Consider the following 554,013-nt stretch of genomic DNA (forward strand, 5'->3'; position numbering starts at 1 on the left):
GGATGGTTGCACACAATGAATGCATCTTTCTCAAAGAGAACTGCTTTTCCGCGAAAAGTCCTTGCTGTGGGTCCTGGTGTTCGGGTGGCTGCATCTTGGCAGTGAGCACTTGTCTGCATGGTACTTTTACAGACATCACCTTGCTACTTGTAAGTTAAAAAAAATCTTGAAGACACTGGAAAGTTTTTCCTTAACAAGATACCCCAGTAAACAAAGGACAAAATTGATGAAAACACAGCCGCCAAGTGGGAGAGCCAAGTCGCTCTTCCCTAGATGCCCTTTGTTTGGGAGTTTGCAATTTCAGCGATGCAGTAACAAGAACACTATAATTATGGGGCACTGTAGTTTTCAAAATACTGTGAGAAACATGGTTTCATTTGAACGCCAAGCCCACTCTTTGTGGTAGTCAGGATAGGTGTTTTTATCGCTGTTTTACAGCCAAGGAGACAGGTTCAGAAATACAAGTAGACAAGCCAAGATCAGAACCCAGGCATTCTGAATCCGGTGACCAGGCACCCTTACATCTCCTTGTCCTCAGACCTTAGCAACTCTGGAATTTATTTGACAGCATTATATTCGCAGCTAGGCGAGGTGGTTCACGCCTGTAATCCCAGCACTCTGGGAGGCTGAGGGGCACGATTACCTAGGTCTTTATCAAACACTCGGTATTGTCTCCCTCCCAACCTGCCAAAGGAGTTCAAGACCAGCTTGGCCAACACCATGAAACCTCGTCTCTACTAAAAATACAAAAATTTGCCAGGCATGGTGGCACGCGGGAGGCGGAGGAAGGAGGATCTCTTGAACCTGTGAGGTAGAGGCTGCAGTAAGCTGAGATCATGCCGCTGCACTCTAGTCTGGGCAAGAAGAACCCATCACACACACACACACACAAAGGAAAGTATTGTATTTGCATTTTCAATCTCTACTGGTTGTTTGAGAAACAAGTTTTGTTTAACACAGTTTTTTTGTTTTGAAACCACCTCTAAGCTTCAAAGGATAAGAGGAATTTGGAATTTTGTGATGTGTTTTTAACCACTCTTGATTCTTCATTATGTTATGCCTTTCATATTCAGTTGGAGACTGAATATCATTGTTTTTCCTCTGGGCTTTCTTCAGATTTATATTTTTCTCACTCTCATTCCTCATCACCTTACTTCCTTGAAAAGGATAGCTCTTTCCAATTTGTGTTCATTTTGTTTCCCCATCTCACCCCTTTCACCTTCTTACCCAATCCTTGAAGGTTTGGAGATTGTAGAAGAGGATGTGGAAGTCCCTTGCCTGAAATTTCCCGGCTAGATGGTGAGGGTCACTTCAGTTGAACACACAGCCTCATGGCAAGAGACAAGAATTGCATGGAAAAGTGAGAAAATATAAGGAAATAGGTCCATCTTACTGGAGTCAATGATTAGCTCTGAGAGCCCACCTCTTGTTTCACATGTTTATACTTCCCTAAAGGGGTAAGTGACCCTTACCTAAATTCAAGTCACTTACCATTATTTTCCATCATTTTACCATTGTCTTCATTTGCTAAATACAGCTGACACTTGAACAACATGGGTTTGAACTGTGCAGGTCAACCAATGTAACGTGGTACATGGGATTCTAAACACCCTATTGAGAGGGCCAACTTTTCTTATACTCAGTTTCCATGGGGTGGACAGGGGGACTCGAGTATGCTTGGATTAGGGTATATGTGTTAGGTCCTGGAACCAATCCCATGTGTATAGTATATGGAGAATGACTGTATTGCATTAACTGAAAGAGCTATGATTAGCAAACTGAAAAGTAGTGAGTAAACACTGCTGCTTGAAAATTTATGAAAATGTTAAATAAGATCAGTCCCCACTATTTACATGTATTATTAACCTTTAGTACTTGACTTTGATTTTATTTTCCAGACACAGTTTAAAAAACAACATTAAAATGATATCCACAACAATAGAATTCTAAGTAATTTGAGGATAATACTTTCTACGAGCCTTTGATGTGGAAGTCTAAAGCTTTTTGAAAAGCCAAGTCAGGTGTGCTGGTTGCACCTTGTTCTTTTGTCCATCTGCACAGCTGGAGACTTCTAGTAGACTGTTTGGATCTAGAAAGCATATACAAGTGATTCATGATTTTTTTCTACCCTTTAATTCATTCACTGTGTTTTCTTATTACACCATTTAGCTGCACTTTTGAGATCCTGAACTCAGTTTACACACTCAGAATTTAGATGTTTATTTCAGTTCAGTCCAACACACATTTAAAGTATCCAGTACCATGTGCCAAGCACAGTACTACATGCTAGGGGTAAAAAAATAAGTGGATCTTTGTACTTGAGGAGCTCAGAATCTAAACAGAAAGACAGAGTGAAAAACATTTTTTTAAAAGGCTAGTGTTAAGATGGTACTAAGTAGTGGTCAACAGCATGGGTTCTAGAATCAGATAGATCTGGATGGCCATATGACACAAAGGTCAATCAGAACCTTTTCTGGAAATTTTTGCCACATTCTTAGAGGAGCTGTTTCTTCTTACTCTATTTCTCTGGGATTATGACTTGAAAGGACATGTAAATTGGCTTAATTTGCCAATGAGGAGAAAGCCATGTGCAGTAGGAAAGAAGGAAGATCATAAACAGAGAAACAGAAAGTGAGAGAAAGGGAAGCCAGGACATCATTTGAATACCTGGGCCAACCTGGGCCTGAAACAAACACTTCTCTGGTCTTTTCACTTTTAGAAGCCATTAAATTGCCCTAACACCTCTTTTTATCTTAAGCTAGTTGGAAATGGGTAAAAACAGTGAATTTCTTTGGTTTGCAACCAAGGGTCCTGAATTTATGTTCTGTTCCTTTCTCTACTCCCTCCATTAGTAAATGGCATCCCATCCACCCAATCATCTCTGCTGAAAATCTGAATAATCTCATGGTATAGTCCACGTTCCATCACTCTACCCTTTTCCTTCCTTTGTACCACCTTTTCTATCATACATACCCATCCACTAAAGCCCATTCCCAGACTCATCGTTCTGGGAAAATACAGGATGGAAGCTGGGTTTTTGAAATCAAGGAGAAAAGACAAAGTTATCTCCCCCTATTTCTCTGCATGTAACATTCCCGTTTTCATGCATTTTTTGGAATTTCCTGAGGTATAAAAGATGAAGAGTATTGAAAACCCCAGAACAGTGATAAGTACCTTGTAGGTGCTTAATTAAATAAGAAGTGCTTGGCCGGGCATGGTGGCTTGCACCTGTAATCCCAACACTTTGGGAGGTCAAGGTGGGTGAATCACAAGGTCAGGAAATTGAGACCATCCTGGCCAAAATGGTGAAACCCCATCTCTACTAAAATACAAAAAAACTAGCTGGGCATGGTGATGCACGCCTGTAGTCCCAGCTAGTTGGGAGGCTGAGGCAAGGGAATCACTTGAACCTGGGAGGCAGCTGTTGCAGTGAGCTGAGATCACGCCACTACACTCCAGCCTGGCGACAGAATGAGATTCCGTCTCAAAAAATTAAAAAAAAAAGAAGTGCTTAATAATGATTAAATTAACAAATAATCAAATTAATAAAGCTTTTAGAAAATAATATTGGAAAACATTCATTGTCTTGGGGAAGAAAAGACAAGTCACAGAAAACATTAATCATGAAGCTATGTAGTTAGTAAGTAATAGTGCTGGGATTTGACTTTTGATCTTTTGGACCTCAAATGTCAATCTCTTCATATCAGTATAACAGAGATCCATTGAAGAATATCTGGATGTAATTCAGGAAAAGAAGAGGAATGTGAAATTTAAAAATGAAAAGGTGCCAGGTGTGGTAGCTTATGCCTGCAATCCCAGCATTTTGGGAGGCTGAGGCAAGAGGATTGCTTGAGCTCAGAAGTTTGAGACCACCAGTCTGGGCAAAATTGTGAGATCCTGTCTCTATTAAAAAAAAAAAATTAGCTGGGCATAGTGGTACATGACTGTGGTCCCACCTACTTGGGAGGCTGAGGTGGGAGGATTGCTTGGATCCAGTAGTTCAAGGCTGCAGTGAATGTAAATGAAAAATAAGAGTCTAAGGCCTTCCCCACCATCTAAATAAACCCCTCCTCTCTGCCAAGGACATTCCACAGTTAACCCAACAGTGCAGTCATTAAATCTTAAAGCTCCAAAATAATCTCCTTAGACTCTATGTCTCACACCCAGCACATGCTGATGCAAGAGGTGGGCTCCCAAGGCCTTGGGCAGTTCTGTCCCTGTGACTCTGCAGGGTACAGGCCCCGTGACTGCTTTCACAGGCTAGCATTGAGTTCCTGTGGCTTTTCCAAGTGCACGTTGCAAACTGATGGTGGAGCAATCATTCTGGGTGCCGAAGGCAGGTGGCTCTCTTCTCACAGCTCCACTAGGCAATGCCCCAGTAGAGACTCTGTGTAGGGGCTCCAACCCTGTATCTCCCCCTCTGCATTGCCATAATAGAGATTCTCCATGAGGGCTCTGTCCCTGCAGCAAACTTCTGCCAAGACATCCAGGAGTTTTCATACATCCTCTAAAATCTAGGCAGAGACTCCCAAAGCTTAACTCTTGTCTTCTGTGCATCCACAGGACCAACACCACATGGAAGCTTCCAAGTCTTGGGGCTTGTGCTCTCTGAAGCAATGACCCAAGCTGTGCCTTGATCCCTTTTAGCCATGGCTGGAGCTGGACTGGCTGGGACACAGGGCACCGTGGAAGGCTGCACAGAGAAACAAGGCCCTGGGCCCAGCCCATGAAACTATTTTTCCCTCCTAGGCCTCTAGGCCTGTGATAGGAGGGGATGCTGTGAAGCTCTCTCAAATGCCCTTGGAGACATTTTCTCCATTGTCTTGGCAATTAACATTTGGCTTCTCTTTATGCAAATTTTTGTAGCTAGTGGCTTGAATTTCTTCCCACAAAATGGGTTTTTCTTTTCTACCACATGGTCAGGCTGCAAATTTTCCAAACGTTTATACTCTGCTTCTATTTTAAGCCTAAGTTCCAATTTCAGGCCATCTATTTGTGAATGCATATAACTGTATGCTTTCAGAAAAAGCCAGGTCACATCTTAAATGCTTTGCTGCTTGGAAATTTCTTCTGCCAGATACCCTAAATCATCTCTTTCAAGTTCAAATTTCCACTTATCTCTAGGGTGGGGCAAAATGCAGTCAGTCTCTTTGCTAAGGCATAGCAAGAGTGTTCTAGTTCTCAATAAGTTCCTCATCTCCATCTAAGACTACCTCAGCCTGGACTTCGTTGTCTATATTACTGTCAGCATTTTGGTCAAAACCATTCAACAAGTCTCTAGGAAGTTCCAAACTTTCCCACATCTTCCTGCTTCTTCTGAGCCTCCAAACTGTTACAACTTCTGCTTATTACCGAGTTCCAGGGTGACTTCCATATTTTTAGGTATCCGTATAGCAGTACCCCACTCCTGTTACCAACTTTCTGTATTAGTCTGTTTTTACACTGCTATAAAGAACTACCTGAGACTGGACAATTTATAAGGAAAAGAGCTTTAATTGATTCATAGTTCTGCATGGCTGGGGAGGCCTCTGCAAACTTACAGTCATGGTGGAAGACAAAGGAGAAGCAAGGGACATGTCTTCTTTTTTTCTTTTTTGAGATGGAATTTTGGTCTTGTTACCCAGGCTGGGATGCAATGGTGCGATCTCAGCTCACTGCAACCTCTGCCTCCTGGGTTCAAGTGATTCTCCTGCCTTAGCCTCCTGAGTAGCTGGGATTACAGGTATATGCCCAGCTAGTTTGGTATTTTTATTAGAGATGGGGTTTCTCCATGTTCATCAGGCTGCTCTTGAACTCACAACCTCATAGGCCCACCTCAGCCTCCCAAAGTGCTGGGATTACAGGCATGAGCCACTATATTGTATCATGTTCTATTACTGTTGTGCTTGCAATTTAAGTATGTTACTGATGTTGCCAGTTGCAGAACTTGAATGTGTTTCCCACCTTTGCAACTCTTCTGCTTTTGTTGCTTACTTATCTGAGTATCTCTATCAATGAGGTGGTGCAATTGTTAAGACAGACACAAATACAAAGAGAGGCACTTCGTTTCTCAAAGGCCTTTGGCTCTTTTTTTTTTTCTCCTCTATTTTTCAGAGATGTTTGTTCTGAAGCCTTTGGTTCTTGAATAAAAATTAAATATGTTTCTCTAGAGAGGAGTGAATTCAAAATATTTGGGGCTGAGGCAGTGCAACCTTAATTCATTATATAATTTTCTAGAACCTTAACACCAGTTTATTTAGAGCATGAACATTTATAAAAATCACATTAAAAAAAGGTAAGTGGGCAAGGGTGTCTTTCTCATTCATTGTGTACATACAGCTCAGAAAACCTGATCTCTAGGCTATAGCTCTAATTAAGTCCTTTTATAATTGCAGAAGGAAGTTCTTGCATTGTGGGTCACTGAGAATACATTGAATCCCGGCCCACTAAACCCTTTATTGAATATTGTGGAGGTTTGAGATAACAGTGCTAGTCTTTTGTGACTTGCAGAAATTAAACTGAGGAATGTTGTTTGTATTGGTAACTTGAGCAGCTAAAAAAGCTATCTCCTGGGGTAGGGGTGGGCGACAGGGAGCTTAATTGTGTAGTGGCTGAATTTGGAGTCACCACTGTCAAAAGTGTTTTCAGGCTTTTGTCACAGAGAAAGACCTAAAATGCTTAAATCTTACTTGAACTGCTCTCTGTTCTAAACGTCTTAATATTAGGATTAAACAGCCAAGCTTGTCTATTATTGAGCTCTTTCTCAGTTTACTTCAGAATTTTGTTGCTTTTTAAACGTTAAAATTGAGATATTACCCAAAGAAAAAAGGCTTGACCGATATCATGTTTGTCAAGCCTCTTCTGTTAGCAACAGAAATCTAGCACCACCTAGTTTAAGCCCAAAGCAGGATTTATCATAAAGTATGTAAAGAGAGGGCCAGAACACTAGGAGAGGAAAGTGCCACACTTCAGAATAGGGAGAACCAGGGCTTTGAACACAGGCAGGATCTTGCCTCTGGCTCTTACCTCTGGTTCTGTGAGCAGGTTGGCTACACTATTAACTCACTGGGGATGGGCTTTCTTCCTAGGCAGGAAAAAAACATGGCTCCCAAGTTACAACATTCATCCCAACCAACAGACTGGGTCCTAGCCCTCTCTTTGGTCCAATACTTGAGTCAAGTGGTGTAACAACTGTGGTCAGGAAGCAGAGCAATGCTGCACTAAATCAATTCATTTTTTTTTGAGACAGAGTCTTGCTCTGTCGCCACGCTGGAGTACAGTGGTGTAATCTCGGCTCACTGCAACCTCCGCCTCCTGGGTTCAAACGATTCTACCTCAGCCTCCCAAGTAGCTGAGACCACAGGTGCGTGCCACCACGCCTAGCTAATTTTTGTATTTTTAGTAGATATGTGGTTTCACCACGTTGGCCAGGATGGTCTCGATCTCTTGACCTCATGATCTACCTGCCTCAGGCTCCCAAAGTGCTGGGATTACAGGCGTGAGCCACCATGCCCGGCCGCACTAAATCAATTCTTACAGGACTCAAGTAACCCAGTGGTGCTCAAATTATTATCTGGGGATGCCTAAGGCAAAATTAGAGTTTACCTGGTGTGACTGGGCAGGATGAGCCAAGGGAAGACTGAAAACAGAAGATGAGGTTAGGGAGGTGGCCAGTCACAGTTCATGCAGCTCCTTCATTGGTTAGGGTAAGAGTCCAGAGCAGAACTGCCCAGTGGAAATATAACATGGGCTGGGCATGGTAATTCACTGCTGTAGTCCTAATGTTTTGGGAGGCCGAGGCAGGTGGTTTGCTTGAGGCCAGGAGTTCAAGACCAGCCTGGGCAACATGGTGAGACATGCCCCAGAGTTAGGAGGTAGGGCCTTTGGGAAGTAATTAGATCATAACACAACCCTCATGAACAGGACTAGTATAATTATAAGAGAGGCCCCAGAGAAACATCTTGTCCTTTCCATCGTGTAAGAACACAACCAGAACAAGGAAGTGGGCCCTCACTGGACATCAAATCTACCAGCACCTTGACTTTGAATTTCAAGCATTCAGAACTGTAAGAAATACATTTCTGTCATTTATAAGCTACCCAGTCTATTGTATTCTAACAGCCTGAACAGATTGAGACAGTACCAGAAAAGAACAAAGTAACTGACGTGCTTCTTCATATTCATAAGCATGAAAGGACAACCAAGGATCATAAGATAATTGAATAAAACTAGCAGGTTCAAAATAAATAAATACAACATACCCTAGAAGAAACACAGTTCATGGAATAGAGGTAACTTTTTAAAAGTTCAGATTAATATTCTGAGAGAAATCTGAAGTGATAGCATCTATAAAATACTAGCAGGTGACTATAAAAGCAAAAGATAGTATATTTTAAAACTATAATTCTAAAATAAAAAAATCAAGGGCTAGAAGAAAGTCAAGGAGATCTTGCAAAATATAGAGCAAGGGACAAAAAGTTGATGAGAAAAGGTTGAAAGAGCCACTAAAGGTTGTAGACCCACTAAAAAGGTTCAACATCCATCAACAAGAATTGTATGTTGAGAACAAAGAAAACAGAGAGAAGCAAATAAATAGGAATAGTGCTCCCACAGCTAAAGAACCATGACTTCAGACAGAAAGTCTTACCCACTGCTTATCCATATGAATGGAAAAATACCCATATCTAACAGTATCCTGGAGGAACTTCACAGTTCCAAAGACAAAAAGTTTTAAAATATACTATCTTTTGCTTTTATAGTCACCTGCCTAAAAAATTCCCAAAAGGAATAAGAGGGTACTCAAAGGAATGACAACTATATTGGCATTATATTTTTTATCAGTTCACTAGATGCTGGAAAAGAAAAGAACAATGCCTACAGAAAACCTCTGAATGACAATGATTTTGAGCCTAGAATTCTATAACCATTCAAATTAGCATTTAAATGGAGAGCAAACAATTCATATATTTATTTCTAAGGGCTGAGGAAATGTATCACTCACAAACTCTTTCTGAATGAACTGCTTAAGGATGTACTACAGCAAAATGAAAATAAATCTAAGAAAGAGGAAGATACCAGGCTGCAGAAACAGAGCAATCCAGAGAAATCCTAGAGTGTTACTTGTACAATAGGCCCCTGAAAGAAACAATGTGAAGACACGGGATCATTGTAGTGGATAAAGGTTTACTACAGTACTAAATTTAAAAATCATAATATATTTACTTTTCCCTCAAGAGAGGCTGGCACAATGCCTCATGCCTGTAATCCCATGCCTGTAATGTTGATGCCAGGAGTTCAAGACCAGCATGGGCAACATGGTGAGATATGCCCCAGAGTTAAGAGGAAGAGCCTTTGGGAAGTAATTAGATAATAACAGAGCCCTCATTCTTAGATCCCTTTTCATTTTGTTGTAGTACATCCTTAAGCAGTTCTTTCAGGAAGGGTTTGTGGGTGATAAATTTCCTTAGTCTTTGGAAATCAATATATATATATTTTGCTCTCTGTTTAAATGCTGATTTGAATGGTTATAGAACTCTAGGCTCAAAGTCACTGTCCTTCAGAGATTTTTGAAAGGCATCTTTTGGGAGGCTGAGGCAAGAGGATGGCTTGAGCCCAGGAGTTTGAGATCAGCCTGGGTGACATAGTGAGACCCATCTCTACAAAAAAATAAGAATTTAGTGTCTGTGACAGATAATTACATCACCTTCTCTACTGGATCCAAACACTCTATTTGACCCTGCCATGAATATTTTTTACATCATCAGCAGACTACAAAAACTTGTTCTTGGTTTTCATTGTTAAGAATTAACCTATAGAAATTTTATTAAGATTTAATTTTCATTAGACAACAGTGTGCTATAAGCTCTGCCAATGCCAGGACATGTTAAGAGGTATATAGAGTATAGGTAGAGAGTAAGACAAATGGAAGTAGGGGTGCCAAGTCCCTCACCTTACACACAGAAAAGAGATATTTAGTGTGGGGTGAGGTTGGGGCCTAGGGAGGGTGGCAGAAGAGTTTGGGAGTGGGTAAGACACGTGGATGGAAAGAGAGGTGAATGAGGGCTGGGAAGTTGCAGGGGATGCTGAGTGAAAAAGGCAAGGCAGAGCAGGGGTGCTGAATGGAGAGAGTGAAGCAGAGCAGGGGGTGCTGAATGGAAGGGGTGGGGCAGAGCAGGGGGTGCTGGGCAGAAAGGGTGGGACAGAGCAGGGGGTGCTGGGCAGAAGGGGTGGGGCAGAACAGGGGGTGCTGGGTGGTAAGGGTGGGGCAGAACAGGGAGTGCTGGCAGAAGGGGTGGGGCAGAGCAGGGGTGCTAAGCGGAAAGAGCAGTGCAGAGCAAGGGGTGCTGAGCAGAAGGGGCGTGGCAGGGGCGCGGGCAGAGCGCCTCCTTGTGGCTGGGGCGCCTGCGCAAACCAGCTGCCTCACCAGACCGGGAGCTTGTACCACTTGGCTTCACCTCAACTGTGCTGACCCGCTGGTCACGCCAGGCTTTATCTCATCTGACGCGCTATGCCTCTCCTGCCCAGGCTCTGTCCTGTCTGCCGCCACTACCGCCGCGTGGCCCTGCTTGCCCTGCAGCCTGCTCTCCGCTTTGCCCACTCGGAGCCCCCGCGCCAACGGCCAGTGTCTGCCGTGGTGAGTTGAGGCCCACCCATCATGGCGGCGCGGCCGGGGCGGGCGGGAAGGGCGTGGCCCAGGCGGACCGCCCCGACTGGTGGGGAAAGGAGGGACACGGTGTGCGGGGCTCGCGTGGGAGGCGCCTGTGGCTTGGCAGCCGTCGGAGGAAGTTCCTGGGGAAGGGTCGCGTTGAGGACGCCGTCGTTGGGCGCAGGGTTGGAAGGCCCTGGACCCTGGGGAGCGCGCGGGGGTTGGGTCTCCTACGTTGTTATCATATCCTGGCACATGGCTAGGGGGAGAGGAGCTGTGGTTTCTAAGAGGAATGGTTTACCATCCTCGGACATCCTCAGCACTGCCAAGACCTAGCATTTTCGATAAAATGGTGGAAATCCTGGGCCGAATCGAAGTTCCAGAGTGTGAAGATCGGAACTGGAGAACCGTTAGAAAAATGATTAAAAAAAAACAAAACAGGTGATCCATGAATTGAATATCTGCATTTTAGATTTAACCAGGCCCCTGTTTCTAGGACAATGGTCTAGATGCTCAAAATGTTTTTTAAGCAGTTTTTATTAGGCAGCAACTCACTGATTCAGGAAGCCATTCTCAACAGCACATGTCATCTTCTCTTCCAGGAAATGGCTGTTGGACTTGTGTTGCTTTTTACGACCTTCTTAACACCAGCTCTGTACGTGCTAGGCAATATCAAGAATTTCAGAAAGCAGTAGATGGAAGAAGACGTTGAGCAGCTGTTAACGTCCAAAAAACTTTCAGAAAAAGCTGTGTCTTTAACCGAGCAAAATTACCTAGTTGGGTTGATGCAACCATTGTAGTATTCACTTTCCTTATGTTTATGTTGAATATTTTGCACTTTTTTAGTAGTGTGCATTACATAGATGTATAGTCAAAAATGTTCTGCTTAAACGTTAAATAAAACGAAACACTCGTTCTTGGTAATATGTGTGCAAATTATTTTCCAAACATCGTGGAAGCTGATGAAAATTTACCAAGAACCACTGGGCACGGTGGCTCACACCTGTAATCCCCGTACTTTGGGAGGCTGAGCTGGCGGATCACCTGAGGACGGGAGTTCAAGACCAGCCTGACCAACATGGAGAAATCCTGTCTCTACTAAAAATACAAAATAAGCCACGCCTGTGATCCCAGCTACTCGGGAGTTTGAGGCAGGAGAATCACTTGAACCCGGTAAGTGGAAGTTGTGGTGAGCCAAAATCATATTGCACTCCAGCCTGGGCAACAAGAGCGAAACTCCATCTCAAAAAAAGAAAAGAAAATTTACTGAGAACTGCTGTGAAAGGTCAGACCTAGTGACTCAGGGAGTGACGTTTAAGTATTACTGTAAGGGAGTGAATGTATCTGGTGACATCACCCTTAAAAGGTTAGGTGTGCAGCTGTGAGGTAATATGAGTTTAGCTAAATGGTTTTTATGTTCTGTTAGTACTGCTATGCCACACTTCACCATTTGCTGTGAGGAGTACAATCTTTTCTTATTTTATCGCTGCCTCTTTAAATGACTACACTTCACAATTTGAAGATTGAGTACATCTCCTATTTTAATGATTTTATTATCTTAGTCGTCTGTGAGGTTGGAAGACATACACATTTTTGAACTTTCTGTCTTAGCTGTCGTTTATTCTGTTATCATGGACAGCATAGTTCCACTCTGAGCCTTGATTTCCTTGTCTTTGTAGTGGAGACTGAAAATTGCTGTCTTGAAGGGATGTGATGGAAATAAAACATCGAACAAAGAAAGATAAAGCACCTCCCAACATAGTACCTGAAACAGAGTAGTCAATAAATAGAAGTTATTGTTCGAGGACTTACAAGTTTGCTAGTATTCATTCGTTCAACAAATACTGCATTCCTGTGATGTGCCAGATATCTTGTGAGGTCAGTATACCCAAAATAGACTCCTCCCTTGTTTGGCTCATAGGTCTTAGAGGACTTATGTTTTCTTTAGTAATTTTATATTTCTATCTCAAAATTTATATTGATGTTCATTCTCCATAGAAACAGAAAAAATAGAATGTGTATATATACACATTTATATATATATAGAGAGAGAGATTGGTTTATTTTAAGGAATTAGCTCGGGGTTGTGGAAGCTGGCAGGTCAAAAATCTGCAGGATAGCCTGGCAGGAGGGAGACACAGGGAGGAGTTGGAGTTCCAGTCTGAGGACAGTGTTCTGTCAAAATTCCCTTTTTGGTAAGGCCAGTCTTTAAAGCCTCCAACTGATTTGATGAGGTCCACCTACACTTTGGAGGGCTATCTTCTTTACTCAAGGTCTACCTTTTTAAATGTTGATCTCTTAAAATCTTCACAGAAACACCTAAAATAGTATTTGACCGAATACCTGGGAACTGTAGCCTAGCCAAGTTGACACAAAATTAACCATCACAATTGGATAAAATAATTTTTCAGAGTGAGAAAGCATGAAAAAGGTTGATGCTACCCCTGAAATTTAAATGTGTGAGCACAGTGGCTAATTAAAGTTTTAGCAATTTCTTAAGATCTGCCTTCCCTGTTCACTGGTTGTAAACCTGTTCCTAGACCCTTTATGTGAACTCCCAATGGGACACAGGCTCAATCTTCTGATTTCTTGCATTCAGTGAAACCTTGCCTTTGCTGCCAATTTTGAACTCACATTTTCCTTCTCTAACTCTCGAACCTTTGTATTTCGGCTTCTGATGCCTGCCTTCATGTGCTCCAAATTATGGCAAAAGACAGGTTTATCCTCCTGGCTGGGGAAGAATATGGAACTACAGGACTCTTTTCCATGGAACTTTAACACTTAGTATTCTGAACTGTTTGACGCTTATTTATTGAGTACTCTCATGCAATAATACTGCATGTTGGGAAGTGGTAACTTATTCTGATGAATGAACTCTATTGCCCTGTTGTGTTAATTTTACACGTATAAAGGGTACAGTTTATTCTAGTTTGGGGTAGTTGTCTAAAGGCACTGTGAACACCAAATTAGTGAATACTGAACTTCTAGGGAAATTCAGGGTTAAGTTCCTGTGAGCCTCCCGTTATAACATTTTTGTCAGCCTCTTAGTATATAACTTGTTTTATGTATATTTCTTTTTAAAAACATCTTATTCAATATATAGACGCTCTTGGACTTAACATTGGGGTTACCTCCTGGTAAAGCCATTGTAAGTTGAAAGTACTGTAAGCTGAAAATACATTTAATCCACCTAACCTGAATATCATAGCTTAGCCTAGCCTACCTTAAACGTGCTCAGAACACTTATAAATCAAGTGCTGTTTTAAATGGAACTTGTCTATATAGTTCATGCACATATGCACAAACATAGACATACAATATGATACTTAGATAGGTTCAATGGTTGGGAGAATTAGTCATATGTGATGTCAGCCTTCAATCAGATGAGCTTCCTTCCTTATTGCACTGTTCCCACCACACCTTGACTGGACAGATTCTACTTCTTTCTTTTCCATAGGACCCTGCTATTTTTCCTTTTACTTATTGAGCCTTATCTTTTTGTAGCATGTGGAACTTTTTTTTTTTTAAGACAGTGTCTCACTTTGTTGCCCAGGCTGGAGTGCAGTGGCGCATTCATAGCTCACTGCAGCTTCAAACTCCGGGGCCCAAGTGACTCCCACCTTGGCCGCCCAAAGCTTTGGCTTTCAGGCATGAGCACCGTGCCCAGTATATTCAGCACTTTGTAACTGTTTGAAATCACCTTTGCCGTAGTATCGTACACTGTGGTTTGACTGCTTCTTATTTTCCTGCTATGAATTCGATTGTTCTTTTTTAATCTTGGCTTTTCTTTTTTTCTGTTGTAAAATTTATTCTTTCTTTATATTCTCATTCCTGTGAATAACTTCAGTTACCGTATACTTGTTTACTCCCATATCAATCCCCCTGTCCCATGTCTTTCTCCTGAAATCCAGATAATTATGTATATCTGCTTAACATTTCCTCTTGGATATTGTATAGACACTTTGGATTTAAAGATCCAAACCTGAAACCTTTCTCTCCTCAAACCTACTCTTCTTCCTTTTCATTGATTGATTTATTCAGTATTTGCTCACATTTGGGTACTTACTGTACACCACTGTTCGCTGTGCTAGGTGCTGGATGTATACTGAGGAAACAAAAAGACAAATTCAGTGCCCTGACTTGCTCTAGAGAAGGAGATAGACAAACATGTAACCTTAAATACATAAGGTGTGGAAAATTGCCGTGGGACCTAACTTAAATTGGGGGAGGAGAGGCTCATGGAAGTTATGTTTGCTAACATGATACTTAAGTTGACCTGAAAGACAAATAGATGAAGAGTAGGGGAAAGAAAACGAAAATTTTAGGAAGAAAGAACATCATATATGATACCCTGAGGGGGCCAATATCTTTAACATTTTGTAGACTTGAAGAAAGCTATGTTAATTTTAAGGGTTCTGAGTGAGAAGGAAAATGATGTGAGAAGATGATGATGGTCAGGTGAGAGCCAAATCCTTAGAGACTGTTTTATGGACATTTAAAATACTATTGTATATGCAGTATTTATTTTCTGTTCTTGTGTCAGTTTGCTGAGAATGATGTTCTCCAGATTCATCCATGTCCCTACAAAGGACACGAACTCATCATTTTTGATTACCGCATATTCTCACTCATAGGCGGGTGATGAAAAATGAGAACACATGGACACAGGGAAGGGAGTACTACACACTGGGGTCTATTGGGAATAGGGGAGGGACAGCGGAAGCGGGGAGCTGGGGAGGGATAGCCTGGGGAGAAATGCCAAATGTGGGTGAAGGGGAGGAAGGTAGCAAAACATACTGCCATGTGTGTACCTATGCAGCTATCTTGCATGTTCTGCACATGTACCCCAAAACTTAAAATTCAATAAAAAATAAAAAAATAAAGTTCTACTGTAAGTACAAGTTGAGTACCTCTAATTCGAAAATCTGAAATCCAAAATCTGAGACTTTGAGTGCTGACATGATTACAGTGGCTCATGCCAGTAATCCCAGTACTTTAGGAGGCCAAGGCAGGCAGATCACTTGAGGTCAGGAGTTCTAGACCACCCTGGCCAACATGGTGGCCATTTTGTAAAAATACAAAAAGCCAACTGTGGTGGCAGACACCTGTAATCCCAGCTACTAGGGAGGCTGAGGCAAGAGAATTGCTTGAACCCAGGAGGAAGAGGTTGCAGTGAGCCAAGGTCTCATCACTGCACTCCAGCCTGGGAGACACTCCATTTCAAAAAAAAAAAAAAGACTGTGAAATTAGAGCTATGGTAAAGACAAAGATGGCATCCATGTCTATCTCTAGTGCCTGAAATTACCATACTAGCTTACTTTTGATATTCAAAGCAAACATAACATTGGGGCATTTCAGATTTTGGATTTTTAACTTCAGAATGCTCAAGTGATAAGTATAATATCAATATTTCAAAATCCAACAAAATTCAAACTGAAACACTTCTGGTCCCAAGCTCTTTTCTTTTTTTTTGAGACAGGGTCTTATTCTGTCACCCAGGCTGAAATGTAGTAGTGTCATCATGGCTTACTGAAGCCTTGGCTGGGCTTGAGTGATCCTCCCATCTCAGTCCCTTGAGAAGCTGGGACCATAGGCATGCGCCACCATGCCTGAGAAATTTAAAAAAAAAAAAAATGTGTTTTTAGAGACAGAGTCTTGCTATGTTGCCCAGATTGGTCTTAATCTTCTGGGCTCAATTAATCCTCCTGCCCTGATCTCCCAAAGTGCTGGGATTCCAGGCGTGAGCTACTGCATCCAGCCCTAAGCATTTTGAATAAGAGATAGTCAATCTATACAGGAAAAGGGTTTTGAACAGGAAAGGGTTAGAATCTGGTTTTGGTAAGGTAACCAAAGTACTTTATGCTTATGAAAGTAAATATAATGAGAAGTAGATCATGTTTGCTTTGAATCTCAAAAGTAAGCTAGTATGGTAATTTCAACCACTAGAGATAGACATGGATGCCATCTTTGTCTTTACCATAGCTCTAATTTTGCAGTCTTTTTTTTTTTTTTGAAATGGAGTGTCTCCCAGGCTGGAGTGCAGTGATGAGACCTTGGCTCACTGCAACCTCTTCCTCCTGGGTTCAAGCAATTCTCTTGCCTCAGCCTCCCTAGTAGCTGGGATTACAGGTGTCTGCCACCACAGTTGGCTTTTTGTATTTTTACAAAATGGCCACCATGTTGGCCAGGGTGGTCTAGAACTCCTGACCTCAAGTGATCCGCCTGCCTTGGCCTCCTAAAGTACTGGGATTACAGGCATGAGCCACTGTACCCTACCTAATTTTACAGTCTTAATCATTTTACATTTTTAACTTCTGTTACATTAACCACCTCTTTCCATCCAGATTCAGCTTCATCTCTTAACAACTCTTAACTGTCCGCCTAACTAGGCTCTTGTTACAGCCAACTACTCATATTTTCATGCCACTATCCTATCAATGCACAAGCTTTTCAGATCGTTTCCAGCCTTTACATAGATAGCTACTGTCTCTAGAATGCTTATCTCCTTCTTTACCTCTCCAATTTCTACTTTGGCTTAGATAATTTTTACTCCTGTTGCTCTCTCAAGCCTCAGATTAAATGTGTCCTTTGGATAACCTGCCCATCTCCTATTTTCCCAAGACATCCTCAGCTTACTCTTAAAATAAATGTGGTCTCCTCAAGAATCTGTCTACACTCTTTTTTTTTTTTCTTCTTTTTTTGGCAGAGTCTCGTTCTGTTGCCCAGGCTGGAATGCAATGGTGCAATCTAGGCTCACTGCAATCCTCATCTTCTGGGTTCAGGCAGTTCTTCTGCCTCAGCCTCCCAAGTAGCTGGGATTACAGGTACCTGCCACCACGCCTGGCTAATTTTTGTATTTTTAGTAGAGACAGTGTTTTGTTGACCAGGCTGGTCTTTGAACTCCTGACCTCAGATGATCTGCTTGCCTTGGCCTCCCAAAGTACAGGCACAAGCCACTGTGCCCAGCCACTTCTAGTTCACTCTTAGAGGTTGCAGCCCTTTGAGGTCTCAACCCAAACCAAAGTGGGTTCACCCATTCACCTGGTTCCTCTCTCAACACAGATCTCTTTGGACTCTGGACTGCAATTTGTTTCCTTACCCACAAGAGACTGTCAAAAGCACTTCTCAGTCACTTCTTCCAGAATTGCCGAACGCAGGGCTTACCTTTTTGATCTCTGTATTTCACCAGCTTCTGGCCTGGTAAGTCTTCAGTGTTTTGCAGTTCTTCAGTACCTTCAAGGAGATGTTTGCGTATTTTTTTCTACTTGTCTAGTTGATCAGCAGAAACACTGGCTTTACTGACCCGTTGTGCCATTACCAGAAGTGCAAACCTGCTATATGATCTGATTTTTCATATTTTGAAATATTTAGTAATTTTTTGTTTTTTTTTTTTTTGCCACACCTGGCCTCATAATCTGCTTTTAAAGCTATGGTTAAAGCAAATGGATAGCTCTCTTTATATAAAGATGAATGGAGAATTTGAAATAATCTAAATTCAGGTTAAACATTTTTTTCCTAACTTTTATTTTAGGTTTGGGAGTACATATACAGATTTGTTAACATGGATAAAATTGCATGTCATGAGGTTTTGGTGTACAGATTATTTTGTCCCCCAGGTAATAAGCGTAGTACTCAATAGGAAGTTCTTTGATTCTCGCCCTCCTCCCACCCTTCACACTAAAGTAGGCCCCAGTGTCTCTTGTTCCTTTCTTTGTTTCCAGGTGTACCCAATGTTTCACTCCCCCTTATAAAAGGGAACATGTGGTATTTAGTTTTCTGCTCCTGCATTAATTCGCTTAGGACCCTTATTAATTCACATAGGACAATGGCCTCCAGCTCCATCTATGTTGCTGGAAAGGACATGATCTCCTTCATTTTCATGGCTGCATAGCATTCCATGGTGTATATGTACCACATTTTCTTTATCCAGTCCACCATTGATGGGCATTGTGATGGTTACTGAGTGTCAACTTTATTGGATTGAAGGATGCAAGGTATTAATCCTGGGTGTGTCTGTGAGGGTGTCACCAAAGGATATTAACATTTGAGTCAGTGGGCTGGGAAAGGCAGACCCACCCTTAATCTTTGGGTGGACACCACCTAATCAGCTGCCAGCGTGGCTAGAATGTAAAGCAGGCTGCAAAACCTAAAAAGACTAGGTTGGCTTAGCCTCCCAGCCTACATCTTTTTTCTGTGCTGGATGCTTCCTGCCCTCTAACATTGGACTCCAAGTTCTTTAGTTTTGGGACTTGGACTGACTTCCTTGCTCCTCAGCTTGCAGATGGCCTATTGTGGAACATTGTGAATGTATGAGTTAGTGCTGCTTAATAAAATCCTATCTATCTATCTGTCTATCTATCTATCTATCTATCTATCTATCTATCTATCTATCTTATCTATCTATCTATCTATCTTATCTATCTATCTGTCTATCTAGTTAGTTCTGTCCCTCTAGAAAACCCTCACAAATACAGATTTTTGTAGCAGGAGTGGTTCTAGAGGAACAGAATATTAAGGATAGAGTTCTTTCATTGGTTTTAGGATTTCTGGAGTTGGTTTCTTAATATGATTAGACCCAAAAATGCTAAGGACACTACTTCTAATAGTATAGATAATGCTGATAGTCCTTGGCATGAACTGTTTAGAGAGTTACGCAAGATAAATGCATTCGACACTCCTGATTCACCACTCATGAGAGGCAAGGAGTTTAGTGACTCTATACATAATACCTTTGCCTATATGTGGAACCAAGGAACATAATGAAGTTGGTTGGTTGTTCCTAAGTTCACTGGACAAAGTGATGAAAGAAAATGATGAACTCAGGGTTTCTAACTGCCAGCTTCAGAAGCAGATCCTGAGCCTCAAATGTGCTTAGATTGCCCTGAATGAGAGTCTTATCTCCTATAGAGAAAGAGCTGAAAATGTGGAAAAACGGACACAAACTCTTATCATGTGAGTGGCTGACCTGCAACGAAAGGTGCATACACAGCCTCAGCCAGTGTCTGCTATTAAAGTGAGGTCATTGATTGGAAAGGAATGGGACTTTGCAACTTGTAATGGGGACATGTGGGAGGACCTTGATGAAACTGGGGACACTGAGTTTGTAAACTCTGATGAAACTTTTTTTCCCCCAAAAGAAACAGCTTCCCCATCCCCAGTAGAGGCAACATCCTCTCCCTGACCCATCAGCCTTTCCACCTTAGTCTGAGGTACCATCAGCCTTTCCACCTTAGTCTGAGGAGCTAAACCTTGTGCTGCCTGAGGCAAGAGTGATGGCCTTCCTGAGACAGTTGCCAGGGAAGATAATGTTGATTCTCCTTAGAAGCCATCCCCCAACACCCCTGTTTGCTTCTAGAACTATAACTAGACTAAAGTCCTGGTGGGGCCCTAGAAGTGAGGTTCAGAGTGTGACCCATGAAGAAGTCCACTATACTCAAAAAGAACTGCTTAAGTTTTCTAATTTATATAAGCAGAAATCTGGAGAACAGGCATGGGAATGGATATTAAGGATGTGAGATAATGGTGGAAGGAACATAGAATTGGATCAGACTGAATTTATTGATTTGGGCCCGCTAAGTAGGGATTCTACATTTAATGTTGCAACTCAGGGAGTTAAAAAAAAGGTTCTAATAGTTTATTTGCTTGGTTAGCTGAAATATGGATTAAAAGATGGCTCACTGCAAGTGAGCTGGAAATGCCTGATCTCCCTTGGTCTGATGTAGAGGAAGGGATCCAAAGGCTTAGGGAGATTGGGATGGTGGAGTAGATTAGTCACTTTAGACCTACTCATCCCAGCTAGGATGTTCCAGAAGGTATACCCTTAATCAATGCTTTGCAAAATAGATTTCTGAGGGCAGCACCTGAATCTTTGAAAAGCCCTGTAATTGCTCTTCTCTGTATGTCAGATCTAACAGTGGGAACTACAGTCACTCAACTACAGAACTTAAATAAAAATGGAATAATTGTATCCCAAGGTGGGAGGAGCCAAGTAGGAGCACTCAATCATCAAAGGCAAGGTCAGTGTAGCTACTGTAATGGACAGCAGAAGCAAAGTAGCAATTAGAATAGTCTGACTTGTGTGGAGCTCTGTCATTGGCTAATTAATCATGGCATTTCTAGAAGTAAAATTAATAGGAAAACTACTGTATTCCTACTTAATTTATATAAGCAGAAAACTTCCAGGTTGAATGGACAAAATACTAATTTGAATTATAAAAAGAGAATCATGGCCCTTCAGTTAATTTCCAGACTTGAGCCAGTTTACAGACCCCTTGAATGAAGGGGTAACCGCGTCCCCTTGAGGAAGGACCCCACTACACTACCGACAATTTCTACTGTTAATCTTTCTCCCATCCTTCCCCACAGAGACCTCTGGCCTTTCATCAGGGAAACTGTGCTTTGGGGAAAGGGAAATGATCAGACATTTTGGGGACTACTGGACACTGGCTCTGAGCTGACGTTGATTCCAGGGGACCCAAAATGTCACTGTGGTCCTCCAGTTAAAGTAGGGGCTTATGGAAATCAGGTAATTAATGGAGTTTTAGCTCGGGTCTGACTTACGGTGGGTCCAGTGGGTCTGTGGTCTCATCCTGTGGTCATTTCCCCGGTGCCAGAATGCATAATTGGCATTGACATACTTAGCAGCTGGCAGAACCTCACACTGGCTCCCTGACTAGTTGGATGAGGGCCGTTACGGTGGGAAAAGTCAACTAGAAGCCATTAAAGCTGCCTCTAGCTAGGAAAATAGTAAATAAAACACAACATCACATCCCTGGAGGGATTGCTGAGATTAGAGCCACTATCAAAGATTTTTTTTTTTTTTTTGAGACGGAGTTTCGCTCTTGTTACCCAGGCTGGAGTGCAATGGTGCGATCTCAGCTCACCACAACCTCCGCCTCCTGGGTTCAAGCAATTCTCCTGCCTCAGCCTCCGGAGGAGCTGGGATTACAGGCACATGCCACCATGCCCAGCTAATTTTTTGTATTTTTAGTAGAGACGGGGTTTCACCATCTTGACCAGGATGATCTCGATCTATTGACCTCGTGATCCACCCGCCTCAGCCTCCCAAAGTGCTGGGATTACAGGCGTGAGCCACCGCGCCCAGCCCTGACCATCAAAGATTTGAAAGACACAGAGGTGGTGATTCCCTCCACATCCCCTTTCAACTCTTCCATTTAACCTGTGTTGAAGACAGATGGATCTTGGAGAATGACAGTGGATTATTGAAAACTTCACCAAGTGGTTACTCCAATTGCAGCTGCTGTACCAGATGTGGTTTCGTTTTTTGAACAAATTAACACATCTTCTGGTATCTGGTACGCAGCCATTGACTTGACAAATGCCTATTTCTCCATTCCTGTTATAAGGCCCACCAGAAGCAATTTGCCTTCAGCTAGCAATATACCTTTACAGTCCTACCTTAGGGGTACATCAACTCTCTGACTTTTTGTCATAATCTTATTCAGAGAGATCTTGATTGCTTTTTGCTTCTACAAGATATCACACGGGTCCATTATGTTGATGACATTATGCTGATTGTGTCCAGCGAGCAAGAAGTAGCAAACACACTGGACTTATTGGTGAAAGATGTTTGCATGCCAGAGAATAAATTTGACTAAAATTAAAGGAACTTCTACCTCAGTAAAATTTCTAGGGGTCCAGTGGTGTGGGGCCTGTCGAGATATTCCTTCTAAGGTGAAGGGTAAGTTGCTATATTTGCCCTCTTCTACAACCAAGAAAGAGGCACAGGCTGTGCATGGTGGCACACGCCTGTAATCCCAGCACTTTGGGAGGCCAAGGTGGGTGGATCACTTGAGGTCAGGAGTTCAAGACCAGCCTGGCCAACATGGTGACACTTCATCTCTACTAAAAATGTAAAAATTAGCCAGGCATGATGGCATATGCCTGTAATCCCAGCTACTGGGGAGGCTGAGGCAGGAGAATCACTTAAACCTAAGAGGTGGAGGTTGCAGTGAGCTGAAATCGTGCCACTGCACTCCAGCCTGGGTGACAGAGTGAGAATCTGTCTCAGAAAAAAGAAAAGGAAAGAAAAGAGAAAAGGAAGGAAGGAGGGAAGGAAGGAGCATAACACCTAGTGGGAAGGAAGGAGCATAACACCTAGTGGGAAGGAAGGAGCACAATGCCTAGGAGAGTCACTTGAACCCGAAAAGTGGAGGTTGCATTGAGCTGAAATCATGCCACTGCACTCCAGCCTGGGTGACAGAGCAAGACTCTGTCTCAAAAAAGAAAGAGGGGGGAGGGGAGAGAAGGAAGGGAAATGCCTAGTGGGAAGGATAGAGCACAATGCCTAGTGGGAAGGGAGGAGAACAATCCCTAGTGGGCCTATTTGGATTTTGGAGGCAACACATTCCTCATTTGGGTGTGTTACTTTGGCCTATTTTTTGAGGCCCTATCTCTATTTAAAAAATATTAGCTGGACATGGTGGCATATGACTGTGGTCTCAGTTACTTGTGAGGCTGAGGTGGGAGGATTGCTTGAGCCCAGGAGGTTGAAGCTGCATTGATCCATGTTCAGACTACAGCACTACAGCCTGGGCAACACAGTGAGACCCTATCTCAAAAGAAAAAGAAAAGAAAAGAAATGCTACGGATTTTTGTAACCTAAAACTTTGTTGAAGTTGTTTCTCAAATCTAGGAGCCTTTGGGCAGAGACTGTGAGGTTTTCTATATATAGAATCATATCTATAAAGAAAGATAGTTTACTTTCTCTCTTCCTTTTTGGATGCCTTTTCTTTCTTTCTCTTGCCTGATTGCTCTGGCTAGGACTACCAGAAATGTGTTAAATAGGAGTGGTAGGAGTGAGCATCCTTGACTTATTCTAGTTCGTGAGGGGAATGCTTCAAGCTTTTACACGTTCAGTATGATGTTGGCTGTAGGTTAGTCATAATTGACTATAATTATTTTGAGGTATGTTCTTTCAATGCCTAGTTTGTTGAGGATTTTTTAACATGAAGGGATGTTGAATTTTATCAAAAGCCTTTTTTGAGTATATTGAGATGATCTTGTGATTTTTTTTAGTTGTGTTCATGTGATGAAAACATTTATTGACTTGTTATGTTGAACCAACCTTGCATCTCAGGAATAAAACCTGCATAATCATGGTGGATTAGCTTTTCTGATGTGCTGCTAGATTTGATTAGGTAGTATTTGGTTGAGGATTTTTGCATCTGTGTTCATTAGGCATATTGGCCTGGAATTGTCTTTTTTCATCACGTCTTGCCAAGTTTTGGTATCAGAATGATACCGGCCTCAGAATGAGTTACAGAGGTGTCCTTTCTTGTCATTTTTTAAAAAATAGTTTTTGTAGGATTCGTACCAGTTCTCCTTAATATGTCTGGTAGAATGCAGCTGTGAATCCATCTGGTTCAGGGATTCTTATGATTGTTGGTAGGTTTTTTATTACTGATTCAGTTTTTTTTTTTTTTTCTGGAGGGATTGTACAGAGCCTTATTCTGTCACCCAGGCTGGAGTGCAATGGTGCAATCTCAGTTCACTGCAACCTCCACCTCCCGGGTTCCAGCGATTTTCCTGCCTCAGCTTCCCTAGTAGCTAGGATTACAGGTGTGTGCCACCACACTTGGCTAATTTTTGTATTTTTAGTAAAGATGAGGTTTTGCCATGTTTGCCAGGCTAGTCTCAAACCCCTGACTTCAGATGATCTACTCACCTTGGCCTCCCAAAGTGCTGGGATTACTGGTGTGAGCCACTGGGCCTGTCCCTGATTCAGTTTTGAAACCTGTTTTTGGTTTGTTCAGGGTTTCAATTTATTCCTGGCTTGATGTTGGGAGGTTGTGTTTCCAGGAATTTATCAACTTTTTTTTAATAGGTTTTCTAGTTTGTGTTCATAGAGGTGTTTGCAATAGTTTTGAAGGGATTTTGTTTTTCTTTGTGGTTTGTGGTAGTGTCCCCTTTGTTGTTTCTGCTTGTGTTTATTTAGGTCTTCTGCTTTTTTCTAGTTAGTGGTCTATCAATCATATTCTTTCAAAGAACAAACTTTTGGTTTGTATGGCTTTTTGTGTGTCAGTTTTGTTAAGCTTAGCTTTGATTTGGTTATTTTCTTTTGCTAGCTTTGGGGTTGGTTTGCTTCTGTTTTCCTAGTTCCTCTTAAGTATGATGTGGGGTTGTTAATATGAGCTCTAACTTTCTGATGTGGGTGTTTAGTGTTATAAACTTTCTTCTTAACACTGCTTTAGCTATATCCCAAATATTATGGTACACTGTATCTTTGTTTTTATCAGTTTCAAGGAATTTCTTGATTTCTGCCTTAATTTCATTGTTTACCAAAAAGATTGTTTAATTTTCATGTAATGATATGATTTCTGAGAGCTCTTGGTATTGATTTCTTTTTTAGTGCTGTGGCCTGAGAATGTGGTTGAGATTTTGGTTTTAAAAAATGTGTTGACAATTGCTTTATGTCTGATTGTGTGGTTGCGTTTAGAGTATGTGCCATCTTCCTCTGGGAAGAATGCATATCCTGTTGTTGCTGTTGGGTAGAGTGTTCTGGGGATTTCTGTCAGGTTCATTTGGTCAAGTGTCGAGTTTAGGTCCCAAACATCTTTGTTAGTTTTCTGCCTCGAAGGTTTGTTTAATTCTGTCAGTGAAGTATTGAAGTCTCCCACTGTTATTGTGTGGTTATTTAAGACTCTTTCTTAGGTCTCTAAGAACTTGTTTTATGAATCTGAACTTGTTTTATATGCTCCAGTGTTGGGTACATATGTATTTAGGATAGTTATGTCTTCTTGTTGAATTGAACGCTTTATATCACTGTGTAATGCGTTTCTTTGTAATTTTTGATCATGCTCTTTTAAATTATTTTGTCTGAAATAAGAGACCCTTGCACACAACAAAAACCTTTTTAGTTGAAGTATAACACAGGTACACAAATTGTAAGTGTGTGGCTGAATGAATTTCACAGTTAGTATACCCATGTAACCAGCTCCCAGTGCAAGAAACAGAACACTACCAAGATTCAAAAAGACCTTCTTGTGCCCTCTTCTATTTATCTATTAAAGATAATCTTTATTTATCTATTAAGGATTTTATTTATCTGCTAAAGATAATCCCAATCATGACTTCTAACAGCATAGATTAGTTTTGTCTGTTTGAACTTTAATACTAAGGTAGTAATACAGAATGTACTATTACCTCTGACTTCCTTTGGTCAATGTTATATATGTGAGATTTATCCATATTGCAGTTTAGGTGTCAACTTAATTTATTGTAGGTGGGGAGATTAGATCAAGAAGGTGGCACATATGTTCCACCTCCAAACAAAATCAGGAGAAAAATATAGCTCAGTAGTCACAGTACACGGGTGTTTTAGATATGGGGAATTCTAGGCTCAGTTTCAACATATACAAGGAAAGAAAAAGGGGCCTGGGATAATCTTCAGAGGGATTGTGAAGGGAAGTATACGTAGCTGTTTAGCATGTCAAACCCTCCCCCCATCTCAGTTTGTGGCATTGGCTTTAAAAATAACTTTATTGAGATATAATTCACATATCATTGAATTCACTGGCATTGGCTTATTGACTAAAGTTGTAAATGTGGATATTGGGGGCTAAAGGGCCTGGGATGTTTTTCCAGGTAGTTGCTACTGTCCTCTAGAAAAAAAATGGGAAGCTTTTACAACTACCAATAGGTGCCACATGTCCTGCTCCTCCTCCTATATTTACCAGAATCAGGTCACAGTAAAAATACACAGTATAGAAATTCTCAAGTACAGAAGTGATCAGGGCCTGGGTGCAGTGGCTTATGACTGTAATCCCAGCACTTTGGGAGGCTGAGGAGGGAAGATTGCTTGAGCCCAGGAGTTTGAGACCAGTCTGGGCAACACAGGGAGACTCCATCTCTACAGAAAAAAATTTAATTAAAAAAAGTGATCAGGCCGGGTGTGGTGGCTCACACCTGTAATCCCAGCACTTTGGGAGGCTGAGGTGGGCAGATCACGTGAAGCCAGGAGTATGAGACCAGCCTGGCCAACATTGTGAAGCTCCATCTCTACTAAAAATACCAACATTAACGGGATATGGTAGCAGGCGCCTGTAAGCCCAACTACTTGGCAGGCTGAGGCAGAAGAATTGCTAGAGCCTGGAAGGTGGTGGTTGCAGTGAGCCAAGATCATGCCACTGCATTCCAGCCTGGGCAACAGAGCGAGATTCCATCTCAAAAAAGGAAAAGTGATCGGATTATCAAGTTTCACCAAATACTTAAGGAAAATCAATATCATGAAAAAAGAAGTACCAAACTCAAGTAATAGTAGTACTAATACTGAGAAATCAGAGTTAATATAGCAAACAGAGAAAGATTTTAAAGCAAACATATTCTCATAGACTTGACAGTGTAACATCCCTGACTATGAAGCAGAGATCCTGAAAATTTAAAATGTAATTTTTTTTTTTTTTTTTTGAGACAGAGTTTCGCTCTTACCCAGGCTGGAGTGCAATGGCGCAATCTCGGCTCACTGCAACCTACGCCTCCTGGGTTCAGGCAATTCTCCTGCCTCAGCCTCCTGAGTAGCTGGGATTACAGGCACGCGCCACCATGCCCAGCTAATTTTTTGTATTTTTAGTAGAGACTGGGTTTCACCATGTTGACCGGGATGGTCTCGATCTCTTGACCTCGTGATCCACCTGCCTCAGCCTCCCAAAGTGCTGGGATTACAGGCTTGAGCCACCACGCCTGGCCCTAAAAATGTAATTATTAAGATGATGAACTCAATATCTGAGCTAAATATCAGAATGATACAGCCAAAGATCAGATTAACTACCAGAGAAAGCTGTGAAAGCGTTTAAGAACATAGGGAAAAGACCAAGGAATTAGAAATGGTGAGAAAAAAGGACACATGGAATATAGACTCAGGGATTTAGTACTTGTATAATAGGAATTTCAGATAGAGAATATAGAAGGGAGGAAATAAAGGAGTCAAATAAAAGTTTCCTAGAGCTAGAAATGACAAAAGGCTTTAGATTAACCTAATTCATCAACTGGAAGTAGAATAAATTATAAAAGGCCTACACCTAAATACATTATGGTGAAATTTGAGAAAATTCCAAAAGCTTTCAGACAGAAAAAAAAGAGGTTGTCTACAAAGCAATAATCACATCTTTTATTGTAACACAATCTTTGCAGGCAATGAAACAACACTTTCGAAGACAGAAAAGAAAATGATTTTTTAACCAATTAGTATACCCAAAGTAACATTTAGGTGGGAGGGCAAAATAAAGATGTGAAAGGCCTTAAGGTTTACCACATGAGGTATTTCGGGTGAACTGTGGGTTGTAGAAAATGTTCCTTCCCTTCCTTGTCTAAGCAAAGATTTTTTAAATTTATGATTTAACTAACTAAAGATATAAATGTTACCACAAATAAGTTGACTATACAGAGTAGATCTGAAACAGCATCTGTTTAGTGCATCTTTCCATGGCTTTCAGGGTTTTGTTTTTTTTTTTTTTTTGAGACAGAGTTTCACTTTGTCACCAGGCTGGAGTGAGTGGTATGATCTTGGCTCACTGCAATCTTTGCTTCCCTGGCTCAAGTGATTCTCCTGCCTCAGCCTCCCAAGTAGCTGGGATTACAGGCACACTCCATCACGCCCAGCTAAGTTTTATATTTTTAGTAGAGACAAGGTTTCATCATGTTGGCTGGGATGGTCTCAATTTCTTGACCTTGTGATGCACCTGCCTTAGCCTTAGTTCTTAATGATGTATAACTGCTGGAGATGCTGCCCAGCCAGAGCAAGATCCTGTGAATGTGGGAAAACTCAAGTCTTGCCAAGCTTTTGCCCTTTTATATATTTCGGGCTGCGGTGACCATTCAGAAATAACTGAATCCATGTGTTTCCATTAGTGTGAGCAAATACTAAGTTATCTTGATTCCTCTTTTTGTTTTGTTTCTTTGAGACAGGGTCTCACCCTGTCACCCAGGCTGGAGTGCAGTGGTGCGATCTCTGCTCACTGCAACTTTTGCCTCTCGGGTTCAAGCAATTCTTGTGCCTCAGCCTCCCGAGTAGCTGGGATTATAGGCGTGCACCACCACAACCAGCAAATTTTTGTATTTTTAGTAGAGTCAGGGTTTCACCATTTTGGCCAGGCTGGTCTCGAACTCCTGACCTTAGGTGATCTGCCTGCCTCGACCTCTCAAAGTGCTGGGATTACAGGAGTGAGCCACTGTGCCCAGCCTTGATTCTTTTTATTTTCCCAAATAAATATAGGTGCTAGGACTCTTGATTCTTAACCAAAAGATGTTATTACCAAGGACACATCCTCTGGGAAGAAAAAGCAGTTGATTCTCAGTGTTCCTGAGCCTCTTGTTTCACAGACATCTATTTGTTTCCCCCACGGCCCTCATCTCCTAGCTCTCATCTGTGGGGCTTTCATACTGACTTGGATTTGAAGACATCCTAAATCCAGTTCTCCATTTTTTCTCCTATTAAATAATGATTAGAGACTTGGTTCCTGCAAAACAAATATATCAGCACATAGGAGGCAAAAATAAAAATGATAACATAGTGAAAAAAGAAGTCTAAGGACAAGGAAGAGATGGGCACAGGAAATAGTGTTGAAGAATGCCAGTCAAACAAAATACTTAAGTCTAAGTAATAGTTGATTAGTTAAGGCAAATGATTTAACAATCTAGAACTGAACCCTCAGATAGTAGAACATGTGTTGGGGTAAAATGGATGGTAGCCAGCAGGGAAGGCTATAAATACCGATACTGCTGGAGATACTTTCGGCCAATAAAATTGTATTCCTTTATTGATGCTGTGGAAGAAAAGGGGAAAAAAAGGCATTTTTTCAAAATTTAAGGTTAACTTTAAGAAGTATGGAAATAGGTTGTGTATTTTCCAAACTATTAGAGTAAAAACATGGAAAAGAAAATGAATCCAAAATAAAAAGGCAGGAAAGTTAGAGCAGTAACAATAGGTATGGTAAATTGAAAAAATAGGAAAAATAACATAAGAGTGCAGGAATAAATTTTAAACTGTTAGTAATCACAACACATGGGTTGACTCCCTGTGTTAGTCCTTTGTCTTAGTAAACCCATCTATCTTGAGCAGTGTTAAGGGCAGGTAAACCAATGTAGGCAACAGGTTGCCTAATTTACCCTGGTCAGCTCTGACTTAAGAAACAGTGACCATTTGCCTTCCCATAGTCCATGATTTCTTCTATGGATGGAAATAGTTAGAATAGGGAAGTCAGTCTGGACAAATAGCAGCATGATTGATTGCAATAACCTGATCAGAGTCAGTGTGAGAGGCAACAGGAACACAGCGTCCTAGTGACACAGGATTGAATTTATACATTTATGTAAAATCCAAAACTCCCTCCTTAATCTTTGTTCCTGTTTGACCCTTTCTCAAAGTGATTCTGCTATACAACTCATCCCGCGATCACTTTAGTTAGGCCGTTCTTCCAGTTTTGTCCATTTTGCAGTCATTGAATGAATTAGATAATGCCTTTTCATTGTATCTGCATTTTTCTTTGATTATTTTGATTAGTTTCATTTATATCTGGATTCTACTGAAGGATAAGTGTTTCTGAAACACTGAGACTTATTTTACTTGTCATCAAAATTTTAACAAATTAGTTTATCTATTAGAATGTTCAGATTTTTTAAAATCTAAAGATGATGTTAACTAGAGGTATCACTCCTCTAAAAAAGTTAAAAATAAAGGGGTGGGTCTTCTGCAAAAGATGAAGGGGAGTGGAGAGATGACATTTTTACTCTCCTCTTCTTTGGCAATCAAATGACAAAAATGAAAATGTAGAGAAAAAAATGCCATTTTCTTTTTATTTTCCTTCCTTCCTTCCTTCTTTTCTTTCTTTCTTTCTTTCTTTCTTTCTTTCTTTCTTTCTTTCTTTCTTTTTCTTTCTTTCTTTCCTTCTTCCTTTTTTCTTTCAGACAGAGTCTTGCTCTGTCATCCAGCTGGAGTGCAATGGTATGATCTCAACTCATTGTAACCTCTGCCTCCTGGGTTCAAGCAATTCTCATGCCTCAGCCTCCTGAGTAGCTGGGATTACAAGTGTGTGCTACCCTGCCCAGCTAATTTTCTGTATTTTTAGTAGAGATAGGGTCTTGCTATGTTGTTCACGCTGGTCTGAAACTCCTGGACTCAAGTGATCCACCTGCCTCGGCCTCCCAAAGTGCTGGGATTACTGGCCTGGCCCCAAAATGCCATTTTCAAAGAATTAGAAAAGCTATTAAGACACAAACTACAAAATAGTATACCTTACCCAATATTGTAAACAAGTGAACCTGAAACCAAGATTGAAAGCTGACTGTCTCCTTATTCCTTGAGGAGAATCCAGATTTCACCAAAAGTTCTTAAAGGCATTAAATGTTTGTTTATGGGTGCTTGGATGAGGTCACTGGAGAATACAAATGCCCTTTAGAAAACTTTATTGCAGGGGTTTGAGCTTACTTATCATTTCTATTATATAGTCTCCTAGTCAACAAGAGACTGCAAAAGGTGAAGTAGGGTGGAGGAAGAAGAGACAGCCATGCTAAATCACAACCCTCATACCCCAACCCAAAGGGTGCTGTTGTGAGCCTTGGTGCGAAAAAATGGGTATCAGTAAAGGAAATACATTAGGTAGGAATGTGTTCCAGACAGTAAACTTGTGGGAAATTCTCCAACTTGATTCCCCTTACTTCTACTTCTACTGTTCTTCAACATGTTCCTGGCCCAATTCAAAGACTAGACTGTGCCTAAAAACGTTTTTACAGATTGTAATATAGGGACTTGCAGTTTCCAGTTCTGCGTGTGAGGAACTTGAAAGTTGCCACTCCATTTTAACAACAAGTAAAAAGCTGAAAAGACTGAAAAATCAATGAGGAAGCAGGGCACACTGCTGCTCCCAGGATTAGAGTGCCATGCTTACCAGAGCAGAAAAGTCATGAACAGACACTGCAGTGGGAACAAAGGCCCGGGCAGGAAAACCTGAACTGTAATTGGCATATTAGGAGAGGCTCAGTCTGAATGAGTCTGAGGGTTAAATATTCCAGGGGACCTAGTCATGGGAACTCCTCCTTCCTTTTGTGAGTTTTACCTCTAGGAAGGTGGGCCACAGTGAATATCAGAAAAATCCCTTGTGTGTTTTTGGCAGGCAGTGGGAAAAAGGAACCATTTTGAAATATGCCAGATTAATCAGTTATTAACGAGGCCTGTCTTTAGGGGAACTAGTTAACCACAGCCTGACCTATTAGCATTTTATCACTGCCTAACTTACTTGAAGGAAAAGAAGTAACCAACTCCAGTTAGCCTTACATGTGGGAGAAAGGGAACACCCAATTCTAGCCCATGTAGCCACCCTGTCCCACATAAGAGCGGGGAGGAAAAAATGATAAACACTTGTGGAGTTTGCAGTCCAGAAGCCTAGGCTCACTACAAGACAGACCTGACCACAGGACTGTAAAATGCTTCCCTTCCCCTCACACCTAATCACTACATTACTGAAGGCCCTATTTGCAACACTTCCTTTAACCTGGCACATGATGTCCAGCTATCAAGAAAAACATTACAGGACATTCTAAAAGACATAAAGAATAATTAGAAGAAATAGAGCAAGCATCAGAAGCAGACATGGAAGGGATGTTGCAATGATCAGACCAGGAATTTAAAATGACTATGATTAATAGTAAAGGACTCAGATAAACTAGATCATGTTGAAGAACAGAGGGACGATGTGAGCAGAGAGGTGGAAATCTTAAGAAAGAGCCAAAATAAGTGATAAGAATTAAAAACACTATAACAGAAATTAAGAATGCCTTTAATGGGCTTGTTTGGTAGACTGGACATGGCTGAAGAAAGATCTGAGGTTAAAGATAAATTAATAGAGGCTAGGCGCAGTGGCTCACACCTGTAATCCCAGCACTTTGGGAGGCTGAAGTGGGGGGATCAAAAGGTCAGGAGATGGAGACCATCTTGGCTAACATGGCGAAACCCTGTCTCTACCAAAGATACAAAAAATTAACTGGGTGTCATGGCACGTGCCTGTAGTCCCAGCTACTCAGGAGGCTGAGGCAGGAGAATCTCTTGAACCTGGAAGGTGGAGGTTGCAGTGAGCCGAGATTGCACCACTGCACTCCAGCCTCAGTGACAGAGGGAGACTTTATCTCTCTCTCTCTCTCTCTCCTCTGTCTCTCTCTCTGTGTGTGTGTGTGTATACATATATATAAACTGTAAAACTGAAAAGCAGGGGATAAAGATTGAAAAAACAACAATGACAACAAAGAATATCCAAGGACTGTGGAACAACTACAAAAATATAGTGAGGATACCAGAGGGCAAGCAAGAGAGAAAAAAAAATAGAAGAATTATTTGAAACGATAGTAATTAAGACTTTCCCTAAATTAATGTCAAACACGAAACCCCAGATCCAGGAAGCTCAGAGACACAAAACAAGATACGCTCCTCCTCCCACCAAAAAAACCCCACAAAAATAAAAAATCCACAAAACTAAACTAAAAAAACGAAATGCAGAACACAACACCTAGGCACATTGTTTTTAATACAGAAAATCAAAGATAAAGAAAAAATTCCTGAAAGAATTCAGTGAGGAAAAATACTTCTTACTTATAGGTGAACAAAGATAAGAATTACAACTGACTTCTCAGAAACCATGCAAACAAGAAGAGAGTGGAATGAAATACTTAAAGTTTTGAGAGAAAAAACCCCAATAACCTAGAATCCCATAACCTGCAAAATTATCCTTCAAAGGCTAAGGAGAAACAAAGGCATTCTCACACAAAAATGAGGAACTTCATTGCCAGTAGCCCTGCCTTGCAAGAGAAGTTAAAAGAAGTTCTTCAGAGAGAAGAAAAATAATATAGGTCAGAAACTTGGATCAACATAAAGAAAAAAAGAACACTAAGGAAGGAATAAGTGAAGATAAACTATAATTTTTCTTCTTAATTGATCTATAAATAATTTGCTTAAAATAGCAACATTGTATTCGATTATATATGCTTATGTTCATATGTATATATGTATATACATGGTAACAAATCTGTATCTATCTTATATGATTATATTCCCTATAGTAACAAACACTAAACCAACTCTATCAATAATAATTTTGAATGCAAATGATATAATACACCAGTTAAAAGACAGAGATTGTCAGAGTGGATCAGAAAACGTGACCCAACTGTATATTGTCTGCAAGAAACCTACTTCAGATGTAAAGACACATATAGTTTAAAAGTAAATGGAGGAAGACATATCATGCTAACCTTAACAAAAAGAAATCAGGAGTAGCTATGTTAATTTCAAACAGAGAAGACTTCAGACCAAGGAATATTACTCAGGATAAATTTGTGTATTACATAATGATAAAGGAGTTCGTTCTTCAAGAACACATACAATCCTTAATGTCGTTAAGCACCTAACAACAAAGAATCAAAATATGAGACAAAAACCAACAGAATTTCAAGGTGAAATAGAAAAATCAGTTATTATGTTTGGAGATGTCAATACTCTTTAAAATGGACAGATCTAGCACGTAAAAAATCAATAAGGACATAGTTGAACTTAACAACACCGTCAATCAACTGGATATAATGAAGCAGAGTACATGTTCTTCTCAGGGTCACAAGGGACATTAATTAAGATAAAGCACATTCAAAGCCATAAAACACACATTAACAAGTTCAATAGAATAGAAATCATACAATATTTGCTCTCAGACCACAATTACTAGTTTAATATAAACTAGTAATCAATAACTGAAAGATAGCTGGAATATTTCAAAATACTTGGAGATGAAACAACACACTTCTAAATAACACATGAGTGAAAGAAGACATCTCAAGAAAAATTAAAGAATATTTGGAACTAATGAAAATGAGAACTTATCAAAATATGTGGAATGCACGGAAGTAGAGCATAGACCATTGAAAGTAATGGCAAAAACCGCATTTACTCTTGCACCAACTTAATATTCCCACAAATTTGATAACCTGCATGAGATGAGCCAATTCCTTGCAACACAGTCTGCCAAGACTCAAAGAAAAAGAAGTGTATAATCTGAATAGCTGATATCTATTAAAGAAGTTGAATCAATAATTAACCTGCAAAATAGAAAGCACCAAGCCCAGATGGCTTCACAGGTGAATTCTACCAGACATTTTAGGAAGAAATAATAGCAATGCTTGATAATGTTTTCCGGAACATAGAAGAAGGATAAATACTTTCTAGCACATTCTGCAAGGCCAGCATTATCTAATAAAGCTAGACAAAAACATTGTAAGAAAAGAAAAAAACTACAACTCAGTAACTTTCCTCAACATAGATGCAAAAAACTGCAATACAATATTAGCAAATCAAACCCAATGATGTGTATTTAAAAAAAATCATACACTACAACTAAGTGGGATTTATTCCAGGTATGCCATAGTGGCGTCCACATGATGCTAATTCTGTAGGCTGGAAAAAATCAAAAGCTTATGGAGGCTTGGCAACCTCCACCCAGTTCTCCAAAGATGTCACTGAAAACCTGGGGCCCCAAACATAGACTTGTCACAGGTGTGGTGCTACCACAAAGAGCCCCACTAGAGCAATGCTGAGCAGAAACGTGGGGCTGGGACTACCGCAGAAAGTTCCCAGCAGGGTAATGCCTAAGTGGAACTGTGGAAGCAGGACCGCTTTTAGGATCCTGGAACTCTGGAGTCACTGGCAACAGGCAACATCCACCTGGGAAAGTTTCAGGCACTGGACTTCAACCCACACAAGCAGCTGTGTGGGTTGCACCCAGCAAAGCCATAGGGATAGGGATACCTGAGGAATTGGGGGCTCAGCCTGGCCCTATTACGTTCAGGAGGTAGAACATGGAGTCAAAAGCAGTTATTCTCCAGCTTTAAGGTTTAGTGTTTACCCTGCTGGTTTTCAGACTTGCTTTGGGCCTGTTATCTTTTCTTTGCCTACTTTTCTCTTTTGGAATGCAAATGTCTATCTTATTCCTGTACCACCATTGTAGCGTTCTTTCTTTCTTTTTTTAAGTTACTTTAAAAAAACATATATATTTTATTGCATTTTAGGTTTTGGGGTACATGTGAAGAACATGCAAGATTGTTGCATAAGTACATGCGTGGCAATGTGGTTTGCTGCCTTCCTCCCCATCACCTATATCTGACATTTTTCCCTATGTTATCCCTTCCCAACTCCCCACCCCACGCTGTCCCTCCCCTAGTTCCCCCCTAACAGTCACTTTCTTTTTTTGAAACAGGGCCTTACTTTGTCACTTACGAAGGTGTACAGTGGCATGATCATGGCGCACTGCAGCCTTGAGCTCCTGGGCTCAAGCATCCTGTTGCCTCAGCCTCCTGAGTAGCTGGGATTACCGGTGAGTACCACCACAGCTGGCTATTTTTTTAAATGTATTTTTTATAGAGACAGGGTCTAACTATGTTACACAGGCTGGTCTCAAATTCCTGGGTTCAAGCGATCCTTTTGCTTTGGCCTTCCAAAGTGCTGGCATTACAGGCATGAGCCACCATACTCAGCCTCCATTGTATCTTGAACGTAAAAGAGTTGCTTTAATTTCACAGGCTCACAGATGAGACTTTGGACTTTGGAGTTTTGATGTTGGAGTTAAAACTTTGGGGCTATGGAGAAGAAATTAGTGTATTTGTATGTGAGAAGGACATGAGTTTTGGGGTGCTGGGGTGGAATGCCATGACTTAAATATTTGTTCCCTCCAAAACTCATGTGCAATTTAATCCCCATTGTGGGAGTATTAAGAAGTGAGTCCTTTAAAAGGTGGTTGAAGCTGGGAGCAGTGGCTCACACTTTCGGATGCTAAGGCAGGAGGATCAGTTGAGCCCAGGAGTTAAATACCAGCCTGGGCAACATTGCAAAACCCTGTCTCTACAAAGAATACAAAAGTTAGCTGGGCATGGTGGTATGTGCGCCTGTAGTTCCAGCTACTCAGGAGGCTGAGGTAGGAGGACCACCTGAGCCCAAGAGGTCAAGGCTACAGTGAGCTGTGATTGCACCACTGCACTCCAGCCTGGGTGACAGAGTGAGACCCTGTCTCAAAAACAAATAAAAAGGGTGATTGAGTCATTAGGCTTCTGCCCTCATGTATGGATTAATCCACCCATGTATTAGTGGATTAATGGGTTAATGGATTAATAGGTGTATTAGTTTGTTCTCATGTTGCTGTAAAGAAATACCTGAGACTGGGTAATTTATAAAGAAAATAGGTTTAATTGACTCACAGTTCTGTAGGCTGTACAGGAAGCATAGTGGCTTCTGCTTCTGGGGAGGTCTCAGGAAACTTCCAGTCATGGTGGAAGGCAAAGAGGAGGAAGACATCTCATATGGTGGGAGCAGGAGCAAGAGAGAGTGGGGAGGTGCTGCATACTTTTAAAGGATCAGATCTCATGAGAGCTCTATTACAGGAACAGCACCAAGGGGATGAGACTAAGCCGTTCATGAAGGATTACCCCCGTGATCCAATCACCTTCCCCTAGGCCCCACCTTCAACGCTGGGGATTATAATTTGACATGAGAGTTGGCTGGGGATACAGGTCAAACCATACCAATGAGTCATCATGGGAGTGGGACTGGTTGCCTTATAAGAAGAGGAAGAGAGACCATCCTGGTCAACATGGTGAAACCCCGTCTCTACTAAAAATTACAAAAAATTAGCTGGGCACGGTGGTGCGTGCCTGTAATCCCAGCTACTCAGGAGGCTGAGGCAGGAGAATTGCCTGAACCCAGCGGGCGGAGGTTGCGGTGAGCCGAGATCGTGCCATTGCACTCCAGCCTGAGTAACAAGAGCGAAACTCCGTCTCAAAAAAAAAAAAAAAAAAAAAAAAAAACCAAGAGGAAGAGAGACCTGACCTAGCATGCTCAGGCCCCTCACCACATGATTCCCTGTGCCAATTTGGGACTCCGCAGAATCAGCAAGCAGGCTCGAACCAGATGTGACCTTTTGACCTGGGACTTCTCAGCTTCCATAAGTGTAAGAAATAAATTTCTTTTCTTATAAATTAGCCAGTTTGAAGTATTCTGTTAATAAGCAACAGGAAATGATTAAGACATGAATTATAATGGTATTTAAGTCTCTGAGTTTTAGGCTAGTTTGCTATGCAACAATAGATAACCAGAGGCACTTAATGGGTATTAATAGAAGAGAGTGTTGAGGGAACTAGAGAGATTTTGATGAAAAAGAAAACTGTCTTATAGAGATTTAAATTTTTTCAAGTGCTATGTGGTGATGTAAAATCTTTCTCTAATCTTTCCTTACAGTCTTCACAAAAGGAGCATTATTTACTAATGCATTCTGGGGTAGAATAGAACTGGTGGTCTTCTGAAGAAGAAAAAATTATCACAATGGCAAACTATATATGTATATCTATCTTAGACACATATAGCTCTGTGTGTGTGTGTGTGTGTGTGTGTGTGTTATATTCCTAAAACTTTAGATAATTTGAATTTAACAGGTTTATTTGAGCGAAGAACAATTCATGAATTGTGCAGTGCTCAGAGCCAGAAAAGTTGAGAGTGCTTCAAGCAGCATGAGGAGTTAGCTATTACAGAAAGCAGAGAAATTATCTGATTGGCTACAGCTAGGTGTTTGCCTTGTTTTGGTATGGTATGGTCAGTTGGATTTTTGTGATTGGCTGAATCCCAGGTATTTGTTACAAAAACTATGCCCCGAAGTTGGGATTCAGTTTGTCTGTATACTAAGCTAGGTTGCAGTTTGTTGTGGAGACAGCCTCAGGTCAATCAAAGGCTTTTTGCTTATTTAATTTGAATATATATAGTAGATGGTCTTGCTCTGTTGCCCAGGCTGGAGTGCTGTGGTACGGTCATAACTCACTGGAACCTGGAACTTCTGGGTTCAATTGGTCATCCTGTCCCAGCCTCCAGAGCAGCTAGGGTTACAGGTATGCACTACCATACCTGGGCATTTCTTTTGGTAGATACAGTCTAACTGTGTTACCCAGTATGCTCTTGAACTCCCAGCATCAGGTGATCCTCCTGCCTTGGCCTCTCAAAGTGCTGGGGTTAAAGATGCCAGTCACCCTGCCTAGCCCATGTTTATTTTTAAGTAAACTTTTTAGATGGGAATATTTAAGATTTATAGAAAAATTGCAGAGATAAAGCAGAGAGTTTCTGTGTACACTTACCCAGTATTTTCTAATGTTAACACCTTACATAACCACTGGACATTCATCAAAACTAAGAAATGAAAATTACTACATTACTATTGGCTAAATTCCAGACTATGTTTGGATTTTATAAGTTTTTTGTACTAATGTTCTTTTTTTCATTCTCGGATCCAAACAAGGGTACCACATTACATTTAAGTATACAGTCATGTGTTGCTTAATGATGGGAATACATTCTGAGAAATGTTTTGTGAGGTAATTTTGTCACTATGCAAGCATCGTAGAAAGTACTTACACATACCTAGACGGTATAGCCTACTACATATCCAGGCTATATGGTATAGTCTGTTGCTCCTAGGCTACATACATGTACAGCCTGTGACTGTTCTGAATATTATATGCATTTGTAACACAATGGCAAGTACTTGTTTATCTGAACATAGAGAATGTACAGTAAAAATAGGATATTATAATCTCAGGGGATCACCATCGTACATGCAGTTCATCATTGAGTGAAATGTTGTTACGCAGTGCATGACTATATTTGTGTTTGATTCTTTTTTTTTTTTTTACAGTCCAGATGTCTTTTATTTATTTTTTTTTAACACCTATTATGCCATGAATTCATAGGGAATAGGTTCCAGCAGACCTATTCTCCTATTCTGTCAAATGGCTCCTTCCCATTGGTTCTCACAAAGTGTGCTTCTCTGGGTGGAGCAGGCTGTCGCTTCAGTTGGACCCAGGTACCTTTCTCTTTGGCTTCCTTCTTTTTCTGATCATTTTCCTTCACACGTTTTAGGAAGCTATCTCGGCTCTTAGAGTGCTTGATGTGCTCAATACGCACATTAATTCTCTTGGCAAGAACCTTGCCCTTAACTTGTTTGTTTACAACAATGCCAACAGCATGCTGGGTAACATTGTAGACTCTTCCAGTTTTGCCATGATAACGTTTGTGGGGCATTCCTTTTTGAACAGTACCCATTCCCTTGATGTCTACAATATCACCTTTCTTATAGATTCGCATATGTGTGGCCAAAGGAACAACTCCATGTTTTCTAAAAGGCCTAGAGAACACGTATCGAGTGCCTCTCCTCTTTCCCTTTGTGTTCGTCATTTTGGCGAATTACTGGAAGATGGCGGTTCCAGCCAAAAAGAAGATGTGTTTGATTCTTTAGGATGAACTTCAGGTGCAGTAGCCTTGATAATGGAGACAGTCTGAACTCAAAGTCTGTCTCTCTTTCTCTTATTTTCACTCCCTCTCCTTTTCTCTGGCTTTCTCTCATGTACGCACCTATGTACATATGCAAGTATGCAAATGCCAAGAGTTCTCCTTTTCCCTTTGTGAGATGAGTAAAGGAGTGGACAAAGACTTCACTGACTCCATTCAGCTGCACCCAAGGGCAGTGCAGTTTGCAAGATTCAAGAAAGAAGTGCAATGAGAATAGTTGTTTCTTGAAGAAAATCGTGGTGTACTGAGGGGTGAAGGCTTGAAAAGAACTAAGAACTACTATAAGGGGAAGAGGAAAAGTAAAGGAGAGAGGGCAAGAGTTGGAAAATAAAATAGTGATTATCTGGAGACAGTCTGAATGCTCAACCAATGAGGTCTTGCGACTGTGAGGTGATGTAAAGGGGAGAATGAACTATAAAGGAGCACAACTCTAAATCTCTCAAACTCTACATTTAGGACACATGTTGAAATCCTATAACAAAGAACTGCCTAAATAAATAAAAGAAAATACAACAAACAAACAAACAAAGAACTGCCTAAAGCTGTAGTGGAATCCAATGTATATTGGGTGGGATGACAGCCAATGTGGTTTTGGAAAGGGATAACCTACTCACAATCCTACCATTCATCTTGTCTCAATAAAACATTGCATGGAGATGTGTATTGACCATCAGAATGCTCCCCAGTATGAAAGACCACCAGAACAACTCCCCTAATTCTTACCCACTACCAGCAGAGAGTTACATACAACTTTCATAGGAGGAGGATCCCTGCCACATGGTCTGTTTTTACTGGTAGACAAAATACATTTCAGTTTTTAAACAGTTTAAGAAGTTGGAAAATATTTGCTGTAATAATGAGGTATCCTGACTTAACACTTGTTCATTCATTAGAAATCACCAAAAATTAGCCTATTGGTAAATGAGTTAGGGATAGACAATAAGCCACAGGATTAGGACTGTCCACCAGTTTTGATTCTTTAATGACTGTTTACTGTCATGCTTAAGCCCTGGAGATATAAAGGAGTATTTCCCGCATGCTTTTGTCTTCCTTACCACAGCTTCCCTTCAGGGACAAGATAATACTTCTCATCCTCAGCTGATACGGAAAGGTGGGAACACACTTGCCCAGAGACTACCTGTATTGACTTTTTAGGATTGGCATTCTCACTGTATCTTTAGGTGATTATAAGAATTTTAAGTTCAAGAAGACAAAAATTATAAATTTTAACCTTTGGGTACTTCCTCCTTGAGATCAGAGACTATAAAGTGAACATATAGCTTTGTTGGTGGTACCCTTATCTGAAATGCTTGGGACCAGAAGTGTTTCAGATTTTGATTTTTTTTCAGATTTTGGAATATCTCCAGATACATAATGAGATATCTTGGAGATAGGATCTAAGTCTAAACACAAAATTCATTTATGTTTCACATCAACCATATTCAGATAGCCCGAAGGTAATTTTATACAATATTTTAAATAAGTCTATGCATGAAACAAAATTTTAACTCTGTTTCAATCGCAACCCATCACATGAGGTCAGATGTGGAACTTTCCACTTAGGGCATCATGTTGGTACTCAGACAATTTTGAATTTTGGATCCTGTTGGATTTCAGATTTTCAGATTACAGAAGTTCAACATGTAGTAGCATGTGCTACTTATGAAATCAATGTGGTTGCCAGAATTATGTCTCTTCTTTCAGTGTGATGTATTTGAGAAAAGGAGAAAACTTAGATACATGGACAGCAGTATGTAACAAACAATAGGAGATGAGACTCAAAAGGCCAGAATGTGGAGTAGCTGGAAAGGCTACAAGAGGCCTCATGGAAGCCAACTTTCGACAGAGCTGACACTATGAGAAGGTGATGAAGTCTGGATCAGGAGGAGCAAAGGAGTATAAGGGAGTCATATTAGCGGCTGAGTGAAAGTGAGGATTCATGAATTTCCACTGCCGTGATTGATCTCTTCTTTAAATCTACAACAACTTCCAGCTCACACCTGTACTTGGGCTTCTGTTTGTGAATATCTATATTTCTCTTATTACTCCAGGTATAGTCTTTATCAACATCTTTTACTTGAACTACAGAGAATATGTCTTTGTTGGTTTCCCAAAGAGCCAAACAAATACAGGTAGACTTATAAACCAGTAAAGGTTGAGAGACAGTTTGCACAGGCTATAGATAACCAAAAAAGTCATCATCTATAATTAAGCAGGATATGTTAAATATGAACAGGCTAGTGAAAATTTCTGAGGTTGGCAAATTAGGAAGATTTCTGTAATTGGTCGTAAATATTAAATGTTTAATGACTTTAAGCCTAAGAATCACCTTATATCCTGTAGACATTTATAATTTACCTCATTTGGTACATTTCAGATTTTAATAAACTACAAGATTTCTTCATTACCATTCCTACCTACGTTAATATACAACTTGTATTTAAAATCACCCATTAAACCAATTGTTGTGGCTGCTTGGGATTCTAATTTGCAGAAGCACATTTTATAAATATGAATGCAATAAGAATGATATAATGGACTTTGGGGACCCTAGGGGGAGAGCAAGGGGGGGATGAGGGATAAAAGAGTACACTTTGGGTGCAGTGTTCACTGCTTGGGTGACGGATGCACCAAAAACTCAGAGATCACTACTAAAGAATTTATCTGAGGCAGCAATTAATAGCCTACCAACCAATAAAAATCCAAGACCAGATGGGTTCACAGCCGAATTCTACCAGAAGTACAAAGAGGAGCTGGTACCATTCCTTCTGAAACTACTCCAAACAATACAAAAAGAGGGAATCCTCCCTAATTCATTTTATGAGACCAACATTATCTTGATACCAAAACCTGGCAGAGATACAATTAAAAAAGAAAGTTTCAAGCCAACATTCATGATGAACATTGATACAAATATCCTCAGTAAAATACTGGCAAACCAAATCCAACAGCACATCAAAAAGCTTAATCCATCATGATCAAGTTGGCTTCATCCCTGGGATGCAAGGCTGGTTCAACACATGCAAATCTATAAATGTAATCCATCACATAAACAGAACCAAAGACAAAAACCACATAATTATCTCAACAGATGCAGAGAAGAAGGCCTTTGAGAAAATTCAGCAGCCTTTTATGCTAAAAATTCTCAATAAACTAGGTATCAGTGGAATGTATCTCAAAATATAAGAGCTATTTATGACAAACCCACAGCCAATATCATACTGAATGGGCAAAAACTGGAAGAATTTTCTTTGAAAACTGGCACAAGACAAGGATGCCCTCTCTCACCACTCCTATTCAACATAGTATTGAAAGTTCTGGCCATGGCAATCAGGAAAGAAAAAGAAATAAAGCGTATTCAATTGGGAAAAGAAGAAGTCAAATTGTCTCTATTTGCAGATGACATGATTGTATATTTAGAAGACCCCATTGTCTCAGCCCAAAATCTCTTGAAACTGATAAGCAACTTCAGCAAAGTCTAAGGGTACAAAATCAATGTGCAAAAATCACAAGCATTCCTATACACCAATAATAGACTCAAAGAGAGCCAAATCAAAAACGAACTGCCATTCACAATTGCTACAAGAGAATAAAATACCTATTAATACCACTAACAAAGGATGTAAAGGACCTCTTCAAGGAGAAATACAAACCACTGCTCAAGGAAATAAGAGAGGACACAAACAGATGGAAAAACATTCCATGCTCATGGTTAGGAAGAATCAATATCGTGAAAATGGCCATACTGCCCAAAGTAATTTATAGATTCAGTGTTATCCCCATCAAGCTACCATTGACTGTCTTCACAGAATTGGAAAAAATCACCTTAATCTTCATATGGAACCAAAAAAGAGCCCGCATAGCCAAGACAATCCTAAGGAAAAAAAAAATGCAGAAGGCATCATGCTACCCGACTTTAAACTACAAGGCTACAGGTAATCAAAACAGGATGGTACTGTTACCAAAACAGAGATGTAGACCAATGGAACAGAACAGAGGCCTCAGAAGTAACACTACACATCTACAATCATCTGATCTTTGACAAACCTGACAAAAACAAGCAATGGGGAAAAGATTCCCTATTTAATAAATGTGTTGGGAAAACTGGCTAGCCATATGCAGAAAGCTGAAACTGGACCCCTTCCTTACACCTTATACAAAAATTAACTCCAGATGGATTAAAGATTTAAACATAAGACCTAACACCAGAAAAACCCTAGAAGAAAACCTAGGCAGAACCATTCAGGACATAGGCATGGCAAGGACTTCATGACTAAAACACCAAAAGTAATGGCACCAAAAGCCAAAATAGACAAATGGGATCTAATTAAACTTAAGAGCTTCTGTACAGGAAAAGAAGCTCTCATTAGAGTGAACTGGCAACCAACAGAATGGGGAAAAAAATTTGCAATCTACCCATCAGACAAAGGGCCAATATCCAGAATCTACAAAGGACTTAAACAAATTTACAAGGAAAAGCAACCCCATCAAAAAGTGGGTGAAGGATATGAACAGACACTTCTCAAAAGAAGACATTTATGCAGCCAACAAACATATGAAAAAAAGCTCATCATCACTGGTCATTAGAGAAATGCAAATCAAAACCACATTGAGATACCATCTCACGCCAGTTAGAATGGCGATCATTAAAAAATCAGGAGACAACAGATGCTGGAGAGGATGTGGAGAATTAGGAACGCTTTTACTCTGTTGGTGGGAGTGTAAATTAGTTCAGCCATTGTGGAAGACAGTGTGGTGATTCCTCAAGGATCTAGAAATAGAAATACCATTTGACCCAGCAATCCCATTACTGGGTATATACCCAAAGGATTATAAATCATTCTATTATAAAGACACATGCACATGTATGTTTATTGAGGCACTGTTCACAATAGCAAAGACTTGGAGCCAACCCAAATGCCCATAGTGATAGACTGGATAAAGAAAATGTGGCATATATACACCATGAAATACTATGCCGCCATAAAAAGGGTGAGTTCATGTCCTTTTCAGGGCCATAGATGAAGCTGGAAACCATAATTCTCAGCAAACTGACACAAGAACAGAAAACCAAACACCGCATGTTCTCACTCACAAGTGGGTGTTGAGCAATGAGAACACATGGACACAAGGAGGGGAACATCTCACACACCGGGGTCTGTTGAGGGGTGTGGGCTAGGGAAAGAATGGAAGCGGGTGGGGGGATTGGGGAGGGATAGCATTAGGAGAAATACCTAATGTAGATGACGGGGGGATGGTTGCAGCAAACCACCATGGCATGTGTATAACTATGTAACAAACCTGCACATGCTGCACACATACCCCACAACTTACAGTATAATAAAAATTAAAATAAAAGAAGTAGAAGAAAAAAAAGAATGTATCCATGTAACCAAACCCACCTGTTTCCCAAAAGCTATTGGAATATAATAAAATAAAATTAATTTAAAAAGAAATCTGAATGCAAGATATTAGACTTCCCATTGGATTCAGGGTTTCTCAAATATTAATATCATTTTGCATTTTAAATTTCATGATGCAAGAGTTTGTACAGACCAGAATTTCAGTCCCCCACCTCTTAGTATTGTGAGTCTGGGCAAATTACTTCACTTTTGCTTCCTCAATTTAACTTCACAGAGTTGACCTGAGGATTAAAGACACAACGTAAGTAAGGAAGCTGGCACATAGTAGATGCATGTGTTAGATTTATTCTCCTTATTGGTGGGATGGGTAGAGTAGGAGGGTGGGGATGACATTTTTCTATCTCCAGGTTCAGGAAAAATTAGAACCAAGATACAATATCCAATTCCAAAGTCAGAGTAAACTTTTTTTCATCATAAAATGACACATGAATATATTTTTGTTATAAAAAAATGAAGATCATATATTGCTGGGTCTGTCCCACAGACCTGGCCAACGAATGAAATAAGTACTCAGACACAGGTATGCAGTGTAAGAGCAGCTAGGTGACTGCCTGGCTGTAGTGGCCAGCGTGCAGCCCTGAGAAGCTGGAGCTGCTTGCTTTTATTCAGTGCAGGCAAAATGCTGAAAACCTGGAGCCCACACAACCTGTAGGTAATTAACATTGCTCTCCTTTCAGGGAACGTCTGGTGTGGATGATCAAAGATCAGTTCCTGGTCGACATAAGTAAACAAGCCTGTTTAAGATAAATTCTCCCACACTCCCTCGGACCTACTCCTTGCCCTCTGTCTCGGGGTTTTAGAACAGCTCCCTTCCACTTTTCTCCCCCAGGGCTCTGCAGGGCCTTCCGACTTTCAGAAGGTTTATGTCCTTTCCCTATAGTTTTCCCCACCACTCTGACAGAGCTCCCACAATATATGTAGTAAAAAGTATGAAGATTACCTTCCCCCATTTCTCATTCTACTTCCCTCCCCAGATTAAGGGTCATCTCAGAACCTTTGCTTGGGGAGACTTCTCCACTCCCCTCCCACATCCTACGGGGTCTACTGCTTATCTTCAGGTCTCAGCTTAAAAGCCATTTGCTGGAGAAGCTCCCTTTGACCACTCTAAGGTGGCCTTCCTGCTTCCTTCTTTTATTTTCTGTGAGTACACCCTACGCATTTTCTTCACCATATTTATGTGAAATTGAAATTTTGCAGTAAGAGTTTTGTGCATCCCCTGTCAGACTATAAGCTCCATGAAGGCCAGATGTTGGCTATTTAATTCATCACTGTACACTAGTACCTGGCATGGTGCTTGGCATATAGAAGGTACTCAATCAGTATTTGTTGGATTGAATGAAAGATGCTTGTTTAATGTTTTGCTTTAGATTACATTCAGTGTATAGATTTTTCTGGTGACTCTTATACTCATGTTTTTGCCAAAGTTGTAATACAGCCACACTGCAGAGATATTCTGGAGGAATCTGAAAATAGCATACGAATGTATGAAGTTAATATAGTTTCTGAGTGTTTGAGAGCCAGGGAGTTTTGCTGATTTGTTAGTATTTGTCAGTCATTTAGTAAGTATTTACTGAGTGCCTTAGATAGTCAGTGATAAACAAAACAGATGTGGTTCCTGCCCTTATGGAATTTTATTCTTAGTAGAGGAAATACATTAATTTTGTAGAAACAAATACATGGAGTGGAATGTTAAGATTTGATTATTTTGCCTCAGTTTTGGCCCAGACCCCAAGATAAAGGTGCTAACTAGTTCCAGTTCTGAAGTGAGATGGAAGATCATGAAGCAGATTTGAAATTGAAGTTGGTTTTGTAATTAGCTGACAAACTACCTCTAGCCTATAAAAGAAACTGGAGAAGCCCAGAGGTATTGTTAGAAATGTCAAGGGAGTATTTGCAGACATATGTTGGGATTGTGACTCCCCCCAGAAGAGGTGTGAGTGCTTTTCCCTCACTTAAAGGCTAGTGAGAGGACCTTTAATGGAATCACTCAGGGAGCTTCATGTATGTGTTCTAGGGTTTGGGGTTCATGTAGCTAAATCATCCAGAGGATGACAGACTGTGTCTGGAGCTGCCTGCCAGGGCTTTCTATGAAGAGCAAGCTGGGTTTGGAAAATAGCAGCACTCCCAAGAACAGTGCTCAAGAAGCGTGCTACTGGTAGGTCAGATGAGGGCTTCTGAAGTGAGAGGCAGAGACAAATGGGATTGTCTTGAGTCTGCCTAAAAACATCATCTAGAGAGTTGAGAAGACTTCAGTGGGAAGAACAGGAGGTATACTCTCAGATTCCTGAGTAGAATGCTAGGAGAACATTCCAGAAGAGATAAATTTGCATGTCTCAAGGGAACTGCTGGTGTGTGAACTTCAAAGAAAGACAAAAGTGTCCTCTAGAGAAAGTGTCAGCTTTAAACACTTGCCATGCTCAGAGAGCTTTAGGGGTACATTTCCAAGAGTATGAGTCAAATAAGACCTTTCTTTCACCTTACATCTTATCAGGCTGGCCCTCCTTCCTGCTTTCAGTCTTAGGAGAGTCAAGTGTGAACTAGTAATTAAGGGAGGAGGAATAGACGAGCTAGGCTGGGAAGTAAAAAGACCAACCATGCTGCCTTTCTAGAGGAAGGGAAGAACTTTAACTTTAAATGAAGCTAACATGTTTTACAAATTCCCTGAACTGGACATATTAATATTGATTTCTGAGTTCACAATTCAGTGACTGTATCTGTATCTATTTATCTTCTGGCTCCTAATAATATAAGATATATAATAGATGTGCCTCTGTTGCGGAGATTTATTATTGGCCAAATGTAACCCACACATCCCAGGAGGTTGCAAATTGCCTGAGATATTTCCACCCACCTTGTTCCATGCCTTGGTTTTAAAAATGAACTTCAGAGGAGCTTTGAGAAGAAAATAACACTATTTTCTGATTTTGAATGTGTAAGAGTATGTGGTAGACAAAAATTATGCTTGCCCTCCCACTCCTCAAAGATGTCCAGGTCCTAATCTCCAGGACCTGTCAAATGTCAGGATGTTACCTTACATGGCAAAAGGGACTGTGTATATATTCCTGAGGAAGATTATTATTATATTCCTTCTCTTCCTCGGGAATATAGGTACAGTTCCTACATAATAGAGTTTAGTAAATTACATGCCAACCATTAATAGTTTGCATACCATTTTTGCATACATTTTAAAATTTATTCATTTACTCAGTATTTAATGAGTACCTTCTGGGTGTCCAACCCCTGAAGATATAGAAATGAGAAAGACTGATACAGATGCAGATGAAGAAACTGAGGCTTTGAGAGGTTAAGTGACTTGCCCAAGGTTCCTATTTAGTGAGGGGTAGAGTCACTTCTGGAATCCATGTCTTCTGATTCCAAATTCCATCCATTTTATCTTCCTCCTCATCAGTTAAAAAGAAGTGTTACCACTGCTACATCAATATTAAATATTGATTGATCTAATGCATATACTACAATGCACTATACTCCATAAGAATACAAAAAGTCTGTCACTAATCTAAAATAAAATAGAATAGACAAGGTAGAATGTCTAATCTCCCAGTTTTATTTTAGAATAAGAGGTAAAATATATAAATAAATAATTTCAGACTGAATATGATAAATATTATAAGGGAAAGGGCTTATTATCTGAAAGACTGAAGAAAGAATAGTTAGCTGAGGTAGAAAATTGGCTGGGTGTGGTGTCTCACTCCTGTAATCCCAGCACTTTGGGAGGCCGAGGCGGGTAGATCACTTGAGGTCGGGAGTTTGAAACCAGCCTGACCAACATGGAGAAACCCCTGTCTCTACTAAAGATACAAAATTAGCTGGGTGTGGTGGCACATGCCTATAATCCCAGCTAATCTTGATGTAATAACATCAGAATAAATGGGAACAATTATTTTGGGAGGCTTACGCAGGAGAATTGCTTGAAACCAGGAGGTGGAAGTTATGGTGAGACAAGATTGTGCAATTGCACTCTAGCCTGGGCAACAAGAAAGAAAGAAAAAGAAAGAAAGAAAGAAAGAAAGAAAGAAAGAAAGAAAGAAAGAAAGAAAGAAAGAAAGAAAGAAAGAAAGAAAGAGAAAGAAGGAAAGAAAGAAAAAATCAAGTAGAACCTCTTCCTTTATGGAGGGTGTGTCATTTGAACTGGTCTTGAAAGAGGTCTTAGAGGAACTTTTATATACTGGGATTTTCTCATGGCCATATAACTTTGTGAGAGAGATTGCGGGTTCACTCTTGGATTAGCATTCACCATGGCCTACTTCGCACCTAAAATGTAGTTTTCATTTTCTTTCTCTAGGAGAAGATGGGGAGAAGTGGGAGCTGGGGTTGTGGAAGGAAATGGATATGGGTGAGTAGGGAAGAAGAGTAGAAAAATGTTGTCTAATAATCTACAGACATACTCTCAAAGTATTCCATTCCACATCATTGCAATAAAGCAAATATAGCAATAAAATGAGTTGCATAAATTTTTAGGCTTTCCAGTACACATAAACGGTAGGTTTACATTATACCATAGCCTGTTAACTGTGTGTGCAATAACATTATGTCTAAAAAACAATATGTGTATCTTAATTTAAACATACTTTATGGCTAATGATTTGAATGAGCATATGAACCTTCAGCAAAATACTCTCTGTTGATGTTGCCTTGATGTTGATGGCTGCTGACTGATGAGGGTGGTGGTTGCTGAAGGCTGGGTTGGCTGTGGCAATTATTTAAAGACAAAAAACTTAGGCTAGACATGGTGGCTCACACCTGTAATCCCATCACTTTGGGAGGCCAAAGTGGGTAGGTCACCTGAAGTCAGGAGTTTGAGACCAGCCTGGCCAGTGTGGTGAAACCCTGTCTGTACTAAAAATACAAAATTTTGCTTGGTGTAGTGGCACATGCCTGTAGTCTCAGCTACTTGGGAAGCTGAGGCAAGAGAATTGCTTGAATCTGGGAGGCACTGGTTGTAATGAACTGAGATCATGCCACTGCACTCCAGCCTGGGCAATACAGCCAGACTCCCTCTCTCAAAACAAACCAGCAAACAAACAAATAAAACTTAATTTTGATTTTTGGGTATACATTTGTGGTTTACATGAGATATTTTGATATGGGCATGCAATGTGTAGTAACATCAGGATAAATGGGATATCCATCACCTCAAGCATTTATCCTTTGTGTTTCAAACAATGCAATTGTACTCTTTTAGTTATTTTATTTTATTTGAGATAAGGTTTTGATCTGTTGCCTAAGCTGGAGTGCAGTGGCACAGTCTTGGCTCACGGCAGCCTCTGCCTCCCCAGCTCAAGCAATCCTCTTACCTCAGCACCCTGAGTAGTCAGGACTCAGGCAGGTACCACCACGCCTGGCTAACTTTTTTGTATTTTGTAAAGATGGGGTTTTGCCATGACAGCCAGGCTGGTATTGAACTCCTGGGCTCAAGCAATCTGCCCAACTCGGCCTCCCAAAGTTCTGGGATTACAATTGTGAGCCACTGCACCAGGCCTCTTTCAGTTGTTTTAAAATGAACAATTAAATTATTTTGTTGGACTGTAGTCACCCTGTTGTGCTAGAAAATACTAGCTCTTATTTGTCCTGTCTATATTTTGTACCCATTAACCATCCACTCCCCCTACACTATCCTTCCCAACCTCTGATAATCATCCTTCTACTCTCTATCTCCACAAGTTCAGTTTTACTTTTTAGCTCCAACAGATAAGTGAAAACATGCAATATTGGTTTTTCTGTGCTTGGCTTATTTTACTTAACATGATGACCTCCAGTTCCATCCATATTGTTGCAACTGACAGGATATCATTATTTTTTATGGCTGAATAGTACTCCCTGTGTATATGTACCATATTTTCTTTTTTTTTTTTTTTTTTTGAGATGGAGTTTCGCTCTTGTTACCCAGGCTGGAGTGCAATGGCGCGATCTTGGCTCACCGCAACCTCCGCCTCCTGGGTTCAGGCAATTCACCTGTCTCAGCCTCCTGAGTAGCTGGGATTACAGGCACGCGCCACCATGCCCAGCTAATTTTTTGTATTTTTAGTAGAGACGGGGTTTCACCATGTTGACCAGGTTGGTCTCGATCTCTTGACCTCGTGATCCACCCGCCTCGGCCTCCCAAAGTGCTGGGATTACAGGCTTGAGCCACCACGCCCGGCCATGTACCATATTTTCTTTATCTGTCTTATGGTTTGACTGTGTCCCCACCCAAATCTCATCTTGAATTGTAATGCCCACAATTTCCATGTGTCATGGGAGGAATCCAGTGGGATGTGATTGAATTGTGGGGATTGGGTCTTTTCTGTGCTGTTCTCATGATAGTGAATGAGTCTCACAAAATCTGATGGTTTCGAAAAATGGGAGTTTCTCTGTACAAACTCTCTCTTTGCCTGCCACCATCCATGTAACATGTTACTTGCTCCTCCTTGCCTTTCACCTTCCACCATGATTGTGAGGCTTCCCCAGCTACATGGAACTGTAAATCCAATAAACCTCTTTCTTTCGTAAATTGCCCAGTCTTGAGTATATCTATATCAGCAGCATGAAAATGGACTAATACGATCTCTCGATCTCTTGACCTCGTGATCCACCCGCCTCGGCCTCCCAAAGTGCTAGGATTACAGGCGTGAGCCACTGTGCCAGACCAGAACTAATACGATCTCTCTCATCTGTTGATGTGCCCTTCTGTTGATGGACCTTAGGTTGCTTCCAAACCTTGGCTCTTATGAATAGTGCTGCAATAACATGGGAGTGCAGGTATCTCTTAGATATTCTCATTTCCCTTCTTTTGGGTATATACCTAAGGAGTGGGATTGCTGGATCATATGGTCTCTCATTTTTCAGTTTTTTGAGGAACCTCCAAACGGTTCTCCATAGTGGTTGTACTAACTTACATCCCCACCAACAACGCACAGGGGTTCTCTTTTCTCTACATCCTCTCCAGCATTCGTTACTGTTTAACTTTTGGGTTGAAGCCATTTTAACTGGGGTGAGATAATAGCTCATTGTAATTTTGATTTGGATTTCTCTGATGATCAGTGACTTTGAGCACCTTTTCATATGCCTGTTTGCCATTTGCATGTTTTCTTTGGAGAAATGTCCATTCAGATCTTTTGCCCATTTTAATTGGATGATTAGGTTTTTTCCTATAGAGTTGTTTGAACTCATTATATATTCTGGCTAAGAATGCTTTGTCAAGTGCTTAGTTTGAAAATTTTTTCTCCCATTCTGTGAGTTAACTCTTTACTTTGATTGTGTCCTTTGCTGTGCAGAAGCTTTTTAACTTGATGTGATCCCATTTGTCCATTTTTGCCTTGGTTGCTTGTGCCTGTGGGACATCCCTCAAGAAATCTTTCCCCAGTCCAATGTCCTAGAGAGTTTAGCAGAGATGGGATTTCACCATATTAGTCAGGTTGGTTGCGAACACCTGACCTCAGGTGATCCGCCTGCCTCGGCCTCTCAAAGTGCTGGGATTACAGGTGTAGGCCTCCACGCTTGGCCTCTTCTCTGATCTTTATTGTTTTTTATTCCTATTAATTTTTGGTTTGGTTTGTTGTTGCCTTTCTGGTTAAGATGTATCATTAGGTCATTTATTTGATTTTTTTTTCTTTTTTGATGTAAGCCTATATAGTTGTAAACTTCCCTCTTAGCTCTGCTTTTGCTGTATTTCTTAGGTTTTTATATCTTATATTGCCATTTTCATTTGTTTCAAGAAATATTTAAATTTCTTTCTTACTTTCTTCATTGATCCACTGGTCATTTAGAAGCATGTTGTTTAATTTCGTGTGTTTGAACTGTGTCCAAAGTTCCTCTTGTTATTCATTTGTAGTTTTACTGCATTGTGTTCAGAGAAGATGCTTGATATTATTTCAGGTTTGTTTTTTATTTTTTAAGACTTATTTTGTGAACTAACACATGGTCCTTCCTTGAGAATAATCTATGTACTAAGAAAAAGAATGTCTATTCTGCAGTCATGGCATGAAATGTTCTATAAATCTCTATTAGCTCCATTTTCTATAGCGCAGATTAAGTTCAATGTTTCTTTGTTGACTTTTGTCTGGAAGATCTGTCCAATGCGAAAAATGGAATGTTGAAGTCTCCAGCTGTTTGTTGGGGGTCTAACTCTCTTTAGCTCTGATACATGCTTTCTATATCTGGGTGCTCCAGTATTGGGAACATATATATTTACTTGCTGAATTGTCCTCTTGCTGAATTGACCCCTTTATCATTACATAGTGACATTCTTTGTCTCTTCTGATAGTTTTTGTCTTGACATCTATTTTGTTTGTGGTAAGTATAGCTACCTCTCAGTCTAGGATCACAGGCATGAGCCACTCACTGTGCATGGCCAGCTCATTATTTCCAAAAGTTAATATTCTTTTTTTTTTTGAGTCAGAGTCTTGCCCTGTCACTCAGGCCAGAGTGCAATGATGTAATCTTGGCTCGTACAGCCTGGAACTCCTGGCTCAAGCGATCCTTCTGGCTAAGCCTCCCTGGCAGGTGGGACAAGAGGCACATACCACCATACCTGGCTATAAAACCTAATATTCTATAGCATGAATATACTAAGATACATTCATTCTTTTGATGGACATGCACACCTTTACTTCCTTCTTTCCTTCCTTCCTCTTTCAGACAAAGTTGAAAGAAACAGCTGCATATACGTGTTTTTGGTACTGGTGCTTTTATTTGTAAAGAATACATTTCTCCAAAATGTATCTTGTATCCAAGATTTCTGCTAAACTGTATATGTATTTTTAATATTAATAGATATTGCTGATTAGTTTCCAGAAGAGGTTGTAGCAGTTCATATTCCAATCAGTGATGCATGAGGGTGTCCATTACTCTGCATCTTCATCAATAATGAATAAAATTGCTTAAATTTTTTTTTGTCAGTTTTATGAGTGAACACTTTCAGATCAAGACCACTTTCCTGGAGGAAGCAGTTCTTTCCTTTTCTAGTTGTTTCAGGTGTGGATGGGGGCACCTCTTTTGTAGGATATTGAAGGAATATTAAATTTCTTTCTTAGGAGGAACCTTGATCTTCTTTTTCCTTTGTAGTGGAACAGTTGGAAGTAATATATATTTATATCTTAGGTTCAGAGAAGAATTGATCAATTCTTCCAATGTGTTCAGGTTGGCTTCTTCCAGAAAGATTCACCAGTTAATAGCCATGCTGTGTAAGGATCAATGGCTTATCTCTTTAGGAATTGACTGGAATGGACCAGTTTAAATTTTAATCCTTGTTACATGAGTTTGGCTTCAGATTCTCAGGAGAGAGAGTCTGGAGAATGTTTTGAGTTGTGAGATTATTTCCTGGTCATGGAGGATGGGTACGCTGATTAACAGTGACATTTAGACAACATAAAACGGGAGTTAGGATGGCTCCTCAAGGTAATATCAGAGTGTGGCAACCAACAAGATAGGGAAATGATATTGGGGAGGCCAAAGCAGTTATTCAAACCTAAGATGACAGAATTAAAATTAAAAGTAAACTTCTGCCTCTGACCATGACAGAGTGACAGGGTTAGGGTTTTTCATCTCATGATAAAAAAACTAGAAATCTGGAAACAATAAACAAAAATCCTGTTTTGAGACATTGTTCAACAAGCAGTCACAAACTTCAATTTCTGTGAGAAGGAAAAAAAACTAGGTGAATCCCACAGTTGCCCCGTTTCATTTTCCTGGAGGCAATTTTCACATAACATTGTAGGACAAGGAATCCCAAGCAGAGCCTGGTGGTTTTGCTGAATTAGGAGACAGAGGTTGGAGTTCATGGAGGTGGAAAGAGTTAGAACTTGTGGAGAAGATTATAAAAAATGGGAGGGCCTTACACAGAAGCACCAACTTAATACAAATTCTTCCAGCAAACAGGAAAAGAGGGAGCACTTTTTTTTTTTTTTTGAGGTGGAGTCTCACTCTGTCTCCCAAGCTGGAGAGCAGTGGCACAATCTTGGCTCACTGCAATCTCCACCTCCTGGGTTCAAATTATTCTCCTGCCTCAGCCTCCTAAGTAGCTGGGATTATAGGCATGTGCCACCACGCCTGACTCATTCTTTGTATTTTTAGTAGAAATGGGGTTTCACCATGTTGGTCAGGCTGGTCTTGAACTCCTTACCTCAAGCGATCCGCCCATCTTGGCCTCCCAAAGTGCTGGGATTACAGGCATGAGCCACTGTGCCCAGTGTGTACTTGTTTCAGGCTAGAATTAGAATTCCCTGGAAACTGAAACTAATCATAGATATTATGAGAAAAGGAAACTGTAAGTTAATCTCACTCATGAACAAAGATGAAAAAATTCTAAACAAAATACTAGCCGGGCGCGGTGGCTCAAGCCTGTAATCCCAGCACTTTGGGAGGCTGAGGCGGGTGGATCACGAGGTCAAGATATCGAGACCCTCCTGGTCAACATGGTGAAACCCCGTCTCTACTAAAAATACAAAAAATTAGCTGGGCATGGTAGCATGTGCCTGTAATCCCAGCTACTCAGGAGGCTGAGGCAGGAGAATTGCCTGAACCCAGGAGGCAGAGGTTGCAGTGAGCCGAGATCGCGCCATTGCACTCCAGCCTGGGTAACAAGAGCGAAACTCCATCTCAAAAAAAAAAAAAAAAAAAAAATACTAGCAAACTTCATCCAGCAATCTATAAGAAGATAATGTGTGAAAATTAAGTTGAATTTATTCCTGAAATGAAATATTGTTTGACATTGAAAATAATCAATGTAATATACTACATTGAAAGATTAAAGCAGAAAAATATAATATGATCATTTCAATAGATGTGGCAAACCATCTGATAAAAGGCAACCTCAATTCATGATAAAAACACTCAACAAATTAATAAGAGAATATCCTCAACCTGATACAAGGTTTCTACAGAAAAGCAATAGGAAAATCATACTGAATTGGTGTCATTTTGAAAGCTTTCTCTTTGGAATTGGAAAAAGGACAAGGATGCCTACTCTAGTTGTCTTAAATGTTGTCCTGGAAGTCCTAGTCAGTGCAAGAAGGTAAGAAAAGAAATAAGATAAATACAAATTGGGAATGAACAAATAAACTATCAGTATTTGCTGGTAACTTGATTGTGTATATATAGAAAAATTTAAAAGAAGGTATAGATATATTATTAGCATTAACAAATAAATTAGCAACTTTGCAGGATACAAGGTCATTAAAAAACAGATGTAGTTCTGAGTATCAGCCACATACAATTATAAAATGAAAATAAAAAGCAACCATTTACAGTGGCATCAAAATTTTTGAATATTCTGAGAATAAGTCTATGAAAAGATGTACTATACTTCTTTTTTTTTGGGAGGAAGGGAGGGAGGCTGGAAGGGAGGAAAGGAGGAAGGGAGGGAGGGAAGAAGGAAGGGAGGGAGGGAGGGAGGGAGGGAGGGAGAGAGGGAGGGAGGGAGGGAGGGAGGGAGAGAAGGGAAGGAAGGAAATCAGGCAATGAGAGAGACATTGCCGACCTGAATCTAGAGGGCTACAAGTTGATTTCTTTTTTTCTTTTTTTGAGAGCAGGAAAGAAAAAAAAGGAGTGAAGGAGAGGAAGAAAGAGGAAGAAAAAGAGGGAGAGAGAACAGAAATGTTGCTTTATTCTAAAAAAAATGGGTATTAATAATGGCCGATCAATATTTCATTTAAACCTATGAGTAGGTGTGATGTGGTATTGACAAGAATGTATATTTTGTGTATTTAAAGTGGAGAGTTCTATAAATATTTATTAAGTTTACTTGTTCCGGATTTGAGTTCGAGTCCTGGATATCCTTATTAATTTTCTGTCTCATTGAGTCTAAGTCTCTATGTATCTGGGTGTTAGGATCGTTAGCTCTTGTTGTTGCATTGATCCTTTTACCACTATATCTTTGTTGCTTTAAAATCTATTTTATCAGATACAAGAATTGCAACTCCTGCTTTTTATTTATTTATTTATTTTTGCTCTCCATTTGGTTGGTAAATCTTTCTCCATTCCTTTGTTTTGAGTCTTTGTGTATCCCTGCATGTGAAATGGGTCTGGATGTAGCATACTGTTGGGTTTTGGCTGTTATCTTTTGATTGGGGGATTTAGTTGATTTAAATTTAGGATTACTGCCATTTGATGTTAACTGGCTGTTTTATCCATTCGTTGATGTAAATTCTTCTTTATGTGGATGTTCTTTACTTTTTGGTATATTTTTAGAAAGGCTAATACTGGTTGTTTCTTTCTATGTGTAATGCTTCTTTCAGAAGCTCTTGTAAAGCAGGCCTGGTGGTAGTAAAATCTCTGAGTACTTGCTTATTCATAAAAGATTTTATTTTTCCTTCAGTTGTGAAGCTTAGTTTGGCTGGATATGAAATTCTGGGCTGAAAGTTCTGTTCTTTAAGGATGTCGAATATTGGCCCCCACTCTCTTCTGGCTTGTAGAGTTTCTGCTGAGAGATCTGCTGTAAGTCTGATGGGTTTCCCTTTGTGAGCAACCTGACCTTTCTCTCTGGCTGCCCTTAGTATTTTCTCCTTCATTTCAACCCTGGTGAATCTAACGATTATGTGCCTTGGGGTTGCTCTTCTTGAGGAATATCTTTGTGGTGGTCTCTGTATTACCTGGGGTTGAATATTGGCCTGCATTTCTAGTTTAGGAAAATTTTCCTGAATAATATCCTGAAGAATATTTTCCAACTTGGATTCATTCTCTCCATCGCATTCAGGTACACCTATCAAACATAAATTTGGTATTTTCACATAGTCCCACATTTCTTGGAGGCTTTGCTCATTCCTGTTTATCCTTTTTTCTCTAATCTTATCTTCCCGTTTTGTTTCATTAAGTTGGACTTTGACCTCTGATATCCTTTCTTCTGCTTGAACAATTCGAGTGTTTAAACCTGTGCATGCTTCTCAGAGTTCCTGTATTGTATTCTTCAGTTCCATTAATTCACTTATATTCCTCTCTAAGTTGTCTATTCTCATTAGGATTTCATCAAACGTTTTTTCAAAGTTCTTAGTTTCTTTACATTGGGCTACAACATGTTCTTTTAACTCACAGAAGTTTCTTATTATCCATCTTCTGAAGCCTGATTCTGTTATTGGGATGTGCTCATTCTCCATCAAGCCTTGTTCCCTTGTTAATGAGGAACTGTGATCCTCTTTAGAGGGAGAGGCATTCTGATTTTAAGTATTCTCAGCCTTTTTATGCTGGTTTCTTCCCATCATTGTAAATTTATCCACCTATCATCTTTGTAATTACCAACTTTCAAATTAGGTCTCTGAGTGGACGTCCAAGTTGTTAATTCCCAGGGCCGAAATATGAGCAACCCACTGCACCGGCCAAAACAGCAGCGTTAAGACTGATGGTGCTTTTCTGCCCGGGAATCTCCAGTCTGGCTTCCTTCTTGAGTCCGTAATAGGCGACTCTGCCTTCCCTGAGCTCCAAACGTCGGTCAGAAGGGGAACCAGTCCCGTTTACTCTGCACCAAGAGCTGCCGCACTGGCCACAAGAGTCGCGCTGTGCAGTTCCTCCACTAGTAATCTTCTGCTCCGTGAGCGACCAAAATTTGTCTGAAAGTGTGGCGTCCTCTCGTTCTCTGCGCTTTCACTGGGAGCTGCGATCCTGAGCTGTTAGTGATCAGCCATCTTGGATCGTTCTCAAGATGTACTATACTTCTATGCAGGACATTCTTAAAGGAAATTAAAGAAGCCCTAAATAAAGGGAGAAATTAGATTCATAGACTGTAAAACTTAATGTTATAAAGATAACAGATTCTTTTCAAACATCTCCTCGATTTAATCTGTAGATTTAAACAATCCCAAACAAAATTCTATTTTTGTGTGTGTGTGTTTTCTGTGTGTTTAGAATTTCAAGCTGATTCTAAACTGTATATGAGAATTCAAAGATCAAGAATAGCTAAACCCTCCTAACGAAAGCCCTCAATATGGGAGGATTCCATACATCAAGACGTTTTTCCTAAAGCTGCAGTAATTACAACTGTTGTATCAGCACAAAAATATACAATTGATTGATACAACCAAATAGAGTCTGGAAATAGAGCCAAGCTATAAACACTTGATTAGACAAAAGTGCCCTTATACAGTAGTGGATTAAGGATAGTCTTTTCAATAAAATGTACGGGACAAATGGATATAAATATGAGAAAAAGAAACAGAAAAGGAAAGAAAAAGGAAAAGAAACTTGAATTTTATCTCATATCACAACCAGAAATCAATTCCATGTGGGCTGTAGGCATGAAGGTTCATGGCAAATAGTAAAGCTTTATTAGATAAAATAGAAGGATATTATCATGACTTTGTGGTAGGGAAAGATTTTTTTAAAACAGAAGTAAAAAGCACTAACTGTATAGAAAAAGGTTGACAAATTGGACAATAAAATTAAGATCTTCTCTTCATCAAAAGACAAACTTAAGAGAGTGCAAAGGTAGGCTACAGAGTGGTAGAAAGTATTTGTAACATATATAACTGACAAAAGGCTTGTATCTATAATTTTGTTTTGAGACAGAGTTTTGCTGTGTTGCCCAGGCTGGTCTTGAACTTTTGGCCTCAAATGATCCTCCCACTTCAGCTTCCCTAATTGCTGAGAAAACAGAGATGAGTTACAATGCCATGCCAAGGCTTCTATCTAGATGACATAAAGTATTCCTTCATAATATTTTTTTTTATTTTGAGACAGAGTTTCGCTCTTGTTACCCAGGCTGGAGTGCAATAGTGCAATCTTGGCTCACCGCAACCTCTGCCTCCTGGGTTCAGGCAATTCTCCTGCCTCAGTCTCCTGAGTAGCTGGGATTATAGGCACGCGCCACCACGCCCAGCTAATTATTTTGTATTTTTAGTAGAGACAGGGTTTCACCATGTTGACCAGGAGGGTCTCGATCTCTTGACCTCGTGATCCACCCACCTCGGCCTCCCAAAGTGCTGGGATTACAGGCGTGAGCCACCACGCCTGGCCCATAATATTTTTAAAAAGACAATTTATATAAAATGATTGAAAACTTAAATGGGAACTTCACAAAGAAGATATCCAAATGTGCAATAAATGCATGAGAAATGCTCAACTCAGTAATCAGTGAATTGCAAACTAAAAGAAACTTCTACACAATTAACTGTATAACTTAAATTAAAAAAAGATGGCCCTATCACATATGAACAAAGATAAAGAACAACTGGCAGAAGTGTAAATTGGCACACCAGTTTGGAAAACAGTTTAGTATGATGCAGTTTAAGATGAGGCAGTCCTGTTACCGTCAGTTTCATATTTAGGTGTGTACTCAACTGAAATATATCCACATATGCGCTGGGAGATGTGAATCTTAATGTATATAGTAGCATTACATTTCGTACAGTAATGAAACTTAACAAATGACAGCTTCATGTAACAACATGATGAATTTCAGAAACAATGTTGAAGGATAGAAGCAAGACCAAAAAAACATGTACTGTGTGCTTTTATTTATTTAATACTAAAAAATAAGGAAGACTAAAGTGTGGTATTTAGGGATACATGCTTAACGGGAAGGGTACAGGTGATTAAAAAAAGAGGTGAACACTTCAAAATTGATTGCACATTAATTATGTTATATATGGACATGTAGTATGTATCAAATTACAGATTTCCTCTCATATTTCTCAATATCTACACACACTGAATCTTCAGCCCATCACTTTTTTTAGAAAGGGTCTCTCTCTGTCACCCAGGTTGGAATGCAGTGGTGCGTCTCAGCTCACTGCAACTTCCGCCTCCTGGGTTTAAGTGATTCTTCTGCCTCAGCCTCCTGAGTAGCTAAGACTACAGGTGCCCACCACCATGCCTGGCTAATTTTTTTGTATTTTTAGTAGAGATGGGGTTTCACTATGTTTGCTAGGATGGTCTCAATCTCCTGACCTCATGATCTGCCTGCCTTGGCCTCCCGAAGTGCTGGGATTACAGGTATGAGTCACCATATCTGGCCAGCCCATTCTTTTTTATGAGGATCATAGTGACAGGGGTCACATATACAAACAACCCAAAGAAGTGAGTTTTTCTGGCCATAGTCAACAGGAGTTCTCAGATACATTTTTTACTTCATTTTCATGACATGTTCCATCAGTTCCTTAATAAGTGTCTTCTCTGGAACAGGACTGGGTATTCAGTTTGAAATATTGACTGTGGATGAGTGATTACCCAAGTCTCTTAGGATACCTTGATAACTCTGTGTTTATAACACCTAATATGTTCATGAAGAAATGAAGGACTGCATCTGGCCACTGTCATTGGTATTAGGCTACAAAGCATTTGGGCTAAAGTAGACCTCAGGATTGTTATAGGCCTTGGGGATAGTATGGAACATCAGTAAAATTACAAAAATAATTGTGACAATTTCTTTAAAAATTGTTTTTGACTGTATGTTTAGATATTGTCTAGTGACTAATAGATCTTCAATAGTTTTCTGTTCTTTTAAAATCACTCTTGTGTAAAGATATTATGAAAGCAGTTACCACCAAGGTCAGGTAATTATTACCTTTGTGGGTGAGGGTGAGAGTTTTAGTTAAAAGTAGCAAATTGAAAGTTTTTTTTAGTGTTGGCAATGCCATGTTTCTTGTCCTGGGTGGTGGTAACATGAGTGTCTGCTTAAATAATAATTCCTTAAGCTTCACATTTATGTATTATATACTTTTCCTGTGTATGCTATATTTCACAATATGAATGGCTTTCAATATCCTGGGGGAAAATAACTATAATTTATGTGTTTATAAGTATTTTTTAAAAGATGAAAAAATGTTGGAGTGTTCCTCTAGGCTTTTGGTCAATTTGATTTGTTAAAATCAGTTTCATTGAGAATTAGGAGGTAGAATGTTGGTTTTCTTAAAATATGAACACTTTTTGAAGAAAAGTAATGACATGGCTTGGCTGTGTCCCCACCCAAATCTCATCTTGAATTCCCGTGTGTCATGGGAAGGGACCCAGTGGGAGATGACTGAATTACAGGGGCAGGTCTTTCCTGCACTATTCTCATGATAAGGAATAATTCTCATGAGATATGATGACTTTATAAGGTAGAGTTTCCCTGCACAAGCTCTCTCTTTGCCTGCTATCATCCATGTATGACATGACTTGCTTCTCCTTGCCTTCCACCATGATTGTGAGGCTTCCCCAGCCACGTGGAACTCTAAGTCCAATTAAACCTCTTTCCTTTGTAAATTGCCCAGTCTAGAGTATGTCTTTGTCAGCACTGTGAAAACTAATACAGTAAATTGGTACCAGGAGTTGGGTGTTGATGAAAAGACACTCAAAAATGTAGAAGCAACTTTGGAACTGGGTAACAGTCAGAGGTTGGAACAGTTTGGAGGGCTCAAAAGATGAGAGGAAAATGTGGGAAAGTTTGGAACTTCCTAGAGACTCACTGAATGGCTTTGACCAAAAGCCTGAGAATGATATGGACAATAAAGTCCAGGCTGAGGTGGTCTCAGATGGAGATGAGAAATTTGTTGGGAACTGGAGCAAAGGTGATTCTTGGTAGGTTTTAGCATAGAGACTGGCGGCATTTTGCCTCTACCTTACAGATTTGTGGAACTTTGAACTTAAAAGAGATGATTTAGGGCATCTGGTGGAAGAAATTTCCAAGCAGCAAAGCATTCAAGAAGTTACTTGGGTGCTGTTAATTTTTAAGTTTTGTAAGGGGAGTTTCAGTTTTATAAGGGAAGCAGAGCATAAAAGTTCAAAACATTTGCAGCCTGACAATGTGATAGAAAAGAAAAACCTATTTTCTGAGGAGAAATTCAAGCTGGCTACAGAAATTTTTATAAGTAATAAGGATCCAAATGTTAATCCCCAAGACAATAGGGAAAATGTCTCCAGGGCATGTCAGAGGCCTTCACAGCAACCCTTTTCATCACAGGCCTGAAGGCCTAGGAGAAAATGGTTCAGCCTAAGGACTTGGTGTCCTGTGTCCCAGGTGCCCCAGCCATAGCTGAAAGGGGCCAACATAGAGCTTAGGTTGTGGTTTCAGAGGGTGCAAGCCCCAAACCTTGGCAGCTTCCACATGGTGTTGAGCCTGAGAGTGCACAGAAGTGAAGAATTGGGGTTTGGCAACCTCTGCCTAGATTTCAGAAGATGTATGGAAATGCCTGGATGCCCAGGCAGAAGTTTGCTGCAGGGATGGGCCTCTCATGGGGAACCTCTGCTAGGGCAGTGCAGAAGGGTAATGTGGGGTTGGAGCCCTAACTAGAGTCCCTATGGGGGGACCACCTAGTGCAGCTGTGAGAAGAGGGCCACCATCCTCCAGACCCCAGAATGGTAGATCCACTGACAGCTTGCACTTTGCACCTGGAAAAGACGCCGACACTCAGTGCCAGCCCATGAAAACAGCCAGGAAGGTGGCTGTACCCTGCAAAGCCACAGGGGCAGAGCTGCCCAAGTCCCTGGGAACACACCTCTTACATCAGCATTATGCGGATGCAAAATATGGAGTCAAAGGAGATACTTTTGGAGCTTTAAAGTTTGACTGCCCTGCTGGATTTTGGACTTGTGTAGGGCCTATACTCCCTTTGTTTTGGCCAATTTCTTTCATTTGTAATGGCTGCATTTATTCAATTCCTGTACCCCCATTGTATCTAGGCAGTAACTACTTGCTATTGATTTTACAGGCTCATAGGCAGAAGGGACTTGCCTTGTCTCAGACGAGACTTTGAACTGTGGACTTTTGAGTTAATGCTTAGATGAGTTAAGACTTTGGGGAATTGTTGGGAAGGCATGACTGGTTTTGAAATGTGAGGACATGAGATTTGGGAGGGGTCAGGTGCAGAGTGATATGGCTTGGCTGTGTCCCCACCCAAATCTCATTTTGAATTAATGTCATGAGAGGGACCCAGTAGGAGGTGATTGAATTATGGGGCAGGTCTTTCCTGCACTGTTCACATGATAATGAATAATTCTCTTGAGATCTGATGACTTTATAAGGCAGAGTTTCCCTGTACAAGGTCTCTCTTTGCCTTCTGCCATCCATGTAAAACGTGACTTTCTCCTCCTTGCCTTCGGCCATGATTGTGAGACTTTCCTAGCCACATGGAACTGTAAGTCCAATTAAACCTTTTTGCTTTGTAAATTGTCCAGTTTCAGGTATGTATTTATCAGCAGCATGAAAATGGACTAATACAGGTAGTAAGTAGCATGCCAGTGTGTGGTTAGATACATATAGGACAACAGAGAGAAACTATCATGTTCCAGAGACTGAGGAGTAGAATCTATTGCAGATAATAGGTGTCTTAGTCTGTTTTTGGCTGCTATAACAGAATAACACAGACTGGGTAATTTATAAACAATAGAAGTTTATTTGGGTCACCAGTCCGAAGGCTGGTAATTCCAAGATTAAGGGCACATCTGGTGAGGGCTTCTTGCTGCATCATAGCATGGTAGAGGCATCTTGGGGTGAGATAGTTGGTATGAGGGAGGGCAAGAGCCAGTGAGATGGAGAGGAAAATGGGGGATGAATAATTTATCTTTTTAGCAGGATCCCACCCATGTGATAAACTAACCCACTTCCACAATAACACAAATAATCCATTCCCTAATTACTGCTCAAAGGTCCTGTATGTCAACACTGTTTCATTGGCAATTAAATTCCAACATAAGTTAGGTGGGGACATTCAAATCATAGCAGTAGGATTCAGTAAATGTTTCTTGAATTAATCTAAGACTTAGTCATTAAATAAGGCTCATTTCAGAAGCTGGTCCTATATTTGATGACTTCTATTAATATTTTATTGAGACTAAGGGTTATAGTTTTCCATAATTAATATAGGAAATAGGATTCCCTTCTTTATGAAATTGAGCCAAATGACATAGGCTTATTTCCAAAATTTTTAGCTGTCAAGAGAAATTTAGAAATAAAGACATTGAAGTATTACATAAGTATTCTTGCCATTTTTCTAGGTGAAATTACAGCTCAGGAACACAGTCAAGTGAACAACGTATCTGCAAACTTTTCTAGGTAGACTAGATAGAATCTTTTATTTTAGCATTTTCCTTAAAATATTCTTTTTATAGGAACAATAAAATCAAAACAATTTTTAAAAAGCCATGCCATTATTAGGAGTTCACGTATTATTTTCCTTCTGGCTGTGTGATTTCCTACCCACCCCCAGAAAATATTTGCTAACTGGCTTTCTCCAATTCTTGATTTCTTTTAAATCTCTATCTTTGCTACTTTGCTATTCTGTATGAATGCTGTTTTATTTGGGGAGTTACTGTTGTCCCTTTACCTCAAATATTATTCTTATGATTATAATTTCCAGGTTCTACCTCCCATTCAATCTCCATTCCAATTTTGTCAGGTTGTTTTTTTTTTTTTGGACATCTGTATCTTCCACCATACATTCAAGCTCAGTGTCTTCTACACAGAATTCCAAGTATCTATCACTAACTACTTTCCAACTCCCAGTTTCTGCTAATAGTGTTGCCATGTTCTGGGGTGGAAATAAAAGCTATTTGGCTGTGAAAGCTATTATCCCATTGATCATAGGGTTTCATTTGCCTTACTTAGCTAAGCATTTTTGCCCACTGATGTTTCACACACATGGTAGTAAAAAATGATGATACTTAACATTGTTACATTTTTCTTTTCTTTTTCTTTCTTTTTTTTTTTTTTGAGACAGAGTCTTGCTTTGTTGCCAGGCGCCAGGCTGGAGTGCAGTGTTGTGATCTTGGCTCACTGCAACCTCCGCCTCCTGGCCTCAAGCGATCCTTCTGTCTTGGCCTCCCAAAACATTGAGCTTACAGACATGAGCCACTGCACCTGGCTTGTCTTTTAACTTATATAGGAAAAAAAGGGATACAAACAAAAACCACATTTTTATCGTCTTGCTGGGTTTGTTCTGCAGACCCTGGCTGACCAACAGATTAAAGGAGTATTCAGACACAGGTATGCAGTGTAAGGGCAGCTAGGGGACTGTCTGGCTCTAGTGGACAAAGTGCAGCAGCCTCAAGAAGCTGGAGCTGCTTGCTTTATTGAGTGCAGGCACAATGCTCAAATAAAAACCTGGAGCAAATGCAACCCATAGGTGATTAACATTTATTGTTCCGGGGAACGATAGCTTTTATTTCCACCTCAGAACATGGCAACACTATTGGCAGAAACTGGGAGTTTGAAAGTAGTCATGGATACTAGAAATTCTGTGTTGAAGACTATGAGCTTGAATGTGTGGTGGAAGATACAGATATCCTGCATGTGGATTATCAAAGGTCCTGATCAACGTAAGTAAACAAGCCTGTTTAAGATATATTGCCCTACACTGCTTTGTACCTACATCTTGCCCTCTGCCTCAGGGTTATAAAACAGCTGGCTTCAGCTCTTCTCCCCCTAAGCCATGCAAAGCCTTCCAACCTTTCAGAAGGCCTGCTCCTTTCCCTATAGTTTCTCCCACAACTATACTGATCTTCTACATTCTTTTCTATTTTCTATGTAATTACCTTTTCTGTGCTTTTTATTTCTTCTTGTAGATTTGGGTTACCCTCCAGGGTTCTTTTATTTAATTCTGAAGGATTCTCTTTAATATTTATTTTAGTATGGTCACTAGCGAGGAATTTTTTAGTTTTTTGCTTATCTGGAAATGTTTTAAATTTGCCTTCATTTTTAAAGATAGTTGTATTAGTTCATTCTCACACTACTATAAAAAACTAATGGAGACTAGGTAATTTATGAAGAAGAGAAATTTAATTGACTCACAGTACCATAAGCTGTACAGGAAGCGTGGCTAGGAGGCCTTAGGAAACTTACAATCATGGTAAAAGGCAAAAGGGAAACAAGCATGTCTTACCATGGTGAAGCAGGAGAGAGTTAAGGGGGAAATGCTACATGCCAGATATCATGAGAACTCACTATTATGAGAAGAGCAAGGGAGAAATCTGTCTCTATGATCACATCACCTTCCACCAGGTCCCTCAATCAATATTAAGGATTATAATTCAACATGAGATTTGGGTGGGGACATGGAGCCAAATCATATCAATAGTTTTGCTGGCTAGAGAATTCATTCGTTTTTTGTTTTTGTTTTTCCTGTTAGTACTTTGAATATGTCATTCTACCATTGCTTAGAAATGTCTCCACAATTTCAAATGAGAAATCAGCTGTTGATCTTATTGAGTATCATATATACATGGTGGTTTGCTTCTTTCCTTTGAGCTTTCAACATTTTTTTCTTTGTCTTTTGACAGTCTGATTATAGTGTGTCTAGCCATGGATCTCTTTGAATTTATTCTACTTGGAGTTTGCAGATGTGAAGATTAGTGTTTTGCTTCTATTTGGGGAAATTATTGGCAAATATTTCTTCAAATATTCTTTCTGTATCTTTCACTAACTCCTCTCCTTCTGAGATTCTTATTTTGCATGTTTACATGCTTGATGGTGTCTTACATGTCTGAGGCTCTGTTCATTTTTCTTCATTCTTTTTTTCTGTTCCTCAGACACTCTTGATTGACCTGTTTTCAAGTTCACTGATTTTTTTTTTTCTGTCTGCTGAAATCTTCTGTTGAAATCGTCTTGTGGACTTTTCAGTTTTTGTTATGTTCAATTCCAAATTTTTCTCTTTGGTTTTGTAAAAAAAAAAAAAAGTCTATCTCTTAAAAATGTCTATTTCTAGAACCAATAAATTAATATTTTCTATTTAGTGAGTCATGATTCTCATACTTTCCTTTAGTCCTTTAAATGTAATTTAGTTCTTTGAACATATTTAAAATAGATGATTGAAGTTTTTGTCTAGTGAGTCCAATATCTGGGATTTCTTAGAGTCAGTTTCTATTGATTGCTTTTTTCCTTATGTATGACCCATACTTTCTTTGCTGTTCTTATAGTCCTTTTATTGTTCTTGCTGAAAACTAGACATTTTAAATAGTATAATATAGTAGCTGTGGAAGCAGATTTTCTTCCTTCTCCTCAGGATTTCTTGTTGCTATTGTTTGTTTTAGTGTATTTGTTTAGTGATTTTTCTCAATTATTGCTGTAACGTCTATATTCTATGTTGTATGTGGCCATTGAAGTCTCTGCTTGGTTAGCTTAGCGGTTAGCTAATTATTAGATGAAGACTTTCTTAATTGCCTAGAACCAATAAATCTCCCAATCTTTGCCAAGGATGTGTGTGTGTGTGTGCGCGCGCGCGTGTGCGCACACGCACGCATCCGTGTGTGTGTGTGTATGTATGTGTGTGTGTGGGTTGGGGCATGCTTTCAATTCTCAGCTAAGCAATTGACAGCTCTGTCTTAGCTCTCATTTTCTGCTTATGCAATTCCTCAAGGTCAGCCAGATGTGAGAACTTAGGGCCCTCTCAGATTTTCTTAGCATATTGTCAGTCACCCCTGAGTATGGGCACAGGCTTCTTATATATATGTGTGTGGTCATCTAGGTTCCTGGGAATATTTCAAAAAATATTTCAAAAAACTTCAAAAACCCTAGAGCATCTCATTTTCTATTGTTTTCTCTAAGTTTTTTCCTTAGTCCATTGTTTGTCCTGTTTTCCACCTCATCAGGCAGTTATGAATTTATTTGTTTATTTTTACTTAAAACAATTTTTTTAAAGCCAGTCAAATTTAGCAACAGGGGATTATATGCCAACTTTAGTGACATGAATATAAGTTCTGATAACCCACTACCATCTGACAAGCCAGGTATGAACTTAAACAGTTGCCTTATTTGCTTTTTACAAATACCCTTGGTAAAAACCCTTTTGAATTTTCACTTGGGCAAACTCCAAGTCAGGTAAAATTCAGACAACTTATAAGTGGGATCTTCCAGGGAACCACCAGACAGATTGAATAATGGCAGTTCTTTGGAAATAGGGCTTTAAAGAAATCTCAGCTTGGTCCTGTCCTCTCCAGTGGCTTCCACTTCTAATTTTCACTGCAGTCTGTTGTTAGTTTCCAAGGATGTAGTATATGTGGAGAGTGGATGATGGGACTAGGGAAAATTAAAATGCTACAGACTGGGCGGTATGACTCCTGCCTGTAATTGTAGCTACTTGGGAGGCTGAGGCAAGAGGATTGCTTGAACCCAGGAGTTTGAGATGAGCCTGGGCAACATAGTGAGATTCTGTTTCAAAAAGGAAAAACAGATCCTTGATAGTAGCTAAGAGTGTCTCCTAATTCCATTCTCAGCCTTAGAGCAATGGTTGGAGTCTTTTTTTTTTTTTTTTTGGCCAGGTGTGGCGGTGTGCACCTGTAATTCGATCTACTTGGGCTATTGAGGCAGAAGGATCACTTGAGACCAAGAGTTTGAGACCAGACTGGACAACATAGTGAGATTTCTGTCTCAAATTTAAAAAAACGTCCACAAAGCTCTGTACTTAACAAGATTCAGCCGTTTTTGTTGAGTGAACAAATGGTGTCTGAATTGCTGCAAGACCTTAGTTTCAAGTTCTGACATTTTGATTTTGACAACTTTTGCCAATTTTCTCTTTCCTTGTATGGAGAATTTCAGAGGTCCTTACTCCAACATTTTCTATGATGTCTTCTCAGTAATTATTAAGAGCTTGGTTGTGTAGTAGTATTTCACTGGGAAAAAGTGGCTGCTCTGTTTTACAAGATATTGGTATATTGAAACATAAGAGTTGATGTGTGTGTGCCAGAAGAGTCTTGTGATTTGGTTCTACTCACAGGATAGGGATAAACCAGCCAGGTGGAATGTTGCCCTGGGCACAAAACTGAGTGGGACTAGGAGGATAATAAGCAAGGAAAGTAGAAGTAAGGCATTCCGCATAGAGAAGAGGCAACATTATAGAGAAGAAAGAAGTTTGGAGCTTTGATTACAATACTGTGCTAAATTTGGAAGGGCACAATGTAGGCAGAAACAGGAGGAATTGGGCGAGCACAATCACATTAACAGGTCCAGACAATTGGTTCAGGACAGACTATGAGGAGCACACTGGTCGAGAGCTTTATTTATCTGGTGTCCATTGAACGTTCCTGGAGCAGTGTGGGGCAGGTATTGCAGCTTATCAGAGTTGCTTCAGGCTAACCATTTGTATTTTGATTGTCAAGGCAAACCCCATGATGAAGTTTTAAATGATGCCAAGACAGTTTAGGATTTTCCTGAATGTTGTAATCTACAAACACAGAAGGGTTTTAGAGGAGAAGAAAATCTGTAATAACTGCACTATCCAGGAAGGTCCTTATGTAGGAGGAAAAACTGCTCTTTGAATAATATATAGGGTTTAGCTAGGCAAGAGGTTAAAGGATTGCAGCATAAACCCACAAACTGGAAAGAACAAATGAATATGAAATGGAATGGGATGTGTTGGGGTAAACATGGTGTATTAGTCCATTCTCATACTATTATAAAGATACTACCTGAGACTGTGTAATTTATAAGCAAAGGAGGTTTAATTGACTCACAGTTTTGCATGGCTGGAGAGGCCTCAGGAAACTTATAATCATAGTGGAAGGGGAAGCAGGCACCTTCTTCACTAGGTGGCAGGAGAGTGTGAGTGTGTGAGGGAGGAACTGTCAAACACTTATAAAATCATCAGATCTTGTGAGAACTCACTCACCATTATGAGTACAGCATGGAGAAAACTGCCCCCATGATCCAATCAACTCCTTCCCTCTACATGTGGGGATTACAGGCCCCTCCCTCAACCCATGGGTATTACAGTTGGAGATGAGATTTGGGTGGGACCCAGAACTAAACCATATCACATGGGAACCCATTTTGGTCACATCAGATTTCTTGTTGAAATAGAAGTTGGGAATAAGAAAATTTTAAAATAGGAAATTCCCCAGAACACAATTATGTAAGACCACTAGGGAACCAAAAGGAAATAAGTGAAATGATTGCTGGGCACTATTCAAGATACAGAGCATTAATTAATGATATGTTGGTTCTCACAGTCATTCTTTTTTTTCCCACCCATTTTTCTTCTATTCTTCCCTTACCATTTTTAAGGAGAAAAGAGGCTTAATTTTATTAGATCCTTAATATGTGCCAGGCACTGTGCCAAGTTATGTGGATTTCATTTAATCCTCATGTCTGACCTTTGGAGGTTGCCATCATTAATCCAATTTGATAGATACAGAGATTTGGCGTTTCATTAATAGCTGGTCCCTTTTGTTGTCATGGAACCAGAATTCATCACAAGTAGTAGAGGGTTTATTGTGAGGGAAATCTCCTATGTGTAGATTTCCTGCATATGTACGTGTGTGTGTATAGCAAACAGGATACTGATTAAGCAGCTATCCTTAATGGTTATCTGGGAAAAACTTAATTACTAGGCCACGGGAAGAATGGGACCCATGACAGCCTGAGATAGAGCCTGGAGCAGAAAGGTTATTCATAGTCCTGGGAGGTTTAGGGACCTTAGAAGCAGAGTCAATGGATCTTCATGTGGTGATCCATCATTGACCCAACTCAGGTGTCCCTATTTGCCATATATCTGTGTTCTGGCCAGGCGCAGTGGCTCATGCCTGTAATCCCAGCAGCACTTTGGCAGGCTGAGGCAGACAGATCATGTGGTCAGGAGATCGAGACCATCCCGGCTAACATGGTGACATCCCGTCTCTACTAAAATACAAAAAATTAGCTGGGTGTGGTGGCACATGCCTGTAGTCACAGCTACTCAAGAAGCTGAGAGAGGTTGAGGCAGGGGAATCACTTGAACCCGGGAGTAGAGGTTGCAGTGAGCTGAGATCATGCCACTGCACTCCAGCCTGGTGATTGAGGAAGACTTCGTCTCAAAAAAAAAAAAAAAAAAAAAAAAACCACGTTCTCTTCCTGTGACCAGTTGGCTGATTCTTCTACTTTTTTTGTGTATATTTGTGAGAGTGAAGGTTTTTGGGATAAATATTTTATGCTTCTTTAGTGAAAGCTGTTTGGGGACTGTTTACCTGAGGAGAAACTGAGGGAGTATCAGGCATAGTATTTAACAGGTTGAATACTTAGAAAAATTTAACACGTTTCAGGTCAATCAATGGCAGAGTCAGGAATTAAATAACAGCTTATCTCAAAGGTTCTATTATTTTTACTCTTCTTGTGGGCATGACTTTGTTTTAAGGTTGATATGGGTTATGTACTTGATCCCCATCCCCAAGGAACTGACAGTAGTGGTTAAATATGATGTAAGTTAGCAGACATGTGCCACATGAATGGTTCAGGCAAAGCATTCTGGGAGTTCAGATGGAAGGGAAACTTCCCCTAAGTGAACTAATTAGAGAAGAATTCATGGATAAAGTAGTAATTGAGCAGAATAAAGGTAGGCCTTTGAGGTAGAAATGTAGGGAAGGGTTGACATGAATAAAGGCTTACTGATGAGGAAGGCACAGGATAAATCTGACTACAGCACAAGGCACTGGGATCTATGGTGCATATTGCTTTGGGTGCTTACTCTAAATCATGCTGGGAGCAGAATGAAGAAAAACTGAGAGTGGAGTGAGAGCAGCATCCAGGAAACCACCACAGAAGGTATTTCAATGATTTGTATGTGAGATCAAGAAGAAATGAATTAGTGTTACAGCAAAATATGGAAAGAAAGAAATGAATTCAGGGATGATTCTGAAAGAGACAAGACAGAACTTGAAGCCTGATTAGATGATATGGATGAGGCTGAGGGGAGAATAAGACAACATTGGGATTTCAAGTCTGGATAACAGGGACAGTGAGAATGACACCTTCATCATGAGAAATAAAATCGGGAAGAGATGTAGGTGGGAATAGGAAAATAATGCTTGGCTTATGTATGCTGAGTGTAAGGTATTAATGGGGCATCCAGATAGAGACATCTATTAAACAGTCAAAAATGTGAGCTTGAATCTTGGCAGAGTGGTTGGGACAAAGATTTTTTTTTAAGATTTGATAATCTTCAACGTGTAAATTGTTGTTGAAGTGTAGGAGTAGATAAGATATCCAAAGAGAGACAGATCTTAGAAAAAAGATGAGAATTCTAAGGGCAAAGCTTTGATAAACAACTCACATTTTTTGAGGGGTAGGAGGCAAAAGATGAAGAAATAGGCAGGTACTACTTGTCCAAAGTGGCAGCATTTTCATGTGTTGGGCCGCAAACACACAGTAATGATGGATAAATCATCACTGAGCTCAAAACAAGGCAAATATCAATTTGTACAAGAAATTGAACAGAAATGCAAATTTATGAGTGGGCTTGATGCCACAAGCTTTCTGGACTCCAGGCTGAAAACAGACAATGCATTTTAGGTTTGATTCCTGCAGGGTAGTGGGGATCAAAGTGCTCCATGTAAGACAGGAACTAGAGCCACACTTACTGTTTGAAGTCTCCTGCTAGCCCTGGCCCGACTCCACCTCAAGAAAAGAGTCTGAAAAAAATTGTTGTTGGCTCCTTCGTGGGATACCTACAATTTAGAATGCACTGTAAGCCTAGAGATTCAGACACCTACAGATGCAGCCTTGAGACTTAGACTGAATCAAATTGCCTAAGGTCTTGTGACTGGATTAGTGATATCTCTATCTGACATTTTTATCTGCTAGTATATAAAATCTGGTTCTGGACTGGTTGTCCAGAGAGCTGGGTAGAAATAAACAAACAGACAACTCACAAACTGTTAGAAAGGAAAGAGTTAGCATAAAGGAATAGAAGAGAGAAAATCAAATCAGAACAAAAGCCTCTCACAAAGGATATATCCAATCCAAGATTCCACAATGTACTGGAATGGTAAGAAATACAGCATAGTCTGGGTGTGGTGGCTCATGCCTGTAATCCCAGCACTTTGGTAGGCCAAGGTGGTCAGGAGTTCGAGACCAGCCTGGCCAATATGGTGAAACCCTGTCTCTACTAAAAATACAAAAATTAGCTGGGTGTGGTGGTGGATGCCTGTATTCCAACTACTTGGGAGGCTGAGACAGGAGAATTGCTTGAACCCAGAAGGCAGAGATTGCACTGAACTGAGATTGCACCACTGCACCCCAGTCTGGGCGACAGAGTGAGACTTTGTCTCAAAAAAAAAGGACAAGAAAAAAAATACAGCATAAAATATTATGAGAATGTAAATGCACCATAAGTAAAATTATTTTTATGAAACAAACTCTCAGAAACCCTAAAACAAGTATATTTGGTATTGAATGAAGGAATAAAATGCCTAAGAACAAATATTATAAAGAAAAATGAAGCAGATATGAACTAAGAAGAGGTAGATATGAAAAAATACAATCAACTATGTGAAAATGAAATATATACACAATTGAAATGAAACATTAATTAGGATAAGCACTGGATTGGACACAAAGAGAATCAGTGAATTGAGAGCTAGTTCTGAGGAATTCACTCAGAATATGTCATGAGAGGTGAGAAGATAAGAAATATGAACAAGCAAGTTAGAGATACAGATGGAATTAGAGTTTCTGAAATATTAATATCAACTAGAAGTTCCAGAAGAAAAGGGAGGAGACAGTAGAGAAGAAATATATGAGAGTGTGAACCAAATGTAGACTCAGATCCTTTTGGTTCACACTCTCATATATTTCTTCTCTATTGTCTCAGCTGAGCAATTTACAAAGTTTGTTTTGCCAAGGTTAAGGACATATCTGTGACACAGCCTCAGGAAGTCCTAATAATGTGTCCCCAAGGTGGTTGAGGCACAACTTGGTTTTATACATTTTAGGGATACTGCTTTTATTCAGCATTGTTCTGGAGATCTTATCCAATGTAATAAGATTGAATAATAAGTATAATAATTGTAAGTGCAAATCAAAACTCTCATTATTTGTAGATGCTAAGTTTGTTTATATAGAACATTTTGGAGAATCTACAAAGTATTAGAACTGATAAGAGAGATTAACAAGGTTGTTAGATATAAAATCAACCTAAAATCAATATTTTTAGTATACCCCAATGATAATTATTTAGAAATATAGTATGAAACAATATTCCATTCAAAATAGCAATAAAATTATAAGGTACTTAGAAATAAATTTAACAAAAGATGTTCCGTACTCTTATGAAGAAAACTACAGCATATTATTGAAAAGCTAGGTACAGCCAGGTGCAGTGGTTCATACCTATAATCCCAGGGCTCTGAGGGGCCAAGGCAAGAGAATCACTTGAGGCCAGGAATTTGAGACCAGCCTGGACAACACAGTGAGACCCCCATCTCTACAAAAAACAAAAATAAAGTAGCCAGGTTTGGTGGCATGCTCTTGTAGTCCCAGCTACTTGAGAGGCTGGGGGAGAAGGATTGCACGAGGCCAGGAGATAAAGGAGGCAGTGAGGTGTGATAGTCCCACTGCACTACAGCCTGGATGACAGAGCAAGACCCTGTCTGTCAAATAAATAAAAAGGAAATGTAAATAAAAAATAAAATATCTAGATACATGGAAAGAGGCATCATTCCCATGAATGAAAACACTGAACATTTAAATTATCTCTAACATCCAATGCAATTCCAGTCAAAATTTCAAGAGGTTTTAAAATGTAATTTGCTAAGATGACTGAATAGAGACTTCATCAATCATTCCCCTGATAAAGACACCAACGTAACAACTATTTATACACAGAAAGCACCTGCATAAGAACCAAAAATTAGGTGATCTGCATAAGAACCAAAAATTCCAAATCTGGTTGAAACTTCATATCACTGAAAGGGGTATTGAAGAAGGTAAAAAAGAGTTTTGAATCAACTGACACCAACCTTCCTCCCTTACCTGGCAGTGGCTATGTGGCAGAGAGAGAATCTGGACACTTGGGAGTAGGTGAATGCAGCAATTATGAAACATTACATTAAACTTAATTCTGCCCTCTCATAGCAGAAGGCAAAACCAGGCTGACATCAGCTGATATCTGCCCACAGAGGGAATATATAAACCAGCCCTAGCAAGAGGGAAATTGCCCATCCAGCAGTCTGAACTTTAGTTCTGGCAAGCCTTGCCACCTAGGGATGGAGTGTTCTGGGACCCTAAACTTGAAAGGCATCCTAGGCCACAAGGAACTCCTGGGTGAGGCCTAATGATGATGTGGGTTCAGAGCCAGTGGACTTGGGGGGCATGCCACTTACTGAAACACCAGCTGGGGTGGCTAGGAGAGTGCTTATGCCACCCCTCCCACACTCCCAGGCTGCACAGCTCATGGCTTCAAAAGCAGCCCCTTCCTTCCACATGAGGAGAGGAGAGGGAAGAGTAAAGAGGGCTTTGTCTTGCATCTTGGATACCAGTTCAGCCACAGTAGAATAGGGCAATGTGGTCAAAGCAATGAGGCCCCCTTTCCAGGCTCCTGGATTACATTTCTAGACACACCCTGGGCCAGAAGGGAGCCTGCTGCCTTGAAAGGAAAGACCCAGTCCTGGCAGTATCCATTTTCTGCTAACTAAAGAGCCTTTGATCTCTGAATAACTGACAATGCTACTAGGAAGTACACTTTGGGCCGTGGGTGAAATTCAGACAATCTGGCTTCAGGTGAGACTCAGCACATTCTCAGCTGTGGTGGCTATGGGGAGAGATTCCTTCTGCTTGAGGAAAGTGGAGGAAAAAGGAGAGCAGACTTTGTCTTGCTCCATATGTACCAGCTTAGCCACAGGAGAGTAGAGCACCAAGCAGGCTCTTGGGGTCCCCAGTTCAAGGTCTTGGCTCCTGGATGGCATTTCTAGGCCTACCCTGAGTCAGGGGGGAGTGTATTGCCCTGAAGGGTGAGTCCCAGGCTAGGCAGCATTCACTACAAGCTGACTGAAGAACTCTTGGGCCTTAAGGCAGGAGAATCGCTTGAACCCAGGAGGCAGAGATTGGGGTGAGCCAAGATCATGCCATGCAAAACTCCATCTCAAAAAAAAAAAAAAAAAAAGAAAGTTTATTCGAAGGGATAATGACAGGGAACTTCCCAAACTAAGAGAAAGATATCAATATCCAAGTTCAAGAAGGCTACAGAACACCAAGCAGATTTAACCCGAAGAAGACTACCTCAAGGCATTGAATAAACTGCCAAAGGTCCAGGATAAAGAAAAGACCCTAAAAGCAGCAAGAGAAAATTAAGAAATAACATAGAATTGAGAGCTCCAATATTGACTGTTGGGAGTTGGATTATAAAATGCCTCAAGGAAGTCTTTTTTGGGTTAAATCTTGTTGGTGTTTTATAACCTTCTTGTACTTAAATGTTGATATCTTTCTCTGTATTTATAAAGTTCAGTATTACAGGCCAGGAGAGAGTGGCATGACATATTTGAAGAGCTGAAGGAAAAATACTTTTACCATAGAATAGTATATCCAGTGAAAATATCCTTCAAACATGAGGGAGAAATGCCTTCCCAGACGAACAAAAGCTGAGGGATTTCATCAACACCAGATCTGTCCTACACAAAATGTTAAAGGGAGTACTTCGATCTGAAAAGAAAAAGATGTTAATGAGCAATAAGAAATCATCTGAGGGTATAAAACTCACTGCCAATAGTAGGTACACAGAAAAACAGAGTATTACAACACTGTAACTGTGGTATATAAACCGTTCTTATCTTAATTAGAAAGACTGAATGATGAACTCATCCAAAATAATAACTACGACTTTTCAAGACACAGAGAGTACAATTAGATAGAAACAACAAAAAGTTAAAAAGCAGGGGGATGAAGTTAAGGTGTAGAGTTTTATTAGTTTTCTTTTAGTTTGGTTGTTTGCTTATGCAAACAGTGTTGTTATCAGCTTAAAATAATGGGTTATAAGATAATATTTGTAAGCCTCATGGTAACCTTAAATAAAAATATACAAAGGATACGCAAAACATAAAAAGCAATAAATTAAATCACACTATCAGGATCAGGTATGGTGGCTCATCCCTGTAATACTAGTACTTTAGGAGGCCAGGGTAAGAAGATTGCTTGAAGCCAGGAGTTCCAGACCAGCTTGGGCAACAAAGTAAGACCCTGTCTTAATACAAGACTAAAAAATAATTAAAAATGACGAACTAAATAAAATAAAATAACCTCATCACTATTATTCATCCCTTAAAAACTAAAATAAGTAAATTGTACCACCAGAGAAAATTATCTTCTCTAAAAGGAAGACAGGAATAAAGAAAAGAAGGAAGAGAAGACCACAAAACAACCAGAAAGCAAATAACAAAATGGTAGGAGTAAGTCCTTACTTATCAATAATAATATTCAATGTAAATTAGACTCTCCAATCAAAAGACATGGAATGGCTGAAGAGATAAAAAAAGAAGACCCAATGATCTGTTGCCAACAAGAAACACACTTTACCTATAAAGACACACATAGACTGAAAACACAGGGATAGAAAAGATATTCCATGCCAATGGAAACCAAATAAAGCAGGAGTAGCTCTATTTATATCAGAGAAAATAGATTTCAAAACAAAAACTGTAAGAGACAAAGGCCACTATGCAATGATAAAGGGGTTAATTCAGCAAGAGGATATAGTAAATATATATGCACCCAATAGTGGAGTACCCAAATATATGAACTATACAAGCTATACAACCATGTGGAGATTAAGCGATATACTTCTGAATGACCCGTGGGTCAATAAAGATATTAAGAAGGAAATTGAAAATTTTCTTGAGCCAAATGATAATGGCAATACAACATGTAAAAACCTGTGGGATACAGCAAAAGCAGTATGAAGACAGAAGTTCCCAGCTGTAAGTGCCTACATTATAGAAGAAGAAAATTTCAAATAAACAACTTAATAATACATCCCAAAGAACTAGAAAATCAAGAGCAAACGAAACTCAAAATTAGTAGAAGAAAGAAATAATAAAGATAAAAGCAAAAATAAATGAACTTAAAATGAAAAGAAAATACAAAAATTAATGAAACAAAAATTTGCCTTTTTGAAAATATAAACAAAATGTCAAATCTGTAGCCAGACTAAGAAAAAAAGAGAGAAGACTCCAATAAATAAAATAGGAGATGAAAATGGAGATGTTACAACTTATACCACAGAAATTCAAAAGCTTATTTAGTGGCTACTATGAGGAATGATCAATATATGCCAATAAATTGGAAACTTTAGAAGAAATGAATAAATTCCTAGACACATACAAGCTGCCAAAATTGAACCATCAAGAAATCCAAAACCTGAACAGACCAATGTCTCCAGGCAAAGAGAAACCTGGGACCTGATGGCTTCACTGCTGAATTTCGCCAGACATTTACAAAGGAACTAATACCAATCCTCCTCAACGTTTTGGAAAAGTGGAGGAGGAGAGAATATTTTTAAGTTCATCCTGTGAGGCCAATATTACCCTGATACCAAACCAGGCAAAGAAACATCAAAAAAGGGGGGGAAACACTATAGGCCAATATCACTGAGGAATATTAATGCAAAAATTCTGTACAAAATACTAGCAAACCAAATTCAACAACACATCTTACAAAAAGATATCCTTCATGTAGGAGATAGCTAAAAACAACAACAACAACAACCAAGAACATTTATCATGGCCAAATGGGATTTATCCCAGGAATGCAATGATAGGACAACATATACAAATCCATCAATGTGACACATCATATCAACAGAATAAAGAATAAAAACCATATGATCATTTCAATTGATGCTGAAAAAGCATTTGAGAAAATGCAACATTTCTTCATGATAAAAATTCTCATAAAACTAGGTGAAGAAATGTGAACCCAAAAGTATCTGAGACCAGTCTCAATCAATTTAGGAAGTTTACTTTGCCAAGGTTAAGAGTGCACCCATCACACAGCCTCAGGAGGTGCTGATGATATGGGCCCAAGGTAGTTGTGGCACAGTCTGCTTTTATCTCTTTTAGGGAGATATAATATATCAATAAATGTCTGTAAGGCATACATTGGTTTGGTCTGGAAATGTGGGACAGCTTGAAGCACAGGCTACCAGGTTATAGGAATATTAAACAATTTTCTGACTGGCAATTGGTTGAAAGAGTTGTTATTATCTAAAGACCTGGAATCAATAGAAAGGAATATCTGCATTACAATGATAAGGGGTTGTGGAGACCAAAGGTTTATCATGCAGTTGAAGCCTCCAGGTAGCTGGCTTCAGAGATAATAGATTAAGTCTTTCTTATCAGACTTCAGGTCTGTGTTGATGTTAATGCTGTTTGGCCTTTCCTGAATTCCAAAAGGGAGGAGGATATAATGAGGCATGTCTGACCCTTCCCTTCCCATCATGTTCTGAACCAGTTTTTCTGGTTAACTTTGGAATGCCCTTGGCCAAAATGGGGGGTTCATTCAGGTGGTTGGTGCGGGGGGTGCTTAGAATTTTATTTTTAGTTTACAGAAGAAACATACCTTGATATAATAAAAACACAGTTATTTATATTTTTAAAAATGAATGGATAAGCAGTTCAGTAAAGTTGCAAGATACAAAATCAACATACCAAAATCAGTAGTGTTTCTATAGGCCAAAAGCAAACAATCTTAAAAAGAAATCAAGAAAATAATTCCATTTACAATAGTTACAAGTAAGATAAAATACCTAGAAATTAACTTAACCAAAGAAGTGAAAGATCTCCACAATAAAAGTATAAAACATTGATGTAAGAAATTGAAGATATAATAAAAGGAAAGATATTCCATGTTCATGAACTAGAAGAATTAATATTGTTAAAATGCCCATACCACCTAAAGCAATCTATAGATTCAATTCAAGCCCTATCAAAATACTGATGACATTCTTCACAAAAATATAAAAAAATTCTAAAATTTATATGGAACCACAAAAGGCCCAGAATAACCAAAGCTATCTTAAGCAAAAGGAACAAAACTGGAAAAATCACATTACCTGACTTCAACTTACACTATAGAGCTATAGTAACCAAAATGGCATGGTACTGGCATAAATGCAGACACATAGACCAATGGAACAGAACAGAGAACCTAGAGATAAATCTATACATCTACAGTGAATTCATTTTTTACAAAACTGCCAAGAACATATATTGGGGAAAAACAATCTCTTCAATAAATGGTGCTGGAAACTGGATATTCAAATGTGAAAGAATGAAACTAGACTCCTCTATTTCTCACCATACACAAAAATCAAATTGAGATGGATTAAATACTTAAATTTAAGACCTCAAACATGAAACTGCTAAAAGAAAACATTGGGGAGACTTTCTAGGACACTGAAATGGGCAAAGATTTCTTGAATAATACCCTATAGGCACAGGCAACTGAAGCAAAAATGGAAAAATGGGATCACATCAAGTTAAAAGGTTTCTTTCTGCACAGCAAAGGAAACAATCAACATAGTGAAGAGACGACCTACAGAATGGGAGACAATATTAAAACTACCCATTTGCCAAGGGCTTAATAACCAGAATACATAAGGAGTTCAAACAACTCTATAGGAAAAATCTAATAATCCAATTCAAAAGTGGCAAAAGATTTGAAAGACATTTCTCAAAAAATGACATACAAATGGCAAACGGGCATATGTGTTCTACATCACTGATCATCAGAGAAATGCAAATCAAAACTACAATGAGATATATCTCACTCCAGTTAAAATGACTTTTATCCAAAAGTCAGACAAAAAAAAATGCTGGAGAGGATGTGGAGAAAAGGGAACCCTCATACACTCTTGGTGGAAATGTAAATTAGTACAACCACTATGGAGGAGAGTTAGGAGGTTCCTCAAAAACCTAAACATACAGCTACCTTAAGTATGGAAATTATTATATGGAAGAGATATCTGCACTCCCATGTTTACTGCAGCACTATTCACAATAGCCAGACTTGAAAGCAACCTAAGTGTCTATAAACAGGTAAACAGATAAAGAAAATGTGGTACATATACACAAGGGGGTACTATTCAGCCATAAAAAAGAATAAGATCCTACCATTTGCAGCAACATGGATGGAACTAGAAGTCATTATGCTAAGTGAAATAAGCCAGGCACAGAAAGACAGACTTCACATGTTCTCATTTATTTGTGGCAGCTAAAAATTAAAACGATTGAACTTAGAGAGATAGAGAGTAGAAGGATGGTTAACAGAGGCAGGGAAGGATAGTGGGGGTGGAGGGGCAATAAGGGAGGGTTAATGGGTACAAAAATAGTTAGAAATAATGAATAAGATCTAGTATTTACTAGCTCAACAGAGTGAACATAGTCAAAAATAATTTAATTAGACATTTTAAAATAACAAAGAATATAACTGGATAGCTTATAACACAAAGGATAAATGCTTGAGGTGATGAATACACCATTTAGCCTGATGTGCTTTTTCCACATTGCATGCCTATATCAAAACATGTCATGTAATCCATAAATATATACACCTACTACATACCTTCCAAAATTAAAAATTAAACTAAAAAAATTCACATAGTAGGTATATTAGTCCTTTCTCATGCTGCTATAAAGGACTGCCTGAGACTGGGTAATTTATAAAGGAAAGAGGTTTAATCAACTCACAGCTCTGTATGGCTGAGGAGGCCTCAGGAAACTTACAATCATGGTGGAAGGGGAAGCAAACATGTCCTTCATAACATGACAGCAGGAAGGAGAAGTGCTCAGCAAAAGGGGGAAACGCCACTTATAAAACCATCAGATCTTGTGAGAACTCATGACTGAATTACCTCCCACTGGGTCTTTCCCCTGACACGTGGGGATTTGGGGAATTACAATTCAAGATGAAATTTGGGGCCGGGTGCGGTGGCTCAAGCCTATAATCCCAGCACTTTGGGAGGCCGAGGCAGGTGTAACACAAGGTCAAGAGATCGAGACCATCCTGGTCAACATGGTGAAACCCCGTCTCTACTAAAAATACAAAAAATTAGCTGGGCATGGTGGCACGTGCCTGTAATCCCAGCTACTCAGGAGGCTGAGGCAGGAGAATTGCCTGAGCCCAGGAGGCGGAGGTTGCAATGAGCCAAGATCGCGCCATTGCCCTCCAGCCTGGGTAACAAGCGGAACTCTGTCTCAAAAAAAAAAAAAAAAAAAATTTGGGTGGGGATGCAGTAGGCAAAATGGTCAAATATAGCCAAGATAAATTTGAAGAATAAGCACGGGGGGAGGACTTGCCTTATAAAGACTTATTGTAAAGCTATCTTTATTAAGAGAGTATGGTTAAACAGGAAGGGACAAACATACCTGTGGTCCAGAATACAAAGTTGACAAATAGCCTCATATATACATAACATGTTGGCATGGAATTAAAAACTTTCGGGGAAGAATTTAATAAATGGGTAAGATGCTACTTATTCATAGAGAAAAAAGCAGACCCCACTTCACACCATACACAAACAGAAATTTAAGTTGAAATAAACACTTAAATGTGAAAAGTAAAACTTTAAAAGTTTTTAAATGACATATAAGAATCTGTTTACAACCTTGGGCATAGGAAAGCACAAACTATAAAGAAAAAGATTGGTAGGCTGGGCACAGAGGCTCACATTTGAGCACAGGAGTTTGAGACCAGCCTGAGCAATGTGGTGAAACCCTGTTTCTACAAAAAATGCACCAAAAATCTGTCAGGCATGGTGGCATGTGCCTGTAGTCCCAGCTACTTGGGAGGTTAAGGCGGGAGGATTACCTGAGCCTGGAAAGGTTGTAGCCGCAGTGAACCTAGATCACACCACTGCACTCTAGTCTGAGCGATAGAGTGAGACTCTGTCTCAGAAGAAAGAAAAACATGGTTAAACTTGGCTACACTTACATCTTAAAATTTCTATTCAGTAAAAGATTCCATAAATGAAGTGAAAACAAACCATAGACTGGGAGAAAATCTGCATTTTTGTCTGGTATCATTTTCCTTCAGCCTGAAGAACTTTTATTACTATTTCATATAGTGCAAGTCTGCTGGTGGCAAATTCTCTTAATTTTCTTCCGTCTGAAAATAGTTTTATTTTGTTTTCATTATGAAAGCCTTTGTGTGTGCCACATATTGACCACTGCATTAACAGTTTTCTTTTTCTTTTTAATATGGTAAAGTTGTTGGTTTATTATCTTCTGATATCCATTATCACTGATTAGAAGTCAGTGTTAATTTGCATTGATGTTCCCTCTATGTAATTTGTGTCATTGTATATCATTCTTCTCTGGTCGGTTCCAAGATTTTCCCTTGTCTTTGTATTTCAGTGTTTTGGATCAGATGTGCTTAAGACTTGACTTTCATTATGTTTTTCCTGCTTAGGGATTTGTACTTCTTTTTATATCTGTAAATTTTTTGTCAACAAATTTTGGAAAATTTTCAGCCATTATTTCCTTAAATATTTTAAAATAATATATTAATACAATATTAGTATTTTTATCCCCTCCTTCTATTAGTATAATTATATATTATACCTTTTGTTGTTATTTCACAGTTCCCAGGCTCTATTCATTTTCTTCTAATAATTTTTTTTCTATCTATTTTTCAGATGGGATAATTTTCAGTGATTTATCTTCAAGTTTACTTGGTATTTTATCTATTTTCTGCACCCTGCCATTAATATCGTCTAGTGAATTTTTTATTTCACATATTGTACTTTTCAGTTCTAAAGTTTCCAATTGGCGTTTTTTAATATAGTCTCAGTTTCTCTACTGACATTCTTATCTTTCCAATCATTATAAGCATTGTTTTCACTTCACTGAGCAGAATTACATGATTTAAAATCCTTGTCAATGATAACATCTGGATCATCTTGGGTTCATTTTCTATTAACTTTTTCCTTCGCACTGGGTCAAGTGGGTCACATTTCTTTGTTTTTTTGTGTGTGTGGTGTAAATTTGGATTATATCCTGGACATTATCATTTTAGTGCTATGGAGACTCTGTATTCTGTTATTTGCCTCCGAAGAGTGTTGACTTTTTTAGCAGGTAACTAATTTAATGGGATATAAACTGTCGGTTTATCAAATACCAGTTTAGTTCTTGTATCCCTAGTTGGGCTTTTGTTGTTTGCATGCAGCCTTACATATGTGGTTCGGAGATCAGCTAGATATTTGGGCAGAGGTAAATAGGTGATCTCTCCTTTACTCTGGCTCTCTCCTTCTCATAGTTCTGCCTTCACTTTCTAGCAGCTGTAATTGCTTTTAACTATGTACTTCAGCATTTTGGGTGAATAAAGCTGTGAGTATGCTATTGGAGTCTTTAGTCGCTAAGTATGTGGGGCATCCCTCACGCATAGTGTTTAATAAACATAATTAGGCCAAAATGCAATGTTGAGCACAGAGTGTAAGTTTTTAAAAGATATGTATAGTGTGGTATTATAGAAAAATAAAAAAATGTAAAAAATATATGTTCCTCATGGAAATAGACATATATGATATGTATATAATTACCCTGTTTAAAATTTTATCTCATTCAGAATTTCAACACCTTCAGTACAAACTATTTCCTCCCCTTTGTTTAATATTTTTCTTTTTAGTATTTGTCAGCACTTAATATACTATATATTTTACTTACTTATTTTTTGTCTTTCCCACTAGAATATTTTCACCAAGCAGAGATTTTTTTTTGTCTTCTCTGTTTGCTGTGTTATAACAAGTTCTAGAACGGTGTTTGACATATAATAGGCACTCAATAAGTTGCTGACCAAAGAAATAAGTAATATAAAATATAAGGACATAACCACAAATTTAGAATAATTTTTGTGAGGGTTTCTAATGTCTCTAAAATGTTTTATTTTTGAAAAGTAAAATAATGCAATGTGATAAAATATTGAGATTTGATGAAACTGGGTAGTGGTAACATCAGCGTTCATGATTTTTAAAACATTTCTATGTTTGAAGTACTTCATTAAACAATAGAATGGGAAAAAATTTGGAGAAGATTTTGAAGAGCAATGTGTTATAGAGGTTAAGGGAAGAGGAAACTTCAAAAATAAATAGGGAGAGATTTCAAAAGCTGGCAATAGTCATCAAGAGATAAAGCAATTGTAATTTACTATTAGGATATTATTACTGACTATTGAAGGAACTTGTTTCAGCCACAATTTGATAGCAAGGTAGGGTAGTAAGGAAACGGAGGCCACTTATTCATAAGATAGACACAGCTTTTTGAGGATGAAAAATTTATGCATGTTTGCAAGCAGGATGGGAAAATCCATCGAAAAGATGAGACTTAAAATGCTGGGAAAAAAGAAGATAATTAAAATAGCAAATTCGAGAATAAATAGGAATGTGTATAATTAGAGGCATAGGTTTAGAAAAAGAGGCATTGCATCTGGGAATGAGAAGAGGCACTACTTCTGCAATAGAAGAAAGCAATAAAAGCAATAGAAGCAGGAAGGGTTGAGATAGCTGGAGATAGAAGGAAAAGTGAGGGAGTTCATTGAAATAGTAAGGCCATATGTTGGAATGGAGAGTCTGAGTAATGGATATGGTCCAGGTTCTTGAGTTAATGGGCATGTCAGAAGGCTGAAGCTGTGAGTGCCTACGTTGATGATTTAGAGTCTCAGTTATATGGATGCTGTCAGGCTTCAGAGAGTCCGAAGCATCAGAACTAACCTGAATGGATTGGGTGGCATTTGAGGAGTTTGAGTCGTAATGCTAACAGTAGCCATCACTCATATGTGTCATTGTTCTAGATTCTCATATATATACTTATTTATTCCTGACTACCTTTAATGTGACTATGATATGGCCATTTTTCAGGTGAGGAAATCAAGGCATGGAGAAGTTAAGTAACTTGCACAAGGTTATGCAGATCATGAGAGGCAAAGTTGGAATTCAAACCCAGGCTGTCTAACTTCTGAGTCCATGACCTTAACACCATCAGATTCTCTCTTAACTGAGTAATGGGATGGTTAATGGATGAAAAACAGAAAGACTGTTAAGTAGATGAAGGGAGAATAGTTTTCCAACACATACTTTGTCCTTTGTTTCATATTATCGAAGACACCTTTGTGTGTGTGTGTGTGTGTGTGTGTGTGTGTTAATTTCCAATTACTGTTTTCTTTCTTAAAGCCTCAGGCTTCTAAGAAATTTCTGAATAACCCATTGAGCTTTCTTTTAGTCATACAAAGTATTTATTATCTTCTCAGAAACGATCATTATATTCATATTTTCTTCAGAATGATTCCAATTTGTTTTTACTCAAAACGAACTCTTTGGCATCATGCTTCACATAATCATTTATCTTTTACTAATAAGTAGAACTTCTCTTTGGGATGTAGTTTTGGGAATGAACAATGAAATGAAATGATAGCTGATTAGCCAAACCAACCTGCCAACTGGGAAGATGACAAGTCCAATCACATAGGCAACCCAAAGAACCAATTCACTAACTTTATGAACATTTTTGCAAATACTGTGAAATTTGAGTGCTGTGTGTGCATCATTATCGACTGTTACCCTGTTATTTGCAGACTTTTTTTTTGTTATTCAGAAGCATCTTCTTGATGTTTGTTCATAATATTTTTCTTAATTGTCCAAGATTTCTCCTAAGTTTTTATATATTACACATAATATAAAATTCTTTCCCCAAATAAGGATCTTTTATTTTCTGAGGTGGAAAAACATTTATTTATCAGCATTAACAGTCATTGTCAACACTGACAGTTCTGTTCCTGTAACTTTTACTAACCTGCTGTGACCATTGCCCCTCAGCTTTAACAAATTAAACTATTTGAATGAAGAATGGACATAATGGTTGGCGATTGTGTCATACTTTTAGTTTACAAGGATTTGCTCATCCATTTGATCTGTCTAGTGTAACTCTTCAGGTGACAGGGCAGGGTTTTAATGTTCTCATTTTACAGATTAAAGAACTGGAGGTGGAGGGAGGTTAGAAGATGGTCCTTGAGTAAATGGTAAAAGTGGGTCTTGAATCTGGTTCTTCCCGATTCCAAGTGTCTCTCCACTCTGTAGTGGATTCTCTGGGAATCTTCCTAATAATATGCACGAAGCCCTCGTCTATTGCCTTCCTTTCCCGCTGGCTTCCGTCTTCCAGTCGAGGGGCTTTCTAATATGCCCCTGTCCAGCCGGGATGGCTGCAAGGGAGCACACCCGGGGTCTTCTTGTCTCCAGTCTTTCATCTTCCTTTTCTGTGGCCCTTCCAGCTTCACCATCCGTGGAAATCTCCTCCTTCCTCCAGCCCCAACTTCTAAAGTCTTGTCACAGCCCCCTGGCAGTCGGACCTCCCATCCCTAATCATCAGCAGGCCAGCCCATCGCAGAGGGGAGGCGAGGGCAGGGACCGCGGCGCGCCGGGAAGCCATGCTGAGGGTTCCTCCTGCATTTCCTTCCTCGCGGTCCTCAGGAGCATCCTCGCGCCCTCCGGCCCCGGCGCTCCAGCCCGCCCCGGATCCGCCTCCCTCTCCTTCCTCCCCGAGGTTGAGACGAAGCGTGGGACGCACCTGGGTCCCTCTCCGGTCACCCCGCTGAGGCTCCGGGGGCTGCACCGGGAGCAGGATTTACAGGGCCGGAGAACGCCAATGGGAGATCCAAATGGTCGGGGACTCCGGCGCTTTAAGAGGCTTTTCTCTGGGAAACACCCGTCCCCTCCGTGCGCCTTATGAATGGAAATACTCCTCCCCCGGTCGAGCCCATTTTCCCATTTCACCAGGAGCCGCAGCCTGCTCTCTCCTTTCGGTCTCCCCGCCCACATCAACGCGGGCAGCTCCAGGAGGGGACGGACAGGAAGCCTTTGGCCGCCTATTAAATCCCACCCATTTCTCCGGGGGCGATTTCCTAACCTTCCGGGACCGAATTCTGCAATTTGATGTGCGTTTTGTCCGAATGGTAGCGACACGGGCCTAAGGGAGGGGGAAAGCGAGGGGGTGGGGGGTGGGGGGTATGCACTCTTTTCCTCGCAACATCGCTGGCGGAGCGAGGGAGCTCACACGACACAGATTTTGGGGCAAAGCCTTTCCATCTGGACAGCACCATGTCCACCAAAGCGGAGCAGTGTAAGTAGCAGCCGGCCCGGCATTCCGGCCCGGCCTCGGCTGGGAGCTATTGCAGCTGCGGCGTTTGCGGCTGCTGGGAGACCTTGGCATTGTGCTGGTGCGGGGGTGGGGGCTGAGGTTGGGGCGGGTGGGGGGTGGGGGGGGGAAGAGAAGGTGGGGGAGGGTGGACGTTAATGGCAGCGCGGCGCTGTCCCCGGTGCTGAAAAACAATGCGGTCTTCCTCGGGCTCGAGCTGGGGTTTCGCAAGACTCAGAGACCCTGCAAAATGAAATTAAAATGGGGTCATTCTCGGGAAAAAGAGGCCTCGTATCTTTCAGATAAACATTTCAGTGTCTCTTGTTGGAGTGGGGGAAGGGGGGCAGCGGCAAATCAGGGGCGGGGAACTGTCAGTGGCAACCAAAGCCTGCCTGGCCTTCTGAGCATGCCCAGTTCTTGGTGCTGGGGCCATAGGGGAGTTTGAGTCTGCAGTTTCCACTTCGGGTGGAAGAGGCAAGAAGGGAGAGAAGCGGGAGGGAGCAGGGAGCCAGGCAGAATTCTGGATTCAGGAAGAGAAAAATTAACTCACTAATGCCAATACCAATGCCAAAACCAACCACAACCATGCGGTGCTTACAAGAAAGTGAAAGGGGCTCTGGGAAAATGACCTAATTGATGTAATTATCGTTCCAAAGAGCAGGCTTCCTTTGTAGGGCAGCACACGTAAACTGTAGCAAATAGCACCGGAGGATTTTGGTTGTCCCAGTAATGACTGACTGTGCGTGGTTGGAAGCAACCAGCTAACTCCTTATGGATGGAGTAAGTTTCTAACATGATCCCCATAGTCTGTCTTATTGCAGTGCGCACTCGTAGGCCTTCGGTATGTGCTTGGTAGGTTGATCAGTGTGAAGGCTTTTTCAGAGTGCACTTGAGGGCTTGAGGGATTCAGGAGCTTAAGCTTCTGATTGTAAATAAAAGATGTCTTTATGAAGCAATGAGTTTGAATTTTTAACAATATACCAGAACTTATTCACCTAGATGACTCCTTTCTTCCAAAGCAGTACACATTATATGGATAATGCTGTCACTACTTAAAAGTCTTCGTAATTTTTCTTAGGAATGGCTATTAAAGCCATTTTTTTTGAGACACACAAAACAGTAGTCTCATTATTTGAGGGTAATATCTTGTGTATGATAAAATGCAGTATGTCGTTTATTCACCAGGTGAATTGAATAAACTGAAGGCTCATAGAACTCTCAGATTGATGGTTCATTAGAAATTGTGCATGCCCACCTACCACACAGTGCTTGTGCTTCTTTACGTTTTTTGGAATCTGGAAGATCTGAGTTTGACTCTTAGTTTTGCTACTGTTTGACCTTGGGCAAGATAATTGACCTCTCAGAACTTTATTTCCTCATCTGTAAACCTGAGCTAATCATGTTGATGGACTTGTTGTGATTATAAGTGAGAGAATACATATAAAAGGTTCAGTAGTGAGCCTAGCACACAGAATGTACTCAATAAATGATGGCTATGATAATGACAAGCATTGCCCACTTTTAAGTAGTCCATCTCCTCTAAATATAGGAAGGTTTCTCTTGTGATTTTTTTTGCATGTTTCCAAAAGTGAAATCTACACTCAAAATTAAGTTTTGCTTTTACAGAGGTTTTTGAAAAAAATTGGGTGCATTCTGTTTTGAGAAATGGTAACACAGTTTGAATCCATGCAGAACTTCCCACTTGAGGATATCACATCCATATATTATAATAAAGCCAAGTGGTTTTATTATATATGGTTTTTAAAGGAAAAAACACCACCTGTCATTTGATTGTATAGTTACATATTACGTAAGTAATTTCAGGTTAAAGCCAGTGAGTATTACTGTCCTTTTCCTGTGTTTTCTCTTCCTTGTTATATTTTGAAATGCACTGGATGCTTTTTCTTGTCTCTTTCCTCGGCAGTGAATAAAATCTAGCTGTGTACTTGATTTTGTAGTGCTATTAGTGGACTTAAGTAGCTATTTTAGACATGTTTGTGAAGCAGATTTTTTTTATCTGTAGAGGATGGAAAGGACACCATATTTGGAGCTAGACATGTGGACTTAAGCTTTGTAGGTCCTTCGATTAATTGTGAGACACTGGCCAATTAACTTAATAGTTTTGTGCCTCACCGTTTCCATCTTTTAAGTAAGGAATTGTAGTAGGAGCTGTCTTTGCTTTAGTCTTAGGGGTTTTGTAGGGCAAAGGAGGTAAATGGGAGTATGCTGTGGAAAGGATAAGGATGCTTTGGGTGTTGTTAGGTATTCTTATTTAGAGTGAAGGTAATTTAGGAATCTCTTCTTTTTCTCTTAATATACACTAACATGAGTGGATTGACATTTTAGTGCACATTATGTACCTGAAAGTAAAGCAAAAGACAATAGGCTGCATAGTTGACGTTCATGAAGGACAAATACTTTTTATAAAAAGAAAACAGACTGGCAGCATTTTATCCTTGTTCTTGGTAGAAGTTTGGCTAGGGTGAAGGAGCAATAGAAGGAAAGGTCAGGGAATTTTTTTTTCTTCTACTGGGTGTGAAGACTACCAGATAAGGAGAGAATGGGAGAGCTCGTTCCTCCTCTGCATTCAGCAATGTGCACAGTACCACTTTCCTAAGGACTGAGGAGAGAGAATTAGGCTTAATATAATGTCAAAATATTATTTGTATTACTCTTCTTCTTGGAGCTTCTTGATGTAGATAAAAATTTCACTGGTTTGACAAGCAGACATAGTTTGGTTGGACCAGCAAAAGAAAATACTTGCATTTCAATCCAAACCAGATTACTTGATTTACCTTGGAAATGTAATGTATCACAGAGATATGAAAAATGATTTCTGTTTTATGTAGTGGCATTTTCTTTTATGCGATAAGTAATAGTGATGAAAGAGAAGCTAGTGGCTGGGCATGGTGGCACACGCCTATAATCTCAGCACTTGAGGAGGCCAAGGTGGGTGGATCACCTGAGGTCGGGAGTTTGAGACCAGCCTAACCAACATGGAGAAACCCTGTCTCTGCTAAAATTACAAAATTAGCCAGGCGTGGTGGTGCATGCCTGTATTCCCAGCTACTTGGAAGGCTGAGGCAGGAGAATCACTTGAACCCAGTGGCGGAGGATGCGCTGAGCTGAGATTGCACCATTGCACTCTAGCCTGAGCAATAAGAGCAAAACTCCATCAGAGAGAGGGAGAGAGAGAGAGAGAGAGAGAGAGAGAGAGAGAGAGAGAGAGAGAGAGAGAGAGAGGCAGCTAGTTTTAGCAAAGATACAGTTTGGAGCCTTTTAAAAAAATATTCAATCTGTTTCCTGTGCTATCTGCTGAGCCTCAAAACTGGAGGTGAAAGCTTCCCAGCATTTTTTCAAGTGATTGCAGAAGAGTTAATTTTTTTTCTCCAAATCCTTTTTTTCCTTATAAAGTTCACTGTAGTGAAATGTTTGCATAACTGATATAGAATTTGGAATGATAAAAATGAAATTTATTTGGAATTCTAAAGAGGAGTCCAGCTCCCTCCACCCTAAACTTTCTCTGTCTTCTAAGAATTCAAATTGACCAATTGGAAGTACCTTGGGTATGCTCTTTCAAAAGAAGCTCTGCTTTTCATAACAGCAAACATTCAGAGTTGGGTTCTAGAGTCAGACTGCTGGCTGGGTTTGAATCCTGGCTCTGCTCCCTCTAAGCTCTGTGACCTTGGACAAGTTAACATCTCTAAGCCCTGACCGTGTCCTCTGTAAAACAGGGATAGTAATAGTTGTTGTGAAGATTAAATGAGCTGATTCATGAACAGTGCTTAGCACAGGATCCTGGCACATAATGAGGAGTTAATAAATGTTAGCAATTATTATTATAATCATCATCAAATGTAAAACCTTGTGCTTGCTGCCAAAATGGGGATAATTATGAAGTTTGGATCTAGCCTCCCAGTAACCAAATATATTTTGATTATATCAGAGACAAACACTTTTAAGAGTATAGCTGATTAGGAATATGCCTTGAAGTTGAATATGCCTCTCCCATTTTCATGTAAGGACCATGCTTGGAGAAATCAATAGATAGTTTTCTTTGTTTTTTTTGCACATTATATAGTAACTTCACTAAAATAGAAAAGTACTTCTTTTGATAGCATTGCGATCTGTAGTCATTTAGAAATCTTCGCACAAGAATGTTGCAAACTTCTTATAGAGAAAACTCGATTAGTGTTTTATTAATATATGCAAAAATTAGATTGTGCCTACTATAACCATTTCTGTGGCTGCAAAAAGAACAACAGCTTTTAGCCCTGTCTTAGATGACTTCTCTGCATCATTTGACACTTGTTGCTGCATTCCTAATTTAAACTCTCCTTTTCTTCTTTCTTTTCTGGCTCTTCCCACTCAAGAGTTTTTCTTTTCTTTTCTTTCTTTCTTTTTTTTTTTGAGACAGAGTCTCACTGTGTCACCAGGTGCCAGGCTGGAGTGCAGTGGCGGGATCTCACTACAACCTCCGCCTCCCAGGTTCAAGCAATTCTCCTGCCTCCGCCTCTCTAGTAGCTGGGATTACAGGTGCACGCCACCATGCCCAGCTAATTTTTGTATTTTTTAGTAGAGACGAGGGTTTCACCATGTTGGCCAGGATGGTCTTGATCTCTTGACCTTGTGATCCGCCTGACTCGGCCTCCCAAAGTGCTGGGATTACAGGCATGAGCCACACGCCCGGCCTCGACTCAAGAGTTTTCCTTAGGGCTGTCTTCTTCCTGCCTTTAAAAAATCAGGTTCACTCAGAATTCTATCATTAGTTCTCTCTCTTTTTTAAAATCGCACAGATTCTTCACCACATTCCACTGGCATGATATCATCTATGAGATGCCTCCCACATACAATCTTCTAGTCCAAACATGTTTCTGGAATTACGGGCCTCCATCTCTACCCAAGCATCTTGTACATACCCCAAACCCAAACTCATTGTGTTTTGTTCCAAACTTGTACTTCTTTTTAGATCAGTTGTTTCAGTAAATGGCACCACCTTGCTCATTTATCCAAGTCAAAAAATCATAGTCTTCCTCAACATTTTACTCTCTGCCATAACTATTCAACACATTCTCAAGCCTCGTTGATTCTAGATCATTAACAATCTCTGTTCTACCTCTTTGATCCAGTAACAATGAACTATTTTTTTTAGTTCCTCCAATATATCATGCTCTTTTTGCCTGAAATGCCTTCTTCCCTGCTTCTTGGCCTGTCTAACGCCTACGTATTGCTCAATACTTAGCTTTGAAATCCTGCCTGATTGCTGCTTTCCCCCTCCCCTGTATGCCCTGTTTGTGTGCTAACACTACATTTCAATGAGTCTTCTTGTTGGTTGCTTTAATTTACTTTGTGTGCAGATTGTATTATGTTCCTCGCGGCATCTCCAGTGTGCAATCCCTTGTCCAGTGCATAATAGTGTTTGCACAAAAATAGTTTCTTGAATATTTAAAAATGACTGAAGGTGAATGAAATGCCTTTTATAAGGAAGGATTACATAACCAAGTTTTGAGATATCATTAATTTGGAGATTTTACATTTTTGTTAATGTGAAGTTCTGCATTCTTTGCAGTGTGAACATTGCACAAAATGCATGCTCCTCAAATGGACTTACAGGAAAATAAAACTACAGTTGTCAAAAGTACTTACAATTATATAACACGTTACATTTTTCTTGAACATTCATCTTGGTTTTGGTTCTGTCCGATTAGCTAAATTTTCCTCTTACTGTATTCACAATAATAATGATGATTCCTAAAGTGGTAGGCAATTTCAGCACACAGCCAGCTGTTTTTCTTAAGATAAAGTGGCAATATATCTAAAGTCAGGGACTCTTCGGACTGTAGTTTTACCTGGATCCTGTTCAAGTTTTAGGTACTCAACCGATAAATAAGCTTTAAGTTGGGATTCTTATTTTGCAGTATTATTCTGTTGGAAATTCACATGCACTTATTTCTTACATTTTGAAAAGAGATGGATAGTTCTGCATAAAGAAACATATCTATTGGCTTAGAAATGAAATATTTCCGGCATCAAAAAGTATATTAAGCAAAAATGTATTCTTATCAATATGCTAGCTTTCTGTAGCATGAAAAACTCAACAATTTCATTTAGAACTTTTAGCTTCTTTCAGTCCATTTATTCTAGGTGTCTTGTTTTTTTCTCCTTCTGGACTTTTCAAGACTACTGTTACTGACAGCATACTGTTTATCATGTGAGTCTCATTTGATATTTGATGTGGGATTAAAACTGGAGTGGTGTTCAGCTTTTCAGGGATCTTTCGTTTTTATTGGTTTCAGGGACTTGGTCTTCAATAGAATAAACTTAAAAGGATATGATTGTGTGTGTGTATGTATATATATGCACAAATGCGTGTGTGTATGTATATATACATGCACAAATGCATGCGTGTATACATATACTTTTTTTTTTTTTTTAAAACAGAGTCTTGTTCGGTCACCCAGGCTGGAGTGCAATGGTGCAATCTCGGCTCACTGCAACCTCCACCTCCCAGGTTCAAGTGATTCTCCTGCCTAAGCCTCTGGAGTAGCTGGGATTACAGGTGCCCGCCACCATGCCTGGCTAATTTTTGTATTGTTAGTAGAGACGGAGTTTCATCATGTTGTCCATACTGGCCTCGAACTCCTGACCTCAGGTGATCCACCTGCCTCTGCCTTCCAAAGTGCTGGGATTACAGGCTTGAGCCACCGTGCCGGCCAGATTTTTAAAATTGATAACAACTTTCTGAGGTTTTCTCATCTGTAAAAAAATAAGAGCAGGGAAATAAAATAGCACTTACCTCATAGACTTGTTGTGAGGCTTAGAGAGTTAAAAGGATAAAGTGCTTAGAACAGTGCCTGGCACATGGGGAACACTATAAAAACGCTGTCATAGTTATAGTTTTAAGAGTCTTAAAAAACAGTCTTCAGAGAGTTATAAGTTTATATTTAATTGTTGTTCAATTTTTTTCAAGTTAAAGAAAAGTTTGCTGTGTGATGGACTGAATTATTCTTCTGAATTGTGTAGTATGTTCTGAATCCAAGTATTTCTGAATTTTGACTACTGGTTGATTATGGGAAGCCGAGGGGGCAGATCACTTAAGCCCAGGAGTTAGAGACCAACCTGGGTAACATCACAAAACCCCTGTCTCTACAAAAAAAATTAAAAAAATAGCCAGGTGTGGTGGCATGTGCCTGTGGTCTTGGCTACACAGGAGGCTTAGGTGGCAGAATCACTTGAGCCCAGTAAGTTGAGGCTGCGGTGAGCTGTGATTGCACCACTGCACCCTAGCCTGGACAACAGAATAAACCCTGTCTCAAAAAAAAAAAAAAGGTTGGCACTTGTAAAAGGACTCAATACCTCATACGTTCATATGACCCTCACTAGTGCAGAGTATGGAATCTATATTTCAACCTAGAAATATTCCCTTAGCTCTTTGTGTAGCAATATGAAGCTGCTGGCCTGCTAAAACTGCCAGATCTTTTCCATAGGAATAACTGCTAAGCCTGTTTTACTCCATTCTCTATTTGTGCAGCTGAAAGATGTAGGACTTTGTTTAACCCTGTATTAGTTTCCTAGAGCTGCTGTAATGAATTAGCAGACTGGGTGGTGCAAAACAACAGATTATTCTCTTACAGTTCTGGAAGCCAGAAGTCTGAAATCAAGGTGTTGGCAGGGCTGTGCTCTCTCTGTAGGTTCTAGGGAAAAATCTCCCTTCCTTGTCTCCTAGCTTCTGGGGGTTCTTGGCAATCTTTGGCATTCCTTGGTTATAGCAGCATCAAGCCAATCTCCACCTCCATCTTTACACAGCCTGTGTCTCTGTATTCAAACCTCTCTCTCCTTCCTCTTATAAACACACATCATTTGATTTGAAGCCCAGCTTAATCCAGTATGACCTTATCTTAACTTGATTATATCTGCAAAGACCCTCTTCCAAACGAGGTCACATTCACAGTACCAGGATTAAGACTTGAACATACCTTTTGGGGGATGCAGTTCAATCCACTACAAACCTTATTACAATTTGTCTTATTAATGTTATTTCATTGTTATGTCTGATTCTATAATCTGACATATTAGCCATTCTTCCACTGGTTTTGTATCAACTACCAAAACCATATGCATTCCTATATGAAGTATCCAAAATAACAATGTTGGCTGGGCACAGTGGCTCACGCCTGTAATCCCAGCATGCTACTTTGGGAGGCCAAGGCAGGTGGATCATGAGGTCAGTAGTTCAAGACCAGCCTGGCCAAGATGGTGAAACCCCGTCTCTACTGAAAATACAAAAATTAGCCCAGCGTGGTGGCGGGTGCCTGTAATCCCAGCTACTGAGAGGCTGAGGCAGGAGAATTGCTTGATCTGGGAGCTTGTAGTGAGCCAAGATCATGCCACTGCACTCCAACTTGTGAGACAGAGCAAGACTCCATCTCAAAAAAAAAAAAAGTGTTGACAGGAAGAAAGAAGCACAAAAGCCCTGTGTCATGCCATTAAATAACTTTATTCAAGTTAGCTTTGAGTCATTAATCGATGTATTTTAAATATGAGTTTCACTAGGTACAAATCTATCCCATCATGGTACCACTCAATCTATGTATTTCATGAACTTGTCTATTCTCTTATTCAGCAAATATTTATTGGGTGTCTATAATGTGTCGGGCACGGTCCTAGGCTCTAGAGGAGCTTACAGATGATTTTCCGAGTGCATCCTATTTTCCTGAGATGTGTATATACTCTCTAAAACTTTTCTGTGATGCCCTGTCTAGATCCCTTAAAAAGTAGGAAGTTGAAATGAACTTGGCATGACTTATTCATAGAAAGCCAACAGTTGCTCCTGTGATCATTATTACTCTTTATTTTAACTGGAGGCTAAGTTTTTGTGGAGAATTTTTAAAGAATCTCCACTCTCCCATTCAACCTTGTTCTTAAAAATAACGTGTTAAGCAAGTTTCACCGGCTTTCTTTTTCATTTTTCTTTTTTTGCATAACCTTCATTATATTAGATCTTTTTCATTCTTCCAGAATTATTTTATAAGCAAGTCGAATAACTCCAGGGAAAAGTCTGATAGTATTTTTGCGAGTATCACATTGCATTTATAGAACAACTTACTTTAGGGAGAAGTGACATCTTTCTGATACTAAATCTTACTCTTTCTAAAAACATGGCGTGTCTTTCCATTTAGTGAAGTCCATGCCTTCGTAGGGGTGCTTTTTTCTCATAGAAATTTTGGAATTTCTTAGTGAGCTCTTACTTAGTATTTTCTTTCATCCTTTTTTTGCCATCATAATTGAGATGTATCATTTCTTCTATTTAAAAATTTTGAATACATGAAGGCTATTGATTTTTTGTATGCTGATTTTATAACTATTTTATGAAATTATTTTTTGTAGCCATTTTTTCATCTATTCTTTTGGATTTTCAAGATATGCAATTATATGCTCTGCAAATAGAAAATAGTTTTATCCTTTCTTTTCTACTAAATTTTTATGCCTCTAATTGCTTTCTTTTTTCTAATTGCATTGGTAAATATCTCCAATACAATGTAAAATATAGCAGAGAGAGTGGGTGTTCTTGGCTTGTGTTTTAGTTTAGTAGGAAAGCCTCTAGTATTTCTCTTTTAAGTAAGATATTCTTTTGGACTGAGATAATATACTAAGGCAGTATCTATCAATTTTTATTTTGTTAAGTTTTTTTTTTTTAACCTAAATAGGTGTTGAGTCAAATCCATTTTCTGCATCTATGGAGAGACCATATTGCTTCCTCTTTTAACTTTATTAATATGCTGGGTTGAATTTTGTCATATTTTAAGAATTTTTGCATTGATATTAGTAGGTTAGATTGGTTCATAGGTGTTTTTCTTGGGGGGTAGGGTGGGAAGTAATTTTAGTCAGGAACTGGGAACAGTGATACTCACTACATAAAGTGAGCCTGGACATTTTGCTTCCCTTTCTATACTCTGGAATAATTAAATAGCGTTGGTGTTATCTGATCTTTAAATGATTTTTGTAGTTCCCCAGTAAAACCATCTAGCCTGGTGCTTTTTTGTAGTGGAACTCTTTAGCTTCCTTCTCTATTTGTTGTATGACACTGTTCTATTTAGACTTTCTGTTTCTACTGGGGTCAATTTTGGTAAGTTTTATTTCTCTAAAAAATTATGCATTTCATCTAAGTTTCAAATTTGCTTGCACAAAATTATGCAAATGAGTCTCTTAGAAATTTTAAAAATTCCTCTGTTTTGATGTTTAATTTTTACTTGTTATTTCTAATGTATACAGTCAGACCTCTGTATCTGGGGGTTTTTGTATCCATGGATTCAACCAACAATAGATAAAAAATATTTGGGAAAAAAAACAATAAAAAATAATAGTAAAATAAAAAAATGGAGTATGACAACTATTCCTACAGCATTACATTGTATTGGTATTATAAACTAGAGATGATTTAAAGTATGCAGGAGGATGTGCATATAGGTTATATGCAAATACTATATCTTTTGTTTTTTTTGAGACAGCCTGGTAACACCCAGGCTGGAATGCAATGGCACAGTCTCAGCTTACTGCAGTCTCTGCCTTCCAGGGTCAAGCAATTCTCCTGCTTCAGCCTCCTGAGTAGCTGGGATTACAGGCATGCACCACCAGGCCCAGCTAGTTATTTTTGTATTTTTAGTAGAGAGGGGGTTTTACCATATTGGCCAGGCTGGTCTCGAACTCCTAACCTTGTGATCCACCTGCCTTGGCCTCCCAGAGTGCTGGGATTACAGGCATGAGCAACCACGCCCAGCCATGATATCATTTTATATAAAGGACTTGAACATCCAAGGATTTTGGTACCTGCAGGAGGTTGGGGGGTGGGGGTGGATCTAGGAACTAACCCCTGGTGGATACTGAGGGAAGACTGTATTTAGTGTTGTATATTCAGGGGTGATAGTTTGTTTTATGTGAAATTTTTACTTACCACACCAGACACAAGAGAAAACGCATTAAAGTGAAAGTACTTATGGTTATTATGTACCCCGGATGAACTCATTCTCTTTAACAAATCATCAACATCTTGCTTCTGAAAAAAAAAATGTTGTGTATTTGTGCTTTCTCCCCTGCCCACTTTAAAAATTGGGTTAGTTAGTGGTTTATCTATTTTTCTGATTTCTTTTTCAAAAACCCAGTTATTTTGATGTATTTATTACTTCCAGTTTTTGGCATTTCTAAATTAATTTCAGTTTTTATTATTAATTTTTTATTACTTTTTCCTTGATTTCTTTGTTTTATTTTGGTATTCTAGCTTTTTGAGTTGGTTGTTAATTTATTTTCTTAAAAAACTGTTATTGATATAGGCATTTTGTACAATATATTTTTCTTTGGACATTTCCTTTAGTTGTAGCCTACAAATTCTGATACTGTCAGGCTTTATTATAACTATTTTCAAGAAATTCTGCAATTGAATTTTGTATATTTGCCTTTAAGAGTGGTTTAAAAGTGTATAAATTTCCATGTGGAAGAGTATTTTTGTTTGTCTGTTTTGTCGTTGATTTCTAATTTTATTGTTTTATGGTCTGAGGATGCTAGTTACATTATTTCTATTTTTTAGCACTTGAGGTTTTTGCTGTATCAAAGATTTAGTCAATTTTTCTGAATACCACATCTGTACTTGAAGTTGTAATCTCTATTATTATTGATACAATAATATGAGTTTGATGTTTATGTATACGATCTACCTTGTCAGTGTTGTTTAGGTCTTCTATACCTTTTTAAAAATTTTAATCCACTTGATCTTGGATTGTGACAGGTATGTTAGTTTCCTTTTGTTAGTGTGTTTCTGTCTATTTCTCCTTGTATCTTCTATAGGTTGCTGCTTAATCAAAGTTATTACTGTGTTACTGGGTGCATTAATACTAATAACTAATATCTTTATTGTGAATTGTAGCCTTAAACACTATAAAGTACACTTCTTTATCTATTTTAATGCTTTTTGGTCTGAATTCCACCTTGTCAGGTATTATGATTATGACCCCGTTTTCTTTTTCTTTTTTCTTTTTTTTGAGATGGAGTTTGGCTGTTGTTACCCAGACTGGAGTGCAATGGAACGATCTCGGCTCACCGCAGCCTCCGCCTTCTGGGTTCAAGCAATTCTCCTGCGTCAGCCTCCTGAGTAGCTGGGACTACAGGCGTGCGCCACTGTGCCCAGCTAATTTTTGTATTTTTATTAGAGACGGGATTTCGCCTTGTTGACCGGGATGGTCTCGATCTCTTTACCACGTGATCCACCCACCTCGGCCTCCCAAAGTGCTGGGATTATAGGCATGAGCCACCGCGCCCGGCCAGACCCTGTTTTCTTTTCATTTGTGTTTACCTGATATATCTTTAGCCATCCTTTTATTTTTAACTCTTTCGAATCTCTTTGTTTTAGGTGTGTCTCTTGTATTCTGTATAGTGTTGGATTTTGCTTTATTAGCCAATCTGAAAATCCTTTTCTTTTAATAGATGAGTTAAGCCCATTTACATCTACTGATATAATTAATATGTTTGGCCTCAGTTCTATCATCTTGTTTTATTTTTATGCCTTTTATATCTAAACTCTTTCATTATGCAATGGGTTTTATTTGCTCATTTTTTCTATTGGTTAACTTTATACTAATACTTCTATATAATACTGCTAGTCCGCTTGTTTTTGTTAGTTCCCTATATTGAATAATATTGCAATTAGCTTGTAACCTCCCCTCCTTCTAACCCAGTATCTGATATAACATAGTGTCATTTTGTTTGCAATTAATACCTACTAGGCAATCCTATCCATATGCCCTCCATGCCCCCTGATTTTTGATAATTGTATTATATCTACTACAGTTTCTTTCTTATAATCATGGTTTAGTTTTGTGTTACAGGTAATTTATATTTAATACTCATCACTCATTCTTTTTTTTTTTTTGGAAGGGAGGGATGAAGGAAGGAAGGAAGAGGGGAGGGAGGGAGGGAGGGAGGGAGGTAAGGGAAGGAAGGAATTCAAGCAATGAGAGAGACATTGCCGACCGGGATCTAGAGGTTTACAAGTTGATTTCTTTTTTTTTTTTTTGAGTGAAGGAAAGAAGAAAAAAATGAGTAAAGGAGAGGAAGAAAGAGGAAGAGAAAGAGGGAGAGTGAGTGGAAATATTGCTTTATTCTTAAAAAAAAATGGGTATTAATAATGGCCAATCAATGTTTCATTTAAACCTATGAGTACGTGTGATGTGGTATTGACTAGAATGTTTATTTTGTGTATTTGAAGTGGAGAGCTCTATAAATATTTATTAAGTTTACTTGTTCTGGATCTGAGTTCGAGTCCTTGATATCCTTATTAATTTTCTGTCACATTGTGTCTAAGTCTCTATGTATCTGGGTGTTAGGATCATTAGCTCTTGTTGTTGCATTGATCCTTTTACCACTATATCTTTGTTGCTTCAAAATCTATTTTATCCGATATGAGAATTGCAACTCCTGCTTTTTATTTATTTATTATTTATTTTTGCTCTCCATTTGGTTGGTAAATCTTTCTCCATCCCTTTGTTTTTAGTCTTTGTGTATCCTTGCCTGTGAAACAGGTCTGGATGTAACATGCCGTTGGGTTTTGGCTGTGTCTTTTGATTGAGGGATTTAGTCGATTTAAATTTAGGGTTACTGCCCTTTGATGTTAACTGGCTGTTTTATCCATTCGTTGGTGTAAATTCTTCTTTATGTTGGTGCTCTTTACTTTTTGGTATATTTTTAGAAGAACTGATACTGGTTGTTTCTTTCTGTGTGTAATGCTTCTTTCAGAAGCTCTTGTAAAGCAGGCCTGGTGGTAATAAAATCTCTGAGTTCTTGCTTGTTCATAAAAGATTTTCATCACTCATTCTTATACTGCTGTCTTTCAGTCTTTTTGGTTGTCCAAATCTCCATTTCTAATAGATTCTTTAGGAAGGGCTTACAGAATCGATTAGTGCCTGAGTTTTGGCAAGTTTATAATAGTTTGCAACTTTGTACTAGGAAGTCAGCTTGAGTGGACATAAAATCTTTGACTTATATTTCACCTACTTATTTTAAATTTGTCACATCATTTTTTTTTTGGCATTAAGGATTGGTGAAAACTCCAATGACAATCTTGTTTTCTCGGTGGCTTAGTCTTTTTAAAAATCTTTTAAGTAGCCTTAACTATAATGTGATTCATTGTTGGTCATGCTGAAATGATTGCAGTATGTCCTTTCAATAATTTCAAGATTTTTTTTTAATTTTAGGAAATACAGTTTCTGGAGATACAGTTTTAATACTTGTTTTGTTCCATTGTTTGGCATTTTCTCTTGCAATCCCTATCATACATATGTTGGGTATTTTTTGCTTTTCTTCTGCATGGATCATTTTCTATTGTATGTTTTAAAACTCTGTTTCTTCATTTCGTTTAGATTTTTTTTAGAATTCTCTATACAATATACCTTTATTAGTCTACATGTGAACTAGCCTATTCATGGTGATTCTGCATGTATATAGAAATATATATTTATTTAGCCCTCAATTTGAAATGTTAGATATAAATAAAAAAGTCGACAACATTCAGTTGAATATTATCTTCCTTTGCATAAATTCAACTTATTCATTATAAATAAGTACAAGATTTGACTATTATCACCATGTCTTCTAATTTAGACATACCCAAATACATATGTATTAGGATACGTGTCATTTTGTCCTCTTTTGGTTTAGGTGGAAATAGTGATAAATAATAAAATTCACCAATTTGCAAAGTGCAGATTGATGAATTTTGCTAAGTATATACAGTCATGTAACCACTACAAAGATAAAGACCCATATCCTGGCCGGACGTGGTGGCTTATACCTGTAATCACAGCACTTTGGGAGGCCAAGGTGGGCGGGTCAGTTTAGGTCAGGAGTTTGAGACCAATTTGGCCAACATGGCAAAACCTTGTCTCTACTAAAAATTCAAAAATTAGCCAGGCATGTTGGCACATGCCTGTAACCCAAGCTACTCGAGAGGCTGCGGCAGGATAATTGCTTGAGCCCCGGAGACTGAGGTTAAAAGAAGCTGAGGTCTTGCCACTGCACTCCAGCCTGGGCAACAGAGGGAGACTCAGGCTCAAAAAAAAAAAGACCCTTAAGACCCTTATCCTTACCTTAAAAAGATTCCTTGTATCCTTTGCTCTTGATCCCTTCCTTCAACTCCCGGTTTCAGGAAGACATTCCTTTTCTTTTTCAGTTTTGCCTTTTATAGAATTTCATGTAAATGGAATCATTCAGTGCACAGTATTTTCTGTCTGACTTCTTTTATTTAGCATAATGTTTTGGAGAGTCACTCATGTTGTTGGGTTAATGGATATTTTGTTTGTTTTTATTGCTCTATATAGTCCATGGCTTATGTATATTACAGTTTGTTTATTCATTTACTCATTGTTAGAAATTTGGATTGTTTCCAGTTTGGGGCCCTTATGAATAATGCTGCTATGAATATTTGCATAGCTGGTTCCATGTGAACATATGTTTTTATTGCTCTAGGTTGAATACTTAGGAGTGGAATTGCTTGATAGTATGGTAAATAAATGTTTACCATTATAAGGTAATGCTATACTATTTTGCAAAGTGGCTGTAACGTTTTCTGTTCCCACCGGCAATGTAGGAGTTTTAGTTGATCTGCATCTTCACCAACACTTGGTATTCACAGTCTATTTAACTTCAGTCATTCTAGTTGGTATGCAGTGGTATCTTGGGGTTTTAATTAGCATTTCTCTGAGGATTAGTGATGTTGAAAATCTTTTTATGTGCTTATTCACTATTTGTCTATCTTCTTTTAGGAAATGTCTGTCCCAATCTTTGGTGTATTTTTATTTTTATTTTGTCTTTTTATTGAGTTGTAGGAATTCTGTATATATTCTGAATACAAGTTTGTTGTTTTGAAACATTTTGCTTCCAATCTGTGGCTTACCTTTGTGTTTTCTTTTTTTTTTGAGACGGAGTTTCGCTCTTGTTACCCAGGCTGGAGTGCAATGGCGCAATCTCTGCTCACCGCAATCTCCGCCTCCTGGGTTCAGGCAATTCTCCTGCCTCAGCCTCCCGAGCAACTGGGATTACAGGCACGCGCCACCATGCCCAGCTAATTTTTTGTAATTTTTAGTAGAGACGGGGTTTCACCATGTTGACTAAGATGGTCTCGATCTGTTGACCTCGTGATCCACCCGCCTCGGCCTCCCAAAGTGCTGGGATTACAGGCTTGAGCCACCGCGCCCGGCCACCTTTGTGTTTTCTTAGCAATGACTTTTGAGAAGCAAGACTTTTAAATTATAAAGCCAATTTTCAATTATTTTCTTTTATCCTTTGCACTTTTGGTATCTCGTTTAAGGAATCTTTGCCTAAAGCCATGTCATGAAGATATTCTTCAGTATTTTTTTCTAGAAGTTTAATGGTTTTATCTCTAACAATTAGGTTTGTAAACATTTTTGTGTTAATTTTTATGTATAATGGGAGGTAAAGTTTGAAGTTCATTATTTCCGTGTACCATATCCAGTTGTATCTTATCTCTGTTAGGTTATCTCTGTGCCTTTGTTAACAGTCAGTCACCCATACATGTGGCGGGTCTGTTTCTGGCCTCCATTTTGTTTATTCATCTATCCTTATGTCGACGGCATATGATCTTTCATACAATCAGTCTTCCAACTTTTTTCTTATTTTTCAAAATTGTTTCAGCTATTTTAAGTTCTTTGCTTTCCATGTAAATTTTAAAATCAACTTGTAATTTGCTTCAGAGGAAGCTTATTTGGATTTTGGTCTATAGATCCACGTGGAGAGGTTTACTCTCTTAATGACACTGAGTCTTCCAATCCTTGGGATGACATATATCTACACGTATTTGTGTCTTGTTTAATTCTCTTTTGCAATAATTGGGAGTTGTCACATCTTTCGTTAAATTTATTTCTAAGTATTTTTGTGCATGGATTTTTTTTTCAAGTTTTATTTTATAATTATTTGTTGTTAGTATTGATAAATACAATAGCTTTTTCATGTTGGTCTTACATCCTGTACCCCTGCCACACTCACATATTTGATGAGTAGTTTTAAAAAATAAATTATATATATATATATAATTTAAGGTTTTCAACATGCATCGTCAGGCCATTTGTGAATAAAGATAGTTTTACATTTACCTTTCCAATCTGTATGCCTTTTAGTTCTTTTTATTGCCTATTGCACTGGCTAGGACCTTCAGAACTATGCTAAATAAAAGTGATGTGGGTGACTGTTCTTGTCTTGTTCTTGACCTTAGATAGAAAGCTTTGAGCCTTTTGGAACATTAGACCAACCTTGCATTCCTTTATTCCTGAATTAAATCCTATTTGGTCATAATGTATATCTTTTAAAAATATTATTGGATTCAGTTTTCTAATATTTTGTTAGGGAGTTTTGTATCTGTGTTTTCTTGAGATATCTTGGTCTGTAGTTTTCTTGTGATATCTTTGTCTGGTTTTGAAATCAAGATAAAATTGGCTTCATAAAATGAGTCGGGAAGTGTTTGCTTTTCTATATTTTCTGAAAGGATTTGTGTAAAATTGATAATGATTCCTTGATTTTTTAAAATAAATTCACCATCAAAGCTATCAGAGCCTGGAGGTTCTTTTTTTGTGGGAAGGTTTCAAATTTTAAATTCAGTTTCTTCAACTGATAAAGAGCTGTGCACCATTTTTGTTTGCTTTAAATTCTTCTTAGGTCAGTTATGGCTGTTTGTGTCTTTTAAGGAATTTGTCCATGTTGTCCATTGGACAAATTTGTCTAGTTGCCATTTATTGGTATAAAGTTATTTGTAATAATTGCTTATAATTTTTTTTGTATCTATGGAATTTGTTGCTATGTTCCTTTTTTATTTCCGTTATTGGCAATTTATGTCTCTTTTTTTCTTCACCTGTCTGGTTAGAGGTTTATAAATTTTATTAATCAACCAACTTTTGGTTTCAATGATTTTCTCTGTTTCCTATTTTATTAATCTTTGTACTTATTTATACCATTTCCTTCCTTTGGTTTGTTTTGGTTTTAATTAGGTCTTCTTTTTCTAGTTTCTGAAAGTGAAAACTATATTATTAATTTGAAATCTTTTTTTCTCAGATAGGCACTTGAAAGCCATGCATTTATTTGTAAGCCCTGCTTTAAGTGCATTCTACAAGTGTTGTATTTTCATTATTCAGTTCAAAATATTCTCTGATTTATCTTGCAATACTTTTCTTTGACCCAAAGTTTCTTTAGAAGTAGGGGGAGGATCCAAGATGGCTGAATAAGAACACTTCTGGAGTGCAGTTCCCAGCAAGAACAATGCAGAGGGTGAGTTATCACTGCATTTCCAAATGAGTTTTCGCTGCCCACAGACCAAGAAATTCCAAGCGCCACGAGTTTCCAGCATGGCTGCTTCAGCTGGTGCCACGGGTTGGCGCACAGAAACTCACACAAATCTGGGCGGCTGTTTCAACTAGCACCTGGAATGCCTGAGAAACAGAGCCACTCATGCAACTGAAAGGGAGGGGGCTGAGACAGGGAGCCAGGTGATCTGGCTCAGTGGATACCACTCCCACAAAATAAGCAATCTGAAATGCTCTAGATTGAGAGTTTTGCAGCAAGCGCAGCTGGACCCAGGACAGTCCAGCTTGGTGGGGGGAAGGGCGTCCACCACTACCAAGGCAGTCCACTAATACCAAGGCAGTCTGCCATTCCTAACTGTCTCAAGGAAGTTCACACAGCAGTTGGGCAGAACCCGCCACAGCTGAGCAACACCTCTGCTGGCAGACTGTGACTAGACTATCTCCATGCGGGGCACAGCATCTATGAAAAAAGGCAGCAGCACATCAGGAGCTTATAAATAAAGCCCAACCTTCCTAGGACAGAGCACCTGAGAAAAGAGGCAGTTGTGAGTTCCGCTGCAGCAGACTTAAACAGACCTGCCCAGCAGCTCTCCACAGAATAATGGAGCTCCCAGAGCAGCACTTGAGCTCCTATAAGGGACAGAGTATTTCCTCAAGCAGCTCCCTGACCCCCATACACCCAAAGAGACACCTCATAAAGGAGAGCTCAGGCTGACATTTGGCAGGTACCCTTCTGGGACGAAGATAACAGAAGAAACCGGCAGCAACCCTCATTGTTCTGCAGCCCCCATGGGTGATCCCCAGGCACGCAGGGTCTGGAGTGGACCTCCAGCAGTCCTGCAGCAGAGGGGCCTCACTGTTAGAAGGAAAACTAAGAAACAGAAAGAAATAGCTTCAACATCAACAAAAAGGACATCCACTCAGAGACCCCATCTGAAAGTCACCAACTACAAAGACCACAGGTAGACAAAGCCAAGAAGATGGGAAGAAACCAGTGGAAAAAGGATGAAAATACCAAAAGCCAGAATGCCTCTCCTATTCCAAGGGATCACAACTCCTCACCAACTAGGGAACAAAGCTGGATGAAGAATGAATCTGATGAACTAACAGAAACAGGCATCAGAAGGTGGGTAATAACAAACTTCTCAGAGCTAAAAGGACAAGTGCTAACCCAATGCAAAGAAACTAAGAACCTTGAAAAAAGGTTAGATGAAATGGTTACTGAATAAACAGCTTAGAGAAGAATATAAATGACTTGATGGAGCTGAAAAACACAGCATGAGAACTTCCAAGCATACACAAGTTTCAATAGCTGAATTGACCAAGCAGAATAAAGAATATCAGAGACTGAAGATCAACTCAGTGAAATAAAACAAGAAGGCAAGATTAGAGAAAAAAAGTGAAAAGAAATGAATGAAGCCTCCAAGAAATATGGAATTATGTGAAAAGACCTAATTTGCATTTGATAGGTGTACCTGAATGTGACGAAGAGAATGAATCCAAGTTGGAAAACACTCTTCAGGATATTATCCAGGAGAACTTCCCCAACCTAGCAAGGCAGGCCACCATTCAAGTACAGAAAACACCAAAAGATATTCCTCAAGAAGAGCAACCCCAAAGCACATAATCGTCAGATTGACCAGGGTTAAAATGAAGGAAAAAATGCCAAGGGCAGCCAGAGAGAAAGGTCGGGTTACCCACAAAGGGAAGCCCATCAGACTCACAGCTGATCTCTCGGCAGAAACCCTACAAGCCAGAAGAGTGGGGGCCAATATTCAACATCCTTAAAGAAAAGAACTTTCAGCCTAGAATTTCATATCCAGCCAAACTAAGCTTCATAAATGAAGGAGAAATAAAATCCTTTATGGACAAGCAATTGCTGAGAGATTTCATCACCACCAGGCCTGTGTTACAAGAGCTCCTGAAAGAAGCACTAAGAAGGAAAGGAACATCCAGTACCAGCCACTCCAAAAATGTACCAAATGGTAAACACCATCAACACAATGAAGAAAATGCGTCAACTAATGGGCAAAACATCCAGCTAGCATAAAAATGGCAGGATCGAATTCACACATAACAATATTAACCCTAAATGTAAATGGGCTAAATGCCTCAATCAAAAGTCACCAACTGGCAAATTGGATAAAAAGTCAAGACCCATCAGTGTGCTGTATTCAGGAAACCCATCTTATGTGCAAGGACACACATAGGCTCAAAATAAAGGGATGGAGGAAGATTTATCAAGCAAATGGAGAGCAGAAAAAAGCAGGAGTTGCAATCCTAATCTCTGATAAAATAGACTTTAAACCAACAAAGATCAAAAGAGACAAAGAAGGGCATTACATAATGGTAAAAGGATCAGTGCAACAAGAAGAGCTAACGATCCTAAATATATATACATCTGTTAGACACAGATCAATGAGACAGAAAATTAACAAGGATATTCAGGACTTGAATGCAGATCTGGACCAAGCGGACCTAATAGACATCTACAGAACTCTCCACCCCAAATCCACAGAGTATACATTCTTCTCAGGACCACATTGCACCTTCTCCAAAAATGACCACATAATTGAAAGTAAATCACTCCTCAGCAAATGCAAAAGAATGGAAATCATAACAGTCTCTCAGACCATAGGGCAAAAAAATCTGGAGACAACAGATGCTGGAGAGGACATGGAGAAATAGGAACACTTTTACACTGTTGGGAGTGTGAATTAGTTCAACTATTGTGGAATACAGTGTGGCAATTTCTCATGGACCTAGAAATAGAACTTCTGTTTGACCTAGTAATATATCCAATATATATTTGGATGTATTACTGGCTATGTATCCAAAGGATTCTAAATCATTCTGTTATAAAGACACATGCACACGTATGTTCATTGTGGCATTGTTTACAATAGCAGAGACCTGGAACCAACCCAAATGCCCATTGATGATAGGCTGGACAAGGAAAATGTGGCACATAAACACCATGGGATACTATGCAGCCATAAAATGTGATGACTTTTGTCCTTTGTAGGGACATGGATAAATCTGGAGACCATCATTCTCAGCAAACTGACACAAGAACAGAAAATCAAACACCGTGTGTTCTCACTCATAGGCAGGTGTTGAACAATGAGAACACATGGTCACAGAGAGGGGAACATCAAACACTGGGGTCTGTTGGGGGGTCCAGGGGAGGCACAGCGGGGGTATGGGGAGGTTGGGGAGGGATAACATGGGGAGAAATGCCAGATATAGGTGATGGGGGGATGGAGGCAACAAACCACATTTCCATGTATGTACCTAGGCAACAATCCTGCATGATCTGCACACATACCCCAGAACCTAAAGTACAATAAAAAAAAAAGAAGTGTATGTGTGTGTGTGTTTGTTTTGGATGGAGTTTTGCTCTATTGCCCAGGCTGGAGTGCAGTGGCCTGATCTCAGCTTACTGTAGCCTTTAACTCCCAGGTTCAAGTGATTCTCCTGCCTCAGCCTCCCGAGTAGCTGGGATTACAGGCATGTGCCACCATTCCTGGCTAATTTTCATTTTTAGTAGAGACGGGGTTTCACCACATTGGTCAGTTTGTCTCAAACTCCTGACCTCAAGTGATCTACCTGCCTTGACCTCCCAAAGTGCTGGGATTACAGGTGTCAGCCACCACACCCATCCTAGAAATGTGTTGTTTTATTTTCAAATATTTGGGATTTTCCTGGTTACCTTATTTTTGATTTCTAACTTAATTCTATTTTTGTTAGAGAATATGTTCTATATGCTTTCAATCTTTTGACATTTATTAAGACTTGTTTTATGGCCTCAAAAATAGTCTATATTGGTAAACATTCGATGTGCCAATTGTAAAGAAATGTATTCTGCAATTGTTGGGTGATGTGTTGAAGTCTTCTATGCATTTGCTGATTTTTGTCTAGTTTTTCTAATAGTTGCCAATAAAAGCATATTGCAGTCTTTAGATTGAGGAATTCCTTTTTCCCTTTAAATCTGTCATTTTTGCTTCATGTGTTTAGAAGCTCTGTGATTGGATTCATGTACATTTATGACATGTTTTCCTGTTGAGTATCCCTTTTATTTTTATGAAATGTCTTTTTTATCCTCATTAATGTATTTTTCTTTGAAATCTATTTTTATCTGATATTCATATTGCTACTCCAGACTACTTTCATAGACTGTTTATCTGGCTTATGTTTCCCATCCATTTCCTTTCACCTTTTAAAGGTTTCCTACTGTCTTTTTAAGTATTTTAAGTATTCTCTTTTGCATTTTTAAACTAATGGTTGACTGAGCAATTATTATGTATGCCCTTAATCTTTCACAGTTAATAATGTACTACTTTATTTAAAATATAGAAATCTTGCAACTTTATAGGCTCATATCCTGCTTTAGTTTATACATCTACATATGCTATAACTTTAATTTTAAAGTTACATGGTTAATAAAGAAATTAACAACAACAAAAAGTGTAGTCTTTTACATTTTCCAAGATATTTACCATTTCTGGTACTCTGGTTTTTTTTGCTGTTGTTGCTGCTGTTTGTTTTTTTTGAGGACTCAAGTTTCTGTCTGAAATTTATTCCTCTTCAGCCTGAAAAACCTTCCTTAGCATAAAATTTTTACTGTAGCTCTACTTGTGACCAAATGTTTTAGATTTCTTTTGTCTGAAAAAGTCTTTATTTCGCTTTTATTCTTGAATAAGATTTTTGCTACATATAGGATTTTGCTTTGGCAGTTTTTTTCCTGTGAGTACTTTAAATATGTTATTCCCTCTGACCTTCTTGGTTTCAGAGGTGAATTCAGCCATTAATTGTCCTATTTTCATAAAATGTATGTAAATTGTTGTTTTTTCTCTTGCTGGTTTTAAGAAATGGTCTTTATCTTTGGCTTTTAACAGTCTGAGTGTCTGGCATGGGCTTCTGGGTGTTCATTCTGTTTGGTGTTTGTCATTTCGTGTCGGAAAACTTAAATCTGAGGAATCTTTGGCCATTATTTCTCAAATATTTTCTCTGCCCCAGTCTTTTTTGTCCTCTCCTTTTGGTAATCCCATCACACATATGTACTTCTTACTGTTTGATACTACCTAACCGATCTCTGGGGCTCGGTTCATTTTTTTTTTTCAATCTTTTCTCTCCTCTCCTCTGTTCTTCACCTTGGATACTTTGTGTTGGTCTATTTTCAAGTTCACATATTCTTTCCTCTGTCATGTCCATGTCCAATGGCTGTAAGCTCATTCAGTTAATTTTTTTTATTTCTGATATTATGTTTTTCAGTTCTAGAACTTCCATCTTGCTCTTCTTTTATGATTTTCCTGTTTCTGCTGAGACTTCCCCTTTCTCTGACGACAGCTTCCTACATTGAAAACATGTTTTGTTTTACGTAATTGAGAATAGTTTTAGCAGTTTATTAACATCCTTGTCTGTTAATTCTAGCATCTTTTTCCTTTCAGGATTAGAGTATATGATCTTTTCTTGTGGGAATGTGTTTATTTTTCTTGGTTCTTCTTATGCTGGGTAATTTTGAGTTGCATCCTGGATATAATGAATGTCAAATTTTGGAGACTTTGGGATCTATGATTTCCCACTGCTGAGTGTTGTTTCCTTTGTTTTATGGGTCATTTCCTGGCTGGGATTGAAATCCAAACTCTGTTCCCATGCAATAGTTCCTTACTTTGCTCAGATCTTTTATCTTTAGCTGGGCTGATTTGAGTCTATTTTGCACTTGTGTGATTCAGGGGTCAGTTAGAGATGTGGATATTCAGAGTTTGGGGATTCAGAGGTTAGGGTTTTTTCCCTTGTTGGATTCCCTCACTTGCTTCAGAAAAGTAGTTTTTGGTTTGTTCGTTTTTAGATTCTGCTCCATCACGTTCAGACTGTATCGCCTGAAGAACTCCCTCCTGGCTTTGACTCCTGTTTTCAGACTGGGCCCCACAGTTTCCAGTGACTACCTGTTGATGACTTGAGAGTTCTGTTCTGAAGACTCAAAACCATGCCTCTGTCCTCTTTCCAGAATCCTCCTCTTTTAGAATATTTAAGCTGATTATTTTTGGGTGCTTAAACTCTAGCCTCTGGTTTTTAGATCCATTTCTTAAATAAATGGCTGCTGCCTTTAGAACTAGACTTGTGGCTATTCATCTACTCTCTGTTTCTGGGTCAAAATGAAGTCACAGCAGCTTCTTTATTCTTTGATGATAAAGAAATGATTATCAAAACTCATAAATATAGGGCACAGGTATGGTGGTGCAATTTGCCTTTAAGCTTGGGAAGATGAAGTCAGAGGATCGCTTGAGGCCAGGAGTTTGAGTCTGCAGTGAGCGGTGATTGCATCACTGCACTCCAGCCTGGGTAACAGAGCAAGACCCTGACTCTAAAAAGAAAAAAAACAACTTGTAAATATGGGAGCCTTCTCAACAATGACAATATGCGTATTGTGTTTGTTTTTTTTTTTATGCCACTGGGTTCATGCTTGCTTTTCAGTTGTTTGAATTAAATAATTTAATGTTTGGGTAATACATAATCGGGATGAAACTGAAAAGCAAGGGAATGATAAATGAAAATGTTAGAGAGGGACTTATATCTCTGGCAAATGACAGGGATGTAATCACAGGTAAGTACAGATAAGATACAGGAAATGTTCTATCTTTTTACCTGGGTGGTGGATAAATGGGTGTACATTATTATTACTTTTGAAAGTGTATACATAATTGTATGCCCTCTTTCATATCATGAGGATGTCCTAAACAGTCTCTGGGACACAATCTAAATTCAACGTCCTTGAGAGCTCCTTCTTGGGAGGTGACTGAGCAAGGTCAGAAGTGAGGCCTAGGAAGGAAAGGTTCACCCCAGTTGGGGCTTTGGCAGTGCTGTCGTGTAAGCCAAGGGACCTCTGACCAAAAATGTGGTCAGGGAGTGGGTTGCTCTATGTTTTCTGCTTAAGTTCAACATGACCTGCCTCTAGCTGTTAGAAGTAGGTCAAAGCAGAAACTTTCTGTGGGAGTAAAATGAGTGTCCTTGGCTGTGTGAGGACACTGTGGAGGAGAGAAGGGACTTTATTGGCTCAAGAACAAACTCGCCGAGGCATTTTGCCTTGGGTTAAAAGCACGGTCTGGGGTTCCTGGTGATGGCAACTTTCAGCAATTTGTCTCTTGAACCACATTGCTCTGACCTTGACTGATTGCCCTCCTTGCCTGACACACAACTGGGTGTTCCTTCGCCTAGGAGAAAGGATACATCGATGAGTGTTTATGCCTTCATTTTTGATTTGTAGTTTGCCTGAATGTACCATTCTACTTTGGGAACATTGTTTTTCAGAGTTTTGAAGGCACTGCTTCATTGTTATCTTGTTTCCAGTGTTGCTTTGGAGAAGTTCAAAGCCATTTTGATTCTTGATCTTTCCTAAGTAACACAAAAAATTTAAAAATCTCTAGTAGTGTGTAGAGTCTTTTCTTTGTCCCAAGATTCTGACGTTTCGTGACAATGTGCATTGCTGTGTGTCTATTTTTACTCATTGTGGTGGGCTCTTTTAATCTGCCATTATCTAAAACGTTCTTAACTAATTTTGTTAATAGTTTTAACTCTTTTGGTTTTGCTATTGCCTTTTTCTGAAACTCCCTATATTCTGATATTGGATATCCTGGATTTGTCATTTCTCTTTTATTTTGTCTTTGTCTTTTGCTGTACTTCAGGGAAATTTTTTCAATTGTATTTTCTAAACCTTCTATTGATTATTCCTGGGATTATGTTTTTAATCTACAATCACTTTTTCTTCTCTGTATGTTGTTTTTCTAACAGCACAACACTATTCATTCATAGGTAGAATATCTTATCTTTCTGATATTAATAACAGGGTTGTTTTTTTTTTGAGACGGAGTTTTGCTCTTGTTATCCAGGCTGGAGTGCAATGGCACAATCTTGGCTCACCACAACCTCCGCGTTCTGGGTTCAGGCAATTTTCCTGCCTCAGACTCCCGAGTAGCTGGGATTACAGGCACGTGCCACCATGCCCAGCTAATTTTTTGTATTTTTAGTAGAGACGGGGTTTCACCATGTTGACCAGGACAGTCTCAATCTCTTGACCTCGTGATCCACCCACCTCGGCCTCCCAAAGTGCTGGGATTACCTAATAACAGGTTTTTTTTTGTTTGAAGACAAGTCTTTCTTCTTCCCTACAGGCTCTTTCTCTCCAAGTTGATTTTCTGCTCCTTCTGGTCTTTCTTACAGTTAGAGGCTTTCTTTGGATGGTTGGCCATCCTTCCCAGCCTACTCATGATTAAGAGTTGGAACTAAGTAGCTGACCTGAGCAGTTAGAGGGCCATTTACTGGGGACACTCCTGGTGTCACTGTCTTCAGACCTTTCCTCTTTGACTAGTCAGATTCACAGAAGGAAAGAGAAAAAAAGAGGCTTCCGGTCTCCAGTCTGAAGGGTAAGGATCTAGCTGCCAGGAGTTGGAGGGCAGGGGTTGGTCAGCGCTGCACTTAGAATTTACAAGTCATATAGTCAGCAAATCTCCTCGGTTAGGTAGATTATCCCGGCTTTCCATTTTGTTTGGTCTCTGCCATTCTGGACACCCTCTGATGTTTTTCTCTCTCAGCAATAAACTTCAGATATGCTGAGTTGAGGAGAGGTGCTCTCTCAGGCATATGGAGCAGGGGAGAAAATTTAGGGTTCTAATTGCTCTTAAACAATTTTCAGCCAGTCTCCCCCTTTTTAGCTCCCCCTTCTGCTCCTCACCTCTCGTTCTAAAGCTGTCTGTTACTGCCATTTCTGTGCCTTTTGAGAAGCCTGAGATGCACATTAGTTGGTTCATGGCTTTAGAATCAGTTGGTTCTTAGCACTGCTGCTGGCCTGGGATTTGACTTGCTCTGGTCTGCCAAGTCAGTGGCCACTTGTCTATTGGCTTTCAAGCTTCCAAAAATTATGTTGCTTTGTGTTTGTCTCCTTTTCTTCTTGTCTTTGAAAGACTCTTTTACTGTAGTTTGGTGACATTTTAGGTGTGCATGATTTAGATGATTGTCTTCACTTTGCAGTACTGACCCAGAACCTTTCTCTTACTTTTCCATGCCCAGCATCTTCTCAACCTTCACACCTTACTTCATTATATCTCTTCTGAAAGGCCTTCCCGGCCCATCCTATGTCAAGAAGGCATTCCCCAACCACTTCTTTAGTCTGTATTTTAGCCTCTTGTAATCTCTTTAAAAAATATTTACTGTGTTTTTGTTCATTTTTTACCCTTTCTCATATGCTGCATGACACCAAGGACTGTGGCTTTCTTGTGCACTGTTACATCCCCAGCAACTGGCACATAGTTAACTACAATGAACATGTGCTGAATGTATGAAAGAACAGATTATACATGGACGGTATAAATGTTTTTGGTTTTTTTTTTTGAGACATAGTTTTGCTCTTTTTGCCCAGGCTGAAGTGCAGTGGTGTGATATCAGCTCACTGCAACCTCTGCCTCCCAGGTTCAAGCGATTCTCCTTCCTCAGCCTCTAGAGTAACTGGGATTACAGGTGCTCACCACCATGCACAACTATTATTATTATTATTATTATTGAGATGGAGGCTTGCTCTATTGCCAGGCTGAAGTGCAGTGGTGTGATCCCAGCTCACTGCAACCTCTGCCTCCAGGTTCAAGTGATTCTCCTGCCTCAGCCTCCCAAGTAGCTGGGATTACAGGTGCCCACCACCATGCCTAGCTTACTTTTGTATTTTTAATACAGACGGGATTTCACCATGTTGGCCAGGATGGTCTCAATCTCTTTACCTCGTGATCTGCCCACCTTGGCCTCCCAAAGTGCTGGGATTACAGCTGTGAGCCACCATGCCTAGCTTATTTTTGTATTTTTAATACAGACGGGATTTCACCGTGTTGGCCAGGATGGTCTCAATCTCTTTACCTCGTGATCTGCCCACCTTGGCCTCCCAAAGTGCTGGGATTACAGCTGCGAGCCACCATGCCTAGCTTATTTTTGTATTTTTAATACAGACGGGATTTCACCGTGTTGGCCAGGATGGTCTCAATCTCTTTACCTCGTGATCTGCCCACCTTGGCCTCCCAAAGTGCTGGGATTACAGCTGCGAGCCACCGTGCCTAGCTTATTCTTGTATTTTTAATACAGACGGGATTTCACCGTGTTGGCCAGGATGGTCTCAATCTCTTTACCTCGTGATCTGCCCACCTTGGCCTCCCAAAGTGCTGGGATTACAGCTGCGAGCCACCGTGCCTAGCTTATTTTTGTATTTTTAATACAGACGGGATTTCACCATGTTGGCCAGGATGGTCTCAATCTCTTTACCTCGTGATCTGCCCACCTTGGCCTCCCAAAGTGCTGGGATTACAGGTGCGAGCCACCGTGCCTGGCCGGATTTTTAAAATTGATAACATCTTTCTCAGTTTTTCTCATCTGTAAAAAAATAAGAGCAGGGAAATAAAATAGCACTTACCTCATAGACTTGTTGTGAGGCTTAGAGAGTTAAAAGGATAAAGTGCTTAGAACAGTGCCTGGCACATGGGGAACACTATAAAAATGCTGTCATAGTTAGAGTTTTAAGAGTCTTAAAAACAGTCTTCAGAGAGTTATAATTTTATATTTAATTGTTCAATTTTTTTCAAGTTAAAGAAAAGTTTGCTGTGTGATGAGCTGGATTATTCTTCTGAATTGTGTAGTATGTTCTGAATCAAAGTACATCTGAATTTTGAGTACAGGTTGATCATGAATGGCAACTTGAATTTTAGCACTGTCATGGAAGAGAATTGTGCTTCCACATTGAAGTAGGATCCCAAATATTTCCCTGAGGCTTTCTGCTTAGCCAGACATTTAAGGACAGTGCTGGCTACGATGCATCTTCTTGTTTAGGCAATTCTGGGTTATCTGTGTCTTCTTAGGGAGTAGAATTTATTTTCAGTGCAATCATTTTGTTTTGAAGTTGAACCACATTGATTGGATAGATGGTTGATAATTAGAGATATGTCTTGAGAATTGCATTTAGTGGTAGAAACTTAAAGAATGATTCATACTCATCAGCCTTTGTATATCCCTGAAATTATTTAATTTTCACCAAATAATTCCTTAGTTATTCAAAAGTCTATGATTTTTTAAATAGAGAGCTCAGTGAAGTTCAGTAATGAGAGATTAAATAGTTTTCTAGCTTTCATTTGCTGAATCCACATGTCTAAATTTGTGCTTTCTTGAAAAGATAGTAATGCTCTTGTTTCTCTCCTCTCCTTGCAGTTTTGAGTACAATAAGCACAATATTCAGATTTCTTATCTCGTCATTTAGAAAGACCAAGCTCGTCAGTCACTCTTTCAATGGGGTAGGAAGTACTTAAACTTTGGACTCAGAGTCTCTAATTTCAAAATCTTGATCTGAGGAAGCTGCTCAGTAAACTTTGAAAAGTAAGTTTTTATAACCCAACCCAGTTGCGTCAAAATAGAATAGATTTCCGCATTCTATTTCAAATTATTACGTATCCAACATTCAACTTGAAGATAATTGACTACCTGTATCAATTGCTTCATCACACTGTGAAATGAATCTGACTTTCAAAGTTTCTAGTACAAGCTGTCTTGACCAATGGTGCAATAGAAACTGGAAAAGAAACCTCCTTTTTTGAAGAGAAATAGATGATTTGAGGGGAATAAATTGTTGTTTTCCTTTTATTTATTGCAGATGTCCCATCTCTGGAACACTTGAAGCATTTCCATGTTTAGACTTTTAAAATCTTTTTTTTTTTGAGTCACAGTCTCACTTTGTCACCCAAGCTGGGGTGCAGTGGTGCCATCATGGCTCACAACCTCGATCTGCTGGGCTCAAGCCACCCTCCCACCTCAATCTCCCAAGTAGCTGGGACTACAGGTATCATCACCACACTTGGCTATTAAAAGCATTTTCTTTGTTGAAATGGGGTCTCACTATGTTGCCGAGGCTGGTCTTGAACTCCTGAGCTCAAGCAATCCTCCTACTTCAGCCTCCCAAAGTGCTGGGATTACAGGCATGCACCATCATATCTGGCCTACACTTTTTTCAATTGACAGGTGTTAGGTCTTACTAATTCATATATGAAAGCTAACTAGATGAGTTTATGTATGTGTGTATAGAGGGGTGTGTGTGTGTGTGTGTGTGTGTGTATTCATAATTAGTGTGCTAAAATGTGTAGTGGGGGTCACAGCTGGTTCAAGTGTTTCTCTTTATAGGTGACTTATCAGAAAATGGCTCTATCATTTACCCCTGTGTGATCTTGGGCAGGTTACTTGACCTCTCTCAGCCTCAGTTTCTTCGTTGGTGATGTGGGAATAATAGCAATACAACTATTATTTTTATGTTTACTGGCATATAGTAAACACTCAGAATTTAGAATCATTATTGTGATTACTGTGACCTTCTAGAGGTGAGGAATTTGTCTTATTTATGTTAATATACCAAAGTGACTCATTAATCAATATCTGATGAATGAATAAGATCACTGATATCTTTACTTTCAATTTGCTGCTTAACTTGTTGCTAATGTCTAAAATTCCCTAGACTGGACACTTTGCTTTTCACATGTTAAATGCTAAAAAAAATACTGTATGTGAAGTACTTTGAAGATGTAAACGGCTGTACAAATGTAATAGATGATGGTGATGATGTTGACGATAATGAGGATGATAGTGTTGGAGTCACTTACCAAAGAACAGGAATGCTCTTTGCTGACTTCCCCTGTCTGCTGAAAGTGCCAGGTAACATATGCTACCTGGAACCAAAACTGGCTGAAGACTATGTATGTAAGTATGCAAATATTTGGAAGAGCTTAACAATGCCATTTGTGACATCTGACATCCTTTAAACTGTTCAGCCTCTCTACCTGTGTATCCTCTTCCACAACCCTTGGTTTGTGTCTTTTATGAGGTTTTGCTTTCCGTTAAAGAAGATGACTTCCTCAAAGGAGGGGATCGTTCTTTGATCAAGGATTTACAAAGAACTCTGCTTTCCGCTACAACTGCCCAACAGTGCATTGCTGCTTTGTTCTCCCCACATCTCCATTTCTGAATATACCTTTTTTATTAGCTGCATTTGTCTTTTATTCTTTACAAGATGAGTCTCTGAAGATAGAACTACATTTCAGTACTGCATGCAGGAGTAGAGTGTGTGTGTGCTCTTGTGCACATGCATACATGTGTCTCTGTGTGTGTAGGGGGGCTAGGCTTGATTTTATTGATGACACAAGATCACTGGTATGTCTTACATCTTTACTCCACAGGTTACACTATGTTAAAGGAGAGAGCTTTGGACTGGGAAAGGGGAAGAAGAGATACTCACCTGTGATGGCTAATTATAGTAGTAATTTATTATCTACTAGGTGCTAGTCATTGTGCTAGGTAGTTTATATATGCAATATTTTAAAGTTCTTATGGCAACTCTGTGAGATAGATAGGATTTTATAGATTAGGAAATTGAGACTCAGAAGTGCCTGACTTTATCCATGTTCTCATGGTAAATAGAAGAGCTAGAATTTAAATAACCCCTGGATTTGGATTCTTGGTGCCTCTATTTTATTTGTTTTTCCTATCAGTAAAATGGATTGCTTGTGTGTGTGTGTGTGTGTGTGTGTGTGTGTAAAGCTCTAATTGTTGAGATGAGGCAAGGAAGAGGGTTGAGGTGACTCTTGTAGGAGCTGCAGAAAATTACAGATGTGTGATGAAGTGAATGATGAAAGGCTTGGAAAAGCTGGACTATGTGGCTAGAAGTGGAAACTAAGAAACCCCAAGGCCCTTATTCTCAGTGTTTGTGTGGTTTTCCTAAGGAGCCTGGTGAGTGCAGGTGATAGTTGCTAATCCGGGAATGAGGGAGGGGAGCTTATGGAATTTGGAAAATACCCCTCAAATCTTGTTTGGCTCCTGATAGTAAAGGATTTATTTATTAATGTTATTGAGTATGATAACAGTATGTGATTAGGTTGTTAGTGTTTTTATTAGTGAGAGATTATATGAAAATATTGATAAGTTAAATAATGTGATGAATAGGATATACTTTATTTTTTTTTTGAGACGGAGTTTCGCTCTTGTTGCCCAGGCTGGAGTGCAATGGCGCGATCTCGGCTCACTGCAACCTCCGCCTCCTGGGTTCAGGCAATTCTCCAGCCTCAGCCTCCCGAGTAGCTGGGATTACAGGCACTCACCACCATGCCCAGCTAATTTTTTGTATTTTTAGTAGAGACGGGGTTTCACCATGTTGACCAGGATAGTCTCGATCTCTTGACCTCGTGATCCACCCGACTCGGCCTCCCAAAGTGCTGGGATTACAGGCGTGAGCCACTGCGCCCAGCTAGGATATACTTTAAATACTCAAGAATAAAAAGAAAGAGTGGAAGGGGACAGATGGTGACTATTGAAGGTAGATGATGAGTGTCTGCCAATCGGTAGCCTGGACACCTTCTACCCTCAGGGCCTCTTCTCTGTAAGGGAATCTAACTCATTCTGAATAGAATAGGGCCAATGTTAGCTGTGCTAAGCCCTGTATTTTTTCTACTACTCTTCCTAAGATTATTTTTCCCAAAAGGTCCTTGGGTATGTGCCTCTATGAAGGGTGTTTCACTTTCCTGCACCTAGAGGTACATAGCTCTAATCTTAGTCAAGACTGACTCAGAGAATGAAAAATGTTTATATGCCTCGGCTCCGAGTGTTCTCTGAGATGGTCAGGGTGAGAGTGGGCACATATCATCCTATAACCATAAGGCCGTGCATGGTTTCTCACAGTTAGTTCCTTAGAGTGGGGCTGTCTGTCTGCTCTTCTGACTCTTGGAATGGGTATTCTTTGATCTCACTCCATCATTGAAGATATAATCCCATCCTTATTCCACTCTCAAGCTTTCAGCCAGACCAGCTCTGTACCCCAAAATGGATGGTGGTGGAATTGGGGGATTCTGGAGGAAAGTGATACAAGTAGTTCTTGTGGTGCAAATTGTTCTTCCTGTGAGTAGTAGGAAGAGGAGGTAGTGGAAACTTTTGTGTTATATCCAAGAATCAAAACTAGCCCATGAAAGGAAAACAAACTCTAAACTGCTCCATTGTACCGAGAGTCATGTGGCAATTCATTCATTCTTTCATTCACTTATTTGTTCATTTGTTCATTCAGTCATTCAACATACATTTAGGACCAGTCACTTATTAAATGCTGGGTATACTAAAATTAGAGAGACCATTTCTGATCTCAACGTTCTGATAGCCTAGTGGAGGAGACAACCATTGAGTTAATAATTGTAGCCTGTGTTGATAAATGCCATCCATGATAGAGGGAAGTCTTGTGTACTGTGAATGTACTGAGGAGATGCATATAATGCAGTTTGTAGGGAAGGTTCGTTATCTACAGGGGAAATAGGTATAGCTGAGCTTTAAAGAATTCTTAGGAGTTAGCCAGTCAAAGAAGTGTGGATTGCATTCCTGTAGTAGAGAATGTGTCTAGAACCGTGGAAGAATAGCAGCGTCATGAGTTAGAGTTTTGCAAGTGAGTATGACTGAAGTGTGTGACACAAGGAAGAGGGGCAGAAGGTGAAACCCGACAAGTGAGCAGGGAGCTCTTCATGCAGGGCTCGATATGCTAAGTTAATTGTTTGGATTTCAACCAGCAGAAAATGAGGAAGATTTGAGTTTGAGAAAGATCATACTGGGTGTCATGTGCAAAAAGGATCAAACGGGAATCAATCTGGACATCACAGCAATTAATCTAGGAAAAAGATTATACAAGCTTGAATTAAGGCTATGCCAATGTGGATGGAGAAGAGAGTAGACCCTTGAGCTGATTTCTAGATAAAACCAATAGTGCCAATAAGTAGAATCTAGTCGACATGAAAGACACAAAAATAGTGAGTAAAGACGGATTTGCAGCGGCAGGTAATTGGGGAAGGTATGTGTTTCCTTATTGATCCACTAATCAAGAGAAAAAATTAAAAAGGTATCAGGCATAATTTTCACTTAAATCATTGTGGTGAATAGTTATAGCAATGCACATTTCTGAGATATGTCCAAATCCTCTTTATTTATGTCTATCATTTCTTAATCACAGTTTAGAATGAAAAGAAAATGAATGGCTTAAAAGGGAGCAATGACAGAAAATCATCTGTAAAGTCTTAAGCTTTATGTTATGCAAGAAGAAACCAATAAAAAATTAAGATGGAATATACTATCAAATCTACAATTTTAATAACTAGCACTGCCAAAGAATGTGGGGAAAATGTTACTTTAATTTCTCATTTAGCAAAAACAGAACAGAACAAACAAATAAGAACTCCTGAGGCTCATAAATATTAAATGATTTGCTTGAAGTCACACATAGCTGTAGGTGGGAACTCACATTCCCTCCCAGGGATCTCTGCGGGGCATTGTGATAACACCATGACTCAACATGTTTGGGGTCCAAGTAATTAAAAATAAAGTTGGAGTAGCCAATTTGCAGGAAAAAAAAATGAGTACTGCAAATGATAATGAAGAACCTATAAAATGTTGGGGGGTTCCATTGGAGTGAGAGGTGGAAGGAAATAAATCATGAAAAAGAGTACTGCATTATTTGTATGTTATACAAGCAGATTTCATCATGAAATTACTTATTTGTGTAAATGGTGTTAGAATTTTAAACAAGTTATTTAGGGAATATCAATTGGACTACAGATAATTGACATTTAAACTTTCAATTCATGTCAATCACTGTGCTACTGTTGACCATCTGCTATGTACCTAACACTGTGACAAGTCCCAACAGTGTACAAACGAAATATAAGATGATTTTGTTTCCAAGGATCTTAAAGTGTTGTTAGGGAAACTAGATTTGCAAACATGAAACTAATTTAGAACTATCTAGAATAGTTTATTATCAGTGAAATATTTATATAATGAAATGCAAGAATTTTGGAAGCAGATAACCATGCTCTGGGTAGTCAGAAAAGGGAGGTATTGATAATGTTTAGAGTCAATTAGAAGGCGTCATTCAAGGCAATTATCCTCGGTTCAAGCAATTATCCTGCTTCAGCCTCCCGAGTAGCTGGGATTACGTGTGTGCCACCACGACTGGCTAACTCATATTTTTAGTAGAGACAGGGTTTCATCATGTCCAGGCTAGTCTCAAACTCCTGACCTCGGCCTCCGAAAGTGCTGGGATTACAGGCATGAGCCATTGCACCTGGCCGATGTAACTTTTAAGATGGGCCTTGAAGAGTGAAAGGGATCTGATTTTTCAAGAAGTAAAGAGCAGGACTAGTGAAATAAACATGTTTTGTTTTGTGTTTTCTAAGAAATAAATAACTAGTCTAATATTCTAAATAGTCTAATACTTTGTCTGCTCACTGCAGTATTACTTAATGAAATATTGAAAATAACCTAAATGCCGAACAACAGAATAGGGGAAGTGTCCATCTTTCATGCTAAATCTGTATCATTGAATATTATCAAACCAGTAAAAGTAATTAAAGAACAATGTGGTCTGGTGGAAAAGGATGGCTTACAGCCTGTTAGACTATCAGTTCTATATTTATTAGCTTTGTGCCTTTGGAAAAGTCACTTAGAGTTTTTGAGCTTTGGCTTATTCAATTTTTAATGGTAACAATAGTGGCCACCTTGCAAAGTTATTGCCAGGATTAAAAATAAGTATATAGAGCAATTGGTACATGATGCATACTCAAGAGATGTTATTCACACTTAGTAATATATACACTCTGCTGGTATGTAAACAGGTACCGTCTTTCTGAAGGACGATTTCTTAATTCTCACCAAGCTTTAAAAGGAGTGTTTTCTGTATGACTCAGCAATTCCATAACTAAAATTTATTCTAAGGAAATAATTAAAGATGTGTGCACATAGAATATTTAAAAGGATATTCTGGTCACACGCAGCAGCTCACTCCTGGAATCCTAGCACTTGGGAGGCCGAGGTGGGAAGATCCCTTCAGCCCAGGTGTTTGAGACCAGCCTGAGTAGTACAGTGAGCAAAGTTTGAGACTTTGTCTCTATAAAAATAATAAAAGAAGGCCGGGTGCGGTGGCTCAAGCCTGTAATCCCAGCACTTTGGGAGGCTGAGGCGGGTGGATCACGAGGTCAAGAGATCGAGACCATCCTGGTCAGCATGGTGAAACCCCGTCTCTACTAAAAATACAAAAAGTTAGCTGGGCATGGTGGCGTGTGCCTGTAATCCCAGCTACTCAGGAGGCTGAGGAAGGAGAATTGCCTGAACCCAGTAGGCGGAGGTTGCGGTGAGCCGAGATCGCGCCATTGCACTCCAGCCTGGGTAACAAGAGCGAAACTCTGTCTCAAATAAATAAATAAATAGATAATAAAAGAAAAGAGTGTTCTTTGCAGCATTGAATAGGATAGTGAAAAACACCCCAAAATCTCAGAAATAGATTATTAGTAAATTATGATTCTCTTACAGAAAGGAAATTATAAAACCGTTAAAATGATGATATAGAAGTGCATAGAAAGTGAGGAAAACAGATGCTAAAACTATACAGTTTAATCCCATTTTTGTAAATGTATATTTATGCGGAGAGAATTTTCTAGAAGGATAACATGCCAAAATCTTAATTACAGTTGTTTTGACATAGTGGGCCCTTTAGGTGATTTTTATCTTCTTCATGTTGCTTACCTGAATTTTTTGCTTTTATGATAATGAGCCCAGCTAAATAAATTTTTCAGAAATAGGGATGGATCTCTATTAAAAATATTTAGTGGCAAAGGAAAATGCTTAAGACTTAAAGAAGAAAGATTTCAAACTTATGTTTTGTAGCCCCAATTTTGTTAAAGTACTTTTTAGTCTATGACTGATTTTTGCTTTTGTGGCTTTTTCTCTCAAAAAGTAGCAAAGCTTCTAAGAGATGGTGGGGATAGAATGGGCAATAAAATATCAAACAGAGGTTAGATTTGTGTATGCACTGACCCCTTTTGTTTTTTTCTTCGTTTTCATCACAGTTTTAACAGTTGACTTTCTTAGCTATTTTTATGAAGAGACAAAGTTGAACAGCTGTAAAAGGCCATTCTTTCCCTCCCTGTCTCGTCTCCTTTCATTCTGACTAGAAACTCATCAAATTCTGTACTTAGTAGGCACGGAGGGTAAACAATGGTGAACAACAAACTCACTGTCCACTTAGAAAAGACAGTCAACAGTCACCCAAATAAACACATCATTGCTAACTACTACGAAAAAACTCCAGAGTGTTACAGAGAAGGAAATGAGGGTGAGGATTAGGGAACCACTTCAGACAGGGAAGTTTGCAAAGACCTCCATGACGAGGAAGGGACGCTTAAAGTGAGTTTTAAAGTATGAATAGGAGTTAGTCCCACTCTATGAAAAGAAACAAGGACATATAAAGGTTTTCAAGCCAAAAAAAAAAAAAATGTGTTGGCCCTGTGTGGTGGCTCATACCTGTAATCCCAGCATTTTGGGAGCTCAAGGAGTTCAAGACCAGCCTGACTAACATGGTGAAACCCCATCAATGCTAAAAATACAAAAATTAGCTGGGCATAGTGGTAGACACCTGTAATCCCAGCTACTTGGGACACTGAGGCAGGAGAATTGCTTGAACCCAGGAGAACGAGGTTGCAGTTAGGCCGAGGTTGCAGTGAGCTGAGATTGCACCACTGCACTCCAGCCTGGGTGACAGAATGAGACTCCGTTTCAAAAAAAAAAACCACCAAGAAAAAACTGTCTTAAATAAAAAACGAGCCAGGTGTAGTGTCTCATGCCTGTATTCCCAGCACTTTGGGAGGCTGGGACGTGCGGATCACTTGAGGCCAGGAGTTCGAGACCAGCCTGGCTAACATGGTGAAACCCTGGCTCTACTAAAAATGCAAACTTAGCCAGGCATGGTGGCCAGTGCCTGTAATCCCAGCTACTGGGGGACTGAGGCAGAAGAATCACATGAACCTGGGAGGTGGAAGTTGCAGTGAGTGGAGATCAGGCACCCCAGCCAGGGAGACAAAGCAAGACTCCCTCTCAATAAATAAATAAATAAATAAATAAATAAATAAATAAATAAATAAACCACAACAGTGCTGGCTCTTGTGTCATGACATTAGGTTGGAAGATAGGCAGGGACTTTGACCACACTAAGGAGGATTTGGGATTTTGTCCTGAAGACTGGGCAGCCCCTGAAGGACTCTGAGCAGGGGTTACTGTTTATGACAGTATGAAGCAATTTATGATTTAAAAAGATCTCTTTGGCTGCTCTGAGGAGAAGGAAGTGGAAAGAGGCAAGAAGAAATCTGGGAACTGGGCTAGGAGGCAATTAGACTTAATCAGGAGATGCTGCTACTGAGTAATGACAGTGAGGATAAAGAACAGAAGCAGCTGGGAGATGTATTTGATAGGATTTACTGATAGGACTTAGTGATTAGAAGGACTTAGCGATGGACTGGATTAAAGGAGTGAGGTACGGGGGAATAGGGGCTGTCAAGGATGAGTTTTAGAATGCTTTGCTTGAGTGACTTGGTGGATTACACAGATGGTGGAGTAGGTTTCTTTCCTGGGGGAAGGGAGATCTAAGAGTCAGTGTTGGACATGTTTTCTTTGAGGTATTTACAAGATTATCAAGTAGAGAAATTGAGTTGATGAGGCCTGTTACTCACAAGAGCCACCCGTCTGGGATGGAGAGAGACCTTTCAGAGCAGTTGGCCCCTAGACGGTCCTGACAGCCCTGTGGGTGGATGGGATTGCCTCTGGGGAGAATATCAAGAGAAAGGAACAGAGAGTCTAGGACTGAGCTCTGATGAATTCCAGCATTTAGACATCATGCAATAGGGGGAAGTGGCAAAGCACTTGAAGAAGGCTACATTCTAGGGAGGAAGACCAGGGGAATGTGGGGTCTGGGACGCCAAGGGGAGAGAGTCTCAAGAAGGAGGGAGGGAGGGAAGGATTGACTGTACGGAATGCCCTGAAAGGCCTAGGAAAACTATAATCAGAAAGTACCCAATGGCTTGGCAATCTGAAGGCTCTAGATGAGTGTGGGAAATGGACTCAGTGCAGTGGTGGATGTGGGAGCCAAACTGGAGTGAGTGGAAGGAGGAATAGGAAGTGACAGAGAGAGAAGAATGTGTGCATAACTCTTTTTTTCCTCTGCCTTTCTTTTTTTTTGTTATTATACTTTAAATTCTGGGGTACATGTGCAGAACATGCAAGTTTGTTACATAGGTATACACGTGTCATCGCTGGAGGGGAATGGAAAAGCAGGAGAGAGGTTTTTTGTTTTCTGTCGACAAGGGAGCTTCTATAATTAGTTTGACTCCTGGTAGGAATGATTTAGCAAAGAGGGAGAGATTAATTACATAGGAGACACACTGATGGATGGAGAGCCCTAGCAAGTGGTAGGATTGGTGTGGACTGGTGTTTGACAGGACAAGGAGATGCTAGTAGGTTTTTGATTTTTACTATTTAGTATATGTGGAGTGTATACCAGGCACTGTGCAAAGTATCCACTCACACATTAATCACAATAGCACAATAATCACAGTAGCCCTATGAAGTTGATATAATTATCTCCATTTTACAGATGAGGAAACTGAGCTTAAGTGGAGATAGATCCAAGGTCTTAAGTCAGAACTGTTTGATTTCAAAGTTTATGCTCTTAACTCTTACTAAAAAGATTTCCTCTATGCTGGTGTATTAGTTTGCTCCAGGTGCCATAAAAGTACCACCGACTGGGTGGCTAAAACAACAGAAATTTATTTTCTCACAGTTCTGGAGGCTGAAGTCTGAGATCGAGGTGTTGGCAGGTTTGTTTTCTCCTGAGGCCTCTCTCCTTGGCTTGCAGATGGTCGCCTTCTCTCTCTGTCCTCATGTGGCCTTTTCTCTGTGTTCCCACATTTCTGGTATCTCTTATATGTCCTAATCTTCTCTTAAAAGGACAGCAGTCAGATTGGATTAGGGTCCACCACTGAAACGGCCTCATTTTAACTTAATCACCCTTTTAAAGGCCTTATCTCCAGGTACAGTCACATTTTGAGGTTAGGGTTTCAACATATGAATTCTAAGGGGCACAAAATTCAGTCCATAACGGATGGCTTTTTAAGGTATAAGGAAAGGGTGTCCCTGGGGAGAGTTTTGAAGACAGTATGACTATAATTGGAGAGTGGAGAAGAAGGAGCTTACTAGAGAAAGGTAGCCTTAGGGTCAGTTGAGGTCGAAGATCATTCATGTATATCTATCAGGCCCAATTATTGGCGTCTCTGCAGCAGCAATCAGGTATATGTGTGAAGTAAAGAGGAACTCTTTGCTTTGGCGAGGCAGCTAGATGCTCACATGAACTTATTAACCAGCCAAATGACCACCTCTCGTGCACAAAATTGAACTGTAAATGAGTTTTGCTCACATCCTTGGCACAATTACAAATTACTTTTGTCAGGGACCTGTTTGGCTGCTCTGAAATCATTGAAAATGTGGAAGTTAAATCTATGACTGCTAAGGTTTTGTTGCATTCACCAATGCACAAATTGGCTTGAACATTTTTTTCAATCTGTTCTGTAAATGGTCTTTCATAATTACTTACCATTCTCTTCCTCTTTCTCTATCCTACTTTCTTTCTTCCTTTTTTTTTCCATCTTCACTTATCAATAATTTATTGAGTACCTACTAGGTGTCTGGCACTAAGGACGAAGAGTCCACATCTATTGTATGTCTATATGCAGATATATATGTGTATTGTGTACATATATATACAGATATGTATAGCTCTCTATACATCCAAAAGACCTGAGCGATAAATGCTGTTTCTAAAGTATTAATTCATGTGCTCATTTAATCCTATGAATATGTTGAGTCATTCAATCCTATGAATATGTTGAGGATATGTTAATCCTATGAATATGTTAAGTGCCAGACAGTGTGTTATGATTGGGATAGAGCCATGAGTGATGTACAGTTTCTGCCCTTATGATTTTTACAAACTGGTATAGAAAAATAAACAGGTAAGTGCACAGAGATTATGCAATGTGACTTTTGTAAAATGTTAAAAGGTCTCAAAGAAAAAAGTGACTCTCGTCTCTGCTTTGCTGTGCATATTTGGATACCTGTGGAAAAGAGCTTTTGCTGCATTTTAATGAAACTATAAAAAGAACAGTCATTCATTTGACAAACATTTTGCTTGTAATTGTTGTGTAGTGATGGTTTTATAGCTCTTGAATTATGAGCAAGCCATTGAGTTGGGGGATTTATGACATTTTTCCTCATTTGAACTTACTGTCCACACCCTGTACTGTCATCGACTCCTTTTCTTAGGTGTTGGAATGATTAATGGTTTTCCTGAAATACTCCACAGAAACCTGCTGAATATTAAAACTTGAGAAAAGTCACAGTAATGAAGCATTACTGTGACAGTGGGTGAGCAAACAGCTTGTGCTGGCCTAGCATATATGTCAGATATTTGGAACTTGGAACTATGCATTGATGTAGGGATTTTCTTGTAATATGATTTTTAAAAGTATAATGAATAGCAGATCAAAAAACACTGAGAAAGAAATGGATTTTTGTAGATTATGCAATTGAAGCATTTTCAAGCATCACCTATTTATACTTTATCTCAGGAAAAAAAGTTATTTGCAACCGAATACTTATGGAGTTAATTGAGATAAAGTTTGTAAACTCGTTGCTTTCTTTGGAGCTCATGTGTTACACAAACTCAAGGTATTATTAATCTGCAATCTAGACTTATTTCTTTGGGAAAATGCTAACTGTATCATGGAAATAGTTCAGGTAGTGGATGAGAGAAAGGCAAATCTGATAAATGGTCTATGTAGAAGTTAGAATCAGTGATTAACCTGATAACTGCTGGAAATTGCTTTGATGTCAAGCAATGGACGTTCACATTCATGTCGATGTCTCATTCATGTGAACATCATTTCAGAATCATATTCTAGAGTATGTCATAGTGGAAAGATGACTGGATTGGGATCAGGAACTCTAAGCACTACTCTGGCTCTGCCATTGACCGCCTATGTGCCTCATTTTCCCCTTCTTTAAAAGGAAGTGGTTATGGGAAGAGCTCTCTAAGGTCCTTCCATTTCTGATATTTTATTGTTCTGTGCTTCTGCGTCCCACACCTATCAAAAGTATTTTGACTTTAAGTTGCTTAAGCCAGCATTTCAGTTAGAATGCATCCAGGAGCTTATTTCCGTGGGATATTGGGAACAGCAAGGCCTTGCTTCTCCAGGACTTGATATGTCTTCTGTTAACTGCTGACAGTGAGCCATACCACCTAAAAGGCTCCCTTGGTAGCCTTAAAGATTGAAAGGACAAATGGACAGTGTTGAGCACTCTGTGGAAGAGGAGACCAGAGAGACGCTGATCATCATGGCTCCTTGGGATTTGCAAAGAGGAATGACTAGATCGGGGCCCTTCACTACAGCCAGGTCAAAGGTCAGGTCAGGAATGTGGACAATCTGGTGACTCCAGGTAGGTCTAGGAGGGTAAATAAATCTGTTTAGTCCCTCCTGAATCTTGAGAAGATCTGGGCAGCCAAGCTCAGAAAACTATTAGGAAGTCTCCTAATTTATGAAATTCTTTGGAAGAAAAATGTGACACTTATTTTGTACATTTTTATTAGTGCAGAATCGTTGTATTCTTACTTAACATTCGTCATGTTAATCTACTCTCACATACTCTCACAATTAAAGCATTTACTAAACACGCTTTTCATGATCACACGTTGAGTTAAAAACCTGACTCCAATTAATACCATTGTGCAATGGACTCCCTATATTTTAGGATTTTTTTGAGTGTTGTTGAAAGACCTTTCAGTTTCCTGCATTAGCTTTAGTTAAGCAATATTAAATATAATTCTCTGGTGGCAGAGATTATATCTATTATTATTTTGTTAATAACAAGCCAACTTGGGGTGATTAGAAAATGATTTGGAGTACTGCTTTTCTTAGCGATAAAAGCAAGCAATAGATAATTTGTGAATAGGATATTAGGCCAGAAAACGAAGAATAATTTTATGTGCTGAATACAATTAGAGGAAATTAAAAGTTTTTTGTAATTGTTTCTATCATGGAATTCTATTAAAAATTTACATGTTCCTTAAAATACTGATTAAATTCCTGTATGTAATCAGTTTTAAAAAATGACTGTATGCCTAATACATATTACAAGATGATTTTTCTTTTTCTTCTTTTTTTTTTTTTTTTTTTTTTTTTTTTTGCTTTTATCTAGTTGCTTCCAAGATCCGGTACTTGCAAGAATATCATAACCGGGTTCTCCACAACATTTATCCTGTACCATCAGGAACAGATATTGCAAACACATTGAAATACTTTTCTCAGACCTTGTTAAGGTAAGCTTTAAAATATCCTCTACTTTGAGAGAATTATTAGATAGTACTGCTGAATTTATTGGGATCTAAATTTTTATTGAATTGCAAGTTTTAAAGGGCCTGTGTTTTCTAGTGCTCTGCCAGAAGAGTCTGGACTGGGTGTATATAGCAAATGAGATCCCAGGCCCAGCTGAAAAGATTGATTGCCGGGCCACTGCCCGCTTTCCTGCATTGAACATCTTTTCAGAGAACTGTATCAAAATGATACAGTTCTATAGTTGGCACTAAAGAGAGTAGGATTTTAAAAAGCGCCTACATTGCTTAAAATTAAGAATTGAAAATATTTTTGGTCTAAAAGAGAATCAGAATTATGCGGCATTTTAGATTCATCATTAGTATTTGCTATTTCCCTAAGTGTAATATACAGTGATCATAGTTATTTTTAATCCATGTAACACTTCAAGTGTTCAACATGCTTTGCCTTGATATGAAATTCTGTGAAGGACAAGGAAAAAAAGATAGGACTCTTTTTCTCCTGTTTACTTTTACTGTGAGGTAGAGAAGGAGGGCCCTATTGCTCCACATATCTTGATTAAGAAAACAGAGCAAACAAAGATGAACTGTTCAAGTAAAGGCTCAGTTGTTTTGGGAAATAACACTGAAGAAGTCAGAACACCTTGCGTTCCATTAAATTCCAAGATGTGATTTCTTCCATTACCACAATCTTCTCACTTCACATCTGATTTTGGCAACACATAAATTGGCTTGGTACTGTTTCTTTTAGCTGTACAGCAGCAAAAATTTTGCTAGACAGGTATTAGGAGAACACGAAGTTGGAAAGACTAGTGGCACTGGAGTTTCTAGCAGTTGAAGGCTTTGCCGTGGGCATACTGAATGCTTTGTGGATGGAAGCTTCATGTGATCAAATCAGCTATGAATCTTCTGCAGTCCTCCTCTCTCTGTGTTCTTATTTTTTGAAATATCTTTCCTTCTTTAGAGTTCTTAGTGATCCTGTTCTATATTGAAGGGATTCTGCTTGTCAGATTTGTACATTTCATACTTGCATGGTAAGGTTAGGACCTCTTATAGGATATTTTCCTTCTTCTCAAATTGTAGTAGAATAATTAGCCCAATTTTCATAGTGATCATCAGGTAAAGTTATGAATCAAGGCATCCAATTCTATTTTCTTAAATTCTCCTTTTGTCTTTGAGGTCCAAGTTCTTAATGGGAAACAGTTTCCATTATGACAAATTCTGCAAGTTTTCAGAGTAGAAGACACTTTTCAGTAGGAAGCATGTGGAATTCCATGTGCCAGGAAGCTGTAACATCCTAGTTGGCACTTCACAGCTTGCTGCTTGGGTCTTAGTAATTGTGCCCAAAAATTAAGGAATTTAAAATATTGAAAAGTTATGTTTGCAAGACATGAGAATTCCATTTTCTTGAGCAGTGGACCATTAGAATATGATCATAGGTAATAGCATTTTAGTGGTGAAACTGGTTTTACGGTAGTTTGTTCAAGTGGCTTGTTGGAGAAGATTCTATGCATCTGAGCTGAGTTCATTTTCAAAGGGAGGCAACATCGCTATCTACTGCTAATGGTAATAGTAACAATTACAATCATTATTACTATCTTATAAAATTAGTCATTATACATGCCAAACACTGTTCTAAAAACTTTAAATGTGTTACCTCATTTAATCCCTTCTTATAAGTCTATGAGATGAGGGTTCCATTATACTCATTTTACAAATAATAAAACTAAAGCAGAATGGTTAAATATGTTGCTTAAGGTTACTTATCTAATAAGTGTTCAGGATTTGACCCTAATTGACATCACATGCTCTCAACAATTATGCTATACTGCTTCTTCTTAGGACTATTATTTATCATATTAAGGGGACACTTCTTTACGTTAAAACTTGGCTTGGCCTTTGGGAAGGCCAGCATTCATTATGAGTCCAGGGACTAGTGTTGGCTCACTTGGAGATTAAAGGAAGTGCTTAGCACAAAGATTTGTCATCTTTTCAGAAGTTAAATAGAGCTGAACTGAGATAATGTGGACAGCATTTCAATTCTCAGATGTTTCAGTTCTATTTTGCACTCGGTGATTAGTTGTGGCTAGCAGGTCAGAGCAGAACTGATAGGCCGTAGTGAACAGGACATACGCACGGAGTGGGAGTAAGAAAGCAAACACTGGGAAGGCAACATGTCATGGGTTGGTCCAGGTTCAACTGCTGGGCTGAACCCAGATCGTTTTCTTTTGCCTACCCCAGCTTTTTTTTTTTTTTAAAACTAGAAATACAGAACCATTGATACATACATCCATAAGAACCGTATTTGTACTTCTTCATTTTACTTATGCTTTTAGACAGCTGGGCATGGTGGCTGGCATCTAATAATCCCAGCTACTTGGGAGGCTGAGTTGGCAGATTAAAAGAAGTGCTTAGCACCAAGATTTGTCATCTTTTCAGAATTTAAGTGGAGCTGTACTGAGATAATGTTAGAAAACAGAAGTATCAAACTTGAAGTTTGAGACCAGACGGAAGGTTGAGATCAGCCTGGACACAAGTAAGACCCCATCTCTAAAAAAAAATTCTTTTAAAAATTAGCCAGATGTGACGGCATGCACCTTTAGTCCAAGCTCCTTGGAGGCTGAGGCAGGAGGATTGCTTGAGCCTTGGAGTTTGAAGTTGCAGTGAGCCTTGATTACACCACTGTACTCCAGCCTGGGTGACAGAGCGGGATCCTGTCTCTTAAATAAATAAATAAATTCCAAGACACATAAGATGGTCTAAGTATTTGGTGTCCAAGATTATTGGCAGTAAGATTTTCTACTGCAAAATTATTATATATTATTTAATATCATTAAAGCATCTAATATGATCGTTATATTCAGAAGCACTTCTTGCTCTCAGAACTCAGGTTCTTGGGGAAAAAAACAAGAAGAAAGAATTAGAGATGAATTCTCACAAAGTAACTCTTTGTCTTTCTATTTGGATGTTCTCAATGAAGTTAAAATGATTATTTTTTGGTTAAATTATGCAACTTCAAATTTCAGCAGCTTCGTCTGAGTCAGGGTTGTATTTTTGGAGCAATAGCTCGCTGGTATTTGTGCATGCATATAACTCACCGATTTCAGTAGAGCTTTGTATGTATTTCGAAAGGCAGAAGTTAGACATTTAACTTTAATTAATTTCATCTGTAGGAGGAGAGAGATTATATGTTACCTTAGTTGACTATAAAATCAATTGAAGAGTCCACATATGTCCACTTAGCTCATAATTAGACTCAAATTAGTGTTCATGGACGTTCCTTAAACTCTAGTAGTAGAAGGTGAGCCCTGTGTGTTACTCAGCTTGCTAGCCCTGGTGCCGGGAGTGATGTTTGACCTAGAGAAGGGGATCAGTAAGTGTTCGTTGAATTGAATTGACTTTAGTTCAAATCTCATCCAGCGTTGGAATCCTTCTAGAGCATTTACTTAATCTAGTAGTGACCTGGGGTCTTACTAAACTCACATCTGAGTGCCGAGTTGTACTCATTTTAATTTAGCAGATACCTAAGTTCGGTAGTAAGCACACATTTTACATACAACTTCATAGTTTCGTTTTCTGTTTGCTTTTAGCATTAGAAGCAACTACCAGAATCATCTAGTTTAATCCCCACTCACTGCTACATGAGAGGAAGTCTGTTCTTTTTATATGGGAAGCATTCTGTGGCCATATTTTCAACAGTGAAGGTCTTTAAGAATCTTGCCTTTTATCTGGCAGGACACTTAAAGTAAAGGATCCTAGTCCTCTTCCTATGTCAAACATTCTTTTGGAATTTCTTACCCCAGATCTCTCTTCTGGTGCTGTTCAGGCTCCTAGCATGTAAAATCTTTTAACAAAATCATTACATTTGGGGAAAGCTGCTTGCTGCTATTTAAAAAATGTCTAATAGGTTTTAAAAATGGATTCTAGGCCGGGCGCGGTGGCTCAAGCCTGTAATCCCAGCACTTTGGGAGGCCGAGGTGGGTGGATCACGAGGTCAAGAGATCGAGACCATCCTGGTCAACATGGTGAAACCCCGTCTCTACTAAAAATACAAAAAATGAGCTGGGCATGGTGGTGCGTGCCTGTAATCCCAACCACTCAGGAGGCTGAGGCAGGAGAATTAATTGTCTGAACCCAGGAGGCGGAGGTTGCGGTGAGCCGAGATCGCGCCATTGCACTCCAGCCTGGGTAACAAGAGCGAAACTCGGTCTCAAAAAAAAAAAAATGGATTCTAGACTCAGCATAATAATCTTAATTAAATTGTAATTTCCAATTGCTTAGGAAGAATATATGTATATATAGATATATCCATCAAATTATTGGGTAAGTACATGGAGTAGCTTTAGAACATAGCATAATGAAGTAAATTTTATTTAGTACGTAGATTCAATGTAAATGTCAACATTCCTAATCTTATAGGAAGTTGATTTGACATGCTAATTTTCTGTGCTATACATACCTCAGGGCAACTTCTCATCTTTCCTCACACTAACAGAGGTCTTCCTCTCCTGATTTTGAAAGTCAGTGTTTGATAAAGAGAATCTCGAGGAAAAAGGAAAGGTGAAAAGCTGGCCGCTGGGTCAAACTCTTCTGAGCAGGGCATTCTTAATATTCATTTTGGTTGGGTCTGCAGAACTCTGGGAAATAATTTCAGGTGGGGAAAATGGTTTTATCAACTCCCAAGTTAGGCAGTTTGGTTGGGGAAATACTTTTTTTTTTTTTTTTTCTAAATAAACCTCACAAAACATCATAAAATCACAATGCATTGTACATTTATTCATGAGCCCTTCTTAAGTTTTTCCACAAATGAAAACATTTCCTTACATTGAGACATGAATGGTAATATAAAACTGGTTTCATGGATGACTCATTTTCAGCCATTTTTTTTCTCGACCTCACCGAATTCTCAAATCTAACTAAAGGCAGTGAGAGAGAAGTTTTACTGTTTTCATGCTGACATTCTTCCCTCCCTGCATGTATGAAGCTGTTGTTGCTATCATTTGGGAACTCCACGTATTCAGGAAGGGAAAAATATCAAAGAAGAGTCTCCAAAGTATTTGTTAGCTTACATTACACTTTGGAAAAATGCTAAGGTATATTTGAAAAAATAACGTGTTTATTTTCCCCACCAAGACGTTTGATCAGAGCATTGCTCTTAATTTAAAGGACAGCATTAATTTATGCTATTCGGCTATATTTATTTTCTAAGGCAAAATGTTGTTCTCCTTATATCACTTCTGTAAGATCGACATTTTGTAATTTTGAAACGATGCCGACACTTGGCTAATTTAGGGCTGAAGTTTGGGAAATAATATATCTGACTTAAAGCCATTGTGATTCTAGAGGAATTTTCAGTGGGATTGGACTCCTACAGGATTAAAACAGACTTTTGGTGACTGGGTTTATCAAGAATATAACATTAATAAAGGTGGTATTCTTAGGAGTAATTGAGTAATGTGGGATAAGAATGAAGTCTGATGAACAATCTGATGGCATTTATAATAGATACAGTCAAGTGGTAACTGAAATGTTGATATTATCCCATTGTGAAGTATAAGCTTACAAAGTCAAATACATCACACACAAAAAAGGTAAATTAAATCCCTTTAAAGTACAAAAAATACACCAAATCTTAAGTTATTTATTGATAAGAAGTATTACATAAGTATTCTGAAATTATTTTTATTATTATCAATTGTTTTCCCCTGGACATTGGTTAACAGAAGACAAAGGAAATCGAGGTAAATTAGGCACATGGAAAATACAAAGCATGTAGTCATTTTTCTTACATTGTAACATATTTTGCACTAAGAGTAAACAAAAATAAATGCAAACTTGATATAGCAAGCATGCTTGACACTAACCAATTCTTCACATCACTGTAAAACTGTAAATGTAGTAGCATTAACTAAGAGCTTAGTAATCTTTGATCACACAGAGCAACTGTAAAACCAGGTTATTTTTATATAATGAAACATTTATAAACTGTTATCTACTTGGACTAACATATAAGTGTACTATATAAAAGCACTTTGCAAGTGCGCAGATATTATCATTCTAATGTATAGCTATTGTCTTTAATGCTAAATAGTATAAACTAATTTTACAAAATCTAAACAGTTGGTTAAGCAGTAATTTCTTTTATTTTTAAATTAACAACTTTTCTGCTTTATCGCTTTTACCAAAAGGTTTTTTTCTTTTAAAATTAAGGCTAAAAGAAAACCAATTTATTTTTAGAATTTATTTTTATTCCCATTAATTTTTTTAACTTTCTAAATTATCTTTCCTTTAGTTTTTAGTGAGTTTTGTTGAATAATAATGTAAGTAGCAGCAGTAATACATGAAATCTTACTGTATGACGTGCAGCTATATGACAGATACTGCTTGCTTAGTCGTTAGAATTTTGAAGGTAACTATTTAATAAAATGTTTCCTCCCCAACATGCAAAATTTAAAAAACACACATAAATAACCATTATCATTAGCTCACAAACATATGCTACGGACCATCAACTATATATTATTTTATAGCTTTTCCAATGTAGTTTAGCTAACATTTTAGAAATATGTATTATTTCTAAATTCATATGCCTGTTTAAACTTCATTATCTCAAATGATACTGACAGAATGTCATGAAACAGTATCATAATATACATATAGACATTATTTTGATGCAATAAACATGTGATTTTTAAGACTTTCTTAATAAACACACATGTTTATTCTTTGCTGAAACATGTTTCTGCAAGTGCCATACCTATATTTTGCAAGTTCCTATTTACCTGATGAAGACAGTCTTGCTGAAAACGTCTTTTCCTTTGAAAGCTCCTTGTAATTAGGAGTAAGAGCCCTTACTCATTAGACAAAGCCATTGTTTTCTCTTCCAGGAAACCTCTCCTTCACCAAATTGCTAAACTGTAAAACATGGGTTTGGCACTGAAACATGCATTTTTATATTTTTGCTCCTTACTAACCAGATAACACATGAGATGCAATGAAACCTCCACAAAGTAAACCTTGTATTATTGGTACCTCTGAGCACGAAGCTATGTGACCAGTACTAGATTGGTAGACCCTGCTGGCGTGGCAATTGCATCTTATGTGGAATGTATCTGGTGTTTTATTATTTGTTTTAGAGTGTCATTTCAATGTAATGTGCTGTTCTTTGTGTCTTTGTTGTCTCTTTTTTTTCTTTGTCCCCCCAACAGCATTTTGTCCCGCACAGGGAAGAAGGAAAACCAAGATGCCTCCAATTTGACAGTGCCCATGACCATGTGTCTTTTTCCTGTGCCATTCCCACTCACCCCATCTCTAAGACCGCAGGTCAGTTCCATCAACCCTACTGTTACTCGCTCCCTCCTTTACAGCGTCCTGCGAGATGCTCCCTCAGAACGCGGCCCGCAAAGTCGTGATGCTCAGTTGTCAGACTACCCTTCTTTGGACTACCAAGGCCTCTACGTGACTTTGGTGACTCTCCTGGATCTAGTTCCTTTACTACAGCACGGCCAACACGGTGAGCACTTAGCTGAAACCTTTGGAAATGTACATGGATACTTACGAATGTATATGATGCTGAGCAAGGGGCTTGGAGATGGTCGCTGTTGTAATCAGTCACCTGAAAGGGCTTTGTGTGGCTAGAAACACTACACTGAAACTTCATTATGGTGCTTCCCATACTATCATTTTATACTGTTTTATTGCCAGAAGGATGTTATCCAAGTGAGGTATTCGGGGAGAATGGGCTGGAGAAAGGAGGAAGACATATCACAAGAAATTTTCTCTTCTTTCTTGATCAGTTATCATGGGGACTCTTGTTGAAATTATGAGAAGGGAGATGAGATTTGAAAACTCATGCCCAGATAATTAAGAAGTGGAACCTGAAGAGCAGGCTGTAATCCACTGACTAATTCTGTGATTTTTGAGGGAGCAAATCACAGAAATTCTCTAGGACCCATTTTTTCCTGTCTTTAAAGTAAGGAGGTTGGATGAGAAGCAGTCTCTAAGAACTCTTCCAAATGTAAATAACAATCAATAGTTATTACAAAATCTTGTACCAAAATGTAGATATAGTATATAGTGGCACCGTATGCTGTATTCAGCATATGGTATTAATGGTGCTATGTGCTGTTTGCAGTATGTGTGCAATATATGATATTAGTGGCACTTAGAATATAAGTTTAAGAGCCTGCTTATTTGCTTAACTCTTCCCCCTTTCTACTCAGTGTCCTCATTCAGTTTATCTTGCTTGCTTACCAGCTTCTCCTAATCCATAAAAATGAGAGAATCAAATAAAAAACAATGCAATAAGAAAAGAGATTTTTGCAGATAATGCACTTTAAAACAGTAGTTGTCTTAATTTCAAAGCTCTGCTCATTTGGTCCCTGGAAGTATGATAACCAAAGTTTCACTGTACAGAAAAATTGGAATTTTGGAAAATGAATGGGCAGTGGGGGTGACTGTCTTTTAGTTATGGCTAACTCCCCTAAGAGAATTCTCGATGCTTTATTTCATACAGCATGTTCCTAATTTTAAAAGTTTAAAAATCTACTGCGATAAAAATGAAATAATGACTTTTGGACTTTTTTTTTTTTTTAATATATTTACAGTTCTGTGTTATAGTGAATGTAAAAGGTATAGAAATTCGTAAAGTTGCTTTTTGTATAATTCTGCAGCCATCTTAAGCCTAGCCACTTTCACTGTGATCCTCTGTCAGCTCTGAACTTAAATGTGAGGATTCTGAACATAAGACTGCCAGAGCTGACTATGGTGATGAGCTTGTCAGTGCTTCTCCTTTGTGATGACCAGCCCTGAACTCACTTGGGACCTACCTGGTCCTGGGTTTGGTCCAGTGTGTTAGGGGAGCTGCCCATTATCTTCAAAGCCCCTTGATTAAGATAAAAAATATTAAATTTGGTAAATTGCAATCTGTATAATTGAGGTTAATGTATAGATTTTGACGATTTCAGGGGAGATGATTTGTATTTTTCCTTTTATGCCTGCAGCTGTTTTGTGACTTTGTGACATTGTTATTTAGCTATGGTGTTCTTGTTCTGCATGATAGAGCTTAGATGGTAGGAAAAAACTCAATAGATAGTTCTAATGAATGGTTCAGAGAAACAATACAGTATTGTTTCTTGAAGCATGGTCTGAAAAACATCAGAATCACGGAGAGAGTTTGTAACATGGAACTCTGGTTCTTGGGACTTCTGACTAAGAATCACTGAGGGGTGGGGCCTGAGGATCTGAATTTTTAGCAAGATCCTGTGCACGCTTCTTTTGCACAGACTTTGAGAGCCACTCCACTGAGACTGGAGGCTGTGTCCTCCCACTGGTCCCGGTGGAGGACAGGAAGAGCACAAGGCAACGGTTTTGTCACAGTTCAGCTGCTAACTCTCAGGTGATCCTGGGCAGTCACCTCTCTCCAGACCTCAGCTTCCTTATATGAGAAATACTCCAGTTGGGCTCCTTTCAGTGCTAATGGTCTGTAATTAAGCTAAAAGGCTCAAGGAAAGCAGCTGAGACATCTTGTATGCACAGCCTCAGTTAATTCTTAAATACCTGTGGATTTTCCATTTCAGTCGTTTGAGCTCAAGGTTGTCTGACCCTGGCTCTCTAGCGTGCACTGTGGCCACATCCTCTCTGTTGTGAGCTGATGTGCCTGTTGAGATGGCATATTACTTCTGATGACAATCAGAAATAACGTTAGGAATCCAAATAACACTAAGAAGATACATCTGCTGCAAAATAAAGAAAAGTCTAGCACTTTTCTGGTATAATGAATGCAAAAGTGATCAAAGTCTTCATCATTAAACCTTGGCTGACGGCCTATATTTTGGGAAGTCCAGAAATATAAAAATGTACGTTTAGTGTAACGGGATTTGGCCTACATGCATTCTAAAGCTAAACAGTTATGGTTTTGTTGCATTGCCTTTATTTTTATTCTTGTGCAGGTAATAATAATAGTAACTGTTAATATTAATAACAGCTAATATTTGTGGAGCACACATTATGTGCTACGCTAAGGACTTTACATTTATCTCATTTAAACCTCCTAACAATCCTTCTAATGAAGTGAGGTAGGTATTGTTACTATCTATGTTTAAAGGTGTTGTTAGAAAGATTATTATGAGGTAGCACTTCCTCCCGTGATTACTGATGACACAATGCACAGGGTTATGTAGCACCAGCTTAAGGCTTCCCTTGTTTGGTGCTTGCTGAATCTGCTGCTCTGCTGGAGGTTGCAAATTACCTCATTGCCCGACACTCCAGATGGTGTGATTGATTTAACAGAGATAGTTTGGTTTTATTTCTGACCCTGCCCTTGACTTTTCTGAAACTTCCATTGGGCAAATCATCTAATTTCTCGTGCCGCAGTTACCTTGTGTAGAATGTAGTAATACGAATACCAAGTATTATTGAAGATTGAGAAGGTGTGAAGGAAAAATACATGTGATGGATATTTATATTTCTTGACATATTCATTTATCGGTCATTTACTGACCAACTACTGTATACATAGTACCCTAGTTAAACATTATGTTTCATAATACTTAATAGGAAGGGAGCACTAGTTGCTTAGAATTTGAACCGGTTCATTAAAGCTTCAAATGTAAAGTTAGCATACTTTTGTTAATTGTGAAATATTCAGTGACTGATTACTCGATTTTGTTTTGTAGATCTTGGACAGTCGATATTTTATACAACTACATGTTTGCTACCTTTTCTCAATGATGATATTCTGAGTACTTTGCCCTACACGATGATATCAACGTTAGCTACCTTTCCACCATTTCTGCACAAGGATATTATTGAATATCTTAGCACATCTTTTCTACCAATGGCTATATGTAAGTCCAATCTTACCTAATACTAGATTATTTTTATGTAGTATATGAATGGAAATGGCTTTTGCTGTAATAGGCTCTAGGTTTTCAAGATTATAATGGAATCTCTTGATATATACATGGGCTATGATTTAAATTCAGTCACTTTAGCGTGGATGTTATGGTGGAAGCCAAGGAAATGAAAAGCATTAGGCCTTAGAATTATTTTATTCAGATAGTTTGATCTTATAGAATAGAAAAAGAGAACATAGAGAGGCAGTCTAGATTTCCTGTGTATAAATTACTGTATCTTTTGCCACTTTAGAAAAAAGGTGGGAAAAGTATTGTCTTAGATGTAGAAATTCCTGTCTTTTGCTTCTGAAGGCAGTGGGATGTGATAGAAAGAGAATTAGATAGTCAGGATGTAAAGATTCTGGTCCCAGCTCTGCCTCTAATCTGGGCAGCTTACATAGTTGAGACGCCATCTACAGAATGACAAGCCCATTAGCTTTCCCTTATAGAGGTATCGTGATGATAAAGTGAGTTGAAATTTATGAAAAACACTAAAGCCTGCAAGTCACATGCAAGGTGTGATTATAAACATAAAACTGATATGAATCCTGTTTTAAGTCTATAGACTTAATCTTTCAGGCCTTCCAGACATGAGCACAAAGAGAAAAAAAATTGCATTGTGGTTTTTATGATCAAAATCATTTTCAAGTATTTTTTAAAGAAACGGATTATGGATTAATCTGTGTTTTAGTAGGGAAGCTGAAAAAATTGTGGGTTTAGGAGTCAAACATCTGGATTCAAATCATAGCTCTTCCACCTAGTAGCTATATGACCTTAGGCAAATTTCTTAACTTTCTGTTTCTTTCCTATAAAATAATAATAATGATGATAATAATAGCTGCCTCCTAAAGTTGTGGGATAATTAAGATGGTTAACTTGGATCATTGATAAAATGTTAGCACAATGCCTGGTATGCAATAAGTGTCAGCTTGCTCCTCTCCTCTCAACTCTTGCTTTAGAAAAATACTTTGGTTGGTTACATTCCTCCTCGTGATCATCATTCACATTTTAATTTTATGTACTTATGATCTTATTAAAGTTGTTGCTCTGTAATAACAATTGGTAACCATATCTATCTTTTGAGCTACATTTGCTTTATTTTACAATCAAGTTTAATGTTAGCTATGGAATTCAGCAGAGTTTGACTTCTGCCTAAATTATGTAGCAATTCAAAAAAATTAGCAGACTGATCTTCCTTCCTTCCTTCCTTCCTTCCTTCCTTCCTTCCTTCCTTCCTTCCTTCCTTCCTTCCTTCTTTCCTTCCTCCCTCCCTCCCTCCCTCCCTCCTTTCCTCCTTTCTTCTTTCTTTCTTTACTTTTTTGAGATGTTGGTACAATCTCGGCTTACTGTAACCTCTGCCTCCTGGGTTCAAGTGATTCTCCTGCCTCAACCTCCCAAATAGCTGGGACTGTAGGTATGAGCCACCATGCCTGGCTAATTTTTGTATTTTTAGTAGAGGTGGGGTTTTGCCATGTTGGCCAAGCTGGTCTTGAACTCCTGACCTCAGGTGATCCACCCTCCGTGGCCTCCCAGGTGCTGGGTTTACAAGTGTGAGCCACCGTGCCTGGCTTCCTCCCTCCCTTTCTCCCTTCCTCTCTTCCTCTCTCTTTCTCTGTCTCTCTCTCTTTTGAAATTATGATCAGTTTGCTAATTTTTTTGTATTGCAATATAATTTAGGCAGAAGTCAAACTCTTTATTCTGTTGCCTGGGCTGGAATGCAGTGGCACAATCATAGTTCGCTGCAGCCTTAAACTCCTCGGCTTAAGTAGTGATCCTTTTGCCCTAGGCTCCTAAGTAGGATGTGAAGGCCTCCACCACCACGCCCGGCTAATTAAAAAAAATTTTTTTTGCAGAGGTAGGGTCTTGCTATGTTTCTCAGGTTGATCTTGAACTCCTGGCCTCAAGTGACCCTCTTGCCTCAGCCTCCCAAAGTGCTGGGAGACGGTGGTGGGATTAATGAGGAGGTTGTATCTTTCTAATAATCAATCTAATTAATGAAATCCCTCCTTCTTGGGAATAAGTTAATAATTATGGGAGACGTGTTGAAAATATCAGGCCTCTGAAGTTACATTTAAGATTGATCAAGTATTGTGATCGCTGGCAATTTGTTTCTTTACACTTGATTATTAATTTCTACTTAATTAGAAATACAGATCCCAAAACATGCCACATAGTATTTTAGAATTCCTATTTACATAAATGTACAAACCTTGGCAACTGAGAATCAAATAGTAAGTCAGGTTTACAAAATTTGTGTATATTTTGTTGTTTATTAGTGGAGTAACTTGACATTTATTTGAAGGTCTGAAAAAGTCACTTAATTCCCCAAGGTCCCATTTTTTTCAATCATAAAGAGGGGGTTTGAAACAAATGTTCAATCTTGAAGTTTATTTCTGGCATGCTACTTTAAAGAGTTTAAGTACCGTCAGTATTATTTTGTGTAAGAGGTGCATATGTCCTCTAACTCAATTGTTGGTCTGCTTCATGTGTTTATTTCGTTGCTCTGGTTTTATTCTCTTAGCTTTGACTTTCCTTTCTCATAATCATTCCTGTGGTTCAATAATAGCCAATATTTGTCATCTTTTTTTTAATTTTAATTCTTTTCTTTGAGACAGAGTTTTGCTCTTGTTGCCCAGGCTGGAGTGCAATGGCTTGACCTCACCTCACCACAGTCTCTGCCTCCCAGGTTCAAGCGAGTCTCCTGCCTCAGCCTCCCGGGCAGCTGGGATTACAGGCATGCGCCACCATGCCCGGCTAATTTTGTATTTTTAGTAGAGACGGGAGTTCTGCGTGTCGGTCAGGCTGGTCCTGAACTCCTGACCTCAGGTGATCCACCCACCTTGGCCTCCAAAAGTGCTGGGATTATAGGCATGAGCCACCATGCCCAGCCTGTCATCTTTAAATTTTTGAAAATAAATTGTGGTAGCAACTTTAACAGCCAAATTAGATTACACCATTCAGGTGTTTCATTTGTACTTGTTATTTCATGAGTATACAAAGACACAGATCCAAAGCTAGAAGGATATAGTTTCAGATTAATTATGTTAAATGGACTGATATGAGAATGTGTGTCTGTGTGTGGTATCCACGTTTTTCTATTTTTTTGTAGTTGTTTCTTGTTTAGAAATTGTGACCAAAACAAGACAAGAACATTTAACTTCTTGCAGAATATTTTTATTTCAGGACTGAGATGTTAGGATGAAGGATGTGGTATTTCCTGAGTACTTGATAAAGTCTTTAAGACAAAATGGCTTTTTATCTCTTTGGTGTGGTGTTCCTAATGTCAGATGGCAAACACGAACAGCTTTTCGGGTGCAAAATGATTCTGTTATTAAGGACCTAGAAGATAAAGTTCTGATCTTTGAAGTGGACCTAATGAGGTATTGCAGCTCTTCAGATTAAGAGGCCGGCATGTGTATCGGAGATTTCCTCCTTACCGTCCTTGTCAGTAAACCAAGCGCTGGACTTTTCTTTTAGAATGAGTCTTTTTAACGTTCTGCCGAGCAGACTTCAACTTTTTTGTTATGAAATTTTCCTTTGACATACTTTTCTTTTTAACTCCTTCCATAAATAAAATATATTTCTCTTTATTCCAAATGTACTCAGTATGCGTTGTTTATAAAAAATATATTAAAGGAGTTACTAAGAATTGAGAAAGTCATTTGCACGTCACCATGGAAACCTCTCTTTTTCCAATAGGGGATCTGTGATTTGTGGACTGAATAGAAATACCGATGTTTGGAAGATGATACTTTAGCAGAGCAGAGAAAGAGCTGATTTCAAGTGAACGTTAATTGATTCAGGCTGTGTTTTTGTAAAGATAATAATAAAGCGGAATAGTTACATCAGCTTAAGATATAATTGTTTAAGATTATTCTAACATATCCTTGTATCCCAGACTGTTCATCTCATCCAGTTTCCTTTCCACCCTAAATTTTCTCAAAAAGTCATTTACCTTCAGGGAAAATAAAGGTTCATTTAAATCTTAAAGGCATTATCTTAAAGGCAATTATGTGACTTACTTGACTATCTGGTTTCAGACCTTGACCCTGGATCACTTTTTGTTCTCTTCCTACTACTACAGAGGGTTATGTTTCTATGACCTTCCAAAGACTAATAACACGTAGAAAAAAACAGTAAAAATGCAAAATGATGATATTTAAATAACCTTTAATATATGCAGTCTGTTTTATTAGCTATTGGTTGTTTTTCTAAGGTAGGTTTCCCTGTATTCTCTGAGAGTTTTATTGCTGAGTCATGGGAAATGTTTTGAAATAGAAATTCCAGAAGAGCTGAGTTATAATCCTTCAACTGTTGGCAAATCTCCTAACCTCATGGAACTTTAGTTTCCTTAGCTATTAAATGGTGATTAAAGATAACTTCCTGTGTCTACATCCCATGCTTGTTGTGAAGACCATGGGATAATGTATGATAATAGCCTTTAAATATCATGTGATGTTATGCACATGTATATCAGGCCAAATGCTTAGTCAAATCACAGACATGTCAAATCCCATTTCGACTTATTCCAATACTCCGATGAAATTCACACATTGACCTGAAATGTTATCATCTTAAATATGATTTGAGGTAAGAGGCCATCTACTGGGGCTTGGGAATTTTTTTTTCTAGAGTTTGTTGTATAATAACGATAATTATTGTAGCAGTTTTTGAACTCATAGAATCTGACAGAACACTTCCACAATGTTGGTGGGCATCCTGACGCTGACTTTTCATGAACCTACCATTCTGCAAATATTTTAATGCTGCATAGGCTTCCAGGTCACATTGTCTTGGTCTTCCCGTTGTGTTTAACTGATAATGCCCTTCTGAAGAGACATGCTTGGAACACAATTACCTCTGCTCACACAAGTCGGGGGCCTGCGTAGAGGTGAGACCACTTGTTAATCCAGACAGTGCAGTCTGGCAGGGTACAGGCAATGGTTATGTCACATTGAAAAACTGACACCATAATGTGTTTCTTCCTTCCAGACGGCTCCTTTACCTTTACGCTTTAGACAAGTAGAAGGCCAGTGGAATCCATTTCAATATATTCCCATTCAGGCCACTTCTCACCACCAGCTCTCACTGGGGCCAGTCCAGTAGCTTCTGAACTGGTCTCCCTGCTTCCCTTTTCAACCCTCCTACCTTCTGTTCTCCATCAAAAAGCCAGAGCTATCCTCCAAACATGTAAATGAGATCATGCCACTTTCCTCATCAAAACCACCTAGCTTCTCATCATTCTCACAAATCAAATTCAGTGCCCTTCCTTGACTCACAGGCCCTCTATGACCTGACCTCTGCCTACCTTCCCGTTTCAGTCACTACATCTCCTTGTCTTCACTTTGCTGCAGGGGCCTTGGCCTTTCTGCAGTTTCACAAAGACACCACGTTTTGCTTTTGCTCCATGCTTTATTCTCTGTCCCCAGAGTCCTTCTCCCAAATGGTCTCATGATTATTTGCTTCCTCACATTCTTTAGATTTCAGCTCAAGTACATCTTTCAAGATGCCCTTCCTTACCCTCTGGCTAAAACAGGACCTTCCATCACTTTCTCTTTATTCCCTTGCACTGCTTTCATTTCTCCACAAGTACCTGTTTGTCCTTTCTTGTAGAATAGCGGTGTCTACAGAACTTCCTGCAATGATGAAATGTTCCATAAAAACATTAAAAATTTTATGCTGCCCAGTAAAGTAGCCACTAGCCCCCTCTGGCTACTAAGCTCTTAAAACGTGTCTAGTGAGACTGAGGAATGGCAATTTTAATATTTAGTTTTAATTAAGTTTAAATAGCCACGTGTGACTACTGGTCACCATATTGAGTAACACAGCTGTAGCTACAAAATGCAGGAACAAATTAAGGCATTGTTATTATTCCTGAAGGGAGGAATCATGGTAATGATTGTTCTGGTGATGCTGGGAGGATAGGGAATAGAACTGGAAACTTTTAATTGTATTTCCTGAGCACAATATTAAATGCAAAATTTTCTTATTTTGATTAATTATCTTCTCCCTTCTATTGTTTATAGTCTTGACTTTTTACACCCTCATGGGGACAAGCTGCACATCTGTTTACATCATGCCTTTTTAACAAGATTCAATAAATGATGTGTGTCTGTGCATGTTTATTAAATTAGAACTGGGGTGATTTTATTCAGTCTGTTAGAAGGCTAGGAAATTGCAAGGCACTGTCTGTTTATGTAAGATTGCAGCCAATTTTCTAGGGCTTGAGCCAGGGGAATGCTTTTGGCCTCCTGGCTCGTCCTTTTTGAGGGAGAGTATGGATTTGTAGAAAAGCAGGGACATCCAGAGGTGGCTGAGCCATTTGGGCCATTCTGCAAATAGACTTCACCTAAATCATCTGAGACATGTGGGCATCTCTCCCATTTTTAAAGGCCTCCAGGTACAGTGATTCTCAGTCTTCTTTAGTAGTAGTATTCAAAATGCCTATTATTATTATTTTTTGAGATGGAATCTCCCTCTGTTGCCCAGGTTGTAGTACAATGGCGTGATCTCAGCTCACTGCAACCTCCACCTCCCAGGTGCAAGTGATTCTCTTGCCACAGCCTATTGCTCGGCTAATTTTTGTATTTTTAGTAGAGACGGGGTTTCCCCATGCTGGCCAGGCTGGTCTCAAACTCCCGACCTCAGCTGATCTACGCACTGTGGTCTCCCAAAGTGCTGGGATTACAGGCATGAGCCATCATGCCTGGCTGAGAAAAGCATATTATTGAAAAGTTTGAGATGAATTTAAACAAAGGAAAAACACTTATCCCAAAACAAGAATATATGACTCCATGTCTGAAACAAGACTCTTTTTTTTTAAACAAAAGGCGTGGGGCATGCAATTCTTCTTCCTGTCCCCGGACACCTGACTAGACATTTTCTTTCTTATTTCTCTTCCCTCTGACAGTACCTCTCAAACAGTGGTTCAAAGCCAGCTTGAATCAGAATCACCCGATGTGCTTACTAATTAAACATGTAGTTTCCTGCTTCCTGAGCTGACTGAGGTAGCGTCTCCAGAAGCATCTTCTTCGGCCCCAAAGCAGCTGAATTTGAACAAGCTCCCTGCCTAGAGTTTGAGAGCAGCTGCACTTTGTTCCTTAGCATTTGGCTGAAAGTTCTTTTTTCTTGGTTAATCACACTTGATTAATCAACTTGACTGTCTAAGAGCAGTGAATCGATCCTCAGATCTTTGTCTAATTATTAATACTTATTTATTCATGTGTTGTAAAGCCAAACTAGTTTCTCTCTCTGAGTATCACCCACCTGGTGGGATAGCAGCAGCCTAGCTGCAAGTGATTATTAGTAAAAGCCAACTCAAGTAAATGGAACTTAGTGATAGATGTGTTTTGTTTGTTTATTTCTGTAAAATTGTTTTAAAGGCCACTGTCTACCACGGTGCCCCAAGTCCTTTATGTAAAAAGGAAAGAATTGTGTTAAAATATTTTTGTCTCCTCTGCTTTATTATGTGACAAACCTTTTATTAGTGTTTTGATGATTCTATTCTACCTGTGTTTTATTAGAAGCTATCTTACCCTTTTTGGATGTAGGTGAGATATAATCCACACCTATTGTACTTTAATATAAAATAAAATAAAGCAGGTTTTGAGGTTATTTGCTTTTTATTGTTGCCCATAGCAACAATAAGATTCTATTCTTTTCTATTATGTGTAGGAATCTAAGGGTTGTCTTTTTGAGGGTTTTATGCTCTCTGCACACCATTCTGTTCATGCTTCACACTCTGCAACACAAGCCCAAGTATAAGGAGAGATTTCTTCTACTTCTGGAATTTTCCCTGAGAAAAGAGGAATTTATTTTACGTTTGAGTCCTAATAAAGTTTCTCCTGTGCTGGCTCCTCTCTCAATTACTGTGTTTGAAATAAGAAAGCCCTCTTGGGAGACAGTGTATTTCCCCAAATGACTTCCATCAGTGCTAAAAATACTTAAAGGGGTGACCTGACATACTCTCTTAAAAAAGAGAGGCAAAGAAATTTAATATGGTATTTGATATCATCTTAAACAAGCCACTTAAAGATGTCTTAAAAGCAATTTGTGAGTGGAGACCATGATTATACAGTGATAAGACGGATTTTAAGGAAACCAATTTGCTTTGTGATTTTATGCTTGTTGGCATAGGATAAAAGGCCCAGCAACTGTGTTATTCACAGATTAAAAAATTGCTTTATTTCAAACAACTCAGAGGAATTTGAAGATGGTAAGCTCTGGAAAACTGAAAAAGTCATTCTCATGTTAATGAAGACATTGATGATGAAGTTACATGTGAAGGTTTGAATAAAGCTGTTTAATGATATGTGAAAGTTGAAAATACTATTTAAATTAATAATATTTTTATAATATGTGATTTAGAATTTGTATTGTAACTAATGTTATACGTTATAAGTAAACTATTATTTCATCTGCATCTCTAAGAAGTAATACATTCAGTTTGCGTTTAAAAACCTTTTTAAATTATTTTTCTCATTGAATACCCTTCAGCATGTGCACTGTCTTTGGGCACATAGAGGATTCTGGTTTTTTCCTTTTTTTCCATCTAAATACAAACATCTTGGGGGTAGAGATCCCATCTAAGTACAACTCTGATAAAGCCATTACATCACTTTCTGGCATTGTTCTGTACCTTATAGATTCTCACTACATTTTCCTATGGATAATGACAACTGTAGCATTTGTATACTAGGACAAATTGTGTGGTTTTGTTTGTACAAAACTTCCATTGACTTTATTGGAACTTATTATTTTTTTTAAGTTTCTTCTTATCTCTCATGCTCTGTGCAAAGTATCAGGTATATGTAGAGATTAAATTGTGTCTAATCAAAAAACTTTTGATTGCAGTGGGCTCCTCAAGGAGAGAAGGCGTACCTGCCCACGTTAACCTCTCTGCATCATCCATGCTAATGATTGCAATGCAGTACACATCCAATCCAGGTAAGCGGAAATTGGAATAACCCAATAATTAAACAAGACATCAAACAAGCATGCTAGACCTTAATTTCATCACAGAGATGTGTAGGAAACAGACTTTTTGAGTCAAAATCAATTTATCTTACCTATTGCTATTAGCAGTGATCTCGGTGACTAGTGATATTTTTAGAATATTTGAGGACACAATTTTAGAACATTGACTGGAAATGGATTGAATGTATAGAAATAGTAAAATTAGAAATATAAAAATAACCTACAATTCTAAGGACAACAGATAACCACTGTTAATATTTTGGTAAATTGGCTACCCCAGTGCACACGAATATCCTTAAACATAAACCTTTTACTATATTTCTTTACTATATTCTTATTACTTTTATTTCCTTAGAATAAATCAATAAAAGGGATTAATAAGTTAAAGGAATTGAGAATTTTTCAATATTTCCAATAGTATGTGAAACTACTTGTCTTATTGTGATTTGTCGCTATTATAAAATTTGTGTAGATTCAGACAGATGGATATTAATATCCCATTGTTTTGATTTGTAGTTCTTTCATTACTAGTGATGTTGAACAGATTTTCACATTTACTCTGTTTGATTTTCATTTGTCAGTATAATTGCAGATAATTTTGGAAAACTGACCAAAATAGGGGCTGTTAGTCATGTGCTAAGATATAAACTCACTTTTCATTTAATGTTTATTTGGGAAGTAAACAAATCTGGTGGCACTGTTTTTTGTTCTTTTTTTTTTTTAGCTATCTACCTAATTACATAATAAATAATAATTGACTCAGAATGAGGAAAAATATTTTTTTCATTTCAAAATCTTAATGCTTCTTAGTCTGGAGTGCATCTTCTGTCCTAGTCCACTAGGTCATAACAAAAATATAAACTGAGTGGCTGATAAGCAGGAAACATTTATTTCTCATAGTTCTGGAGGGTGGGAAGCCTGTGGTCAAGGTGCCAGCAGAGTTGATGTCTGGCAAGGTCCTGCTTCCTGGTTCTGTGTTGTGTCTTTAAATGGTGGGAGGGAGAGGGAGTTCTCTGAAGCCTCTTTTATAAAGGCACTAATCCCATGCATCATGGCTCTGCCCCAATGATCTCATTATTTCCTAAAGGCCCCAACTCTGAATACCATCATATTGAGGGTTAGGGTTTAACATACAAATTAAACAATTTGGTTTTAGATACAGAGTCTTACTCTGTTACTCCTGCTGGAGTGCCGTGGTGCAATTATGGCTCTCTGCAGCCTTGACCTCCCTGGCTCAAGTGATTCTCCTGCCTCAGCCTCCTGAGTAGCTGGGACTACAGGCATGTGCTACCACATCTGGCTAATTTTTAAATTTTCTTTAGAGACAGGGTCTCATTCGTTTTCCCAGACTGGTCCCAGACACCTGATTTCAAGTGATTCCCCTGCCTTGGACTCCCAAAGTACTAGGATTACATGTGTAAGCCACCATGTCTGGCAGCATATAAATTATGAGAAGACACAAGCATTTAGTCTATAGTATTCCACCCCATTCCCCCAAATTCATGTTATTCTCATATGTAAAACATTCATTCCATCCCAATAGCCCCAAAAATCGTAACTCATTTCAGTTTGAACTCAAGAGTCCAAAGTCTCATGTAAATACCATCTAAATCTGATATGAGTGAGGCAATTTCCTTTCTAGCTGTGAGACTATGAAATCAAACAAGTTATAGGCTTCCAAAATACAATGGTGGGACAGGCATAGAAAGATATTCCCATCCAAAAGGAAGAAATGGGAAAGAAAAAAAGAGTAACAGGTCCCAAGTAAGTCTAAAACCCAACCACATCATACCTTAAGGCTTGAAAATTACCTTCTCTGACTTGATACTCTGCCTTCCAGGCCCACTGGGGTGGAGGTCCCACCTTCCAAACCCATGGGGTAAGAGTTCTCTCTTCTGGTCCCACCGAGGTGGTGGCCCTGTATTGCAGCTTTGCTGTCTAGGGGTTGGGCCCCCGAAGGTCCTGTTTCTATGATTTTTGCATAGCTCTGCCTCCATAGCTTGCTGGGAATTGCCCTAGCAGGGGTTCTCTATAGTGACCCTGCCCCCACAGTGGTTCCCTTCCTGCCCCACACTCTGCAGGCTGGGGTCCTGTGCCATGACTTTCTCAGGGAGGAGTTCCAGCTCTCCTGGGCATCCTTTGAAATCTAGGTGGAGGCTACTATACCCCCATGCCTTTGCTCTGGCCAAAGCGCAGCTGAACAGTGAGGCATGGGAGTATGGGACTGAATTTTACAATGTGAGAAGGTGCCTTGTGCAGGGGGTGGCATGCCCTGAGGTGTCAAAAGTGCTGGTGGCCTCTTCTTTGGAACCATAATTCCCCCAGGGTCCTTGTACTCTGGATCTGTGATGGGAGGGGCAGTGCAGAGGATTTCTGAATTGCCTCTGGGGTCATTCTTCCACTGTTTTGGACAATACCTCCTGGCTTCTGTTGAGATGGCTGACTAACCTCATTAAATGATCACTTAGCTACAGTCTCATCATTCTTTTCCTAACAGGCTTCTTAATTCTTTCAATACAGAGAGGCTGAGAGTTTTCCAAATCTTTACGTTCTTCTTCCTCTTTGATTAACAATTCTTTGGATCATTCTCGCTTCTCACATTTTATTACAATATAAGCAGTCAGAAGAAATCCAGCTGCTCCTTCAACACTTTGTTAAGAAATTTTCTTAGCCAAGTATCTAATTTTATCACTCACAAGTTCTACCTTCCACAAAACACTAGGACACGAACACAATTTGCAATAAATAGCAAATCCATACAAGTTCTTTGCCATTTTATAGCAAGGATGGCCTTTCCTCCACTTTCTAGTAATGTATGTCTTATTTCTGTCTGAGATCGCATCAGAATTGCCTTTACTGTCCATATTTATACTAACATCTCTTCAGGATCATGTAGGTGTTCTCTAAGAAGATCGAGGCTTTTTCTATAGCTTTCCTCTGTCGTTTTTCAGCCCTTGCCAGAATTGCTTTTAAAGGTCTATTCATGGCAATATAGACTTTTTTCTAGACTGCACATCAAAACGCTTCCAGCCCCTTCCTGTTACCTGTTCCAAAGCCGCTTCCACATTTTTAGCTCTTTGTTATAGCAGCACCCCACTTCTCAGTTCCAATTTTCCGTCTTAGTCCATTTGGGTTGCTACAACAAAATTCTATAAACTGAATGACTTATAAGCAATGCACTTTTGTTTCTCATAGTTCCAGGGGCTGGGAAGTCCAAAATCAAGGCGCTGGTAGATTGGATGATCTGCTAGAACTCATTTCCTGGTTCATGAATCGCTGTCATTCCACTGTGTCCTCACATGGCAGAAAGGGCAAGGGAGTTCTCTGGGGCCTCTTTTATAAGGACACTAATCACCTCCTAAAGGCTCCACTTCTTAATACTGTCACATTAGGGGGTTTGGATTATTATTATTATTATTATTATTATTATTATTTTTGAGATGGAGTCTTGCTCTCTCACCCAGGCTGGAGTGCAGTGGTGTGATCTCAGCTCACTGCAACCTCCACCTCCCAGGTTCAAGTGATTCTCCTACCTCAGTCTCCCGGGTAGCTGGGATTACAGGTGCACACCACCATGCCAGCTAATTTTTGTAGTTTTAGTAGGGATGGGGTTTCACCATCTTGGCCAGATTGGTCTTGAACTCCTGACCTGTGATCCACCTGTCTTGGCCTCCCAAAGTGCTGGGATTACAGGCATGAGCCACCGCCCCTGGCCTCAGGGGTTTATATTTAACATAAGAATTTTGAGGTGGCACAAACATTCAGTCTCTAGCATTCTCTAAGTCTGAAATCTCTTATGATTATTTTATATAGATGTAATTAAAATATACGTAGGGGAAATTATATCTTATATGTCAGTTTGGTTTAAAATAATCAAACTATTATATTCATTACATATTATGTCCTTAATAAAACCATTTATTTGGAATCTGGTTCATTGGAGTCTGATCATGAGAGTTTGGTCTGAATTCTAAGCTAGATGGGTGGTCGTAAAGCCGAGTGCTTCGAGATTAGTTGTATGTGGATTCACATCCGAGCTCACCTGCAAATTACCAGTGAAACCTTCAGCAAGTTTTTTACCCCCCTAAAACCAAGTGTCCTCATCTATAAAATGGAAATGATTCTTCCTGCAGTACTTTCAAATGCTGCTATAAAGATTTAATGGTTTACATATATGTAAAGTGCTTACTTTAGTGACTCACACATTGTAAATTCTCAGTAAATAGCAAATCCATACAGTTTGCCATTTTCTTCTTGGAGTTGAATGTTTCACTGGAAAACTACTGTGATCAGATAGAGTTGCATTTGTTATTTTAAAATCCGTATCTCTATTTGTTCATGAGGAAATGTTTATAACCAGCTACTCTATACTAGGAATTTCAGTTGGGACCCAAAGCTAGTCTTGTGATGTAGGAAGCACTTAAGCGAGTCAGTATTCACCAGGGTCTCTCTGGGACCAAGAGGCAGGGCATTGTTCTGTTGTTTGAATTTTTACTAGAAGAAGCAGCAACTGGCAACTTTGTCCTTGTAGCTGATTCTGTATCAAGGATAGAGCACAATCCTTGCTTAAGTAACCAGCATTTATTGAGCACCTTCTATATACAAGAGTCTGTGCTAGGCATTGTGAAAACCACACAAAACATAAGATATGGTGCTTGCTATGAAGCTTACCTCTAATTGGAAAGATCAGGCGTATTCACGTAAGTCATTAGTTAACAATGTAATGCAGTAGATAGGAGTACTAAATAAGTACACTAGGCAGCGTTAGTTCATCAGAAGGAGGGAGCCGTATGCATTGAAATGATCAGAAAAGACTTTGTGTCACTTGAGCCAAGGATGAGTCTTAAATTATGGACAGGATTTTCTTTCTTTTTTTTTTTGAGATGGAATCTCACTCTGTTGCACTGGCTGGAGTGCAGTGGCATGGTTCACTACAACCTCTGCTTCCTGGGCTCAAGCGATTCTCCTGCCTCAGCCTCTCTAGTAGCTGGGACTACAGGCCCATGCCACCATGCCCGGCTAATTTTTGTATTTTTAGTAGAGACGGGGTTTTATCATGTTGGCCATACTGGTCTCGAACTCCTGACCTCAAGTGATCCACCTGTCTTGGCCTCCCAACATGCTGGAATTACAGGCATGAGCCACCATGCCCAGCTGGTCAGAGTTTTTATTGATAAGGTAAATGGGCATTCTGGGAGGGGAAGCTGTTTTAACAAAGAAACTGTCCAGGTATGTTCATGGGTCAGTGGATGGCTCTGAACAAGGTCCATATAGCAGACCCATGGAGAATAGCAGACACTGTGTAACAGAAAGTGTCTTGGAACATCTGCACTTGAGAATTCAGTGATGGCTTAAGACCAAATTTCCAATTCTAGAGCACCTATGCAATCAGTAGTATCCACCATGTGCTAGGCACTCCATAGTTAGTGACATGAGATTGACCCCATCCTCATCTCAGGAAGCTTATCAATATGGTTGGGTGAGAGCGAGAAGACATTAATCAAATAATTATAAAATCAAGTGTAAAGTTTCACTTGTGAGAAGTGCAAGTATGTTATACTATAAGACTCTACAAAAGCAAATTTTGCTTTTATTGAGAAAATCAGGAAGGCTTCTTTGAGGAAGTAACCTTTGGTTTGAGAACTGCAGGATGAGTTGTATGAACAAGGCCTACAAGGAGGGGTGGTTCAGGAAGAGGAATCTCATGGGTCACAGAGGAGTCTGGCAAACAGTTGAGACTGAAGGATCAGTGTTGCTGGAACTCAGAATGAGAGCTCCCTGGTGTGAGATTAGATTTAGAGTTCCACGGTCTGGAACATGCAGGATGTTGTGAGCTCTGTTAGGGAGGCTTCCTGTGTTTTTTCCAAATCTAATGGGGAGCTGCCGAAGGGCTTTCAGTGGGCTGTGTTGTGTGTCACCCTTGCTGCAGTTGAGAATGGATTGAAAAGCCAAGTTGGATATAGATGGACCTGGAAGGAGGTCATTGCATTGGTCTAGGCACTTTAAAGGCAGGGACAATTGAAACGGAAGACAAAGCAGATCTATCTGAGAGCTGTTTAGGAAGTAACATTGATAGGACTTGGTGACATGTTAGGTAGAGTGGGTTTCTGGATGTACTAACTGGATGCACGATGGTTGTATTAGTTTGTCGTTGCACTGCATAAAGAAATACCTGAGACTGGATAATTTATAAAGAAAAGAGGTATCACTGACTCATGGTTCTTTAGGCTATACAGGAAGCACAGTGGCTCCTGCCTCTAAGGAGGGCTTCAGAAAACTCACAATCATGGTAAAAGACAAAGGAGAAGCATGTCTTACATGGCTGGAGCAGGAGGAAGAGAGAGAAGGGGAAGCACCACATGCTTTTAAACAAGCAGATGTTGTGAGAACTCTATCATGAGAACAGCACCAAAGGGATGGTACTAAATCATTCATGAAGAATCCACTGGCATCATCCAATCACCTTCCACCGGGCCCTACCTCCAACATTGGGGATTACAATTAAACGTGATATTTGGTGGGGACACAGATCCAAACTGTGACAGTGGTTCTACTCACTGATAAAGGAGGCATTGGAAGAAGAAGATCAGGCCTCTGGAGGATCTTGAGATCTGTTTCAGATGTGTTGTGTTCACGGTATCTTTGAGACATCTAACAGGAGATGGTGATTAGGTAGTTGTATTATGGGTCTGGAGCTCAGAACAGAACTTTGGACTAGAGCTAATGAACCCATTAATGAACCTGTGTAGAGCCCATACACAGGTCTCCAGTGAGCTTCAGTGAATTGCATATAGATGGCCACTTAAGTTGGTATGAGTGTGAGATTGCTTAGGGGAGAGCAGAGAACAAATGAAATGTGGAGTGGTTCTGTGACTAGGCCTTCAGGAACTCCAACAGATAATGGCCCAGTGGAAGAGGATGGGCTCTCCAAAGAGGTAGAAAGGTTGCATCTGTTAGGATGTCTTTGGCTGACAGAGGCTTCAAGGTATAAGCACTTTGGTTGTTTACTTAATAGAAGTCCTGAAGATAGCTCCACAGTGTCAGCGGGCTGAGATCTTGGAATTCCCCTTATATTTGCAAGAAGGCTGCCACTGTGGAGGTTATTATAACCTCACATGACTACATCCAAAAACAGGTAATAGGATCAAGCAGGGTCATTAAGAGAAAAGTCTCGTGGTGTACTTCTTTTGTTTTATCAGAGGGAGAAAGTATGTCTCAGAAGCTCCCCAGCAGATTTTCTCTTCGTTCTTACTGTCCAGAACTGAGTCACATGGCTACCTCTACCTGCAAGGGGCCCTGGGAAAGTATCTTGCTTTTGTAGTCTTTGTATTGGTGTCTGAGTCCATTTTACACTACCACAAAGAACTGCCAGAGACTGGGTAATTTATAAAGAAAAGAGGTTTAATTGACTCACAGTTCTGCATGGCTGCGGAAGCCTCAGGAAACTTACAATCATGGTAGAAGGGGAAGGGGAAGCAAAGACATTCTTCACATGGTGGCAGGAAAGAGAGAGCTAGCAATTGCAGGGAAAACTGCCTTTATGAAACCTTCTGATCTCGTGAGAACTCACTCACTATCATGAGAACAGCATCGTGAAAACTGCCCCCATGATCCAAACACTTTCCACTAGGTTTCTTCCTAAAACCTGGGGATTACAATTCAAGAGGAGATCTGCGTGGGGACACACAGTTTAACCATATCAATTGGCAATTGGACAAGCAAAAAAGCGTGTTGACAGCAGTTAAGTAGCAACAGTATTGTCCACCACAGGAGGCAGGGGAGGGTCATTCATATTATGAAGCCAAGGAAAGAGTGTTTCAGAAAGGAGACAGAAGTCAGCAGTACTGAATGTGGCTGAAAAGTCAAGTAAGATGCAGACTGAAAAATGTGCATTGGATTGAATGACAGGGAGGTCACTGGTGAATAAAGTGTGAACTGTTTCAGTGTCAAAACAGGCCTGGAATGTAGATTAAGAAAGGTATCCAAAGGCATCTAACTAGGCTGAAAGTGTCTTCCCCAAATGAAGATAAGCAAGTCAAGGAAGCATGATGTTGTGTAGTTTTTTTTTTTTTTAAAAAAAAGATGGAACTGAGGATGAATGAAAAACTCCACTCTAATCCATCAAGTCTGTCACTTGCTATCCATTCAACCTTAGGCAAGTTGGACACTGAGTCTTAGTTTCCTAACTGCTCCATGGCAATTGTAAGATAATACATATAAAGCTCTTTCTACAATATCTAGCAAATAATGAATGCTCAAAAATATGAGCTTTTATTGTGATTCTGTTGGGCTAGTTTTTTTCCTATGTAGATCTTATGTTGATATAAGTTTCTTTTGTGAATGTATGATTACTAGGGATTTTGAAAATATTTCCATTGTTAACATGAAGCATGAAATACTTGTCAAGGACCTTGGAACAAAGCTTGATAAAGTCAAGGGCTTAAGTGATTTTTTTTAAAGCATGAATATATGGAGAGAAGTTATTTCTTGTTTAATGATTAGAGACTCAAAAGTCTTACTGAAGAAATTTGTTATATTTATATCAAAGGATGTTTTGTCTGGTATTTACATTTCATGTATGAATTACATTTTCTACATTACAGTGTATCATTGTCAATTACTGGAATGCCTCATGAAATATAAACAAGAAGTCTGGAAAGTAAGTTTTGGGTCAAATTTAACCCATAGTCACAAACTTGATTTGTATAATAAAGTAAAAATTGTTTACATATTAAAACTGTTGTTTAGGTCAAATGTGTTGATGTCCTAGTATTTTGATGTGGCAGAACTTATAATTCTCTTTTAATGGTTAATTATTTATCATTTAGAGCAAAAATGGTACTTTTAGAACATCGTGTCTTCACGGATAAAGTAACTGGATATATCTTATTCTTGGAATTAAGCTAATATTATATGTTTTGACAATTTTATTTAATTTGAAATGTCGCTTGAGAATCTGTCCTCTTTTAAATAGGAGATGTGAATGTTTAAGAAATGTGATTAGGAAAATATATTTTTTCAAATGCAGTATTTGGCAAAGTGGCTTATGTTATTCTAAAATCTTTCTTTAATATCAATCTGATTAGAGATGAATTTGTTAAAAGATAAAGTACTTTGCACGCTACCTGTGAGGGCTCATTTACAGAAGGACCAATAAATACACAAATCATACAAATATAATGTTTGAATGTGATCTAATCTATGAAACATGACTGCATGAGATTCCAGAGAAATTACTCACCTCAGACCCCTCCATTAGAATTTTCACTGCTTTGGTAATGTTGAAGTCTCTACCTTTATTTTGATTTCATGATGCTAAGTCAACATATGCTTGCTGTTTCCTTTAGGATCTTTTGTATGTGATTGCGTATGGGCCTTCACAAGTGAAGCCTCCAGCTGTGCAAATGCTTTTCCACTACTGGCCCAATTTAAAACCTCCTGGGGCAATAAGCGAGTACAGGGGGTTGCAGTACACAGGTAAGAGGAGAGGAGCCCTGTGATGCCCCATCCGTATTTCTCCTGTGCCACATTGGCCTCACCTACTCATACATATATTTTTATCTTGCTGGATTATATTTACTGTGCCTTCGGACATGGTCGTAAATCCTTTCTGAAACTAAATGGTTTAAAGATGAGTTAATTCAAATCAATTTCAAAAGCATTTATGGCATCAGGGCAAATTGCCTTATGTCCCAGTTCCATTTGATATATCATTGGCTGAGGGTCTTAACTCTGGCTACCATTAATCACTCCACAGGCATGAGCAGTGAGAGTGATGCTGCACATTTGCTCATCATTTAGCAGAAACTCCAATTAGCTGATTCTGCTCTGATAAGAAGACTTGCAGCACTTTCAATATCACCAGCTCATGTAATAAAAATTAAATGATCCTGATAGGCCAGGCATGGTGGCTCACACTTGTAATCCCAGCACTTTGGGAGGCTGAGACGGGTGGATCACCTGAGGTCTGGTGTTTGAGACCGGCCTAGCCAACATGTGAAACCCCGTCCCTACTAAAAATACAAAGATTAGCCAGTTGTGGTTGTTTGTGCCTATAATTCCAGCTACTCGGAAGGCTGAGGCAGAAGAATCCCTTGATCCGAGTAGGCGGAGGTTGCAGTGAGCCGAGATTGTGCCACTGCACTACAGCCTGGGTGACTGAGTGAGACTGTCTCAAAAAAATAAATAAAAAATGACCCCGATAGCCTGGTTGCTTAGCAAGCCAACAGTGGATGAATCTTGGTATAATTAATAATGAAGAGAACATTAACTTTAAATGCAATGACAGCTATCTACCAAAAAATCCTGCAAAACAAACAGATCAACAACCTCCAGGTCCTAGAAGGTTGTTTTTGTTTATATAATATTAAATAAAAGAAGAAACCTATGGCTAATGGAATTCTGATGCCCCTGTTCACCTTTTTGCCCCACTTAATTCTAGATCTATTTTTCTGAGAATGAGAGAGATGGATATTTTGCAAGGTTAACTTTTCTCCAAGTTATTGTAGGATTGTATACTGATGTTCTGAGAATCTACTTATTTGTTTGCATTACTGCTATTTACAAAGGTGATTTGAGGTGGTTTTCAAGGGGATTTAACTGAATTCAGGTGTCTGATTTATTTTCCTTGATGAAAGACTTAAAGTCAAGTGTTAGAGATAGTAATACTTGTTTGGACTTTGGTGGCCCTTGGTGGGCTTATTCTAAACCCAAACTCCATGATGACAATAACAAAAACAACAAAGGTAGATAGTAAGTAAATTTTTCAAAATTGGGAACTGGTATCATTGGTGCTGTAGAATGTTTAGGTGTTGCTAAGTGAATACTTCGAATGTAAAAGCAGCACAAAATATGGAAGCATTAATAGAATAAAAGGTCAAATAACTGAAATATTTGATGCTAACATTTCATTTGATCCCTGAAATGAGCACTTACATGAAGTATAAATGGATAATAAGTATTAAATAACATTTATCTATTCAATAAATATTTGATGAGTAACTACTCTGTGCCAGACACTACTTTCTGTTAATGATGCAGGAACCGACACAAAACCAGACCTCATGGAACTTACTACAATCTAGATATGGAAGTCCATTCGTTTTATTCAACGAACATTTATGGAATGGCTACTATTAGGCAGGCATTATTCTCAGCACTCTTGGTGAAGCGGTAAAGAAAACATGAAAATCATTAATGTCTTGGAGCTTACACTCTGATTGTCAAGGAAAGACCCCAAAACTGCCTTAAAGGGTAATAAGTTCCAAAGTAGAGCAAATACAGAGAACTTTGGGGACACACAGGAAGGGTCTCTAACCTTACCAGGAGGATGGGCAAGTTTGGGATGGGGTATTTGTTAAGGAAGATTCTCAAGTAAGTGACATTTAAGCTGATACCTGAAGGATATGTACACACTAGATGTCAGAAACAGGTGAGCCATGAGTGGATAAGGTGTGAGTTGGAAGGCAGAAGGCACTGCAGGCAGAAGACAGCATGTTATCATTTAGGAACTGGAAAAAGTTCAGTGCAGCCAGACATTGGAGTGAGAGGAGGAGAGTAGCCAGAGGTCAGGCGAGAGGCTGATAGGCCTGGGAAGGAGTTTGGATTTTATCCTAGCAGCAAAGTGACACCAGGTACAGGTTTTAAATTGAGAAGCCACTTGATAAGAATTGCCTGTTCTGAGCATCCCAAAAGCCCAGCAAACTGACAGCTACTTCCACCTTTCCCTGTGGCCATTGCCCCGAGGAAGGTTCAGTCAAACCTGTCTTCACTGAAATAGCTCAGCCTATGCCCACTACAACCAGAGCAACTTTCATCTCTTGCGCTCTCTGTATCAAGATATCTCTAAGACCATTCATTCTTCAGTCCATCCTTGCAATGACGGGTTCCTGCTTCTGTTCTTTCAGCAGTCTGTTATGGCATGCCTGCTGCCCTCCAGGCACTGTCCTAGGCCCTGGGGAAGTAGCTGTCTTGAAAATCCCATTCTAGTAGACCATGGCATTCTGTGTAGAAAATAAAAAGATCACAGAAAAAAAAAATCATTCTGGTCTATAGATTACTGCTTATCCACTACTGGCTGCTTGTCAGACATTGTTTAGTTGCTTATTATATTATCTAATTATTTTAACCCTCTCCTAATTGAACACAATTTATGGACAAGGCGCCATATTAGGTTTTGCAAATGTATTCTCAATTAACCCTTACAAAAATATTGGGAAGTTGCTTGTCTTATTTCCGGTCTACGGATGAGGAGTGGAACACAGAGTTTAAGTAACATTCCTAAATTCACACAAATAATAAGGGCACAGATTGAATTTGAACCCCACATTTTTTTGCTTTGTGCTACATCACTTTTTTCGGTTCAGTTCTTTAATTAAACATTAGCTAAAGCATTAAAATTGTCTGCAATGCCTACTGCAAGACATACCTAAGAGGATCATCTGTATTTAAATGGCACTATGACTTCAAATATTCTTAATAATGAAAATTATATGGAGACAGGATTTTATTAACTTAGAAGCTCAAAGATAAAATTCTTTCTTAGGAACCAGCAACTTTTGTTTGTTTTCCCAGTTATTTATGGTATTCTCTCTTTAAAAAGTAAAAATTTTGCCAGGTACAGTGGCTCATGCCTGTAATCCCAGCACTTTGGGAAGCCGAGGCAGGCAGATTACCTCAGGTCTGGAGTTGGAGACCAGCCTAGCCAATGTGGTGAAACCCCATCTCTACTAAAAATACAAAAATTAGCTGGGTGTCGTGGTGCATGCCTGTAACCCCAGCTACTGGGAGGCCTAGGTTGCAGTGAACTGAGATTGTGCCATTGCACTCAAGCCTCGGCAAGAGACCAAGTCTCCATCCCCCCCCCAAATAAATAAATAAATAAATAAAAAGTAAAAATTTTTTTAAAAAGGAAAATTTACTTACAGAAAAATTATAGCAATATCTAAAGAGGAAAAACAACACCGCCATCCAGAAATGACCATTGTTAACATTTTGGTTTATTTCCAGGATTTGACAAACTTTAAAAAATACAATTAAGATCACATTGTATGTAATTACACAAGGCTCCTGCCAACTATTTATGATAAAAGATGTCAAACACAGAAAAGTTTAAAGAATCACTATGAACACACAGGGTTAATGATTATTAGTAATTCATAATTTTCACATATATGTGTATGAATTATATATTACTTTTTAAACATAGTTAACATGGGAATATTTACAGCTCATACAAAGAAGATCAAATAATCAGAATCTGGTGATGTACGATGTTTGTTTCTTTTTGGTTTATTAGTGTATATCAGTAACACCTACTCCGATTATTTTGGTCTTAAAGATGCAAAAAAATAATGTCTCCTATTTTTGTGGGACTCCCATGTGTATGTACATAATTAAAACAATTTTTTCTCCTGTTTAAAAAAATATGCAAAAAATTATAACAAGTTTCTTGACAATGAAAATAGCTGTTATGTTCTATGCTTCTCTGCTTCTGTGGGAGAGAAAGAAATTATTTAGTAATTTTCCTGTTACAGTGTCCCAACTAGTAAATAATTTAGCCTTTGTTAGGAAGAAACAACCAGTTATTGTTTAGTTTCCATTTGAACTATTGGACAAAAGATGTTCCACAAGACATGCACCTCCAAGAAACAGACTCTACGTTTCCAAGACAGGGATTGTACAGCCTGTGTCTTTCTAAGACACAGACTGTTGCAAAAGCAAATAGAGACTAACTCAAGAAGTGAAGGTGAAATTTCAAGAAGAAGGTGATATTTTGGTCTAAGCTACCAAATATCACATCAGTACAATTGGATTTTTGAATTGGATACAAGTTAAGTATAAGATGTTCTACCAGTTCTTTTATGTCACATTGAGTTCTTAGTTATCTTTTTTATTAACTCAATTTTATCTCTACATAATTAAAAATGTTGTAAAACTTTTTTACTGGTGCATTGTATACATGCAGAAAATCACAAATTTATAAGTATTCATGGGACACCTCCTACCATGTGCTCCCTCTTACACCCCAAAGGTAACTACTGACATGGCTTCCAATCCCTGAGATTAGTTTCATCTGTTTTAGAATTTTATAGAAATAGAACAATTTATTATTTATTTGTGTGTGCGTGACTGTGTGTGTGTGTTGTGTGTGTGACTTGTTCATGGTGTTGAGGATAACTGTACTTTGTTCATTTTTATTGCTGTACTTAATTCTGCCAAATGAATGTACTATAGTTTACCTATCCATTCTATTACTAATGAAGATTTGGATTATTCTCTCCTTCCGGCTTTTATAAATAATGCACCTATGAACATCCTTGTGTATGTCTTTTGGTGCATACTTACATACATTTGTTAGGTGCCTAAGGTGGAATTTCTGGATCAGAGGATGTACATATATCCAACTTTGATGGATAATAGCAAACAGCTTTCCAAAGTACTTGTATTAGTTCGTTCTCTCCTTAGTAGTGTGTGAGAGTTCTTTTTGTCTTATTTTCCAGATTTTGGGTGTGACTTTGTTTTGTTACTTTTTAAAATTTTAGCCATTTTCTTGGGTGGGTAGAACTATCTTATTGTGATTATAATTTGCATTTCCCTGATTACTAATGAAGCTGAACGTTTCTTCATATGCTTATTTGCCATTTGAATATACTCTTATATAATCTTGATCAGTTATATGTGTTGCAAATACCTTGTTTTTTATTTTCTTAATAATGTCTTATTATTAAAGTTATTTTAATGTTATCAACTTAGCATTCTTTGTATTTAATTCTTTTTATGTCCTATCTAAGAAAATCCTTCCCTACCCCCAAATTATAATGCTTTTTTGTCACCTTCTATAATTTTTGTTTTTTATCTTTTAGTTTTATCTGGAATTAATTTTTCTATATGGTATGAGGAAATGGCCAATTTCTTTCTCTTATGGTTAGCCAGTTGATTCAAAATTATTTATTGAAAATATTATTGTTTCCTTACTACTCTGTGGTACCATTTTTTTGTCATAAATTGAGTGTCTATTTAAAAATGGTTCTGTCTCTAGATTCTTAGTTCAACTGGTATATTTTTCCTTTTATCAATACCATACTGTTTTAATTACTGTAGCTTAATAATAAAATTTTATATCCAGCCATGGAAGTCCTTTTACCTTGTTATTATTTCCCTCTTCATCTTCCTTGTCTTCACCTACTTTCTCCTCTTTCTGTTTTTTCCTTCTCCTCCTTCATTTCTTCCTCCTCCTTCAATGATATCTTGCCTATTCCTAGCTCTTTGCTAAGTTAAAGAGTTTTTCAAGTTAAACATATACAAACACTCATACTGCTAGTATTTTGATTGGGATTGTCTTAAATCTATGTTGGGATAATCTTGATCAATTCTGGAAACTGACATCTTTATAATATTGAACCTTCCAATCCATGAACATAGTATATCTCTTCATTTAGTTAGGCTTTTTTTTTAAGTTGCCCTCAATCCTTTTTCTAGTTTTCTACTAGATGTAGATGTGTAGATGTCTTGCATATCTCTCATGTAGTTTATTTCTAGATATTTAGTTTTAGAATATTATTATCAATGATATATGTTCTAAAAATTACATTGTCTAACTCTTTGTTGCTAGTATGTAGATGCAATTAATTTTTAGTTTATTGGTCTTGTATTCAGCAACTTTGCTAAGTTACTTTTCAGTTCTAATAATTTATTATGGTAGTCTTGCTTAAAAATTAATTTAATATGCACGATTATATTATTGTTGAATAATACAAATGTAATGTCTCTTTCTCAATCCATAAGCCTTTTATGTCTTCTTGCCTTATTGCAGTGACTTAAACCTCACAGTGGTATGCTGATTCCTAAATCCTTCATGTTTTTTTCTTTGACCAATGGGTCATTTAGAAGGAGATTTATAGCTTTATCCTTCTGTGGTCAGATAATACACTTTGTATTATTTCATTCCATTGATATTTTTAACACTTTCTTTAAGACTGAGCATATGGTCGTTTTTGTAAATGTTCCTGTGTAAAGAACTTAAAAAGAACTTCTGTTTGGCAGTTGCTTGTACAGTTTTCTATATGTGTCAATCAAATTTGTAATTGTTTACTTCAAATCTTCTATATTTTCATTATATTTTTGCTTATTTCTTCTATCTGTTACCAAGAGCAGGGTGTTAAAAATCTCTTACTATGATTGTGGATTTGTCTATTCCTCTTTGTTGTTCTGTCAGTGTTTGCTTTATATATTTTCAGGCTGCATTATTAGGTATATACACATTTGGAATGCAGTATCTTCTCAGTTAATTGAAAGTTTTACCATTATGAAATGCATGTCTTTATCTCTTCTAATACTTTTTATGTTAAAATCTACTTTATTTTATACTAAGTAGTTATACCAGCTTTCATGAGTGTTTGCAAGATATAACTTTTCCCATCTTTTAATTTTCAATTTTTTGTATTCTTATATTTTATATGTATCTTGTAATCAGCATATAGTTGTTCTCTAAACTCCATATTCATGATTTTTGCCTTTTAATGGAAGCATTTATCCTGTATTTATGTAATGTAGTTATGAGTATATTTGACTTTAAATCCACAATTTTCTATTGTAATCTATTTTTCCTGCCCTTTTTTCTTTTCTCTCTCTCTCTTTTTTTTTTTGCCTCTTTTGCACTGATTAAGTATATTTAAATATTTCATCACCCCATCTTTGGCTTAGTAAATTATTCAGTACTGTACTATTATTTTTGCTTTTTTTTTTTTTTGAGACAGAGTCTGGCTCTGCCACCAGGCTGGAGTGCAGCGGTGTGATCTCAGCTCACTGCAACATTTACCTCCTGAGTTCAAGCGATTCTCCTGCCTCAGCCTCCTGAGTAGCTGGGATTACAGGCACCTGCCATTATGTCTGGCTAATTTTTTGTATTTTTAGTAGAGTTGGAGTTTCACCATCTTGGCCAGGATTGTCTCAATCTCCTGACCTCATGATCCATCCACCTCAGCCTCGCAAAATGCTGGGATTACAGGCATGAGCCACCATGTCTGGCAGTCCTCTACTATTCTTTTAATCATTACTCTAGAGATTATATCATGCATTCTTGACATATTAGTGTCCAGCATAAAGTAATACTTTTATCTCTTTGTGTAAAAGTGGTAGAAGATTTTAACTCCTTTTACTCCCTCCTGGCTTCTATGCTATACTTTGTTTTATATATATGTGTGTATATATATATGTGTGTGTGTGTATATATATATATTCCACAAAACATAATTACTGTTGTTCAGTGTAGTCAGATTAGATTTTCCATTTTCTTGCTATTTTTCTTTTTTTGTATCTCTAAACTCCTGAGATTGAAAAATTTAAAAATAATGTCCTTTTATATTTCCTTTAGTGCCATTCTACTGAAGATATGTTTTCTCAGTGTTTGTCTGAAAATGTCTTTGCTTTGCCTTTGTTTCTTAAGGGGTTTTACCTTAAGGGGTTATGGGATTTTACCATGTTGACCAGGATAGCCTTGATTGGCAGTCATTTTATTTTTCATACTTTGAAGGTATTTCATGATTTTCTCATTTTCATTGCTTTTATAAAAAATTGACTTTCTATCAAAGTCAATTGCCAATTATAACTCTTTTGGAGGGAAACTTTTCTTTGTCTTAAAAGTTTTCTCTTGGCTGGGCGCGGTGGCTCAAGCCTGTAATCCCAGCACTTTGGGAGGCCGAGGCAGGTGGATCACGAGGTCATGAGATAGAGACCATCCTGGTCAACATGGTGAAAACCCGTCTCTACTAAAAATACAAAAAGTTAGCTGGGCATGGTGGTGTGTGCCTGTAATCCCAGCTACTCAGGAGGCTAAGGCAGGAGAATTACCTGAACCCAGGAGGCGGAGGTTGTGGTGAGCCGAGATCACGCCATTGCCCTCCAGCCTGGGTAACGAGCGAAACTCCGTCTCAAAGACAAAAACAACAAAAAAAAGTTTTGTCTTTATTTTTTATTTCTGGCAGCTTTACTGTGATATATCTAGTTATGATATTCTCTATTTTTGTCATTTTGCATTTTGGAGAGGTTTATAGGACCTGTTAATCTGTGGCTTGATGTATTTTGTCATTGGAAAATTGTCAGGCTTATCTCTCTTTTGTTAGTGGTAGTACTTTATTAAGGTATATTTTGCATAAGTTAGATGCACAAGTATCAAATATCCAGCTGGGTCAATTGTGGCAAATGTATAATGCTCATGTAGTCATCATCCAGATAAAGATAATGAAATGTTTCCATCACCCCAGGAAGTAATGGTATGCCTTTTTCAAACACCATCCCCTTCTCTCACTCTAAAGTGATCACTATTCTGGTTTCTACATAATTCATATATTCATCTAATTCAGGAATCATGTAAATGGACATCAAACACTATATATTTTTTACGTCTCACTCTATTCAGTCAACATATTATTGAGATTAGTTCATGTTTTGTGGATATTCGTGGTTCTTTTTTTGCTGCTAAGTATTCCATTGCATGGCTATGTCATTTGTTTATCAACCTTGCTATTGAGGTATATTTGGGTTGGTTTCAGTTTTTAGCCAGTATACATGAAGCTGCTATGAATATCTTATACAAGATTTTTTGTGGACTTATGCATTTATGTCTCTTGGATATACACCTAGGACTGGAATTGCTGGTTTATAGAGTTGACAAAATATTTCTAAACAGTTCTTTAAAGTGTTTATGCCATTTTACATTTCATCCAACGATTTATGAGAGTTTCAATTGCTCTCCACTCTGCTATCACTTGCAATTGTTTGTGTTTTTAATTTTAGCCATTCTGGTGGGTGTATATCTTGTGGTTTTAATTTAAATTTCTTGGATGACTGCTATTGAGCACATTTTTATATAATGATTAGTTATTCATATGTCTTATGAAGTACCTGAGAAAGTCTTTTACTATTTTATCGATTGGATTCTTTACCTTTTTTGTTGATGATATGTAATTGTTCTTTATTTAATTTGATATGAGCCATTTGTCAGATTTATATAATATGAATATTTTATTCCAGTCTTGAGGTTACTGTTTTATTTCCCTAACTGTCTTTTTTGATGAGCATGAGTTTTTAATTTTGGTAATCTCAAATATATCAGTTTTGATTTTATGGTTAATGCCTTTCATGACCTGTCTAAGAAATCTTTGCCTTCTCCAAGATTGTGAAGATTTTCTCCTTCCAGAAGGTCTATATTTACATTTAACTATATGTTCTGTCTTAAGTTTAATTTTTGTGTATGATAGGTGTGGCTTATTGACTTCTTTATGATTTATGTTTCATGTGGTGGTATGCTCCTTTTAATTTATAAAGAAAAGAGGTTTAGTTGGCATATGGTTCTGTGGGCTGTACAGGCTTCTGTTTCTGGGGTGGCCTCAGGAAACTTACAATAATGACAGAAGGTGAAGGGGAAGAAGGCACATCTTCACATGACTGGTGGGTGGGGGGTGTGCACACACTTTTAAACAACCAATTCTCCAAGCACTCACTTACTATCATGAAAACAGCAAGAGGGAAATCCACTTGATCCAGTCACCTCATGATCCTCGTGATCCGACCACCTCTTACCAGGCCCTTGCTTCTACCATGGGAATTAAAATTCAACATGAGATTTGGGTGAGGAAATCTAAATCATATCAATCCACCCCTGGCCCCTCCAAAATAACATGTCCTTCTTGCATTTCAAAACACAATCGGCCAGGTGCAGTGGCTCATGCCTATAATCTCAGCACTTTGGGAGGCTCAGGTGGGCAGATCATCAGGTCAGGGATTTGAGACCAGCCTGGCCAACATGGTGAAACCCTTGTCTCTACTAAAAATACAAAGATTAGCCAGGTGTGGTGGCACGTGCCTATAGTCCCAGCAACTTGGAGGCTGAGGGAGTAGAATTGCTTAAACCCAGGAGGTGGAGGTTGTATTGAGCCTTGACTGCACCATTGCACTCCAGCCTGGATGACAGAGCAAGACTCTGTCTCAAACACACACACACACACACACACACACACACACACACACACACACACACACACATCAGATCTTCTCAACAGTCTTCCACAGTCTTAGCTCATTCCAGCATTAACATAAAAGAACAGCCTAAGGAGGTCTTGTCTGATATAAGGCAAGTCCCTTCCACCTATGATTGTGTAAAATGAAAAACAAGTTAGTAACTTCCAGATTACATGGGGGTAGAGGTATTGGGTAAATGCTCCCTTTTAATAAGGGAGAAATTGGCCAAAACAAAGGGGCTACAGGGCCCATGAAGTCTGGAAACCAGCAGGGCAGTCATTAAATTTTAAAGCTCCAAAATATTCTCCTTTGACTCTGTGTATCAGATCCAGGCCACACTAATGCAAGGGGTGGGCTCCCAAGGCCTAGGGCAGCTCTGCCCCTGTGATTCTGCAGGGTACATCCCTTGCAGCTGCTTTCATGGGCTGGTGTTGAATGCCTACAGCTTTTCCAGGTGCATGGTGCAAGCCATCGGTGGATCTACCATTCTGGGGTCTGGGGGACAGTGGCCCTCTTCTCACAGCTCCACTAGACAGTGCCCCCATAGGGACTATGTGTGGGGGCTTCACCTCCACATTGCCCTAGTAGAGGTTATCCATGAGAGTTCTATCCCTGCAGCAGACTTCTGCCTTGACATCCAGGCATTTCCATACATCTTCTGAAATCTAGGCACAGGCTCCCAAGCCTCAACTCTTGCCCTCTGCATACCCTCTGTCTTAACACTATGTGGAAGCCAAGAAGATTATGGTTTGCACTCTCTGGAGCAGTCGCCTGAGATGCATTTGGGGCTCCTTTAGCCACAGCTGCAGGTGGAGTGGCTAAAATACAGAGAACAATGTCCTAAGGTTATGCAGGGCAGCAGGGCCTGGCCTGTGAAACCATTCTTCCCTCCTAGGCCTCTGGGCCTGTTATGGGAGGTATTGTCACAAAGTTCTCTGAAATGCTTTCAAGACATTTTCCCCATTGTCTTGGATATTAACATTTGGTTCCTCTTTACTTATGCAAGTTTCTGCAGCTGGCTTGAGTTCCTCCCCAGAAAATGGATTTTTATTTTTTACCAAATGGTCAGGGTGCAAATTTTCCAAACTTTTATGCTCTGCTTCCCTTTTAAATATAAGTTCCTGTTTTGGATAATCTCTTTGCTTATGAATATAAGCATTCACTGATAGAAGCAGCCAGGCCACATTGTGAATGCTTTGCTGCTTAGAAATTTCTTCTGACAGATACCTTAAATCATCTCTCTCAAGTTCAAAGTTTTACAGATCCCTAGAGCAGGGGCACAATTCTGCCATTCTCTTTGCTGCAGGACAGCAGGAGTGACCTTTACTCCAGTTCTCAATAAGTTCCTCATCTTTATTTGAGACCATCTCAGCCTGGTTTTCATTGTCCATATGACTATCAGTATTTTGGTCACAATTTAAAAAGTCTCTAGGAAGATCCAAACTTCCTGTCTTCTTCTGAGCCATCCAAACTGTTCCAACCTTCGCCTTTTGCCCAGTTTTAAAGTGGCTTCCATATTTTCAAGTATCTTTATAACAATGACCCACTTCTTTAATATGAATTTTCTGTATTGGTTCATGCACTGCTGTAAAGAAATACCTGAAACTGGGTAATTTATAAAGAAAAGAGGTTTAATTGGCTCATGGTTCTGTGGGATGTACAAGCTTCTACTTCTGGGGAAGCCTCAAGAAACTTACAATCATGACAGAAGATAAAGGGGAAGCAGGCACATATTCATATGGCTGGCAGGAGGGAGAGGTGGCGGGGAGGTGCCACACACTTTTAGATAACCAATTCTCTGAGCACTCACTCACTATTACGAGAACAGCAAAGGGGAAATCCACCCCCACAATCCAGTCACCTCCGGCTGGGCTGTTCCTCCAACACTGAGGATTACAATTTGACATGAGATTTGAGTAAGGAAACAAATCCAAGCCATATTAGATATTGTTGCTTTGTTCCTAACTTGTGGGACTATTTCACCATTAAGTATGCTATTAGCTGTGGGGTTTTGCAGATCTCCTTCATGTCAGTTTCAGAAAGTTGCATTTTATTTCCAGTCGACTTAGAGACTTTATTCTGAATAGTTCTTAAATTTTATCAAATGCTTAGATAAACTAAAACAAATAAACAAAAAACAGAAAAATGATAAAAGTGTATTTTTTTATGTATCATTGTTTTTTGCTTTTATCTTTTCTATCTTGTACCTTTTACTTTCTTGAATTTAATTTTCTCTTCTTTTTTCCTAGCTTCTTGGGATTAAAAAATTAGATCGTTTATTTCCAATAATAATTTTTTTTCTAATTATCCTTTTAAAATTACCAGCTTCCCTCTAAGCTCTACATTTGCTGCATCCCACAAATTTTGATAGTTTGGGTCTTTACTAGCATTCATTTAAAAATATTTAAACATTTTAATTGCTATATCTTTTGCCTGTGATATTTAGGAGAGTAGTTTAACTTGCAAGTATCTGGGTTCTATTTATCTTTTTTAAAAAATATATCTATGGTAATTCCATTGTAATTAGTGAACATTGCTTCTCTCATTTAACTCTTTAAAGGTGTCAATTCATTGTATCCAATAGGAAATTACCTATTATTCTTGCAATTGTACTTCTGAATGTAACATGATATTTTTCTCTGGCTCTTTTGAAGATTTTCTCTTTATTTTTGGTATTTAGCACTTTCATTACATTCTGCTTAAGTGTGGTGGGTTTTTTTTTTAACATATTTTGCTTGGGATTTGCTGAGCTTCTTGAATCTGTGGTTTTGTGTACTTTACCTGTTTTGGCAAAATTTGGGATAGAATTCTATCCAGATATTTATTCTGCCATTTCTCTTTTCTCCTCTCATTCTGAGACTTTTAAAAATATTGATACATTTCCAGAGGTATTAAATTCTCCATTTAAAAAAATGTTTCCTTGTGTATTAGTTTGGATTTGTATTAATTTTTCAAGTTCACGGATCCTTTTCTCTGCTGTCTAATATTTTTTGAAAGTCCATCCAGTGAGTTAGTAATTTTATATATTCTGTTTTTTTCTAATTAGAATTTTAGTTCTAGAATTTTCCTTTAGTTTTTACAGTTTTCATCTCTCTCTGGGAATTTTCATCTGAATGATCTATTTCTGTATACTCTTTAACATATTTGAACTACTTATTTTAAAATCCTTATTTCTAATTTGAAAGGAGTCTAGGTAATTTGCTTCTTTTCATTCTTTTCCTCTTGATTATGGATTACATTTTCTAGTCCTCTAACATGTCTTGTAAATTGTTTATTGTATGATGGGCATTGTAAAGAATATGTTGTAGAGACTCTGAACTATTTTATTTACTCTAAAAAGTATTGAATTTTGTATTTTGTATTTGTTGAAATGAGGTTACTGGTGGATCACCTTCCTGCATCAAGGCTTAGTTTTATTTGTTTATTTTTATTTAAAAATTTCAGATTTTATGACCTTCTTTACAGCTGGTCTTTGAAAAAAATTTTGCTTGTATATATTTTTTGGATATTTTTTCTTCTTTCCCTCCTTCCTTTTTTCCAAGATAGGGTCTTGCTCTAGCCTAGACTGGAATGCAGTGGCACCGCAATCACAGCTCACTGCAATCTTGAAATCCTGAGATCAAGTGATCTTCTCACCTCAGCCTCCTAAGTAGCTGAGACTATAGGCATGACCAACATGCCTGGCTAGTTTTTTATTATTTGTAGAGATAGGCCTCCTATGTTGTCCAAGCTAGTCTCAAAATCCTGGGCTCAAGTGATCCTCCTGCCTCGGCCTCCCAAAGTGCTGGGGTTACAGACATGAGACACTATGCCTGGCCTATTCGTACATTTTTATGGGATACAAAATATCCTATAAACTTTTGTTATGGCCTGATATTTTGTCACATGCATAGACTGTGTAAATGATGAAGACATGGCATTTGGAGTGTCCATCACCTCAAGTATTTATTATTTCTATGTGTTGGGAACATTTCAAGTCCTCTTTTCTATCTGTTTTGAAATATACAATATATTGTTGTTAAATATAGTCACGCTACTCTGCTATCAAATACTGGATCTTATTCCTTCTATCTAACTGTACCTGTTAACTAGACTCTCTTTATCTGCTCTTCCCTTCCCAAGGACTTAGATTCATAACTTGTTAAGCCGAGTGTATTTCAGTTTTGCCTTTAGTCCTAATGGATAACTATTACTCCTATAGCATTATCTTTGATGTTTGTGTTATTCAGTGAAAGCAGTGTTTAGAGGGATATTTATAACACTGAAGACAGAGTAGAAAGAAGGAACATGTAAATCAACAATATAATCTACTTTAGGAAACTAGAGAAAGATGATGAATTTAAGCCTAAACAAGTATAAGAAAATAAATAATAAAAATTAGAAAACAATTCAATAGCATGTAAAACAGAAAACAATAGAGAAAATCAACAAAATTGAAAACTGTTTTTTAAAAAAATCAATAAACTTCTAGCCAGTCTAACCAAGGAAAAAAAGAAAAAGACATTAGACACAAATTTCTAATATCAGAAAGGAAATAAATACTATTATTTTCTGATCTCGTGAACATTAAAAAGATAGTAAGAGATCACTACAAACAACTCTATGTCTACAAATGTTTAAACTTAGGCCTAGAACACAGTCTTCATTCCTAAGGTGTGACCTGTCTGTTACAACCTATTGTCTCCTGAATTTCTGGTGTGTTCACTAAAGTTCTTCCCTTGGGCTACATTGGAAACACAGTGTGTACCTAGTCCTGTGTGACCTCCAAAGTCTCTGTTCTGCTTTCAACCATTGAGCAGCAGTTCTCTGCTAGTCCTTGCGGAAGTTTACTCGGAGCACATGCAGGCCAAGGGCCTGAGGGACGCCCTTCCACTGATTCGTGGTACCTCTTCTCAGCAGCTCTCCTCTGTTCTCTACCCTTACTCACAAATTCCATCCGCCTTAGCATTTCTTTATTCTGAATTTTCTACCCACTGAAAATCTGTTTCTTCTACCCACCAAAAAATGCTGATTCCTTATTGAGTTTTATTTTTCTATGCTGCAGTTTGGAAATATCACCAGGCAGAAAGCCAAGGTGACTGTAGAACTTAACTTGTATGCTTTACTTTTTTCAAAGGAGAGCAGCCCTGTGCTTTCATCTGTGTCCAATGTCTGAAACCAGTTGCTTCGTACACTTTGTCCAGTGGAAAGATGAGATCAACATCAGCTTTGTATTATGGTTGTAACTGGAAGTTTCCTTATCTCTTCAAAAGTGGCTTTTGACATATTCTCATCCCTCTTTCTGGAATTCTAATGGCATTTATGTTAGACTTTTCTCTCATGCATCCTTCTATGCATATTTTTTGTATTCCCCGTCCCCCACCGTTTTGTCTTTCTGTGCTTCATGCTGAATCTTTTTCTGACATGTCATCCTGTTTTCAAACTCTTTAGCCTCCTAATTATGTTTTTAGTTTTGGTTATTCTTTGCCTTTTCTTTCTAAAATTTTGTATCCTTTGACTAACATTCCCTAAATTCTGCCCCCCTATTATATTTTTCATTTTTAGAATTTCCATTTGGCCCATATGTATATGTGTGTGTGTGTGTGTGTGTATTTCCAGTTCTTTGATGATATTCTCTAACTTGTCTTCTATTTTATAGAACGTATTAGGCATAGTTATTTTAAAATCTGTTTCTGATAACTCAGTGTTCTGAATCCCTGGAGATTCTGATTCTCTTGTCTGTTGTTTCTTTTCTTTTTCTTTTTTTTTTTTTTTGTCTTCTTATTTGTGTGGTTGTGTCTTTTTGTGTTCAAGACAATAGATATAAAAACTGTAGGCCGGGTGCCGTGGCTCACCCTTGTAATCCCAGCACTTTGGGAGGCCGAGGCGGGTGCATCACGAGGTCAAGACATCGAGACCATCCTGGTCAACATGGTGAAACCCCGTCTCTACTAAAAGTACAAAAAATTAGCTGGGCATGGTGGTGCGTGCCTGTAATCCCAGCTACTCAGGAGGCTGAGGCAGGAGAATTGCCTGAACCCAGGAGGCGGAGGTTGCGGTGAGCCGAGATCACGCCATTGCACTCCAGCCTGGGTAACAAGAGTGAAACTCCATCTCAAAAAAAAAAAAAAAAACACAAAAAACTGTAGAGCTAATTTGAGACTTAGTATCATATACTTTTTCAGAGAGAACTTAATTTTGCTTCTGGTGAAAGGCTATAATTCTTAGGTCAGCTTTTCATTTTTTGTGTTCTGTGGCAACTGTAACCACTATTTTCATATATTTAACTTTCCCTCTATGTTGTTACCTTCTCAAGTTTGCTTACCCTTTGTGTATGTATGTAAAGTTGCCAGTGAAATTTTTGCTCATTTTAATATTGGAGTGCTTATTTTATTATCTTATTATGTTTTATGCTCAAAATATAAGACTTTGGTCAACATAATGTGAACAATGAGAACATGCTGTCTCATTCAGAGGCTTCCCCGTTTAGGTATTTCAAAGAGAAGGAGCTTTTAATTTAGATAAATTACTTGAAATTTATCTTTTTTTTTCCTTTTGTGGTCCTTTTTTGGTGTCTCCTAAGGTTGTAAAGAAATTTTATGCTTCTAGAAGTTGCGTAGTTTAAGATTTTACATTTAAGTGTATGACCTACTTGGAATCCATTTTTGTATATAGTGAGAGGTAAGGGTTGGAACTGTTTTTCCTTTAAGGATATCCAGTTGTTTTAGTTCAATTTGTTGAAAAGAGTATCTTTTACATACTGAATTACCTTGACCCTTTGTTGAATAATAATTAACCATATATGTATGTGTCTATTTCTAAACTCTATTTTGTTTCATTGTCCATCCTTACAACAATATCACATAATCTTGATTACATGTAGTAGAAATCCTCTAGAATTTGCTCTTTTAAAAACTTTGTGGGCTATTTTAATACATAAAATTATGTAGTGTTAATACTCCAGATTATTCTTTTTAATAATTTTTTGGGTTGTTTTAGTACATTTGCATTTTCATATAAGTTTTACTATCAGTTTGTAATTTCTACAAAACAATCTGCTTGGATTTTTTTTTTTTTTTTTGAGATGGAGTCTTACTCTGTTGCCTAGGCTGCAGTGTGGTGGTGTGATCTTGGCTCCCTGCAAGCTCTGCCTCCCAGGTTCAAGTGATTCTCCTACCTCAGCCTCCCAAGTAGCTGGGATTACAGGCACGTGCCACCATGCCTGGATAATATTTGTATTTTTAGTAGACATGGGGTTTCACCATGTCAGTTAGGCTGGTCTTGAACTCCTGACCTCAGGGTAATCTGCCTGCCTCAGCCTCCCAAAGTGTTGGGATTATAGGCATGAGCCACTGAGCCTGGCCTCTGCTTGGATTTTTGAATGAGATTACATTGACTATATAGTTTAATTTGAGGATAATTGACATCTTAACAATATTGAGTCTTCTCATCCATGAACATGGTATATTTAATCCATTTATTTAGGTCTTCTTTAATTTCTTTCAGCAATATTTGCTAGTTTTTAGTATACAGATCTTATATTTTGTTAAAGGTGCTCCTAAATATTTTATAATTTTGTATGCTATTAAAAATAGTGTTTAAAAATTTTAATATTATACTTTTTTATTGGTACTACATGATATAAAAATGTAATTGATATTTGCATATTGGCCTTACACCCTGCAACCTTGCTAAAATCACTTACTAGTTTTTGTGGCTTTTTTGTAAATTTCTTAAGATTTTCTGTATACCTGATTATGCTCTCTATAAATAATTTTTTATTTTTTCTTTTCTTTCTAATTTGTATGGCTTTTTCCTTCCTTCCTTCCTTCCTTCCTTCCTTCCTTCCTTCCTTCCTTCCTTCCTCTCTTCCTTCTTCTCCTCTCTCCATCCCTCTCTTCCTTCTTTTCTCTTTTGCTTTTTCCTTTTCTCTCTCTTCCCCCTTCTTTCATTTCTTCCTTTTTTTCTTTCTATACTTCTTTTTTTTTTCTGCACTGCTTAGTATCTCCATTTGAATAGAAGTGCTGAGAGTAGACATCCTTGTTCTTTCTTCCAATTTGTGGGAAAGTATTTGGGCTTTCATCATTAAATTATTATGTTAGCTGTAGGTTTTTCATAGATTCTTTTTATCAGATTGAGGAAATTAGTGTCTGTTCTTAGTTTGCTGAGAGTTTTAATCATGGTCAGTTTTTGTCAAATGCATTTTCTCTTTCTATTGAGATGATTGTATGATTTCTTCCCTTTAGTCTGTTATATGGTAAATTACGTTCATTTTCTTGGCAATGTTAAACCAATCTTGCATTCTTGGGATAAACTCAGCTTGTCATGCTATTATATTGCTAGGTTTATTTTTCTAAGTTTTTGTTAAATGTTTAGGTTTCTACATTTATGAAAGATACTGCTCTAGTTTCATTTAATTATGATGTCTTCATCTGGTTCTGTTTACAGAGTAATACTGACCTCATAAAATAGGTTGGAAAATGTTTCTTTTCTAATTTCTGAAAAAGTTTATGTAAAATTTGTATTATTTATTCCTTCAATGATTAATAGAATTCACTGGTGAAGCCATATGGATTTGGGGTTTCTTTCAGGAAAGGTTTTATGTTGTGAATGTCATTTTAACAATTATAGTGTTATTTTTCTACTTTTACTGTGTTATAGTTTTGATTTTTGTCTTTTGAGGAATATGAGCATCTCATCCACCTTGCCAAGTTTATTAGCATATCTATAGGATCTGTGGTAATGTTCTACCTCTTATTCCTGACATTGGTAATGAATGAATTTTCTTTCTTTTTTTTTTTTTGTTCATCAGCTGGCTGAGGCTTACTAATTTTTTGGAACTTTTCAAAGAACCAGCTTTTGATTTTATTGATTTTTATCTATTGATTTTCTGATTTCAATTTCTATATTGTTTTCTTCCTCCTACTAATACTGAGTTTTGTTCTTTTTCTGTCTTAAGATAGAAGCATAAACCTTTTATTTGAAATCTGTTATATTTTCTTATATAATAATTTTGAGCTATAAATTTTTGTTTAATTATTGCTTTAGTTCCTTTCCAGAAATTCATTATGTATATTAGGCTTTTATTGTATTTCAGTACAGAATATTTTCTAAAGTTTCTTTTTTTCATTCATGGTTTGTTTAGATGTATGTTTTTTTTATGTGCAAACATTTGGTAATTTTCCAGATACTTTTGTGTTACTGGTTTCTAGTTTAATTCCATTGTGGTCAGAGAATATACTGTGTGATGTAGCTCCATCTAAATATTTGAGACTTATTTTATGGACTGAAATACCTATCTTAATAAATGTTGCATGTGCATTTTAAGACAATGTGCATCCCACAGTAGTTGAATGGAGATTTCTAGCATTATAAATTAGGTTAAGTTGTTGGAGAGTGTTTTCAAGTCTTATATATTTGCTGATTTGCTGTCTGCTTTTTTAAAAATCAGTTACTGAGAGAAGATTATGTAAATTTACAACTTTAGTTATGCTTCTTTCAGTGCTTTCACCTTACAAAGGGTACAAATATTTATGGTTTTTATGTTTTCTGGGTTAATTGACCCTTTCATCATTGTGAAATTGCCTTAGTTTTCCTGGAAATATTCTTTGTTCTGAAATCTATTTCTCTGATATTAATATAAGTGCTCCAGCTTTCTTATAATTTCAATTATGGTATAAAAATTACACTATGATTTCAATTATGGTATAAAAATTATGCCATAATTGCATGGTATAACTCTGTTTACTTCTAGCTTATCTGAGTCTTTATATTTCAAGTATGTTTTTCACAGGCAGCATATGATTGGGTCATGAGTTTTAAAAATCTTAAATCCTATTAGACAGCCTTTGCCTTTTAGACCATTTACATTAGTAAAATTATTGTTTAGACCCTTGGCATTTAATGAAATTTCTGGTATGAATGGGCTTCAGTCTATCATGTTACACTTATTTTTTTATTTGTCCCATCTATTTCTTTTTTTTCTTTTTGATATCTTGTCTTTTTGAATTAATTATTTTTAGTATTATGTTTTATTTCTGTGTTGTACTGTTAGCTGTACCACCTTTAAAAAATTGCTCTTGGGTTTATAATATGCACTTTTAATTTCATGGTCTACCTCAAATTATATTTTAACAGTTTACATGACATGTAAGAACCTTCTGTATCTTAATTTTACCCCTCCCATCCTTTTTGTTAGTGTTATCAAATATCTTACTTCTATATATTTTATTAGCCTCAATTCTTTATTATTGTTCATTGTTTTAAACAATCAGCCATCTTTTAACAACATATTAATACGAGTAAAAAAGCCTTCTGTAGTTATTCACCATACTTACCATGTCCAATAGTCTTTATGCTTTTGTGTAAGTTTGAGCTTCTATCTGGTATCATTTTCCCTTAGCCCGAAAAACTTCCTTTAATTTCTCTGGTAGTGGAACTCAGCTGGAAATGAATTCTCTTATCTTGTGTTTGTCTTCAAATAGTCTTTATTTCATACTCATTTTTGAAGGATATTTTTAGTGGGTATAGAATTCTAGGTTGACAGTATTTTTCTTTCAGTCTATTAAAGATGTCGTTCCATTGTCTTCTGGCTTGCATTGTTTCTGACGAGAAATCAGCGACCATTTTTTATCTTTGTTCCCCTGTAAGTAATATGTCTTTTTTTCCCTCCTGGCTGCTTTTAAGATTTTCTCCTTATTGGTTTTCATCAGTTTGATTATGGTGAATTTAGGTGTGATTATCTTTGCTTTTATCTTGCCTAGGATTCATTGAGCTTCTTGGATCTGTGGGTTATTTGCATCAGACTTGAAAATTTTTAGCCATGGTCTCTTTAAATATTTGCCGCTTTTATTTCTTTTGTGCTTTAAATCACATGTACTTGGAGCAATCATAAAAATTTGGCTTTATACTAAGTAAAATGTATGCAAAGGAAAACTGCCTAAAATTTTTCCACAGTTCACTGAATCTCTATTCATTTTTCTTCTAGTATTTCAGTTTGGGTAGTTTTTATTATGTCTCCTAATTCACTGATCTTTTCTTCTGTATTGTCTATTCTGCTATTAAACCCATTCAGTAAGGTTTTCATTTCAAGTTGTATTTTTTATTTTTTAAAGTCATATTTAATTTTTAAATTATATCTCCCATCTCTATCCTAATTATGCCTATCTTCATGCTTTCCTTTGCCTATGTTTATGTTAGCTATTTTAAAGTTCTTCTTTGTCAACTACTTCATCTGTGCAATTTCTGACTTTGTTTCTGCAGATCTGTTTTCCCCCTGGTTATGAGTAACATTTTGCCCCCATTTTCTGTTTTTTGTTTTTTTTTCTTTTTGAGACAGAGTTTCACTCTTGTTGTCCAGGCTGGAGTGCAATGGCATGATCTCAGCTCACTGCAACCTCCGCCTCCTGAGTTCAAGTCATTCTCCTGCCTTACTCTCCTGAATAGGAGGGATTACAGGCATGCACCACCATGCCTGGATAATTTTTTGTATTCTTAGTAGAGATGGGGTTTCTTTATGTTGATCAGGCTGGTCTCAAACTCCTGACCTCACGATTCGCCTGCCTTGGCCTTCCAAAGTGCTAGGATTATAGGCATGAGCCAACGTGCCTGGCCACATTTTACCCCCTTTTCAAGTAGCAAATAACTTTGACTGGATGCTGGATTTCATGAATGTTACATTATCGAGTGTCTGAATTTTGTTGTCTTCCATTACAGTATAATGAAGTTTGTTTTGGCAGTCAGTCAAGTTACTTATGGATTAGTCTGACCATTTCAAGGCTTATTCTTAGGTTTTGTTAGAGTGAGCATAGAGTAACTTTTTTTCTGATGTTACTTTAGCCCTGTTACTAGGACATAACCCTCCTAGAGTTTCTATGATTGCTCCAAGTACTTAGTGAATTTCTTCTACTCTGGCTGATTGTATCTTGAATATCATCCAGCCGTGTACAAGCTCTGGGAATTGTTTAGCTCACGGAACCCTCACAGTTTTTCTCTATCTATCCTGATGGAGTTTTACCTTATATACATTTTACTTAGTATAAAGCCAAAGATTCAAAAAGACTCCTGCTTAGATTTCTGGATCTCTTTCTTTGCATAGTTCCCTCTTCCTTCTTAGTCTATTCAGCAAATTCCAGCCACCTGGCCTCTCTAAGCTCCAGTTTTTGTCCCCTCAACTGAAAACAAGACCATACTATTCTGCTTATCTTTCCCCTTCTAGGGCCAAGGTCTGGAAATTACTATCAGGAAGAAAGCCAGGGTGATTGTGGGGCTCACTGCATTATTTCTCTTCTCTCAAGGATCACTATCCTGCACTACTTATAGTCTAGTTTCTGGAAATAGTGTTTTATATATACATTTTTTAGTTTTCTAGTTGTGTATGGTGGGAAGGTAAGTCTAATACCAATTTTTCTATCATAGTGGAAAGGATAATTTATGTCTGCTGTGTTTTTATGCTATGTTTTTTGTTAGTATTTTCGAATGGTGATCTATTATGACTATATTTGCCACAAGATAAGGTATGCTGATTGTCCTTATATCAAAATCAATTTTTCCAGTTAGCAATACCTGTGTTCTATCCTCAAACATTTTGATTCAGAAGATCTAACATGGGTTCCAGACATTATATTTTTAAAACCTTGCCAGTTGATTTTTGATACATAGCAAAACTTAAGATCACTGTTCTAGTAAGCTTAAATCCAGTGTGGCTTTTAAATTGATTATCCTATAATCTGTTCTTAATACAGCAGCACTCAGTAAAAATGAAATGTAAAATTAAAGCAGTAGGACCTTCTGGATATCTCTATTATCCACAAAAAAGCATTTATTTCCGGCAGAATAGAAGTCTTTAAAGCCCTGATCAAGTTCTGTGGCTGGTGCACACTCGAATTTGTTTTGCCTGTGCCATAGCAATTATTATATGTTTTGAATATTACTTCTGCTCATAAGTGTTATGAACTTCTATAAAGCAGTCTCAAACATTTTCATAATACACTAATTTGGAGATAGCATATTTCATCTTGTGTGCCAACTTTGTTTTGATTAGTGGTGACTTCTTGGAGCACAGTGGTAAAAAGAATCCTAAGGCCAGTTCTGGACTCAGCAGGAAGGAATGCTGTAATAGATTAGTGATATCTGCCATGAGTTTGGGATTGGAAGAATGCAGCACATGTTCCATGTATTTGCAGTTCATGTACTGGCTAAAGGCAACCTTTTCCTCTATGTTTCTCTAATTTTACCAGAAAACTTGTTGCAACTTTTTATATTCAGCTTGACTTTATCATATATAGGAAACTAATCTCATAGTTATGAAGCGCCTAGACCCAAATTATTTCTTCATTAATCTGTTCATGTACTCATTCATTTCTTCTTTGTCTCTCCTAAAAATATGATCAAAATGATGCTATCTTATTATAGCAGTGGTCTCTGGTCTGTACTTTGTGTTTTCTTTTAAAATAATTAGACCTATTATATGTTTTAAATGTCAGTGGTTCTGGTAACTATATTTCTCTGAATCACCAACTAGACACATAATCTTATACATGGTCTAACAATGGGATAGAAAGTTTGAAGCTGGGACACACCTAGGTAGAAAATTTTCTAAAGTATTTGGAACATAAATTAGAGCATAAATTAGCTCAGATCATTAATAATATATATTTTTGAATTATAATTGAATATGTAACTAAGAATATCTTCTCATCTGCAAATTCCCATGTATTAAGAATAGGCCAACATAGTCATATGAGTTTAAAATATGGCGCTTTAGAAAAATGTCCTACTGTCAAGCATATAAGCCCCTTACATGTTTTTAATGATGGAATATTGTTAGCTAAGTGTTTGGGGCTACAGAATCATCCAGATGATAACTACTGGTTGTGATTCTCAATCTGATTTTTTACAGGTCACTTTTCCTCATGCTGTGTGTATACTGAGGTCAGGAGTTGAGTATTATCAGACTAGCAGAGGCTTACTCGGGTATTCGCAGACTAGCAGAGGTTTAGTAGGTGGGTCACATGTAAGAGAGAGATGCATTTCATTTGAGCAAGAAACCCATCTTTCCAGTCTCCATATTTGATGGGGATGGAATAGGAAAAGGAATGGTAGAGGACACCTTACTATTAATTCCAGTTATTATCAATTTAAAACACTTCCTGGTACCAACAATCTGGGATGTTTAGCATAATATACTATCATGAAAAGAGCAGAATTTCAGGCACCAAGAGATATAGGTTCCAGTCCTAGCTTATCATTTGCTAACTCTGTGATCATATCAAGCTACTTAACCTTGCTAACTTTCTTTTTATATGAAATGAGATTAATACTCTGCTGTACCTACCCTACAGAATTGTTGGAGGATCTAGTGAAACCATGGTTGTAAAAACCTTTGAAAACTTATTAATGGCATATCATTCTGGTACTGTACATGCCATCTTATATTGGCTTATCTCCTACCCTAGGAAAATGGATGGAGTTGTATATCTTTGCTTGACTTTTAAATTTTTTATAGATTAAAAAGATGGTTCTGTTAGGAAGCTTTCTGATGATGGTTCTATTTAGAAAAAAGAAAATAGTAAGGTATGTGTTTTTACTAGGGCATGAATAATTTCAATGAGATGTATTCATCAGTTCTGCTTTACTTTACAGCTTGGAATCCCATCCACTGCCAGCACATTGAATGCCACAACGCAATTAACAAACCAGCTGTGAAGGTACTGTTTTATTAGACCTGATGCCATACTGTATTGTCGGTGGTCAAATTGCTGAATGAAGTTGACCAGATTGCATCCTTCTCTGTAAAGTAGAGGCTTGTGCTCTCTAATAATTCCAAATACCTCCATATTCAATCTAATTGTACTTTGGCAGACTGGTCAAGAGAGAGCAATAAATAGTGTTGTCTGCAGTTTCGGCTATGCGTTCATAGCCAAGTGCTATGTAGCACTGAGCTAATTATCTATCAGAAGGATTCTAGTAAAATGCTTACATGGGTCCTTAACTGGTTTCTATTTCAGCTAATGAACTCAGGGGAATGTATTTTCTCTCTGTTTTCATGTGTATGCTATATATCATGAGTTCTTATGCAGATCCAGAAGTGGTAAGATAGATAAAATTGTTAGTTCTTAGCTCATATTACAAATATGACTTATTTGAAATGACTGAAAGGTGTTTGGATAGCGTATACATGGAAAGTGACATTAAAGGTAAAGAGACGGTGGTTTAAAGAGTCACGTCACTTTCCTAAGGTTGCCAGTTAGAATCAGAACTGGAGACAGAACCAGGTATCTGGACTCCTAACCTTGTTCTTGTTCTTCTACACCAAATTGATTCTGTCCTATTATAACTCTGAATCTTGAAAGTTGAAGGTGAAGAAAAATAATCACACCTTTTAACAAAATTACTTATGATATATTTATTGGATACAAAATATTTGGCTAGATGGACTTGTGTTTGAATTTGTAAGGGCTAATTTTTATATTACGAAGAGTGGAAGTTAGCTGACGTTATTAGAGTTCGCAGTCACTTTTGAGAACCAGCTGTCTTACGGCTTTGCTTTTGTTTTATAGAGAGCCTGTACAGATTACCAAATGCTAATAGGAACTAACACCATCACTTTACAGAAACAAAGTAGAAAAGGTGAAATGAGATCCAATAAATATAAAAGAAACCAAAAATGTGTGTCAAGGACCAAAAATGGGAGAGGAGTGACAATAATACATTGTCATCTAGATACATTATACTAACAAAGGATGTCCTTGTATTATTTTTAGTCTCTACTTTTGTTGAAGGCAAATTGAATGGATTGATGTTAAGAGCGGGTAATTGGCCAGGCGTAATGACTCACATCTGTGATCCCAGCACTTTGGGAGGCCAGGGTGGGCGGATTACCTGAGGTCAGGAGTTTGAGACTAGTCTGGCCAACGCAGTGAAAATCATCTTTACTAAAAATACAAAAGAATTAGCTGGGCATGGTGGTGTGCGCCTGTAATGCCAGCTACTCAGGAGGCTGAGGCAGGAGGATTGCTTGAACCAGAGAGGTCGAGGTTGCAGTGAGCTGAGATTGCACCACTGCACTACAGCCTGGGAGACAGAGCAAGACTTTATCTCAAAAAAAAGCAGGTAATGATAACCCACACAGTGGAAGCATAGGCCCTCCCATTCCACTATGTGTACCCCACTATTGACTTTCAATTTGAGATTCAGAGGTGCTTTTCTTTGGAGTGAGGCTATTTTAAGCTACTCACATATGAATTCATAGTTTATTCATGGAGTAAAGCTTGATTCTTCACAATGATGAGACTTTTAGGTTCCTTCTTATTATCCTTCTTTTCTTCCTCCTAAGGTATAGCTCCTTCTTTTGGGTCACCCAAATATCAACAGGAAGGGGATCCTTTCTGTCTGGTTTTTGCAGTTATTTTTCCTTGATTTTATGTGAGGCTGCATTCTCAGGAGTCCTCTGACATCCTGGTTAGTAATGTTTTCTGGCCTCCTACTCACAGAAAGCATCATGAAGTAGATTTTCTCCTTTTTTTCTAGGCAAACAGCCCAGTCCATTCCACTGGGTTGGCCTCGCTTTTCTCCCTAGAGTGAGTCAGCCAGGATAGGTCAAACCGTCTACTTTCTGTCATTTTATAAAAATAGAGGCGATATTCACATAATATACAATGAACTATTTTAAAGCGAATAATTCAGTGGCATTTAGTGTATTTACAATGTTTGCCAACACCACCTCTTTCTAGTCCAAGACATTTTCATATCCCCCGAATCTTACTTTCTGAACTCCAGTTTCCTTAAAGACCCTCCTTTTTCTATTTTCACTCTACAGTTTGCAGAAAGGTAACATTCTCATTAAGGCTTCCTGTGCTGGGGCTGTTTTTGTGCCACAATAGGTCTGGCTCAGTATTGCTCTTCCTTTACAATGTGAGTGCACCCAAGCCACATCATCACTACACGACATGCAGATCAACAGTATTCAACATCCGAATACTTACAAAATAACGTGAAGCACAAAGTTATGAAATTTTATAGTATGATGTTTAAAAGTTTAAAAAAGTTTAAAAGTTACATATATTTATAGTGAAAAACAATCAGTAATACTCATCAGAATGTTACTATGGACTGCATCGAGACAGAGAGTTGATGAGTTAATTAAATTTTCTTTTTTCCCCTCTCTGTTTCCTGAAGCCTTTACATTGGGCATATGTTATTTTTATAAAACAGAAAAACCCACTTGTTAATGTGACACACAGGTATGAACACGTTAGTGTGGATGTAAACCAAACTGTTCAGAGTAGAACAAAACTCACTAGACCAACTACAGATCTGATAGGTCATGCTAATTAAGTTACTTTAAAGGTCAGAGGTCATTTAGCTGATCTCTAATGATTATTTACAGTTTTAGCATCCTAGGGACTTCTCCTTTTGAGTGGAATGAAGAAGTTTCTTTACCTGGGAGAGGTGTTAATGACTCACTAGAAAAGAGGGTAGAATAACTTATAATACGCAAGAGGAACTCCACATGGGGGCCATGGGAAAGATTTGGGGAAAATTGATTAATCCTCATCAAAAGCCTAATATCTCTATAATAGTGAGCTGTACTGCTGAGCAAGAATTGTTTACCAAATAGAAAAGTATTATCGGCCGGGCGCGGTGGCTCACGCCTATAATCCCAGCACTTTGGGAGGCCGAGGCGGGTGGATCACGAGGTCAAGAGATCGAGACCATCCTGATCAACAAGGTGAAACCCCGTCTCTACTAAAAATACGAAAATTAGCTGGGCATGGTGGTGCCCGCCTGTAGTCCCAGCTACTTGGGAGGGTGAGGCAGGAGAATTGCTTGAACCTAGAAGGCGGAGGTTACGGTGAGCCAAGATCGTGCCATTGCACTCCAGTCTGGGTAACAACAGCAAAACTCCGTCTCAAAAAAAAAAAAAGTATTATCTATTTTTGTTGTAATTAGCTGCGAAAAAGTACTTTTTAGGTAAAAGCCAAGAGTTCTAATAGGACTAAAGATGAAAATATGATGGAACTTAAAGTTTATGATATCATACTTTGCTTTCAGTTTTACTTGGTTCTACTTGAAGTCCACTTTATGAAATACTCTGGAGCCCAGAGAATTATCTAAGGCAGGCTCTGGCAAACTATGCCCCATAGCCAAATCTGGCCTGCTGCCAGTTTTTGTAAACAAAGTTTTATTAGAACACAGCTATGTTAATTTTCTTACATATTTTCTATGGCTGCTTTCATGCTCCAACAGCAGAATTGAGTAGGTGTGACAGAGACTGTGGCCCATGAATCCTAAAATATTTACAAAAAAAGTTTGCCAATCTCTGATTTAACACACCCCAAAGTAGTTATTCATTACATCTAAGGAAGCATGAAACCTTATAGGAGGAAAATTTTTCACTCTGAGCCTTTGTCATCGAGGAATATATAGTTTACAATTGTTGATGGTATAACTGTTTAAAACGAGCAATTCTAACTTGATTCCTCAATCATTGAAAAGGCTGAGTTTTCGCTTTGAATTACAGGCTGTATAGTCTGGGTGATTCCCCCCTTCAAATTTGTGAAAACAACTGAAAAAAGAGTGTAGTTCCAGAAAAATTTGTGTATTAGGTATCTTAACTGCTTACCTAAGGGCAGAAACAGAATTAAAAAGGGTTTTGATAAATTATAGAAATTTAAACTCATGCAAAGTATAAAATGCAATTAGTTATCTAGATATTTTGTTCATTTGATTTAAAAGATCCAGATATTGAAATATTCTGATGATCAACTATGAAATTAACACTTTGCATCTCTGTGCTTAGGTTAGTGAAACCCAGCCATATCAATCAGTCCCAGCAAGGGTAAACAAATTATAGGTCATGTGTGGGGAAAAAAAATACATGAAAAAGAAAGGTTGGATGATTGATACAAAACTAAGAGTCCAGAGTAAGAGAAGGAAACCACTCCATGTTAGATTTGAATGAGATATGCCTTAAGAAGCAAAATTCTCTACCACCAGCATTTTGGTATCAGTTATGATTCTGAAATCTTAATAATACATTTTCCTTTTCCTAATGAGACGACTGTTGTTTACCACTTTAAAGAAGGAATAATGTGAGTAAAATACAGCCAATTTGAGCAGCAATTGAATGAGATGACTTTTTGGATCTTTGTGGAATGAGAGTGAACTTCTTGACACTATTTATTAATTGAATTGCAAGTAACCGGAGAAATGAAAAACCACGGCAGCCACATTTAAATCTTCAGCGTGGACTCATCAGCTAGTGCAGGGAGAAACATTTATCGGTCAAAAGGGTTTTACTAAAAATATTTATTCCATCTTGCTTTTGAAAAATCTGTCATTATTGAAGCATTTTTGCTTAGAATATAGGGAATGTGATACCCAGGAACAAGAGAGTTCATTCTTTTTTTCATGTGTTTCAGATGTGTATAGACCCTTCCCTATCAGTAGCCTTGGGTGATAAACCACCCCCGTTGTATCTCTGTGAAGAATGCAGTGAGAGGATTGCGGGGTAGGTATAAGAGTCCTTAAAGAAAGAAAATAGGGCAACAATGAGAAGATAAAAATCATTTGGACTTAAATTAGTTACATTACTAAAGTTTCTCACTAGCCCTTCTGATTTTTAAAGGTTAATTTGTCTGATATTTAACATACAGTAAACTTTCATCGGAACATTACAACTTTGAAAAGTTGCAATATTTCTCTCTATGTAACATGAAAAGGCAATTCCATTAATAAATCAGCTCCAATTTTGAAGGAACCCTGTTAAAAAGGCCACAGAGAAAAACAGATGTAAAGGAAAACTGTGGTTTCCAAACATGACATATAAATTACATGGGTTCTTTTCGCTTGTTTCACAGCCTCACACTCAGCTTTGTACAGATCATGCAGTATTTTGGTTGGCTTAGTTAGCATCTGGAAAGTATCATTTAAAGATAACGGAATATGATGAAGTGCCTATAATTTATAATTTAGCTGGAATGCATTAGACATTTTAAGAGTTTATTATGATAGTGCTCTTAATTATACTTCCTTTCTATTAAAAGCCTTTCAGCAATAGTGTGTAGCTTATAAACATTCATGTGGAAGGAGAACATTTCAATGAAGCTCAAAAATGAATTTTGTTTTTTTTCAATAGGGACCACAGTGAGTGGCTGATTGATGTTCTTCTGCCACAAGGTATGGTTGACTTAGGAAAGGCTGAATAATGAGTAACCATGACTAATGACATCATTGCTTTATCTCCTATTGTACTATTTTATTTTACAAAGACAATCACCAAAGCATTATATTCTATGAATATTCATCGATAAGAAGCATAATATCAATGCCTTGTTTATAATGTACCCACACTTTTAATAATGAGGGAAGTGGTGTCATCCCTATTAAAATTAAAGGTAGATATTGAAATTAGGATTCCATATGACTAAAGCCCTGACAAATTCTGTCTTAGGGATTTTCTGTATCTGTAACAGTTGTTGCCAGTGCTAAGTTGCTGTGCCAGGTCGGAATAAAGAGAATAAAAATAAGCAACACCAGCTTGGAGAGAAATGAATAATTGGCCTTTCCCCTGATACTATTACTGGTGCTGTGTTGTGAAGGGAAGACATTGAATTTCTCTGAGACTCAGTTTCCTCATCAGTAAGATGGGGATAAGGTATATCTAACCCATCTCAATGGAAAGACAAGATTGCAATGCTTCTTGAAGTTTGTTGGAGTTCTCAGAGCTATGCCCTGAAAGTTGTCCCAGACAGAGCATTTTTCCATACATGGGAGAAGCAGCTATTCCAGCCACGTCATTGGACACTAAAATGATAAGGAAAAGTACTGACAAACAGAGGAAAGATGAAAGGTGGAAAGAGTTGCAGGCATATTAAGTTTGAGTACAGATTGGGGCACAGGAAGAACTCGATGGTATATGACTTCACATGTAGAAAATGGAAGGATTCATGTGAAAGGCCCATTTAAGAGGAAAACCTTATGCAAACTAAATTCTGTAAGCTTTTTTTTTTAATTGAAGGCCTTTGCTTGATGACAGTTATACTTTTTGTAGTCTTACTTTTCATATTATTTATATTAGATTCTCAACCTTAAGAGAAAACTTAATTTAGTGCTCCCCCTCTGTAAAATGGAGCAATAATATCAGCCTGTATATCCTTCAAAGACACATTTTGAAAATTTACATAAAAAATATCTGTAGGTCAGGGACAGAGGTTCATCCCTATAATCCCAGCACTTTGGAAAGTGGAGACGAGCTGATGGCTTGAGCCTAGGAGTTTGAGACCGACCAGGGCAACATGGTGAGACTCTGTCTCTACTAAAAATACAAACAAACAAAAAATTTAGCCAGGCATGGTGGCACATGCCTGTACTCCCAGCTACTTGAGAGGCTGATGTGGGAGGATCATTTGAGCCCAGGAGGTTGAGGCTGCAGTGAGCCGTCATCATGCCACTGAACTCCAGCCTGGGTGACAGAGAAAAATCTTGTCTTAGAAAAAAATCTGTAAAAAGATTTGGGCTTACATGGGTAAATGTAACTTTTTAACCTTTAAATTAGGCTACTTAGTGATCATCCAGTACTGTGAGGTAAAAGCCACAGTCAAGTTATAAAATACATTTAAAATATCAGCTGTGTCGCTGAGTTATGGTCCTCATCTCCAGTGATACTCATCTTTAGAGGAAAATTGGCAATAACTTTTCATTATTTATCTAGAGATGTGACACTAACCTCAGATGATTTAAGATAAACTCTAGGAGGTCAAACTGTCAAATAACCATTAATTACACAAAACCAGTTTTTTAAAAGTGAGTTGTAAATTTTATCACTTTTTCATCCACTAGTTTAAAATTACCATACAGGGTTTGGGAGACATTTACCTTTGATCTTTTAAATAAATTGTAACATAGACTATACTATAAATAAGGTATTAGTGCATTTTTTGAGCATTTACTATTTCAGAGAACATATTAATCGATTCTTGGAAAATTTATTTTCAGATACTCTCAAGCATCAGTTTTCATGGAAATAATTGATGTGCCCACTAAAAAGAATTCTTATCCATTCATTAAAGTCAATCCCATATGTAGACAGTAATTTGACAGTCTTGCTCCAACTGGTCTACCCGTGGGTTTGAAAATTGCTTTTTCTTAAATAACCCTACAACTGGTTTTACACACACAAGTTAAGAATGATATAAATTGATAATTCAAAACTAGTCCAAGTTAGTATTTTTTTCTACAATTTTGATATTGCAAACAATCCCATGGTGATGCTGTAAATATATCACATCAATCCGGTGTCATAGTATAATGGAAAGAACAGTAAAAGGGCAATTTGGAGACTTTAACTCAAGTTCTGCCCCTACCATTGATAGCCTGTGTGACCCTGAAGAATTTATCTAACCACAGTGGTTCTCAATTTTGTCCTCTGTAAAATGGGGAAATAAGATTAAAATTTTTGACTTTAACCAGATTTGATTTCTAAGTCATGTCTGAAAAGATTAAATTACTTGTAAGAGTAGCAGCATGCAGGTGTTTTTACCCCACTAGATGAAAAAAAAATCTATTTCAGGCTTTCTGAGGAAACTTGAAGCCAATAAAAGTAGATGGTAATTTATGAGACAAGCAGAAAGCTGTTTGGGCCAAGTCCAGAGGTCAAGATTAAAAAAACTCCCCCTTCGTGGCCACCCTTATTTAAAATGGGCTCTAGACCCGGCATGGTGGCTCACACCTGTACTAACCCCGTAGGAGGGAAGTTAAGGCAGGAGGGTCGCTTGTGGTCAGGAGTTCAAGAACAGCCTGAGAAACATAGCAAGACCCCATCTCTAAAAAAAATTAGCTGCACATGGAGGCCCATACCTATTGTCCTAGCTGCTCAGAAGGCTGAGTCAGGAGGATCATTCAAGCCAAGGAGTTCAAGAAGCTGTGGTGGGCTATGATGGGGCCATTGTACTCCAGGCTGAGTGACAGAGTGAGTGAGACCCTGTCTCAAAAAATCAATTAATTAATTAAATAAGAAGAAGAGGGCTTTGCTTTCTTTGTTGATATTTTGTGTGCCTTCCCCTTACAGCTGAAATATCTGCCATATGTCAGAAAAAGGTAAGAGCAAACCGTTTGTGTTGTTGGGGCATGATTTATTGTGTTCGTATGTCAGTTCATGTATTGACATCTGCCTCATTTCTGCACTGTGGTTTCCCAGTATGTGCATGCCACTGTATTTGTGGAGGGGGAAAGGAAATAATTTAGCATGCAAGATTGCGACGTCCAAATGGTCTCTATTTCCATTTCTGCTTTTGCTCACCCGTCTTATGCACAATGTTTTTGTTCGGTGATCTGCAAATAAAAGCCTATGGGTAATTCTGGGATAGGAGTCTAATTAGAAAAAGGTTTCAATAATACTGCAATTTATGGTACTTAACTTTAGTTAAGGATATCTCTTGTATGCTGGAAATATCAATTGTTTTGAAGTGGAGTGCAAATAGTCCAATTTGTATGTGTGAAAAACATACCCAGAGTGACTATACATGGAAAGTATTTATGTGTAAGTTGAACAACATATATAGCTAAAGATTCTTCCTTTAATATTTCCTTTATTTTTTTATAATAGTTTTTCTAAATCACCTCCATCTTCTCTTCTTGTTTTAATAATCAAAAAGAGTAAAAGGAGGCAGTATGATGTCATAAAAAATAACTTTTGATTAGTTTATTGAGATACCTGGACTCTGGCCAGCTCTGTTCCCTCTGACCTATGTGGACCTTGCATACGTCATTTAAACTTTTTGGGATGTTGGTCACGAGTAGGTATATTGGAAGGCTGTCTCAGTTATCTATGGATGTGTAACAAAACATCTGAAAACATAGTGGACCATATGGCAACCCAATTATTTGATCACAATTCTGTGGATCGGCAATTTGTCTTATGCTCAGCTGAGCCAAGCCGTTCTTTTGATAAATTACTCCAGGCTCACTCACATATTTGGAGTCAGTTGGTGGGTAAGCTGGAATAAGGTGGGGCTCAGCTGGAATGGCTGGAATGGTGAGATGGGTGGGGTGTCTGGGCCTCCCTCTTCCCACATGATGTCTCATTCTCCAGGGGCTGGGCTGGACTTGTTCACAGGTGGCAGTCTTCTGAGAGAGAGAGAGAGGAGGTTTCAGGGCCTTGCAGAAGTCACACAGCATTATTTCATCAGAGCAAGTTCCAAGGCCAGCCCAGATTCAAAATGTGGAGAAATAGGATCTTTGTGGTTATTAAAGGAGTGGCAAGAACTTTGTGGTCACCTTTAATCTACCACAATCCATCCTTTGGACATAATTATTTACCTTCTTTCCATATGCAAAATATGCTCACCACTTTCTATGACTTCCACAAGACTTAGTCATTTATGGCTTCAGGCTTAAAGTCTAATATCTTGTGATGTGCATCTGATATGTTACTGATTAAACTTTCTGGTGACTGATTCTCTTGATTCAGAGACCTGCGAACTAAGAAGGAAAGTTATCTTCTCTCTCTGCACCCAAGGCACAAAGTTGAGGCAGGGACAGGATAATAGCAATAGACTTCTATTCAAAAAGAATAAGGGAAAGCAGATAGCAGTCATTGGTCTATAGCAGCTTCAGCTACAAACACATCAACAATTCCCCTGTCTCCAGGGATAGCACACATGCCTTGATTAGGATCTGGTTTTGCTTCCTAGGAGTGGTTCCCTAATCTGTTATTGTCTCCTGAGCTCTTGGCTTCACTCTCTGAGACATCTTTTCTTTTCAATAAGGAATGGCCCATGTTGCAGCTGAGTAACCTTCTCAATCTGCTTCCTGCATGTAAGACTTAGGATCCCATAGACCTCTTTTCATTTTGAACTGTGTCGCTTTACCTTAGCTTTAGCTGGTGGTGTTTTTGCTAGTATGACTTTCTTAAAAACTTTGTGGATTTTCAGTGAATCTCATTGAGGTCCTGTGCCCTCAAAGCCACATCTGTAATTATTTTTGAGGCAGTCTTTCCTATACTTCGAGCATTTCAGCATGCCCTTAAAATTGTTAGAAGCTCTGTTATAGCTGAGAGGCTCAATTAGGTACGACCTCATAACTTTCTGAAGACTTAAAGGATCTTAGAGTTATAGACCATGTTCTTCCTTTGATCTTTATCCTGAGGCCATCCTTACTTTGAGAATCTTTTATAAGCTTGAGGGACTAGGATTTCAAACAGTTCTGTTTTCTAGATCAGCATGTCCTGGCTCTGGGGACACATTTAACATATTTGACACCCAGGGTAGATCATTTTTTAACACTTCTCTCTTTATGCGACAAAGTTATTTGTAGTAATCAGGTTCAAATTAGCACATTTTTATTGCTTATCCTTTAATCAGTGTTGTGTTTTACATAGACATTAATTTGGAGAACTTCCATTAAGTTCATAACGGCTCAGAATTGTTTGGTCTCACCCTGGGCAGTTTATATTCTACCTCTTTGGTACTGCATGTTCCCTGAACAGTATAACTGAAATTAGCAAAGATAGCATCGTCATTAGAAAGATAAAGGGACAGACCTAGATTATTTCAATTCTGTGATATTGTGAGGCCACTTGTAGTTATTTCTATGTGTTTAAACTTCAAAGTGAAGCAAAGCGGTTGGAGTGAACATTTGAAAACATGCCCGGCTGAATCTCCATCTGAGGGAAGTTTCTCTAGTTTCCTTTGGAAATGAATGAGCTGAATCCACACGGGTTGAGGCCTTTCAAATATATTATCAAAACTTAGTAGGAATCCCAGCAATAATTTAGAACTTCCATCAACTGAAGATTATTTTGGGGGAAACGTGTTTTATTGCTGACGTTGTTCAGGATTGATGGCATGTGGTAATAAAGCAGATTGACTTTTAGTTGGGATTCCAAATATTATCACATGCATTGTATCCAGATACTCCATAAGAAATTACTTAGAATTTAGCAGCATCGAATAGCAACATTTAATTATGTTCATAGACTCAGTGGATCAGAGATTTGGACAGGGCATGATGGAGAGAGCTTGTTTCTGTTTGATGATGTTTGAGGCCTTATCTGGGAAGACTTGAATAGCTGAGGGTTTTAATTATCTAGAGGTTTTCTAGATCATACATTTGGGTTCTGGGGTGAGGTGACTTGAAGACTATGCTAAGCCAGCACTCAAGACTTAAACGTGGTCTCTCCCTGTGGCTTGACTGTCTCATGGCATGATGGCAGAGATCTGGGAGGAGTATCCTGATGAGGAAATATCTGAAGAGAACATCTCAAGGCAGCAGGTGGAAGCTGCATGTCCTTTTATAAGCATCATTTCTGTCATGCTCTATTGGTTGAAGCAGCCGCAAGCCCGTCCAGATTCAAGGGGAGGGAAACTACCTCTGATTTCTGGATGGGAAGAGATAGTTTCCATCCCTCTGGTCACAGATGATTTACATTCTTTCCACTTGTAAAATTTTGGCTGGAGGTCCAAGGTCTTCTCATCAAAATCAGGTCCAGGTGTGGACGAGGCTCTTTGGGCTTGGCTCCTTAAGTATTCTTCCTCTTGCTTTGAGTACCTGTAAATGCAAGAGATGTTGCCTGCAACCTGCACAGCTAACATGCAGTAGTGATACAGGGGTAGGATTACTGCAGTAGACACTCAGGTAAAAGTGAGGAAGTGAGAGGAAGGTAGTCACGAGTCCTTAGAAATTCTGAAGATCACAGGGCACATGTGACGTGTTCCTTAGTTAGGTGCCAGTCCTGCTTCCTGGGAGCTGGTCTCTTTGACTCCAGGCCTCACCCTTTAGGAGATGCCCATCTTTTCTTTCTCATAAAAAGTAGCCTGTCATTTACAGATAAGTAGTTTTATCAGTTATATTTTTGCTTATAGAAGTTTGGAAGTCCCAAAACCTCGTTTTTGGACTGTCTCTGTCCCTTTCAATCTACGGTAGTATAATGCCATTAAAAATGGGCTTTTATGTCTCAATATATAAACCTGCTTCATTAAACATGAGTCAAATGCGCACATCTCTTTGGGATAAGTCCTTCTACACCTTGTACTCCCTATGAGGCTGCTGGGAACAATGATTTGAAGATTCTTAGAACCCTTACTGTTGAATGAAGAGGATGCTGAGGTATGCCCTTAAGAACCTTAGAAGGGCCTCCCCTTTTTTTTGTCTCTCTAAAAGAGTCTATGGTGTATGCTCTCAAATTCTGAGTTTTTAACAAAGGTTTTATATTCAAGCCCTTACCATCATTTTTTCCTACTGAGACCACGTAAGACCACATTTTCCTGCTAGGGCCCTGGATTTGATATTTGCCTTGAAACTTTTTCTTACCTTGAGAATTCTATGCTGGCTGGAAAGACTGTCCTGAGCTCAATATTTTCCCTTTAAATTCTAGGTGAAAATGATTAATTCGTTCTTTTATCTCCCTCCTCTCACAAGCTCTGAGTTCATAAAGGCTTGAGTCTAACACCCCCTTGGGGGTGTTCACGTCTTCACAAGCACTATTGAAAGACATTGAGTATGTGGTGGTCGCATCTCTGATAGGCTTGGGGGCACCTCTCCAATAGCTTCATGTGGGTGCTGCCTCACTCCTCTGCATCTCACCAGGGCAGCTTGAACAGTGGTGCCCCTGAACTTTGAAATGTCTTATACTCCACCCCTGTTCTCATTCCCATCACTTCGTTTGCGGTTCCCTTCCTGCGGCTGATGTCAGTGCTGACTCTACGAGGGGTTCTGACTGTGTGGGTCCCTGTGGTCTTCATAGAGTGCTGGTGGGCATGGGAAAGTCTGGTTTGAGGCCATCGCCTTGGCACAGCACAATCTCTGTCTTTGAATGCAGCATCTACCTGTCCTTGAATGTGGCAGGGACAGAGGAGCTGCAGTGGAAATCTACTCTTTGAGGTGGATAAAATAATTTTGAAAGAGTTTATTCTGAGAGGCAACATTCTTTCTTTTATTCCCTGATGTGCTGTGATGTTGCACTCTCTGATCCATGGTTCAATTTTTTTCTTTATATTTCTGCTGAAAACTCATGGAATGTTAACTTGAAATAATCCAGAAAGTGTCCTCCTCCTAACTCCCCCCCGTGGCTGAGGTAACTTTACACAGGGCTTCCCAACGCAGTTCCACTGTTATTTAGAGCATTTCTACTACACACAGGAATAGAAAACATTCCTCACCTTTATTTTTTAGCTATGACTGAAATCTGGCTGGTTGGAGAATAACCTGCGCTTTGGGAACTAGTGGCCCTTGAATGTGTTGTCACTTCTAGTGGCCCTGCAGTTTTCATTTATTCTGATTTTTAGCCAAGCTTACTTCAGCGGTCAGTTTTAATTGATTTCACTTTCTTGGCTTCTAGAACTGCAGCTCCCATGTTAGAAGAGCAGTTGTCACCTGCTTCTCAGCAGGTTGCTGTGGTCGTCACGGAAACAGGCCTGTTCGGTACTGCAAGAGGTGCCACTCGAATCATCACAGTAATGAAGTAGGGGCCGCCGCCGAGACCCATCTCTATCAGACCTCCCCTCCGCCCATCAACACGCGGGAATGCGGCGCTGAGGAGCTGGTCTGCGCCGTGGAGGCCGTGATCAGGTAACACGCAGTTTCTTAGTAGCTGCCTCTGACAACTCCACCTTGCTTTGAGCTAACCTCCGCACACTGGGATGTGCATATTTAGTGCAACCTCAAATGCCCTTAGCCCAGCAGCTCACCTTCCCACAGTATGGTAATGATGCTATTTTAATTCATGAATTCAATGAATATTTTTACGGATGCCAGTTATGTGCGAGGTACTATGATCGGCACTTGGGAGGCAGGAGGGAATAAAATATAGTCTCTGCCCTTAAGTTACCCATGTAGGGACTAGAAAAACATAAGCACGCTGTTATCAGGTTTGGTGAGTTCAGTAATGGCATTGAGCAGTGGGCGTTAGGAGAACTAGGCAAAGGAGCCAATCAGAGTGAGGGGTGTGACTAGGCTTGGCTTGACTGACAGCAGGGTTACCCAGTCAGGAGGCGGGGAAGGCTGAAAGAGCGAATTATCTGCACAGGAACCAGGTGCGGAAAACTCCATGTAATTTCTTTTTTTTTTTCCTTTTTGTGGATAACGGGGTCTTGCTATATTGTCCAGGCAGGTCTCGAACTCCTGGGCTCAAGCTATCCTCCCATCTCTGCCTCCCTAAGAGCTGGGATTACAGGCACGAGCCACAGCGCAGGCCAACTCCATGTAATTTCATACTGGGATAAACCACTACCCTGTGGAATCAGGGACAGGTCCTGCAGGCTGCTGGGTTATTCTTCTATCATACGACCAAACAACAACAACAAAAAGGCAATTGAAATAACTTCTACACTTGCTCTCCTTTTGTCTGTTACCCATCGAGGCAAGATTTTTTTTTTTTTTTTAAACGGTGTCTCTCTCTCTCTGTCGCCTGGGCTGGAGTGCAGTGGTGCGATCTCGACCAACTGCAACCCCTGCCTCCCAGGTTCAAGGGATTCTCGTGCCTCAGCCTTCCGAGTAGCTGGGATTACAGGCGTAAGCCTTTTGTATTTTCAGTAAAGACAGGGTTTCACCATGTTGGCTAGGCTGGTCTCCAATCCCTGACCTCAGGCAATCTGCCCGCCTCGGCTTCCCAGAGTGCTGGGATTACAGGCGTGAGCCACCGCGCCCAATTGGAGGCAAGATTTTTTTTTTTTAATTAAAGCAATAATATTAGAATGTAAGTTTGAAAGGATAGAGGCCAAATCTTTTGTTTCTTGTATCCTAGTGGTTGACACATAGTAGAAATGCAATAAATGTTTGTCAGATTGAACATTATGAAAAGTTTGAAAAGAAAAAAAACACCCAACCCTACTATTATCGTCATCATCAGTGTTGCATATGTTCTAATTTTATTCAAATGCATGTTTTATTTCCGTAACCATAATCACAGTGTATCCACAAATCTTTTTGAAATAACAGTACACTGTTCTTCACATTGTTGCATAATTTTGATATTTATCATTTGTAGTGGATATATAATATTCCTCTAGATATAACTTACTTTTCTCTATCATTACATATTTAGACTGCTTCTAGTTTTTTACCTTTATAAGTAACTCTTTGAGAAATATTTTTGTACATAGTGCTATACTTGTATTTTTTATTTTCTTAGGATAGATTACCAGATGTCAGTTACCCTGATTCAAAGGGTATGAATATTTACATGGCTCTTAATACATTACCAAATTGCTTTTCTAAGCATGTGTATGGGTTTACAATGCCAACACCATATATAAGACTTACCAATACTAAGTGTTTTTGTTTTGTTTTGTTTTTTTGAGTTGGAATCTTACTCTGTTGCCCAGGCTGGAATGCAGTGGCACGATCTGGGTTCAAGCGATTCTCCTGCCTCAGCCTCCCAAGTAGCTGAGATTACAGGTGTGCACCACCACACCCGGCTAATTTAGGTGTTTTTAGTAGAGACAGGGTTTCACCATGTTGGTCAGGCTGGTCTCAAACTCCTGACCTCAAGTGATCCAGCTGTCTCAGCCTCCCAAAGTGCTGAGATTACAGTCTGAGCCACCACACCTGGCCACTAAGTGTTGTTTTTCAAAATTGGTACTTGTTTAGCAGATGGAAAAAATAATTTTCATTGCTTCACTTTCATGTCTTTGAATACCAGATGCTGAATATTTTCCATTTGGGTACAAGCTCCTCAGTTTTTCCTTGTATCATACGTTTGCTGTCTGCACAGTTTCATGATAGTTAAAGAGGAAGCATTGACTTATAGTGGGATGATTGGCAAACCAGAAGTCAGCAGGCATCAGTTCTGTTTGATTCTAATTGATGGGAGGAACTAGCCTCTTTACGTCTCAGTTTGTTCATTTTTGAAATGGGAATGGAGTATAAAATAGTAAGAAAATAAAATTAGACATCCTGGAGTAACTCAGGATGCACAGTACTCAGTAACTCAGTAACAGTACTCAATTTAAAGAGGAGCAATCCAGAATGCTTGAGTACTCAGGAGGTACTTCTTCGGAATGGGTCATGATCTAGAATGTGTTTTTTCACAGTCTAACTTGAAATCTCACTGCTTTTTGGCAGCTTGTTGAAAGAAGCTGAGTTCCATGCTGAGCAGCGGGAATATGAGCTGAACCGGCGGCGACAGCTGGGCCTCTCCTCTTCCCACCATTCCCTGGATAATGCTGACTTTGATAACAAGGACGATGACAAACATGACCAGAGGCTGCTCAGTCAATTCGGAATCTGGTTCTTAGTAAGAAAAAGAAGTTAACTATTCTCCACTTTCTTATTTCTCATTCCACAATTGTATTGATGAAGACTTTCTCTTGTTTTTTTTTTTTTAAAAGGAATAAGTAGTGAAAAATTAACCTTAGCAATGGGACTGAATTCTCTATGGCAGTAGCTCTGAACCCTGAGTTGCATGTTAGATTTACCTAGGATAGCTTTTAAAAACTGACAATGTCCAGATCGAATTCCAGAATCTTGGGAAATTTTTAAACCGCTCATAGCCGTTGATTTTGATGAACAGCCAGATGTTAAAACAGTATCAGAGGCTAGAGTGGTACAAGTAGGAAATCTGCTAGTAGTATATATTGTCAAATACTAGATTCAATAACATTTACAGATTAATTCACGTCCCATCAGCTATGCAGATGAAATTTTTCTTGAAAGTTCAGTCTCTGTGGAGTTTTTTTGTATATTTATGGTAAGTCTGTGTACACCAGAAAAGTTATAGCTAAAGTAATGCAAGGAATATAATTACTATTGACTGATTTAACTGCAACGTCTATTCAGTAGAGATCAAACATACAGATCTAAAGTCCCACTCGAGCTGAATTTACCAATTCCGCAGAGAAGCAGGCTTTTGTTTTGCCCAGTGGAGACATAGATTCGGTCTCCATAGTGATATATCTCTATTATGCTTGCACATAGTTCTGTGAAAAAGTCTTTACCAAATTGGCATTTAATTGTTGATTTCACATATCTTGCTTTCTAGAAGTTATTATCTAATGACACAATGGCTACTACTGTGAACTCTTCGAAGGCAAGGACAGTGTTTTATTTATTTATTTTTATTCCTGGACGCTGCCATAGTACTCAATAAAAGTTTAGTTCATAGTAAATGAATGAATGATGTTTTAAAAAGTCTAGTTATGATACTGAATTAGGGGACTCCCAGATAATCTGAATTATTACTAATACAAAATTCCTAGTGAAATATGATCATTTTAGAACTGAAATGTATATAGATCATTTTCATTGAGGATATGAATGAAATATCATTTTGTTGACCTAATTTTTTTTTTTTTTTGAGACAGAGTCATGCTTTGTTGCCAGGCTGGAGTGCAGTGGTTTGATCTTGGCTCACTGTAACCTCCGCCTCATGGGTTCAAGCGATTCTCCTGTCTCAGCTTCCTGAGTAGCTGGGATTACAGGCATGCACAACCATGCCCTGCTAATTTTTGTATTTTTAGTTGAGTCGGGGTTTCACCAAATTGGCCAGGCTAGGCTTGTCTCGAACTCTTGACCTTGAGATCCACTCACCTCAGCCTCCCAAAGTGCTGGGATTACATGTGTGAGCCAGCACGCCCTGCCTGTTGACCTAACCTTTTAGAAGCATTTATCTGGTGCAGATTATGTAATAGATTTCTTGTAGGACAAAATGCTTAATTAGAAGATGAACTCTTGAGGGAAAACCATTGTTGCAATCCATCTCTCCCAGTAGAAAGGAACACAGTTTCCGGATAAGCAATCCCCATTTTTAAAACTGCCAACTTCACCTGTTTCTATTCTGTACACACAAGGAAAAAAAAAAAGAAACTGCCTATTTCAAATGGATTATCAGGGATATCTTTTTACTTATTTTTGCCTTTTAATCCACCCATAATAATTTTGTAAAGATGGATGGAAGCTGAACAAGGTTTTAATCTACCTACTTCTAGGTGAGCCTCTGCACACCCAGTGAGAACACGCCTACAGAAAGCTTGGCCCGGCTAGTGGCCATGGTGTTTCAGTGGTTTCACTCCACTGCATATATGATGGATGATGAAGTGGGAAGTCTGGTGGAAAAGCTGAAGCCTCAGTTTGTCACCAAATGGCTGAAGACAGTATGTGATGTTCGCTTCGATGTCATGGTCATGTGCCTTCTTCCTAAACCCATGGAATTTGCCAGAGTAAGTGGAAGCCTACAGCTTGCACCTTGTTGGAGAGGAGGACTTGGGGAGATGTGCTGCCTTAGCCATGAGGTATTATCAGTGTCTGCGGAGGAGGAACATCTCTCCTTATTTTAATTAAATAGCTAAATGAATGTAGTAACTATATCTTGGGTGATGTGCTACTTTGATTTTGTTTTGGGATGAGGAAGAATGGCAAGATGTATTTGTGAGGTGTCTTTAACCATTTAAGGGACTATTCTTTCTTGACATTGCTGATTTTTTTTTTTAATTAGGATCTTGCTATGTTGCCCAGGCTGGCTGCCTTGAATTCCTCGGCTCAAGAGATCCTCTTGCCTCAGCCTCTGGAGTAGCTGGGAAGCTAAATCTTATTATTAAGAAACAACAAGGCCAGATGCAGTGGCTCATGCCTATAATCCCAGCACTTTGGGAGGCTGAGGCAGGTTGATCACTTGAGGTTGAGAGTTCGAGACCAACCTGACCAACATGGAGAAACCCTGTCTACAAAAAATAATAATAATAATATAAATTAGCCAGCATGGTAGCACATACCTGTAATCCCAGCTACTCAGGAAGCTGAGGCAAGAGAATCACTTGAATCCAGGAGGTGGAGGTTGCAGTGAGCCGAGATTGCACCATTGCACTCCAGCCTGGGCAACAAGAGCAAAACTCTGTCTCAAAACAACAAGAACAACAAAGCCCTTCTGTGAGGTTACTACAGCTCAGTCCTCTTTTGGCTTAGAATCTTTGGAAAGATTACCATTCAACTAGGGGAAATGTCCTTTTTCAATCATGTATATATCTACAGATGAATGGTAGAAGTCCCTGCCCTGCCATTTGAAATGCCAAAAAGGTTCAGAATCAGACAAAATGCACCTATTCCTCTAACTTATGGAACAGATTTCTCTGTGCTTATCCTCTTGCCTCTGCCTCAGTGGATCAAATCTAAGAAGATTCCATGTTTCTTTTTTTCTTTTATTTTGTGAGACAGGGTCTCACTTTGTCACCCAGGCTGGACTGCAGTGGCACGGTCATATTCACTGTACCCTTGAACTCCTGGGCTTAAGCGGTCCTCCCACCTCAGAGACTACAGGCATGCATCACCACATCCATCTAATTAAAACATTTTGGCCAGGCGCGGTGGCTCACGCCTATAATCCCAGCACTTTGGGAGGCCGAGGCCGGTGGATCACGAGGTCAAGAGATCGAGACCATCCTGGTCAACAAGGTGAAACCCTGTCTCTACTAAAAATACAAAAATTAGCTGGGCCTGGTGGTGCACACCTGTAGACCCAGCTACTGGGGAGGCTGAGGCAGGAGAATTGCTTGAACCCAGAAGGTGGAGGTTGCGGTGAGCCGAGATCATGCCATTGCACTCTAGTCTGGGTAACAAGAGCAAAACTCCATCTCAAAAAACAAAATAATAATAATAATAATAAACTTTTTTTGTAGAGATGGGGTCTGTCTATGTTGCTCAGGCTGGTCTCAGAGACTTGGCCCCCAGCAATCCTTCTGCCTCAGCCTCCCAAAGTGCTGGGATTACAGGCATGAGCTGCTGTGAGCAGCCCATATTCTTTGAATATGATATAATTTGTAGCTAACCCAGAACGGGAGATGTCCAGAATCAGGTTTTGGAGGTAGTAATGTGAAATTTTTTTTGCAAGTATTTTCTAAGTTTTATTTTTATTTGCAATTTTTCAATTTCCTTTCAGGGAGATCTTAAGGCAGTTTTCAGTATAAACCTGTGCTAAAGTAGGACATTTAAAGATAAAACAGAGCACAGACCATCTATAGGAGTACCTTTTATTGGATTTTCAGGACTCAGCGATCTGTGCATTTACAGAGACGTACTTCTTTCTTCTTTGGTGCCACCTACTGACTCACTTAGAAAATTGAATTTTTGCCTAATAGAAATTTCCCATTTTCTGATACTCTTTGTCTGTGTTGATATATTTTCTATAATTACGTCTCCTGGAATACTGAAGGATTGATGTGACCTTCCTCTGGAAAATGAGAATAAATGATTACGTTGGGAGAAAAACTTTTCTTATTCCAACTTAGGTGCAGATGTTTTGGGGCCTACAAATTAACTGATAGTAGATTAACTGGAGAGAAGAGAAGGTTTCTTTCTGAGTGCATGTGGGAGAGCTCAGTGATAAATTACTTCCTGAATAGCCAGAGATAAAAGACGTATATACCAAACTTAACAGAAGGTTTACTTAAGGGCTTCAGTGAGAAGGTATGGAAGATTCCATTGGGTGTTTTAATGCCACTTGAGCTGGGCAGGAACTGGGCTATCTCCACAGCAGCTGAATTCACAGGAAACTCCCTTTGGAGGGGCGTAACAGAAGGGTTTTCTCTGGAGACTCTGCTTGAGTCACATAATGGAAGTTAAATAAGATTTCTTTTTGCATCTTCTTTAGCTTAAATGTTTTCGCTTTAAAATAATCTTTATACCAACTCTAGGGTTTGAGTGGCTAACATTTCCCCTATCATCCCTTGAAGTTTCAACACATGTAAAAGAAGCTAAGTTGATTGCTGAAGAGTGAAGGTTTAGGTTAGAAATTGTGAGATAAGAGATCTGCAGAGGGGAAGAAGAGCATAGAATGAGGAAACAGAAAAGCACAGAGTAATGGTTGGGGTAGATTATACACCTAGGTTTTGAGTACAGATGGCAGGCAGTTGAGAAGATGTCTAGATGTTGGGCTTGAATCATGTTTAGATGGTGGAGTGAGAACATCAGTGTCACAGTTATGGTTATTTTCCAGAGCATAGCAGGAAAGAGGTGAGTGTTTGGTGAACTTCCTGCGTGGACCAAACTGTTGCAGCAGTAAGTCCTTTGAATTTTCTATCATGGTGTCCCATTTCAGCTTTCAGGGCTTTGTAACAAGATAACCCAGAGTCTTAATAATGATCCAGGAAGTCAGGTTTTTAGTTCTTAGTGATGCCATGGCAGGTAAGTAGGAGAAAAATTAGATGTGTTAATTACTGGCAAAATGGGCAAGACAGAAGGATCTAGTTTACAAAGAGGGGAAAAATATTTCAAACATGATGAACACGACTAGATTCTGATCACTCACAAGAGTGGGTTATAGTTTTTCATCAAAACATGAAATTTCTCTCTACAATCGCCTGCATTTTTTGATCAAAGATAATTAAGGTAAGATTACTTTTAGTTACAAAATTAGTCTCATTAAATTTAGTCTGATCATTTGCACAAGCACAGCAAGAATGGTAATTGACCACTTAGAGCTTTTTAAAGTTTGCATTGCCAGAACTCTTCTAAGGAATCTCATATTGGGTGGACTTTTAGAGGTTTCTCGATGCTAGAAGTCAAGCCAAGAACTTGTCATCAGACTTAATCTGTAACATTTATAGATTTGGGTGAATTCCTTTCTTCTTGAGGTCTCCCAAATATTCTAAGTTTCCTAGGAGGTGACCTTTTTTACTCATCTATAAGGCTGAGAATTCTGTAATGCTGGTATCAGATCAGTTTTTCCAAGGGGGCTTTGAAAACATTGGCTCTATAAAGTCAATCTTAGTTTCTTAAAATTGTGTAGTCATATCAGATTCCACGCAATTCTCAAATAGGACATTCCACGAAGGCTCGGTAATGTAACTGTAACTGGCCGATGGGTTCCTCCTGCCCGCTGCACAAACAACATCAATTGAGAGCATTGAGTAAAGAAAGTTTGATTGACATGAGGCCAGCCATGCCACATGAGAGACTGAGTTATTGCTCACATCGGTCTCATCAAAGGCTTGTAGCTTAGGGGTTTTTCGAAGCCAATTTGTGGAAAGGAGTGGGGTTGGCTAGGCAGCGGGTGCTTGCTGCTGTGGATAGTTGTGTTGGAGACGAAATCACAGGGAGTTGAAGATGTCCTCTTATGCTGAGTCGATTATGGGTGGGGCCACAGGAGGGGTTGGCAGGTCCAGCTGGAGCCATGGGTGTCAGACATGCAAAATACATGAAAAGATATCTCAAAACACCATTCTTAAGTGCTACAATAGTGATGTTATCTGCAGGAATAATTGGAGAAGTTGTATATCTTGTGACCTCTGGAATAAGAGCTGGTAACTGTTTATGTCTACACCTTAGCAGAATTCAGGCTCCTTTCCTCCTCCTGGCCTTGTGGTTTCTTTAGAAAGGCATTTGAATTTTGGGGAAGGGCTATTATCATTTAAACTATAAGCTAAATGTCTCCCAAAGCTAGCTTGGCAGCTTGAATGCTAAGGGCAACAGCGGGGGGGTTGGCTACATCAGATCTCCTCCGCTGTCATTATTTTCTCACTGTTACAATATTTGCAAAGGCGGTTTTATAACCAAGTTTTCCAATTATGTCCTGTTACAAGGAGAACAGATTCTTATTCGACTTATGCAAATAGCAATAATGCTATGACAATAAGGATATTCAATAAGAGCTTCTGAATTCTGGAGGAATCAGGTAGAGAGAAAAAGGATATATTTCATTTTTGTTTACAAAGGTATAAATCTACCAAATTATTGTAGTTATAGATAGCATAGGAGAAAAGAGAAAGGAGTTCCTTGTATCCAAAAAAGAGAATATTGATTGAAAAACTAGCAATGTTCTAAAGAAAAAAAAGATACAAATTATAATCATTTTTCATTCAGTCCCTTGTGATTCAGTCTTGTTCTGCTTGATTGAGTTAGCAGTTAATGAACCCATTAGCTTCTCTGCTAAAGGCTGGCAATCCTGACTCAGTCCAGTGGTTATGATCTCCATGATTTAAGCAATGCCACCAGAAGCCTGTACCCCAGAGTTCCTGTCATGGTCCTTTCCGTGGTCTCAGAGACAATCTGCTCATGTTGAAGATAAGCAGTCTTGCTAGTAGCTGATTGCAAGACTTTCAGAAAACCTCAGAGACAATCTGCTCATGTTGAAGATAAGCAGTCTTGCTAGTAGCTGATTGCAAGACTTTCAGAAAACCTCAGATAACAATTCCTGTTTGAATGACAAAAGGCTTAAAGTAGTCATCCTTAAAGATACAGTTGACAAGGCAGTTGTGTTGTTTCCGTGGTATGCAACTAACATAATAAGTAAAATAACGGATACTATTTTGCCATTGTTGTCTACTATCAGACGAAGCATAAGATGTATCATGCCAGCAAGGGCATTGACAAATTTCTAGGAACTTTATATAATTCCCGAAATATTTATATTCATAACATTTATTTATACAAATGTAACCTAGGCGCAGTGGCTCACGCCTATAATCCCAGCACTTTGGGAGGCTGAGACGGGTGGATCACAAGGTCAAGAGATCGAGACCATCCTGGTCAACATGGTGAAACCCCGTCTCTACTAAAAATACAAAAAATTAGCTGGGCATGGTGGCGTGTGCCTGTAATCCCAGCTACTCGGGAGGCTGAGGCAGGAGAATTGCTTGAACCCAGGAGGCGGAGGTTGCGGTGAGCCAAGATCGCAGCATTGCACTCCAGCCTGGGTAACAAGAGCGAAACTCCGTCTCAAAAAACAAAAACAAAAACAAATGTAACCTAAGGACAGTTAAACAACTCTTTTTATTTGACAATGCTTTCCATATAATTCAACATATCAAATAAACCTAATTAGTTTAGCTTATCTTTTTACAGGTAAGAACAAATCTTTTGAGATTTTCAAGGGTCCCTCTGGGAAATTTCAGTCCGTTCAAGACCAAGATTTCATTTAGGATTTGGCTTTGGAAAGACAAAATATCAAAAGTTATTAGAAATGCCAAAAGATTTGAGTACTTGATTAATCAACATTACGGGCCACTGTGAAACAATTCTTAGTTATTTATTTAACCTATATGACACTAAGAGATTTCAAAAGTAAACATGGGGGTAACACAATTGTAAGAAACAAAAAGAGTAACAAAACTTAGCTCTTTTAACATTGAGAAGCCTTGGTTCTCCTAAATAATCTAGGACATCATAAAGACAAAAAGCACAGGAGGCCAGGAGTGGTGGCTCGTGCCTGTTATCCCAGCACTTCTGGAGACCAAGGTGGGAGGATCACTTGAGCCCAAGAGTTCAAGATCACCCTGGGCAACCTAGGGATACCTTGTCTCTACAGAAAAGCAAAAAACCTTAGCCTGACATGTTGGTTCACACCCACATGCCTTTCAAGTCCCAGATACTTGAAAGGCTGAGGCCAGAGGATTGCCGGGAGGTCGAGGCTACATGAGCCATGATCATGCACTGCACTCCAGCCTGGGTGACAGAGTGGGACCCTGTCTCAAAACAAAAAACAAAAAAACCCACAGGAAATTATTCTGATGAGATGCAGAGTCTCTGTTTCTGTCTTAGTTTCTTCAGTTTGTTTGGGCTACAATAGCAAAATACCATAGACTGGGTAGCTTATAAACAACAAATTTCTCACAGTTGTAGAGGCTGGGAAGTCCCAGATAAGGCAGATTCAGTGTCTGGTGAGGGCCTACCTCCTGGTTCATATAGTGCTTTCTGGCGGTGTCCTTATGTTGTGGAAGGGGCAAGGTAGCTCTCTGGGGTCCCTTTTATAAGGATGTTCATTCATAAGGGTTCTGTCCTCATGATCTAATCACCCCCCAGTAGGCTCCACCTCCTAACATCATCACATTGGTGATTAGGTTTCCCCATGAGAACTTCGGAGGGGACACATTCAGACTGTGGTAGTCTCCCAGGCAGATTTTTCAAAAGGTAAAGAAAAACCTTTTACAACCTCTTATTAAGAACAGAAATAAGGCCGGGAGCGGTGGCTCAAGCCTGTAATCCCAGCACTTTGGGAGGCCGAGGTGGGTGGATCATGAGGTCAAGAGATCGAGACCATCCTGGTCAACATGGTGAAACCTCGTCTCTACTAAAAATAGAAAAAATTAGCTGGGCATGGTGGCGTGTGCCTGTAATCCCAGCTACTCAGGAGGCTGAGGCAGGAGAATTGCCTGAACCTAGGAGGCAGAGGTTGCGGTGAGCCGAGATTGTGCCATTGCACTCCAGCCTGGGTAACAAGCAAAACTCCATCTCAAGAAAAATAAATAAATAAACAGAAATAAGATAATCTAAAACAATGTTGTTTTTTTTTTAAGAGAGAGAAAACAAAACTCTAGTTTTGCATTAGTACACTGTTAATATTAAAGCTCATTTAAAAACCTTAAAATAAGTCTATTCAGTCTTAGCCAATGTGGCCACATAAGATAAAATTCTCTTTCTCTGCCTTCCCCGCACTTCCCTTTCAGGTGTTGGTTCTTTTCTCCTCCTCATTCAGGAATAATGAGTAAACAACGCCTTTGGGAAAGAATTGCTCTTTTTCCTGTAACCAAACCACATTCTACATTACTTGAATACTTTGCATACAGAGGTTTTTCCTTCATCCTGATTATGTCTAGTAGTCCAATTTATATGTTATTCATTATAATTTTCAACCCTTATTATCCTTTATTTTCCAGAGAAAACTGTTTAAGTAGACAACTGTGAATTGCCTGTTGTATATCAGCATTTTTTGGCATTTTAGCAAATCATGTGACTATACCATCTCACAATTTCTAGAGGCATCTTCTTCTTAGTACAATTCTTCAATGTGGCAAAAAGGACATCCTCTTTAACAAACCTGAAAATCTTTAGTATCTGTACAAAATAAGAAGTTAAAAACAGATAAACTTATGATCAGCAATTAATGTGTTAATATTTTGTCCTACTTAGAAGTGATCTAGATTTTCAATGAGTATCTGCCATTTAATTTATCTTAGTCTACCATTAAGGTTTCAAGTTACCAAAAAGATTTTGACCACTACATCTAAGCAGAAACATTAGAAAATACAATTACTATTGATATGAACTTTGTCAGAATAATGATTCTATTTAATAAAAATCAAATCTATCAATTCTATAATCTTAAACATTGGTAAATATATTAGTTTATTTGAGTAGTAAGCCCAGGTAGAAGCAAAAAGTGTGCTCATCATGGTACTCTGTGCTGACCACTGAAACACAGCGTTTTTATGAAACAAACATTATTATACTTGTTTCATTTGCAGATTTACTGAAATCATGTATACTCAAAATCTTGAAATTTGGGTTAGTTCCTATATTTCTGAGAGTTTTAGGACTATTTACATATGTTAAAATGAAAACCTTAGACAAATGATATTTAACAGAGTTTAACTGAGCAAAGAAGAACTTACAAGTCAGGCAGCCTCTGAACCAGAATAGATTCAGAAAGGCTCCAGCATAGCCATGTGGTAGAAAAAAAGACAGGGAAAGAAAAGTGACTTACAGAAAATGGAAATGAAATACAGGAACAGCCAGATTGGTTACATCCTGGTGTTTGCCTTATTAACAGTTGGCTGTCTTTGATTGGCCAAAAGTTGGTGACTGGCACAAGAGTCGGTTACAATCTGTTTATACATGCAGTTAGGTTACATTTCACTAGGTATACTTAGAAAACATTGGGCCGGCCGGGCGTGGTGGCTCAAGCCTGTAATCTCAGCACTTTGGGAGGCCGAGGCAGGTGGATCACGAGGTCGAGACATCGAGACCACCCTGGTCAACATGGTGAAACCCCATCTCTACTAAAAATACAAAAAATTATTGGGCATGGTGGCGCGTGCCTGTAATCCCAGCTACTCAGGAGGCTGAGGCAGGAGAATTAATTGCCTGAACGCAGGAGGCAGAGGTTGCGGTGAGCCGAGATCGCGCCATCGCACTCCAGCCTGGGTAACAAGAGCGAAACTCCGTCTCAAAAAAAAGAAAAAAAAGGAAAACATTGGGCCAAACTTAGAATATATAAGAAGACAGCTCTGGGCTAAACTTAATTTAACATATAAGCGGATATTTTTTGCAACTGTCAGTCTGAATTAATCAAAAGGATCAGAAATCAGTTTTAAAGCATTTATTTAAGCAAAAAGCTGGGAACGGCCATTCAGCAAACATGGATTCCAGAGAAATGGGGTTAGTGCTCTGCAGTTACAAGTTAAGGCCTTCCTTATATCGGCAGAAAACAAAGAGATGTCGTAGGATTACAGCATTTTCTACACAAGGGTGGTGTATGAATTGCAGCAATTTAATTAGTTACAATTTGTTTTCATTTCCACACAGCTAGTTTTCATTGCCTTTCCAATCTACAGGAGGATATTTAACGTTCCATCCTAGACACTGTGATAGTCATGAAGTCTCTCTGAGAGAGGAAAGAGGGACGTTAATCTATAAGGAAGATCAACAGCTAAGAGGGAAGGAGTCAGACCGGGCACAGGGGCTCGTGCCTGTAATCCCAGCACTTTTGAGAGCCTGAGGCCGGTAGATCACGAGGTCAGGAATTTGAGACCAGCCTGGCCAACATGGTGAAGCTCTGTCTCTCCTAAAAATACAAAAATTAGCCGGGCCTGGTGGTGTATGCCTGTAATCTCAGCTACCTGGGAGGCTGAGGCAGGAGAATTGCTTGAACTTGGGAGGTGGAGGTTGCAGTGAGCTGAGATTGTGCCACTGCACTCCAGCCTGGGCAACAGAGCAAGAATCTGTCTCAAAAAAAAAAAAAAAAAAAAACAAGAGGGAAGGAGTCTTCCCTGGCTCCATTTAGTCATTTACTACATTTTACAAAATAATGTAAGTTAGAAAAAAGGCTAATGTGTAATTAGAGAAAGAAGGTTGCAGCTGCCTAGGTTTTACATGACTCAGTTCCCATAATCACATTCACTTAAGGCTCAAAATATTTTAAAGTTCCAGCAGCTTAGACTTTGAGTTACTTATTTCACAAAACACATTTAGAATAGAGGTCTCTCTTTTTTTTTTTTTAAATTTTTTAAAAAATTATTTTATTTTATTTTATTTTTTTTTTAAAACTAGTCAAGTGCAGTAGTGAGAAGGGGGGAAAGAGTAGAACAAGGAGTTCGATCTGTAACTGACTGTGAACAGTCAATTGAGATAACTCACTACCTTCGGACCAGCCTAGAATAGAGGTCTCTTAAGGAATTTTATAAAGTAATTTGTCAATATTCTCTGGAAGTAAGAAGATACCACATATACGTAATATATATATGCATGTTACAGACCACAGGCTCTTTGGCTCCCCATGTAATGGAAATTAATTTGGGGCCAACAGGATTTCCTAGATAAGGCTTTAATTTTAGGACTTGTTGCCAACTGCAAAGGAGACAGTGGAGGCACAAGGATCCTCAGCTGGTTCCCCAAAGAGCTGGTAGGTTTTTTTTAAAGGCAAAGTGTGGGAATTGACATCAGTGGTAGAGTATATAGGCTGGGTTGGGCAGTGCATGTGAGGGGTAGGGTATGCAGGTCAGCAAAGCTGGTTGTGATGCTTGTCTTGAAAAATGGGCCACCTGCTGGTCTGTCCAGTGGCAACAAGGCCGTAAATTAATTGTTCAGCATTCCTTCCCAAAATGGGAGATTCAGTAACCATGGTTTAATTTGGATCTCCTTGGTTTAATCAGCGTCTGGAATTGTTTAAGTAAAAGGCACGGCTAGGGCCGGGCGCGGTGGCTTATGCCTATAATCCCAGCACTTTGGGAGGCCGAGGCAGGTGGATCACGAGGTCAAGAGATCAAGACCATCCTGGTCAACAAGGTGAAACCCTATCTCTATGAAAAATACAAAAAATAATTAGCTGGGCATGGCCTGTAGTCCCAGCTACTCTGGAGGCTGAGGCAGGAGAATTGCTTGAACCCAAGAGGCGGAGGTTGCAGTGAGCCGAGATCGTGCCATTGCACTCCAGCCTGGGTAACAACAGTGAAACTCAAAAAAAAAAAAAAAAAAAAAAAGGGCATGGCTAAACATTATGAGATCACAGAAGAACAATACAGAATGGCTATTTTCTTTGTATGACTATATTAATGGGTTTGCATTGGTGAGGTAGTGGTGTGGGTTTGAGATCAGTGGGAATGCATGAAAGAATGCTCTGTTGGGAGTGAACTGAAGCCAACCTCCATCCTTACTGTCTCGTTCCCCTCTGAGAGATTTCACCCTTTTTATTCTTAAGGAAAAAGGACTGAAGATCTCGTCTCCTGAAGCTGTACAGAATAGCTGTGCTGAACAGGGTTGTTGCCCCTGTCTAGCCTTAGAGGAACATGGAAATCTCTCACCGACTGTTCTAGAGATCCATAGGAATTAGGATATTCCTGAGGTGGTATGGGTTGGATTTCCTGGGCCATTATTAGCTCAACTTAGAACTGTGGAAGCCTGTAAGGCATAAACTTTAACCATCTGTACGCCTATTGAATATAACAAATAATTATTTTAAAAATCAAATAGCACCCAGTGATAATTAAGAAAATGCCTAAGTCCAGTTTAACAATGCTTATGAGAAGAAATCAGATGCCATTTGGAATTTAAGTGAATAGGCTGGAGAATGAGTCTCCTGCTGTCTGAAATACAAGGAAAAATACTTTTAATAAGAGACATTTCTATGGAAACGAAAGAAAAACAACTGTTAACGGTGGGCATAATCTACCCAGATATTAGGCTCAAAGCATTTTTAGTTAAAGAGGAGGAAGGTGGTGGCAATTTTTCAAGTTTTCTTGCTAGTATTATAAAGAATAAGCCTTAGTTTACAAGGCCTTAGGAAAAGGTAGTAGCAATTTTATTGAGTTTAAGTTAGAAAAATGGAAGAAGAAAAAATTTTAAATGTTAGTTTGGAGACTTGTAACCCAGAAAATAATATTAAAAATCTCAAAAACAGCAGATAAGACTTGAACCTACAACAGGTATATTATAGTCTTTTCCTCTCCAGTCTCTCATTTTTACCAAAGGTAAATTATGGTAGAACTGATGTATTTGCAGAGTAAGTTTTAGTTGAATTCTACTTGGTTTCATTATTTGCATAAAGTACAGCAGAAATATTTGCCATATAAGCTTTTTTTTTTTTTTAATTGGCTTTTCTGGAACTTTGTTTCATAAGGATTCTCAGATTAGACTTTTTAAAGCTGTGAGCCAAGCTATGGATTTATCTGTGCCTGCAAAGACTTACATGAATTGGGTGAATTCCTCCCCTCTTCAGGTCCAAAGATAACTTGGGGCTCCTGGACCTGTCAGAAAGTGACATTCTTTACTTACCATAGGTCAGGAACCCTTTACAAGCACTGCATAGACAGGGTAGGAGGGCAGTTTTTCCATGGGGCTCTTATTGGCTTTATACGTCAGCCTCAATTTCTAGAAAAGCAGCATGAAAGCATGCCATTCTCATCAAAGCCTTGATAAAATAACCAGTGTCCCCAGTTATGTCCTGTTACAAAAGAAAACAGATTCTTATTGCACTTAGGCAAACACTATATTGCTGTAAATTAGGAATCCTCACATTATTTCCAAGTTCTGCAGAAATTAGGTAGAGAGAAATATGCTCAAAATTTTGCTTATAGGTTATATTTTACTCAATTGTTAAAAGTTATAAATAGTTTATAACTCTGAAAAACAAAACAAAAAGGGTCAGCAGCATTTCAGGAAGAAAAGGTCATAAAAAGATTATTTTAATCTATTAGTTTCGTCCATGCAATTAAGTACTGTTCTGCTTGATACTTATGGACACATTCGTTCTCCAAGAAAGTGTTGCAGGATTTTCCCTCTATACTAACGGCTCAATCTCTAAAGTTGTCAGAGGCCTGCGTTCAAGACTATCGATGAGAGTCCTGTAGCTGATTATAAACCCTCTTTTGGAAAGAATCGAAACAAGACAATTGTCAGTGGATGACAAGAGTCTTAGGATAGCCACAGTTAAAGATATAGTCAACAGGGAAATCTGGTCATTTCTGTGGCATTCAATAATTTAACATAACCATCATAATTATTATTGATACATAGACTTAGGCATATCGGAATTAGAGGAATCTTATATAATTTTGGAATACATATTAATCCCACACGTATATGAATATAATCTAAAAAAGTTAAACACCATTTTAAATGTGACAGCATTTCCTGTATGGTTTTAATACACAAAACAAGCTGCATATGTCTCTTTTGGACTTCAGAGGACCTACTATACAAAAAGCTTGATTAGGTCAAAAAAGGCTTAATTCAGGATTTGATTTTGGAAAGCTTGTCAAATATCAAAATTTAAAACACTTGACATCACAAAGTGGACCACAGTTTATTTATTTAACCGATGTGATTAACTCAAAGATTTATAAACAGCAAAAATCCATTAGTCTTTCTAGAGAGAGGACTCAGCTTTCCAAATAACCAGACCCAATAAAGACAGCATAGCCAGGTGCAGTGGCTCACGCCTGTAATCCTAGCACTTTGGGAAGTTGAGGCAGGTGGATCATGAGGTCAGGAGTTCGAGACCAGCTTGGCCAACATAGTGAAACCCCATCTCTACTAAACATACAAAACATAGTTGCATGTGGTGGCACACACCTGTAGTCCCAGCTGCTCAGGAGGCTGTGAAGGGAGAATCACTTGAACCCAGGACGCTGAGGTTGCAGTGAGCTGAGACCATGCCATTGCACTCCAGCCTGGGCAACAGAGCAAGAATCTGTCTCAAAAAAAAAGTCCCTTTTTCCAGTAGGTGAATGAAAATCTTGCTCAAAAGCAAATTTTACCTTTGCATTAGTGTATTAATACTAAAGCTAATTTCAATAAAATTTTATAAACAAATCTAATTTTAACCAATTTGACCATAAGGTAAGATTTTTATAACCCTTTTCGATTTTTTTGTAAAAGAAAAGGTAAATGCTCTAGAAAATCCCTATTATTCTGACATATGAGCCCAGATTCTGGCCCTGTGGTTAGAGAGCTTTTATTTTATTATTTAATTTATGGGAAAACTAAATAATACCCTTTTAATTTTAGCCAACTAGTTGATTGGATTGAGCTACCTGGGTTTCTGTTTCAAGATTAATCTTTCACAAACCTTCTCCAACTGGCTTAAACTTTCAGTTATAGTCTATCTTTCTTTTAACCTAAAACAATCCTTAAACCCTCTAAATTAGGCAAGATTATTTTGACTTTTAAAAAACCACATTCCCATGCCTTTGTATTAAAAACACCTAATTTTTATTTTTAGTGTATGCAATTTTAATTCTGTACCAAGTGCAGAGCCTGGGCCATAGGAACTACAGGTAATGTGTGACTCTTTTCTAGTATAGCTAGGGAGTGTGGCTAATTCTATATATTCCCAGGCCTTACCTAGAATCTAATGGCCCCAGAGAAGGCCAGTCAAATAGTTATCAGAAGTCATAGAAACGTTTTATAACCTTAAAGCATCTGGCAAGAGCAGTTTCTGTCTGAGCTGCCTAATTTAGATCGAATGCTGAAATTTCAAAAACTTTTTTTTTTTTTTTGAGACGGAGTTTCGCTCTTATTACCCAGGCTGGAGTGCAATGGCACAATCTCGGCTCACCGCAACCTCCACCTCCTGGGTTCAGCCAATTCTCCTGCCTCAGCCTCCCGAGTAGCTGGTATTACAGGCACGCACCACCATGCCCAGCTAATTTTTTTGTATTTTTAGTAGAGACGGGGTTTCACCATGTTGACCAGGATGGTCTCCATCTCTCGACCTCGTGATCCACCCGCCTCGGCCTCCCAAAGTGCTGGGATTACAGGCTTGAGCCACCGCACCCGGCCTAAAAACTTTTTAATCTTATTTTACCAATAGTCTTTAAAACTGTCTGTATTTACCAAAGACTACTAAAGCTATGTGAACTAAAAGGCATTAAAGTGTTTGCTTTTCTGATAAAATATTTTAAGCATTTATTTTTTGCTAAGCCAATTAACTAGAGGTCTTTTACATATCTTGGTAGTAAGACATCGCATACATGACAGATATAAATAGACAGACAAGCAGATCTGGTAGAGGTGTAAGATTCTTCATTTGCCAATTTTTAAGATTTTCTTTTCTTCTTTTTTTTTAACTAATTTTTGAGATGGAGTTTCTCTGACGCCCAGGCTGGAGTGCAGTGGTGTGATCTTGACTCACTGCAACCTCCGCCTCTGAGTTCAAGTGATTCTCTTGCCTCAGCTTCCTGAGTAGCTGGGATTACAGGTGCACACCACCATGCACAGTTAATTTTCATATTTTTAGTAGAAATGGGTTTCATCATGTTGGCCAGGCTGATCTCAAACTCCTGGCTTAAAGTGACCCACGTGCCTTGGCCCCCCAAAGTGCTGGGATTACAGGTGTGAGCCACCATGCCCAGCCAAGATTTCTTTCTCATTTTATTTTAGACCATGAATCTTTTGATTACCTGTTGTCCTAAATAATTATCGGTGAGGTAACTCTAAATTTGCATTTTAAAAGGGACAATTCTTAGGTGAAACAAGATAGAGAATTGATATTTAAAATGAGGGAGAAATGGTGTGAGTAAAAGTTTATGTGAGATGGCCAGGAGAAACAGATACCCTTACACATGGAGATTTATTTAAATAAGTACATTTTTAAATTGGATTTAGGGTGGAGCCTTTTAAAGAACAAGGCCAGGAAAGCATCCAGTGTTTAGGGCCCAGTAGATGGGCACAGCTGGAAGGCAGAATAAATCTCCCAAAATCAAGGATTCCATTTTTACACCAAATACTGGGTCTCCCCAAAGAGGGAAGCGCTATGAGATGAGATAGTGCAATGATTTCACAATCTTTGTAATTGTAAAGACGTTTCCCCAAGGCTGTTGAACAGCCCAGCATCAATTAGTCTGCTCAATATCAGCCCATCCTCCAATTCATACCTTCTAGGTTCCCAAGAGCATGGCTTTTTATGTATATGCACAAAGAAAGGAGTAATAGCCACTCACCATAGGCAACTGCAGTTGGACCTTTGGAAAAGTATGCTTTTATTTAACTATTACACATTAAGATTCAACTTTTTAAAATAATGCAAAGTAATTTCCAATGCCCCCAAAAGTCAGAAAGATCAGGTAACATAATGCAAAATAGAACAGAGCCTCAGATTTTTAGAAGTATCTGTTTGCTTATAATTCTTGGGGTTCCATGTGGAAAACTGAGGTTTCTCCCAAGACAGGATTCTGTGGTGCCTCTTCTGTTTCTCTCAAGGAGTCCCAGGCTGTCAGAAATTACCTTAGGTCCTCTCATGTGGGTCAGAGGACAGACAGTAAATGGAAAAACAATTCAATTGACTGAGAAAAAAAAAAACAACCCAAAACCCTTTTCTTCAAAAAACAAGGTCCAAAAAGAGAAAAAAGCCAAAAGTCCTTCTAAACGTATGTATAGCTTGGATATCCCCTTTTAATTAATCTCATTTACCATAGTGCTCTTGGAAAAAATACTTCTAAATATTTAATTGCCAGACTGTAGTTGGTTGACTGTTAGGGACGAACAGCCAATACTTCTGACATTTAAGACTTTTATTTTCCCAAAGGAATTTTTCCAAGTATAACTGTTAGTAGAAAAAGGGGTCTTGATCCAGATCCCAAGAGAGGGTTCTTGGATCTCACACAGCAAGGATTTCAAGGCAAGTGGCAGAGTGCAGTGAGAAGAGAGAGTTTATTGAAAGCTACTCCATCGCAGAGTAGGGCATCCTTAAGTTTTTCTTGTATAGGGGTCATCTCTATGTAAAAGCTAAGCTAAGCTGCGTCTATGTAAGCATGAGCAGAGAGCATGACAAAATTTATATTCTACTGATTTAAAGAAAACTATTCTTGATGTTTTGTGTGTGAATACATCAAACCGTAACTGTAACAATCTTGAAAGCATATTTTGTTATGGGTATGGGAACATTTGGACTTTCTGCTCTTGTAGGAGTGTGTCTATGAAGGTATCGTAGGCTGTTTCCTTCACTGTAACTATCTTATGACTGTGGGTAGTGACCAGCAAGGAATGTGCCCAGTTAATCTGAAGATGGCGCTGAACCTAAAATGGGGTTACTCTGGCTCTCCTAGGCTCCTGCTTCCCTAACAAATCCAATAAGCCTTAAGTAAGGTTATGATTTAACCACGGCTGGACAAAGTGTCTACAAAGAGATTGCAAGCAGTTTTTACAGGATGTAGAATCGCCTCCAAGATAGCTCAGAGAAAGGAAAATTCAAGACAGAAAATTGCAAGCTGCCTAACATGAACCTGAAAATTTCCACCCTCTGAATGGCAGAGATGGAGAGAGAGCACCCCCTTATGGTCACAAAGACAATGGCGGGAAAAAGAATAAATAAATGGCAAAGGTCACATAAATATCAAGCCAGAAAGGACTCATTTCCTAAGCTGGGAATTGAACCCATGCCACCATCATGAAAGGGCAAAGCCTCAGCCACAGAGCTACGGCCTGGGCAATTGCTATTGTTCCTCGCAGAAGTAATCTGGAGCAGACAGTTTCAAGTTTGCAAAGGATTTTAACTGCTTAAGAGAATCTTTAAGGCCACCCATGACATTATCATGTGTCCTTTCAGACTGGCTGCCTTACCTGAACCTGAAAATTTCCACCCTCTGGATGGCAGAGACTGAGAGAGAATACCCCGACATGGTCACAAAGTCAAGCTGTCAAGGACATAAAACAAGACAAGAGGGGAAACTTCATTTGGTTTTTGTTTCAGGGACCCATAGCAAAGTTGGTGCTGGGCTGGCTCGAACAGCAGGCTTATAGGGTTCCTACACCCACATTCTGTCCTGCGGTAACCCCTTCATGGCAGAGCAATGTAGAACATCAAATTCATAGCACAAAGTACACCAGATTTACTACAACCGAAGACCAGTTAGTCATGCACTTTTTTTTTTTTTTTTTGTCATTAATCAAAACCTTGCAGAGGAGAGAATCGGATTTTTTTTTTTCTTTTTACCATTTACTCAACTGGTTTGCACAGAGAGTGCAAGGTGAGGACTCCGGCTGGTAAGAAATTCTTACCCTTTTGCTTGCATGCCAGGGTTTTGGTTTCCCTCTCTGCAGCTTCCACAAGAGCAGAGCAGCTTTTGATGTCCCTGCTCGCTGGGCCATAGCTTTTGGGGCCAAGCTGCATTATGAAAGAATATCATCTTTTTCCGTTTCATGGAACCGTAGACAGAAGCTTCTCATTTTTGCAAGATGCCACCCGGTGGGCTGCATGGGGAATAAGATGTCAAATTAAACACATAAAAAGGAAAAATGGATCAGAATGTGAGTGATAAAACTCTGGACCTGCCAATTCTCTCCTCTTAAAGACAGCACTGATCAAAGAAAAACTCCAGCTGAATTAAATTTAAAAGAGGTTAATTGAGCAATGAACAATTTGCGAATTGGGCAGCCCCCTGAATCACAGCAGGTTCACAAAGACTCCAGCACAGCTATGTGGAGGAAGAAGATTCATAAACAAACAAAGGGAAGTGACCTACAGAAGTCGTCTTTTTTTTTTTGAGACGGAGTCTCGCTCTTGTTACCCAGGCTGGAGTGCAATGGCGCGATCTCGGCTCACCGCAACCTCTGCCTCCTGGGTTCAGGCAATTCTCCTTCCTCAGCCTCCTGAGTAGCTGGGATTACAGGCACACGCCACCATGTCCAGCTAATTTTTTGTTTTTTGTTTTTTTTTTTTTTTTGAGACAGAGTTTCGCTCTTGTTACCCAGGCTGGAGTGCAATGGCGCGACCTCAGCTCACCGCAACCTCCGCCTCCTGGGTTCAGGCAATTCTCATGCCTCAGCCTCCTGAGTAGCTGGGATTACAGGCACACGTCACCGTGCCCAGCTAATTTTTTTTGCATTTTTAGTAGAGACGGGGTTTCACCATGTTGACCAGGATGGTCTTGATCTCTTGACTTCGTGATCCACCCGCCTCGGCCTCCCAAAGTGCTGGGATTATAGGCTTGAGCCACCGCGCCCGGCCCATTTTTTGTATTTTTAATAGAGATGGGGTTTCACCATGTTGACCAGGATGGTCTCGATCTCTTGACCTCGTGATCCACCCGCCTCGGCCTCCCAAAGTGCTGGGATTACAGGCGTGAGCCACCACGCCCGGCCTAAATTAGGTTTTTAATCTTGTCTGACTACTAAACTAATGGAGGAAATGCTCTGTCCCAAATTTTCAAAGGCGTGCCTACCTGTCGAAACCCAAAGAATGGACTAAGAGGCCAGAAGTATAGTGAAGGCGAAACTTTACCGTTGTTCTTGCAAGGTTGGGTGTCTGCTGAGCAGGTACACTCTGGGGGGCAAGCACTTCATCCCGTGGTGCGCTGGTCCCTCCCCCGGTTCCTCTAGGCTGAGTCCTGTGGGGTTACAATCTTCCTCCACGTCGCCTAAATCTCTTTTCCTGGTTTGCATTGGTCGTGGTTGGGGCTTCAGGTATTTTCTCTAGGGTCTTCTCATGGCATGTTGTTGCAGCCCTTAATGCACTGTGATCATAGCAGCTCTGGGACTCTTCAGACATTTGACCTGTGACCCAGCGGGTTAAGCAAGCTGTTAGGAATAGAAAGGCAAGCTATTTTTGCAAACTAGTAAACTTCCATACTAAGCTAAATCCTCTGGTTCGGGTGAGGGTAACGATGGGGTCCCAACAAGCAGGTGCTGGCTATTAAGGCACAGGCCTAGGGTTATCCTGTTCTTCTGGAGCTTACAGGCCCAAGCGTATCCGAGGTACTTTGTCTTGAAAATGAACAACCTATACATCATTTTCTACAGCTAGGTTACATCCACAAGGCCTCGAATATAGAAGTATGGAGTCATTTTCAGTCCGTATTTAGTTTGCTTTAAGAATACCCAGAGTCAGTAGCTTCACACTCAGATGCCAGGAAAGTCCACAGGCTTCCCTTCCCCACAAGGTGTGGCAAAGGGAGGGAAAATACTCGGAAGACTTAAGATTACAGAGTTCAAAGCCAGGGCACTAAACAGAGTTTTCTAACTGATCAGCTGTTTCAGTCCGTTACTATCCAGGCTGAGCCAATCCACCATTTCAGCATGTCCTGCGTGGGTGTCTATTCAGTTGGAGCTGATGAAGTTAGTGAAAACCGAAGGAAGGGAAGGACAGAGGAAGAAGAAGGAAAAACAAAAGCACCACAAATAGGGCACGGGAGAAGAGGGAAAGCAGAGCTTAGGGCGGTGGCAAGGAGACTTGGGGAGGCTAGAGGAAAACTCCCAGTTGCAGTAATACTGAACCAAAAATTCAGACAGCTGCCCATCAGCTGCAGAGGGGTCCGGCCATCCTGCTGACTCACAACCCTCCCCCTTGGGAGAGAAAAATGCTCCCTATGTCCTGTAGACCTGCAGTGGTTTGCCAGAGACTCTCTTATAGACCACAGACTCTTTGGCTCCCTCTGTAATGGAAATTAACATGGGGCCAAGTGTATTTCCTAGAAAAGGGTTTTACTTCAGGGCTTGTGCTCAAGAGCAAGGGAGACAGTGGAAGTGCAAGGATTCTCCCACTGGTAGGGATTGTTTTATTAGAGCATCCGGTAGTCTGGCCAGGGGCAACAGTGCTGTAAATCAGTTGTTCAGCATTCCTTCGCAAGCTGGGACATTCCGCAACCTTAGTTCAATTCTGGATCTCCTTCGGCCAGTTTTTGGAATTCTTTTTTTTTTTTTTTTTTTTTGAGACGGAGTTTCGCTCTTGTTACCCAGGCTGGAGTGCAATGGCGCCATCTCGGCTCACCGCAACCTCCGCCTTCTGGGTTCAGGCAATTCTCCTGCCTCAGCCTCCGGAGTAGCTGGGATTACAGGCACGCGCCACCATGCCCAGCTAATTTTTATTTTTAGTAGAGACGGGGTTTCACTGTGTTGACCAGGATGGTCTCGATCTCTTGACCTCGTGATCCGCCCGCCTCGGCCTCCCAAAGTGCTGGGATTACAGGCTTGAGCCACCGCGCCCGGCTGGAATTCTTTAAGTAAAAGCATGGTGAAACATGAAAGCCCAGAAGAATAATATAGTGTGAAATCAAGTCTAGCTTAAAACTGCCTCCTTACATTCTTTAAGTTCGGCCTAAGAGTTTCTCTGTACGTCTTGTATAACAAGTGGAGGTGTGAACGGACCGTAGTCTACACTATGCCAATCACCAAGTTTTGGCCAATCAAATGTAGCCAACTGTTTGAACCATGTTTACATAAGGCAAATGCCAGCCTATACGCAATCCAGCTGTTTCTGTATTCACTTCTATTTTCTTTTTTTTTGAGATGGAATTTTGTTCTTGTTGCCCAGGCTGGAGTGCAATTGTGCAATCTCAGTTCACTGCAACCTCCACCTCCCAGGTTCAAGCAATTTTCCTGCCTCAGCCTCATGAGTAGGATTACAGGCACCTGCCACCACACCTGGCTAAGTTTTTATATTTTTAGTACAGTTGATGTTTCCCCATGTTGGCCAGGCTGGTCTCAAACACCTGACCTCAGGTGATCCACCCACCTTGGCCTCCCAAAGTGCTGGGATTACAGGCATGAGTCACCATGCCTGGCCTCACTTTTTTCTGTCACTTCCTTTTTCTGTCCATAAATCTTCTTCCACCACGTGGCTGCGCTGGAGTCTGAGCCTATTCTGCCTCAGAAGACTGCCCAATTTGTGAATCGTTTATTGCTTGATTAAACTCCTTTACATTTAATTCGGCTGTAGGTTTTCTTTTATCAATAGAATGGCTGCTTTATTTTGTGAACCCCGAATATCGGAGACAGTCTCAGTTAGTTTAGAAAGTTTATTTTGCCAAGGTTGAGGATGGGCACCTGTGACACAGCCTCGGAAAGACATGTGCCCAAGGTGCTCGGGACACAGCTTGGTTTTATACATTTTAGAGAGCCAGGAGACATCAATCAACATATGTAAATTTAGCATGAAAGGCCGCAAAACAAACCTCTCACACGGAACTGGAGAAAATCCTTGCCTTTTTAAAGGCTTATAGCTCTAGAAATTACATGTGAAAGGGTCTTGATCCATGAGGTAGGCATGAGGTATGTGACTTAGGTAGGGGGTTGATCATGTTTAGGCACAAACAGTGCCTTCCGGAAAGATTCCTCCATACCATGCCTGCGATCTATAGGAGGGAGATTAGGTGGCTCCCAGTCTGCCAGCCTTTACTTCTCCTATTGAAATGAAATGTAGAAGTCAAGGGGGAGGTGGTCTTGGATGGGTAAGGGTGATTCAGGGTCTCCTTCCTCGTAAGAAGTACATTGGTTCTGTCCAGAAAGGCGGGGAGAACTCAAAGCTGGGAGGGAGCGTCCAGGTCACAGGTAGATAAGAGACAAAGGTTTTATTCTTTTGAGTTTCGGATAAGCCTTTTCAAAGGAGGGATTCAGGTATGCATCTATCTCAGTGGGGTAGAGGGATGACTTTGAATAGAATGTGAGGCCGGTTTGCCCTGAGCAGTTCCCAGGTTGACATTTCCCTTTAGTTTAGCAATTCTGCGGCCCAAGGTTTTCCCTTCACACTTTGTATGACTATTAGTTGGTATAGTGTCAGTGAGGTTGCGCTGTGTTGTTTTGTGATCAGCGGGAATTCGTGAAAGGGTGCTCTATGGGGGAGAGCTGAGGCCAAGCTCTATCCTTACTCTGTCTCACATAGACATACACAAACATACGGGCACACAGAGACCTTATAGCTTTCAAAAAGTAACATAAAACTTACTAATTTATGTAAGAGCTGTTTTTCATCTTTGCCCCACTTTTATTCAAATTATGTTTCTGGCAGATGGAACAAGTCGTTACCTATTCATTATAAGGGCAAATACTAAGGCCGGGCCTGGTGGCTCAAGCCTGTAATCCCAGCACTTTGGGAGGCCGAGGCAGGTGGATCACGAGGTCAAGAGATCGAGACCATCCTGGTCAACATGGTGAAACCCCATCTCTACTAAAAATACAAAAGATTAGCTGGGCATGGTGGCGCGTGCCTGTAATCCCAGCTACTCAGGAGGCTGAGGCAGGAGAATTGCCTGAACCCAGGAGGCGGAGGTTGCGGTGAGCCAAGATGGCGCCGTTGCACTCCAGCCTGGGTAACAAGAGCGAAACTCCGTCTCTAAATAAATAAATAAAAATAAGAGCGAATACTTTCATTGATATTTGTGGGGGAAACCTTTAGGATCTTTCTGCTTGCCCTGATACATAATCTCACAGAGGCTGTGGCTCAGCCTCAGGTGGTCGTTTTAGTCAATGGCAAAGCTACTTTTTAAAGTGGGCTGAGCTAAGGAAAAGGCTTTGGAGTTTTCTTAAGAGACTGGGGTTTTAATTGGTATTTATCAGGAGAAGAAGTAAATTTCTTGAATGGTATGATAAGAAGCAGTACTACAAGTAATAGTGAGGACTTGGGGGTTGAAAGCCAGAATTACTTCTTTGGATGTTTGGATTTGAAAGAGATGGCTCAGGTTCTTGAGAATTTAGTTCTGGATGGTAGAAGATTTACATCTCAAATAGGGAGAGGAATTATGCAGATTTTTAAAGTAACCGCTCCAAAAGGATTTCCAGGGACATATTTGCCTATTGCCAAGTTTTGGTCTGGGATAAACAGGAAATTCTCCCAGCAGCATTGAGCTTTAACATGTCAGTGCTTAAGAGAGAATGGGGGGGATGGACGATTATTTATCTGAAAAGTCTGCAGTGTTTACATGTCCAGGCTGAGGCTGAGGGCAATTATTATTTAAGTTTTCCTTCTTAAGGGCAGGACAGTCCCTTTTCCAGCATCCTGCAAGCATCTTTCAGAGGGGAGGTTTTGGGATTGGTAAGAAGGATGGGTATGCTGGGTGCAATGAGTTCTAAATTTCTCTTCAAAGAATCAGTATGTGAGTATGTTCAGTTCTTTGTCCTCCTTTTATAGTTCAACTTCCTTGTAGTTTCAGTAAACAACTTTTCCACCAGTTCTAATCAGTAGTTCACATCTGTTCCCCTGGTCATCTGCTCCATCCTGACTCACCCTGATCACCTATTTTGCCCTGAGTCACCTTTAGTTACTTGTTCTGTAACCATCCTCCCCGCCAAACTGCTCACCCCACCACTCTGGCTCATACTCCTGCTCCCTTTAAAATAGCTCATTGGAATTAGCTTAAACTGTGCGGTCCAACCCTAGCCGGTAGGGGAATGACACAGCAGCAGGGAATACCTGTGTCAGGGATAAGAACACCTTTCCTTCCCTGGATCAGGTGTGTGCTTGCCATTGCTCCATTTGTGAGATACACCCTTCTATAGAAGTAAATCGCCTAGCTGAGAAAATGTATATCTGAGTGCTACTTCTGTGGAAGGAAAGTAAAATGAAATAAAATAGAACAGAATATAGTTTAATAAGCATAACACAAATAGTAGTTAACTAAAAGTAAAGGCCATTTAAGAGTTGTACAGGCCGGGCGCGGTGGCTCAAGCCTGTAATCCCAGCACTTTGGGAGGCCGAGGCGGGTGGATCACGAGGTCAAGAGATCGAGACCATCCTGGTCAACACGGTGAAACCCCATCTCTACTAAAAATACAAAAAATGAGCTGGGCATGGTGGTGCATGCCTGTAATTCCAGCTACTCAGGAGGCTGAGGCAGGAGAATTGCCTGAACCCAGGAGGCGGAGGTTGCGGTGAGCCGAGATCGTGCCATTGCACTCCAGCCTGGGTAACAAGAGCGAAATTCCACCTCAAAAAAAAAAAAAAAAAGAGTTGTACAAAGGTTAAGGAATTTAAGTAACCTCTCCCTAGTGAAGCTGCAAGCTTATCTTGCATTCTAGGCTAGGTTGGGCTGTATTCAGAAAGGAAAAGGCTAACAGACCAGGCACCACCCTCTCTACAAAGATGAGAGCACCAGAGCACATCTTTAGGTCTGCAGCCTGCACATTCCTGCATTTCCTGTTCTTCTGATCTCCCTGGATGACCTCCCCCGACCTTTCAACCCCCATCTCAGCTGCAAGATAGAGAGTTAAATGACCACGAAACCCAAGTTTGTAAAACTTGACTGTCTTTGCTGAAGTCCACTTCCTGCCTTGATTTCCTGCTTCAAACAGCATTTAAGCTAAACTGCCTTCTTGGTGGGGGTTGGCAGCCATTTTAGGCGTGAGCCTGCTGCTATCCTGGGTGCCTGAAATAAAGTTCTCTTCCGTCTCCATCAGTCTCTTTGTCTTCTTCAGCTGCAGTTTTGCTACAATACTTCTTTAGCGGCACCAAAAATGTACACTTAACAGGTGGGGCTTTAGGTTATTACTAAAGCCACATTTCTGTTGAGACTCACTTAGTAAAGCCAGGACATTTATTTATTTTTTTAAAAATATTTATTTATTTATTAGATATGGGGTCTGACTGTGGCCCAGGCTGGAGTACAGTAGCACAACCATAGCTCACTGCAGCCTCAAACTTCTGGGCTCAGTGGATCCTCCCACCTAGGCACAGACCACAATGCCTGGCTAATTAAAAACAATTTTGTTTAGAGACAGGGTCTCACTGTGCAGCTCAGGCTGGTCTTGAACTCCTGGCCTCAGGCAATCCTTTTGCCTCAGCCTAGAACAATTATTTTTAATTCTTCAAAGAACTGGGTGGCAGCCTCAACAATAACATTAAGGGATTGGCCTGCCCATCCAACTACACTATTTTGAAATTGCCCCTTCATATCACAGAGAAGATTTCCAACTGATGTGGAAACCAAAAGATTCCTGTGCTCCAGGGCTTCTGAATTTAGAGCTGTGTGCCTATGACTCTTTTAACAGAGGCTTTAGGCTGATTCCTGCCCTCTGAGGACATCATTCCACTTTAGCCCATTGACCTTTAGAGGGAAGTCTTCCATAATGTCTCCCATCACACTGTGAATATCAACCTCCCACTGGGCCCTTTGCAGGAAGGAGGTGGTGAAGGGGAGTTTATGGTGGGTGTAGATTTAAAGTTTTGTTCTAAATCTGATTTCTGTTCTTTAATTTTATTAAGGGAGCTTTTTAGGCTACCTGTGATACTTTTTGTGTCCTTTCAATTTCATCGTCCCATATGGGTAATTAGGACATTTGTTTAGGATGAGTGCTCTCTAAAACTCCTTTTACATATTAAAGCATTTCCAACTCAAAGGATCTATCATCTGGCCATTGACAATTTAGGGTTTCCAAAAGCATACTTGTTTTAAGATATGATTCAAAACCAATAAGCCTTTATATGGCTTAACCATAAACTACATCACCAGAAAAACTTCAGTAATGATATATTTTCAGGATCTCAATGTTATTAGTGCTGGCTCTTTTCTGGCTGTACCTGTAACTAACAACAACACAACAGAAATCCCAGAAATATAGTCACTTCTTGAAAATATCTAGGATTTTGGTCAATGTGGCACCATATAGATATTGGAGCTTTAAAATAGAATTGGTTGATTTTTTTGAATAATCTAGAATTCTAGATGTAATAAACATTTACGATTTGATTTATTTAAATTAAGGTGGTTTCTCACAAATCTTGTGTTATTTGGTAAAGGCTCAGGACCAGTTTAACCTCTGTTATCTTGATATTTATAATAAGAATATATGATGTCTATCTAACATCAGGATTATAAACAACCTAAGTTTGTAAATTGGTGATTTTAACCTTTTCCTGCTCTTAAAAATTAATATACTATTTTAATTAGTTTAAAAAGCCAGTCCTTTTTATTCACAGATTCAACTACCTTTAGAACATTCTTAGGAAAGAAATTGTGGCAGAGTATGCAGCATATGGTAAAAAGAGCATTGTGTACTACCGTAATTCCTGTAATGGAAACTCTGCAATCCAAGGCATACAGTAGTAGAAAACTGTGTTCCTCTGAAGCATAGGTATAACGTGCATGTTGTAATGGATTGATCAGACTTTAGGAGCAATAATGCTCTAATAGTAAGCTCCTCTTGTTGGGAATACTTTTTTTTTTGAGACAGAGTTTCACTCTTGTTACCCAGGCTGGAGTGCAATGCTGCGATTTCGGCTCACCGCAACCTCCACCTCCTGAGTTCAGGCAATTCTCCTGCCTCAGCCTCCTGAGTAGCTGGGATTACAGGCACGCACCACCATGCCCAGCTAATTTTTTGTATTTTTAGTAGAGACGGGGTTTCACCATGTTGACCAGGATGGTCTCAATCTCTTGACCTCGTGATCCACCCACCTCGGCCTCCCAAAGTGCTGGAATTACAGGTGTGAGCCACCGCGCCTGGCCCGGGAATAAATCTTTGGAATTTTAACTCTTGAGTGATTTGGGAAGTCTCCAGTAGAATCATTGAATATTCAATCTGTAATCAATATTTGAACCTATTTGTAACTGTTTTCCTTTCTGTAACTGATGGATCCTGGTGGTTTGCCATCTTACAAATCAATCTCACATTGAAGATTCTTGGCCGAGGACTCAGACGCGATGGATTGTGGCGTTTCTCTGTACCCATTGCCTTAGGAAGTCCTTGAGTATAACTGTAACCAGTGTGTTTCTCTTTCTCCCTGTGCCTATGGAAACCCCTTCAGGTTGGTGGATACTGGGATAAGTCCTGTAGCACAGTGACTCAGCTGAAGGAAGGTCTCAACCGAATCCTCTGCCTGATCCCCTACAATGTGATCAGTCAATCTGTCTGGGAGTGCATTATGCCAGAATGGCTGGAAGCCATCAGAACGGAAGTCCCAGATAATCAGTTAAAAGAATTCAGGGAAGTATTAAGGTGGGTAAGTAGTTTAATGAAGTCACTGTCATTATAATCATATCTAATGTTTGTTGAACAGGTACCGCGTGCCTGTCACCCTACTAAGCGTTTTATGTAATCTCATTTCCTTTTTAACAACCCTGTGGAGAAACTTGAAGCCCCAACAGGAAATAGCTGCAATACGCTGAGTTAAGATGATTTGGCATTTTCCAGAAAAGACTTTGCTCTTGTGGAATAGTAAATAGATAAAAACAGATTGTTTGCTTATTTTCAAATATAATTATGATTGGTGGAATGCGGTGGGGAAGTGCAAAGGGAAAATGTTTTAGATGCGGTGGAGCAACGCAAATGCCTTAGAAACGCAATTCTTTCTGTTAAACCTAATATGAGGAAGAACAGTAATGGTTATTAACAATCGTATGAATTATTTATAAGATCTCTATTCCAGGGATGTAAACGTCTCTTACAGTAAAGTGAAACATTCTGGTAACAGTTCAGAACACAAACTAAAGGCTTGGCTCTCCAAATAGGGCATAGTTAGAAAAACATTGATGGCATCGGTAGAACCCAATCTATGCCCATTGGTCATTTTCTTTTGTTGCTCTGCTTTCCAGCAAAATGTTTGACATTGAACTCTGTCCTCTGCCTTTCTCAATGGAGGAGATGTTCGGCTTTATTAGTTGTCGGTTTACAGGATACCCCTCCTCTGTGCAGGAGCAAGCTTTACTATGGCTTCATGTAAGTGAATAATACTTTTGATCATTTTAGGCAGTAGTTCTTAGTTTCTAAGCCTCAGATCCCTGGATCAAGGGGGTGGGAGTTATAGCAGAGTTCATAGTCCCAATGTTTGCCAAGAAAGAATATTTCCTATGCATAGATATATGAGTAAATTTCAAATATGTCACTCTAGTTGTGGTTAATAACATATAAATTGTGCAATAATATTACTGAATTCATAGTAGCTTTAGGTCCTTTTGTATTTTCCCATTAATGGCTATTGAAAGTATAATAGCTGTCTTGTGAGATTCTGGTAAATCTTTGATATTAAACAGGTCCTTTGCTTGGAAAGATGGGGAAGGATTTAGGGAGTCGTTCACGCTGTTCTCTCAGCCTGGGATGACTTTCTCTCCTGGCTGTATTTGTGAACTCTAACCTACCTTTTAAAGTCCATCTCAAAAATTATCTCCTGTGTGAAGTTTTCTGCTACTTCAAACCCTCATCTTCCCATCAGAATTTCTTCTCCCACTGGTTACGCAGGTTCCCTGGGTGAATTTGGTTCTATTTCTGTCTCACAGTTTTTGTCTGTCTCTCCACCTGATTACAAGCTCCTGAGTTCAGGGGCCAGGTCTTACTCATTTCTGTACTTACAACCCTCTTCATTCTCTCCTCCTAGAATATGGCACATGCTTTGTATTTAGTAGATGTTCAATAAAAGTTTATTAATTTGGATACCTGATATAAAGTTTGGACAGTTGGAGAAAATGAGGACAGAATCAATGTTTAGATTAACTACAGGTACAGATACATTTCTGTGTCATGCAAGGATAGGATCCTGGGAGCTTGTCAAGTTGTAAAGATGCTTTTCTGGGTGTGCGACCCCCTTGTAGACCCCTGCCCGGTACCCGACCCCAAATAACAGCCCGAGAGTTGGAAGCCGAGTTCAGGTTTATTGGGACCAGCGGGCAGGCCAGGAAAGGAAGGAGATCGGGGCTGGCTGCGACTGCGCAGCTGGGGTAGGAGGGTTTTATAGGGGGGTGGACGGGGCGTGGACACAGGGCTGGCGGAGTGTCGTAGGAGCTTAGGATAGGCTGTCCGTCTCTGGGCAGACTGCTGAGGTGGCTCAGAGGGTTACGTGTCGGTTCAGGATAGGCCGAGGCTTGGCGGGCTTTCCTGCTGCGATGATTGGCTGCTTGTTGTTGCTGGGCAGAACAGAGCAGGCTTGGCGGGCTTTTCTCAGGGCAGCAGGAAGCCTGGGGGGAGGGTGGGGGCAAGAAACCTGGGGGAAAGATGGCGGGACTTTCTACCGAACACTGGGTTTGAAACTAAAGAGCAATATTCACATTTGACAAAGAGTGAAGGTACCGTTTTTTAAAAAGTCAACATTTGGGCCAATGCGGAGGCTCACACCTGTAATCCTAGCACTTTGGGAGGCTGAGGTGGGCGGATAACTTGAGATCAGGAGTTCGAGACAGCCTGGCCAACATGGCCAAACCACATCTTCGCAAAAAATGCAAAAATTAGCGGGATGTGGTGGCACGTACCTGTAATCCCGGCTACTTGGGAGGACAAGCCAGGAGAATCTCTTGAGCCCGGGAGGTTGAGGCTGCAGTGAGCTCTGATCAATCCACTGTACTCTAGCCTGGCCATCAAAGTGAGACCCTGTCTCAAAAAAAAACATGTCAACTTTGGGATTTAGAATTTCAACCATTTATTCCCAAATGGATTTCAATAAGGTAGTTCTCCTTTTAAGAAAGCCAGTCTTCCTACAGATGGCTGGATGTTGCCTCAGTTACTCAGTTGCACAGCCCTTACACTGTGCTTTTTGGGAATGAACATACATACAGCTTTGGCCCCTCTATAGCTACAGCGGCTACATTTACATGTTTTGTGGACTGGGCTTTCATCCAACCTTGGTTTATAAGACAGAGTGCTGCAGTTGAAGGTTTTCCAGCCTTGGTCTATCTGGAGGATAGAGTGGACACTACAGTGATTGGAGTTGACTTATTTATAAAATAGTGAAAACACGTGCAAGAGCTCCAGTGTGCCAGGCACTGGAATAAAAATGGGATGGGAAATAGTCCTTTCTGCGTACTTCCTTTCTTTAAGCAGCTCACAGTGGGAGGGACAGGATTAGATTATTAAATAGAACAAAGGGTAATGATTGCTCTAATAAAGGCATGTATAAAGGTTGAGAAAGCAGAGAAGTGGGATGGGTTAATTCTGTCTGAAGGAAGAAGGCGTTTTCTCCAGCAAATTAATGACAGATAAGGTGACTTGATTTGGGCCCAGATTGACACCGAGTTGTACCAGACAGCAAGACTGGATGAGTCCTTCAAATCAGAGTGGGGATGGGCTGGAGAAAGAGCTAGTCCAGGAGAAAGGCGGGGCTCTAAGGCACTAGCAGTGGGTATGGAGAGTGGGGGACAGCATCGAGAGAAACTGAGAAGTTTTAATAGAAAGAACATGGCAACCTATGGGATCTTGGGGGTGGGAAAAGGGGAAAGTTCAGTGATAACTTTGATTTTCTTACTATGAAAATTGGAGGATGACTGTGTTGATAGAATACGTGTAAGTCTAAATGTCCTCATGTTCAATAATCTGCTTTGGAAAAAGAAGATTAAATGTAGCTTTTTTGAGTTTTAAAATTTACGTGTGTTTTTTGGGGGATATATGCCTTTTTTTCCCCAGGTATTATCAGAGTTAGATATCATGGTTCCTCTTCAACTACTAATAAGTATGTTTTCTGATGGAGTTAATTCGGTCAGAGAACTGGCAAATCAAAGAAAATCAAGAGTCAATGAGCTGGCCGGGAACCTTGCATCTCGAAGGGTAATTATTGCCACATTTGTTCTTGTCTTACTTTAAAGAATCTGGAAAACCCTTGTCAGTTATCTTAGGCCTGAAAGTACTGTCATAAGAAACCAAAAATGTGCTTTCTGCCCATCTCATTGTGTTAATTTTTTAATTGTATTAAATAGTCACATTTGTTTTGTATAGTGTGTAATCAGTAAGTTATTGAGTTTTCATTTTCTTTTTAATTTCTTTGAATTTCAGCTTTCTCCCTTGATGAAAATAAGTGGTTTTTCGGTAACATTCCATTTTTATGAGTCTCCTGGTGAATAAGATTTTTTTACCAGCTCCTGGGCAGATAAGTGCTTCACTTTGGGGGTGAGGAGTTTGGGAGGAGTTTGACTGATTTTCTTTCCCTTGTGTTTTGGGAAGATATGATCAACTAGTGGTGACTGTGAGGGACGCTGTCACTGTGAAGCAACTGAGCCCATTTTATTGACCCCTTTGCATCATTGTAGATGAGAAAAGTCAATATAGTCTGGTCTAAAGTATATGCAAACTGCCGGACAGTTTTGATAATTTTTCTATGGAGGCCTGGTATAGTCTCTGCTGATGTGCTGCTGTTCTCAGGCCATGAACAGCTGTGGAAAGGTTAAGTCTTTTTTTTATTTTTTATTTAATAAAGATGGGGTTTCACCATATTGGTTAGGCTTCTCTCGAACTCCTGACCTCAGGTGAACCGCCCACCTCAGCCTCCCAAAGTGCTGGAATTACAGGCGTGAGCCACCATGCCTGGCGAAAGGTTGAGTCTTATTGGATGGTTGGCAAAAAATGTTCTCCATGCTTTCCTTGTAAAGCCTCTCTATAAAATTTCCCCCACTGTATGCCACAGGCCTCCAGCCATTCCACCTGATATCTAGGAATTAGAAAATGGAGCATGATTATGGGTTTGTATTCAGAGTTTTTAAAGAATATCATTACTTATTTTGTCGGCTGCCTGATAGGAGCCAGCTGCCAACCATTTATGCTCTATTTCTTTCTTCTGTAACCTGTAAGATGACACTCCATTGTGTAGCTTTTATTCTGTGCAATGTGTTCACAACAAACAATATCACAGAATTGTGTGAGGCAGCCAGGGAAGAACTCATTATCCTCATTTTGCAACTACCTAACGTGACGTTCAGTGAAGTGATTTCCTACAGATGACACTGTGAATACCTGGGTATTCTGATTCTTAATGGGGTAATCTTCCTCTTTACCTTAAAAATGGTGTTTGAAGAGCTTTGTGGTTACCACAAAGATTTTTTTTTTTTTGAGATGGAGTTTCGCTGTTGTTACCCAGACTGGAGTGCAATGGCGCGATCTCGGCTCACTGCAACCTCTGCCTTCTGGGTTCAAACAATTCTCCTGCCTCAGCCTCCCCAGTAGCTGGAACTACAGGTGCGCACCACCATGCCCAGCTAATTTTTTTTTGTATTTTTAGTAGAGACGGGGTTTCACTTTGTTGACCAGGATGGTCTCGATCTCTTGACCTCGTGATCCACCCGCCTCGGCCTCCCAAAGTGCTGTGATTGTAGGTGTGAGCCACCGCGCCCGGCCACAAAGATTTTTAAGACAGAAAAAATATCCTGAGTTTTAGGTTCAATCATACCCCAAACCCTCAGCATCATGCAATATAACTTTGTAACAAACCTGCATATGTGTCCCCCCATTCTAAAATAAAAATTGGAAAAAAAAAAGAGAGAAAAATATGATTTGAGAGTGATGTACAGATGTGTTAGTCAGGGTCCTCATTCAGAATTTATCCCAGATATTTTATTTTATTATTATTATTATTTTTTGAGACGGAGTTTCACTCTTGTTACCCAGGCTGGAGTGCAATGGCGCGATCTCGGCTCACCGCAACCTCCGCCTCCTGAATTCAGGCAATTCTCCTGCCTCAGCCTCCTGAGTAGCTGGGATTACAGGCGCACGCCACCATGCCCAGCTAATGTTTTGTATATTTAGTAGAGACAGGGTTTCACCTTGTTGACCAGGATGGTCTTGATCTCTTGACCTCGTGATCTACCCGCCTCGCCTCCCAAAGTGCTGGGATTACAGGCTTGAGCTACCGTGCCCGGCCTTCTTTTTTTTTTTTTTAAAGATGGAGTTTCACCCTGATGGCCAGGCTGGTCTTGAACTCCTGACCTCAGGTGATCCACCCACTTCAGCCTCCCAAAATGCTAGGATTACAGGCACGAGCCACCACGCCCAGCCTTAAATGGCAGACTTTAAATGGAGATTCTGCCTATAGAGTTATGGGAACGCTTAAAGGAGCTAAAGGAGTGATGTCGGTAGACAAGGTACCCAGAGTCCGGGAACAGTCCAGTAGAAAGTCCTTAGTCCCCCAGGGCTGAAGGAACAAGGGAAAGAGTTCTTGGGGTGCCAAATGGGAGCTGACACTGTAAGAAAGGGCAGGTTAGAGAAGTTATGGAGTGATGGGGATGCTCCCAGAGACGTAGCACCTGAGTGGGCAGGGAGTGGGGAGAAATCCTCCTGCCTCTGTTTCCTCCAGCTTTCCGGCCTTCTGCTGGTGCCTCCCATTGGCTGAACCCAGCCTGGCTTGGTGGCTTATGTAATCCCAGCACTTTGGGAGGCTGAACTGGGAGGATCGCTTGAGTCCAGGAGTTAGATAGAGACCAGCCTGGCCCACATTATGAGACCTTGTCTCTACAACAAATTTTTTAAAAAATTAGCTGTGCCTGGTGATGCATGCCTGTAGTCCCAGCTACTTGGGAGGCTGAAGTGGGAGGATCACTTGAGCCTGCAGTGAGCCGTGATCATGCCACTGCACTCCAGCCTGGGCGACAGAGCAAGACTCTGTCCCAAAATAAAACAATGACAAAAAAAAAAAAAATCCAAAAAATAAAAACCATTGACTGAACTCAACTGGAAGTCAGGCAGCAAAGGAGCTAGAGGAGACTCAGGCCACGACTCCTTGGGCATAGAGTAGGGCCAAGGAGGTAGTAAGGGTCTGAGTGGAGCTTGGGTGGACAAATGGAGAATAGCCAGTACAAAAGGTTTGTCATATATTGCTGTCCCGTAATAGTTTAATAATTGTAATCCCCAGAGACCGTCTTTTAACTAATCATGTCAGTCTGAGATTCTGTGCTTCTCACTCTAAAAAGTATCTTGCAATATTTTGCTTTTGTAAATTCTCATTTTTCAGGGTACGGTTTTCAGTAGATTCGAACAATCTGGTCTAACTGGACATTTTTGACGGGATCAAAAACATATGCCTTCATTCTTCACGGTGTTGGTGTTACTTCCTGACAACGAGGAAGTTTGGGTGGTTTTATTTCTTGTTTTTATATATTGAGAGGATCCATAGTATTTGGAGGTACTAATGCCATTGGCCAAGGAAGGAAGTGAGTGTGACAGCTGGAAATACCTTCCGTAGAGTCCCCAAATATTTTACACAGCCATTTGAGCTTCTGTGAGTTCATTTCTATGTGTTGCCATTCTTTCTTGTAGGTGAGTGTTGCCTCCGATCCTGGTCGACGAGTTCAACACAATATGCTCAGTCCATTTCATAGTCCTTTCCAGAGTCCATTTCGGAGTCCTATGCGTAGTCCGTTTCGTAGCCCTTTCAAGAATTTTGGACACCCAGGAGGAAGGACTATTGATTTTGATTGTGAAGATGATGAAATGAATCTAAATTGTTTCATCCTCATGTTTGATCTTCTCCTGAAGCAGGTAGCTGAAGCATGAGCTTCCTTTAGTTCAGAGGTGAAGAATGAGGGAAAGTGTACAGCAATTCTTTCCTTGTGTTGGGCATCTCCGCACTTACTGAAATGATGCAGCATCACCCAAGACCTTTTGCAAACTCCTTTGGGGATTTCCTAAAGAGTCTGAAAACTACTTACATGAATGTCTGCAGTGATGTTGACACATGAGAACGGATGGAATTTTAGAAACACTTTAGCATCATTAGAATTGATTCTGTTAAAGAAATAACAGCCCTATAGTGATGGGGCTAATTTTAATATATTTTATACATTGATTTTAAAAGTTAATTTTAAAAGAGAAGTTAAAAAGGTTTTGATTAGAACATTTCTTTTTAATCTTTTATTTTGAAATAATTTCAGATTTGTAGAACAGTTACAAGAATATGATAAAGAATTCCCAAATATGCCTCCCTGCAGTTCTCCAGTTCTTAACATTTACCACATCTGCTTCTGTCTCTCTTTCTCTGCATGTGTATGCATTAATTTTTTAATTGATGGTTGAGACTAAATTGCAAACATGATGCCCTTTTATCCCTGCACATTTCAGAGTGTATTTTCGTAAAAATAAGGACATTCTCTTATATAACCACAGCACAGTTATCAAAATCAGGAAATTAATAGTGTTGTAGTACTACTATGTAACTTACAGAAATTATTAATTTTTAAAATTAATATAATAATATCATCTTTATAGCAAGAGAAAAAAGCCTGGTTTTGATTAAGGAACACTCTAGGAGCACTCAATGCAATTATATGTACTGTCTCCTTTGTCTTCTTTAATCCAGGATGGTTCCTCAGTCTTTATCTTTCATGTCCTTGACTTTAAAAAAAAATTATTTTCAATTTTTGTGGGCACATCGTAGTTGTGTATATTTACGGGGCCTTGACATTTTTGACGAGTATAGTCCAGTTGTTTTGTGGAATGTTCCTCAATTTGAGTTTGTGTGATGCTTCCTTATGAATTAATTTGGGCCATCCATTTTTTGGCAGGAAGACCACAGATGTGATGTTGCGTCCTTTATAATGGATCATGTCAGCAGGCATAAGATACAATGATGTCCCATTACTGTGATGATAACTTTGGTCACCTTAACCAAGGGACCAAAATTTGCCAGGTTTTTCTGTGATAAAGTCACTACTTTCCCTTTTGTAACTAATAAGTAACTTATAAATTCCTTATGAGATTTCCTGTTTATTATCAGACTTTTATCCACTAGTTTTAGCATCAATGGATGATTCATCAATTATTACTATTATGGCAGTCAAGTGATAATTTTCTAATTCCATCATTTCTTTCTAAATGTATTAGCTGGTATTCTACCGATGGAATAGTTTCTCTTTTCCCATTTATGTGTTTATTTATCTACTCATTCCTGCAGTATCCATGGATTTTTATTTAATTTGGTGAGCTATAATCTGTGACTACAATTCTGTAGTTTGATGCTTGTATTATTCCACATTTGGCCAGTGGGACTCTTTTTGAGCTGGATCCTGTGTTCTTTTGGCACGTCCACATCCTTCTGTGAACTCTTCCCTAATTTCTGCTATGATCAGATGTTCCAGGCTCATCATATATTTTCCTAGCGCCAACCCTGGAATTCAGCCATTTCTCCAAGGAGCCCTGGTTCCTTTTAGTGGTTCATGGCATTTAAAAACCAAGATCCGGATTCTAGGTGAGGAGCAGCATTTTTAAAAAGTGTAAGAGCTCACAAACTGATGAGCTAAAAACAACAACTCTCTTTTAAATGTCCTACGTGATTTTTAAAGTAATCCCAATTGCTTCGTCTTGTGTTTATATTCCTTCTAGAAAAACCCATGGACAGCAATGTTTATTCATGGTCTTGAAGCCTATATTGTCTTTAAATAATTCAATATTGCTGTCAGTTAGTGAAAATTATCCCCAAGTAGTGTGCCAGTGGAATATTGGACAAACAGACCAAACACCTTCTTTTCTTTTTTTTTTTGTGTGTGTGTGTGTCCTTTTTTCTATGTCTTTCAGATGGAGTTACAAGATGATGGAATCACGATGGGCTTAGAGCACAGCTTGTCAAAGGACATTATTTCTATTATAAACAATGTCTTCCAAGCCCCCTGGGGGGGATCCCATACCTGCCAGAAGGACGAAAAAGCAATTGAGTGCAACTTATGTCAATCTAGTATCCTCTGCTATCAGCTTGCTTGTGAGCTCCTGGAGAGACTAGCTCCCAAAGAAGAGAGCCGGTTGGTGGTAAGCAGTTGAAGAAATGAGATGGCCCGTGTATAACAGCATTAAAGACTGCAGTAGCAGATGTAATGGAGTCTTCCTCCTGCATCATCTTACACTCCATGCTGGGTTATATACGAGACTGTGTTAAAAGAAAGTTTTCCCGTTGCTTCTGCCAGCTCAGGCTTCTGGAGAGGGATACAAACTGGAGCCATACTACAGAATTCTATTAAATGGCTTGAGTGATCATTGTAGCACCTGTGCTCATACAGTTTCATGCATTCATGCATTACTAGTATTCTTGAAATAACTTTTTTTTTTTTGAGACGGAGTTTCGCTCTTGTTACCCAGGCTGGAGTGCAATGGCGCGATCGCAGCTCACCGCAATCTCCGCCTCCTGGGTTCAGGCAATTCTCCTGCCTCAGCCTCCTGAGTAGCTGGGATTACAGGCACGCGCCACCATGCCCAGCTAAGTTTTTGTATTTTTAGTAGAGATGGGGTTTCACCATGTTGACCAGGATGGTCTTGATCTCTTGACCTCGTGATCCACCCGCCTTGGCCTCCCAAAGTGCTGGGATTACAGGCGTGAGCCACCGCGCCTGGCCGAAATAACTTTTATTGCAAAGTTATATCACAAAGTTTAAGTGACAATAAATACTGTAAAATTTATTTAAAAAAATTTTTTTTTAAATTTTCTAGACAGAGTCTCACTCTGTTGCTCAGGCTGGAGTACAGTGGCTTGATCATGGCTCACTGCAACCGCTGCCATCCAGGCTCAGGTGATTCTCTCACCTCAGCCTCCCAAGGAGCTGGGACTATAGGCGCCCACTACCATGCCTGGCTAATTTTTATTTTTTGTGGAGATGCGGTTTGCCATGTTGCCCAGGCTGGTCTTGAACTCCTGAGCTGAAGTGATCCACCTGCCTTGGCCTCCCAAAGTGCTGGAAATACAGGCATGAGCCACCACACCTGGCCAAATGTATGCATTTTTAAGTTGTTTCTCCATCTGGCTGTTGACAGACACTTGGGTTGCCATACCTTCCTCTGTGTAACTCACATGTTGTAGTATTTTCTTTCTCCTAAAAATCTGACTACCCTGGACAACCAATATTTGTGTCTTTAAATTTTTTTTTTTTTTTTTTTTTTTTTGAGACAGAATCTCACTCTGTCACCCAGGCTGGAGTGACAAATCCTGTTCTCAAGCAACCCTCCTGCCTCAGCTTCCCAAAGCACTGGGATTACAGGCATGAACCACCACACCTGGCCAGTATTTGCATCTTTTTTTTTTTTTTTTTTTTGAGACAGAGTCTTGCTCTGTCATCAGGCTGGAGTGCAGTGACACAATCTCAGCTCACTGCAACCTCCGCCTCCCAGAGGTTCAAGCGATTCTCCTGCCTCAGCCTCCTGAGTAGCTGGGACTACAGGCACGCACCACCATGCCTGGCTAATTTTTGTATTTTCAGTAGAGATGGGCTTTCACCATGTTGGTCAGGCCGGTCTTAATTCCTGACCTTGTGATTCACTCACCTTGGCCTCCCAAAGTGCTAGGATTACAGGTGTGAGCCACCATGCCCAGCCATTTGCATCTTAATATAGCTCTGTGAACCCGTTCTTATTTCTTCCTAATTAAGTACTGTTATTGAACAAAATGTACATGGGCGGGAGTGACTCGGTGAGTGGGCACTGATCTCAGAGACTAATGCAGCGGTGAGAAAGTAGGCCTGGGAAGATTTAACGATGATTTTGATCTTCTTCTTTATGTATTTGAAGTAAAAGAAAATGTTTCAGCAACAGCGGATAGAGATTTCTTTTCACTGTTCTGGCAATAAGCTCCAGAGTCTTCTGGGGTGTGGTGCCTTCCCCTCTGGCCCCAGCAGCATGGATCCTGGGACACAGAGGGTGTGCAGTCCAGCTTTGCTGAGCCGAGCTGAGCCAAACTGTTTGTTACACCCCTCCAGGGCTGCTCATTTGGCTGCCTGCCCTGTTTATTTCAGGAGCCCACAGACAGCCTTGAGGATAGCCTCCTTTCTTCCAGACCAGAGTTTATCATAGGCCCTGAAGGGGAGGAGGAGGAGAATCCTGCAAGCAAGCATGGGGAGAACCCGGGCAATCGCACGGAGCCTGTGGAACATGCTGGTAGGTGGGCTCTGACTGCTGGGGAGTGCACTGTGTACACAGGGCCTGATGTTCAAATCACTGAGTTCTTGGTTTAATATCGACTTGGGCAAAATCAGACATGGTTTCCTTAGTATAAACTCGTGTAGAGTAACGTTTCCCACCAGATTGTAAAGAGAACAGATCCATTACAGTTCCCATAGAACCTACTTCCCTGAGCTTCTTTCTGGCAGTGGGCTCCAGTTTTTGGTAAAATCTCATTGCCTCCCTACAATGAGTTGTGTGGTGTTCTCTGTAGACCAAGGCTGGGTGCTGACAATCTTGACAGCCACTCAATGCATTTGGCCAAAGCAGAGCGTTTTTGGCTAGAAGCAATGGGGCCCTGGAGGTTGGGCTGTGCAGGCTGAGCCTGAAGGCTACTTGGGTGGCTCTTAGCGGGGACTGGGGAATGGACTCTTTCTCATTTGCCTCAAGGCTCTTGGGTGGATGCAGAGGGCAGCGAGATGGCAGACAGGCTCAGGAATCATACTCTAGCTCCTCTCACATGAGGGCATTTAGGAATTTCAGGATGTGACTCCATGTGGCTCTGGAAAAGCTGGATTTCTAGCTCTAGATGGTGGCACTCTGGGAATTTATGAGATCTGGGCAAATTTGGGCAGCTTTTTAATCTTCCTGCATCCACGATCCAGAAGAGATAGAACAGCTTGCTCCTGGGAGCCCAGTCCAGTATCGGGAGGCATGGGCTTGACATCATTCCTTCAATGAGCAGCAAATATTATTAGGAGACTGTTTTCTGGGGCTCACTGCAACTGGGGGTGTCTTATTCTGACAAAGGTAACCATATAAAATCTTTCGTCAGAACTAACTGCTTCTCCGTGGATCATATGAATGGTGAATTGTGTATGAATATCATAGCTCACACTATCATGTCATAAAACTTATAATTTGAAGGAACACCCTATGTGATCTGGTTCAGTGGTTTTCCCTGTGCACTTCCTGTAGCTGTAAACGGTCCATGTGATTTCCTTTGGAATATCCTCAATTGGGGCGACCCCTGGTGGGGAGATGAGAGCAAAATATAAAAACCCAGGCTCCCTAGTTTGCTTCTGCCAGATCACTATGACTTGCTCTCTTTCATGTGTTGGGGTCCTTTTCTTTTTCTTTTTTGAGATGGGGTCTTGCTCTGTCGCAGCCTTGACATCCCTGGCTCAAACAATCCTCCCACCTCAGCCTCCCGAGTAGCTGGGACCACAGACATGCTCCACCATGCCCGGCTAATTTTGAAAACTTTTTGTAGAGACGGGTTTTTGCTGTATTGCTCAGGCTGTTCTCAAACTCCTAGACTCAATTGATGCACCCATCTCAACCTCCCAAAGTGCTAGGATTACAGCGTGAGCCACCACACCCGGCCATGTGTTTGGAATTCTAAGATTTTCTGTAAACAAAGCAGAGAAGAAGTTTGCAATCTGCTGATCCAGTTTAGCCTTTGCACCTGGCAGATGAGGAAAATCATTCCCAGATGGGTTAAACGACTTGCCCCTGGTCATGTCGTTGCTACTATTTATTCACAATTTACTAAACAACTTCCTATTTCACGTAATTCCACATGGGAATCACTGAGAAGCTGAAACACCAGCAAAAGCTCCACTCCCCAGCTCCAAGCCTGGGTGTCCCTGGGCTGGGAACCTGCGAACTGGAAACGACTAATGAGTGGCAGGGTTGGGACTAGAACCCAAGTCCTCTAGTTTAATTTAGGATTAATTAACTTGCTTTAGGTGCTGCAGCAGCCAGGGCCCAGGCCCACATTGTGTTTCTCTCAGGCATTGGTGCCTGAGGAAAGCTGGGACTTCACGCATGATCCAATAGCCTGTATTCTTTCTATGCAAATATATTTTTTAAACTTAAGCTAGTACGTAGATCAGTTAACTGCCACTTTTATTTATATGCAATATTTTATTGAAACAATGGTTAAAATTAAGCAATTTCTTTTTTTTTTTTTGAGACAGGTTCTCACTCTGTTGCCCTGGCTGGAGTGCAGTGGTGTGATCTTAGCCCACAGCAACTGCTGCCCCCCAGGTTCAAGCAATTCTCCTGTCTCAGTCTCCTGAGTAGCTGGGACTACAGGCACCCGCCACCATGCCTGGCTAATATATATATATTTTTTGTAGCGACAGGGTTTTGCCATGTCGACCAGGCTGGTCTCGAACTCCTGACCTCAAGTGATCCACCCGCCTCAGCCTCCCAAAGTGCTGGGATTACCAGCATGAGCCACTGCACCCAGCCAGCAATTTCTTTTCAAATGTAATTCTTTTTCTTGCTGAATTGTTATACAGTCCACTTATTAAAACACATGCTCTATTCTCCCCTGAATGCTCCTCCAGGCTCCTGTGGCAGCTTCAGGGGAAGCTCCTCTTTTCCTCTACTGGCTCTCTACTGTCTGTAGGATGCAGTTATATATTGTCTTTGCGGGGGAGCCCATCTTTTCTTTCTTCCAAAACCAGGGTTCCCTGCTGTTCACAGCCTCCCTCCTGCTTCTGCTCTGTGGGCCTTCAGGCGGTGACCTGGAGATCTTCTGTCCTAGAATTTGGGGGCGTTCCATCAATGTGTGTTCAGAGACTTCCCCTCTCTTCTAGTGTGTTTCCTTTTTTCCCATCTTGAGGCCTGGCCCCTATTTCTTAGATCTGTCAGATATATCCACCACCAAAAATGTATTTAAAACTTACACATAAAACAAAATTGTCAAGTACTTATGACAAGCATTTAAACTACATTCAGGTGGAAGATTCCCAATGGGCTTTTCAGTATTTAGACCAAGAGAATTTGACTGCCTTGCAGCAATGGTTAAAATTAAGCAATTTCCTTTTTCCTTTAGCCTCTGATCCTAGGGATTGCCCAAACGTGTGATGGTGATTTTAACACATTCTGTACTAGTTCCTGCATCTGGTTAACTTATGAATGCTTTTCTCTAGCATGCCTCATTTATAATGTATTGTTGCCCCCACTATGGGGGCAAAAGTTTTAGAGATCCTCACGAGAAGGCGAAAGCATGAGTAGTTGTTCTCATTTGAATATGTTCAACTGTTTCAAAATGTGCCCCTTTTTGTGAGAATCCATGGGATAAACCCCTTTAGTTGCTGATATGACTTGAACACCTCTCTTGAATACCTGTCTGTCTCCCTTCCAGTTAGGAAGGCATGGCTAGCAGGTTCCAGGTCTCTCCAGGGAGCAGCCGCACTAGCAGCACTATGCTGTCCATCATGGATTCAGATGTCTGGGTAGGGGAAGCCTCAGCGCAAAGATATCTGAATACATGATGGACTTTGCAGTGGAAAATGGAAACTAGGAAGCCTCAATTTAAAAGATTTCTGGCCAGGCGTGGTGGCTCAAGCCTGTTATCCCAGCACTTTGGGAGGCCGAGGCAGGTGGATCACGAGGTCAAGAGATCGAGACCATTCTGGTCAACATGGTGAAACCCCGTCTCTATTAAAAATACAAAAAATTAGCTGGGCATGGTGGCATGTGCCTGTAATCCCAGCTACTCAGGAGGCTGAGGCTGGAGAATTGCTTGAACCCAGGAGTCGGAGGTTGCGGTGAGTCGAGATTGCGCCATTGCACTCCAGCCTGGGTGAAAAGAGCGAAACTCCGTCTCAAAAAAAAAAAAATTTAAAAGATTTCCGGCACTGGTATCATAGAAGGAATATATGCTAATTTGGAGAGCAAATAAAAATATTTCTGGAAGAATTTTTACGTACATTCTATGTTGACGTTTTACTCCTCGTGGTTTTTATGATCTTGATAAATTGATAAATGATGGGGGGAAGGAAGAGTTAGCCTAATCTTTGTGTAATTATTTCTTCACAGCAGTAAAGAATGATACCGAAAGAAAATTTTGCTACCAGCAGCTTCCGGTAACATTGAGACTAATATATACCATTTTTCAGGTATATTTTCGGATGTCTTTGAATACTTGGCTTGGTAGCATTACTGTTTTGGATAACTTAGTAACCGTGTGGTTCTTTGCATAGGAAATGGCTAAGTTTGAGGAGCCAGATATTCTTTTTAATATGCTCAATTGCCTGAAGATTCTCTGTCTGCATGGAGAGTGTTTATACACTGCCAGAAAAGATCACCCTCAATTTTTAGCCTACATTCAGGACCATATGCTGATTGCAAGGTACGTCTTCCTAATGGTTTATTTTGTTTGTTTATATATTAGGCTTTAGTTGTGAAAATTAAAGTTACATTAAGACTTAACTAGGTTGTTTGGGTTATTTTTCAAGCCAGGACAGCTCGATTGCCTATAGGAACTACTTTTCTTTTTCTTTTTTAGTCTAATTTAAAAGTATATTAATACAAAGAATGGTAATTTCCATTTGCCAGACACTGAATAAATAGAAAACTTAAAGTAAAAATTATTTTATGCTTTTCACTTGCTAGATGGCTTAAGAATATAGAAAATATAGAAAAATATGGCCAGACGTGGTGGCTCACGCCTGTAATCCCAGCATTTTGGCAGGCTGAGGTGGGTGGATCACCAGGTCAGGAGTTCGAGACCAGCCTGACCAACATGGTGAAACCCGTCTCCACTAATAGAAAAATTAGCAGGGCGTGGTGGGGTGTGCCTATAATCCCAACTACTTAGGAGGCTGAGGTAGGAGAATTGCTTGAACCTGGAAGGTGGAGGTTGCAGTGAGCTAAGATGGTGCCACTGCACTCCAGCCTGGGTGACAGTGTGAGACTCCATCTCAAAAAAAAAAAAAAAAAAAAAAGAAAAATGCCAAAATATATGTTACCATTTATCTAGTATAATTAAGGACTTATCTACTTTGTTACTTAAAACAGAACTGCTAATAGATATCTAAATCTCTCCATATGCTATCTCATAAGTTATTTTGTAGAGACTGGTGAGACATTCTGAAAATTATAATAAAATGTTACCCTAGATTTACAGTGTTTTTTCCTTCTGTAAACCTTAAAATAACTCTTGCAATCTTCCTGGAAGTAAATCAGAAACATTCTTATTTTATATGTATGAGAATGAGTCGGTAAAAAGGAAAAGATTGGTTCAAGTTCACTTGATGACAAAACCACATGAACGCTCTACCTTCCTTTACTCATTTTGTTTATTATTCATTCAACAATATGAGCGCTTACTGTATACATTATTGTTCTAGGTACGTAGGGAATTTGCAATCTAGTTTGGAAAGCGGTGAATCCTATACAGAGAAAAGGTGACCATGCAATTTAGTATTCAAATTTGTCTGCGTTTGAGAGTGAAGAGAGGCGGTCTTCATATCACCCCGAGAGGATGAGTATAAGCTCGACAGTCATGGTTTTTTTTTTTTTTTTTTTTTTGAGGCAACCAGATAAAGGCTCGTTTTCTTTTAATGGCTGATCTATGTAATCACGGAGGCCAGTATGTACAGACAAAGGGGGAGCTTTTATTTCTTGGTCTCTTCCTCCTTGGACAAAGTTTTGATGATCTCCTCCTTTTTGGCCTGGAGGCGCTCTTCAGGCGCTTTCGTGCTTCCTTGGTCTTAGACCTGCGGGCCTCAGCCTGGTCAGCCAGGAGCTTCTTGCGGGCCTTGTCTGCCTTCAGCTTGTGGATGTGTTCCATGAGAATCCGCTTGTTTTTGAACACATTCCCCTTCACCTTCAGGTACAGGCTGTGATACATGTGGCGATCAATTTTCTTAGATTCCCGGTATCTTCTGAGCAGCCGGCGCAGAATCCTCATTCTCCTCATCCACGTGACCTTCTCTGGCATTCGGGCATTGGCTGTACCCTTACGCTTACCTATGCCCATGTGCCTGCCCTTCTGGCGGGCCAAGGTGTTTTTCCGGCAGCGAGCCCGGGAATGGACCGTCATAGACTTTCGGATGATCAGCCCATCTTTGATCAGCTTCCGGATCTGCTGACGCGAGTTAGCACTGGCGATTTCATTGGTCTCATTCGGGTCCAACCAGACCTTCTTCTTGCCACAGCGGAGGACACTAGAGGCGAGCCTCTTCTGAAGCCTGAGCATACTCATGGCTGCGGCAGCGGCAGCGAAAGGAAGGAGCCGACAGTCATGGTTAAACTAAGATGAATGGTCACTCCGTGTATATATAAGTCACTGTCACTCCAATGGAATGTGATAAATGACTGTTTTATGCAGCTCAGAGGTGGGAAAAAGCATTTCTGGATGAATGATGAAAGACTCTGGAGACAATACCACTTGAATGGGCATTGAGATAATGACAGAATTTTCATTGGTAGAGATTTGAGATGGGTGGGGCGTATTGTAAAGCACGGGAATGTCAAGAGCAAACAGATGGCAGAGTTGGAAGGAAGAGACCAGAAATGAGCAGGGCATACTTAGGGGATACTGAAGCTTTGTTTGTTTTTGCTGGGTGGTGTGGATATAAGGGAGTAATGGAAAATGAGGCTGGAGAAGTCCATTGGGACCCAAGTATGAAGGGCCTTGAAGATAGGGATTTTATTGAATGGTATTTGGAGATCCATGGCAGATCTTAAAACAGAGTCAGAGGTGTGCTTTAATAAAATGTGTATGGAGGAAAAAGAGATCTTTGGAAAGCACCCACATATAAAAGAGTGCTAAGAGCACCTTGCAAAGTCTTACAGAATGTAAACACACAACACAGAACTTTCTCCTGAAAGGTTTGTTAGAAGAGGAAAGGAGGCCAGGTGCAGTGGCTCATGCCTGTAATCCCAGCACTTTGAGAGGCTGAGGTGGGAGGATCACTTGATGTTGGGAGTTTGAGACCAGCCTGATCTCAAACTGTTGTGGTGAAACCCTGTCTCTACTAAAAATACAAAATTAGCCAGTCGTGGTGACATGTGCCTGTAGTCCCAGCTACTTGGGAGGCTGAGGCAGGATAATCACTTCAACCTGGGAGGTGGAGGTTGTGGTGAGCCGAGACTGTGCCATTGCACAACCTGGGCAACAAGAGCGAAACTCTGTCTCAATAATTTAAAAAATAAAAATAAAAAGAGAGAGAGAAAAGGAAACATTAGATACTTAGAGAGAAAAGGGAGTAGACATTAAGGATTTTTAGGATAAAGAAAATCAGTACATATTTATGGTCATTGGGAAAGGACCAGTGAAAGAAAACAGTGGGTCCAAGTTCTGGAAGGCAGGAGAGTGTGAAATTAGGAACAAAGGGTAGGGTGGAAAACAGGAAGAATACCCTTTCCTGTGAAAGAATATACATTTTGAAGAAAGAGAAAGTGTTAAGGGAAGTTTATAACCGGTGGCTTAAGCCTTAAGAATATTAGGTGTTGATGTCTTCTCCCGAGATGGGGATGAGAGACATTGGGTTGGGAGCTTCAGGAACATGGAAAAGAGTATGGCACAGCCCACATGAGGAAAGCAGCAAGAAGGTAACAAGAAATAACCGGAGAACGATCCAAGATGGCTGATCACTAACATCTCGGGTTGCAGCTCCCAGTGAAAGTGCAGAGAACGAGAGGATGCCACACTTTCACACAAATTTTGGTCGCTCTTGGAGCAAAAGATTCCCAGTGGAGGAGCCGCACGGGTCGCCAGCGCGACTCTTGTGGCCGGCGCAGTGGTTTTGCCGGCACCTCGGCGCAGCAGCTCTTGGTGCGGAGTAAACGGGACTGGTTCCCCTTCTGACCGACGTTTGGAGCTCCGGGAAGGCAGAGTCGCCTATTACGGACTCAAGAAGGAAGCCAGACTGGAGATTCCCGGGCAGAAAAGCACCATCAATCTTAACGCCGCTGTTTTGGCCAGCGCAGTGGGTTGCTCATATTTCCACCCTGGAAATTAACAACTTGGACGTCCACTCAGAGACCTAATTTGAAAGTTGGTAATTACAAAGATGACAGGTGGATAAATTTACAATGATGGGAAGAAACCAGCATAAAAAGGCTGAGAATACCCAAAATCAGAATGCCTCTCCCTCTAAAGAGGATCACAGTTCCTCACCAACAAGGGAGCAAGGCTGGATGGAGAACGAGAGCATCCCATTAACAGAATCAGGCTTCAGAAGATGGATAATAAGAAACTTCTGTGAGTTAAAAGAACATGTTGTAGCCCAATGTAAAGAAACTAAGAACTTTGTAAAAAGGTTTGACGAAATCCTATTGAGAATAGACAACTTAGAGAGGAATATAAATGAATTAATGGAACTGAAGAATACAATACAGGAATTCCGAGAAGTATGCACAGGTTTAAACACTCGAATTGTTCAAGCAGAAGAAAGGATATCAGAGGTCAAAGTCCAACTTAATGAAATAAAATGAGAAGACAAGATTAGAGAAAAAAGGATAAAAAGGAATGAGCAAAGTCTCCAAGAAATGTGGGACTATGTGAAAAGACCTAATTGTCGTTTGATAGGTGTACCTGAATGCGATGGAGAGAATGAATCCAAGCTGGAAAATATTTTTCAGGAAAATTTTCCTCAATTAGCAAAGCAGGACAATATTCAACCCCAGGTAATACAGAGAACGCCACAAAGATATTCCTCAAGAAGAGCAACCCTAAGGCACGTAATCGTTAGATTCACCAGGGTTGAAATGAAGGAGAAAATACTAAGGGCAGCCAGAGAGAAAGGTCAGGTTACCCACAAAGGGAAGCCTATCAGACTTACAGCAGATCTCTCAGCAGAAACTCTACAAGCCAGAAGAGAGTGGGGGCCAATATTCAACATCCTTAAAGAACAGAACTTTCAGCCCAGAATTTCATATCCAGCCAAACTAAGCTTCACAACTGAAGGAAAAATAAAATCTTTTATGAACAAGCAAGTACTCAGAGATTTTATTACCACCAGGCCTGCTTTACAAGAGCTTCTGAAAGAAGCATTACACATAGAAAGAAACAACCAGTATTAGCCTTTCTAAAAACATACCAAAAAGTAAAGAGCATCTACATAAAGAAGAATTTACATCAACGAATGGATAAAACAGCCAGTTAACATCAAATGGCAGTAATCCTAAATTTAAATCGACTAAATCCCCCAATCAAAAGATACAGCCAAAACCCAACGGCATGTTACATCCAGACCCATTTCACATGCAAGGATACACAAAGACTCAAAAAAAAAGGGATGGAGAAAGATTTACCAACCAAATGGAGAGCAAAAATAAATAAATAAATAAAAAGCAGGAGTTGCAATCCTCGCCTCTGATAAATAGATTTTAAAGCAACAAAGATATAGTGGTAAAAGGATCAGTGCAACAGTAAGAGCTAATGATCCTAACACCCAGATACATAGAGACTTAGACTCAATGAGACAGAAAATTAATAAGGATATCTAGGACTTGAACTCAGATCCAGAACAAGTAAACTTAATAAATATTTATAGAACTCTCCACTTTAAATAGACAAAATATACATTCTTGTCAATACCACATCACACCTACTCATAGGTTTAAGTGAAATATTGATCGGCCATTATTAATACCCATTTTGTTTTTTAGAATAAAACAACATTTCCGTTCTCTCTCCCTCTTTTTCTTCCTCTTTCTTCCTCTCCTTCGCTCCTTTTTTTTCTTTCCTTCTCTCAAAAAAAGAAAAAAAGAAATCAACTTGTAGCCCTCTAGATTCAGGTCTGCAATGTCTCTCTCATTGCCTGATTTCCTTCCTTCCCTTCCTTTCCTCCCTTCCTCCCTCCCTCCCTCCCTCGCTTCCTTCCTCCCTCCCTCCCTTTCTCCTTTCCTCCCTCCCTGGCTTCCTCCCTTCCTACAAAAAAGAAAGAACAAAAGAATCACCAGCTTTAGGGTTCGGCTGAGGTTAGCTAGCACCAGTTTGTAGTGGACCAAGTTAGTAGGGGTTTGGATTTCTTTTCCTCTGGCGCTCAGGGGCCTGGGAGTGAATGACAGCAAATGGGCAAAGGATTTATTCAGGACCGGGGACTGGTGATATGGTTATGATGGAAGCTCAGAGGGATGAGGATTTGGAATGATGAAGCAGTTGTCTCTGGGATCCAGTCTATAATTGGAGGCAGATGAAGCCAGAAGAATTGATATTTGGGAGAAGAGTATAGAAAAGAGGGCAGAGGAGTCTCAGTCAGGATAGACTGGGGGTTGGGGGGGAATTTGGGTATTCTCAGCCTTAGAGAGGGGAGGTCAGCATCTCATCCAGCAAAGACAGAGGCCACTGGGGATGAGGAGGTGTGAAGGCAATGAGACCAGGGCTTGATCCAGTGATGGCATCCACAGAGGCCTGTGTGAGGAGCAAGACTGAGCTAGGTGCCAAACTCACCAAAGGATTGGGAGAGGGCCTCGTGCATCAGTGTCATGGGTTTCAAAAGAAAGAGGCTGCTAAGAGGAGGCCTGGAGGAAGTCTGGGGAAGCAGGATTCATTTGGGCCAGTGAAGACTGGAGTCCAAACTCATTGAGAGGATTAAGAGGAAATCTTAAGGCCAGGCACAGTGGCTCATCCCTTTAATTCAAGCATGTTGGAAAGCGGAGGTGGGAGGATCACTTGAGGTCCCGAATTTTAGACCAGCCTGGGTAACATAGCAAGATCCCATTTCTACCAAAAAAGAAAAGCCAGGTCTGGTGGTGCAAGCCTATAGTCCCAGCTACTCAGAGGCTGAGGTGGGAGGATTGTTTGAGTATGGGAGTTCGAGGCTACAGTGAATTATGGTGGTGCCATTACATTCCAAAAAATAGCAAGAAATTGTGTTACCATGGCCGGGTGTGGTGGCTCATACCTGTAATCCAAGCACTTTGGAGGCCAAGGCGGGTGGATCACCTGAGGTTGGGAGTTCAAGACCAGCCTGACCAACATGGTTAAACCCCGTCTTAAAAAAAAAAAAAAAAAAAAAATGTGTTATCGGAAAAATGTGAGGTTTCAGCTACGTGAGGAAGGGGAAGCTGTGCCAGTTTCCAGGCTGCTGTAACAAATTGCTGTGAACTGAGTGACTGAGTGGCTTAAACTTAATGAAGTTTATTCTCTCCCAATTCTGGGGGTCAGAAGTCTGAAGTCCAGGTGTCAGCAGAGCTGTGCGCCCTGTGATGACTCTAGGGGAGGAGCCTTCCTTGTCTGTCTCCTGGATTCTCAGGGCTCCTGGCAATTGTTGGAATTTCTTGACTGGTAGCTGCCTCACTGCAGTCTTTGCCACATGGTCTTCTCCCCTGAGTGTCCTCTCCTCTCCTTATTAGGACACTAATCACTCATTCATATTTACGACCCATCCTATCCATCAGGAACTCATCTTAACTGATGACATCTAAATAAGGCCCTATCTTGAGGTTCTGAGTGGACATGAATTTTTGGGGAGTACCATGCAGCCCACTAGAGAAGCATACCATGAGAAAAGTAGAGGATCTACAGAAGCTTCTTCCCAATAAAACAGGGATTCTACAGCCACAGTGGGAGGAAGAAGCTGGGGAAAGGGAAAGCATAGACATGTGGCCGACCTGGAGTGGGGAAGATTAGGAATGACTTGGAGGGAACAGTGTGAAGTTCGAGACCATCAGCAGATTTGGACGAAAGGAGTGAAGGAACAGGGTCGAGAGTTAGGCAGATGCTCCATGAACTCAACATGGGAACACTAAATGGGCATTTTTTTTTTTTTATTGTGAAAGCAACCCCCCAGAATGTACACATGCCAAATGGACTGTTAGTGCCACGGGACCACCCACTCAGCCTTTGGGGTCCGTAGTCCAGACTTTATCCTTAAAGAGTCAGGTTTTCTCCTCAAAGTGTCACCCTGACACAAAAGCCATGACGGACAGTGAAAGGACCTGTGGAAAAGATGCTCTGCTTCTTTCCAAGCAAGTCTGCCCTAGCGAGCTGGGAAAGCGGTAGGGGACTGGCTGAACCCTGCTTCTGTCGTGGAAATGGGTTTCTAGCAGGGCTGTATGGTTGGCCTTCAGCTAGACTGGAAGTCCATGAAGGCAGAAATGATGTCTTCCTTTTCCTTTGCATTCTTCCTAGGGCCTATTGTGCCCTGGAAGCATCATCATCCTTGTCACCCTGATTGTGATAGCAGCGTGAGGTTTCTGAATACCTACTATGTGGCACACTCTCTGCACATCTCGTTTAATACGGCCCACACTGGGAGGACACGAAGCTTTAGAGAACGCGCACATGGTTATATAGCTCATTATGGCAGGGTAGGGATGAGATCTCTATTTGTGTGACTTCTGCTATTCTGATTAAGCATATGGTGTTTGAAAATCACTCCTGTTCGTTCTCTATAGCTCTGGTAGGTCTTCTAAAAAACAGCCGACTGGAGTGGCTCGTACCTCCATATGCTCTCTGTAAAATGGAGAGGGCATGTGTCCCTCTTCCCTTCGCTTACCAGTGCAGCATGAGCTTTTTAAAGACACAAATATAGGTGACCCTTGAACAATGGGGAGGTACAAATGTTGATCCCTGTGCAGCTGAAAATCCGTGTTAACTTTTCTCTTCCAAAAAACTTAACCTTTAATAGCTTACTGTTGACCAGAAGCCTTATGATGATAACACAAAGAGCTGATTAACACATACTGTGTATGTTTTGTGCACTACCTATTATATTCTTACAATAAAGTAAGTCAGAGAAAAGAAAACGTTATTAAGAAAATCGTAAGGAAAATACATTTGCAGTACCATACTGTATTTATCAATTCCATAAGTTTATGCCATCTGTTTACAAGATGATTTGTCTGTTTGAAATGGTGAGCAGCTGCAGACCTCAAGCGATGGTACATATCAAGCAATTCAACTTTTCCTAATAATGTCATGACTTTTCTCTGCTTCCTGGGAACATTTCCAGTGTCACTTCGTATGGGACCCATGGTGCTATTCAAGGTTTACGGTATTGCACTAAACACGATGAAAAAGACAAAAGAAACTTGAGGGACCACTTTTTACTGTGATTTGCAATTTACTGGAGAGAGGAACTGCTCACACAGAGGGACAACACTTGAGCTCGCCCAAAGAGCAGCAGGAGGTGGCTACAAAATTATTACCATAGGACCGCGTGTACCACAGTTGGCTTTATGCAGTTACGTTTTAATACTGCATCTTTACATTTGCTTAACATTTCTCTCCACTGTGAATGGTGCTATATAAGGTCTGTATGTGTTTGTGTGTATAAGTTTTGGTAAATTTTAACTTTTTATAATAGATGCATGTATAATTTATGGTAGTAGATGTTAGACTAGTAACTACGTATAATTTATACATTTGTGACATAACTTTCCTTAATTTTTTTCACTATTTTGAGCCTAGATGGTACATCTGTAAGGTTTTTTTAAATTGTAGCAAGTCTCCTAAAAAAATTCAATATATTTATTGAAAAAAGTCCATGTATAAGCGGACCTGCACAGTTTAAACCTGTGTTGTTCAAGGGTCAACTGTAGATTTGATTCTGATATTGACTCTGGAGTCAAATAGAAAACAAAATAAAACGGCAACATAAACAACCAAAAGGCATACTTTAAACAGTTGGAAAGAATGTAAACAATAATGTGTTATTTCTAAAATAGATTAAATTCAGAGTTATTCTGGTAGAACTCGATAGGAACTTAGCTGAAACTTTCTGAGGTGCAAGATGTTATCAGAGATCTCTTTCTCTGTCTTTTCCTCCTCCCCTTTTTCATTCCCTCCATGTCTCTTAGCCCTGTTCTAGCTTGGCTTTTTTTTTTGAGATGGAGTTTCCCTCTTGTTGCCCAGGCTGGAGTGCAATGGCACGATCTCAGCTCACCACAACCTCTACCTCCCAGGTTTGAGCGACTTGCCTGTCTCTGCCTCCTGAATAGCTGGGATTACAGGCATGCGCCATCACACCTGGCTGATTTTTTGTGTTTTTATTAGAGATGGGGTTTCTCCAATTGGTCAGACTGGTCTTGAACTCCCAACCTCAAATCATCTACCCACCTCTGCCTCCCAAAGCGCTGGGATTATGGGCTTGAGCTACCGTGCCCAGCCTTGCTTCTGAAATGGAACTAAGTGTTGGCTTCTCTGTTAAGTGCAGGCTGCCCCTGTGAGATGGGAAGGAGGGTCATTGGAAGCTACAGGCTGACATTGCCCTACATTCCTGATTTCTGGAGAGAGAGCCTCTGTCTGCCAGGGTGCATATCAGTCCCTGAAATAAGAGTTCTGTAATTCCCATACTTGGGTCATATGTCTACTCCTAGCTAATTATTTTATTCAGGCTGTTGAAGTTCTTTGGTGAGCCTGTGTTTGTGTTCCCCCTTATGAAAGCGAAGGTTGGGGGGCTTGGCTGATGACCTGTATGTTCTTGCAGAGGCTGTTATTCAGAGTAAAAGAGTTGTTCTTTGACGTCAGGCCAAACCAACCAAACTTCCCCTGTGTTCACTTTAAGAATATTTTTAAAAATCACATATTTCTCCATCATCCTAACATAACTAATTTTGACTTTGTATATCACTGAAGTCATTGTTCATTTTTATTGCTGAATTTACATTATGCAGATTTTTAAGTTATGAAATGTAATGTTAAGTGAAAGTGTTTTTCTCTAGTGTCACACTAAGAGGACAGAGCATAGGAGATGTTCATCAGAAGATGATCCTCTCGTGGATGAGTGTCTTTTCACCAAAAGGACCCCCACCCCTGCCTAGTAACTATGCTTGCCGTAAATTAAGAGGACAGGGTCTTTTTCTGGAAAGGTTGTGATGACTGTCACCACTTCACTTCTCCTTGATTCCCTAGCCTGTGGAGGGTCGTCAAATCGGAGTTCTCTCAGCTGTCTTCACTGGCAGTCCCTCTTCTCCTCCATGCCTTGTCACTTCCTCATGGTGCTGACATCTTCTGGACAATCATAAACGGCAATTTCAACAGCAAAGACTGGAAGATGAGGTTTGAAGCAGGTACCTCTGTGTTAGCTTAAAATTCATTCTGGGTCACACGGTACACTGGTGTCTAGTCACAGAATCTATTTTGGCACTTCCTTTCTCGTCTCTTCTTTTTAAAATACATTCTCCTGCTTGTTGGTGTCCCTTGGGGGTTCTGCTTTGGGCTTCCTCTCTAAAATAACAGCCTTTTGCAGAGTGGTCCTTGGGGGAGGGAGGTCCTGTCCAGTTTTGCGTAGGACAGACCCAGCTTATGCTTGTTACTCAAGTGTAACAATTAACTGCACCCATGTTTACTCCCAAACAGGTACTGGCTTGGATGCAGTCAACCTGTTAGTTCATTTGCATCAGAGTTGTGGGGAATGTTTGTTAAAATGCACATTATTAGGCTGCATCCTAGACCTACTGAATAAAAATCTCAGTGGGGGGGTGGGGGTGACGCCAGAAACTGAGATTTTTTTTTTTTTTTTTTTTTTTTGAGAAAGAGTCATGCTTTGTTGCCTAGGCTGGGGTGCAGTTAGTTGCACAGTCTCAGCTCACTGCAACCTCAGCCTCCTGAGTTCAAGTGATTCTCGTGCCTCAGCCTCCCGAGTAGCTGGGACTACAGGTGCATGCTACTAGGGCAGGCTAATTTTTGTATGTTTTAGTAGAGACAAGGTTTCACCATGTTGGCCAAGTCAACTCCTGACCTCAGGTGATCTACTTATCTTGGCCTCCCAAAGTGTTGGGATTATGGGCATGAGCCACTGTGCTGGGCCAGAAATGGAGATTTTTTAACAAGAGGTTTGAGAATCTCTGCTGATACCCTTGCCATTGAAGGATCAGGGACCAAGTCTGGCACAGCTTGCGTATAATTTCCTAGTAAATAGAACGGCAAATGCTCAGAGTAATGTGCTAAGGAAGGAACTTAGAAGGGTTCTGTTAGCCTATGTCTCCTGGCCCACTGTCACCCCAATCTTCTAGTAGTTCCATTCTTCGGGTGGCAGGCAGGGTCAGCATGCCATAGCGTGGCTTCTCAGAACAGTTCTATATGTTGGTGTCTCAAAAGTTTGGCACAGAAATGGAAGTTCCATCAGTGAGGTAACTATTATACCTTTAGTTCAGTTCCTTAATATGTGGCCACTTCAAAATGTTCTTGTTTTTTTTTTTTGAGATCGAGTTTCGCTCTTGTTACCCAGGCTGGAGTGCAATGGCGTGATCTTGGCTCACTGGGTTCAAGCAATTCTCCTGCCTCAGCCTCCTGAGTAGCTGGGATTACAGGCACGCACCACCATGCCCAGCTAATTTTTTGTATTTTTAGTAGAGACAGGGTTTCACCATGTTGACCAGGATGGTCTCGATCTCTTGACCTTGTGATACACCTGCCTTGGCCTCCCAAAGTGTTGGGATTACAGGCGTGAGCCACCGCGCCCGGCCCGGAATGTTCTTGTTTTTTTAATGCCCACAGGAGTCTCAGGGGTTAGATTATTTATATGATAGCACATCATGTTGTGGGGGTTAGGATTACTCTTCTGAATCATGGCTCTGGTTATGTTACTTTTCTTTCTTGCTTGGTTTAGTTTTTTTTTTTCTGAGATGAAGTCTCGCTCAGCTGCCCAGGCTGAAATGCAGTGGTGCAATCTCAGCTCACTGCAACCTCTGCCTTCCAGGTTCAAGTGATTCTCTTGCCTCAGCCTCCAGAGCAGCTGGGACTACAGGTGTGCGCCACCACACCTGGCTAATTGTTGTATTTTTAGTAGAGATGGGGTTTCGTCATGTTGGCCAGGCTGGTCTTTAACTCCTGACCTCAGATGATCCGCCTGCCTCAACTTCCTCAGTCTCATGTGCTGAGATTACAGACATGAGCCACTGCAACTGGCCAAGGTCATGTTACTTTTCTACTCAAGAAATTTTAATGGGTTTTTCTCAATGCCTAGAGAATAAAGTTCAGACTCCTTAAACTGCTATTCAAATGGTCTGACTGCAAGTGCAGACAGCCTCATTTCCTACTCTTCTGTCTACACACACCATGTCTGTGTTCTCACTGCTTCCTGCCTCCCCTCATGCATGTGCGGGCCATTCTGGGCTCTCCACCTTTCATCCTCTTTCCTTTAGGTCCCTACACAAATGCCACCTCCACTTGATCCACCTTCAGATGCCACCATTGAGGTTCACCTGCTAGGTCCCTGCTGTGGAGAGTGGTTTCTGTATCCCCTGATCTCCCATAGCATTTTATTTATATCACGCTAGAGGCATTTCCAGCTTTTTTAAAGTTACATTTCAGTTACAGTTGTACGTGTCATCTATTTTAGTCAATTTAACTTTGAAGTCAAGAGTTATGAATGATTCATCTTTCCACTTCTATCTCCTTCCAAGTGCCTGAGATAGTTTCTTAGTGGTATACTTATGTGTACTTAATATATATATTTTAAAATAAGTGAATAAGTGATTTTATTGAATAAATTAGATATATGCTAGGTACTATGGGAACAATAGAAAGAAGTACAAGAGCAGAGTGCTGTCGTCAGGAGGCTTCCAGTTTAATTGATGAGACCAAACATAAGCATGTAAGAAGTTGACAAATTATAAAAGGCATAAATATAATCAAGACCACAAAAGAAAACATTTCATATAATGAGCACATACTGCGTTCACAGATAGCTCATATTCTGAGCACACAAATGGTATATGTAAATTAGTGATATGCAAATGAGCAGTATTTTTACAGGAGTTCATGGGATGGAAAGGTCACTCTGAGAGATCAGAGAAGACTTTACAAAACAGAATTTCAGAGAGATTGTCTAAGGATGGTAGAATGTCAATAGGAAGAATATTGTAGGCCAGGCATGGTGGCTCATGCCTTTAATACCAGCACTTTGGGACGCCAAGGTGGGCAGATCACTTGAGGTCAGGAGTTTGAGACAAGCCTAGCCAGCATGGTGAAACATTGTCTCTACTGAAAATACTAAAGTTAGCTGGGCATGGTGGCACCTGTCTGTAGTCCCAGCTACTCGGAAGGCTGAGGCATGAGAACTGCTTGAACCTGGGAGGTGGAGGTTGTAGTGAGCTGAAATCATGCCACTGCACTTCAGCCTGGGCAACAGAGTGAGACTCTGTCTCAAAAAAACAAAACAAACAAAAGAATATTCTAGGCTGCTGGAAGAGCTTAAGTGAAGTATTGAAACGTCTTAATTGGCACTGCACTATATTGCTTTACTAGTATTGGAACTTTTTCTGTTGTTTTTTTGGGACAAGTCTTGCTCTGTGCCCAAGCTGGAGTGCAGTGTCACGATCTCGGCTCACTGCAACCTCTGCCTCCCAGGTTCAAGTGATTTTCCCGCCTCAGCCTACCGAGTAGCTGGGATTACAGGTGCATGCCACCTCGCCCTGCTAATTTTTGTATTTTTAGTAAAGATAGGGTTTCCCCATGTTGGCCAGGCTGGTCTCGATCTCTTGACCTCGTGATCTGCTTGCCTTGGCCTCCCAAAATGCTGGGATTACAGGTGTGAGCCACCACGCCTGGCCGCTATTGTAATTTTTTATAAAGCCATGCTTTAAGAGTGGCTGGAATTGTTCAACATTCATTTGCCGAATAATTCGAAATCTATCAAGTAAGGGTATATTTACAGCATGGAAGAAACGCCTGACTTCTATAGCCCCAGGAAATGTTGATTTGGTCTGCTGCTTCACATCATGACCTACTAAGAGTAGAGTAGGGGACCAGAATCCAGAGCTAGGAATGGTGGGCATCATTAACAGAGAGATGACTCTCTGTCATCAGCAGAGATTCTATGGAATGGCCACAGTTAGAAACAGAGGCATTTGGAATCATCTGAAATATAGCTGAAAGGTAAACAAATATGAAAAAACTATAAAAGACAACCCAGAATTAGATCAAGTCTGCATGGGAAAAAAGAGTTCTGCACTGAGTAGAAACAGTGATGTTTCACAGATGAAATGTAACACTAGAGATGGTGGCATTAGACTTGCCTGTTGGAATTTAAAATAAACCATGTGGGAGACCCAGAGTTAACTTTTTCTCTATGAGTTCAGTTCTCAGACTGGCTAAATAAATGTGTGTGCGTGTGCGTGTATGTGTGTGTATTCATATATTTTGCCTTCTCTTTTACATTGCAGTGGAAAAAGTGGCTGTAATTTGTAGATTTCTGGATATTCACTCAGTGACCAAAAACCACCTGCTGAAGTACTCCCTGGCACATGCCTTCTGCTGCTTCCTGACAGCGGTGGAGGATGTCAACCCCGCAGTGGCTACCAGAGCTGGTCTCCTGCTTGACACCATAAAGAGGCCAGCACTGCAGGTGACATGTGATGTGTGTTATCTGCTCCGAAGGTGGTCTGTGTCAGCACTACTAAATTGTTGCGTTGTCTTTGTTTGACCTGCTATAACAAAATACCATAAACCGGGTAGTTTATAAACAACAGAAATTTATTTTGCAGGTTGTCTGATGAGGGTCTGCTGTCTAGTTCATAGATGGGGCCTTTGCTATGTCTAGGGCCTCTTTCATAAGGGCACTAGTCCCATTCATTAGGGCCCTGCCCACATGGCCTAATCATTTCTCGAAGCCCCACCTCCTAATACTGTCATATTGGTGATTTAGTTTCAAAAGAGGAATTTGGAGGTGAGGGCCTTGCACACATTTTCATACCATAGCATCACATATAATATTGATGATGATGATGATGATGATGGAGATTTTTTCATTGGAAGATATATGCCAGAACCACATCTTGCTAAAAGACCCCTTGTTGTTATTTGTTGATACCATTTTTTTTTTAAAGAGAGAGTCTTACTCTGTTGCCCAGGCTGATCATAAGTCCCTGCAGCCTGAAACTCTTGGGCTCAAGTGATCCTCCTTCCTCAGCCTCCTGACTACCTGGGACTACAGGTATGCATCACCATACCCACCCAGTTTTTAACTTTTTTTTTTGTAAAGACAGGGTCTTGCTATATTACCCAGGTTGGGCTTGAACTCCTGGCCTCAAGCAATCCTCCCACTTAGGCATCCCAGATGCTGGGATTATAGGCATTAGCTGTAGTGCCTGGCCCATTTGTTGATACTTAATGTTCAGTCTTTGTTTATATGCTGATATAACTTTGGACAGGTGTAATTATTGCATAACGTGTGTGTGTGTGTGTGTGTGTGTGTATACACTGTCTCTAAATCCAGTGTAAGCCTCTTCCTGCATTTTAAGCCCAAGAAGCAAGGGCAAGCTTGCACGAACTGAAAGATTGAAGGATTATGCTGCCTGTGGCATATTCTTGTGTGTGTGTGTGTGTGTGTGTAAAATCTCCAGTTGTCTTCTGAATAATTATTCTCTGTTGATCTTACCAAGTACTTCTATGTCCTACCCCTTGCTTAGGGTCTGGAACATAGGAGGCACTCATTAGATGACAGCTGAATTAGTGAATGGGATGGTTGGATGAATTGCAATTTTTAAGTGTCATTCAGTTAAAAAGAGGGGGAATGGTAAACTCAGACACTAGAGGAACAGGTTCTCAATCCATTCCAACTTTGATTAATATTCTATGTTCCACTCGTATTCCAAGAAAACCAGGTGACTTTGCTTTTTTCAAATCATGAAATTTTGGATTGAAAGCAGATTTCTAGACCATTTTTTGTATATTCTAAAATGTAGCTTTGAAAGAATTCTCCTCTTAATGAAAACTACAGACCTTAAAACCAGATGTGGCCAGGCTTGGTGGCTCACGCCTGTAATCCCAGCACTGAGGCAGGCGGATCATGAGGTCAGGAGATCAAGATGATCTGGCTAACATGGTGAAACGCTGTCTCTACTAAAAATGCAAAAAATTAGCCAGGCGTGGTGGCACACACCTGTGGTCCCAGCTACTTGGGAGGCTGAGGCAGGAGAATCACTTGGACCCAGGAGGCAGACGTTGCAGTGAGCTGAGATTGTGCCGCTGCACTCCAGCCTGGGTGACAGAGCAAGACTCTGTCTCAACCTCCTCCCCCACAAAACAAAACAACAACAACAACAAAACCAGATGTATTTGACTTGAGGGTATTTGGATTAAATGGTTATTATTCAATGCATTAGAAAATAAATAGCATGCATTTAGTTCAGATTTCTGATTCCAAATTCAAGAGATATTCCACAGTGAAGAGAAATTCCTCTTCTACATTTTTCTTTTTCCTTTTTTTTTTTTTGAGATGGAGTCTTGCTCTATAGTCCAGGCTGGAGTGCAGTGGTGTGATCTTGGCTCACTGCAGCCTCCGCCTCCCAAGTCCTGGTTCAAGCAATTCTCCTACCTCAGCCTCCCAAGTAGCTGAGCTTACAGGCATGAGCCACCATACCCAGCTAATTTTTGTATTTTTTAGTAGAGACGGAGTTTCACCATGTTGGCTAGTCTGGTCTTGAACTCCTGACTTTGTGAGCCACCCACCTTGGCCTCCCAAAGTGCTGGGATTACAGGTGTGAGCAACTGTGCCCCACCCCCTCTTCTACATTTTTCTTTACTACCCAAACTTTCAATCAAAAAAGATTCTGGCGGGATCATTCTCCATTATAAGTTTGAATTGAGTAGGCTGCCTCGTTTCATTGACTTTGCTTAGTATATGGGCTTTAAAGTAACTTAGATGTTTATATCTGACTTTTTTTTTTAATCTCCTTTTCCCCAGGGTCTGTGTCTTTGTCTTGACTTCCAGTTTGATACTGTGGTTAAAGACAGACCCACAATTCTGAGCAAGCTTTTACTCTTGCATTTTCTTAAGCAGGATATTCCTGCTTTGAGTTGGGAGTTCTTTGTCAATAGATTTGAGACGCTTTCTTTGGAAGCCCAGCTACATTTGGATTGTAACAAGGAATTTCCTTTTCCTACAAGTAAGTAAAATGAAAACCCTCACAGTTTCCATTGTGCTTGCTTAGACAAAGAGAAGATATTGGCATGACATTTAATTCCTCTACAGAGGATGTCTTGACCTCATGCACTCAATTCATTAAATGCTTATTGAATAGCTACTGTAGTAACCTGTAGATTGAAGTATATCCTGCCATTTCCAAAATCAAAATTCTCATTTCCTTGACCTATGATAAATATATGGCTCTGTGTTCCTTAAATATGATTCAATCATTATGTTTATAACGTTTGTGAGGAATTTTGGGAAGCATATTTGCACCTTGCAAACTCACTCTTACTGCTTTCTAAATTTCAATAGTTTTTAGAACATAGGTGGTTTTGGGTTACACGGATAAGTTCTTCACTGGTAATTTCTGAGATTTTGGTGCATCCGTCACCTGAGCATTGTACATTGTACCCAATGTATAGTCTTTTATTACTCACCCTCCTCTCACCCTTCCCCCACCAAGTCCCCAAATTCCATTCTGTCATTTTTCTGCCTTTGCATCCTCATAGCTTAGCTCCCACTTATAAGTGAGAACATATGATTCTTGGTTTTCCATTTCTGCATTATTTCACTTAGAATAATAGTCTCCAACTCCATCGAGATTGCTGTGAATGCCATTATTTCATTCTTTTAAACGGCCAAGCAGTATTCCACGGCATGTGTGTATATATACATTTTCTTTATCCACTTGTTGGTTAATGGCATTTAGGGTGGTTCCATATTTTTTGCAACTGTGAATTGTGCTGCTATAAACATGCACGTGCAAATGTCTTTTTCCTGTAATGACTTCTTTCCCTCTGGGTAGATCAAATGATAGATCCACTTTTAGTTCTTTAAGGAATCTCCGTACCGTTTTCCATAGTGATTGTACCAATTTACATTCCTACCAACAGCGTAAAAGTGTTTCCTTTTTATCGCTCTCTCTGCCAGCATCTATTATTTTTAGATTTTTAAATTATGGCCATTCTTGCAGGAGTAAGGTGGTATCTGATTGTGATTTGAATTTGCATTTCCCTGATCATTAGTGATGTTGAGCACTTTTTCATGTTTGTTGGCCATTTATAGATCTTCTTTTGAGAATTGTCTCTTCATGTCCTTTGCCTACTTTTTGATGGGATTATTTACTTTTTTCTTTGCTGATTTGAGTTCTTTATAGATTCTGGATATTAGTCCTTTGTCAGATGCATAGTTTGCAAATATTTTTCCCCATTCAGTGGGTTGTCTGTGTCCTCTGTGGATTGTTTCTTTTGCTGTGCAAAAGCTTTTTAGTTTAATTAGGTCCTATCTGTTTATTTTGTTTTTGTTGCATTTGCTTTTGTGTTCTTGGTCACGAACTCTTTGCCTAAGCCAATGTCTAGAAGAGTTTTTCCAATGTTGTCTTCTAGAATTTTTATGCTTTCAGATCTTAGATTTAAATATTTAATCCATCTTGAGTTGATTTTTTTATAAGGTGAGAGATGAATATTCAGTTTCATTCTTCTAGATGTGTTTCCCAGTTATCCCAGCATCATTTGTTGAATAGGATGTCCTTTCCCTACTTTATGTTTTTCTTTGCTTTGTTAAAGATCAGTTGTTTATAAGTATTTGGCCTTGTTTCTGAGTTCTCTATTCTGTTCCATTGGTCTACAAGCTTATTTTAATACCAGTACCATGCTGTTTTGGTAACTATAGCCTTGTAGTATAATTTGAACTCCAGTAATGTGATGCCTCCAGATTAGTTCTTTTTGCTCAGTCTTGCTTTGGCTATGTAGGCTCTTTTTTTGGTTCCATATGAATTTTATTGTTTTTCTAGCTCTGTGAGTAATAATGATGGTACTTTGATGGGAATTGCATTGAATCTGTTGCCCAGGCTGGTGTTTAGTGGTGTCATTATAGCTCACTGCAGCCTCCAACTCCTGGGCTTAAACAATCCTCCCAGCTAATCTTCCTGAGTAGCTGGGATTATGGGTGTGAGCCACTATACCTGGCTGATTTTTCTTTTTTTGTAGAGATGGGGGTCTTACTATATTGCCCAGGCTGGTCTCAAACTCCTGGCCTCAAGGGATCCACCATGGCCTCCCAAAATGCTGAGATTACAGTCATAAGCCACCACACCTGGCCTATTGCTCAGTTATTAATCAGTTACCTACAGCTCTGAATAGGTGGAGAAAAGACTTTCATCACTCAACTCATTTCAGTGATAACAAAATCACTCAAATCCAATGATAACAAAATTAGATAATTTAATCTTGTGGTCTAAGCAGAAAAAAAAATCATGATAGGCAATAGTCATTTTTTTATGTAAGACTTATCATAAAGGGAGATGTATGGCCATGAAAAACGTGTTTTAATATTGAATCTCTACACAGATGGATTGTTATAGACTAGGTGGATTACACAGCCAGTAAAGGAGAGTTATAGTCTCTTTAATTCCTTTTGCAAAGCCATCACTGCTGTGAGAACCAATGTTGCTAACCTCAGCGACGCAGCCTTGTGGAAGATCAAGAGAGCTCGCTTTGCAAGGAACCGCCAGAAGAGTGTACGTTCCTTGAGGGACAGCGTGAAAGGGCCAGTGGAATCCAAGAGGGCGCTCTCCCTCCCTGAGACCCTGACCTCCAAAATTCGTTGAGTATCTTCTTCCATCCTCCCGTTAAATCTGTTTAATGTCTTTCTGGGGCTGACCTGTCTTGCTGAATGTTCACAGAGAGTATAGCATGTTTATCAAACTGAGTGTGTTTAATAAGTTTGGCTTTCAGATTCCCTAGAGAATCACCCCAGGGGTAGAAATGTCTAGGGTTGCTTTTGCTAGTTTGCTGGGGTAGCAAAGCCCTGACCCAGCAGCAGACGTTTTTGAAATGTAAAAGGCAGCGAATGCATTGATGCTTGGCATGCAACTTAGAAGAAACATTTATTCCTAAATCCTAGAACACCAAAGTTTGCACCACCAGTCTTGTATCCTAAGAGCTTTCTGAATAAGACTTAGACAATAAGACCTATGGCAGCTAAAGAGGGAGAGTTGAAATTTGGAATGTATTTTATAATGTTTGGGAAAAGGAGCCACACAAGCCCCCTCCCCAGACAAACCAATAATAGTGGTTGCTTTTGAAATAGAGAAATCAAGCTGAGAAGTTGAATTTCTGTGCATCTTCACCAGATAATTTATAAATAAAAATAAGCTTCATTGCCAATTTTTTTTAAAAGACCATATATATGTGTTCTATAAAAGGCCTTTCTTTATAGTAAAGGGAATTAAAGTTTTAAAGGGAATAAAATTTTCCTTAAATTACCAAATGACTAGATAAACTCTAATGATTAGTAATGACTCATGAAGGACAAATAATTAAAAATTCATCACTAAATCACCATACTAGTGAAGGAGTATGTTTAAATATATTACTAACTTGTAAAATTTATTAAATGATTTAATCTTTGAATAATCACTGTGAGGTTAATAAAATGATGACCCAAAATGTATTTCTTATCCCGTCAGAAGTTGAAAGATTTGTTTTTCATTGACATTCATTAGAAGACAGCCTTATAGAACATAACCATTTTTAATCATAAATAAGATTTGATTTTATTCATTACATTTTCTCTATTTTATGATAAGCTATGGAAATGTGTTCTTTTAAACTTTGGGAGAGTTAAATAATGAATGAAATCCCTTTAAGCAGTCAATAACCCAATTTTTCAGGGAGCAAATATAATCATAGGTGGTCATTTAAGAATAATCAATGACAGTGCTAGGCCCTGGGTGAAACTGTTTAAATCCTAGAAACCAATACCTAGATTAAAAAAATAAAAAATTTTATATGAGTTTCCCAGCTCTGTTTATAGCTTAACTGATCAGTTTGGAATATAAAGTTTATTTATTGTTATTTCTTGTTCATGAATTCACATGACAGTTTTGAAGATGAAGTAACACTGAAGGATGTTCTTACAATTCAAATAAAAACTGCAAAACTTTTGTTGCATAAACAACTTTTATGTGATGTTAATTACAAATGGAAAAATGAAACCTGCCCCTACTAATCCAATATGGTTAGCACTGAGTGTATTTTCTAGGCTCCAGTTGTCTGTAATGCTTATTTAAATAGAGTTGTTGTTGATTTTTAAGCTATGAGGTTGACCAGGCATGAGCAGTCTGCTCCAGCTCTCGGTGGGACACCTGAACAGACGCCAGGTGGGTACTTCTGACGTTGAAGGGCCGTGTGCAAGTGTCTACCACAGGTGGACAAGGGAGAGAATGCAGTGTCTCTAACTGGACCAGAGTGATATACTTAGGATTTGCGAGCTCAAAAGGGTCTTACCCCAGATGTTCACGTGTTTGAGCACCTGATATGGCAATTCTTTCCATTTTGTTATTAACAGATGGCTTTTGATCCCATTAACTTTTGGTCCAGTAAGAAGCATCCTATCACCTGAGTATGCACCTTTCCCCAGAGAGCCAGTATGACTAGAGCTATACATAGTATTTATATTTGTATGTGTCTTTACACATAGAAATATTTTGTTCATATAATCTGCTATAGGAAAACCATACATTTCATTTACATTTTAAAAGGTTATACATTTGAACCACCATCATCTGCTCATCCCCTTAGCCATTCCTGACTCTTTGCAACTCTACATGCATTTCTGTTTCTCAGAGAAAGGAGAATTTCCACTGTTTGGGAGACCATAGGATCATTTTCAGCATGATACAGTTTAATGATCATTTGGTGTTCCACGATATATTACAATTTATCATGAAGTAGCCTAAGAGTTGAAAGGGCATTGGCAAAGAGATTCCACACGAATGATGCTGGAACTCACTGGGAAGATTGTGAAGGTTCTCAATACCTGCTTATTAGTTAGAAACAAACTTCGTAACTACCACCCATGCTATAGAACATTTGAGTTTTCATCTAAGACTACTGGTTTTAAGATAAACTTACAGAATGGTACAGACAGTCTCAGAAGGAACATTTATCATGTGCATTTTGTATTATAAAAAGGACATTTGAAAGAAAGGGAGTCAGGAGTGGGAGAGGAGAGAGAAAATCCCAGAGATCATGCATGCCGACAGCAGATGGTGGCCGAAGTGTCCTTTCTCTTTGAAAATTGATGAGAAGAAAAGAATAGCAAACTTCTGGTAGAGTCCCACGTCACTTGTGTACTCTACTGTGCTGTTCCTTTTTTAAAAACAGAATACAAATAAGAACTTCTGATTCAAAGCTTCATTAGAAATATGAAATTCATGCAGTTCCCCTTCAATGGGGAATTTTTGAGATTGTACTTAGGCAGTTTCATGAATTTATTTTACTCTAGCTTGCCTCTTTGTCTTCAGGCTTAGCTGAAAAGCTAGCGTTTCATAATAATTATCCACTTTAACAATCCAACTTAGAGTCTCCTCACATCTCTGAGGGAAAACACATACATGTGTTTCTTGAGTTAAAAAATGCCTTCAGGCATCTAATTATTCCGCCGAAAGTGGCCAGATGGAAAAGAGGCAGATAACAGCATTGTTTAGATTAAATATGAGGCTGAAACTTCAGGAAAGGTAATTTACATGACACCATCATAAGCAAAACTTGCTTGGATATGGAAATAGCTGGCTCAGCTTATAAGGCAGTTTCAAACTACTATAGGGTTCCATTTTTACTAGACCTTGACTGTTTCTAACTTGGAAGCAAGGACATGCCAGAATTATCATAGGATCATGCAGAATGGTTTAAGACAGTCATTAAATGGAAACTGAAGAACTTACTACTTAACTAACATACTTTTGTTTGGTCCAAGTAATGAGTGCCTCTGTGCAGACCTCTTATTGACGAGGCTTGAAATAAAGCGGATGTCCCTTTATACAATAAGACATATTAAATTGCAGTGTAGGTCAAACTTTTTGGCATTGGATTTACAATTTATGACTCTCTGATCTTAGCCTTTACATGGTACTCACAGCAAATGGAATAGAAAATTCTGTTTTCTATAAAAGGTATACTCTGCAAGGTTTGTAGAGAGTTGCATTCCTTTGTGACTTTTATGAGTCAAATCAAAGGCTTTGTGCATATAAATAAAATTCATAGAATCTTATAGCTGAAACCTTAGCAATGTGTTAACAGTCTCATTTTATAGAGGAAGAAACTGAGATTCTCACAAAAGAACAAGCTTGTTGGTGACAAGCCCAGAGGTCCTGAGCTCTGTAACAAGGCCTGTAACTGCCAGTAGGAATTCAGCACCTTCCTTTCATCCTAATTGATGAGATACACAATCTTTTTAACTGCTAATCTACAATTTGTATGATTAGACCTAAGGACTACTTTTGCTGGTGCTGTAAGAACCAGGAATTTTTTGACTTCGTGTATTTAGAACACTGATGAAGACTGAATAGAATACAGCAGTTGTCATATTATATAAGCACAATACTGAACTAATGGTATCAGTCCCATGTGAACATAGGGTGCTTAATTATGTCATGTTCCTCTTTGCCTGGAATGCATAATTAAACAACAATAGGTGTATAATAATGATAATCCTTCATCTCTCTCTCTCTATAGTACTATAGAACCTCTTTACTTACAGGAAAACTGATGTAGTGAGGGATTAAGCGATTCTGCTTAGGTGATTTCTTTTTTTTGTTTTTTGAGATGGAGTTTCGCTCTTGTTACGCAGGCTGGAGTGCAATGGCGCGATCTCAGCTCACCACAACCTCCACCTCCTGGGTTCAAGCAATTCTCCTGCCTCAGCCTCCCGAGCAGCTAGGACTACAGGCATGCGCCACCATGCCCAGCTAATTTTTGTATTTTTAGTAGAGATGGTGTTTCACCTTGTTGACCAGGATGGTCTCGATCTCTTGACCTCATGATCCACCCACCTCGGCATCCCAAAGTGTTGGGATTATAGGCGTGAGCCACCGCACCCGGCCTAGGTGATTTCTTAAGGTCACATATGACTAACTAGTTAGGAAGAGAACTGCTGCTGGCATCCAAGGGATTTGACTTGCTTTCTTTGTACTACAACTACCTCTTGATGAACTGGTCTTAGGGCGCTTCTGCCCTGTGGGACATGGGGACACCAATCTGGTTATGGAGTTGGCTGGACTTTTCAGGCCTGCTATGGAACTTAAGACCATGAGTGTCCAGACCAAAGGACCTTCCCAGTTAGGACCCTAGACTGGTCCAGAGCTATCTCCATCCCTCATGGGACTTGCATACTCCAAGTTCTGCTTCAGCCTACAGGGAAATCTGGAGATCTCTTGGCCTTCATTTGTATCCATAAGAGAAGGTGCCCAGTACTAGTTAGGACCAATAAAACACTCTTGCTTTGACTTTTCCTGTCTCCTTATTGTCCCAGCCTAGAATTTCAAATAACTTTTCTCTGGGCACTTTCTTTCTTTCTACAGATGGTTTACAATTCACTTCTTCACTTACAAAATGCCAGTTGACCATTAGGATCCAATAAGTCAGAGTACAGTTGTTTTTAAAGGAATACTCTTGTTTGAAGTTATATTTTTGGGAAATGACAATTTTTTGTTCAACAAACATTACAAATATTTTTTTTGAGATGGGGGTCTTGCTATGTTGCTCAGGCTGGTCTCGAACTTCTGGGCTCAAGGGATCCTCTCTCCTCAGCCTCCCAAGTAGCTTGGATTACAGGTGTGTGCCACAAATGCTTGTCCAACAAATATTTATAGTACACCTACTGGACTAGGACATATGAAGAATACAAAGATGCATCAGAAATTTTTATACTCTTAACTTGCTTATGGCCAAGTATGGGATATGAAGTATGAACATCAGTAAATCCTCATTTTGAGTGAAAGTGACAGTATGTAGGATGAGTCATGTCAAATGCAAAGGGAGGGGAGCTTTCTACCAGCTGGAGGCATCAGGAAAGTTCTCATGTACAGGTGGCTTTTCAGCCACGCTTGCCTGGTGGATGAGACATAAACACATGATGATAGGATGTGAGAAAGAAAGGAGAAAAGGCAGGGATGGGGAGCATAGGAGGATGTGAAGTTAGCCACTGCCCCAGGAGTGGACATGTGCATGCGCAATGGAACGCTGAGGTGTGGGGGTGGGGAGATGAGCGAGGCAGTGGAGTGAGAGCTGCCTCTGGAATGCAACCTCATTTACAGTGCTTACTCACTGGCTGCCCTCAACCAAGTGCAGAGTGAGCTTGCTGTTTGTTGGTTTGACAGAAGGGTCAGTGAGCCAATTCCCTTAGAAATATGTTCCCATATTCCTGCTTTTCTGGGACTTTATCAATTTTTCTCCTATATAGAATATAAATTCTGACATATTTATTTGAATTTAGTGCATTTCAACAGACATTTATGTATCATAAGCATCTACTGTATGTCAGACATTGGCCCCTATCCTGTGAGGGATATAAAAATGGATAAAATATGGCGTTTGCATTCAAGGAGCCTATGTTCTTATTGAAGTATTAAGGCAAATGAATACACAAGATGTTCTCCCTTGCATAACTGTTGTTGGCCACATGGGAATTAGGAAGTGCAAAAGGAAGTTTTCCTCCATTCTTTTATCCTCTCCTGTCTTCCCTCCTTTCTTGTCCTTAGAAACTCAAAGAATTTAGGGATCACATCCAATTGCTGGAAGATTGGGTATATGTAATGAGAATGGCTTTTGGGGACCAGTTGATAGCACAAAATTTTAGGGGGAAGGTAGAGAACCACCTTGCAAGGTGAAGAGAGCACCATGAGAAAAGATGCAGGGAAGAAGAAATGTTGGCTCCCTCCTGAGATCCACGAGTAGCCCAGCTTGTAAGAATGTCATTTCAGGTGAAATAATAGGAGATAAGTCTGGAAAAGCAGAACCTGATCTTGCCTGGTTTCAAATCATCTGAATAAATAATGTTATGTTACACTTTGGAGTTTCAATCAATTATACTGTGGACAGAGTGTAATGGACTCAGTCCACATTAAAGTTATGGTAGGAATAGCTCTGCCTCCATAATTATGATTATAAATCTGATTATATTTTCTCTTTATAGAAAATATAAAATCCGACCCCTTAATGTGTTAAATCTCTATGGTTAGGACAGATATAGGAATTTCACAGACTAGAATTCAAAACTAGTAAGCGTTTTGTTTTCTTTAGAGAAAATACTGGTAGGCATTTAGTTTTAAAATGGAAATTTCATACCTTTTCTAGGTTAAAACATAATTATTGTCTTTATCGATAGAGAACATTTCAGCTTATCTACAGCTTATTTTTCTTAGGGATTGTATTAAGGTAACTTTTCTTTTTGAAGAGGGCAGCAGTCACAAGCTTACTCTATTTCAAAGAGAGGCAATAAATAAAGCGCACACTTGTAAAGCCTACACTGGAGAGGTAAATTATTAGCATAAAAAGAGATGAAAATTTTTAATGCAAACGTTTTTATAAATTAGTTCTTTTTTCAGCACGTTTGTTAAAGATCACTCATTACTTGCTATTCTGGGAAAGCAGCAAACTTAAGATCAGTGAAAATGAATCCACAGTGAGATGGGCACGTATGGAATGACAGTCATCAGGAAAATATGATGTCGTAGGAAAACTCGAGGTTACACATTTTTTAGAAACGTGCCCACTTGCAGTGAGAAGAGTTCTAAAACATCTAAGCTCAAGTCTGGTGGTCTGTTTTCTAGACTTGGATTGTGATGGAAGGAAACAGGGACAGGGTCCTAGCTGGGCCTTGCTAGGAGCGCCCTTTTTCTGTATTGAGGTCCCTGTATTCTCTGAACTATAAAACAAAGGAGCAAACTTCCTCTCAAAGGCTCTCCAGTTACAGTTTTTAAGTTCAGGACTTTGGAATTGAGCCAGTGTGGACATGAGGTGGCTGAGCAGGACTGAGTGATACATGTTCTCTTCCATCTTGCACTGCAGAGCTAAGAGGAATTGAGGATTGAAGCTATGTTGTAACAGCCATTACTTGCTGCTGCGACAACATTGAACCCTGCAGGGGACTCTGTCACATTCTTGGCCCAAACTTTTCCAAAGCAACAATGTCCTTTTAGTTGTAAAGTAATATTCTGGTGGAAAAAAAATCAAGAGCAAATATTTTTCTTTTCTTTTTTTTTTTAGACAAAGTCCTGCTTTGTTGCTCAGGCTGGAGCAGAGTGGAATGATCACAGCTCACTGCAGCCTCAACCTCCCAAACTCAAGTGATCCTCCTGCCTCAGCCTCCCAAGTAGCTGAGACTATGGGTGTGCACCACCATGCCCAGCTAATTTTTGTATTTTTTGTAGAGACTGGGTCTCATCATGTCGTCCAGGCTGGTCTCAAACTCCTGGGCTCAAGTGATTCTCCCATCTCAGCTTCCCAAAGTGCTGGGATTACAGATGTGAGCCACTGTGCCCAGCCTGAGTAAACTATTTCTCAATGCTGAAAAAATAGTTCTGTAATCTTTTTCTATTTTGCCTTACAAGGATTTACATAGGTATTGTATCTGGTCAAGTCCCATATTACAAACATTTAATTTAATGACATACAGTGACGTTTCACATTTCCAGCCTCTCATTGAAATAGGGTGTTCCACATAAATTGTTTTTTTTTCTGATGCATGCCTAATAAGTAATTATAATATTAACAATGTATTGATCACCCCACATGTGAAACACTGTAATAAACAAATCCTTAGGTTTTATTTGAATAATTTTATTTGAAAACAGTTCTGTAAAGTATATCATACGTATTTATTCATTCATGAACAGATTCTATGAGACAGAAAAGTGTGAACGTCCTGGACTCATACTGAAATGTGTCAGATGTTTTTCTCTGTATTAGAGGCTCTCACACTAAGCCACCTCTCTTGCCTCTTCATTTACTGTCAACTGTCCCTTCCTAGCAGCTCACTTTTGAACAGACCAACATTCTTCTGATTGTCTGGGAAGCTTGACAACCGTGCGTGTTACCTTATGTGCAGGTCTAAACTGGTAAATTCTGAATTTGACCTTCATACTACTGTCCCAGAGAAAAAGTATTTGGGCTTGAGACAGCAAATTTCTGCAATTCCCAGAAACATTTCTTATGCCTCGCTTCTCTTGGCTGTGTCCTGGAAGGCTGAGATTTTGCCAAATGAACTGAGGCGTTAATAGGTATAAATTACTACGTAACTCTTTGTTGCATCCTTTACGCCATCATTATAACGGATGTAACCAAGGCTTGGTTTATAATGGTTTACAACCAAAGCTTGTCATCATTTAGTAGAACGTTTCCTTGCGGGATGAGGATGAGAATATCAGTGTGCCGATCTAATCCACCAGGCAAAATCTTTGTTTTCAATTTAGAAATTCTAATACTGCTTATCAAAAAAAAAGGACAAGAGTAGTTTAAATAAGCCCCAAACCATAAATATGGAAGAGCAAATATCACTCTTCCTTCTCCCAAAGCTCTAATTCAAACCTGCTAAGAAGGGGCAGAAAAACAAAGGGAGGCAGGATAATTTCTCACTTTGAAAAATAACGGAGAAAGTCAATGTCAGGGAGCTGCTCAGATACCATTATTTACTAGGTCAAGAGGAAGCAAGGGCTAAGGTATATTTTCTTTTCCTTTCCATGTGAACTTTCTGCTCACCTTCATGTGGTGTTTTTCTGTTTTTAAAAGTTCATGCTTTGCTCTCTTTGTGTGTCCTCTCCCTCCCTTGTATGTTTCTCATGACATACAGCAGGGCTTATAATTTGCTATTTGTAATTTTGACTATTTTATTTAAAGAGTACCTATTGTTAATATCTCATGATTTGGAAAAGAACTTTTTTTTGCACCAGCTGATTCATGAGCATAACTGAATTGAGACAATAATTTAAACAAAATAACCCAGTGGTTTTGGCCTCAGTGGATTTTAGACTATAACGTTTGTGGTTACTCTTACATGCTTATTTTACAAAGCTGGAAGAAAAACTTTATTACTGAGGATAAAACTTTGCCAAGATATTAAAAATTTTGCTAAATGCAAAATGTATTTAGGCATTTCTCTTGCTGTTTGAGGATACTATTCCTCAATAGCACTCTATTTTCATTTCCATTCCCTTAATTCCTCCAAATTACTTGGTTGTTGATGAACGCAATAACTTTTACCCCGGATTAACTCTCTGCCTACTAGGCCATACTGTGCCTTTAAGTTCCTTAAAGTCTGTCTGGAGCAGAAAGTTTAGTAGAAGCGGAAACAAGGGTGCTATGTCAATATCTAAGAGAGATTTTAGTGTCACTTTACTTGTGAGGGAGCCACCCACTGACAGCCTTTCTTGTACTGACAGGACAACAATCTCCTGAGAATGACAACACCATCAAGGACCTGCTCCCAGAAGATGCTGGGATCGACCACCAGACAGTTCACCAGCTGATTACAGTGCTCATGAAGTTCATGGCCAAGGATGAGAGCAGCGCTGAGTCAGACATCAGCAGTGCGAAGGCCTTCAACACGGTCAAGCGACACCTGTACGTCTTACTCGGCTATGACCAACAGGAAGGTTGCTTCATGATTGCACCTCAAAAAATGCGCCTGTCAACTTGCTTTAATGCATTCATTGCAGGAATTGCCCAAGTAAGTGTAATAACAGCTTTCGGAAGTCACACCCTTACACTTTCAGTAGAAGCAAGGCATTACATTCCATGTGGCCAACATTGGTTCCGTGGAAAGGTTTGTACAAATTGCTTGGTATTATGCAGGAGTATGTGGAGGGGAATGTGAAGATGAGTAAGAATTAGTAGCCTGGCTGAGGAAGAGTGAGAGAGACTCAGTGTGTGTGTGTGTGTGTGTGTGTGTGTGTGTGCGCGCGCACGCGCGTGTGCGCACGAGAGAGAGAGAGAGAGAGAGAGAGAGAGAGGGAGGGAGAGATGCTAATCTTGTAGCATGTGAAGAACGTGCTTTGATATGATAGTTACATAATCATTTTAGAATATTTGGTTTCTAGATAACATGCTTATTTTTTTTCAGTCTCTAAAAATACTTAAATTTGGTTTGTTAATTCTATTTTAGAAATTGTAATTTTAGTTTATATTAATTTTAATTATATCTTACTAAATCTTTCTAGTTAGAAGGAGGTTCTAATATTCACATGTTCTAATACTTTGTTTATTTAGAACAGCTAAGTTTGGAGATACGTAAAGCCTTTTTTTCTCTGTGTGGTTCAGCTACTTTCCATTTGGTATGACACACTCAAATTTACATTTATCTATTAAAATTGCCATTGTATTAAATATTGTCATATACAGTAAAAAAAAAAAAGAATTGGTAGCTTGGTATCATCAAGGGAGTGTGGGAGGTTTTTTTTCTTTTGTAAAATATACATAAAATTTGCCATTTTAACCATTTTTTGTGCAGTTCAGTGGCATTAGGTGCTTTCATGTTGTGCAACCATCACCACTGTCCATCCTCAAAACTTTCGTATCATCCTAAACTGAAACTCTACCCATTAAACAATGAGGGAGTGGCCAAGTGCTGTGGCTCATGCCTGTGATCCCAGCACTTTGGGAGGCTGAGGTAGGTGGATCACAAGGTTAGGAGTTCAAGACCAGCCTGGCCAATATGGTGAAACCCTATCTCTACTGAACACACACACACACACACAATTAGCCAGGCATGGTGGTGGGCACCTGTAGTCCCAGCTACTCAGGAGGCTGAGGCAGGAAAATCACTTGAACCTGGCAGGCAGAGGTTGCAGTGAGCCAAGAGCGCACCATTGCACTCCAGCCTGAGTGACAGAGCGAGACTCCCTGTAAAAAAAAAAAAAGAAAAAGAAAAAGAAACATAGTATAGGATTTTTTTTGTTTGTGTAGTTTAAACAAAAAATCCTCTTCCCTTTTTGGCTTCAGGTGGAGAGAGTTGAGTTAATCATGCAACTTAACTTCATGCTGCACCATCATCATTGGCTTTTCATGTGCATCTGCTACTTCTAACTGCTACATTGCATGCCATGGTGGACATATACCACCCCTAGTGATGGACACTCATATTGCTCCCAATGCCTCACTACCCCAAATGGTTCAGCAATAAACATCCTTATACATGCACCTTACATCTCACATCAGCCAATGTGAGAATTCCTTAGGGAGATGGATCCAGAATTGCTGGGTCGTGGGGCAAATGTATGCCTAATTTGGTCAGTGCTACAAATCTGACTCTCCAGAACAGCTGCACCAATCTGCAAAGATGTAGGAGTTGGGGCTAGAGAGATGCGGATATGAATTTCAGCTCTGCTGCTATTAACTGCTAGGGCTTCGGCACTCTGCTTGCTTCTTGGTAACACAGATTTCCTTTTCTGAGAGATTAGAGAAAACATATTGCAAACACCTTGATCAATGCTTGTCTCATGGTAGGAATTCAGTAGATTATAGTTGTTATTGTCAATTAGCTCAAATAAATTATACTATAATGAGCACAGATAAGCAACGGGAGAGCAATATGCATGTGGTTGTCCCTTGCTGACGCTGATAACTGGATGGATCACTGCTAATTCTTAGCTGTCGCTGTTTCAGATACCAAACCCTCCCTCCCTCTTCCCCTACCCTCTGAATCCACATTATGCCTGTTCATTTTAGAACTATAAGCTAAAAATTAAAAATTAAATTTTTATATTGGGTTTGTTTAACTCCAGAAAACCCATGTCAAAAATAACTTCCTAACATTTTGGCATATATTGCTCCCTCCAAATTTATACATAATTTCATACTCACATATGTATGTCTACACATTTTTTTGTTTCGTTTTGAGACGGAGTTTTACTCTTGTTACGCAGGCTGGAGTGCAATGGCACGATCTCGGCTCACCTCAACCTCCGCCTCCTGGGTTCAAGCAATTCTCCTGCCTCAGCCTCCCAAGTAGCTGGGACTACAGGCACGCGCCACCATGCCCAGCTAATTTTTGTATTTTCAGTAGAGACGGGGTTTCACCATGTTGACCAGGATGGTCTCAATCTCTTGACCTTGTGATCCACCTGCCTCGGCCTCCCAAAGTGCTGGGATTGTAGGTGTGAGCCACCATGCCCAGCCATCTACACATTTTTTAAATGATAGGTTCATATTATACATACTGATATATATATGCAACCTTTTAAAAATATTTTTATTTCAGTAGGTTTTTAAGGAACAGATAGTGTTTGGTTACATGGTTAAGTTCATGGTTAAGTTCTTTAGTGGTGATTTCTGAGATTTTGGTGCAACCTTTTTAAACCTAAGATTTATTATGAAGTTTATGTCATGTAAATACATTTGTATCATTCTTTTTAATGGCTACATAGTATTCTGTAGTTATACAAACAGTATTTTATTTATCTCATCCCATATTGTTGAATATGGAGGTTGTTTTCAGTTTGGGGTGACTATAAACAAAGCCATGTTAAATTTCTTTATACATGCATGTGGAACACTTGTCTGGTTATTTCCTGGGATATATTTAATGGCTGTATGCTTTTTTTCTTTGTTTTTTTTGAGACAGGGTCTCTCTCTGGTAGCCCAGGCTGGAGTGCAGTGATGTGATCATGGCTCACTGCAGCCTTGACCTCCCAGGCTCAGAGGATCTTCCCAGCTCAGCCTCCTGAGTAGCTAGGACTATAGGTGTACACCACCACACCCAGATAATTTATTGTATTTTAGGTAGAGACAGAGTTTCGCCATGTTGCCCAGGCTGGTCTTATACTCTGGGGCTCATGCGATCTATCTGCCTCAGCTTCCCAAAGTGCTGGGATTGCAGGCGTGAGCCACTGTACCTGCAATGTGCTTTTTCACATTTCTGAATACATATTGCTAAATTGCTTTCCCAAAAGATTGTACCAAATTTGGTTGGAATAATACTCAGTTCAAAGATTGAACCAGGTATTGCCTGTTGTCCAGGAATGCCCATTTCTGCAGGTGGTTACCGATACTAGGTGTCGTCATTGTCTCGTTTAACTCTGGTTAATAGTTGAATAAATAAAATTTTATTTTCAGTAGGTACTGAAATAGATAAATAGATAATTAATTAGATTAAAACTACTTTCATTTACAAGTTTCAAAATTTTTTTGTTAGGTTGGACATTTCCTTTGTGCATACTATCCATTACTTTTAATATTCTGTGCCTGTTAAATATTTTGCCTGTTAAAAATTTTAACCTCTGGGATGGCTCAAATTTTTCCTTTTGACTTCTGAGTGTTCTTTGTAGCTTTCCATCAGTTATCAATATCTTTTCTATTTCAGGTTATGGACTATAACATTAACTTGGGAAAACACCTTCTCCCCTTAGTGGTTCAGGTGCTCAAATACTGCTCTTGTCCTCAACTCCGGCATTATTTCCAACAGCCGCCTCGTTGCTCCCTCTGGTCCCTAAAGCCTCACATCCGGCAGATGTGGTTGAAGGCTTTGCTTGTCATCCTTTACAAGGTGAGTTGGGTGGTCACTGCTGTTTTGGATACAGTGGTTCTCTTAAAGAGTACAGCATTATGAGAACACCTGAGTCTTTAGCTGAAAATTTTGTAGGATAAAAGTTTGACCTTCAGAAGAAGGATCAAGATATGCAATTTCGGCCGGGCGTGGTGGCTCAAGCCTGTAATCCCAACACTTTGGTAGGCCGAGGAGGGTGGATCACGAGGTCAAGAGATTGAGACCATCCTGGTCAACATGGTGAAACCCCGTCTCTACTAAAAATACAAAAAAAAAAAAAAAAAAAATTAGCTGGGCGTTGTGGCGCGCACCTGTAATCCCAGCTACTCGGGATGAGGCAGGAGAATTGCCTGAACCCAGGAGGCAGAGGTAGCGGTGAGCTGAGATTGCGCCATTGCACTCCAGCCTGGGTAACAAGAGTGAAACTCCATCTCAAAAAAAAAAAAAAAAAAAAAAAAGATATGCAATTATTGTTAAGAACCAAAGAGATATTGAAATGAGAATAGAAATGGGAGGCCCTGTCAATATATGCTCTAAAAATATTTAAAACAAAGAATGATAAATGGTAGGCTGTTGATCAAGAACCTCTGTTTATACTCAGTCACGCATTTTATCTAAGTATCAATTATTATTTCAGAAAACAAGATATCTGAAATTGTATTCATCTGCCAAATGTTTATGGCAGATACTTTTCTTGAAGGGAATCATAACTATGAACTGGCATGCATTGCTGTCAGTGCAGTCAGCCTGGGCAACATATAGAACATATCTTTTATTTCAGTAGGGTTTTAGGGAACAAGTGGTGTTTGGTTACATGGTTAGGTTCATGGTTAAGTTCTTTAGTGGTGATTTTTCTACAAAAAAATTAGCCAAGTATGGTGGCATGTGCCTGATCCCACCTACTTAGGAGGCTGAGGTGGGAGGATCACCTGAGCCCAGTATGTTGAGGCTGCAGTGAGCCATGATCATGCCACTGCACTCCAACCGGGGCAACAGAGTAAGACCTTGTCTCTAAATGGATGAATGAATGACTGAATAAATAAATAAATAATAAGGCCATGAGCGGAATCTGTTTTTACCTCTCTCTCTTGCTCTCTCTCTCATGTATGTATTTATCCCCAAGAGATATTGCAACAAGTATCTGGCAAGATCATGTGGAAAAACTCCCTCTTTAAAATAACCATTTACTTTTTTCTCCTTTGTTTCTTTGGGCAGTATCCATACCGAGACTGTGATATCAGCAAGATCCTGCTGCATCTGATTCACATAACAGTCAATACACTCAATGCGCAGTATCATAGCTGCAAGCCGCATGCCACGGCAGGACCTCTGTACAGTGACAACAGTAACATAAGCAGATACAGCGAAAAAGAAAAAGGTATAGATCCGAATTCCATCCCAAACCTAGCTGCAATACCTAGTAGATTTCTGGACAGTGTTTTCTTACGCGATAGAGGAGTGTTCCCACATATCATTCTGGAGTCAAAACAATCACAACTTTCTTAATTTTCCAACCTTCCATGAATGTTGCTATGTTAACTTTGAAATTGAGCATTCAAGAGGAATAATTGATATGCTTCCAAAGCCTATATCGTAAGAAATGGTATTTTGAAAAAATATTTTCTGTTGTTTGATTAAGGAGCCTTTGTAAGCCTTTCTTGTGTGTTAGAAGCATCTTGCTTTTCGGCTATAAAGTAAGTCTTGGTTGGCGCGCAGCGGAGCCGTTCTTTGTAGGTTTCCAGTTTGCTTCTGAACTCTGTGCTCATAGCGTTTCAATGGAGGTCAAGTTTGCTGAAGTGTGTTTTCCTAGCCTTTTAATTCAACACAAAGTGACTCAAGGCAAGGGAAATGAAACATTTCTATTGCATAGGTGTTTGTTATCTCCACTATCAACGCTTTCTCTATTGCTACCTTTTTCTAAAAGGAGGCAGTAGAACGCAGCTTTAGCTACAGTACAATTGCAGCCTGTTTTCAGGTGAGACATGAAGAACCAGGGTGTATATTTTTAGTTTTTAGTGCAAGTCATGGCTGACCAGATTTTACATTGACATCATTTAATCTAGTCCTTGGGGAAAGCCAAGTGTCTGACAACCGTTTGTGAGGTGAGCAGAGGTAGGACTGCTCTGGAAATAAAAGGATAAATTGGAGTCAGTGTTCCACTGTTGGTTATTGCTGAGAGTTCCAAAAATCTAGTTTGGCTACAGACGGAACTCGAGAACTAGGTTCTTTAAGTTCTGGAACCATTCAGATCCTTCCTGAAGAATATCTTGTCTACCAGTTTAGGGCTTAGGCTCTGGGAAATTGGGGAGATCAGTTAAACTGTGGATGTTTCCAATGTGGGCTTAATGTTTGGGCCAAACCCTGAGGCCCCTTTCCGGATGGGAGGCGCCATCTTGTGGTCTTGCAGTTTTCATCCTTCAATGAGCTTTGAAAACGATTTCAAAGTTGTGTAATGCAAGTCACATAACTATTGGTTGGAAAAACTGCATTTTTCAAAGGATATTATTCCAAAAAGGAAATAGAGGAGTAACACAGATTATTGTGTTGAGTTTGATAGGCGTTCTCATCTTGGCGGAAGTTCCCTGGATTAAAAAAATTCATTTTGATTGTCAACATTTATTTTTATTTGATTAAAAAGATTAGTGTGGTTATTTCATCTCAAATTTACTGCTCCAAGTTTCATTTACTTGTAGAATTTTGTGCATTAGAATAGGTTCGGTCCTTAAAACTTGATGCGTATACTGCCCTTATACTAAAAAATCTTGAATCATCATAATCACACCTGAGCCTCATTTGTCATATAGGTAGATGTAAGTACGGACCAAACGTTATGAGTTCAGTGATATTCAACTTGAATAGTAGGTTAACTCCATTTATTGTGCTATTAAATGCATTTTAGTAGCCTTTTCTGTTGCCACTTTGTACGTGGCTTTGGCCTTTCAAAAGGATGACAGAAGAAAATTGGTTAAGTAAACTCTGTGGGTTGCAACATATCAACTCTTTCCTCATTAACGTACTTTGGGGTTTATCTTGGATTTGAAAACGTCCACTTGGGTATAGAAGGGAGGACGTAGAAACAAGTTCAACGGGCACTAAAATTGACGGTTTGTTTACGCAGGATTAGGGATCTTAAGCATCAAAGATTCTTTCTGGGATTCATGAGATCCATAATAGTGACATGTGGTAAACTCCTCAGAGAAGAGTCTTACTGTAATAGGAGGATATGTTTTTTTTTTTCTTTTCCCTTTGTTTACTCTTTCAGTCCATAATCATTTGTGGAGCTTTTGAGATGACAAGTGGCTTTTCTAAGCTTCTTCTGTGCGTTGTGTGTCTCATTATCAAATGTAGAGTACAGTATTTTGCATTCACACCGTATAAGGTGCATGTACTGTTAGGCTGTGTCTATGCCAGTTACCAAATCCAGAAAGGCAGATTTTCTTTCTTTCTTTTTTCTTTTTGAAAGGGCAAGATCCACTCATTTTGTTTAATTTCCTTTCACCAAATCAGCCTGAAAATCCACACAAAGCAGGGAAGTCCAAGCAGTGTCCCAGGCTCCTGGAAAAAGTAGCTGACATCTATGTGTCATCTGGTGTTCAGTGCACTGGAAAAGTTTCCCAAAAAGGCTCTACTGGAATCTCACGAAGCCTCTCTTAAAAAATGCTGCCAATTGTCATGTGAAAAGTGATGGGCAATCTTGTAACAGCTTGCTCTGTTCAATACGTGGAGGATTTGATGCCTGGATGAAATACCAACCCATGGGTAGACGTGGGCTGGTACAGAAACTACCCCAGACCTTGTTCCATAATGTTTTCATTGAAATGCTTGTGTAGACACAGCCTAAGAGAGAATAACCTCTTAAGTGTAATTTTGACTTTCTCTCCCCAATTAGAAGAAGATAGTGTTTTTGATGAATCTGATATTCATGATACACCTACTGGACCCTGCAATAAAGAGTCTCAAACTTTTTTTGCAAGATTGAAAAGAATAGGCGGCAGCAAAATGGTGAAATATCAGCCGGTTGAGATGAATGTTCAGAGAAGTATGACTTTTTTCTCTTAGTAAATTTTATGCAGAAATGTTGTACTCTACCGTTTGCTTGGGGTGAAATCTTAATTTTATTATGTTATTACACATTTTAATACTGTTGATTTTTATATATATGTATGCACAAGCAGTATATATATAGACACATTTATATATATACGTGAATCGACAGATACATCATTAATGTCATGATCGTCTTTGAGGGCCATTGCTTGATTTGATTTGTTGCAAAATGTTTGCTTCTCTTCCACACGATTTGAATACAGTGTCCTAGATCCGCCTCAGCCAAAAATGATCCCCTCTCCTATGCACAAATGAATAGAGCTGAGGAATTATCCCAAAGCCGGATTTCGAAAATCAAATCTTAAACTGCCATTTTGGTTTCTTTCATTCCTAAATTTTCCGGTTTTTGAAATTAGAACGAACCTTACAAAAACTTGGCCAGAAAGTTTGTTTTCCCTCCTGGTGGAGCTGGGATTGTGATGATGATTTATGCCAATTGTATGCCCAAGGATGAGGGGAAAAAATGGTGACGTCTCCAAGTAAAATAGTACTAGCTTTCTCTGTTTTGATCAGGTGAAATAGAACTGGCTGAATATAGAGAGACGGGTGCATTACAAGACAGCCTTCTCCACTGTGTGAGAGAAGAAAGCATTCCGAAAAAAAAGCTGCGCTCTTTCAAACAAAAATCTCTTGATATAGGGAATGCAGACTCGCTTTTGTTTACATTAGACGAACATCGTAGGAAGTCGTGCATAGATCGGTGTGACATAGAGAAGCCTCCGACCCAAGCTGCGTATATCGCACAAAGACAGAACGACCCTGGGCGTTCTAGACAGAACTCTGCTACGAGGCCTGACAATAGTGAAATCCCCGAGAACCCAGTGGTGGAAGGGTTTCCAGACGCTCGAAGGCCTGTCATACCAGAGGTCAGGTTAAACTGTATGGAGACGTTCGAGGTGAAAGTTGACTCGCCAGGAAAGCCTGCTCCTCAAGAGGATTTAGATCTGATAGATCTGTCCTCGGATTCAACATCGGGGCCTGAAAAACACTCTATACTCTCAACCTCTGACAGCGACTCCCTTGTATTTGAGCCTCTTCCCCCTCTCAGAATAGTCGAGAGTGATGAAGAAGAGGAGACGATGAACCACGGCAATGATGGCCCCTCGGGTAAAAATGCTGCCTCCTCTCCCTCCATCCCCAGCCACCCCTCTGTCCTCAGCCTGAGCACAACTCCGCTTGTGCAAGTAAGTCTGGAGGACTGTTCCAGAGACTTTTCTTCTAAGGATTCAGGAAATAATCAGCCAGCAGGGAACACGGACTCTGCCCTCATCACCTTGGAAGATCCTATGGACTCCGAAGAATCCTCAAGGCCAGAGGTCTCCTGCGGTAGCCCACTCACGCTGAAGCAAAAACGAGACCTCCTTCAGAAGTCCTTTGCTCTCCCTGAGATGTCACTGGATGATCACCCTGACCTAGGCACTGAGGGGGAGAAGCCTGGGGAGCTGATGCCAACTTCAGAGGCAAAAACCGTCCTCCTCAAAGTTCCTGAAGACATGGAGAATCCCACAGAAAGTGAGAAGCCTGATACCAGTGCGGAATCTGATACAGAACAGAATCTTGAAAGGAAGGCGGAAGAGGATGGAGCTGAGGAATCCGAATTTAAGATTCAGATTGTTCCCAGGCAGAGGAAGCAGAGGAAGATTGCCGTCAGTGCTATCCAGAGAGAGTACCTCGACATCTCCTTCAACATTCTAGACAAACTGGGAGAACAGAAAGATCCAGGTAAGCTCGCCTCTCTTCTTTCTCCCAGCCTTAACTTTAAGTCTGTGCATCTTCGTTGGTAGGATACCAGCTCTGAATATGTATCAGACTCGAACTCTTGTAATATCAGGGTATGACATTATAATGGCTTCACAATCACGCTGAATCCTTCCTGCTTACTGGACAATGTTGGATGTAGATGTGGTTCTACTGGCTCCATGATAAATCTTTCTGTTTTTCTTGTTCTAAACTCTGCAGTCAATTCTTGACGACCCTTAGCAATGAGATGCAATGGTTAATTCATATCAGATAATCCAGGTATCATCTTCATCTTCCTCGAACAGCAAAAGTCATTAACTTGAACTCTTTGCTTCCTTTTTTTCTCTGCTCTATACTAGTGAGTTATGATATAGTCCAAAGAAGGAACCAATGTGAAGGGCTAAAATAAAGCAAAGAGTGCTTGGAATGATTAAGAATTGACTGTGTAGGCCAGGCGCGGTGGCTCACGCCTATAATCCCAGCACTTTGGGAGGCCGAGGCGGGTGGATCACGAGGTCAAGAGATCGAGACCATTCTGGTCAACATGGTGAAACCCCATCTCTACTAAAAATACAAAAAATTAGCTGGGCATGGTGGCGCGTGCCTGTAATCCCAGCTACTCAGGAGGCTGAGGCAGGAGAATTGCCTGAACCCAGGAGGCGGAGGTTGCAGTGAGCCGAGATTGCGCCATTGCACTCCAGCCTGGGTAACAAGAGCGAAACTCCATCTCAAAAAAAAAAAAAAAAAAAAAAAAAGAATTGACCGTGTAATCATTTATAGGACATACAACTGATTGTAGATACTAACCAAATATCAGAAACCAAAAAATACCAGTTACAGCCTGGACCCTAATCCATGGGCATCACTTGGTGATGAAGTGGCCACAACCCATGGATTTCCTGCCTCGGGGCCATTTCTTGTGTTTGTTTGGAGGCATTGTTTCTATGAAAGAGAATTTGAAAGAAATGGCAAGCCCGTGATCCGATCTACCTCATCCTGTAACACAGTCTTCTAATGTTACTGCCGTACCGATCAGAACCCATCTTCATTTCTTAGTCCAGACCTTTAAAAGAAAGTTAATGGAGTTGGCCAGGGATGATAATTTTAGTAGATATACAGACTGGGAATGTTAAAAACTGTTGAAGGTCTTAAAGACCTCTAGCTTAGGCCCTCATATTATACAAGAAGACACCAAGGCTTAGAGGAGGTGATGCACCAGGTCACATGGCCGGACAGAAGCAGTGTCTGATTCTAGTCATGTCTTCCCACTATTCCACACAAAAGCAACTCTGAGAGAATACGCTTGGCTTTTTTATCTGCCCCAGGCATTTCGAGAGGTTTTTAGCTGTCCTCTAGCTTACGGGACAGAGCTGTCTACCTCAAAAACACTGTAAAAATCTGTTGAATGAACATTAGTGTATTTGGAAAGGGTCATGCTCCAGCCAGGCAGGGAAAAAAGGTCCTTGTTCATAACAAGAAAGTTTAAGAAGATAACAAGGCTTTCAGGGAAACTGGGACACCTTTTTATTGTTTGGGGCCAGGAAAACGGCTGCATACAGAAGGAGGACGGCATTGCCCTAGAAATGATGGAGGTCTAGAGGGTGGGGACATACGAGGCTAAGATCCACAGGGTGAGTCTCTGCGATGTGTAGGTTGCATGTAGGTTCTAGAATGCATGTTTGTATGTTCAACTGTGTTGGCTTCTTTATTCACCTTATGTTTGATTGTTCCCCAGACTGCCAGGGAGGAAAGTAGTTTTGCATTCCTACATTTGTTAACAGAACAAATGAAAAATGAAGTTGCATGATATGGATTATACCATCATCATAATTTTATGCCTCCGTAGGGCTTTGCCTCCCACTGACATACTGATCTCTTCTGCCCCTCCTTGCCGGGCGTGAGAAGGAGTCCCGTGTGCTTAGAGCATGACCCAGGCATCCCCAGACTTTCCTGCCTCCATCGTCAGGAGCGAGGGAGGCCCAGATACTTGCCCCTCCAAACCCTCCCAAACACACAGCCTTGCCGCCGCTAACTGCTGGGAGTCCAGGACTAATCTCACTGTGCACTTCACTCTGTTCACGTCAGTCTTGGAATACCGGGTCATCCTACATCTCCCTCACTCAGAGCACCCCAAGGCCTTGCGTACCATCTGTTCTGAAGCTTTCTCCTTTGTTACTCTGACTCCTGAAACCCTTCCCCTATGTCTTCAGAAACTCATCATCCTTCATGAGCAGAATCCCTCACACGCGTTCTCTCTCCTCTGTTTCCCTTCTGAGTCTAATGCAAGCCCAGCTCTACCCGTGGGCGTTGCTTTCCCTGCAGCCCACATCACTGGACTTGGGCCTGGTGTAGGCATCTTCCTTGCTCCGCACTGCCCCTTTCAGCCTCTTCCCTCCTTGTCTGTAAAGCCCCGCTCTGAGCTGCATACCCTCAGCCCACGACTCCCACTACTTGCTTTGCTGTGTCGTCACTAGCCCTGGCTCTTTCTCACTTGTTGACAAATTTGATTTGTGGCCCTCCTTACTCTTTCCTAAATTATTCCTGTCTGAATTCCTGTGGATTTTTATATTAGTGTAGATGACACTCCTGACACTCAGTTCCTTGACCGCATCTTCTCCAGTGATTTTTTTTTTTATCTTCCACCTTAGCTCAGCTGCTCACACCCACGCTCACATCACAGACCTTGTTACTGCCAATAACTGCAACCTCTTCGTGATCTCAGTTTCACGTCTCTCATTCTCTGATTGCCATTTCCTCTCTCCCTGGACAATCATGTATTGATTCCTCTGCTTCACATCTTTTCTCCTCACTCAATTTAAACTCAGGCTATCAGTGTAATCCCTCCCTGCCTGCACCCTTTTTAGATTTGCTTGGCTAAACACAACCATGTTAAATCCAACTCTCCTTCTACCAGTACCTGCACCTATCTGATGAACGTGACTAGGTAAAAACAAATAGTGTATTGTTCAAGAAGTTAAAAGAAAATTAAGAAACGTGCTTGAATTCCTTAACATGACCAGTGAAAGCATAGATCCAGGATTGGTAAGCAATAGTGCTTGGGCCAAAGCTGCCCCACTGCCTGTTTGTGCAAATGAAATTGTATGAAGTACAACTATACATGCACAAAATAAAATTTAAAAAATTTTAAAAAACAAAGGCCGGGCACAGTGTTTTAAGCCTATAATCCCAGCACTTTGGGAGGCTGAGGTGGGCAGAGCACATGGTCAGGAGTTCAAGGCCAGCCTGGCCAATATGGCGAAACCCCATCTTTACCAAAAATACAAAAATTAGCCAGGCATGGTGGTGGCATGTAGTCCCAGCTACTTGGGAGGCTGAGTGAGGCAAGACAATCGCTTGAACCCAGGAGGCGGAGGTTGCAGTGAACCAAGATTGCTCCACTGTACTCCAGCTTGGGCAACAGAGCAAGACTCCATCTCAAAAAAAAAAAAAAAAAACTTTAGAAAGCCAAAAACACATAATGTTGACTGGCCTCATTTATAATTAATGGCCATGAACCTCAACTGGGTCCTTCACCCTGGTAAACATATCATATTTTCCTGGTCCATTCAAATTTCCAGTCTCCTAAATGACTATTTCATCTATTTCCAGTCTCCTAAATAACTATTTCATAGCTACTTCTCTCCCCAAACTTTCAATAAGTCTTCCAGCTGACATCATTAGAAGGACTGTGGGGGCCGGGCGCTGTGGCTCAAGCCTGTAATCTCAGCACTTTGGGAGGCCGAGGTGGGTGGATCACGAGGTCAAGAGATTGAGACCATCCTGGTCAGCATGGTGAAACCCCATCTCTACTAAAAAAACAACAAATTAGCTGGGCATGGTGGCGCGTGCCTATAATCCCAGCTACTCAGGAGGCTAAGGCGGGAGAACTGCCTGAACCCAGGAGGCGGAGGTTGTGGTGAGCCAAGATCGCGCTATTGCACTCCAGCCTGGGTAACAAGAGCGAAACTCTGTCTCAAAAAAAAAGAAGGACTGTGCACAACCTCCTACCACCTTATCTGCCTGCCTTCCAGCCTCTGCACCTACCTACCTGGACGTCCTGACTGGGCTGTAGGTTAACTGTATTCCTGTCTACATCCAGCCTTTCCACATGTGGGCAAGATTCTATCTCTCTCACTTACTCAAGAATATATGCCCCTAAAATTCTCCCATGTGTATCCTACCTTAGTATTTCTTTTTCCTAAAGGACCCTTGACTTGAGCATACAAACATAATCTTATTTCTCTTAAACAAAAGCACTTGATCCATATTCTCCCAACTATTCTCTCGTTTCACTCCTCTCCTTGTAGCAAAACATTTTGGAAGAGTTGTCTATATTATCTCCAGTTTTCTTCTGTTCTATTATTTCTAAAAGCTATTCATAGGCTGGGCATGGTGGTGCACACCGTTGTCCCAGCTACTTGGGAGGCTGAGGCAGGAGAATCTCTTGAGCCCAGGAGTTGGAGGCTGTAGTGAGCCATGATTGCACTTGTGAATAGCCACAGCACTCCAGCCTGGACAACATAGTGATGCCTTGTGTCTTAAAACAATCATTCCTATGAAGATTTCATTCCCACGATTTCACCAAACCCGTAGTTGTCAAGATCACCAGTGGCCTTCACTGCTAAATCTGTGAGCAGTCAGCCATGAGGTCTTATGTTGACATATCTGCAGTTTTTGACACAGTTGGATCACCCATCAGTCTCTTTGGTTCCTCTCTATCCCCTAATGATAGAGTGCTTTGTGGTCCCTGCCCTTGATCCTAGTCTCTTCTTTATGAACTCTCGCTGTCTCTGTGATCTCATCTGGTTTTAGCCTTTGTGTGTTGTCTGTACGCTACAACAATGATCAGTTACCTATTGCTGGAATAATGCTGTGTAACAAACACCTCAGCAGCATACAACAATAGGTATTTATTTAGTTCAAGAGCCTATGACTGACCTGGGGATTGGCCAGGGCTGAGAGGCCAGGCTTTGTTTCTCATGCTCGCTGACCTTGACCCTGAAGCCTGGAAATATTCTCATGGTCGTGGCAGAGCCACAGAAGAATTCTCCGTAGGAGAGAAATGGAAAAGAAGCCCAGTTGTATAGGCACTTTCCAAGCCTCTGACCATGTTATGCTTGCAAACATTCTGTCAGCCAAAGCAAATCACATGTCTGAACCAAAGTCAAGAGGGGAAATATGCTTTTCCTTTTTAGTGGTAGAACGTCAGAGTCACATGGTGAAAGGCATGGATGGATTCGGGGAGAAATGAAGAAGTGGGGCCACATCTCTCAAATATTGCATGGGACTGTTTTTACTAATACTAAAATATTATCTGTTGTTTATCTGAAATTAACATTTAACTAAGCATCCTCTATTTAATCTGGCAACCTTAGTCACCTTCAAAACACATTCAGAATGTGGAACCTTCTTCTTACCTCCGCTGTTTCCACCCTGGCCTGAGCCACTGACATCTCTGACCTAGAGGAGCTGCTAGAGCCTCCTGACTGGTCTCCCACCTTCTACTCCTATTACCTTCGTGTCCTCTCAACACAATAGCCAGAGTGATCCTTTAAAATCAGAGTTGACACTGTTCCCCTGCTTAAAACCTTCCAGTGACTCCCCGTTTCCTTCATAGCAAAAACTCAAGTTCTTTAAATGCCTGCAAAGCCCTATGTGGTCCCAGTCCTCATTGGCTCTTCAACTGCATTCGCACTGTTTCCATCACAATGCTACTTAGCCACAGTGACCTCTTGCCAGGTCTTGATACCCGCTCTGTATTCCTTACCTTTGGGCCTTTCCACTGGCTGCTGCCTCAACCTGGAACTGCCAGATTTCTGTCTGGCTCATTCTCTCCCTTCTTTTAATTCTGTGATCCGACACCGGGTTCTCTGTGAGGCGTGCCCTGGACTATGCCCCACTCTCCAGCCCCTACCTGGTGTCTTGATGTCTCGCTTTCTCTTTGTTTCTCTCTTGATGTCTCTCTTTCTTTGTTTCTCTCCTTCAGAGAATTGATCTTCCAACATACAATAATTTATTCACTTTTATGCTTATTAATGATTGTCTTTCTCTCCCCACCAAAATGCAAGCTCCTGAAGGCAAAGATTTCGTCTGGTTTGTTCACTGATTGTATCCCAGGTGGCTAGTGGAGAGCTGGCGAATGTCTGTTGAAGACATGAAATGGTAGCCTGACAGTTTCTGCCCATCACTATAAAAAATTAAATACAAATATCTTAAGCCAAGTGGATAGCTCTATTAGGATATTTGTCTTAAATTTATACAAATAAAAGGTTTCATAAAATGATGGAGGGCTGAGAAAAGATTGCCTTGCTTACAGAATCTTGGTACACTAATAATTATTACCAACTTTCTTACAGTAAGATGTTTCTTTAAAATTAAAGATACACCAAGGATTTTAAAAGGCATACCAAGGCCAGGCACAGTGGCTCATGCCTGTCATCCCAGCATTTTGCGAGCCAAGGTGGGTGGATCGCCTGAGGTCAGGAGTTTGAGACCAGCCTGGCCAACATGGTGAAACACCATCTCTACTAATAATACAAAAATTAGCTGGGCATGGTGGTGTGTGCCTGTAATCCCAGCTACTTGAAAGGCTGATGCAGAAGAATCGCTTGAACCTGGGAGGCGGAGGTTGCAGTGAGCTGAGTTCATGCCACTGCACTCCAGCCTGGGCGACAAAGCAAGACTCCATCACACACACACGCATACACACGTGCACACACGCACACACACAAATAGGCACACAAAAACTCTGAAAGTCTTAATAATCTTTCAGAGAATTCTTGAAAATTAGCTTTGAGCTTTTTCACTAACATTATTGGTGAATTATTAGCTGTTAGTTGTAGCATGAATAGGATGCAGGCCGGTAAGGGTAAGAGAGACAGACAATTATGCATGTTTTTGATTAGTGTTTTGGGGAGGATACATAAGAGAAAAATCGTACCTGATCTCTACTATCTTAATGGTTAAAGTAATTTAACAGTAGTCATTGTTTTATGCTTTATTAACAGGGTTTGGGAAACTTTACAAGAGCTATGCTTTTTTGTTAGCGAGAGGTTATATTAATCTGGCAACCATACCTACTCAGAAAGACCTCTGAGAATAAAAAATGGATGCTTTGAAATCAGTGCTCAGAAACCTTTCTCCCAGACGCTCACCTAGGATCTGTCCTACAGTTAGCAAGTTTAATTATCATCCAGTAACAGAATGCCATCTGTATCCTTACATTGTATGTTTGCGTGTATGTATGTGATTTGCTCTCTGGGAAGAAAAAATGGTCGACAACATGAAAAGGATGAGACAGAAACACTATTAAACTTAAGAACGTGAAGCTATTTAGCGTTGACATCCCTGAATTCCAGTACAGTGTAGTCATGGAGGCCCATGGTGTGCCTAAGATGGCAAGAAGGTTTGGAAAAAAGCCATTAAACTTTTCAGCACGTTTTGAAAAATAATTTGTAGTTACCTAGAATAATGTGGGACAGAGCGTTTCCCATTATTGATGGGTTAATAAGACAATATTATATGCAGATAATATTTCACTTTCGATTCAATATTTGTCACATAGGAGAACCAATGACAGTCTGCTTCTTGCTCAATGCATAAAATATAAAATCTGAAATAATCATGCATATTTATTTCAGGTTAAGTACAGTCCATGCTCCTAAATCACTTAAGGTTTAGCGAAGGTTATAGACAAGCAAACAGACAATTAGATTATAGTGTGGTAAGTCTGGAGAAGGTTGAAGACAAGGTGCTCTGTAATTACATCAAAAGGGCACCTGACCCAACATTTTTGTTTGTGTAATTTTGTGGAGAGAAGTCATGGAAACCTCTCTAAAGGAGGAATTTTCTATATAAATTGAGATATAAATACTGAGTAGAAAGTAGATATAAATAATGAGTCAGACAAAGGTAGAGTACATTGATAGGAGATAGGGATGAACTCTTAAGCATATTTACATCTCAGATGAAAAGAAATTCAGTACAGAAAGGTTAAGGAACTTGTTTGCGGATATGCATTGTGAGCAGCTGAGCTTTAGCTCTGTAATTTTGCTATCATTAGTCTCCAAGAGGCAGATCCATAGGTGCAGAATGTCACACAGAATCAGCTCCCCCTGGAACATTGTAACCAGTGTGCATGTAACTCTATGAAAGTAACTCTTAGGCCCAGAAAGTATATGAAAATTTGAACAGTTGTAGTAGGCAAGAGGGAAAAGATTCAGAAAAAGTTCTTGAATTTGTTTTTAATCAGTGTCCTGAGTTTTAAATAGTACTTTTGTTTGTAGATCCTTCTGCTAAAGGACTTTCAACTTTGGAAATGCCACGAGAATCTTCATCTGCCCCTACGTTAGAAGCAGCTGTGCCGGAAGCAAGTAGCCATTCCTCAATATCAAGTAAGATTTATTCTGCTGATCATTTCATCTATACGTTTATTTTAGAACACTATCTGCTGCCTTGTTTTCAATTTTCACAGTCTTGGTATTGTATATATATATTTCTAATGTTGCGTCAGCTTCCTTGGTGACAGTATGTTCCCAGAGACCCTGAGGTGTAGGATGGCCCACTTTTGTCCATATCTCAAATGTTTGATAAATCGCTATGGTTACTGACTGGCCAAGTATCCTAATTTGTTAAGGAACAATTACTGAATTTCATTATTCAATAACATAAAAATTGTATAGCCTGGACAGAAAACATGGGAAACCATTTGGGGCACATGAAAAGCATTGTCTATGGCAGAGTTTCACATGGAACACTTTTCTGTAATTTGAGTCGCCTCCGTCATTGACAGAATTTGTTCTAAATTATCGTAAAATAAATGTATGATATATCATAATCCCAAAGTCATGACTGAATTTAGCTCCTTGGGATTGGAGAGTGGAAATGGCATGACATTGTACAGGATCTTTAGGAGACAAGTATTTTAAAACTGGATTCTGTCACTGGGCCCTAGATTTTGTCCGTGAGAGCTTGAGTTCCACTGAAGTTCTGTAAGGGTGTCCACCTGTCTCCGTAGGGTTAATTACGAGACTTTAGCTTGAGACATTCTTGCCCAGAATCAGAGATATGAACAGAGGTGCAGCTTCTGTAAACCTTTGTGCTGATAAGTATTGTGTTCCATGTGGATGTTGCCTGAAAAGCTATTTAATAATTTTCACTTGACCATCTTTCGATGATCCTGAAAAACCAGATAAAGATCTTAATTTAAATAGTGGACTGGTAGTTTGGAACATCATCATCTTCATTGTTCATTCATTCATACATTCATTCATTCAGCAACTATTTATTAAGTATCTGCTGGATGCCAGACACTGTGCTTGGCACTGGAGGTCAAAAGTGAATAAATAAAACACCACTTGTTCTCCAGGAGTTTGCAGTCATTGTAGTAATCGTAGCTACTATTTATTTGACACCTATCATGTGCCAGGCACTGTGCAAAGTGGCTCACATGCATTGTTATCTGATCCGGTTCTTACATCAGCACGTGCATGGTAGATGTTGTTGGCCCCATTTTATAGATTAGCTAACTGAGGTTCAGAGAAGCTAAATAACTTGCCTAAAGTCAAATACCTACTAAGTGATAGAGACAGGAATTGATGCTAGGCCCTTTAGACTTACAAACCCATGTTCATTTTTAATATATCATACTTCCTTTAAATAATTCAAAATTAGTTGTAATAAGGATTATGGAAATTCTAAGAAATTATTTCCAAATGACAGTTAATTGCCCTTTTGGTAGCAAAGAAGAATAGCTAGTTCTGAATCTAATTATTCTTATTTTATTACAAAAATCTGTTTGATCACATGATAAAATGCCAATATTATGTCCACAAACTAAAATCATGAAAGTGTATCTTCTCCTAATTTATATGAGTAATTTTTAATAAAATATAGTGGACCAGGTTCGGTGGCTCACACCTGTAATCCCAGCACTTGGGAAGCTGAGGCAGGAGGGTCACTTGAGCTCAGGAATTCGAGACCAGCCTGGGTAACATAGTGAGACCCCAGTCTCTATAAGAAAAACAAAAATTAGCCAGGCATGGTGGCAAGCACCTGTAGTCCCAGCTACTCAGGAGGGTGAAGTGGGAGGATCACTCGAACGTGGGAGATGGAGGCTGCAGTGAGCTGTGATCATGCCACTCCGCTCCAGCCTGTGCATCCTGTTTCAAAAAAAAAAAAAATAAGAAAAATAATAATGAATTAGAGTATAATTTGAAATAGGATTATTAGCTCAGTAGGACTCAAATGCTAGTTACATATACCATGAAATGCATTTACAAATGTCTCATGATCCCAAAGTCATGGTTGATCTAGACTTTGGATTTGGCTTAGCACTTCATTAGATTTCTTCCTTTTTCCTCCTCGCCATTAAAAGCATGCTCTTGGTGGTGTGTTCTTGGAGGCATCATGCCTGGTGCCTTATACACTGAGCTAAACATTAAGGGTTTTATTCTCAGGGAATTCTGCTGTCTTTAAAGACACCTGAGAATTAAAGACATTATTCAATCAGTAGAGGTTTTAAGTTTTTCTTTGAGTCTTTTAGATGCTGCTAATTTTTAAATTCATTAAATCTTCAAAAAGATTTCTGTTTTTGAATTTTACTTAAAGCTGTGCTTTTCAAGTGAGTCAGAACATTGTAAGTTTTGCCAATCAGTGACAAAAATCAGAGCTGTTTAGTATTGGGTTGAATAGTAGTCGTTTTCATGAATTCCGTTAATATTGACTTTAAGACACAAGAATTCCCTTTTCTTTTTATTAGTTTATCAGCTGATTATTTCGTAGCTAAACATGTTGTGACCGCCATTAATCAAACAGCATGCTAGTTACATTAAAAATAATGTTATAATTGATTTCACATCACACCAAGTTGCCACCTTGGTGCCATGATTGTGAAACCTGTGTATAACATTGAAGAGTTTCCAGGGGCCATACAGTCATCCCAGTTTCTACCATCCCTTTGTTGGGCATGTAGTTCACAGCTTCAGTTTCTGCAATTGTTCTTATAAGACAGTGAATAACCACAAGTTGTCAAATATACAAGGTGTTTAGGGTCATGTAGAAAAGTTGCATCCATGATGGTCTGCCTCTCACACTGGGCTGGTTGGTAGGGATTGGTGGGCCTGCTGAGAATAGGAGCAGAGGAGGCTACTTTCTAACTCAGCAATCTGCTGGCAAAAGTGTTTTTCATTGTTTTCTGGTTTGGAAATGCTAACAACTTGACATTTCACTGGTGGGATGTGTCTCAATGCTTGACTTAAGGATAAAAACGTTACCACTTTTTAAAAACAAAGCTATGTACTAGAATATACTCATGGAATGTTAATTGATTCACATTTTTCAAACAGTAGGCAGAGGCTCACACAGAGATTGAAAACAGTTTTTGACTTTGGAATTGATATATTTTGGTTTTAGGACCACCTCAGTTGCTGACTGGTTCCAAGTCACATAATTTCATTTGCTTCAATTTCTCTCTCTAAAAATTGGGGTTGATATGTGTCATCCTACCCTAAAATATACACGCACACACACGTCATGCACACATGCACAGATACACTGGGACCTCATGGGACTATGGAGAAGATGGAAACAACGTACGTGCAAGTTCCATTAAAGAAATTAAGCCATAAGTTTAAATTTATTATTTGTCTTCAATCCTTTTGGGAACATGGCTGAGTATATAATTTAAAAGGTAGATGAAGATGATCATATTTCATTCAGTTGTAACTCAGATAAATATTTACAGGTGACAAATCAGTGCTAATGAGCACTGTTACCATCTTCACTATGTGAAGAAAGGTACCCGGAACAGCAGAGTGCCTTAGTTTCTCGTTTGAACAGATGCATACAATTTACCAAAAATTATGAATAGCGAATGAAGGGTCAATTAAAATTCTATATGGATGTGTGGAGCCTTTGTGTGCTGTGGAAATTTATTATTATAATCGTCTCCTAATTTCCTCCATCTAGCTCAGTATAGGCAGATGAAAAGGGGATCCCTGGGAGTTCTGACAATGAGCCAGTTAATGAAGAGGCAGCTGGAGCATCAGTCTAGCGCCCCCCATAACATCAGCAACTGGGACACTGGTGGGTCAAGCTTTTTCTTCTCATTCTACCTCTTGGATTAGCAAATGCCACTTTCTCTGTGTCCGCTCTGCTCCCTTGTTAAAGAATAGACTTTCTCTCATGTTCTTTGGTTCAGATAATTTTTCAAAAGCACCTAAAGTAATTAGTAAGTCTATTTAAACTTCCCAAGTGTGCTGGAGGGACATGCACTTCTGTTGAGGCTGGCCCAACTCTCGTTCTCTCTAAGACCAGATTCCAGACATTAGGTTATTGATCTGGGGAGGAGGGAGTGGAACTATGGTTTCATGATGCAAATAGAAAAGAGAACACACAGCAGATTATCCATATTCTCTGATGTATAAATGACAAATTACCCCCCAAATGAGGGAATATTTATAGTAATAATAATAGTGATAACAACTGTCAGCTTAGTGACATCCTGATCTGCCAGTAGGTTTGGGAATATGAGTTCTGTGTTTTAGCCAGCAGGGTCAGCAGGTTGCAGCCACACACCCCCATGCTCATAAGATGGAACTGCATCCAACCTCAATTTTAAAGTAAGAATTGACTGCCATGACCTGTCTATTCAAAACACGACCACTCTGCATTTTCTCAACTTTGTTACCACGTTTTGTACACGTACTACCTTATCAAGCCAGTAGTACTACAGCTGCAATCCTCTTTTAAGTGCCTGCCTTTTCTGTTGTGTTTTCTTCTGTAATTAAATGGGTCGTTTGAGTTACAAGATTATAAATGTGAAAACACCTTGCAACATACAGGCATGACTGAAATGTAAGGGCTTATGATGGCGATACGCTCTGGGGCTACTCTTGGATCAGACACTTACTTTCTGGCTGTGGCGATATGAAATTATTTTAATATTCTTCCTGATGACTATGAATTATAATATCCACAAAAGCAAAATATTGAGATATTATTATCTTCTTCAAAGCCATACTATTTATATGCATCATTTTACTTGCTCTCATTATTCTGAGAGAGAGAGAGAGAGAGAGAGCGCGCACTAGTCTAGATAACTAAACTCCACACACCATACCCAATCTCATATTTAACAGATAGTTTCAACTCTCCTGGACTTTATAAGGGTTCTTAACATTGTAAAGGTTTAGAGTTTTCTCTTCATTTTAGTGATAGGTGGTAGTGAGCAGTGAATAGCCAAGAGCCAACAGGCAAGGAGAGAAGGAGAAAGACTGGACAGCCAACTTCAGAGTTTACTGGGTTTGAATGAAGTCTTTCTGCCTACACCAAAGAGGACTGTGCTTTCTTCTTGATGGAGATGAAGCTACGTAAGGAACTGAGAGTAGCAGCTTTTGTCTGACTAGGTCTCCGAAAATTAGATGCTAATGTGAGGGCTCTGAAGATGATTTTACCTTTCTACTGTTTTCTGCAGTGGGTAGCTCAGCCTGAGCTTAGTTTAGAGTCCGACTACAATGACAACCTAGTTTGATGGACACAGTAGTTATAAAAAGGCACACTGATCTCAATTTTCAGTCTAAATTTTAGTCTAAGAAAATCTACATGATACCAAATAACCCATTTAATGGAATTTTTCACTTTTCAACCAAATTTCAACCTTGTTCCTGTCACTCTGGTTTCTCATTCAATACTTCCCATTTTCATGCTGTCTGAATCTTTGCTGAGTTCTCCTGGGCCTGTTTTCCGTTCTCCAAACTGGTTCTGGAATCACCAAGTCCTACTAGAGCGTCATCTCAATATTCTTATTTTGATTAGTGCCAGAAAAAGTCCTCCTCACATCTGAGCCTGGGGAGAGTCTATGACTGTGTAGTACAATGTTAGGTGGCATGTCACTTTAAACTACACGTGTAGATTCAGCGACTTGCTGGTCTCCACAAGAACAAATTTGGCCATGTAGGCACACTGAGAAAGGGAGCCTACAACATGGATCATGATCAATGCACGTCAGCACACACCAGCTTCATCCTGAGACCTGCCTCTTTTCCATCCATGCATGGCACCGTGACTGGCTGCTTTGCCTCATCTTTCATGCGAACAAATGTTTTTGAAGCACCATGCCTCCATTTTGCCCCCTCCCCCTTATTCCTGTTCCCCATCGCTCAGTCCCACTCCTGGCATTTCCTTCTTACCAGTTCTACGTGTTTTCAGTATGACCTTTCTGGCCATTGCCCCAAATGATCACTTATGTACTTATTGATTCGCGTAAAACATTCCTGTCATGGCTGTGATATTAGCCTTTCATTTCCAATCTGGAGATAATGAGATTTGAACTTTTTTGGGGTGCAGGGTGGGGTGCTTGTCTGGACTTTTGGGGTTAGTTTTAGATAATGTCCTGCTTTTAGTTGCATTTCATGGAAGTGAATGGCAGGTTTGTAGTGAAGCCCCAAATAACTCTACCCTAAAATCTAGGATGCATCCCGTAAATGTTAATCATCAGTAGTAACAGGGACCAAAAAATGGCCCCGAGAGGTAATGGGTTAAATTCTTTGTGTTCTAAATGGCACTAAGATGACCACATCAAAGACTGAAACACTCTGTTTATCCACAGAACAGATACAGCCTGGGAAACGCCAGTGTAACGTGCCAACGTGCCTAAATCCTGACCTGGAGGGGCAGCCATTGAGGATGAGAGGTTAGTTGAGTCACAGAGTGTCAGGCTGTAAGAGCTGAAGGAGACTGGACATGTTCATCATCTGGTCACCCAGCAGGTGCAGCCGTTTTCTTAGCAGCTCCACAAAGTGGGGCTGATCTTTGCTCACACACCCCCAGTGGCTGAGAGTGCGTGACATCTCATCTTCGAACAAGGCCAACAGTTCTTCCTCATAGTGACTTTCTAACCCTTGCACATAAAACAAGTCTAGTCTCTCTCATAAATTTTTTTGTGTGTGACAGGGTCTTGCTCTGTTGCCCAGGTTGGAGTACAGTGATATGATCTTGGCTCCCTGCAGCCTCCTCTCTCTCCTGGGTTCAAGCCATTCTCCTGCCTCAGCCTCCTGAGCAGCTGGGATTACAAGCATGCATCATCACACTCAGCTAATTTTTGTCTTTGTAGTAGAGACGAGGTTTCGCCATGTTGGCTGGGCTAGTCTCAAACTCCTGACCTCAGGTGATGCACCCACCTCGACCTCCCAAAGTGCTGAGATTATAGATGAGCCACCATGCCTGGCTGCTTCTATAATTTTTTGGATGGTGCTTATTCCCTTAGTCTTTTCTAGACCAGACATTCCAGGTCCTTCAGCATTCCTCCTCAGACATATCAGTTTTCCATATCATGCCATATCTACTCTTCTGAGCATGGTCCAGCTAATCTGTATTTTTTCCAGAATATTGAGGTCATAGGTTAATAGCTTCTTTCCAGCTCTCTGAAGTATGCATTGGAAAGATTCAGTTGACTTGATGTTGCTCGCGGAAGCAAGCTGCAGGTCAATCTGTGCTAAGGTCAGAAAATTCATTTTGAATTTTAACTACCAAAATAGTTGTTACCTTTGTTTTTTCTTAATTGAGAAGGCAGATTAACCTATCATTGGTAGAAAAACAAAATACCCAGAAAGAATTATGATCACATCTCACAACCAGTGTCTTAAATCAAGTAGAGCTCTTTTTCTAGACCATGCCACTCTTCTAATTTTCCTAAGGAATGAGGAGATGTTGATCTCCAGCTTTTGTTAACATTCTTTGCTAATGAATAGCAGTTTTAGTTCCTGTACTGGATGAGGTGAGATTCTTTTAATCTATGGGGCTAGGAAAAGCTTTGATGAGTAGAAGTAGGAGTAGCTGAACAAATTTTTGGTGCTTATTCATGGTCTAGCGACTCAGTAGCAGTAAAAGTGGAATGACATGGTGAGAACACTGAGATGGAAAGTCAGTGTCTTTCATGGTAAACCGAAGAGCCCATCAGTGCAGCTGGGGGACTGATCCATGTACACCTGCTTTGAGACAAACACCTTCATAATTTCTCCTCTCTCTAAGACTCCCAAAGGAACTTTTGTCAAAATCTTCAGCTTCAAAGTTGGGCTCTGGAGGTGGGCCCCTCTTCATTCAAGTTTCTGAGAGCCATCTGTCTCTGCTGTAGAATGCACTTCAGCTATTCAGAAGGAGAGCCAGTAGTGGAGGCATCAGAACTGTCAGCAGCAACTCGAGGGTGATAGGGACTGCCTTTAACATTGTAGACATATTGTGACTGAAGTATAACCAAGTGGCTGAGGTCTGTGGTGTCCTTTTTGTGTTTCCACCTTCTCCTAGGTACTCTTTGTTCCCACTTTAGTAGTAATGTTTGGGAATCCATTGATTCAGCCAGTGTTGCCCATGGGGCCAGTGTTCAATAACTGAACCTGTTTGCTTTTCTAGATGACGGCTCTAAAGATGGCACCATACATTCGTGCTGTCATATGGAAAAACAATTTCACAATGCTATTGTCAAAAACACTTCTTTCTTGGCATTTGTATTAGGTAATAATTAGTTTGAAACTACCAGAATGACTTTGAGTTCCTCCCTTTTCTTGACTTTAGTTGTGATTACTGTATAACAGTAATTGGCAATACTCTTCTGAAAGGCTTGACTCCGAGGTGTTTAATTAAAAAATCAATTTCTTATGTTTCTAGTAAGTCTTTGTACATATCACCATATATTGTGTGGGCTGAATTTTTCCACTTTTAGCACAGGCATTTTGACATCTGGTCCACGCGGTCTGTCAATGTTTAAGAAAAATGTGGAGTATTGGATTTAAATTTTCTGTGTCTTGGTCTCTTGAAGCAACTTCATGCTCTTTACTGTGTTGGCCTATTTCTTGTCTTTTCTATTATTAATCAGTGTATACTTACACCTGTAATACTGGTGCTTCCATTCAAAGTAACATCTTTATGAAACAAACAATTGGAGATCTTTGTCAAGGATACACTTGTATATACTTAGGAGAGGATGTTATCTTGGACATAGCTGTAAATATGGTAGTAAAATTTGGATTCCCATTTGGGAGCTTAGGAAGTGACATAAAGATATTTTCAGATACTTTCCTTCGCAGTTTGGATTTGCAAATGTTCTGCTTCTCATACTTTTTTGTAACCTTTGATCAGGCAAAGGAGTCTGCAGCATGGAAGCATCTTGACTTTTCAAAGGCTCAACACCATTTTTTCCTCCGTTTGGCTAGCTTTATGAATATTTTGATTCCTTTGGAAACTCATTGTCTGAATCATTATCTTTCTCCTATTTGAGGAAAGATCATACCAGGGTTGTTTTTTTTTTTTTTCCTCCCAGCACCAAGATACTAATTCCTTGATGAGAAACATTACTTAATGACTGTTGGATTTTTCTGCCTTCTTTCCTGTTTGAAGGACTTAAGAGTTTTAGTTAGTACTTTGTAGAATATGGCATTATTCTGGATGATCACTTTGAGATTCTTCTTGGGGTACCTCATTTTCATCTGAGATTCTACCTTGCACTCGTGGCTTTCTTAATGTAGAACAGCTTCCTGAATCTCCAGATTGATTTACTCCTCCCTGGAGCATGTTGCTAAGATTCTTGCCTCAGATTTCTTGGAAGGCATCAAACCCCAAAGGTTTAAACACTGTGATATCAATTGGCTGACGTGGAATGAGTCACTGGATGCTTCCTTCAAAAAATCTTGATATTTCATTCACAAATACTTCAGTTTGAAAAATGGAAGGCCAGGCACAGTGGCTCACAGCTGTAATCCTAGCACTTTGGGAAGCTGAGATGGGAGGATCCATCAAGCCAAGGATTTCAAGACCAGCCCAGGTAACATATTTTGTCTTTACAAAATACTTAAAAATTAGCCAGCCATGGTGGTATGTGCCTGTAGTCCCAGCTACCTTAGTGGCTGAGATGGGAGGATTGCTTGAACCTCAGAACTTGAGGCTGCACTGAGCCATGCTCACGCCACTGCACTCCAGCCTGAGTGACAGAACAAGACCTAGTCTCAAACAAACAAGCAAGCAAGCAAACAAACAAACACACACACACACTGATATTTCTTAGCTCAAAGGTCTTCCATTGCTTAAGTGCATGGAATTCTGGGATCTTAACACCTTCCCATATTAGCAAAACTGTAATGTTGATATACATTTGTGATTTTAGAAATGTAGTATTATACGGGCAGTTTCCACATATGCCTACTAATAATGTTTGTAGCTCATTTAAGGGTACCCTTGAATACTTTGATTTCCCCCTTGTCTTTCATCTTTGTCTTCAGACCCTGCTGGCACACCTAAGAGAGAGAAGTCTAGCTCTTCACTTCATCCTAGCTGAAACAAATCACAATCTTTCTTGACTTCATTTCATGGCTGAGAGCTTTCTACAGTACAATTGGGATGTCCATGTTGCATTCTGGGGAATGTGATCCTTGGAGGGTTTCCAAGAGGAGAACCAGGCCTTTCTCGGCCCCTTGAAGCTCATCTATATTCACTGGTTGTCCCTTTGCTGCTTACCCAGGTGCCACCAAATCCAGCCTGCTGTCCGCACCGAGCATAGTCAGTATGTTTGTGCCTGCACCCGAAGAATTCACTGATGAGCAGCCGACAGTGATGACGGACAAGTAAGCTCACATAGTTATTTTCTTCACCATGTATACAGATGTGGGTTTGATCACCACAGTGGTGAGGAAGTTTCAGAAGCAGCATGCTTTGCTTTTAAGTCATAATTTGTTCTTCCAGTATATTGCCTGGCACATAGATGCTTGTTCAGTGAATATGATAAAGAGTGACCAAAGCATGTGGATTGCTTCAGCCCAGGAGTTTGAGACTAGCCTGGGCAACATGGCAAAACCCTGTTTCTACTAAAAATACTAAAATTAGCCTGGAGTGGTGGTATGTGCCTGTAGTCCCAGCTACTAGGTAGGTTGAGGTGGGAAGATCTCTTGAGCCTGGGAGGTAAAGGCTGCAGCGAGCCATGATGGCACCACTGCACTCCTGCCTGGGTGACAGAGTGACTGTGTCAAACAAAACAAAATGCTTTTAAGATTTCAAGTTTAGAGAAATTCCCTTGGACCAGGAAGCCTTCTTGGTAAAGGTGACCTGATTGATAAATTAGGTATGTGATATGGTTTGGCTGTGTCCCCACCCAAATCTCAGTTTGAACTGTCATAATCCTCACATGTCAAGGGTGGGGCCAGCTGGAGATAATTGAATCATGGGGGTGATTTCCCCCATACTGTTCTCATGGTAGTGAATAAATCTCACAAGATCCGATGGTTTTATAAATGGGAGATACCCCTGCAGAAGCTCTCTTGCCTGCCACCACGTAAGATGTGACTTTGCTCCTCCTTGCCTTTCACCATGATTGTGAGGCCTCCCCAGCCATGTGGAACTGTGAGTCAATTAAACCTCTTTCCTTTATAAATTACCCAGTCTTGGGTATTTCTTTATTAGCAGCATGAGAACAGACTAATACAACATGCTTCTGATAACAGGTGAGGAGGGTAAGGTGGAAGGGGCTGCTGTGAGTATCCCTGTAGCTGGCCACCCATTACTCATTTGTAGTGAGCTGACAGCCTTGACTGAAGAAGGGGCGGTGCCTGTCTTGTGCAGGTGCCTTAGAAGGTCCACACGGGTCACTGAGTTGCTGGCAGAGGGCTCTCCCCAGCTCTTCCTTTGGTATTATCCCCCTCCCCAAGTCTTAATCTTTCTTAGTTGCCTTTCTGTGCACTCCATTTCTTTTCTTTTTTACTTAGTAATGTGAAACCTGTATTTTAAAATGTCAATTTGTAAGAAATTTTTATGCTTTTCTGGGGGCCTATATTTAGGAAGGTTTCAGAAGGAAAGGTCACAACAGCAGTCGTAGTTCTTGTTTCCCTGCTATTCCCAGTAGACTCCCTTCCCTTTATAAAACCTCTCACTTTATCAGCTGGCTTTGGTTGAGCTGAATGAAATGGACCCTACATTAGGACACTACAAAGAGCAATAAGTTGGAAGTTACCCAAGAGTCGGTGGCATTGTTTGTGCATTTATATACGACCAGGCAGGCCTGGTGAGTTCATAAAACTAATCTGAGTGAGTGCTGGAGAAGAGACTTCCTTGTCTCCTCAGGCTTTCCAGATGGTTCTGTAGACTTGACTGCCCTGTCTCTTACCCACAAATAGAACATTTTCTGAAAGCCTCCATCCATGCCTGGGCATTTTTCATTTTTACCTTCAACAAATGAAAAATCTAGTTACTGACTTTTCTCAGCAATAATGTCACATGCATCAAATCCTTCATCCACAGGCTTCAGACTGTTGGCACTCATTCTCAGCAAGAGTAATCACGCATGTGCAGGCCAGATGCTGAGGAATTGAAAGAACATTTTCAGTAATCAGAGGCATCTTCGTGGTCTCTGCCATGTGTGCTGTTTCTGTATCTGTGGTGATGACGGCACTGGAATCCCCTACCGATTACCAGAGCGGGCCCCCCCATCTCCTTTTGGAGACTTTTCCAAGACCTGCTAGAAACAACCATGTCTGTAGTACATTATATCTTGAGAGCATGGTTCTTTCTTTCATGGAAAGCATGTCTCTGTTTTCTTTGCAGATGCCATGACTGTGGGGCCATTCTTGAAGAATACGATGAAGAGACACTTGGGCTGGCCATCGTGGTCCTGTCCACATTCATTCACTTAAGCCCAGACCTGGCAGCCCCGCTGCTGCTGGATATCATGCAGTCTGTGGGAAGGTGAATGTCAGCTTCTGTTTTGTTTGGTAGGAAGGTCCTTTATTCAATCTCTGTCTTGAAGTAAAAACTACCAGTTCAAAAGTGAAACATTCAGCCATCTTGTAGATACTGGTATTTGTGAGATCAACTCAGACTAGTTTTAAAAACCAAATAGACCACTCTTTCAACTGAATTCTCCATCTGTGTAGAGTCATGAGCCACAATGTCAGAGCAAAGCTGGAGGCAGCTGCACTAAGAAAACCCCACTGTTCGTTATTCTCTATCACTAGATGAGCTAATGGATGTAACCACACTCACAACTGTTAGCACTTGATAGTAAGCGCTTCATAAGTATTAGCTGTTATTATTTCTCCTTACCTGTTCTGAGATGGATTTTCTAGGCATTTGTAATCTCAAGAGCACCTCATTTAACTATAAAACTTGGGATATTGTCATGTGAGGAAACACACAGTAATTATAGCAGGTTCACATTTCCGACTCAGATAAAGGAAGGATACACACATTTGGGGAACAGGGATTTCAGCCTGACTGAGAGATTATGCTTAGCTGCTCTGAGAGTGTTCGTGCTAAGAAAATTCTATTTAGTAGATAGGGCATTAGAAGATAAATGATGTATTTTATGGATATGAAGAAAGCTCAAATTCAATGACAAACTGTAGTCCTAGCATGCACAACCTATAGGACAGGATTGAATTAAACTCCACGTGAATGTATTAACGCTTCCAGTCTGTGCTAACAGTGCCAGGTGCATTAGGCTGCCGGCATTAGACAGAGCTCTTGCCCTCAGGTACTCTGTGCTTAGTTGCTGTGACAGTTACTGTGGACCCATTGACTAGCCATACAAGACAGGGGGTGATTAAATGCTGTAATGAGTGGTCAGAGAGAGCGCTAAGTGCTAGAGAAGATTAGTATCGGAAAGAATTCCTAAAGAAAGTTTATAAGGAGGAGGTAGGACAAGAACTGGATTCTGCAAATTCTTGGCATTTGGGGAAAGGAAAGAGAATGAATCTTAATGGAGCTAAAATTTAATCCGTTTTTTTAAAACGAAAAATTGCTGACTTCAAGTTGGAGACAAACAGGAAAGCACTATCAGCTCCTCAGTCCCAAGAGGGTATGGCTTTCTTATCCTCCCTCTCTCCAGTTTTTTTGGTAGTGTCCTTAGGAGTCATATAGACAGAGACTCTATAAAGGTAAGTGTGACTGTTGCATCTGGAGACTTCAGAGTAGCCCATATGCAAAGTAAGAGATGGAATGGGGATATGGAGGGTTAAGAAAAGGGGAATTACTTCACTGAAGCCCTGGAGTTTGAGCTAGTCATAATAATTAGAACATAAGAACTCTCAGCACTTGGGGAGTTGAGAGTTTTTATTAATACCAGGTCACAGTTTCTACTGTCAATACTTCTTAGTTTCAGAACAGATAGAATTATTGTTCCAGTCTGTTATCATCTCTTTGAAACAGATGATCTAGGTTGTCATAGCTGTATAGGGGTGTTTGTTTCAGTTTTGGTTTTTTGTTTGTTTTAACATAAGTGAGAACAATTCATTTTCAAACATTGCCAACTGTTAGATGGAAACACATAAGCTTTGAAGAAAAGCAAGGGAAAACCAGTGGCAGATACATTTTTATGTATTTACATACACATATACTAAATCTCCACCTCCTTTCGGTAGACTAGCAAGAGACAGGGAGTGCATTTGGTGCAAGCTGCCACAAGTCTTAGCAACCTAAGCCTAATCACCAAAGCTACCATGAAAACAGATTCCACTGCCAGCTAATTCAGGGCTTCCTGGCATGCCCCACTTCATCATGAAGAACAGATGAGGCCATGTGGTTTTACAAACACGTTGTTTATTTGTGCTAGTTACGACCACAGGGGCCATTCCCTGCATATTCTAAAGGTTTGTAAGCTCAGCATAACCCTTTCATTGATCACCCGAGCTCTTCCATATGATCTCATACTTTGCTGTCTGCTTGGATCCCTCTTAAATGATCCCTTTCTCTACTCTAAGTATGTCCTTTAAAAGCATATTTGCTGCACCATTAACTACTGTTACTATTTAGCTCCCTTGCCAATGTTTATCTATTTGTTGTAGTGACATTAGCATGAGAGGGTCTGGAAACGAAACAACTGGGAGTGGTGTCTGGTGTTAGTGGTCGCTGGACCCTCAGTTCCTCTCCAGGTGGATTCTTGGCTCAGCTCACTCTTACACACGTAGTCCTAATAAAGTAAATAAATTTGCAACATTCTCCTTTTCTGTTTCTTCAATATCTTACTCATCCAGACATGTTCTTCTAAACCCACCAGTATAGTCCATTCTCTTGCCATAGGATAACATATAGAATATTTCCACACATATACAGAACCAAAGAATTACACTTTTTTGAAAATTAAATGCTATATATTGTTTACTTAACCAATACATTTCTCTTCTTAATGTAACATTTCTCTTCTCCTCATTTCAACCCAACAGCTGACAAATATTCCTGTTATCTATTTTACTATCTTACGGAGGCTTTTATCATTTGTGATTTGTTTATAGTTAGGTCTCGGAGGTTCTATACAAAGAAATGAATTTTGAGTTGAGTTAATATGGAGAGGGACTGGGTCCAGTGTTGTTCTGATCACTGTCTGACCTGGCGGCAGGAGCATTCTGTAGAAAACCAACTTTCTGCAAACTTCCCCATGAAAGTATCTAACTTGACATAGCAGATCTCAAGGACTGGGTCAAATTTAACTCTAGAGACTGACCACTCAGTGGGCCCTGTGTCCTCTGCCAAGGGAGCTGTCAACATTATACATGTCTCCCCATCTAAACCGGAAACACAACAGGTCCTCCTCCCACATTACTAATGCATCTCATCATGGAAATCTAAGATATTCGTGTGACTCTGTTTACTTTATTTCCTAGATTGGCATCCAGTACTACCTTTTCTAATCAAGCAGAAAGGTAAGGTCCTAAAGTGAGCCCAGATCTCACTTTCTTTTCTCCTCTGTGCATGTTCATCTCGTTTCTAAAACACCAGTGTGGGGCTGGGTGCGGTGGCTCATGTCTGTAATCCTAGCACTTTGGGAAGCTGAGGTGGGAGGATCACTCAAGCCCAGGAGTTCGAGACCAGCCTGGGCAACATAGCAAGACTCTGTCTCAATAAAAAAATAAAATAAAAAATAAATGCCAGTTTTTGTACCACAGAAGGAATATTGTTAGGCTCCAGTTGTAGCTCCAGAGAGCACTCGTTGTTCATTTTCTGTTCTTGCCTTCATTTATTCATTCACTCATTCATTCACTCACTCACTTATTTCAGCCAACAAATACTTTTAAGCCCACCCTGTGCTAGATACATAGGGCTTCACTGGGAGCAAAACTGACATGATTCCTGCCCTCATGGGGCTTATAGTCTATCCATGAAGCCAATGTGAATAAAATATTTGTACAAATTCATAATTGTAAACTGTGCTAAGTGCTATGAAGAAAAAGTACAGAGAGACTTATGTAACAGTAATTCATTCAACAGGTGTTTATGGAGTGACTGCTAGTTACAGAGGTTATAGTGGTAACAAAACATCAAATCCTGGCTCTCATGGAACTTACATTCTACTTGATGAGGGAGAAAACAACAAATTAACCGACAGGAAAACTGACTCTGTAATTTAATATCATTTAGTGCTAAATGCTATGAAAATTAACCAAGTAAGTCCAGGAGATAGAGAGTGCGTGGAGCTGGTATTTCAGATATAATAGTCAAGGACAGCCTTTTTGAGGTGGTAATATTTGAACAAAGCCTGAATAAATTGAGAGTGATCCATGCAGTAATTTATAGAAAGAACATTCCAGGCAGAGGGAGCAGCAAGTATGAAGTCTCTAAGTCAGGAAAACGCCTCATATATTTGGAAAACAGACTAATGTGGCTGGAGCAGGTTGAGCGTGAAAAAGAGTGGCCGGAAATGAGAGGGCAGAGGCAGTGGGGGCCAGGCCAAGTAGAGCCCTGCAGATCATTTTAAGGATGCAGCAGGGAGCCATTGGAGTGTGGGGTGATGTGCTTTAACCTGCTGTATTAGTCCATTTTCACATTGCTGATAAAGACATACCTGAGACTGGGTCATATATAAAAGAAAGAGGTTTAATGGACTCACAGCTCCACATGGCCTGGGAGGCCTCACAATCACGGTGGAAGATGATGGAAGAGCAAAGGGACATCTTACATGGCGGCCAGCAAAGAGAGAGCTTGTGCAGGGGAGCTCCTGTTTATAAAACCATCAGATCTTATGAAACCTGTTCACTACAATAGTGAATGACTGCCCCTGTGATTCAGTTATCTCCCACTGGGTCTCTCCCACAACATGTGGGAATTATGGGCGCCACAATTCAAGATGAGATTTGGGTGGGGACACAACCAAACCCTATCTACTGCTTTGAAGGATCACTCTCTAGTTACTAATCAAGGGGCATGAAGTTTTAGTCAAGCTGGATGAATGAGCTCTGAAGATCTGCTGTATAGCATTCCACCTACAGTCAACAGTAATAAATTGTACACAAACATTTGTTAAGAGGATAGTTCTCGTGTTAAGTGTTCTTAACACAATAAAATAAATCTTTTTTAAGGAAAAAAAATTTAAAGGATCCATCTGGCTTCTGTGTTGAAAATAGGTTACGGGGAGGGGCGTAAAAAGTTAAGCAGGGGACCAGTTTGATGACCGTGTTAGTGGTGCAGGCGAGAGGTTAGTGGCTTGGTCTAAGGTGGTGAGAGGTAGTCACATTAAGGATATATTTAGGAAATATTTTGAAAGTAGAGCCAATAGAATTTGCTGCTAAATTGGATGTTGGGTATAAGAGAAAGTGAGGAGGCAAGAATGACTCCCAGGTTTTGGTCTAAACAACTGGGTGGGTGGGCATGGCATTTGCTGAGATGAGCAAGCCTGGATGAGAGCTGATGGCGTGAGTGGGTGTAACAGGCGGTCCCAGTCTGGTCTTGATAGTGGTAGAGGAGGGGAGAAAGAGGGAAGGGCTTCCCTTAAGAAGTGATATTTATAACTAAGATATGAAAAAATGAGTTTAACCTAATATGCACATAGTTATGGAAAGAGCATGGTAAAAACAGTGTGTAGGAGGAACTATGAAAAGGCCAGTGTAACCACAACACAGAGATGCAAGAGCTTGCCGAGTCTGACTACCAGCTTGTGCACGACTTATAAACCACAGTAAATATTTTGGACTTCCTTCTAGCAGCAGTGGGAAGCCAGTGAAGGATTTATAAGCAGCAAGGTGTGTGCGTGTACCTGTGTGTGTATGTGTGTGTGTGTGTGTGTGTAGCATGTAGAAAGGCTACTTTGACTGCATTGGGGAGGAAGGACCAGAGGAGGGCAGGAACAGATGCTGTCTGTGACTTTGGCCACACTGATCTCTCTGCCTTAGTTTCCTCATCTGTAAAAGAGAGATACTAATTTATACCTTCTTGTGCCTCAGGGGTATTTTCTGTGGACCCAAATGATAGAGTGTATATGATAGCGTAACTGTAACTGCATTTCTATAACTTATGGCTTTAGGGATGTTTGTTTTTCTTTCTTATGCTCTATTCTATGAATGGCTTTTTGAAAAACTTTTTTTCTTAACTTTTTTATGAAAGATTTTAAATATACTGCAAAGTTGAAAGAATTATACAGTGAACATTCATATACCTATCACCTAGATTTTAAAACAAATATTTTATTTTCTGTATCATGTATCTAACTATTTATCCATCCATCATTTCTTAGATGTATTTCAGAGTAAATTTCAGATAGTAGAATATATTTTCCCCCACATACTTCTGCAAAGTTAGCATTAACTCAAGTTCAACTTTTTATACCGTTGTTTCTTTTTTCCTCCAGCTTTATTGAGGTATAATTGAGAAATAAAAATTATATATACTTAAGGCATAAATGTGATGTTTTGATAGATGTGCACATTGTGAAATGATTACCACAATCAAGCTAATTAACATATTCATCACCTCACTTAGTTATCTTTTTATTTTTTGGTGAGAACGTTTGAAATCCACTCTCTCGGCAAATTTTAAGTATACAATACATTGTTGCCAACTATACTCACCATATTGTACATTGATTGCGGTTGTTTCTTTTGTAAAATTTACGTACAAGGAAGTACACAAATCTTAAGTGTTCATTTCTCGAGTTTCGTCAAATGCATATAACTGTGTAATCCAAACCCCTGTCAAGATACAGAACATTACCGTTATTCCCAGGAAGTTCTCTCATGAACCTTTCCAGAGAATCTCTACTTCCACAGAGGCAAACACTGTTGTGATATTTTTTCCACATGGGTTAATTTTGCCCCGCTGGACTCCCTGTCAATGGAATCCTACTGTTGTGCTTTTTTGTGTCTAACTTCCTTTATTCAGCATGATGTTTTTGAGATTTATCCATGTTGCTGCTTTTGTTAGGAGTTTGTTTCCTTTTCAAGGCTGGATTGTATCCCATAGTTTGCTTTTTTATTTTCTTATTGAAAGACTTCTAGGTTGGTTGTTTTTGTTTGGGGCCTTTAAAAATAGAGCTATTGTCTGGCTGGGCGCAGTGGCTCACACCTATAATCCCAGCACTTTGGGAGGCTGAGGCGGGTGGATCACGAGGTCAAGAGATCGAGACCATCCTGGTCACTGAGGTGAAACCCCGTCTCTACTAAAAATACAAAAATTAGCTGGGCGTGGTGGCGCATGCCTGTAGTCCCAGCTACTCGGGAGGCTGAGGCAGGAAAATTGCTTGAACCCAGAAGGTGGAGGTTGCGATGAGCTGAGATAGTGCCATTGCACTCCAGTCTGGGTAACAAGAGCGAAACTCCGTCTCAAAAAAAAAAAAAAAAAAAAAAATAGAGCTATTGTCAACATTCTTATGAAGCCCTTTTTAAAACAAGTATTTTTATTTCTTTTGGGTAAGATATCTAGGGATGATATTGTTGGGTTACAGGATCGGTATATATTTAATTGTATAAGAAACTACTGGAACTTCTCTTAAAGTGGTTATGCCATTTTATATTACCATCCTCAATGGGTGAGACTTCTGCTTGTTTTGTATTCTTGCCCAACTTTGGCATTGTTGATCTTTTTAATTTTAGTCATTCTGGTGGGTGTGTTATGGCTATTTCATTATAGTTTTAATTTGCATTTCTCTATGCAGAAGGACTCTGTCCTACTGTGATCATGTGACCTTTGTACCTCTTCTCTTTGGGCCTTATAACCTTCATGAGTACATTATGGGACCTGGAACATATCTGGGACTACTCTGGCATTTCATGGTTCTCTCTTTCTAAAAAGTTATTGTTAGCAGTGATTAGCTTTGAGTAGAATATTTCATTTCACTGATGAACGTGACAGTGAGATATCTCATAAGGGGAATGGTATGCAGATGTTTGAATTCTAAGTGAATACCTAAACACATGCTCCCTGGCCCATGACCTCTTGCCTTTTCTTCCCCCATTCCACTCCAGCATGATGGTTCCTGGCAATGCAGCGGGGGTGGCCAAGCAGTTCTTGCGCTGCCTCTTCCATCAGCTGGCCCCCAACGGCATCTTCCCACAGCTGTTCCAAAGCACCATCAAAGGTAACTCACCCTTTGAGGATCCAGACGCCACAAATTTGGCTCGTCCGAGACGCTCAAACACTAAATATGATTGTTGACTTTCCAGATGGGACTTTTTTACGGACCTTAGCCTCGTCTCTGATGGACTTCAATGAGCTGAGCTCCATCGCGGCCCTCAGTCAGCTCCTGGAGGTGGGTTTCCTTTAGTGACACCCTAAGCCCCAGCCGAAACTCTAAGCCCCAGCACAACTGTGGGTTGTGTTTCTTTGAGTCATGCCCAGGGTACTACTGAGAAAGGATTTCAACGTTATTTAATTAAAAAATGAGATCTACAATTTTTGAATTGAAAATATATATTAAAAATTTTTAATGCTGAGGGCTGAGTGCAGTGGCTTATGCCTATAATCCCAGCACTTTGGGAGGCTGAGGCAGGAGGGTTGCTTGAGGCCAGGAGCTCAAGACCAGCCTGTGCAACATAGCAAGACCCCCATCTCTACAAAATAAAAGTAAAAAAAATTAGCCAGGGTGGTGGCACATGCCTGTAGTCCCAGATACTTAGGAGACTGAGAGGGGAGGATCATTTGAACTCAGGAGTTGGGGGCTCTTGTGAGCTGTGATCGCTACACTATGCTCCAAGTTGGGCAGTAGAAAGAGACCCCAACTCAAAAGAAAGATAATATAAAATGCTAAAATTTAAAATAACTTAAAATTTAAAAAGTTAATTAAGAAATAAAATTGCATAGAAAAGTGTCAGTTGGACATTGCTGCTTTGCATGGATTTACTCTTCCTTGAAACCGTCTCCATACCCCCAGCTAAGTCGTGACCTTGCCTCCACAGAATCACCCAGTTTTCCAAGGGCAGAGTGGTGGGTGGAGCTATGGGCACTGGATCAAGAGACATGGGTTTAAGTCTCAGCACTGCTGCAGGTCAGCGCTCATGGTTTGCTTGCGGGTGATGCTCACTGTTGGAAGGAAAGCTCCTGCTCCTGTAATTCAATGCTCAGTCTTTGTGCTGGGGATTATTTCCAGTGAGCTTCATTTATTGTTTTCTTAGCACCGAACCACAGTGGAACACCTTGGAAGCTGTTTCCTATTTCTTGCTCACATTTCACCTCTCACCAATTTCCCCCCTTAAGTTTGTCTGAACTTGTCAATTTTTCCTGATATTCCTCCAGTCTCTCGCAGGGATTGGCCTATGTAGTAGGCACTGAACACGTTTATAGCCTGAAGATATGACCTTTAAACTGACCTTCACCAAATAGCGCTATGCATTCCCGTGCTGTTTCAGCAGTTGATTGCCTATGCTTTTGTGTTTTTAGGGTCTAAATAACAAAAAGAATTTACCAGCAGGGGGTGCTATGATACGCTGTTTGGAAAACATTGCAACCTTCATGGAAGCTTTGCCTATGGATTCTCCTAGTAGCCTCTGGACCACAATCAGCAACCAGTTTCAAACATTTTTTGCCAAGCTGCCTTGTGTTTTACCTCTGAAGGTAAGCTGAGCCGAAGATTTCATTTTCAATTAATTTCTTACCATTTTCAGACCGTTTATTTACAGAGAACAACACAAGCAGCAGAGTCTTGGATGACTAATGTATAGCAAAGGACAGTGAGAAACCTCCGTCAGCCATGAGTGAGGAGGCTTATTTGGGTTGGTCTGTCCTCTCTTAGGGAATGACAGGAATGCAGAGTGAGCATTTTGCTCGCCGATTATGAATATGCATGTTTCCAGTTGATAAAAAAAAATCAGCCAGAAAGATATTAGTAGATGGTGTTTATCCAGCTATTTTTCTCTGGTAGATATTAAATAAATTGGTAAATAAATAGTTTTGTCCAAAAGCAGCCCAGACATATAAAGTTTCAATTTTAGAGAATTATCTAAAGGGAAGTGATTGCTATGTTTGTGAACGAAGCTATTTCTGCTTGACTGTTACCCTCTATACCATACCATCCCCAAGAATATACACACAATTACCTACCTGGAAATCTAGTGGCCCAAGGATCATTGAAAACCGGGGCCCAGTAAATGCAATTAAGAAGCCAATACTGTTAGAGCTGGAAGAAACCTAAAAAGATCATCCTTTCCAATGCTCTCATTTTCGAAATGAATTCTGCAAATTCAGAGAGGTAGTATAGCTTCTGGAAACAATGCAGTGATGGCAATGTGAAGATCAGAACAGAGGTTTTCTGACTCACAGTCCAGCGTCTGTTTCACTAACAGACTCCTTTTGCTCTTCTATGACAGGGGTGAGTTGAAGGCATTCATGTCTCTAGAGCAGGGTGTGGGGAGGTGGCTGGCAGTGGCATTGCTGGCTTTGGACCTGACCTGCACCATGAGGTTTTTTCGTGCTTTCTTTGTGCAGATTACAGAAGCATTTAACTGGCAACAAAATGAATCAGTCAGGGCATAGCGCTTCATGCCTGTAATCCCAACACTTTGAGAGGCAGAGATGGGAGGATCGCTTAAACCCAGGAGTTTGAGACCAGTCTGGGGAGCATGGCGAGACGTCATCTGTGTGAAAGATTTTAAAAACCACAGCCTAGGCAATATAGAGAGACTCTGTCTCTTAAAAAAAAAATAGCTGGATATGGTGGCACCTGTAGTCCAAGCTAATTGAGAGGCTGAGGTGGGCTCATTGCTTGAGCCCGGGAGGTTGAGGCTGCAGTGAGTCATGATTGCACCACTGTACTCTAGCCTGGATGACAGAGAGAGACTCTGTCTCAAAAATAAGTAAACAAATAGAGAATATTTGAAAATTAGCCAGGCATGATGGCATGCACCTGTTGTCCCAGCTACTTGGGAGGCTGAGGTGGGAAGATTGCTTGAGCCCGGGAAGTTGAGGTTGTAGTGAGCCATGTTTGTGCCACTGCACTCTAGCCGGGGCAACAGAGTGAGACTTTGTCTCAAAAATATAAAATAAAATAAAAATTAAAAAAATTCTGATAGAAAAACAAAAGAATCACTTGTTGATCTTACAAGTGAGGGTACATATTAGTAGCTCCACTTCTACAATGAGTATTATGTGTATGTAAGATATTTGATAAAGATTAACCACCTGTGATAATACATTTTTCCAAAGGGACAGATACTACTAATAGATCTACACGGTATAATTCAGGGACCCTTAGCTCAGCATGTGCCCCTTTGAGCTTGGAGTTACAGTGAGAAGCAGGAGTGCAGAGGAGGGATCTTTACCACCTCTTATAGTCTATGATCCTTGTTTACCCACAGATCTGGAGTAGCTGAATAAATCCAAGCAAGGAGGGTCAGTACTTTGAACTGTGTATCTGTATAGCCACTGTACATCGACACATAGGACACTGAGTGCACACATTTTAAGCACATGGAGCCTCCTAGGGCCCGAGAACCAATCAGGGCTTCACTGCTAAAGAGCTGCACATGCTAAGAGAAGGGATGGTATGAGGTATGGCAAATTTAAATGCCTGTGTGCTGATATGACTGTCAGAAGATTTCACTTGAGCACAGAAGAGTGACAGGTGTTGCCAGCTGTAAACAAGTGGCGTGCCCGATTTGTGACAATCAGCCCTGCCCATAGGACCCTGCCTGCAGGATTAATAAAGGAGATAAGATAATAAGCAGAATTGAGGCCCTTGGGAACTAGAATGTGCCAGTCCTTCTACGAGGTCAGAGGCTACTCACACCTGCTGATTGTTGTTCTGTGAGAATGCAGGCCCCAGGTTATCTGTCTTCCCTTTTTTTCACAAGATAACATTTTCTGATTTTTAAATCACTGTGGGGGCCTGATGAGCAGCCAGTTTTCAGCCTCTGGTTTAAAGTAATGTAAATGTCACATCAACTCTGATGAATATCGAGCAGATTAAATAGACCCCAGTGGTTACCTTAGAAGGCACTTGTGAAATACTTTCAGAATCTGTGTAAGAATTTGCCCCGCTAGGGCAGATCTGGGCACTGCCTCTGATCATCTTCTGCCTTTGTTTTTAATCTCTGGGGAAAATAATAAGCCACTGAAACCTTCCATAGTTTGTTTTCATCAGTTTATAGAAGCAGATCTGAAGTGTCAGTGTGCATCAGCGTCCCTGCCGGACTTGCTGAAACACAGCTTACTGGGCCTGATTCGGGAGTTTCTGATTCAGGAGGTGTGGGGCTTGAGGATTTGCATTCTAGCCTGTTTCCAGCTGCTGGTTCTGGGATTCCACTTGGAAAACCCCTGGCTTAGTTTGCACTGTCCTGAAGAGGTTAACGTATATGCACGTGGCTGCAGAAATGTAACCACAGCCTGCTATTGCGATCTGCTTATAAAGTGAAATCATATCATTGTTTATTCTTGCTGTAACATTTTCCCCCAATCCTAGTAAACTCAATTTTAAAAAGTACATTTTGATGTGGAATCTTGTCAATATAGAACTGGAACGGATGGGTAAGGCATGATTTTCTTTTGTAGAAATTTTACTGCATTTTCTCGGGTTTCTGTCACGTCACTTCATAGCAGAGAAAGGGCAGATAAAACTGGTTCTTACGTGGATTAACGGGTTTTGCAAATAGATCTAAGAAGCTTTTGTTTTCCCCCTAAAATGGCCTTTCACAAATAGGTGTATCTCTTTAGAGTTAGATACATTTAATATCTACCCAACAATTTCTGTTCATTGTGTATCCATCCATCCATCCACCCACCCATCCACACACCCACCCATCTCTCTATTCAACTGTCTATCTCATTAATTTTTAGGGCTATATCTTTGAAAATAGTTTAGGAGCTGCATTTAATTATTTAACATTGTATAATTGTTTAATTAAAATTGTTTTAACATGAGAATGATTTTTTTTTTCAACAAAGATATTAGGGCATGGGAAACTGTAAAGAAGCAGTCATATTTCAGATTTTTCCTTTTGCTAAAATAAATGTGTTCAGGACATATTGAAGCAAAAGGTGTATTAAGGTAAAAACTGATCTTTACTTTTTTCATATTTATTCACAGTGTTCGTTAGATTCCAGTTTGAGAATTATGATTTGCCTCTTGAAGATCCCCTCTACCAATGCTACAAGGGTATGTATGTTCAGAAAAACATAAGCAATTGGTTAGTTATTTTTTCACCTAAAGAGATAGGCTTGTAGCAATACTGAAGACATAATTATTGCATACTGAATGCTTCTCTTTCAGCCTCCTTCTCTCTCCTCCTGCTGGGTCAGTGCCTTGTATAAAGAGCTCTATCTAATACCTCACAAGGTCATGGTTTGTCATTGGTCCTGCTAGCCCTGGGCCATGCCCACCAATCCACCCCCAATGCTACTCACCAGGTGGTCCTTCTAAACCTGATCTTACTGTGTTGGTTCCTTGCTTTAAAAGCTCGGATAATGCCCCATTTCTTTCAGGATGATGCCCAGATTCCTTAATGTGGCATCTAACATGTTACTTCATAACTCTCCAGCCTACCTTTCCAATGTAATCTTTGGCTACGTGTCTCATTCATCCATTCCTCCTATCCACTTTCAAAATCAGCGTTATCATCATCAGTGAAACAACAGTCACTGTTTGCTATCATATGGCAGACATTTAGCTTAATGCTTCAGATATATAATCTTATTTAATTTAATACTTCCTTGCCTTTGCTTAGGCCATTTCCTTTGCCTGAAATGCTTTATGGCCTTGTTGGTGTGGTGAATTCCTTCTCATTCTTCAAGGTTCCATTTAATGAAAAAAGATGTTGATATTATCTGTAGCAACTTTCTCCTGTATCAGCTCCCACAGTATTTGATAGAGCTCTCTATAGTAGCACTTACATTGTCCTGAAGTGGTGCCAGGGAGACCACAAGCTTCAATAAGTTCTGCACCATGTGTCCTTCACTTTTGTCTTCCAAGCTCTATTGCTGGGCTGCATTCTACGCAGTGGTGCAATAGTTTGTGTTGCTATAACTTGTAATTACTGTGTAATATACCAATGATGCATGTATCCTGCAACTATTTAACTTGACTGTGCTTTCATAGACTCATGGTTTATGCTAGAAAGTTACAAAGATATCACTGGGTTCAGTCTGCTCATTTACAGATGAGGAAGTAGGCTCAGTGATATGAAGTGTCTTGACCAGGATCACACAGCTAGTTAGTAGAAGATTTGAGACTTGGACATAGGTCTTTTGGGGCCATATTGCCCCATAATTATGCTGCTTTTTTAGATACAAGAGCAAGTTTCCATATAGGCTTGAATTCAGGCTTCTCTTTTTGACCAATAAGGATACATTATGTGCAACATGAGACATTCCCGTTCCATTGTTCCCGTTCTATTGTCATATATATATATATATATATATATATATTTTGTTTTTTTTTTAGATGGAGTCTTGCTCTGTTGCCCAGGCTGGAGTGCAGTGGCGTCATGTTGGCTCACTGCAGCCTCCACCTCCCAGGTTCAAGCAATTCTCCCTGCCTTAGCCTTCCAAGTAGTTGAGACTGCAGGCATGTGCCACAATGCCTGGCTAATTTTTGTATTTTTAGTAGAGCTAGGGTTTCACCATGTTGGCCAGGCTGATTTCGAACTCCTGACCTCAAGTGATCTGCCTACATTGGCCTCCCAAAGTGCTGAGATGACAGGCATGAGCCACCATACCTGACCTCAAGGCAATGGCATTTATATGGAGCAAAGAATAATGAATCATTAGGACTATTTTTGTGAGTTTCTTTAAGATGTTCTATATGGGAAGCATCACATAGATTTCTGTGGGGAATATAAATAAGTAAAAAACATAATTCCTATCTTCAAGGGCAACTAATACAGAGTGCATTCATTTTCGTATCAATAAGAAAAAAGAACCTCAAATATGCTCATATCCTTTGATTTAGTCATTCTTTTTCTGGGAATCTAAGGAAGAAAATGCAAATGCTAATTTCATGTAAAATATATTTATTGGGGTATTATTTATAGTAAAATGTGGCTTTGTGGCCATTAAAATGGACGATTACAAAGAATTAAATGGCACTGGGAATTTCTTAAGTTAATAAAAAACAAAATATAAGATCATATGTGTGTAATATTCCCACTGAGTATCGAAATGTAATCACGAGGCGGTAGGACTCTGGATGATTTTTATTTCCTCATCTGTCCTTTCCTACGTATCTTGAGTTTGATATTGAACATCTATTACTTTTGAAAACCAGGTAGCAAGCACTGTAGATATTGAGAAGTAGTGGAAATCATGGCGTGGAAGTGTTTTGGAGTCCAGTTAAAATCCTGTCTTCTCTGCAGAACAATTCTTCCTCTGGAAAATTGCCCTGGAACTTGGCTTTGAATTCTACTTCATACCTGTATGGCCTTAGGCAGATTGCTTGTCTACTTAATTGCCTAAGCTGCAGAGTAGGAACAGATACTAAAGCTTCAGAAGGTTAATAATGAAGATCATAGCTAACACCGATGGAGAGCTTACTGGTACCAAGTGCTTTACGTATATTACTTTAATTCTCATAATTTGCACCCTAATGAGGTGGAAGTCATTATTATACCCATTTTACAGAAGAGAAAACCAAGTTCCAGAGAGATTAAATCACTTATTCAAGGTCATGGTAAGCTAGAGTGTGAAATGCCTTGTGTCAGAATTTAGTGCTTATGTCATTACCTATATTATAACACACTGTCTCCTGGGATAGTTATGAGAAATTTGAATAAGATAAACTATGTGAAAGCATCCATCTGACACTCCATAAGTACTCCATAAATATTTCTGAATGACTTAAGAAAGCATATAGAACTAAAACTCACCCTTTGTGAGTAGGATTCAGGGGGAGAAACTGAAACAGACTATGCCTTCCTGATAAACATTGGCAGCAGGCTGAGTTGTGATGAATTTTATCTAAGTTATAGTACTTTAGTTCTAACACACAAGGATGGTTTGTACTACTTAACCCAGAAGACAGGCTTCCAGATCTGAATATAATGAACTCATAAACACTTAAATGTTTTGAAAATAAAGTGGAAGATCCTATTGCAAACCTCACACTCTTGATTGCTCAGGGTGGACGTGAAGACAGGGTTGTAGTTATGTAAGTTTATAAATGATGCCACATGGAAAAATGAATGTCTTTTTGAGCAATGAAATGATTTGATCCTGTTCTTTGAGCCCTTGACTGAGGTGCAGTTCTGTTTTTATTAGACCAACGGGATTGCTACAGGAGCCACCTGGTAACAGATTTTTAAATTAATAAAAAGTGATTCCATTAGTTAAAGTATCCTAAGACTTTAATACTTTTTTTTTTCAATGAAGTGATCAGCAATTGACTTTGTTTGGCCCCAATCTCATTGCAGAGTTTGTTGGAACCATTTTCAAAACTGCTCAGCTTTGTAATTCAGAATGCTGTCTTCACTCTGGCCTACCTGGTGGAGCTGTGTGGCTTATGTTACCGAGCTTTCACTAAGGTAAGCAAGCTTCCATATTGTGTTCCTGTGAAACTGAAAACTGGCAGAAATATATTCTTTTGAATCAGTGTCAAGTCCCTTTTAGGTCAGTTGCTTCCATATAGTTAAAAATGAGTAATTCTATTGAGGTCTAATAAATATCATGGTGAGGAAACACTTTAAACACACACACACACACACACACACGCACACACACCCACACACACACACACACACACACAGTCTAAAATATGCACATATGCAGGTTTGGAGAACTGATGGTCATGTGGTTAGAACAGAAGTGGTATTTTTGAATAAAAAGAGCCAATGGTTGACATGACGCCTTAAGGTCCTTTTCAAGTTCACCTTTCCTGCTTTATTTTTCTCTGTATGGTATATAGTTTATTGATTTGTTATGTTTATTGTCTGTTCTCCCCTACTAGAATGGAAGCTCTGTGGAGATAGGGATTTCTGTTTTGTTTATTTTTATACCCCAAATAGAAAAATACCAGCTTGTCATTTGTAAAAGCCTTTGAAGGGCTCCTTAATTCTCATCATTTGTCTATCTCTCTAGGTCTGAGTTCTTGGCCTCTGATTGGAATCTCATCTTTTGTCATCTTGCCTTAATAATGCCTTCTCTATTGCATTAGCTGTAGCTCCCGGACCCACTACTGAGAAAGTGGAAAAGTACTGCTTGCCCAGTGGCAGTAGCAGCCTTGGGGAGCTGCTAGATGCTGTCCAAAGAAAAGCAGAAGGCAGGGCAAATTGGGAGCATTTCTGTCCTCAAGAACAATGTACAAATGTTACCCTTTCAATTTCTCAGTCTTCCAAGTTTGTTTTCAATGGGTCTCAGTTTCTGTTGTTCTCTCCTGAACATTCAGAATGTCTCTTATTCATGTTGTCCATTTCTATAAGCCCTTTATTTTATACTAAGGCTTTGATTCTGTTTAAAGCATTCTTGTTCCTTTTCTTACCAACTTGTGTCCATTCTGCCATGTTAAGTGTTCCATGGTAATCTTTTCTTTGTTTTTTTCTGGTTAGAAACTATTTATTACTGTGCCTGGAGCAATATGTTTTCTAACTACCAAGATGGTCAGCATTTTTTTCTTCTTGTAGAATCTTCTTGAAAGATAACTTCTTTCTTCTCTTTCACTTCACAAAGTAGATCTTTTCAGCACCAAAATGATTTTCTATTTCTAGAAACCATTTGATTTCTTCATTGTCTTTATGTTTAATTTGTTTAAATTATACCTTTTTGGGGGAAGAATCATGATGAGTTTATACTTTCTATGTTGTACACTATAGGTATTAATTACAGGGGACCTTCTAGAATTTGAATTCAAGATAATTCTTCGTTTTGAATTCAAGATATTCATTGCACAATGATATCTCCTCATAATCCATCATAACTTTAGTGGTCTCTTCCCATTATTATCTACCCTTTTTCATTCCAATACAAGATGATGATTACTTGTAGAAAGCTTCAGTCCAAGGTGTTCCTACCTTCCTCACAGACAATAAGAAACTTAATAAATAGTTTAAAAATAGCAGTAGCTAATTGAGCTGTCTCTCTTATATAATCGAAAGAAAAGGCACAAAAAGGTAAGAGCTGTGTAGACTTCCCTTTCTAGCAATCTGGTAGTCTAGATACACTGAAAACCATCCCACTTAAAATACTAGAAGTGCTGGATGAAATGTAATAATGGTGATTTTTAATTTAGAGCTAACTTTATAAGAATGAAAGGAGCAAAAATGAAGTAGGATTGAGAACCAGAGTGGTAAGCATATAAGTAGTCCTGTGGTGGGGGTGTTGCTTGTCTCAGTGACTTAGGGGCTAGAGTTTTTTTTTTTTGAGACAGAGTCTCACTCTATCACCAGTCTGGAGTGCAGTGGCGCGATCCTGGCCCACTGCAACTTTCTTTTTCAGGTTTCAGGCAATTCTCCTGCCTCAGCCTCCCAAGTAGCTGGAAGTACAGGCACGTACCACCACACCCAGCTAATATTTTGTATTTTTAGTAAAGATGGGGTTTCACCATGTTGACCAGAATGGTCTTGATCTCTTGACCTTGTGATCCACCTGCCTCAGCCTCCCAAAGTGCTGGATTACAGGAGTGAGCCACAATGCCAGGCCAGGGCTAGAGTTTTAAAACTCTACGAGGAGTATTTTTCCTTGTATAAAAGCCTCATACAAGGAAAGGAGATGACGTCTCGAGACTATCCAGGCAGGGAGTTGGAGCTGAGTTATTCCTAGCAAAAGATCAGAACCCTTGAAAGGCTATACACTTGGTAAAAGGGTGATTTGGAAAGATTACATTCTTATATAGAGGTGACAAAGAATGGTATCTGTCTCAGTTTGGGAACTGGGAGAAAGATTTATAGTCTCCCTTGAGAATTAGTAAATGGGGGCCTATCTTGGAACAGGTTTAGAGTTTGAATTTATAATACCTGCATGCTCTTGGAACTCCCAAGCTGAAGAGTCAAATAACATTAGTGCTGAGCAAATAATAACCTTGAAATATCTGGCAGAAGCAAGATCACCCCAAACCTCTCTGGAGGAGTATGTCTCCAACCTAGGCCCAGCACAATTCCTGTAGTTAAAATCCTGATGAACATGAGCTGATGATAATCTAAAATTACAAAACAAATGAAGAAATAACCCACCTTGATATAGATTAGGAAAGTCAACAAGTAGCAAGACCATTTCCCACAAGAACTTTCAATATTAAAACTATGTGATAGTCTATAAATGTTATATATACATATAATATCATAAAAAAGACAATATATAAGTAATTATACTTTAAATGATATGCATATGAAGATTATATATAAATATTAAAATATTATAAAAATATAAATATATACATGACTATACTTTAAATGATAAGCATATGAAAAACAAATAAAATAATAGAATAGATTTAGTCATTTAAATAAAAAGATGAACCAGACAGATTTAAACAAAGTAGAAATTCTAGAAATGAAAAACAATCACTGACATAAAAAACTTAATGGATAGATTAGTAAATTAGACACAGCCAAAGAGAGAATTGATGAAATGGAAAATAGATCAGAAAATATTACCTAGAATGCAGAAGAGAGAGATAAAGAGATGAATATAAAGAGAAATTCTAATACATGTCTAATAAATACTTCAGATAAGGGAAATAGGCTTTTTATCAATTCTAGAATTGCTGAAAATAATTAATTTTTGGATTCAGGAAACACAATGAGCCCTAAAAGTATTTTAAATAAAGTTTTACCTGATCATGCCATAGTATACATGAGTAGGTATAACTTGTTGGAACAGCCAAGACAAAGAAAATATTTTAAGAACAACTATGGGAAAAGACACTCTAAAAACACCCTGAAGAACAACCAAGGGAAAAGACAGGCAATAAACTTCAACAGCACAATAGAAGGCAGAAGATAATTGGAAAAATAAAAGTCTTAAAATGATAAGAAAAAAGAACTATTTACCTGGAATTCTCTACCAGCTAAGCTATCCTTCAAGAGTGAAGGTTAAATAAATATTCTATCAGGAAAATAAGAAAGTTTCTAATAGATTCTTACTGAAACAACTACTAAAAGATATAAGAAGGAAAGTGAACCAAGAAGGAAGGAGTGAAAGGTGTGAAGGAATGATGCTCAAATAAGTTGGTAAAATATGAAAATCTAAGTAATCATTGACAATATGAAGAATTAATAATAATGTTAATCAGATGGGCTTAAAAACAACACTAAAATACTAGAAAATAGTACTCTGTAAGGGGTGTGTGTGTGTGTGTGTGTGTGTGTGTGTGGTTGCAGACTGGAGTTAAAGCATTCTATATATTATACACAAGAAGGGCAGAGATAATGAATAACTTTAAACTCTTAAGAATACATGTAGACATTTTAAGTGTAAACTCCAAAAGGCAGAAATATAATGTATAAGTTCCAAACAGAGAGTAAAACAAGAATAAAAATTCAATCAAGCCAAAAAGAGTATCATAGAACAAGCTGTAATAAGCACACATAAGATGATAGAATCACAATAAATATAAGTTTACTAGACTCACTAGGGATTGTCTGATTGATTTTTAAAAATTGAGCTACATCTAAAATATGTCTAAAGACACCAAGAAAGTTTAAAAGAAAAGGTTAAAAAAAGATACCAGACAAGTACTAATGAAAAGAAAGCTGAAATCAGTCCATTGATTTTAAGTTGAAAAGCATTATTATAAAGAAAATTACCATATATTGATAAAGGGAGCAATTCACCAGGATAATGTGCAATTCTAAAATTCCACAGAGCTAATAACATAGTCTCCAAATATAGAAAACAAAATATAATATGCTTACAAAGATAAATTGATAAATTCACAGTCATACAGGGAGATTTTTAATGATCTCTTTCAGTTATGGATAGATCAAGCAGATAAAACATACAGTAGATTCAAACAATACAGTGAGCAAAGTAGCTGCAATAGTCATGAAAAGAATCTCGAATCAACCAATTTTAGAATATATTTTAAAATATGGAAGATTTTAAAATGTGGAACAGATAGTAGGCAATAAATGAAGCCTTAACACATACTGGAGAGTCAGTTTCAAGGAGCGCAAGTTCTTTAATCACAATGCAATTAAGTTATAAATCCATAACAAAACCATCACTGCATATAGATGTTTAAGGGTGGCCTGAGCAAGCCTCCACATCTAAGGGGACACCATTCACATCTTAAATGTATTAAATTTTGTTGAGTATTGAGGCAAGTGTAGAGATTTGGGGCTTCCTGCTTAAGTCCTAGAGCAGCTGGAGGAGGCATTCCCTGTATAAAGCCACATCAGCTCAGGGCCCTGCAGACATGGAGAGAAGTATACATGCACACATCATTGGCACACACAGATGTACATGGCTGTGCCCTGGCCCAGCTATACCCAGGAGATTCTTCTCTTGACCACCTCCTATTGTCAGATGTCAGATTTTTGTCCCCCCACCAGATTCTGACCCAGTCACTTTTCCTAAAACTCCTATCATTGTTCAGGTTTTGCAGTCATATATATTTGTGTGTGTGTGTATCTGCACTTTTTCCAATTCATAAAATGAAGCTGTATGGGTTAATGGTATCTGGGACTTTTTGTATTTGGAAATTTAAAATATGCTTTTTTTAAAAATTGTACTTTAAGCCCTAGAGTACATGTGCACATCCTGCAGGGTTGTTGCGTAGGTACACACATGCCTGGTGGTTTGCAGTCTCTGTCCCCCCATCGCTTACATCAAGCATTTCTCCCAGTGTTTTTTCTTTTAAATAATTCATAGATCAAAGGAAATATGAGAATTTAGAAAAATATTTAGAACTAAACAATTGTAAGACCATTACATTCTAAAACCTGAAAGATATAGCTGCATAGAAATGTAACTTAAATAATTAGAAAAGAAGAAAAACTAAATGAGCTAAAAACCATAAATTTGTTAAAATAAGAATAGCAGAGTAACCACAACAAAATTTTAAAAAAGGAAACAGTAAAGATAAGAGCAGAAATTAATGAAATAGACAACAGTTATACCAGGGCAACATAATGAGATTCTGTCTCTACAGAAAAGTAAAACAATGAGCTGTATACACCTGTAGTCCGAGCTACTCTGGAGGCTGAGGTGTGAGGACTGCTTAAACCCAGGAGTTTGAGTCTGTCATGAGCTATGATTGCACCAAGTATACTCCAGGCTTGATGACAGAGCAAGACCCTTCCTTCTTCTTTGAAAAAAAAAAAAAAAAAGAAGGAATGAAGGAGGGAGAGAAGAAGGAAAGGAAGAAAGGGAGGAATGAAGGAGGGAGAGAAGGAAGGAGAAAGGAAGGAAGGAAAACATAGATTCAATGGAAGACCAATACAACAGAAAGTGGGCTTTTTTTTTTTGAGATGGAGTTTCGCTGTTGTTACCCAGACTGGAGTGCAACGGCACGATCTCGGCTCACCGCAACCTCCACCTCCTGGGTTCAAGCAATTCTCCTGCCTCAGCCTCCCGAATAGCTGGGACTACAGGCGCGCACCACCATGCCCAGCTAATTTTTGTATTTTTAGGAGAGACGGGGTTTCACCTTGTTGACCAGGATGGTCTCGATCTCTTGACCTCGTGATCCACCCGCCTCAGCCTCCCAAAGTGCTGGGATTATAGGCGTGAGCCACTGCATCCGGCCAGCTTTTTGATTAGACTAATAAAATAGAGAAACCCTTGGCAAGACTGATTAAGCAAACCAGATAAAAGACACTGATAAAGAATATCAGCAATGAAAAGGGGAACATAACTGCAGACATTAGAGATTGAAGAATGAACAACTTTATGCCAGTAAATTTGAAATCTTGGGCAGTATAGGCAACTTTCTAGAAATATATAATGTAGAACATCCAGGAAAAAAGAAAAAGAAATAACTGACTAGACTTAGATGTTTGAAAAATGGAATCAATAGTTAAAAACCTACCCTCAAAAACTATTCCAGCTTTACAGACAACTTCTACTAAACATTTAAGAACTGATTGAATGCTTCTTTATACAAACTAATAGAATATAAAAAAGGGAACACTTCTCAACACATTTTATGAGGCCAGTAGAATTTTGATATCAACCAGAGAAGGACAATAAGGGGAAGGGAAATTATTGGTGACTATCCTTCATAGATGTAAAACTTTTGAATGAATAATAGCAAATCAATGCATTAAAAATAGGGCCTCATGATATAGTTGGAAATTTCTTGAAATATAAAAATGTTTAAATATTAGAACATCTATAAATATCACCATGTTACCAGATTAAAGGAGAAAACCTTTTAATCATTATTCAGCAGGTACAAGAAAATTATTTTTTATAATTCAGTAGTCATCATAAACTCTTATCAAACTAGGAATAAAAGGGAAATTTCTTAACTTCACAAAGCGGGTCTACCAGAAGCATCTAGCCAGCATTATGTTTAATGGTGAAATGCTTAGTCATCCCTTTAAAATCATAAATAAGACAAGAAAGCCTGTCATCACTGGTTCTATTTATCATGGTGCTGCAGGTACCATTCAGTTCTGCAAGACAGGAAGAAGAAATCAAATGTATAAGAATTAGAAAGAACAAATGCAGCCGGGCGCAGTGGCTCACGCCTGTAATCCCAGCACTTTGGGAGGCCGAGGCGTGTGGATCACGAGGTCAAGAGATCGAGACCATCCTAGTCAACAAGGTGAAACTCCGTCTCTACTAAAAAATACAAAAATTACCTGGGCATGGTGGCTCGTGCCTGTAATCCCAGCTACTTGAGAGGCTGAGGCAGGAGAATTACTTGAACCCAGAAGGTGGAGGTTGTGGTGAGCCAAGATCATGCCATTGCACTCCAGCCTGGGTAACAACAGCAAAACTCCGTCTCAAAAAAAAAAAAAAAAAAAAAAAGAAAGAAAGAAAGAAAAAATGCAACTCTCATTTTTCATAGGTGATATGATTACAAATGAACCAAAGGGAATCTATAGACACCTTTTCAGAATCTACAAGAGAGCTCAGCAAGGATGCTGGATACAAATGGATATCCAGAAATCACCAAATTTTAATATTCAACTACAGATGATTATAAAACATTTTTAAAATGTCATTAATTGTGGTGACAAAGAAATGAATCTAATAAAAATGTGCAATGGCTGGGTGTGGTGGCTTATGCCTATAATCCTAGCACTTTAGAAAGCCAAGGTGGGAAGATCATTTGAGCCCAGGAGCCTGAGACCAGCCTGGGAAACAAGGCGAGACTCCATCTCTATTAAAAAAAAAAAAAATTAGGCTGGCCAAAGTGGCTCATGCCTATAATCCTTGCAGTTTGGGAGGTGGAGGTGGATGGATTGTCTGAGCTCAGGAGTTTGAGTTCAGCCTGGGAAACATAGTAAAACACTGTTTACACTAAAATACAAAAAATTAGCTGGGTGTGGTGGCAATACCTGTAGTCCCAGCTTCTTGGGAGGCTGAGGTGGGAGAATCGCTTGAGTCTGGGGGTTTGAGGCTGCAGTGAGCTTTCAGAGGCAACAGTGAGAACATTGTCTCACAAAGAAAAGGCTGTGCAAGAACTTTATAGAGATAACCAGACATTTTACTGAAGAATATTGCAGAATGTTAAATAAATGGAAAGAGATTTTATGTTCATGGATGAAGACCCAGAATAGTAAAAACAGGTAATTCTCCCAGAATAAACTATAGGTTTAGTATAATTACAATTAAAATTCTAAATTTTCTCTTCTGATGGTGGTGAACAAGATAATTTGAATCTGTTTTCTGTTAGTTTAAAAAGTAAAAAAAAAAAAAAAAAAAAGGTGAAAAAACATTTTCTGAAAACTTCTTCAAAATGCTAACTATGTAGAGAAGGGTCATGAGGCTAAGATCAGGGGAAGCCCAGACATGCAGAGCTGTGAGCCCAGCACTGATGGCCATTTTCACTCTGGGAGTGTTTGTCAATCTAGATGTGACTGAGATACTTCAGTTTTAGAAGCCACATGAGGCCAGAGGGACAAAAATCGGAATCCAGAACCTACCAAGAATGGAGACCCTGATACCACGCCTCCTGACCCACATTTTTGGCTTGGACCACAAAGTAAAAACAGTCCCATAGTACCTTTCTTCATGTGGACATAGCTCAGTGCTAAGCCTTGTGGTAGCCCAGGGTAAAATATTACATGCCTTATATGTGTATTAAGGTAACCCTGCACCTGGGCAACATGGCATAACCTCATCTCTATAAAAAATAAAAATAAAAATAATTAGCTGGGCATGGTAGCACATGCCTGTAGTTCCAGCTGCTCCAAAGGCTAAGGTGGAAGGATCGCTTGAGCCCAGGAGGTCAAGGCTACAGTGAGCCATGATTGCGCCCTAACACTGAACAAACAGAAAGCTCTTCGAAGGAAGATAACATTTCAGGCTGCAAATCATTTCTGCAAATATGTTCCTAACAAAGCATCCAGCACACAATCAGAGATAACCAGACACACAAGGAGGCAAGATACAATGAGTGAAAATAAATAGGAAGAAAAGACAGCCCCACAGGGACTCTACTTATTTGATTCTGAAAGGACCAAGGCAGGACACACAGGGCTTCTGATACATTTGCAATGTGCTGTTGTTTGCCTTGGTGGTGATTACATGAGTGTTCACTCCATCTTCTGAGAGTGGAAAAACTCAAACTCAAACCACGGTTTTCCTCTGCTCTCAAAGTCATCAATGCCCAAGACTTCTGTGATCAAATATGTGGAGATTTCTCCCCACCGAAAAGCAAGCAATGGATTCTGCAGAATGGATACAGTTCTGCTCTGACACTGCTTACCTGGAGATAACATCAGAACCCACGGGTTGAGGTCTCAGCCCTCGAGACTGTCCTCCAGCCCCCACCTTCAGTTGCCAATTGCAAGCTTCTGTTGTTTTACCTGTGCTTTTGTCTAACTGGTTATAAATTAGAGATCCTGAGCTTTCCTCTTTGGGCTCAATTAATTTGGTAGAGCAGCTCACAGAAGTCAGAAAAACACTTACTTAACATTTCATTTACCAATTTATTATAAAGGATATTACAAAGAATACAGATGAAGAGATGCATAAGGCAAGGCAATGGGAAGCGGCACAGAGCTTTCATGCCTTCTCCAGGCATGCCACCTTCCAGGAACTCCCCATGCGTTGAGCTATCCAGAAACTCTCCAAACCTGTTTCTTTTGGGTTTTGATGGAGGCTTCATTATGTAGCCATGACAATTGGTGATCAACCCAGCTGTCAGCCCATCTCCCTTCTATAAAGGTTGAGGGGTGGGGCTGATAGTCTCAACTCTCTAATTGTGCCTTGATCTTTCAGGTGATCAGTCCTCTTCCTAAAGCTACCTAGGCTGCCAGCCATCAGTCAACTCATTAGCATGCAAAAAGACATCAGTTTGGAGGCCTAAGGATTTTAGGAGTTGTATGTCAGATACAGGATCAAAGATCAAATATATATTTTATAGCATCACATCCTCTGAATCCATTTAACTGTATGCTTATATTTTATGTACTTTTCTGCACATGTGTTATATTCAACAGTAGAAAAAGCTTACAAAATTGAAACCAATTCAACATTTCATCAATAGGAGGACTGATCAATTAATCTTGGTATATTCATACAATAATATATTGTTAGATTGTTGAGTTGAGAAAACCAGAGCTGCATATATCAATAAGGACTAATTTCAAAAATATAATGCAGTGAGTAATTACAAGTTGTGGAAAGATATGCACAGTGAAAATTGCAGAAAGTTAAAAAATGCAAAACAATATTATACATTATAATGGAGACATACATATGTAGCTAAAGTGTAAAAACTTATATAAAGTAATAAGCACCAGATTCAGAATAGTGGCCACATCAAAGAAGAGAGAAAGGAAGAAAGAAAAGAATACTTGTATAGGTAGCTTCAGCTGTTTCTGTGATGTTTATTATTAAAAAGGGATGAATCACCTTTGTACAAGGGACTAATCCAGAATATACAAGGAACTCTAACAACTCAACAGTAAAAAACCAGAAAACAAATGTAAATAATCCCACTAAATAAATAATCCCACTAAGTAAATAATCCCACTAAAAAGTGGGCAAAGGACCTAAATAAACATTTCTCAAAAGAAGACATTCAAATGGCCAACAGGCATATGAAAAAATGCTCAACATCACTAATCATGAGGGAAATGAAAGTCAAAACCACAATAAGATATAATCTTACCCCAGTTAGAATGGCTATTATCAAAAAGACAAAAAATAACAGATCCTGGTGAGGATATTGAGAAAGGGGAACTCTTGTGCCCTGTTGGTAGACATTTAAATTATAAAGCCACTATAGGAAATAGTATGGATATTTCTCAAAACACTAAAAAGAACTGTCCTATGATTCAACAATGCCACTACTTGGTATTTATCCAAATGAGAAGAAATCAGTATATCAAAAGGATACCTGCACTCCCATGTTTACTGCGGCACTATTCACAACAGCAAAATGTGGAGTCAACCTCAGTGTCTATCAGTGGACAAATGGGTAAAGAAATGTGACATGTATACACAATGAATTACTATTCAGCCATTAAAAAAGATTGAAATCATGTCATTTGCAGCAACAGGGATGGAACTGGACTTTATTATGTTAAGTGAAATAAACCAGGCACAGAAAGACAAATATCATATGTTCTCACTCATATGTGGATGCTAAAAAAATTGATTTCATGGAGGTAGAGAGTGGAAGGATAGATACCGGAGGCTGGGAATGGAGTGTAGGGGAGAATGGAGAGGGCTGGTTCATGGGTACAAACATACAGTTAGATAGAAGACATGAGTTCTGATGGTCAATAGCAGAGTAGGGTGACCAGAGCTAACAGCAGTATATTATACACTTCGAAATGCTGCAAGCGTGGACTTGAAATGTTCCCAACACATGGAGATGATAAATACTCGGCCGGGTGCGGTGGCTCAAGCCTGTAATCCCAGCACTTTGGGAGGCTGAGGCGGGTGGATCACGAGGTCAAGAGATCAAGACCATCCTGGTCAACATGGTGAAACCCCATCTCTACTACAGATACAAAAAATTAGCTGGGCATGGTGGCACGTGTCTGTAATCCCAGCTACTCAGGAGGCTGAGGTGGGAGAATTGCCTGAACCCAGGAGGCGGAGGTTGTGGTGAGCTGAGATCGCGCCATTGCACTCCAGCCTGGGTAACAAGAGCAAAACTCCGTCTCAAAAAAAAAAAAATAAATGATAAATACTCAAGATGGGAGCCTGAGGCCTGAGACTGCCTCTCTCATACCTGCCTGAAATGGGCTCACAGATGTGATGTGAGGTAGGGGTGGGGATCTGTGAGCCGATGCAAGTGGCCTCTTGAGAGCTCCATTATAGGTGGCTGGAGCCACCTATAGGTAGAATAAGGGCTTCCTTCCTCCTAAAGACAGCTTTCCAAATTGAGGCATTCATGGGGATCAATGGAAATGAAATTACCTTGTGATGACTCATCTCTTCAGAGCAGGGGAGAGAGCTGGGGTAGTGGGAGAAGGTAGAATTGAAATTGAGTGGAACTAACTCACTACCTTGTCTCCAAAGGTATCTTGCCCTCCTCATCTTTTCCCTATTTAAAAGTCAAAAATGCCTTCCTGCTTTTAAGAAAGGAGCTTTAGCAGCTATGCAGACCAAATTTTCTATGGTTCTAATAGTAGTGAGGGGAATGGGAGAGCAAGACAGTTTGCACATCTCCTCCTGAAGATGTTACAAATTTGTACCACTAACTAGACACCTTTTTCCTCCCCATCATCCTCCCATTCCCCTGCAGACGGGCAGCGGGCAACGTAGCCAGACCAGCTCCATCCCGCAGAAGCCCCAGACCAACAAGTCTGCCTACAACAGCTACAGCTGGGGGGCCAACTGAGGCCCTGACCCTCTTCTCCCGGTCCCATCTTCTGAGAGGGCTTCTCAGCCTGGAAACTATGGAAACAGCATCAAAGAGAAAGGAATGTGGGGGGTTTCCGCTGCCCCCCCACCCCCAGCGGCCCACCCCATGCCTCAGCTTCATGTCTGTCCCATTCCTATACCGTCCCCACCCTGTTGTATGTATTATAGGATTTGTATTTTCTCCTTTTTTCCCCCTTCCTTTCCTTCGCCCCTCTTGCATTCAAGATTATGAAACTTTGCTGTGGGCCCTGCGCTTCCTTTGCTTCCTCCTGTTCACCCTGGTGGTGTACGGATGAGGTGGGGAGGTGGGACCCCCAAATATATATCAGCCCAACAGCCCTAAGTCTCCTTTATTATTAGGACAACAACAATAACAACAACAACAAAAAAATGGCGTCATGAATATGAACAGCATTGTCAGATGAATTAGTTGAAGTGGGTTTTTTTTTCCTTTTTTTTTTTTTTGTACTGTGTCCTCAAATTTAATGGATTAATGTGTCTTGTATATATAAAAAGAAAACCTCTAAAAAAAAAAAAATACTCAAGATGATGAATAACCTAAATACTCTGACTTGATCACTACACAGTGTGCATGCAACGAAATATCACATGTACCCCATAAATATGTACAAATATGTGTGAATTTAAGAAAGAATGAAAGAAGGTAGGATTCCAAAAAAAGGATGAATCAAATAAAGCGAAACGATGTGATCTGACAAAGATGGGTGGTAGGTGCACACACTATTCCACTGTCTCCAGTTTTCTAGATGCTTGAAATAGTCCATTTCAGACATAAGTTCCTTGGAGAGGTCACAGAATACTTTGAAGAGTTGTATATGTTTCTCTCTAAATCATTTTGTATTGAAAAAATACTTTCAGACTGATTTAATTGCTGCAGTTCTTGGAATCTGTTTCCTGTGAATAAGAACCAAGTACTTACTGGGGCATCACTGTTTAAGAGATAGCCTATCTTTTTCTTATCTATTAAATTATTTGTCCTCAGTGTATCGGTAAACTCATTACACACACAAAAATGCTTTTTTTTTTTAGTTCTTATTTTATTTCTTAAGGACACTTCACTGTGCATTTTTAAATACTGTTTTTTATTTCTGACCCGTGAATCTTTTGACATAGATCTACTCTAATTGAATTTCTAAAATCACTTACCTCCTTCTATTTTGTTTTCCTTAGGAACGAGATAAATTCTACTTGTCTCGTAGTGTTGTTCTAGAACTTCTGCAGGCGCTAAAGCTCAAATCTCCTCTACCAGATACAAACCTTCTTCTGCTCGTCCAGGTAAGCATATGCCTGATTTGTAAAACTTTTCACGAAATCCGTGTATGTTTGGAAAGTTAAGAGAGGCGTAGAGTGTGTGCATAAAACCAAATATCTTCATCCAGAGATGAGAAATAAGACATCTTATATGGACCAAGATCTAACTAACACTTCCACTGGCTAAAAAGTCCAAGAAGAAGTATTGATTTTGTTCTAACTGTGGAATTAGTTTTGTGGGGGTCAAAAAGAAGAATAAAACAATAATTTTTTTCTTCAAGAAATGCATGATCCAGTAGGTTAGAGGGCAGGTCAGTCACCAGAGCTGAGACAGGTCTACTGAGGCCTGTGGGGGCATAGGCTGAGGTCTGACTGCAGAGTCAAATGAGTATGGCTGGTCCCTGAATCTTGGTGAAGCAGAAGTGAAGGAGAAGGTGGGCCAGGCCAGAGACAGTCATGTGGCAGGATGCGCTGAGTGGTACCCAGGGGAGGGGGTAGGTATGCTTCAGCCCTCAGGGGACTACTGAGGCCAAGAAGCTTATAGCCTATAAGGCAGGCTTTGGAGAACCAGCCATGATTATGCTTTTGGCTGTATGGCTTCTGAGGGGCCGAAGCCTTCCACCCTGCCATTCTTAACTCAGCATCTTAAGCAGATATGCAGGTTTTGATGACCTGAGACAGGCTATGATAGTGCCATAAGAGAAAGAGGTAACTAAAATCCTGGGAGAATTTGAGAGCAGGATGGATCCCACCCCTTATGGTATGAAATCAGGGAAGACTTCATGAAGGAAGTAGCATTTGAGTTGGGTCACAAAGGACTGGTGGGTACACACAAATATCTTTGCCTGGGATTAGGGTTCAGCCTAGAGAGGTTGACTGGCTTCAAGCATAGGGGAGAGTTAGGCAGGATGGTGGAATACATTTAGGAATAATGGCATGAGGATAGGGTTGAGAAAAAGTAGACTAGCTGTGCCAGAGGAATCAGCAGGAGTTCAGGTAACTTGGGACTCTGCCTCTCACCAAGGCTTGAGGCTAGATTTAGAGACTTGGCCATGCGCTACAGCTGGGATCAGGGTGTCATTCAATGGCCTTTGGGCAAAGTGCGCAGCCATTGCATCACAGATGTGTCAGCACTTGCCGGTGAACATAAAGACCAGTCCAAGGTCTAGGCCTACAAGTTGGGAGTTAAATGACTGAAGGAATATCGGAGCTTGGTATCAAGGAACTAGACAGATTTCCCAGAATCACAGGTACTCATTTGGAGACATGAGAGAGAAGGGAACACTCATGGAGGACCGGTTATGTGTTAAGCATTTACTCATTACAGCCTCGTGAAGCATGGGTTCTGTATTGCGGGGGGTGGTGGTGGGCGGTGGTGGTTCCGTGGCTTGCCCAAGACCACAGTGCTGTCCTAAGTGATAGGTGGTATCAACCACCTGATTTCAGTGTGTGAGGACTCCAGAGCCCAGCTCCATTCGGTATGACATACAGCCTTGTCAGGCCTTTTCCATCCCTTACCTGGATTACTGTAACAGCTCTTAGCTTTTTGTACCTCCTTCATTTCTTTCCACACCAAGCCAGTCTTCTGGCCTGTGGCTGCCTAGAGGAATTTTGCTGAAACTCCACTTTTCTGATGCAGCTCACTCTTGCATCAGAAACCTGGAGTGGCTTGTAAGGTCTGAACTACCCAGGTCTTTCATCATCTGGTCACATCTGACTCTTCTCCAGTATTTCCCACTACAAATATTTACCTACCACCTATCTTGGGCTGGGTTCTGGGAATATAGAGATGTGACAGGCATGTCTTGATAATGTGCCAACTACTCTCCTGAAAGTCTACCTGGCATATAAAACACTATGGAAGAAGGAGTGGCAAACAGCATAGGAGATGGAGGAAGGCTTATGAAGCATTATGAGGCCTGACTGACATGGGCCAGGTGCTCTTTCTGCAGCATGCTGGGGAAATAGAAGAATCAGCCATGACCCCTTCCTTCCAGGAGTTTATAATCTAGCAGTTGAAGTTGACATGTAAAAATTCCCACATAGGCCGGGCGCGGTTGTTCAAGCCTGTAATCCCAGCACTTTGGGAGGCCGAGGCAGGTGGATCACGAGGTCAAGAGATCAAGACCATCCTGGTCAAAATGGTGAAACCCTGTCTCTACTACAGATACAAAAAATTGGCTGGGCATGGTGGCGCGTGCCTGTAATCCCAGCTACTCAGGAGGCTGAGGCAGGAGAATTGCCTGAACCCAGGAGGCGGAGGTTGCGGTGAGCCGAGATCACGCCATTGCACTCCAGCCTGGGTAACAAGAGCGAAACTGTGTCTCAAAAAAAAAAAAAAACTCACATAGTGCAACAGGTACAGTAGTAGAGATGTGTACTGAGTAAGAAAGTGTTTGCAGAAGAGAGTTTACATGGTCTTTGAAGGATGCACAGAATTTCAGGAGTTGACCCAGTAGAGAAGAGGAGGAACAACCCTTATCATTTATTGTTGAATATCCACTGCTTGGTCTCCATGCTTCCCCTCCGGAGACTACTAATCATTAGGATCAGAACTGAGTTTTCTCCAAGGCTTGAAATTTAATTAAAAAGTTGGTGTACTTTCAATGAATGGTCTTGAGTTGTCTTTGAAGAGCTTTCCAGGACACACTGAACTCTCAGAGAGTGATTGCTGGAAAATGACAGCAATGGATGTGGGGAATGATGTCATCAGAATAAATTGGCTCTTATTATACTATCCGCCTGTCTTGGCCTCTCAAGATGCTGGACAGCCCAAAAGGAAGACAAGTCAAGTCACAGCCAGAAAATATCTGTTCTCCTAAGGAGAGACCAACTTTGCATTTCTCTCTGTGGATTGTGTTGGCCAGGCCCTCCTGTTCACATAGCAGCACAACATTGCCTTTGAGAACAAGCAGTGTTCACACAGGCTTTTTAACTTATTTATTTTTAATTAATTAATGTATTTATTTTTAAGACAAGATGTTGCTCTGTCACCCAGGTTGGAGTGCAGTGGCATGATCTTAGCTCACTGCAACCTCTGCCTCCCGGCTCAAGTGATCCTCCCACCTCAGCTTCCCAAGTAGCTGGGAAGACAGGTATGGGCCACCATGCCTGGCCAATTTTTAAATATTTTTAGTAGAGACAGGGGTTGGCCATGTTCCCCAGACTGGTCTCAAACTCCTGGACTCAAGCTATCCACCTGTCTTGGCCTCTCAAGATGCTGGGATTATAGGTGTGAACCACTGCTCTTGGCCTAAACAGACCTTTTTAAAGATCCATGGGATCTACACTGGCTTGGAGGAGAGGGCAGGTGAACAGGGCTTAGGGAAATATCCCAGGAGGGATGTAAGGTTAGCAGGTTGACCGTGTCTGGAGGTCACTTGCTTCTGAGAGTGTTGCAGTTGGGGATGTGCCACCTAAAACCACCTGGATTTCAGGGCACTGAAGGTGCTTTCGTGCAGACGTTGAACAGAATTCCCTTAATTGCCCTTTGTCTTGAGCAGAGATCTGTGTGGCTGACCTTCTTGGGGTTTAGCCCTCCACACTGTAACTACTGGAGACTGGTTTTCAATGAAATACATTAGTCAACTGTAATAAGCACTTGTCACAAGATGCCAAAAGAACAGTGAGCATTTAAATTACCCAGTGCTTAAGGAAAGCACGAAAACAGTGATTATTGCATCACGGTTAGGTGAATAAATAACAAAAACAAATTAAGAAGAAAGATGGCAAAAAGATACTTCCAAATCTCTTTTATGGATCTTCATCTGCCATTTCATCTTTTTAAAACAAATGTGTGACTTGTCATTGAAATCATTAAGTTAAAAAATGTCAAGTTGTAAAACTATTCAGATTGAAGGGGTATTTTGGAGACATTTTGAGATCATGCCTAGGAAAAACAACTTTATGGAAATGTTTCAGTCTTCTCCAACAAAAAATGTTGAGCATGATTCATTGCTGGGTTTCAGCACCAAAAAAAAAAAAGGTTAATCCATTTCAAAGTAACAAATCCTTGTCCTACCTGTTCTGTAAACTCTTAAGCAGTTTTTATTTCTAATCAGAGAAATAAAAGTGAGGCATATATTATAACAGAGTAGTACCCTTTTCTGTCCTGTGGTCCTGCCTAAGTCATGGAGTGAAGTCTTCTATGGGGCCACACATGGTGTATTAGTTTGTCCTCATGCTTCTAGTAAAGACATACCCAAGACTGGATAATTTATAAAGGAAAGAAGTTTGATTGACTCGCAGTTCCACATGGCTGGGGGAGGCCTCACAATCATGGCAGAAGGTGAATGAGGAGCAAAGTCACGTCTTACATGGTGGCAGGCAAAAGAGCTTGTACAGGGGGAACTCCCATTTATAAAACCATCAGATCTCATGAGACTTATTTACTACCATAAGAACAGTATGGGGGAGATCACTCCCATGATTCTACCTCCACCTGGCCCTGTCATTGACACATGGGGATTATTACAATTCAAGGTAAGATTTGGGTGGGGACACAGCCAAATCATATCAGATGAGATGAGGAGAAACGTTGTTTCTGTTGCTAGTAGTGCCTCTTTCTGTAGGGTTTCTAGGTTGCTTTTTTTCTTGCCCTTAACTGCCTGAGTCCTCCAGGTGTTCTCTGTAGAATAGTGGAAATGACAGTCTGTTCTTTGGTAGCTTCTTTTAGGTCAGAGGATCTAGGCTGGAGTCAGAAGGAACCTTTCCCCACTACCTATGGGCATTGTCAGCTCCTGGCACCTGGGCAACCAGGCTTATAGCAGGGACAGATGATCTGCCAGGAGCAGACAGGAACTTTCTTTATGGATATCAGTGACCATCATCTGAAGGTCACCCCGTGAAGATGGGTCTAGTTAACTGAAAATGCAACTTGGAAACATTAAAAAACTCAGTAACTGGAAGGAAAAACTCCCTAGGCGATCCATTATGAATGACACTGGTCCCTGTGCTGAACAGAGTCCATTGCTCCAATGTTGAGTTTCCCATTTATTCTTTCAGCCCATGGGGAACTCCTGGTATTTCTTCTACTACTTTTCTAATTAATATTAGACAGATGAGCTCACTAAGATGGAACCATTGCTATTATTCTCATAGGTAGACCATACCTTCGTGTTACCAAATACCCTGACAGTAAGGGAGGTCCCTTAAAGAACAAATAGAGTGCTTGTCCATGAAATGTGGGATCACTCAAGTTTTAAACATGTCAAGGCAGTAACTGGTACCAATCTGTTTTTTAATTCCTGGAGGCCTGGCATCATGGGAAATTCCCCAGCCTGCTCTATTGTGGTTGTCTAGCCATAACCACTGTTGTTTACTTATGAAGTTTTTTTACATAAGAAGTTCCGTGTGTAAAAAAAAAAAAACAAAGAAGTTTCATATGTAAAGTTTATGCATGAATTTACATATGAAGCTGGGTGGCCTTAAATGTTCAAGTGGATTTCTTTTTTTAAGAAAAAGAGGCATGGAGATAAGAAATGATTTGCCGAATAGAAAAATGTCATTTCAGAGTCCAAATGGTTAATCCCCAGGGCGTAGTTCTCTTTTTGTGTTTTGGACAGATGCACTAGCACATTATGTTAATTCCCATCTATCGACATTTTTGCTTTTTGTTTCCAATATTTTCTCTTTTGCTGATTTGCTGTAGATATTTTAAGTTATTATAGGTTATTATAATTGTTCTCAAGGTAGATTAGAGTTTTCATAATAAGTGATAACTCATTAAAAGTCACCATAAAGATTAAGTTCAAATCAAAACGAATTTCCTTAGCTCCTATTATGTGTCAAGAGTAGATATTCTGCTAATTTGCATGTACTACTCCTACTTTGTGGGATATACCTGCATATTCAAGTTATGAGAAATCAGACTGTTGAAGAAAGGTTTTCTTTTAAAGATAGGTTCATTGTGGGCTGAAGGACAAAGAACCAGTGGAGGTGCAGCTGTTGTTTTTAATTCACAGTTACCATTGAATGGGGTTATTAATATCAGTTGAGTTAGTAATAATCTGATCACTCTATGAGATGACAGGTGAAGACACTATTTTGGGTATCATTTTGATAATGAATTTAGTAATGACACATAATAGATGTCGTGTTTCTTTTGTATTCATGGAGGAATGCATATTTCAGTGCCCGATTTCCCTCAAAGTACAGAACTCTTCCTTCAGCGGCAGTCATCATTCCATCTCTGATTTTTATTCATCACGATCTTTTGAGCAGCTCTTTAAAATCATAAGAGACTTTTTTCAGTTTATGGTTGGCAGCCGTATAAAACAAAGGCAGAAAGGTTTATAAGGCTTTAGTCGTGCATCTGATGTAAAAATACACTGGATTACAATGCATGGATTAAAAAACGTAGATGATATTTGAGGCTTGTGCACTTTTATTTCCTTTAATATGCTAGATTCTCTGTGCACCTCCTTTACTTTTAGGGTGATTTTTAATTAATTCTGACTAGTAAGCGTTATCATAAATGAGATAGTTGGATCCGCCCTCTGATCTTGGCGCTAACCATCTGAAACGTGCTTACATTGTGCTCTGTGCTGCACTTTGCTGAGGACGGTGGGTGGGAAAGTCATCTGCCGAAGGGAGATACAGACATTTAAAATTTCACTTCTTCACAAATCTTATCTTGACCTCAAGGGCCCCTTCAGGCCACGCAAGCACACTTGAGGGGGTCCAGGACTTTAAACCATCCTTAAGGAGACAGCTCTAAGTGCTCGCCTTAGCTCATATAGTTGATATGGCTCTGTCTTCCTTATGGCCTCTCTTAGCTGTGCACTCTCATTTCTGTTGTAAAAAACTTAATTAAAATTAATGCTGGTGTCTTCTCAGCAGTTTTGGAACTCCATCATTAGTTGTTTGTGTTAGAGTGAAGACTTAGATAGCTTTTTATTTATTTATATTTATTATTTGTTTATTTGAGGCAGAGTCTCACTCTGTTGCCCAGGCTGGAGAACAGTGGTGCCATCTTGGCTCACTGCAACCTCTACCTCCCAGGTTCAAGTGACTCTTCTCCTGCCTCACCCTCCCAAGTAGCTGGGATTATAGGCATATGCCACCACACACAGCTAATTTTTATGTTTTTAGTACAGGCGGTTTTACCATGTTGGCCAGGCTGTTCTCAAACTCCAAGCCTCAAGTAATCCACCCACCTTGGCCTCCCAAAGTTCTGGGATTACAAGCAAGAGCCACAACACCTGGCCTAGATAGCTTTTTAAAGTGAATTTTATGGGAAAGTATGCAATCTCTTCCCGGAGGCTGGGTTGAGAGTGTTCCTTCTGCTCACTGTGTATGTCTATCAAGTATTTCATTGTGTTGTTTTTTTTTTCTTATAGGTTTTGGCTGGAGGTAAAGGCTTTACAGTTTTTAAAACCTAATTTTTTACTTTTCCTTATGTTAGAAATAAGCTTAAGATAGGTGAGCAGACATAGAAAACCTGAATGAGATCATGGAAAATGCTAGATGTTCCCAGGGTGTTATCAGTTGCCACTTTCTATGCCAGGTTCAGAGTTAATGGCCAAACAGATTCTTTAGTTTTCTGTAACTGTATTTGGGGCAAATGGAAATGACAGAATGTTAATGTGGAGATCTATGTACACTTGCATCATGTGGCTCTTGGGGACAGCTCTGTTTATGCCCTCTTGCCCCCAACTCAGTTATATACACTTATGTGCTTCCCATGGAGGACACCCCTCCCACAATTGAAGACCAGCTCTTGGCCCTGAGCAAGAAGTCTAAGGGTTCCTTGGCCTCAGGAAGCCTTTGGCTTAGTGCTGTACCCAGTTAGCCAATACCTGCTACCCGTTAATAATGCTTAGATTTAGACCTCTGACTAGCCAGATAATATGCTGGTCTCTGTTCCTTGGTTCCATGGCTCCTCATCAGGCCTCCTGGAGATTGACTCTGCCACCCCAATTCCTATTACTTTTCTTCAGTGTGACAGGGACTGGGCCTGCCTAGTCGAACTCATGGTCTTGACCCATTCAGCTTCCCTGTGCCTTCCAGTATGAGAATGGAATGAATGAGAAGGTGGAGAAATTGGTGCTGAAACTTCCGAACTCTTCACAGCAGCAGTTTCAGATCCGAAAGTTGTTAGGGCTACTGGCCAGAGGCCAGGAAAGATAAACAGGTGCTAATTGCTCATAGCAAACTCTACTTCGACATTTTCCCCAGGACTAGTAAGAAATAGTTGAGTGTTGCATTAAGTGAGAAACACCTGTCAAAATCTGAAATGAAGCAAATTAAATTGTGATCTGGAAAATCCATTCTTGTAATGATCTCAAGTCACAACTGGTTAATGGATTTGGTTCATAAACTCTCACTGAGCCCCTCTGAGATGTCCGGCACCAAGCTAGGGCTGGGGATGAGGCGCATCAAGTTTCTGCTCTCGAAGAGCTCATAGCAGGTTGAAAAATAGACTCATAAGTCACTGCAGTCTGATGTGGTGACTGCTACAATGGAGGTGTGTGAAAAATCCTGTGGGCACACAGGGAAGGAGTGGGCGTCTTTAGCCACACAGAGGATAAATGTGGATGAATGGGGGCAGGAAGATGAGATGCTGAAGGTCCTCTGTGGGGAAGAAACAGGTAGAATACTCACTTTGAGGTTGACCGTTTTTCTAGTTTATTTCTAAATATATGATATGAAAATAGAAATCATGAAACTCTATGAAATGTGCTTGCAGTAACTGTCAAGAAGTACTAAACAGTAATTAGAATGACTTCACCACAAATCTGACAATGCTAACATCTTTTATTTTTTCCTTGATTGAACGTACCATTTTAGTGCCACTTAACAGTCTGGGTAAAGTAAGACTTTGTGTGTTAATTTCAGTACTGTGATTCTTAGTTTCTGATAGGAATGAACCATCATGATTAGCAAATCTGATCTATCCAAGGCAGATTGTCATGAAAATGAAAGTTAATTAATGTAAGCAAAGTTAATAAAATGATAAATTACTTATTACTGTCCAGATACCCTTAAAAATAATTGTACTTTCACTTTTTATTAGTTTATTTGTGCAGATGCTGGAACCAAACTAGCTGAGTCAACAATCCTGAGCAAGCAGATGATAGCCTCTGTACCTGGAGTAAGTCCTGACCAAATTCATTGTCTACGTACTTACATTTCATAGACTAGTAGTTAAGAATGTAGGCTTTAGACTTACGTAAGGGTTTGAGGCCTGCCATTTACTAGCTATGTCACTTTTGGAAAGTATTTTAACCTAAGATTCTTTGATTTGTATCATCTGTCGAATAGGATATAACAGAGTTGAACATATAGGTTGAGTATTGATTGAGATAATGCATATAAAGCATATTAGCAAGGTGCCAGACATAGTAAATGCCATGAAAATGTTATCTATTAAAATAATATTAACAAACATTGCCTACTTTTGGATATTTTAGTTATTTTCTATATTTTTCTCTTGTAATTAATATGCAAAAAACATCTTTATGCTTAAATCTTTGTCCATACTTCAGACTATTTCTTTATAATAGATTTCTGAAAGTAGAATGACTAGACTGTTTTTTTAAGTGTTCTTGATGGCGTAATACAAGGTTCTATGAGACAAAATCCCAATTCTCAGTGACTTATGAAAGTTTTTTTTTGCTCATGTGAAGTTTAAATGGGTATCCTGATTAGTAGGGAAAGGGGGAATTTCCATGTGCATACTCAGGGATCAGTTTTCTTCCATTATGTACAGTCCACTGCAATCAGCTTGATTGTGGTTGGGGAAAGGGAAGAGAATATGGCCCATGACGTTTTTACAGGCCAGGTCTACAGTGTGTTTTTTTCCTACTCACATTCCATTGGCTAGAACTCAGTCACATGACCACACTCAACTGCAAGGGATGATGGGAAATGTAGTCTAGTCGTGGACCAAGGAAGAAGACAGGCCTGGGGAGTAGCCAGCCAGTCTCTGCTGCATACTGGCTGTTTCCTTTTTGTTTAATTCTTTAAAACTCAATATTTGCTACCTATGCAATAGCTAGAAAATAACATTCCTGGCCCTGGAGGGCCACTGACCCTGCTGGAGATAAAGGATACAGAGAGCCCCCTCAAAAAAAAAGAAAAGAAAAGAACACCCCTAATAATAAAAGCGTTATTGAAATCAGTAATTAAAAGACAAACATTCCAACAACAACAGAAAAGCAACATATAGGTCCCTTTCTGATGATCAATAAGCCATCCAAAATAAATCTTTTACTCCCACTAGCAACCAACGAATTGTAAGTGAATATGAAGTATAAAAATATTTAAAAATATGAAAATTGGCTAGCCAATTGGCAAGCTTTTCTTTAAAAAAAAACACTTCATCAAGACAGGAAGTACATATAGGAAGCTGTACATCTTTAATGTATGTGATTGATGAGTTTGGAAATGAGTATATATTCATGAAACCACCACTGTGATCTATGCCATGAATATATCCACCATCTCCAACAGTTTTCTCCTGCCCTATTTGTTTGCTTTTTTGCTTTTGTGTGTTTAACATTAGCAATAAGAGCACTTTACATAAGATCTACCCTCTTAGGAAATTTTAAAGTATGTAATACAGTATTTCTAACTGCAGGCACTACACTGCCCATGAAATCTCTAGGACTTACTGTCCTTGCATAACTGAAACCTTGGACCTTTTGACTAATACCTCCCCCTTTTTTTCTCCCCAGCAGATCTTTCTCAATGATTAGACTTATTGGTGGTGAAATGAAACAAAAATTCTTGTAAGCCACTAGTGGTAGTAAAACCAACCTTGCTGGAGGGCAGTTTGACAATCTTCTTTTAGGAATATATCTGAGAAAATAAATATGCACATGTTTATATCAAGTATGTTTATTAAAGCATCATTTAAAATAGCAGAAGTATGGAAACAAAGTAAATGTCTAACATCATGAGGATATTGATGAAATAAAATAAGGTGCATCCATAAGATAGACTATTATATACCTATCAGATCAAAGTTTCAAATAATATTTTAATGATTAGAAAATGCTTATGATATATTTAAAGAGCAAGTTAGAAAATGTTATCTCAATCTTATAAAAATTATATGTATGTTATATACATTAAAAAAAATTTTTTTAAACTTGGAAGAAAATAGTAACAGTAGTTTTCCAAGAGGTAGAGGACAGGAATTAGGATTATGGTGATTTCAATTTTAATTTCAGTGATCTGTATTTTCCAAATTTCCTATATTAAACGTGTTACTTTTATAATCTAAGAAATGTAACTTTAAAATCAAATATAGGTTTTGAGGAAGAATTGGATATGATTTGCTTTAATTCATGAGTTTGAGTTTTGAATATTTCTACTTTTTAATCATCACTTTTTCTATGAAATAAATATAGGTCTCCTGAAACAAATAGAGCTTAACTTCTTTTGTTTTGTTTCTTAAATAACACACCTAAGGTTATTCTTAAACTTTGCAAAGTAGAAAAAAGGGAGGAGAAATTGGAAATTATATGTTTTTTTGAGTAAATGTGGCTCACCAAGATTCTCCTGACCATGCAGTGAATTTTAAGGCTTTTATTAGATATAGCTGGCTGTCTCTAGAACAAAAGTGACTTGGTAATAGTAAATTCTTTGCTCTCAATTTTTTGAGATTCAAACTTAAAAGACAAATATTGGCTAATGCTCCTAGTAATTATTTTCGGTGACATTTGCCCAGTTGAAGTGGTATAAAATATTGCCTATGAAAGAAACAAATCCCTTTCAAGCAATTCAAGAACAGAGCCTCCAGTCCTATTTGCATGACATGTGAAAGGTCAGAGAAAATGGAATAAATCGGGGGGAAATCCTTTCTTGCACGAAAGGATTAATATTCCAAAAGCAGGAACACAATAACCTTTTATAATTCCTTCACTTGATTTAAATTAAAAGAAGAAAACTTTGGAAAGTACGAGATGCTTGGAAAACACTCTGACAGACTGCCAACGACCTTATTTTACTGTTTGTTATCCTGTCAGAAGAACTGACAAGCGTAACATTCTAGAAGAGAGAGAAGGTGATATAGTTCAGTGCCGCGCAGATTTACATGAATATGGGAAAATGAGAGCCACTGGGTGAGCTAGTTAAGTCTATAATGTTCCAGATTTTCCTAAAGAAAGCCGAGGAGGGCCTTTAGCATAGTATTCATCTGGCTTCAAAGACGGCCGCGTTTGATCCACTGGATACCCGGCCTGATGTGTGGCTTCTCTCATACGGCTTTGATATAGCAGCCTGCTTGCTCATTTTCCTTTGCTTTGCTTATAATCTTAAATTCACTGCATTCACAGGGAGAGCAGGTCGATGCCATTTAACAACCTGAAACACAAGCTTACTTTCTTTTCCTTCAAAACTTTTCAAACGCACTTGGAGCGTGTGGGGAAGATGACCATTTCGTTTCTTTCTCTTATTTATTCTCTAGCAAGAACTTGACAGGAATCCATGTATCTGTTTAATAGTGTACTTACTGTGTATAAGAAGTTAATTTGCAAGTGACTTGACTTGCATGAGAATTTTTGACTCTTTCAGCAAGCACGAAGCTTGTTTCTATACTTTTTTGACAGAAAAAAGATTCAAGATTCTGGTGGTAGAATTTGGTGACACATATTTTATGTGTAGCTAAGACTTCCCTAGAATGAGAATGTGTTGCTATGTTTTGGGATGAATGAGGTCCTAAAGACTGTGATACTAATGGCATTACATAGGCTGAATCTTTGCATATAAAGCAGTTTAAAAACAAGCACACACACACAAAATCAGTCCAATTACCCAGTGGATAAAAGCATTTACTCCCATCTCCCATAGGCCTCTCCTGTTTCTTTGTTCTCCGCCACAAACCTTCTATCAATTTTTGCCCAAATGCTGGACAGTCACAGACTATACTGAGAGTAATGGAGTGAGTCAGAGATGCAGAAATTGAAACTCCTTAGTAAACAACGTGAAACCAGAGTGAGGCAATCATTGCAGTCAGGCCAAAAACGAAGCTGTGACCCAGCTGTGTCCTTGTGTTTCAGTGTGGGACTGCAGCGATGGAGTGTGTGAGGCAATACATCAACGAGGTGCTGGATTTCATGGCAGACATGCACACGCTGACCAAACTGAAGGTGAGATGGCTGCCACCTGCTCATCTCTCAGGTTCACGACATGGAGATGCTTTGAGAGAATTAAGCAGGCCATGGGGAACTTATTGCTACCTCGGGAGGTGGCCGTGGCACTGCTGAACCAGCCCTTGTCTTGGGGGATCGAAGAGCCAGGGTCCAGCTTTGCAAAGAGGAAAAGAGGAAGGGAAAGGACAGTCACATGGCATCAGCCACATGCATAGCTTTACTTTTGCCATATAGTCACTTTTCACAGTCCCTCTGTGAAGATACTATCCCCATTGTACAAATGGAGAAACCAAGGCTTGGGATGGTGTAGTGCTTGCCCAAGTCACACTACTAAGTGATAAAGTCGAGGCCGAAGCTAAGATTCCTGTGACTCTCAATTCATTCTCTTTACCACATAGCATCATTTAATTACCTTGGGCCTCAGTTTCCTCGGTGGAAGAATGGATCTAATAATCCCTACTTTGCCTGACTGTTACGATGTTTGATCAAAAATAATGTACGTGAAGAGACTTTCATAAACTGTAGCACATTATGCAAGCATACACCATTTATTATTTTTTTGCTGCTTTGAAGCTATTTTCTTAAAGAAAATCATTAATGAAAGGGGATAGAACAAAAAGTAATTTGCATATGGACAAAATCCCAGTGAAGCTGTTGAGCTTATTGAATTTTTGCAGGGTGGAATGAATTGCTGATGCAGGCTCACTTTCCTGCTACGATTCTACCAGGGAGCTAAAAGATTAATAGTTTGAGAGATCTGAGGAAGGCCCTAGACAGAGGGCAGAAGAGAATCCAAACATGGTCCACGGAGCAGCCAAATTGCAATCTGGCACAAGAGGGTTCCTTTTTGATAATTAGGACCTAGTGATCCCAGAAGTTCATCAGCCACCAATACGGTCCCTTAATCACTGAACTGTTCCCTAGCTCTGCTCAGATGATGTAAGTGGTTTTTGGTATAGTGATAGATTTGCAAATGCCAGGCAGAAAGCAGAATCAACATTTAAACTGATAATATCTCACGATATGTAAACCCAGTCATTTCTTAATGGGCTCCCCTATCGTTCACTCCTGCGCCGGTTACTGCTTGCTGAATCTAATTGCCCACACTTAAATGACTTTGCTGTACAAAGAAGAGGAAACGATTTTTGCCTAAACATGTTCAGGTTGTTTTGCAGATGCTTTGGAAAAATAATAAGTAAGAGCCATGATTATCAAAAGATTGGGAATACAGACATAATCTAATCCTCTGATTTTACCTATTAGGAAACAGCGCAGAAGGATCAAGTGGCAAGTGGCTTATCTAAGGCCATGGGACTAGCTAGGAGATACCGGGGTGTAGACCCTCAGTCCCAACACCTAGTTCAGTGCTCTTCCCACTGAGCTCATAATGAGCAAAGAAATCTTTCTGAAGCAATTCAACAAATATCTATGAGCGCCTGTAATATCACGGACTTTTCCAGGCATTGGGGATGCTGTGATGAGCAAAAGCGGACACAGTAGCTGCTGCCATTTAATTTACAGTCTGGTAAATTTGGCGGAGGCCAAATTTAGTGAACATTTCACACGAAGTACTGTAAAAATTTGTCTCTCATAATTGCTATGAAAAGAGGTAGAAAGCAACACGGACCTGGCCAGGGAGGTCAGGGAAGGCTTCCCAGAGGAAGTGACACTTGAGCTAAAATCTGAACAATTAGGTGAAGAGATGCAGGAATCGCACTCCAGACAAAGGGAATAGCAGTGGGAGGGAATACGGAGAGCAAACACAGCTGGAGCCGCAGGCTCCGGGTAAGACGCAGAGCTCCGCAGTAACTAGATTGTTCTTGCTTTGTAGGCCATGCTAGGGAACTTTCCCTCCCTTTATCCTAAGAACAAGGGGAAGGCTCTGAAGAAGTTTAAGCAGGTCGTGTGCTTAGAGTGGCGATAAGAGGGGTGGAAATGATAACCTGATCTTTCAAAGAATGGCCTGGAATGAATCCAGGTGTCGGCTAGAGTTACAAAATACCATTCGGTTTTGTAGAGCCACATGAAGACATGTTCCCAGCCTCTGCATGAAGATACCTTTGGTGGACATCTCAAAGTGGGGCTGGCCCAGATTGCAGCCATGGACATCTCACGGGGCAACCACAGAGATAACAAAGCTGTGATCCGCTATCTGCCCTGGCTTTATCATCCCCCCTCTGCAATGCAGCAAGGGTAAGACCTTAATATTCTGGGAATGAGGGTAAAGAAGGCAGGAAACACCCCTGAGTTTCCTGGGGCTCAGCTGCAGTTAATGATTACATTGAAGATTTATGAAAGTGGAATATACTTGGTTAGGAAGATGGAAATCAAGTCCCATCTCCATACGTACTTGCTGACCCAGAACGCTCTGTGACATGCTGCCAAAAAATAAACTTGTCCTCCCACAAAAACCTCAATCGTCCTAATGAAGAATGAAAATTTTGAGCTTAGAATTACCATTTTAATGCCTGATTTCAACTAGTTAAGTAAATTAATAGGTGTCTATCAATATAGTGTGGTCTTTGCCTTCAAGCAGCTTAGATTGTACCTGGAACAAAAGCTATGGCAGGGATGAAATTGGTGCAAGGTGGTGCAAGCCCCTGATTCTGCCTTTTAAGGAGGCTAAAGAAGAGAGAGGCATGTGTGGGTTTGTTGACTCGGGAACTCAGGGCAGGTTTGAGCCTGCCTTTTTCATGGTCAGCCTTCCTGTCCAGAGGAAAAGTGTAGAGTGGGAATGAGAAGGGTAGGAGGAGAGAATATCTCCTCCTGTCTTTCCTCCCCTCTGCTGGGGATGCCAGAGAAGAAATTTCTAAAGACAGGAGTGGAAAGAGTTTAGAAAGAGAAGCTAGTCAGAGAGACAGCCAGGTTTATGGAAGAATGCTGTGTAATCCTGTGTCACTAAAGGCTGTTCTTTTCTCAGGAAGCTGAGATCCAGGATTACAGTGGAAACAAGAAAAACAGATACATCTTTTTTTGACACTCAATTGCCTTGAGGTTTAGTTTTATGTGATTGCCTCCAAGACCACACTTTTAATCCTGTCCTTCAATAAGCATTCGTTATGTACCCAAATGAAACAGAAAACGTAAGCTCATTCTCTAACACTCCTTCTTCTCCAATAGACCTAAAGAATTCATCGAGTGTGTCTCCCACATCCGACTGTTGTCGTGGCTGCTGCTGGGTTCCCTCACTCATAATGCAGTGTGCCCAAATGCCTCCTCTCCCTGCCTGCCCATTCCTCTGGATGCAGGCTCCCATATTGCAGACCATCTTATTGTTATCCTGATTGGATTTCCAGAGCAATCAAAGGTAAGTGATTTCTGCAAGATTAAGACCATATGTATCACAATTGCTAATGGAAACCTTATCAGCCAATTATGTTTCTTCTGAGAAGAAAATGCATCTTATCACTTGCCCTCCTGTGGATGTTAGAAACACAACTTTGTGCTAATGTCTCATTTAAAGTTGTTTAGATTCCCAGACTGTCTTTCCCGCCCGTCCTCAAATTGTTTTTCGGGTTACTTTTATGAAGATAAATTGTGGAGGCAAGCAAGAGTCGGCTTCCCAAGCTTTTCTGTCTCAAAGTAATGAAGAGAAATAAAAGGCTAGAAATATAATCAAAATTCTGTGATCAGTTTTTAAAACCAAAGACAAAATGAAGGAAGATTTATTCTCTATCTAATTCTTCATGTACCATCTTTTCAACTCAAGTCTCTAGAGATAAGAGAAAATACAAAATGAAAACAAGAAGGCCAGTTGGGAACTCACTAAAGCATGCATTGGCATGACCTACACAGGGGAACTTTGTAAAATTGCAGAGACAGATGATGTGCTAAAGGGAAGACAGTAAACCCAAGGCAGGCACCCATCATGAGCCCATCTGGGCAAACCAGACACATTGGTGCTAATCAGCCCCGAGGAGCCAGGGGACCTTCACAGAGCTTAGGCAAGTTCTGGGAGGTCACAGAGGCCCTGGGGACAGCTTGGGTTTGGGACAGGGCAAGCTAACAATGTGATAAAATAGCGCACCCATCCCAGTTCACAAAAGGAATTAGGCAGTCGATTCCTAATATTTCGACTCAGATCTGGGTTTGATTTGTAACTCTGGTACTTGTGATTTTGTGAGCTTGACAAATGTATCTAAACTCTCTGATATTCAGAATTTCATCTGTAAAATAGATGAGGGGATGGTTGGAGAGCGGTGGTGTTGATCTAGGAAAAGCCTTTGGCACCGTCTCTGGCGTGTTGTAGGTGCTCTCTCCACATGCTTTCCACTAGGAGGAGGATCTCTAGGAGGATCTCTGCTGCGGCTGCTGATTATGAAGTCTGGGCAGTGTGTTCACATATATCACCTCCTTTACTCCCACTCTTTGAAGAGGCTACTATTATCCCCATTTTACAGATGAGGAAACATCGTAAGATGGCAGAATGATTATTCTCCCTAATCTAGTTTAGGGATGGGAATGTCAGTTTCATTAAAGGGCAAGGGGGTGGGTAGGTTTCTTCAGCAAATTAAGGTGCCTTCTCTTCAAAAATATGCTTTGTTCTCTGAGCACACTCCCACTGGGGGAGAAGAGAGCAGACTGTCTTAAGATGATGAATCACGACTTTGTAACTCTGAGATAATGCCTTTGTGCTTCGACTATGCTCCCTGGCAAGACTGAAGCCATGCGAGGAAGGCTCCGTGGAGGGCCACAGCCTGCTGGGATGCAGTGCACAGATGCCGTCTTCTTCCTTTCCAGACCTCCGTGCTGCACATGTGCTCCCTCTTCCACGCGTTCATCTTTGCTCAGCTCTGGACAGTGTACTGTGAGCAAAGTGCCGTTGCTACAAACCTCCAAAATCAGAATGAATTCAGCTTCACGGCGATACTGACAGCACTAGAATTTTGGAGTAGGGTGACACCAAGCATCCTTCAGCTAATGGCCCATAACAAAGTGGTGAGTTCACGGACAAGTTTTCCTTCTGAGATGGACTCCCAAAATGTCCACACCACTCCCAATCCTCACACTCCCTGTTATCACAGATCTCAGTTGTAAGGTTGTATAAATGGATCAGGGATTCGTTACCTTAGAAGCTGGATGTTCAGCTTGTATAAGCATTTTGATTAAAAACAAAATAAACAATAGTTCAAAAGATCTATTGTACCTCATGGTGACTACAGTCAATAACAATATATTGTATTGAAAATTGCTAAGAGAGAAATTTCACATGTTCTCAACACAAAAAAAAGTATATAAGGTAATACACACGTTAAATAGCTTGATTTAGCTATTCTGTGATGAGTGTATACATATATGTATATATATATACTTTTATATTGATATATGAATATAAAAAAGCAAGTAGTTATTAATATTAAAATTAAGTTTTATTTTTTTCTGCCTAACATCAAATGAATGTTGTATGAAATTTCTATCTTTAAGGGTTGTTTGATGTTATAATGTCAGAGGCTTAGGAGTAAGATTCATATTATTTGGGGATTTCAAAGCAATTTGGAAAAACTTTGCCAACTAGGTTATCTATTTGTGGTGGTTTAAGAGTAGACTAACCACTGGTGTTCATTCCACTCTGGGCTCAAATCCTGAAAAGAGCCTTACCTTTGTGAGTTGCCTTATAAGGACCTATGCTCCCCAATCTTCAAATCCAGTACTACTGAACGTAGGTGGCTTACTAAGAGAGGGGCTGCTCCAGAGCTCATTCAAAAATGTCTGGGGTATGGCTAGCCTAAGCTCACTTCATTGAACCAGCATGGAGTATTCCTCCTGGAGTCAAGGTTGGAGAGTGTAGGGAAGGAATGTACAAGGGAATCCTTTGGTTCTGACTCCTGAGTTGGAGGAGGACTCTCAGCTAGCAAAGCTGCAACCAGTGTCTTGGTTATGGGGACACCATCAGTAGAGTTCTTGTCTGTGAGGAGCAGTGGACCTGGAAGGACACCATAATGATGATTTCAGTGTATCCGAAACCCAGCTCTGCACTGCCCACAAAAGGCAGTCAGGAAATGTTTTTTTAATTGATTGAATAATAGTCTAAGAAAGGTTTTCTTTTGGTTCTTAATTAGAAAGGGGATTGTATATTTCCTTTAGTGAATCACTTTGTTCTTTAGAGAACAAAAATTGCAAAAGATACGGGCAATTTTATATGTAGAGAGATGTTTTCGTTCAATTTAAAGGAAGTTTATGTGAAAATCTTAGAGCATGAATAGTTTTGACTGCTATGGAAAATAATTACATTTACTGGATCACAGATTCTGGGACTAATGAAGAATCTGGAGATCAAACATTCTGTTCTGTTATTTTACAGACAACAAAACTGAGGCCTTAAACTTAAGCTAACTTAAGCTAGAGATAAAAATTCTCCTTCCATCATTCATTTTTTGATACCAAGGAATACCTCTCCTTCAAATCACTCTTCAAATTCATGTCAAATTTGTTGCACATGAATTTTATGCAAATGATATGACAAAATAATTTGAATTAATTTCATTCTGAAAATGTTGTTAAACCATATAAGCCAGTCTGGTAAAATCTCCCTGGAATGTTTAAAACCCAGCCTTAGGCATTTCTGCTGAGGGACATCACCTCTACTGTCTTTTGAGCTGTCGTAAGCATGGCTGCCTTGTCCCACAGAAAATAAAGCCTCAGAGGAAGATCTGTAGTAAATTAAACAGTTATTGCAGATGAAGATGCTGTGTAGAAAGGATCAAGATAGAGAAAGGGACTTACATCCAAAGAGTTCTGTAGTTAGAAATGAAGGAAGCAGAAGCCATTTATCCCCTGGTGTGAGTCAGTGCAGTGCAGATTAGTGAGATCAATGCCTATCTTCCATTGGCAGCCCTGAGTTGAATGAGGAAGGCATGACAATTACCAAGCCTCTGGAGCTTTTTAAAATTCTGTTCCTGGTTTGAAGTTTCAGAGGTGAATGAACACCACTGAATGACTCCTATGGTCATTACACAGAAAGACCTCATGGGCACAGGGTTTCTATATCACTGGCAATGGAATTAACTTTCATGTTTGTTGTTTCAGATGGTAGAAATGGTGTGCCTCCATGTGATTAGTTTAATGGAGGCATTGCAAGAATGCAATTCAACTATTTTTGTCAAGGTAGGAAAACCTATGATTTTTATAGACCATTTCTTACTGCTAAAAACAAGTGTGGATTTATGTTGAAGGTACTTTCTGAAGAGAATTTAGTTTTAACATTCAGAGTTGGGGCTGGAGAATTCAGGCTCCCATAACAACCCTTTACAAAAGGGTTATTGTGTTAATTTTGCTCTTGGTCTCCACAGTGACCAACTTCACCTGGGTTAAATACATCAGACCAGGCCAGGCATGGTGGCTCATGCCCATAGTCCCAACATTTTGGGAGGCTGAGGCAGGAGGATTGCATGAGCTCAGAAGATTAAGACCAGCCTGGGCAACATAGTGAGACCTTGTCTCTACCAAAAATAAAAAATAAAAAAGATCGTGATTTTATGTAACACAAGTGCTTAAAATATTACTGGGGAATATCGACGTGCAAATTACCTTATACTAATATAAATCCCGTTACCTTGCAAAAGCTATCCAGAAAACCAAGGAAAATAGTCTGTAACTGTCTGACTTGATATCTGGTACTTTCTCTAAGATAAATTAATTTAGTTTCAAATAATATTATTTTAAATCATCATTATACGGGGTACAAAAGTAATTCAAGCCTTTGTCATCTACCCTCCCTGTGTATTTTTCCCTCATCAGAAACAGACTAGTGTGATACAAAAATGAAAGAGTAGAGAACTTGGTTTCCCACTTTGCTTATCTTTCTGCCTCCCCTCTTTTTCCTTCCTTCCTATCACTCCACCTCTTTGTTTCTCTGTTCCTTCTTCTTCTTCTTGTATCTCTTGTATTTCTTTATCTTTCACTTCTATATTCTATTGTGTTGGCCACCGTTACCACCATCTCCACCCACCAGGGGGCATCAGTTTGGAACCTTATAACTTGCTATTTCATTCCTTGATTAACTCCACTCTTCAGTAAAGAACATTTGTCACGTTCACTAACACTATGCTGAAGAAAAGCAGCCCATTTTCAGGGAAAACTCAACTATTACCAGAACAGCACAAGTTCTGGTTCATTAATTCTAATGGGTTAGATATATCATATCTAGCTTGATTTAGCAAGTCAACACCGTTGGGAGTGCAGTGGTGCAATAATGTACATATGGTAAATGGTACATTTAAAAAATGCACAGTTTGGTAAGTCTTGACTTACATGATGTCATGCACCACAATCAAGGTAATGAACATATCCATCACCTCCAAAAGTTTTTTCAGGCTGGGCTCGGTGGTTCATGCCTGTAATCTCAATACTTTGGGAGGCTAAGGTGGGCAGATCACTTGAGGTAAGGAGTTTGAGACCAGCCTGGGCAACATGGTGAAACCCCTTCTCTACTAAAAATACAAAAATTAGCCAGAAGTGGTGGCACATACCTGTAATCCCAGCTACGCAGGAGGCTGAGGCCAGATAATTCCTTGAACCCGGGAGGTGGAGGATTCAGTGAGCTGAGATTTTGCCACTACACTCGAGCCTGGGAAAGAGGACAAGACTCTGTCTCAAATAAATAAATAAATAATAAAATTATTTTCATACCTCTTTATAATCCTTCTGTTAGGTTACTCATCTCCTGTTCTCAGGCAACTACTGATCTGCTTTCTGTCACTATAGATCAGTTTGCACTTTCTAGGATTTTCTTTAAATGGATTCATACAGTATATACATTTTTTAAACCTTCTTTCACTTGTAATAATTATATTGAGATTAATCCATATTTTTGCATGTATTAGTGGATCATTACTTTTTATTTTGGAGCAGTAGTCCATTGTATGAATATACCAAATTTTGCCTATCCATTTATCAGTTAATTGACATCTAGGGTGTTTCCAGTTTGGGGCTTTTACAAATAAATCTGCTATGAAGATTCATGAAGATGTCTTTGTATACATATATGCTTTTATGTATGTTGGGCAAGTACCTGGGAGTAGAATGTCTGGGCCATATGACAGGTGTATATTTACGTCTTAAAAATTGTTTTCCAAAGCTGTTGTGCCCTGTTACACCCAGTATATGAACAGTGTATGAGCATTCTAGTTCCTCCACATCTGTGTCAACACTTAGCATAGTTAATCTTTAAGATTAATTATTCTAAGAGTTGTGTACTGGTATCTTGTGGTTTTAAGTAGCATTTTTCTGTTTGCTAATGGCATTAAGCATCTTTTCATGTACTTATTTGCTGTCCATATATCTGCTTGGTGAAGTATCTGTTAAAATTATTTGCCCATTTTTTATTGGGTTGGGTTTTTTCCTTATTACTGAAGTTTGAGATACAAGTCCTTTATCAGTATGTGATTTGCAAAGATTTTTCTCCGTGGTTTGTCTTTGGAATTCTTAATTTTGATGAAGTAACATTTACCAATTTTTTTCTTTTATGAATCATGCTTTTGATGTTGTGTTTTAAAAAGGTCTTTGCCTAATCCAAAAATCATAAAGAATTTTATTTATGTTTTATTCTAAGTGTTATCTATTTTTTCACTTGGGTGTTAGTTTGTCTGTGATCTATTTTGAGTTAACCTTTGTATATGGTGTGAGGTGTGGATTGAGGTACTTTTATGCATATGGATAGTCAGTTATTCATTGTTAAAAATACTATCCTTTCTCCATCAAATTGTCTTTGCACTTTTGTCAAAAAGTGAATAACTATATAGTCCTATTTCTGGCTTCTTGATTCTGTCCCATTGAGATGGAGTCCTACTCTGTCACCCAGGCTGGAGTGCAGTGGCACAATCTCAGCTCACTGCAACCGCTGCCTCCCAGGTTCAAGTGATTCTTCTGCTTCAACCTCCTGAATAGCTGGGATTACAGGCACCCAGCACCTTGCCTGGCTAATTTTTGTACTTTTAATAGAGATGAGGTTTCGCCACATTGGCCAGGGTGGCCTCAAAGTCCTGACCTCAGGTGATCCACCCACCTTGATCTCCCAAAGTGCTGGTATTACAGGCGTGAGCCGCTGCACCTGCCAGATCTCTGTCTAGTTTTATAACACACTGCATTACTATAGCTTTTTAATATTCCTTAAATTCAGGTAGCATCAGTCCTCTAAATTCATTCATCTTTTTTCAAAGTTGTTTGGCTATTCTACGTCCTTTGCATTTCTAGATAAATTTTAAAATGGGTTTGTCAATTTCTGTAAAAAGATTGTTGGGGGGCTGAACACAGTGGCTCATGCCTCTAATCCCAGTGCTTTGAAAGGGTGAGGAGGGAGGGTTTCTTGGGATCAGGAATTTAAGACCAGCCTGGGCAGGATGGCAGCATGTTGAAACCATGTCACTACTCATCCTCAACTAAAATTTTTTAAGTTAACTGGGGATGGCAGCACATGCCTGTAGTTCTAGCTACTTGGGAGGCTGAGGTGGTAGGATCCCTTGAGCCCAGGAGGTTGAGGCTGTATTGAGCTGTGATTGCACCACTGCACTCCAGTCTGATGAGCAAGATCCTGCCTCCAAAAAAAAAAGGGGGGGTTGGGAATTATACTGGGATTGCATTGAAATAGAATTAGTTTTAGAAAATTGGGATCTTGGTCGCCGTCTCTAGATCGTCCGGATCCCACCGCGGCCACCATGCCTCGGGGCAGCGGCAGCGCGGCTGCCCGGCCAGTCAGCCGCCCTGCCGCGCCCTCTGCCCACCCGCCCGTGCACCCACCGCCCTCGGCAGCAGCCCCGGCTCCCGCCCCTTCGGGCCAGCCGGGCCTCATGGCTCAGATGGCAACCACGGCCACAGGGGTAGCAGTGGGCTCGGCTGTGGGATATGTCATTGGCAGCGCCCTGACCGGAGCCTTCAGCAAGGGGAAGCTCGGAGCCCGCCCAGCCTGCCGCTCAGCAGGCCCCGACCCATGCTGCCTCCTTGCCCCTGCAGATGGGGCCCTGCGCCTATGAGATCAGGCTATTCCTGGACTGTTCCACCACTCAGAGTGACCTGTCCCTGTGTGAGGGCTTTAGTGAGGTCCTAAAGCAGTGCAAGTACAACCATGGTCTGAGCTCCCTGCCCTAAGATGTGGGGCAGACTCAGGGGCCAGCCTCGCACGCACACCTCTGCCTCTCGTCAACAGCGAGACCACAGCACTAGATTGTATGCAGATAGCTGGGACTGCAAGTGAGGAGGAGGTTTCTCACCCCACAGTTAACCCAAGACACAAATGTGCAATTAAAATAATTTATTTAAAAAAAATAATAAAGAAAATTGGGATCTTATTGAATCTTCTGATTCACAAACACAGATCTCTCCATTTATTTAGATCTTCTTTAAATTTTCTCAGGAATATTTTGCAGTTTTCCATATTCAGGCCTAGCGTATTTCTGTCAGATTTATCTCTAAGTTATATCTCTATGTTATTGTAAATTGTTTGTTTTTTTACATTTAAATTTCGGATTGTTCATTGCTGTTATTTAAGAACACAGCTTGTTTTTGTCTTGTTCTTCTACTCTGCAACCAGTTAAACCCATTTATTAGTTTTAGTATTTTTTTTGTAGATTTTATTACATTTTCTACATGGATAATAATTTCATATGCAAATAAGGTCATTTTTTTCTCTTCCTCTTCAGTCTTTGTGCTTTTTATTTCTTTGCTCTGGACAGAACTTCCAGTACAAGTTAAATAGAAATGGTGCAAGCAGGCAGCTTCCTTGGTGGGGATCCTAGGAAGAGAGCATTCAGCCTTTCATTATTAAATATAAGTGTTAGCTGTTAGTTTCTCATCTATAACCGTTATCAGATTGAGTAAGGTTCTCTTCTGTTCCTAGTCTGCTATGAATGTTTGTCAGGAATGGACACTGGATTTGTCAAATGATTTTTCTACACCCTTTAAGAGGGTCTTATGACTTTTCTTTTTAACTGTATACTTGGTGAGTTTCACTGATTGCTTTTTGAATGGTAAACCACTTGTATTCCTGAGACAAATCATACTTGGCTATGACGAATTATCCTTTTTACATCTTGCTGAATTCAGTTTGCTAACTTGTTAGAATGATTTCGCATTGATGTTCATGAGGGATACTGAACTGTGTTTTCTTTTTTTGTAATGACTATATTTGGACTTGATTTGATATCAGGGCAAATATTAGGGATTTGGTATTGGGGCCTCATAGAATGAGCTGGAAGTATTCCTTTTCTGTTTTCTGAAAAAGTTTGTGTGGAATTGATACTATTTTTTCCTTAAATATATGTATTTTTTCGAGACAGAGTCTTGCTCTGTCGCCAGGCACCAGGCTAGAGTGCAGTGGCGCGATCTCAGCTCACTGCCACCTCTGCCTCCTGGGTTCAAGCAGTTCTCCTGCCTCAGCCTCCCAAGTTGCTGGGACTACAGGCACACGCCACCACGCCCAGCTAATTTTTTTATTTTAGTAGAGACGGGGTTTCACCATGTTGGCCAGGATGGTCTCGATCTCCTGACTTCGTGATCCACCCACCTCGGCCTTCCAAAGTGCTGGGATTACAGGCGTGAGCCACTGCACCTGGCCCCTTTCCTTAAATATTTAGCAGAATTCACCAATGGAGCCACTTAGGCCTAGAATATTCTTTGCAGAATGGTTTTTAACTACAGATTTAATTTAAAAAATAGATATAGGGTTATTCAAGTTATCTGTTTATTTTTCAGCGCACTTTGGTAGTATGTGTCTTTCAAAGAATTTGTCAATTTTATTGACATATTTAATTTTATTGGCATTAAGTTGTTCATAACATACCCCCTTTTTTTTTTTTTTAAATATTTGTAGGATCAATAGTTATGCATCTCTTCAAGTCATCGTATTTCTGGTTTTCTGGGTAGGGAGTGCTCATTCTGTTGCCCAGGCTGGAGTACACTGGTGTGACCACGGCTCACTGCAGCCTTGAACTCCTGGGCTGAACTCAAGTGATCGATCCTCTTGCCTCAGCCTCTTAAGTATCTGGAACTATAGGCACGTGCCACAGTGCCTGGCTAATGATTTGTTACTTCTCTATTTTTTTCCTTATCTGTCTGGATAGAGATTTATCAATTTTAGTAAGCTTTTTGTTTTACACACACACACACACACTCTCTCTCTCTCATTTGTTTTCATTGATTTATCTCTCTTGTTTTTCTGTCATTGATTTGCTCTTTATTATTTTCTTATTTCTGATTAGATTTAATTTGCTCTTCTTTTTCTAGTTTCTTTAAGTTGAAGTGGAGCTCACTGATTTGAGACTTTTCTAATATAAGTAATTAGTGCTGTAAATTTTCCTCTAAGCACTTTAGCTGCATCCTACAATTTGGTATGTTATGCTCTCATTTTCATTCAGTTCAAAATACTTTCTGACTTCTCTTTTGCTTTCTTTCTGGCATTGATTATTTAGAACTATATTGTTTTGCTTCCAAATATTTAAAGATTTCCAGAGGTTTTTCTGTTATGGATTTGTATTTCTAATGTGATCAGAGAATATACTTTATATAATTTGACTCATTTTAAATTATCGAGACTTGCTTTATAGCCCAGAATATTATGTATCTTAGTAAATGATCTGTGTGCACTAGAAAAGAATGTGACTTGCTGTTGTTGCTTGGAGTTTCCTATATAAGTTGGTTCAAACTTGTTGATTGTATTGCTCAAGTCTTCTATGTTCTTCTTGTTATGCCTGTTAACTTATTCTATCACTTATTGAAAAAGGACTTTTGAAATATCTCTCAACATGGATTTATTTTTGCTTAATGTATTATGAAGCTCTATTATTAGGCTTATACATGTTTAGGATTGCTGTATTTTCTTAATGAATTGAAATTATGAAATGTCATCTTTGCTAATATTTTTAGTTTAGTTGTTTTGCTTTGTTTTTGCAATGGAGTCTCTCTCTGTTGCCCAGGCTAGAGTGCAGTGGGGCGATCTTGGCTTGCTGCAACCTCCGCCTCCCAGGTTCAAGGGGTTCTCATGCTTTTGTCTCCTTAATAGCTGGGACCACTGGCACCTGCCACCATGCCAAGCTAATTTTTGTATTTTCAGTACAGAAGGGTTTTCACCACTTTGGCCAAGCTGGTCTTGAACTCCATCTGTCCACCTTGGCCTTCAAAAGTGCTAGGATGACAGGTGCGAACCACTCTGTCTGGCCTGAAAAAACTTTGGGAGGTGATAGATATGTTCTTTATCTTGATTGTGGTACATGGCATAATGTAAGTCAAGACTTAACTGCACATTTTAAATAGTACCATTTACCGTATATCCATTATTGCACCACTGCACTCCAGTAGTTTTGATAGTCCAGCTTTCTTTTGACTAATGTTAGGATGGTACATATTTTTTTTTCATCCTTTTATTTTTAACCTGTCTGTCTTTGTATTTAAACTGCATTTCCTATAGTCAGCATAAAGTTGGATATTGCTTTAAAAAAAATCCAATCTGACAATCTCTTCCTTTTGACTGGGATTTTTAGATCATTTTCATTTAATGTGTTTTGTGATATTGTTGGGTTTAAATCTATTATCTTACTGCTTGTTTTCTGTATTTCACATCTGTTCTTTGTCTCCTGTTCTTTTTGTGCTTTCTTTTGGATTAAGGTTTTTATGATTAAATTTTGGGTATAATTTCCTTTTCTTTGTCTAATTAAGATAAATTGAGATGGCAACTAAGGTCATTAACTTGAGAACCTTCTTCTTTTCGAACATCAGCATTTAGTGCTCTAAATTTCCTTTCAAGTACTGTTTTAGCTGCTTTCCCCCAGATTTTGATATATTCTCATTTCCATTCAGATCAGAATGTTAGTTTCCAATTTGGTTTCATCTTTGACTCATAAGTTATTTAGAAGTGCGTTTTTAAATTATCTCATTAGCTATATGTCTTTGTTGTTGTGTTAGTGGTTGATTTAGAGTTTATAGTATACATTTTTAACTGATCACAGTCTGCCTTCAAGGAATATTATACCACCTCATATATTGTATAAGAATTGTACAGTGATATACCTCCATTTCCTACCCACTTACTTTGTGCTATTATTGTCATACATTTTACTTCTATATATTTTATAAAGCAAGCCATACATTATTATTTTTGCTTTAAACAGTTGATTATCTTTGAAAGAGATGTCAAACAAGTTTTATATTTGCTATTGCCATATTTATATTTGCCATTTTTAGTGTTCTTCATTTCATTCCATAGATCTAAACATTTCATCTTTTATCTTTCCTTCTTCCCAAAGGATTTTCTGTAAAGTCTCCTGTGCATGTAAACTGGTGATTAATTATTTTAGCTTTTGTATGTCTCAGAAGCTTTATTTTGCTTTCATTTTTGAAAGAAAATTTTGCTGGGTATTGAATTCTAGATGGACAATTTCAAAGTTTTTATTTTTCAATATTTTAAAGATATTACTTCTCGATGGTCTTTTTGTTTACATTGTTTCCAACAAGAAATCTCTCGTTCTTATGTTTTTCATCTTTTTTCTTTGGCTGCTTTGGAGATTTTATCTTTGCCACTATGATTAAGCAATTTGCTGATACTATTCCTTGGTAGAATTTTCTTCATATTTCTGGTGCTTGGGTTTGGTGAGCTTCTTGAATCTTTGGATTTATAGTTTTCATTAGATTGAAAAAGTATCAGCCATTGTTTCTTTAAATATTTTATTCAGTGCCTCTACTCAACATGCTCAATCTTTCTTCTGCCTGCTTGATCATGTTGAATATAGTTATCATAACTGTTTTACTGTCCTTTTCTACTAGTTCTGTTATCTGTGTCTACTTTTTTTTTTTTTGAGATGGAGTCTTGCTCTGTTGCCAGGCTAGAGTGCAGTGGCACTATCTTGGCTCACTGCAACCTCTGCCTCTCGGGTTCAAGCAATTCTCCTGCCCCAGCTTCCTGAGTAGCTGGGACTACAGGCACGCACCACCACACCCAGCTAATTTTTATATTTTTTGTAGAGACTGGATTTCACCATGTTGGCCAGGATGGTCTTGATATCTTGACCTCATGATCCACCCACTTCAGCCTCCCAAAGTGCTGGGGTTACAGGCGTGAGCCACTGCGCCTGGCCATCTGTGTCATTTTTGTTTTATTCCCTGTTGATGGATTTTTCTCCTTATTTTTGTGTCACTTTTTGGTTTGTTTGTTTCTTAGCATGCCTAGTAATTTTTTATTGTATTCTTGACATTGTGAATTTGGCTTTCTTGGGTGATGAGTGTTTTTCGTATTCATGTTAAGATACTCTTAAGCTGTATTCTGTGACATAGTTACATAACTTACAAATATTTTTATCCTTCTGAGACTAACATTTAATCTTTGTTAGGTGTTGATCAGTGCAGCAATTTTTCTAGGGCAGGTAGTTCTTCACTGCTGCTGCTGTATACCATTATCTTATCAGTACTCTCATGATGTTCTATGAGTTACACGATTTTTCCACTCTGACTAATAGGAACACAAAATATTCTTGGCTCTGTGTAATCACCAAGGGATTTTTTTCTTGCAGTATTTTTTTTTTTCTCCAGTATTGGGCAGTTTTTATAACTTGCATATACTGGCCAGCACTCAGCTGAAGACTCAGAGAGATCCCTTTCCAGATCTTTGAAGTTGTCTCTCTCTGCAGCTCTCTACTGTTCAGTACTCTACCTTGCAAACTGTAGTCACTTTGACCTCCCAGGGCTCCTGGCTACCTCTCCTCACTCAGGAAGACTGCCAGGCATTCCTGCTCCCTGCGCTACTACCTGAAAGCTGCCTCTAGGCAGTGAGCTGGAATACCTTCAGGGCTCACCTGGTTTGTTTCTTTTCCCTCAGTGATCTCTGTCCTGCATTTCTTGATGACCAGTATCTGAAAACCATTGTTTCATATAGTTTGTCTGGATTTTTAGTTGTTCTGGGCAGGAGGGTAAATCTGGTCTTTGTTATTCCATCTTGGCTGAAAGAGAAAGTTTCTCCACCAATTTTAATTTTGAGGGCTGGAATAAGCAGGATTGAAATGAATACACAGGGTATGAGGGCCTGGCTTCTGCTTTTCTAAGCTTGTTTTTCATGACCCTTCTTCCAACCAAGCAGAAAGTCTTCTGCTTGTTCTGTAGCAGGAACCAAGATAAGAGGAAGTGTAGCACTTTTATTTTTGTGAAAAACAACCCATTTTTTAAATGTCCTTCAGTCCTCAGGATATTGTTTCTAGAGAGGAAAAAGAAAACAGCAACCAACTTGACTCATTATAACATTACAGAGCCCAAAGTAAATTACATCTAATTCTTACTGACAGTTCTGTAGGAGCCACTAGCAAAAGAGGATGAAAATGAAAGTTATTCAATAAGTCAAATTCACATTCCTGAAACAGAATGATGGCTGGGTTATATCGTGTCATCAATAATGATGAGCTTTAACCCGATGGCTTTAGTCACATGATTTGCAAATCAGAAACCTGAAGGTCCCTTGCAGGTATATTTTAGAATTCCAAGGTCATAGATTACATCAATGGGGAAATAACAACATTATTTTAGACCAACATTACTGTTCCCCTTGCTTGCTTCACATGGACCCCGAGCCCTAGCGGCAGCACTGGGAAAGACGTCCACCCAGGGCCCGGGTACTCAGAACTCCCTTGCTCCTCCTCTTCCCAAGTCCCTCAGAATTCTTAATAGGGGGTTAGTTTGGGTGTTTCCCAAATATCAAGAGGCCCAAGCCCCTCAGAATTCTTAACAAGAAGTTAGTTTGGGTATTTCCCAAGTATCAACAGGTGTATGGGCCCACTTCCATATTAAATAGTCAAAGGTCAAGAAAGTCTATAACATCAGGACCCCCCAGGGCTGGCTTTTTGCTGTGCAGAAATTATAGGGGGAGACAGTTAGAATAGATACATACTTTTTTTCCATTCAGAATGTCTAGAGGAGCCAGTCCTATTAAGGGCCAGATGGCACAGCCTTATCTGGTACCAACCTTTGTAATCCCACAGTTTTGTTATGAGGGTTGGGGAGCAGGGGGAGGCATGGAGAGGGTGGCATTTTCTGATATTTTCAGCTTTAGTCTCATTACGTTTTCTGATACACACTATGCTCCATTTTTAAACACGGTATTCATGTTAGAAGGCAACTATTAGCTAGCTGCAACAGAAACACTATGTTTAGGAGTAAATGTAAATAGAAGTCAAATTAGTAAACTGTATACATCAACAAAATGTTAAAAGTCAAACAACAGCCAGATATATTTAGCCTTGGTAATAAAAACAGGGAGATAAATGCAGCTTATCACTTCACCAAGTTTATTTTAAAGGAAATGTGATGAATTCAATGAAACCAGTAGCTTATAGCTATGGCTAACTTTGAATCTGAGGTTATTTACATACTGTCCCCGCAAAAGGCTCTCCTTCTTTGGTTTTGTTCATTCCATCACTGTCCCCCAGTTTGCCCAGGTTAGAAACCTCTGCCTGTTTGACCTTTTCCTTACTTGGAAGAGCAGACTCATCCTCAGATGCTCGCAGGTTGCCTCTGCAGGCGGAATCCATCCCCATCCCCAGAAACTGTCCCTAGTCTTCTCTGGACTGTTGAGGCAGCCTCCACAGTGGCTCTTGCCTCCTTCTTCACCCCAATCTGCAGGCTGCTGCCACAGAGCACGGTTCCGCTCATGGTGAATGGAGCATCCCTTCTTTAGAAGTTGTATTGAATTTGGAATAAAATTCAAGTCCCCTGATTTGGCATTTAGGGCCATCTGGTGGGCTAAGGGTGTGAGGGCCTGGCTTCTGCTTTTCTAAACTTGTTTTTTATGACCCTTTTCTAAGAGCTCACATGTCAGCATCATGTGACTCTCTCCTGTCCCTGATTCTCTGCACACTCCCACCAATGAGCTTTGCCCATTCCTTCTCTGCTTCCTGGAATGCCCTTGTACTGGCTTCCCAGGATTACCAAGGTATTACAGTCTGGGTGGTTCAACCAATAGAAATGTATTCCCTCAAAGTTCTGGAGACCAGAAGACTGAGATGAAGGTGTCGGCAGGGTTGGTTTCTTTTGAGGGATTGGAGAGAGAATTTGTTCCAGAACTCTCTCATGGCTTCTGGTGGTTTGCTGGAAGTCTTTGGTGTTCCTTGGCTTGTAGGTCCCTGTCTTCATCCTCACATAGCATGCTTTCTGTGTGTTTGTATGTATGTGTTCAAACTCCCCTTTTTATAAGGACACCAGTTGTATTGGATTAGGGGCTCACCCTACTCCAGTATGAGCCCATCTCGACTAATTTACATCTTCAACAATCCCGTTTCCAAATACGGTTACATTCTGATGCAGTTCAGATCAGGACCTCAATACAGATTTTAACAGGATACAATTCAATCCACGACAACACTGTTTCTTTATTGGGTGGAGGGTTGAAAGGAATATGGAGTGAAATGATGGGATGCGTGTTGGTATATTAAAGATCTGAGAAGTACTGAAATAAAGAACATTTCCAAACATACTGGATCGTAGTCCCCCTCCACCATTTAAAAGCTCTCCAAATTACAGTTCCATGGAACACGCGTTGAGAAATGCCATATTCTGTCTTCGACTTCTGGATTTACAAAGCTATGAATATTTACTTAGATTCTAGAGGACTGAAGCATGGCAAAGAGACCAAAGCAGAGAGAAGGAGCAGCTTCTGGAGGTCCTGCGGCCAGGGCGCCCTGTGGCCTCCTGCCAGGAAGGACCACATCAGGGGGGTAAGGGCCCATCAGAGAGTCAGCAGAGGGCTAGAGGTCCCCAGCAGGAACTTCCACTTGGTTGTGTGTGCTCACATGTTCTGCAGACACCCGGCCTGGTCTCACTGTCTCCCACATTCCAGATCATAGCCAGGCAACCCCAGGGGTGGTCTCTCTCACTCACGGAAGAATTCCAACAACTGACCAGAGATATTTTCTTAATGACTACAGGCAAATGGAGCCACCATGCCACTCAGACACTCAATTCTAAAGATCCTGTGGGGGAAATTCTATTTCAAGAAAGTGAGGATTTAATTAAATAAATACACATTTAATTTCCTGTGCTTGGTAGCTTTCGAGAGACAATCAGTCATTTACTCTAAAGTGTGTGTCTCAGGCGCTCATGGGGTGCTTATTAACCTCCAAATGCCATGGCTCAGCAGGGTTTGGCCTCAGAAAGACATTTTGCTGATAACAGGTAGTGATGTAGCAGGGCCCACACCCGAGCGTGGTGCAAACGGGATTCAGTGTGGACTGTTTTCCCTTGCAATGAGTGAAGCTTTGTGGGAGAATAGAGAACAATAGTAATGAAGCTTTTGTCTTTCTCCATACAGCTGATACCTATGTGGTTGCCAATGATTCAGTCAAATATCAAGGTAAGTCACCCCCTGGGCTGACTGGAAGCTCGGTTTCCTGCAGAGAATGTAGAATATTCCTAGGGTTGTTGAGGCTCCATTTACCATGGAGAAGGTTGAATTCAACCTGCTCTGGCCTTAGAGGGCTGATAATGCAGGAGACCTGTGGGCCAGGTAAGGGCCCTGCAGGCAGAGGGTGGTGGCAGGAGCCATTGTCCTATAGTGTGAGGTTGGTAAGGATGCAGGTGGAGGAGGCCATCCCAGGGTCTGAACAAGCCTCCATCCACTGATGAGAGTACAGGCCAAGGCCGGGCGCAGTGGCTCCTGCCTGTAATCCCAGCACTTTGAGAGGCCAAGGTGGGAGAACTGCTTGAGGCCAGGAGTTGGAGACCAGCCTGGGCAACATAGTGAGACCCTATCTCTACAAAAGAATAAAAATTTAACCGAATATGGTGGCATGCACTGTGGTTCTAGCTACTTAGGAGGCTGAGGTGGGAGGATCACTTGCAAGCCCAGGAGTTTTGAGCTGTGATCCTGCCACCGCACTCCAGCTTAGGCAACAGGCAAGAACCCGTCTTTATTTTATAAAAAGAAATCAAAGAAATTGAAGTTGGAAATGAAAAAATAAACTGTCACTATTTGCAGATAACAAGATCGTGTATATACAAACAGAGCAAGACCCTGTCTCAAAAAAAGAAAAAGAATAGAATACCGACCCCTTTGAGGACACCCAGGCATATTTGCTGATATTTCCTAGTTGCTAAAATTGATTTTCTATCATGGAAAGAATTCTGTTATGAAAGGACAACGTTGAATAAATGATAGAATTGAGCAACAAGGAACCTACTGCCTCATTTTTCATATGAAGAAATTTAGGACCAAAAGGAAGAGTGTCTTGGTCAGGGCCCCACAGCCTGGATGGGAACTCCTGCCTAAAGGTGTTTCCCAGCCCCAGGCTTTGCCTTGAGTGGCACTTGGTCGTTGTAGGGGCAAACATACGCTGTGACTAGCAGACAGAGTTACTGGGCTTGAATTAAGATGGCAAAGCCAGCCACCTGCTCCATCCAAACCGGGTCCTGTCTGTAGCGCTAAGAGTGTTGGGGGACAGGAGGAAAAGCTGGAAAATTTTTTGCTGGATTTATTCTCTGAGTTGGAGAGGAATGCTAGTGGAAAGAAAGCAGTGTGAACTCAGGGTACCCAGACACCAAAAGAGGGAGATGCAACTGTCAAGAGTGACTGCAGCCTTTGGGTTCTGATTACGGCCTTGGTGCGATTTGTGGCCACTGTCAGGGGCATGGGCCTGGCTGAAAACTCCCTCTCGGTACTAGTTTTTTTCTATGAAAAGTGAGTTTTTTGGACTCTCAGCTTCAAGCATTTTATTATTTATTTATTTATTTATTTATTTATTGAGATGGAGTTTCGCTCTTGTTACCCAGGCTGGAGTGCAATGGCGCGATCTCGGCTCACCGCAACCTCCGCTTCCTGGGTTCAGGCAATTCTCCTGCCTCAGCCTCCCGAGTAGCTGGGATTACAGGCATGCGCCACCATGCCCAGCTGATTTTTTATATTTTTAGTAGAGACGGGGTTTCACCATGTTGACCGGGATGGTCTCGATCTCTTGACCTCGTGAGCCACCCGCCTTGGCCTCCCAAAGTGCTGGGATTACAGGCTTGAGCCACCGCGCCCGGCCTGAAGCATTTTAAATTACCTCTCTTACCCCTTTCCCGGTTTTATGGCAATCTGTGGCAATTTTACATTGCCCAGAGTGCCAGGGGGAGGCTGACAGAACTCCCTAAGAAGCTTGGAGAAAGAAGAGAAGCTATCATCCTAGCTTCTTCATGTGCCAAGTTCCGTTCTGAACACTCTTTTAGCTCATTTGTCCTACACAAACCCCCAAAGTGTCACTATCCCCACTTTACCCATAAAAAAACCCAAACACAGACCAAAAAACCTTGTTCCCAAAGTTGCCCATAGAGGAGCGAGGCTTTGACCCAGGGAGCCTGGCAGCAGAGCCCGGGCACTTCACCTTCACCCCAGGTCCATGTTGTTAATAGTTCCTTGGGGCCAAGTTCATGTGTTAGCCCAGCGCTGGTGTGGCAGCTTTATGTTTTCATTGCAGTGAGTCTGTCAAGATGCATGTCATTATTCTGATGGGTTTGGGCCAGGATGACTCTAGAATCATGGTGCAGGCCAGGTGCAGTGGCTCACTCCTGTAATCCCAGCACTTTGGGAGGCTGAGGTGGGCAGATTGCCAGGTCAGGCGATCAAGACCCTCCTGGCTAACAAAGTGAAACCCCATCTCCACTAAAAATACAAAAAATTAGCTGGGCGTGGTGGTACGCACCTATAATCCCTGCTACTCAGGAGGCTGAGCCAGGAGAATTGATTGAACCCAAGAGGTGGAGGTTGCAGTGAACTGAGATCGCGCCATTGCACTCCAGCCTGGGCGACAGAGCAGTCTCAAAAAAAGAAAAAGAGAAAGAGAAAGAAACATAGTGCAATCCCCTGCCCTGGGCACTGGCAGAGTTGAGAGTGTGCTTTCTTCAGGCCCCACAACCCTTGAGCCAAGCCTGAGTTCTGTCTGCAAGAAGCTGCCCCGGTTGACACTCCCTGGGTCATGCGTGAATGCTAGAAAGAAATAAATGAAAACCTCTTGCCCTTTTTTGACAGCACTTATCCGCGGGACTCCAGCTTCGCCTCCAGGCTATTCAGAACCACGTGAACCACCACAGCCTAAGGACGCTGCCCGGCTCGGGCCAGAGCAGTGCTGGCCTGGCAGCCCTCCGCAAGTGGCTGCAATGCACTCAGTTCAAAATGGCCCAGGTGGAGATCCAGTCCTCGGAAGCAGCCTCTCAATTTTATCCTCTATGAGTGGACTCCTCGGCGCTCAGTGTCAACACTCTGGTTTAGCAATAATGGGTTTAAAAACAAACAATTTGATCCAAGCAGGTTGGGGAACATATTGGTACTGTACATTCTCTTTCTAGTTTAGTAAAAGATGTGCAAAGGCCAGAGAGGGCCGAAAATGAAGCTTTCTTGCTACACATATTTCTGATGACTCCTTGGGCTATCTGATTAAGTGTTTCCTTACATTATTTTTTAAAAACCAAATCATTTTTCTTTAACTAACTTCTATTTTTTTTAAGAAAAAAAAATAGACTGGTGGGTACTCACAGAAAAGTTGTATAAGTCCCCCTGTTGCTATTTTTGATGCTAGAGAATAAATAGGGTTTTTGAAACCTTTGTAGTGTTTTTTCTTAAAATCCACTCTTGGCAATGCAATAAAAAACCCGTCACCATAAGCCAGTGACACCTGACTGAAGCTTTTTGTCATTATCCTGGGAAAAGTGGCAGCTTGCAAGGAACGTTACAAAGTGCACTTAGAAATTAGGTGGTTAAACTGTGCCAGTTGTTTTCGTTGTTTTATAATATCATTTTCCAAAACTGTCCAGTAAGTTTGATTCTTTTTAAAACTAGTTTTTCAACTCATTAGTTCTAGGCTGTACTCTCTTGTAAGCTTTATGATAACCACTTTAGTTTTGTGAATAATAAATTTTATTCTTTTGTTAATACTTGTATACAACTTAATTGAAAACTGTAGCTTGCACACTGGACCGGATGCGTCCCTCGCTGGCACAGCGCCCTGCACCTGGAGTGATGTTTCATAGAACGGAATTTTAATAGTGTAAGAGCACCAGATTTCTCCGCACCTATACCTAGCATTTGACTGTGCATTCCAAATGAAATTTCTCCTCCTTATCCCTGTAATGCACTGACTGACAGAAGACTTACTACACATTTAAGCTGTATATTAACATGCTATTAAATGCATTTTTTATTATCTTTGTGAGCCTGGGGTTTTTTAACACCATTTTTTAGAGCTAGAGTTTAGTTCCTGACAACCATTCCTTCTAAAGTTCTGCAGCTTTAACTTCTCTTAAAAGTGAAATTATGAGGAAGAGAAAGAGGCTTTCTTTCAGGCATTTGATATGAGGAATACACAGTTTGTTTGAAGTCTACCTCTAGGAAGGACTCTGAGGGCAAAAGACCTTTTTTTCTTTAATGTTTTTCTATTAAGAGGCTTCCCTTTTTTTCTGGGAGCTCTGATATCTTGGTGCTTCTCAGAGGAAAACAAGCCCTCTGACGTTTAATTGTTCATAAGAGTTCTAGAAAGACAGATGGATCTTCAAATCTTCATCTTATACAAATTCCAGGGAACCGTTCAAGCTCAGTATGGAGCGTCCAGAAGTGATTGTTCTTTGTATCTGACCAGCAAACTCTTCTGAAAGGCCTCTCCCTGGTCAGAGCTCTACTCTGTCCTGGTCACGTGGGGCTGTGCTTCCGTGAACATTTGTCTTATAGTCAAGCTGTGCATGTATTTATCTCACTTGTAGATGGTGACAGCTTGGAGCATATGTGCCATCTTTGTCTCCCCATGGTTTGGCACACAGTACGTGTTTAACTAATGTCTATCAAATGGAATGGATTCAGTTAAGCAAAAGGGCTTTCTTGAGCTCATGGGCACCATGAGCTTTGCATGTGACATTCTCTTTTTTTGCATTGGTTCCTGGAGGAGGAGGAGGATCTGGCTGCTTTCCCTGTGAGGGATTTTATTGACATCCTCATCTGGGCTCAGCTGTAGGCCCGGCTCTTGGCTAGTCCGGAGCCTACCCTGCCCGAGGCAGCCAGGATCTTGGTGGCCCCATCCTACCAGTAGACAAGGTCTGAAGTTACCCACATCTTCTCCCACTCCCTCTTCTTTGCCCAGTTCTTTGAATGGACTTTTGCCTTAACTTTGCATTTGCGTCTTCCCTGAGTGGCAGACGAATCCTTAACATGGCCCTCTTGACTGGGCCCCCATTTAATGCTTCCGACTATCTGGACCTGTTTCCTTGACCTAGAGTCTTGGTCCCACCTGGGCAAATCTCTCTCCTTGCTCTTGAGAACCAGGAACCTTTTCCCTGCTGATCCAAATGCTGTCCCTGCTGGCACCCTACCACTTCACTGGCTGATGGAAACAGTGAGCTTCCCCAGCTTATGCTGCACTGCCCATCACCAGGGTCCTCATCTTCTTGGCAACATTATGTCCACCCTCCAAAGAGTCGGGCTCAGGCACTTTGAAGACAAAAGGAAGAGAGGGACTTATGGAAGTTTAGCAAGATTGGCACTAATAAGTAGAGGAGAAACCATTCACCTAAGGCAGGAGTCAGCACCCCTCAGCCCCACAGGTCCAGTAGAGGCCACAGCCTGTTTTGCAAAGTTTTAGTGGAAACAATCACACTTGCCATTTGCATATTGTATAGGGCAGCTTTTGTGCTACAATGATAGACAGAATTGCGACAGAAACTCTAAGGCTCAGAAAGCCTAAAATAGTTACCATCTGGCCCTTTATAGAAAAAGTGTGCTGACCTCTGACCTATGTAAAAGCTACTGAAAGGTACTGAGCTAGAGCCAGCCCTTCCGTGGATATATTTTCCTTATCACCTCAGGGACACTGAGATTTTCATATTAGTGTTTCCTCATCTGTAAAATGGGGACAATGACACACATTCTACCTCAGAGGGTTGTTGAGATGATGAAAGAATGCAAAAAAAGAGCTTAGGGCAACACCTGGCACATGGTAAGCACTTGTTGAAAGGCACTGATTATTCCTTTGATTCTTATGTTTGTGCCCGGAGAAGTATAGAGCTACTTGCCCAAGGTCATGCAGCTAGTAAGGGGCAGAGCCAGGACTTGACTCAGGCTGTCTGACCCCCAGGGACTGTGCTCCCAGTCGCTGCCCATATGAACTTCTGCCACTGCACACATCAGCTGCAGGTGACAGCCACAGAAGCAGAGCAGAGGGCAGAGAGATCTCAGCAGAATTTACCTGATCCAGAATCGGCCAGCACTCTAATCAGCAGCTTGGAGGAGGGCCACAGCACAGACTCAGTTTTCCTTTGTGCATAGCACCCTACTGGTGTCAGTGTGTGAACGAAACACAGTGAGACTCCCAAGGGTGAAATAAGTCCCAGTCTCCAAATGTGTAGATTCTGTTCCCAATGATTCTTCACAACGGGCATGCCTCTGATAAGTTGGGTGACCTTGGACAAGTTGTTAAACCTCCCCGAACCTCTGTGTTTCCTTCTCTGTAAAATGGAGCTGTCTGCCCATCTTCCTGGGGTGATGGAAAACGCAAATGGGTAGAGAACTGTGATGGTACTTGGGAAAGTGCGCTGGAACCTGCGGACCTCTGGGAAGACGTGCTAGGGACGGCTCACAGCTGGAGGCGCCTTTGGTTTTATTCTTCAGCCAGTACCTCAGAATCGAAACCTACAACACCCAGGAGAGCCCAACACGGCGGTAGCCAAGAGCGTCCAGTCTCCAGCGTGTACCATCTCTTAGCAAGCGTGTAATTCAGCCTGATACTGGGATGTTTCCAGCAAATCGCTTCCTGAAGAGTCTCATCGGAGGCCCAGTGGTTGCAGCAGCTTCGTCTCTGTTTCCAAGCTACAAAAGGCCAAATAAGACTGGACTGGATCAGAGAAGATGCGTCCTCTCATCTCTTTCATGAGCTGGGCCTCTGGCTTTAATTGGACAATGCAGATCCTTTATTATACTTCTTTAATAGAACTGATTGGCAAATATGTATACTGGGAAAATTGGGTGTTTTGACAGTAATGGTGGGTTCTTAAGAAGGATGAAGGGAGTGGTTGGAACCCAATGGAATAGTACCAAATCATGTTTTTATGGAATTTGAACCCTTCGGGAGATGGCTAATGTGTTATTAGTAAAAAACTGGCCAGTCCTTCACTGACAGGAACGAGTGGTGAGCCTCAGGTGAAGGAGATTCAACAGACACAATAATAGCCACCATTTATTGAGCATCTACTAGATATGAAGCATTCTACATACATTATTTTTACTCCTTAGCCCCTTCCCCTGTGTGAGATAAGCTTTATTATTATCCCCACTTTGCAGGTGAGGCCGCTGAAGCCCACTAGTTAAGTGCCTTATCCAAGATCGTGCAGCTGGAGAGAGTAGCATTAGGACTGAAGGTGTCTGCCTCCAACGCACAGCCTTGCTCCGTACATGTTCATTTCTACTCCCTGTTATTGGGGTCTAGGCTCCTGTGGCTAAAATGTGCCAGAAGCACGGGGTAGAGAAAGCTGAGGTTGTTTTGTTTTGTTTTTTAAGGTGACTCAATCTTATTGGCATCTCTGTTTATCACTTCATCTGACATAGGTGTTTTCCCCATTGCTGTGGGAATTCATGTACATGCAAAAAAAAAAAAGTTTGGGTTACAAATTAAATCACATTTAGTTTCCCACTTAATATAGTAGTTTTAGGAGAAAAAATAATTATGAGTAGAGATTGTCATGGTAGGGCTGGGCATGATGGATTATGCCTGTAACCCCAGCACTTTGGGAAGCTTAGGCAAGCAGATCACCTGAGGTCATGAGTTCAAGACCAGTCTGGCCAACATGGTGAAACCCCATCTCTGCAAAAATTAGCCAGGCATGGTGGCACATGCCTATAGTCCCAGCTACTCGGGAGGCTGAGGTGCAAGAATCACTTGAACCTAGGAAGCAGTGAGCCGAGATCGTGCCACTGCACTCCAGCCTGGGCAACAGAGTGAGACTCCATCTCAAAAAAAAAAAAAAGATGTGATAAACTCTGTTAGATTTGGGGCTTATCGAGAGTTTACCCAGCCCTAAGGAAATGTGCCCCCACTTACTTATAATCATAGAGACCACATAGGAGGGCTTGTCATATACAGCAATTTTGATAGAGTAACCTCAGTTAATCTTCACAACGATGGTGTGAGGTAGACACTTCTATTATTAACCCCATATTAGAAATGAGGAAAGGGAGGCCATGGAGAGACTAAATAGTTGCAGGAATCACTAAGAGATAGAGCAAAATTTGAATCCGAATATTTCTGCCTCCAAAGCCCAGGTTTGATCTATTACATATTACCAATGGTTAAATGATAGGGAGTCCCTTGTCACACATCTGACCTCCAAGGTAACCTGGAGTCATTTAGATCACAAGTTACCAACTGGCAGCCTGCTGGCTGGCCCTGGCCCAGAGCATATTTTCTTTGCTGAGCTTGAATTTCTAATTTCTTCTTTTGGGCTGGATACCACCAGTGATGCATGCAGGCTCCAGCTTTGCTCAGTTCCTGCCACTGACCTCAGCCTCAGAAACAAGAACAGCCCACCAGCCGGTGGGCAGAAATCCTGCTGCCTCTGGGCTGGTTTATAAGGCCTGATATACTTCATTCATTCACCTGTCTGGCCCTGCAGGCCTGTCGTTTTGCTCTGCTTTCGATTGGCTCTCCCATTTCATGGGCCAAGAGGGGTGGGATGTACCCAGCCTCACTCAGCCCTGCTCTCTGCCCCATGTGGCCCCTCCTTTCCCCGACATCACTCCTCTGCCCCCACCTGCCCCTTCATATGCTAACCGTCAGTCCTGACCCTGTTTCACGCTAGGGCTGTTCTCTCCAGCCCATGACTGTACTGGATTTTTCTCACTCTGAGAAGCCGAGGTCAGGTGGGTGGGGCAAGGTGAGCTTCTGGCACCAGCTTTTCCCGGCAGGGTGGGCAGGACTTTTGTGGAAGTCACAAATTTGGCTGTTTTGGGAACAAAGAGCTGGCTTTTTAATTATGCAGCCCAGACAGGCTCCCCGCAGGTGAGTGGAGAAGGGAGCTTCCCAGGGCTGCCTGGCAGATGCCCTGATTTCCGCTCCTTGAAGTGGCCACTTGGAGAAGAAAGGAACCAGCAAGTAATCAAGTAACAAGGACAGAAACACTCTCCAGGTGAGGACAATCACTCTGCCCAGCGGGGGTGCAGGGCGAGAGGGGCTCTGTGGATAGTGGGCTGTGCCCAAGGCCTCCAACTTTCAGTGCGGAAGCTGGGCTCCCATGCTGGGCTCGGGTTGGGGAGGCAGGTGGAGGAGAACCCAGACAGGACTTTGCAGCCATGGCGATTTTCAGGGTTGGAGTCTGGACTTTCTTGCTAACTCGCTGTCTGACCACAGGCAAGTCATTTGATCTCACTAAGCCTCGGTTTCATCAACTGCAAAATGGAAATGATAATTCCCCTCTCCTGTAAAGAGTGAAGGAAATGATGTCTGTCTCACACCTGGCACAGAGTGGGAATCCCAAACAAGAATGGGAGCTAGCCTTGATGAGGCACACCGTACTCCACGCGTGCCTGGCTCTGTTAAACGCCTTGCAGTCACACAGCCATTTATTCTTCAAATTGTAATGCCATGTGACAGCTGGTGTTTTGCTGCTAGGAAATCACAGCTTGCAATGGGCATTTGGCTCCCATTCTTCTGAGCATGGTGCTCCCACGATGCTGGCTTCGTGTGGTGACTCATGGCTCCCCCACTTTTCTGTGTTTGAATGAGCAACTGGGAAATCCTCCTCCATATGGCGCAGTCTGTGAGCATTTGGACTTCACACAGTGCGAGTGCATGATTGGGATTGGAATGGAGATAATATTTTGAAAATAATAAATGGATATGTTCTTTATTCTTCTCTAGGAAACCACGTGCCCCTGTCTAGTTCCATGGATTTCCTGGGGTGGGAGGACGTTAGGATGCAGGGAATGTTCTGGCAGACAAGATGAGGAAGCAGACAGATCATCTCTTCAGGACCACAGAAGATTGTCAGCAAAAGAAAAAGGGTGACAAAGTCAGGGGGGTGCTGGGAGCCCAGGTGGCTGTGTCTTCACCTTCTCTCTTAGGGATAAGGATGTTGTAGAGATGTCCAGTTGAAAAAGCCCCAGGGAGCCCACCCTGGAAGATGGTGGCACATAAACCTCAGCATCCACAGCCCTCCCTGAACCAGGTGAGTGCACAGAGTTCAGAAGTCCCCACGGGTGACCAGGAACTGAGACTACAGGAATATGTGCAGAGGTGGCAGCCTGGACACTTGCAGCTGGAGTGGTGGGGGCAGCCAGTCACCCTTCACCTAGAAAGGTCCAGGCACAGCCCCACAGTCACCTGTCCAGGAATCAGCCCAGGCCAGCCCCTCTGCAGCAGAGACCAGTGAGAACCCAGAAAATACCATGTGGATTGAGCCCAGCTCCCCTGCACCAGACTACAGATGTCTACTCATGGGTACCCACAGGTGCTTCTTACAGGAAGACGCCTTAAAAACTAAGGGTCTATCCACAAGACATAGGGTCACCCAAAAAACACTAGTTATACCAGAAGAGGCTGCAATGCCACCGATTTGCAAATTCAGGGTTTTTATTCCTCTCCCGCCTCACACCCAACGAGGCAGGGACTCTGGACAGTTACATGAAATAAAATGCTATTTTTTTCCTTTATGCCTGTGTGTACTGTGTAAAATTTGTAACCCACTGTTAATTAACAGATATTTCTCATGCCCAGCACGTTTGGGTGTTCAGAGGGCTGGATATTTGATGATGAATAAGGTCCCTGCTCCCAGCATCTTAAATTGTAATAAGAGGAGAAAGGCAGGTACCTAGATCAGTAATTGTTCTTAGCAGGTGAGAAGTGTTGTACTGAAAATAAACTCAGGTGATAGAATAGAGAATGGTGAGACGGGCTCAAAACAGCCACAGGTGGCAATCAGGAAAAGAGCCACCCGATCTTTCTCCCCCAACTTCACAGATGAGAAATCCCAGGCTTTGAGGGGGAAAGAGCCTTGCAGAAGTCACTTAGGAAGTGATTTTGTTAGACCCACAAGCCCTGATTGCTGCTCCTGTGTGATTCCCGTGGCAGGGGAGATACGGCTATAAATCTAGCTGGAATGCACTGTTTAAAATCCAAGGACCTGTCCCGGTTGGAAGAACCTGGAACGAACTTGTAGCCAGAGCTAGATCTGAATTGACACTCTATGCCTTAACTACTTTTTTTGCCCGTTGGTAAGCCACTTAACCTCAGTTTATTCATCTGTAAAATGGGGGTGATCTTCCTGCTTCCTAGGCTTGTGGGGACTGTAAAAGAGATAAAGTGTATGAAGCCCGGGGAAGCTGGCCCTGAGTGTCCCTTTATCTCACACTGGTGTCATTGTCACTATGCACATTGTGGGCCCAATGCCGCCACTAACCTACCCCTGTAGGGCGGGGGCCTTATTTCCCTTTGAATCCCTAGGACACAGCACAGGTCCGCAGTTGACACTAGGATATGAATGAGCAGCAGCTGTCTGGGGTGGAGGATAACCAACCGGAAACAACCGCCAGAGAGGGCAGAGTGGGAGCTCTGCGTGCAGGGCTGTCTGTGCCGCTCAGGAGGGGGCATTCCTCTGGCTCTGTGCGTGTGTGGGCTTATGTTCCACATGTGTTCCTCGGGGAGGCTGCCTCTGAGGGGGACCTGGATAGCAGATGAGTGGTGGCCAGGCAGAAACTGGAGGGAGAGGCGAGCTGGGCAGACAGCGAAGCCCAGCAAAGGGGAGGGTGTGCGAACACCAGGCTGGCAGTGAGTGTCGTTTGCTGGATGGTGGGTGTAGGTTGGGTGAGCAGTGAGGAGTGGGGAAGCCTTGGGGCCCAGGGCAGCCAGACTAAAAATGGGTCCATAGCAGCCAGCAGGGTGGGCTTGAGTGGCTCAGCTGCGCAGGCAGTGGTTGCGTGGAGTGAGGAGAAGCCTGAGGCAGGTGGAGAGAGGGAGCGGAGGTGGGAGGTGGCATGGGGAGGGGCTGGGTGAGTGGAGGTGGGTTGGAAAGCAGATTGGAGGGGCCAGGTGGGACCCACCAGGTTGAAGGAGCTGTGGACTTCAGATTTCCAGCTAGGGCCTTGGGTTGGGGAAGCTGAACCTTGCATTCAGTGTGACTCCTGGCAGGTAGCAGAGCCTCTTTAGGTTTTGGGGAATGACTGACTGGATGAACATATGATGGAGAGCAGAAGGAGCCCCAGAGGAGAGCCGGGAGAGGAGGGGAGGACGGCCTGGGAGCGCTGCTCCACCTGCCCCCTCAAGGGGGGCCTCTCAGAGCTGGATCTCCAGACACAGGCAGCCACAGGTGCCTGGAGCGCCGGCTGTGGATACCACTTGTGCCAGGCCTGGAGACAGGGCGTCCTCCATGTGTCACATGACTGGTCAGCTACTTCCTAAGTGGGAGGATGGTAGAGGAACAGGAAGTGGGTGACTCAGTGGGGCCTGTTATGAGCCTGGTGATGTGGGTGAATCTGCCCAAAGGTGAGGCCACAACGCAGCCACATTATCCAGCCAACTGCCACCCAGAGCCAGCATAGCAGCTCACTCAGGCTCACAGGACCGTCTTCGGCAATGTCACACCATAGTGCCGTGTGCATGGAAGGCAGGAGTAAGAGGAAGAGCCTGCCCGCCACCACTCGCTCCCATGCATCCAAGACAGTCACTGTGCCGCCCTGCCTGTGCTGGCTGCATCTCCCTCCTCACTGGCAGCAGCAGGACCCCAGAGCAGGACATGGGGCTGTCAGATAGCCAGAGCACAGTTTGTTGTGTTGGTCATAGGAGGTGGCAGCAGTGGCCAAAGTCCCCAGAGATGGGAGGTGGAGAGACTGGGCTGGCCCCCAGGAAGGTTGTGACGCTGCAGCTCTGTGCCGATGGCTCCTGGTGCCTGTATGCTCGGCCGATCGCCACCTTCCTCTGCCAGGCTGGTCCTGGGTCCCCATTCCCAGGCCCCTACACAAGCAGACAGAGCTCAGCACACAGACCTGCCAGTCCCTGCTGCATCCCCCACTGGCCTCCGGGCTTGCTGCTGAGGATGCTTGGGCGGGGGTGCGCAGGATTGGGTGTGAGGCCTGAGATGCCCCATGGAATCCTCATCAGCTTCCAGGCAGCCTCAGGAGGGGCCGGGGACAGAGGAGCCCTCACTATCACACAGGCTGCTTCATTAAGGACAACAGTGATGGTTATTGTAACGATGGCCGTCTTCTACTACGTGTCTACTGTACGCAGGCAAACAGCACTCGCAGAATCCCAGGTGCAAGGGTGCTTATTATAGGACAGCCTTTAATAACTTCCACATTTCTTCCATGTCCCTGAGGCTTGGGACACAGGCCCGTCACTGAGTTCCTGCACTGAGCTGCTGCCCCCTGGGCTGCGGGCTGGGTTAGGGGAAATACCTGCCCACCAGCTCTGGGCACACCAGGCTCTGAGTTGTCCCTCACTGAGCTAACTCTGAAGCCCCAGGGAACCCAGGCAGGGGTGGTGGGGCCCAGCAGCACCCCAGTAGTGGAGAGAGTCTGGGTTGGGGCCCTGCACTTGTGCCCAGTGGCCGGGCCTTGGAGGCACCAGGCTGGGTTCAACCCCCAGCCCCATCCCTGTTTCCTGGTATGTGCTTGACTTTGGCTGTGATGCTCCATCTCTGACCTGTCTCCTCACTGCAAAGGTGAGGATGAGGATGCTGCAGGGGCAACTTTCTTCTCTCTTCCTACATCTCTCCCCGCCCATCAGACGGGAAGCTCTTCCCCATGGCTGCTTCCCGTGAGGCTTGCTTGAGGAAAACAAAGGGGGTGGGGGCGGGGGAGTGTGAGCCTGGGGGTCCCTGTGCCTTTTGGGCCCCTCTGCGTGGGGTGCAGGGAGGGCCTCCATTCTCCGTGCACCTGGCCAGGTAAGGGGGCTCTGCAGAGCAGCGCATGGGTGCTGAGGTCTTCACATGGGGTGGACATACAGGAGGCTGAACCTGGCAACCGTCACCCTGCTGGTGTGGCCCACTGATTCCTGCTCCCTGTGAGCACTGTCCACTTAAGGTGATTGTCTTGTCCCATTTTCCCCAGATGTTCCCGGGTTTAGCCCTGAAAGTCCTGGGTTCAGGAAAATCTCTCAGTCCCAGGCACACTGGGAAAGTTGGTCTCTCTATTCTCAATTAGGTCAAGGGTCAAGGCGGTGGGTGGAAAGATGAGGGACCACTGGCCTTCGAAATTCCCATAAGTACCGACCTTGGGTCATTGGGATAACACATACAGAAACCCCCCATGCAAGGTCCCCAGCCGAGCCTTGGGGTATAGCAGGGCCCTCGTGAAGGATCCCCCCAACCCTCAGGCCCACCTTCTCCTTCCCCCAACCCCACAAACGACAACTGACAGACATCTCTATGTTTTATTGAAAATAAAAAAGTCATGGCGCTTTCTTCCTCATCAGTGGCATATGGACACCCCCCAGGGCTGCCAGTCTTGCTTCTGGTACAAAAGTCTCAGCAGGAAACCAACCTTAATGGCTCATTGGTGGATAAGATGGCATCACCTTGGACATCTGCCCCTTGAGAGAACTCCCAGGAGCAACAGCCCTCCCCTGTACACGCGGCCCGTTGCTAAGGCAGATTTCAGGATATTCACATTCATGCACTACGTATCTCACACTACCTGGGCACTTAACTCATACTTTGTACAGATGCAGAGTACAGGAGTTATATTTATATATATATGTAGAGATCTCTTTAAATATATAGAGCTATATATAATATGTTTATATTTCTACACCTATTAGTCTTTCTTCCAAAACTTCCTTGAGAAGCTGCTTAGGAACACCTGAAACCCCTGGCAGATCCTGTGATCTGAGTTCCGAAGTTGGGCTCAACTGCGAGACGGCTGGGAAAGATCTGCTTGAGAAAATGAGAAGGGAGGGGCATCTCGCTCTTGACCTCAGCGCTGGGACTAGCCTGAGAATCGGTATGTGTCTAGAAACTGCAGACTCATTTTAAATACAAGTTCTAAGCTCAAATACTAGGCTGGCATGGTTTTAAGGATGCTTAAGTCTCATAAGCTCAAAATCTATTGGGTCTCCCTTGCTGTGCCATGAGACTTGTTTTGAATGGCCGGTCTTGGGCTTGGTAGGGGGGCAGGGGTGGGTATCAAGTGAATCTTTTCAAAAAAACTAGGCTCTTCCCTTGGTGTTTCTTAACTGGGGTGAGAAGGGATTTTACAAGCTCAACTGAGAGGGAATTTATGGGCAAACCAGAGCCCTGGGTGCATCCGTGGCTCAGGGAAGAGGATATAGGCGCCAAAGCGTGTCATGGCTCAGCTGATTCCTCACCAGGGAGCCTCGCCAGGGGCTGGAAGATTAGGCTAACTGCAAAATCCAGGCCTCCGAGGTTTAAGCCAAGGTTGGGGATGGTGGGACCAGGCGAGTGTGTGCAGAACTGGGCTGTGCCCAGCCCCTGCAGGCTGCCCAGCACTTCATGATCCCTTAGCCAGGAACCTCCCCTCTGGCAGAAGGTGCCCTCTGATCACTCCTGAGCTTTCGAACACCCCAAGGCATGGGCACTTTCTCATGGGTGCAGCACAGGGTGGTGTGTGCTTAGGGCTAGGGTCCTGCCCAGGTGTCTGCTTAGGGCATAGCTTGGGGGGTTCGGCAGGCACCAGGAGGCTGCAGGCAGTCGGGGAGGATACCCTGGGTGGGGCCTGCCAAGTTGCCCCCTTTGACCTGCCACATCCTCTGGCCTGTTTGTCACCTGGCTCTGTACCCCAAGAGTACTGTGAAGTACTGGCCAGGTAGGGGGTAGGGGGTGGCACTATGCTGATGCCCAGGTGTCCAGGAACAGCAAAATGCAAATCCAAACCCAAAACAAGTCCTCAAATTCTTTATGTGAGGGTCTGCCCTGGGCCTGTCCTCAGCCTGCACCTGCTGACCCAGGCAGGACGATGACACACAGACAGCTCCATGGGCACTAGGACTCTGGGACAATGGACATTTTAAGGTTTGGCCCAATTGAGAGCCGGTTTTCACGTGTGTCTGTCTTCCCTGGACCTCAAAGTCTCATCTGTAGCTTAAACACCTACCAGAGGAGTACACTGGCAGTTCAGGATGCAGACCAAGTCCTACGGGGCTTCACAGTGGAACCATCCAATGCGTTGGGTTCCTTCTGAGCACATATGCAGGAGCGGTGGGGAGAACCGCTGGGCCAGGAGTGTCCCACTCATTTTCCAGAAGATGCAAAATCACCCTGTCTCCGTGGGCTTCCTGATGGGGCCCACAGGGAAGGCAGCCACTTGGGAGACGGGCCAACTGGGCAGGGGTTACCAGCCTTGAGGGTCCCTCACCTCCCGTCCTATTTCATCCCTGGGCGCTCCAGCCACGCCGGAGGGGTCAGCGCTCCTATAGCACTGGAAACAGACACTGACAGGAAGACATTGGAACAACACTTCCTTCTTGGTGACTGGGGCTGAGGGCAGGTAAAATGGGAAGAGGATGGAGGACTCTGGCAGAGAGCCTGAGTACAACAGTCAGGCCTCAGGGGACTGTGGGGACATCCAGCGCCTGGCCAGCGTCAGCCTGGCACAGCATGCCCACAGTGGATTTGGCACAAGTAGTGGCCTCTGCTGACTAAAGCAGGGCCTGGCTCACATCGATGCATGGGTTCCTATGGGATCAAGTGTGGGGATGAGTGTGAGGACAGGTGCAGTGGCCTCTGCCCTTGCCCAGTGGCCCTGGACCTAGGGTTCAGTAAGTTGTTTTGTTCCCAAAAGGCCAGACACTGCCCCCGAGTGTAAACGAGCTCCTCTGTCTGCTCAGGAGGGGATTTTGCAGGCTGGGCTCACAGCCCTCCATGGCAGGCAGTCAGGAGCTGAGGGTTTGGGGTGTCAGTGGGGACAGGAGGGAGAAGGAAGGCCCTGCAGATTGACAATTGCAGATGGGGCGATGAACAGATGTGTGGGAAGCACCTTTGAAAGGGGACGCCTGTCTCCTGGCTGTGCCGATGGCTTCTGTTGAGAATGTGGACAGAGGAGCAGGCAGGCTTCCTGGGAGGAGGAGAGGTTTCCGGCAGGGAGTGGGGCCCGGACCATCTTTCTTTTGGCTAAAGGGGGTTGCCTCCCTGCTGCAGCAGAAACACAGATCCCCAGGCTTCACCAGTGCACGTGCTGTAGACAGCAGCTGGGGACAGTCAACAGACCAGACACCAGACAGGGAGGAGGAGGTGGAGGGCCTGGGGTGGGGACACTGCTCAGGTGCTGCGTGCAGCGTGAGCCAGGCTCGGCCTGGTGTCCACAGGCTGACCGGTGGCAAGCCTGGGAAGAGAATGGTTTCTCCCTTGGGAGGCTCGGGGCCTGCGAGGCAATGAAGTCCTGGACAAGCTCAGGTTAGCTCATGTCCACCTGCTTTCCCATGTCCACTAGTGCCACCAAGGTGTCCCTCTGGCCAGCGGGTCCAGGACCTGCAGACTCACACCACTGCGTTGTTCACGTCCACTCCTTTGTTGCTCTGGGAAGAGCTCATGGGATACTCAGCAATGCTCGTGCCATTTTCGTCTTTTCTCAGTGGTTTCCTGGAAATTGGGGGCGGGGAGCAGGAAAGGCAAGGGAAGGGGAGGCAGGGACATCATTAGTTATCAGTGATGGTGGGGTATAACCTCCAGCTAGCGTCCCTCCTCCATGAGCATCAGAAGGAAGCCCACGACTCTGTTCTCAGTTAGCATCCTTGGGCTGCTATTCCTTGTGGGGTTAATCAGAAGCTGGACGTGGTCTTAACTCAGGTGTCATGAAAACCGGGGCACAGTGAGAGGGAAAGAGGGAAGCTGTTAACGAAGAAGCAGGGACAACAGGTATGAGTCTGGACAAACAAGAAGTACATTCGGTCTAGCACGGTCAGGCTTTGACTGACCTCTTTGATCTTGACCAGACAGAGACGAACATTCCAGGGTATTCTGTTCACAGAGAATGAACAGAAGAGCAGTGCTAGTGGTTGAGATTTGCAATCTTCCTCAGTGTGAGCAAAGGCAAATGCAAAATGTGACGAAGCAGATGGTGCTAGTGGTGATGCTGGTGGTAATGGTGCTGGTGACAGCGGTGATGACGCTGATAATGGTGGTGATGACAGTGATGAGGAGGGTAATGGTGGTGGTGACAGTGATACTGGTGACGGAGGCGATGATGGTGGTGAAGGTCGTAATGGTGGTGGAGACAGTGATCACGGTTATGATGGTGGTGAGGGGGTGTGGGTGGTGGGATATGGCGGTGGAGATGTCGGCGGTGGTGGAGATAGCAGTAATGATGGAGGTGGCAATGATAGTGATGGTTAGGGTAATGGTGGTGGTGATGCTTGGGTTGACAGTGGTGGTGATGATGGTAATGACGGTAGTGAAGGTCATTAGTGGAGGTGACAGTGGTTATGACAGTGAGGTGGTATTAGTGGTGGTGGTATTGGTGGTGGTAATGATGAAGGGGTGCAATGACAGTGACAGCAAGGGCAATGGTGGTAGTGATGATGGTGGTGAATGTCTACACTAAATCAAGAACCACCAGCGGTTCTTGAACACTTCAAGTTGAGCCATTTGAAGCTCATTCCAGAGGCCCCTTAACCCCAAAAGTTGGTTTCTCCTATGCATAAAAAGGATCAGGAAGGCTGGGAGAGAGGCTCTGAGAAGGCTCTTGCTCACCTGCCGGGGTTCTGAAATCACGGTGTACTTTTGGGGCTGGCTCAAGTCTCACTTCCTCCCTCCCTTGAGTTGTTCAGGAGGACGCTGGCCCCCAGCCTGAGTGTTTCCTCCTGGTCTAAGCCACATGCTCTCTGTAGCCCAATTCCATGCCACAATTCTGCTATCTCATTCCCATGGGGCTGTAGCCCAGCCTCCTCCAGGGTCTCCAGGGGTGCCAGGGCTGAGCCTGGACTGGCCCTTGCCGGGAGCTGTCTAGGCTAGAGATTTATGGTCATTGTCATAGGCCCAGGAGTTGATTGCTTCTGCCTTTTCAAATGTCCCCAGAGCCATGGTCAAGAGGGCTGGTGCCTGGTGACCAGGTCAATGTCTCCAGGATAAAGCCCTGACTGAGTTAGTTCAGGGGAGGCAAGGTCTGTGAGGGGATCATTAGCAGTTCATGGGAAGAATGATCAGGCCCACTCAGAGACCACACGCCGAGCTCAGTCTGTGAATGAACTGTTCCCTTTTATCCTGCAGAAGTCACTCAACACACCTGTGAAGCAACACAAGCGCACTCACTCCAGGTGGTCAAGCCCGGCCTCTGTGGCATCTTCCAGGAATGCAAGAGGCAAACCCACGATTCCTCCCACAGTGCATCGTGCTTTGTGCAAAGCACTCTCAGTCACAGAGATTTCCCTGTCCCTTCTCTCAGTGGTCACCTGAAGAAGCTAGGCCTGGAGTAAGAGATTTATTTCATGGGGAAACTGAGGCTTAGGGAGGGCTTGATTTGCCCAAGGACGCTCATCTGGTTTGCGGCGGGGCCTGGACCACCCACTAACACAGACTTGGCCCCACATCTATCTTCCCATTATTATTACTATGATTACTTTGGAGATGGGGTCTTGCTCTGTTGCCCAGGCTGGAGTACAGTGGCGTCATCATAGCTCACTGCAACCTCGAACTCCTGAGCTCAAGCGATCCTCCAGCTAGCCTCCTGAGTAGCTGGGACTACAGGTGTGTGCCACCAAGCTTGGGTAACTTTTATATTTTTTGTAGAGACAGGGTCTCACTATGTTGCCCAGGCTGTTCTTGAACTCCTGGCCTCAAGTGATTCTCCCATCTTGACCTCTCAAAGTGCCAACATCTTCCCATTAAATCAGCATTCCCAGCAGGCATTACCCTATGAGCTCTGGGATCTCATCAACTCGGGAAAGCCTCCCTTCACACTCCTCTTAGAGATCCCCCAAGTTCTGCAGAGTCCTCCAAGAAGTCTGTCTCCTTTTGCCTTAACTCAGCATATCCCACATATGAATCTGAGAACCCCGTTTATGCAGACACTAATAGATACTCTCTGGAGCCTCTCTGTGCACAGGGCTCAGCTGTGCTGCCTTGCTTATGTCAGGGTCCGTGGGAAATGATGGACTCTGAAGCCACTTGCTGCCCCGGGCCTTTTGCTCCTCTGTCCCTTTCATCCCCCTTCCTGATCTACCACCCCTTTCCAGGGAGCCTTAAGCAGCTCTGATGTGACTTCGGACTCCATGGAATCCACATGGTCTGGACAGTTTGTGGGGGTGGCATTTTCTTCCAGTGAGATCCTGTGCTTCCCCAGTGAGGCCGCTGATGGATCAAGTGGGAAAAATATACCATGAATACAAGGGGAAGAAAGGTTATCAGCATCAGGATTTCAGAAAATATTAACAGGCAAGAAAGAGTCTGGACATAAGCCCACACTGCATTTCTCCTTCACACACATTAAATGTTAATCTTAGGGCTAAAACGAAAACAATTGTAACAGGTCCAGATCATGAGAGACATGACTTAAGGGCCTTCTAGGGCAGATAATGAAGACATGAAGAAGGTGGCGTGGAGCTCCCTTAGAAATCACTGAGCTAGAGGGCTCAATCTTTCTACCCTTTTTAGGGAAGAGGATGAGGTCAGCAGGATTTCTATGGGCAGGAGGCAAGGAGAGAGCTCTAAAGGCATCCTGTGAGACTCCTGTGAACTTGCAGGCCCTGGGGAAGTGGTGGCTCAGAAGAGCAGAGCAGGATGCAAGGCTGACAGGAGGACCGGGAAGGCAGGGCGAGGAGGGGGCCCAGGGCCTTCTCAGCTGCTCAGCCAGTTTCCCAGACAGGAAAGCAGGCAGGGGGCTAGGCAGGGGCTCTTCCTGGCAAAGAAGGCACTGTGACGGGGACGGCCCCCAGACAGGCGCATTCGGGAGCCTGTGCAAGGTGATGGGAGATGGTGGCAGCCAAGGTCTCTCCTGAGAACTGGACATGATCTGCTCCCCTCCTGCCACTGCAGCTGAGTGCCCAACCACTCTGCCCCCTGGACTGCTGCTTGCAAAGCCTTTCTGGGATTCACTGGAACCCCATGGAAGCTGGATGTTCCCTAAAGCAGAACACCCAGAACCTCTGTGCCCCCTAACTCCACCCTCCAACCAGGCAGGGCACTTCAGGGTGATGCTGCGGAAGTGCTAAGAGGCAGATGTCAAGGCTCGGTAACCCCCACTTTGCCACTTTCTGGCCATATGACCTTAGGCAAGCTACATAACCTCTCTATGCCTCAGTTTCTCGTCTATGAAATGAGCACAGTCGTGGTGTCCATTTCATAGGCTTTTTGGGAGGATTAAATGCATTAGTCCATGTCAAACGCTCAGACCAGCGACTGGCATACTGTTAAGTGCTCCATAAATGTTTGTTAGCTCTCAGTACTGCCGGGAAAAAGGTGTCAGCAGGGAGCTGCCCCACTGGCTGGAGTAGCCAAGGTTCTCCAGTCTGCACAGACTTCCTACCTAACGTGTGCCCTGTGGGGCTCCGGAAATGCTAGAGAGCTGCTAGGACCCAGCCTGGCTCTGCACCTCTGTGAGTCAGCTGAGGCTGGTCTCGCTAAGCCAAGAAGAGGCATTTTCACCCTGGTCCAGGCAGAGATGGCCACAGAGGGCTCCCTAAATGGCATGGTTCCTAGAAACCAAGAGAGAGGTTAGTGAGACTTTCCTTGGTGGCACCCAGGATTCCTGCCTGTAGAAGGGTAGGCTCTGCCACCCTCAGACTTCTTGTCCCCCGCCCTGGGCTTAAAAGGTGGCAGGCCCCCCCCATTCCCTGCTCAGAGTGCTGTTCGGACAGCTTCACCCACACAGGCTGGCAGCCACGAGGGGCCCTGCAGAAACCTGCCTCCACCAGCATTTCTGGCCTGGGCAAGGAGGCCCAGGACCCAGGTACCCCTCTTGGGCCCTGCTGACCATGATGTGACAGCCTCCCCCTCAGCCTGCTGCTCTGTGGGGATAGAGAAGAGGGAGGCAAAGAACAGCTCTGGGGGCCTGAGAAGGGAAGCTTTCTTCCTGTCTTATGCACCCACCCCTGGGAGAAGCGAAAGTTAAAGGTCCTGGACTTACCTCTTAGGAACGCATTCATTCCCCCGAGCGCCCACCCCTGACACCCCAACACACACCCATACACATGAACCTGCGCAACATACACAGGCACATGCTCACATACACGTACACAGGCACAAATCCACAAACACATATACAACACACACACACCTAAACACACACACACCTAAACACACACACGCAACACACACACACAATGCACACACATGCAATACACACACACCTAAACACACACACATGCAACACATACACACACATACAATACACACACCTAAACACACACACATGCAATACACACACAAACAATACACACACACATATAATACACACCTACACACACACATACAATATACACACACCTACACACACATGCAATACACAAACCTAAACACACATATACACACACAGCTAAACACATACACATACAATATGCACACACACCTGTACACACACAATACACACACAATATACACACACATAATACACACCTAAACACACACACACGCAATATACACACATACCTAAACACATACCTAAACACACACATACACACATACAATATACACACATACCTGAACACATATGATATACACCCACACCCCTAAACACACACACACATACAATATACACATACACACATACATACGCACACACATGCATGTGCATACACTCATACATATGAATACACATACCTATATACATACATCCCCTCACTCATATACACACACACTCAGAGTTCCATGATGAGACTCCTCTATAGACCTCGGACTTCCCCAAACCTGGGTCAAGAAGCTGAAAAAATGCCTTTCTGAGCCTCGAGGGTGTCACCATGAGAAGCAGCAGCCCCATGTCCAGCCTCCATCGCCCAGGCAGTGGGAGACAGGCCTGCAGCTGACAAGCATCCTCATAGCCAGCAGGACCCACTGCCCACACCATCCCCCCCGGATCACCTGGTAGTCGCCTCTGCTGAGCTGCGGCACTGGCACCTGTGCGTTTCTCATGCTTACACCCTCCCGTGGGAGCCAGAGACCAAGGGGAGCAGAGAGGGCTTGGCCAAGGGAGGGCCTTCTCAGAGGTGTGACTTTCTCCCCTTGAGCACTGCTCTGGGATTTGTTCTAGGGCAGAGCCCTTCCCAGCCTGGATGCTGAAGAAAGGACTGCAGGGTCACACAGAGAGCCCTGGACTGGGCGCCTCCAAGATGCCAGGATGGTGCCGGGGGTGAGATTCCTGTTGGGGATTCAGTGGGCAGAAGTGGCCCAGACGGCGTTCGTCTCACTGGGGGTCTGGGCACCCGCCTCCCTGAAATTCCAGGACGATGCCTCCCTGCCACCCACCTCTAGACTGGGTAGAGGGGCCTTCAGCTGAGGTCTGGTGGGGGTCCTCTACAGAACAGGTGGGCACAGGTAGACACGACATGTGGTCATGCCCTTGGACACCAGCCCCAGGTCATGAAACCTCCCTTGGCCTTGTCTTGCTGTCACAAAAGGCCTTCATTGGTAACAGGAATACGCAGAGCCGTCTGTTCTTCCTAGAGGCCGGGTTTCCAGGACACACTTGCCCTGAGCTCCTGCGCAGCCATTCTCCACCAGGACTCCCCTGCAACCTACGCTGCTCTGCTGTCCTGAGCCAGCCCAGCCCAGCCTGGTCACCGTGGGCACCATAGGGATGCCCGGCACTGCTTCAGGGGCTCCTGAAGCAAATAAGGAGGCTGAGGGGGTATCTGTCCCCAAGAAGCAGCCCATCCCCACCCTCAGGCTCCCCAACCTCAGGCACAGGGCACCTCTCTTCTCAGGCAGGATTTGTCCACAGGCGGCTCCACCTCCAGGATCCTGTGGGTTCAGTACATTTGAGTGCACAAAACGGACTCTATGGCCCCAGGACGCTGGCCTCAACCTGGCGCCAGGTTGGGAGTCATCTGACCAGCAGTACACAAATGAACAGATTGCAGCAAATTAGGAGAGGAACTAAGATGGCAAAGAACTAGGTGTTGAGGGAGAGAAGAGTGGGAGGCCTGCTAGGCTGACGGGTCAGCAAGGTCCAGGGGGTGAGAAGGGCCCAGCAGGAGCGGTGGGGCGGGAGCCAGTCCCTGCAGGGTGCAGCTGGCCGGGGCAAGGTGTCTGGGTTTTATCCTGACTGCAGTGGGTGTCACCTGAGAACTTCTTAAATGGGATACCCGTCCACCCTCACCCTGCCCGATGACCTTGACCCAGCGTGCCTGGAGAGATGGGTCCAGAGAGGTATGAATTTTTTGGTGACAAAAGAAAAAGACCCCAAGAAGCAGGGATCTGTCTGGGTCTCCCGTCAGCTGGCCCTGGGCACACCCTCAATCTGTGGAGCCTTCTGTCCATGACTGTCCACAGTGTATGCAGACGTGGGCTCCGTGCCCCCCATACCAAGGATGCCGGCAGATGAAGCAGGCTCATCCCTGCCGCCTGCCTCACATGGCAGGATGGGATTTTATCACCCATCGTGGAAGATCAGTCTCTATGGGGGGACAAATAAGCCCAAAGAAGCATCTCAGCCCAGGGCAGGTCAGGACACCTCATGCCCTGCCCCTTGCAGGCCTGACCTCTTCCTGGTTGGCGGATGTGGGTGTGTTGGTGAGGCTACTGCAGCTTCTGAGACTCCAAAGGAACCTGTATGTTGATCAGGGAAGGAGCCAAGCCCAGACAGCCTGGAAGGCGGCAGTGAGTCCCAGGGGAAGGCACACTGGCCAAGGAGTCAGAAGATGGAGTCTTGGTTCTGGACAAAGCGCAGGAGCCAGCTCCTTGAATCCAGCCGGGTTCCAAAGGATGTAGGGTGGTCTCTGAGCAGCCAAGGACACGCATCAACGCTCAGCACTTGCCCTAAAGAGGCCCTTCCTTGGAGTACAATAACTTTGACCTGACTCACAGCACAACCAGGTGTGGTGATTCTGGGTTGGGTTGGGGACAGTGGAGAGGAGGGAGTGTTGCTACAGGTACATATATGAACAGCAGGGAGAGGTGACAGATGGGAACTGCACTGAGACCCTACCTGGCCAAGAGGCTTTGGCCCATGAGATAACCCTGTCTCAAGGCACCCAGAATGCACCAAGATGCATTCAAGGTGCATTTCTTGTTCCTGGAAGTTTGTGGTGAGACGAGGGTGGATAAAGCGGTTCCACTCTTGTCCTGATGCCAAGTCCTCACTGCTGGCCTCTGGGCTTGGCCTACCTTTTCTTCCCCACGCCCCTCCTTTGGCCCTGACTCTGCAGATGAGCTGAAGACCAGAGCAGGTGACGAGGGAGAGAGGGCTGGGCTGGCCCCTGGCACAGTAGGTGTATCCTACAGGGAAGAGGAGGGGAGGTAGACGGCGGAGCTGCTCCACTGTGTTTGCAGCCTGGGAGTTAAACGGCAGTATACACATCACTTAGCATATGGACAGAAATACTGGAGTGTGTCATGCACAGGTGGGAGGGAAGCTGGCTGTGCCACTCCAAAACTTGGAGGGGGCTGCTGACTCAGGGTACTGGCACTTGAGCGAGCGTACGGAGAAGGGAGAGAATGGCAGGAGGCCTACTAAAGAAACGAGGCTGGGAGGGGGTGGAGCAGGAATGGCAGGGGCTAGGAAAACTGAAACTGGTGAAGGGGTGAGGCCCAACACTTAAAACTGGGTGCATGTTATTTACACCAAAAGCAGACTCTATTTCACTCACCCAGACAGAGAAAAAAAATGAATTTACTGCAATTCTAAATGTAGTGTGTCCATTTGAAAGGGGGACTCTGGCAAGTCTGTTGGAACAAGCCTCCATTCACACCACAGAAACCACCATTGAACAGTTACTGCATGCCAGGCATCATGCCAGGCACTGTCAGGAGAGAGATGAGTAAGACGAGATGACCAATCCCCATCTACCATGTGTGCATCCGACACCCCCAGGTGCCAAGATATCTCCAGTCACCTCCTCTCTGATCTACCCAATTCTAGAAACATCCTCCCAGCAATCCCGCTCTGAAAGGCTGTGTTAGGGCCATTTACAAAATCTCGTGGAAATCCCTAGGACTTGAGGCCATGAGAGTTTTTTTTTTTTTAAAGAGTAGGGTTTATCACTAAATTTTCCTTTAATGGTTTTGCAGCGACATGACACGCTTTTGTTTCCAGAGAGAAAAGGCATGTTTCAGATTAATTATTGACCAAAAGCAATCCGCCGTGAGCAAGAAATCCTCCATTGCGCTGGAGAGAAACATGGACAGGCAGCTGGCGTGTGTGAGGGTGCTATCTCTTACAGCCCCAGCTGAGGTCAGCGGCGGGGGGCAGTGGGCGCACGTTGCTCTGTAGGTGGGGTTGCAGCTTCTGCTGCCTCCTTCTCTCTCCATCAAGGGGTCAGGCCTCCCTCCCCAGCCTTCTTCTAGGTGAGTTCTGGCAGCATTGGGCTCTATTTCTTCCTTCACCTGCAGTGAGCACAGTCCCCCTCTTGTCACTGAATATGTCTGCTGCACCAGGGATGCTCTCTCTGGATCACGAAGACTTCGAGGTCAAAGGGCGGGGTCCTATTCCTGGGCGTCCCCAGGACTTGGTCCGGAGAAGGATGCAGAGCCTGGCGCGGCGTAGCAAAAGGGCTGCGCAGCAGAGGGTCCGCCTACGCTAACCGTGTGCCTGCTCCACTGGCTTCCTGCAGGGAGGCCGACCTTGCTGACTGTGTGTCCTGATTCCCCTGCTTCTTGGGTTTGGCCAGTGGGAGGCACGCACGGGAAACCTAAGTGTGGAGAGCAGCTGGGAGCATTTCTTACCTTTCCTCCCTGTTTTGGGACTGCTTCTGACAGTTCCAACCGCAGCTCCTGCCAAGCTGCCTTCCAAGTGCGAGTCTCTCGCGAGGTTCCCATGGCACTAGTTCCCCACTTGCTTGTCTTCCTGGAGGTGCTAACCGTTCCTACTCTGCAAGTCCCTGAGTGCCTCACCTGCCCCATTTACTCTCTGGGCCTGCCCAAAACACCAGAATAATCCTGGCCTGGCCCCTGGAAGAAGTCCCGCTCATGCCCTGAAGGAGTCCCGCTTATGCCCCGCCAACCCAGAAGAAGCCCCGCCCACACCCCAGAGGAGCCCCGCCCATGTCCCTGGAAGAAGCCCACTCTCTCAAGTCTGGTCCGCTGAGCCATCTGGGATGAATTCTGTTTTTTCCCAGGGTGCTGACAGACCCAGGGCTCAAGAGCTCAGAGAGAGTGGAAGAGGGCAGACAAGAAGCCCCTCTAACTGCTCTGACAGGAGGTCAGGATGACACCCCTCACATCCTTCCTGGGAGGCCCCCAGCCCAGCTGGAACAAAGCTCAGAAGGCTACCGCCAGGCAACACTGCCATAGTGAGCTATTATGTGAGTTTGTTCTCTTTTCCCTTCTCTGATAGAACCAGGTAGCACATTTCTTCAGGGACGGTTTGGGGCAGGGAGGGGGGGGGGCAGAAGTGGCTGAAGTGTCTTTTGTAAGAACATGAGTTTATATTAAACAGATTGTTCATGTTGAGTCTCTCCCAGGGTAAGCGGGGCATGTCTGCAAGGAGACTGATAGCCATGGCCTGGTGGTGCACTCGTTCCCCAAAAAGTAGCTACCAAAGCTACTCTTCAGTAGTTCCTAGTGTCTACAGCCACAGGCAAAGTCACTGCTCAGCCTGGTGATGAGCCTCCCCAGTCAGACTCACAGCTTCCTCCAGGGTCATCTCCCGCATCACAGGGGCTTGGACCCAGCTGCTTCCTTTCACAGGTGTCTTTGCCTAGAACGCCTCTTCTGCTTCGCTACTTAAAACCCTTCTCCCATTCCAGCAGGCCCTCTGCTCAAATGCTTTATGGTCCAGATCAGAATGCACCATGACTCCTCTGGGCAGCCACAGTGCACTGCCAGCAAACCTCCCACAGCCTTATCAAGTGACCTCTGGGGGTAGCCTGGGTCTTACCTGTTTGCATGCCCAGCAAGCCTGGCACACAGGAGGCACCAACAAAACACCTGGGAATTGGACTAGCCATGTCCCCTGGGAGACTCCAGTCATCCAACCATCTACTCATTCAACATCCACCCATCCACCCATCCACCCATTCACCTATTCAACCATTCAGCCATTCACCCACCCACCTGTCCATCTAACCACCCACCCACCCATCCACCCGTCCAACCATTTAACCATCCAACCATTCAACCATCCACTCATCCAACCATCTACCTACCCACCCATCCAACCATCCACCCATCCACTCATCCAACTATCCACCCACCCACCATCCATCCATCCAACCATCCATCCACTCATCCACCCATCCAACCATCCAACTATCCACCCATCAACCATCCACCCATCCAACCGTCCAACTGTCCACCCATCAACCATCCACCCATCTAACCATCCAATCATCCACCCATCCAATCATCCAACCATCTACCATCTACCCATCCAACCATCCACATTGGTTTTCTTTTTCTTTTCTTTTTTTTTTTTTTTTTTTTTTGAGATAGAGTCTCAATCTTTCACTCCAGTCTGGAGTGCAGTGGTGTGATCTTGGTTCACTGCAACCTCTGCCTCCTAGGTTCAAGTGATTCTCCTGCCACAGCCTCCTGAGTAGCCGGGATTATAGGAGTGAGCCACCATGCCCTGCTAATTTTTGTATTTTTAGTAGAGATGGGGTTTCCCCATGTTGGCCACGCTGGTCTCAAACTCCTGACCTCAGATGATCCACCCCCCTTGACCTCCCAAAGTGCTGAAATTATAGGAGTGAGTCACTGTGCCTGGCCCCACCTTGGTTTTCAAGGCTAGGGACCCTACCCAGAGTTACAGGGTTTTGGAGACTTGGGCCTTCTGCCCTCAGAGAGGCACAGACAGACCTCACCAAACCCTGAGTGTCCCCTCTCCCGCATCTCTGAGGAAGGGCAGGCAGGAATACCGGGGTCTGTGCTTAGCCCAACACTGGAGTCAGACTCATCAATAACCCTGACACATGGTGCTGCAGTCAGGGCTGGGCTTCGGAGTCTCTGTTGTGGGTTCCATTTCCACTGCTTGTGTATTGTGCCATCCTGGGAAGCTCTCTAACTCCTTGGAACCTCAGCCTCCTCCGCAAAATGGAGCTGACTGGGAAAATGTAGGTGGAGATGAACTAAGAGAACGTTGGTGAGGAGAGGAGCCCAGTGCCTGGCTGAGGTATTGCTGACTACGGTTATGCCTGTGTTATTTGTCTGTGTGTTTGGAGATCGCCCCGCAGCATGCGCATTTTTGGCAGAGAGGGCTCTGAGCTTGAGTCCTCAGCTGGGTGGCAGATGCCTGGGGCATGTCCTGTCTTGCGTGAAGTCACCGTGCCCGGGCTCTGCCCCCAACTGTCCTCCCTCCTGTGCCCCATTGCCAGGATTCCCCTCGGCTATTGGCTTTCCATGTCCCCCATCCTGTGTGCTTGGCTGTGCACTTCTTTTAAGACTTTTACCTTGATGGTTTAGTCTTCCTGCTTTTGAATTACTAAAGTGAAATCACAGAGAACCAACCAGCTTACAGATTAAACTTAAATATTTTAGGTGTTAGGAATGGTCTTAATGTGGACCCTCTAATTTTGGGAGTCAGGAACTGTTTATAAAACTTTCTTAGAGATATTATATTGTTAACAACTCCCATTACTTTTTGGTGTTTTGCAATATTTTTGTATTTTTTACGTGGCACTAGGCCCGACATATAATTAGTACTAATCAAATGCTTGTGGAATCAAACTCCCTAAAGTGACAGAGACATTATTTCTGAGATCAACTTTAAAATATTTTGGCAATGAAAAAGAGCAAAGGAAAAAGAAAACAGATATAGCAAATATCACAAAATCTTGATTAACTGTTGAATTGGGGTAAGGGTAGGTGGAAGGTCACTGTGTTCTTTCTGCTTCCTGTATGCTTAACAACTTTTATAATTTAAAATCATGATACGGGATGTGTGTAGCAGCCCCAAGCCCAGCTGGGGTTCCCTTTGGCTTGGAGCTGGGTGCAGTGGGTAAGCACTCACCTTTTTATGGCTTTGTAGCAAATGATGACAAGCACAGTCAGAAACACCAGGGAGGCACAGCATATGGCAATGATGACCACCAGCCCTGACCACCAGCTTTCCTCAGTGGGGCAAGAGGTAGAGTTGGGAGCTGAAAGAGACAGGAGAAGCCTGAGTGTCCCCTGGATGAGCTGGTCGTGGCCAGTGACCGAGGAGGGACCATCACGGGTGACACTATCAGAAGTGCGGGGAGGTCACTGGTATCCATCACCTGGATGAAGGCTCCCTGATCTTTCCTGCCATCCCTGTCCCACCCTACAGTAGGTGACATCATGGCTGGCCCCCAGCCAGGCTGGCCTCTGAGTGCCTCCATCCCTGCCCTGGAGGGCTCAGAGCAGGGGCTAAGTAAGGGCCACGCCCCAGGCCATCCATCCTCCCTCAGCATGAGCTAACTGACAGCAGGGTCAGGTCTAATTTCCCATGAAAAATAACAGAGCATCTCATTCTCTCAGCTGAGGCACTAAATCTGGTTCCTCTGCAGGTGGGGGTGGGGAGCAGGGCTCACAGGGGATGCTGAGGAAGGAAGGAAAGAAAGGGAGGACTGCCATGTCCATTTCTTAAGCTAATTTCTCGCAAGAGGCACACTTTCTCCCTTCTTGGATTCAGCCCATGGGGTGGATATTTGCAGCTGTCTCAGTTTGTACAGGGGTGGCCAAAATTTGGAGAAGTGTCATTGACAAGGCACTGGACACTGGTGCTACAGGGCCCTCTCTTACTCAATCCTTGGGGGTAAACCTGTCCTCCCTCCCTTGGCACAGGCTGTGCTGGGGTAGACTTGAAGGACTTGTGTCAATGAGGCAGGTTCACTTTCCTCTGAGAAAGGCAAAGACATCACCAGCCTCATCCTAGGGCTTCTGGGGAGACTCAGACACAACTGGAAAGGCATGTCCAGAATTGCAAGATGAATTGAAGAAAGAAAGGAAGGAAGGGAGAGGGAAAAGAGAAAAAAAGAGAAAGGGGGATGATGAAGGAGGAAGGAAGGGATGGATGGATGGACAGACAGAGAGACAGTATTAACTTTGGACAGGTCTCTGAGATGTGAATATATGCAAAAGATTTGGAAATACACCTAGACTTGGTGTCCACTCTACAATAGACACCTTGAGGGGTGCAATGGTAGGTGGGGAACCAGGGGATGACTTCCCAAAAGGTAATGTGGTTGGCTTCATTATTATGATTCTTATTAGAGTGTAATCTACATCTAATGAAATACACCCCCCATCTTAAAAGTGCCATCCTCTGAGCTTTGACAAATGCATGCACCAGTGAAAGCCGCACCTCCAGCATGACACAGAATATTTCCATCAGCCCAGAATGTGTCCCTGTGCCTCTTCTGAATCAATCCCACCCTGGGGGCAACCACTATTCTGATTTCTAAAATCATTGATTAAATTTGTTCGTTTTTGACATTCACATACATGGAATCCTGCAGTATGTATTCTTCCTTTGGTTCCTTTATTTAGGATAGTGTTTTTGAGATTCACTCGTGTTACTGCATATTTCAGCAGTCCCTTCTTTATTGCTGAACAGCATTTCTTTATATGAATTGGTTTATCCACTCACCTGATGACCAACGCCTAGGTTGGTTCCAGTTTTGACTATAGTGAATAGAACTGCTATAAACATTTGTGTACATCTTTGGTTGTCACAATGTGTGATCCCAGCAGCTATGGATGTTAATGACAATGAACTGGATATTCCCACACAAGGTAGAACTGTCCCGTGAAAAAGCCAACAGGGCCTCTGTTGAGAAATTCCATCAACTTGACTGACTGTAGGGCTCACGTGGAATTTGGCACTAAACGTCACAGTGCCTCTCTTCTTTACATGCTGTTAGTTAGGAGGGAATTTTCTTTTGCCATTCCTTTTCAAATGTAATTGATACTGAAAGCAGAGAGCCAGTGGCTCTCAGCATCGTGCACAGGGCCCCCTCTGATAGTCTGTAGCGCACTTATCACTGCACATGTATCAGAAAACTAGTGAAGGCAAAAATGCTAACACCTCTGAAATGAGGGAGGCATTTTGTGAAACCTAGTCATGACATACTCTTGGATTTTGCTCAGAAAACCAGCTGTTGTGTTCAAAGAATGCATCCTTATTTATCCCTGCTTGAGTCCATTAAAGAATGTAGCTGGAGGAAGCCTAGGAGGTGTTACTTCAGAAAGGAATATGGAGGTTCGGGATCAAGAAGCAACCTTCCCAGGGGCCAGGGCTGGGACCCTGTTCTGTGGGCTACAGGCTAGGTCTATCCCTGCCAGAACTTCCCTCCCATGGGGTGTGGCCAGCACCTCTTTCTGGACGTGCTAAGACAGCTTACATGTGCATAGATTGATGGTTCATATTCGAGAAGATAGCATAATGAAGGTGTTCATTCAGTTATTTGTTCATCCACCAAACTGAGCACCCTTGGTGCCTGGCACTGTGCTAGGAGCTGGGAGTACAAAGATAAATCAGATGTAATCTGTGTCCTTAACAGGGCTGGCACCAGCTGCCCCGTAGATCATTAATTACAAAGCTAAGACCTGATCATTTTACTCAGGAGTCTCCAGGAGAAGAGACACGTGTGAACTGCTAATACACAAGGTGAAGGTCATTTCAGGCACCAGGGTGACGCCCTGTGAGAGACAGGTGGTCAGACAGGGAGGCTGAGACAATCAGAGAGTGCCAAGTTCCAGGACGGAGGCTGTCTGACCTCTCTGCCTCCTCTGTCACCCCTCCTACCCTCTAGCTAAGATTCTGTAACAACAGAAAGGCAGGAGCGCTCCTGACATCTCAAGGGTTGCAACATCCTCTCTTCCCCGAGACTCAGTGAGGCTTTGTCTGCTGTATTCATTAAACACTCCCGATGCCTGTAAAGATGATGAAGCTGGCAACCAGAGAGAGCCTGAGAGCTGCCCAAGCTGCATTTTGCTTCATCAGAGGAGCAGCTGTCTTTTCGTTATGAGATGCATTGTTAAAAGCTTCGGACGTCTGCTTCTAGCCAAGATGGAGTAACGGGGGCCAGATCTGCCCTCCTGTCTGAAATACTGAAAACCACACAAAAGATTCAAAACAGAGGTTTTAAAAACAGGCAACTAAAGACAGTGATTCCCAAGGGATGATGAAACAAATGAGGTGAGTCCTACCACAGGCCCAGCTCACTGCCTTGAGAGAGTTTCCAAAAGAGTGGTGCAGGAAGGAAGAAGCCAGCCAGGGCCTGGCCAGCTCCATAAATTGGAAAGATGGAGCTGAGAGTCGAGAGTAAACAAGACAGTGAGGTCTCTCCCCAAGGGACCTTAGAGTAGAAGAAGGCAATGGTAAACAAATACACCAATAAATATATAATGACACATCGTGGCAAGTGCTGTGAAATAAATAGAAAAGAGAACCCCCATAGGTGTTTGCAGAAGAAGCAGGTGGGGTGGGCAGCTTTGGATGTGCCCACCTGTATGGGGTCCAGAAGACCAAGGAGATCAGAGAATTCCCTTGGGGTGGCGGGTGCTTGTGGACCCCCCCCAAGGTCCAATGCACGAATGAAGTGTGTGAGGTCAGACAAGCCCTCCAGGCACTCTTGGTGGCAAATGCCTTCCCTATGTCCTCACAGGGCTTTAGTGAGGATCCAAGGAGATGATGGAGGCATTTTTGTGGGTACCAGGAGTAGCAAAGACTTCAAGGCACTACTAGGCACAATGGCACATAGCTCAGTTATATTCTTCTTTCAGAATTCGGGAAACTGAGGCCTCAGCCAGGAGCCTTGCGACAGTACTCACGGCTAACTCAACACATACTAACGTCTGACCTGGGCAAACAGCTATCCCCATCAGAGCCAGTTGTTGGAGAAGCTGCGCACAGGAGGTGCTGGACTGACAGGCGAGAACAGAGCCAGTGATGAATGAATCAAACAGACAGTAAGTAGGTTGGAAACAATCTCAGTTTTGCAAGATATCTTTAAATAGGAATGCAGTTGGGTCTAGAAGAGGGGAGTGAGAGCCATGTTCTTGGTTTTAAAATTGCTTCTCCATTGTGAGATGGAGGCTTTATCCACGGCGGGGCCTCTTGACCCTATGAGTGGCAGCCCGCTTGCTCACATGGCTCCCTGGTTCTGGAGCACAGCCTGAGTGCCAGGTACTGCTGGTGACACCGTGGGCATGCTCGGGGCCTCTGGGCCTCAGAGGCATTGTTAGATGGCTTTTCTAACTTTCCAAGTCTTTGGGGACTCAAGCTCCGGGCTGCCTGAGCAGCTTCCTGACTGTTCCCTAGGAGTGGAAAGGGCCTGGCGCTTAAGTGGCCTTGACTGCAGTCAGGTGGGAGCGGTGGCTGCACTTGCTCTCTCTGCTGCTGGCTTCCAGCTCCAGGCCAGTCAGGCAGGTCACAACTGCTGTCAATGCAGTCTAGTGCCACTTGTCTAGGGCCCTCTGCGCCACAGAGCTCAGCCTCCGTCTCCTTCAAGGTGCCAATGTCAGTGAATGTGCTTCCCAAGCCTCTGGGGCAAGTTCAGCCTTTGCTATGGGAAACGAAGGCAGAAGCGCCTGGGCTGGGAGTTGTTTCTCTGGCCTGGTGACACGGCCATGGGGAACAGAGGTGAAAGGAGTCATAGCCCTGCTTCAGGGACAGTCTTCTGGCACCGCTGGTCCTCAGTGTGTGCTGGGGTCCCCTTCCACACCATTCTCTCCCGCCCACCACAGTGTCTTGAGGAAGCCATCCAGCATGTCAGGGAAAAGTGCAAATGCACAGGACTCTCTCGGCACGTGCTGAAAGGGCTGGGATACTGGAAAGCACTCAGAGCACGCGTCCTCTCCGGCCCTGCCTCGCCCAGCTTGCTGAAGCCCCTGCTGGTTTTGTCTGGCTCACAAGGACAGTGTGGGGCCAGAGCTTTGCTCAAGATGTGTGTGATGCAGAATCTGCATTGTAGTCCCTTTGGACAGAGAGGGAAACTGAGGCTCAGAAAAGGGGAGGAGCCTGTCTGAGGCCGCCCAGGGACCAGACCCATTTCCTCCTGTCTCTCAGCCTCACTTTATGAGCTGCCCACAAAGCATCACAAAGGATGTGGTTTCTCAGCAGTCCCTTTTGGGCTGACGACCCTATCCCTGCCCACTGAAGAAGGAGTGGTGTGGGGGTGGGGCCGGCCACCCTCCTGTGGCGCCTGCCCCCACACAGGGTCCCATTGTCTCAGGCTGCTGCTCTCCATTCCTGGGCACAGGGTGCCCTTGGGGAGGCCTGTGCCAGGGTGTCCACCTCCTGTGGCAGCTGGGGGAGGTCTGGAGAGCTAGCCTGGCTGTGTGGCTGCTCACTCGCTCCTCACCCTGAAGGCACCAGAGCACGTGAGCTGCACTTGAAAACCACGAATACAAAATCAGACCTCGGTGCCTTGGCCAACCTCGGCCATAAGCCCCTATTTCTACAGAGAAATGAGGAATCTCCGCTGGGGTGTGCCTGGATGAGCACAGCACCCCTGTGCACCTATAATTCAGGGCCCCCCATCCCCTTCTCTGCCAGTGGGAATTTGGCTCAGGCTTCTGGGTTTAGCATGGAGACCCCCTGTTTCATAAGTCTCCCCAATTCCTCCCTCAAATCAAGGGTTCCTACAGCAGGAAGCTCCTGGCTGCCCACAGGTGAGAGGCACCTGTACCTGGCCCATGCTTAACAGAAAACCTCCCTGGAGCACAGAGCTCCTGGGGGTGCCTCAGTGGCCTGCCTTTCCAAAAACAAGGGGCACACACTTCTCTGCTGTGCAGGAGGGAAGTGGATTGTGGGCACTGTGGTCTAAATGAGGGATCCTGCCCTGCAGCCTGTAGCCCGGGGCAGGGCTGGGAGGGGAGTGTCCCAGGGGAGTGATGCTGGCCTGGCCTGTTTTGAGGCAGTCTGTCTCTTGTCCATCTCTCCCATGCTGCCTCCCGCATGCCAACTATGCCCCTTCCCGCCCCAAGAAGCTGGGCTCCGGTGGCCAGCAGCACTGAGCACATGCCCCTCTCACCGACCGCAGATGGGAACGGTGGGCCTGTGGATATGCATACCACCTGGTCAGCTGCTGGTGGGGGGTGTGGCAGCAAGTCAGACCTCAGTGTGCCACCAGGATGGTCTCAAGGCTCCAGAGAAGCCCAAGCCGCAAGGGGTGGGCCAGGCAGGACTCTTCGCTGAGCTTCATAGGGAGAGTTGTGAGAGTCCTGGGTGCTGTCCTCACTGCTGTACGAGTGGCCCAGAAAATATCCTCTCTGCCCTCAGCCTCTTCTCAGCAACTGCTTTGTGTGTGCGGAGCCTTTCAGGGCCTAAGCCCCAGCCTGATGGGCCCCCTGTGCTGGAAGCATCTGACAGGGGGCCTCCTTGCTCGGAGCGCCTCAATACCACCGGGGCAATGCCTTCCTCCTGGCTCAGGCCCCCACCTGGGCATTCCCTATGCCCACTAAGTGGCCTCATCTTGTTACTGCTCCCTGCAACCCCCTCTCAACCTTCTCCCTGACTCCAGGCCTGTGCTGGGTCTTGCTGGGTTATCACAGCTGTGCCATCACCCTGCCAGCCCCTCCTTCCTGGGGTATCATATCAGTTGCCCAGCTCAGCACAGAGGTTATCAACACTGGCTTTGAATCAGAAGGACCAGGAGTTAAAATCCAGATCCTGACTTTGAGTGTCATTGACTCTGTTAGATTTAATCTCACTTTCTTCCACTGAAATTGGGGGAGGCAGCAGAACCACCTCCACAGGGCTGGTGCAAAGATTACATGAGAGACGCGATCAGAGCCAGCGTAGACACCCCTCAGCTGCCTGCCCACATCCTTTTCCTTCTCCTTGCAGAACCCGATTCCCCTCCTGTACCCCCCTGCACTCCAGAGGACCTAGGCTTTGGGGGAGGTGGGCCCAGCCTAGGAGGTGGGTTTTCAGTGGTTGCAGCCAGGCCTGGTTGTTCTGGTACTTACGCCCCTAATTGGTTTAGGGGGTCACAGAATTCCAGCAAGGACAGGAAAAGTCTGCTGGGGGCTCCTGGTGGTTTCCCTGGTCTTCAGAGAGATACAAAGGAGGCAGCTTCTCCTCCTGTACACTGCTGCGTCTTTTATGTCAAAGCTGAGCAGCTTATATGAGGTGGGTGGGTCTCAGTGTGATGCAGGGTGGTCAGGGTCAGTCTCCAGAGGTGACACTGGAGCAAAGACTGGACCTGGGCAGGGCGCTCATCATGCAGGTATCTGGGGAAGGAATGGCCGAGTGCAGGCCCCGAGGTGAGTGCAGGAGTGCTGGGGAGCAGGAAGGAGGTCATTGTGGCCGAGAGGGAGTGGTGAGGGGAGACTAGAAGGAGATGGGACCACATAGGGCCATGGGGATGCTATGAGGAGGCCACCAGGAGGACCAAGAAAGGTGGCGGCAGTGGGGGGACTTGCGAGAGGGTGGTGAGATCTGACCTACAGGTCTGCACAGTCCCACTGTGTTGAGAGTAGACTGGGGGGGTGGTGTGGGGAAGGGTGGGGGGCTGTGAGGATACTGCTGATAACCCAGCAGGGAGACGGTGGGGCTTAGACTCAGGGGTTATCAGCAGAGGTGGTGAGAAAAGCTTAGAGTCTGGAAATGCTTTAAGGTAGATTTCATGAACATGAGGATGTGGGCGGCAGATACAGAGAGCAGCTAAGGATGACTCTGAGGGTTTGGGGCTGCACCTGTGGAAGGATGAAGCTGTCACCGATTGATGGGGGGGATTACTGGGGCCGTGCAGCTTTGGGACAGGTGTGGAAGTCAGGTGTGGAGGTCAGGTGTGAAGTCTGAAATCATCACACGCCACAGGAGACAGAGAGAAAGCAGCTGGGGAGGCCTCCACATTCAGAATCCAGGCTGGGCTGAGGCAGGCATTTGGGAGTAGTCAGCACCCTGCCCTGAGACTGGAGGGGCTCATCAAGTGGGGAAGGTAGGAGGAGGAGAAGAGGGCCAAGGCCCGGCCCTGGGGCCCCTCAACGTGAGGAGGTGCAGAGGAGGTGAGGCGGGAAGCCAGAGAGGAAGATGGCCCAGGCCATCTGGTCCTGCGGCCATGTGAGGAAGGGATGTCCAGGACGAGGGGAGGTCAGCTGTATCCACAGCAGCACATGGTCAAGGATAGAGATGCTGGAAGCCGCTGCTGGATGGAGCCATGTGGCGGTTGCTGCTGGCTGCTGAGAAGTGGTTTGGCGGGAGTGGAGGAAGGAAGCCCGGATTTGGGGAGTCAAAGAGAGAGTGAGAGAGAGGAAATGCAATCAGTGGGGATGCACAACTGCGGCTTGAGTTCCGCTCTAAAAGGGAGCATCATGGAGCAGAATCTGGTGGCAGAAGTCATGGGAAGGATAAGGCAAGAGGTGGTGTGAGTGTGATTGTGTGTGTGTGTGTGTGTGAGTGTATGAGTGTGGGGAGTGTGTGTGTATGTGGGGGAGTGTGTGTGAGAGCTTATGTGTGAGTGCATGGGTGTGTGTGAGTGTGTATGAGTGTGGGGGGAGTGTGTGGCTGTATGAATGTGTGTATGTATGTGTGTGTGAATGTGTGTGTGAGTGACTATGAGGGTGTGTGGATGTGGGTGAATGTGTGTGAATGAGGGTATGAGTGTGTGTATGAGTGTGAGTGTGTGAATGTGTATGTGTATGAATGAGTGTACATATGAGTGTGAGAGAGTGTCAGTGTGTGAGTGCCAATGGCTATGGCCCAGGAGAGGGGGAAGAGCTGAGCCCGAGGGGGCCTGTGCCTAGTGTGTCTGATAAAGTGAGATCAGGGAGAGAGGGGTGAGGGGCCCACAGGGAGCAAGGACAATGCTTGGCCAGATGAGGAAACTGAGGCACACAGCCAGGTTAAGTGAAGGTGTCCAACTTCATTTAGATGGGTGCCAGAGCTGGGATTGAACCTGGACAGTCTGGCTCCAGGGCCAACCTGTGATGCCTGCGTAGACTCGAAGCAGGTGAGTCCCCGCATAACGACAAATGGCCAGGAAAGATGCTTTGGGGGAAACCTGGAGGCTGGATGGAGCAACGCGGTATGTGGGAAGGGATGACAGGGCCACCCTGGGCATCAGGAAAGCCTCTCTGAGAAGGCAACATTCAAGCTGAGCCCAACACCCTATGAGAAGGTGCTAGCAAGGGAAGAAATGGGGGACACACGCGGCACCCTGTGCCTCTCTGCCCCCTGGCTGGTGGCTGAGACCTTTCCTGAGCCCTGGGTGGGGGACCCCGTGCCCTTCCATCTGTGGCTCCTAACCTGTAGCCTGTGTTCCGCAGGCCACCTGCTCCCCCGACTTATTCATTTCTGCCTGGTGCTCTGGGCGCGGGGCCCAGCATGGTGGTAGATTGGCTGCTTATCATCAAGGGCACTGTTCTCAGGCTCGGTTCCTGAGGGGGCATTTAAAAAAACCCAATACATTATTAATAATTGTCTCCATCATTCCTGTGCCTAATTAGGAAAGGAAAATTATGAATCGGGCTTATGTCTCTTGGTGGGGGCAGCTTTAGCTTTTCCCGGTGTGAGGGAGTCTGGGTGGAGGCTGGGGCAGGAGCCGAGAACAGCAGGTCGCTGCCTGGTAGAATTAATTGCGCTTCTGGTAGCAACTAGAGAACACAACCCCCTTGTTTTTGCCCAAAGAGCCCTCTTTGTTAGACTCCTTAAGGCAAGGCCTTGTTACTCAACAGCTTCTCCTCTCTTTTAGTAGCTGCATTCCTCCCCTTTTCTGTCCTGGCCCTGGGTCCCCTCCCCAGATCTGCCAGGCCTTCTGTTCCCACCAGGGCTGCAGACACATGGCTGTGTAGAAGGGCTACACACTTGCCGGCTTTAGAACAGCCCAGCACCTTTGAGAAGTGACTAGAGGAGGCTACATTCAGAACTTGTGCCCATGGCCAGGTGTGGCGGCTCACACCTGTAATCCTGGCACTTTGGGAGGCCAAGGCAGGAGGATCACTTGCGCCCAGGAGTCTGTGACCAGCCTGGGCAACATGGCAAGACAAAAAGTTTAAAAATTAGCTGGGATAAATAGGCTGGGTACAGTGGCTCGTGCCTGTAATCCCAGCACTTCGGGAGGCCAAAACGGGTGGATCACCTGAGGTCAGGAGTTTGAGACCAGCCTAGTTAACATGGTGAAACCCCAACTCTACTAAAAATACAAAAAGTAGCCAGGTGTTGTGGCACACGCCTGTAGTCCCAGCTACTTGGGAGGCTGAGGCAGAATCAGAACCACTTGAGCCTGGGAGGGAGCGGTTGCAGTGTGCCAAGATCGTGCCACTGCACTCTAGCCTGGGTAACAGAGCGAGACTATCTAAAAAAAAAAATTAGCTGGGAGAGTGAGACAAAAACTATAAAAATTATCTGGGCATGGTGCTGCATACCTGTCGTGCCAGCTACTCAGGACTTGCATTGGGAGGCTGAGACAAGAGGATGGCTTGGGCCCAGGAGTTTGAGGCTACTGTGAGCTATCATGATGCCACTGCATTGCAGCCTGGGTGACAGAGCAAGACCCTGCCTCCAAACAAACATGATGGGGCCCTCCTGAATGTGCCATCAGGTAGAATGTGCTCTGTCTAATCAGTTGTAATCACTTTGCAGAGGAGTACAGGCTCAACTTAGACCAGTGACTGACACTGATCTGAAGGCTAAATCTGGCCCGTCACCTGTTTTAGAAATAAAGTTTTATTGAAACACAGACACACCTATTTGTTTACACCTTGTCCATGGCAGCTTTTGTGCCACACTGGCAGCATGGAATATTGCCTCAGAGACTGTATGGCCTGCAGAGCCTAAGATACTTACTATCTTGCCTTTTATAGGAAGTTTTTTACCCCTAATTTAGAGGAGTCTTAACCTGAGATTCTTAGACAAGCTTAGAAGAGTGGTCTGCAAGTACCCTGAAATTATGCCAAAAATTTGTATTTTGCAAGTAAACAATCCACTCGTTCCACATTATTTTTAGAAAGGCCCTTTCAAATGTCACGCCAAGGCCCGAATGGGAGTCTCTGGACGTGTGGCACAGGGCTCCATCCTGCCTGGGAGTTTTCACGGTGACGGCGTGGTGAGGAAGTAAAGCACCACGGAGAGACAGGCACACATTTGGATCCTGACTTGGCCACATCATGCTCACTAAGTGACCCCCAGACAAAGCGCTTACATTTTGCAAGCTTCAGGTTCCCATCGTCAAAGCATGACAACATTCCCTGGAAGGTTGGGGGAGCTGCTTCCCACCTGCTGGCTGGGACGCAGGGACGCTGCTCTGGAGGCAGAAAAGCTACACGTCTGACTTTCCGGACACCTGCAGCCCTTCTTCAGTCTGCACTAGGGCTGCACGGTAGCTATGCACAAGGTGGGGAGCCCAGGAATTGATGTCCCCTGCCCTGCCGAGCATCCTCCACCAGTGACTGACAGGTGCTAAGTGTGACAGCCTGGCTGGGGACAACTACAGGCTGCAATTGCCTCTGCAGCACCTGGCCTGAGTGGGTGCTTTCACTCGGCTTCCCCACTTCCGTGCCCCAACACCTCCGTTGCCTCCTCGGTCTCTCCTGGGGATCACTTCATTTAAAAATTCTTGTGTGAGGGGCTGAGGAACGGTTCCACATCAGGAACCCCAGACATGAGGTTACCAAGATGCTGTGAGCTCCTGGCCTCCGTCTAAAGCATCCGACAAGAGATGAAATTCTATCCCAATGAGATGCATGTGAACTTTCCATTCTAGGTGACTCTTTCCCAGGACCACCCTTTGCTAGTTCTCTGGACAGAGCTGAAGTCCTGTTTAAAGGGGTCCTATGGGTTAAGCTAAGAATGATTTCAGTCCAAGTTGGGACCAAAAAGGGATGACGACACGGCCGAGAAGACTGACACCACTGCTGCTCAGTTGGTCTTTGTTAAAAAAGGAATAAACCTGAAATGTCTGTGGCTGTGGGATAAACCCATACATGGTATTGAAGAAAAAAAGATCCAGATTGACAGCCCAGAGCGGGACTGTCTAATATAGTAGCCACCAGACACATGTGACGACTTAAATTTAAATTCCTTAAAATTAGATAAATCAAGAATTCATTTCTCTGTTGCACTTGCCATGTTCTAACTGCTCAATAGCTACCCGTGGCTAATGGCTACTGTTTTGCACAGCACAGCCCCAGACCATTTCCAGCATTGCAGAAAGTTTTTTGGGCCATCCAGAGGGATGGGAGGTGGGACGCTCTGCTTCTCTTTCCCAAAAGGCGGCCAAGAGCAGTTTTCTTACCCTACTGAAAGCAAACTGAGATGGCCACCTGTATCCTGCCACGGCGATCTACTTTCAAAGCACATTTTTCTGAGGTTCTTTTATTTGATTCTCAGATCGCCTCCCCACTGAAGCAGGCAAGGCAGGGATCACGAGGACTATTTATAGATAAGGAAACTGAGGGCTCCGAAGGTCAGAGAAGCAAAGTCACAGAGCTGTGAGTAAAGTGACAGAGTCGGGGCTGGGGAGACCCCTCCTCCTGGCGAGCCAGCGCCCTGCTGAGCTGGAAACATGCCAGGGCGTATTCTAACCCCACACGGGGCCCCTCGCTCCCTCTGTTTTTCAGCAGCCACGCGCTTGGTGAGTAGAACACCTGGATCTAAAAAGCACTAACGATGTCTTCCTGAAATACCACAGCAGAAGGCAGCCCCGGCTCCACCCTCCTCGATGGCAGCTGTGCCACTGTGGTGAAACGGGGCCAGGCCTCAGGCCCATGTGAACTCCACCAGTGAAATACCCAAAGGCCATTTCTGTGACACTGGCTTGTCCAAGGATGGGGCACACCAAGACTGGGCAGGTTTGGCAACCAGCTTCTGCCTGGAAATTGCATCCTCTGTCCGGACAAGCAGCCCGGTCTGAAGAGCCCGGGCATGCAGCCTGGGTTATGGCACCGTCATCAAAACCCTTTAGACATCTGCAAGTCACTTCACCTCTCTGGACCTCCAATGCCTACCTGCCCAATGGGAGTGGTGACCCTTCACTAGAGCAGGGGTCCTCGACCTCGACACTAGACAATTTGGACTGGATAGTTCTTTGTGGTGGGGGCTGTTCTGTACACCCTAGAAGGTCTCGCAGCATCTCTGGCCTCTGCCCACTAGATGCCAGTAGCACCTCTCCCCTAGCTGTGATGACCAGATGTCCCCTGGGAAACTAAAAGAGCCACAGGGCTGGAAGGTGTCCAGGGTTCTTTCCTGGCTTCTGCACTTGGTGGAGACTGATGCGTCCAACACAGGAACAGCCAACAGGGCCTGACTCGGCCTCCCAAGTGCACTGCACCAATCCCAGCCAATTGAAGGAGTTAAAGTGGATGGCCTTCCAGCCGGGACATTCTGAGATTACAAGCCAACTGCCTTCAGGATGACCCCTGGCTACTCAGAGGCTGTGCAGTGGAACTGTCTGTAACAGGGCCCAAGAAGAGGCCAAGGCATTATTTCCAAGGCATCTATAATTCTCACTGCCAAGTCCAGAGACAATGGGCCTTTGCCACCCACGGTCCAGTTCATTCTAAATCTGAGAACAAGGAACCCATTCACTCTTGGGAGGGGCAGATGGTACAGGGACAGGGGGTAGGCCAACATCTCTTCCAGGAAACAGTGACCTCTGGCCTTCTCTGATTGCTGGCAAGGATGACACAGAAACTTGGGAGCAGGGAACAGGCACTGCTCCTACTGCCTTATTTTTCTCTGGTGGAAGCAGGGGGCAAAACCAATGGATGCTGCTCACTGACCCAGCTAGCGAAACCTTGCCATCTTTCCCAGGCAGAAGGCCTGACAACAGAGCTTTCCCAAAGGCCACTGAAGACCCACCCTTGACTGAGCGGAGACCTGATGCTGCCCACTTTGTGGAGAGGACTCCTTTGATGATGGAAGGAAGGTGTAGGTGAGCAGGGCGACCCTGACCTATCCAGGCAGAACAGCTCCCATTTGGAGTGCCCGCCACCAGACCCCAGGAAACACGAAATCCCGCAATGTGAACCAGGAACAGCCTTTCCCTCTGTAACAAGATGCTATGATGGTGATTTACACAGAGTCACGGGTACCACTGCTTATGCCCTTGCAAAAGGCCACCCCGTGGGGCTGGGCCTGCTGGGCTGTCTCTGGGCCTTTCTAGGGTTTGTTTGTTACATGCCTTCTGCTGGCAAATGAGCAAATGCTTAAGGTTTTAGAAAATTTTGTGGAGGAAAATATTTATATTAAAGAATGTCCAATTGCTTAATAAAAACGTAACGATAAGAGTTGCTAAGCACTTGTCAGACACCTTGCCCATGTGACATCTGATTTAAGTCTCCTGATCCATCAGGAGATGTGGGTGTCACTGAAGTGAGAATAACCTCAAGGAAGAGAGGTCAGTTGTGGAGCTGGGATTCTGGGACAATCTGACCCCAAAGTCCATCTTCTTTTGTCACGTCCCACTGCAAACCAGGCAGAGACCACTGCTACTGGATCTTAGCAGCAGCGCCTCGGTCCAGCCCAAGAATAGATTTTAACATTGCCTTGAGGAGGGGAGCCACAGGGAGCCTTGACCTCTGTCCTCTGGTCCCCACCTTCTCCAGCCCTCTATCTACCCCTCCCAAGGGCAGAGGGCAGGACTCACTCAACTGAAGAGACTGTGATAGGTGCGCAAGACCAGAGAGGGCAAAGCTGGCTACACCCACACCTTGGATTCCAGGAGGGAGGGAAAAGGAAACCAAACTTCTCAGCAAGGGAGGAATTTATTCATTTTCAGCATGAGCTCTTCCCCTTTAATTCCTTACAGTCGCGGGCTCCCTGAGCACAGTATTTCAAAACCGGCTGGACGTCGAGCCCTCAAGAACCCAGTCACTGCCACCCACTCTTTACACTTCATGACAGCCGGCCACACGGGTCACCATCATGGACCATTCCATCACCTTCCTTTGACAGGGACATGAATGGGGTCTCAGAGGTGAGGGCTGCCTCATACAGACAGGGTGATGCTTCAGAAACCAGCTGCGTCCGCCTGCTTTAGAAAACCAAAGTTACCAGAAGCAAGCGCCACAGCAGCTGAGGCCTTTGGGAAGGCATGGCTGGCTTGGCTCCTCACCAGGAAGTGAGGTGGGTTCTCAAAAGCTCTCTAGGAACTGATATTCCCAATTCTGGACTCTCCTGAACCATAAAATAGAACCAATAACCTGGAAGGGCTCGCCATGCACACCAGAGAGCAGAGACTCCTGCAGCACTTCCAAGGCCCCTCTCCTCCCCACACGCAGCAGCCTCGTCTCTCCTTCTCTCCTTCCCTGGCCCCATGCTGTCTGAAATCCAGCCCGAGAGCTCCATGAGAGGCCAATTTTTAAAAGAGAATAGAGAAATCCAGATTTCTTTTTAAGTCTGGGTCTTGCTATGTTGTCCAGGCTGGTCAACTCCTGGCCTCGAGCAATCCTCCAGTCTCGGCCACCTATGGCATTCCAGGTGGGAGCCACCGTGCCTAAAATATGAAATGCCTTTGATGTTAAATACCGTTTCTTTTCTTCTTTTAAACACTAGGCGTGGCTCATTAGTGCAGTATCTGGCTGCCACTGCCAGACTTCTGAGGGGCAGTGACCAGGCCGTGGCCTCAGACGCGGACTGGTTTTAATCTATCTCCCCGGGAATAAAAGAGGGAAATGAAGCCATCATCCTAAAATACATAAAGTAAAAAACAAACGCAGTGTTCTTAGGTCCTGGGGTTGTCCTCTGCCTCTCCCTGGCTTGCTGGGGCATCTTACCCCAGGGTGGACAGGAGGAAAAGTCCCGCAGCTTCTGGTCCTGCCCCTCCCTGCCCCGGCCCTATCTATGCTCTCTCCCCAGATCGATCAGGTACACGCCTTCAAGTGTCAGCCAGACGCCAACTACTCTCATGGGTGCAGCATCGGCCCAGCACGTCCCCCAGGCCCCAGACTTCCATATCCAGCTGCGACTCAGCGTCTCCGCTGGGGTGGTCCACGGGCTGGCTCTGGATTCCCTGTCCTAAACCAAACTTCACCTCTCCCCTGCACCCTACTCCCATAATCCTCCATTCACCCAGCTGCTCAGTTCAGGAAACTGGGTCTTTTGGAAAAGCTGTTCAATTGGGCAGCAAGTCCCCTCTGTGGTCCCTTCAACCATGTCCCCCACAGCAGCCTCCTTGCCAGCCTCTCCGCCTGCCCCCCAGAGTACCCAGGGGGTTCTTTGTAAAGTGTAAGTGAGATCCTATTACATTCCTGCTCAGTGCCTTTCAAAGGCTTCTTACCAGAGGCAGAAGAAAACCCAATCTTTTTATCATGGCCTTTGCGAAATGCTGTTCCCATTTGGGTCGCTGAAGTCTAAACCCTCGTAGGGAAGAATCTAGAAAGTGTCCTAGCAGTGACAGAACTGTCAGGGCCAGCACAAAGTAAGCACACTTCCAAGGGGGGATGGAAAACCTGTGAGACGTGGTTTTAAAAAAAGGAAGGAATGAGTCCTCTTACTTAATGGCTGTCCCTCTGACACAGCTGCACTTGAGAACCGTCAGCCACTGCCACCAGCTTGAGCTCACACTCCCGCCCATCCGTTCCTCTCGGAGGGATGAGCGGCTCTGTGGACACATCAGAACCTGCTAACCCCACGGGTTTAAATGGCCCACAGAAAGCATCTCAGATTAGCTGAATGAAAAGATAAACTGCTTTGCCGGCTGTAAGGCCCAGAATGTTCTCAGAGATGAGAAGAAAATCCTTTATGTATTTATGACTGTGAAGGAATCCAGAGTTCCGGCCTAGGGTAGGGGCTGGAGGGAGGGGGCTTCACCCCACAATTGGCCTGTGGTTGAAGGCCACGTGGCGACAGCTGGCCTCTTCCTCGGGTGGGGTTGTGCAAGCCCTCTGAGTCTGCGTGGTGGACTGGGCAGTGGGCCTTGTCTTAACGGTAACATAAGTTTACAGAAATGGGGAAAAAGGGAATGAAGGGGGAGGAAACGGAGGGAAATATTTTAAAACCTCAAAAGCAGGAAGATAAACCTGGTAGCTCTTAATGCCATTGGATTCTGCTGTGTTTAGGCCAAGAAATTAAAGAGAACTCTGTGTCTGAAGGAGGGAGCCTCGCCTCACTTCTAAGCGGACACGTGGCGGACGCTATTGGTGTCCACCCCCAGGTTCCTTTCTTGGGGCGCCGATGATGCCCTGATAGGGAGGCCTAGGAGGCTGCTCTTGGCCTCAAGGCAGGGCGTGGGGCTACTCACTCCAGAGTTCCCATGGGCTCCCACGGAACGTTCCAGCTGAAACCACACCCTGGCCCGCCCCTTCTGTCCTGTCCTGCCTCCCTTGCTTCCTTACAGCTTCCTCCTGGGCACACCCCTGTCTCAGCTCAGCTCACTTGGCCCTGCCGCTAGGGAACCAATGAAAGACAGGATGGTGAATGAAGTCTCGACAAACATCAAGTCCCTAAAAACGCTGTCTAATGTGAACACTGACCACATGGGAGTACCAAAAATTCCACTGAAATATTCACAGGGGCTCACACCTATAATCCAGCACTTTGGGAGGCTGAGGTGGGCGGATCACTTGAGGTCAGGAGTGCAAGACCAGCCTGGCCAATATGGCGAAACCCCATCTCTATTAAAAATATGAAACTTAGCTGTAATCCCAGCTACTTGGGAGGTTGAGGTGGGAGAATGGCTTGAACCTGGGAGGTGGTGGTTGCAGTGAGCCAAGATTGCACCAGTGCACTTCAGCTTAGGCAACAGAGCAAGATTCTGTCTCAAAAGAAAAAAAAAGAAATACTAACATTCAAAAGCAAAGAGTAGAACAAGAGCCCTGATGATGAAAAACACAGTCCTGTCCTCCAGCCACTTAGAATGTCGGCAGCCACCAATGTGGAGTCCCTGGGCCAATTCTATGTGCCACCAATTTCCTGAGTGTACCACAGCAAAGCATTGTGCAATGGACTCGGCGGGGTGGGTTCAGGGATGACGAGGGTCCACGGTCTACCCTCTAGCAGGGACCTGCATGTTGGTGGGGTCATCCAAGGCCACCAAGGACAATCTGCAATGCTACTGGCCCGCCCTCTGTGGGCTTGACCTGGGTGTCGAATATTTTGCCTCTGTTGTTGGCAAGTAGTAGGTGTTGAGCAAACGGTTCACAGATAAATCTGGATGAGCCCAAAACTACCGCACGGCAGGGAAACAGAACCATCAAAACAAACAGCTCTTGCCTTCCATGATAGCAACAGGGGTCACTGAATTTTCCACATACGGAAAGAATCAACTCTCTGCAGAGCACCAGGTTAGGACTTGAAGTCTGGCTGCTTGGAAAGGAGGCTTGGCGGTGAAGCAGTTTCTCCGCGGGGTCTCTATTGGCTTATGGGGAGGGACAGTTCGTTCTCTGTTGTGTGAAACGGTCCCTGCAGCGGCATGACATTTCTCATCCCTGACCCCTGCCCAGCAAATGCCAGCAGTGCTTCCTCCCCAGTCACTGTGGCAACCAAAACCTAGACACCCCCATTTCCAAATGCATCCTAGGGGGTGTTTCTACCCCTGGCTGAGAACCACTGGTGGGATAAAATCTGCTCAAGGTGAGAAAGGGAAGGAGAGCAGAGGAGGGTGGGGTCAGTCCGTGCATATGTGCGTGTGCGTGTGCGTATGTGTGCACGTGGGAGGATTCATATCAACTTGCAAAAGAGGGCATACGAGGGAGAGGGCTGGAGAGGGAGGGGAGGAGGAAGAATGCCTGTAAGCAGCAATGAGGAGCCTCCCTGAGCATTCCAGGACACTTTGCATTTTCAGCACAGAAGGAGCTTCCTCTCCTCTGCCCAGCTATTCTCCTGGTGGAGTGAGAAAGCAAGTGGCAGCTCTGCCCCCGGGAGCCCCACAAACCAGCAAGAGCAACCAGTGGGGGAGGGGGAGGCATCCCTGGTAGAGCCGCTTCCAGGAAGGATGTGGTGTTCACCACCCTGCTCTGGGCCTTGGCGGAGTCCCAGGCCTGGACCTCACAGTCTGGAAGCTTCCCAGACAGGCTGGCCTGAAATACTTGAACCTTTACTGGGCTCCTCCTCCAGGGGGCCAAAGGGCAGCACGGATGCCACAGCCAGGTCACAGCGGGTGCTGACAAGCTGCAGGAAGGCCCTTGACACAGGGCAATGGTCACTGTCCCTGAGGGCTGCCTGACCATATTTACACAGGAGCACACAGAGAGGCAGCATCAATCAAGCCCCACAACCTGGGCAGCCAGGGGGATACAAAACAAGGCAATGTGTTGGCACAATCTTTGAAATCAGTGGTTGCCGCAGCAAGGAACCCAACACAGACACACACGTGAGCGGGCAACTCGGCCTCCTTCCCATCACTGAGATTCACAGTCCTACCTTAGCTAACTCGGCTGCTCAAAAACCTTTAGATCTTCTAGAATCACAGCCAGACCCTTCTACTCATCCACCCTGAGACAGTTCCCACTCCTATTACCTCCCCTAAGTGGGACTGTACTCAGGTTCCCCAAACCTCTCCCATACCACCCGCCTTTGTGAATGCCGTTTCTTCTATCTGGAGCACCTCTTCCACCCACACTTCCACTCCTCCCTATTCTGCTTTCAGAATCCTAACTGCTCTCTGAGGCAGAGTTCAATGCCACCTCCTCCAGGCCGCCATCCCTTATGGCTCAGGGCCCATCTATAGCACTTGGTGCCCACTGAACTCCCTGCTGGCTGACAGCTGCTTAGTCCCTCTCCCCTGGCTGGTGAGCTCTACCAGAGCAGAGAGCAGCTCTCACTCATCCTGGGGCAGCCCCACCCAGCACCTGGCACACAGGAGGTGCTCAGTACACACTAGCCGGGTCAATCAATGGCCTTGCTGGCAGATGGCCCCAGAGCCACCAAACTCTTAGCAAGCACTTGTTGGCATCAATTTCTCATCTTCCTTCAAACTATATCTGGCACCTGTCATCTCTCTTCCCCTCCATTGCTGCCCCAGTCCAGGCCACCGCTTCTATCACCTTGGCAACATCGATAGCTTCTTAACTGGTCTGCCCCTGGCCCTCTTACTACCCCCCACCCCAATCTATTCTCCACTTAGATGCCAATGATTGTCTTAAAAAGCAAATCTGGGCCTCGTGCCGTGGCTGACCCTATAATCCCAGCACTTTGGGAGGCTGAGGCGGGCAGATCACCAGGTCAAGAGATTGAGACCATCCTGCCCAACATGGTGAAATCCTATTTCTACTAAAAATACAAAAATTAGTTGGGCATGGTGGCGCATGCCTGTAGTCCCAGCTACTCAGGAGGCTAAGGCAGGAGAATCACCCGAACCTGGGAAGCAGAGGTTGCAGTGAGCTGGGATTGTGCCATTGAACTCCAGCCTGGCAACAGAGTGAGACTCCATCTCAAAAAAAAAAAAAAAAAGCAAATCTGTGTCATTGATATGATCAGAATCTCTTTTAACAGTTTTCCTTAGCACTTGGAAAGAAAAACCCACTGCTGGCTGGGCGCAGTGGCTAATGCCTATAATCCCAGCCCTTTGGGAGCCCAGGGCGGGTAGATCACTTGAGGCCAGGAGTTCGACACCAGTCTGGCCAACATGGCAAAACCTTGTCTCTACTAAAATTACAAAAAAAATTAGCTAGGCGCGGTGGCGTGCACCTATAATCTCAGCTATTTGGGAGGCTGAGGCACGAGAATCGATTGAACCCTGGAGGTGGAAGTTGCAGTGAGCTGAGATCGTGCCATTGCACTGTAGCATGGGCAACAGAGGGAGACTCTGTCTCGTAAACAAAAACAAAAAACCCACCTCTGTCCTATGTAAGCTATTGTTTATAAAACCCTGCATGATTTGGGACCAACCTCCCCAGTCTCATCTATACCACTGTCCCTTGTGGTCGCTGTGCCCAGCTTTGTGACCTTCTCTGGGTTTCTCACACCCTGATAGTTGTACGCCAGGGCCTCTGTATGCACTGTTCCCTCTGCCTGGAATGCCCTTTACGGGGCTAATTCCTTCTCTTCCTTCCAATATCAGCCAGCTCAAAGAGAAACCTTCCCGGGCACACCCTCCCTATGGAAGGTAGGGTCCTCTCTGTCATCTCTATTCCTGCACCAGAATCCCCAGCTCCCCACCTCCTCCCACAGCATCTGGCACAGAGTTGGTGTTCAACAGATGTTCATGGAAGGAAGGAATGATTGAATGGACCTCATGCCCACCTGCAGTGATCTCCCACTGGACATCCAGATTCTATTTCTCAGTTCTTAACTATGATAATTAGAAGAGTTTTGGGCTGTGCACTTTTTTAGCAGAAACCAAGAGGGGTTGTCCCTTCTCAGCATCCTTCGCCTCTTTCTGATTTTCTGTTTCATTTGTCAGCACTGATTTCCTTAGGAGAGCACGATCACGATGTTGCTTACAGACTCTCACTCTTGTTCTGTATCCTCGGAAACAACCTCCCCTCCATAGTCGGGGGGCCTTGCCCTGGGCCACGGCCTGGGCACTAGTGTGGAAGCCTGAGAGGCAGCTTGGGGACATGCCAGTCCTGGGACCCTGTGGGATGCAGGTGGGGCTGGTGCAGTCTTCCCAGCCCAATCCAGCACTTCCTGATGGTGACAAAGCACTCTTGACTTCACACCCAGAAGCCCTGAAGTGATAGCGTTCATCTCCCACCCAGCAGAGGCAGAAACTATTCCCCTCCCCTTTTAATTATACCAGTAGCCGGTCATTTACAGGCTGCCTCATCAAATCCCTGCTGGGATTGAAGCTGTTATTTGATGGGCTGGCTGGTAGATGAAATCAGATGGCCTCGTCCTGGCTCCAGCACAGCCCCCGCTCCCCAATCCCAGGGCCACTCCAGGGAAAAGGGTCCAGCTGTTCTCTCTGTGCCCTGTCCTGGTCCCCTGGGACACGACCCATCAGAACCAGGCTGACTCAGAAGTACAGTGGGCTCCCATCCAGAACCCAACCATCCTCACCTCCTGCCTGGTGCCACCTGGTCCCGGTGGCTGTCACCTCTCCCCTGAGTCACTGTAGCAGGCTTGTCATTGGTCTCCCTGCTCCTGCCCTGACCCCCACAGTCTCATCTCAGCACAGCAGCCAGAGCGTCTGATTAGGAGCAAGTCAGATCGTTCCCATCCTCGGCCCTACCCTACATGGGCTCCCCACTTCACACCGAGTCAAGAAACACCCTCCGTGGGCCTTAGCCCCACTCCATCTTCTTCTCCCATCCTGGTCTCCTGTCCCTGTCCCTGACTCCACTCCAGCCACACAGGCTCTTGCTGCTCCACCACCCCAGGCCTCAGCCCTGGCTGTCCTCTCTGCTGGGACAGTCTCTCCAGCATGCACTGGCCCTTACCTCTGCCGACGTCCACTCAAATGCCCCCCTCTCTTCAGATTGCCACCTGGCCTGACCCCAGCTTGTTCTGCCACACGCTTTCTTTTTCCCATTCCACTTGCTGCCTCCAGCACACTGGATAGCTCATGGGGCTGGCATATCCGTGGCTTTCTGGTCTCTCTGCCCCCTGCCAGCATACAAACCAGGATCTATTTTGTTCCATAGTGTATTGCAGGCTCCTGGGATACAGAAATGCTTGAGACATATTTGACTGAAGAAGCCTACCTGCCCAGCACTGCCCCCCGTCTCCTGAGCCTCAGCTCCCAGCATCCTGGGGACTCTGCCTCTAAACCCCCCATCAGTACGCATTACCTGTGACAGCGCTGGGGGTCCCTGGTCATCCCCAGCCACACCCATGCTGCTTCCTGACCTTTGCTCATGCCATTGCCCAACCTGGGAGGCCAGCTCACCCTTCTGAGGCTGAGCTCATCTCTCCCCACCTTCCAGGCCTGCAGTGAGCTCTGCCTCCTCCCTGAAGCCTCCCTGGACTATTCAAGCTCACCACCAATTGTCTTCCATGGCCACCGCCGAAGTTGCCATTTGTTTCCGTGCTGGCTGCTCCCTTCTCCTTCCTTCCACTCTACTCTGCAGCTTGCAGGCACCAGGCCTTGAGAAGGGTGGAGGGAGGAGCGAGTAAAGGGGCAGTATGGGTGGGGGTGGATATGCAGCCTGGCTGCTAATTGGTGAGCACTTCCAGTCCTCTGCTCCTTCTCTTGGCTCCTAAGATCCCAGCACAGTTTTTGGCTCTTCTCCTCCCCTCTGGTCCTCCGCTGGCTTGGTCCTCACTATCTCTTCTCCTGCTTCACACTCTCCCCAGTGATCTCTGACGGCTTCGGATCATGGCACTGGTGCCTCCACCCCCCGCATCGTTGGGCTAGCCCAGGCCTCTGCCTCAACTTGAGGCACCAGCCAATGCCTCCTCTGCTGTCTCATGGCACCTCCAACGCCTTGTGACAAAACCTGGGACTCAGGATCTCCATGCGGCACACTCTTCCTCTGAGACAGGGATCTGATCGGACATGGGCACCTAGTGGTCCTCCTCCCTCACCCCATGGCTGGCTGGTTACTGGGTCCTGAAGGTTCTCAAACTCCCATCCTTCTAACCCCCAGCCACTTCTTGGCCCAAGCAGCCATTCCCTGCTTGGAGACTAAATCCAGAATTTGCAGGCTGCTAGGCTTGGCCCATCCTCACCTCTCTGGCTCATCTCTCAGAGGACAGACCAGGCTCTCTGGCCTCCAACGTGCAGGTCTCTCTGTGGCAGCACCGTCCTTCTTCCCCTCCCCGCTCCTCCTACCTTCAGCTGGAGAATCGTCTCCCATCTCAGCCCAGCCAGCACTTCCTCCAGCCCCCTGCCCAGGTTGGAAACCTCTCCTCTCAGCCCACCCTTCCCTGGGGTCCGTTCAGCCTGCTGTTCCTTCATGTTCTGCCCCACCCCATTTCAAACTCCACATGAGTAAAAACAGAACCCTGATCTTCCCCCAAGCACTTTCCCTGTGGGTTCACCGTGTCTTCTCCACTGCGTCATCCTCAGTCTGTGACCACAGTGTAGTGCTTGGCATGCTCAGTGCTCTATAAATATTTGTTGAATGAATAAATGTTTGTGAATGATTTACTGCCCTTTGAATATATAATTTAGGTCTTCCCATGACAGGAGAGCACTTGCTTAAATGCCGATGCACTTTTTTTGAGTGGGACAGAGAGGTTTGGACTCCTAGCTAGAGCCCCAGAGGGGAGAGAGCCATCCAGTGTGAGCAGGTATGAGGTCACCCATAGCAGTCACAGTGGAAAAAGGTGACACCTGGTGACTTCTGGCCCAGGAAAGTAACACTCCCATGTTTCCTGGACCAGCTCTTAACTGTGCCTCGTGGGAGGCAGTACCTAAATGCCCTGGATCCCCCAAGATGGCGTAACTCTCAGGTATATATGCACCGTTTCCCAGAGCTCCCGGGGGGAATTGAGCTAGGGTCACTGGCTTGACATAGCACCCTTTACTGGCTACTGCCCCTTCCCTGTTGAGTCCCCCCCAACCACCCTGTTGGTATTTTCTGGGATCACCTCTAAAATCCCACTAGTACTTAAGTCCTTGTCTCAGCATCTGTTGCTGGAGAGACCAAAACCAAGACATGACCCCAAATGTTCCCAGGCAAATAACAGGCTCTCACAAAACGTGAGTCCCCTCCCACCTCCTTTCTCTTCCACGGTTGATCTTTCATTGTTGTCATCCAGCCACGCATTCATTTATGCAAACGCTCAGCATGCACTTTCCATGTGTCCAGCCCCGTGCTGTCGCTGAGGACACAGAGGCATAAACCGTCCCTGTCCTCAGGGTTCGGATGAGACACTTAATGGCTCAGACTGGTTGCTTCATCCTGGACACAAGTGGTGCATCCTGGACGAATTTCATAATCAAATGGGCTAACCAACCTTGGCAGAGGGGCCACTCTGCACTGGGCACTACTGTAAGCACTGAACACATGAATCCTTTTGACCCTCCCAGCAGCTCGAGGAGGAAAAGGAGGTTTACATGAGGGCAAAGCTCCTTTCTGAGGCCACACAGCCACAGCATGGTGCCTGGGCTCCAAATCACTCGAATTTGGGGAAAGAAAGTACAGGTCTCAGGGGCTGAATCAGTACTATGGGAAGAAACTTACAAGTGAAAGTATCCTTGCTTCAAATTATGTCCCTTAGATATTTTTTTTTCTCTCGTTCTTAATGATCAATCACTTTGGGGAAACCAAGTCAACACTGAATACCTCCAATCCTAGCAACCCCAGTTCTCAGAACACTAATGCTTCATCCCTACAGGCCCCCAAAGTCCAGCTGAAAGTTCTTTTCCCCAGAAATTACTCTAAGTAATTTATTTCAATTGATTGTCTCATTTGCCTTAATGGATAATATATAAAATGAGGGTAGTGACCTAAAACAGAACCAACATGAAGCTGCTAAGAAAAGGAGAAGCAAAAAGTCCTTTGCAGCCAGGCCCACATGTTTCTCCACCTTTCCAGATAGCCTCCAAAGAGGGAACCAGGCCACTTGACAAGGCACAGTGGCTATAGATTTTTTAAGACCAGATTTTCAGAAGATGCTCATCTATTCTTAATGCTAAGGTAGTAAACCAATGCTTCCTCATGGTTCAATGAAATGAACATGTCCTCAAAGCATCCTTGCCTGACATGTGCTTGGGTAACAGCAGAGGCAAAGAGAACAAGACCCAGATTCCAAAGACTTGGGTCTGGGTCCCAGAGACTTCCCTTGGTGGTAACCTTGAGAAAGTCATTTGGTGCTTCTGAGTGTGAGTCATCTCAATGATTGGATGACAAGAAACCAGACTCTAGCCTCCAGGAGCCAGCATCAGGTGATACCCAAAGTGTGGAAATTCACTCAGGGTGGTGGAAAAATATTAAGGGAAAATTATTAGAGAAAGTTATAGAATATAGTCTCAAACCCTTTTGGAAGGCTTAAAGGTTTTTTTTTTTTTTTTTAATAGTTCTTGGCTGAAGGCAGCCAGAGTCTCTTTGCAGGAGCCAGAGAGATTATGGCACAAATACAAAGAATGTGAGCAGTTTACCTAGCTAGCTTGTTTACTCATGTGGTCTTAAAACTAAACTTTGAGCCTGATGACCCTCTTGGGGGGAGGTTGACCAGGGAGATTACCCTCTAATGGTGTTGGCTTTGGGCAACACAACCTGGCCTTTAATTTTTCTCTGCAAATGTGTTGACTTAAGTTTTCTGTTATTAAATCTATACTGAATAAATGAGGAAAGGGTGAACCAGTCAGTGTCGTGTAGCTGCAATCTCTCTCTGTGAGTGGCTCATGACCCCTAGGCCCACTCGGTCATTGGAAATTTGTGTCTGAGTGCATTTATTCATCTGTCATGCAGCTGGGGTCTGTGGGATGTACCTCAGCACCAAAGAGTTCCTGGTTCCCCTCAAGGCTAGCATCTCTCCCACCCAAGGGAGTTTGCCACTGCCCGCTGCCGACGCACTGGTGATTTCAACCACAGACAGAGTTGGGTGCAGCAACAGCAGGAGCCTCGCTCAGGTCATTGCTGTATCCTGGAGCCTCACATGCAGCACGACACAGAGAATTCAACAAACCTTTGTTAAACAAATTGCAGATGCTCCTCAGCCCTGAAGGTGAATGAGTTCACCTACATCCCCACACCTAGCAAAGATCCCTTGCAGACATCCATGTTAATTTTTCCCATGAAGAGCAAAACCAGAACAATCAAAACCAGTGACTGGGTTTCATGCCCTCAGTGCTTATGGCCAAGTCAAGTTCTGCAACCCAAGAAGAAGTGAAGAAGGAAAATAAGATAGAGACTGATTAACTGATAAGGACCATATCGTCTTTATTTTCATCTCTACCCAGTGCCTGGGACATGGCAGAGAGACTGAACAAATGACAGGGCACCGAGTCCTGGAGCCCACTGATGGGCAGAGTGGCCTACAAGATTTGAAACATCCTCATGTTGCCACGATCAACTTCTGCAATAATTGACAAAATCCTCTGGGCAGAGAAAGTTGTGCCAAAGAGAGAGGGGATGGCCAGACTATAAGAAGGTGATGCTAATCAGAAATAGCAAACGTCACAACAGCTATATTTATTAAGAACGATGTATGCCAAGCCGTTGGCTAACTAATATCTGTATCTCATTGAATATTCAAAACTACCCCACTGAGAAAGTGGTAGGCTGATTCCCATTTTACAGATCAGGAAGTCGAGGTTAGTCAAATTAAGAGGCTTTCCCAAGGTCACAAGGTTCTAACTAGGGGAGTCTCACTGTGGACCCTGCTGCTGGAGAGAGGAGGAGCAGGGAAAGGTATGGGAAGTTAGCGAATGGTCTCTCTGTCAGGTCCCAGGGCCCAGAACCAGGGGATGGGGCCCTGGCCAGGAGCAAAGGGTTGGCTGACCCTTCAGCAAACTCATTCCAAGGTGAATATCAACTCCCTGTTCCTGCATCACAGCTGACGCTAGGAATTGTAGAAAAATGCCATCCTGAGGCCAGAGTTCCAGGGTGCCAGAGCTAGCCCTGAAACCCCAAGGCGGGGGCTTTCAGCCAGGATCACATTTCCCATCCTGCAGAATCTCCAACCATTATGGGGCCACACCCTCCGAGCACCTGCCTCATGCTAGGCAGGGGGCTGATGACCCTATGCACACACCCTCCCCCCATTCTGCCTGGAAACAGCAAGGAAGGAGCCATCATCCCCACTAGCAGATCAGGAAACTGAGGCTTGGACTGCCTAGCTCACCTACCTACACTCAGGTTCCTACGAAATGTATAGAATGGGCAAATCCATGAAGGCAGGCAGAAGATCAGTGGTTGTAGGGGATGGTAGGCCTGGGGTTCTTTGAGGGGTGATGAACATGGTCTGGAGTTACATGGTGGTGATGGCTGTAGACAATGTGAATGTACTAAAAACGGTCTGGAGTTACATGGTGGTGATGGCTGCAGACACTGTGAATGTACTAAACGTGATCTGGAGTTACATGGTGGTGATGGCTGCAGACACTGTGAATGTACTAAACACGGTCTGGAGTTACATGGTGGTGATGGCTGCAGACACTGTGAATGTACTAAACGTGATTGCGAGTTACATGATGGTGATGGCTGCAGACACTGTGAATGTACTAAAAACGGTCTGGAGTTACATGGTGGTGATGGCTGCAGACACTGTGAATGTACTAAACACGGTCTGGAGTTACATGGTGGTGATGGCTGCAGACACTGTGAATGTACTAAACACGGTCTGGAGTTACATGGTGGTGATGGCTGCAGACACTGTGAATATACTAAACACGGTCTGGAGTTACATGGTGGTGATGGCTGAAAACACTGTGAATGTACTAAACGTGATCTGGAGTTACATGGTGGTGATGGCTGCAGACACTGTGAATGTACTAAACACGGTCTGGAGTTACATGGTGGTGATGGCTGCAGACACTGTGAATGTACTAAACGTGATCTGGAGTTACATGGTGGTGATGGCTGCAGACACTGTGAATGTACTAAACACGGTCTGGAGTTACATGGTGGTGATGGCTGCAGACACTGTGAATATACTAAACATGGTCTGGAGTTACATGGTGGTGATGGCTGAAAACACTGTGAATGTACTAAACGTGATCTGGAGTTACATGGTAGTGATGGCTGCAGACACTGTGAATGTACTAAACACGGTCTGGAGTTACATGGTGGTGATAGCTGCAGACACTGTGAATGTACTAAACGTGGTCTGGAGTTACATGGTGGTGATGGCTGCAGACACTGTGAATGTACTAAACGTGATCTGGAGTTACATGGTGGTGATGGCTGCAGACACTGTGAATGTACTAAACACGGTCTGGAGTTACATGGTGGTGATGGCTGCAAACACTGTGAATATACTAAAGACCCTTTACACTGTATGTTTTTAAATAGTCAAAATGGTGAATTCTACATTATATGAATTTTACCTCAACAAAAACATCATTTTTTTGTGAGACAGACTCCGTTGCCCAGACTGGAGTGCAGTGGTGCAATCTCAGCTCACTGCAACCTCTGCCTCCCAGATTCAAGCAATTCTCCTGCCTCTGCCTCCTAAGAGCTGGGACTACGGGCGCACACCACCATGCCTGGCTAATTTTTTAGTAGAGCATTTTTAGTATTTTTAGCAGAGATGAGGTTTCACCATATTGGCCAGGCGGGTCTCGAATTCCTGACTTCATGATCCACTCACCTCAGCCTAATACTTTTTTAAAAAGCACCTATGCCGGGCCTGGATGCATCCGCTTGAGGAGACTTGTTTCCCTTTTTTCCACCTCAGTGTTGAGTCCAGATTCCACATAAGACATGGAATTCCTGGAGGGCAGGACTGAGTTTGGCCTAAACCCTGCAAACATCCTAGTGCCAGTGGTGGCAGCAGGGGGCCGCGGAGAAGGTGCACTGTCTTCCCCACCTCTCTGCCTGCAACTCCCCAGCCTTTTGGGTCCAAGTTCCATCACACTTCACCTGTTCCTATTTTGACACAGGTCGCTTTGTGCCACTGGTTTTAGCCAAAGGTATCAACCTCGATACACATGAGCAGCTTTAAACTCCCCTCTAGGGTGGGCCTGGGTATCAGGTATTCTAAAGCCCCCAGGTGTTGCCAACATGCAAGCATGGCTCAGGTGTCCAACAGGAGGCAGGGCTCTGAGGGCAGAGCTGTACTGAGCCCACCTTCGCAGCCCCAGAACCTGCCATGGCACAACCTCGGTAAATGTTCAATAAATCGGTAGGTAAAGGTTTGTCGGGTAAATTAAAATGTGTATAAACTTGCAAGCTTTGATTATTTGCTGGACACAAATAAATAAACAGAAGACTGAAACAATTCCATTTACTGCATGGGGAGAGGAAAATTCAGTGCTTAAAAAAGATATAATCGCTTTTTTGCATTTGAGATGAAGTCTCACTCTGTTGCCCAGGCTGGAGTGCAGTGCTGCAATCTCGGCTCACTGCAACCTCCACCTCCAGGGTTCAAGTGATTCTCCTGCCTCAGTCTCCCGAGTAGCTGGGATTACAGGTGTGCACCACCATGACCAGCTAAAGATCACTTTTTTAAAAGGCCAGTGATTCTAGAGGCTCTTATGGATCTCAGACTTGTCTGGAGACAGGAGTCATATTCACACCTGCATTGTGCTTTGTACAGAGGGGAATGCAAGGCAGAGTCAGCCCATTTTATGGATGAGGAAGCTGAGCCAGTTTGGATAAGAACTTTGCTCAAGCAAGGGTTATACAGTGATGAGAGATTGCATTTACTATGAGTGGACACCGTTCCAGGGCTGGGCCAGGCCCTCGCATGTGTGAGTGGGACAACCCCCTTTGGTGGACAGGAAAATGAAGTACAGAGAAGCTCAGCGACCAGCACACATCTGGAAAGAGCGAGAGCCTGGCCTAGCCTCCAGGCCCTCCTGCTCACAGACCAGGCACGCGGATCACAGGGCGCAAACCCTGCTCCAGCAAGAGATGAGCATCCCACACCCCGAGGCCGGAATCAATAGCAACAGTGAGCTGGGCACGAACCCAGCCCTTGAAGCAGGAGACATTCAAAGTGACATGGCCCGTGTTTGATGCCCACAGTCCCTCGTCACAGGCTCACACTGTGTCCAGCCAAGGGCTAGGGCAGTGGCATTCATGAGGTTTTATAAGGAGCCTGCTGTCTGTAGGGAAGGCGGGTCATGAGGACTGGCTTCACCTGCTGTGCCTATTGCTCAGCTTTGTGTCCCACCAGGCCTGGACCTCCTCTTTTGCTTGTCAGAAACTCATCACAACTTGGAGGAAAATCTGGTTTGCACAAGCAGTAGGGACTTCATTTTATGGCGATGAAGCCTAGTTAAACCATGGATTCATGCGAATATCCCAGAGCCTGGGTCCTACCGGGGGCAGCAGCTAACACCCTGGTGGTGGTGGGACGAGGGGGTGGGGATTGAGCCACCACCTTCCCAGCACCACCTGAGTCCGCTTCATCATCCCATTCATGAGATCACAGACGTCAAGAGGACCAAGGAGAAGGAGTGCTGAGTGACATCTGGTGGCTTCTTCCACACAGTCATTCCTCAAAACCTAGCAGCCTTCTTGCTTCGGCTCTCCCACTACAACCACAGACATCACTGAGTTCCTACTGCAGAATAATCTTAACTCAGACCAGGGTGTCACACCTCCACCTGCCTCCACCTGGGGTCCAGGCCACCACCAGCATCTCTCCCTGCACTGTCACTCGCCTGGCCCATGGCAACAGCCTCCTCACTGGGCTCCCAACCTCCACTCTTCCCCTTCCTTCCATTCTCCAGAGCCAGTTTCCGTAAAGTACATGTGAGGGCGGGCCACGCCCCCTACACAAAACCCACTGGCTTCTGGCTGCACTTCAGATAAAATCCAAACTCCTTCTCTAGCCTCCATGGCCTTGTGGACTCTGGGAACTGCCTCCCTGTGGGCTCACCTCCTGTGGTCTTCCCTCGCAGCAGGCAGCAGCCATGCTGGCCCTTCACACACCCTGAGTGCTTCTCCACACGAGGGCCTTGCACATGAACGCTCTTCCCCCAGATCTCCCTCCACCAGCTCCTCCCTTTAGGTCAGCTCTCAGCTTACATGCCAGCTCTTGTCCACATAACCTAGGCCGCTACCCAGTTACCCCATCAAATCACATAATTTTCTCTGTCTTTGTAGCATGTTATCTTCCATTTTTCCTGTGATGTTTCTGTTTTGCTTATTTCTTATACCACTACCCCGTGCTCCCTCCTATGTATACACAGAGCAATCAATCTACAAGCTCTGTGACTGCAGGGCCCTTCCATCCTGTCCACCACTCTATTCCCAGAACCTAGTACCTAGTGCCTGGCATATAGTAGATATTCAGCAATATCTGTAAGGTAAGTGACTCAGTAGCTGCTGAGGACTCATGGTGTGCCAGGCATGTGCTAAAGATCCAGGGTTATCACTGAGGACCCAGCAGACACTGGACAATTGTGTGCATCTAGCAAAAGAACAAGCATTGGTCAAGTTATCAGTTACATGTTTAAAAGGTGGAATAACTGCTACAAAGGAAAATGAAAAATTCAAAGAGTGTGTGCATGTATGTGTGTGTGTACGTGGAAGCAGATGGTTTGTAAATGTAAGCAAATCCTCTGACACTCCTCCATCAGGGAGTGTCACTCCCTAATTCCCCACTGTTTGAATATGAGCCAGCCGTCGTTGCTTGATTCTAAAAAAACAGAATGCAGTGGATGTAATGCTGGGTGACTTCCTCAACTGCCTCATCAAAAGGGAGACAGCTCCCATCAGCCTCTCAACCTTGAAATGCAGCTGCCATGTTGTAAGGAAGCCCAGTCCATAAGGCGGCATTACGTGGAGATGTTAGAGTGAACAGCTCCAGCTCAGGACCCGACCGACAGCCAGCATCGACCACCAGACATGACAGAGGAAGCCTTCAGGTGGCCCCAGCCCTGGCTACAGTTGCATGAAAGACCCCAAGCAAGAACCTCCAGGTGGAGCCAGTCAACTCCTGTAGCAGCGAGAGAAAGAAAATACGTCGGTGTTGTAGCTTTTGGAGTAGTTTGTTCTGCAGCCGTAAATACCAGAACAGGGACTAGTGTGAAAGTCATGGAAGGTCTTCCTGAAGAAAGAACGGGAATCTGAGCTGAGATCAGTATGAGTTAAGGTTCTACTTCGAGGGAGAGGCTGGCAGACAGAAGGACTATATGTGTAAAGGCTTCAAGATGGGAAGGAGTGAGGCCCAGGGAAGAAAAGGAAAGGAGATCTCTGAAACTGCCTCTCAGCAGTGGAGGGGAGAGTTAGGCAAGGACCACAGCAGGAACTAATCAGATAGCCTTGAATAACCTCCCTTCCTCTCCAGCTGGGCAGCCTGGAATAAGTGACTCACCCTCTCTGAACCTCTGAGCTCCTCATAAAAATTGCCAATAATACCACCTATTACAAAGAAGGGTTTGAGGATTAAATGAGATGAGGAGAGCAGAGTGGCTCTCCAACAGTCCCGGGAACTCAGTACTGGTTTCTTTCTAGCATCCTGGGTGAGTAAAAAGGAAGCATCTTCGAACTTCCTCAGTCCAGCGTGTCTCTTTCTCTGTTGAAACTCGTCCTTTGACACATAGGAACCAGGTGACCCTATTCCTGGCTCCCCCACCGTTGTGTGACCTTTGAGGAGTCACTTAACCTCCTTCCGATTTTTCCAAGAACAAAATAAACGCCCCAGTAAAATCTCTATCAGCGCTTTGAACTCCTTCAAGACAGGCACTATGGAAATGCAGGCTCACGCCTCTGTTCTGCCACAGCTATTTTTGGTCCCATCAGCCTTGAAAGCAGGTCTCACAGAGGGGGTGTACGTGCTTTGCTTGAGGGCTGATATACATCTCCTTCCATGGCCTCCGCCATCTGATTCACAGGCGGGGACGGGTGGGCCATGGCTGACATTTACAAAGCAACCCAGGTCCTGGGCTCTGGCAGCTGCTGAAGGCTTTTTGTTCAGGCCACAAGCAGGCCTTTGCCTCTGCCAGGGTTCATTCACTCCTACCCACGCCTCCCAGAAATACTTCACCAGGGGCACCTGACATAGGATTACACACCTGGCAAGGGCTGCCCCGGAAGAGACACAGGTGGGACTCTCGAAAACCTTTATCCTGTTGAAGACCCAGGAGCATCTACACCTCCTTTGAGAGCCCATACCATCCTCAGGGTGTTGAATCTGATGATCCTATCTCAGAAGAGAGATGCTGGAACCCTGCTGAAGCCACTCCCAATCTGAAGGTTAGTAACCTATTCTCGTGCCTACTGCTTGCATTAGAATTACTTCTGAGCTCCCATTTATTGCATCATAACTGCATTCCAGGCTCTGTGCTGTGTTAGTTTTATGGCCTCGAATGCTCCCCACCACCCATGTGCAGCAGGTGGGGTTGTTAACCCCATTCCACAGATTTGCACACTGAGGCTCCAAGCAGTTAAGGATTCCTTGCCCAAATCACTTAGCTAATGAACAAGGGTTGGACCCCAGGTCTAGAGGGCAGGAAGCCAGGCTCTGAGCCACCATGCTATAACACCACCTTTAAGTTTCTGCCCAGGATGGCCTGGTTAATATCTAATCACGACAATTCCTCCGCAGGTAGGAATCGTATGAGAAAATGGAGGCTCTGAGAGGATGTGACAGGGCCAGGGTCTGCGCTAGGAGTGAAAGGGCTGGGCTGACCCCAGAGCCCCTTCCTGGGACTGTCATTCTCCAGGGCACAGGTTCTCAATGTGCTCCCACGACCGACACGTCAGCATCACCTGAGAATGTAACTGAACTGCAGGTCCTCGGGCCCCACCCCAGACCCACTGAGTCAGGAATTCTGGGGATGTGCCCCAGTGATCTGTTACTAAATGAGCTCTCCAGGCGCTTCGGATACAAGTTCAAGTTGGAGAACCTCTGGTCGAATGCCCAGACTCAAAGTGAGCGTTGTAGGCAGAGCCTGAAAAACACAAGAGCAGAAAGTGGAGATGCTGCTCCAGAACCTTCTGCCTCACTAGAACCCTCTCCACCTCCTTCTCCATGGCAGGCAGGGCTCAGGGCAGGGCTCCTGGGAGCAGAGCAGAGAGCTGGGCCCACCACAGAGGAACAGGAGGCCAAGCTGCCCCACCAGCCATGAGGCAGGGGAGGGAAGTCTGGGCTCTCAAAAGATTAATGGTTGCCAGGCACGGTGGCGCACGCCTGTCATCCCAGCACTTTGGGAGGCCAAGGCAGGGGGATCACCTGAGGTCAGGAGTTTGAGACCAGCCTGCCCAACATGGTGAAATCCTGTCTCTACTAAAAATACAAAAATTAGCCAGTTGTGGTGGCTCACACCTGTAATCCCAGCTACTCAGGAGGCTGAGGCAGGAGAATCACTTGAACCCAGGAGGCAGAGGTCGCAGTGAGCCGAGATCGCACCACTGTACTTCAGCCTGGGTGACAGAGTGAGACTCCATCTCAAAAAAAGAAAAAAAAAATTCATGGCAAAAGAAAACAAAACCAACACCCCCAAATAAACATAACAAAAAATAACATGAAAATCCACTGCTGCCTTCGCCAGAAGAAAGTGGTCTGGCAGTAGGGTGACCAGCTGTAAACCCAGTGTTCCAGTTTGTACAGGCCTGAGGGGCTTCCTGGGGCATGGGATCTTCAGGGCTAAAAATCTAGAGAGGCCTGGGCCAGCCAGGACAAGCAGTCACCCCGAGGGGTGGGGCAGCAGCAGGTGCTGTCTGGATGAAGAGCAAGGCCTGCCTGGCCATGTGAAGAATGCCCTGCAAATGTTCCTGGTCATTACTTATAGCGGGGACTTCACAGGTGTGCGCGAATAGGTGTTTCTCTCTCCCCGCTTTCTCTCTTTATCCCAGAGACACATGCCAAAGCTCAATATGCCTGTGGATCAATGTCACTTCAGCAGGGGACCACCTGCCTGATACTTGGGCTGTGAATTCTGGGCCTCTGCTTTGGCCCCTCCCTCTTCTTCGTGGCCTGTCCAGCCTCCCCCTTCTCCTACCTACCTGCGACAGTTCCACCGCAGGTAGGAATCATATGAGAAAACTGAGGCTCTGAGAGGAAGTGACAGGGCCCGGGCCTGCGCTGGGAGTGAATAAGAATTCTCTCCTGTCTTTCTGGATCCACCCTCCCTGCCCCTTTTGGAATTACGTATCCCTGTCCCAATAGCACCCCTTTATTCCGTAAGTCTGGCTTGCACTCATAGGCTGCTCTTCCTCAGAATGCTTTCCACAGGATGACTACAGCAATGGATGCCTGTCTAGTGTTCAGAAGTAGTTTCAGGAACCCTCAAGTCATGAACCATGATGTGGGTGTAGCCCATGAACCTATTTTATAGAGGAAGAAATGGAGGCTTATGTTAACCAGCTCTCTTAAAATCACGAAAAGGAAAGAGCAGGGCTAGCATGCTAACACAGGCTCAAGAAAGGCTCATGGAATCAGCCTCTTATGCCATGTCCTTGGTCTTTCTTGACCTGGGCTCTGCTGATGTAGACAAGTCCGTGTGTGACTGTATCCCTCAGGGTGCCCAGCACAGGGCTGGACATAGAACAGACGCCTGGCAGATGCTTGCCAGCTGAATGAGAGGCCTGTGTGAGTGGCAAGAAAGCAAAGGATATCAGATGAGCAAATGGGACAGGGACTAGCACATGCCTGGAGCCAGTGAATCCAGAGAGAGGTCAGGAAAGGACACTCCTATGAATACCTTCTGCAAATGACAGCCCACTGGCCCATGAACTCCATGAAGGCAGGAGCTGTCTGCTGCTCACTGCTGGCTCCCTGGCCCTGGCACCATGCCCCACACTTGGAGCTCAGTGCATACCTGTTGAGAGACAGTAGAGGCTCCAAGGCATTGAAGCCCTGTACCCTCTGGGAGACATGAACCATTTCAGGGTTGTATTTTATGACTGGCAGAAGTTGTGAATGTAGCCGCAGCTCTGACATTCATTGGGCACTACTTGTGTGCAGGGTTCTGGGCTGAGCTCAGGGAGGACCAAGAGAATGAATAAATCACATTCTCCACCGCTGGTCTAATCCACCTTACATGCCCTCCCGCCCGGTAGCCATGATCTCGTTTTTGGTTATAGCCTTTCCATCCAGATTTTCCTTTGGGAAAGAAACTATCTCTCCCTGAAGCCCTATCTGCACATCCCAGCTCCAGGGGTGGTCACACGGCCCAGGCCTGACCAACCAGCATATTCTTTGCCAGAAGTCACCATATTGGCCCACGGGTGAGCACAAGACCCAAGCTGGTCCGGTGAAAGTCAGCCTCAGGACTTCCTGTGGACCACTGAGAAAGAGAAGGTCTCTTCCTAGGGAGACTACTGACTCTAAGGCTGATGGAATGCTGGAGCCTGGAGCTACAGGGACTGAGCCAGCCTGAGAGAAAAGGCAACCCAGAGAAATCAGAAGAGAGCAACAGAGACAGAAATCCAATACTGTCACCATTTAGACCATGGATTCAGCAGCTCTGCTGCCTGTATATCCTGATACATGAGCCCACAAGCTGACATCTTTCTCCGTATTTTTTGTATTGCTTAAGCTACTTCAAAGTGTGTTTTTGCTACTTGAAACTGAGAAAGTCCTGCCATACAGAGCTCTCCTCTCTTACTCTCGTCTCCCAAGAAGCAGCTTCAGTCCCAAAACTCAACATGAGTTCTCTCCCCTCTACTCCAGCAAGCACTCTCCTCTAGCCTCTTCCCATTTCTGTAGCCCCCGACCTAGCTTCAGGCCCTCTTGGATGACCTGGGGTCTGAATGATCTCAAGAGACCCCCAACTGACTGCAGTCTGCCCGCTCAACCCCAATCCACTCCAATCCAACCCACACTGTCAAAACAGTTGATCTTTCTGAAACAGACAATACAGGCGCATGTCACTTCCCCACTTAACACCTTTGTAGGCTCGTCCCTGCCCAAAGCAGTTTCCTGAGGCATCAGGACCATGTCCCTGCAGCTATGAGAGCTGATCTTAGATGGTACATGAACCCAGCACTTGAACACACTGAAACCTGTAACAAGAAACTTAAGCTCCTTTTGATTCTCTCACAGACTTCGCAATTACTGTACAGAGAGGGTCTCAGCACTGTGCCGCTGTGGCTTTGGCATCTCTCTACCACTTGCTTCTCTCCCTCTGTAACAAACAGAGAGAAAGCCTCAAGCTCAGAACCTTCCAAGGAAGGCTGACATTTTAAAACCTCAGTTTGCTTCCATTGCGTTTATTTTTATGGTCACCTTCTATTTATGCGAGTGGTACTGGTTTCTCGTTTACAGTAGTTTTATAAAGATAAGGAAATTAACTTGTATAAACACAAAAGTGAGTTTATTTAAGGGAAAAAATAAGGCGAATAAGAGATGGTACTTGGGTACCCGTGAATGCAGTTCATTGTTAGGCAAACAATGACCCATAGGATGAAATGCGATCTGCTCAGCCAGGCACACGAGGCCCTTCCAGGTCCTCCTCCTTGGCCACTCTTTCAAGCCACGGAAGGGCTTGTGACTCCCAAGAAGTCTCATGGAGCCAAACTTCCAGGCTTCTGTCCACTCTGTTCCTTCTGCCTGGATGCCCTTTTCCCCCAACCTCCTTAGCAACCTGGGAAAATCCCATCTATTCTTAAAGTCTCCTGTCAGTGTTACTGTTTACCGGGCTAGTGTTTTGCTTAACTACTGGGGAATTCCCAGTGCACCTGGCAAACCATCTCTGTGTTCTCTCAGGCCCCTCTCTGTGGGTTGCTGACAGGATGGCCTTCCCTGGGAGAGCTGAGATTCCAGAAGGCCGGGACAGTCCTTCTCCTGTCTGACACAGATGCTCAGTGAGCACAAGATAACCTCAAGGGATCCAGCTGGGGAATGTGGATCATCAAATACAAACCACTGGGAGACTACGTCCCCGGGACCCAAAATGTGGGAGAGTGAGGAGTTCCAAAGGAAGGGAAGGGAGTGATCTCCAAGGGTAGGTGCCTGAGGCCGGGCCCCACAGCGCGGACCCAGGGATTCTTTCCGGAGTGAGAAGGCCAGTGAGCATCCCGGGACAGAAGGATCTGGCAGAGGCCTGGAACAGAGGGCCTGCCAGGAGTAGGTTCTCAACTGTAACTTGCATTTGAACCATCTCAGGACTTGTTATTGTGACAATTCCTAAATCCCACCCCAAAAGCTCTGGCTTAGTCAGTTTGAAGTGGGCCCATGAAGATGCATTTTAAAACAAATGCTTCGGGTTATGCTGAAGCAGGTCATTTGAGGGCCAGGCTTTGAGACGCACTGGGTCACAGGCTGTCAGGGAAGGATGGAGATATGTAGGGGCCTCATCGTCAAAATGCAGAAATTCACATCAATTGCAAAGATCCTCCAGAACCCTGCATCACTGACTGGATACTAAGAGGCCAGAAACGCAGCCTCCCAGAGAACAAGCTTTGTGCCAAGGTTATTTAAAACGCATCCCAAATAATTCCATGGAGACGTGTTTAATGAGATAGGTGAGAACATGATCACAGACATCCTTCAGGCGGGATGAAGGAGCCGTGTGAAATACAGAGCCTCCTTTGGAGAGACCTTATCAAGTAGCAATTGTAAACAGGGAATTTCACCATGTAGAGGTCAGGGCTGAGGCCATTTCTGGCTAAAGAAACGCTCCTTTGTTTGAATGACCGTGCAATCAAATTGTTCAGAGATGGAATCGTCCAAGGCAAACAAGTCAAAGAGAGGTTTTAGCAGAATTCGGTGCACATGGCTGAAAGGCATCTTGTAACTTTGCTCCCAGAGCGTTGACTTTGGTTCTACCCTAACTGCCTCCCTAAATGTTAATTATAATAGAGAAACAGAACTGTGTGTTGAGGGAGGGGGGTTATTTAAGACCAGTCCCCAGCAGCTGCCCCCTTTAAAGATCTGGCCTTCGGAACAATCCAGGCCAAGTCACTCATCAAATGGAGATTGACTTTTATCTGATTAACTGGTGGAGAAACATCCTTCTCCATCCTGCAGGAGCATTCTGTGGGAACGGCATTTTGCAGACTGCAGGGAAAAGTTGGGCCTTGGCTTCCCTCCTGCTCGGCCAGTGGAAAATTACAAAGGAGGCAGGGCTGCCCTCGGCCACGCTCACTGGATCTTCGTGGGCCCAGGAAAACACAAAGAGAAACCCCAAAATGGAGTGAGCCATTACCTACCTGGGGCGGAGAGGAGTCTGGGAGGTGGCGGGGGCGGGGGCGGCGGGGGCAGCGGGGGAGGGGGCCGGCACTGGCAGATGTGTCGGCAGCTGTCAGTCACCTTGGAGCAGGACTTCTGGGGCTCACCGTGCGTCACCTGTGGACATGGGCACACATACCCAAGAGAGGGAGAAGACAGTAAGGCAACTAGAAGCTTAAATGAGCCCAGGCCACCCTGTCCCCTGCCAGCCTAGGACTTGGGATTCCTCTCCAAGACAAAGGTAGGAAGAATTGACAGAAGTTGGATTGGTTCAAAGGGGACGGTGCTGTTGGGTGCTAGCCTGGCTAGTTTGGAGACCAAGGTTTCCTTCCTAGCTCTGCCAGGGACCAGCTATGGGACCCTCGGCCGGTGACCTGGTTATGAATAAGAAGTAGACAAGAGCTGGAAGGTTGACTGGTAGAATTTCTCCATGATACAAATGAGTAAACTGAGGCCCACGCAGAAGTAGCTGCCCAAGAGTCTCACACTTGGCGAATGAAACACTTTACGTCCTCTGTGCTCTAAGCCCAACCACTTCTCCTGTCTTCCTTGCTACAGCCCAAGACCAAGCCCTGGCCTTCTCTCCAGCCCTTATTCCTGATGGCCTTTTTGTGTCTACACTGAGGCAAGGCCCCCCAATCTTGGGGAGAAACCTCACCCTGTGAGGCCTCTGCTCCTGTGTCCCACGTGACCAAAGGGAGCAGAGCAACCTGCTTGATGCTCTCCACTCAGTGTCCCAGTGGTCTTGTGAGAAGGGCACCCCACCAAACAATCTGCATCCCCCCCAGCAAGCCCCAGATGCTGCCCACACTCCTCGTGGGTTCACATGGCCTGCAAATTCTGCAAGAGGCAATCCCTACAACCTCTCTCCATCTCTCTGTCCTCATTCTCTCCTTTCAGTTCCAGGCCCCTGGCCTCTGCAATTGCTGCTCCAGTGGTGGTAATGTTCTCCCATCCCTATCCCTGCTGCACCCCTGACTCAGCTTCGCGAGTCTCTGACCTCTTTATCCAGCCAGATTCTTTTGTATGGGCTGTCCTGGCACCAGGTTCCTCTCTAGGGGCAGAAATCTTATTTGGATGTTACCTGATTCATACGTATCTTCACCACGGCACTGTGAGCCTCACCCACACGGATTAAATCAGAATTTTGCAGGTGGAGCTGGGCCTGGGGATTTTGCTTAAGCTTCCCAGGTTAAACTTCTTATGCAGAGCCAGCATGGGAACTGGGTGGATGGATTAGACTGACTGCCAGTGTCCCTGGCTCTACAGAGTGCCATAAATCCATGAATCTGATGTTTCATGCCTGTCCCAGGGAACAAGCTGGTTTAAAAGCACAAAGAGTTGCCAGTCACCCTCCACCTCCCGGACGGCCACAGTTAATTTCTGTATCATCTTTGAGCCACTAGAAACCAGAACTCCACTTTCCCTGCTACTAGCCCTGTGTGGCCTGCCTCGGAATGCTGATGCAGCCCCTCTGCCTCATGGCTGGGAGAGCCCCTGGGGCTGGGCGTTCCCATCACACCTGGGAAGATGTGAATAAGTAATGTGGGTAATATCAGCTGGGGTGGTAGCAGGAAGTGGGCTGATTTACAGCCCTGGCTTCATATCCAGGAGGCTAAGAGGCTCCTGCACATCACCTTTTAATGTTTTTAAAGGGCCATTGACTGCATTTCAAACCCTGGAAAGCAATCTTCTCTCCCACTGGGAAGAGCATACCGTCAGATGGTGGCCTCTGCTCAATTATTTTACAGAAACGATTAACTCCTTACATGTCAGTGGGAAATCCACCAGCTTCTAGACCTGTGCCATTGTTAGATGTCCCGTCATTGAGCCTGTGCGCCTCTAAATTCTGACCTTCTGAGACCCCGGGGTTTGCTAGAAAGCTTCATTCTCCTAACAGCTGGCATCTGAGACCACATCTCCAATGCACTCTACCAAGTGTGTGAACTTCAAGCAATACCATTGCCAGTGCAATTATTTTCTCACTCTCCAAGGTGCAATTTATGAGAGAGAGTTCAAGAAGAGCACGTTTGTTTAACCTGGCCCGACACAATGACCTATTTTTGTGAGAGGATATGAAGGCACAGATGTATAAGAGTGTTTAATGTGATGAAGTTCTAGGCAGAAAAATCGGGGCCAAATTTGAAGGCTGCAGGAGGAGTGAAGGAGCACACGGCATTTAAAAAATTGATAGCTCGGCCGGGCGCGGTGGCTCACACCTGTAATCCTAGCACTTTGGGAGGCTGAGGCAGGCGGACCACTAGGTCAAGAGATTGAGACCAACCTGGCCAACATGGTGAAACCCCATCTCTACTAAAAATACAAAAATTAGCTGGGCGTGGTGGCATATGCATGTAGTCCCAGCTACTCGGGAGGCTGAGGCAGAAGAATTGCTTGAACCTGGGAGGCGAAGGTTGCAGTGAGCCGAGATTGTGCCACTGCACTCCAGCCTGGACACTGAGCAAGACTCCATCTTATAAAAAAAAAAAAATTGATAGCTCTCGCCTGTAATCTCAGCACTTCGGGAGGCTGAGGCGGGCGGATCATATGAGGTCAGGAGTTCGAGACCAGCCTGGCCAAACTGGTGAAACCCTGTCTCTACTAAAAAAAATACAAAAATTAGCCAGGTGTGGTGATGCACACCTGTAGTCCCATCTACTCAGGAGGTTGAGGTAGGAGAATCACTTGAACCCAAAGGTCAAGACTGCAGGGAACCAAGATCATGCTACTACACTCCAGCCTGGGTGACAGAGGGAGACTCCAGTCTCAATAAATAAATAAATAAATAAGTAAATAAATAAAATTGATAGCTCTGGCTAGGTGTGGTGGCTCACAACTATAACCTCAGCACTTTGGGAGACTGAGGTGGGCAGATTGTTTGAGCCCAGGGGTTCAATATCAGTCTGGGCAATAGAGTAAGCCCTCATCTCTACAAATTTTTTTTTTAATTAGCTGGGGTAGACACACACCTGTAGACCCAGCTACTCCAGGGGCTGAGGTGGGTGGATTGCTTGAGCCAGGAGGTTGAGGCTGCAGTGAACTATTGCAGCCCACCACCCTCCAGCCTGGGCAACAGAGTGAGACCCTGCTTCAAAAAAAAAAAAAAGTCGTGGTTCTCAGTCTCTTGTATAAAGGCATCTCTGAAACATGAGCAGGCACAATTGCTTAGTCAACTGTTCTCACTGAAGCATCAAGTCTGGTCCGTCCTTATGCCTGAGCGCTGGGTCCTCACTGCAGTGTCCTGATAGTTTGGTTCAGTCCAAGCCTGTGGCATCTGAGCCTGCCTCAACTCTGGGTTACTTGAACCCCATATCCACTTGCCAACTTCTCTCCATCCTTCAAACCCATCTCTTGAACAGCCTTCTTGGGTGTTCATGCAAGAACTGGACTGATATTTTTTCTTTTCTCTCTTTTTTTTTTTTTTTTGAGACAGGGTTTCACTATGTTGACTAGACTGATCTCAAATTCCTGGGCTCAAGCAATCCTTCTTCTTGGGCAAAGCCATCCTAAATCCTCCCCCACCCAAATTAGACTCACCTGCTCAGTGCTGCTGCTTAATTCTGCAAACCCTTCTGCCTGGGGCATTTCCTTGCTGTTTTGTATTGCGTGTCTCTCTACACTAAGCTGCGTCTTAGGCAGGCAGGTAGATGAGTACTTTATTAATCCTGAACAATCATGACTTTTTGAGCCCTACTATGTGTTCCTCATGGGTTCACGCTCCCATTTCTCCCTGGGCATAACTGGGAGAGGTAAGTGATACTATTCACTCTTAACACCTGGCCCGCAGGCTCAGCGAAGCTAAATGGTGCGCCACAGTTGCCTGGGGCCAGCAGTCGGTGCTCAGTGAAAAGGTGCACTGCCCACCAGTGGAGAAACGTGGATCTGTCCTGTTCCCCATTGCTGGTTCCACCTGGGGGTTCTGTTGATTGGCAGTGTTGTATTTAGACTAACAGAGAGGAAGCCTCAGGTGTCCGCAGCTTGTCTCAGCACCTGGCGTGGTTGGTTTCTATCTTGGGGAATTTCAAAAGGGGAAGGAACTTGCCCCCTGAAATAAGCTGCTCTTAGCTGGACTTCATTAAGAAAGAGCAGAGGCCCAGAAAGTTCAGTGACTTGCCTGAAGCCCACAGAACGCAGGCTGGTATCGGTTCTTCCTGGGACCACTTCTTATTCCAGTTTCACCATCACCTGCCTTCCAGGCCCTGCTCTGCAGTGCTCTCCTACAGCCAGAATCCTGTAAATGCTGTAGTTTTGAGAGTGGGCTGAGCCACAGGTACATCCTGGAGTCTCCTTGATTTGGTGCCTGGAGCAGGGGTCTGAGGCACACAGTGCTCCCAGCATCAGTTCCCTCTTCTCCAGCCACCATCCTACTCCTGGTCAACTGGTGCAGTTTTGGGTCAAGCAGACGTTGCCTCCTAAACCATCCTTGAATCCATCTACTCCTCTCCGTTTCCTCTGCTGCCACCTGAACAAGTCCACCAGGTCTCCAGTGGGCAGCACCCACCTCTCTCTATTTGCCAGATAAAATATAAGACACCCTATGACATTTGAATTTCAGATAAACCACAAATAATTTTAAAGTATATCCTCAATATTATATGGGAGATATGCTTAAAAAAATCCAATTTGAGGCCGGGCGCCGTGGCTCACGCCTGTAATCCCAGCACTTTGGGAGGCCGAGGCGGGTGGATCATGAGGTCAAGAGATCGAGGCCATCCTGGTCAACATGGTGAAACCCCGTCTCTACTAAAAATACAAAAAATTAGCTGGGCATGGTGGCGCGTGCCTGTAATCCCAGATACTCAGGAGGCTGAGGCAGGAGAATTGCCTGAACCCAGGAGGCGGAGGTTGCCGTGAGCCAAGATCGCGCCATTGCACTCCAGCCTGGGTAACAAGAGCGAAACTTCGTCTCAAAAAAAAAAAAATATATATATATAATAAAAATCCAATTTGTAGTTTATTTGAAATTCAAAGTTAATTGGATGTCCTGTATTTTCTTTGCTAAATCTGGCCAGTCTCCCCTTACCCACCTCTTTGCCCCTGGCTTGCATCCTCCCTGCATCCATCCTTTATGCAGGAACTGTACTGAGATTTGGCTCTCTTTTTTTTGTGACAGGGTTTCGTAATGTTGCCTAGGCTGGTCTACAATTCCTGGGCTCAAGTAGTCCTCCCACCTCGGCCTCCCAAAGTGTTGGGATTACAGGCATGAAGCACTGCAACCAGACTGGACTGAGATTTCTAAAATACCAACCTGAGTGTGTCATCTCTTACTTAAAACCCTTTCCTTAAAACAATGTCCATAGCCCTCAGGATCAAGTCCAAACTGCAGGACACTATGTTAGTGGCTTGCAACAGTGGCCTTACCCAGTGCTTCTTTCCCCTGGGTCTTCCAAAGTCCCTCTCTCCTCTGGCCTTGGGCTGTGCCCTCTGCCTGGACACCTCACCCTAATTTCTTATCCTTCCTATCTCAACTGAAGCACCAGGCCTGTGAGACTTCTCTGACTCTTGCCCCAGGTCCAAGCTATTTGTTCTTGCTGAGCTCTCTTGAAGATAATGACTTGTTTAATTAGCTCTACAGTGCCAAACTATGAGTGCGCAAGGGCAGACCACTAAGCTCTTGCACTTAACAAAGGGCCTCGCATACAGTAGGTGTCCAATAAATGCTGCTGAATCACTGACTACCGTAGAAAGAGTTCAACATCATTTGGGTCTGGGGTAGTTTCGCATCAGCACACAGAGGCCAGATAAGAGGCTGTCTCTCTAACTATTGCTTTAGGAGGGCAGCCACAAAGATGATGGCTTCTGGCATCTTTCATGGAGACAGGCCAGCACCACTGTAACTTGATGAGACACACTCCTGTCACACCTAATAAATTTGCCAGCCTGTCATCCTCTTCCCTTGCAAAAAAAAAAGAATCATCTGGAAGTGAACTTAGAAGAACCTAAATCACAGAAGCTCAAAAATCTCGATTCCAGACACATTAAATAGGGTGGAAAGGTTAAGGAATGCTCCCACTAACCCTTCTGGCAATTTAAATATCGTCTGACTTTAATGATTAAGTTTCTTATCAACTAGCAGCAGCCAGAGGCTTAAGGCTGATTTCAAGTTAAGAACCTGATGCTTTGGGGGACCCCAGGTCTCTTGCCTCATCCACAATCCCATTAATCACAGAACTTTGTTATGTTGGCCTTGTCCTTCCAAATGTTCTCCTGGCAAAATGCTCATGGAAGGGCAGATAGCTCTGAGTTCTTTCTCTAGATTAGAGAAACTCCTATGACATGACAGATTTTATTTTCTCCACTTAAAGAGAAACACATGGCTTCATGCATTTCCATTTTTTTTTTCTTCTCTCCTACGTTCCCCTGGATTCAGCTCCTCTGCTCAAAGCCAAATCCATTCATTCCAAAACCCCATTTCCCTTGATTTCTCTGTCCCTATCATTTGTAAATTAATTTTCCAGAGCCTCAAGCCAAGATTTTACCCATTCTACTTGTCTGGAGGACTCCTTTCTTAATTGATTTTTATGAAAATTGATTTGTACTGAGTAAGAGCATCTGAAATACACACACACACACCTGCTTGTGTAAGTACTGCCTGGCTGACGGACACTTAAAAAACTGAACTGCTTTCACAAAATTATTTCTTCTGGTGGGGTGCGGGGTGCTAGTGGGTTTTCTGTTTAGATCCTACGAGCTCACACAGTAGAATTCTAGTCTTGGAGACTGAAAAACTCATTACGTTGCTCTCCACCCCAGCTGAAGAAGTCTTACGGAAGAGAGAAAACTGTAAACAAACAAATATAAAAACTTAGTGAACTCAATATCTGAGGTTCAGCTGAAAGTTGAACAAGGCAAGCTGGTCCCAAGCCACTGAAGTGTTTAGAAGTGACAAAATCCTGGTTCCTGAGGAGGCACAGCTGAGTTTAATAACTGCTGTTTCACACATTAGACAAAGCTGTCAATTCCAAAAGGAAAATAATTCTAAGTGAGATGGAGGCAAGCCAGAGAAGAGAGCAGAAGACGGGGCTGGGAGTCGGGGGCGCTGAGCAGCATCTGACCCCGGCTCTCGATGGGCAGTCACCCAGGCCGTCATCCAAAGGACTGAGCAAGTTCCCGGCAAGGTCTCAACATCTGGGGCAGCTCAGTAGACTGGCAAGTGGTCTTGCCCCATCCCTTTTTTTCTTGATCTATCACCTGTACTCAGAGCAACCATATGAATGGTCCCCAACCCCCAAAATGCCACTAGGAGAACACGAGGCTGCAAATACCCCAGAGTGGATCTTCAGTGCCCAAAACAATAAAAATGTCCTCCAGAGCCAGCAGAAACTCTAACAATTCAAAAATGTCAAACAGACCACACAATGATCAACAGAGTTACCTGGCCCGCCAGGCAGAAGACCCGCATTACTATTACTCCCACCGACAATGGCAGCAAACACTGCCAGGTAGTGTTGTCATGGTCCAGGCACTGCACGAAGTAATCCTTACTGGCATTATCAAGTTCTTATACTAGAATAGTCAGAAGAAGACACTAACTCAGAGAGGGCAAGTAGGTTGCCTAAGGTCTCCTAGCTGGTAAGGGACAGAGCTGAAGCTAAAATTCCAGAGCTGACATCAAAGTCCACCTTGTCACCTCTCCACTGTACCAGTGACCATGCACATTCTGGGGGGGGAGGGGTAGTGGAGGGAATAGGGACCATCTCCTTGAACCCCCTCTCTGACTCTAAGAGGTAACTCCAGTTGATGGCTGCCTGGCCTCTGCGCTGGGATCTAAGGGACCCCAGCAGAGAGAGGCATCCCTGGGTGGTCCTGACAGATGGGCCACCACGCATTATCTGTCCTCATCCTCAACTCCGCTACCTACAAGAACCCGGCCCTCTCCTGTGTTGAAGACCAGTTTAAGAAAGCTAAAGTTCATCAGTGATTCTGGTGGGAAAGAAATAATATATATATACCCTTGGGATCATTTTTCTTTGTAAGTTTGTTTCTTTGCTGAATGTCTGCCCTAGAATGTGCATCATCGGAAGGTATTCTGAGCCCTTTTCCCTTCCAAGGCCATGTCCTGCAGGCTTTAGGCCACAACTGAAGCCTCTCTTTGGAGTTTCTTTCTTTTCAGGGACCCTAGCAGCTTTTCTTTTCCCATGCTCTCCTGAGGACCAATCAGTGGTGCGGCTGCAGGAAGCCAGGGTCTCAGGAGGGAAGGGACAGCTTGCCCCTCACCCAGGAGGCCCTCCCAGCTAGTGCGCAGCCGGCGCGTCTCACCTGCACGAAGCCCCAGAGCGGGTGGAGCGCGCAGTGCAGCAGCAGCGAGGACCAGCAGCAGCCACGGCGCAGCACCAAGTCCCGGAGGAGCATCTCGGCCCGCGGCGCCCGCTCCTGGGGCGAACTGTCAGGAGAGCAAGGCTCGGGTCAGGCGGATACCGCGCGAACACTTTCCGCGCCGCGCACCAACACACCTTCCAGCCCGGGTCGGGTGGGCACGCCCCGCACCCTGGGGCACGCTAGTAAACCAAGCCTGCACTTACACTCCGCCTTACACCTTCACTGACTCTTCGTGCATCCCAGAATTCACACCCTTTTCCTATGCACATCCCCAGAAGCCCGCGTGTAGACTTTAGCTCCGCACACAGCTCCAGAATACTGCGTGCATACCTTGGCCCCATGAATACCTCCAGAAACAGCCAAGCACACTTACTGAGCCCCATGAACCCCCAGAAGCAGCCATGTACAACTCACTCTCACTGTGAGCACACTTCAAACCCAGCGGGCACTACTCACCCTGCGCGCACACCCACAGAAACAGCTGTGCACACCGCCGACCCCTGCCCGTACCCTCGCTGACCCTGCATGCACGGCACCAAGAAATCACACGCTGCGTGCACCCTCACTGCCCGGCCGGCCTCATTGCGCACACTGCAACAGAGGCACCTCTGTGCGCTGCCCCTCTGCACGCCCCCGCCCAGCCCCGATCTCCCATTCCCGGGCGTGGGTTACCCCCACGCCTCCATCTCCGCCCGCACCCTTGCAAAGCCTCACGCCACCTTGCCTAGCGGCGGCCCCAGCCGATCTTCGGCTCGGGAAAGAGAGGTCCGCGTTTCCCCCGCGGCAGCTCTGTTGCCAAGCCGCCGGACAGCCCCCATTTAAAGCCAGCCGCCTCCCCAGTCCCCCGCCCTCTAGGCGGGGCCTCGGTCCTCACCCTGGCGGCTGCGCGGGCGCCCGGGGGCTTCACATGCCGGGGAGGAGCTCCCGGCGTTGGAGCAAAAGTTTGCGCGCCGGTTGGGCCTCCCCGGCGGCTGAGCAGAGGACCAGGAGCGGCGTCCTCGCACGGGGCGCAGGGCGCGGTGGATCCGGGCTGCGCCTGGCCGCGCGCGGGGCGGGAGGGGCGGCACCCCTTGCCCAGGGCCGGGGCGGGCAGCCTAGGCGGAGGCAGAGGGCGGGGAAAGTCTCCTTCAAGCCGCCAGGAGCCGGCCGCGCGAGCCCTCCCTTGGCCCGCGTTGGCTCCCGGCCCTTCCCCGTGGCGCCGCGCGGCTGCCCGGGGCACGGGGGTGCCCAAGCTCTCTGCGACCCTCACGCCGGCCCGAGAGAGGCAGCGGCGGTAGGCGCCGCCAGGGAGCGCCAGCTGGGGCAGCAAAGCCGCAGGCGGAGGCGAAATAAATAATGCACGAAAAAGGAAAACAGACGTGAGCGGAGCCAGAGCCTCTACCGCCTCCCGCCCCGGACTGCGCTCCCGCCCGCGCTCCCCCCACCTCCTCGCCGCTGCCGCCGCCAGCGCCGCTGCAGTGATTCCTCGTCTCCATCTAGCGAGGCTATTGTGTATTGGGCGCTTAATTATTTATTCACCCTGGAGGCCGAGGATTCCCAGTTCCAAGGGGTCTTGCCCCTTGCCTGCCCTTCCCCCAAGCCTCTCCCGAGGCTGCGGAAAGGTGGTGAATTCTGACTTGAGACCCCTTTCCGCGCTCGATCCCTGCGGACTCTCCCCGCCGCACTCCCGGCAGGCTCTCCTGGGCGCCAGGGCTGGAAGGTGCAGGCCGCCCCTCTCCGGGCCGAGGGCCTTGTCCTCTCCTTTGTAGTACAGCAGCAGGAACTCTCTTGCAACACTAGGCTGCGGCTGGAAGGAGTTGTGACGGCCCTGGGGAGAACATTTCTACCACTGCTTTTCCTCAACCATCTGCAGACTCCTCTGTTTGAGGCAAGATTATCAACAAGTCCGTTCTTCGGGAAGTAGCCTGGTTACACCTCTTTCAAACAAGCTGCGCCTAGCAGCATCCCAGGCAGGCGGCCGCTCTGCGGAAGCGCGTTGATGGATGGGGAGCGCCTTCCAGAAGGCCCTCAAGGCCTGGACGATCCTATTTTAAGGTTGAGTGAGAGAACCAGGGGCTTAAGACACAGAGCAGAGGGTCAGACACTGCAGCGCATGCATGGAAGAACCATTTACTGAGCACCTTTTCCCAGTATTTGGACACCCTTAAGCCACTCCTGTAAACATGCTATACACTGCTGGTTTGCAGAGTACAAAGCACCTTGCAAATCAGCTTTCAGAACAATGTCTTAGCGGCTTCCCTCATGCCAGGGCGCTGCCCCAAGGCTCTTTGCCACATAAATGCTGCAGATTCCACCTCAACCAGCAAGATGCAGGGACGAATGTGAATGAGACCCTGTCCCTTTTACCTCAAGAATTCAGGGAGACGGATAAAACCCACCATTCCACTGTGATCTGCCATGTCACTCCCGCTGCCCTGAGAAAGGGGAAGACTGAGGAATGGAGGGCGGGTTGAGTAAAGGCTCCTAGGAGAGGGCGGCTTCCTGGGAGTAGGAACATCTCAAGCACGGTAACCCTGTGCAAAGAAATGGAGACATTTGTTCAATCCTTCATTCCTTCATTCCATATGTAGCTTCCATGCACACCAGCAGGAGCCAGAGAGAACACTGGATGCTGGGTAGAAAAGGGAGCAAGAGGATATCTCACTGGGGGTGGGATAGGATGGGAGGAGGATGGGAAGAAGATGACGGGGTAGGGGCTTCCTAGGTGACTCATCAACAGTTTGGAGAAATGGAGCGGTTATTGGTCAGCTGAGGTCAAGATAACACTGGCTATTTGAATGCCTGTCCAGCTGAAACCAGTCGTGGAATTTTGCTCAGCATGATCTTTACATTTGACAACAGCCCCTGACATTTATCCATGGAGCTCTTTGCCACTTACAAATGGTATTTACACCACATGTTAATTCAGTTCTCACAACTCTGTGGTGTAAGTGTGATTGCCCTGTGTGAGCAGTTCAGAGACCTTTGTGCCTGAGCCACAATCACACAGTGGCTCACCGGGTGTTCGGAAACACTAACCCCCCAACTCATAACGTTGGGAGAACTTAGGTAGTTTCGTGTGTTGGAAAACTTACATTGTCCAATCTTCAGTATTGCTGTAGTGGACCTAATCTATGTATCTCTAGAGGGTCATCTGGCCCCACATCCTCCTGACCCTCCTGTCACCTCCCTCACAGGCCTCTTCATGCCATGGGAGGCCTAGGAAGGACATGGCTCCTCTCACCCTTTTTTAATCAGATGGTAACCCACACCATGGCACATGAGGTCTGCCTACAGGGGCCTGATACCTCTACTCAGAAATACAGAGGAGTTAAAGCTTGGGGCACCATTTTGACCAAGGAAGGACAAGAGCTGGAAGGGACCCAGCATATGGAGTGCACTGGTTCCATTTGGTCCATCAAGAAATGTCCAGTAGGTGCAATTGAGCAACTGGCTGTGTTTGCTTCTGAGGATGTGACCAGCTTAATAATGTACAACCTGGTGACGCACATCTATAGTCCTAGCTACTTGGGAGGCTGAGGCAGGAGGACCCTCTGAGTCCAGGAGTTCAAGAATGGCCTGGGCAACACCATGAGACCCTATCCCACAAAAATGCACAACTTTCTATTAGCTTCCCTCCTTCCCTGCTCCACTTCCTGTTCCCCTTGTGTCTGTTGCCCTAGGATTTTATCCCTCAATGAAGTATTAGCAAGCAGCATGATTGCTTAGTACTCTGTCTCCTAAGGAACAGGGACAATTACCACAAATGGTCCTAAAAAGTAGATCTTCAGGATGGAATGTTAGAGTTGGATTTCTCTTTTATCTATAATAGGGGCCCCACTGCTGGGCCATTGGTGACATACAGTGATAGGACAATTTCTAAAGCTTCACCTGCGGCTAATTGGAATGAGATGCAGGTAGACAATAAGGCTTTATGAGATCAAATGGCCATTGCATTTGGGGGTAAGTGGCTTTATCTGATGGTATAATTTTCTCTTGCAAAGAGAAAATTATAGACTCAGGGAAGTTCTCCACCGGCATAAGGCATGCTTTGAAATGAAAGCTTTAAGGACGCTTTTGACATCTACAAGATAGATTGCACTGAAAATTAGCCTGGGGCCTGATTATAAGGGTGGCAGAGCTAAAGAAGGGACTAAATATGCAGCCACGTAGATGTCTTCTGTCCAAGTCACAGCTTTGATGAAAAAAAAAGGGGGGGGTTGGAACTGATGACCTGGAATGGAAACTTTTGGGTAAACAAATCTGAAAATCATGGACCCCGATCTCCTCGAATGCTCTGGCACATAGAAGCAACTCTCTTCCACTTGTTAGAAAAGAATAGCTCCTGTTGGCCTGGGGTGACAATGGCCTCATTGAAGCAGGAACCTTGCAAGGTAGTACTTGCTCTAATGACAACAGCCTTCAGAAAATACATGAGATGCCAGAACTTTTTTCTGGCACGAAAAGAAGAAAAGGACCAGAAGTTTCAGAGGCTTCGAATCATAAGACCTGAGAACCCACCACTTATCTACATTCCAGAGAATCTTCCCTTCATTGAAACAGAAAAAAAGAAGTCCTGGTGAGCACATCAGCACCTTTGTGAAATTCAGCGGTGGTTCTCTTCTGCAGGCTGGGCTTGAGGATGGGAGGTGGTGGGGAAATGGACTCTTTTCAAGGGATCAGTAGCAATCAATGTCATGGTGAAAACCAGGTGGGATACTGTCATGCCAGCCAAAGTGGGCATAATTGCCATAATGGGCAGCAGGCCAGAGTGGCAGCCACGGTGCCTGGAGCCATAGGAACCTATGCTAATGGCCAACAGATCATCACGTAATGCGGGGAGAGACAAATGGCGAGCTAACAGCGATATTGCTTGATTTGTATAAATATATATATTTAAAATCAAGAGTGTAACAGCAGAAAGATGATATCTACTGCAATGAAAATTATCTAAGATTGTTCAAAGCCCAGAACCTATGATTAAAGGGGAGGCTGGATTTCTGAGGCATTAGGTCGCCCATGAACAATGGTAACAAAGTATGATAGAGGTGATATGGACAGCCCAGGCTAGAACAGGTCTAGAAGGAACAGGTAAATTGGCTAAATAGCTGGTCCAGATTCTCATGTCACCCACCTCTGTTGAAGCTCTTCCTCAACTTGTATGTTTAGCCCCAGATGGGAGTTCCATGTGGCATTGGTCATGTCGGGGTCACCACCTGTGATGTTGATCACCACCTGCGGGGATCTGTCCTGCAGACCCTGACTCAGTGATGGATGAATAAATGCACTCACTTACACCAGAATACAGTGAATTGAGTGGGCTAGGGATGGTTGTCAGCTGCTCTCAGAGGGCGACTGCAGCTAACTGACCACCGCTCCTTGTTCCCCCTCACATTTATTCGGTATAGATTTAATAAGAAAGGTTCTAAGTCAACATGCTTGTGGAAAATTAACATGGTTAAAAAAGTGGTTTTATGAATCGTAAAGCCTTTTAGTTCCAGGGCCCAGAGTAAACAGCATTAACAGGTAATTCCCCTTCGACCTTCCCCTGAGAGGACCATCCAGCACAAAGTTTACTTGAGTAAACACAGTAGAGACAAAGAGATGTGGGGAAAATAGACTTAACTGGGGAAGCTTTTATTCTCCTTGATCTTCACCCTGTGACTTAATGCTCTAACATAAGAACTGGCTGCCTTCAGCCAGTCTCATTAAAAACCTTTCAGCTTTCTAAAGGTTTAAGACTGTAATCTTATAACTTCCGTAGTATTTCCCTTAATATTTTGCCAGCCACCCTGAGTGAATCCCAACAGTTCCATGTGATAATCTCATGGAGGAGGAAAACACCAGGGCCTCATTTAAACTCAGGTCAACATGGTGTATTGGTGCTAGATGGGAACAGATGACTGCTGTGTTACCTCCCACTGAAGGGTAGGAGAGGTGGCCCAAAGTGCAAACATACCCTCTCCTGCACAGGGGCAAATGGCTGGGCTAATCATTTAGGGACATGAAAAGAACAAAAATGAAAAGCCAGGGGCATGGAGGTCAAGTTAACAGTAAGTGGTGAACTCATGCGAATGAGCACAAGGGGGATGGATGGGACTTTCTGCCTCGTGCTTCACTCTCCAGAGAGCATCTGTTGCCAAGGAGGCTCCTACAGTCAGCCGGACAGGATGACCCAGACCCTCTTTGGCCATCCTAGGGCTTCCCTGAATGATGGGATGGACTATTGAAGGCTCAGCTGTGACATCAGCTTAGAGACAACAGCTTGTGGGGTTGGAGCACTGCTCTTCTGGATATAGTGTGAGTCAGTAGATGCATCTCTGGTAGCTAGAATATGCAAGTCCAGGAACCCAGGAGTGGAAGTAGGGTTGGCTTCTCTGTCTGACTGCCAGCAAGAAACCTGCCGAATCTGTGCTTCTTGATCTGGCAACCTTAGACTTAAAAGAGTCAGAGCTCCTGGCTTATAGAGGGTAAAACTTCCACTAATGAACACAGCAAGGGTTCCATGAGACTGGAACCTGTGACTGTGACCTGGGTGCCTTGGGATTCTCTTGCCAGTGGAGCAAAAGAGAAAGGAGGATTTGCCAGGCTGATGCATGAGAGTCCTTCATTGCCTTCAGGAGCAAGGGCTGCTGGTGCACAGTGGGTGCAGAGAAGAGTATGTCTTGTGCTCTTGACTGAAGTGTGTCCCCAAAATGCATCTGTTGCAGTCCTACCCCCAACATTAGGGGATACTTAGAGATGGGGTCTTTAGGGGGTACTTGAGGTTAAATGAGGTCATAAGTATGGTGCCTTCTCCACTAGGATTGTTGTCCCTCTTAGAAGAGGAAGAGAGAGCAGAGCTCTCTTCCTCTCTTTGTGTATCCAGAGGAAAAGCCATGTGAGGACAAAGTGGCTGTCCACAAGCCAGCAGCAGAGTCCTCACCAGAAGCTGGCCATGCTGAACCTTCATCTGGGATGCCCAGTCCCCAGAACTGTGAGAAGATTAATTTCTGTTGGTCAAGCTACCCAGCTTGAGGTGTTTTGTTGCAGGAGCCTGAGGTGACAAATACATCTGGTCATCTGGTGTTCATGGGGGTTTCTCTGCTTAGAGATAACCATGAACAGGCAATTACAACATCCACAGACCCTCCAGGTGAGAACCCCAGACACTCACTGAAGAGCTGGCCCTAGAAATCTAGAATGGAAGGCAGGAGTGAGTGGAAGATGATGAGTGACAATTGTGGCCCTAGGACCAGCCACAGCAGTGGGACTCTAGCTTCCTTTGCTAATCCTTTTGTGTCTTTGTAGGAAGTTGCGATTGATCACTTCAAAAACTGGACTTGCACCTTCACTCTCAAATAGATGGGATTTTGTTCTCAAGTTAGATTCAAGTATCACAGGAGGATGGGGTGAGGATCTCTGAATAGCACCAGTGGTGAACTGTACTGGGCCCCATCTATGTGCTTCTTGGATTCACTTGCCTTACCTGCTTCCTCTTCCTCTCAACAGAGAGGGCAGCCAGCACCACCACTGTCCCATCTCCTGATGCTACTGTCTGTCACAGCCTCCCCCAGGTGAGAGCTGAGCTTCAGCCTGGCCTCCATCACGTACACCATGGAAGGGGCCACAGCAGCAGCAGGGCCAGGCCCAGCTGACTGGAGTCATGGAGAACCTGCAGCATCTGTGCTTATCTCTGCAACCTTAGACTTAGAAGAGTCAGAGGTTCTGGCTTATAGAGAGTAAAACTTCCACTAATGAACACAGTAAAGATTCCGCTAAACTGGAAGAAGCTATGACTGTGACCCGAGTGTCACAGGGTCCTGACCTAGGACCTACCACCAATCCTATACTCATTAGATCCCACACCTTGGAGAGGGGGTCTGGCTTGCCCAGTAGCTGGTCAGTGAGGAACAAGGACCATGACCTGAAAGTGGTGGAGGGTTAACTTCCTGTGGGATGTACTTTGATCAATGGCAGACAGGATGTGAAAAGACCTGGTGGATAATTTATCTTCCTTTCTCCATTCATGTGGCTTATTTGCATGTCTTGTGTCACGGAACAACTGTCTGTGTTCCATGGCAAAACTGTAGCCACTTCAGCACCGCACATGATTTGCTTTCCTTCTTTCCCTGCCTTCTTTCCCAAGTTCCCCTGCTCTTTCTAACCTGGGATTGCACCCCCTAAAATGTGCTGCTACATAAGCTTTGCTTCAGGCTCCCTTTTCTGGGGAACCCAAATGTAGACAGCTTCCTTGAGGTTTCCTGGGCTCCACATGCATGAGATGAAGTGGAACACCATGGCAACCGGGATATTGTATACCCGAAACATCTGTATAACTGTGGACAATTGAAAGGGGAGGCTCCTTAAGAATCTAGAGGATTTTCCTTGGCCTCCACTTTTCCGTGAATACGGGTGGGTTCTAGGTGGGGAGAGTTTCATGCTGGTCTGGAGCATGGACTCTGGAGTCAGACTGCTTGGCTCTCACTAACTATACAGTCTTCAGGGAATTTGCTAAACTTTCAGGCCTGACTCTTTTCCCCTTTCTATCAGGGATTAGAATAGTATTTATTAGATATAATTAGATCACAGAGTTTCTGGAAGGATTAGCTGAGATATTTCATATAAACAGTTAGTCTGGCACAACGTAACTGCTCACAGAAAAACCAAAAAGTCTATCTCTAAATATTTTGAAGGATAGAGGGGCAAAGACGCCTCTCTTTTGCAAGAGTGCTAACTGGCCTCAAGGCTCTTGAAGAGCAAGACACAAAGAAAATGAAGAAAATGACCAGTAAAGGGACACTTATTATTAAACCTTAAAATTATGAAGGGTAATTATTTTTTTTAAATGCTGCAAATAAACAGTTATTTTAAAAGACATTGGTATTATCCAATTGCTCAGTACCTGAACTTGGGTTAAAGCTTCTTGTCAGTGCCACATTTTGGAGTCCAGCTGTGAGTCTGTGCAGAGAGGGTGCTTTCCTGATTGACCAGATGTGGGGGAGGGGGAACCCCAAGTCTCTTCTGGGATTCATCCAAGACGTCACTTGTCCTGAGGTTTGTCCCTCACCTTCATCAGTATTCTGAGGGCTGAGCAGGATACATCACCCAGGGTTGTGTGGACAGATCTGCCTTGCCCCAGACTGTGAGTTAGTTCTTTCCCCAAGAATACTTTGGTCCAAATCTCTGAATTTGGACAGGGAAGTTGCAGGCAGGGGGAGTCAGAAAGAAGCCCAGATTTTTAATTTCCCTTTAAAACTACCCGTGTCTCCTCTCTCTTGTCATCCTTCCTGAAACCCTAAAAAAAGGACCAACATTTTGAAAAAACCCGTCAAGTCTGGGCTTGCTTCGTGGCCACAGCCTGGCTCGTTGCCATTTTCCTACGTCGAAAGAGAATCCAGACAGCTCTGATCCAAGAGACCACTTGGGGGAACTGCTTGGCTAGCCGCCCCTTTGGTGGAACAGTCAGGTCCAAATGCCAGCCCAGCTGGGAGAGCCAGCTATGTCTCCTGGATTCTGCTGAGCACCAACACACGCTGGGCCACGCAGAAGCCGTGGAGGAAGGAGATGGGTCCAGCTCTCCAAGACCTCACCTTCTAATGGAGGAAGGAGAAATAGACCTAACTCAGAAACTGCAAATAGGGCCATTTCTCTTTCTTGCTGATAATTCCCCAGAAGTCTCAGCCTGGGCAACACGGCGAGACCCCATCTCTACAAAAAATAAAAATAAAAAACTTAGCCAAGTGCAGTGGTGTGTGCTTGGGAGGCTGAGGCAGGAGGATAGCTTGAGCCTGGGAGCTCAAGGCTGCAGTGAGCTACAGTCATGCCTGTGCTCCAGCCTGAATGACAGAATGAGACCCTGTCTCAAAAAAATTTAATTAAAAATAAATCTTCCCAGAAGACTCCCTAACACAGCACACGAGCACCCAACCCTTGTACTCCGCCCATTGCCCCTGTCGACACTGACCTGCAGTTCCCCCCTGGTACCTCGCTGATTTAGATGTTGCTTGAATCTGTGTCCAATCTGGAATGTTCCCTTAACCTCCCTGAGACTCAGTGTCCCTGACTGTAAAACGAGGCTGCTGATATGCGCCTTGCTGGGCTGTAGTAGGAAATATTAGAAGCAATGGATGTCGGCCGGGCAGGATGGCTCACGCCTATAATCCCAGCACTTTGGGAGGCCGAGGTGGGCGGATCACCTGAGGTTGGGAGTTCTAGACCAGCCTGACCAACATGGAGAAACTCTGTCTCTACTAAAATACAAAAATTAGCGGAGCATGATGGTTCATGCCTGTAATTCCAGCTGCTTGCCAGGCTGAGGCAGGAGAATCGCTTGAATCCAGGAGGTGGAGGTTGTGGTGAGCCAAGATCGTGCCATTGCACTCCAGAATGGGCAACAAGGTGAAACTCCATCTTAAAAAAAAAAAAGAAGAAGTAATGGATGTCCAGCTTTGAGCCCAGCAGGTCAGGGGAAATCATGTCCACTTTATCTACTTGCACTTCCGTTTCCTTTCCTAACTGTGAGATCCTTGGGGCAGTGGCTTTTTAATTTATCTGAGTTCAGACATCTGGCAGTGCCCAACGTGTACTAGGAGCTCCGTGAAGAATCATGAGTGACTGCTACCATGTTATGAAATGAATAAGCCCAGTGCTACCGGACCTCTAGGGAAGGACCTCCCCTCACCTCCCAAACCCGCCCTGCTCCGTATCTGCGATTACTCCTCCTCTGGGCTCCTTGCTGTTTCCCAAACCCTCAAGCCTGAGTCTGCCTTGGGGCCTTGGCCTGGCTGTTCCCTCCTCCTCGAATGCTTTTCCCCACCGATCAGCAGAGCCCACTCCCTCTCTCTTTCAAGCCTTGGCACACATGTCACTTTTTCAACAGGACCCACCCTGACCATCCTATTTAAAATCTTGGCCCACACCACTGGGTCTCCCCATTCTCCTTACTTTATTTCATTTTTCTCTCTACTCCTTACTGCTTCCCAATTACACTTAATTTTACTTTTTTCCTTTGGTTATTATGTGTCTGCCTTCACTAGAATGTAAGCTCCATGAAGGCAGGGGTTTCAGGCCCCTTTGTTCATTGCCTGGAGCAGATGCTTTGCATTCCGCGGCACTTGCCATCCGCCCACCTCTGGTGTTGGTGGCAGCCATGCTGGGCAGTTCCTCTGGAGTCCCTGACCCCAACCTCCTGCTGTGGCTTCTCTCTGCTCTTCTGCCTGAGAGCAGAGGAACCCACTTAGCAGGTGAAAGCAGAAGTGTAGGAGGTGACACCTCCAGAGTGACCTGAATAATAGGGTGGGATCAAGGGGCATTTCTGCACCTCATTCTACACAGTTCTTTGGGGGGTTCCCCAAAGGGGACTGAGATCCCATCACTTACAGCCGTAACTGTCTCCTTTACACGAGCTGACCTGGCCTCCCCTGCTCTGGCTTCTTCTCCCTTCTTCCTTCCTCCTGCTTCTGGGCTCACCTCCCAAACAAATCCTGCACCAAAATCCCTGTCTCATGCTCTGCTGTCGGGAGAACCCAACCAAAAAGGCCAACCACCGTACTCCAGAAGCCTAGGGCAGCGCCTGACCTACGGTGGCCTGGTACAGATTTGTTAAAGGAATGAATGGAAATAGGGTAATTTACAAAGTTCTACATTTTGTGTCTTGCCTTATGATTACATGTTTGAGTGGCTTTTTCATCATAGGGAGACCTTGCTGAACTCCGTGTCTTTTTGTTTACAATGGGATTTTCACTGAATGGCCGCTGCCCGGAAACCTGTCTGGCTCTGAGCTTTGCAGATATTTCAGGGAATGAGGGTTTTGCCATTTACTTTAGTCAGAAATGTCAGAAGCATCCAGGAACTTGAAGATCTGCTGCTCCCACCAGCACTGAGCAGCTCAGCACACAGCTGTTCTTCGCAACTTTTCCAGGAGCACACCTTTCTCAGCACCTGATGTAGAAGGACTCACTTGGCTGGATAGTCCCTGATTTATAGTTGCAATAATTTGCTTATCTAGGCACTCAACAAACATGGAGAGAATGCAGATTCTTTGCCGGGCTGTGGGTACCGGGGTCAGAATTGCCTGAAACAGGGGCCCTGCCCTCTTTTCACTAGCCCTGGTCTGGTGGGGAAGACCGAGAAGAAAAGAGCTGCTTATAATATGTATGGTGTGGGACAGAAGTGAGAGCAGGTTACAAGCATAGCAGAAGAGCCTGATGCTTTCTGTGTCCTGGCGCGATCGTACTTTCTGCATGAGGTTGACCAAACCACACATTTTGCAGTTTCCACCACCTGCCTTTGCACGTACAGTTTCCTCTGCCTGGAAGACTTTGCCCTCTGCCTTCTTGGTCAAGTCCTAGTCATCCTTCAAATCTGGCTCAAGTCACTCTGCCCAGGAAGCACCCCCTCCCCTAACCCAGCCCCACACCAAGCCAGCCCTGTCTTCTCTGCTCTGGGAGCAGTCTGTGTCCAGGCACTCATATAGCTCCTTTCAACCTTCTGTGTGATTATGAAATCAATGGGGAATTGGAAGGCTGATGATTTAAGAGAAAAATATGTCGACTCTGGTGTCAAACGGAGCTGGGTCTGAGTCCTCCCGGTACTGATATTTCCTGTTTTTGGGCCCCCTTGGAGGACAGAGCAGGGCCCCCTTGGAGAACAGAGGCTGCGGAGGGAAAGACTCCACTGTGGTGGGCCTTGGGAGGCATCCTCAGAAGACATTTGGAATGATTCTGGGGGCAGAGGAGAAGTACCAAACAGCCTTAAGCAAGAGATTGGTGTTGAGTATTTGGGTTTTATAAAGACCATGCTGGCAGTGAGGAAGCATGTTGGGAAGGAGGGTAGGGTGAAAGGCATGTGGTAGATAGAAGGTAGGGGCACTGAGTTTGGGCTGAGACCCTGGACTAGGAGTCGCACAGTCTAGGTTTGAAAGACAGCTTCTTTCTTTCTTTCTTTCTCTCTCTCTCTTTCTTTCTTTTTTTCTTTTTCTTTCTTCTTTTTTATTGCATTTTAGGTTTTGGGGTACATGTGAAGAACATGCAAGATAGTTGCATAGGTACACACGTGGCAGTGTGATTTGCTGCCTTCCTCCCCATCACCTATATCTGGCATTTCTCCCCATGCTATCTCTCCCCAACTCCCCACTCGCTGTCCCTCCCCTATTTTCCCCTGACAGACCCCAGTGTGTGATGCTCCCCTCCCTGTGTCCATGTATTCTCATTGTTCAACACCTGCCTATGAGTTAGAACATGCAATGTTTGATTTTCTGTTCTTGTGTCAGTTTGCTGAGAATGATGGTTTCCAGGTTCATCCATGTCCCTACAAAGGACACGAACTCATCGTTTTTGATGGCTGCATAATATTCCATGGTGTATATGTGCCACATTTTCCCTGTCCAGTCTATCATTGATGGGCATTTACGTTGGTTCCAGGTCTTTGCTATTGTAAACTGTGCTGCAATGAACATTCGTGTGCATGTGTCCTTACAGTAGAACGATTTATAATCTTTTGGATATATACCTAGTAATGGGATTGCCGGGTCAAATGGAATTTCTATTTCTAGGCCCTTGAGGAATCACCACAAAAAGACAGCTTCTTTCTAGCCATACGATCTTGGGCAATCTACTTAAATCTCCTGAGCCTCAGTTTCTTCATCTGTAAAATGGGGATAATGTTACTTGTTGTGCCTGCGAAGATCACAAGAGATCATAAATAGGAATGGGTTTTGTAAAGTCTGCAATACCATGTAAATACCAGACATGATCCATAATGCCTAGAAAAGAGGCTTAAACATGGTAGATGTTTATTTCTCTCTCTGGTAAAAGGAAGTCCGTGACTAGTGTGGTGCTCCATAGAACAGGGTTCAGCCTCTTTCTAGCTTGTTGATCTGCCATCCTCACCACATAGGGTTCTTTACACCTCATGGTCCAACATAGCTGCTCAAACTCCAGCCATCATATCCACATTCCAGCTGGCACAAAAAAAGAAAGAGAGAAAGGGAGGTCCATTCCCTCCTTAAAGAGCACTTTCTGGAAGTCCGAAATGACACTTTTGCTCACATCCTATTGGCCTGGGCATAATCACACGATGACACCAAGCTACGAGGGAGGCTGTGAAACACATTTCTTATTCAGGGCAGCCACATGTCCAGCTTAAAATCAGGAGTCCCATTCCTAATGAATTAGAGAGAGATAGATGCTGGGGACAGCCAGACACCTAGCAATTTCTGTTGCATTTTTAATGATTGGTATTGTGGTGTTTCAGTCATATTCCAAACAGAGACACTTTCCTCCTTAGGGGGAGTTTTAAAAAGCCCCCTCCTGCTGACAAAATCGTGATGAGCAAAGACAGAGAGCAGCCTGGTGGAGTTTAGGTCAGAGAGGCAGGAGGCTGAGGGCCCCACAGCAGAAACTGGCCAGGGTGGACCACTGGGAGAGAAGCAAAGGCTTTATACCAGCCTTCTGATGAGGATGTTGAGCTCTGAGAGACGGCAGAATAAACCTCTAATCAAGAAGCAGCCATCCCATGCAGTCAGTGTGGGACCAGATGACTCAGGACGCACAGGGATGTCTCCTTGGAAGACCAGAGCCTTTCTCTCAGTCTTTTGCAGATCCTTCATGGATGGAATAGAAGGCTGGGACCATACACTCTAGATCTCCCTTGCACCCATGGTCCACACCTGAGCATAGAGAATGTTTTTAAAGAGTCCCAGAGCAAATAATTCCATCTAGGTACATTTATTTCCAGGTTCTTATAATGCATAGGTCCCACCAGGAGATAGAATTAAGATGCTGATACCCAGAGAAAGTAAATCAGCTGATAATAAAGACTCATATTTATTGGCTGTTTACTAAGTACCAGGTTCTGTTCTAAAGATATCACAGTATTAACGCCTTACATCTTCATGGCAACCTTAGAAGGAACCTATTATTATGGCACAATTTTATCCATAAGGAAACAGGCCAAGGGAGGCGAGGCGGGGTGGCAGGCCCAGTGTTTGCTCCCTTGCTGCATCCACCCCTTTGCCACGTGACTTGGCATTGCCCCCCTCCTGTGCCTTGACTGTGGGCCCCTGGACCCTGTGCTGGACCGATGGCATGTTGGTAGGTGTGAGGCACATGGAGCTGGGGTGTGCTTGGGAGCTGGGTTTGCTTGCTTTTGCTTCTCTGTTCGTGGCCATGTGAAGAACGTGCCCCAGCCAGCCCACCAGAGGTGAAAGATGCAAGGAACAGAGTCGAGTTGCTTGGGTCATCCCAGTTGAGGACACCCTGGCTCAGCCAAGCACCAGCAGAACCTCAGGCCTGTGGATGAGCCCAGCCAAGATCAGTAAAGCTGCTTAGCCAACCTGCAACCGGCTGCAGGTGCACAACCAAGCCCACCTGGACCAGCAGAGCCTGCCCAGACCAAGGGGATCCCACCTACTTGCGAACTTAGTAAGTGCGTCTCTTCGTACACCACTGCGGTTTCGCAGTATGGTTGTGGCAGTAGATCACAGATGCAAGAGGTGACATGACCTTCCAGCTATCATTGGTACTCCATGATCTCAACCCAGGCAGTCCGACTGCAGAGCCCATGCTGGTAGACACTATTCTATGTTAGGAGTTGGCGACCCATGACCTGTGGGCCAAATCTGGCTTATGACCAGTTTTATATAGCTCATAGCTAAGAAGGGTTATGACAGATGGATATTCTTCAGTTTGATGATGGAGAACATTAACTTTAAACCACAATTAGGCACAATGCTATCCCATTAAAAAAAAGAATTCCATTCTTCTCATTAGTAGACCTATATAACAAAGATTGTACTTAGTTATGTTTTAAATTTATAATAATTTATGGAAATTTGTACTTTCTTGTTATGTAAGTATCTACATAACATCCTTGATTCTGCCTCTTGGCCTGCACTGCCTAAAATATTTACTATCTGGTCTGGTCCTCTACAGAACAGGTATGCTGACTCCTGCTCTTTTTGATGGAGATATTTGGTCTTTGAATTTTGTCCTCAAGCTGAGAAATGGAAAGAATCAGGCTGTTAAGAGCTGGAAAGGCCCTTGGAGGTCTTCCAAACCAAACTCAGAAGCAGAATTCGACCCCAGGCCATTGGTCTGTTGGCCTCCAGCTCTTCTGCTGCTCTCTAAGAGTCTGATAACAGCTGGATCTGTCTAAAGGCCTCCAGATACCCAACTGGAGAGTTCTTGGATCCAAAGGCCTCCTCCTCGTCTCCCTTTGGAGAGTTCTCACTCATGTGAGCGTGGATGATTCACCGTGTCTTTCTCCAGCTCTGCCCCAAGCCATCTCACATGAATCTGTGCTGTGTGCCTCTGTGATAATTAAAAAATTTGAGTGTTTAAGACGATTTGTATTGGAGACGATGGAGAACTTCTCTCCTGAAGAGTTTCACAATCTGGCCTCATTAGAAAGGAGAAATGGAATGGGAGAATTAAAGAGAAAACTCATCCTTCCCTGAGTGTGTTAATGAGCTGAGCTGCAGGAGACCATGTGTAAGTTGGGCTGCAGGCAGCTGTAAATTAAATTTATTACTCGCCAAGGGATTCTAATAAACATTACTTAAAAATAGCAATAGACAGTCATTTGTATTATGTCATGTGACCTGGTTATGGTGACACTTTTGTGCCTCTGCTATTAATCAGAGTTAGTTTGAGAGGCAGTTGGTAAATTCTTCTAGAGCTGCTGGCACCTTCCACTTAATTAAGATTGTTCTGGAAAAAAAGCAGGGTGGGTCAAAAATAGTCATAGTGTATACCATTGCACTCTGGAGGCCCTCCTTGCTCACTGGGCGATGTTTATTAGGCTTTCCAAGGGGGAAAAACCTAAAAGAAAAGTGTCACTTTGCTTAATAAAATCTCAGACTCTGGAAGGTGAGTATGGAGGGTAATTTCTTAGCGGGAAGGTTCTCTCGGAACACCTGCTGGGAGGAATTGGGGTTAATCATGGCTGGCCCCACTCCAGACTCACGGGGGCGCTGCTTGCTCCATACTCCTCTGGCCCCAGGATGGACCAAGGCACTCTCAGACTCTGTTAACACAGAATGGAATCTTGTTCACAGTGCTCAGAATTAGCTTTGGCAAATACCAAATCTGAGCCTGTTGTTCCCTGATTGAAACTCTCCTGGTTTGTTGCAGCCTGTGATCTAACCCCCGCCTGCTCTTACAGCTGTGTTCCCACTCTCCAGCTGTCCACATCCATGCCCGACCCACCATAGAAGGAGATGCATTCCTCCTGGTGAGACCTTGGGATTTGGAATCAGACCTATGTTTGAATCATGGTCCTGCCATTGGATAGCTGGGCAACCACAGGCAAATGATTGACACTCTTGCTTCCATTTTCTTATCGGCAGAATGGGGGTAGCTATCTCTGTTCCACAAAGTTGCTATGAAGATTATACAAAATGATCCATGTGAGGTCTGGGCACTTGGAAGAACTCTCCAGAAATGTTATCTATTTGTACTTTTTATTTTTTAGAGACAGGGTCTCACTATGTTGCTTAGGCTGCTCTGGAACTCTTGGGCTCAAGTTATCTCCTGTCTTGGCTTCCCAAAGTACTGGGATTATAGGCATGAACCACTGCCCCTGACCTGAAATGTTAAAAAAGCAACAACAACAACAAACCCAGGAGTTAGCCGGGCGTGGCGGTGCGCACCTGTAATCTCAACTATTGGGATCGTGGCCGCAGTGAGTTGAGATTGTGCCACTGCACTCCAGCCTGGGCAACAGAGTGAGACCCTGTCTCAGAAAAAAAAAAAAAAAAAAAGGAAAAGGAAAGAGAACAATAACAAAAAGCTGTAGCAGTAGTACCTTAGCAACACTGTTTGATTTTATTTCCTTTAAGCACTTCCCTTGGCCAAACCAACCTCACCGCTTGTTTCCTCTCATTGATGTGTTTTCCTCCTTTGCATCTCTCAGCCCAATCATCAAGTATCTGAGAAGACTTCCCAGGCCCCTCTTCTGGGCTCCCATCCTGTTCCATCCTGGGGCACTGTGCCCCTGCCCTCATCAATGCCCTCTAACTGCCGATGCCTTTGTCTGGGACTGCCAGGCGGGAGGCTCAAGGTCTTTGAGGGCTGAGACCATGTCTGGTTTACCTCTGCTTTCCAGTGTCTGCTGCATACAAAGCACTCAAAAGTGCCTGTTGAGTAAAAGAAACAGCAGAGCGTGGCGTGAATCTGGAAAATGAGGCCTACAAGCAAACAGGCTGAAACTCACCGTCTTAGTTTGGGTTCCTCTGAAAGTAGAGCCTGAGGTGGGACACTGGGTGAAGGGAGTTTATTCTGGAGGTGAGAGAACAGGCAAGGAGATAGGAGGCAAGAAGGAGGGCTTTCTTGAGCTGGTTATTGCTGTGGGCAGCTGGGGTTCAGTTTCTCAGGCACCCCCCGAAGGAACTGCAGGAGGGGAGGCTGGGGCATGGATTCACCCACTGCCATCCCATCGGTAGGAGTTTGTTTTCCTCTCTGCCCTATGTGTGGGCCAAGCCTGCAGCAGGCAGGGAAATGAAGATGGGGCTGATCCTGTAGGCAGAACTCTGCCCGCAGGCTTGGGAGCTGCAGCTGACCCCAGAGGTGGCTCTGGGGATGTCAGGCAGGCCCTAAAAGCACCAGTGACATTTCCTCATTTCCAGTTTGGGCTCCACTCCAGGGGCCTTTTGTGTCAACCTCAGTCTTACCTCATGTGGTAGGCACTTTTTGGGGACCCCCAGTCTAGGAGAGCATAGCTGGACATCTTGATGCCTCCAAATCTGGAACTTAGAGATGAATGTGGCCTCTTCTCTTTGACTCCGATTCCATTTCCACCTTGGAATGTTGCCTGTTGGGGCCACCTCCAAGATGGCCCCAGTGATTCTTGCCTCCTGGTATTCATGCACTTGTGCAGTCTCCTCCGACACTGGGTCAGCGCTGGCCTGGGTCGCCAACAGAATATGGTGGGAGTAACAACATCTGACTTCTAAGACTAAGTCATAGGAGGTATTACATCTTGGCCTCTTGGAGATGTCACTCTGGGGGAAGCCAGCCGCCATGCCGTGATAGCACATAGGTAGCTCCGTGGAGGGAAACCAAGGCACCCAGGGCCACAGCCAGCGCACATCTGCCAGCTCTGTGAGTGGCCTGCCTTAGATGCCAGCTTCAGGAGACATCTGCCTGCACCTTCATGAGCGACTCCAAGCAAGAATTGCTCCACTGAGCCCTTCCCTGATTCCTGACCCACAGAATCCATGAGCATAACGAATGGTTGTTTCATGCCACGATATTTGATTTGCAGCCATGGTAACTGGGACACCCTATGCTTCTTGGAGGACCTCAGCTTCTCTCTAAAGGAATATGGCTTATGTGGCTTTAACAAGTAAGCATGACTCAACATGGACCTTTCCAATGGCAGCAAGAGACTTACCCGTGATGTTTCCACGTGATCCCACCTTTTATAGAGGCTCAGAGGACAGTGCGAAGAGGTGAATTGGGGAAGCAACCCAAGATGCTGGCAGTCACCAAGCCAATTAAAGTAAATAATTGATCATTTGTTGGGTGGAGTTCACTGCGAGTGGTCACATAGAGAATTCATGTCCTAACCATGTGGGCTTAGCCATGAGACTGACTGGGAACTCAGCTATGGACTTGAGGAAGGAGAGGAAACCCAAACTGCACTGGCCTGATGGGCTGGCCCCAAGGGCAGGTCCCACAATCCACACCAGGGAGCCGCACGTTATTAGAATGATCCTGGAGCTGGTGTGGGCAGTCAGTGCCCAAGAGAATCTAGCTTGGTAGGTGCACCTGGTGACCAGCAGCCTCAGCTCTGGAAGGCAGGCTGGATGTGGTCCCAGGTTCCGTCCATGATGGATAAAATGTTGAGTTGCCTGAGTTAGGACTCACATTCTACCAGTGACTGGTTTTCTAGGACTAGATCTTAATTCCTCAAACTGCTGTAGGGATCTAGCCATATAAAATGACATATACTTATGAAAAATGCTCCAAACAGGGCCTGACACATGGTGAGCCCTCAATAAGGGTTAGCAATGGTGGTGAGGAGGAGGAAGAGAAGGAGAAAGAGGAAGTGGGGGAGAGCTGGCCAATGCAGTGGGGTTGGGGAGGAAGGCCCATGCAGCTCCCAGGTGCCATGCTCCAGGGCACACCATTCCTGGCCTGGGCAACAAGCACAGTCATAGCTCCCACCCGTGGGTGGGTGTGCCTAGATCAGAACTGGCTGAGTATTTGGAGTGCAGCCCCTTTTCCTGGGAAGGTGAGTGTTTGAGTGGGGAGAACTGGAAGCTGGGACTCCCACTCTCGTACATATGAGAATGGAAGAGACAAGGAGAAAAGAAGCCCAGAATTTGCATCCAAGGAAGGGCTGACTCAGGATGAAGCAGGCTGTGAGGATGGAGGATGGATAGCGAGTAAGGCCTGTATGGAAATGAGAGTTTCCTAGGGGAGGAGAGCAAGAGGAGAGAGAGGGCTTAGATGACAAGTGAAGTTCGAATGACAGGTCTGGCCTTAAGTCCCTGCTCTTTTCAGAGGAAGAGAGTCAGTGTCTTTTTTTGTTTTTATTTTTTTGATTAACAGAGAAAGAATGGCAAAGTAGGATTTGAATACCTGAGTTAGAGGGGAGTAAGCAGATTGAGGACAATTTCAGATATGGAGCACTGGATGAGGAGAGAAGTCTGAAGGCCACACAGGGTATGCCCGGTCTCATGGCAGGAGTGGGGACGAGTGATGAGACATCGATGCTATGAAAATCAACTGTCAGTCTCTTATTAGGAGCAAAGCACAACCGCATTTACACAAGGCCTAATACAAGCAATGCTTAATGCAGCATAAGCTTCGATTATGATTTTACAGGGCTAGAGGCACAGGGGACTCCAGGTTTACCGGACCATGGAGAGTTCCTGAACCACCGCAACTTCTACCGGGTTACAGACTGTATCCATCACACTGCCTGTGTCACTGGATTTTAGAGAAGGGTGGCTTCAGCTATATGCAATAATAGTGCTTTGGGGACCTACCATAAGCCAGAGACAGAGCTGAATATAACATGCCCCTGCTTTGTAGGACACATAGTCTAGCAGGAAAGAGAAGGAGTAAGATAGCACAATAACGCAGGGTTGAGAGAGAAGCTCAAGGTGTGGAGGGTCACAGAGAAGGGGCAACCAACTCCAGATGGAGATATCAGAAGGAGCTTCTTGTGGGGGATGTGTTTCATGAGCCTAATCTCAAAAGCCAGTAGCAGCTACCTTTCAGTAAGCACCCACCGTGAACAGGCTCTTCATGTGCACTATCTCGCTTGCTGTCTACAGCAATCCTGAAGGAAGTCGCTATTATCCCTGTAATATGTGAGGGGAAATGATCCAAAGATGTCAATTTGCCTAAGGTCACACAAGTAAAGGGCAGAGAAGCTGGGGTTTGAACCTCTCTGTGCTCTATGATTAAGTAAAAATGAGTCAATAAGAGCAGACCCAGAAAAAACCCAGATGTTGGAGTAGGCAGACAAGAACAGAAAGAAGCTATTATAATACATGTATTATCAAGGACTTAAAGGACAAGAAGGTCATATAGAGTAAACAGATGATGAATATCAGCAGAGAAATGGAAACAAGAACTCACATTGTGATAGATGATAGATATATTTTGGTTTTCATCCATGATTCCTGGCTCTAAGCTCTTCTAAACCTTGTTATTTCCTAAGTGACTACAGCAGTAAAAAGATCTTTTGTTAAAATACTTGGTCTTTTTCCTTTGTTCCTGAAGTACCTCCTGAATGATAAAGATGGAAGACAATCTTTTGTTATTTTCCTTTTTTTTTTTTCAAACACGCCTGAACTTATGTTAATGACATGATTTTTGGAAAACCCCTAGAAACCACAAGATGGGGAAACTGGTTGCCATGGAAATGGCCATATGCCCAGAGGGCTGTAGTTTTTAGTTCCATCCCCCAACCTCTGGGGAGGAGAGAGAGGGCTGAAGATTAAGTTGATCACCAATGGAGGATCAATCATGCCAGTGGTTCAATCAATCATGCCTATGTAATGAAGCCTCCATAAAACCCCAAAAGGACAGGGATCAGAGAGGTTGGAAATAGCCAAATGCATGGAGGCTTACACATTCATGTGCCAGAAGGGTGGTGCACCCCAACTCCATGGTGACAGAAGCTTCTGCACTCAGAATCCTTCCATACCTCACCCTGTGCATTTTCTCTTCTGCCTATTTCTTTGTATATTTAAAAATATCCTTTATGAAGAAGCTGGTAAACATAAGCATGTGTTTCCCTGAGTTCTGTGAGCTGTACCAAATTAAGTGAACCCAAAGAGGGGGATGTGGAAATCCAGATTTCTACCTGGTCAGTTAGAAGCCAATTAATGTAAAGGAAACCAGGACAAGAAAAGTAGAAAAACAAACAAAAATCTGAGACAAATAGAAAAAAAATTGCAAGATTGTAGGCCAAAATTTAACCATAACAATAATTATATTAAATGTAAATGGATTAAACACATCAATTAAAAAGCAGAGATTGTCAGACTAGATAAAACATCAAGAGCCAACTACGTCCTGTCTATGTAAGGTGCCATTTAACTATAAAGATACCTATCCTTTTACTTTTAACTAAGATATAAAGTATGCGAATACTAAACAAAGGAAAGCTGAAATGTGACTGTATTAATCCTAAACAAAACAGACCAGAGCAAAGCCTATCAGGGCAAAAGAGGGACATTTCAAATGATAAAGAGAAATATATGACAATAATAAATGTGTTGGCACACAATAGCAGACTTCAGAGTGCATGAAGCAAAAATGGACAAAACTAAAAGAGAAGCAGACACATTCACAATCACAGTTGGAGATTTTAATGCTTGTTTCTTAGTGACTGATATTATGAATAGATTTTCATCTGTGGCACTGGGGAAGCTGGGCAGTGCCCAGATGCCACCTCTTGGAATGAACATGAAATGAATAAACTATTATTAGGACCCATGTTTGCGGCAAACACTGTGCCAGATTAGCCTATCGGTAAGCAATTCTTGCCATGATCCTGTGCTATTTCATTTGCTCTTGCCTCATAGTTAATAGTGTCCCTATTCCACTTGAGGAAACTGAGCCTAAGAGAAACAAGGCAATTTGTCCCTGTTTGACAGCCAGAGGTGGGGGTGTTAGAGACTAGACAGGAACCAAAACCTTTGTTTCGTGTTCTTCCCACCTCCCCTGATGCCCTGGGGCACATAGCACCCACTTTTCTTCAAAGCTCTCACAATAGTCTCCAGTGATCTTGGGGCAGGGATTTATTAATAAAATTTTGTAGGCAGAAGCCTAGAAACATTAAGTAACTAACAACCAAAGTGGTCAGACTAGAAACCCTGCTGATGTCCTGGTTCATTTTCCTTTTCAAAGGAACTTCTTTTTGTCTTTATCTTTTTTATTCCTCAATGACTTGGCCCAGAAGCCATTATGTGCCAGGCACTAAGAAGCGCAGCTTGGGGTCCTTCTGGTGGAAGAGACGTTCCTATTCATTCCCCGCTATCTCCCTGTCCTGCTCCTCGTTGCTCCCCAGTGCACATACAGTCTCAATTTCAATTTTCTCTGTTCAAAATCTGGGCATTTTTATTAAGAAGGATCTATATACAAAACCAAGAAAGAACTACTGCTGCCGTTGCCAGAGACCAAAGAAATTATAACAAAGTGCAGAATATAAAGTCCCAAGAGAACTTCCTTTTCAGCCCACACTTAGCCAGAAGATACGCCTTCACTCAAATGCTCATACACATGTGGAACACACAGATGCCTTGCACAAAATTCTCGACATATGCTCACAGACACAATCACTTGCATGCTTGTTACACACAGGCCCCCACACTTGGCAAACACCCACACACACACACGCACATGTATTCATACTCTTGAATGAGGGAAATATAGCCGTCAGAAAGACAGTGGGCTTGCTTGATTTCTACTCGGCGAATTTTTGATGATGCCTTCACCAGCAGAAAAATAATGAATTATTTATCAAATTATTCAATAATTAATAAAAGTCATCACGAAAGGCTGGGCTGAGATATAGCTCTGCAGAATCCCTCACTGCCACCGCATATGCATATGTGTTTAGGTATGTATGTATATATGTAAGAAATAGAGAGGCAGAGGGGACCGCTTAAACAAAGCCTCTTGTTTTAAATTAGCTTTAAAATACGCTGCTCATGGCCTTGACTCAGTTTCCTGGCTTTTTGTTTCTTCACGGTATTGCCATTAGCAAGAAAACAGAGCCACAAAATTTCTCTCTGCAAGCTCATCCCCTGCTTTGTTTCTGATGAGCTTTGTGCCCATGATGCCACTGAGATTCACTCCAGAGACTCTTTAAATGTGCCACCAAAGAAAAATCTACAATAAGAGAAAAGACGCTATAATACGCTATATAAAAAAGGTTCACTCCAATGAGTCAAAAAAATGGAAAAGTTGTAAGCACAGCAAGGAGATGCTACCCTTTGCTTTCAAATTAGATGGATATTTAAAAAATACTAATGTGGCAGCATTCTGGTGATGGGGCTTTCAGACGAGAACCCTCTCTCGTGGTTCTCTGGATGACACAGGTTGGAACTACTGTTTTTGGGACACGACTTGACAATATGCTTTCAACATGTGTCATTCGTCTTTCAAATGTTCATATCTCTGAATCTACACCTGCTTCCAGGACTCAATTCTGAGAAAATAGTAAATATTTTTACTCACTTTGCCAGTGACACCCAGATGGACCATCTCTCAACCCCAGCTCCAGGATTGGTTGTTTCCCCAACTGCCTGGTGTTTCTAGAATGGATGGTGAAGGTCTCTAAGTTCGCAAGGCAGAAGGAGCCTTTTTGATGACCATCCTCTCCCTGGATCTAATTGTGTCTATGATAACGGCAGTGTCCACCCGGTTGCTTACATTAAGCACTAGAAATTATGCTGAATTCCTCTTGTCCCTTTCCCTATTCCCATATTCTCTGTCTCCTCCAGCAGGAGGAGCCACGGACCTCCCCTCCAGCATGCGGCGTGTGCCCGGGGTGGCTGCTGTTCCCTCTTCACCAGCATCACTCTGATCCTCACTCCTCGCCTGGACCACAGCCACAGACTCCTGCCTGGGCCTCCTGTCCTCTACAATAGCATCTTCCTTATACGGTAGCCAGCATGATCTTTAAACAGTAGAAGTCAGATCCAGCAACTCTCTCCAATACGTTCCCCGCACTTGGACCAGAATCCAGACTCCTTGACCAGCACAGGAAACCCCTGTGATACTCCTGGCCCACCCTGCAAACAAAGCACACAGACTGTCTCGCTGTTACAGGAACCTGCTGAGTGGGTCCCCACCTCAGGGCTGTTACAGGAACCTGCCAAGTGGGTCCCCACCTCAGGACCTTTGCACTGGCCTTTCCCTTGCTCTGGAATGGTCAGACGGCTGCCTCCTTCTGCTCATCACCTCCTAGCTTAACCCCAAGAGGCCTTTCCTGACCTGACCACCCCACCTGAAGTAAACACCAAGTCACTGCTGATCACTTTACCCTATTTTTGTTACTTTTTAATACTTTGCAATACTAAATTTCAGATGTATTTCTCTCTGATATTTTTCTTTACTTTATTTTGGAGACAGGGTCTCACTCTGTCTTTCAGGCTGGAGTGCAGTGGTGCAATCATTGCTCACCATAGCCTCTACCTCCCAGGCTTAGGTGATCCTCTCACCTCAGCCTCCTGAGTAGCTAGAACTACAGGTGCGCACCACCACGCATTGTTTGCAGAGACGGGGTTTTGTTATGTTGCCCAGGCTGGTATTGAACTCCTAGGTTCAAGTGATCTTCCTCCCTAAGTGCTGGGATTACAGGCATGAGCCACTGCTCCGGGCCTCTTATTTTTCTTACTTTTCTCTCTTTCTCTCAGTCTCTCTGTCATTCACCTGCTGTTTTATTTTTGAACAGAAACTTCATGAGAGCTTTGTCTGCTGCTGTATACAGAACAACGCTGGCCTGTTCTTTTACGAGTGTCATTTAGTTCCTCTTTTGAAATTATTATTCTACATTATTTTATATATTTAACCATATATTTACATATTTTACATATAAGATTTCTATATTAACAGCATAAAAAGGCAATTAAAAGTCAAGACTGGAGGAAAATTTCTCTGAGCATACATTTTCTTTCCAGGTTAATGTTTGACACAAAAGTAGAGCAACTTAGCTCCAGAGCAACGTCAAATCATGGCCAAGTGCATAAGCCCTACGGTTACAATCAAGTCCCTCTTCTTCCCTTACCAGCTGTATGAGCTTGGATAAGTTACTTAGCTTCTCTGGGCCTCAGTCTCTTCATCTGTGAATTAAACCAAGCAATAGCCCTCTCTTTAAAGGATTGTTCTAATGATCGAAAGACATAATTCAGAACCCCTTAGCAAAGTGTTTGTCACATAATAAGGCTCCATAAATGTTAGCTTTCTCTCTTAATAGTGAATTGAGGTAACTTTTCGAGGCATCCAGACAGTGAGTTGCTGTAACCAGAGCAGTTTTTCAGAAAGTAAATCCATAAGCCACTCAGCTGCATGTTATAGAAAATAGCTCAAAGAGAATCAAATGAATTGGACATGGATTCGTATCTTCATTCATTCTACAAATCTCTGTGGGGTGCTCAAGGCATGCCAGGCCCCTGATATGACTAAGGGCAGCACAGATCCCATGCTGCACTCAGGACACTTACAGCCTGGCCTTAGAAGAACAGAAACTCCTGGCTCAAGCCTCTGCCCTCCTGGACCTTGGCTCAGCCTCTGCACCTTGGCTCAGGCTATGCTTGCTAGGTTGAAAGCCCCCTACCCATCTCATGAGATAAATCTTGTCCCCAAAACCCAGCTGCTAGAGATCTTCCCTGGTCCCCATCTCCCTGCACTGCCTCCCTGTTCCACCTCCTGCAGCTGGAACTGCTCTTTGTTTCCTGGGAGTGCTCATTGCCCTGCATCTGCTTCTCCGCCATGGCTGCGCACATGCTGTATTGGAGCGATTCATGTACGTCTTTGAGCTCCCCAGACAGACACTTCTTGAGGCTGGAAATCTGCCTCATTCACTTCCATAGCCTCTATACTGCAGCTGGTGAAAACTTCGCACATAGTAGGTGCTCAACAAATGTTAGGATTACCTGTGGGGAGCAGAGAGGCCACTGATCTGCCCTGGGGCAGGGGAACATCACCCCACTGAACAGAGGTGAAGAGATAGTGTCTTGGATCACCTGATGAGCCATGCCTGTTCTGTTAATTCCATAATTCCAACTCTGTCACAGAGCACTGTTTGTATACCACCCCCTGTGCTAGGCACTTTCTAGACATCATTTTATGTTATTTTCCCAACACTTGGCAAGTATTCTTTCTTCATTTTATGGTGAAGAAACTGATATGGTTTGGCTGTGTCTTCACCCAAATCTCATCTTGGATTTAGCTCCCATAATCCCCACAGGTCATGGGAGGGACTCAGTGGGAGGTAATTGAATTATGGGGGAGGGTCTTTCCTGTGCTATTCTCCTGATAGAGAATAAGTCTCACGAGGTTTGATGGTTTTGTAAAGGGGAGTTCCCCTATACAAGTTCTCTTGCCTGCCGCCATGTACGATGTGACTTCGCTCCTCATTCACCTTTTGCTATGATTGTGAGGCCTTCCCAGCCATGTGAAACTGAGTCAATTAAATCTCTTTCTTTTATAAATTACTCAGTCTTGGGTATGCCTTTATTAATGGCAAGAGAACAGTCTAATACAGAAACTGTCACTGAGACAGGTAGAATCACATGTCCCAAGTCACCAGTGAGTAACTGGAAGAACCAGGACCTCAAATCAGCTGTCTTACTCCATCATGTCAGGCATTGTGTGTGCAAATAACTTTCTGTTTTTAATGAGGTAAATTCACACAACATATCATTAACCATTTTAAAGTAACAATTTGGTGATATTTAGTACATTTACAATGTGTGTAACCACTGCCTCTATCTAGTTTCAAAATATTTTCATTACTCCAGAATAAAACCTTGTATGCATTCTCTCCTAGACCCAGCTGTTAGTAACTCAAATTGCTTCCTACCTCTATGAATTTACCTATGGACATTGTATATAAATGGAATCATACAATAATGACCTTTGATGTGTGGACTCCTCCAGTTCACTTTCTCGTTTCACGCACATTGTAGCTCATATGAGCACTCCGTTCCTTTTTACGGATGAGTAATATTCTCTTGTGGGGCTACACCACGTACTGCTTATCTGTGAATCTGTCAATGAATACCTGTGTTGCTTTCGCCTTCCGGCATTATGAATAAGGCTGCTAGAAAAGTGTGTATATTTGGATTTGTTTGAGGCTGTCTTTTCAATTATTTTGTGTATACACCTAAGAATGGAGTTGCTGGGTCATGTGGAATTCTGGAATATGATTAACATTTTGAGGAACCTGGAATGTTTTCCATGGTGGCTGCAGCATTTCACATTCCCACCAGCAATGCGCCGGGGTTTCAACTTCTCCACATCCTCACAAACTTGTCAAATGATGTTTTATTTTATTTTATTTTTCTAAAAAATTTTAAATATTTGTTAGAGATAGGGTTTTGCCATGTTGCCCAGGCTGGTCTGGAACTCTTGAGCTCAGGTAATCTGCCTTCCTCAGATTCTCAAAGTGTTGGGTTTATAGGCATGAGCCACCACGGCTGGCCCTCATGAAGTTTTATGCATGATCTCATTTAGTCTCTCAATGACCTGGTGAGGTAGATATCATTAACCCGGCTTACAGAGCAAGAGAAGTGAACTTGGAAAAGGAAGGGACTTGCCCAAGGTCACACAGCTGAGAAAGGGCAGATTCCAACCCAGGCCCTTCAGGATCTCAGAGTTCTCAAGCACCACCCTGCAGCCCGTTGGAAAGCCCTGGGAAAGCCAGCTCTGTCCTAGTGTGGTCAGACTTCCGCCATTTGAGATCTCAAGTGCACCACCACGGCCCTTGCCTTTCACAGTGTTCCTGGTGGGGCTGAGCCGCTGGGGCTGGGGCAGTGGACAGCAGAGACCAGCACGCAGGCTTAGACCAGAGTCATCCATTCTCCACCCCAGGGGCTTCTCCAGGGTGGTTTGGAAAGGAAACCCATTAAGACGGAGGGACAGCCTGGGCGCGGTGGCTCATGCCTATAATTCCAGCACTTTGGGAGGCGGAGGTGGGTGGACCACGAGGTCAAGAGATCGAGACCATCCTGGTCAACAAGGTGAAAATACAAAAATTAGCTGGGCACGGTGGTGCGCACCTGTAGTCCCAGCTACTCTGGAGGCTGAGGCAGGAGAATCGCTTGAACCCAGGAGGTGGAGGTTGCGGTGAGCCGAGATCAGGCCATTAAACTCCAGCCTGGGCGAGAGGGTGAGACTCTGTCTCAAAAAAAAAAAAAAAAAAAGATGGAGGGACAGTGACATCTACAGAGAGTGGGCAAGGCCCTTGAGTGGGCTTCGAACAGGTGGTGAACTGTCTCACTCAGGCTAGGGGCCCTCCTTCTGCACAGCTGGCCGCTGGGTTACTTGTCTCCCCAAGGGAACCTCGCAGGTCTGGGGTTTTAAGAGCCTGGGGCCTGGGGAACCTTAAAAAGAGTAACCCACTGTGCTGGGCACACCCACTGTGCTCAGGACCCTGGCACTGTGCCAGCTGCTTCCTGTCCGTTATCTGATTCCATCCTCCAGAGAATGAACAGGATGAGTTCATGTTTTCCATCTCCCATATGGGGAAACTGGGGCTCAGGGAGGGGTACATTCTCAGGGTCCCACAGTAAGTGCCATGATAGAGACTTGAACCCACAAGGGTTTTGTATTTCCCCTGGACAGCACCGCTTCCCCCGATGCCCAGTTCCCTCATTACCTCCCCTTGTTCCTGCAGCTCTGAGCTTTCCTCAGAACCCTGAGCTGTGTGCCCAGGAAGCTGGCAGCCACAGGCACGCCCTGAAGGCAGGGGACCCTCAGTCCCCAGCCCTGGTGCAGGGGTTCCATAGCTCTCTTCCTGCCTTCCTCTCGCCCAGAAAGGCCTCTGCTCTCCATGGCCACTCCAGCCCAGAGACCCTCCCTGCTGGGACCCAACCACTGCTCTGAGGGGCCATCTGGCCTAAACCTTGCGCCTTGATTTTTCTTTGAGGGGTCTGCCTCCAGCGAGATGTCGGGGCAGTAGCGACCCCAGGGACTGTCTCTCTCCCGGCTGTGGAGGGCTGTGATCCCTCAGCTCAGGGTGTGGGTGTGGTGCTGGGTGTTTAAGGGGTCCTCAGGCTTTGAGGCTGAGCTGAGGCTGATTCCAGAGAGCCCCAGCAGGGGAGCGGGATCTGAGGCTTGGCCTTAGACCTGCATGGATTCCAAGCCAGTCTCTGCCACGTGCCAGCCAGGTGATCCCTGGGCACGTGCTCTTGCCACGTTTGCCATTTCATGGGGCTGCTGTGAGGATCGAGGGTGATGCTGGCCCCTCTGTGCTCTCACTTCCGTCTGCTTGTCAGACCCTCCTGCCACCCCGCAGGAGCCAGGTCTAATTACTCAGTCTTGCTGGCGGGGAAACTGAGGCATGGAGAGGCTACTGAAACCCCACCCATGGTCTGGGAGACGCAATGTGCTGTTGGACTCCATGGCGGCTTCTTGACTCGCTGCCCTGGTACACAGCAGGCGCCCAGAAGGGGACGGGGTGGAGGGCGGAAGGGAGCCTCCTGGGAGTCCGCCCCAGAGGACTGCGCCTCCCAACCAGGACAGGTGTTTGCAGAGGCGCCGCCAGGACGCTAGCTCCAAGGCAATGGGCATGGCAGCAACCACTCCTCCAGGCTCCGCTGTTCGCTCCCACCTGCAGGCTGCGCTGTAGGACCCTGTCCAGCCAGGCAGCTCCTGACTCAGCGCCCCCCCCCCCATCAGGGCTTCGTGGAAACTCCCCGGGGGGGCCTCCTGACCGCAGGAGTTGGGCGCCTGTGGGGGCAGGGCTGTCCCGTGGCTGCTCCTGGAGGGTGGTGGAGTGGGGACGTGGGTGAGGCCTCTGCCTGGGAGCCCGCAGTGCTGCCATCACGTAGGGGCAAGGGTGCTTGCAACGTCAGGGTTGGGGGCGCACTCTCTGGAGCCTGAAAAGCAGTTCTTCTAGCTTCAGAAACAGGAACCAACCGATCCTCCCCGTCGTACAAGGGAGCAGTTTCTATTGGGTCGTGCATACCTCTTGGAACAGGATTATCACCACCTGTTCTGCCTGGGGCCAGGCCTGGAATGCAGAAGTTTTTTCTTGAGTAGACAGAGACTTTGTGGCATGAATGTCTCATGGAGAGGAAGTCTCTCTGTTACTTCTCTCTCTCAGGTTTCCTTCTGCCCTTGAGAGCTACTGGCCCTTGATTTTATTTATTATTTAACTTAGGGAGGTGGAGTTTTAGTATGGAGACAGACCTGCCTTCAAATTCCAGCTTACTTCCTTAGCAGCATTCTGATGGACTCCGTCCAAGGGGTCTCAGTCCCCCAGCCTCCACCTCGTCACTTATAAAATGGGGAGGAGAGGACTCCTCCTTGTGTTTGTCATCAGGAGTGAGTGAGAAGATGCCCCTAGTGCAGAGTTTGGCACACAGTAGTTGCTCAAGAAATAGTAACTATTGTTCACATTGACTCTAATGCCTTTCTCACATAACAATCCCTTCAAGTATTTACAGTTCTCCAGTGCCCCCTAAACCTCCTCCCCAGGAAGTACCTCCCTCAACATGCTTGGTTTCTGGAGCTTCCATCTTCCTGTTTTTCTCTTTTGGAAAGACTCATTTTGTAGATGTCATTCATTCATTTATTCATCCCACAAACATGTGTGAGTGCCTGACATGCACTAGTGCTACCAAGAAGAAAATGACACCAAGCCAGGTGCTGTGGAGTGTGCCTGTAATCCCAGCTACTCAGAAGGCTGAGCAGGAAGGGGAATCACTTGAGCCCAAGAGTTTGAGCCCAGTCAGAGTGATAGAGCAAGACCTCATCCTCCTCCCCCTGCCCCTCGAAAAAACAAGAAAATGATAGAGATGCTGCTCACTGTCTAGAAGGAAAAACTGACGACAAAATTGCAAGACAACATCTAAAGTGTAAAACAAGAGTCCAGAAGCATCGTCTGGAAGCAGGATGACGGGTTCTGAGAGACACGGTCAGGTCCTTGATCTCAAGGCATCTACAGGAAGTGGCCTGGTCTATAATGTCCCCATGGTGACCACAGATCGGGGGCTCAAAATGTGGCATGAATGTCTAATGGAGCACTAAACAGGCAACCATAAAGAAAAGATCTAGAGGACTCGAAGAAAGAGTATTAATTTCAGAGATGTCTACAGCCCTGAAATGGATCTGGTTCTGTGTGTAACCCGGGGATACACACAGAATCCATCAATTTGTTCTGCAGCTTTGCAGTGTGAACCTAGAAGATCAGAGCTGCAAGACCCCTCAGCCACCTCAGCTCACCTTGCTTATTCTACAGCTGAGGATACAGAGGCCAAGTCGGGGCCAGGGACTGAAGCTCACTTAAGTCGGCTGAAGTAAGAAGGGGCCAGTCACTTTGAGGACACAGTGCTGTCTCATGGTACCAGGACAGCTTGACCACATGATGGTTGGATAGGAGATCGAAGAGGGCAAAGTCAGGACAGCCACACTTGACTGAGGAAGAGGTGGGGAATCCACACTCTTCAGAAGTGTGAAGGAGAAAATGGCACCAAGCCAGGTGCTGTAGCGTGTGCCTGTAATCCCAGGTACTCAGGAGGTGGAGGCAGGAGGACCACTTGAGTCCAGGAGTTTGAGACTAGGAACGGAAATCCTTTCTCTGCACCTCCCTTGCAGGCCAGCTTACTAGGCCCCTTACACATGGCAGGAAGCTGGCAGCCACAGCACCGCGCTCACGTTTCACAGGGCCAGCCACCAACAAGAGGCAAAATAACTCCTTTTCAGTATCAACTACAAATTCCTAGGGAAGAAGCTGATTGGCTCAGCTTCATTCAAGTGCCCACCAGCCCTGGTCAACCATGGCCAGAGGCAATAAGTTACGTGGAATGAAAATACAATTTTAGCCGACACATTCATCATCAAGCTCTTATTCTGTGCCAGGCACAGGCATTTTGTCAATTGCATCTTCCCAACAAGTCTGTGAAACATGTAAGATTCTCCTCCCAATTTTACAGATGAGGAAACTGAGGCTTGGACAGGTTAAGTTACTAATTCAGAGATATAAAGCTATAAGATGGGAATTTGAGGCTGAGCAGCCTGACTTCAGAGCTCACACTCTAAGCTGTCAACGGGGACTGCCTCCATGGCTACAGTCTGTTGTAACTACACGGAAGGGAACAAGGAGGAAGTTTCCAAAAAAAAAAAAAAACGTGGCCAGGAAGACAGGTGTATTAGTCAGGGTTCTCTAGAGGGACAGAACTAACAGGATATATATATATATATATATATATAAAGGGGAATTTATTAAGTATTAACTCACACGGTCACAAGGTCTCACAAAAGGCCATCTGCAAGCTAAGAAGCAAGGAGAGCCCGTTTGAGTCCCCAAACTGAAGACCCTGGAGTTCAGTGTTCAAGGGCTGGAAGCATCCAGCACAGGAGAAAGCTGTAGGCTGGGAAGCTAGGCCAGTCTAGTCTTTTCACATTTTTTTTGCTTGCTTTATGTTCTAGTTGCACTGGCAGCTGATTAGATGGTGCCCACCCAGCTTGAGGGTGGTCTGCCCTTCCCATCCGACTGACTCAAATGTTGATCCCCTTTGACAACACTCTCACAGAAACACCCAGGATCAATGCTTTGCATCCTTCAATCCAATTAAGTTGACACTCAGTATTAACCATTGCAACAGGCTAGTAGTTACCCACTAAAGCCACTCAGGGGATTAATTACTTTATTTTAATTTACACTCATCTGGCACTCGATGCGGCCAGACACTGGTCTAACAACCTGAAAGATAAGTGCTATTCCTATCCCCTTTTACAGATGAGGAAACTGAGGCACGGACATGTTAGGGCACTCAATGCATCCGCGGCAGAGCTGGAATCAGATTCCAGGTCTCTGGAAGTGAGCATTGGAGTCCCTTTCCCTGCTCTCATGTTGTCTGTTAGGAGTGTGTGTGCGCATGCGTGCATCGTATGTGTGCATGTGTGTAGGCATCTCAGTCGTGACTATGGTGTTTGGCCCCACGTGAGGTTTCTTGGCATTTCCCTGCCCACTCGCCTGAGCCTGCTCCTCCTACCCCTTCTGAGTTTGCTTTACTTTGTCGTTAGCATGGCCTTGGGCTTTGAAAGCAAATTTCATTACAAAAATGACAGCTGGTAGCTCTCCAAATTCCTTTTTGCTTTGAAATGGCTGATCCAGAGCTGTGACTATTAACATTACTGCCCCCTCAGTCGAATTCTCCAGGGGGACAGGAGGTCCTCAGTGGGGGTGGTCCATGTGGCACGCAGGTCAGAGTCGAGCCTGTACCAATGCCTCCTGCAGGGAACATTTGTCACGCCATTATCTGAGCCCTGTCATCTCTGTGTGCAGCTTTGGGAGAGGGACAATGCCTTCATTGTCAATGCAATGATTAGTAATAACAGAAAGGTTCCTGGAGGTCCCACAGCCCACCGCCCCCCAGCAGTTGGGTTTATTCTCCACCAGTGTCCCCCTGAATTTCTCCCCTTGGCCTGCCAGTGGACTTCCCTGGCCACAGTCTTTTGCTGGTCATTTAACAAAGATGGATTTCAGGGACCATGAAATATTGATTAAGTCACATCTCTAAATTACTCTGCTACCTTCTCCAAAACATTGATGCTGGTTTTCTGGGAAGGCTCCTGCAAACAGAGAGCTTTCCACTTCAGAGAACAAGCTTCATACTCCTTTTTAACTCTGGAGTCAGCCCGTGGTGGTGCTCAAGAAATGTTGGATGCATGATGGATGGATGATGAAGGGTGATAGATGGATGCATGGATGGATAGATAGATGGATGGATGGATAGATGGATGGATGGAAAGAGGGGGTGAGGGAGAAAAGGAGGGACAAAAGGAGGGAGAGAAAGATGATGGATGGATCGATGGAGGAAGAGAGAGGTGAAAGGATGGTTAGATGGAGATTCAATTCATGGAAGAGTACAGGCTCTGTTTTTCTTTGTCCTGGTCTTTAGGAAGAAACATCACTTTTTTAAAGTGCCCAGACATTAACTAAACAAATGTTTATCGAGCATCTGCTATATGCTGGGTAAATGGGAGCATAGCAATAAATGAGACACTATTCCTTCCTTCAAGGAGCTTATTACAGTCTTGTGGAAATTGTCCCTTGAGACAGACAATTATAGTACAGTCTATCAAATTTAATTATAGAGGAGGACACACGATAGGAGGTACCAGAGTATCAATTGGAGACACCAATCCAGCTGGAGGGGCATCAGAGAAGGCTTCCTGGAGAAAGGGGAATCTACTGAAACTCATGCAGAGGTTTACAAATTGAAGCTTCACAAATTGTCTTGACTCACCCTTAACATCTATATCCATTCCTGATTATAGATTTTCAAATCAAGTTCTTGCTCCTTCTTGTTTGTTTCTCTGTTTTATGAAGACATTAATTCCCTTGGGACTTTTGTAGAGAATAAACTTGACCATTTTCTTAAATGACAGTATTCCCCCCCCCACCCCCCCCCCCATATGCTGGCCTGGGAGTTGAGAACCCTGCTTTTAGTTCCAACTCTGCCATTGACCTGCTGTGTAGCCTTGGGCAAGGGGCTCTCCCTGTTTGGGCTTGAGTTTCCTTATCTGTAGAATGACTCAGTGAAACCTAAAGTCATTTCCACGTGCAGTCAAGCCTTACAGTGTGAAGCTGATTAGTTAATGCAAGATCTTCCCCAGGGTTCCCAGTCGGTCTCACTCTGACTGGTAAGACAGGCTTTCTCCAAGTCACAATGGGCCTTTCTAATCACACAGTCAACACGATGCTTTATATGGCCTCAGGCTTGTGGCTCTACAGGGATGGACCTGGCCAGGGTGACAGGGACCCTTTCTTCCAACTACCCTTTCTTCAGGCAGCTTTGAGATATAAATATCCTGCAATGCAGAATAGGGTCAAGTCCATATGCATTGATTCCACTGTCAATCTTACTTTGACCCTGCAGAAACTCCTACACATTTCTTACACACGGCCCAGACATCACCTCCTCTGGGAAGCCTTCCAGGATCACTTCTTGTCCCCCTATGTAGCCACCGCCAGCAGCACTCCCTCCTCCGCTTCCACCTATTGCAGACTGACCTCCAGCCTGACACTGTCACCCTCATGCACTCTCAGCCCTGTGGATGCCAGGACTGTTTCTTCTTCAACTCTATGTGCCCAGAGTCTGGCATGAGCACCAGAATCTAACAGGGGCTTAGTAAAGTGGTAGAATGGTTGAAAGAACAAACGACCAAATGCTGAATGGAGACTCCTTCGCCCTCGAACTGGAAATCTATGCCGGATGCCCCTTTCTGAGCCTCCCTTTCTTTGTGTGAATATGATTTGATTGTATGGTCCAAGACATCCTTTAGTTTTAATATTCTGTAGTTTTGGCCAGGTGTGGTGGCTCATGCCTATAATCTCAGCACTTTGGGAGGCTGAAGTGGCGAATCATCTGAGGTCAGGAGTTCGAGACCAGCCTGGCTAACATGGTGAAACCCTGTCTCTACTAAAAATACAAAAAATTAGCCAGGCACGGTGGCGTGCACCAATCCCAGCTACTTGGGAGACTGAAGCAGGAGAAGAGCTTAAACCCGGGAGGTGGAGGGTGCAGTGATTGCGCCACTGCACTCCAGCCTGGCGGATAAAGGGAGACTCCATCTCAAAAGAAAAAAAAAAGAAAAAAAATCTTTGATTGAGATTTGTCAGCCTGGGATATCCCTAGCACCTGGTTAATCATCCCTCCTGTCACCCCAGCCATCCCCAAGCACAGACACCAGCTGCCTGGTATTTGGTGTCCCTGGCCTCTTGGGTTTGGTGAGGCCATTGTCACTGTGACTGTATCCTTTATTTCCCAGATGTCAGTGTGTGTATCTGTGTGTGTGTGAGGGGTGGGCAGGTTCCTGGGGAAGCCATCAGCTCTTCATGGAGAGGGACTTCCTTTTCCTTGTGTCTACTTTGGCTCTGTGTCCTGCTCCAGGTGGCCCTCAGAGCAGGACACACCCTAGGCCTTGGGTTGGGCTCTAGAACAAGTGAAGACTGATAGGGGTTGGGAAAGGGAGTGGTCCCAAATGGCTCCAAGGAAACCAGGAGAGACTTCCTGGAGGAGGCAGCATTTGAGATTGGTCTTGAGGGAGTGAGGCCTGGAATGAATGGGGGGCAGGGTATGTAGGTACTTCTTTAGGTACTAGGGAGCCACAGCAGACTTTTTGAACTGAGGAATGACTTGACCAGAGTTGTAGTTTGGAAAGACCCATCTGGCAGCACAATGAGGGTGGGCAGGAGCCAGCCTGGAGGTGGAGGAAACAGCAGTGGGGAGCTGTCGCAGGAGGTTTCAGGGAAAAGCTGTGAGTGATAAGTTCCTTTTTTTTTTTCTCATTGATTTTTTTAAGCAGATCTTGCCTGGCTCCTGCAGGACTGGCTGGCTTAATAACTCCTGAGTTGAGGTTTGACAGGTGGATGCTGAGCTCATCCCCGCTCCTTGTTCTGCAAAGACCCAGCCTATATCAGCAGAAAGCCAGTCAGTGCCAGTGGCTCTGGCATACTGGACAGCTGCCAAGGCCAGGGACTGCCAGGCTGCAGCGTGAGCTTTCTAGACCCTGGATTTCATTTTGACACAAATCCCAGATCGTGATGCTGGGGCTTGGACCTCACACCCATCTCTCTGTTTGTTGTCTCTGAGGAAACAGAATGACTTTATGCTCCTGATGTCATGTTGGCCGTGAGAGGAGGGGCATCTTCAGGAACCCCCTGCCCAGATGGGATCTGTAATTGGACAGCTTTTGCCCAGGAAAAGTCCAAGTCAACCATCAGTTCATCCACAGCTGAAAGAAGAAGCCCTCCTCTACTGTCTTTCAGCCAACAGCTCCCTTGGGACTTTGGGGAGAATTTAGGAAAGGACAGGAGAAGAATTCTAAGGAAAAGAATAATATGATCTCCTGCCCATGGTCAGTGACTTTTAGGAGAAATCACTCCCAGAAAACTTCCCAGAGCCCGTTGGTGACACCCCTATCCAGCAGCCTGATCTTCCAGGCCCTGCCGGCCCCTTTCTTCCTTCTTTTAAAATAACTTATCCCACCAGGTTGCCCACAACTCTGTTTTCACGCAGACGCAGACTTGCTTACTTTTGCTGCCACGGGGAACTGTGCAGGGCACTCTCAGTGTTGCCACATTGGATCTTTTCACAGCCATCTCAGGAAACGGACGAGGAGGCCGAGGCTGGAAGCAGTGAAGTGACTCTCCTGGGGGGCCTGGTGCCCTTAGAGGAGAGCTGGGGTTTGTGACTCGGGGGTGGAGTTCTTCCGGTCCTGTCCCTCCTATTTTTCTCCTTTCTGCTCCAGGGACTAGCGTGGAACTGCTGATCCCCTTTTGTGAAGGAATTGAAATGAGGATTATTTAACAAAGCTAAGGAATTATTTCCAGGGATCACTCTTCTGCCCAGAAGGCTGCCGAAACTTCTCGTTGCTCTGGTGATTGTGGCATCCTCAGCCGGGTCTTTTGGAGCCTCCAGGTAAGGTGTGCCTGGACACGTGCCTGACTTCCTGTCCCACCAGCCATGCCCTGTCATGAAAGTGATCACAGGCCTGTACAAATGCCCCTTCCTCCGTGACACCTTCAGAACCATTACTGACAAAGGGATTTCCTTCTTGAATACCTTTCCTGTGCCACTGAGATGAAGAATGCACTAAGCACACTCACAGCCTTCTGCACGGTCCGTCTGAGGCAGATGGGATGCAGACAAGAGAGGGGGTGCAGAGAGTGAAAATGGTGAGCCAGAGTAGAGCCATCTTTGCTCCAAACACCTCAGGACTCTGTGCCATGCAGCCAGCCCGCTGCCCTGCCTGGACTTCTGTTTCTTGTCCTGCTCCTCAGGCTTTGGGCTTATGACCTGAGTCTCCAACCTGCCCTCCTCCTTACTCGGGCACCTTACAATATACCCCAGCTTCTGTTCTTTCCTCATACGATGTCATTTCATCTTTGCAATAACTGTAGGGTGGTAGATATCCCTAGTCCCATTTAACAGATGGGGAAACTAAGGCTCAGGCAGGCCTTTTGACTTATCTAAGGTGACTTACCCAAAATTGCATAGCCAGAAAGTCAGAACAAGGATTCATTCATATTTCCCGAGTGCCTGATATGTGTTGAACAGAACAGGTTTGTTCCCTGCTATCCTGAAACTGATCCAGAGCCTGGACTTGGACCCTGCAAGGGAGCACAGGGATCCACCCTGAGGCTGGGAGACAAAGGGACCACAGGCCTCCTTTAATGTGACTCTGGCTTCCTCCAGTGAAATGTAGAGGTTCGTGTTTTCTTTCTGTGTCTTGGGCACTCAGTCCATCACATTTTCTGGCATTCAGGGCCACCAGCAGCTTGGGCTGCAATCCAGTGGAGTCATTCTTCCTCCTGTTTCATCTTTAAAATGAGAGCCGAAGGGCTGTTAATCACTTTCGTGAGCTGCAGGATATTATGGCATCCTGATGGGGTCGTAATTTCCCAAACTCCTATCTTCTCTCCACTCCTGCAAATTGATGGGGCAGGGCTATTTGCCTTCAGGGACTGCATGCTGTCATCCCAGTGATGCATCCCTAGTCAGCTCCTGGTTGATTCCCTCTCAAACTTCCAAGTCAGAACCTGTAGGGGCAGGAGCAGGTCCATAGAGGAAGTCAGTCTGGTGCCAGCCATGCCAACAACCTCTGTGCGTGCCAGGATTACTGTGGCCAGAGGCGGAGGATCCTAGAGGAACACACAAGGCTCCCATAGCCAGGCTTTCTGAGGGTTAATGCCTGGAGCAGGGGAAAGAGTGTTGGGAAGACTTGGGAGGGGTTGTCACTGTGGTCCAGAAACTACTCTGCAGCTTTGCCGGAGGTGGGCAGAGAAATGAAGGATCACATCAGCAGTGAGTTTATGATGAGTCACACACCGTGCTAGCCTTTTCCAGATGGCATCTCATTTCGCCTCCATAACGATTGTATGAAGAAGACATTCTTGACTCTGCTTTAGAGACAAGGAAACTGAAACAGAGGCCAAACATCTTGCCCAAGATCACACAGATATTAAGCAGCAGGACCGGGATTTAGACCCTGAGCTGACATTCAGCCCATGATCCTTCCACTGTACTGCTAAGGTGGTCCAGAAGCTTGGGCCTAATTCACAGGTATCAAAGTCCCAAGAGACTGATGTCCAAACTGGAAAGTGGGGTTATTGGTTTATGGAACTGATCTACTTTCTCCAGGACCTAGAATATTCCTGGCCATCATGGTTAAGTCATCCCTTGGTTTTCAGTAGGCACAAAAGCAGAGGAAGCAAAGTTATGCATTCCTGGGAATGATTTCTCTTAAGGCTGCAAAAATGCCTGGTGAATTCTCCCAATCCCCATGCATGAGGGCCCTCTAGTGGGTGGGTGGGAGGCTTTTACCAGCTGCTGGAGGAACATCAATAAATCTTACTTTGGCTTCCTTTTTTTCTTCTTCTATAGATTCCTTCTAGAACTTTGTCCTGGTTATCAACTGCTATATATCAAAATAACCCAAAACTTAGTGACACAACATACCCATCATTGTTGCATGCACAAATTCTGTGGATCAGGAATTTGGGTATGGCACAGAAGATAAGGTTTGTCTCCATGATGTCTGGGCCTCATCCAGGAAGACCCAAAGGGTAGAGGTGACTCAAATGGCTGTGATCTGGAATCATCTGGAAGCTTCTTCACTCATCCATATGGTGCCTGGGCTGGGACACCTATTCAGATCTCCCTGTCTTTCTGTGGGTATCAGGGCCTCCATGTGGTATCACCACATGGTCTCACCAGCACTGTGGCTTCAGCCTTCAGGGTATTTAGGCAATTAATGATGGCTCAGGGGGTCCCGGAGCAAACGTAGCGAAAGACACGTGGTCTTCTCTGAGCCAGCCTGCAAAGTCACATGGTGTCACTTCTGCCCTACTGGATGGAATGAAAGCCAATGCAAGCCCACCCAGATTCCAGGTGAGAGAATGAGAGAACGTGGGCCCTGAATTAGTCTGCTCTCATGCTGCTGTGAAGAAATACCTGAGACTGGGTAATTTGTGAAGAAAAGAGGTTTAATTGACTCATAGTTCTGCATGGCTAGGGAGGCCTCAGGAAACTTACAGTCGTGGCAGAAGGGGAAGCAAACATGTCCTTCTTCACATGGTGACAGGAGAGAGAAGTGCAGAGCGAGAGAGTGAAGGGGGAAAAGCTCCTTAGAAAGCCATCAGATCTCTTGAGAGCTCACTCACTATCATTAAACAGCATGGGGAAACTTCCCCCATGATCTAATCACCTCCCACAAGATTCCCCCCAACCCCCCACCCCCAGGCAACATGTGGGAATTATGATTTGGATTACAATTCAAGATGAGATTTTGGGTGCAGACACAGCCAAACCATATCAGGCCCATCTCCTTAAGGGAGGGATGTCAAAGAATTTGAAGTCATGTTTCAAAACCTCTGCAATTACCTGCATCATTTGCACACTTTCTTCAGAAGAAATACGGCTGGACTTGTTCCTATGTGAATTTCTTTTTCAAGACCCAGTCCACCTTTGCCGAGACGATAGTTAATAAAAAAGTACCAAGGCCGGGCACGATGGCTCATGCCTGTAATCCCAGCACTTTGGGAGGCCGAGGCGGGTGGATCACGAGGTCAAGAGATCGAGACCATCCTGGCCAACATGGTGAAACCCCGTCTCTACTAAAAATACAAAAAATTAGCTGGGCACGGTGGCACATGCCTGTAATCCCAGCTACTCAGGAGGCTGAGGCAGGAGAATTGCCTGAACCCAGGGGGCGGAGGTTGCGGTGAGCCGAGATTGCGCCATTGCACTCCAGCCTGGGTAACAAGAGCGAAACTCCATCTCAAAAAAAAAAAAGGATCAATTATCAGACAGTTACTTTGACCTAGCAACTGTACTAACTACTTCACATGAGGAACATGCTGTGTCTTAGCCCATTCAAGCTCCTCTAACAAAATACCTTAAATTGGGTGGCTCACAAACAATAAAAGTTTGTTTCTCACGGTTCTGAAGGCTGAGAAGTCGAAGATCAAGGTGCCAGCAGATCTGATGTCGGGTGAGGGTCCCACTTTTGGGTTCATAGACAGTTCCTTCTCATGGTGTCCTCACACGGCAGCAGGGGCAGGGCAGCTCTCCAGGGTCCCTTTCATAAAGGCACAAAAAACATTCATGAGGGCTTCACCTCTATGACTTAATCACCTCCCAAAGGTCTCACCTCCTAATGCTGTCACCTTGGGGGTGAGGATTTCAACATAGGTGTTTCTGAGGGACACAAACATTCAGACTATTGCATACACTCATGTTCCCCATTTTACAGGTGGAAGCCAAGTCTTCCAGCAGGTCAATAGTTTGCCCCAGTCACTCAGGAAGGAAACTTAGAGGGAAGAACAATACCCAGAGCTTCTCATCTCCAGAGCCTACACCCTAAACGCCCTGTGCCCTGCCCCACCACGCTGCTGTGAGTCTGCTGCATCTGGTTTTATTGGCAGGACCTGGCTGTTTTTCACGAGTCTTCCACATCACTCAAGCTCCTAAATCTGTTAGAAGTTGGTTCCTCCTATTTTTAGAAGGAAAGCTTATCTCCTCCATATTCTAGGGATACTCTCCTCTAGTGATGGCTACAACTGGTATACATTTGACAGCTTATTAGGTGGTTTCATTGTAAAAATGCCTTATGGGCTGGGTGTGGCGGTTCACGCCTGTAATCCCAGCACTTTGGGAGGTTGAGGAGGGTGGATCATTTGAGGTCAGGAGTTCAAGACCACCCGGGCCAACTTGATGGAACCCCATCTCTACTAAAAATATAAAAATTAGCCAGGTATGATGGCGCGTGCCTGTAATCCCAGTTACTTGGGGGACTGAGGTGGGAGAATTGCTTGAACCCCGGCTGTCAGAGGTTGGAGTGAGCCACAGTTGTGCACCTGTACTCCAGCCTGGATGACAGAGCAAGATTCGATCTCAAAAAGAGAAAAAAAAAAGCATTATGAAGCTGCAGTAATTAAAATTGAGAACTCAAATTTATTTTCAGCTGAGAAATGAATTAACAAACTGTTATATAGCCATACAATGAGATATCACTCAATAATTAAAAAGTATGAAGGAGTGGTACTCACAACACCATGGATGAACCTCAAATGCGATATATTGAGTAAAACAAGCCAGACTCAAAAGCCTATATACCATAAACATACTGTAGGATTCCTTTCATGTAACATTCTGGAAAAAGTAAAACTATAGAGACAGAAAAAATATCAGGACTTAGGGGTAGGGTAGGAGTCAGCTACAAAAGAACTTGATAGACACAGTGAGATAGATATTATTCAGCCATAAAAGGAATGGAATTCTGTCACATGTGACAACATGCATGAGGACATGATGCCGAACAAAATTAGACAGTCACAAAAGATAAATCGTGAATGATCTCATTTACATGAAGGATCTAAAGTAGCCAAATTTATAGAAAAAAAGGAGAGAGACACAAAATAGAAAGCAAAGGATGAAGAGGTAACCCAGAGATCAATAATTGCAAGAAGCAGCTGCCATTCCCGGGTTTGGGGGAAAAATGGAAAACAGACATGGTAGGTCCAGAACTTAGGCACGTGAAGGAGGAGGCTGCCTAAGGCTCGCGCTCAGACCTCCAGGGCATGACACTGCACGACCTGTGCTTGCAGCTCTCAGAGAGCACCTGCAGCAGCACTCAGACGTCTGAGAGGAGGGCACTGAGCTTTGAGGGAGCACCACGGGCCTGGTGCTTGGGGTGCAGGTGGTGTGGCTGCTGCTGGAGGGATGCAGACCTCAGTCAGAAATCAAAAGAGAGTTCCTTCTCCCCTCCTCTCGCCATTCAGTTTCCACCATGGCCTCCCCTTAGCCAACTAGAAGCCATCTAGAAAATGAAGTTCCAGCCCCCTGTGTTATAGAACCGAAAAGGTGGGGGCAGGAGATATGAAGTTGAGAGGTAACAACTGAACTACTGTCCTGAAGGCTTTTGATATGCATTCTTCCATTGTCTTCCAGAAAGTTCTGTCAACTTACACCGACACCAGCAGGGCAGGGAAATGCCCAGTTCCTAAATCTCAACAACACTGAAGATTGATTTCAAACTTTGTTCTCAGTTTAATAGGAAAAATTATACTTTGTCTTGCTTTGCATTTCTTTGATTTTTAGTGATGCTGGATATAGTTCTTATGTTTTTGGCCGTTATATTTACTACTTGTTTTGTGAATTGTTGAAATACAAAATTAAAATAATTAAAATGTCAGATTGTATGTCCCTTGACCATTTTTATTACACGATTTGCCTTTTCTGACCAATTTATAACACTACTTTATGCATTAAGGATATTAATCTTTGTTCTACAACACATGCTGCAAATAATGTTTTCTCTTAGTGATTTGGCATTTTCTTTTATTTATCGTGTTTCTGATGTCAGGCGGCTTAATTTATATGTGGTTAAATTGATTAATTTTTTTCTTCTATGCATTTGCTTTTGGTTTTATACTTAGAAAGCTCTTTCCCAGGCCAAGATTATGTAAATATTTATATGTTCTTTATTCTTCATGGTTTTTACATTTTTAACACAAAGGTTTTTTACATCGTACTCTTTACGTGGAATTTATTTGGGGATAAAATGTAAAGTTAGAAATAATGGAATAGGCTGGACACAGTGGCTCATGCCTGTAATCCCAGCAATTTGGGGGGCCAATGTGGGCTGATTACCTGAGGTCAGGAGTTCCAGATCAGCCTGACCAACATGGAGAAACCCTGTCCTACTAAAAATACAAACAATTAGCTGGACATAGTGGCTCATGCTTGTAATCCCAGCGACTCTAGAAGCTAAGGCAGGAGAATAACTCGAACCCAGAGGCAGAGGTTGCGATGAGCTGAGATCACGCCATTGCACCCCAGCCTGGGCAACGAGAAGAGCAAAACTTCGTCTCAAAAAAAAAAGAAGTAATGGAATAATCAATTATTCATCTATGATTTGTGATGCCATCTCTATCCTCCATTAAACTGATATGGATGGATAGATGGATATAGAGATATAGATATGTGTCTGTGTGTCTATTTCTGCAATATCTCTTTTATTTCATTAGTCTGTATGATCATTGCATTTTATTACATTCTCACAAAAATGCAAACTCTATGAAAGTTGCCTTAGTTCTACTGATGCCTAGAATGGTGTCTGGCACATATAAAGTACTCAAGAAATACACATTATTGCTCGAGTGGACCATTCCTGTACCAGATCATTTCTGGTTCTGCTTTTTAAAAATTCACTTTTATTGAGTATAATGTACATAGAGCAAAACTCTCCTGTCTTAGTGGCAGGTTAAATTTGATGAATACATACAGCTGGAAAACCCCCATAACCAAGACATGAAATAGTCCCATCACCACAAAAAAACTGTCGTGTTTTTCTTTTCAATTACTTTTTTATTATTTTTTAAAAACTGTGATTTTTAAAAAACATACCATTAAATTTCCCGCCTTTTTGATTTTCAAGCCTGCAGTTCAGTAGTGTTAAGAACATTCACGCTGCGGTGCAACAGCTCTCCAGAACCTTCTCATCTTGCAGACCTGAAACTCTAGGTCATTAGAGCACTCCCTTTCTCCCTTACCCCAGCTCCCGGGAAACTGTCATTTTCCTTTCTATAGATTCTGAAACACAGGGGCTGGAACTTCATTTTCTAGATGGCTTCTAGTTGGCTAATGGGAGGCCATGGTGGAAACTGAATGGTGAGAGGAGGGGAGAAGGAACTCTCTTTTGATTTCTGACTGAGGTCTGCATCCCTCCAGCAGCAGCCACACCACCTGCACCCCAAGCACCAGGCCCGTGGTGCTCCCTCAAAGCTCAGTGCCCTCCTCTCAGACGTCTGAGTGCTGCTGCAGGTGCTCTCTGAGAGCTGCAAGCACAGGTCGTGCAGTGTCATGCCCTGGAGGTCTGAGCGCGAGCCTTAGGCAGCCTCCTCCTTCACGTGCCTAAGTTCTGGACCTACCATGTCTGTTTTCCTTTTTTCCCCCAAACCCGGGAATGGCAGCTGCTTCTTGCAATTATTGATCTCTGGGTTACCTCTTCATCCTTTGCTTTCTATTTTGTGTCTCTCTCCTTTTTTTTTTTCTTTTCTTGAGACAGAGTCTCACTCTGTCACCCAGGCTGGAGTGTAGTGGCATGATCTCGGCTCACTGCAGCCCCAGCCTCCCAGGCTCAGGTAATCCTCTCACCTCAGCCTCCTGAGTAGCCCTCTATGAGGGCGCCACCACGCCCAGCTAATTTTTTTTGTGTGTATATTTTTAGTAGAGACGGTGTTTTGCCATGTTGCTCAGGCTGTTCTCAAACTCCTGGACTCAAGCAATTTGCCTGCTGTGGCCTCCCAGAGTTCTGGGATTACAGGTGTGAGCCGACATGCCCGGCTTACGTTGCATCTTCTCTACACCTGCATAGTCAATTCTGTATGTTAAATCCTCTCTGTTTGCAAATACCTCTGATTTTCCTTTTCCTGGCCAAATTCTGGCCAATGATCTGGCCTGTATCTAGAAATTTTACTTCTAGGAACTTATTTCAAGAAAGCAGTCATAGTTGTGTTAAAAAAAAATTGTGACATAATTTATTAGTAGCAAAAATGTCAAACAACCAAAAAAAAAAAAAAAAACACCCCAAAAGCCTGAAAATAGAAGTTTGGGGTTTATTTGTGTCCTCAAAAAAGATATGTTGAAGTTCTAACCCTCAAGCTTCAGAATGTGAACTTATTTGGAATTAGAGTCACTGCAGATGTAATTACTTCAGATGAGGTCATGCTAGAGTAGTGTAGAACCTTAATCCAACATGACTGGTGTCCTTATAAGAATTGAAGAAGGCTGGCCTGGCACAGTGGCTCACACCTGTCATCCTAGCACTTTGGGAGACCAAGGTGAGCAGATCACTAGGTCGAGAGATCGAGTCTATCCTGGCCAACATGGTGAAACCCTGTCTCTACTAAAAATACAAAAATTAGCTGGGCAAGGTGGCGGGTGCCTGTAATCCCAGCTACTCAGGAGGCTGAGGCAGGAAAATAATTTGAACCAGGGAGACTGAGTTTGCAGTGAGCTGAGATTGATCACTATACTCCAGCCCAGTGGACAGTGCAATACTCAGTCTCAAAAAAAAAAAAAAAAAGAATTGAAGAAGGCCAGGCACTTTCCCAAAGTACCTGAAATCCCAGTACTTTGGGAGGCCAAGACAGGAGGATTGCTTGAGACCAGGACTTCCAGAGCAGCCTGGGCAATACAGCAAAACCCCATCTTGATGAAAAAATTAGCCAGCTATTGTAGTGTGTGCCTGTGATCCCAGCTACTCAGGAAGCTGAGCCTGGAGGTTGCCTGCAGTGAGCCCTGATGGCACCACTGCACTCCCAGCCTGAGTGACAGGGTGAGACCCTATCTCCCCTCTCCCTCCCCTGCAAAAAAGAACTGGAGAAGAAACATAGAGACACACAGAGAGGACAGTCATCGGATGACAGAGGCAGAGACAGGAATTATGCTGCCATGAGCCAAGGATGGTTGGCAACCCCAGGAGCTAGGAGAGTGACATGCTTGGAACAGATCCCCAAGGAGGAACCAATCCTTGATTTTGGACTGCTGACCTCCAGAACTGCAAGAAATGCATTTTTTGTCTGTTGTAAGCCATTCAATTTGCAGCATTTTGTTATGGCAGCCCTAGGAAACTGATACAATGAGATGGGTTAAGTAAATTATTATATAGTCACATGATGGAAAACTTAGCAAAGACAAAAATATTAAACAATATTGTGGAAAAATGTGTAATAATATAAAAAAATGTTCATGATGTATTACGGTAAAAAATAAGATTTAGGGACGGGCATGGTGGCTCATGCCTGTAATCCCAGCACTGTGGGAGGCTGAGGTGGGCAGATCATGAGGTCACGAGTTCCAGACCAGCCTGGCCAACATGGTGAAACTCAGTCTCTACTAAGAATACAAAAATTATCGAAGACGAACTTAATGAAATAAAACGAGAAGACAAGAATAGAGAAAAAACAATAAAAAGGAATGAGCAAAATCTCCAAGAAATATGGGACTGTGGGAAAAGATCTAATTTATGTTTGATAGGTGTACCTGAATATGACAAAGAGAATGAATCCAAGCTGGAAAATACTCTTCAGGATACTATTCAGGAAAACTTTCCCAACCTAGCAAGGCAGGACAATATTCAACTCCAGGTAATACAGAGAACACCACAAAGATATACCTCAAGAAGAGCAACCCCAAGGCACATAATCATTAGATTCACCAGGGTTGAAATGAAGGAGAAAATACTAAGGGCAGCCAGAGAGAAAGGTCAGGTTACCCATAAAGGGAAGCCTATCAGACTTAGAGCAGATCTCTCAGCAGAAACCCTACAAGCCAGAAGAGAGTGGGGGTCAATATTCAATATCCTTAAAGAAAAGAACTTTCAACCCAGAATTTCATATCCAGCCAAACTAAGCTTCACAACTGAAGGAAAAATAAAATCTTTTATGAATGAGCAAGTACTCAGAGATTTCATTACCACCAGGCCTGCTTTACAAGAGCTTTTGAAAGAAGCATTACACATAGAAAGGAACAACCAGTATTAGCCTTTCCAAAAATATACCAAAAAGTAAAGAGCATCAACATAATGAAGAATTTACATCAACTAATGGGCAAAACAGCCAGCTAACATCAAATGGCAGTAATCCTAAATTTAAATCGACTAAATCTCTCAATGAAAAGATACAGCCAAAACCCAAAGGTATGCTGCATCCAGACCCATTTCATATGCAAGGATACACAAAGACTCAAAACAAAGGGATGGAGAAAGATTTACCAACCAAATGGAGAGCAAAAATAAATAAATAAATAAATAAGCAGGAGTTGCAATTCTTGCCTCTGATAAAATAGATTTTAAAGCAACAAAGATATAATAGTAAAAGGATCAATGCAACAATAAGAGCTAATGATCCTAAATGTATACTCACCCAGTACAGGAACACCCAGATACATAAGACCTATAAAGAGACTTAGACTCCCATACAATAATAGTGGGAGACTTCAACATCGGTATTAGACAGATCAATGAGACAGAAAATTAATAAGGATATCCAGGACTTGAACTCAGATCCAGAACAAGTAAACTTAATAAACATTTATAGAACTCTCCACTTTAAATACACAGAATATACACTCTTATCAGTATCACATCACATCTGCTCACAGGTTTAAATGAAATATTGATCAGCCATTATTAACCACAATTATTGGCATAAAAGAGGTTTTCAATACCCATTTTTAGAATAAAGCAACACTCCCGTTCTCTCTCCCTCTTCCTCTTCCTTTCTTCCTCTCCTTCATTCCTTTTTTTTCTTTCTCTATCTCTCTTTTTTTCCTTTAAAAGAAAAATAAGAATACAAAAATTAGCCGGGCGTGGTGGTGCATGACTGTAATCCCAGCTACTCAGGAAGATGAGGCCAGAGAATTGCTTGAACCTGGGAGGCAGAGGTTGCAGTGAGCTGAGATCGCGCCATTGCATTGTAGCCTGGGTGACAGAGAAAGACTCTGTCTCAAAAAAAAAAAAGACTTTACACAATTTGAGCCTGTTTTTGTAAATTAAACACATACATACAAACACACACACACACACACACACACACACGGTGAACAACAACAGCAACCTATTTTAGGTGTTACACCTAAAATAACAACAATAGTTATATTGGCAGGTGGGAAGTATTGAGAGTGATTTCTACTTTCTTTTGATTATCTCTGTTTCTAAATTTTATACACAGAGCATGGCTTATTTTTGAACACGGCTTTTTAAAAAAGTGCTTTTAGTCTCAGCATTTTCTCTGATTCTTGCAAGGACCCAACGGGAGTCTTAGCAGTCATTGCTACACTTAATCTCCTACGGATAAACTGAGCCCCACAGAGGGGGGTCGGAAAGCTACGTCCTTCCCATTCCACGATCAGAAGTTGAAAGAGAACTTGTTCAAATAAGAGTGGGAGCAGTCCTTTCCCTCCTGGAGACCAAGCTCCATCCAGGACATCTGGAGAACAGGCTGAGTAGATGTGTGTCCATGATAAATTACCAAAGATGTCATCGGAGAAACCACATCAATCTCTTGGCTATTTTTAGCCCCCTCTGTTTCCACTGACTAACTCCACAGGACCTTAGGCAGCTTCCCAGGAACACCATTTTGTTATTTATTTATAATTTATTTTACATTTATGTTTTATTTTTATTATAAGATTTTCAAACATACAAAAGTAGAGAGAACAGTGAGCTGCCCTGAGCCCAGCACCCAGCTTCAACAACCATCAAAACTTCGCCATGTCAGCTTTACCCTACCCAACCCCCAGTTTTCCCTAGAGTATCTTAGAGCAAATTGCAAACTTCATGTCATTGTACTCATAAATACTTCTGTGTGCATCTCAAAAAAGACAGGAGCATGTGGGTATTTTCTTATACAACCTCAATGTTATTATCACATCTAATAAAATTAATTATATTTCCCTAATATGGTTTGGCACTGAGTCCATAGTCAAATTCCTGCTGTGGCCTTATTTGGGTTCACCTCATTGTCATAAACATCCAGCATTAAACCATGAAGGGGGCGGTGCCTCCCAAATCTCTGAGAGGTTTGTCTTGCTGACATTGGTCCTTCCTGGGACATGGGGTTGAGTGATGGGTCTATGGTTGGAGAAAGGCAGGTAGAAGATGGATGCTACATTTCCCCTTTTGTGGAAAGGGGACTTCAAGAGAGTGCTCTGGCTCTGCTGTGTGACCTTAAATATGCTACTTACACTGTCTGTGCTGCCATTTCTGCTTCTATGAAGTGTGGAAAACAACCAAAGCCAGTGATTTTTACCTGTTTATCTGCAGGTCTTTTCCCTGCCTTTCTCCATCGTGTCTGAAGGGCATCTCGAGGGGCCAAAGCTGTGCCCTGAGGACAGACAGCCCTGGGAAGGGATGTGGAAAATCGGGGTTCTTACTGATGCTGTTGGTCCTCTGAGCTTACTGACCCTGGGACCACCTGCCTCTGGACCTCCTGTTGCAAGGTGCAAATGTGTTCTCCGATGAAAAGAGTCAAAATCTGTCAAATGTTTAAGGAGGTTTATTCTGAGCCAAATATGAGTGACCAAGGCCCAAGACACAGAGTTAAGAGGTCCTGACAACATGTGCCCAAGGTGGTTGGGTAACAGCTTGATTTTACACATTTTAGAGGGACACAAATTACAGGCAGACATCAATCAATGCATGTAAGGTGTGCATGGGTTCAGCTCAGAAAGGCAGGACAACTTGAAGCAGGGTAGGCAGAGACAATGGGCTTCCAGCTGGATTCCAGGTGGATTCAAAGCTTTTCTGATTGGCAATTGGTTGAAAAAGTTATTATTTAAAGACCTGGAATAAATAGAATGAGTGTCTGGGTTGATATAAACAGTTGTGAAAAAAAGGTTTTTTTTTTTTTTTTTGAGATGGAGTCTCACTCTGTCACCAGGCTGGAGTGTGGTGGTACGATCTCAGCTCACTGCAACCTCCACCTCCCAGGTTCAAGAGATTCTCCTGCCTCAGCCTCCCAAGTAGCTGGGACTATGGGTACGTGCCACCACACCCAGCTAATGTTTGTATTTTTAGTAGAGAAGGGGTTTCACCATGTTGGCCAGGATGGTCTCAATCTCTTGACCTCGTGATCTGCCCACCTCAGCCTCCCAGAGTACTGTGATTACAGGCTGAACCACTGTGCCCAGCTGAGAAGAAGTTTTTATCATGTAGATGAAGCCCCCAGGTAGCAGGCTTCAGAGAGAAATAGATGGTAAATGTCTCTTACCAGACTTTAAAATGTGTCAGACTCTTAGTTAAATCTCTCCTGGATCAGGAAGAGACCTAGAAAGGGAAGGAGATTCTCTAAAGAATGTAGATTTTCCCCACAAGAGACAGCTTTGTAAAGCTATTTAAAAATATGTCAAAGAAATACATTTTGGGGTAAAATACTTTGATTTTTTCAGGGGCTATTTGTCATGTGATGCTAAACTAGAGCCAGGCTGGAATTTGGTATCTTGTTGCTACAGGACTCTGTTTTGTCAGCCTTAAGACCTCTGTTTTAATGTTAATGCTGGTCAGTTGCCTCTGAATTCCAAAAGGAGAAGAGTGTAATGAGGTATGTCTGACCCCCACTTCCCCTCATGACCTAAACTAGTTTTTCAGGTTTATTTTGGAATACCCTTGGCCAAGAGGAGGGGTCCATTCAGTCATTTGGTGAGCTTAGAATTTTATTTTGATTGGCAGTTCACAGTTTAGCTAATTCAATAGAGGGCTTGGGTTATTACTTGCAGCCAAATGCATTTGATGTATTCATTGATGTAAGAGACTTTCAAACTCTATTAAGGTGGCCTCAAGGGGCCTAAGCAGTAAGAGGGTCTCCCCTTCTCCCTTTCCCTCGACTTCATATTCATGTTTAGATCAGCAGTCTGCATGAGACTAAAAAAGGGTGCCTTTGCTTACAAACAGAGCAGCAATGCAGCTGGAGACCCATTGACAGGAGACAAGCAGATACCACCTCTAGGACTGAGGAGCACCTGGGGCAGTGTGGGGAGGCAGAAAAGTGACTTCTTACACAGGTGTTGCCAGACTGTCACTCGAAGAATCTCTGGCATTTTGGGAGGCCAAGGCAGGCAGATCACTTGAGGTAGGGAGTTTGAGACAAGTTTGGCCAAAATAATGAAACCCCGTCTCTACTAAAAATACAAAAATTAAGTGGGTGTGGTGGTGGGTGCCTGTAATCTCAGCTACTCAGGAGACTGAGGTGGGAGAATTGCTTGAACCTGGGAGACGAAGACTGCAGTAAGCTGAGAACATGCCACTACATTCCAATCTGGGTGACAGAGCAAGACTGTGTCAAAAAAAAAAAATCTCTGGGATTTCCTCTTTGTGAAGCCTGGGGGTGGCACGGGGCCTGTGATGGTTAATTTTATGTGTCAACTTGGCTGGGCCATGGTGCTTAGATAGTTGGCCAAACATTCTGGATATTTCTGGGAGGGCATTTTTTGGTGAGATTTACATTTAAATGGGTGGACTTTGAATAAAGCAGACTGCCCTCCCTAATGTGCAGGTTTTGGGGAGTGCAGAGGGGCATTCAATCAGCTAAAGGCCTGAGTAGCGCCAGAGACTGACCTCCCCTGAGCAACAGGGAATCCAGCAGCTGACAGCCTTTGAACTTGAACTACAGCCTTGGCTGTTCTTGGGTCTCCAGCCTGCCAGCCCGCCCTGCAGACTTTGGACTACACAGCCTCTCTAATCACATGAGCTAATTCCTTAAAATAGACCAATTTATATACACATCCTATTGATTCTCTTCTCCTTCTTCTTCCTGAGACAGGGGCCTTGTGCTGCTGTCCAAGCTGGAATGCAGTGGTGTGATAATGGCTCACAGTGGCCTCAAACTCCTGGGCTCAAGAAATTCTCCTGCCTAAGCCTCCTAAGTAGCCGGGACCACAGGTGTGTGCCATCATGCCCAACTAATGTTTAAGAATTATTTTGCAGAGACAAAGACTGGCCATGTTGCCCAGGCTGGTCTTGAACTCCTGGCCTCAAGCTATTTTCCTGCCTTGGCTTCCCAAAGTGTTAGGATTACAGGTGGAAGCCACCATGCCTGGCCTGGTTCTGTTTTTCTGAAGAACCCTGACTAATACATTGCCTATAGTTGCAAAATTAAGTTGTAGTGATCTCATGGGTAAATATAGGCAAAGACATGTCCTGCCTGGCCCCCGAAATTATCAGGGTCAACTGTGTTACAAACCTAACTTGGGTCCACTTTCCCTGTGCTGCAAAGCCAAATACTGACGTGGGGATTGGCATAGAGAGAATGTGAGGCATTGGTGAGGCATCGCAGGATGCCAAGCAAGGAGAATCAGGCAGCTAAGGCGCAGGACCTAACTCTTCTGTGGCTTACCCGTAAGGGTTTTCAAGGTGGGGAGGCAGCGGTCACCAGCAAAGACAGAAATCAGTACATGGAGGCTATACGTCGGTTTCACCTGAAAAGGTGGGACATCCTAAAGCAGGTATTCACAGGTCGTAGGTGGATTCGAAGATTTTCTTATTTGCAATTGGCTAAGGGGGAGAAATTTTGTCTAAAAACTTGGGGTCAGCATAAAGAAATGTTGAGCTCTGGGCTTTGGTGTGGCTTCCTCCAGGTCCCTAAGGAGGAAATTTAGAACAAAGAACAGCAGTCAGGGTTCAGTCCTCAGCTCCCCCTTATCTGAGGTCTGTGTGCCATCAGACAGCAGTTTCCAATCAGTGGGGTCTGGGTTTCTGAAAAACAACTCAGGGACATCAATTAAGATGTTATCTTGGCCAGATGTAGTGGCTCACACCTGTTATCTCAGCACTTTGGGAGGCCAGGGTGGGCACATCACTTAAGCTCAGGAGTTCGAGATCAGCTTGGGCAACATGGCAAAACCCTGTCTCTACTAAAACAAAAATTAACTGGGCATGGTGGTGCATGCCTGTAGTCCCAGCTACTTGGGGAGCTGAGGTTAGAGAATGGCTTGAACCTGGGAGGCAGATGTTGCAGTGAGCTGAGATCATAACACTGTACTCCAGCCTGGGTAACTGAGAGACTCTGTCTCAAAAAGAAAAAAAAAATTACCTGTAGTTTCCATGGGAAACCAAATATTTTGTGGTTCTAACTTTCTTGGCTATCGTTTTAAACTGTTATTACTTCTCGCTTATCAGGTTGCTCATTTACTTCTCAGGGCTAGCCTGGAACAGTTACCTATCGGCATCTGACAAATTACCCTGAAATGCGGTGGTTTAAAACAGCAAATCTGCATAATCTCAAGCAGTTTCTGCACTTTAGGAATTTTCCCTGAAGGAACTCAAGATTTTCCTTTATTTCCATGCTTAGGATGGGGCAGGACTTTTGGAGGGGTCCCTGCTCTGTTTCAGCCGGGAAAGTACTTGGGGCTTGTCCTGGCTCTTCCCACTGGGCCACCTTGGTGTTTCACAGAGGATGCCAGCAGCCATCGCTCAGGCATTGCAGGTATCTGGAGCCCAGAGGAGCCATGTGCTGAGAATTTTCCTTGCCCTGGAAAAGGGGACAGGCAGGGTGAGTCTCCCCACCAAACCCCGACCAACTCCATGACCTACTCCAGCAGCGTTCTCTGACCATTTTACAGAAGGGAAGACTGATATCTGTACCTACAGATGTTTTGTTTCCAGCCTCTCAGATTCCCTATCCCTTACCTGGAAAAGATTAATGCTAATAGCCAGGGCACTGGGAGCCAGGCAGGCATAAAATCCAGGGATCTCTACCTTTTTTTTTTTTGAGACGGAGTTTCGCTCTTGTTACCCAGGCTGGAGTGCAATGGCACAATCTCGGCTCACCGCAACCTCTGCCTCCTGGGTTCAGGCAATTCTCCTGCCTCAGCCTCCTGAGTAGCTGGGATTACAGGCACGCGCCACCATGCCCAGCTAATTTTTTGTATTTTTAGTAGAGACGGGGTTTCACCATGTTGACCAGGATGGTCTTGATCTCTTGACCTCGTGATCTACCCGCCTCGGCCTCCCAAAGTGCTGGGATTACAGGCTTGAGCCACCGCGCCCGGCCATCTCTACCTTTATTATGCAAATTTCCCTGAATTTGTCCTTGTGTTCTCCCTGGTGTCCCCAGTCCTATAACCTTCTATGTCATCCTCTTTGGAGAATGAGCCTCCAGCCTTCTGTAAAGGTGGGGAAGGTGGATCCCTCCTCCTCTTTTATAAATGCTGTCTTTGTCCCACTTTCTGAAGTATCTGTCTGTGGCTGCCAATGTTCCAGTCTTTGGGAAGGTCATCCGTATAAATGGGCTGCTTCTTGGCTTTCTCTACTGCTGACGAAGGATTCCACTTTCTCGGATCTGCTAAGTCAGTTAGCCTTTCTCCCTCAGCTTTTCAGATTCCAAACATCTGCTGCTTGTGTCTCCTTCCATGTTCTCTTTGTTTTTGGGGGGGTACAGCCTGGACAAAGGCTTAGAGGTTGAATGGCATAAAACAGGGGCTTCTAATATGTGCTCAACATCGTGCTAAGTACATCACATCTATTTGCTCATGGAATCCCTACTCACCTCTACGGGAAAATGGGGACACAAAAGAACAAAAGACACGAACTGGCATCAAGTGGCACAGTCAGGAAGAGGTCGCACCAGGATTGGAAGCCAGACAGCTTGGCTTGAAAGTCCACATTCTTAGCACCCCACCCCAATGCCACATGCAGTGTAGTCTATGTGGGGAGGAAGTCACTTCCTGGGGCCAATATGTCTTTAAGAATGGACACTGTTTTAACCTGTAACCTGTAGAATATCCTTCAGATAATATTTTCAAGACAAACATAAGTACAGGGAATATCCTCATGAACTTTCAGGTTACTCTTAGGAGTCTTACAAACAAAAGAACTGTTGTGTCCTGTGTGTACCTCCAGGCTGAGACATCAGTTCCTCCCATGAATGCTTTGGACTCAGCTGTGGGTGGGGACAGCCCTACCCACCACTTCTCTGCAAGGTGTGCAGGTGTTCACTAGCGATTGTCCTCTTGGAGGCAAAGTGTCCTCTTACCCATGTGGCCCTGCTGGTTCCTTAGTGGTGGGGACTGTGTCCTTTATCTCCCTAGTCCTTAGCACAGCTCTTGACACACAGTAGACGCTCCACAGACATTTGTTGCATGCATAGATTAATGCTGCTCCCTCCCCATCTCTTCTCTCCACTGGTGATCCCATAACCTGGCTGACCGCCCCCACAGCAAGACCTCTTCTGATACAGTTTGGATTTTCGAACCTGCCCAAATCTCACGTTGAGTTCCAATCCCCAGTGTTGGAGGAGGTGCCTGGTGGGAAGTGATTAAATCATAGGACATTTTCTAATGGCTTAGCAGCATCTCCCTGGTGCTGTCTTGTGATAGAGTTCTCCTGGGATCTGCTTGTTTAAGAGTGTCTAGCACCCACCCCTGCCCGCCTTTTCATTCTTCTCCAGCCATGTGAAGATGTGTCTGCTTCCCCTTCACCTTCCTCCATGGTTGTCAGTTTCCTGAGACCTCCCCAGAAGCAGAAGTCTACACAGGCCTGCAGCACTGTGAGCCAATTGCCTCTTCTCTTGATAAATTACCCAGCTTCAGGTATTTCTTTATAGTAGTATGAGAATGGACTAGTACACCTCCCCAGGCACACACATACCCAGCTGTTACCCAGGACAGTCAAGCCAAGTTGACTGTATCCTTCCCCATTTCTTGGTTTCCAACCCTCTTGGCCTGGCCCCGTGTCTGGCCCCCAGCTTGTCTCTTGGGCATGAGGATGGAATGCAGCTGTCTGCCTCTGAACCGCAGGCTCAGGTTTTAGCTCTCTCCAATGCTGGAGGCTCTGGTGGGGGATAGACTAGTCATATATTAAGGTACACTGTAACAAAGGATCCCCAGCTACAGCGGTTTATGTAAGATGGAGGTTTCTTCCTTTCTCACTCACGTCTCTAAAGGCAGGCAGGCCTGGCAGACGATTGGCCCATCGTGAATGACTTGCTGTGGTCAATGGCATGTGGGTAGAACCGACGATGTTCTAGAAAAGCCAGGCTGTGAGAGGCCTTGCAGGTTGCTGCTGCCCCTCCTGTTCTCCCGCTTTTCATCATAAGAAGCATCATCCCCAGCCAGCCTGGTGGCTCAAGGAAGGTGACAGAAAGTCGAGCAGACGAAGACCAGAGCTGCAGCCCCAGCTCCCAGCTGAGCTCAGCCGGAGCAGGAGACTCTCAGCCAGCCTGCAGGCACAGTGGAATGAATGCTTCCTGTTTTGTGCCATGGAGATTCTGTTCCTATGACGGTGACAATCCAGAATGGACAGGAGGTTCTGCTCCATGAAGCGGTTCACGGGCCCAGGTTAGCATCCACCCCACCAGCCTAGCATACAGCTCCCCTCTGTCTAAGACAGTGGTTCCAGCCACTGGGAAGTATGGGGCAAGTGGCTCGACTTCAGGAAACTGACAGCACTTCTGCACATATGTCATAGGGCTGAGTTCATTACACAGCCACACCTAGCTGCATGGAGGGAGGCTGGGAAATACAGGCTTGCTGTGTGCTGAATTCCCCCTTCCAGATTCGTATGTTGAAGTCCTGACCCCAGCACCTCAGAACATATTTGGAGACGGGATCCTTAAAGAGGTGATTTAGGTAAAATGAAACCATTAGGTTGGGCCCTAATCCAATGACTGGTGTCCTTGTAAGAGGAGGAGATTAAGACACAGACACACAGAGAGGGAAGACCATGTTTAAAGTGGCTTTTTTTGGTCTTACTATTCACAGTGGACCTCCCAAGCCAGGCAGGCCAACCCTTCCAGCCAGGGAAAGTGTCCGTCTAGCTGCCCTCTTCGGGGTTGCAGCCTGTGCCCCAAGGGGGCACTGGAAGCAGGAGGGACCCTGGCCGGTGCAGGGAAACCTGAACAGAAGTCTGCACACTCAAGCCCACTTGATGTTCTTCTCCTCCTCAGTCATGGCCGGCGTGTCAGTGACTAGACTGGTGCTGATGGTCCCGTTGCCATCTCGAAGGGTGACATGCTGGCCTTTCTCTAAGATCATTGGCTGCTGAAAGATTAGGTTGAGCTTCAGGTCTTCCTGGGCATAGCAAGCTCCTCTCTGGGGGCAGGATAACCCGACAGGCCATGTCCTAAGTTAGGGAGAACATGATAGGATGTACTGGGACACAAAGGGCTGTGGTGGCCACCTTTCTCCTTGCTGAGGATGTAAACCTGGGCCTCCACCTTGGGAAAGAGCTGGAGGGAACCTGCTTGACCACGACCAGGCGGACCATAGGTCCTCCCTCTTCAAGCCTCAGACCAGGCCCCTGAGGTTATCTCCAGCCTTGGCCCTCTCTAGGCTCTTGAGGACCATCTCAGTGCTGGTCACCACAGTGCAGATGCTCTTACTGTGTCCCAGAAGCTCACAGTCATCTCCCTTCTTTAAAATGCCACGTTCTAACATACCTGTTGCCGCAGAGCCATGGCCAGGGATGGAGTACCCTGACTCCATGGGCAGCAGGAAAGGCTTCTCCGGGTCCCGGGTAGGCACTGGGATGTAAGTGTCCACAGCATCCAGAAGCTTCTGCACAGACTTCAGGCCTAAGTCAGGCCTAAGTCAGGGTCCCAATCCTCAAGGGCACAGAGAGCAGAGCCTACAATGAGTGGGGTCTCCTCCCCTTTATAGCCAAACTTGGGGAGCAGCTCCCGGATCTCCAGCAGCTCCACCGGCTCCACCATCTGAGTCCTGGACAGCGTCAGCCTTGTTCACACACACTACCACATGCTCCACCCCAATCTGTCTGGCCAGTAAGAAGTGTTCTCGGGTCTGGGGCATGCGGCTGTCATTGGCTGCTACCGCCAGGATGCAGCTGTCAAGGGGTGTGGTGCCTTGATCATATTCTTTTTCTTTTTTTGTTTTTGAGACAGTTTCGCTCTTGTTGCCCAGACTGGAGTACAATGGTGCGATCTTGGCTCACTGCAACCTCCGCCTCCTGGGTTCAAGCAATTCTCCTGCTTCAGCCTCCTGAGTAGTTGGGATTACAGGCATGCACCACCACGCCTGGCTAATTTTATATTTTTAGTAGAGACGGGATTTCTCCATGTTGGTTAGACTGGTTTCGAACTCCCAACCTCAGGTGATCTGCCCACCTCAGCCACCCAAACTGCTGGGATTACAGGCGTGAGCCACCATACCCGGCCATGAGCATATTCCTAACATAATCTGTATGACCCTGGCAGTCTGTGTGGGCAGAGCGGCGGGCTGCAGTGCTGTACTCTACATGGGCTGCATTGATGGTGATACCCCAGCTCGCTCCTCCAGGGCATCGCCAATCTCCTCAGCAGCCAAAAGTCCCGGCAGCTGTGAGAATGAGTCCCTGGATCCTGTGGGGGACTCTGCGTGGCAGAGCACAGCATCCAGACACCATGGTAGCCATGCCAATTCCAGGTCTGATGGCCCTAGCCCACCTATAATTTTCTTTGTGTTCTCTGCACACTTGTGCCAAGCTTTGGCTAATAGCCCCAAGAGACACGTATGTAAATACCTTGAAATTTTGAGGCGAGGTGGGTGGGCTCGGATGAGTGTCTCTTTTGAAAATTAGATCCCTCTAAGCTTCTGCTGAAAGGATTCCTGCCATCTGGAGCAGGGTGTGGGTGCTGATGAGGAAGAGTAACATCTCCTGGAAGCCTGGCCCTTCTCAGGGAGTGCTGAGAGATGGGCACAATCCTCCTTCCACGTTCCCCCTCAGGGACACTGGGCTTCTATGCACTGGGCTCAGGGAAGGAGTGGGCAACAGGCTGTCTACCAGCCGCAGCAGTCTAGGCAGAGGCTTTCCCTCTCTTCTTGGGCATCACAGACACTCCGGGCTCTGCCATTTCCATCTGCTTGAGGGCATTCTTTTTTTTTTTTTTTTGAGACGGAGTTTCGCTCTTGTTACCCAGGCTGGAGTGAAATGGCGCGATCTTGGCTCACCGCAACCTCCGCCTCCTGGGTTCAGGCAATTCTCCTGCCTCAGCCTCCTGAGTAGCTGGGATTACAGGCACGCGCCACCATGCCCAGCTAATTTTTTGTATTTTTAGTAGAGACGGGGTTTCACCATGGATGGTCTCGATCTCTTGAGCTCGTGATCCACCCATCTCGGCCTCCCAAAGTGCTGGGTTGAGGGCATTCTTAACCATCGCTTAACCATCGCTGGGTTGAGGGCATTCTTAACCATACAATGGGCCTCTGACCATTATATGCTAAAGCCCATGGACCCCTTCTCAGAGTAATAAGTGAATAGATTAAAATACAGAACTGGCCAGGCGTGGTGGCTTACCCCTATAATCCCAGCACTTTGGGAGATTGAGGCGGTTGGATCACCTGAGGTCAGGAGTTTGAGACCAGCCTGGCCAACATGACAAAACCCCATCTTTCCTGAAAATACAGAAATTAGTCCGGTGTGGTGGTGGGCACCTGTAGTTTCAGCTACTGAGGAGGCTGAGGCAGGAGAATTGCTTGAACCTGGGAGGCGGAGGTTGCAGTGAGCTGAGATTGCGTCACTGCACTCCAGCCTGGGTGACAAAGCGAGACTCCATCTCAAAAAATAAAATAAAATGCAGAACTTACAAAAGGTAAGTATGTAAAATAAAATACGGACACTTAACAAAAGAAACCAATTTTGTTGGAAAAGAGACGTAAAAATGTTGTAGTTAAACATATTTGTAATATAGTAACGCATGTTCCTTTTTTTCAGGTTCACAGATAAGGCAGCAGAAATCCATATCTAACAGCAGCCAACATGATTGTAATATCAAAGCACGGATGAACGTAGATGATACTCTGAGACATCTGTGACAGCTGTAATGGGATCTAAAATTATTTGTAATTTTTCTTGGGTTCAAAGTACTACTGATATTACTGTGCTTTGTGGCCTGAGACAGCTGTCCTTATCCAAGCTCATAGACACCCCTGAATTGTATCTGTGGACCTTCTAGGGGTCCAGGTTCAGAACTCTTGTTTAGTGAATTGAGTCAGAAGAAGCTGAGCCAGCCTTGGAGCCAGGAGCTGGACTTTGCAGCCAGCAGTATCTCCTTGCACCTTTCAGCAGCTGCAGGGCTGGTGACTGGCGGTAGCAGTCACTCGGCATGCCTCACCATATGGCCTGGGATTGGTAATTACTTGTGTATCATTCATCCCTCCCTCCATCTGTCTATCTATCCATGCATGCATCCACTCAACAAATGTTTGTAGAGCATGACTCTGTGGGTTCCAGGCTGATGGAAGAGAAACACACCAAGAAATTACAGTTGAATAGTGTGCATGCTAACACAGAAGCATGAACTGAGGGAGGTGGAAGCAAGGATGGGGGCTGGAGGGCATCCCAGGCAGAGGGGACGGTGTGTGCATGGCCTCAGAGGTACGTAAGAGAGCACAGACAGTGCAGTGAAGAATTCTGCTTAGCCGTGTCCCCATGGATGACCAGCTGGACAGAGTGGCAGACAGGGGCCAGGGAAGGCATTTGAGCAGGGAGAAGGTCAGTCATTCCTATGCTTTGGAGAGATCTCCATGGAGAGGGACACAAGGAAGGTGAATTGAGCTGGTCTGGTCCCCAAGAGAAGGGAACAGACGTTTGACCATTAGGAACCTTCTGATACATCTTGCCTGGAGCCAAAACTGAGACAGGTTGGGCTGCAAGGAACAAAGATGCAAATAGATCTGCTGTGGAGGGGACTTGACTGTCCGCAGAAGTCTGTCGGGACTGCTCTTTGTTGGAACAGGCGAAAATCCAAGGGATTAAAAGGAGGTGGTGGCTTGTGGGTTGAGTTAGCATTAATGCCAGTGAAATACAGCCTTTGAAGTCACCCAGCTGATCTTTCATCTTGAAAGCTGTTACAAAACCAGAAAATTAATGGCAAATCATTTAAAAACAGCTCAGTAGCTCTCAGAGCTTTATGTCAGCCTCGCCCTCCGGAAGCCAAGCTGTAGCTGTGGCTGGTGACCACTGACGCCTGGGCTCGGCTTTCCAGAAGCAGAGAGTGGGGCAGGAACACTGCTCCTTCTTCAGCCTCTGCTCCGCTGCCTGGTTGATGTATTTCTCAGGCCTTCCTCCAGGGTTGACTGGATGTATCTGTGCTGCAGATTAAGTGTCTTTCCCCAGGGAGTTTGTCCTCTGGCACTGGCAGACGCCTCTGCCTGCTGAGCGAGGAGGTGTGTTTGGGCCAACTTCAGGAGGAGCTTTGGAATCTGCTGGGCTCCATGTTTCATAACAAGCCCGAGCTTCTCTGGGTTGCAATTTGTGGGGGCACTGCCAATTAGGAAAAACAGTGAGACAGACCCAAGAAGGAAAGAGACAGAGACACAGAGAAGCGAGGCTGGGGGCTGAAGGGCATCCCAGGCAGAGGGGACAGACAGCTTGTGCATGACCTGAAAGTGAGAAAAGGCCTGGGATGGCAGAGAAACAGCATGAGAATACAGTGTGGAAGTGATGAGTCTGGGGTGGATCATAAAGGGTGGTGTCGGTCAAGTTCACAGGCACAGAGTTCATGCGCCACTGAGGTTTTCAAACAAGGCAATGACACACTCAGCTTTACAGAGGCAGGGGTACCTCTCTTTGGGTCTCTGTCTCTAATTTGTTATTCCTCTGTCTCTGTAGTTCTGTCCCTCTCTGTCTGCATCTATCTTTATGCTGGTTTCTGCTCTGCCTCTCTCTTTGTGCTGAGTTCTCTCTCTCTCTCTCTCTCTCTCTCTCTTTCTCTGTGTGTGTGTGTTTGTGTGTGTGTGTGTGGTTATGTGTATGTCTGTGAGTGTGTGTCTGTGTTTTTCCCAGCTCTTTCGGGGTCTGTCTCTCTATGTCCTTCCCTCTGCCTGCCTCTCTCTTGTTTCTAAGCCCTGGTCTCTGTTTCCCTCTGAAGCTCGCTGTCAGCACATGTGAAAGTGCTGAGTTTTTGCTACTGCTGGTGGTGGTGGGCACATTAATTGGGAACCTTAGAGCCTCCTCTTGGAGGTTCACAACACCTGTGCAGTTGCCTGTCAGAAGCGCTGAGCCCTGTGGAAAGCAAACCCTTTTTGTTCTTGTTTAACTCTGTGCTTTCCATCTTACTTGTTTGGCCACAGAATTATTTTCCCCCCCGAACCACCTTATTGGCACCCTTGGAATCATCCTCATCAGCATGTGCTGATGGGGATTCTGCTGCGTGCGTGGGCTCTGCTCCTGTTTCTGTCTGTCTGGTCTCCCTTTTTCTTTCCGCTTCTCTGTGTTTCTGTCTCTTTCCTTCTTGGGTCTCTCTGGTTTTCTTCTCCATCTCTTTCTGTCTCTCTGTATGGTCTCCTTCATTCTTGCTTCTCTATCCCTCCCTCTCTTTCTCGCTCTCATTTCCCCTGAGGCGAGGGTAGCACAGGGATTCTCCGGCATTCCAAGGGTCTGGGCACTGGGAGGCGATGTGCTGAGTTGTGTGGGTTGGAGCACGGCAGGAGTGGTGGGAACTTTTCCACCAAGAGAGTAAGTGAGCCAGAGGACGGTGCCGCAGCCACCGAGTGTTCTTCCAAGGCCTGGGTGGGAAGTGCGGCTGGAGGGACGTGGCCAGCACTGGCGCAGGATGAGGGAAGTGCCTGAGCCCCACTGACTTCCCCAGACGCTGCCAGGGATCAGCCTGGGCCACATCAGCTGAGAACTGCTTTGAACATAAATTAAAAGGCGAGAGGCGTGAAAAGGGGCTGTGAAAGTACCCTGTTATCTGGGCCTCCTGTCTGTATCTTTCCTTCTCCCCTCTGGTTTGTTTGCTTTATCAACTCCTCTCCTATCTTCTGCCTGAGGCCCTGCTTTGTTTCCCATGATCTTCTCAGCAAGAGGCCAACTTCTGACTGTGTTTTCATAGTAAGGCCTGGCATTTGTCCAATGCTTTAGCTGTCACACCAATAACCTTTACACACAGTGCTGTGGTCACACAGTGAGTGGGCAGTCCTGCTCCCATTTCACAGATGAGAAAACCAAGACCCAGAGGGAGGTGAAAAGACTTGTCAATATCACATAGTAAGAAATGAAGCTCAGGCCAGCCAATGCCAGTCTTCCTTTGGGCTGCCGCGTGGTGCCCGTGAATGCCTCCAGGGCACGGCCTTTATTACTGACGTGCCACTTTCCAGTGCTTCCTCCCTGTTCGGGTTGGCGCTGATGTGACTTCTGGCCAGGACTCCTCCTCAGCTGACACTGGAGCACCTCGGGTGTCTTGGGTTCACTGGGTTCTGGCTTCTGAATCTCCTGAATCTCCGTGCTGCATCAGAGCAGCGACTGGCAGAGGCAGGAGCGCGCACCTGGGCCCGGGCAGGTCTTTTGCTGATCCGTCTTCTTTTCCTTCAACCTTGGCTCAGTTACACCAGGATGAGCTGGAGCAGAGGAGCTGGCCCCAGTACAAATCTTTTTGGATCCTGGAACACTGACCGTCAGTGCCTTTGGCAGCAGATGAATTTCCAGTCTCGTCTTACGTAAGGAAACGAGAAGTTCATATTTCCCAACATACCAGAAAACCATTTCTCAGTCGTCACCTGCCATCAGTAGGGGCAAAATGAGGACCAGTGAGTGAAGCAGGATGGGACTGGAGGAAGGGGTCACAGTGGGTGGGGCCAGTGGATTCCAATAATTAATGGCTGTGAGGCTCTGGCAAGAGCTGGCATCCTCCAGGCACAGGGAACATATGATCTCACTTAATCCTCACAGCATCCCTGGGAGGGAGGTCTGCTCTTCCCACTCTATAAAAGAGGAATCTGAGGTTTGCAACCCATATCCAGAAAGCCCCCAAGCTGAAAGTGTCTGACGCCAACCCTTACCACGAAGCAGCCCTGCCTTGGGAGGTGATGGCTCTCTATTACTGGGGGTCAGTGAGCACTTGCTGGGTGCTGCATGAATGGTAACTGTGACTCTGGTCTCAGGGTCTTGAAGACTCTGACCACTCTCAGACCACCAGCACGGCCAGTACCCAGGCTCTGCATGCCATTGGCTCTGGGGAGACAAGAAATAACCTGGCATTTCAGCAAGGATCGGAAGGTGCCACTGAGAAAGGAAATCGAATGACTAGGACATAGCATTGAAACGTTTGTCAGGGCAGATCGGGGAAAGCCTCAATGCCAATCAGGAAGCAACTAGATAAAGAAACAATAGATCAGCAACTCAGAGCCCTAAGAATGTCTCTGAGACTGACAGGGAGAAAAGTCCAGGAAACATCATTTTGTGATAAAAAGCAAGCTGCAGAATAAGATGCGCGGTGGGAGATGATTTACGTGAAGAGATACACACACAGCACAAAACCTTCTATTTCCACGTTATTCAATGCACGACAAGGCTAGCAAGAGGTCCGGAAGGAGACGCCCAAAACTGACAAAGGGGTGTCCTCCAGGGGAAGGCCAGGAACAAAGTGGGAGCCTTGGCCTAGGGCAACGGTGGAGCGTGTGGTAAAGAAGTTCATTTGATTGATCTGTAGTGTTTGAATCGCTTACAGCACAAATATATTATGTCCTTCTTATGTAATTAAAAATAAATGCATAAGTAAATGAAAAGAAAGTGCAAATCTACTTTGTGGATTATAAATACATGGAGTGGTGATTTGATCTGATTGGTTGATGGACTGAGCCGACAAACACTACAGAGAGAGTACCTTCTGGAACAGGCCTCATGCCAGAGCTGGAACTGCAGAAATGAAGCCAAGGTGCTTAGAATCCAGTGAGGAAGGTAAATGGCAAACCCAGGGTGAAAATCCTAGGAGCTGTGACAGCCCAGGGAATCACATAATCTATCTGGCTTGCAAGAATCCTGGAGTCTTTATCTAAAAGGTGACATTTGAGTAGGGATTTGAAGGATGATGCGTATCCCCAAATTCATGTGTTAGAAACCCAATTTCCAGTGTAACTGTATGGGGAGCTGTGGCCTTTGGGAGAGGATTGAGTCATGAGGCTCCAGCCTTATAAATGTGATTAGATTCCCTTATAAAAGAGCTTGACAGAGGGAGCTTGCCCGTCTTTCACTCCTTCCATCCCCTGCACCATGTGGGAACACAGTGTCGCTCCCCTCCAGAGGATGCAGACATAAGGTGCCATCTGGAAGCGCAGAGCAGCCCTCACCAGACACCAAAGCTGCTGGAGCCTTGATCTTGGACTTCCCAGCCTCCAGAACTGGAAGACAATGAACTTCTGTTCTTTATAAAGGACCCGGTATCAGCGGTTTTGTTATAGTAGAACTGATGCGTAAGACAAATGAGTAGCAGCATGACTTGGAGATGGGGAACAAGTCCTGGCAGAGAGCAGCAAGAGCCACCACTGCCTGGCAGCAAATCCAGAGCCTCCTCCAGTGGGCACAGCCAGGCCTCCCATCCAGCTCGCCTTCCTCCTGGAGATGACACATCTGAGTGACAGCATCTACCGTGGGACACAAGAAGACACCCAGCTTTTAGTCTGACCCTGTTCCCTCCACCATGTAATCTCTCTGATCCTGTTTCCCATCTGGAAGAGTCGGGAGGGGGCTAATTCCTGCCCTGCCAAGTTTCCAGGATTATCATGATCAAGTGGGATTATGCCTAGAAAAGTGTTTCATAAATCAAGAAGCACCAAACAAATAGAATTTAGATTGCAATCCTGCTTCTAGGAGCTGGGCCAGTTGCCTAAGCAGACAAATTAGATTTACAAAGAGGATCTGAACTTTCCCTCTCATATCCCCAGGCCTCCACTAACCAGGGGCAGGCAAAACCCTCTTGGTCTATCTCCTTCTAGAGAGGTTAGGGGCGCAGGAGATAAAGAGGGGAGGGTGTGAAATAGGGAAGAGATGGCTTCGTCACAGCCATGGGCATGAGAACAGTCGTTCTTTCCAGCTAGTCCGTGTGTGCGGTCAGGCCAGGCTCAGACACAGCTATGAAGTCACCAAATAGGATTTTCTTTCCTCTCAGACTTGGCGTTTTCCCCCATTTTTTTTTTTTTTAACATCTTGCCAAGGAAACCAGCTCTTGGAAGATTCTGTACTCCTTCCATCCTGCAGAGAATGATCCAGGTCTTTCTCTCAGGGGTCCCCAGTGCTGACATGGCCATTGTCCCCTCTGGCCCTCCATACCCCAGGATGCAAGCAGGAATGCCACTCAGAGCTCCAGGGACCTTTATCAAGGATCAGAGCATCAGGTGAAGGGAGGAGACTTGAGCAGGGAGCAGGTAGGTATTTAGTAGGAATGGTGGTATGGCGTTCCAAGACTGCCGAGCTTGTCCAACTTAGCTCATCATGAATTTCCATTCACAGTCTCAGAAATGGTCCCTAAAATTTGTAAACAATGCTGTAACCCCAGGGAGCAACCAACAACGGTCTGAGTGGGACTGTCATGCTTGAGTGTGCCTGCTCTTCACGTATAAGGTTAGCTTGAGAAAATCAGGTTTGTAATTTGTCAAGAACAAATTGGAAGGCAGTTGAGGAGAAATATATCATAAGCTAGAGCCTTCACAGTTATATCCAGCTCAAGGTACCAGGGAGTGGTGTGGAGCCTTGATCCTGGACTTCCAGGAGGGAACTGGAGCAAAGACCCAGAAACCAGGGGCCCTAGCTCATGGTCTGATGATGTGGGGCAGGGACACAGACCTGCAGCAAAACAGGACAGATGTTGTGATAGTGGATGTGCTCAAGGGTCCCCAAGACCGTCCCCGGGCTTGATGATTTGCTAGACGGACTCACACAACTGAGAAAAGTTGCTATATTCATGGTTTTGCTTTGTAACAGTGGAAGGACATGAAGCCAGAAAAGGGACAGGGTGCATAGGGTGGAGTCCCGGGACAAGCTTCCAGTTGCCCTCCTCCAGGGGAGTTTTACAGACAATGCTTAATTCATCTAGCAACAATGTGACACCACACATGGAGAGGTGCCTGCGACCGAAGCTCCTGAGCCTCTGTGTCCTGCGTTTCTACTGAGGGTTGGTGGTGCAGGCGTGGCTGCCCACCTGCATGGCTGACATTATTCAGTCAAACAGACATTGTGTGTCCAGAGGCCTGCACCATCAGTCTCATTGTTAGCATGGACTGTCTGGCACAGGCCCTGTATTAGTCAGGATTCTCTAGAGGAACAGAACTAATGAAACATATATATGAGTTTAGTAAGTATTAGCTCACATGATTACAAGGTCCCACAATAGACCATCTACAGGCTGAGGAGCAAGGAGAGCCAGTACCAGTCCCAAGACTGAAGGACTTGGAGTCTGAGGTTCGAGAGAAGGAGGCATCCAGCACAGGAGAAAGATGTAGGCTGGGAGGCTAGGCAAGTCTAGTCTTTTCATGCTTTTCTGCCTGCTTTATATTCTAGTCATGGTGGCAGCTGATTAGACGGTGCCCACACAGGTTAAGGGTGCTCTGCCCTCCCAGCCCACCGACTGAGATGGTGGCAACCTTTGGCAACACCCTCGTAGACACGCCCAGGATCAATGCTTTGCATCCTTCAATCCAATCATGTTGACACTCAGGATTAACCATCATAGGCCCAAAGACACTATTATCAGGGAAGATATTCTAAAGGCTTAGGGGTTACCTCCTAGGAGCTGGTCTGGGGCAGACATCTCTTTGGAATGCACAGGGTATGGACAACCCAGATCTGCTGAGCCAACTCTTTACTGCAAAGCCAGACTCTAGAGAACTCATGAGGAGCCTGGCTTATTTGTGACTGTGGGTAAAACTGGGTGGGAAGAGGGGGAAGGAGAGCAATCGGTCTACCTAGTATAATGTCCACAGGGTTGTGTCTGGCAGGAGAAGGTTGCTTCCCAGAACCTGTACAACTTTAAACTGAGGGAAGACTGGGAGCAGAAAAGGCAACTGGGAAGGCCAAAGCTCATCCACTCATGGACAGAAGGTTCCGTTGGTCAAATGTTGCACAAAGAGGTTGGGTAAGGTAAGTGGCATGGTGCAGGTGGCCATCAGTGGCCCCTGGCATGGCGAGCTGGTTTCCAGGGTAGGGCTCCAGCCTAGAGACAAAGTGAGCTGGAGTAGATCATCCATCAGCGAAGAGTGGCTGAAGGAACCAGAAGCGTTTCGCAAGGAGACAAGCAGAAGAGTCTCCTCTTCTGTGTTTAAGTGTCTCTTCTTTTCTTCTTGTCTCTAAAGCCACAACTCAGAAATTAAAATAAGACTTTGTCATTTCCTGAGATGTGAGATGACACTGGGGAAGGCAGGGTACCCTCAAAAGAGACAATGGTCCCACTAGATTTTAAAAAGGCAAGGGGCCTGTGTTGAACCACTTCTGCTCGTTCCAGCCGGTCATGGCAAAGAGAGAGACAGGACTAGCACAAAGGAATACAACCGGGAGGGAGGTTTTGGCCCATGTAGAAAAGAACTCCCTAACAACTGGAACTTCTAAAGATGGGCAGGCTGCCTTGCCTGGTAGTGAGCTTCCTGTCATTGGAACATGCAAGGTGGCTAAGTGACCACCTGCCAGTGATGCTGTGGAAAGAATTCTTGCTCTAGGAGGGAGAATGAACTCAAAGGAGCCACTCTTCCTACACTCTCCCCAGGTGACCTCATTCAGGCTTGCATTAAACACCTCCTCTATGTTCAAAACACACCAATTAAAAATTCCAACCCAGACCACTCACGCCGGCTCTGAGACCTTGTCAGTCTCCCCTGCTGACTGTCATGTACCTGGGAAATGCCTGGCACGGAGTAATGTTCAGTAAATGTGTTTGAACAACTGAGTGAACATCAGCCCTCTTGCTTTTCTTCTCTCTTGGTCTTGCACAATTACCACTTTGGGCAAGCAACCTTCCTTCCGTGAAAAACGGCCCTATGAACCTTACGCCAGCTGTGCCAACTTCACCGTTCTCCACTGCTTACTTCTGCCCTACCCCTAGAACTCCTAGGGACCTGCAGTGGCCATTCAGCATTGCTTACCCTTGTTCAGTGCCCTGCATTGTTGCATGTCTGTCACCCTCTCCCTGACCCTGTGAGTTTCTGGAGATAGAGTGACGGGTATGGATTACTGCATACCTGACACTTTGCCCAGGCACTGGCATACAGCAGGTGCTCGGAACCTGAGTGTTGCATCAGACTGTGGGTTTCTTAGCTCCTGTCTTAGGTGGAGCTTCCCCTCCCCATGCCTTCCACCAGTTGAGTATGTATTAATGAACTAGCTCTTCCAATGCTAGGAAATCTATTTCACTTTAATGAAATCCAATTAGTGCCTCCACTGTGGAGCCCTGGGCTCTTTCAGACTAGAAGATGCTGAATGACAGGATGCCTCTTCCTGTAACCCAGATGTGCCTTTCCTGCCTCCATCTCCCTTCCAGGAACAACACTGCCATTTTCAGCTTCTTTTATCTTCAAATGTACATCTGCTTCCAACATTTCCCTGTCTCAGGATTCTTTGAATGTTACTCTGCAAAATAACTTGAGGAAGGTATTCGTTCACTTTTCATCCACTTACTCATTCTCCTGTCCACTCCCACATCCACCCACTCACCCTTCCCTCTGAGCGCTCATTCATTTACCCACCTGCTCTCCCAAAGACACATTAACGGCCGGGCATAGTGGCTCATGCCTGTAATCCCAGCACTTTGGGAGGCTGAGGCGAGGGGATCACAAGGTCAGGAGCTCGAGATCAACCTGGCCAACGTGGTAAAACCCCATCTCTACTAAAAGCATAAAAATTAGCTGGGTGTGGTGGTGCGTGCCTGTAATCCCAGCTATTCAGGAGGCGGAGGCAGGAGAATCATTAAACCTGGGAGTCGGAGACTGCAGTGAGCTGAGGTCATGCCACTGCACTCCAGCCTGGCAGCAGAGTGAGACCCCATCTGAAAAAAAAAAAAAGACACATTCCCCCAATCATCTATTCACCCATCAAACCACTCACCATCCCTTCATCTCTTTATGTACTCATCTATCCATCAATCCATCCATCTGTCCATTCATCCACCGACTCATGCATCCATCCATGCATCTCTCCTCCCATCTTTCTACCCATCCACTCATTCACCCCTCGACCCTTCCATCCGTCTATCCATCTATCCATCCAGCCATCCAGCCATGCATCCATTCATCCATTCAGGCAAACACACACAATACACATCTCTTTGAGAGTCTACTTTATGTAAACTCCTCTGCCTGGCACAAAGGAAACCGGTGAACAAGATTCAATTACTCCTCTGGAGAAGCTTCCAGTCTAATAAGAGAAAACTAACACATGGTGTGTGGTTAAGAATATGAGCTCTTGCATTAGAAAGACCTGGGATAAAATACCAGCTCTACTACTCAGAACCTCAAGAATATGGACAAATCGCTTAACTTCTTTGTGCCTTAGTTTTCTTTTGGCGAGTAATACTCAACTTGGGAGGAGTTGTGATAATTAAATGGAATAATTTATGTAAAGTGTTTAACCCAAATTCTGGCATAAATTAGGTGCTCCACAAGTGATCAATAACATGGTTACTTATAGTATTGTAATATTATTTGTTACTTATGGTATTATAGTATTATTCATTCCCTCATATGCTAATCATGGGATTTGCTTGCTTATGAATTTAACAATTAATTTATACACTCAGTGAATATTAGTTGAGTATCTACTGTCCTGTGCTAGGATCTGTGCTCGTTGAGAGATTAGAATCTGTTATTTCTCTTTTCTTCTTGAGATGGAGTCTCGCTCTGTCGCCCAGGCTGGAGTGCAGTGGGGCCATCTGGGCTCACTGCAACCTCTGCCTCCTGGGTTCAAGTGAGTATCCTGCCTCAGCCTCCTGAGTAGCTAGGATTACAGGCACGTGCCACCACGCCCAGCTACTTTTTTGTATTTTTCATAGCCAGGATGGTCTCGATCTCCTGATCTCACGATCCGCCTGCCTCAGCCTCCCAAAGTGCTGTGATGTGCCCAGCGGGGGATTAGAATCTTATTGGGCAGGTGAGACACATACACTTGAAATACTCGGTAGTAATAACCACAAGAATGGCAATAATAATAATGACAGCTAATGTTTATTGAGAGCTTATTGTATGCCAGGTATTGCTACAAGTATTTTACGTAGATGAATTGGTGCCACATTCATAACAATCTTGAGACAGTACCTATTATTTACCCCATTTTACAGATGAGAAAATCAGGACAAGGACAGGCAGGGTGTCGAGCTGGTATATGGAGGAGTTGGGATTTGAACCCTGACATTACCTCAGTTCAACAAAACAAGGCTCAGTCAGAATGTCATAGCAACGTGCAGAGCGGGGTTCCTGCAGGCAACGTGCATGGAGAAGGTGAACACATGGAGCAATAACTTCCTTGTGGAGAGGAGCATTTGACATGCTCCTTCCCAGATGTGGGCTGTGGACCGGCTGCAACACATTCATTTTTCCCAAGCCCCAGCCAGACCCTAACAATCAAAACACTGAAGGAAGGACCCAGGAATCTGAATTCTAAGCATAAGCTACCATTTGCTAAAGCTTGAAAACCCTGCTCTAACATTGAAAGTAGAGTCCCATTCCCAACTTCACTACCTACCTTCTCCCTCTCTGAAGTCAGGCATATCATTTAGCTTATCTGGGATTCAGTCTCCTTTATAGAAAGTAGGGATAGTAACATTTGCCTCTCAGCACTGTTACAAGAAATGAGTTAATCTGTGCACCGAGCTTTATTCCACGGCTGGATAGCGGCAGGAGAGAGAATACGACGCTTGGGCTTGGGTGCGGGAGGTAGCCTGCCCTCCATCGGGTGGAAGGGAGTGTCCGCTGCGGTAGTGGAAGGGGAGTCAAGGGCAAGAATGGGTGGTTTCAGATTCTGAGGATCCACTGTGGGCTTTGTGTTGCATTCGCTGGGCTTACCTGGGTTTCCAGCCCTTCAAGGTAACTGCTGAAACGGAAGCACAGGCACTTGTGCATCGGGAAGACTTACGCAGTAGTTCAGTTCTTGGGAATGTTCTTCTGGAACCACTACCTGGGGTAAGCGGCAATGTCTGCTTAGGATCCGAAGGGAGCTCACTGCTCACGCTGGAACCCACATGTCATCTGTGGCTGGTTCCCAGAGGTGCCAGCCTGCCACACATATTCCTAGTGAGAACTAAAAATCCTAAGCCCTGCAACCAGCTGAATGGACCCCCTCTTGACCAAAAGTGATGCAGCACTAGCAAGCCCCCAAACTGGGGCTTAGCGCAGAAGGGTTCTTGTATCACCCAGGAAAGAATTCAAGGGGAGTCAGTGGTTAGACAGTAACTTTTCTGAAGAGGCTCTGCTCCTTGCAGAGACGGCTACTCCATGGACAGTGCACCCAGGGTAGCAGCTCAGAGGCAGTTCCCCAGTCATATTTATATGTGCTTTTAATTATATACAAATTAGGGGGCAGATGATGCAAAAATTTTAGCAATAGGATGATAACTTCTGGGTCATCAGTTTGTTGCCATGGAAAGGGGCAGTAACTTCTGGATGTTGCCATGGCAATGGTAAACTGACACAGCACATGCGTGAGTGTGGCTTATAGAAAGCTGCTTCTGACCCATCCCTGATTTAGCTAGGCTTCAACTTGGTCCAGTGTCCAAGCCCCACCTCCATAATAGAGTCCTGCTTCCTGAGTTGAGTCCCACTTTCCACCTCAAAAGGACCTCAGAGAAACCCTAAAAACTGAGTTGTTTTTAGGGTTTAAGATAAGATAAGAGGTCAGACATGCCTCATCCTCCCCCACCCCTTTTGTGGCTTAGACACCACAGCTGACCAGCATGAATGTTAACACAGGGAACAAAAGACTGACACAATGGACTCACTGTGGCAATAAGATACCAGATTATAAAGCAGACCTAAGGCCATGCCAGGTGAGGGTTCAAGCAATTCTCCTGCCTCGGCCTCCTGAGTAGCTGGAATTACAGGACCACCTAACTAAAGTCCCACCCTATTCCAACAGGACCTCATGAACCTCTACACTCACAGAATAAACTATATTCTAATTGTCACAAGATTTTCCTCCTTTTCTTCTCCAGCAGCTAAACAAGGACTGGGCATGAAATGAGCCGTACGGAAGTAGCTGCAGCTCACCGGCCAGCAGACGCCGCCTGACACCCAGTTCCACCAGGCAGAGCTGCAGCTTTGATTAGACAAGAGACTGATTTCCCCTGATAAGAGACCACCAACCACGGACTCCTTGTCAGTTTACAGGGGCTGTGCTCCCAGTGCCTTCATGTCCCTGCTTTACCTTGGAACACACGGCACCTAATTTCAATGCATTTAAATGTTGCTTTCACCCCAAAGTGAACGTGAGATGCATGTAACATGCATGCTTGTTGAGTACCCATGCATCAGAAGCCCCTTTATGAATATTCATAGCTCCTCCTATAACCTGTTGAATATGTATATTTGGACAACCCATTCACAATCCTTGTCTCCTCATTTTCTTTCCCTTGAAATGCCTGCCTTTGAGGCTCTACTGGATGCTGCACTGCCCAGTCTTCGAGACAACCAGCCTGCAGGATATAACCCTTTATAAGAAATAAAGTCCCTGGCCTGGTGCGGTGGCTCATAGTTTAGGAGGCTGAGGTGGGAGGATCACTTGAGCCCAGGAGTCTGAGATCAGCCTGGGCAACTAAGTGAGACCCTGTCTCTACAAAAAATAAAAAAATTAGCCAAGCATGGTGGTGCATGCCTGTGGTCCCAGCTACAAGAAAGACTGAGGCAGAAGGATCACTGGAGCCCAGGAGGCCAAGGCTGCAGTGAGCTATGTTTGTGCCATTGCACTCCAGCCCAGGTGACAGAGTGAGACCCTGTCTCAAAAAGAAAGATGAAAGACAGAAAGAAGGAAGGAAGGAAGGAAGGAAGGGAGGGAGGGAGGGAGGGAGGGAGGGAGGGAAGGAGGGAGGGAGGGCAGGCTCCTTTCTAAACTGATAACTTTGTGATTTTTCAACTGACACTAGAAAAGCCTTTCATTCCCTCATGGCTTTGTAAATAGCAGGCAGTGGTGTTTTAGGATGCAGCAGCTGCTTCTGCTGGGTGAGTGATGAGGTCTCTCTAGCAAAAGGGCTCTCTCTCTCTGTCTCTCTCTCTTTCTCTTTCACGATCAAGGGTCACTGTAACAGCTGATACATGAAAATTCATCCCTCTGTCTCTGTGATTGTTGCCGTAAGTGAAGAGCTCGCTGATCTGCCAGCAACTCCTGGTAGCCTGTCATTGCCTTTTGACCGAGACTGGGCGAGTGAAGCTTTTGAAAGGTGTCTGGCCAAGCAAGAGCACTCAGTGGTGGCATTTGAAGCTTGAGTCAGCCTGGGTTTGTCAAGAAAGCAGAGCTGCTGTAAGTGACAGTGACATAAAGGGTATAATAGAGGAGGGGAGGCTTCCTGAGTGAGGGAGGGAGGAGCTCGGGACTGGAGGTCTGTAAAAACAGCCACGGACCCCTGAGCCTAAGCTCCAGCTTCAGTAACCAACTGTGGGGTACTCAGAGCTCAGGCATTTCTGGGAGGTGATTAGGTCCTCGAGAATGAGATTAGATGCCCTTATAAAAGGGCTTGAAGGAGGGAGTTTGCCGCCTGTCTTGTCCTGCCTTCTGCTGTGTGAGGACACAGCATCCCTGTGCACTGGAGGATAGCTTCAAGGTGCTACCCTGGAAGCAGACAGCAGTCCTCACCGGACAACAGAACCTGTCTGTGCCTTGATCTTGGACTTCCCAGCCTCCAGACTGCAAGAAATAAACTTCTGTTCTTCATAAATAGCCTGGTCTCAGATGTTTTATTACAGCAGCACAAAATGGGCTAAGACATCATCTCACAGTCCTGGAGGCCAGAAGCCTAAGATCCAGGTGTGGGCAGGGTGGCTCCTTCTGAGGCTGTGAGGGAACATCCATGTCAAGACCCTCTCTCAGCTTCTGGCCATCTTTTGCATTCCTTGGCTTGTGGAAGCCATCACCCTGAGCTCTGCCTTCATCTTCACACAGCCTTCGTGTGTGTGTGTGTGTGTGTGTTCAAATGTCCTCTTTTTACAAGGATATCAGTTTTACTGAATTAAAGACCCACCCTATTCCAATAGGACCTCAGTTTTCAAATTTTTGTTTTTTTAAATTGATATGTAGTTACAAAGTTATAGGGGTTATTGTTATATTTTATTTTCTTTTATTGCAATTGGATCTCATTATAACTAATTACATCTACAAGCACTCAAACAAGGTTACATTCTGGTACTGGAGGGTGGGACTTACGAATTTTTGAAGGGACACAATTTACCCCATAAAAGAGGGGATTTAGGGAAATATCGTTCTTAGCCTTAAATGGGCGTAGTAGTGACGAGAGGACACTGGACAGCCCCAGAGCTGTCAGGGACGTCTCTCCGCTGAAGCCTTCGTTCACTCCTGCACTCATGTATTCATGGGATGTGTACTGAGCACCTGCTATGTGTCAGGCTCTCTGTTTCATGTTTGAGACACAAAGGTGAGTTTGCCTTTTTCCCTTCAAGTGTCCTGGGGTGAACTGACAAGTCAACAATAAATTACAATTGGCGGCAGAGCATTTGTGGGCACACAGAGGGACAGCCTGCTTGGAGACTAGCAATGATGTCCCTGAGGAGGGGCCTGGCAACAGGAGCTGGAGCACAGGGCACAGAGAAGGGAGGAAGGGCGCTCCAGGCAGAGCCCCCGCCCTGTCCTGGGATGGTGCGTCCTGCAGGCCTACTCCTGTAGAGGGGACCAGAGGTGGGGGGAGCAGAGGGCTTCAGAGTAAAGGGCACGCCTGGGTCATGATCCCTGACTCCAAGTCCCTGCAGAAGATGAGGTAGGAAGAGGGGACATTTATACACACACAAACATAACCCTGGGCTGCTCCCTTCATCTCCACATTTTAAATATGGGAAAGCTGAAGCTTAGGATGGAAATGACTTGAGAGAGGTGTCTGGCAAGTGCAGATGGCGGAGATGAGTAATTCACGCCCCTCAGGCTTGGCGGGGCTGGGGGTGGGGGTCAGTTATGCCAAAGCCCTATCTCCTGTCATGGTGTGGATATCTTTAGAGCTGGCCATGCTCTACTGTGGACCTACAAGCTCTGCCTAGGTGGCTCTCTTCTGCCACCCTTGGAGTTACCCTTCTCACCTTGGGTCCCCAGCATCTGGCTCAGCATCTGGCCTAGCAAACTGTGGATGCTCAGAATTGGCGAAAACCAACAAGCAGTTGCCTTACCCATGGCCTCGCATCTTGCTGCTGTCATCAGGGAGTTCACATGACCGTGTTTGTGTTTGGCTGGCCTTCTCAAATGGTTTTGAATTTCAAGCCCTCATATTTGTACAACCTAGAACAAATTTATAACTCCCATCTTATGGTCTGGACAATAGGTAGGGCAGTGAGAGGGGTTCTCTGTATGCTGCAGACAAGGACATGAGTCTAGGCAGGAAGCTCTCTTGTCTGAGAACATGCCTGCAGGACTCTGGGGGGCGGTGAAGCTGGAGTCCTCTGCCCTGAAGCCACAGTCAGCGGTAGGGTCCAGGCAGGTGGGGTCAGAACCCCAGTGAGTGGGGTGAGGGTAGGGAGAAAGCTGTCACTGGATGGGTGGGGTCAGAATCCCAGTGAGTGGGGTGAGGGTAGGGAGAAAGCTGTGTCACTGGATGGGTGGGGTCAGAATCCCACTGAGTGGGGTGAGGGTAGGGAGAAAGCTGTGTCACTGGATGGGTGGCCAGTGCAGTGGGTTTTTCCATTCACAGTTTATTTGTAACAAAATCTCAGCCAGGGGCAGGAGGGCAGGAAGGATGGGACAGGAGCTCAGAATAAAAATGTAGGAAACCCAGACTCTAGAGGAAGCAGTGTGGATGCCCTGGGGAATGTAGAATTGTTGGGGCATAAGAGGTTTGGGCACAGGAGGTTTGCAGAACTGTGGAGGACACAGGAGGGGAGTATAGAGCTCTGGGAGACATAGGAGGGGAGTAGAGAGCTCTGGGGAGCACAGGAGGAGTGTATAGAGCTGTGGGGACACAGGAGGGGAGTACAGAGCTGTGGGGAGCACAGGAGGGGAGTACAGAGCTCTGGGGAGCACAGGAGGGGAGTACAGAGCTGTGGGGGGCACAGGAGGGGAGTACAGAGCTCTGGGGAGCACAGGAGGGGAGTACAGAGCTGTGGGGAGCACAGGAGGGGAGTACAGAGCTGTGGGGGGCACAGGAGGGGAGTACAGCGCTGTGGGGGGCACAGGAGGGGAGTACAGAGCTGTGGGGGCCCAGGAGGGCAGTACAGAGCTGTGGGGGCCCAGGAGGGGAGTAGAGAGCTGTGGGGGCCCAGGAGGGGAATACAGAGCTGTGGGGGGCACAGGAGGGCAGTACAGCGCTGTGGGGGCCCAGGAGGGGAGTACAGAGCTAGGGGGCACAGGAGGGGAGTACAGAGCTGTGGGGGGCACAGGAGGGGAATACAGAGCTGGGGGAGCACAGGAGGGGAGTACAGAGCTGTGGGGGGCACAGGAGGGGAGTACAGAGCTGGGGGGCACAGGAGGGGAATACAGAGCTGGGGGGCATAATGGGGGAGCACAGAGCTGTGGGGGGCACAGGAGGGGAGTACTGAGCTGTGGGGGGCACAGGAGGGGAGTACAGAGCTGGGGGGCACAGGAGGGGAATACAGAGCTGGGGGGCATAATGGGGGAGCACAGAGCTGTGGGGGGCACAGGAGGGGAGTACTGAGCTGGGGGGAGCACAGGTGGGGAGTACAGAGCTGTAGGGGGCACGGGAGAGGAGTACAGAGCTGTGGGGGGAACAGGAGGGGAGTGCAGAGCTGGGGGGAGCACAGGAGGGGAGTACAGAGCTGTGGGGGGCACAGGAGGGGAATACAGAGCTGGGGGGCACAATAGGGGAGTACAGAGCTGTGGGGGTACAGGAGGGAAGTACAGAGGTGGGGGAGTACAGAGGTTGGGGAGCACAGGTGGGGAGTAAAGAGCTGTGGGGGGCACAGGAGGGGAGTACAGAGCTGTGGGGGGACACAGGAGGGGAGTACAGAGCTGGGGGAGCACAGGAGGGGAGTACAGAGCTGGGGGGGCACAGGAGGCAAGTACAGAGCTGAGGGGGCACGGGAGGTACAGAGCTGTTGGGAGAGATGAGAGGTGCAGAGTTATGGGAGCTACAGGGAGGTGCAGAGATGAGAGGGTCTCAAGAGGGGTGCGAAGCTGGGGCTGCAGGGATGGATGAACACGGCAGTGTTAGAATGCAGAACAGACAAGCCTCCGGCAATTGAACTGTAGGAAGGAGGAAGCCAGGGAGGTAGCGGGGATGACCCAGAGGTCTGTGTAGGGTTTTATTGACTGCCTGGGGGCCTGCTGGTGGGGAGATCTGGAGGGTGGGCGGAGGGTTTCATTCTGGACACATCACATTTGAGAGGCTGACACTTCACTTTGGAATTCTTCTCTGCTAACACTCCTTTACTATCTCCCACCCACCTTCTGTCACCCATGGACAAAGTGCAGACCCCTGGGGGGACCCGAGAAGACTTCCACACAGAGCCCGGCTACAAGTGCTCTAGGACAGCTCAGGGTTGAAATGTACTCAGCGAGGGGCAGGGACTCTCTTTAAGGAAAGGAAACAAAATTATGAACAGAGAGTTGGATATGATCAAACCTCAAAGCTAGTGAGGAGCTGAAGCTTGAGCAGTGCCCACTCCTGAGGCTGATGGGGCCACCACCACTGTCCTTGAGCCTTTTGTCCACCCCCCAGACCTCTGCTTGGCCATTCCCTTGGCCTAGAATGCCCTCCTCATCTCTTCTTCCCTGGCTCTCGCCTCCTCATCCTTTAAGATTCCAGCCTGGATGTTCTTTCCCAGGGTACCTTCTCATACTCTCTTACCTGTGTCCCCAACCAAAGTTCATCTTTAATTGTAACTGGCACAGTTCCCACGTGTCATGGGAGGAACGGGGTGGGAGGTGACTGAATTATGGGGGCAGGTCTTTCCCGTACTGTTCTCGTGAGAATGAATGAGTCTCATGAGATCTGATTGTTTTAAAAATGGGAGTTCCCTGCACAAGCTCTCCCTTTGACTGCTGCCATCCACATAAGATGTGACTTATTCCTCCTTGCTTTCTGCCGTGATTGTGAGGCCGCCCCCCCACCCCCCCACCCACCGCCCACCCCCTCCCCGCCACCACGTGGAACTGTGAGTCCAGTTAAACCTCTTTCTTTTGTAAATTGCCCAGTCTTGGGTATGTCCTTATCAGCAGTCAGATGTTTGCATGGGAGTGTGACCTTTGTGACTTCATTGGAAATGGACTAATACAACTCCCCTCTGGCCCCCACAGCCCCCAGGGCTCACTTCCCTCCCAGCTCCACTGTTTTCCTGTGTGTCCCCTCTCCTCAAAAAGGGGAAGAGTAGTCTGCATTTCAGTAGCTCCCAAGCCCAGGGTTGGGGCCCCAACGCTAGCAGATGATGCTTAATTCAGGTGGGTTGAGTGAGTGAATTGATCCCGCCCCTTACTCCGAGGGGTTTTGTAGCAGTCAGTAGGGCTGCGCTCCCTGGTCAGCGGGGTGCAGGGCCTGGGGTGGCCCGAGCCTCAGAAACCAGCCACAGCTGCCAGTCCATGCCACATGAAAGTAAGAGTTCACTGAGACTTATCTTCCTGAGGCCAGGCTTGGGGACTTGGCAAAGTTGAATTGTCATGGTGAGGATAGGAAGTAGGGGGGGAGCCTTTAGTGATCTGAGGGAATAGCTGGGAGTCTACTCAGAGCTCAGCAGGGCACAGAGCTTATCCAACAACATAGATAGGGAGACCTGGTTCAAGCCATCTTCTGCCGTGTGACCTTGGGGAGGTCACTTAGCCTCTGATCTGCTTTCTCCTCTGTACTTGCAAGGTAGTGTGACCCCGTCTCTACTAAAAGTACAAAAAATTAGCCGGGCATGGTGGCACATGCCTGTAATCCCAACTACTTGGGAGGCTGAGACAGGAGAATCGTTTGAACCCAGAAGGCGGAGGTTGCGGTGAGCCGAGATCATGCCATTGCACTCCAGCCTGGGTAACAAGAGCAAAACTCCGTCTTGGAAAAAAAAAAAAAAAAAGTTCATTTTCTAAAGGGTTTGGCAAAACGAAACTTGTGACAGGCAAAAACACGAGCAAAGGATTCTACTAATATTTTTAAACTCATTTAAAAAATATGTTCTATGTAAAGACAGAAAGTGAGAGAGCTGCTTAATTTTTCAAAAGTGTTCCTACACAAGCAATCTCACTCATCACCTCCCAGAGTCCTGAAGGGCTTAGTTATCCCTATTTTGTAGATGAGGGAACTGAGACTCAGAGCTGCAGTGTGACTTTCTCCAGCTTTAGACACAGGGGTGGAGTCCAGTGGCTTGGATTCAGGTCACATGGCATCCTTGTGGGTAGGGATGGAGGAAGGAGTGAGATAGGGTACCACTGTGTTCCATGATGTTCTAGCCTGCAAAAGAGGCAGGAGAATAGGGTCTGGAGGCAGGGATCCCAAGGTCATTTCACACTGACTTCCTAGAACTAAATTGAAAGGAAAAGCCTAAATTTCCACTTCGAAATAACAAAGAGACCAGAGGCTACGCCCTTTGCAAATCTCCACCTTTTCTGTGTGGCAGATGGGAAATTGAAAGTGCCTCTGATTGGTTGCTTTCAGATGTTTGCATAGGAGTGTAACTTTGCAACTTCACTTCAGCCTCTGATTAGTTGCAGACAGACTGGCAGCCAAGTCTTCATTTGCATAGAAGTGCAATTTTGTAACTTCACTTTAGCCTCTGATTGGTTGCTTTCAGATGTTTGCATAGGAGTGTAACTTTGCAACTTCACTTCAGCCTCTGATTAGTTGCAGACAGACTGGCAGCCAAGTCTTCATTTGCATAGAAGTGCAACTTTGTAACTTCACTTTAAGCCTCTGATTGGTTGCTTTCCACAACCAGTCAGATGCTTGCATGGGAGTGTGACCTTCGTAACTTCACTGATTGCTGGCCCCCACATCATTTAAGTGAGGTGAACACCAGGTGACCAATGGGGAACCTCTAGGTGATATTTCGACCCAAGAAGATTCTGTATCTGGGGCTTTTGAGCCTCTGCTCAGCCCACTCCCTCACTGTGGAGTGTATTTTCATTTTCAATAAATCTCTGCTTTTGTTGCTTCATTCCTTCCTTGCTTTGCTGTGCATTTTGTCCAGTTCTTTGTTCAAAACACCAAGAACCACATGGCGGGATCTAGGATCCAGGGAGATGAAGCCCTTGTGTTACTCCATGGCAGGATCCAGTTATATCATTCCTCCCAGCATCATTTCATCACAAGATCCAATCAGATCGTTCCTCACTACCCTCTCACCATAAAATCTCCCCCAACCACCAGCTTGGGGAGACACATTTAAGCTCGATTCCCATCTCCTTGCTTAGTAAGTTTTCTTGCTGCTGATAAAGACATACCCAAGACTGCGTACTTTTTTTTAGTTTTTTTTTTTTTTTTTTTTTTTTTTTTTGAGACAAAGTCTCTCTCTTGTGCCTCAGGCTGGAGTGCAATGGTGTGATCTTGGCTCACTGCAACCTCCACCTCCCAGGTTTAAGTAATTCTCCTGCCTCAGCCTCCTGAGTAGCTGGGATTACAAGTGCCCCCAATCACACTTGGCTAATTTTTGTATTTTTAGTAGAGACGGGATTTCAACATATTGGCCAGGCTGACCTTGAACTCCTGACCTCAGCCGATTCATCTGCCTTGGCCTCTCAAAGTGCTGGGATTACAGGTGTGAGCCACCATTCCCCACCTGGGTAATTTATAAAGAAAAGGAGGTTTAATGGACTCACAGTTCCACATGGCTGGGGAGGCCTCATAATCATCGTGGAAGGCAAAAGGTACATCTTACATGGCAGCAGGCAAGAGAGAATGGGGGCCAAATGAAAGGAAAAACCTCTTATAAAACCATCAGATATCACGAGACTTATTCACTACCACCAGAACAGTATGGGGGAAATTATACCCATGATTCAATGATCTCGCACTGGGTCCCTCCCACACACCTGGGAACTATGGGAGCTAAACTGAAGATGAGATTTGGGTGGGGACACAGCCATATCATATCACCTTTCAATCAACTTTTTTCTCTCCCAAAACCCCAGTGCTTCAGTGTTGGGCTTCCCCTTGCACATGGCAAACAAGACCATTTATTGCTTGTTGACACTTCCCCCTGCAGCATTCTCAGATTCCCTACTGGCAAGACTAACCCTTCTTCCAGTTCCTAGGGCCGCCATTCGTGCCTCTTAAGGCTTGAATTCCAGCCTGCATGGCGTCGCCTCCCTACAAGTCTCTAATCCAACTCTGGAGGGAGGTTATCTGTGTGATTCAGTTCCTCTTCAGCCGCACCTCCAGTTCTTTATTGGAGTGGACGTTTGTTGAGTTCTGTGTGGCACTTGACCGTTGCTCTCCAAAGATCCTCTTTAATCCCTGGAGCTCTGTCCCTTTTGCAGCTGTGGTGATACTGTGCACCGATCAGATCCCAGGCTTTAAAATCAGAGTCCTGGGTAAGCCTCATCTCCAGGTGGTTGGGCAAGATCAAGGTCAGCCTTGTACTAGTCACAGAGCCTGGGTCTCCTCATCTTCGGGACAACATAAGTGCCCACTTCCTACGTACTGTGAGGGCTGAGATGAGGTGCCTGGCATACAGACCACAGGCCATCAGCAGTAACTGTGACTGTTGTGTGGAACTGAGGCTCCAAGTAGGTGGTAATAAAGGCATATTCAGTGGATGGACTCATGACTGTGCAGATGTGTCTCAGCCTTGAGCAAATTTCTTGCAGCTGGAAGGAGGTGGGTGTCAGGGGAAACTTTTTCCTCCCTGAGAAAACTTGATGATGCTAATTGGAATGCAGATGGTGCTAAGCTGCTAGGCTTGAGCGAGGCGGCACGAAGTCATCCACCTTCTTGTTTAAAGAGAGTTGTAATTCTCCAGAAGATGAGGAACCAGGCGCTTTACTCCAGCAGGGAAATAGGCACGTGGGTTGGTGGAGCCAGGCCAGCTGAACACCCCTGCCTAATTGGTGTCCCCCAGCTAATCAATACCTATGAGGGAGGTGGACAGGGGGTCCACTCCTGGGATCCAGGAGTTGCTGCTGGGAGCCTGCGCAGTGCTGGGTCCCTGGGGAAAAACAGGAACTTCGGCTCTGGGGGCTGTGAGGGGACATATAGACAAGCCTCCTCCAGCTCCAATTCTATAAGAAAATGATCAGAGATGAACAGAATTCCATCCAGAGGTGCCCTTCTCTTCCTGACAGTAAATACCGCAGATTCTAATAGCTAGTGCAATTTTGAAATATGCGTTTGGGCGTGAGGCATGATGGGAAAAGGTTAACCACTTTTCAACACAACATGGATACGGGGGTAGTGAGTAAGGGGAGGCGTAATCCTTCCTAATAATGGGAAACAGTCTTTCCTCTAACGGATTAAGCTAAACTCAAGATCTGTCTTGGAACAGGAGGGCTTTCCTGGTGAGACCAGCTTTGCCTGAGGGTCCTCATTTGTACTCATGCCTGGCCTGGGCTCTCCGCCCACCCTCCGGAGCCTGTGTGACGCTGCAGGGGCCAATAAGTCAGGACCCTTCTGCTCATGGGATGCTGATCCCCTCGGCTGCCTGCGTTAGCAGAAGGACAGTGGAGCAGCACCTGGTCAGGGTGGGCGCTCGACTCTGGGTGAGTCTGCCCTGCTAGGGGTCCCGCCAGGCCAGGACAACTTGTGGGGGATCAGCACTGAGGGAGGCCTCTGAGACCTCAAAGCTCAGAGTTCTCTCTCATGGCCCTGCAACTTCTGGGCATCTCTGGGAGACTTGGAAACATCCATCCCTAGCATCTGGCCCATACCTCAGGGAAAGCCCAGGCCAGCCCCCAGGGTTTCTGTGGCCCCTGCCCAGGACACAACCGGTCTAGTTGCTTGTCCCTATTTCTGTGGTGAGGAAGGTCCTCTATGGTCAGGCCACTCGGTTCAGGTTGTGGCAGCAGATTTGGAGTGCCTGATATGTGCCAGATCCTTGGAGTGGATAAGGCTTGAGGTAACAAGAACCTTGGGTGCTGCGGATGGAGCCCAGAGGAAGAAGGGGCCCTAACACCACTTGGGAAAGCTTCTTCTTTCCCTTCAAAGTCAGGGGTCCAGATTCCCAAGCCTCAGGAATCACTGGTGCCCAGTGCAGACTCAGCGGATGTTTGCCAAGAGGTCCCGATTGTGAAAGGATCCAGTTACCTGTCCTCCCACTACTTGGCTGCATCTGGGAGTTTGCTCCACGAAAACAAACAAAGCCCTAATGGGGGAAATTCCAGCAGGATAGAAAGTCTCTGGCAGCTCTGCCCTTTCCTCACGCTGTGACCTTGAGTCAACCCCTGAGCCTCAGTTTCCCCAAGACTGGTTTGAGAAAGTGAAACCAGCTGTGACAAACTCAAGCCTTTTTAAAAAGTGCTTCTGGACCAGGGCATTTTTGCCCATTCCAGGCCCCTCAGGGGCTCATTTGCATTCTTGGAATAAAAATGTTAACTATACTTCATGCCCAGACGCACATTTAAATGCTTATGCAAGGTTTATTTTGGAGAAGCAACTCTCTGGAATGCTGGCAGGGCGGCCTGCCTCTGCCTTCCCTGGGGGAGGCAATCAGCCCCCAACCGAGACAGGAGCTGAGGAGGGGCAGAGCCTCCAGGTCCCAGGGGAGGCTCTGTCCAATGAGAGTGTCACCCCAGGGGCTGTCTCGAGGCTGTTGGGAAATGTCTCATTTTTATATGTAAATAAATCATTTCCAGAGATTGCTCTGATCGCAGCAGGCTGCTGCTAAAATGTTTTAAGTGGGTCCTTTGCCACTGTAAACTTTGTTAAGGATTATTACTGAGTTTGGTTCTGTTTTTTCTTGTTTTCTTTTGTTTTGTTTTGTTTTTTCCTGCTGATTTCACTGAATCACCAACTCCTGGGACTCTAGAATGTTCTTCCATTGTACCCTGCTTGCATACCTCTGTGGACGGCGAGCTTACCTCCTCCAGGCTGCCCATTCTGTGGTTGGATGCAGCAGGGACTACCAGAAAGGGCTTCTTTCTGAGTGAGCTGGATGGAATTGGAACTCTCTTCCTGAAGCTTTCCTTGCTGCATCCTGAGCCACATATTTCTCTGGCCCCACAGAACACACTTGCTCTCTCTTCCCTCTGCCACACTCTGCATGTATAGGACCAGGGCTTCCACCTCCCTGCCAAAGCTTGCAACATCCTTGATCACCTGGCCCTGCCCCTTCTGCATCCTCCTCTGCTCACACCCTTACTTCCCATGCTCCAACCCATTGGCTGTTGTGTCGCACAGGTATACCCGGAAGGGTTTCCTTTGGGGCCTCTCCAGGTTTCCTTCTTGATGCTCCTCCTCCAGGTTTCCTTCTTGAGGATCCCAGCTCAAATGTCACTTCCTTAGAGAGGCCTTCCCTGACCATCCTAGGTAAAGGGCCATCCGATCCCATCCCTCTTATTCATTGTGCCTTATGTTCCTTCAGAGCCTGTGACAATATTTGATTCTAATACAACACAATATAATATTTACTGACTTACATGTTGCTCCCTGGATAATTAGAATGTAAGGGTCTCGAAGATGGGTGTTTGTCTTTGGATAAGTCTGTTCTCGCATTGCCATGCAGAAATACCTGAGACTGGGTAATGTATAAAGAAAAGAAGTTTGATTGACTTATGGTTCTGCAGGCTGTATAGGAAGCATGACGTTGGCATCTGCTTGGCTTCTGGGGAGGCCTCAGGAAACATGGCTGGGAGCAGGAGGAGGGGAGGGGAGGTGCCATACACTTCTAAGCAACTAGATCTCTTAAGAACTCTATCACGAAAACAGCACCAAAGGGGGAAATCCACCACCATGATCCAATCACCTCCCACCGGGCCCCACCTCCAACATTAGGGATTACAATTCAACATGAGATTTGGTGGGTGGGGGGACACAGACCTAAACTGTATCAGCCTTGCATCCTGCTGTAATCCTAGGCCCCATAAATTCACATTCTAGGAATGCAGTGCCTACCTTCTCAGAGTCTCCTTGCCAAGAATCTCTGCAAAATGCAGGTTCCTGTCCCTCATTCATGGCTTTCTCTCTGGACATTCTCCTTAGTCCATATCAAGTAAGTTCAGACTCAGCAGCAGAAGCATCATTTTTAAAGAAAAGAGGTTTAATGGACTCACAGTTCCACATGACTGAGGAGGCTTCAAAATTATGGTGGAAGACAAAGAATTTGTTATTTAAATTCTTACACAGAGGACCAAGATATAAAGCAACTGAAGGTGATGCGGCTGAATGAGGGAGAGGAAAAAAAGGTCTCCTGACCCCTCAGCCCCCTGGCTGTCAGTGTGGTCCCCAAGGCACCTGCAGAAATGGGTCTGTTTCCTGCCTGCCCATGCTCATGGCGGCTTAGTCTGCTAACAGTGCCCGATCTTCCTCTGGGGACTCACCCTCACCCATTCTCAGATGGGGACTTCCGCCACCAGCCCAGCCAGTCTGCCGGTGTTACATCCTGGTCACAGTGATTGATTCAGGAAGGGCCTGAGACCCAGGATGGCCCAAAGAGTCTGACCTTGGAAACCATCCTGGACACACTGAGGCAGAAGCTTGACGGGCTGGTTAGGTTCAAGCCAGTGTGTTTGTTTTTTTTACCTTATAACAGAATACTTGAAACTGGGTAATTTATAAGAAAAGGAATGTATTAGTCCATTTTCATGCTGCTGATAAAGACATATCTGAGACTGGATAATTTATGAAGGAAAGGGGTTTAATGGACTCACAGTTCTACAAGGTTGGGGAGGCCTCACAATTATGGTGGAAGACAAAGAAAAGCAAAGGGACATCTTACATGGCAGCCGGCAAAGAGAGAGTTTGTGCAGGCAAAGTCTTCTTAATAAAACCATCAGATCTTATAAGACTTATTCACTATCATGAGAATAGCACAGGAAAGACCCACCCCCATGATTCAATTATCTCCTTCCAGGTCCCTCCCACCACACGTGGGAATCGTGGGGGCTATAAATCAAGATGAGATTTGGGTGGGGACACTGCCAAACCATATCCAGGAATTGATTTCTTCAATTATGGAGGCTGAGAAGTCCCAGGTGGAGGGGCCACATCTGGTGAAGACTTTCTTGCTGATGAGGGCTCTCTGCAGAGTCCCAAGATGGCGCAGGGCATCACATGATGAGGGGGCTGTGCATGCTAGCTCAGGCCTCTCCTTATATCTTTACAGAGCCACCAGTTCTGTTCCCACAATAATCCATTAATCCGTGAGTAGATTAATCCATTCATCAGGGCAGAGCCCTCAGGACCTAATCACCTCTAAAAGGTGCCACTTCTCAATACTGTCACACTGGAGATCAAACCTCAGCATGAGTTTTGGTGGGGACAAACATTCAGGCCATCGCAGCCAGGATCTGGACCCTCCTGAGAGCAAAGCCAAAACTGAGCACGGCAGACTGAAGAGATGGAGAGAAGTAAGCAGTCCTGGTGACATCATCAGGACGCCTGGATCTGGCTGTACCCCAAATCCTGAACTTTGCAGTGAGCTGAGCCAAAAGTCGTGCCTCCTTTGCTCAAGCCTGTTTGGGCTAGGCTTTCTGTCACTAATAACTGAAAGAATCCTGACTGCGACACTAAGGTACAAAGAACATGGTTTGAAAACCACTGCTGTGTATCATCCAAAAGTTGGGCAGAATGCATTTGAGGCTTTTGTTTCTGCTGGTTTGTTTTCATGGGTAATAATAATGATAATAATAATTAAAACTTTCATTTCTTTAGTAAAAGATTTGATGAAAAGCTTTCATCAAATTCTCAACATATCGTGAAAAATAACTACTTCTGTCATGTAGTTGAAGAAACTGAAGGGAAGTGAGGTTGAAGGACTTGCCCAAAGTCACCGTATTCATAAATAACAGAAATGCCTCTGCAAGACTTTTCCAGAACTTATGGCCAATATGATAGAAATGGATGCATATCTTAATGGCACAAAGAACTTACATAAATTGCTAGACAAAACAAAACAAAACAAAAACAAATAAAAAGCAATCTCTCTGCAGATCACCGAGTAAGGAATATGAATAGAAAATTCAGAACAGAAGGAATTCAAGAAGTAAATAATAAATGGAAAAAAATTACTCACCAATAATTTAAGAAATTCAAATTGAAATAAAAAGATAATATTTTTCTCATTTTAAAAATGTGCAAAGATGAAAACAAATACCAAATGCTGGCCTGGATGTGGAACAATGGATACCCTTCATGATATTGACAGTAATGTAAATTAATGCAATTCTTTTTTTTTAAATAGAGATGTGGTATTGATATGTTGCCCAAGCTGGTCTCGAACTCCTGGTTTCAAGTAATCCTCCTGCCTTGGCATCCCAAGGCGCTGGGATTACAGGCATCAGCCATCACACCCTGGCCAATACAACACTTTTGAAAACTATTTGGCAACAACATATTTAAAACAAGGTTGGCAAAAGTTTTCTGAAAAGGTCTAGATAGTAAATATGTTTTGGCTTATTGGACCATATTACCTACGTTGCAGCGACTCAGTCTGCTGTTGTGGCAAGAAACAGCCATAGGCAATGTGTTAGTGAACGAGTGTCGCTATGTCCCAATACAGCTTTATTTGTAAAGCTTCATTTATTGCCCCAAAAGCCATGGTTTGTCAATCCCTGGTTTTAATCATTAAATTATTATGAAAATGATGATTATATATATATAAAAAAGTGCCTACATGAAAGACACTTAGAATGTAAAGTTAAGTGAATAGCAGGAATCCAATTATATAAAATCATAACCATGCAATGAGAATCCCTAGGTATACACAAATATGAAAGAAATGAAATGTGTCTCAAAGAACTCCAGAGCTGTTCCCTGAAGGAGATAAAGATTCTCCAGAGGCCAGTTCATTCCAGAGGCATGGATGGCTGGTTCTTCACTCCACTTAGTTTAAAAAATATATGTTCTTTCTCACCAAAAAGAAAAAAATCCATTTCTAGAGAATTCTACGAATAGTGAGTCACACTCTGGAGTGTCACTTCCATGAATGCAGGGTGATCGGTGGAGGTGGCTCACAGGCCAGTGCTCACCGGAGCCACCCTCACTCCTGACACATTGCCTCATCTCCTGCTTCTTCTAATCACATCTGTCTTTGTCTCACTTGATTTTTGCCCCAAATCTTATCATCTTACAAAACTGAAACTCTTTGAAATTCGGCTTCTATGAAGACCCTGCGAGCCGCAAAGTGCTTAACCAAGGCCTTTACCTGGAAAAGAAAATCTGGACTCAGCCTTCTGCAGGCTGTTGAAGCTCAAACCACCAGCATGCCAACTTCCACAATGATTCCACCAACACAGGGCAAGCACAGCCACCACCACGAGAAACTCAAGGCAGCAACTGTAACAAAACCCACGACAGCCAGCACATCCCACAGCTGCAAATACAACCCCAACTCTACAACCACAGCAGTGACCGCAGCTCCAGTGATTTTCACAACAAACCCAATAACCACGCCAACTCCAACAACTGCAGCTACAGCTCCCGGAATAACCACAGACCATGGCAACTGAACACAATTTTAACAACAAGCGCAATCACAGCCACAACAGCTCCAATAACTACAACATCCACAGCAGTGGGCATTTGCTGATTACCTTTTTGAGCCAGGTTCCGTACCAAGTGCTTGTCACATGTTATCTCACTAGCCTTCCAGCAGCCCCGGGAGGTAGAGATACACGTGCATGCATTTTTTTTAAAAAGATACACTTCTATTTTTCAGAGTTTTACATTTGCAGAAAATTGAGGAGATAGTACATAGAGTTTCTATCTATATGTCCCCTCCCTCCCACTCCCAGTTTTCCCTATTATTGCATATTGCATTAGTGGGGTACATTTGCTAAGATTGATGAAACCATCTTGATGCATTATTATTAACCAGAATCCATAGTTTATGTCAGCAGACAGATTCTGGGGGCTTTGACGAATGCTTAATGTCATGCATCTACATCGCAGTGGTATAGAGAATCTGAAATTTCACTGTCCTGAAAATCTCACATTCCACCTATGCATCCTTCCTCCCTTCCCTCCACCCCAAACTCCTGGTAACCACTAGCCTTGCCAATATCTTTATAGCTTTGTCATATAGTTGGAATCACACAGTATGTATCCTTTTCAGACTGGCTTCTTCACTGTGTAATATGCATTTAAGACCACTTCATGTCTTTTCTTGGTTTGATAGCTCATTTTTTATTGCTGAATAATATTCCATTGTACAGACATACCACAGTGTATCCATTCACCTTTTGAAGGCTATCTTGATTGCCTCCAGTTTTGGGAAATTATGAATAAAGCTGCCATAAACATTTGCATGTAGGGTTTTGCATAGACATATTTTTACCTTATTTGGGTAAATATCTAGGAATACAATTGCTAGATCATGTGTTTCAGCTAAACATAGACAATGTTTAGTTTTGCAAGAGAGACAAGAAACAAGACTGTCTTCCAACATGACTATACCATTTTGCATTTCCACCAGAAATAAATGAAAGTTCCCGTTGCTCTATTTCCTTGTTAGCACTTGGTTACGTCAATGTTCCAGATTTTGGCCATCTAATGGTAGTGTCATTTCCTTGTTGTTTTAATTTTCAGTTTCCTGATGACATATGATGAGTATCTTTTCATATGCTTATCTGCAATCTGTATATCTTTTTTGGTGAGGTGTCTGTTTAGATCTTTTGCCCATCTTTTAGTCAAGTTGTTTTCTTATTGCTGACTTTTAAGAAGTCTTTGTGTATTTTGCATATAAGTCCTTTACCCAATATGTGTTTTGCAAATGTTTTCTCCCAATCCGTAGCTTGTCTTTTCATTCTCTTAACATTGTTTTTGGCAAATCAAAGAGTTTTAATGAAGTCCAATGCATCAATTTTTTCTTTTGATGGACTATGCTTTTGGTATTGTATCTAAAAACTCATCATAAAACCAAATGTCACCTATGTCATTGTCTAGAAGTTTTATTTTTTTGTGTGTTTTACATTATGTGCACACTCCATTTTGAGTTACTTGTTTTTTTTTTAGAGACAGAGTTTCTCTTTATTGCCCAGGCTGGAGTGCAGTGGTGCAATCTTGGCTCATTGCAACCTCAACCTCTTAGGTTCAAGCAATTCTCCTGCCTCAGCCTCCTGAGTAGCTGGAACCACAAGCACACGCCACCACACCCAGCAAATTTTTGTATTTTTAGTAGAGGTGGGGTTTCACCACGTTGGCTAGGCTGGTCTTGAACTCCTGACCTTAGGTGATTTGCCCGATTTGGCCTCCCAAAGTGCTGGGGTTACGGGTGTGGGCCACTGCACCTGGCCCATTTTGAGTTTCTTTTTTTGAGAGGTATAAATTCAGAATTAATTTGTATGACAGGTGTAAAGTCAGAGCTAATTTTTATGGCAGGTGTAAAGTCAGTGTCTAGGTTAATTTTTTTTGCATGTGGATGCCCAGTGGTTTCAGCACCGTTTGTTGAAAAGATCATTCTTTCTTAATTGAATTGTCTTTGCTCCTTTGTCAAAGATCAGTTGACTGTATTTACATGGGTCTACTACTGGGCTCTGTATGTATTCCACTGATCTGTTTGTCTGCTCTTTCAACCAACACCACACTGCCTTGGTAATTGTAGCATTATAGTAAGTCTCAAAGGCAGGTAGTGTTGGTCCTCTGACTTTGTTCTTCTTAAATATTATGTTGACTATTCTGGGTCTTTCTGTATAAACTTTAGAGCCAGTTTGTTGCTATCTGGAAAATAACTTGCTGAGATTTCTATTGGGATTGCATTGAATCTATAGATCAAGTTGGGTAAATGTACCTTTTTACAAATAAAAACACTAAGGCTCAGAGAGGCAAATGGACTTGCCTAAGGTCAACGTAATTAACACCCATATTTCCTTGATTCTAACATATATTTTATGGTCTCAAAAACGGAGGTGCATCGTACAGTTGATACTGACAGGTGACAGTCGTGACAAAGTTGTCATTGCCATACGTGCACATTAAAATCTGCAGAATGCGGGCAGTGGCTTTGGGAAAAAGTCCCAGAGACAACAGTAGGGCAGTCCTTTAAGAAACGGTGCACCGCCCATGCCCTTGATGGCTCAGAGCCAACTGCACATGGACAAACGTGGGCACTGATGACGCCGAAGCTAAACAGCTCAGAAGAGGACTCTGAGTGTGAAGGAGTTCCGGGAGCAGCCGAGCTGATTTATTAGCTGGTATCTCCCTCTTTGTGTATGCACAAAAGTGATAGAGGATTTTTTAAAAACCCTCAAAATCCTAAATCGAAACCAAGTCTAAAATTTAAAGTGATAGGAAGCACTGGGTCATGGTTTAGAGGCCTAGTTTGTGTGATCACTTAAGGCAGTGGTTTATTCTCCCTTCCTTCCTCCTTCCTTCTCTCCCTCCCTCTGTCCCTCCCTCCCTCCATCCCTCTCTCTCTCCCTTCTTTTCTTCCTTTCTTTTCTTTCCAGGGTCTTGCTTTCACTCAGGCTGGAGTTTGGTGGTGTTGTGAACACAGCTCATGGCAGCCTCAACTTCCTGAGCTCAAGTGATCTTCTGGTCCTCCTGCCTCAGCCACCTGTGTAGCTGGGACCACAGGTTCATGCCACCATGTCTAGCTAATATTTTGATTTTTTTTTTTTTTTGGGGTAGAGATGGGGGTCTCACTTTGCTGCCCAGGCTGGTTTCAAACTCCTGGACTCAAGAGATCCTCCCACATTGGCTTCCCAAGTCCTAGGATTACAGGTGTGAGCCACAGCACCTAGCCTGTTTATTCTTTCTTAGTGAGACTTAAAATAACAGTACATCTTAAAATTGATGTACAGTAAATGGCTGCATCAGTTGGCCTCCTGGGAGAAATCCCATGGCATAGATGAAAGAGGTCGTGAGTTTAAAAGGGGAATATTTACAGAGGTGTCAGTCAGTTAAGGGGAATCAACAAGGGATGGCACAGTGTCACAGGGCTGGTTACTTCCTGAAGGGTGAGGAGAGAGAGGGGTCACCAAAACCTGGAGAGAGGCCACAGCAGAGGGCAGGCTATCAGGAGCTACAGTCTTTGCTAGGAAAAGGTCCCAGGGAATAAATACCTCAAACTCAGTCTCCAGGTACCCTCTGATCTTGTGCCTGCATCTACTGTTGTGAGAACTCACTGGGAACCAGGGGTCAAGGAGTCCTTGAACGGCATCCACAGAGACCAGAGAACAGTGTGGAGAGTTGGGGTGCGTCTAGGGGGAAAATGGAAACTCTTGGGAGCACGGAGCCAGGAGTCTGGTGTGCCGCTTCTGCGCACCCAACTGCAGTGCCGTGCACTCAGGTCCCTGGGAGAGGTAGTTGACCAGGTGGACAGGGGATCCTGGACTCCTGTTTGAAAAAGCCAGTCGCTGTCCACAGTTGGTGGACTCATGTGCCCCAATCCTGTTCACGCGGCCAGGTGCAGCCTGTGACAGGTATCCCTGCCTTTCCCCCTTTTCCCTTAGCACATGATTTACAATGTGGAACTCTGTGTGAGGAGAAATGAAACATCTGCAGTGGCCAAAACTTGGCTCCAGGACGGCAGACATCAACTCACACACTGGATGCTAGACAGCGGGACCTCACGGTGCGGCGTGTTTGTAGCTTACAAGGGTGAGTTGTGAGTATTTTGAACTTGGCATGGACACCTGCTTGCCCGATCAGCTTGTTGAGGAGTGTCTCTTCTGATTTAGAGCTCTGGAGCTGCCAATCTGAATTTTGAAGGTAACTCTGAGGTTTGTCAAATCTGCAGCAGGTCTGGGCTCACAGGATCTGTGCACAGCAGAGCTAGGTCACCATTCTAGCCACCCCCCTGCCAGCGGCACCTACAGATGTGGACCTGAGACAGAAAGTAAAGGTGTTGGCCCCAGGCCACAGCACAGGAGGGAGAACGAAACCGCTGGGGGCTGTAGTCTGTTGCCTGTGATCAGGGCTCAGCTTGGCCTTTAGCTGTGGGATGTTGAACAAGTCACCTAAATCTTGTCCTCAGTTTCCTGGTCTGCAAAATCTGGGTGATAATAATACCCACCTCACAGTGTGGTTGTCAGGATCAAATCAGCTGTGAGCCAGAGGGGTGGTGGGCAATTGAGCAGTACCCGGAGCTGGTTCATGTCCGTGACCATGATGAGCTAGCCCAGGGTGTGCCCTCAGTGTTTGTTGAGTGACTTCATCAGCGTGAAGGGTTTCATGGACTGTCGAGTGTGGAGGACATGCAACTGGTTATATTAATTAGTGCTCTGTCAAGGCTGGGGCCCTTCTAAGCAATGAATCCCACCAACCCTGTCCACAAGCTGCAGGGCCTCCTCGATGAAAAATATCCTGTCTGCTTTCCTTAGTAACAAATCCAGACTTTTTACTCAAGGGGTTTAAAGGAGATAATGATGGTTGAGCAAGAACCCGGCAGCTGTCAACTGCTGTGGTGTGCAGCCCACCCAGCCTGGAGGCAGTCAGGAAGCTCCACCACGGTGGAGAGAAGCAGTCCCTGTAGGAATGAGGCCCCTGGGGCTTTAGAGAGAATGGGGGTTGGACTGAGCCCAGCAGCCTCTCTGCTCTGCAGCACAGGGAAAATCCTCAGCTCCCAGGGCTGATCCGGGAGGAGCCCAGAGAGGCCACATGGCCCTCTCAGAGCTGCTGCAATTTCCAGAGACAAATGATTCTGGCAATAAGCACTCAGAAGCTGGACAAGGCCTCAGAATGGCTTGTCTTGGCTTCATTGTGGAGAAAAAGACAGGGGCCTAGTGAGTGGAGGGGGCTGCCATGTAATACCTCAGGCCAGCCTAGAGGTCCTCCTGTTCTCCCCAGTCAATTCAGGGGAGAGGGTCCAGTTTCCAGGAAGCAGCCACTCCAGATGCTGTCATGGAGCAGGGAGGATGACCTCAGCACAGAGGCTGCTCTGCAAGACTCCATGTAGTCTAAAGGGATGGCTGTGCCTCAAACAACGCAGTACGTAGCCTGTGCAACTGTACGCGGCAGCCCTGGCTGGAATCCACATAAAAGAGACACTGCTGACAGTGTCAAGGGCACATCCGGAAGTGACCCATATGCAGTATAGATGTACCCAGGTCCTTGTTAGCTGGCATTTTCCTTATGGAATGGGAATACTTCCCAGGTAGACAACTTCGGACTGTCCGTAGTGAAACAGTCTTAGGAGGCCTCCTCATCTGGACTCTTTTTGTGACGTAAATAAGGAAACTAAGGCTGAGAGAAGAGCAGGGGCTCATCCACAATCACACGTTGAGTCGGTCCCACCTACTCTTCACCAGCTCTGCTGAGGACCCCGCTTTAACCCTGGAAGTTTCCATGAGCTACCTGTGGTCTCATTCACACAGGGGCCACCTGTCACCCCACACTCCTGGAGGCCTGTCCAGCTCTGCACCCCTCCTCTTCCATCCATTCTGCATGCCCTTGCTGAGAAAACTCTCCCCAAACACCGACATCCTAGTGTTTCTCTGGCTCACTTGCCAGACCATTTTCCTTCCTGCTGCTCTGGATTCTTCTTCAAAGGGCCGTCTGGAAGCTCCAGTCACCCCCGCACAAGCTGTCAGAGCCTCTCACGCACTGATGCCTTTGCTGTCCTGAAGGCTTCCCCCTCCCTCGTTCCTCCTGGTACCCCAGCCCTTCCAGCCAGCCTGGTTGCCATATGACCCGTGGCCCATCTGCTCCTGATGTGAATCTGTGTCCTGCAGACACTGAATCCTGACACCCGTGGGCATCTGGCATTGCCTACCACCTCTACCTCCTCTTCCTCTGCCCCAGCCCCTGAGCTTCTTCCAGGGGATAGCAATGGTCACTGTCTGGCCTCCTTGTCCCCTGTCTCTGCCCTTGTGGAACTAAAAAGCCTTCAAAGACCCTCGTGGTTTCTATGTGAAATCCAAACCTCTTTGCATGGCTTAAGAGGCTTGTTCAGGTCCAGGGCCAGGTCCTGCGAAAGTCCCCACCCCACCGCCCATCGCCGCTCCTTCCTTTCTAGCTGTATCCAAACATGTGTCATTCCCATCAAGCTTTTGCAGGCTCTGTCCCTTTCACGCTCTGCTCACATTTCCCAGAGCCTCCTCTCCTCTCCTTCACCTGCTCTTTATCCCGAAACACCCAGTTCAAATGCCCCTTCTCCAAAAGTCACTCCTAAAATGCCATGGGCAATTTTAACACCTGAAGCTCCAAGAATCTCAGCCTTTTCCACTGTTCCAAGGCAGTCACAAGAGGACACAGTGGGCCCAGCTTTTGGCGTGGTTGCTCTAACTCCACACCCAGAACATCTAGGAAGCCTGTTGTGTGAGGGAGAGTGATGGATGCATAGGAATGACGTGACATTGGCTTTCATTTATAGAGTGAATTATAGCCGTTAGTCTTTGAGCAGTGCCTGGGCACACCTGCTTTGCTGGGAACCTTGCGGATTGTAGCGCCTGGGGGTTCCATGCCTCACTGTTCTGCCGCTGCGTTCCAGGCAGGGTTGTAACTGATTGCATGTCGGCCTCCTGCTGGGCTGCTAGTCCCGGTGTGTGAGGGGTCCTGGTGATGTTCCTTCTGCTCTTTTGGTGGAGCGAGCTGTGCTGGGGTTGGGATCGCTCTGGGCTAGGGCCAAGGGCTCCCCATGCCTTCTCCCCTTGGGATGGCAGAGGGAGGGAGAGGTTCGCTTAGGGAGCCACTCACTCTGGACCTTTTGTCTCTGACTCTGCAGGGATGAGGCCAGGGCTGTGCTTGGTAATAAGCTCCTGGGGGCCAGGAGCAGTGGCTCATCCCTGTAATCTCAGCACCTTGGGAAGCAGAGGTAGGAGGATTGCTTGACTCTAGGAGTTCAAGGCCAGCCTGGGCAACATAACGAGATCCTGTCTCTACAAAAATGTAAAAATTAGCTGGGCATGGTGGTGTGTGCTTGTGGTCCTAGCTACTCAGGAGGCTGAGGTGGGAGGATCACTTAAACCCCAGAGGACAAGGCTGCAGTGAGCCATGATCACACTGCACCACTGCACTTCAGCCTGGGCAATAGAGCAAGACCCTATCTCAAAATTTAAAAATTCCGAGGGGGGTTGGCATCTGGCATTCTGGCATTTGGGAACTTTTGGGTCATCATTGTCACAGGGATTCACATCCATCATCGCTTAACTCTGCGGCAGGGCAGGTGGCTATGGACACAACTGTTCACAGGTAAGGGAGGCTTAGCCTTGCTAGAAGCCGCACAGTCAGGATATATGGCATCTGAAAAGACACATCCCAGACTCTTTCCCCAGCACTCCTGCGTTTCTGCTCCTGCACCCTTGAAATGTGAAGACCTGAATGTTCACTATTGCACGGACTAAGTTTACAATGGGGAGCAGGAGGTGGGAGGTGGGGAGCGGACTCTGAGCTCTCTCCCTTATGTTCCAGCCCCTGGAAGTGGAGCCCGGCTGTTTGGATTATTTATGAAGCCAGAGTCGGCAACGCCTGGGCCACCTGGTGGCTGCTCTGGGAACTGCAGGCAGGTACCCAGGAGGTCACAAAAGGTGTGTTGTGGACCCCCAATCTGCACGTAAGGCCCACTCTACTTATGATGATAACTGAACAGCTGCACAGCGGCACCAATGCTCATTTGAGGAGCTGGCTCCTTTTGATTCAGGTTTAGAAATCTAAAGTCTCCAAGTCAGACGTGGCTGGGCTCCAAGCAAGTTGGGGCTCTTCTGGGCTCATTACCCGTCTGCTGGTGAAGAGGCTGGATCAGATCTCTGGGGAGCCTGCTTGGCTCTGAAAGTCTTCTATGGCGTTAGTAGGGACAACTGATGGCAATTCAACACAGCGAATTCTTATTCAGGTCTGAGTTTCAGGATGTGGGGAGGGGTCCTGCACAGGATTTGGGGAAGGGTCGAGCTTGGAAGCCTGCTTCCCCCACTTCCTGGGGAAAGAAGAAAGGTGGGCTGAAATGAGCCCAGTTCTCCTTCTGGACTCTCAGGCTTGCCAGGCGTTTTTCAAAGATGTTCAAGTGAAAGCATAATTGAAAAATGAGGCTGCAACTCCGGGAGCAGGGGTGGCAGGCCCAGGGCTCCTGACTTAATCAGGCGGCCTAATGTCATTACCTCTGTGTTAATAATGGGTGAGGCAGCTGCAAGCAGGGAGCCCTTCACTGTGATTCGGACACTTTCCAGCTGATGGGGCTTTCCTTTTTCTCCTGATTTTTACTGCAAACAAATGCCTCTTTCTCCATTCCAGAGAATTCCCTGGAGGGGCATAAACATATGGGTGCAAATGGACTTTTTCTTCTTTTTTCTGAAACTCTTGAGCAGGAAAAAAAAATGTGCAGGGGTGTATCCTGGAACAAGGGATGGCCAGTGCTCAGCAAGGCTCCAGAGACCACCAGTGCCCTCCCCTCTCCTCCCCTCCCAGGCTGGGAGACAGGAGACTGGAGCTCACCGGGGAGATGCCTCTCTCTCCTCTTTCTCTCCTCACTCTCAAGGAAACTCTCTCTTGTCCCCTTCCTTCTCCTCAATCATCCCCTCCTCTCCCATACCCTCCTTTTAGTAAAAAATCCACAGACAGTGGCACCATCCTGCCCAGGAAAGCAAAGGCTGCTCTGGGCTCCACCCTTCCCCAAATGCTGGGGTCCTCTGGGCTCCAGCCTGGTCTTTTACCTCCTTTTAATTTTGGGAAATTTGACAAATATAGAAAAGTCCTAAAAGGAAAATGACAACATCCCATGTCCCCACTGCCCTGAATTAACCAGTGCTAACATGACACATTCATATGTACTCAGATGTGGCATTTTTGCTTCCAGACATTTTTTTAAGGAAAATCACTCTCCTCTTTATTATTAAACATGTTACGTGCACATTTTAAGGACGTCAAATGATCAGGAAAGTAAAGGGAACCAACCACTGTCACCAATCCCACCATCCAGAATCCGCCGCTGCTATGTTGGCAACTTTGCTTGTAGTCATTTTGCTATGTGCAAGTTAGAGAAATGAGACAAATAGCACATACATACATCTATTTTCTTTAAAAAATTAGAATTCTACAGACACAGTTAGAATCCCCTTTGTCCACCCACTTTATTCCCATGAGCCCGAAGAACCCGCTGCAGTCTGTGGCTGCTCTTGGAGCGCACTGTAAGCACCTTTACACACAATTATGAATCCAGAGAAAACACGCGGTGTCGTTTTGTGCTTTGTTTCTATCGTGCTGTTCCTAGCATTTTCAGCTTTGCCCTCTTAATCCGTTCTGAACTCTATTTTCATTGCCCCCTATACACTGAATTCTCCCACTCTCCTCCCTTCTCCTTCCCCTCCTCATCGAGGGTCCCTCCTCTCTTGTTCTTCCCTGCTGCCACCAAGGCCCCGCCTCCCAGCGGCCCCGCCTCCCAGCGGCCCCGCCTCCCAGCGGCCCCGCCTCCCAGCGGCCCCGCCTCCCAGCGGCCCCGCCTCCCAGCGGCCCCGCCTCCCAGCGGCCCCGCCTCCCAGCGGCGTTCTCCTTTGGTGCTGATCTGCTTCCCCTATCACATCTTGAGCCAATTATCTGTTCTTCTCCTCGTGGGGTTACAATCACCGCCTCTCTGTTCTTGGCACCTAGCCCAGAGGTGCTCATTAAATGTTCATTAATGAATGTGAATTAAGCCACTTTAATTGAGCTGCTGTCCAACCTGGTTTTGCCTGCATACCTCCAAGGGGCTCACTACCTAGAATCAGGTAGCAGCAATGGGCTAGCCCACCGTGGCAGGCGGGGATCTCTAGCAAGGGTGTGCTGCCGGCTTGGCACAAGTGCAGTGGGGTGGAGAGGGCAGGTATACTGGAGTGAGACTTATGTAGGGGTTGAATTGTGTCCCCCGGAAGGATAAGTTGAAGCCCTAACACCAATACTGTAAATGTGACTTTACTTGAAAATAAATGTAATGAAGTTAAGGTGAGGTCAAAAGGATTAAGGTGGGCCTTAAGTTCTTTACAAGAGTAAGGAAAGAGAGATTTGGATACGAAGACACAGACTATGCTGCGGAAGGCGGAGAATTGCTGGCAACCATCAGAGGCTAGGAGGGAGGTAAGGAAGAATTTTCCTCCGGAGCCTCCAGAGGGGGCTTGGCCCTGCTCACACCTCGGTCTTCTGGCTTACAAAACTGGGAGAGAATAAATCTGTCCTACCTGGTTATGGTGGGCCTAGGAAATGAATTCAGCTTGTTATGCAGCAAAAGTAACCGATGCAGCCACTGATGGGTCCCATGCGGCCCGCCCAGGACCAGTAAGGCTGCGCAGGACGGCCGGCTGCTCCTCAAAAGCCACGTCCTCTTCTTCCTGAGCAGATGGCCATGCTCAGCGTGGCTGCGTGACTGGGGCCGACTGAATCTCGCAGGAGGTGGAGGGGCTGCAGCTGGGAAGAAGTGGGCGGGTTCCCATCTGCTTCTCTTTTCCCTTCCACAGGCTGGATGCATGTGCCATGGCCCTGGGGCAGGAGCAGCAAACTCAGGCCTGCAGGACAAATGTGGCCTGTGGTCCTGTTTTTGCCCAACCCAAAAGTTGAGAACCTTTTTATGTGGGTTTTCTTGAGACCGAGTCGCACTCTTTTCTTAGGCTAGGGTGACATGGTGAAATCTTGGCTCACTACAACCTCCACCCCCTGGGCTCAAGTGATTCTCCTGCCTCAGCCTCCCAAGTAGCAGAGATTGCAGACACCCACCACCATGCCCTGCTAATTTTTGTATTTTGAGTAGAGACGGGGTTTTGCCATGCTGGCCAGGCTGGTCTCAAACTCCTGACCTCGAGTGATCTACCCATTTTGGCCTTCCAAAGTGCTGGGATTACAGGTGTGAGCTACTGTGCCTGGCCAAGAATGGTTTTTATGTTTTTAAAGAATAAAGAAAGAGAGAAAAAAAGAAAGAAAAGAAAGATGTAAAGAAAGAGGAAAAAGAGGGAGGGATGGAAGGAGGGAGGAGGAGAGAGAGGAAGAAAGGAAGGAAGGAGAAAAAGAGAGAAAGAAAGGAAGGAAGAAAAAAATGGAAGGAAGAGACTATGTGACAGAGACCCTCAAAGCCTAAAATGTTGACTTGCTGGCCCTTTCCAGGGAAAGTCTGCAGACTCCTGCCCTAGGGGACAGTGAACCACAAGATGGAATGAGTCAGATCCTTGAACAACCACTTGGGGAAATGACCAGAAGGTCCACCACAGATATTACATGACGGGGAAATGCAGTGTTATAGTTTGAGCCGTTACAACAGAATTTGAGGTCTGTTTGTCATTGCAACTTAACCTTGCCTAAATAGTACAGAGACAAGGTGAGATTTTTTACTTAAACTTCTGGGAAAGAGATTATTTTTACCACCTATATCTATACCCTAAAACCAGGCAGGCACAAAATCGATTCCTCATCCCGCTGCAAATGGGTTCTGGGATTTAAGCCTTCAGAGAGAAGGTGTGTGGAAGAATGAGAGAGTAACCTGATTCTGATGACATTGTTTGAACCCTGGAGCCAGCTGTACCTGCAGCTCACCTACCTTCTCAGCTTACAAGGGCCACTGACGTCTCTCTTTTACTTAAGACAGTTTGAAACTATTTCTATTACGTGCAAACAAAAATATTCCTAACCTAGTTTGGCATTATGAGAGCAATAACTTTAAATCTGCTGTCATTCATTCAGAAAAAGAATACATCATTCACAGACGCTGGTGTTTTAAGTGCCAGCACTTACTCATACAATGAACTGAGACATATCTCCTAACAAATAGAAATTCACAGGGTGTGCTTAAGGCTATGGCTTGGCACAGCTTCTCTGGAAGCACACACTGACTTCAGGAGCAGGAGATGAGGGCAGGAGATACCACTGAAGAGCCTGTCTTTATGCAGCTGATAAAAGTGACAAGCTCATTCACAGACTAATGTGGCCTGATGGCTAAAATAAATGAAGGGGGAAAGCAAGCATGGAGCTGTGGTCAGACAGCCCGTGCCCCCGTTTGTGTACAAACAAGGGTCCTTAAGACGGGAGGAGTCAGGGAGCGTGTGTACCACTGCTTGGAGCTACCCTGACCATCTTTGGAAGGAGACGCCAGGAACTGGAAACAGTGACTGCTCCCAGAAGGGGCCCTGGAGCCTCGGGTGGGGGAGGGAGTGAGACTCTCTTTTCACTGCCCATTCTTTTGCATCTTGACAGAATGGAGCTGGGGCAAATGCATGTTGTGACTCTCCCTGGACATGGGGGCAGATGGAGGCCCCAGAGGCAAGAGGAGGCCCAGGGCTTGGGATCTGAGACCTGCGTTTAACCACGAATGACCGCCCAGAAGTGGATCACTGTGGGCCGCCTCTCAGGCATCTCAGCTCATGGTCAAGTCCTCCCTGGTCAGAAAGGCCAGGGCTTTTCGCTAAGTCAGAAAGACCACAATGTCCTTGTTAAAGAAGCTGAAAATAGTTGCTGTGACTCGTCACACATGATGGATATGTCCTGCGGCCCCAGCAGGGCCTCTGGGATATGTCCCCAGCTCCTGCGTGGCCCCTGCTCAGGAGACTGAGGAGCAACATGGGGCAGAGCCAGAGGACGAGCTGTCCTGTGGCTTTGCCTCGGGGCTGCCCTGGGCGTCCGTCCTCCAGGTGGGAGCTCCTCCTGGGTCTCTGCTGTAGAAGAGGTGCCGCCGGCCTCCGCAGGGGAGGCAGCTGCCCATGGCCTCTCAGTTTCCTGCATCTTC

General features: G+C 43.0%; 3 protein-coding genes, 1 long non-coding RNA gene and 3 pseudogenes across 57 annotated transcripts; 2 read left to right on the forward strand and 5 right to left on the reverse strand.

Annotated features, from left to right (window-relative positions):
* Nucleotides 1-10,403: 10,403 nt before the first annotated feature.
* COX8C (cytochrome c oxidase subunit 8C) lies at nt 10,404-11,548 on the forward strand. Its single transcript, XM_002754238.6, has 2 exons — nt 10,404-10,612; nt 11,227-11,548. Exons 1-2 carry the CDS (start codon nt 10,487-10,489, stop codon nt 11,317-11,319), a joined length of 219 nt encoding a protein of 72 aa, XP_002754284.1. The 5' UTR covers nt 10,404-10,486; the 3' UTR covers nt 11,320-11,548.
* Nucleotides 11,549-39,376: 27,828 nt separating this feature from the next.
* Nucleotides 39,377-39,890, reverse strand: LOC100400673 (ribosomal protein L21 pseudogene; annotated as a pseudogene).
* Nucleotides 39,891-88,788: 48,898 nt separating this feature from the next.
* Nucleotides 88,789-376,225, forward strand: UNC79 (unc-79 subunit of NALCN channel complex). Of its 50 annotated transcripts, none has more exons than XM_054240312.2 (53): nt 88,789-89,155; nt 131,722-131,931; nt 132,691-132,811; nt 140,032-140,336; nt 143,500-143,670; nt 152,572-152,664; nt 161,298-161,353; nt 162,042-162,171; nt 187,336-187,400; nt 192,117-192,205; nt 192,833-192,873; nt 195,764-195,792; nt 201,032-201,261; nt 203,755-203,926; nt 205,617-205,847; nt 233,063-233,253; nt 233,850-233,973; nt 236,644-236,784; nt 240,259-240,480; nt 242,512-242,739; nt 244,710-244,851; nt 248,692-248,771; nt 248,856-249,004; nt 259,466-259,623; nt 263,722-263,903; nt 266,244-266,445; nt 268,892-269,071; nt 270,565-270,630; nt 278,689-278,975; nt 282,606-282,788; nt 284,004-284,166; nt 286,678-286,827; nt 287,409-288,617; nt 296,921-297,028; nt 300,603-300,719; nt 303,244-303,327; nt 307,144-307,246; nt 309,216-309,356; nt 312,269-312,307; nt 316,838-316,950; nt 317,036-317,121; nt 318,249-318,422; nt 321,889-321,957; nt 325,205-325,315; nt 338,916-339,020; nt 348,013-348,090; nt 352,004-352,093; nt 354,114-354,289; nt 355,217-355,403; nt 356,837-357,034; nt 359,123-359,200; nt 372,366-372,407; nt 375,057-376,225. In XM_054240312.2, the coding sequence occupies exons 4-53, from the start codon at nt 140,090-140,092 to the stop codon at nt 375,255-375,257; spliced, it is 7,911 nt and encodes a 2,636-aa protein (XP_054096287.2). In that variant the 5' UTR covers nt 88,789-89,155; nt 131,722-131,931; nt 132,691-132,811; nt 140,032-140,089; the 3' UTR covers nt 375,258-376,225. The 50 variants fall into 50 exon arrangements, with proteins under 50 accessions (XP_054096287.2, XP_017832800.3, XP_035117231.2 ...); XM_017977311.4 differs by lacking the exon at nt 131,722-131,931 and adding an exon at nt 138,547-138,564; XM_035261340.3 differs by lacking the exon at nt 131,722-131,931 and adding an exon at nt 138,547-138,564 and having other exon boundaries at nt 287,565-288,617.
* Nucleotides 250,252-250,868, reverse strand: LOC108593560 (large ribosomal subunit protein eL19 pseudogene; annotated as a pseudogene).
* A 10,185-nt stretch (nt 376,226-386,410) lies between the features above and the next one.
* On the reverse strand, nt 386,411-451,224 carry PRIMA1 (proline rich membrane anchor 1). 5 transcript variants are annotated; one of them, XR_004730090.3, is made up of 6 exons: nt 450,282-450,423; nt 449,766-449,889; nt 441,488-441,623; nt 402,042-402,171; nt 393,468-393,636; nt 386,411-389,587 (listed from the first exon to the last, which is right to left on the reverse strand). XR_004730090.3 is itself a non-coding variant. In XM_035261357.3 (5 exons), the coding sequence occupies exons 2-5, from the start codon at nt 449,856-449,858 to the stop codon at nt 389,485-389,487; spliced, it is 462 nt and encodes a 153-aa protein (XP_035117248.2). In that variant the 5' UTR covers nt 449,859-449,889; nt 450,700-451,224; the 3' UTR covers nt 386,411-389,484. The 5 variants fall into 5 exon arrangements, 4 of the variants coding, with proteins under 4 accessions (XP_035117248.2, XP_017832801.3, XP_035117246.2 ...); XM_035261357.3 differs by lacking the exons at nt 393,468-393,636; nt 450,282-450,423 and adding an exon at nt 450,700-451,224; XM_017977312.4 differs by lacking the exons at nt 393,468-393,636; nt 450,282-450,423 and adding an exon at nt 450,545-451,224.
* Nucleotides 451,225-486,612: 35,388 nt separating this feature from the next.
* LOC128928868 (uncharacterized) lies at nt 486,613-507,731 on the reverse strand. Its single transcript, XR_013521742.1, has 4 exons — nt 507,428-507,731; nt 499,228-499,330; nt 491,934-492,073; nt 486,613-491,061 (listed from the first exon to the last, which is right to left on the reverse strand). It is a non-coding gene; the product is annotated as an uncharacterized LOC128928868 (long non-coding RNA).
* Nucleotides 507,732-508,152: 421 nt separating this feature from the next.
* LOC100391493 (elongation factor Tu, mitochondrial-like) lies at nt 508,153-511,594 on the reverse strand (annotated as a pseudogene).
* Between the last annotated feature and the right edge of the window lie 42,419 nt (nt 511,595-554,013).

The sequence above is a fragment of the Callithrix jacchus genome, chromosome 8 (genome assembly GCF_049354715.1).
Source record: "Callithrix jacchus isolate 240 chromosome 8, calJac240_pri, whole genome shotgun sequence".
Lineage (NCBI taxonomy): Eukaryota > Metazoa > Chordata > Mammalia > Primates > Cebidae > Callithrix > Callithrix jacchus.

Bases quoted from the DNA above. Each gene is read 5' to 3' on its own strand.
- COX8C (XM_002754238.6), top strand. From the start codon at position 10,487: ATGCCTCTCCTGCCCAGGCTCTGTCCTGTCTGCCGCCACTACCGCCGC. The intron at 10,613-11,226 runs GTGAGTTGAGGC...CTTCTCTTCCAG, and splicing joins AACGGCCAGTGTCTGCCGTG to GAAATGGCTGTTGGACTTGT.
- PRIMA1 (XM_035261355.3), bottom strand. From the start codon at position 450,352: ATGCAGGGTCAGCGAGGGTACGGGCAGGGGTCGGCGGTGTGCACAGCT. The intron at 441,624-449,765 runs GTGAGACGCGCC...CCATGTCCACAG, and splicing joins CGCTCTGGGGCTTCGTGCAG to GTGACGCACGGTGAGCCCCA. The intron at 389,588-402,041 runs GTGAGTGCTTAC...CCCAATTTCCAG, and splicing joins TGCTACAAAGCCATAAAAAG to GAAACCACTGAGAAAAGACG.
- UNC79 (XM_017977311.4), top strand. From the start codon at position 89,134: ATGTCCACCAAAGCGGAGCAGT. The intron at 325,316-338,915 runs GTAAGCAAGCTT...TGTTTTCCTTAG, and splicing joins GTTACCGAGCTTTCACTAAG to GAACGAGATAAATTCTACTT. The intron at 355,404-356,836 runs GTAAGTGATTTC...CTTCCTTTCCAG, and splicing joins GATTTCCAGAGCAATCAAAG to ACCTCCGTGCTGCACATGTG.